Source organism: Halichoerus grypus, chromosome 6, assembly GCF_964656455.1.
Source record: "Halichoerus grypus chromosome 6, mHalGry1.hap1.1, whole genome shotgun sequence".
NCBI lineage: Eukaryota > Metazoa > Chordata > Mammalia > Carnivora > Phocidae > Halichoerus > Halichoerus grypus.
The window spans coordinates 151,946,326-152,523,041 of NC_135717.1; the positions used below are offsets into that span (position 1 = coordinate 151,946,326).

General features: G+C 40.9%; 4 protein-coding genes, 4 long non-coding RNA genes, 1 other non-coding gene and 1 pseudogene across 12 annotated transcripts; 6 read left to right on the forward strand and 4 right to left on the reverse strand.

The window, feature by feature from the left end:
- Nucleotides 1-22,667: 22,667 nt before the first annotated feature.
- Nucleotides 22,668-22,772, reverse strand: LOC118526313 (small nucleolar RNA U13). Its single transcript, XR_004912548.1, has one exon. It is a non-coding gene; the product is annotated as a small nucleolar RNA U13 (small nucleolar RNA).
- A 68,095-nt stretch (nt 22,773-90,867) lies between these two features.
- Nucleotides 90,868-369,509, reverse strand: LOC118526302 (uncharacterized). Of its 3 annotated transcripts, XR_013449306.1 has the most exons (9): nt 369,201-369,509; nt 367,637-367,739; nt 350,273-350,456; nt 339,792-339,911; nt 265,603-265,756; nt 263,615-263,783; nt 203,913-204,248; nt 113,307-113,364; nt 90,868-90,929 (listed from the first exon to the last, which is right to left on the reverse strand). It is a non-coding gene; the product is annotated as an uncharacterized LOC118526302 (long non-coding RNA). The 3 variants fall into 3 exon arrangements; XR_013449308.1 differs by lacking the exons at nt 90,868-90,929; nt 113,307-113,364 and adding an exon at nt 157,678-157,807 and having other exon boundaries at nt 369,201-369,508; XR_013449307.1 differs by lacking the exons at nt 90,868-90,929; nt 113,307-113,364; nt 203,913-204,248 and adding an exon at nt 217,807-218,041 and having other exon boundaries at nt 369,201-369,505.
- Nucleotides 141,487-159,897, forward strand: LOC144382405 (uncharacterized). The gene is made up of 3 exons (XR_013449309.1): nt 141,487-141,601; nt 157,438-157,474; nt 159,079-159,897. It is a non-coding gene; the product is annotated as an uncharacterized LOC144382405 (long non-coding RNA).
- On the reverse strand, nt 257,289-257,685 carry LOC118526287 (large ribosomal subunit protein eL34 pseudogene; annotated as a pseudogene).
- A 128-nt stretch (nt 369,510-369,637) lies between the features above and the next one.
- NUDT4 (nudix hydrolase 4) lies at nt 369,638-386,550 on the forward strand. Of its 2 annotated transcripts, none has more exons than XM_036077434.2 (5): nt 369,638-370,155; nt 379,850-379,960; nt 381,192-381,236; nt 383,374-383,461; nt 383,757-386,550. In XM_036077434.2, the coding sequence occupies exons 1-5, from the start codon at nt 370,057-370,059 to the stop codon at nt 383,957-383,959; spliced, it is 546 nt and encodes a 181-aa protein (XP_035933327.1). In that variant the 5' UTR covers nt 369,638-370,056; the 3' UTR covers nt 383,960-386,550. The 2 variants fall into 2 exon arrangements, with proteins under 2 accessions (XP_035933327.1, XP_035933334.1); XM_036077441.2 differs by having other exon boundaries at nt 369,641-370,155; nt 383,377-383,461.
- A 6,038-nt stretch (nt 386,551-392,588) lies between these two features.
- On the reverse strand, nt 392,589-430,277 carry UBE2N (ubiquitin conjugating enzyme E2 N). Its single transcript, XM_036077454.2, has 4 exons — nt 430,071-430,277; nt 394,839-395,085; nt 394,512-394,652; nt 392,589-393,601 (listed from the first exon to the last, which is right to left on the reverse strand). Exons 1-4 carry the CDS (start codon nt 430,098-430,100, stop codon nt 393,561-393,563), a joined length of 459 nt encoding a protein of 152 aa, XP_035933347.1. The 5' UTR covers nt 430,101-430,277; the 3' UTR covers nt 392,589-393,560.
- Nucleotides 430,278-444,718: 14,441 nt separating this feature from the next.
- Nucleotides 444,719-469,233, forward strand: MRPL42 (mitochondrial ribosomal protein L42). The gene is made up of 6 exons (XM_078076410.1): nt 444,719-444,793; nt 446,385-446,548; nt 451,826-451,889; nt 453,748-453,832; nt 459,960-460,123; nt 469,068-469,233. The coding sequence occupies exons 2-6, from the start codon at nt 446,479-446,481 to the stop codon at nt 469,111-469,113; spliced, it is 429 nt and encodes a 142-aa protein (XP_077932536.1). The 5' UTR covers nt 444,719-444,793; nt 446,385-446,478; the 3' UTR covers nt 469,114-469,233.
- A 14,148-nt stretch (nt 469,234-483,381) lies between these two features.
- LOC144382158 (uncharacterized) lies at nt 483,382-485,679 on the forward strand. The gene is made up of 2 exons (XR_013448593.1): nt 483,382-483,836; nt 483,886-485,679. It is a non-coding gene; the product is annotated as an uncharacterized LOC144382158 (long non-coding RNA).
- Nucleotides 485,680-495,262: 9,583 nt separating this feature from the next.
- On the forward strand, nt 495,263-507,471 carry LOC144382406 (uncharacterized). Its single transcript, XR_013449310.1, has 4 exons — nt 495,263-496,842; nt 496,960-497,009; nt 497,331-497,547; nt 507,168-507,471. It is a non-coding gene; the product is annotated as an uncharacterized LOC144382406 (long non-coding RNA).
- Nucleotides 507,472-518,657: 11,186 nt separating this feature from the next.
- SOCS2 (suppressor of cytokine signaling 2) lies at nt 518,658-524,190 on the forward strand. Its single transcript, XM_036108619.2, has 3 exons — nt 518,658-519,328; nt 520,627-520,984; nt 522,700-524,190. Exons 2-3 carry the CDS (start codon nt 520,846-520,848, stop codon nt 523,155-523,157), a joined length of 597 nt encoding a protein of 198 aa, XP_035964512.1. The 5' UTR covers nt 518,658-519,328; nt 520,627-520,845; the 3' UTR covers nt 523,158-524,190.
- Nucleotides 524,191-576,716: the final 52,526 nt, after the last annotated feature.

A 576,716-nucleotide genomic window follows, 5' to 3' on the forward strand; every position in this document is an offset into this window, starting at 1 on the left:
CTGTTGGTGGGAATGCAAGCTGGTGCGGCCACTCTGGAAAACAGTATGGAGGTTCCTCAAAAAGTTGAAAATAGAGCTACCCTATAACCCAGCAATTGCACTACTGGGTATTTCCCCAAAGATACAAATGCAGTGATCCAAAGGGGCACCTGCACCCCAATGTTTATAGCAGCGATGTCCACAATAGCCAAACTATGGAAAGAGCCCAGATGTCCATCGACAGATGAACAGATACAGAAGGTGTGGTATATATATGCAATGGAATACTACTCAGCCATCAAAAAAAAAAATGAAATCTTGCCATTTGCAATGACATGGATGAAACTAGAGGGTATTATGCTAAGCGAAATAATCAATCAGAGAAAGACAATTATCCCACGATCTCACTCATATGCAGAATTTAAGAAACAAAACAGAGGATCATAAGGGAAGGGGGAAAAATAAAACAAGACAAAATCAGAAAGGGAGACAAACCATAAGAGACTCTTAATCATAGGAAATAAACTGGGGGTATAGCTCAGTGGAAGAGCATTTGACTGCATAGGAAATAAACTGAGGGTTGCTAGAGGGGAGGAGGGTTGGGTGGGGGGATGGGGTAACTAGGTGATGGGCATCAAGAAGGGCACGTGATATAATGAGCACTGCGTATTATATAAGACTGAATAATCACTAAACTCTACCTCTGAAACTAACAATATGTTAATTAATTGAATTTAAATCTTAAAAATCCCAGTAAATAAATAAATAAATAAACAAACAAAACAAATAAATACCAGAAAAAAAAAAGTAATACTGCCCTTAATATATATGTGATAAGCCATACCAAAGCCTATTGCATTTAAACCACAAATTAGTGGAATACAAAATGGACCATGGAATCATGCAGAGATGGCACAACAAAACTTCCCATCTATGATAACAGGGTGGACCTCGTGAGAGCTGAGATGGCTCATCCCATCCAAAGTGCATGGTTGGGATTTCTGACCTGGTAGACTTCTCATTCTGCACAGGTTTTCCCAAACCACACATGGTGACAACGAGGCAAGCAATGGGGATCTAGGATAACTCATCTTTTTTTATCTTGTGAATATTCTTTACATTGCCTATTTGGGAAAAAAAAAAAAAAAGTAGTAAATCAAAGTGAAGTTGGTGTGAAGCCAAATCTAAGTCATCATTCTTATCAGCCTTCAAACTGAGAAAGCAACCTGTGGCCCCCCTAGCTGAACAGCCAATGAAATGCAGTAAAGTGCATGAATTCCATACGAGATGGTGTGGATGCACTGGTGAAATGGAATGAATATCTGAAGGTGTGTTCTCCCATGCTTCCAAAGTGTAGTGTGAGGTCAGATGAAGTTATTTCACGAGTTTGGTAGACAGATGTCATCCAAGCGTTGGTCAGGACTAGCATTTCCTTGGGTTTTTTCAGTCCAGTGTTTTTCTAAATGTGTCCCTCCAAATCCTAAGTCCTCAGAGGTCACCTCAGCAGATGGGGAGAAGCAAGCAATTGAGACCCTACATTATTCACCTTTGCATCAGCTAATGTACCTTCACTTTTGTCTGTTTTACATAATGGAATTCAGAGTAAGATTTGTTTCCAAAAAAAAAAAAAAGGAGAGTATCAATCAGGGGCCCAGAAGGAAAAATGTAATTAAAGAAATTTTTAAGGAGGGGACTGTTGCAATAGGTATGGTCAGAGGTTGAGAAAACCAGTAAGAAATGGGAAAGCACACCTAAGTTAGCAACAGCAGGAGTTACCATAGGACTAGTACTTAAAGGGGCAAGAGGCGGAAGCAGTTACCAGAACCCAAGGAGAACTATGCAAGAGAGACAGGATGGGACCTTCAGTAGAAGAATATTTAGAAGACACTTAGACATGAAAGGGAGGGTACCAACGCACTATAAGTCCTGGACTCTTTCTCCCTTCCTGCAGGGGCTCTCCACTGCTCCAGCCCAACGAGAAGCCCAAGAGCAAGGGAGCCTGTGAATGTAGTGAGCGGATCAAGTTCAGCCTCTGGAAGCTGAGCAGTTAAGATTTCATGCTAAATAGGAGTTGAGCTACCTTCCCTCTGGAAGAAATGTTGGAAAATAACTGGATTCTCTATGTTCATATATACTAGATCTAAACTGTTAAAAGCAAAGAGTCTGGCTCGTTCTAGACATGTCATCTATGCTGTCTACAACTCTATCTAAACATTGTATGTGACTTTACTGAGGATCAGAAGTTGGAAACTTATCCATGCCTACAAAGCTCTGATTCATTCCATATAACACATTGAAGGTAATAATAAAAACAATGGTCAACATTTTAAAACTCTTTTCTATTAAAAAGTCCTGTAAATGGATGGTGGCAATGGCTATACGATAATGTGAATGTACTTTATGGCACTGAAGAGTCCACTTAAAAATAATTAAAACGCTAAATTTTATGTTAGGTACATTTTACTACAATTTAAAAAGATGAGACCATGGAAGCAAGGGGCTGGAATTGGTGCTGGCAGGCCAGGTCTGAGGACCCAGTGGGGGTCCTGCCTGACCACCCACGAGGGTCCTTGGCTACATGCAGGATAGAAATCAAATGTGAGGTGCCTGGCTGGCTCAGTCGGTAGAGTAGGCAACTCTTGATCTCAGGTCATGAATTCAAGCCCCACACTGGGCCTAGAGCCTACTTAAAAATACATAAATAAACAAAAGTTAAGGATAGAAATCAAACATGAACCAGCAGGAAGTGAGAGCAGAGTTCATCGAGGATGTTGAGAGAGAGTGGACACAGAGGGAACCTCTGGGAGACTTGGAAAAGAAAAGGAGAATGAGTCTCGTCTTTGCTTGAGGTCTGGGGTTTTTACTGAGGACGATGGTCTGGTGTACGTGTCCTCAAAGGCATCCAGGAACTGGTCGGACAAGTCCTTGCTCCGGTGTCCTCCATAAGTCACTGATGCTCTGGAGCCGGGGGTCTTGGCATCAAGGTGTCTGGAGTCGGTGGTCTTAGAAAACATACATGATGACCTCACCTGGTCAGTCCCTAGATATTATCTATTGTGCTGGAAGACTCCAAAGAAATCATTAACTCCTTGACCTTTACAGGGAGGACAAACATTAAGGCCTGTCTGTAAGGCAAGGGTACAGGTCCTAGCAAGAACAGAAGCAGGAAAAGGAGCAAAGAAAAAAAAAACGAGCTTTTTTCACGGAGTCCCTTCAGTTTCCTTGTCTCAGAATGATTCAAGGAAGGAGTCATTAGCCAGGGAGTGCAGCCAGCCTCCAGAAGCTGGAAAAGGCAGGGAAACATTCTCTTCTTGAGTCTCCAGAGGGAACCAGCCCCTGAAGACACCTTGACTTAAGTCTAGTGAAACCGATTGCAGACGTCTCACCTCTAGAACTGTAAGATAATAAATCTGCATTGTTAAAAAAACACAAAAACCTCTTCTTAATGAAAAATATATGCATTGAATTTGGAATTTATTGATTGTGACACAGTGTGTAGCCAATATCTGTAAATGAGTTTTGAAAGATGGAAGGAAGGAAGGAAGGAAGGAAGGAATTTCAGACCACTTGTTGTTGGTGGTAAATTTACTGGATAAAGCCTCCAAAACATGTAGCTTCTTTTTTTCCCTGACTGTGGTGATTTAAAAATATACCTGAAAAAAAAAAAATTACATCCGCAAATTCGCTGACACTCCTCCCACCAAAAAGTAGGCTCTAATTCTTCCCGTGAAGGTGGGCGGGTCTTAGTGACTTGATCCAAATGAATGGTTACTGCATGACTTCAAAGGCTAGGTTAAAGTGTTTAACAAATACAAGTGGAATGTTTGCTTGTTTGTTTGTTTTATGTGATTGTTAGCTCAATAAGTCTTCCAAGAAGTTGTCTTGTTTGGAAAATCATGTGATGAACTTGAACTTGAAGATTCTAGTCATGTAATAGAACTACTCAACTTTGGAAGGCCATTGCCAGAAGGTACACAGAAGAGTGACTGGTATTATTATTACCTACCTCCCATACCTTCTCAATGGGTCACCAGATATTCTTATGGTTTCTATTACGTATTATTTTTTTGCTGGTGATCTCCAAATCTGGAGCTCTCTCTTCTAAATATGAAGCTCAGGGGCACCTGGGTGGCTCAGTCGGTTGAGCAACAGACTCTTGGTATCTGCTCAGGTCATGATCTCAGGGTCATGAGACTGAGCCTCACATAGGGGCTCTGTTAGAGAATCTCTCCTTGAGATTCTCTCTCTCTTTCCCTCTGCTCCTCCTCCTGATCATACTCTCTCATAAATAAATAAATAAATAAGATATTTAACAGCCTACTGGACAAATCCACTTTGATCTATGGAATCCTCAAGCTCAATCTGAAATGTCTAAACTCTAAAGTTGAGTCATCATCTGCCTCTTCTGCTCACCCTTCACTCAATTCCCCGTGACCCCCAGGGTTCCTGTCTCAGTGCTGACACGAGCATGCCCAAGCAAGAAACTGTCCTCTTCACCTGTTCCTTTCTTACTTTTGTCCATATTCAATTAATCACCCACTCCCATAAATTCTATCTCACATCATCCCATTTTTCAAGTCATTCCATTCTAATCTGAGATGCCAACTCATCTCTACTTTTGGTCTTGCATTCCTCCAATTCATTCTCTACCCTGCAGCTGCAGTGATCTTTCTAAAGCACAAATCTGATCATCATTACTCCCTTGCTTAAAATTTCTCATGAGTTCCCCCATCATCTTGAGGATAAAAATTCAAATCCCTTGCTGTGGCTTACAAGGCCATCACATGCTCCTGCTCCCACGACCCCTCTGTTCTTATCTCTTGACATTGTTTCCTTTGTGCTGTTACAGTTCAGGCATACTGAATTATTGCACTTTCTGGGTTCATCAGTCTTTCTCTTATCTGAGCCATTACATATACTATTCCATATGCCTGAAATGTTCCCTACATTCATCCTCCCTTTGTCCAGTTCCTATTCGTGCCCAACTCTTACCCCCCAACACACACACACAACTAAGCTACACAACTTATGTGCACTTTAGTTTTGTACTCAATCCTATTATGGGGGAGAAGAGACCTTGGCAGACTCAGAACACTCTAGGCTACAGGACAAGTTTATCCCTAAAGTACATCATTCAACTACCTCCTCTTGTTCTGAATACAGAACCTCCCCCCACCAATTTTTCAATTATAATTGGCTTCCCAGGCAGTTTTGTCTGTAAAGAGTAAATGTGCTGGTCTTGTTGATGCAAGCATAACAATCCACATGAATATTTTATTGCCCATTGTAAATTAATAAAATGACATTTCAGTCTCAGTGAGCTTGGATAATATGAGTTTGCCAAGAGAAAACTTTGCTTTCAATGCGCTGACAAAAGTTCAAGTTTTGAGCCTGCAAAGCAAAGATTCAGAGCTTGTAATACAGTGAATTTACCAATGTAAATGAACTTCCTGAGGTCTCTTGACAGCCAGTTGGCCTCCCTGGGCTACATAATCAGAATGATGAGTTGCAGAGAATTTAGACCTACCATACTTCCATCTCCCCCTTATGATTTGATAGAAACTCAGTGCTAGAAGATTCCAGAAGCCATCCATTTCAGCACTACATTGCTTAAGCTCATAGACAGCTTTAGAATAGTCTGAAAATCTAAAGTAGAATATTGTAGTCAGGATTCAAATAAATGGACCTTTATAATATACTAATCTGAAAATGTCTTGCCACAGAAATGGTGGAATGAGAGAGGAATGAAAGATGATAAAGTATTTTATTTATTATTATTAATAGTTAAATTACTGTGTAAAAAATATTTCGGGAGAAAGAGGAGCTCTCACACACACTTTATCTATCTGTACTTAAAAAACAAAAACAAAAACAGGGTGCCTGGGTGGCTCAGTTGATTAAGCGCCTGACTCTTGGTTTCAGCTCAGGTCATGATCTGGGGTGGTGGGATTGAGCCCTGTGTGGGGCTCCGTGCTCAGCCAGGAATCTGCTGGAGATTCTCTCCCCTTCCCTCTCCCTCCCACCGCTTGTGCTGGTGCTTGCTCTCTCTCAAATAAATAAATAAAATCTTAAACAAAAAACATAAACAAAACAAAATAAAAAACTCAGGGCGCCTGGGTGGCTCAGTCAGTTAAGAGTCTCCCTTCAGCTCAGGTCATGATCTCAGGGTCCTGGGATTGAGCCCCACATCGGGCTCCCTGCTCAGTGGGGAGCCTGCTTTTCCCTCTCCCTCTGCCTGCTGCTCCCCCTGCTTGTGCTCTCTCTCTCTGTCAAATAAATAAATAAAAATCTTAAAAAAAAAAACAACTATTTTCTTTATTAAGAGAGAAAAAAATCTACCTGATAACTCAGAGCAATCACCTCATTCATGTTATCACTTCTAAGTAATATTGAAATATTTAATATCAACATCTGCAAGATTACATAAAAAATGCATGGTACACTTTAAAAAAAAATGCTTTAAGGACAATGCCTGTTACAGGTTATTTGACTAAAATACGAGATCCCAAAAGATATTTCATTAGACAGATTTTAGTCAATTTATGAAATGGACAAGCAAACAAATTAACCTGGTGAGAAAATTAAAGAAGAACTTTGGGAAAATACAGTCTCCTTTCTCTCCTTTTTACCATGTAGGCGAGGAAAAACTTTTCTTCTACCTTCTCAGCTTAAGTATCTGGGGGATCTGCAAACTAAAGTAACAAAAGACAGGTTAACAGGAGAAAAGGCAAACAATTTTTATTGATGTTAATATTTACATGTGCATAAAGACTTCACGAAGAAGAAGAAAGAAGAGGATGAGGAGGAGAAGGAAAAGGAGGAAGAGGAGGAGGAAAGAAGAGAAAGAACAGAAAAACCAAAGTGGTTTTTAAAAACCACCAAAGTGGTTGGATTTGCCAGCTTATATATCATTTTAACAAATGGTGGTGTGTTGAGAAGTGACTAGACAAAGGGAAACGGGTTTAGGTATCTTGGGCAGATAAGTTGTGGGAAAGTGACCAGTGTTGGGACCAGGTTGGGCCACTTTGGCATGCAGATTATTTTGAGCTGAAGGCAATCAAGACCCTGCAGGCTCAAGAGAAACTTTAACCCCTCCATTAATCACATAGAAGAATCTAAATTGGAGGTCTTTCCCAGAATAAGGGTCATTAGCAGAGATAAATTTTATCTGAGTGACCCATCTGTGGTCCAGGGCAAACATCTGTTTACCAAACATTTACTCTTTCTCATCTTCCTGTGAATGGCGGTCCCTCCCTTTGAAGTCCCAGACACCTTCCCCCTCCTTCTTAGTTCAGAATGACAAACATACCTCATTTTGCCTGTCTTTGGAATTTCCATGTCTGTGTGGATTTCCCGTATATAATGCTATTAAGTTTGATTTTCTTCTGTTAGTCTGTCTCATACTAATTTGATTCTTAGTCCAGCTAGAAGGCCCTTGAAGAAGAGAGGAAATCTGGCTCCCCGACGCGAGCAAATAGAAGTCTTACCCCTGGCTAGGTGGGTGGGATGCTAACTACTTCTGATTTGGCCCATTTGGCCCATTCTAATCAACTTTGCTCAAATAAACTCTTACAATTTTTAATATGTCTCAGTTTATCTTTTAACAAGAAGTAAGGATATAGCTCTCCTCACCTGGTGCAGGGAAGGAAGTCTATGCCCTGCTTTTAGGCAGAAAGAGGGAGGGCAGAGAACTCGGTTATAAAGATGATTTAAGAAGACAATTTCAGTTATATGAACAAACTTTATTTAACACTTCATGAAGTGGACAGTCTTCTTTCAGAGAACTGCAAAATGGGGCAGAAGGCAGGGGTGCCTGGCTGGCTCAGTCCGAAGAGCATGTATCTCTTGATCTTGGGATTGTGAGTTCAAGCCCCAGGTTGGGTATACAGGTTACTTAAATAAATAAAACTTTTTAAAAATGGGGCAGAAGGCAAGAAGCTTTTATAGAATAAAGAATCAAGAACAAGGAGGAGACAAATAGAACATATCTGATGGGCGGGAGCCACATCATCAATTTCAGTGAGAAGCCCCATAGTTGCCTTGGCGTTTGGGGATTGGTTGACTAGGTATACGGTGTTTCTGGTCAGGCTCTGACCAGAAAGGTTATCTAAGCTTTGATTTGCTTATGTGGCAGCCCCCTTCCCTGCCCTCCACAGGAGCAGCTCCGTCTTGGGCCCAGAAATTTATTTCATTGGCTCTTGATTCTATCTGCTGTTTCTCAATTGCCTTTAGCTCAAAATGATCAGTATGCCCAAGTGGCATAGTCTGATCCCCTTCAACCTAAAACATCTTTGCCAATGTGTGGAGCATGGTGGGGCCTTAAAAACAATAATTAGTTTGCCCAATTCATTTGAAATCCAGATGGGAATGCTGTTCTGATGGGTAGCAGAATGTCACCCCAAAAGATACCTCTTTGGCATAAGGATTATTGAGAGCTGACTATTTTGAGAAGTGGCTGATGCAGAAGCTGTGAAACAGGATAGAAGTTACCCTGTTGTAAGGAAATCTCTATTTGTAAGAGTGTCCCCTCTCAGTACCAGGAAGAGGGAGTACTCTTCTCCTGGGTACCTCCCATAACTGGCCTTCCCCCCCACCAACCCCCCAGTGACCAACCAACACACAATCCTTTTTTTTTTTCTTTCATCTTTAGCTGTAGATGGTTTTTAAACTGGTGGCTTAGGCTTCCTTGGGAAGTTGCTCATTTCTCTGGGGGTATCCCCTTTGTGTATATAAGGTGTATATGTTAAAACACTTCTGCTTGTTTTTCTCTTCATCTGACTTATGACAGGGTGTCTCAGCCAATAACTCAGAAGGGTAAAGGGAAAGTTATTTTTCCTCCCCACCGTTCACTCAAGAAACTACTACATATAACACAGCTGTGTTCCAGGATTTCTTGTCCTTTAGTGCCTGTGGCTCTTGGTCATTTCGCTTCGAAGAATGAAGAGGTAGACCAGACGAAGAGTGCTGAGCAGCAAGGCAAAGTTTATTGGGCGATAGCACAAAGGTCCCAAAGAGAGAGGGGACCCATGAGGGTTGCCTTGGAATTTCTAAGTCTAGAGGATTTTATGAGATTGTTGGCGAGCTGTTTTAATCTGATTAGCCCTCCATGCCTATCACCCAATCAGGTTTTTGTCCATGTGCTCATCTACCTATCAGGTAGCTGTTTACGTGGGAAAGGGTGGAGGGCTCCTTTCAGGGTGGGGTATGATAACAGGATGGGGTCTTTTTCCTTTTAAGGGTAATTTCCTCTGGGGGGCTAGCCTCTGCCTGTCTTTCTTCTGACTATCCTCTATTAATTGTATTATAAAATCCTAGTATAAAATTTGTCTAAAAAACAAAATTCAGTTGAGTAAGTTGAATTTTAAAGATCTAATTGGCTTTATCCAATGATTCATGAATCAGGCAGCAGCCCATCTAGCGAAGATAAGGGAGCACTCCACAAGTTGTACAAAATGCAAGTTTTTTAGGAGCCAAAGGGAGGGTGGGACAAGGAAATTTAGAGCAGATTACTTCAGGAAAGTTTACCTTCCCCTAGAGGACGGCAGGAGATCTCATCATACAGATTACCTCACTAGCTAACCCGGAGATTCCAGACTGACTGGATTAAAATTCCACCTCTGGGAGAGGCTAGAACTGCCATTAGGCTGGGTATTTAGTCTTGGCGCGGCCCAGCAAATGTGACACAATTTTGGGCCCGTTGTTTCTTTTTAACAAATTTAAAGCTCATAATAAATAATTTCATCTTGTGGTGGGAAATTAGTGACAAAAACCATCTTTAAATCCTTTTATATACTGAAGAAAAATTCTAAGATAGTATGTAACCAATTTAGTGGAGTAATTTTAAATTGCAAAGTTTAAGGTGTTGTTATGTAAATCAAGACTTCTGTCCCTCAATGTTGACAATCTGGGTGAGTTTAAAGTACTGTGTGGTAGAATAGAATAAAGAGATCTGTTGTATCTTCTGCTCTGACTTGGAAAGTTGAAGATACTTGGAAAGACCAATTCATTTTTTAAGCCTGCATACTATTTGCTGAACCTCATTAGGAAGTTGGCTTGAATCATTGTGCCAACAGTTTAAAGAGAACTGTATCTATTTTTGTTTTCATTTTATTGTATTTAATGGGGGGGGGCATATTTTTTTCTGTTGCTTGGGAAATTATTAACTGCTAACATTTGGCAGAAGTGGGTTCACTCATAAATCCTCTAAAGAAATGTTTCCCAGATCTTTGTATTGCCAACTGCTTACTCAGGTAACAGTTTAGGAAGTTTCTTTTTCACGCAAAAAAGCACTGTTCGTTGAGACCTAGGTTTGACTAGAAAACAACATTTAGTTGTGGTGGTAAAATGTTTTGTTATACTATAGAATAAAGATAAAATACAGGACTACTTTGGTGGGTAAGAATCCATTTTGATTTGAGAAAAGCTCTGCTTAAGTAGAATTTTTCAATAGTGAGAAAAGCCATTCTATTAAATGTTGCAAACATGATGTATTGTTTTTAAAGTAAGTGACATAATGATATAAAGTTGCAATGGTTACTTGTTCTACATTACTTTGTATATCCTAACTTCTCATTGCAAGGACAAAGTAACTCAACAGAAAGCTCACAGATAACATGTATTGAGCACTTACTAGCACTGTTGGGACTTTCTTACATTATTTCATTTATTCCTCATAATAATCCTATGAGACAGAAAGAGATTAAATAACTTTTCCAAACCAAAAAGCGATTGAGCCAAGATTGGAAGGCAGGCAGGCAATCTGACTCCAGAGCCTGAACTATTAATGATTTCAAATGCTTGAATACCTGTCAACTGGTATAAAACACCTATAAAGTAGGCAATATTATTCTAGAAGTTCAAATGTTTTATTTATTTACCTATTGCTAAATTAATTAAGCAAGGAGGTCATTGATGAGGTGGCTTTAATGCCACCCAAGGAAACCCAAACCTAAGCCAGGAATGCTTCAAGATTAACAAATCAAAACCTCAGGACAACCAATCACAAACAGTCAACTAGACTTTTGTAAATAAGGCAAATGCTTAGACCATAGCCAATCAAATTATTCCCACGCTTTGCTCCTGCACCTTATCTACAAGTCTTTCCCCTAGCTTCTGTTTGTGGAGTGCTGCTAACCACTTCTCCTTTGACATTGCCAGATTCAAATGGATTTTTGCTCAAATAAACTTCAGAAGTTTAATATGCCTCAGTTTATATATATTTTTTTTTTTTAAAGAATGTAGCTTACTACATTCTTTTTTTTTTTTTAAAGATTTTATTTATTTGAGAGAGAGAGAATGAGAGAGACAGCACATGAGAGGGGGGAGGGTCACAGGGAGAAGCAGACTCCCCGCCAAGCAGGGAGCCCGATGTGGGACTCGATCCAGGGACTCCAGGATCATGACCTGAGCCGAAGGCAGTCACTTAACCAACTGAGCCACCCAGGCGCCCTGCCTCAGTTTATATTTTAACACTAGATATATTTTTAAAGATTTTATTTATTTGAGAGAGGGACAGAGAGAGCATGAGGGGAGGGGAGGAAGAAAGAGAGGGAGTGGGACAAGCAGACTCCCCGCTGAGCATGGAGCCTGATGAGGGCTTGAGGCAGGGCTTGATCCCAGGACCCTGAGACCATGACCTGAGCCGAAGTCAGACACTTAACCAACTGAGCCACCCAGGCACCCCTAATACTATATATATATTTTAAAAACATTCTTATAATCTTTCATCACTTATAACTGTATGGTCTTCATGATCTCCATTTTTAATGCCTAATATTCCATCAACATTAGAATATTAAAAATCAACCCACAAGGGTTTTTTTAAATTTCTAGTTTTATTTTTTTAACATACGTATTTTGAAATATATGTATTTTTTAGTTTTTGGTTTTTCATTAAAGATGGTTGGGAAGTCAGAGCTCAATAAACCAATTGTACATAGAATTTTCAGAAAGTTAAAAACCATGATGCTCAGAGTACATATATAGAGTCAAAGAGATGTTTACCTCATTAATGAGAGAGCCAGAAAGGTGATAAACCATAGAGCATAGGACAGACAAAATATTTCTAGTCACTGAGGGAAAAAATGCTGGAATAAAATTACTAAATTACATAAAAATTGATTAATACCCCACAGGGCAATAAATCTAATCTTTGAGTTGTAATCTCTTCTATCAGACACAAATCATTTGCATTTCTAGGGGACAAGGTTATTTACATTGCTATCACTTACAGATTATTCATATCAATCACTGTCTGGTTTTCTACAATTTACCATCTACTCTTACAGTCATTTTTTTCTTTCTTTTTTCCTTTTTTTTCCTTATAGTCGTTTTTACCATTTGTCACTCTAATATTACATATTTTACATATATATCTTGTTTATTGTCTACTCCCTCCTTGAGAATATAAAGGCAGAGTATTTTCCCCCTTTTGTACATTATAGGATCCCCAATACCTGAAATAGTGCCTGGCACGTAATAGGTACTCAAAAACCTGTGTTGAATTAATAAATGAGTAAAATCAAAGAAGGATATGGTTCACTTTGGCTTTAAGAACACAAACTGTTTTAAAAGGAAAAATTGAAAAAATGTAAAATAAATAGGCCCATATTAAATTAAAAAGTAAACCAAATTGTGGTTACCTGAAGGATACCCAAGCCCTCAATAGTGGTGCTTAAATAGAAGAAATTTCCTGCCCAACCTTCTACAGAGAGATTACTAGAAATGACATATGATGAGGTAGAGAAACAAGCAGCATCTGTAGAAAATCTGTTAGCCCATTTTCAAGATGAAAGTGGAGAAGAAATGTGTTGTTCTCTGAAGAAGGCAGGGGGCAGGGGGGGTGGAGACACCAGATCCAGATTGTGAAATTCACCAAGATAAATCCTACCTCAGGCAGCCACTCGTTGAAGATGACCAGAATATGCCACCCCAAAATATGCCACTGTGGCATAATGATTATTTTGAATCGAAGGCAATTAAGAAACTACAGTTATAGGAAAAAACTCTCTGCCCTCCCCCATCTAGCTAAAAGCAGGATGAACTTTGCCATTCATAAAGATGTCTCCTTTTCCTGTACCAGGAAGAGAAAAACAACGCTTAATCCCTGGGACTCTGAATCACTGGAGACAGCTCGACGCTTACCAGACCAGAGACTGGTACCTAAGGAATCTGCGTGACAAACTTTGCAAAATGCCGTTATCTTCCATCTTTCTAGAAGCTCAAATCCCTTTTCCTTTGTCTTGTCCCTTCTCCACAAATGTATTGCTCTTTGTTAAAATGATATATAAGCCTTTGGGTCTGATCTCCTCTTTGGGGCCTTCACTTCATTTCTGTGAGGACTCTCATACACATATAAAATAAACCTTCTCTCGTTTATCTGTCTTTGGTCATTTCAATTTGCAGGGCTCCAGGCACTGAGCTTAAGGGAGTAGAGGAAAAACAATTTTCCTCCCCTACATTTTCCAGCCACTAATCCCCCTTGCTGGGATCTACTGTGAAGATCAGGTCATATTTTTGACATAGTATTTTTAAGGCTATCACCTAAATCATCTTAAATCACTTGACCCATAATATATTAACTCAAGTCAGTCCAAAACATTTGATAATTATATGAAAAGAAGGAATTTGATGAGATAAATCCAAGTTGACAATCATGTATAAACATTTTGCTGTCTCAATTATAGACTTCACTTCATACCCTAATAAGAAAATGTGTCTCTTAAATGATTCCTTGCATCCTCAAAAAACCCATACACACAGAGTATTTCATTCAGTCTGTAGCATAGAAACTTGTAAAATCAAATTTCTAGTCTATAGGCATCGCTAAAATAAGATAGTAACTCCCATAACTTTTTTTTAAATTTTATTTTATTATGTTATGTTAATCACCACACCTTACATCATTAGTTTTTGATGTAGTGTTCCATGATTCATTGTTTGCGTATAACACCCAGTGCTCCATTCAGTACGTGCCTCCTTAATACCCATCACCAGGCTAACCCATCCCCCCACTCCCCTCCCCTCTAGAACCCTCAGTTTGTTTCTCAGAGTCCATAGTCTCTCATGGTTCATCTCCCCCTCCGATATCCCCCCCTTCATTTTTCCCTTCCTACTATCTTTTTTTTTTTTTAACATCTAATGTATTATTTGTTTCAGAGGTACAGGTCTGTGATTCAACAGTCTTACACAATTCACAGCGCTCGCCATAGCACATACCCTCCCCAGTGTCTATCACCCAGTCACCCCATCCCTCCCACCCCACCCCCCACTCCAGCAATCCTCAGTTTGTTTCCTGAGATTAAGAATTCCTCACATCAGTGAGATCATATGATACATGTCTTTCTCTGATTGACTTATTTCACTTAGCATAATACCCTCTAGTTCCATCCACGTCATTGCAAATAGCAAGATTTCGGGGGGGTTTGATGGCTGCATAATATTCCATTGTATATATACACCACATCTTCTTTAACCATTCATCTGTCGATGGACATCTTGGCTCTTGCTATAGTTTGGCTATTGTGGACATTGCTGCTATAAACATTGGGGTGCACATACCCCTTCGGATCAGTACATTTGTATCTTTGGGGTAAATACCCAGTAGTGCAATTGCGAGGTCATAGGGTAGCTCTATTTTCAACTTTTTGAGGAACCCCCATACTGTTTTCCAGAGTGGCTGCACCAGCTTGCATTCCCACCAACAGTGTAGGAGGGTTCCCCTTTCTGGGCATCCTCGCCACCATCTGTCGTTTCCTGACGTGTTAATTTTAGCCATTCTGACTGGTGTGAGGTGGTGTCTCATTGAGGTTTTGATTTGTATTTCCCTGATGCCAAGGGATGAGCACTTTTTTGTGTGTCTGTTGGCCATTTGGATGTCTTCTTTAGAAAAATGTCTCTTCATGTCTTCTGCCCATTTCTTCCAAAAAACAGAAATGGAAGGAAAACTTCCAAACTCATTTTATGAGGCCAGCATTACCTTGATCCCAAAATCAGACAGAGACCCCATAAATTTTTAAAGCTTAATATTTTTATGATATGATTTTATTTCTATTTGTTACAATACACTCATGAGCTTTATAGCAGGGATTGGAGAACTTTCTCTGTAAAGGGCAAGATAATAAATATTTTAGGACTTGCAGGTCATATCGTCTCTGGGTCAACTACTCAATTCTGCTGTTGTATTGTGAAACAGCCATAGACAATACCTAAAGAAATGGGCATAACTGTGTTCTAATAAAACTTTATTTGTGGACACTGCAATTAGAATTTCTCATAGTTTTCATGCGTGATAAATATTCTTCTTTTTTTTTTTAAACTAGTTAATGTTGAAACAATTCTTAGTTTCTAGCTGCACAAAAACAGGCAGCAGGCAAGATTTGACCCACAGGCTATAGTTTGCCAACAACACATTGTATATAAAATGTATATGTAACATTTTAAGAAAAAGTAAAGGAGGGGCACCTGGCTGGCTCAGTTGGAGGAGCATGCAACTCTTAATCTCAGGGTCATGAATTTGAACCCCACTTTGGGTGTAGAGATTACTTAAATAAATAAAAACTTAAAAAAAAGTAATAACTTTATTGAATGTTTTTTTCTATATCTATTGAGATGATCATATTGCCTTTAATCTCTTGATGTAGCAAATCACACTGATTATCCTTCTTTTCTTTTTTTGAGGGGGGAGGAGTGGGGGAGAGAGGCAGAGAATCTTAAGCAGGCTCCATGCCCATCGTGGGGCCTGACGGGGGGCTTGACCTCACAACTCTGAGATCATAACCTGAGCTGACATCAACAGTCGGACACTTAACTGACTGAGCCACCCAGGTACCCCATACACGAGTTGATTTTCTAATGTTGAACCAACCCTGAATCCTTATAATCAACTTGGCAAAGTTATATGGTCTTTGTCTATGTCTTACAGTATTCAGTTTGCTAATATTTTGTTTTAGGATTTTGGCATCTGTGTTTTTAAGTGCAAGGGCTTATAAATTGCATTTCCTACACTGAACTTGTCTATTTTTCATATCACCGTTATACCCAACTTCAGAAAATGAGTCAAGGACTGTTTCTCCTCATTTTCTATCCCTTGAAAGTGTATTAGAACTCATCAATAAAATTGTCTGGGCTTGGTGGGTTTCCTTTCATGCATGGGAAGATGTTAAAATACCAATTCAATTTTTTATTATTTCAATCACTTTCCCTAAATTTGTTCATTTGTGCATTCTTTCCTTTTGATTTCTGTTCATCATTATTATTTCATTATTATATTCAATATAATATTGAATTATATATTGAATTAATATTGAATATAATAGTTGCATTATTTCCCCTTTTTCCTCACTATCTTTGGTTTTATTCTTTTTTTAAGATTTATTTATTTATTTGAGAGAGAGAGACACACATACAGAGACAGAGATGGACAGGAGGGGCAGAGAGAATCCCAAGCAGACTCCATGCAGAGCGTGACATGGAGCTTGATCTCATGACCCTGAGATCATGACCTGAGCCTGAAACCAAGAGTGGGGCACTCAATTGACTGAGCCACCCAGGTGCCCCTCATTTTATTCTTTTGATCTCTCTTCCAATCTCATAGATTTGAGATTAGTGTAGCTCATTAACTTTTTGGTATACTTTTCTTTCTAATATAAGAACAGGGGCACCTGGGTGGCTCAGATGGTTAAGCATCTGCCTTTGGCTGAGGTCATGATCCCAGGGTCCTGGGATGGAGCCCCACATCGGGCTCTCTGCTGAGCAGGGAGCCTGCTTCTCCCTCTCCCTCTGCCACTCCCCCTGCTTGTACTCTCTCTCTCTCTTTCTCTGTCAAATAAAAAATAAAAAATCTTTAAAAAAAAAAAAACCCAAAGAATTATGCATTTTCCTCTAAGAATTCCTTTCCAGAATGTTTGATGTGTATTTTTATTACCATCCAAGTTTAAGTATTTTTAAATTTCCATTACAATTTCTTCTCTGAGACATGTTGCTTTAATAAGTATGTTTATAACATTTCCAATCATGTAATATTTTAAAAAATCTTTTAACATGTATTTCTAACTCAATCACATTGTATTTAGAGAATATGGTCTGTGTATACCAGCTATTTTTTTTTTTTTAAGATTTTATTTATTTATTTGACAGAGAGAGACACAGAGAGAGCAGGAACACAAGCAGGGGGAGTGGGAGAGGGAGAAGCAGGCCTCCCGCAGAGCAGGGAGCCCGATGCGGGACTCGATCCCAGGACCCTGGGATCATGACCCGAGCCAAAGGCAGACACCCAACGACTGAGCCACCAGGCGCCCACCAGCTATTTTTTTTTTAATTTTTTATTTATTCATTTTTTTTCAGAAGGAGAGAAAGAGAGTATGTGTGTGAGCGGGGGGAGGGGCTAAGGAAGAGGGAGAGAATCTCAAGCAGACCCCATGCGGAACATGGAGCCTGACTCTGGGCCAGATCCCACAACCCCGAGATCATGACCCAAGCTGAAACCAACAGTTGGACGCTCAACTGACTGAGCCACCTAGGTGGCCCTGGATATACCAGTTCTTTAAAAAGTTACTCAAACTTGTTTTTTGGCCTAGTAAGTTTTTACATAAATGTTTTATGGGCATCTGACAGGAATATATGTAATTCAGTTGTGGGGTATGGGGGTCTACATGTGTTTATTAGATCAAGCTTGTTAGTTGTATTTTTCAGATCTTCTATAGTTCTATTGTTATCTTTTATGATTGACCTATTAATTATTGATACAGATATATCAAAGTCTCCATTATGGTAGTGGATTTGTTGAGTCTCCTTGCAGACCTGGCAACTTTCATTTTAAGTATTCTAAAGCTGTGCTAGGAGGCCCATAGAACCTTGAATTGTTAAATCTTTTTTTTTTTTTTAAAGACTTTATTTATTTATTTGAGAGAGAGAGAGAGCACAAGCAGGGGGAGTGTCAGGCTGAGAGAGAAGCAGACTCCCCACTGAGCAGGGAGCCCAATGCGGGGCTCAATCCCAGGACCCTGAGATCATGACCTGAGCCGAAGGCAGATGCTTAACCAACTGAGCCACGCAGGTGCCCCTGAATTATTAAATCTCAATGAAATTAATCTTCTGTCAATGTGTCTATCCTTATCACAGTAGTGCTTTTTGCTTTAAAATCTATTTTGTCTGATATGAATATAGTCATGCTACCTTTGTATTGGTTAGTATTTGCTTAGTATATTTTTTACATCCTTTGACTTATAGTCTTTCTTTTTTTAACAGCTTAGACAGTGGTGTGATGGCAGATGCTTAACAATGAGCTCTCTGGGGAGGGGGAGTGGAGTCTGATTTGTAGCATTTACTGATTTCTGCTGTGTCAATACTCCTGCCTGGATTTCAAGATAAAATGCAGGACACCCAGTTAAATCTGAACTTCAGATAAACAAGAATCATTTTTGATATAAATATGTCCCAAATATTGCATGGAACATGCTTATATTTAAAAAGTATTTGCTGGGGGCACCTGGGTGGCTCAGTTGTTGGGCATCTGCCTTCGGCTCAGGTCATGGTCCCGGGGTCCTGGGATGGAGCCCCGCATCGGGCTCCCTGCTCAGCGGGAAGCCTGCTTCTCCCTCTCCCTCCCCCCCACTTGTGTTCCTTCTCTCGCTGTGTTTCTCTCTGTCAAATAAATAAATAAAATCTTTAAAAAAAAAAAAAAGTATTTGCTGTTTATCTGAAATTCAAATTTAACTGGTTGTCCTGTATTTTTACTTGCTAAATCTGGCAACTCTACTCCCACCAACACGTCATTGAATGCAATTTGGGAAGAGATGTTCATAATCAACTTGTTTTAAAATAACTTCTATTAAAATATAATTCACACATTACACAATTCACCCATTTAAACAGACAGTTCATCAGTTTTAATATATTCAGATTTGTGCATCTGCCACCACAACCCTCAATTTTCAAACATTTTCATTGCCCCAAAATGAAACCTTGTACTTATTAACATTCACTAACCTCCAACCATCTCCCTGTCCCTGTCCTAGGCAACTGCTAATTTATTTTCCATCTTTATAGATTTGCCTCTTCTGGACATGTCACATAAATGGAATCATACAATATGCTGTGTGTGTGTGTGTGTGTGTGTGTGCTTTCTTTCACTTAGCACATGTTTTCAAGGTCCATATGGGTTGTAGCATATATCAATACTTCATTTCTTTGTATTCCTGAATAAGATTTCACTGTATAGATATACAACATTTATTTATCCATTTATCAGTTGATGAACATTGATTGTTCCCACTTTGGGGCAATTACGAATAATGCTGCTGGAACAATCAGCCCTCGTGAGCGGTAAGAGCCAGTACAAGGCAGCTCTGGTACCCCCCCCCCCCAGTTTGAGGTGTGTTTCTTAGAGATGGCATAGGGTGCTACATCATAATTGTCTACTTACCTATCTCTGTCTCTCTCTAGCTCATCAGCTACACAAAAAGAAGGATTTTGTTCACTACGGTACTTACATTTCTAATGCGATTGCCTAATACTTGATGTTTAATTAATATTGTATGCGTGAATGAAGTACAGTATGGCCACCTATGTAAATGCGGAAAAGCTAGCAGGTTATTTAACTTTTCTAAGACTTGGGCTTTTTCCTGGTAAGACGTGAAGGACATTAGCACCTCCTCTAGTAGAATTTTGTGAGCATTTAGCAAGTGCCAGTGGCACATTTTCAATACTCAATAACAGATAGTTACCGTTACTTGTGTTAGACATTGATAACCCACCTGATACGGCGATCTCCCAATTCATCGGCCACAGTAAGCCCATTCATAAAGTGTGACCTACTCTGGGGACTACTTTGGATTTGTCATCATCCAAAGCTACTTCATTGCAGACAAACTAAACTTCCAAACCCAAATCCCACTCTCTGATAACCTTACTCAAGGAAATTGCATAACCAACATTGAGATTGTTCTTTTCAAAAAAAAAAAAGCCAATTTAGGAAGAAAATACTATCTAGTTGTCATATGGCATTTCTGTTCTGATTAACAAGGTAGAATGTTTTCAGTTGATTGGAAATAACGCATTTCTTTTGTGACTTTTCATGTCTTTTGCTCATTTACTACTAGTATGCTGATCTCTGTCCTTTGGATTTGTAGGAGCACTTTATATATTAGGAATATTAATCCTTTGTCCAGAATATATTTTATAATTGATTTTTCCAACTTTGCCTTCATCTTTTAGCTTTTCATGGTACTTTTAAACATACAGAATTTTTCTTATTTCTAGGAAGTCAAAAATATCCATCGTTCCTATTGAAGTTATATGACTTAGAATGTGAAATTCCCACATATTTTTACTCTCTGCCCACCCTGTGAAAACCACTGGTAATTATTTAGTATATCCCCAAAACACATGTATTTATATTCAATGTATATCACCAACTGTCTACTCTTTTCCATTCTTAATGCTGCCAACTGGTCTAGGCCACCATTATCTCTTGCGTCTCTTCCTCTCATTCCTCTCTAAATCATTGTTCATATCACAGTCAGAATGGTCATATTTAAACATAAATGACTCTTTTCTAAACATACACTAGCCTACAGGTCATTAACATACAGTGCATCCATACTATTCAGCTCCCCGCTCTATTCTCACTTAACAATTTATGTTGAACTTCTCTGTCTTCAAAAGTTGCATGGGACATACTTAAGTTTTTTAAAAAAGATTTCCTTGTTTATCTGAAATTCGAATTTAACTGGGCATCCTGTATTTTTATTTACTAAATCTTGTGGCCCTATTCCTGTCATACACAGGTCCAAGGTGGCTGTTGCAACTGTACTTTTCTTTCAGCCATGGGAAGGAGGAGTATATCTCCAATTCTATTAAGGGCAGAACCTGGAAATGTCCCATATTTCTACTTTTATCACATGGCCTCATGGAGCTTCTAGGGAGGTTAGGAAATGGAGTATTTGGCTGGGCAGGTAGTTGGCCAGCTAAAACCCTATTTCCATGGAAGAACAGAAAAATGGTCATTATGCAACAACCAGGGGTCTGACACAGATATCAATCCATCCATCACCAGATACAGTCACTAGAGGTACCCAATCCACTTCCCCATTCCAACCCACGGATGGGCATGTGACCCAAAAGGGGCCACTCAGCCGCACTGTCTCTGAAACTGAAATCTTGAGCAAAGTGATACAGAGATTTCAAATAATTCAAGTCCATTCGTCCTGACTGAAGTGACCTGAGGAATTTAAACATTATGGCTTTATGTTACTCAGATCTCTACTAGAGTGTTTCTGGTTCCTGAGCTTGCCCTAAGTCTGCCTTCCCAGATCCAGACTGTCCTTGTATGCTGTAAGATTTCTTTTTTTCCGTCTTAAGTTATTCAGGATTGTTTTTTTTGTGACTTGCAATCATAGAACTCCAACTGATCAAAGGTTAAGTCAGGATGGATTCCAAGGTGAGGAGATATAAAACCAGTTCCCCACACCTGAGGATTTCTGCCTAAGCACATTTCACATCAGCATGGCAGTTTTCAGACTTAAAAGTAACAAGGCAACTATAATATCAAAGATAGTAGCTTAAACAGAGAGAGAAGTGAAAATGAAATCTGATTAAGCTAATATTAGCACTTACTCTGGGCCTCCTTGCAGACATTACTGATTTCTCTAATACTTGCAGCAACCCTGTGCTTTGTTAAGTTTTATATGTATTATCTCATTAAACCCTTGCAGCAACAATAATAGGCATTGTTATTATTCCCATTTCGGCAGATGGGGAAAATGGGGCTTAGGAAGTTAAGTGGCTTGCCTAAGGTCACATAACTGATAACAGCTGTAGCCAGTATTCAAACCTAAGTTTAACTCCTACACTGGAACTTTTTACCATTCTGCTACACCACAGACCTTAAGAAAATAAAAATAAAAATATTTGATATCTAAATAGCTTTTTAATTTAATTTTTAATTTTTTAACTTTTTACCATAGAAAAAAAAAGTTTTAAGACTTATCTATTTGTTTTAGAGAGAGAGAGCACAAGCAGCGGGAAGGGTGGAGGGAAGAGGAAGAGAGAGAGAGAGAAGCAGACTTCCCACTGAGTGGGGAGCCCAACTTGAGGCTCCGTCCCAGGACCCTCAAGATCATGACCTGAGCTGAAATCAAGAGTCAGACACTTAATTAACTGAGCCACCCAGGCGCCCCATAGAAAGTTGTACATATACAAAAATAGAATAGTATAATGAAGCATTCATGTACACATCACCTAGCTTCAACAATTATTCCCATTCTACTATTCTTTTTTCATTGATCCTCTCCTCAAATTCACACCTTACTTTCTTTTATCCTACAGTATTTAAAAATGAATCCCAGACATCATATCTCTTCACTTATAAATACCTTAGAATGTTTCTCTAGGGCATGAGAACTTACAAGAAAAAAAGCATAATAGCATTAACGTGCCCTCCCAAATTCATAAAAATTCCTTAATATATTTAATATCTAATGCAAGTTCAACTTTCCCTAATTGTCCCAGAAATATCTTTTTACAGTTGTTCTAATAAAAATTCCAACACGGTGCACAGATTCCACATTTAGACATTCTCTTAGGTTTCTTTTAACTTATGACAATTCCCCTTCTCTTTTTTCTTTTAAGTCATGTGTTTGTTGAAGAGAAAAGGGATTTTGTTCTGTGGGATTTTTTTTTCCTTTTCACATCAGATGGGTAAGGTGCCAATTATGTTGTGACAAGGTTTGAGGGAGGCACATTTCACACGGTGGCTGAACCCCAATCATCACACTTGTGAACAACAAAAGGTTCTGTCCTGTGGCATTTCTAATATTCTGTTGGTTGATGGCATTCTCCTGGTGTCATTAACAAGTTCTTCCATCTCCCATCTTTCCCATAATCTGCTAGTTAGTTCAAGAGGCTTGATTACATTCAGGTTCAAAATTATTTTTTTTTGTTTTGGAAAGAATACTCCATAGGTGGTGTAATAATTACTTTTTAAATAAATGGTGTAACTGCTCTATTAAATGTGCTGAGTCAGTAATTATAATCAGTAAACAGCTTTTCTCCCACCTCTGCCTTTGTTTTATTTTTAAATTTTTATTTATTTATTTATTTTTTAGGAGAGAGAGGGCACAAGCTGGGGGGGGAGGGGCAAAGGGAGAGGAAGAGAGAGAATCTTAAGCAGGCTCCATGCTCAGCACAGAGCCTGACTCAGGGCTCAATCTCACGGGGCTGGATCTCACAACCCTGAGCTGAAATCAAGAGTCGGACACTTAACTGAGTCCAGGCACCCTTATTTTATTTAATTTTTAATTTTTTAAGTAATCTCTACATCCAACATGGGACTCGAACTTACAACCCCAAAATCAAGAGTCGCGGGCTCAACTGATTGAGTCAGCTCAGTGCCCCCTCCCACCTCTGCCTTTTTTTTTTTTTTTTTTTGGTCAGAGAGAATGAGAGAGCGAGAACACAAGCAGGGGAAGTGGCAGGCAGAGGGAGAAGCCGGCTCCCTGCTACGCACGGAGTCAGATGTGGGGCTCAATCCCAGGACCCTGAGATTAGGGCCCCAGCCAAAAGCAGACGCGTAACCAAGTGAGCCACCCAGGGGTCCCTCATCTCTGCCTTTTTAAACAAGATCTCCCTTCTCTGCCCCCCAGTGACATTTCAGGCAGGTCCCTTACCTTTAGGGTTACTTTCAGATGTGAGAAGAGTCTCATTCTCAGCTATGGAAAATTTCAGTCCAACCTAAATTCACTTTAATTTTTCATCAAATTCAAATCTCCCTGTTTCTCTCATTATGGCATGGCCTGTCCTTTTATCTCATTTGGTAGACAGTCTCCACCTTGTCCCCTTGGTTCATGGGAAACATTGTGCATTCTTGCCCAGCTGAATGCTAGAACCCTCTGTCCGCATCCAGCCACTAGGACAGTAGCCTCCAGTCTACTATCTCTCTATACTCCTCAAACTCCAGGGGACCCTTGTCAGGTTCTTCCCAAAACACACTTGTCTTCCACTCCTGTAGGAGCACAGGGCAGGTGTACCGTCCTTCCAGCCCGGCAAGCACCTGGCCAGGGAGTGAGAATCCCGCATTCCTTTCCGGCTAGCGCTCCCAATTCTCCAAGGGGCACTCTCACTGCCTCCTTCTCTTGGCTCTGGTAGGAGGAGCAATGTCCCAGGCGCACAGGGAAGAAATGCTACTGTGCTCTCTCCTCTTGTGAAGTCCCCCTAAAGATACGTCTGCCCAACTGAATCTTTGGCCTTCTCTGCTAATGGCTGTGGGAGACACGGTTGCTGGACTGGAATGTCCATTTCACAGTAAGGCCTGTGTACATGTTTTGAGAACCCGTCTTTAGAACGTGGGGCTACTTCTCACTCATCATCTACGCCTCTGAGGCTGTATCTTCAATTCTTATCAACAGGAAAATCTCTATCTACATCCATACAATCTATTAAGATTTACCCTCAACTTCACTTTATAAAGTAGTTTTGCTAAACATATAGAATTTCCTACTTTATTTTAAACTAAATGATTTAGGGGCGCTGGGTGTCTCAGTCAGTTAAGCATCCAACTCTTGATTTTGGCTCAGGTCATGATCTCAGGGTTGTGAGATCAAGCCCCACCTCTGGCTCCCGACTGGGCATGGAGCCTGCTTAAGATTCTTCCTCTCCTTCTTCCTCTGCCCCTTCTCACCCCTGCCCCACCCATCTAAAAAAAAAATACTATAAAATGAATGATTTAGATAAACTCTAATTTAAATAATACTCTCCAGGATATTTTTTTTCTTGTGTCAACGGGATGTTGGTGAACATCAAGCACAAGTGCCAACAAATGTTATGTTTGTCTTCTGTCCTTACTCAAGAAGACCCGGGTGCTGTACTAAATACCAAAAATAACAAAGTAAGGAAGGGGCAACAGCAGAGGACGAGGAAGCAGATCTATAGTGATACATCAGCCAGTCTTGTTTGTCATGCACAGAACTATGTACTTGTTGGATTCCCATTTTTGTTAGATAGAACCTACACCCATTTTAACTGATGTGTTAGGTTTATGTGGATTTTTTTTAAATTAGTGGGTTTAATTACAATTGCTGGGTGGAGAACTGCTTATTCCAGCCTTAACTAGAATTAGAATTAGGAAATAAATAGGCTTACTGACTCACCAAAGAGTCAGCTGGGCACATTTTTATTCTGCTCTCAAAGTAGGAGCAAACCATAAAGTAACCAAGACTGCATGGTGGTGAATCAGTGTCTGTGGATGAGTGTGTGTGTGTGTGTGTGTGTGTGTGTGTGTATGTGGAGAGGCAACTCTGTTACATCAAATTGCCTGCAATAAGGAGTTTAAATATGAATGAGAGGTTTCTGGAGGGGTACTGTAATGGGCCAATTTAATCACATTGAATCACGTTAATCATGGGGATAGCTGGTTAAATATGCCTGAATCCAAGTATTAGATATTCAAAATGCGTGCACCTAGCAGAGCTCCAGGCTCATGTTAGGATCTTAATAAATGTTTGTGGAAGGAGGAAGGAAGGCAGGAAAAAGGGAGAAAGGGGCGGAGGGCGGGAAAGACAGAGGGCGGGAAGTGAAAGTGGTTTTTATTACCTCATTTTAACAACTGAGTAAGCATCAGTTGGTTAATGGTCTTCCCATAGTGTGCTGAGCATGGAATTTAGGACTGATTGTGCAAAGGAAAAAAAAGTAAGAGTTTAATAAAAAATCATGTTATGGTAACAATTGAAAGCCTGACAGCACATGTTTGGAGAAAGGAATATGAAATATTTGGGTTTCATGTTTTTGTTTTTAACTCTGGCATCACAAATTAACTTCGTAACATACTTATCATTCCAGAATGTCAAGCCATTGATCTGTTCTCTTAAAAACACCCTTTTCCAAGTCACTTGAATTAAATTACAAATATATTTAAACACAAAGACACTACTAATGAATAGAAAGCAAATGTTCCATTAAGGAAAGTAACGTAGAATGCATTTTTACAGCAAACCTGATGAACAGAATTTCAGGACAAAACAATGTATTAGTCATTTTTCCCAGTTCTGGGTCATGTGCCAATTTCATAATCATTCTTTCTGTCTTCATCCAAGTCTTGGATCCCGACTGCCTTCGGGGCAATAGCCACAGTCCTGTGGCACCCTCCCTAAAGGCCGCACCCCTCAGACTTTTCTCTCCTCTCTCCCTCCCTCTCTGCTTTGGCTACCTGGTGCTGTCTACCTCCCATTTCACCCTCTTGGAGAACTCTTCAAGGACCTGAGGAGAGACCTTGTGAAATCGCCTCATGGCCAAAGTAACCCTCCCCAGGGTGTTCCTTTGGTACTTTCTACAACCCTCCAGGACTGCACTTTTCCCAGTGGTCATCACAGTTTTTATCCCTAGAACATAGACTCCAAGTAAATACAGTCCGTATTCATTTCTGAATCCTATCTGCTGTGGGCCAACACCAGTCCCACACTGGTCTGTGTTAGATATTACATTTTGGAACGGAAGAAAATAGATGTGGTCTTTGGATTTGGGCGGTATGCCATCTCCTGAGGAAGAGAGTGTTACATAAATCAACAGGAAAAATAGGACGGCGCAATGTATGCTACGAAGCAAGAATCCAGGGTGCCAGGGGCCAGAACAGCAGGAGAGGCAGACTCTGACTGGGGGTTTAGCAAAGCTTCTCTGAAGAACCAGCGTTTAACTTGAGGCCCAACGTGGCTAGGAGTGATTCAGGTGATTCAGGCTTGAGCAAGGCGCAACCGTGTGTGGGAAGTGCGGGGCCACTTGGGTTGGAATGGCCGGGCCAAGGACACAGGGATGAAAGAGAGTCCAGGGTCAAGAAGTCATGGAGCCTTAGGGGCAACATTAGGGATTTTGTATTTTATCCTAAGTGTAAACCATGGAAGGTTTGCGCAGGAGAGGAATGTGATTTGTGTACTTAAGTGCCTTGTGTTTACTGGTTAGTATTGAATATTTACAAATAAACAAATGAATTAAATACACACAATGAATCAATGATACAGTTCAATGCCATTTCAGAGTTTTACCAACTCTAGGAAATTAGATGAATCTGGTACAGCTTGTTCTTAGGAAAAATAAAGTGGGAACATGTTGACTTTCAGCCACTCACCATTCATTTCTCTCTACCAACCCTTCATTTTATTTTAGGCAACACATCTCCCCATTGTGTGTATTCTTGGTGGCCAGCTCTCCCTTGGCCAAGAGGCAGGTTCCAACGGAATCCCTCCCCTGGGACTTAGAGACTTTAGCAGAGTAACCGATGGGGGGAAATGTTTGAAGAAATTTGTTTTGGCCACGGCAAGTTCAAAAGCATGTATTTCGGATTCTGCTGTGCCCCCCCAGCTTCCTTGGTTCCTGTCCTGGTTTCAAGCCTGAGTCTCCAGTCTCTCATTTTTCTTCCCAGTAAAAGTCCCACCAGTCATTGGTGGTTTTTGTCACTTGAAATAGAAGAATCATAATGGAAGTAAAATCGATTTTTAGTGTTAGGTGGAGATTGTATTTTGGTCTCAAGAGTTTTAAACTTTTCTTTGGATATGTGACTTGGTCATTTCCAAGCTAATAGAAACGTTAACCTTTTCTTTATTTCTCACAACTGATGTTAGTAGTTGGAATGTATCTTCTGGGCTGAAAGATTTGAAATCTTTGAAAATAGTCAAGTCCTCTTTTCTCCCTCAAAGTTTCCTCAAAGACAAAACTAGTTCCCTAATGCAGTTTTGCCTTTGCAGTATTGATTCTGCAAGTTTTGGTTGGAAACCATTCTCTTTGCCTTAAAGACTGTTTTCCAAAGTGTGTTCCACAAAACACTAGTGTCAATTATTACATAAATCTGAATAGCGGTGAAGACTCTACCCTTCTCTTGGAGGACACTGTAGCATCTTAAAGCATCAAATAAATAAATAAATAAATAAATAAATAAATAAATAAATAAATAAAAATTCCTGCAGTAAAGAGATCTGGGTATTTTCCCAATGTTTCCCAAACGTGTCTGGTCATGCAACTCTTCTTCCTGCAAAATCTACTAAAGAACTAGCATTTTGTGGAACCCACTTTGAGAAGTGCTGCTTTTCAAAATCAAAGCAAAAGTGGGGTTTTTCCATTTTCTCTGAGCCATCTGTTCATATTCCCTTGGCAGTAGGTTTATTCCTTTTCTTGTTTTTCCTGCTTTAAATATTCCTTGAACATTCTTTTTGTTATTGTCCTTTTTAGAATTTTTAAAGGCCTCCATCCCTCCTAGCACACACTATTCTTTGGATTTTTTCTAGAGATGTCCCTGAGATGCCTCTTAATGTGAAGGCCCATCAAAGTGCTCTGAGAGTAGCCACAGGATTTTTGTTTCACTTTTTTTCTGAGTGTGATTTTTCTGAGTGTCCCTAAAATTAGGAGTGATATGGTAGAGGGAAAGCTCAACATGTGGCCCCTGCATTCAGCCTGTATCTTATGCACATGCACATGAGGACACATGAACATACACAAATACATATCATAGAAAAAGTAGAGTCCATTTGCAAGGTTTCCTTAAAGACATGCAGACAATACAAACTGAGATGAAAAATGTGGATGGAGCTGTGGGGACAGATCATTGCTCTGCCAACTTGCCCTGACTGAGCCAGTAAGAGCATGAAGGGAAAGTCAGGGGCCCCAGAAAAAGGCCAGGTTGGACAGGAGGACGGGAAGGAGCCAAAGATTAGCAATGATGGCTGTGACCTTGGTCTAAGAGATGACAGCTAAGCAACCGGTGTCTTTCACTCTTCATTCACTTACCAATTCATTCAACTAACATTATTCAGTACTCATTCTGTAAAGGCATTCGGCATGGTTCCTGCCTTCACTTACTGTTGTAAATGGCAAGATTTTATTTCTTTATGGCCGAGTAGTATTCCACTGTGTGTTGTGTGTTGTGTGTTGTGTGTTGTGTGTGTGTGTGTGTATGTGTGTATCTCCCAGTTGCTTTATCCATTCATCCATCAATGGACACTTAGGTTGTTTCCATATTTGGGCTATTGTAAATAATGCTGCAATGAACATAAGGGTATAGATATCTTTTTGAATTAGTGTTTTCATTTTCTTTGGGTAAATACCCAATAGTGAAATTGTTGTATCGTAGGGTAGCTCTATTTTTAATTTTTTGAGGAACCTCCATACTGTTTTCCATAGTGGCTGCACCAATTTACATTCCCACTAACACTGCATTTCTCCACATCCAGGCTAACACTTGTTATTTCTTGTGTTATTGGTGTTAGCCTTTGGTGTTAGAATGGTGTTAGCCGTTCTGACAGGTGTGAGGTGATATCTCATTGTGGTTTTGATTTGCATTTCCCTGATGATGAGTGATACTGAGCATCTTTTCATGTGCCCATTGGCCATTTGTATGTCTTCTTTGGAAAAATGTCTATTCACACCCTCTGCCCATTTCTTAAACAGATTGTTTTTTTGTTATTGAGTTGTTTCAGTTCTTTACATATTTTGGATATTAACCCATTATTGGATATATAATTTGCAAATATCTTGCCATTTGCAACAACATGATACCCTAAATGAACTAAGTCAGAGAAAGACAAATACCACATGACTTCCATTATATGTGGAATCTAGAAACAAAACTCACAGATACAGAGAACAGATTGGTGGCTGCTACAGGGGAGGAGGATGGGCTAAATGGGTGAAAGGGATCAAGAGGTACAAACTTACTGTTATAAAATAAATAAGTCATGGGGATATTATACACTGCATGGTGACTATAGTCAATAATAGCGGACTACATACTTAAAAGTTGCTAAGAAAGTAGATCTTGAAAGTTCTACAGAAAAATATTTTTCTCTAACTCTGTGTGAGGATGGGTGGTAAATAGACTTAGTATGGTGATTATTTTATAATGTATACAAGTATCGAGTCATTATGTTGTACACCTGCAACTAATATAATGTTTTTTGTCAATTATACTTTAATAAAAAAACTTACTGTCATATTGGGTTACTGGACATCTAAATAAAAATGTACAATAGACGGGTCCCTGGGTGGCTCAGTCAGTTAAGTGACTGCCTTCAGCTCAGGTCATGATCTCCAGATCCTGGGATCGAGCCCCACATCAGGCTCCTTGCTCAGTGGGGAGTCTGCTTCTCCCTCTGCCTCTACCGCTCATGCTCTCTCTCTCTCATTCTCTCTCTCTCAAATAAATAAAATCTTTTTTAAAAATGTGCAATAGAATCTGCAAGTGTTATGTTAGAAGTAAGAACAAAGTGCTTTTCTGCATTAACTTACATATTTAGATACATTCTATAACTTAAGCTTGTGTTGCTCTAGAAATACATTATTCGTTTCATGAATGTGCTGTCAATTATCTCTACTGGCTCATGTTCATTCATGTTCACTGTTTTATAGCATTTTTATAGCATTGCATTGCAAAATATAATACAAAATTCAAATTACCACAAATATTTGTTGTTAAGTCAAATATCCATCCTATTGATGAATGTTTAGGTAATTTTAATTTTTTTGCAGTGCTGTAGTGCTGTTCTCATGTACACCTGATGGGTGTGAAATGCTCCTAATTGTGGTTTTAACTTGCGTTTCCCTGATTGCCAATGAGGTTGGGCACCTTTCATTTGTTTATTGGACATTTGGGATCCTATAAATTCTTTTATACTTTCTTTCCATAAAATATAGTATAGGACTATGCCTTCAGCACACCTTCAATGAGTACTGCAGATTCTACTTGCCAGGGCAAAGTACTTTGGTTATCTCATATCTTCTAAGTTAGCCTCACTGAAGCCCAGTTTTGCAAGTGGGTGGGTTCTGAAAATAGTTGTTTTTCTGTAGGCCCAATGTCTGTGATGCATTTGGTGGGTCCATTGAATTATAACACTCCCCTAAATCTCACTATGGGTGGGGGGGGGTCTAGTTTGCCTTCATTTCCCTGAGGAGAGCCCAGCTCTGCTCTGCTGGAGCATTGCCAAATCTCATCACTCCTCCTCTTGGGGGTCTAGAGACTCTTCACTGACTCCTGAGTTGCTGGCTAAGGTTCTACTCCAAAAAGATGAAGGATTTGCAAGTATGATATGAGTTCCCTGCTAACTTGAAGTGTCACCTATGCATGGAGTCCTTGGTTGACATGCTCCACCTGTCAACTGGACCCCCTTAGGTATCAGCATGGGATGCAATTACATTTTTTATTCCTCCCCTTTGAGCATTAACTTGGACCACCGGCTAGCATCTGTGGGGGTCAGAGCCACAACCAAATCCTGTTCCTGAGCCTGGTTCCAGCCTCCACTTCCTCCCCACCAGCCAGATATGCGGTCCTGCATGCCCTGAGGCTGACCGGCTGGAGTACAGCAATCTGTCCTTTTTCCTCTGTTATTAATGTCCCAATTAAATGGAATTATTATTGATTTGTTCTTTTAAGCAAACAGAACTTATTTTGCTTCTGTGAAATCTCCTTCGAGGCCAGAAAATAGCAGTGGGTAAGTCACAAAGAGAGAAAGTGTTACTTGAATCCCTCCTCTCTAGTCTCCTCTCTTGACTTATTTTTTTCCTGTCTGGGACTCAAACATTTCAATACAAGTTAGATTCTTATTTAAAGTCATTTTGAGGATGCTAGGGGTGGCTCAGTTGGTTAAGTGTCCGACTCTTGGTTTCGGCTCAGGTCACGATCTTGGGGTTGTGGGATGGAGCTCCATGCTCAGTGGGGAGTCTGCCTGAGACTCTCTCTCCCCTTCTGTCCCTCCCCCCCACTCCCACGCACTCTCTCTCTCTCAAATACATACATAAATAAAATCTTTTTAAAAATAAAATAAAATCATTTGGGGGATGCTAGGCAAGAATCGCTATTAAAATTTCAGCAAAAAAATAATCAAGTCTGATATTTCAATAGATTTTCATATTTTAGGTCAGCATAGTTCTTCTAATTTGGATATGTGGAAATACTGTGGCATTTAGTTTACAAAATAGGCCATTCACTAAGACAGTCATGTAGACAGCAAGTCCTGTGGAACCTAACAGCTTGAGGAAGCCAGTGACTTTCTGCCAAGCTCACTGCAGGCACCCAAACATGGCCCAGTTCTGCACTGGAGGAGAAATAGTAATTCTCTGACCCTGTACCTCCTTCTTCTGTTATTATGCCCAAAACTGTACCCCCAGCTGCTGCCCTGTACTCCTTTTCCCCCACCCCTGAATTTCCAGGGCGTGACCACACTGTTTGATCTAAAAGTACATCAGGCATATCCCATTCTGAGAAAGGACAAATACTGTTCCTTTAGGAAATGTTATTTTCTGTTGTCACTTGGAACAAATCATTTACAAACTCAGAGTGTTTTTCATAATATATCTTAGAGAGAGAAAAAAATCAAGTTGCATTTTAGGAAGCATTTCAGAGAGAATTTTATCACCACAAATCACTAGTCATATTTTATTGCTTTGACAGAACAAATGAATAAGAAGTATTCATTCCTATAAATGCACAAGAATGTACTGCAGGAATGTTGACATTTGACTTGATTGCTCAACCCTAAAATGGGAGGATTAGGTACATCTATGAATTCTAGAAGTTTGGACAGTGTGCTCAAAGGCATTAAAGGTAAATGGGTTTTTGTTGTTGTTGTTCTGTTTTGTTTTGTTTTTAAAGTTTATCTATCTATTTTTAGTAATCTCTACCTCCAACATGGGACTCTAACTCAGGACCCTGAGGTTAAGAGTTGCATGCTCTTCCAACTGAGCCAGCCAAGCACCCCAAGGTGAATGGTTTTTAAAAATCAAGTTTTGGAAAACTGAAAAGACTTTCCTGAGTTATTTTACTATTCACTGGGTTACCCTTTATTGCTATGTAGCCTTTGAGTGGCTATAGTCCTGAGTACTATTCCAATTCACTGTTCCCACAGAAAGGCGATGTTTCTTAAGGAGGGAGAGTGGGATACCCAACTCACTTTGCCGAGCCTTCTGTCTGTATCCTCAGCTGGAGGGGGGAAATCAATTTTATATATTGATCAAAATCTGGTAACACACCATGAAACTTCATGGAACTCCACTGTGCCACACACCCAGGTGCAGAACTATTGTCTTGGGTCTGGCTTTCCCTGGGGCGTCTGGCTGGCTCAGTCCGTAGAGCATGCAATTCTCAATCTCAGGGTTTTGAGTTCAAGACCCATGCTGGGGGTGGAGCCTCCTTAAAATTTTTTTTAAAAACCCAAACAACAACAACAACAACAAAAACACAGCTTTCCCTGGCTAAGAGCACTGAGTTGTCTCTGTGGGCGAGGGTCTTGGCTGATTTGTGCAGGGCAGTGTTTGCAAAGTGTCATGGAAAAGAGGTGAATGTTACACATACATGTACCTGGATGCGGCAATAACTATAATAAATTACATTAAAAAATAAAAACAATAAAAATAAAATCATATGATTCCTTTTTCAATCCTCTTTAATCCTGATCATATCAAAGAATATTCCAGGTTGGTACTACTGAAGTTTTATCACCTCTTTTCTTTGGAGTGACGCAGACAGAAGGAACAAGGAGGTCTTAGATTCAGTGTTCAATGGGCAATCTCCTCTTGTTAGGATTGAACATAATTGTTTTGCTTTCCTTGTGGTTGTGTTTACAGTTGCCTTCTATTTCTTTTTGCTTGTTTGTTTTAAGATTTTATTTATTTATTTGTCAGAGAGAGAGAGGCACACAAGCAGGGGGAGAGCGGCAGGCAGAGGGAGAAGCAGGCTTCCCGCCGAGCAAGGAGCTCGATGTGAGATTCGATCCCTGACCTGACGGCAGATGCTTAACCGAATGAGCCACTATTTCTGACAAATGACACTGGAAGTGTAGCACTGAGCTGAGGCACATGGTGGTGTGCTTCCCCTGTGGGGGGTGGGGGAGCCAGGAGGTGGTGGTGGGAGCTCATGATGTGAGCCAGTCTGTTTATCACCTAATCTCGGAAGTGACATCCCACTGCTCGGCCATATTCTGTTTGTTAGAAGCAAATCACTGAGTCCAGGCAACACTCAGGAGAGAGGATTATACAAGGGCATGAATGCCAGGAGGCAGGGAGTATTGGGCCATCTCAGAGGTGCCTACCACAGGGACATATTACAGTTGCCTCTTTTTCGTCTTTTCCCTAATGGATTAAATGCTCCAGGGGGGCAGAAAGAGTCTGTTGTTCATTGTGGTGTTCCTAGTACTGGGTACGGTGCCTGAAACTTAACACTACTCAATGTTCCTTTTAAGGAAACAGGAAAGAAAAGAAGGTAATAAGGAGGAAAGCGGGGGAGGAAGGAGGAATCCAAGCGAGAGGATCAGAGGATTGGGGTGTTCCGCTAGTCCCTAGAGAGCAGGAGGGAAGGAGAACTCAACTGAAAAGAACTCCGGGAAAGGACTTTGCACTTCCATGTCTTCCCTAGTCCTGAGCATAAATAAGCCTCTGGGGAAAATGGAGCATAGCTTCTGTGGATGCAGAAGACCTGAGCTATAAAACAGCCTGAGAGTTACCCGTGGAAGGACAGCCCTAACTGTGGTCCTAATAGCAACCATCCAGGCTCTGCTGAAGGAGCTGTGATCATCGAAGGATAGACAGGAAGAACTCTGAGGTGCTTTTTTCCGCTTGCAGAGAGCAGTGAGAAGTTACACCAAGTGTGTGTAGGTTGCTTTGTCATTTAACCTTCAAAAATAAAGATCCGGGACGCCTGGGTGGCTCAGTCGGTTAAGCATCTGCCTTCGGCTGGGGGCGTGATCCCAGGGTCATGGGACCGAGTCCCGCATAGGGCTCCTTGCTTGGCAAGGAGCCTGCTTCTCCCTCTGCCTGCCGCTCTCCCCCTGCTTGTGTGCCTCTCTCTCTCTGACAAATAAATAAATAAAATCTTTAAAAAAAAAGAAAAGAAAGGAAAGATACTACTTAGTTATAGATCTTTTGTAAGCATAGTGTATGGTACAGCTGTCACGTAAACTGTTCAGCCATTACAATGCCCTTGCATTTATGGGTCGTTCCCATTTGTCCACTGTTACACACACAATGCTGGAATGAATGCTTTTGTAAACCTGTCTTTTTACAGTTGTGAATATCTCTTTAGGTTAAATTCCTAGAGGGAATTGTAGGGTAAAGTCTATGCACACTGTGTGTGTGTGTGTGTGTGTGTGTGTGTGTGTGTACGTGTACTAACACGCCGACCTCAGAAATGATGTACAAACTTTCATTCCCGATGTATGAGAGTACCTGCTACCACACACTTGTGAGACCAGGTTTTATTTATCTTTATAAAGTTACCAATCTGATAGGTGAAAAATAACAGGTTATTAGTGTTCTGATGACATGTTGTAGTTGTTAACGCTGCACACCAAATATTTCTGACTTTCCACCCCCTGATCCCACAGTAGGATTGAATTTAATGGGCTTTGAGGCTAGGTGATCTGTTCTGGCCACTGAGTTGTGAATACACATGACACTTATCACTCTGGGCTGAGTATTTCATTGCCAGTGCAAGACCTTACAGAGCTGTCTTTCACTCGGGCTATTGGTTGCCAGCAATAACATTCCAGAAACTGACCTGGTTCAAGTAATTGATTAACATGGATATGCCATTTTAATCAATTCTATGGAACAAAGCCTCTAGCTAAACCATGAAAAATATAAGCAAAAAAGAAACCTTGGTTGTGTTAAGCAACTGTGATTTGGGGTTGAGCGTTACTGTAGCATTACCTAGACCATCATGACTGATGCATTAAACATCTTTGATCTTACTGAAATGAAACACATTTTCCTGGGACAGCTGGGTGTCAGTTAAGCACCGGCCTTCAGTCGGTTAAGCATCTGCCTTCAGCTTGGGTCACGATCCCAGGGTCCTGGGATCAAGTCCCACGTCGGGCTCCCTGCTCAGCAGGGAGTCTGCTTCTCCCTCTCCCTCTGCTGCTCCCCCTGCTTGTGTGCTCTCTCTCAAATAAATAAATAAAATAAAAACACATTTTCCTATATTTATTGACCACCTGTGCTTCCTTTTTTGTGACTTTTCTGTTCATGTCAGCACATGTTAACTTCTTAAGTTTACAGTACTCAACCATGCATTTGTCAAGGCTGAGACTGATCCCCACCAAGAACGAAGGGAGAGTGATGAGGTCTATGAATTACAACATGAAGTACAGGGCCACCACACAGCCTTTTTAAAGTTTTTAAGTTACATGTTTTCCTTTCAATGATAATGTCAAAAAATTAATACAAACATATTCTGGATCATTTGAATGGCCACTTTATAACTGAGGGATGCTATTCACTTTTAAGACCCGGGTGGTTTTGTATGGTTTCGGGTACCCCTACTTTACACACAGACTAATAAATAAAGAACAAATGTGAACTCAAAACATAAATAATGTGTTTGCACCAAGTAAGGGCCAAGTGATGTCCCAGCACATGGTCGACTTAAGATCAGGAGTGTCAGAGCAGAGTAAATGGAGTAAACCGTGGGAGCACTGAGTCATTGCCCAGCCCAACATCCACACGAGCAGGATCAACTCAACAGAATTGGCACAGCACTCAGCACCATTTTTATGTTGTCATGTGTCTAAGTTACGATCCTCCACTTGCAAACAACAGAAACAGATTCTGGCTAACTCAAACAATAACGAACTGATAGGAATAATACAAGAAAATGCAGAATTGGAAAAAGAAAACCGGTCTCAGAAAGAACCAAACCAGGACAGCTCCCAGGATCTCCGTACCAGGAATTCCTGGAATAGGACATTTTGGAGGCTGCCAGCAAGATGATTCAGCCCCAGCCATCTTCCAACTGTGTGTCTGTATGTTCTGGACTTAAATTCCTGGGTTCATTTGGGTCACGTGCCATCATTTGCTGGGGTGGGGGAAGGGAAGTCGTATGGGACTTCAAAATGCTCAAGTCATCCATATGCCTGATGAAAATAAAAGGTTATATATTCTCAAAGTAAGTGTGAGATCTTAAGGGCCATTCCTAGAGGGCTTGAGGGATCTAATCCTCCCTGGGCAGGAAGAGTACATGAGACCTCTTCCTTAATTTTTTTTTTTTTTAGGTAGGCTCGGATCCCCACTCAGTGTGGAGCCCAACATGGGGCTTGAACTCATGACCCTGAGATCAAGACCAGAGTGGCTGAAATCAAAGAGTCTGTCACTCAACCAACTGAGCCACCCAGGTACCCCAAGGCCCCTTCCTTACAAAGACTCTTCCTTGTAAAGGAAAGGAAACCGATGAAAAACCAGAGAGGCATTCAGGAAGAACATAAATTACAAAAGAACCTGTAGACTTCAGGAGAATGTGAAAAAAGGAAGTGCTCCTTGGTGAAATGGATGACAGAGGGGAGTGGAGAGGCCTGTTTCTGGCTAGATGGGGCCTCCAGAGGTCCTGTGTTGTTGGCGTCACATTCAAAGACACAGCCACCTCCAGAAAAATAAAATCAAACGAAATTGAATTCTTTGCTTAGTCTTTTGATAAAATATTGAAGTTGGGGTATATTTTTAAAACTCTTTGAAATACACTTCAGACACCTTTCTTATCACTAAATTCTCTTATGTGCTCTGCAGCGGCTTCCCCCAAATTAATGTTCTCCACGGTCTCTCTCTGTTTCAGAAAGCTCTACTGGACACTTTTCCTTCATTTGTGCCTCAGTTCACTATTATGGATATCAGCTGAGCCTCTTTGGATTTTTTAGTTTTCTTTTTACTTTACCCTATTTCCTCTATTCTCTACAACAAAGAAGCACCTAGGCAGTGACCTAGAAACCAATGGGGGCGGGGGTGGGGGGGTGGTGGCTAGAAAATTTAATCATCTCCCTATAACACTAACTGTATGTCACTGACATTTTTCATTTTCATTTAACTCACAATATTTGGTAATTTCCCTCATGACTTCCTTTTCTGGCGATGGGTTATTTAGAAGTGTGTTGTTTAACCTGAAACTAATATAACACTGTATGTTAATTATACTGCAGTTAAAATTTAAAAAAAAAATAGAGAAACACACATTTTTTTTTAATTTAAAAAAATTTAAAAGGAAGTATGTTGTTGAATTTCCAAATATTTAAGGATTTTCCAGATATCTTTCTGTTATTAATGTCTGGTTTATTTGTTATTGCTGAAAAGCATATTTTTCTTTTTTAATTCTCTTTTGGGACTGTTTTACAAGGTCAATTAGGTCAATTCGGTGGATCTCTAAATAAGTGCAGTCTACCGTCAAATACTATATCCTATAACAATATACTTCCGATTCATGCCTCCCATCTTTTGTGCTACCATGCGGCTGCATTTTCCTTTATATGTGCCGTATACAATCCTATGGTGATGCGATTTTTGCTTTATTAAGTCACTTACCATTTTAGAGAAAATAGAGCTTAAAAATTTTTCATATTTACCTTCATTTATGTCATTTCTAGCACTATTTCTCTGTGCAGATCCAAGTTTCTGTCTGGTATAACATCCCTTCTGTCTGAAGAAATTTAAGATTTCCAGGAGTACCGGACTGCTCGTAATTCGTTCTTTCAGTGTGTGTTTGTTGGAAAAAGTCTTTATTTATCTTTCATTTTTGAAAGCTATTTTTGACAGTTTGTTCTTCTGGCTTGCAACGCTTCTGACGAGAAGACTGCTGTAATTCTTCGATCCTCTGCAGATGTCTTTTTTCCTCTGGCTGCCTTAGGGAGATACTTCTCTTTACCCTTGGTTTTCAGTGGCTTAGTAGGACGTGTCTAGGTGCTGGTTTTGTTTTGTTGTGGACCAGCTGTGTGTTACAGCAATGCATTTCGGACATTAGCGTGCATGTGCACCTCCCAGGGACCCTGTTAAAATACAGCCTTGGGCGCCTGGGTGGCTCAGTTGGTTGACCGACTGCCTTCGGCTCAGGTCATGGTCCCGGAGTCCTGGGATCGAGTCCCGCATCGGGCTCCCGGCTCAGCGGGGAGCCTGCTTCTCCCTCTGACCCTCTCCCCTGTCACGCTGTTTCTCTCTCTCTCTCTCTCTCAAATAAAAAAAAAAACCTTAAAAAAAAATAAAATACAGCCTTGATTGCAGAGGTCTGTACCTCGGCTTGAGTGTCTGCATTTCTAACAAGCTACCAGGTGAAGGCAGTGTAAGCAAGGCGTTGGCTCACTGGGCGGGTGAGAGAGGAGAGGAACTCACGTGGCAGCGATTTCTGACTTTTGGCCTCTTACTGGTCAAATTCATCCAGTGGGGCGTGACTACTCCCCCATATTCTGAGAGGTTATGACTGCCCCTCCAGGCAGCCACTGAGGAAGCCTTGCCTGTCTGGCCCTGGGTGTGAAAGATGCCCCCACAGCTACGGGGGCCGCAGGGCCTGGGAGGCTGAAGCAGCCATGGGTATTAGCAAAGGAGGAAAGGGCAGCCATCCTAGGAATGAAGTGCAGCAAAGCCAGGCAAACAGCAAGGTCCGAGTACTTAGCACTCTCCGAAAAAAGCATCTCTTTTCAAAATCTACATGTGGAGTGTGAGCTTCATGAAAGCGGGGATCTCTGTGTGTGAGAACCTAGAACGGTGGTCAGCACCTAGTAGACAGTAATAAACGTTGCCCAGTGAATATACCTAATGGGCGTTGAAGAATGCCAGCTTCTTGAAATAAATTGGGGGCAGGAGAGACAAAAAGAGGGGTGGAGAAAAAGAGACTGTCTCTTTATTTAACCTCATCTTCCTTCCCCTGTTGAAGGGTCGCTGCTCCAGATAAACGGAGGCAGCCACCAAATTCAAACAGAAACAGAAGAATCAATGTTTTGGCTTTTATGCTGGCTGAAAATTTCAGGGATTTTCATGGATAATTTTGACAAATGCAATTTTTTGCCTTAGGCACTGGCATTAGAAATGTCCACTCTATTGTGAGATAGGGTTTCTCATACTTATGAAAAGATTGGCCTGTAGAGGGTGCTAGTTCACTTCCAAAACCCAAAATAAGTGCCTAAACTTTCACTGGGTCCTGGGAAGAGTTTACAGAGCAAGCAAGGAAGCAGCTTCTTGAAGAGCTAATGAAACATTTAAATTTGCCACATTTTGCTTCACAACCAAAGTTTAAGAAAAAAATGAAAGCACCCTGTGAAAAGACCAGAAGCCTTCAAAGACCTCCCCCTGGGAAAAGAAACCACATAGTTTTTTTGTTTTTTTTCCCAAAAGCAAAGAAGAGAAGCCAGGCCGGGAGAAGCATCTAGAAGAAAATATTGTAGGTATTGTGAAGGAGAAGAAACCTGAGGCTGGGAGAAGTTGCAAGTCCAGGAGGTGAGGTTGGCAGGTCTCTGCCAAATTCCACCCTGTACTTCATGCCCAGACATGGGGGCTTCCGGGCCTGATGTGAGGGGTCCATAGACTCTGTAAATGGGGCGGGGGGGGATGGGTGTTCTTCTGACAGCTGTTGAACTAAGCCCATCATTCTTGACACTGACCCTGGTTTCAGAACTCAGCAAGGATTAGGGGGAGGAAGAACCACTTGGGAGTTTTGAAATAATGTAGTTGGTCACAGGAGACTTAGTAGGGAGCACAAGCAAGCCTGGTAGGAGGGAGAAGCCTCTTCAAGGTTTGGATCTACAAAGAAATCTTCAGAGAGGGAAATGGAACGGAACCCGCCAGTGAGTTCTCGTGAAAACTTTTGAGCCCTCTCGATGAGCAAAGGGAAGTTGAGGCAGCTTTGATGGTCCAGAGCTGAACTCAAGGTAGAGATTCTAACCTTCATATTCCAGTGATCAGATGCAAATTTTCAAGGAAGAGTTGGACTCAAAAATCCGTAAGAGTTGTGACACATGTTATTATATATGGTTCTTTCGATTGGCACCCGTCCTTGCTTTTGTCAGTTCAAGGTGAACTAGTGGCTTCACTGTTACGTTCAATGGCTAAACTTTAAACCAAATAAATAAAGGACAAGGGATGAATTTGCAAAAACAATCAGCCACCTCCCGCAATTTAATTGTAAAATCAGTCAAGTCAGTGTTTTGGCACAATGTAGGGCAAACATCTATTTTACCCGTGAACAATCTCATTGATTGAATGATTCATTTAGAAGACATAACTACAGGCTAAGATTTAAATCTTAAAGAAAAAGGTTTATCTGGCAAACACATTTTTTCAAGATTCTGAAATCAGCTTCTTTTCCTCTGCTCACCTTTCTTTTGTGGTTATTTTTAATCATCAGCCATGTATTCAAGGTAGAAAATCTATTTGAATGCTTAAAAGCCAATGTAAGCCTTACATAAGCCTAATACCAGCAAGGAAGGATGGAGAGGTACCAATTATGGAGGTCCTACCGGGAGCCACTTTAGACTTTATCTTATTTTGACCTCAGAACAACTAAATGAGAGAAGTACTGTTTGCTCCATGTCATGATCAGGGTTAACAATTCCAGGCTACGGACCGAGCAGGTAGTTTAAGTAAGTGAAGAAGCAGGTGGGTTAAGAAGATGTGTTGCCCTTTGGGGGGATGCAAACAATGTTTCCAGCTCCTATTTTTCAAGAGAAGCTGGAAGATTCGTGAGAGTCTCCTGGTTTTTAGAAAATGGTGGTAAGTAATTAAAAGAAATATTTCCAATGCTATGTGGACCAAATAAAGGAAATCTGGGGCTGAATCTGGCCCAGGGACTGCCATTTGGTTACGTCTGGTAGTGGGGAAAAAATAAGGCTTGGGAAGATGACATCACTATGCCGCACAGCTGCGGCAGGTGATAGCCAAGCACTTCCCAGAGCCCAGGATTTTCTGACAACACCATTCTTAGCTAGGGACACATGCTGCTGATGGGTTACATCTATGAAGTCCTTTTAAAGTATGCAAATGTAGCAAAATGCTTGTTTTTTAATCACAGTACATTGATCCAACTTAGTACAAGGTAAACAAAGGCAAGTAAACATTGGTTTCTGAAGGGAGTCAGCCTCAGGGCTGGACCTCCTCTGAGGTATCCTTCCCCTGCCTGTAAAAATGGGCAAATAAAAAACAAATTCGGATTTGGGAAGGAGAGGTTTTATTCAAAAGGATTACTGCAAAGGGGAAGACAGGAACTATCGCAATAGGGAGAAAACTCTGGCCATAAGGTCTCCAAGTGTCTCAAGAGTTAGTCAAAAAGTGTTTCTCTCTTACTAGGAGAAGGGTAAACAAGCTGGGTGTGAGGAAAGGGTGGGAGAGCAGGTCAGAGAATGTCTCACCCTGAGGCCAGCCTAGTTTAAGGAGGGGCCCTTAAGGAGGGGCTGCTTGCTGGCTCTTGCTAAGGGTGGACCAAAATTCTGGGACCTGGGATTAGGAGGAAAGCTTAACCAATGTTTGGTTGAAAAACACTTTGTCCCGATTGATCAGTGGGGGACAAGCTCAACTAATCATTTCTGAGGCAAAGAGCAAGAATGGGGAGGGGGGGTCCTATGTCTGGCCTTGTGATAGGAAAACAAGGGGGAGCGTCATGAGTCTCATGTAAGTCATGTGGAGAGGGGTGTTTCTTGCAGTAAGCCATTCTCCTGACACAAAAGGGTGAGGGTCTTTTTTTTTTTTTTTTAATTTTATTTATTTATTTGACAGAGAGAGGCACAGCCAGAGAGGGAACACAAGCAGGGGGAGGGGGAGAGGAGAAGCAGGCTTCCCCCTGAGCAGGGAACCGGATTCAGGCCTCAATCCCACCTGAGATCATGACCTGAGCCAAAGACAGATGTTTAATGACTGAGCCACCCAGGCGCCCTGGTGAGGGTCTTTCTTAACCTTCAGGTAAAACTCAACATGGTCCGAACATAGCACAAGATATACAAAGGCTGAGGGTAGGATTGTCAGGCCTAAGCTAGTTAAGTCCAAGGTCAGCATTCCCCACAGAAAAGAGGGAAGGAAGGAAGCTAGGAAGGTTCTGGTTTCTTGTGCAGAGGGGCAAACTGTTGTTGTTTTCTCGGGACTTCTGGCCCCTAGGGAAACTGTGGGGCGTGACATCAGCTCCGCCAATGTCCTGTGAGCAGGTGCAGGACTGGCAGGTCATAGATCATTGGTCTCTGGTCCCCCAAATCCCTGGAAATGATCGCGAGCCATTTCAGAATCAAGTCACCAAGAGAAAATGTGGGACAAAAAGACTTGTTGGGCTTCATTCACAGCCATCTCCATGGCCATCTTGAGCCATCAAGGACTCCCCAAAATTCCAGGAATTGGTGATAGGGGCCTGTGCAGAATAATACTTTTCTTTTCATTACCATTTGTACCATCCCTCTGTCCCAGGTTGAGGTGACCTGGGAGATAACGTTTGCTGTGTTATGTCTATAGAAATGCTCAACATTCTTTGTATGCAAGCTGGCCACCGGGAATGGCTCTTAAATGAACTTTTATTTCATCAGATCCTCCTCCTATTTAACTTGATTTCATCCCTACCATTCAACTCAGGATTTATTGTCCTTGTCTTACATCCTAAAGAATGGAGAACTGTCTTTGAAGTGGACATGAGCAGTGTCACCCCAAATAGACTACTCATATATCATTGGAATTTTAAAACAACAAACAACAAAAATGCTCTCCACGGTTCTGAGCATCCTAGGAGGTCTTCCTATTGTTTAAGGGAGTATAAATTGCTGTCATTCTAGTAAATAAACTAACATCTGCTGTCTGGCTGGCAATAAAGGCTACTCTCTTAAAATCTGTGTTTGCCCTCAACTTGAGTCACTTAATGTCCAGGACAGCACTGTCTCATAGTAATATAATGCAAAACACATGTCATTTGAAATGTAGTATGTCGTAGTAGTAGCCACATTAAAAAAAAAAAGGTAGAAACAGATGAAATTAAATTATCAATTTAATAATACATCTCATTTAGCTAAGTATATCAAAAATATTACCATTTCATCAGGTAATCAATATAAAAAATTACTAATGAGATATTTTACATTCTTTTTTTCTTCATACTAAGTCTGTAGTGTGTATTTTACATTTGTGGCACATCTCGATTCAGTTTTGAGGGGAATCAGGATAATATGCCACCCCAAAATACGTCACTTTGGCATAAGGATTATTTTGAACTAAAGGCAGTTGGGAATCAACAGATGCAGGAAGAGTTCTCTGCTCTTCTTTATCTGCCTAAAAGCCAAGGCACACATTTCCTTTTGTAAGGATGGCCCCTTCCCTGTGCCAGGAAGGGAAGAGCCTCTGTTATCACTGGAGATGCGGAGATGAATTTGCCAACAACAGACCTTATTAGATAACCCTTATCTCCCACTAGGTCCCCCGTATATTTGCTAGCCATTTCTCCATGACTTATCATCCCTTCAAGTCCTAACCCCCTTTCCTTTGTTAAACTGGTATATGAGCCCCCAAGTCTAACCCCTTCTTTGAGTTTCACTTCCTTTTTATGAACTCCTATGCACATAAATCATAATACAAATTCCGTTGCCTTTTATCCTTCTAACCTGTCTTTTGTTCATTTATTTTGCAGGTCCCCAGTTACTGAACCTAAGAGGGTGAAGATTTTATATTTCAAGCACCCAATAGTATTGGCGCCCACAGTATTGGACAGAGCAGGTCAAGGAGAATGATATGTAGTATTGTTCTAATCTATACCTCATTTCCAATCTATACTTTTTTCTTATATAAAAACTATTCTTGTCAGGACTTCCTATGGTTGCAGAAATTCAATATAAACAGCATTGCATTTTAGGAACTGTAACAATTAATAGTTTAATTGAGGCTATAATATCTCACTTTTACATCCTTAAAGATTCTAGAGAATGAGAAAAAAGTCAGTCCTTTCTTAAGACTCCTTCATATTTTGATCCTGAAAAACCTGTTTTTAATAGCTTACCAAAATGAAAAAAAAAAAAAGGTTAGTCTTAATTTAAAAATTATATGTAGTTTTGATTTAAAGACAAATAAACAAGACTAATTCAAAGTAAGGATCAGATTCATACCTTGCTGGGATTTTCTATTATGTAATCAACAGTGGTTTCTAGCAGTGCTTTCTTCTGGATCCAGGGTAGGCAAACTCTTCAGAGCCCAAATAAAATAACCACGTGTTCCGAAGTTAAGTTAAAGTATCCATCATTATGTTATAAATAGTAGGATATCCCATTCAATGGCTTTAATTATTTCAGATCTTTGAAACAACAAATGCATTTGATTAAACTATAATTTGCTTTATTAAAATTGAATTGAGGGCATATGTTCTGGCACTTCGGTTCTTTTTCCCAAGATGAAAGATGTTTCCTTTTCTGTTTGTATATTTTTTGGGGGTCTCATTTAAAATTTATACAAGGATTCAAGATCTAAAATCTAAGATTAGGATTAGGTGTAAAATCACTACATCCTTGTCATTTTATTCTTCCCACCACAATGCGTGTCAGACACAAAAATGAACTGCCAGACCTTTCGTCCTGCTTTTCTTCCTTGCTGTGCTTTGCTACAGCACTTGTCTCCTCCTCTGAATGAAGACTCATGCTGCGGCAGTGAAATGAAAATAATATTCCTTTTTCTTTAACTAATCTTTACCCCAGGGGACATTTTTTCATTGTACATTTCCTGGTGAAGGAGGAGATGAAAATTTACCATGAACAGGCCTGGTTGGATTTATGGTGCTATCAATTAAATATTTTGTGGTTTTTTTTAAAAAAATATTTTGTTTTTTTATTTAGAGAGAACGTGGAGGAGGAGGCAGAGGGAGAGAAACCCAGCAGACTCCATGCTGAGCGTGGAACCTGATGCGAGGCTCGATCTCACGACCCCGAGATCAGACCCCAGCTGAAACCAAGAGTCCGACACTCAACAGACAGTGCCCCCCAGGCGCCCCTATCAATTAAATATTTGTAAATGAATGACCATATGAAGAAGGAGTTGAATGGATAGAGCCATAACCCAGGATATAACCAACGCCCAGGAAACTGGCAGCAGAATCAATACCCGGGTCGGGGACGGCTCCGAGAGTCACCCACCGCCCTTGCCCAACCTTCCAGGAGCACTCCATGATGACTCTCCTCTAGAGGATTGTACAAAGGTAAAGCTGCAAAAGGTTACGCGTGTTTTTGGCAGTTAGCACAATTCCTCAAAGGGCCTACAGGCCTGATAAGATCTTGCGCAACTCTGCACACTCAGACTTCCCCACATCACAAACACAAAATCCTTGGCAAGCTGCTCCTCGGGTTCGCTGTTAACCTGACCTACTTGCCTAAAAAACTGGAACTGTCAAGAAAATGATCATTTCCTTCGAGTGACTCTACTGAAAGTCAAGTTAACCGCATTGTGATGCTGCCAGCCTTTTTTCTATCCTGGCTCCATCTCGGGAGTTTTAACCTAGAGACCACAGACTCCTACTCAAACCATGACTTTGAAATCATGGCTGTGAACTTCTGTAAGTAATGTGCCTATTATTTTCTTTTTTCCACCTTTTCTGCAAAGAGCTTCTAGTGGATTCATGAAAGCACCCCTGCTCAAAGCAGATACTCATAAACTGGGAACAGAGGCAAAGCACTGTTATAATCAGTCAACGGAGAAGAGCCCATGGATGCCAGGCTGCCAAGGGCCTGGCTCAGCTGCTTTGCGTCCAGAGAACAGACAAACCTGGCCTGGCAATTTACATCAGCAGTGGGATGGCTTTTGGAGGGGAGACCTCAGTCCACTCCATACAGAACTGTCAACCACCCCGGGCCTGATGAATCAGAAATTTTAGCTATAAAGATCTTGCAGGAGCAGTTTATCAAATGGCTGTGCCTGGGTCTCCCTGCCACAACTACACAGAGATGGCGATTGAAGTTATGAGCATCACCTTTTGATACAAACAGCAAAGGAGGAACTTGGCCACAAGGTAACTGCTCTGTCACAGGGTGGAGTTCGCTGCATGTGAGGGATGGGTGAGGCCACTCATCTGTGGTTCAAAGTTTATCTAGCTTATTGAACCAAAAAACCACGGAGCAAAAAAAGCAACAACTGTATTCATTTTTTTATTCCAAATATTTACTGAATTCACAAACAGGAGCAATTTATCTCCCTGAGAATTTTTATGTAATTGTCTTGGCCCGTGTCCTTTTGATTAAAGAGGCAGAGAATGAGAACATACTTTTTCAGCAAAATTAAGTTCAGTTGCACTTTTACTCCTATAATTTAATTAATATGAAAAGCTACATGCTTTATTCTACATTATCTAAAAGAGAGAGTATTAAAGGGTGAATTATAATAGTATACCATTTATTCCAGGAATATAAGGATGGTTCTAAGACAGAAATTTTAGCAATGTAATTCATGTTGATGGCCCGAAGGACAGAAATCACATGCTTTTCTCTTATATATGCAGGAAATAATATTTAAATCAATTGTGAACTTTTGAAAAAGGTTGTTTAGAAAAGTAGGAATAGAGCAAAAGTTTCATAACCTATGATAAGGCTATCCAGGAAAACTCAGCAGCAAATGTAATATTTACTGAAGAAATTAGAAGCATTTCCTTTAAGGTTGAGAATAAAACTAGGTTGCCTTTTCTCACCCTTACTTTCCATCTGATATTGGAAGTCTTGGCCAACAAAATAAATCAAGAGAAAGAAAAAAGTATAAAGATGGAAAGGGCAGACAGTCAAGAGGTTCAGTTGTCCTTCTCTACAGATAATATAAATATTCACAGAAAACCCAAAAGGGATTCAACAGAAAGACTATTGAGAATTGTTGATAGAGCTCAGCAAAGGGTCTCACTACCTTCCCGACTGTACTAACTAACCTAGGGATTAACCTAACAAATAGGCATATAATCTTGGAGAAATCTTTAAAATTCTATGAAAGTATGTTTTTAACACTTCAATGTACATGCAAATCACCTGGAGATCTTCTCTAAAAAGCAGATTTTGATTCTCTAGTTTGGGGAAGGGCCTAAGAGTTGGCATTTCAGAACCTCCCAGGTGAGGCTCATGCAGCTGGACCACAGACAACACTTCAAGTAGCATAGCACTAAAACAGTTAAAGAATAAATGGAAATATAAGGCATGCTCATGTGGAGAAAACTACCATTGTAAAGATTCTAATTCTCTCCAAAACAGTCTATGATTTTAATATAATTCCCACCAAAATCCCAATAAAATTTGGGATTCAATATTTGCTCAATTTACATGAAAAAAAATTACATTTTTTTCCAGAAAAAAAGAACAGAGTGGGGGGAAGGGAAATTCTCCTATTATATATTAAGATATAAAACCAAGGTAATTAAGACACAATTTAGTAACAGCACAAGAACAAGTAATAAAACAATGGAACAGAATAGAGACCAGAAACAGACCCCAAGATCTTGATCTATGAAAGAGGTGACATCAAAACTTAGTGAGATAAACAAAAACAAAAACAAAACAAAGCAAAAAAAAAAAACAACTTAGTAGGGAGAAAATAAATTGCCTGGTAAATGGTGTGGGAAAAAAAAACTGGCTCACCATATGGAGAGGACAAAAATTAGAATGCTACCTCGTTGTACACACACACACACACACACACACACACACACACACACACACAGCAAAAGACCTGCATGGTCTATGTTTCTGGTTGAAATTGATCTAGGGCTTCTGATCCAGAGCCAAAAGCAGAGGCAAGACAAATCCTTTTAGGCAAGTTGGCTCCCCACATGAGCACATGAGATTTGCCACTTACCTCCTTCATTTACTTTCTTTTGGCCTCGTAACTCATGGAAATTCCTCTAAGGCACTCACAGTGAGTCAGTCGTCGTATATGGTCCCAGTACACCATATTCAGAGTTTTCAAGATTTTTTTTTTGTCTTCATAAATATTTTATTGTGAAGTTGGAAAAAACCATATTAGGAGCTGCTAACCAGATGCTAGTTTAACTACACTCAAGTTTTTGATTATTGAGTCCAACACATTAGTACTTTTCCCCAACTTTGTATTGTCCACAAATTTGACTTTCATCTCTTCTTGGTTTTCATTCAAGTTCATAATAAAAATATTTGAATAGACCAGGGTCATGGAGAAAGGTCTCAGACAAATAGTTAAGAGATTTTCCTCAAAGCTGATATGGATCCATTGATTAATGAACAATGTTTGGGGTAAAGCAACTTCCTGATTCCCTCCCCTTGTATCTCTACTCTCTCTATACCTGAGGCCACTTGACTTCCATCTGTGGGCTTGGCCTCCCCATATGTATAGAAACAATCCTAGGAATTTGAAGATCTCCAGGCCAAAACTCTAGAAGTCAGCACTGGGTCAGGTTTTATCCTAGTACTGGCCCTCACCCAAGGTGTAACACACAACTAGGTTTCTGCCATGTGGCTTATTCTTAAATTACGGCCTTGACAAGATGCTTTTAAATTCCTATTATCCTATGATTGGAGACTTTCTATTTTATTTATTTGTTTGTTTAGTTTTTTTTTTTATTTGAGAGAGAGCGTGCATGAACAGGGGGGAGGGATAGAGGGAGAGGGAGAAGCAGACTCCCCGCTGAGCAGGGGGACTCCATCCCAGGACCCTGGGATCATGACCTGAGCCAAACGCAGACACTTAACCGACTGAGCCACCCAGACGCCCCTAGTTTAGTTTAGTTTAAGTAGGCACCACACACACCCTGTGTGGAGCCCAACACAGGGCTTGAACTCATGACCCTGAGATCAAGAGTAGGATGCTTAACCAACTATGTCACCCAGGTGCCCTGAGACCTTCTATTTATAAAAAAAAAAAAAAGTCAAATTTGGGATCTTTTCATCTATTTCCCCCAAAGTCCCCATAAAAAGATCCCTCCCAACCCCCCAGTCCCAAACTCCAATACAAAAATGGGAACCCTGTAACCTGTTAATTTTTCAGTGGTACCAGCTCTTGCGTGCTTAGGTTTCCAACTATCATTTGCACTTGATTCCCATACACTGTCCATCGTTTAGTGCGCCTCACCGTGTGTGAGACTCTTGTCAACCTCTGCCGTGCTGCCTGCTTGCCATCACCTATTTGCTACCTGTCACTGTACCTTTATTTGTTTTTAAAGTTTATTTAGTTTTTTAGTAATCTCTGTACCCAACGGGGGGCTCAAACTCATGACCCCAAGATCAAGAGTCACATGCTCTTCCAACTGAGCCAGCCAGGCGCCCGTCATAGTAGCTTTAAACCGCCACAACCTGCTGACCAGTCTTATCTTCCTCCAGCATCTGGTCTTTCCCTCAATATTTGCCCATCTTGTTGATCAAAATATTATAAGCAATTTTACCTACTGTTTGCTGAAATCAAATATTTGATGTCCATGACTTTCTCTGATATGTAATCTACTAATTCTACCCAAAATAAATAAATAAATAAATAAATAAATAAATAAATAGAGTTTGGCACACTTGGTCTTAGGGAATCCAAAGTAGATCCTACTGTTTACCATTCCTTTCTCTGAATGCTTCATATAAATGTTCCATACTCTGGGATGACTTCTATATGAATATGGAGATTTGAATATCGGTCTTCGGCAAGATTCTGGACAACCAAACCACCAGTTTATAGTCATCAATGTATAAACAACAGGAAAACATACTATCTCATATAACAAGAAATCCTGGGGTAGCTTGGCTGCAAGCTGATTGATGCAGTGGCTCAGTAATATTATCAAAGACCCAGATTCTTTCCAGATCTCTCTTCTGCCATCATCACTATATGGACTTGTCCTTGGCTGGGTCCCCCCCTAGATGCAAGGGAGCTTCCACAGCTGAAGTATCATGCCCAGCCAGAAATAAGGACTACCACTTTTCCTCTAAGTCTCCTTTTAGGAGCAAGGAAACCGTTCCCAGAAACTCCCTCTAGCTGACATCTCATTACATTTTATTGCATAGAACTGGGTCACCGGTCCCTTACAAACCAATCACTGGCAAACTCAGACTGATCAGAATTGAATCCTGACACACAGAGAAAAGACACGCAACCCCTTCAAATTGGTTCTTTCCGAGACAGGAGAAAGCAGGCAAAGGCCCTTGACTAGGGAACCATACTGTCTGCTCCTACACAGAAGGAATTGCTCCCTAATTCCAAAGACAGGGATAGAAAAGAGAATGGATTTGTATCTATTCAAAATAGTGTAACACAGGATCATGTCCAAAACAAAGGGGCAGATTAAGTTATCTCTAAAATTTCCTGCCAACAGTTTAGTGCTGGGATTCTGTTCTCATTGCTTCCATGGGGAAACTGCTTGCAGTTTGGAACTGTGCACATCAGCAAGGTTTGTGCTGCCGACAAAAGTACATAGTTGCTGATCTGTCAGCATTTCCCCTAACAGCACATTTGTGGAGAACTGAGTCACAGGGATTCTAGAGACTAGTAATCCATTGTCTGAACACTTTTCTGAATGCCTTACATCTTAGATACCAGCAGCTTCCCTGTAAAGAAATAAACTATAACAAAACAATGGACATATAACGAGGAGTTGGGCAAAGCACATTTGGCTAACTTGTTTTTACTGGCAATGTATCTTTTTATTTATTTGGAGCTGAAAGCAGGAGATTGTGTTAAATAAGGCAACAAATTAAATGTGGATGTCAGTGCTGCAATAGGAGAAGACTCTTGCAGAATAGTTGACCTGACTCATTCAGTCATGTGCAGAGTCATTACTGTGCTACATGATGAGCTATTCCCATGAAATGCAATCCGTATGACTTCCACCCAAGCAATCTGAGTCCTTCCAGCGCTAACCAGAGGAAGGGAGGGCGAAAATGGGGGGTGGGGGTGGGGGGGAGAAAGTTATTTTTGTGGCACTCAAGGTATGATTACTTGTAGATCCATGTATCAGCCAAGGTTCTGTCCTCTTTGGCAGTAAGAATAGAGAAGAGTAGCTGAATGCAAGTGATACTGGGGGGGGGGGGGGTGGCTAGTTATCAGGACTTTGAGAAGCAAGAAAGAAGAGTTGAAGATAATGTTGAGCTTTCTCATTGGGAGATTTAGCAATATTGTTGAGCGATTGCTGCATGGTGGGTTCTATGCTAAGTGTCGAATATGATGATTATGTCTCTTCTCCCAATGGTTCTATTCAGTTTAAGTACTATTGTTATTTCCATTTTACAACTGAAGAGCCTGAGGCTTCAGGTAAGTGGCAAAGGTGAGATTAAAATCAAGATCCTAACTCATCACTACCCTCTGCCTTTTTGGGCAAAAAGGAGAAAAACAAAGAGTTTCCATTTAGGCATATTGAGTTTTAAGTGTTGGCAGTACATACAATTGAAGATGTCCGGCAGGAAATGTGAAACTAAGTTTAGAAAAGGGTTTAGGATGGAGGCTACATCTGGCAGTCATTTGCAGAGAGGTACAAGTTAAAGTCATGAGCTTGCCCTTGGAGACCCTGAAGCTTACTCAGTTTTGCTGTGCAGGTATCTCTATGCACCTCAAACATCAGGCATTAACAACAACAACAAAAACATCAAACCCAAACCAAAAACTGATTGAACCCATGGGCTCGGCTTATTCATTTGACTGACTCCCTGACTGCCTGTGTGACTTTGGGTGAGTCACTTGACCACTCTGAGCCTCTGTAAAATGAAGTCTTTTCCAGGATAAATGGGGACCTGGATGTGAGAGAGAAAAATAAGATGAATGCCAAGAGTTACTGTAGAGACAATTAATTGGATGCCAGAACGTGACCGTGAAGGAGAGATAGAGGGAGATAACTTTTCTAGTCTAGAGCTTAGGACAATCAGCACCATTACCCAAGGCAGGAAGGGAGTGGTGCCATAGATTTTTGGAGAGATGATAATAACCTTTGAAAAATTTGAGAGGTTGTCCACATGGTAGTTCTTTGGGCCTTGATGAGCAAATTGTTGGACTAGAAATATTTATTATATATACACTGAACACAGATTTGAAGTAAGAGGGCGGAGCCAGGTGACACTGAATAACCTTTCAGATCTCCTCTGTCTCTCTGCCTCTGGGGCAATAGTCTCCATAGCAACGTGACTCACTGCCCCTGTTTGATTACCTCATGGTGGATCAGCTGGTTTCCCTGCTCTTTGACAAAGGACAAAGCACCGTCAATATTTTCTGAATGAGTGGCAATGTGGTTCAGGTACTTCAGGTATTCTCCTCCCATACCCTAGATTATCACAGCTTCCCTTTGTCTATATACCCCTTTTGAACAAGCCCTGTCTTTAACTTTTCCAATCTTGATCTGCTTTCCCTTGATTTTTCACCCCCCAGGTGCTTGCTCCTTCTGTGGGTATCTCTTCACTATTTTATGCACCTTTTTTCTCCATTGCCTCCAGTTTCATTCGTGCCTTTTCTTAGGTCCCATGAAAGTCCTCCTGCTTTCTTAATTACCAATCAAGGTTATCTTACTCTTCAATCTTTCATATCCTTATCCTTACTTTGTATCCTTATCATCACCTTTAATAGCTAATTGGTCCCAAGCCTTGAAGTGTGTGTTCTACATGCATTAGCTCATTTAATCGCTGTAATAATTCTGTATGCTAGGTTTTCTGTCCGGTTGTACAAGAAAAGGAACTGAGGTTTGAAATGATTACATTACTTGCCCAAGTCCCACCATGAATGGGGCAGCAGGAATAGACCCAGATTGCTTCATGCCAAAGCCCAATTCTGCCCACCACATGTCTCTGCCTTCACTAGCCAACTCGTATTTTTTCTTTCCTATCTTTGCCAGTTTCATTCCACTTTTCTGAAGTGTTTTCAGTATTGTCATTAAGATAATGAATACAGGGGCGTCTGGGTGTCTCAGTCAGTTAAGTGTCTGCCTTCAGCTCAGGTCATGATCTCAGGGTCCTGGGATCGAGTCCCGCATCAGGCTCCCTATTCAGTGGGGAGTCTGCTTCTCCCTCTCCCTTTGCCTCTCCCCCACCCCCACCCCCACACCACTCCTGTTCTCTGTCTTGTTCACACTCTCTCTCTCAAATAAATAAAGTCTTTTTTTTAAAAAAAGATAATGAATACAACTATTTAAGCAACTAATACTTATATATAGTTCCATAAAAATCCCTCTTAGTTTCTCTTTCTCCTTATTACTCCCAAACCAACCAGACCTACACATCATATTATCCGAAACATGTATGCAGAAGGCCTTCACATGCTTTTACATCATTTCCTTTCCTGCTCACCTCATCCTGATGAGGTTAACAAGGAAGAAGACTTTACCTAGTAGGGGAGGGAAGCATTACAAAAGATGAGACCCAATTTTGTTAAAAAACAACAACAACAGCTTTATGAGAAACAAGATGTGCACACATAGAGCAATTAAATAAAAGTAAACGAAGTGAATGATTCCGTGTCCCAAAGACACATAGAAGCGGTACACACTACAGGAATCCACGGGAGAAGAAGACCTTCAGGCTGAGTAGAGGTGGAGGGCAGGAACCAGCATGAAGACAGAAACTGGCATCTTCATCACTGACAACTATTTATCCAGCACCTCCATGTGTGGGACATTAAATTACAGTTCACAGGATAAAGAGATGTATAAGGTATTGTCTGTCTCCCAGAGATTTGGTTTTTGAAGCAAGCCTAAGGGATCGTGAAATAAACAGCAAGACACAGAGGCACGTAATACACAGAACAAGAACTGCAATAATTCTGAGAATGGAGGGAACTGACCTCCATGAGAATGATAAGCCAGGGACTGAGGGTAAGCTGGTTTGCATGGAGCAAAGGGTTCACTCAGCAGAAGGAGAGCCTTCTATAAGCCAGACACAGAACACAGGGGATGCTAAGAGTTCAGAGCCAACAGGAGGACCCCGGAACTCTAAGGTGACATGTGGGGGCATGAGAGGAGGGAAGCGGTACCTCTCCCAGTCTGAGGCATCAGAGAAGGCTTCCTGCCAGAGGAAAATGGCAGTGACAGGGGCCAGAAGGGGCAAGCGGGCTGGGAAAGAGCAAAGCACAGGTTAGAAGATGTACTCAGTGTATAGAAAGAACAGAAACTACAGATCACTCAGGGTTGCTGTGAGAGCGTGGAGTACAAGGCCAGGAGTGATGAGATGACATGGAAGACACGGGCAGAGGCTGAACTGGAAGGGCCCATTGGTGAGTTTGCTATGATCACTGTTCTTGCAGTTCAGAGAATAACTGGACACTGGATATTCCAAGAAAACACCCCAATTCAAAGCAGAGCTGCAGAAAATTCATCAGCATTGAAGAGCAAAGGATGCTGTTAATGGATGATTCAGTATTTTAAAGGGCTGTAAAAAAAAAAAAAAAAAAGGTGAGTTGCTCTGAAGTCTAATTTCAAAACCCAGAGTGTCTCTCCGTCTATATCTCCCACTTATCACTAATTCTGTCTGAATAGATCTAGAGAACTCTGTACTTCCTCTCCTCCCACTTTTTCTTCTTTATCACCAACCTTTTGTTCCCCTTTGTCCTCCCCCCCCCCCGCCCCCCACGTATCATGGACCACTGGGTCATAATATGGAGAATGCAGAGCTGAATATGCTTATTACCCACCGAGTGCCTGCTGTGTTCCAGGCCTTGTTTGGGTCGCTTTAAAGCATTATCTCATTTAATCCTCCTAACAGTAAACAGTGAGGGTGGTTGTCCAGATGAAGAACACGGGGCACAGGCAGGATAAATAACTGGTCCAAAATCACACAGCTAGTAATGGACAAAGGTACGACTCAGAAATGTTTTTCAAGTATGAATTTGAACACACCCTTCTGATTCAAGTACTTGGTTTGAAATGATTTCCCAATGCTGTTGGGATTAAAAACAAAAATCTTTGACACGATTTACAAAGACTTGCATGGTGATTCCTCTCTCATCTTGCAACCAAACCCAGACAGCCGGCATCCAGGGTCTAAGGTCCCGACCACCGTGGTACAGTATCTCTGGGTGTCGAAACAGTCCATTTAAGTTCCTTTATTTATTTATTTTATATAAATATATATAACATATATATTTATATACATTTTTTAAGATCTTATTTATTTATTTGTCAGAGAGAGAGAGAGCACAAGCAAGGGGAGCAGAAGGCAGAGGGAGAAGCAGGCTCTCTGCCGAGCAAGGAGCCTGATGCGGGGCTCAATCCCAGGACTCTGGGATCAGGACCCAAGCCGAAGGCAGAAGCTTAATCGACTGAGCCACCCCGGTGGCATCCTGAGACTGTCATTTTCAAAGTGCTGCCTGCTTGAAAAAGCTTAGACTTCCATGCAAATAGTAGAAAAGAGAATTCGCAAATGCATTAACTAGGACCCCACTTGTGCTATTGCCCAATATAATTTCTTAAACTTTCTCTCTTTATGATGTTTATCATTACTTCTTGTAAATGATAACTGGTGTGAAGGTCACAAGTTATTTAGTGCCTTTAAATCTCACCCAAAGGTACTTTCCAGCTGAAAAATTCCATGATTCCAAGTGTGTATCAGTTTCACATCAGGCGGGATCAGAGGCTTGGTCAATATTGTTTTTTCCACAGTGAAACAGTGTAAGGCAGGAGATCTTACTTAAGCTAACAAATGTGTATCCTTCAAATGGAAGAATAAATAAAAGTATAATTTGTGAATCTGCGAAGGGTTCTTTCCTGCTAGAAAATGTTAACCTTTTCTATTCTTTAGCGAGAACTTGATCCATATGCATAGTTTTAAATCAAAATGTTTGGGAATTTTGGTGTCTACAAATTTCTTTCCTATCTCCAAACTCCGTCTTCCTTCTCCAAATGTTCTTGAGGCTATATTTGCATGTATTCATCGTTATGGAGATCTCAGGCTTCTTTTCTGCTCTTCTCTGACTTCACCAGTATTTCTGTATTTCCTAAGTCATTATCTTCTACAAAGAAACCTCCACCGGATATGTCAATAATTGGAAGAGGTTGACACCTATAGAAAATTTGCTGTTTACTTGATATAAGGACCTACCCAAAAATAAGACCTGACATCTTTTTATCTACTTATTTGCAAAAAAAAAAAAATCAAATTGTAATCCAGTTGTGATAACTGCAACATATTGTATCTCAATTGCCATAATCAAATTGTTTCTAAATATTAACAAGAAAAACTGTAGTACAAGCAACTTTTGGAACACCCAAGTAATCCAAAGGGGAATGACTTTTCAAAAAATATAGGGCACAACACGGCACATTTCAGTCTTCAGGCTGAACAAGGAAACATTCACAAATTACCTCTTCCAATTTCACTGTTAACACAGATTGATGTAAAACTACCTGCTGTGGGTGAAACAGTCAGCCTCTGCAAATGGTCTCATTCTGAAACTACAGGTGTCACGGAAATTGTGTTTTCCTTCTACAGCTCATTGAAATGGAGATGGGATGGAATGGAGTAAAGGGATCTGCTTCCTAATGAGGCAAAATGTGATGCGTTTGAATTGGGGCATGGACTGAAATGAAGGGAAAATCCAATCAGTGCCTCATTTTTACATCCTTAGAAAGTCCTTGAGCAGCTGGGCAGAGCAGAACTATACCCATGCTCAAAATGGCCCAAATAGGATACAAAATTCATGAGGAAATTATTTTCAATTTTCATGGGACTGCTCAGTGTAGAAGGCAAAAATGACTAACCTCAGAAGCACATTTTCATCTTTTTCATCAACTTAGTTTCTTTGATACACACATAAGAAACCACTCCAATCATCATAGAGTCCATTTGCAATCTTCACGATCCATAGGATTTAGCTGACAGAAGCAAAAATATCAAAGCAAACACACACACAACAAATGAAAACAACTACAACAAAACCTTTATAATATCGCAATGAGTGAAAAACATATATTCTAAAGAATTGTGAAATCGGATACGATATAGGTAGACTATATTCCCATTTCTACCATTGGTGTTTATAAATTAACCTACCCTTGGGATAGAAGAAAGTGAAATTTTGCATAATGGATAATGTGAAACACAAACTAATGAAACCAGCCAAATGTTCTGAGTTCTTAATTTACTCAGAATGCCTCTTAATTTTGTCTATTTAATCCTCTTATATTTCAGAATGAGAGCATTCTTAGGTTAGTGGTTCCCAGACTTAAACTTTTTAGGACAGTAAAACTTCCAAAGCAATTGAGAGAGCTAACTAATGTGGAGTTGCCAAACTGTTCATTTTGCCAACAACAACAATGACAGAAAGCTACCAACATTTCAGAAAGGAAAGGATTTTTCAACACCAAAAATGTAGGAAGTTCATAGTTTCAGAACAAAAGACAGCTCTTCCCAAGAAACACTATTTGTTAATCAGAGATAATTTTAAAAGGATACATTTATAATTTTATATAAATACAGCAACATTTTAAAAAAATACAGCAACATTTACAACATTAAATTGTATTTTTTTAACATTAAATTGTATTTTATGATACAATGTATGTTATATTTCCTTGGTACAAGTTTTCTTTTAATTTGGTAGTGCTGTATGTATTTGATACATTTGTATGTGATTGAACTCATGAAGATGGGCTATAATATGCAGCTTGTTTGCTGTTTCATTTTTATCACTGTCACTATCAAAAAATTCTCTTTCACTTTGAAATGAGCAAAAATGAAAACATCCGTCTGAATACTGTTGTGATTAATTTGAAATAGTCTAGGCAAATGCTAAGGAACAAGATGCTAAGGAACAAGAGCCCCCATGTTCCCAAGCCCTTTCTTCCACTTTGCCCACAGTGGGCAGGGAGAAAGGCTAGGGGCCCATAGGAAGTAAACTGAGGGTGCTCCCCACTCATTGCTCATTTTAGGACAGAACCATTATGGCCCTCCCTGCCTTATGGAGGAAAGATGGACATTTCTACAATAGGGGTTCTAAGGACAAGTAAAAACTTTGTCCCTGACCAGTATTGGGAAGTGCTGCTGTGGGCCACTTAGTCTTTGAATCTCTAAATGCCACCTGGTCCAAAACAGCCCAAGGGTCAGTGTGGTTGTAGGTTGAATTCGCATCCATCAGAAAGCTCCCTTGCATTTGTAAGTTATGTATAGCAGAAAAAGCTCTGGCTTTAGGGTTCAAGTCTCTATTCAACATTTACCTGATTTCTTGATGTTTTCTGATGTTTTTCTCATACTGGGATTGGGGTTATGGAGTTTCAGTAGGAAAAGCACACAGGTAAAGGGCTTTTCTCATTATATCCTATCAAAGGTACATACTATCAACATAACTTTATCACTGTTGATATTGACCTTGATCACCAGGCTGAACTTGCGTTTGTTAGATTTCTCCATTGTAAAGTTATTCTAATTCCTCTCTATCCAAATTGTGCTCTTTGGAAGGAAGTCACCCTATGTAGCCCATACTTAGGTAGAGAGATACGCACCCAGATGGAGCAGTACCAAATATAAATTATTTGGAATTCTGCATGAAAGATTTATCTTTTCTCTTCCATTTATAAATGTATTCATTCATTTATTTATCTCAGTATGTTGTCACTATTTTAACTGTTCTAATATGTATATATTGATATTCTGAATTTGCATTTCCCTTAATGGCTAATGATATTGATCATATTTTCAAGCGCTTATTTGCAATCCAAAAATCCTCTCTGGTGAGAAGTCTCTGCACATTTTTTGCCAGTTTTAAAGTTAGAATTTTTTTGAAGTTAAATTTGAGAGTTCTTTATATATTCTAGATACTGATCCTCTGTCAGAAATGTGATTTGCAAATATTTCTCCCAGTCTTTTGCTTGTCTTTTCATCAACAGTGATGAAATTTTTATTTTGATGAAGTCCCATTTTTCGGTTTTTTCTTTTATGGATTACACTTTTGGTGTCATATCTAAGAACTCTTCACCAAGACCTATGTCCTGAAGACTTTCTCCTATGTCATCTTCTGAAAGTCTTATAGTTTTACATTTAAATCTAGGAGCCATTTTGAGTTAATTTTTTATAAGATGTGAGATTTAGGTGAAAGTTTATTTTTTACTATAAAAATCCACTGAGCCAAGAATATTTTTAAGGAAGTGATATCAATGGATATGGACTCTAAGCTACACAACGAAGAAAATGAAGATGAAAGGAGGCTTACAGATCATTCTTTTTAAAAGCTAGATTCTTCTTCTCTTTTTCTAAAGAATTATTTATTTCAGTGAGAAAGAGAGAGAAAGCATGCAGTGGGGACGGGCAGAGGAAGAGGGAGAGAAAAACTCAAGCAGACTCGGTGCTGAGCATGGAGCCCAACAAGAGGCTTGATCTCAAGACCCTGAGATCAGACCTGTGAAACCAAGAGTCGGACGCTGAACCAACCACACCACCCAGGCACCCCTTAAAAGGTAGATTCTAACCATAAGATAAACCAAGTGTAGCTACAGAGCAAGTCAGCTGATTACTAGGAAGAAGGTGGTGACTGGAGATTTCAGAAAGGAAGCAGTTACTAGTGATGTGAAGCAGTTACTGGTGATGTGAACATAGCTGAGCTGGAGTGGAGGGGTGTAGCAGGGTTAAGGAACTGGGAGGTCAGGGTGTAGAAGGGGTCACCTGTGAAAGCCACAGTCGCAGAGTGATGGCAGGGATAGTGTGGAGAGGAAATGCATAGGTCCAGGGCTCAAGTATTCCTTGAATGAGCAGGAGTAAGAACAAGTCAAGGAAATGATTGGTGCAAGGTGGAGGAAAGGGGTGGGAGGGAGCAGTTTTAGAAGGGAGGGGGGGAAATGAGGAGCCAGGAGGATGCTTTTTCTACTTCTCAGTTGTAAGGTTCAAGGGGCATGGGGAAATAAGAAAGGAAGGAAGAAAGAAAAAGGAAGGAAGGAAGGAAGGAAAGAAGGAAGGAAGAGGAAAAGAAAGAAAGAAAGAAAGAAAGAAAGAAAGAAAGAAAGAAAGAAAGAAAGAAAGAAAAAGAAAAAAGGAAGGAAGGAAGGAAGGGGAAAGAAGAAAGAAAGAAGAAAGAAAGAAAGAAAGAAAGAAAGAGAAAGAAAAGAAAGAAAGAAAGAAAGAAAGAAAAAGAAAGAAAAGAAAGAAAGAAAGAAAGAAAGAAAGAAAGAAAGAAAGAAAGAAAAGAAAGAAAGAAAGAAAGAAAGAAAAATTTTTTTCCTACCCTTCAGGAAGCTGTGGGGAAGAAATGTCCTCAGGAGATTTCTGTTAAGGCAAACAGGTGAAGGGAATATTTGGAGAAACTATTGAATTAGCTGATCACCAAGTGAGGGGTAGGGGGGCAGCTTCCGGGTCCCACAAGTGCCGGCGGTAGGGAGCAGGCTTTGGGTCCGATTGAAGAGCCGAGCCCAGGTGACAGACAGACCTGAATGTCATGAAATTCTGGAGGACAAGTTCTGGAAGTCAAGGAGGAAGCTCTGGGGGTCCTCAGAGAAGAGGGTGAGCAAATGTTCGGGTCACTAAGTGAGACAACTCCGTGAAAGCACTTTGTTTATAAAATTGTATCTTAAAAAGCTGGAAATTACTAACTACAGTTAGGTGGTGAAAGACACTGTACAAAGCAGGTTAATATGTTCGATTCTCGTTGTCTAGAAATCACTTATTTATGATTACATTTGCACGCACGACAGTATTTTAGAATATTCATTGGCCTGCACATGATGATCCTATACTTAGTCACGAAGATAAATATATGAATCCACACACATATACAAACACAATTAAGCCCCAACCAGTAGATTTAGCAGCTATAAAATGAACCACCAGACATTGCACAGACTTTGTTTTAAGGCCCTGGCTGGTTCAATCCATCTTCTCAATGGTTCTTGCCTCTTCCTCCTTTGTTCAGTTCCATTTTTCATTATGTTTTGACAGGTGAGGTTGTTCAGGCAAAGGGATCCAACAAAAATACAGGAATGCCACCTTTGCCTCCTTACCCAGGACAGAGCAACCCTCCCTTTCCTCCTTGCAACAAAGCAGGCTAAACACACACTCTGTCAGCACCCCTCAACCGAGCGGGATGACGAATGACGGGGGCACAATTGTTTTGCTTGCAGGGAGGGAATTTGTGTGCGGTCAGTAGGTCACCTGCCCTCTCTGCTCAGGATCAGCTCTCCACCCAAACCCCTGTGCGTGTCGGTCTTAAAATGCTTGGGCTTCAGCCAGCACAAACATGTCACAGCAAGAGGGACGGTGACTGTATTTGCACGTGCAATTGGTTTAAGCATAGGCTTTGTTTGATCCTTATATATATAAAACAACTTTATTATTACATTATAACCAAAGGAATTTAGCCTTTAACCTGTAGTTTCCCTCCACTCGGTAATATAAAACCTTTCCTTCTGATAAGAGGTGAGGTCTCATGGGATTTTCTTCCTTCCCTTCATTCCTGGGGTGAGGGAGTGAACAACTCCTGTTTTATGCCAATTAAAATAATAGAAAGGGGTCTTTGGTGACATGGAGGAAAGAAAGAGAATCTCCTGGCATAGAAATGCAGAGAAATACACAACAGAAGTGACTAATACCTGTAAGAGAAAGACGTTTATCTTGTAGCTGCTTCACGCTGAGGCCATCAGGTGAGCCCATTTCCCTTTTGAGCCTCCAGTGGGCAGAAGAGCAGAGACTTGAGCCCTCCCTGCACGGCCCAGCTCCACTGAGGGCTCGAGGGCTTGGGAGCTAGGAGTCCAGAGACCACTGAGAGGGAGAAGGCCAGCTGGAGAACAAAGGGAGGGAGAAGAGAGAGAAAGTTGCCCCCCCACCCCCACCACTCACCGAGGAGGAGGATTATTCTGGACTGATTTCCACCAATGGGAAAAGCCTGAAAATGGCTTTGCACCATCCTCTGGACCCTATGTACATGTCTGCTTAATTATCAAATAGCAGGGTTTTTTTTCTCCTCAAGCAATGATCTCTGTATTAGTTTTCTATGCCGTGTATCAGATTACCACAAACTTAAAACAACACACATTATCTCACAGTTCCTGTGGGTTAGGGTCCCACAACGTTGCTGTCAAGGTGTTGGCCAGAGCTGGGGTCTCATCAGAGGCTTAAATGGAGAAAGATCTGTCTCTGAACTCCCTTGAGCTGTTGAATTGACTTCCTTGCCACGGTAAGAACCGTGGCAACTTGCTCCTTCAAAGTCAGCAACAGAGAGAAAGAGAGACTCTAGTGTGAGTCTAATGGCAAGATGGCGTCTTATATAACCTAACATAATCTTGGGAGTGACACTCCATCATCTTTGCCATATTCCCTTGATTAGGTCCAAGTCACAGGTCCTGCCTACATTCAAGGGGAAGGAGTTTTATGAGGGTGTGAACCCCAGGAGGATCATGGGGGCCACCTTAAAGCTTGTCTGCCTCAGTCCCCCAGCCTTAGAAATTTAAGGGTATGGCTAGGGAGTAATGGAAGCAGCATTTGTAGGGAAACCATGGAATGAGGGAAGATATTTTATGTTTACACATATACTCACCTATCCTCACCCAAAAATCAAATGAACTTAGGACATTTTTTTGGTGGTTGATGGCATGAGACTTTGCAACCATACAGCCATGGATTCAAATCCCTGACCTACGGTTGAGTAGTTGGCTAACCCTCCTAAGCCTCAGTCCCCATCTTTAAAAATGGGAATAATGGTACCAACCTTTGGGTTACTCTGAGAATTAAATTAGGTAAAGTAGATAAAACACTTGGCCCAAGAGAGGTGCTCAGAGAATGTTCACTCCCATATCCAGGTTAAGTGGCTTGGGGACCTTAAACAAGGTAGAGTTTGCACAACATGCTCTAAATACGGAGAACTTAATCCCCCAAGGCGGGGGGCGGCGGGGGAGGGGGGTGTCCTTCTGAGGCCTGAGAGGGTTTGGCACCAGTTTGCGTCCATGCTTCACACAAAGCTGTGGCTGTCCTCTAACCTCCTGGGGCGGGAGGTGGGGGGGAGCTGTGCCAGGTGTCTCTAGCCCTTCTCCATCTTCATCAATGGACCCAGTAAGCTTTTACAAAGCTGGATACAAGGTCCCTGCAGATGTCTAAACTTCACAACTGGAATGCCTCGGGAGGGGCTGGCCTCACTCCAGATGCCTCCATCTACACTGTACCTGGGCAGAAACTGTGGTCATAGTTGATTGTTCTATCACAAGCTTCCTATCTGCTAGTCCTGCTTAGTCCTCGCAACCTGGCTGACCAGATGGATTCACTTAATTACTCACTCACTGAGCACTGACTCAACACTTACCATGTGCCAGGCACAGGGCTAGTTTTGGAGAGGGCAGAGCAATGAATACTGAACTCTTGGCCCACTGGCCAATGCAGAGGCAGATGCAAGCCAAAAAACTAAAGCTAACTCTTAAGACTTTGGACAGGGATGTACCTGACCCCTCACACTGCTCCCTTGGTCTATGAATATGGGATGTTCAGACTGGCCCGTCCCTTCCCCTATACTGTAGATCCACCAAGACTTGGACTTCTGGAATACTGTCTCATACCCCTTTTGTGTTTCCAACTTTCACTACAGTTGTATGTTTCACCTGATCAGCAATTTTCATGCTAGCTAGAGTACTTTCTTTTTTTTAAATAGGCTTCACACCCAACATGGAGCCTAAAACATACCCTGAGGTCAAGACCTGAGTTGGGATCAAGAGTGGGATGCTTAATCTACTGAGCCATCCAGGTGTCCCGCTGGCGTACTTTCTAAAACAGTTTCACAAAGCATGTTTTCCACGGAATGTGTGTGGTAGATCATTCACATCACCAGTCTTGAGTACTGCCCAGCTTAAAGTTCCCCTTTATATTTATCCCACATTTCTGATGACTTTCTGGCTAAGAGCCATCACTTTCTCAGAGCTCAGAACTTTTCTTTGCATCATGGGCACCAGCTGATATTCTTTTTATTTTTTTATTTATTTTTAAAAAAGATTTTATTTACTTATTTATGAAAGAAAGAGAGCACGAGCAGGGGGGAGGGGCAGAGGGAGAAGCAGGCTCCCTGCTCAGCGGGGAGACTCGATCCCAGGACCCTGGGATCATGACCTGAGCCAAAGGCAGATGCTTAACTGACTGAGCCACCCAGGCACCCCTGATATCCTTTTTAAAACTTTGTTTTCACAAAGAAATGAAGTGTTCACGACTTCACAAGAGTGATTCTACATACGTCATTGCGTAGAGAAAACAGAGCATGTTGAGGTGCACACCAGCCTCCTACGCACCGGGCTTCTCACAGCCCAAGAGGTGCACAGCCAGGCCTCGTCAGTCATTTACTCCTTACTCATGCTCATGCCCATACTGACAGACTCACACTCACTAACACTAATACTAATAAAGTTAAAATATATCAAGAGATAACAATGTGTCAAGCATTTATATGTATCATGTTATTTACCTTCACAACCAGCTCTTGAGATTGAGACTAGTACCAGCACTTAAAACATTAGGATACAGGGGCGCCTGGGTGGCTCAGTTGTTAGGCGTCTGCCTTCAGCTCAGGTCATGATCCCAGGGTCCTGGGATCGAGCCCCACATCAGGCTCCCTGCCCCGTGGGAAGCCTGCTTCTCCCTCTCCCACTCCCCCTGCTTGTGTTCCCTCTCTCACTATCTGTGTCAAATGAATGAATAAAATCTTAAAAAAAAAATAAACAAAAAACACAAACAAACATTAGGATACTGATGTTTACAGTTTTTAGGTCATCTGTTCAAGGTCACACAGCTAGTTAGTGTAGTATGAGATTCAATCCCCAGTAGTCTAATGCAGTGCTGTCGCCCAGGAGCAAAGAGAGATGTGCGGGCCTGAGAACAAAGTTAACCTACTTAGTACTTTGACCAAGGTCAGCCCTGGCTTCAAGCCCAAGGAGACAAAGCAAGATCAACAGCCACAAAGTCCAATGGTTAGCCAGTCACCTGTATTTTAGGAGTATTTGTCACAGCCCAGCTCTGCATATGAGCAAATAAAGGACAGCGGCGGATGTCTGTGCAGGAAGCTAATGCAGGATAATCAAGAACAAACGAGAGGCAAAGGATGTAGGGTGACCTACCTAGGAAGGACTAGGGAACAGAGACAGTCTTTCAGATAACTCTGGACTGAGGAATAAATGCCTTCCTTTGAGCAAAGCTTGTAATTCTGGGTGTCTAGGGTCCCCAACAATGACAGGGACTGATGGGTGTGAAGGGCACTAATCAAAGACCGAGTGGACTTGTGTTTACACTGGGAAGGATGCTGGCCCAGCAGAGGCCTTTGAAGCCACTCTTGCTCACGCAGATCATGATGCACTATGCAGTAAGGTCTTCAAAGAAAAGGGGGGACATTGAAATATACACATCTAGCCAGTTATTTCACTAAGGCACTTCAAAGAAACATTTCCTTTGATCATTCTGACTTCTTATTAATAATAAATGTGAATATATTACTCATAGAAATTACTCAGAGACCTCGGGCTAATGGAGGCTTCAGTTTGACCCACCCCCGGGGGCAACGGGGGAGGATAAAGTAGGAAATGACACACCAGCTGTAAACCTTCTGCAGGAAGTGACACATGTGGCCAAAGCAGGTCACACAGCCCACCTCACTTCAAAAGGGAACAAGGAAATATAACCTTGCCTGTGCTGGTAGGAAGGATGGGACACCAGCAAGACCTGGTGATCACCACTGATGACTAACACAAAGGCCAAGTGGAAAGCAGGTATTTTTAGGAGGTCAAACGAAGAAGTATGTTCAAGAGAGTAAGGCACTCAACGAGTTTTGTTTCATTTCCATAAGAGTTTCTCAGATGGAATATCCCCATAACAGCCTTCAACATGAACATCACAATTATTTAGGGAAACAGGGTGTCCTGATCTGACAAAATCACCAAGGAAAAGTAACACCCCCCCAAATGGGGAATTTATATAATTGGAACAAGAGCAATTTCTCCTGTGTAAGAGGAGCAGGAAACGATCTATCTGCCATTCCTGATCGCTGGTGGGAATGCTAAGAAAAATCACTGTAGGACTCTGCAAAGGTAAACTGCCAAAGTTTGGATGACCATTAACCTTCTCTCCTTGAACTTGCCTATTGTCTTGCTCTTCTCTAAGCAATTTCAAAGTAAACTTCAAAGCATTTTATTGTATATCATCATATCTGGAGCTTCAAACAACCTGACAATGACCATTTTGTTTCATTCGCTTATTACTTCATTCAAACAAACATTTGTTTTGAGGGCCTACTGCATGCAGTATACATCCCTGGACCCTAGGGATACAGAGACGAGGCATAGTGCTTACCCTCAGGGCACTCACTAATAAATCCAATGTGGGAGAAAGACCAGGAATTAGGAAATTATAGAATATTGTGTAAGTGCAGCTATAGAAACATGCACCACATGTAATGGGAGAGCAGCTAGTATTGGGATTTACTGAGCCCATCACCCGCCTTGGAAGGGAGCAGTGAACCTGTGGGATCCATCCAATACACAGGGCCACCTCTTAAGAGTTATGCAAGGTGTTCATTGCAAAACTCGAGGCTGCACTATCCCCTTGTAGGCTTCTTAGATTTGTACGGATGCCAGTAAGCTGTCTTGAGCCAGAGGTGCCTCTATTTCCCTTCAAAGTCATCATTTGGCCTAGCTACACAACTGCCAGCACCTAACCAACATTTAGTACTCTGTAGTATTTTCATTATGTGCTTCCTCTTGTTTTTTTAAGTATTTTACTTTATTTTTTTTTAAGTAGGCTCCACCCTCAGCATGGAGCCCAACACGGTGCTGGAACTCATGACCGTGAGATCAAAACCTGAGCCAAGATCAAGAGTCGGACACTTAACCGACTAAGCCACCCAGGTGCCCGCTCTTGTTTTTATTAATATTGATGTAATGGTAGTCCCTAACTCATTGATCATTTTTTCCCCAATAATCATTGATTGTACAGCTAGTCTAGGATTCTTCTAGCCACATTGGAAGTCCTAGATGAATATAAGTCACTATCCTTGATCTCTAAAATCTTTTAAACTAACCGAAGAAAGACAAAAGCACATGTCAGTTAAAGGTTAATAATCTCTAATCTGTGTAACACTGAGTCTAAAAACAACCTGAGCTGTGAGAACCAAGAGATCAACCTTAGATGAGATTTCATTTTGAGCTGGAAGGATGTGGAATATTTGGATAGACTCGGAGAAAGAGACCGATGAGAATCATGTAATTCTATCAGTCTTCGTCCATTCCTTCCAGGGAAAACCCCTCTAAGCTGAGTCATTGCTGTGGAGGTTAGCAGCTTCCCCTGTGTTATAGCAAAGAGGGCGGCACAGCTGAGAAAGTTAGGGAACTCCGCTCATCTCCCACACCACCCCCCTCCCCACGCACCTGCTGTAGCTTCTTTCAATGCATCTACGTAACTCGTGTCATTCCCCCAGGCTCTTCTTAGAGCAAGTCCTTCTACTATTACCTTGTAGTGGCTAAGAACATGGGATACTCCACTGATTCTCAAAGCCTGGTACCCAACAGCAACAGGAGCATCATCTGGGAACTTGTTAGAAGTACACATCCCTGGGCCCCACTCCAGATCTGGTGTATCAGAAACTCTGACAGAGCCCCACAATCTGTGGTTCAACAAGCTCTCCAGGAGATTCTGACACACACTAATGTTTGAGAAGCACTGGGCTCAACAGGCATCCTGGCTTCAAATTCTAGTACTATTGGTACTTGCCAGCCCCATGGCTTAGGTAGGTAGTTCATTTTATTTTAAAAGGGTAAAAATTTAAAAGGGTAAAATAGTAGTATCCAGCCCCTTGGGGTCATTGTGAAGAATACATGAGTTAAGGCACGTAAAGCCATTACTGTAAGCTTTGGCAGTTAGGAAGTCCTCGATAAAATAGTACATGATCACCTGGCAAGGCTTCCCTTTCCTTTTAAGTGACGGGTTACTTTTAAATGATTTTCACACGGTAACATGGTTGGAAAATCTTACTTAGAGCTGTGTTTCTCCACTCCTTCTCATCCCCTCCACCACCCTCACCATTCTCTATGTATACATTTTCATAGCATAAACTTACCATTTTAACCATTTTAAGCATATAATTCAGTGACATTAAGTACACTTACATTTTTAAGTACATTTACATTTTTGTGCTAGCATCCCATCCTCCAATTCCAGAACCTTTTTCATCCTCCCAAACTGAAACCCCAGCCCAATCAAACATGACTTCCCCACTCCCTCTCCTCGCCCCCTGCCCCTGGCAACCACTGTGCTACTTTCTGTCTCTATGAATGTGACTATTCTAAGTATCTCAGATGAGTGGAATCATGCAATCTTTGTCCTTTTGTGACTGGCTTATTTCCCTCAGCACAATGTCCTCAAGTTTCATCCATGTTGTTGCATGAGTAGGGATTTCCTTCCTTTTTAAGGCTGCATAGTATTCCATTCTATGTAAATGCTGTATTTTGCTCATCCGTCCATCTGTCAGTGTGCACTTCCACTGTTCCCATGTTTGGCTATTGTGAACAGTGTTGCTGTGAACATGGGTGTACATATATCTCTTCAAGTTCCAGCTTTGAGTTCTTGTAGGTGTATACATAGAAGTGCAGTTGCCGGTGGTCTACTAATCTGGACAACCCCCCATCTAATAAGGAGGAGCCTTACTCTCCCCCTGTCTCTTCTGTTGAGCTGGTGTAGCCGTGGTCACTAAGAACAGTACACCAGCCACTTTCTGGATCCAGGATTGCCTCGTTGTCTTCAAAAGTTGAAATGGGTGAGTTGAGGAGCTCGTCTTGTTCTAAAGCAGAACTCCTTATATCCTCGACTCCATTTCATCATAGTGAAGGGCTTTTCTGCCCTATCTACACAGCACTTAAAGAGAAAACTTTATTTTCTCCCATCCCACTGGTGACCAAGGATCAGAGAATAAAGAGGGGATTATAGGGTCCACGGTCTGCAATGATAATTTATTTTTCCTCCAGTTGTTTCCATCCCAGCACACCGTGTCATTAACTTTGACTGTGGTCATCATTTTGCCTTCAGGTTTAATTTATTTTGACTAGGAATATTGTCCTGGGAAACACTACAATTTCCTGAAGAGACTGCAAATCAGCAGTCTTGCCTAAAATCATACATGGCCATTATCTTTCCTCTGCTTGAAAGATGTACAAAGGCAGTATGTTTTTGTGAGGCGGGAGGTTTTCTTTATTTAGTGTCTGCCTTTTGGCTGAGCTATAAGGTAAGGCAATTAGATACCCAACACTTATAACAGATATGTTTAACTTCCCTGATACGTCCTGCAGAGGTTAAGCGAACACAAAGATAATAGACTTTAACTGGCAGTTAGGCGGTTGAGACTTCAAACCTTTTAGACTGTGTAAATGATGATGGCGAGACAATAAACAATGTGCTCATTTACTGCTCGAAACCACCTTGAGCCAGAATATTCCATGTAGCATCACTCCCACCTGTGAGGTCCACAAGAAATGGGTACTAAACAGCTTTTTATGCAAGGCTTTTAGGTTTTTTTGTCAAGAAGAAGCTGAATCAGTGTGACCCCCTCTAGGAGGCGGTGTTGTGTAGTGGAGGGGTGGTCTGATTCAGCTTGGTTTTCCAGCAGCCTCTCTTACCTGCTACGTGACCTTGAGCAAATGACTTAAATGCTTCACATCTCAGGTTCTTCACCTGAAAAGTATAGACACTACTAGCATCTACAGGGTGTTCTTGTCATTCCAGGGTAAGCGGCATCTAGAAAAGGTCACTTAAAATGAATGCACCAACATGTCATTGAAAAAAACAGGTGTTTGGGAGCATTTTCCTGGAAAATGAACTACAAATTATACAAATTATAAAACTGTCTTACATTTACTGAAATTTAAAGTTTTAACTGTACTGTTATTCTCAGGGGAAAAAAAAAACCAGCAAATAAATCACTTAGGAGGTTTTTGCTAAATTTTTCCAACAAAACTGTATGGTAGCACTATCCAATATCCTTCATTTCCTATTTGACCTCAAAGGAACATTATCCGGAAATGCACTCTGCAAAACTCCTCTGAGTGTAATGGGTTTGCAGCGGCCTCCCCTGCTCCCTTCGGAAGCACTTGTCATTATCCCAGTCACTGTTTTCTTCAGCTGTCAGCAGTTTACATCATCTGAATCTGCATTTGCCAACCACTTTGCAACTCCTTCTAGTAACTTCTGCATCACTTTCCTCAACTTCATGAAATCCTAAATGTTTGGCAAATTGTGCTTTGGCCTTTTACAATGCATCTGCTTTACGGTTTCATTGTACAGTTTCATGGTAAATATCTAACAAGCCATGAGGTTATGAGCCACAAAGGGGACTGACCCACGGCCAGATAGATGCTAGAGTCAAACAGGAAGGGGTATTTGAATGGAGACTGATTTTAATAAGGGGCAGCTCATTATGACAATTTCTGTCTTCCTGACATCTTTCAACTACAGAGATTTGGATGATGAATACTAAGGAGAGACCGTCGGTTTCTCATTAAATTGCTAAACGCACGCCATGTGCTCAGCACAGTGCCTGGTGAATAGCATGTGTTTTAGTTGTTAAGAAATTTTCTCAGGCTTGGGATGCTTGGGTCGCTCAGTTGGTTGAGCGTCTGCCTTCGGCTCAGGTCATGATCCCAGAGTCCTGGGATCGAGTCCCGCATCGGGCTCCCTGCTCAGAGGGGAGCCCGCTTCTCCCTCTGCCTGCCACTCCCCCTGCTTGTGCTCACTCACGCTCTCTTTCTCTCTCTCTCTCTCTGACAAATAATAAAATTAAAAAAAAAAAAAGAAATTTTCTCAGTATTTACTTAAGAGGATCTCCATGTTCACAAAGGTGTTAAAGGTATTTAAACACACATTAAAAATATAGGCTAAGAAGGTTATTTTCCCTAAATCAATTTCCCCTTTCCATCAATAAGCACCACACTTAGAGAATAAAAGAATCCTTCACTTTCCAACCTACCTCCATTCCTTACTCCCCTTTCTCCTTATTTGTTTTATCTTCTCTTAGTAACACTTATTCCCATCTGACACGCCATATATTTACCTATCTGTGTTTTGTCTGTCTCCTGCCACTAGAATCTAAAACTCCAGAGGCCAAGGACTTGGTGTGTTCATTGGGGCATCCCCAGCACCAAGAACAGAGCCTGGCACATGGTAGGTGTTAGTTAAGTATTTGTTGACTGGATGATGAATGGAAGATTCCTCTCATCCTCCTCAATCCAGGGCCCCAGTGGCCAGGAACCATCACAACAATCTCCTGGTAAGAGATCCCAGTGCACAGTGGCCTGAAAGAGCCCCTGATGTGAATAAGAAGGGACACTGCAAATCCTATGAAGCAAAGACAGTATGGAGATGCCGAGAAGCACACAGTAGACTGAAAGACTGTGGAGAGTCAGGTAAATGCAGGCGCTCTCTGCCACTAGACAAAGACCCATCCTAATTCAATTCAGAGGGAGTAGAAGAGTATTCTCCTCAAGGGCAAACAGGGAACTTGGAATTCTCCATCCTAAAAGGAAAAGATTTGGTTTTGAGTCATGGTGTCATGGAAAGAACTATCCTTTGAGGGTCAGGAAACCTGAGTGCTGGTCTCATTTCTGACGCTAATTGGGTCTGTAACTCAGGAAAGTCACCTCAAACTTCCAGGGCTTTACAACTTCATTGATTAATGTTGAAATAATAATAGTTTTCTATACTGGGTTAAATAAGATATTAAAATTAGGAAAGGATGGGAGGCTGTGGGTGTTGCAGGCGGAGGGGCACATGGGAATTCTCAGCACTTTCCCCTCAGTTTTGCTGTGAATCTAAAACATCTCTAAAAAATGATAGACATATTAAAAATTTATATTAAAAATTAGGCCTACATATTTCTTTTTACTTTTAAAAACATGGCTACCAGAAACCTTAAAATTATATATTTAATTACAGATCTGGCTCGCAGGATATTTCTATTTGACGGCGCTGCTCTACAGTCTGAGAGAAGAAAATGTTTCTCTGATCAAACACTGCTTATTGCAATTCCCTGCCCCATGTCATAAAGCTCATGATCAAAGTGACCATATTGGGGCACCTGGGTGGCTCAGTCGTTAAGCGTCTGCCTTCTGCTCAGGTCATGATCCCAGGGTCCTGGGATCGAGCCCCGCATCGGGCTCCCTGCTCTGCGGGAAGCCTGCTTCTCCCTCTCCCACTCCCCCTGCTTGTGTTCCCTCTCTCACTGTGTCTCTCTCTGTCAAATAAATAAAATCTTTAAAAAAAATTTTTTTTAAGTGACCATATTGAGACTTTGTGTAGTGTACAGTATATAAAAACCCATTTAATTGGCATTTCCTAAATATATTTGATCATGGAATCCATTTTCCACTGAATGCCTATTAAGACCTCTCAGTTCTGAGGAAGACATTTTGGAAAACAGTGCTCTACACTTGCTGCAAATTCTTTTTGGATCCTAATAATTTGTGAAATTATGGATCTATGTATGTGGGAGGAAGCAACGGGCAAGTTTCCAAGATGCTTGTTCAGACAGGGAGAGTTTTTGGGAGAAATCATGTTCTTCACCGACTGTTCCTGGGAGGGATGGCAGCTGATCACATACCGAAAGGGAAGAGAAAGGTGCTGGAGCAGAGAACTGGGTTGAGGGATTGAGGAGGAGGAGAGCTCAAGTTTGGAGGGTCTTCTCAGAGAAGCCTTGTGTTAATTATACTCTAAAACCTCAGCTCTCTACTGCATGCTCAACCTGAGGCCCTCAAGAAATCAGCACCACAGGAAACATCAAATCCCAGGTAGAGCATGCATGAGGGAGCCCTCAGAGGAGACTAGAAACATGATGTTCCAAGAGGAAACACTAGGAGTGGCTGGAGAGCTACAGAAGTTCCACAGTTGAGAGGACACATCCCGTGTCAGGGAGTCAAACCCAGACCAAGAAGGCTGGGCTGCCCCACACTTCCCACCCTCTCACCTCCAGGTCTCCAGGGAGCGGCTGAGGAGAAACCCTTAAGGGCTTATCTAGCCAGATAAAGCAGCAAAGCCACAGCCTGTAGCCTCTGACGGAGATGCTGCGGGGTGGGGGTGGGGGTGTGTGTGATAAGGAACCTATTTCTGGTGCCTGACATTTCTGCCTGTGCTTCCACGCGGTGTCCCAAGCTGGGCGCTCTATTGCCTAGGATTGTTGGGGTGCCATGACGAGTAGAAGTTTTTCCTGGATGAATCTCAGAAATTCTATTGCTTACCAACTTCTCCCTTGTCCTCTGTAACTGCCAAAACATTGCTTTATAAAATGTGCTGCTTTTTCTAAGCTCTGAGCATTTATTCTGAATTAACAGTTTTTACAGCTTTATTTAAATATAACTTATGTATACTAAATTTCACCAATTTTAACTGTGAATGAATTTTAGTAAATGTATAGTCAGGCAGCCACCACCATGATTACATTTGGGAAGACTTCCATAACCCCCAAATTTTCTTCATGCCCCTTTGCATTCCTCTCCCTACCCCCTGCCCCAGGAAACCACTGGTGTGCTTGTTGCCACTATCGTTTTGCCTTTTCTAGAATTTCATGTAGATGGGATCATATGGAACAGTATATGATACTTCATTTTCGGCTTCTCTCACTTAGAAGGATGCTTTTGAGATTCATCTGTGTTATTCTATCAGTACTTCGTTCCCTCCAGTTGTCACTATTCCATTGTATATGACCATTTTCTTTCTCTCTCTCTTTTTTTTCTTTTTAAATAGTTATTTGGATTATTTCCAGTTTGGGACTCTTATGAAATAATAATACCATGAGCCTTCGTGTATAAGCTTTCCATGGACATATGTTTTTATTTCTCTGAGGCAAATATCTAAGAGTGGAACTGCAGGGTCATATGATAAGTGATTTTTAACATTTTAAGAAATTTAATTTTGCGAAATGGTTTTATCATTTTGCATTCCCATCAGCTGTGTATGAGATTTCCAGTTGCTCCATACCCTCACCAACACTTGTTATTGTTAGTCTTTTTAATCTTTGCTATTCTGGTATGGGCATAGTGGTCTCTCATTGTGGTTTTAAGCAGCATTGCTCTAATTACCAATGATGTTGAGAATCTCTTTCTTACCACCCGTATATTTTCCTTTGTGCAGTGTCTATTCAAATGTATTTTTTTCCTTTTTATTATTGGATTGTTTTATTATTATTGAGTTATAAGATAACTTTATGTTATCTGGATACAAGTCCTTACTCAAATATATGCCTTACAGATATTTTCTCTTAATGGCTTTCTTTTTCATTTCCTTATGTGTTCTAGCAAGCTAATGTTTTTAGTCTTTTTGAAGTCCAATTTACTCATTTTTATTTATGGTTCAAGCTCTTTGTGTTCTACATAAGAAACTTTACCTAATCCAAGGTCACAAAGATTTTCTCCTGCGTTTTCTTCTAGAAAGTTTCTGGTGTTAGCTCTTAGATTTAGGTCTACAATCTGTTTTAACTTAAATTTTGCATATGTTGTGAGGAATAAGTCAAGGTACTTTTCTTAATCTAGAAATCCAGTTATTCCAGCATAATTTATTGAAGACTATCTCCATTTCTTACCTTGGCAACTTTATCAAAACTCAGTTGACCATATACGTGTGGGTCTATATTTCTAGACTCTCAATTCTGTTGCATTAATCCATGGCTATCCTTACACCACCACGGTGCTAGCCTGATTATTGTAGCTTTTACAGTAAGTCCTCAAATCAGACAGACTAAGTCCTCCAACTTCATTTTTCTTAAACAATTGGTTTGGCCATTCTAGATTCTTTTTTTTTTTTTTTTTTTTTCCGGTAATCTCTACACTTACCACAGGGCTAGAACTCATGACCCCAAGATCAATAGTTGCACGCTCCACCAACAGAGCCAGTCAGGTGCCCTATTGTGCTGCATTTTTAATAATGTTTAATGTCTGGGACATATAGCATGGATAAGGCCATACAATTTTATAGACAAAGGAGCCACAGACATAAAAAATGTGGGTGATCTGTCCGACTTGACATGATGAGGTTGGTTCCTGTCTCTTTGTGGTCACATCTCATTTTCCTACTGGAATGTCAGTTCCAAAAGAGCAAGGGACTGTATGTTTTCTTCACCTCCAAATACCCAGTAAAATAGTGCTCATGGTAGGTTTCAACAAATATTTGTTGAACAAAATCGGGTCCAAGAGAAGTCGAGTGACTTGTTTCTGGTACCAAAGACAATAGCAGAACTGCATGTAGAACTTCAGTTTCCAAAGTGTCGATTTAATATTTTTCCCTCATACAATATGCATGTGGGAGACAGAGAAAGAAGGGGAAAGAAGAAAAAAAGCGAATGAGAGAGGAGGTAGATAAGAGCACTATTGGAAGGATTTTTTAAAAAGGCTTCTGTTTTGATACCATCTCAGTCTGTAGCCTGCAGCTCCCAGCCATGAAACATTTACAAATTTATTCTTTGTTTGAGACACTTTTTAACATGCAGAGGAATACCCAGATGATTCATAGATCTAACACCAGCCTAAGCAGGACACAACATTTCCTTCCTGAGCATGGAGCTAAGAAAGCAGAAAACAGATACACAAAGCCAGAATGGATCCCTGGGGTCAGCAGCAGACAGACCCCGGCTGGGCCAGCCTGGACCGACAGTCCTCTTTGGCAAGATCTTCAGGGAGCCCTATTTGGCAGGGTCCAAACTCCCCCCACCCAACCAATTTAATTCAGAAAGGACTTCCATATTTTTTTAAAAAACGCTTTAAACTATAGTTTTTATTTTTAAACCTGGAAAACAAAGTGTAAAAAAGAGTAAGAACAACACAGTGTTACTCTGAAAAGGAAAGGAAGTGGAGAACAGGATAAGGAATGGACATCTATAGGAATGCGGAGGTGGCCCCGACTCCACAACCTCTAATTCATGTGGCATGTAATCTTCTTAAACAATGATTACAGATACTAAATGTACATTTGAAGGGGCTGGAATTGTCATTAATTACTCTGCAATATCCCATTGACCAAATTCTCCCCTCAAGTAAATACATGTGGCTTGCACTGAAATTAGTGGGTGTCACTTGCAGGTAACTGAAAGAATTTGGTTCTGTGACCTCACAAGACACTGTGAAGACTGGGATTTATGAACAACGATGAAGATTTCTGCCAGAAGCAGTCAGCAATAGGGAAGAAATTAAATGTCTTTATTTAAACCCAGTAAAAAAAAAAAAAAACAACTGTGTCTAGACTTTGTTCAGGGCCAGAGGCTAGGTACTGCTGGGGGAGTCCAAGCTAAGCCACGGACGCCCTGCCTTGACCTCGGGCAGATCTGCAGGCGAGAGGCCTGATCAACATCTCTTGGATCTGGTTCATTTCCTCAATTCTCAGCTTAAATGTCACTTTCTCCAGATGAGATTAGGTCTTGCTGGGAAGATGCATCATGTTTGTAATTACTCGTTTAATGCCTGTTTCCTCCTCCAGCTCCAAGAAGACAGCGATCACATTTATCTTATCGTGCAGGCTGTGGTTATCTTGGTAAGAACAAAGGTTCTGGATCCAGTAGCCTGTGTTCAAATCTCAGTTCTGTCACTCACTCTGTGTGACTTTGGGCAGAAGATGACTATTTTAGGTCTATAAAATATCAGCACTAGAAATAAAAATACTCTGAAGCGTATGCGCGATGATCTAGACTCTAGACAGAACTATTACTTTCTTCAGAGCGTGCTTTTAAAGCTCCTTATTAGAGATTTGAAAGTTGAGAGACAACTCAAATCTTTCTTTCTCTTTCCTCTTGAGAAATGCCAAGTTCAGGAGCGCCTGGGTGGCTCAGTCGTTAAACATCTGCCTTCAGCTCAGGTGATGACCCCAGGGTCCTTGGATAGAGCCCCACGTAGGGCTCCCTGCTCAGCAGGAAGCCTGCTTCTCCCTCTCCCTATGCCTGCCGCTCCCCCTGCTTGGGCTCTCTCTCTCTGTGTCAAATAAATTTTAAAAATCTTAAAAAAAAGAGAGAGAGAGAGAGAAATGCCAAGTTCAAATGTTATTCCTCATACCACCACATCACTTTCCACCTGTCCTCCAGGCAGTCAGCTTTAAATGTAGCACATTCCTGTCTCAGGGCCTTTGCACTTTTGTTCCCTCCGCCTAGAATACTCTTTCTCCAGAGAGTTATATGGCTCACTCCTCCACCCCATCCAGGCCTCTGCTAAGTTATCACCTCCTTATAGGAGCTTCTCCAATTACCCTAGCTAAAATAGCCTCTCTCTATCCCATCACTCTGTCTACCTTTACTTATTTATTTTTTTAAGATTTTACTTATTTATTTGACAGAGAGACAGCGAGAGAGGGAACACAAGCAGGGAGTGGGAGAGGGAGAAGCAGGCTTCCCGCCGAGCAGGGAGCCCGATGTGGGGCTCGATCCCAGGACCCTGGGATCATGACCTGAGCCGAAGGCAGACGCTTAACGACTGAGCCACCCTGGCGCCCAAACTCTGTCTACCTTTTTTCATAATACTCATCCCTACCTGACATCTGTACATTAGCTTATTTTTACCTATTTCCCCCACTAGAATGTAAGTACTCTGAGGGCAGAGGTGCTGCTTTGGTCAGCGCTGCATCTCCAGCACGTGGAACACTGTCTGGCACGTAGGAAGTGCTCAATGAATCGTCAGCACAGAATAAACAAATCTCAGTCTTCTTTTCTCATTGTGAAGCACTTGAGAGTGTTGTTTTCAGGTAGGACACACTCCCATGGGGGGTATACGGATCATGGCAAATCTTAAAATTAATTTTCTGACAAGTAAAACAAATGGTGCCATTTTGCTTTATATGGGAGCGGGGCATGGAATTCAGAAGCATTTGACAAGTTGTGAGTGATGAAATCAGCCTTTTAAAGATCCCAAAGCTCTTCTAAGGGAAAATATATCTGCATCTTACAAGAACACAGAGCAAATCAAAGTTAAAATTTTTAAATTTTATTTTGTAAAAAGAACCTTGATTTTTTTCTAGACTTCTACTCTGTAGGTAATATGCTTTTCATTCTTTGCATCTCAACTTAGATCAAACTTCCCTCTTTAAAACTTCTCCATGACTTCCTCAAATTGGGCTTATGTGCCCCCCATATGTCCCCATGGAACCCCAAACTTACCCTACCAAGGCTCTTAACACCATGTATTGTAATTGCCTGTTTATTCCTTTATATCCCTCATCCCATCCCTCACCACCCCCACCCCCCATTGTCGCCTCTTCACCTCCAACCCCCAGGTGACAAGCTTTAGGAGAGACAAGCACAATGTACTGACTTTGATAAATAATAAAAATGCTGGTGTGATTTTTCAGGCACAACTTTGTTCTGGGTGCCTGTAGTTTGGAGGTCATGATGGCCAGGTCTAGGAGATCAGCATCGTTTTCTTGCCTTCCTCTGTATTACACATTGGCCCACAGATAAAATTAGAAAATGGGGTGCTGTATCAGTGAGCACACATGCCAAAACAAAATTTATAATGTAGACAAGGGGGAAGGGAACATTCTGGAAGCCCTCAATAGCTCACAGTTCATACTCAGGGAGAAAGAATTTTTTAAACAACTGAAGAAGCCATGAAGTCACAGCTCATAAGCACTGCAATCATTGGTAACTGCCACTCCTGTGAACGTGGCCAAGTCCGTCACTGAAGGCTAAAGTTCTTGATGAGGGAGCTTCAGGTTGGATACCATTTCCAGCTGTATAATTCTCTCCCCTTCAAGAAAACGGGTCAAAGGCAGTAAGCAAGAAGAGCATTATCACAGGAGTAACCCTGAGTCCTCGTCAACTTATACAGAAACAGGAATCATTTATGTACTTGGTGCCTCCCAGTTTATCATGTCCATCATGGCAAGAGAAAGTCAGGTCTAGAGCTGTAGCTCCCCCAATATCTTGATAGGGGACAGCTCACGCAGGGCAAGTTTCTGGGGCCCATATATTCTATTCAATTCCACTTTCCAATAAGAAAAAAACAAAAACAAAAACCTCCGTAATGACAAAGACTACCAAAGCAAAAATTCAAAAAAAAAAAAAAAAAAATGAGTTAAATCAAGGAGAGCAGCAATTGAAAAGCCCGAGCGACTCAAGGCAGATGTGTGGTGCACTGATGACAAAGACCCTTCGTGAATACAATGGGAAGTCCAACCATCTGCCTGGATATGTGCACATAAAAGGAGAGTTTCCAACGCTGACAAGTATTGCATATGAGTAAGCTATCTGAGTGGAATAGTCCACGAATGCAACACAAAATATGAATACCTAAGTTTAGAAATCTTTCATAAACTCACTTATTCACTAATAAGTGAGCTGTAGTATATAATAGTGAACACCCAGGAACTCTAGAATAGGAAGGTCTCCCATTGTCTGATTAATTCATTCAATGCCCATCAGATGGATCCCTTCAGACCTTACACAGACCATGGGGTGTACCTTGAGAAACACTGCAACAGGACAATTACCCAATCTACTATAAATGTTAGCTCCTAATACAACTAACTGCTTTTGAGAAGGATAAAAAATATGAACAGGCCCAGGGAGCTTATAAGCTAGTAGGCATTCAATAAATATTTAGAGAAATCACATATTAGAGATCAAAGGAATGTAAATTACTAGTATTTTTGGAAAGAATGAAAATGTTTTCATTATATGCAGTATTTCATGTGCAGTACTGAGAATAAATACAATCCTTTCAACACTCTGGTCTCAAGATTTATTTTACTGTATCTAAAACCCAGCGACCTGTATCAGTAAGTCATTAACACGTGCAAGATAAACTGCAATGGGAATAGCATCTTGGAGATCAGGTATGAGTCTGCAGTAATAAAACAGGCCCGAAGTCTGGGTTTCCAGTCAATTCGGCAACATGTGTGGATAAGCATGAACCATCAATCTATAATATGCTCAAGGCTCGGGAATACATGCATCAGTTAATACGTGGAAGTAGCTGTAAAACACTGAAATTTGATCCAGACCTTTATGTCTTGTACACCTGCTATGAAAATATCTACAGTAAGAGAAAATCAGATCCAGTGAATAATTCACAACACAAATTTTCTCGTGTGGGTGGGAGGTAATCGGTGTTTGCCTTTGTCTCGTTTTATTTGCGGAAATCCACAGCTATAACACAGACTCCTTTCTAAAATGGCAAACCAAAGATTCTAAGCTAGCAACAGGCAACTGCAGAGCTGATATAAATTTGCTGGTTGCCTATAGTACTACCAAAACGTACGGCGGGCTATAGGAAACTCTTTTCTTTGTCGTTGCCTTTCTTTTTCTTTTCTCAGGGCAGGCTGTAAACAGATGGTAAATCATGCAACACCATGGAACCTGAGAAATAATGCAAGGATACTTTTAGCATCATCCATCAGAATATGCAAGTTTTGCTTTTCTACCCAAAACTGTTGGACCTGTATCCCTGACCTTGGTGCCTATGACCTCATTTATTTTTTTTTTTTTTTTTCAGAGAACCTTGAAGATCAGAGGACCGCGGAATGAGAGCAGGAGCCAGAAGAATGGGTGTATTAATCATGTTTTTAGACTTTCTGTATCTTGTGATGTTTTGACACTTGGGGGGACCTTAAGGACCCAGGGGAGAATGCTAGCTAATTCCTAAAGATAATATCTGACTTCTGATCACAACTTTCCTGTGCAAACCCATCAATCCTGAGTCCACATCCCCTAAGCATCTCCTTTATCTAACTCTCACACACCAAGCCAATATTCCTCTTCCCTAAATCATCTTATGGCCAGGTACCAGGCAACTAGAGACCTCCCTTATAATCCAAATGCCAAGGGAATTATTCAAGCTAGCCAATCTTAGCTGTTGACTCTGCCTTACTTTACCTTTTCTGCAGAAACCCCAACAAAGTCATTGGCCTAGGCTTTCCTCTTGCTCCTTTCTGCCTCCTGACCAAACCTGGTGCTTCTCTTGTGGCCCTGCATGACATGGCATGCCCCCTCTGAGGAACTGTAAGTAATAAATTCTTCTTTCAATGGTATTGGCTTCTCCATGTTGTCACTCAGTCACCTCCACAAACTGGAATCCCATGGGTACAAATGAGACCATGGCCTTTCATAGTCATTTTTTGGGACATGCTTGCCTGGCCTCAAGTCTGGCTTAGAAATGATCTACTTTCTTTCTTTCTTTTTTTTTTTTAAGATTTCATTTATTTATTTATTTGAGAAAGAGCATGAGTGGGCAAAGGGCAGAGGGAGAAGCAGGCTCCCCGCTGAGCAGGGAGCCCGATGCAGGGCTCAATCCCAGGACTCTGGGATCATGACCTGAGCCAGAGGCAGATGCTTAACCGACTGAGCCACCCAGGTGCCCCTAGAAATGATCTACTTTCAACAAGACATCACGAGTGACTATAACACAAAGCCCAGGATGGGAGCCAGGCACTCTCTTCATCTCTGCCTATATCCATGATGATGCATGGGGAAGCACACTCTCTTATTGACTTTCTATCATGGCACCAAAGTCCAGAAAGCTTGTGTGACCTACTGAAAAAAGTAGGAATGCAGGTCTGTAGAGAAAGGGAAAAAGTAGAGCCCTGCTCTCCTGATTCCTCCTTTGGAGCAACCAGAATAACACCACCAATGATGATGATAGCTGTGAACATGTATTCACTGAGTGCCTGGCTCTGTGCCCAATGTTTTACATGCACCATCTCATTGAACCCTCACAACAAGGCTATGAGGTAAGTGTTATCATTATCTCATTTTAGAGATGAGAACTTAGAGATGAAGATCACTGGTCCAAGGGCACATATCTGGTAACTGGTGACCTGGGACCAGACAAACCAACTCTAAACCATAGCCCAGGCTCTAAACCCCTACTCTGTACTATATCTGTCAAGGCTGAACGAGGTTCCATCTCCCCCATGACACCGAATTCAAGAGCACAATTCTTTTTGTGAATGAAACATCAGTCTGAAAACCTCAACCGCTGGTTGGCATCTCCAACTGACTGGTGGATGGTGCCATATTGCCTTCCAAACCAAACATACTTTTGATAGATATTCACAAGCAGGGCCAGCTCCGGCAACATTGTGAAATAGGCAACCCTCTTGATTTGTGGTGATGGCTTTTCCTAGAATTCAGTGCTCTCACAATCATTGCAGATGAACCAGATGACTCCACTCCCAACATTGTCTTCTGTGGTCCATGCCTTAGGCTCCAAATTATTTCCTTGTATCTCTAAACCCATCAGAATTCCCATTCCCTTTTTTTGAAATCCATCAAAGGTTCTAGATTCAAATGGACCTGGGTTCTAATTCTAGCTGTATAGCTTTTAGCTGTGTGACCTCGATCTCCACTTTCCTCATCTATAAAACTGCCATGGTAGCATGGACTTCCTCCGCTTTTTTTATAAAGATAAAAATGATACATCATATGTGCTGTGCCAAGATCAATTTTTATCATGTCATTGATGCTCTATAATGATAGTTCAGTCATGAGGAATAGTTCCCCAATTTTCATATGTATTATTTCAATATAAAGTAATAACATTGGTTTCTAGAGCCACAAAAGCATCAGCCTCTTCACAGGGTAGACAAATTTCACAAAGATGGCTTAATAAGCCAGCCATAAAAGTAAGCACTGACCTAGCATATCTGCTAGGAATTCAAAAGAAATACAGGGAGTTCTGATAAAACCAGACAATGGAATAAATGAAAATTAAGCAATGGATCTAAGAAGAGAATGCAGTCTATTTTGCAATTTTGCCAAATGTCTGCAGCTCTCATGTCATAAAACTCTAGAAAGAATGTTTTTAAATACATTCAGGAGAACTGATACAGGGAAAAAGCAGGAAAGCAATCATCATAAGACAGAAGCCTTCATCTCTGCTCTGCCACTTGTTGGCCATGTGATCTTGGATATGTCACTTGATCTCTACGGATGTTAATTTCCTTCTCTGTAAAATGAGAGTGTTGGACCAGATAGTCCTGGAGATTTCTTTCAGTTGTACCATTCTATGAGGTGATGAGTCTGACTTTACCATTGTCCCTCCCCTTGTTCTCTAGAGATACTGTTACCACATTAATTGCTATTGCCCCCAAATAACATCACATAGCAGAGTCCAGTCACGCAGAGGAATTCCAGGCACTGTGACTGTGAATTCTAATCCCTCTTGGGTCACACCATCATTGAATGACCTTGGGCAAGGCATGTAACTTCAGCTAACTGCCTCAGATTCCTCACCAGACAAAAACCTCAAGGGATTTACGGGATAAATTTCCCACTCCTTGCACTCCACAAGCTGCCCTCCAAATGCCTTTACAATACTCACCTTGGGACCACCCCTGACAAATCATGAAATTGGGCTGTTTCCCTGAATAATTTTCAATCGTGGTATGTCCCCACTTCCATCACAGAAGCCTATTTGTCCCTATTCAAACCGTAACCATCTTTCAAGGGAGGTTAAATTTAGATAAAAACTTAAAAGACTGAAAAATTGGTCAAATTTGTGATAAACTCAAGGCTAGGAAGGAGAGCTAATTTACATTATACAAAATAACCACCATGATTTCAATAGGCTGAAATAGAGAGAGGAAACCAAAGAGATTTAATGCCAACTTTCAGCAAATATTTTTGAGCAGATGTGTCTTAGAATAGGATTGTGCTATAATCCCTGCCCTAAATGTAATGGACAAGAAGTTCAATATTTCTTTAATAATAATAAAATAATGATCGCCATTTATTGTGCAAATACTATATTTTAGGGATTATGCCAAGGGCATTACACACCATGTCCATTAGAATGTTTTCAGCCATAAGTTAGAGTACCCAATTAAAAGAGCTTAAGCAGTAGGAGTTTTCTATCTTATAGCCATTGTTAGTGAAGTGGCTGGTTCCAGGTTTAGTTGATTAAGCAGCATAACAACATCATGGAAGATCCATCCTCCAACTCTGCCATTCTTGGCAGAGTGGGCAACATCTCTCCTTGTGGTTGCACAATGGCTACAATGATTCCAGGGGCCACTCAACATATAGAAAAATGCACCTCCTATGACTTTCTATTGTTTAGGAAAACCCTACCCAGAAGGTCCCTACAATTTCCCTCACATCTTATTGTCTAGGATGAAATCACTTACCCATACCTAAATCAAAGGCAAGGGGAATGAGGCTGCCAATACCATCTTAGAAAAATCATGATTCACCCCTGGCTCACCTTCCTCGAACACATGGAATAGTGTGACCACCTTCCCAAACAAACCTTTCCACAGGCAAAGAGAAGGATTGGGCTGGGAAATGGCAATTATACAGATAATCAACAGTGTTTGCTATGCATACATTATCATTTTAATAAATCAGCTTCTAATGAGTTATTATGTTTATTTTATAGATGATAAACTAAGGCTCAGAGAAGTCAAGTAAGTAAATTGCCCACAGTCACATAGCTAGAAGTTGGGAAATCCTGTGTTCTTAATCACCATATTGATGGTTCTGAAATGTCAATGTATGGAAAACATCAAGAGAGTTAGTGAAAATGAGGATTTCTGGACTCCACACCCAGAGATTCTGATCCAGTTGTCTAGGGTAGGAGCCCTCATTCTTCATTTTTAACAGTCTCAGTTAATTTGATACAGGGGATCTATGAACCACATTTTGAGAGAGAGAGAGGGAGAGAGAGAGAGGGAGAGAGAGAGAGAACGTGATTAGCTATCACTTAGGCAGAGGTCTGATTTTTTTAAAAAGCCCTGATTTTCTGGAAGCCCCAGACTCACCATCAAACAAAAGCTATTGTCTACACAGGCCAGGCTCTATCTGATGTCTTTGTCTGGCTCACTAATTTAAGATGGATGTAAATAAAACAGGAGGGGAACAAGGTTCAAGAGGAACTTCTAAAAGTTCAGTCTTTTAAGTAGCCACTGAGGAAAATGGGAAGGTTTAGAGTGGAGGATAGTCAACTCTTTGGCTTAGAGGAGAGAGGAAGCCGTCATAAACCCTCAAATATAGGCTAGGCTGTCACATGTAAAGGATGCTCAGAGGTAGAATCAATGATCAGAAATCACGAAGAGGCTCATTTTGCTTTATTATAAGAAAGAACAGTCTAATAATTAACACTGTGCAACAATGCAAAGGACTCTGCCTCATTCAAGCAGAAGTTGGCTGACCCATGTCTGACACAGATACTGCAGAAGGGATTCCTCAATTGAAAGAAAGGCTAAGTAGATGGCTCCTAAGACAGACTGTTGTCCTCTGATCTCATTCTCTGCAACTGACTTGTGTTAGATTTTTACTATAGTCATTTCTGTTGAACACATTGGAGTGCAATTTAACTTCTATTTTAATTTTGTTGATATTTGTTTTATTAATATAATTAATATAGAATTATTGTATTAACACAACATATTAATAGTAATATATTGGTTCATAAATATATTAATAAAACTTCTATTTTAAATTTCTATTTCAATTTCTAAATGTGTAATTTATTTAAAATTTTAAATTGTTTAAAATGAAAAAAATTAAATTTATAAATGTCCTGTTTTCCCAAGTGGATGAGACATGTTTGGTCCTTCTTTGTGTCTTTATGGCATCTAACTCATAACCATGCTTATCATAGGTACTTAATACAGAGTTGGCAAATGAAAAAGGATGGCCTAGAATGGCAGGTGAGCACATCCAGATATAACACTGCACAAGATGAGTAGTGAGTAACTTTTAATATTTCTGCCCTTCTTACTCTTTGGGCACTGAGCATTGAGGTTATATTTGCAATATGTATCCTCCTCTCTAACCATCATTGATTGGGCCAGAAGTTAACACATGCTGATAATTTCTTAAAACGTGGGTGTACTTTTAAAATGCAAACTCAGAAGCATGTTCTACTGAAAAAGAATGAAGCCAGTGAGAGACAAAGAGTGAGTTCCCTGGCTTCTCAACTCCTGGATCCCAAGTTCTTCCTGAGGGTCAAGTTTCAATGTGGCCTTGGTCTCTGTGAGAAACTTCTGTGTCTTCATAAAATTCCTTCCTTCTTTTCCTTTTTTCCTTCCCTCCCTCTCTCTTTTACCACCTTTTTTCTTTCTAATTCTACAGAAGTTTAATTGGTTTTTTGTTCATTTCAGCCAGAATCTTGAATCCAAATAAATTTGTCTCCAGCCTTGCTGTTGAGGTGACTGATGACAATACCCCATGTTCTGACAACTCCAGGAAAGCTGAGAATTTAGAGAGCTCAGATAAAGAGAGAACACCTGCATGCTGCCAAATAGTTTGGAGAGTTTGAGATCAGCACTACTTCAGGCTGATTTCCTTACCACTCCAACCTTGAATCTGCAGGGACACCAAAGCTCCTAGGAAGACCTCACTGCCAGACCACAAACATCCTTAGAGTACAAACCCCTCCCCCCGACCTCTCCCCCCCACCCAACAACAGGAATGATGAGATAGGAAACAACCTCTAGTACAATGAGGCAAGACCACTCAAATGAAAGATGGGAATATTTGGGGGTATCGGTAACGCCCTTGTGGCACAAAGAGTTTCTCCAGGCAACATTTTCGGGTCTGCCTAAGGCAATGTATCTGTAAGGTAAAAACAGCTTTTCAAAATCACCTTTATCAGTGAGTACTCACGTGAACTTCATACTTCGGTTTTGTGGCAAAATTGTTTCCCAATATGCATGTGTTTTCCTCACTTTGTACCCCATGGCTATTAGGCAGAACGTGTTGATGTCACGTTGACATAGTCACTGAAAAACAGTGCCTGAACGAATCCAGATGACACTTCCAAAACCCCCAGTTTCAGCGTGAATGGAAAAGCAGCACTGGCTGTACATGAGGGGCCGTGGGAGATGGGCAGGAGCAGAGTAGGCAGGGAGATCGTTGAGAATTTTTATGTTTTTCTCTCCTGCAGCGATGATCTCTCTTATGTTGGCCAAAGTTAGCCAGTCATGAACACATGGGTGCTAAGAAAGACCTGCTGCTTTCTGGCTTTCCTAATCCTTGGTCTTACTTAAAGCCCAAGACACTTGGAGACCTTCTCCCATGGGTCCTTTGCATCCTCCTTACCACTTTTTGATTTTTTTTCCCAGGTGTAGTCCCACCTGTGTTCAGTCTTCTCGGGTTCCCTTAGGAAAGGAATCACAGCTCAATGATTTTCACATTGTAGACTGAAATCTCCCTGTTGCCCAGGGCTTAAGAAACAAAATTTTCAGTGTGTCTTGGCAGTGATTGTCCCTACTCCTATAAAATGACTCCTCATTACTGCCTTGTGGATGCTGAACTGGTTGCACGTCTGAGTAGGTGCTTTTACCATGAACACTTCTCATCAAATTTGGCCTAAGAAGTTGAGCTGGCTTCCCTTGATCTACTTTCTTAGTTAAGTGAATTCAGATTTTATCGCTGACGTGGTCTTTATAAAATATTTTTTTAAACCCTAGAATCCTGTCAAGGTATATGCACTGTGGTGGTATCATGTTTGAAAATTTTCTATTTCCATTCTTCTTTTTATCAGCTGGCATTCTTTTGTTTTCTTTTCCCCCATTACCATCATTATTCTTTTAGATGCTCAAATTGACCCAAATTGGTCCAAAGGGAGCCAGTATAATCTAGTTTCTGTATCATTTTGATATTGTCCCATTGGTCTTTGAGCATTTATTTTCTAGCACAAGTTAATCTAGGCCACCTTGTACTTTTTTTTCTGTCTCAGACCCTAGAATCAACTATTTCTCCAAGGAGCCCTGTTCTTTTCAATAAAGAATGATATTTAGAAACCAAGATCTATCTCCTAGGTGTGCTCATTGCTAGTGGGATGTAATGTATCCAGACCTTTCAGTACACAGAACTAAGGAATATATTTGTTCAAGAAATCATGAGTTCTTACTGATACCTCCAATTCAAATCCAATATCATACAAATCTTCCTCTGTTTCTCCTATTTTATATTTTTATCTTCCCCCACATTGAGAACCTCAGTTTCTAAAAAGTTTAAGATATTTTCTCATTTGCTATATGCTTCAATACACTCAAAATAATCTCAATATTATTTACCAATACCACCACAAATAAATCTAAGTAAAATGAAATATTTTTTAAAGTTCTTTCTGTTCAAAGAATATTTTCTACAAAAGTATATTAACAATGTGCCTGAATTAATTCCTTTTTTTTTTCTGTTATACTTGAGATATCATTTGATATGCAGTTAAGTTCATTTGTTTCTGTTTATATTCAGTTTTAATGCTTGCCCTATTTATTCTTTGGAATTAGCTTTATTTTTTAAATGTGTAGTTTTTACATGGTTCAAAAGTCAAAACTGTATAAAAATATAAACTCAGAGAAATCTTATTCACATTCCTATCCTTTCTACCCCAGTTGCCTCCAACCCTCTTAGGTGGCTACTTTTATTAATTTATAGATTATCCTTAATATTTTTATTTTTGCAAATCTCTCTCTCTCTTTTATTATTACTTTTTATTTTGATATTTAAGAAGGTTTCTATTTTTACTGTGGTAGTTACCTTTATACTACTACTTTGTATTTTTTAATGGTCATAATTCCCCTTTTCCTTACATGGGCTTCTAAAATTGGTTTAGATCTTTAACTAGTATCTTTCGACCCCCACTTATTACCTACATGCCAATCGGTGGTTTTATGTTACTTCCCTTTCTCCCTTTCTCTTCTCCAATATTTTCAGTTGTGCTATTTCTAATTTAGAAAAATGTGCAATATTTACAGGCTATTCTTCCAACTTTGTTCCCATCTTTGTTCCAATCTTAGACCTCGAGTTAAATATAGTCAGTGCTCATCAGCAGCAGTTTTGTTGCTATTTCCTCAATTATCTCCTAGTGGGATGCAGTTCATCATCTAGCAGACTGCTTGGGATGAGATTATGATTACATATATTCTGATTTCTTGCATGTTTCAAACTCTTTGCCTATAATCTTGATATTTAACGGACAGTGGGGCTAGATAACACAGGCTTGTTTTTAAAAGTGGGAATGGAAACATTTCAAGCAATCAACAACCAAAGATTAATTAAGTAAATAAGTTATGCTCCGTTAAATAATGGAACCCCGGTCCACCCAGCCAGCTTACATGCTACCACTGCTGTGGAAAAGTAGGAAACGATAAATAAACCTGGAATGGCCAGATTTGTTTTTAAAGTACAAGGGTGCTGTAAGTGTGGGTATGATGTATGCTTAGCAAAAAGCAGGTCAGAGATACATTTAAAAATTAGCAGTGATTTTCTCTGATTGGTAGAATTACTGGTGATTTTTAGATCCTTCTTTGTGCTTTTTTTTAATTGTTCCAGTTGTACCACTTGTGGGATTGGAGAGAATACATTTTTTTTTTTTAAAGCAAGGCAAAGTTCTAAAGTTTTTAAGGTTTATTTTTAATGTGTTGGTTTTAATCGATACCACAAGCCACGGGATACCAAAGAAAGGGCAGCATGATCTAATTAGCAAGCTCAGGACAGTCTAGACGGGTCTCAGGGCTCTGCCTGTGCTAGGTACTTAATCAATGTTGACTGGTGATTAAGAAAACTAAAATCAGTTGGTTCTGAGCAGAGCCATTTGGGGCAGTAGTCTTAATGTGTCTGAGTCAAGCCCCTGCCTCCCAGGATTGTGAGGAGGATGAAATGAAGTGGGATATATGTAACACTCTCAGTCTGCTGTCTGGCATATCGTTCTCCTATCACTTCATCTAGAAGGGAAATATAGATTATTAGTACCTTGTTCTCAATAACTAATGGGGATGTATTCAGATTTACTTACTCTGAAGAATATCAAAACAAAATGGACAGATAGCCAGTATATATATATATTTTTAAAAAAAAAAAAAGCTCAAGGCAGCCAATGAGAGTGTTACAGAGAAACTCAGAGAGGAAGAGAAAGCTCAGAGAGCATACACAGAGCAAAAAGCAAGCTAGAAACTCTTTAGAAATCATTAGAAATTGCAGTAGTTAGGGCTTTTAAGTAAGAGTGGAGGAAACCTGTGTCCCTAAATCATAACCGTGTTGTTATAATAAAAGAAGTAAATGGAGTATACACCTGCTTTGTTAAGTAATCATTACAGGATAGTGAACTCATCACAGGTCTTCCAACCGCTTCCCCCAGTGGAGCTGACCAAGAACAGCACCCCAGAGCAACTGAGTCAGAATCCGAATGTGAAATGCCAGGCCTAAAAGCTTCTTTAAAACATCTCTTTAAGTGATTATGATGATTATTAGCTGGGTTTAGGAGCCACTGGCCTATATACATGGGACCACCATCCATTCCATCTACCAGGACAGTCCCAGAGTAAATATTATAGGAGTCCCCTCCTGGTACAAAAATCTCTCAAGAGGTAAACGTTATGTGCTCTCCTACCTGGACCTCAGCCTCTTGAAGGCACTCTTGGTGAAGGCGGATTCACCCCTATAGGGATGGCCTTGTCCTGTAAGACATTGGAAGCACGTAAGAAGATAAGATTTAGAGAAAAAAAACATCCCTTGAACTTAAATTCACATTACTATGCTGACCAACAGCAGATTCTCCCTGAGAGTGGAAATTGATGAGTGAAGAAGACCAAGGCATATACTTTAGTGGGAAAGGAGAATGGAAAACCTGAGCATATCAAAGACAATTCCTTCTGCTGCTTCATCATTTGGTCCGAGTCAATCAAGAAAGTCAGAAATAAATAAGGATTTGACTTTATTGGATGGTTATTTAAGAGCTTTTACTCATTTCTTCTTTACCTATTTTGGTCCCCAGTTTCTAGAAGAGTCAAAATAAGAAAAATCATCTGACCGTGATGTAACATTGCATTTCAACTGCTGAAAAACCAATCAATACTCCCCGTTGGGTTAATGTGTCATCCAATTTTGAGGGTTGTTATCTTGTTCTGGTTTAATCCTGATCTGTTCTTTGTAAATAAGGACATGCAAAGATAAAGGTAGAAACTTGAGTGTTCCTAAAAGCATTCACATTATAAAAATCTAAGAGAAAATATTTCAGGTCACAATCCTCAGTACACTGAGTACACTCCGTGCTCTCCAGCATCCCCCATTATCTCTGCCATCACATCCCTGGGATAGCCACCTCCCTTCAGCCCCAGACAGCTCACCTTGCCCATACACTGTGGATATTTTCATCCTTCCTGTCTTGGCTTCTCCTATTTCTAATAGGGGCCTTTTCCATAGGAAGGATTTTTAGTTACTTGACTCCTCAATTAATATTCAAGTTACCCAAGTTACACATTTAAAAACCTGGGTTTCATTGCTTTTAGTTCAAACTACAACTCTATTTATAAAACTAGTAAAATAAGAAAATCATTTTCAAGTGTTTTTCTAAGTTTCCAGAAACTCCAGTTGACAGATTAAACTGCTCAAATAACCAGTTTCATCTACACATTTAATAAATTAAATCTTAATTTTAAACTGCATTTATAAAAGTAATGTACTCAAATTTATTTTTACGTGCTTCCAATGTCTTACAGGACAAATTTACAACCATAACAAGCAAAAACTTCCCTAGCTACATTGTGGTGGGCACAGCATAATGTACAGAGACTTTGACTCACTACATCTTACATCTGAAACTAATGTTACCTCTGAAACTATACTCAAATTAAAAAATTAAAAATAAAGAAAAAAATTCCTAGCATTTAAGCTCTCTTATTGCAACTATAATCAAATAAATGTTAAAAAAAAATCATAGAGTCCTCTAAAGCATTCCAGTTCTGTTGTTTATAAACTGAATCAACATCTTATACCTTTCAACTTAGAATCTTAAGATTACAATGTTACCCATTTTATATTGAAATCACAAAGGCAATCTTTTAGGGTCAGAATTTGTCACATTCTCTTGAAATAGCAAACATACTGGTCCTTTTTAGAGAAGCTTAATTTGGGTAGATGGAATTCAGCAACCCCCTAGCCTAGGCTGGATTCAACTAATCTCTTTACTGCCTGATTGAACTCTGCATTCCTTTCATATTCTTTGTGTCCAGCTCTGTTCCCAAAAGCCCCCAACTGTCTCAAAACCATCAGCCTTTCTTTATTTAGTCCAAAATTTGACCAAATCATAGATTCTCCTTAAGGTTGATGTGCTAAGCCTAAAAATCCCTTTGAAATGCACATATACTAACTTGGATGGAAATCATACCACTGTTTTCATCCTTCCCACCACCACCACCACCACACACACGATGGCTCAGATTACTCAAGAAGAGGCACAATGAGGTAAGAGGCTATTATGCAATGCATTTCAATGTCTCCTAAAAACATTTTTTGTTGATATTTGTTTAGAATGCCCTGTGGAAAGAACACAGGCCTTTTTGTAAGCAGTTTTTGAAAGGCTTGTCTCCAAGGCGGTTACAAACTCAAGACATTGCTAGGAGAAAGTCTGTTGTAGACCGTTAGAGCTGGAAGGGGTCTGATGGGTCACTGGGTCCAACCCCATGCTGTACAAAAAAGAAAACTGAGCTCTGAAGAGAGGGGACAAAGGAGGGAGAAATGCCTTTACTGAATATCTTCTATGTTCCGGGCACTGTGCAAGTTAACCTTCAATTAAGATGCATAGAGTGGCCCTTAACAATCCTTTCCCACTCACTTTCCCCCTCGGACAGAAGCAGCGCTGCCATGCTCCTCAAGTTCACCCATCTCCCGGCCCTGCATCCTTAACACATAGCTTGGCCTTCCCTTCCATTCAGTCAGTGGAAGTAATCTTCCATTTGCAATTTTGAATTTCTAACCCAGCCTCACATGTACCCAAATAACTTGTGATCAGAAGCCCAATTTTGATGGACTGAGAGGTAAAAAAGAGATGAATAACTAGGGACTCTCCCCAGAAGTTTGGAGAAGGGAAGGAGTAAGACTGGACAGAGCTGCGGTATGGGGACAGGGTCAAGGGGAGACTGGAGAATGGAGAGAGGAGAGCATATTCACAGGGAGATAGGAAGAGGGTGAGCATGTAGGGTGTGCAGGAAATGATGGACAGAGCAGGAGCCCAGAGAAGGGGGATGGGGGCATAGGTTGAATTATTAATTGGAGGAAGGAAGGATACTTCGTTCTCCAAAGCAGGAGGAAAGAAGAGGGGATGGCCATACATACTGTTAAGGATGTTAATGCGAAAACAGTTCAGACAATTGCCCAAGGGTATGGGTTAAGTGGGGATGAAGGCTAAGCCAGGCCAGAGATACAGACTGGGTGGGCATGGAAGAATCTAAGCTCTGGACATCTCCATGAGCTAACTAATGCGAGTGAGGGCATGAATGAGCTAGAAGGACACTGGAGTTTGAGATTTGGGGTTGGGGCAGTCCCGAGTGATGACACAGCAGGGCAGGACTACTGAAAGGCCAGCATGCCAAAGTAGAGGCCAAGTAAATAACACTGGGCTTCAAGCCAAGGGTAGAATGGTAGCCAGGCAACAGCTTTGGAGAGCAAGGGAGACACTGATTCCCAACTCCCAGCCTGAGGGGCAGAAGAGAGGGCAGGAGAGAGTGAGCCCCCTGCCTTTGAGCAGGATAAAAGGGAAGCAGGGAGCTCAGAAGAGACTGTCTCAGTTGATGGCAGAAAACAGAAAAACATTTAGTAGAAATGTTAAGGATATAGGGATTCTGCTTATCACGGAACAGAGTTTCAGAGGGCATGGTAGAAAGGTGAAGGGAGAGAGGAAGGTGGAGAGAAAGAAAGCATTCTGGCATGATCTAAATAACAGGATAAAAACTAAGGAGATCTGTGTCCAAGGCAGCAGCTAAGCATGACAGGAACAGGAAGCAGAGAGACCTTGGGCCTCAGCTTAATAGCCACGTGATCTGAGGTGAGGTACTTGCTCTCTCTGTGCCTCAGTTTCATCATTGTAAGTGAGGATAATGCTGGCACATGCCTCATAAGTTCGTTGCTATGAGAAATATATTAATACACGTACTTAGAAAACTGATCAGCATATAGTTATAGAAAAAGCATTAGCTTTAGAAGGAAAGATTCCTACTCCACACTTTCCCTCAAGTGACAGACCTCTGGGTATACCAAACCCTGAATAACACATCTCTGCTTCCCACCACTTACATGAAGCAAAAACCCAGCATGCAAAAAAAAAAAGTCTGTCAGAATCGCTGATAAGATTCAAATTCTTGCAAACCTATCTATGATAATTAATCATTATCTGTCTTTTTTTAAGATTTATTTATTTATTTGAGAGAGAGAGAGAGAGGAAGGAGGGCAGAGGGAAAGAATCCCAAGCAGACTCCCAGCTGAGCATGGAGCCCAATGCAGGGCTCGATCCCACAACCATGAAATCATGACCTGAGCTGAAATCAGAGGCCTAACCAACTGAGCCACCCAGGCGCCCCTTATCTGTCCCTTGAAAGGAAGAAAAGATGAAAAAATTGCTTAAGGACACTAAGAATCTAGAGTTATAAATGTCTAAGATGGAGAGTCAATAGTCATCTAGTATATAACTCAACAACAACAAAAAAATTTTTTTTTTAAAGATTTTATTTATTTTTTTGAGAGAGAGAGACATAGCGAGAGCAGGAACACAAGCAGGGGGAGTGGGAGAGGGAGAAGCAGGCTTCCCGCTGAGCAGGGAGCCCGATGCGGGACTCGATCCCAGGATCCCGGGATCATGACCTGAGCCGAAGGCAGACGCTTAACGACTGAGCCACCCAGGCGCCCCCTCAACAACAACAAAATTAAGTAACCCCTGTTAAAAAATGGGCAAAGGACTTGGTTAGACATGTTTCCAAAGATGATATACAAACGGCCATAAGCAAATGAAAAGATGCTCCACATCAGTAATCATCAGAGAAATGCAAATCACAATCACAAGGGGTTACAGCCTCCTGCCCATTAAGATGGCTCCTAACATAACAAAAACAGGAAGTGGTGGTAGTGAGGGTAGTGAGGGTGCAGGGAACTCGCATGCGCTGCCGGTGGGAACGTAACCTGGCGCAGCCACCGGGAGGAAAGGTAGGGTGGTTCCTCAAAAAATTAAGAATAGACCTACCATATGATCCAGCAATCCTACTTTTTTTTTTTTTTAAGATTTTATTTATTTCACAGAGACACAGCGAAAGCGGGAACACAAGCAGGGGGAGTGGGAGAGGGAGAAGCAGGCTTCCCGCTGAGCAGGGAGCCTGGATACGGGGCTTGATCCCAGCACCCTGGGATCATGACCTGAGCCGAAGGCAGACGCTTAACCGACTGAGCCACCCTGGCACCCCAGGGAGTTGCTGGTTAATGGGTATAGTTTCAGTTTTGCCGGATGAAAAATCTGTTTCACAATGATGTAAATATACTTAACACTAGGAACTGCACACTTAAAAATGGTTATGATGGTACGTTTTATGTTGTTTTTTTACCACAATAAAAAAAAAATGGGGAAAAAAAAGTCATCAAGTATCTCCCCTCTCCCCACCGCGCTTTACTAAATGAATAAAATGAAGCCCAGAGAAGGGACCCGAATCATCCACAGTCACAAAGCTCACGGAGGCAGAATAAGGACCAGAACCCAGGACTCTGACACCAGCTGTGAGGTCCCTGCTGTTCCACTGTGCCCTCCGTGCGAGGTGCTGAGGTAGTGGAAAGATGACATACTTGATTTATCAGTAGTGACAGTGACATTCCACTGAACCTGAAAAGGATAAAGATTCTACTCGGTGCATATAAATGCTCATGTGCCTGTGCCCTTTCTCCAAATCTCATCACAATTATTCAAACCAGCAGGCCTGAGACGCCACGCTGGAAATCTTAAGATATTCACAGCTTCTCTCACCAGTCTGCGGCAGACCCAAAAGCCGATGAGAGCAGCTTTTCGGTTCCTGGGTTGTCCCCCTGTAATTTAGAAGTCCAGACAGTTACTCTGGAAAACAGGAAGAAAAGCTCAGGGGCCCACTTAAAAACAAGCTCAGTGTGGGGTCTCCAATGTCGTGGAGGGAAGCTACTAGTTAGAACGTGCTACTTTGAAATGGGGTCACTCACTCCTGTCTGGACTCAGAGAGGAAGTCTTTTGCCCATTTAGGAGTTTTCCTTTAGCTCTTTATCCCAAATTCCATAAAGGAGACAACAGGAAAAGCTGGTTCCAGCTCCAGAAGCAGAGATGAAAACCAGAGCTTTCTCTCTCTCTCTCTCTTTTTTTTTAAGGGTGATGTCAATAGGTTGCCTTCTATTTAATATCAGAAATTTCTATTGTTTCCATGGAAACAATGAGTATGGCTGAGAATCTCCATAGGGCGTGGCTTGGTGATTCCCGAAATCTCTGAAGGTTTAAAAGCGATCGGAGCTGGAGGCAAAGACTTCCCTCCCCTTTGCTCCTCTGGTCTCCTTGACACACAAACATCTCATACATACAACACCCCTCTGAGCTCTGAAGGTGTTAGGAAAATCCTTCTTGCATCAGTATATCCCGTGATGAAGAACTAAATAAAACATTTTGGCAAGGACATCTCTAAAGATCTTTCCACTGCAGAAATATTTTCGTTTTGTTTTGTTTTTTTTTGTTTTCAGCAACCTACCAGAGGCTGAACCAGGATGCCTATAAAAAGCCTTCTGTGTTCCCCTAAGCCCTCTTAATGAATTGTCGGGGAGGATGGAATAAGATGGGGGTCCGAGAGCCAGAGCCCATGCCAGATGCCGGGGCTGCCAGCCTGGCTCGGCGCACTGGTGGTGGCGCTGAACGGCCCGCTCCCCCGCTCCTTGAATTGCTGTGGTCTCTGCCCGTGCTCCTTAAGGCAGTTGGCTGCGCTCCTGGCTTGTCTCGCCTGTGTCTGCTAGTTATCGAACAAAGGGTGGAATTACTCCCATGCCCAGCTTCCCAGATGCTCACAAGCACGGAGCCAAGGATCAGCTGAGAGAGAAGGGAGAACTGAGCTGAGAAGCACCAATGACAAGACTCAGTCACGGCTGAGCAGTGATGGTTCCTGCCACAGGACACACCTGTTGTGTAACAGCCAATGAGCCATTCAGGAAGCATCATGTGCCTCCCATTTAGAGCTGACCCTGGGCAGCAAGGACTTTCTTGAGATGGCACCAAGCCTGAAAGCGGGGAGAAGAGCCCCAGGGCCCTGGGTCCTCTGCAGCACCTCCCCCTGTTGCTCAGACAGAAGTCAGGAGGCAGGCAGGCTTTGCTGCCTCTAGGTGTCCCCCCTCCTCCCCTCCTTTCCTCCACTACATGTATTTTCCCCCAAATCCAAGGACAGTCTTCACAGACTGAAATTCCAGAGGAACTGGCCTCCTGGTCAGACCTTCCTCCCGAAGTGAAGGCTGGTGTAGTGCTTTCTCTAAGCTGAATGATGTCCCACTCTTGGTTCATGGCTAGCTTTTGCAAACCAAAAGGACCCGCAGAGTCTGTGTGCACACAGCCCCTGGAAACAGAAACACAAATCTCTTACAACCACCCAGATGCCCAGGGGCCGTTAGATTATGGAGATGACTCTAGCCTCTAGCCGTTCTGCCTTCAGGAGCTAATTCCAGAAAATTTAAAAGACAATTCCTAACCACCATGTCCCAGGAAACCAGGATACACTATCCAAAGAAGGCTATCAAAATATGGACCCCAGAGAGCAACCAGATCTCAGGCTTAAGGAGCATAGGGGCATTAGAGGAAGGAAAGGACCAAGATTATTCCAAGTTAGCACAGAAAAAGCCAAAACTATTGACTGGGGGAATGGGAGAGGCAGAAAATGGATAGATGTTTTGACGGATACAGGGAGGAAATATGTGTTTAAGGGCTAGAGAGAGAACATACACAACACTGAGTGAGGGTATTGAATTTTTTTCCTGACTGCTCCTTTGGAAGGCAGGGAAAGGAATTGCATCCATAAATACATCATCCTCTACAAAGATGAGGTTGAAAGAAACAAACCTGGTCACTGCATCAAGACATTTCTTTTTCATAAAGCTGTATAATGGCTCGTGTAAGTAAGGAGAAGCTGCGTAGCATTACAATCAGTACTGACTTGGGTATCTTCTCCTCTGTGCAGTATTTCTGAACCAAATCTGGGAGTCAGGGACATGGGGAGGGGAGGCAACTGCCACTTACAGAGCATCCACTCTTCTCTAGGTACTGGGCTGGGGGCTCTATATTCAGGACCTTTGAACTCCAGTCCCTTATAAGTAGCCATCTCCCCAACATCCCCACGTGGATGGCTAAAAGCATCTCAAACTCATCCCAAACTGAGTTTCGGATCTTCCCCCAAACTCCTATTCCACCCACAGTCTTTCCCAATCCAGCTGACCGCAGCTCCATTCCTCCAGATGCCAAGCCCAAAGCCTTGGAGTCATACTTAACGCTTCTATTGTTCTCTTACTCCACTCCCAACCTGTTAAGAAATTCTCTTGGCTCTACCTTCAAAATGTAATCCGGAATATCTCTCCTTTACCCCACCTCTACTGCCACCAGCCTGGTGCAGGCCCCTTCATGTCTCGCTCAGATTCGTGCAATAGTCTCCTTGCTTCTACCCCCGCCCCTTTACAATCTATTTTCATTATAAAAGGCAGACTTTTTTTTTTTAATATGTGAATCAAGTCATGTCGCCCCACTGCTCAAAATCAGCCAAAAGCTTCCTAATCTACTTGGAGTAGAGTAGAGCCAAGGTGAGGGCAAGTATACTGCTCCTACAATGGGCCTAGAATAAGGGTGTGAAGTATAATATCACAAGGAATGAGGAAATGGGACCAAGAATTCAATCTACCACCCAGGATTATATTAGGTAGAACATTACAATATTGCCATCTTTTAAGTACAAAATGGTCGAATACTGACCATCCCATATGGCTCAATATAATTCCAGCAGCAGAACTAGGACTTAAACAAGGTTTTTTGTCCAAAGCTACTAGAACTCCCTGGAAAGCCCCACAAACAGGTAACACACCACAACATGCAGATTTGTTAAGCACATAGGAAATGAAAACCATGGGGCGCCTGGATGGCTCAGTTGGTTAAGCGTCTGCCTTTGGCTCGGGTCATGATCTCAGGGTTCTGGGATTGAGCCCCGCATCAGGCTATCTGCTCAGCAGGGAGCTTGCTTCTCCCTATCCCTCTGTGCTTTCTCTCTCTCTCAAATAAACAAATAAATCTTTAAAAAAAAAAAAAAGGAAAACCATTTGTGATTGGCTCTGAAATAGCAGTGTGGTTCCCCTTAAGTAGAGTCATGCTCCATTGGAATCAAGCCACTCAATAGAGTTTAAGAATTATGTGAAAATAAACCTTCAAATCTGAGTCCCATTAATATTTTTCCCTGGAGAGTCAGAGGTGTGGTGCTCCCACAGGATGACTACTTTAAGTAGTGTTAATTACATTTGAGACCTTGTTATAATTGTCCCTGTGGAGTAGACGTCTCCTGCAGAATCACACCAACAGTACATCTTAATAAAAATTTCCTAGTTTGTTATCCTCTCTTCCCCTTTTCACCCACTACACATATCTACCCATGAACCTGCTTTCTTGGCGTCTGCCTTTGTTCACCCACATCTCCTCGGAATATGTGTCACCTAACTGACTAATCATCTTTCCCACCCCACGCCCATCCTAATGCAGGCTGGCTTAGTCGTCCTGCTCTGCTTCCCCATAACACTCTGTACATACATACCTGTAACACAGGACTCAACGCGCTGTTACAAAAACATGTAAGCATACATCTCTTTCCACCTTGGATTGTGAGCTCGTTGAGTGAAGGGACTGTTTTATTTATATTTGCATCTCTAATACCCAGCACCATGCTTGGCAAATAGTAGGGGCTAAGAAATATTTAACAAAGGAAAGGGAGAGTATTAGAGTAGGCTAAACTCAAGTCCAGTAACAAAACCCAGTTTATGCAAAGACTCATGCAGTCTGCAGCAGATGTGCGTGGGTGGGTAGCCCTCCTCCAGAAGGTAACTCAGAGATCCAGCCTTCTTCCAACTTGCGACATCTCCATCTCCAGCATGTGGTCTCTAAGGGCCTTGCAAACAGGAAACGGGGCATGGGAAAGGCACGGGAGATACTATCGTGGCCCAAAGTGACACCGATGACTTCTGCCCCCATTCCATTGGCCAAAACTAGTGACATGGCACCACTTAGTCACAAGGAGGGGCTGGTCAGGCAAGAACTCACACAATGGGAAGAGAGCACAGCCTTTTTGGTATTCAGCTAGCTGTCTCTGCCACAGGGAGAAGGAAAGAAGGGAGGGAGGGAGAAAGGAAGGAAGAAATTACTCAGTGCCTAAATACATAAGCACTACCTTTCAAGCCCTGTTGAGGATTCTGTTCAAATTTCCTGCCAATTGGATCCTTAAAACCAGATGTAGAAGGCAGTTGAACAATAAGCTCAGACAGAACACACTAAAAATGAAAAATCAAACTAAGAATAAACCCATGGCTGTTTCATGCTTAAGCATAGTTAACAGGACAGCAAGTTTCAGGAGTAGAGGACAAGGGTGTGTGTATGTCTGTGTGAGTTCTGTGTCTCAACTTGGGAGAGGGAAGGAGAACAGAATGTTGGGAGGCTTATGGGGTCCATGGAGAAGCATTACCAAGGGATTGTACCTACTCTGAAAAAGACTTAGTCTTCAGTGTGGAAAGTAAACCAAGGAATTCGGAGGACATGAACAGGTAATGAATGAGAGAATCATACTCATCAGGATTTGGGAATGGGTGATGAGGAGGAGGCTGCTACCAATGGGTAAAGCAACTATTTTCCAGGAGGCTGTAGGTAAGAGAAGGTCTGGTGTCAAGCAGGGGTAAGAACATCTGTGGTGGAGACCGATAGCTGTTCACCACAATCCATTTCCTCTTCTTCCTGACATGCAGCCTCCCTTGCAGCTTGGTATGACCATGGCAATGGAATACAGAAATGACCCGTCAGACCTGGCCTATAAAATCCTCCCATGTGCACTCCTCCATGCCTTTTTGTCTTCTTCCGGCTGGATGCAAATGGCAATGACGTTTTGGTGAAGCTACCGATGTTGTCATCATCCTGGAATACCTTCACTGATACAGTCTAGAGGTGGAATCTTTGTCTGCTGGCGTGGCTACGCAAGGATGGCCAGCAGACATGTTCCTTGCTATGTAGGAAAGCCTATGCCATCTGCAGTAGGAGAGAATGAGACCAACACACAAGGAGTAGAGATAGACAGAAGGGGGAGAGAAAGTCCCAGCTGGTTTGAGTTTCTTTCCAGTTTTTGAAAGAGTGACTCCTAAAGCTTTCCTTTGAGCTGCTCTGGTAACTTTCCCAACTACAGGAATCAATTAACTTCCTTTTCCTTTCTCTCTTTATGTCTGCATTCACAGAGAAAAATCAAGAGAAGCCTACTCCCAACTCTGCGCCCTCCACCACCCATACGAGACAATGGTGAAGGCCCCATAGTTGAATGTGGGGTACACCGTAGTGTTCTGTCATCACTCTTAAATTGAGTTTCCTCCACAGGTCTATTGGCCTGCTTCAGAACAAAACAGTGAGAATGTTCCAGTGTGCTCTCAGGAGAAGCCGCCCCTCCGCTCCCCCTGGGTCAGACTAAGGTGGAATGAACTGTCAGTAAAGGTCATGAGTGCACAGTTCATCCATTAGTACTTTTTATTGGGATACTTTTACTACATCTTCTGTGCACATAAAATCTCTACTGAGAAACATTTCAAGGCTGAAAGATTGGCCTTATTTGCCGCTCACGTCACACCAATTCAACCAAATACCAACTCTGGTACATGATGACATATACCATCTCATTTAATGTTTGAAACTGCCCTGTAAGGAAGGTGTCATTATTTTGTACTGTGGTAAAATATACATAATGTAAAATTTACTGTGTTAATGCTTTTTAAGTGTACAGTTCAGTGACATTAGTATCTTCATATTGTTGTGCGACCATCACCACCACTCATCACCATCATCCCAAACTGAAGCTCTGTACCCAATAAACATAACACCCGGAACACCTGAGTGGCTCAGTCAGTTAAATGTCTGACTCTTGATTTTGGCTCAGGTCATGATCTCAAGGTCGTGAGATCGAGCCCCACAATAGGCTCCATGCTGAGTGAGCAGTCTGCTTGAGATTCTCTCTCTGTCTCCTTCTGCCCCTCCCCCAAACCCCTGCTCATGCGCACTTGCATGCTCTCTCAAAAAAAAAAAAACAAAAAACCCAAAACCCCCAAACCCCAAAACTAAACAAAAACAAACAAATAAAAAAAAAAACAATTAACTCCCCATTTCCATCTTCCCCCACTCCTGGGTGCTGGCAACCACCATCCTACTTTCTGTCTCTATGAATTTGCCTATTCTAGGTACCTCACGGAATAGAATCACACAGCATTTGTGTTGCTTCCCCCTTTGACTATCATAAGTAATGCTGCTATAAACGCTGGTGTACACGTAGGTGCTTGAGTCCCCGCTTTCAATTCCTTGGAGTATATCCTGAGAAATGGAATTGCTGGATCACATGGTAATTTTATTTTAAAATTTTTTAAGAAATCACTGTCTTCCATAGCAGCTATACCATTTTACACTCCTACAGCAATGTACAAGGGTTCCAATTTCTTCCCCATCCTCGGAAGATATTATTTTTTATCTCCATATTACAGTCAAGGAAACAGACCTGGCGAAGTGGTAACTTTCTCACAATTACACATCTACTAAGTAGTAGATCCCACATGAGAAGCTGAGATTCTTCAAGTCCATTATGCTTCCCCGGCCGCACAGCTGCCTCAGACACAGAACAGCAAATAGAGAAGTCCACTGAAACCTAAAGCAAGCAGACCCATCTCTGGAAAAGGATTTGTTTCTAGGAGTTACCACCTCAGCTGTTCTTTTAATAACGACACCTCCATGTACTGCAGCTGAGACTTCCTGGAATAGAAGTGTGTGTGCTTCATTGATAAAAACCAATCCTATTAACTTAGCAAATTTCCATTCCTTCACTCAGCTGCTGTACACTCATTCATTCAATGAGTATTTGTTGGGTCCATATTCGGTGCCAAGTATGTTTTTAAGGGGTGTGAACAGCTGTGTCAAGTTTCTTGCTCTCATGGAACTCAAATTCTAGAGAAGGAGACAGGCAGTGTGCAGAAAAAAGATATAATCTGGACCATTTCAGGGTTGTAAGTGTACTAAAGGCCATCAGCAGGGTGACGGGATAGAGTAACCACGGACAGGGGAGGTGACTTTGGATAGTATGGGGCCTCTCTGGAAAAGATGACATGTAAGCTGAAACCTAAATTTGAGAAGGTACCAGCCATGTGAAATCTGGTGTAAAACATGTGGGCATGTGGAGTAGCAAATGCAAAGGCCCTGAGGTTAAAAAAAAAAAAAAAAATGGCATGTTCTAAGAAAATCAGAATGTTAGTCTGGTGGACCATGGAGACAGAGCTTGGAGAGTAGAGGAAAATGTAGTTAGATACCAGGTCTCCTGGTATAGGAGACCAGCACCAGATCAGATGGGTCTTATAATAATGAGAGCTCATGTTTATTGAGCACTAACTATATTTCAGATACTATTCAAGCAATTTATGTGTATTAGTCATTTATGATCACAACAATCTCATAACTAAATACTATTATTAGCCTCACTTTGCAGATGAGGAAACTGGCCCAGAGAGGTTATGCAACTTTCCCAAGAAGATCCAGCTTGGGAAAGAAGCCAGAGATAGAGCTTAGATTTAAAACCAGGCAACCTTGTTCTAGTGTCTGAGGTCATAACCACTCTGCTATATGGCCATCCTGTGATCAGTGTTTGGATGTTATTCTAAGAACAAGATATAATTGAAGGGCTATAAGCAGAGGGGTGTCAGGACCAGTTTTATATTTTGAGGTGATCATACTGGTGACTGCATGGAGCAAAATGGGAGGCAAAGAGACAAGTTGGAGGGTGTTATGAAGGTCTAGGTAAGAGATAATGATGGCGTGATGGTGTGGATGAAGGAGGCAGTGATGAGGAGGGACAAAAATAGACATCTTTGGAAGACCTTTTCAAAGTAGAGCTGTAGGGGCTTGGTAATGATTTGGATGTAGAGGTGAAGGGAGGGGAGAAATTCAGGCTCACTTCCAGGTTTCTGACTTGAGCAACCTGCATGGAGATGTTTACTGAGTTGGGGAAGAAGAGGGTGTAGAGAGGATATGTATTTGGTATTTGAATGTCTAGCATTCATTTCTCTAACAATGCCCCCATTTCTTGTTAGGAAACACCTCTGTCTTATGGGTGAGAGTCAAGCCAAGAGGTAGTGTAATTAGATATTCCATCCCTAGAATCTGAATCTTGAGCAGAAGAACAAAATTCAGTTCCTCCACGGGCAGCCTCCTACCAAAGTTTTCCTCTGGAATGCAGTTGTTGTGCTTCCTACTTCTCAAGTACAGGACTCCAGCCTTCCATCAATTCTTTGGGTCCCAAAGCCTTCCAGTACATTCTCTCTGCCTAAGTTAGCCAGTGCCAGTTCTTGTTGCTTGTAACCAAAGCAAGTACAGGGTGGAGATAGGGTGGGGGCAGAGTGCTCTGAACTACACTTTGGACAGGTCAAATTTGAGAGGTTTGTGAGATACGTCAAGGAGGCTGTTGCATATATGCACCTGGAGTTGAGGATTGAGGTCTGGGATGGGGAAAAACAAATTTGGGCATTATCAACATGTAGATGGCACAATGTCCCATGTCTTTTACTAAAAGCATCCTGGTTTTCTTTTGGGGAATTATTTCTCCTTCTTGGCTAGTAATCTTGATGTGGCTATTAATCAAAGAGGATGACCTCTTCTGGTTAAGTAGCAAGCAGGGATCTCAGGCCTGGACAGTCAGCATATGCCATCCACATGACCACAGTGATTGTTAAGAGATGCTCAAATGAAATAGGGCAATTCAGTAAGAATTAGCTAAAGAAATTTCGATGGAACAATCAGGAGCAAAGAGTTCTCTTTCTGGCATGATTGCTAAGCTGGTACAATGCAAACTTAGAGCTACCAGGACTTTTTTTTTTTTTTTACACCACCTTGGGGCCATAGCCTGATAAGAATGAGGTCAAGACAGCAGGAAACAGAGTCAAGTGACAAGGGAGAGAGGCAACATGCTGACGCAGCACTGATGCCCCTTTACTCTGTCACTCCTGAAAATAACTTCACAATCATGTGAATTGATAAATTCTCATTTTGTTTCAGATAGTTCTGTTGAGTTTCTGTTACTCACAGGCACATGATTTCTAACAACAAATGGCATTTAAAGCCCTGTACCTGGATGAGATTACACAGGAGGAGAGCACAGATAGCAAGGAGGGCTGACCTTCAAGACATTGTAATATTAAAGATCAAATAGAAGAAGGGGAGCCAACATTTTGGTTAGATTATCTCTTGTCCTTGTTGACAAAAGGGACCAGAAAGGTAATGTAATTCATCATATTGCACAAAGAAAATCAGTTGGTAGAAATTGATTATTTTTTTAACTGGGTGATAGGTACATAGGGGGCCTTATAGTTGAAAATTCCCAAATTAAAAAATTCATTTATGATTTGGTATTGCTACATCATTCCTGCATCCAAAGGACAGCATCTCTTTGCTGGAGAGCTCTGTTGCAGCTGAGTCATGCCATCGAAGATAGCTATGGTTACCTGCCTTTTCTTGGCACCCAACTTTCTGAGATATGGAAATTCAGGGGGTTTGGCCGGGAAAAGACAGGCACGTGTGGTCTTTTTGTAAATATGCATGAGTTCTCTGTGGTTTTACTGGTTGAGGACAGGGAGGATCTTGGACTCGGGCTCTGTTGGCCCCTGAATTCACTTTGGCTGAGACAGATTGGTGTCTGCCAACCCAGCTCCCCTGTTCCTAACAGTAGCCAGACCGGCATCTTTGTCTCCAAAGGGGACTGTCCCAGTTCCTATGTCAACAGCAGGCTCTGCACCCAACTGATAATTTAAGCAAACTGAACAGGGTTCCAAGTGGTGGGATGATGCATTCCACCCAAGAGGGAGCTGAGACAACCACATGGAGGTTCTGGAGTGGGACGCCAGTCTCAAGGAAGGGAGCAGAGAAATCATAGACATTCATGAATGGCAGGGACTGAAGAACTAGCCAACTAAGAGTCTGCAGTGAGGGAGAAAAGTCTGCCCTTTTAATGAGACAGGGAAGATACAGGGAAGCTCATCCTTTCGTAACACAGGAGAGAGAATGTGAATTTCAAGTCATCTTACTTGATGTGGAGAGACTCCATCCAGTTGTCCCATGACTTAAATACCTATCATTGACTCTGCAAATACAAGACCCACTGATAAACAGCCCAGTGAAGCACCTAAGTGCTCAGGCTCTGAAGCCTGACTGCTTGTGTTCATATCCTGGGTTCACCATTTGCTTCCTTAATGATTCGGTATCTCAGTTTCCTCACCTATAAAGTGAGGATGACAATTTGAACCTGGAAAACATTATGGTAAGTGAAAAAGCCCAGACACAAAAGGACCGGTAATGTGTGCTTCCACTGAATATGAGGTAGCTAGAATAAGCAAATCCACAGAGACAGAAAGTAGAATGGGGCTTAGCAGGGGCTAGAAGGGACAGAGAATAGGGAGTTAGTGCTTAATGGGTAGAGAGGTTTTGTTTGGGATGATGAAAAAGTTCTGGAGATGGTTAGTGGTGACGGTTGCACAACACTGTGAATGTTCTTAATGTCACTGAATTGTACACTTAAAAATAGTTAAAATGAAGAAAGTGGTAACTATGGGAGGTGGTGGATATGTTAGCTCGATTGTAGTGATTATTTCACAATGTATACGTATACCCAAATATCAAGTTGTAACCTTAAATATATACAATCTTTGTCAATTATGCCTCCAGAAAGCTGAAAAATGGTTAAAATGGTAATTTTTATGATATGTATATTTTACTACAATTTTTTAAAAAATAACACTGCTGCTGCAAACATAACATTGAGCGAAGAAGTCACACAAGAGAAACAGTGCTCTACCGTGTCAATACATAAAATTCAAAAACAGGCAAACATCCTCATCAGTGGAACGTGGTCATCACTGAGGGTGGTGGAGCCTGGAAAGGGACTTCTGGGTGGGGGCTGGTCATGTTTTCTCTCTTTTTCTGGGGATTGGTGACCTGAGTGGTTGCCTTTGTGAGAATGATTGAGCTGTCCCTCATGTCTGTGCTTTTCTGCATGTATGCTAGACTTCAATAAAAAGGAACCCTCCCTCAAAATGAGGGTGACAATAATGTTACCTCAGAGGGCTATTTTGGTATTCAATAGGTGAAAGCCGATAATGCACCCAGAATAGTGCCTGGCATGTTGGGGATCCCTCCATTTTTAGCGGCCGTATATAAAACCAAAAATGCTTCTACCTCTAGAAAGCTTTCTTGATGTCCCCCTGCATTTGAGATGCCAACTATTCCCTCCTTGTCCACACCTCCTAGGCTTCAAGATACTTTGCATTTGCTCCTCCAGATCCCCACCACACCCCTGCTCTCTGCTTCTGGGTCCTGACCCCCAGCGACGTGTTCCCCCTTGCCCTCTGGCTTCCCTCAAGGCGTGTTGGGCTAGAGGGGCAGGAAATTGGAGGAAAGAGAGTGATGTCAATGTATTTGTTCCCTTGGTGCCCTCCCTCCCGAGGGCCATGTCCCTCGACCAAAGGGCTCAATCTCACGACCCTGAGATCATGACCAGAGCTGAAATCAAGAGTCGGATGCTTAACTGACTGAGCCACCAGGCACCCCAAAGACAGCAATCTTTTAAAAATGAGGTATTGTTACATTATTGTTTATATTATTTTTGATTGTCATTTTAATTTTACACATAATAATGTTGATGATAAAACAGGGCCGTAATAAACTTTACCAGCTATAATGGGTTGAACTGGGGTCCCCAAACAATATGTCCACTTAGAACCTCAGAATGTGACCTTATTTGGAAAATGGGCTTTTGCAGGTATGATAAAGATAAGGGTCCCTAGATGAGATCATTCTGGATTTGGGTGGGCCTTACATCTAATGACAAGTGTCCTTATAAGGGACAGAAAAGAAGACAGAGACCCAGAAGGAAAGCTGCATGAAAAAGAAGGCAGAGATTGGGGTTATGAAGCCCCAGACAAGGAATGCCAAGGGTTACCAGGAGGCAGCATAAGCTAGAAGACAGGCATGGAGCAGACTCTCCCTTACACTCTCCAGGGGGAGCCTGGCCCTGCCAACACCTTGACTTTGGACTTGTGGCCATCAGAACTGTGAGAGAATACATGTCTGTTGCTTGAAGCCATCAACCTTGTGGTAATTCATTATGGCAACCCTAGGAAACAACAGACCAGCTGAATAACTTGCCAAAAGTTTAAGTCACACCAATTATAAGTCTGGCTCCCTTGGCTCTTGTTGACTTACATCCCTCATTTAGAGAATGTTGGTGGGTCACCATTGCAATGTCTATGGCTAATTAAATGCATAAGGTCCCACAGCAACTACCTTTCACAGGACTAGAGACTAGACCATTGCTTGAATTTTTTTTTAATCTTAGAAAGTCAAATAGGTCCAGAGGTAAAACTGAAAAAACTGGACTTTTATTTCAACTGAAAGGCAGAGTAGCAGAGAATCAGGAACAAGGGATGGGGTCAAATAGTCCCAGATAGGAACCCTTTAACTAAGTGGATAAACGAGGACAAATTACTGAAACTCTCTAGGCTTCTCTTGTTCATTTATAAAGTAAGAATTACTGAACTCCCTGAAATATTATCAGCTAATTGAATGTAGGAGACATAGCCTTGACAAAGTCTTAGCATTTCAGGAAAGGGAGGTCAGAAGAGGATATTTATAGGGTTTGGGGGTCTGGGTTCAAGTGACTTCAAGTGAGTCTTTTCAAGGAAGGAATTGCCCAGAATTGGGCTAAATTCCTGACATTATAGGTTAGGATTGGTGAATACAGCGGGGTGAGGGTCTTAAAGCAAGTCTTGAAGGGTAAATGTGCTTTGAAGAGAACAAGAAATTTGCTCAGGGTGAACAGACTGTTATCTCAGATAAGTTATCTGTAGGAATTTCCTGAAGCAAACAGAGAACTTATTTATTGGTTTATACTCTTATCTTTCCCAGGCAAAGTTATCATGGAACAAATAACTAAGTCATATTGACACAGGGGGTCTCAGTCCTAAGTCCAAACAGCTCTGTCATGTTGATGGCCATTGTCACAGTGCTCAAGGCAATGATATCCACTCTGGCGGGCTGCGGTAAGGAGCAAATGAGATCATGGGGCTACCGTGCCCGCCACGTCACAAGAACTAAATAAGCAATAACCTATTACTGTTATTATTATTTATTATTATTACCCACTTTTATTTACTTGGAAAGAGAAGACAAATGTAGCTGGAAAGGTTTAACAGCCCTCAAGTCGTTTATTGCCTTTTATAAGAAGCAAAAAAAAATGGCTTTTAGTTTTCTTATAATTCAGGAACTACCACAAAGCTGCTGAATTTGTTGACAGAATTTGCATTTATGGAAATAAGGGGACAAAAAGGAATAAAAAGTGAGGGTGCCTTTTCTGTGTCATAATTCTAGCTGGCTTTATATCTGCATCCCCCCAAGGACTCTAGAGTAATCAGCTCTTCACAAGAGCTTACTCTTGCACATGCAGAGGGGTGTCCTAGATGGTGCAGTACATGGGAGTGCAATGCTTTATGAGACTCGGGGGTCTCTGCTCACTCACTATGCATAATGTCAGTTGATGATTAAAATTTACTCACAAGGAGAAACTACACCTCTTCTGCCTCTGAACATACAAAGCCCAGAGGAATCCCTGAGTGTTGGTACTGGCTATAGAATCTAGAGACCGCATCTGAGTCTCATCCTCAGGAACAGAAGATAACATGGCCAGATGCCTGTCTGACCCCAAAGACAGTGCTCACTAGTGCTCCCTCTGCTCCCTCCACTGAACCCTGGAGTAGTGTTCTAAAGACAGGTGGGGACCACTCTGGTTCAGACTGATAACAGAAATGCTGATGTGAATGAGCAAAAATGCAATGCATAGACTGTGTTTTTAAAAAATAAAATGGCAGGGGGCGCCTGGGTGGCTCAGTCGTTAAGCGTCTGCCTTCGGCTCAGGTCATGATCCCAGGGTCCTGGGATCGAGCCCCACATCGGGCTCCCTGCTCTGCGGGAAGCCTGCTTCTCCCTCTCCCACTCCCCCTGCTTGTGTTCCTGCTCTTGCTATGTCTCTCTCTGTCAAATAAATAAATAAAATCTTTTAAAAAAATAAATAAATAAAAATAAAATAAAATAAAATAAAAAATAAAATGGCAGGGGCACGTGGGTGGCACAGTCAGTTGAGCGGCTGACTCTTGGTTTTGGCTCAGGTGGTGGCCTCAGGGTCATGAGATACAGCCCTGCAATGAGCCCCTCATCGGGCTCCCTGCTGAGCATGAATTCTGCTTGAGATTCTTCCCCATCCTTCTGCCTTCCCCTCTGCTCCTCCCCTGCTCATGCACGTGCGCTCTCTGTCTCCCTCCTGCTCTAAAAGAAACATAATGATAATAATAAAAATGAAATGGCATATAATTTCCAAACCTGCTGTGGATTTAGGAACCAAGTAGTAGATGTACTTAGCTACTGACTAGATAAAATGATATATAATTAACATTTTTTATATTCTTAATCAGTCTGAACATTTGCCCTATACTGCTTTTGCATTATTAATTTACTCAATTTGTTAAAAGGGTTTCCTAAGCTGTGACTTCATTTCAGTTTTGAATTCCAAATATTGGTATATTCTGGCTTAATAATTGAGTGCCTACAGGTCGGGTTCCAGGGCCTTACTACTTAGATCTGCATCCCAGCCTACCATTTTCTGGCTGTGTATAAAAATATAAAGCACTAAATAAGTATAAGGTAATATCATTAACTAAATTCTATTTAGTCTAATTTTTATGCTAAATCGTATTGTTTTCTGGGCCCCTGGGTGGCTCAGTTGGTTAAGCGATCGACTCTTGATTTTGGCTCAGGTCATGATCAATCTCAGGGTCATGATCTCAGGGTTTTGAATCCAGCCTTGCATTGGGCTTTGTGCTCAGCTGGGAGTCTGCTTGGCCCTCTCCTTCTGCTCCCCCTCCCCTCTCTCTCAAATAAATAAGTAAATAAATAAATCTTATTGTTTTCCTGCAGTCTTTTACAAGTGTCTGTGCTCCTGCAGGTAGAATTCTGTGAGTTGGAACCAGACTATAAAGACGTACTTGTTGGCATTCAGACCATCTACTATAGACAATATCTTCCCTTAGTTAAGGTAACAGCTATAAATTTTCAATTTGCCCCTGAGTCATGATTCAAGCATGACTCTATGAGTCAAGAAGTTAAAAATTATCTATTTCCCCTTCTTTGTGCAAATATCTCTGATGTAACCTAAGAAAAAACTTGCCTCTGTCTGGGGGTTTCTTGATATTTTAAGGGGGCTGTTTTAAGTGAAGAGGATGAAGGGAGATTATCTTCATAAAGAAAGAGCATGTGCATATAGCCCCTGAATACACACACACACATACACACACACACACACAACACAACACAAACTCTATGCTCCAACCAGAAAAGCACTTTCCTGCTAGCAGGTCCTTATTCACGCAGTCCCCTCCACCTGCAGTTCCTCTTCCTCCCACTTCTGCCTGTCTAGTCATACCTAGAATTCAGGGCTTTGTTAAAATCTCAGATTTTCAATGAGATGTATTGAGTGTTCTTTGCTCTATCAATAATCTTTCAGATAGATCCTCCCCTTCCAAAGATGATAAAACTGACAGATTAAATGATTTGTTCAGGTCACCTTTGTGGAATTTGCAGAAAAGTTTAACACGCATCCTTTTCCCCCTGTGCCCCAGGCATATCTTCTCAAATCACTGTAGTCTGAACCAATTGACATCCCCCTCACCAGTCCAGTTCCCTGTCAACGCATACATATCACACGTTGCCATGCATTACAGAGTTCCTTGTGAATAGAGGCCTCCTTCCCCAGAGAATAGCTCCCATAGAATCGTGACCATTCTATCCTCCAAATCCCTCATAGCTTTTAGCGTCGTGTATGCATCCAGCTACAGTAAAGTTTTTTATTTGTTGAATCAGAACGGAATATCCCAAGGATATTTCCTACTACCTTCCCATGAATGAACTCAGTTTTGTATGATTCCACTTTGATTCTCCCCTAAGGAAGATCTTCTGGAAGTATCAAAACCACCATAGGGTAGATGCAAGAGATGGTGAAGATCCAAGGCCTACCGCTGCCTTCTGCTGGCTCTGCGATCATCAAATGCAAAGCTCTCCTTGGAAAGAACAAGGAATAATGGGCAATCCCTTCCAGACAGCTTTTGGGAATGAACTGTCCTTGACGTACCCCGAGTTAACTGTGGTCTGAAGGCCCAAGGCCATTTGCAGCAGGATTTTAATAACTATCATTACTTCTGCCATTACCACCACCCAATAAAAACCATCACTGACTTGATGGAATTATCTTCTGTTGAGCAGTGCCACCGAACTCCAGCGTGTGACAGAGCATATGGTCTTTGACAACAGCATTATTTATCAAAGGAGGATAAAAATCACAGTGGCGCCCTGCTTTTCACAGGAGGTAATGTCTTGGGGACAAGACAGCTTCAACTCAGCTTGGGTTTTCAAAGACACGGCCCCCGTTTTCCCACAAAGCACTTCATAAAAGTGAAAATGGAACACATGCTGAATGGGATTTTCAGAATAATGAAAACCCTACAATTAGGAAGCAGTAGTTAAAATTATATTACCCCATAAGAGCAAAGCTTAGTAACAAGTTAATGCAATTACTAATTCAGCTTTTCTAGAGATAGAAGCAAACAGGGCAATTAAATCCTTAGTCTTTATTTTTTCAGGGGCTTAATGAAAGGGAAATAAATGAGCTGGATCCCCTTCTTCTTACCTCTGTCTCTGCTGTGCCATCAGGGGATAGGTTTCCCACCTCCTCTCTCCAATACTGTCTGAAAAATAAAACAGGCCACCGCTGTGAAATGGATTATGCCCCACAACTTTGTACCTGGACTAGAAGCCCTCAGTTTTGACAAAGATTGCCAAGAATTTTGCATCACTAGCGGCTTCCTATTCCCTCATTAGCCTGCTTATTCTACTTAACAAAAGATTCTCTGTATGTTGATTTGCATGTGAATGTCCACACACCCTGCATGCTTTGATTCTGTCCTATCCCCGTACATAGTAGTAATCTAACTCGCCGTCTTTACCTTTTGTAACCCTTCTCCCACACAAACCCGATTCACTCCAGACAAACGATGGACCCACAATCTCCCAAACACAGTTGTCACTTTCTGATGACCTTTATGCATACCATTCTTTATTGCAGAGCCATTTCGGAGAAGGTACCAGATGAAGGTGATTTCTCCTAGCTGCATGCTACATTGGAGGAGCACACTGTCTGATAGAGTGACTGGCAGCTCACTGCCACAAAGAGGACAGATGAGACAGGGGCTCAATTCTTTGATGCTAAGAAAAAAGCCCCAAAACTCACCTATCTATATGTAATTATAGCCTTTAGTATCCAGTAGTACCAAGCCAAAACAGTCCCTGTTTGGACATGCATCATTGTAAATGAACAGCCAAATTTAGTAAATGGTTGGCCAATTCTGAACACAGAATAGTGACTTCTGGGTGATCATTTTTTTTTTTTTTAAGATTTTTATTTATTTATTGAGAGAGAGAGAATGACAGAGAGAGAGCATGAGAGGGTGGAGGGTCAGAGGGAGAGGCAGACTCCCTGCTGAGCAGGGAGCCCGATGCGGGACTCGATCCCGGGACTCCATGATCATGACCTGAGCCGAAGGCAGTCGCCCAACCAACTGAGCCACCCAGGCGCCCCTGGGTGATCATTTTGATCAAGCTGACTCACACATTTCTGGTTCAAGAGAGGTGTTCAATGAGAAGCCTGAAAACTGTGTGTAAACGGGACCCAGATTTATAAACAATTAATTTAGATAAATTAACCTGTATTTTACTGAATGTAAGGTACCCCTGATAATAAGACACACCATCATTTAATATGTCCTGGAGAAAAATAACACAATTAGAGCATGCCACCACGTTTTCTTATTAGAAAGAAGATGCATGCCACCACGTTTTCTTATTAGAAAGCTTCATCTTTTGTTATGTTAAATTTATTTGCTACAAATAGGTATTTATTAAACAACACAGGACCAGGATATGAACATCTTTGCCAAGTTTCCATATGTACCACAACCATCATCATGTCTGTCATTGACGAACAGTGATTTTGATACCATCAATTGTCTGATGCACCCTGATTTCAAAGTTGTTGAATTGTAAGAAAATGGGCTCTTCGGCATTGATGAAATAGGGTACCTGTATTCTTCAGATGAGGATCTCATGCAATCAACAGCTTCTCCTCACTTGACATCAGCTCCAGCCCCAAGTGACATATGGATCTTGTCTGTGCTCTTGGAGTCTTCCTCTTCCACTGTCTCCCCCTCCTTATGCTCCGTGATGGTCCTCCCAAGGCTATGCCTCACACTGGCCTACTCCTTGGCCAGTTATTAAACTTTAAGCTTTTTTTTTTTTTCAGTTTTCCAAAACTCCTTAAGGCTTACAATTGTCACCTTATTCCTGCCATTATTGCTCTTTATTTTTTTCTTAAGCCTTTTTTTTTTTTTTACATCAAGAAAAATTTCCTTTGATTAAAAACCTGTAACTGGGGGCGCCTGGGTGGTTCAGTTGGTTGAGCGTTTGCCTTTGGCTCGGGTCATGATCTCCAGGTCCTGGGATCGAGCCCCGGATCAGGCTCCCAGCTCATTGGGGAGCCTGCTTCTCCCTCTCCCTCTGCCTCTCCCCCTACTTGTGCTCTCTCTCTCTCTCTCAAATGAATTAAAAAAAAAAAAAAAACCTAAAAAAACATGTAACTGTCCCTGTTCTCTCCCAAGAGGCTTTTAAGAGGTATGCAAAGATTTGGGGCAGAAAAGAACAATGATCCAGGTGCTAGTTCAAAGACTGTCCCTCCCCCACTTCCAGGAACCGCCTAAACACACCCTCTCTATTAGCCTACCTTTTTTTTTTTTAATTTCAATTTCTTTTTTTCTCTTACAGCTACACAGCAAGATCAAAGGAACACCTTGTCCCTGGGCCTTCGGCACAGAAAAGCCTTTAACTCCTTAACTGGTCATCATCCCAGTTATTCAACTGTCTCATGACCCCGAGGCCAGAGTGAGCAAGATGGCTCCAGGCACCTCACATCCTCCCACACACATACCCATCCCCCTAGGTTAACTGTTACTTTTTTCATTTACTTTGTTCCACCTTCAAAGAGGCTCTTAATATTCATGTTAACCTGATTTCACCTGTGTAGAAACATTAGGGGACATGTGGGCATTCTGTGATATGTCCTGCTTCTAAACGTCCCCAAGGGTGGTCCTGACCCACTAAAAGTAAGTTTGCTTCAGAGCCAACTTAAAATATTCATTTACCTGGCTCCCTAACCGGAGGTAATCTTACCCTTCAATGACTAGTGACAGTGCTACTCTTCCTATTCAATGTTTATATACAGTGTTGTGCAGAAAAATGTTTCACAACTGGCTGGGGGTGGAGGGAGAAAATTTTGACTTTGTCGGTTTGGGTGGTATAAATACTGCCACCATGGCTGATTTCAAGCCACCAACATGATGTCACTAAACACAGTAAATAGACATAACTTCACGAGTAGAGCTAACAGTAAAATGTAGGAAAATGATTAGGAAGTGATGAGGGTTTTTTTTTTGGTTTTTTGGTTTTTTAAGATTTTATTTATTTATTTGAGAGAGAGAGAATGAGAGACAGAGAGCATGAGGGGGAGGAGTGTCAGAGGGAGAAGCAGACTCCCTGCTGAGCAGGGAGCCCGATGCGGGACTCGATCCCGGAACTCCAGGATCATGACCTGAGCCGAAGGCAGTCGAGTAACCAACTGAACCACCCATGCACCCAGAAGTGATGAGTTTTGACAATTAACTGTCTTTGTTTTTAATATAGTTTCTTTTGTTATAAATTATACCCAAACCGACAAAGTCAAAATTTTCTCCCTCCACCCCCAGTATATCTGTCTAAACCCAAGACTATTAACATCTACCAAAGCGTGTCTGTCATAGTTAGAAAGTATTGGTAAAGTCTGTGAAAATTCTCTACGTATATCACCAAAACCACGATTATCTCATGCCAGAGGAGTTACAATTGAATGAATTTTAGCTTTATATGCTACAGTGACATCATAGACATAGCTGCATACCATGGAGTATGCATCTTTCCAGACCTTTATATTTCCCACCCCTTCCCATACCCCTGGCAGACATCATTAATGGATCACTACACTCTTCCTCCACTGAGTGCTACTGTTCTTCCCAACAGGGCTCTGTAGGAAACACTCCAAATCCTGGCCCTGTGCTCTAAATGGAAAATTAGGCCTCTTGCAGGAAGGGTAAGGGCTACATGGGCCTAGTGCGTTATTTCAGGTTCGTTTTGATGGTGTTACTTTCATAGAGTTCACCTTTTGAAAATCTTGTTGCCGATTGTTCCCCACTGTAAACCCCAAGGTGTAAAGTCAAGAGCTTTACATTGGCTTTGGCTTTTCTCCCCTCCAGCATTGCACCGGGGAGGTGTCATATGTCTTGCTTTAAACAGACCAAATTGTTCACCGTCACTGTGGTCAGCAAATGTACATTGTAGAAGTCCATTATTTAAGCTTTCCTGGCTTTTTGCCACTACCACTAGAGAGCTCCACATAAAGGGAAAGGGGGTAAAACTAAGGGGAAGCCATTTTCCTTTTCAGTGTCTTCACATGCTTTCTCTCTGCTTAACCTTACCATCCAGATCGGGAACTCCTGTCCTAACCTGCGCCGCCACCTTGGACGCCCCCAACAGCCAGCCGCTTCCCACAGAAACAGAAACATCTCTTTTTACTTCCCTGTGCCTGTCCCTCTCCTCCGATCCCAATCACCTGACATTCATCTCACTTCTCCGTGTCTTTCTGCTCCCATTAGATTGTGAGTCCTTGAGAGCAAGGCCAGGCTTTGTGTCCCCATGCCGTTGTGGTACCTAGCACACAGTCAGTCCTGTATAATAAGCCTTTGTGTGTCACATTAGAGACCCGATGTGCTGAAAGTCACAGGCCTCTCATTCAGGGTGAGAGAAATGAAAACCATACCATGTCATTAAGTTGTAGCAAATTTTCCCCAAGTACTTCGGCATGTGCTTGGGCCCTGCTCTCTAACTCTTCTTACCATGAAACAAATCCCATATGGGCACTGGTCTTCAGCTCTTCCGCTCGGTAGAATTCAGCTTCTTGACTCTGCATCTTTAAAGGTCTGATACAGAAAGAATCTGCACGTCATTCAACCTGATGCTGTAGTAGTTTTCATTGACGGTCTCACGGAAAAGCCGGGGGGACAAGCTTCTAACCAAAATTACTTCTGCCTCGGGGCACCTGGGTGGCTCAGTCACTGGGCGTCTGCCTTCGGCTCAGGTCATGATCCCAGAATTCTGGGATCAAGCCCCACATCGGGCTCCCTGCGCAACGGGAAGCCTGCTTCTCCCTCTCCCACTCCCCCTGCTTCTGCTCCCTCTCTCGCTGTGTCTCTCTCTGTCAAATAAATAAAATCTTTAAAAAAAACAAAATTACTTCTGCCTCCCTCCCTCTCCCCGTCGAAAATTCTTAGAGGTGTTTTTTTCCCCCTGTTGACTTTAATTATGTTCTCCCAATAGCCTTTTGAAATTGGGCAAGCTCCTGGGAGCATTTTGAAAGGCCCTGTGAGCTTCCTGGTCAGCATTTTCAATCTCTAATTATAACTTTGCATGATGGCTTCACTTAATACTTGTCAGGTGGGGCTGGGAGTAATTGATGGTTTGAAACTCAATCTTCAGTAGCCACCACCAAGGTATTGAGGCTTAATTCCTCTTATGTTCTTAGAGAAGCTGCTGAAAGCAAAGAGTAAATTTATGCTATCCTCCATCCTAGGGAAACACAGGGATTTTATAGTGTAGTGAAATATTTATAGGAACTTTAGAGCTTGTGAGGCTCAGGGACTGAATTCACCTTACTCCTTCATTGGCACACTTGCTTCCAGGGAAATCTATCATGGGGTGGTCTGGATATGTGACTTTGGAAATCCTGCTTTTAATGAACAAATGAGGAAAGGTGTGTGGTTTTCTCTGGAAAGCACATTTTTCTCGCCCACTGCCTTCACAAAAAGATAAAAATGTGTGTATTTCTATACAGAATAGAAATAAAGGGACTATTTTGAAACAGAGACAGAAGCATTTTGACTGGAGAAAGGACCATCAGTGACATTAGAGGATTTCTTTAATACAAAGAATAAGCTTAATTTTTTGTTTAGAAGGAAACTTTATGTCTCAATCTTTAGTTGTGAGTTTCTGTTTTACCAAATTCTATTCTTATTGCGGGCTTCACTATCTTCTCTTCACTTTCCCTTAATCCTTCCATGTTGCTTTGTTGGTATTTATTGTCCTGACAAGCCATCTTATTCCTTTCCATGCTGCCTCTTTCACCAAATGTAAACCAAGGTAACTTCCTTAGCCCATTCCAGATGCTTCACCCATCCATCCACTCATTCATAAAACATAGGTCAGCCATTGGCTAGATGTGGCAGGTACAAACATGGAGCAGTCCCCACTCTCAAGGAACTCTGTCTAGTGAGACTGTTTGGAACCAGCTGGCAACATTACAAACTATATGAAATGTTTAAGCTGTGTTCAGATTCTCAGTGACTATCATCATGCCTCCATGCTTGAGGGTTCTGATTAGCGGACTCATACGTAACACTAACCTAGTGGACAAGATGTAACTATGATTCCTTGACCTGAATATAGAAGCCCTCAGCGTGCCAACAGTGCTGGGAAAGATCACTGAGGGAAGACTGATAGAAGTCTGGAACCTCAGCAAAGAACAGGCAATCAATTCATAGAGAGTTCCACTTTCCTCTAGTTAACAGGTGTAGGTAAGATACCATGTTCCCAGGGATTAGGCTTTTCCCACAGCAGAGCTGTAGCAACCTATTATAAGCTTACCTGGAATGACTCACATTCCCTCTCTTAACATTCTCCCTGGCCAAACTAGCCAGGTCTGGGATAAACCTCAGGGCCCACAGTGGAATTCTGATATCTAGCTGCAGTATTGGTAGCCCAGCCCAATCAGAAACCACTGTTTTTATGAAGTAAATGATCCTTAATGCCAAAAAGCACACTAAGATGTCAATTGAAGCAGAGGCCTACCTCCAAAGTAAAGAGCTTCAAAGAGCATTCCAGATTTCACCTCACCCTTAAGCCCATACTTGAAGTCAGCATCTATGTACTGCTAATGATTGTTAAATTAAAAGGCAGTCATTTAATGGAGCATTTTCAGTATCCAGAGTTAAGTTGCCTTCTGCCATATGGCTTTGGGCATGAAGTGATTAAACTATAATGTCCAGAGCTTCTGCTGCTGGGCTGTTTAATGGTGCTATGCATCATGAGCCCTGAGATGACAGGAAATCTGTTTTCAGTTTCATTCCCAGTGGAAAGTGAGTCTTTTGGCCTACAGGGGCTTAAACCTTCTTCCAGTTGCTATGACTTGCACGCTCATGCTGACCCTGCATATAGCCAATAGCTGAGACAGGCCTGACTCTCAGAATAGAGACAGGAACCTTCACTACACAGCCATTGCCAGGGTTTTCAAAAACAGAGAGAAGTACAATCTGGGGCAAGAAGCAAGAGCAGAAGACCCAGCACAAATTGAGATAAGGACAATTAGGGGCACATTAAATGGGCTGCAGCCTAGAGCAGTGCGAAGGCTAATCCCTTAGCTAATGGGAATGGCTTACCAGACCTTGATCACATCTCATGTGCCAGGCACTCTGCTGAGTATTTTAGCATATATCACTTCATTTGTTTTTTTTTATAGCCCCCGTGGAAAACCATGTCAATGGTTTCTTTTTTTTTTTTTTTAAGATCTTATTTATTTATTAGACACAGAGAGAGAGAGCACACACACACACAAGCAGGGGGTGCGGCGGGCAGAAGCAGAGGAAGAAGAGCGGGGAGCCTGATGTGGGACTTGATCCCAGGATCCTAGGATCATGACCTGAGCTGAAAACAGTCGCTTAACCAACTGAGCCACCCAGGCACCCAGCATATATCACTTCATAATCTTCCCAACAGCCCCTATCAAGGACATACTATTATCATCCCCATTTTACTAATGGCAAAACTGCCTTAGAAGAATTAAGTAAGTTGACCAAGGTCACAGCTAATTAGCGGTGGAGCTAAACTTCAAACTCAAGCCTGCTTGACTCCAGAGCCCAACTTTTTTAACCATAATGGTGGTTGAACATTTCTGCCAATTTCTTTTTTTTTTTTTAATAAAGATTTTATTTATTTATTTGTCAGAGAGAGAGGCAGAGTGAGCACAAGCAGGGGGAGCTGCAGGCTCCCCGTTGAGCAAGGAGCCCGATGCGGGGCTCCATCCCGGGACCCTGGGACCATGACCGGAGCCAAAGACAGACGCTTAACTGACTGAGCCACCCAGATATCCCTGCCGGTTTCTTAGTTAAGGGTAACTAGGGGTGAACACCACTATGGGTATTTTTTAGTTCCTTGTTTCTAAATATGATTAGTAAACTATGTATAATCCTTACTTCAATGGGCAGACAGTCATTTTCAACATATCCTTTTCTTGGTTTCATAAAACCCAAAGTTAAGGAACCATTTTAAGTGCTACATACAGACAGCCGATCCAGCAAACTGTACCTGACTATTATCAACAAGATTCTGGAACTCAGAGAGGGCAAAAATAGATAACTATCACCTGTTCAGAGTTCTGCCTCAATATGGCTTATACTTTGTCAATGTGATAGTCATACTTTTAGGAATATAACATAATTCTAATCCCAAAGGATCTTACACTCCTACTGGGGAGTCTGGAGGCAGTTCAGTAATACTCAAGAACATAAACAACGTAAGCCCTCAATGGCCCAGATAGTACTAAAGACATGCAGAGAATCAGAAGACCTCAGGAGAAAGCCCTTGTTACTTTGCTATGTGAAAGACCAACTCCTAGACTCATCCTACCAGACTAAAATCAGAAAAGGAACTCTTGTTCTTATACTTTACTTGGCATGAATAAGTCACTTAAAATCATAATCAATCTGAAACTTTGTATTCCCATGGTTGAAAGTCTTGTATAGCTTTAATAAGGCTTTAGGCACTGTACCAATCAATCTGTTTGGAAATTTCTAGCATAATTCTGAGAGCTAGAAAGTTCTTTTTTTTTTTTTTTTTGACAGACAGAGACACAGCAAGAGAGGGAACACAAGCAGGGGGAGTGGGAGAAGGAGAAGCAGGCTTCCCGCAGAGCAGAGAGCCCAATGTGGGGCTCGATCCCAGGACCCCGGGATCATGACCTGAGCCGAAGGCAGACGCTTAACGACTGAGCCACCCGGGTGCCCCGAGAGCTAGAAAATTCTTACAAAAGACAGAAGCACTACCTCACCCTCAGTAAATAGGTTCTCTTAGCTGATGGGCCTTGCTTCATTAACTTTTAACTGGTGCTTTTAATATTGTTTGTACTTTTAAACTTTTAAAGCCTTTATCAGATGTTCTTTGAAACCAAATGCATACCACTAAAATACACGTTTCCAATGTGATCAGATTTCGTTTAAACTTATTCACAAAGACCTTGAGAGGACAAAGAATGTATTTAATTATAGGAACTAGCATGGCGCCAGTAATGAATGGTTCGGTTCTGCCAATAATACCCAAACTAAAGCAATAATTTTTTAAAGCCTTGTTTTGCTTTAGCAATTTAAAATAAAGTATTTTCACATGTATTACCTTATTTAGTCCCTATGACAACCATAGGGCCAAGCAGAGTGAGTTTTATTATCTCCATTTTAAAATAAATATGGTTCAGAGACTTCAAATAATGGAGCCAAGCTTACACAACCAATACATGGCAGAGTCAGCACCAGAATTCTGGCCTGTGGGCTCCCAGCCGATTGCCATTTCAATTCAGGTCTTTATATCAAACAATATAACTTCCCTTCCTATGTGATCTCTGCAAGGACGGGTTGCAAGTCTTATTTGTCTTTGGATCCCTGGTACCTACTTGGGACAAGAGTTTATGGTGGACCAGAAATAAAGACAATTTGTGCTCGTGTCTGTGCTTTTCACAATCACTATTACCAGTTAGTTGGGCTGAGCTAAGACTAATAAGGCCAGAGTTTTAGGTTCTAAATATGCATGGGACAATTAGCTTTCTTGTATCCCATGGCCAAACAACAGTTCCTAAACACAACCAGTCATCTGACTAACCTATTCCAAGAGGGATCTGGCAAGTTAGTGGATAGCTTGGTCCAACTTATTTCCCTAAATCCATCCATCCATACTTGAGAGCGGGGACTGTCACACCTGCATCTAACTTCTCAGAACATCCTCACCAACAGTCTTCCCCAGGAGGATTCCTAGACAAGGCCTTATAGAGCAGTGGCCATGATCTGTTCACAGTGACACCTCCCCTCAACCTGGCATAACTGATTAGAGATGGGCTGGGGCTTGACCCAAAAGCAGTCAATGGGCAGCCAAAAACCTTTGAGGTGTTCTGGTAAGAAGGCTGCCCCATCAGAAATGATGGGTATTTACAGGGCTGATCAAATGTCCCTTATCAGGAATTCAAAGTGAAGATATAAGGAAAGAGTAACTTAGGAGCAAGAAGAGAGAGACTCAGAGGTGGAGACACATTGATGGTGGAGCACAGGAGTGGGGAACACGAGAGACCTCCTACCAGGGCTCTGGCCAGGGTTATAGAGCCAGTGGCTGTCTTTGAAGCCAGGGCTGAGTTTTCTTCCCTTCCAGGCCAGTAGCTCCTTAACCATTTGGGATCTTGATCCTTTTGATAATCTGTTGAAAGATATGGGTCCTTGTCTCAGAAAAATTTCTCTACAAAAATTTAGACCAATGATTGCATTTAATTTCAGGGGATTTCTTGATCCCCTAAAGTCTAACCTCAGACCCACTGAAAATCTATGGACCACAGGGCAAAGACTCGCTTAAACTGTCCATCTAAAATGGCTATGGTATCACATGATCTCTAAAGTTCAGCATGTGGTATAGGGCTTGGAATAGAGTGAGTATTATATACATCTTGGTTGAATGAGTGAATAAATAAATGACTGAGTGAATAAGTAAATAAATAAAAGAAGTATAGTTTGGAGTTCATGCCCTGTTCCTAGCACATTGGGAACATCCTTTTCCTATCTTACAAAATATTTTATTAACATAGCTGGGAAGCATGGCTAGAAGGAATACCTGTTATTTTTGTATATACCCAGATGATATTTAATATACCCATTAACATAGTTGGTGGGCACATATCACCTTCCACATCCAGACCTAGAAGGGCATTGTGCCTACCAGTATACCAATGAGAACTTGGAATGTCATAGCACACAAGGGTAGTCCTACTTCTCCAGTAGATAAAGATATGAAAATTTACTAGGCTTTCTGCTTGAATGTATATACGTATATGTATATATATGATTTAGAATTTAAGCTACTTTTTCTTAATATACAACTTTAAAAATACTACTGATTAACACTTTTATTTCTTTTCTGACTTTTGGGAGAAAAAACTAGTTATTTTGAATAATCTAGGATTCAATTTTAGGTTGAACATTAGCTGGCTTCTCATTCAGACAGACAGAGACAGAGAGAGAACAGCCTACTTTCCTTTGGTGATTCTGCCGGGTTTACTGGGGCTATTACCCATCTGAAGATTGACCAGAGTGTAAATTCTTTGAGGGCAAGACTATGCCACGTAGCTTTGTATCTGCTCCTCTTGCCCACTGCCGATCTAAATGTACTACAAATAGAGGGATTTTAATGAAATGTATATAGTGGTCCATAAAGTGGGGAGGACAGATCTGCTTTTTGATTTGGGGATGAAAACAAAGAGAAATACAGTAAACTGCAATGGTCTCAAATTTTTAAAAAGTATTGGCAGCCATCATTTCAAACTGATTACATTTACAAGTAAAAAATCTATCCTGTGGTTAATTATTTTTAAATTGCTTCCTCCTTTATCGTACAACTCTTATGTAAAAAGCTGCACTTCACTTTAAGTTATCCCTAATTAAAATTGCAGGATGTGGCATACATCTCATGTTTTCATATAAAGAGCTTTCCCCCCCCCCTTTGGATCAAATACCCCCGTGGTGTAAGAAGAATGACAGTTCCATTCATTTGCAATGCAGAACTTATGGGGATACATTTGTCTCAACGCTTCCTCGTGGACACTGGTGGCACAAAATATTGTACTGTGCTTCCATCCAAGGAGCACAAACATTCTTTCATTAATATATTTAAAGCCCATTAACAGGAAATCTATACTTGGTTTGTGGCATAGCTACTAACCTCAAAGACCTAATTTTTGCTAGCTCTTGAGTCACTTAGCTTACTAGGCATAACATTTATTCTTTTAATGTGATCTTCAAAATATGACTACTGTATTCAACATGTGTGTGGTGTGAGGAGGAGTGAAGAAGCCAATATTTCCTGAATATTCTTTATGTAACAGGGACTTTGCAAAGATGATGTCATCCTAAGGAATTCTTTTTACTCATTTTACAGACCAGGAAGTTGAGCTACAGAGAGGTTAAGGTGCTTGCCTAAGGTCACATAGCCAGAAAACAACAGAGTCTGGATTCCAATCAGTACATTCAGCCCTCAAAGTTTAGGTCCTAGCCTCTTGCTGCCTCCCCCACAGGGACCCATGACAGGGAATGGTTGTCTGAATCACCTCTGTTACTACAAATCATGAATTGAAGATCAGTTCTGTTTGATAAGGTTAAAAGACAAAGACTCCAACTCCCTGCTCTCACAGTTTGGAGCAATCACTTGAGTGGAGTATGACCCACACATTGGTCTCAGCTCCCAGCCTTTCCTACTGGAGGCAGGACCGGGAAGTATGGTAACTCTCTTCGGTCTAAGAAAAAACCAACAGGACAGAACAAGGAGCTGCTCTGACCCAGCAGTGGAAGGCCAAGTTAAAGAATAGAAAGGCGTAACCTAAACCCAGAACTTGGCTCTCAGGTTTAAATGCCTCACCATGTAACTGCAGCAGCAGTGAGAGCTAGCTCCCGAGTTGAGGCTCAGATTCCATTTCTGCCTCCAGGAAGACTTTGCAGGCTGACCTTGGGCCTGACCCTTGACTTCAGTGTTCTCATCTTTGGAGTGAGGGGGTAGCAATGTCTGCCTAGCATCCACCTTCTCAGTTGGTTTTTAAAGTAGAACTGGCACAGCCTTGGAGCAGACACTGGCATCGAGGGTAGCTTTCCCCATACACACAGCAGACCTGTACCGAAGACCAGGCCATCCGGCTCCATCCTTTGGGCAACTGGTACATCCAGACCCCAAATCTTTACAAACAATCCCACATTCTCCCATCAGTGTCCTTTGGTAGTTATAGATATTGTAGCACCACTGCTGTCCAGGATCAGAACTTAAGAAGTTGAAAGCCTCCAGGAAGTTGTGGTGTCTTGTCTCCACATCAAGTAAACAGCCCATGGCATTGCTTTCTGACAGGTGATGACACTCATGGGGCACCAGGGAAGGAGCTGTGTTTACATGACACTTAATATCCTGAAAGGCATTGGATATATGGGGGTGCCCCTATCCCAGTAACCCAACCCCCTGGCCTTGGACCAGTGGTGAATTCAAGACAATCTCCACCATTTGCTTGGCTGTCACCACCTCCCCAACCTGCAGGAGATGGCTGATAGCTCCAGAGAATGACCCCAACCTTTCAAATAGAAGAAACATAGTGTGTTACATGTTACCCAGCCAGTAGAAGAGAAAGGGGACCTTTAAGAAAATGTGTCTAATGTTCGAAGGAAAAGTAGGGCAGCCTTTGAAATTATTTTCATAGTCTTGAAATGAGAGAAATAAATTACCACAGCTAATAGTTATAGACAGCAGGACAGGCAGCCAGACTAAGCTCTGTATTTCCGTGATTCTAATACCTGTTGGGGAGCACCTCATGGGCCCATACTCCATGAGGCACTTAATATACATTGTCTGGACTAATCCTTATGACAATCTATCATCCTCTGTCATGAACCAGCAATACAACCTTGAGCCAACATTGACATCTCTGGGCCTGGTCCTCTTCTAATGCCAGGGTAGGAATTATCAACACGTATGCCCAAATCCCCAAGGCTTGAGCCAAGAAATGGAATAGAGAGGAAGACAGTGAGCCATGCTGAGGGCGTAGATAACTCTGATACAGAGGGGGAAGGGAAGAAGCAGTGTAAATAAATGGGAGCATCTAGGGAGAAACAGAAAAGCAAATTCAGTAAGCACTTTCAAAGTATGAGCCTCAAAAAAAGAGCCTTTCTTCCTTGGAATATTACTGTTTTGTGCCAGCTAAAGAAGCCCAACTACCTCCCGTCTGCTTCAGAAAATAGACAGGATAACAGGAAACAGTTTCAGATTCCACAGTGATTATAGCTACTTAAGTTTGACTTACCAAATACTGTCTCAAACAGATGGTATGTAACATTTGATTAAGGGCTTATCCTGCAAGCCCAACAGGGAACATTTCTTCCCCTCTTAATATAGAAAAGATGCGGAGAAGAAAGGAAATAAACTGACATCTTTGCTCATATTCCATGTATGTCAGTTTTGCTCAATGTCTGTGCCTTTCCTGAAATGAATCTGTGCTTATTATGCAAGTCAAGACCAACCTACATAATAGTGACACCACAGAATCTTTGTGAAGAAGGATACAGAAGACCATCTCATCAAGGTCGGAAATGGAGACTGGAAAAGGTTAGCTGACATTCCCAAGGTCATATTGTGGCAAATTTGGGACCAGGTCTTCTAACTCAGGGTCTGGCATTCACACCAGTCTTTATATGTACATAATGTTCAATGTGGGGAAAACATACAAATTTGTCAGCACCATTATTACTAAATTAGCACCAATCTCTGATGAGTAATTATCAGAACTTGAAGCTGATGGGTAATGCCATTCAAGTCCAGTTAATGAGCCAAAAGCTTGGTTCTTCAAAACACTTAACATTAATCAGCATTTGGCTCTGGTTTGTGACAAGTGTTTTCAAAACATCACAGACAATTACAATATTCTTAGCTTTGCCTAGTGTAAATACAAAATGAAAGAAAGTCAGAATTTCATAAATGACAGTCTCCAGAATGGAAATAATGAGTCCCACAGAGAAGGTACAATGTGTTCATCTTTCTAGAGGCCAAATGTAATTTGGGAACTAACGAGGTCACTGAGAGATTACAAAGTGTGAGCCTTCTGCTTGGTGAGGATGAAAAGGCAAACAGGATCAGCCACATAATACAGTTAGAAAGGAATTACCCCAGGATTCACGCCCATCTCCCACTCCCAGGCACCCCACCTACCCCCATGGTCACCAGCAGTGCCACAGAGGAGAAGGTTCCCCAGCATCTAGTGGGGGAGGAAGCAGCATGCTGAGAGGAATTGGAAACTCAACACATGGTGGCCTGATGCTGGGAAAGTAGCAGAGGAGACGAAGCCGGGGGGGGGAAGAGGTAAGAGGGGGCGCCTGGGTGGCTCAGTCAGTGAAGTGTCTGCCTTCGGCTCAGGTCATGATCTCAGGGTCCTGGGATGGAGTCCCACATCCGGCTCTCTGCTCAGCAGGGAAACTGCTTCTCTCTCTCACTCTCCTCTGGGCTCTCCCTCCCTCCCTCCCTCTCTCTCTTTCTCGCTCTCGCTCTTGCTCTCCCTCTCAAATAAATAAATAAATAAAATCTTAAAAAAAAAAAAAAAAAAAGGTAGGAGGATAATGCCTTAGCTCCAAGCTCCAGGGTTCCAAGAAGAGTTCTTATGCAATTTTGTTCTCTGGGTTTCCTGGGGCAGTTCATCTATGACCTGCCCATCTATCTATCTACTCTCTATCTGCCGTTACAAGCTAAAACCCAGTTGTGGTTAATGTTAGGTTTTCTGAAAGACAGGATTGCTTCATTCACTGGGCTTAGACAGCATTACGCACCAGCTAGTTTTATATTAATAAAAAGTGCGTTAATCAATTAACCAGTCATTGTTGATCAGCCCATTAATAGTTAACATTTATTGAGAAGTCACTGTGCCAGAAACAACGTTAAATGCTTTCCCAGCATTTTCTCATTTACTAGCCACTGTGACCCTGTTACATGATAATAACAATCATAGTCACTCTCAGGAATTTATTCAACACATATATTAAGCACCTGCGGATATGATGTTCTAGGCATTGGGGATATAGCAGTGAATGAAACAGGCAAAGTCCCTCCTCTCTCTTAGGTAACTTATATCAGTTAGCTATTGCTGCATAACAAATCTCCCTTAAACTTACTGGCTAAAACAATTAGCATTTACTTTTGCTCATAAATGTATGGGTTCCCTGATCTTGGCTGACTCACTCACATATCTGTAGCCATCTGGCAGATTGGCTGATCTAGAAGAACCTGCACTGGGAAGACTCCTCTCTTTTCCATGAGGTTACCATCCTCCAGCAGCTCTCCTGAGTGTATTCTTTATGGCAAATGCAGGGGTCCTGAGACAGAGAGAAAGAGGGAGAGAGAATGTGTGTGTGAAAATGTGCCAAGCCTTTTGACACCTAAACTAAGAATTAGCACAGTATCTTCTGCCACATTCTATTGGCCAAAGAATGTCATAAGTCCAGCCCAGATTCAAGGGTGGGGAAATGGAGTCCACTTCATGATGGGAAGAGTCACTATGGAAAACAGGTGGATACAGGGAGGTCATTAATACCCTCCATCTGTGACATATGTAATGATGGCTGAAATGATGCTAAGGAATTCATGAAAATAGTTCATTTAGGTCTCACAAGTACCCTGTGAGGCAAGTTCTACTATCAATCTTTGTTTTTTAGATAAGGAAATTGAGGCCTAGAGAGGTTGAAAAATTTGCCTAACATCTACAGATATTCCATGATGCAGTCAAGATTCAAACCCAAGAAAGACTGTAGTGCCTGAGCACCAAACTACTGTGTGCTTCTCTCCACCCTGGGCACCTCAGGAGAGAGAGAGAGTATAACACCCGGTCAGTACCTGCAAGGCCCTTCCTGGCCTACTGGGGATACATAACATAAATCCATGAAGAACCAGTAACCATACATGCCTCTAAGCTGTACTTCCTTGATAACTGCCGACAGAGACTGAGGATAAACGTGGCCAAGACAAGAGATAGAAGCTTCCATGAAGAGGGGGACACTAATTGAGCTCTGAAGGTCATGGACAGTGAACAGCAAATGGCATTCCCCTAACTTCTATGTAAAGAAGTTTCTGCATCTTCCTTGCTTAGAGAATAAACTTCAATTTCACTAGAATGGCATTCAGTATTTCTATTTAATATATGGATTTATAAAGCTTAGCATTTTATTCAGCTGCAAGCAAATAGAAAATCTGACTACCAGTGATTTTTACTCAAATAGGGATTTTTTTCCCCCATGCACAAGGCATGTGAGGGAAGGCAGTCCAGGGCTTCTCTGGAGCCAGGGGATGTCATCAAGGAACCAAGATCTTTCTTTCTCCTCTGCCATCCTCAAAATGTATCTTCATTCTTGTGGGTTGGAAGGTGGGGTCTCATGGTGCCAGGATGGCTGCCATACTCACAAGTAATTGTGTGTATGCCTAAGTAGGAAGAAAAGAGGAGAGGAAGCCCAAGGTGAGCATGCCAGCACACCCTGTCCACTGTCCATGGACGTCCACCAGCTTACACGCTCTTTACTCTCTTCAGCCAGAAGTTGTTCATGCAGAGCTGCAAGGGAAACTGGACAGGCTGGTGTTTCAGTTTTCTAATTCCACAATAAGGGAAAACGAGGCAGAATGGAGCTGGAACTGGCTTTTTTATGCCCCAGTGAACTGAAGTTGTTATCCCAAGAGCACTTCAGTCAATTGCTCTCCTGGCTCTCTGTTCTCCGCATGCGCTTCTCCCTTCATGGACTGTGGAAATTCTTCGGCGACTTCCCTGATCCCCAATGGCAGACATGACTTCTGTTAAGCTCCCTTAGTCCTTTCTCTCTGCTGCTTCTGTTGTGGCATTTAGCCCTTTCTGCCTTGGGTTGTTCCTCTAGTAGAATGCAAACTCTTCCTGTCAGGGACCATGTCTTGATTCTTGTTCCACCTCCTGTAGCTCCTGGCACGTGCAGACATCGTGATGGGAAGGGATGTGGCACCATGACTCAGTGCACATGGACGATGAGGGAAAGAAGGGTGGCCCCAGTAATTTGAGGATTTTCAAATGATGACTGGCATAATGGTGGTGACATCAGTGGTAACAGGACCCTGCTGAGCTCTGTTTCAGACTTGTTGAGTATGAGTTGATCACTGAATCCACAAATAGAAATTTGAAACAGGATTCTGATTTTAGGAGAAAGGTCAGGATTTGAATAATAGGTTTGAAACTCGTTGTCAAAAAGGAAGATTTAAAGCAGAAAGGGCTGAGAATTCCATCCACAGAGAAGACCATGGGGAAAGAGGAAAGAGTGAGCTCCAAAGATCAAGCAAATGTCAAAAGCAGAGCTGGACAATGACGCAGGTCTGACATCACCAAGATTTTGCCAGGCAGGGAGCACTGGCCCTGTGCTTGTCCAAATGGTCAGTGTGTCCTCATGAAGAACAATGGAGGCCAGACGTGAGCAAGTATTCTCAGTCCAAACTCTAAATTTCAAGATAACTAAGGATGGAGGCAACAGACATGTGCTTCTGTGAAGCAATAAATAAACAAATGTCTGATTTCCTTACATGGCGAATGACAGAACCCCAACTGAAATTGGCTTGAAACTGGCTTATGTAAAAGAGAACTTATCAGCTCATGAAAGAGCAGGGATGGCTTTTGCTTCAGGCATGGCTGGATTCAGGGCCCAAGTAATGTCTTTAGGACCCATCTCTCGTCTCTCTTCATTTCTGATTCTCTCTTAATGTTGGACTCCTTTTCCTTTAATGCAGGTGACTTTCCACAGGCATCGAGGAAAGCTGACAGAAAGCAACTCTAGTCTACAACACCTTTTTTTTTTTAAAAGTAGGCTCCATACCCAGCTCAGAGCCCAACGTGGGGCTTGAACTCACAACCCTGAGATCCTGATACCGAGACCTGAGCTGAAATCAAGAGTTAGATACTTAACCGACTGAGCTACCCAGGCGCCCCTAGCCTACAACATCTTTGCAGCTTGTGATTTCAGGACTGAGAGAGAGCTCTGCTCCCTCCCTAAGCTCCTAAATATAAAACCTCAAGGAGGAATCTGCAGGGTCCTTCTAGGTTTCCTGCCTATCCCCAAGCCAAGGGAATGAAGCATGCTGATTGACTGGGCTGAGGTCACATACTCACCTCTCTGGAAGTTGCGGGGCTGGGGGCTCTCCATTAAAAAGTACTTCTGTTGGCAGAAGAGAAGAAGTACTAGACAGACAAAAACAACAGAAGTCTTCTAAGGCCTGTTGCAAATAGGCTTTGACCATTTGGGCTTTGCTTCCTTGTTATGACTCAGACACACAGGGCCTGTTGATAATTCAACAGTGAAGACTTGCTTGACGCACTGCCCTGGCGTCCACTTGCCCGTTTAGCTAGTAACAGCCTCTTTACCTTGCTCCAGGCTTTCAGACATATCCCAGGAAGAGGAACTAAATGGAGCCTTAGGCCAGTCAGTCTCAGGGCTTGCTATTTTCAGTAACTGAATTCAGCCCCAGTTGCCTTATAATTACATCCATTTGGGATTCTATTTGGCTCCTCCCCATGCCTTCCTGAGCTACATCTTGGATTCCTACTCTACATACTATTTCCTCTGGGCCTGGGATATTACTTTATTTTCTCCTGGTATAATCCCCTTACTAAGTTCGCATGACTAGTCTCCACTCTTTCATTCAATAGCTACCTTTACGAGAGCTGTCTGCAGCTGGATACTGAACTCTGCTCACTTGTCAAGCCTTCTCCCTATTGCCCACTGGTTGGACCACCCCTGTGCTATCTCTGGAGGCTGGTTCAGACCCTGAGTCCCACCCCAATTATGATAGCTACTAACATCCCTAAAAAAAATTTCCTCAGTCCCTAAATATACGGAGTCATTGGGCCACATGGAACAGCATTCTTGGAAGCACCCAAAGTGTTTACTGCATTATAAACATTTGATCTTCCCTGTGGAACCATGCAGAAGTGGGAAGAAGGCCCAACTCCCCTATTTCATTATCACACTCTGTCACCAGGGCCTTTAAAGAGTTTGTTCTACTGGGTAACAAGGTATTGAATCCCTCCTAAATCAGACCCTGACCTTTAGGCCTGAGCCTTTTTGCCATAGAGTTCAGACCCTGTTGTGGGATAGCTACCACCTAGTTCCTTCCATCTCTCTTACATCTCTTTCAAGGGTCTTATTTTTTTAAAAAAAGAATTTATTTATTTATTTGAGAGAGAGAGAGCACATGAGAGGGGGGATGGTCAGAGGGAGAAGCAGACTCCCTGCTGAGCAGGGAGCCTGATGCGCGACTCGATCCCGGGACTTCAGGATCATGACCTGAGCCGAAGGCAGTCGCTTAACCAACTGAGTCACTCAGGCGCCCTCTTTCAAGGGTTTTATACATAAAAATCTCTTCCCCTTCCTTCAGGAAAAGAGCAAAGAACTCATGCATATTGGTGCATAGAAATAGACTCAATCAGATCTGCTCCATTAATTTTCTAAACATGCCTGGACATGAACTCCAGCAGAAGAATAGGCCTGGGTTTAGGTTGAAATCTCTGCAAAGAGAAGAGGCATGTTAGTAGAAAACTCTTTCCCAATCTGGGTGTACACTATCAAAACATTCTTGGTATGTGTATTGGCTACCCGTCACACATCACTTAACAACCTCTCAGCCCTATCTTCCACTGCAGGCCCTGCTGAGGCACCAAGTTCCATATGGTCTTTGTCCAAGGGTGTAATCTGATAGTGTCTTCCCTGGCCCCCCCTCACCCCCTGGGTGTTTTTTGCACCCCCTCTGCGGTATTCTCTTATGCAAGGTGCGTTATACCTAGGGGAACCTGCTTAACACTAACACATTATAACCTAGAAGAGGGTAGTTAATGCCATGGGACCACCCTTGACCAATAGACAACAGAAGCTAATGAATATGTACTTCCCTCTTTTGTCTTCCAGGCAGGCATTTTTTTTTTTAAGATTTATTTATTTATTTGAGAGAGAGAGAGACAGAGCACAAGCAGGAGGGGCAGAGGGAGAGGGAGAGAGAATCCCAAGCAGACTGCATGCTGAGTGCTGAGCACCAAGCCCGATGACGGGCTCGAACTCACTACCCTGAGATCATGACCTGAGCTGAAACCAAGAGTCTGACGCTTAGCCAACTGCATAACCCAGGTGCCCCCAGGCAGGCATTTTTGAGACACAATTCATAAGGCTTCTGAGAAGATTCCAGTGATATAGAACAGAAGTTGTCTGCCACAGTGGCCAAACCAATAACTCATCCTTGTATTGATTTTTCCTCCTTCCCTGTCACACATCCCTTGTTCCCTACTCCTCTCTGGGATTACTTTTCAAATAAAATATCTGAGGTTCAGCATTCAGGGAAACCCAACTTAAGAGGTAAGTATATTATGGCTTCTTGGTAACTGTCTAAAAGAAAAAATAAACCTTTGGTACCAAATATCTAGCTTCAAATTCTGTCTAACTGTAAGACCACAGACAAATTACTTAGCCACTCTGAGGCCCAATTTCCTCATCTTTAAAATGGGGATAACACGATAGACCCCATTGTATTTGTCTAAGTATTAAACTGGATAGTCTGTGTGAGGAGCCAAGCAAGGCTGCCACAGGGTCACATTCAATCAGTATTCATTCTCTTCTCTTTATTCTCACCCTTTGCTCCTCGGGGCCTTTTTTTCTTTTTTTTTTTTAATCACAGAGTTGAAGGGTAGAAATGAAAATAGACATAAGAAAGGGATAGCTGTGTGTACAAAAGAAAATATTTCAAATGTATATACTTAACAGTACACGGATAGATACATATGTGGAATTCCATTAAGCTGAACACTTAAAATTTGTGTACTTTATATAAGTTATATTGTAATTAAAAAAAATTTTTAGGGGCGCCTGGGTGGCTCAGTCGGTTAAGTGTCTGCCTTCGGCTCAGGTCCTGATCCCAGAATCCTGGGATCAAGCCCCACATCAGGCTCCTTGCTCAGCGGGGAGCCTGCTTCTCCCTCTCCCTCTGCCTGCCACCCCACCTGTTATGCTCTCTCTCTCTCTCTCTGTCAAATAAATAAAAAATCTTAAAAAAATATTTTTTAAAGCACTGGAATATTTAGGGATGTATTAAATACTCTCTAAAAGTAAGGGATACATCATTGTTCTGGAACATACATTTATAAATAGAGACACAGGGATGCCTGGGTGGCTCAGTGGGTTAAGCGTCTGCCTTCGGCTCAGGTCATGATCCCACAGTCCTGGGATGGAGTCCCGCATCGGGCTCCTTGCTCCGTGGGGAGTCTGCTTCTCCCTCTGCCCCTCCCCCCTGCTCTTGCTCGCTCGCTCTCTCTCTGACAAATAAATAAATAAAATCTTAAAAAAATAAAATAAAATAAAACAGAGACACAGTGAGATGGACAACTAGATTCTTCTGTCACAACAGGAGCTATTTCCTTTAGCAAGTTTTAAGTGAAAATGACCTTATTGATATATAGATATTCAAATCAAATATATGTGTTATATATAAATTAAAAATACATATTGTATTTAATATATAATAAATATATATAACATATAGTCAATAAGAACATTTTTTATTTAAAATCTGTTAAACAATTCCTTCTCTGATGGAAGTATAGGTATTTAATATGTTAACATACATTAATGATATTAATAATAATATGGAAAATCAATAATAAATAATATAGAAAAATTATATATACAAACAAAGTGGTTACTATATGAACTACCTTGTTTTTAATAAAGAACTTTGCATCTGAACTAATGAAAAGACAAGTAAATCACTGGGATTAAATCAAGAAGACAATATAGCCCCTCATGCCATTATTTAATTATACTGTGTCTCAGCCAGGAGTAGACACCCAAGGGAGCTCTAAGCATCTAAAGGGCGAAAATTGCATTCTTGGAACACAATTCAAATACCAGTGAAATTATGCACAAGCGTGGAGACAAGTCTCTAGATGCTGGAGAAACAGAGTCCTGGTCCAACAGGCAGAGCAGGGAGGGCAACAAGCATGGTAGGAGCTGAGGGCCTAGAGTAGGTCCCCCCAGGGCTAGGTCAGCCAGTTCACCAAACCGTACAGTCAGGAACCCCACAAGGGCCTCCCAGATCCCACAATGTGCCAACAGCCCTTGGGCTACTGACCACACAGGGGGACCAACATGCCGGCAGTGTTAGCCCAAGCGGTGGCGAGAGAACCACAGACGTGGGTGGGCAGCTCAGAGGTGCCAGGCCCTGCCCTCCCCGCTTCCTGCCCCACACGCTGGAGGAGCCTAAGGCCAGGAAAGGCTGCAGGGAGGAGAGAAGCTGTGAATCAGAATAAAAGTCAAACTATCTGGACCTAGCTTTTAAAAACTGCAAATTTCTACAACTCGCCCTAGATGCTCTTGAGGGATAGAAAAAGGGATTAGACATAGAATCACTGAAAGTACTGATTGGGAAAAATAGAATCCATTACATGGTTGTGCCCTAATATCAATTACCCGCTTACTAGGAGATCTGCGATGACAGAGCAAGGGTAAATGGGAGATTAGACACATACTTACATACATACATACCATACAACAGATAAGATTCAAATAGTTTTTGAGTAGAATACAAATAGCTACCTTTACTGGGGGGTTTCTCCTATGCTCTGCATTGAACCAGCAATGTCCATTAATCCATTTCATCCTCACAACAAATAGCATATTATTCCCATTTTTCAGATAAGGAAACTGAGACTTTAAGAGGTTTAAGTGACTACCCTGTGATCACAACAGTGCGTAAGTGGCTAGTAAGTAGCTGTCTCTTTTAACCTCTTATTGCATATCCTAAACTGGAGTCATTAAATCAACCTAGTCCTGCTTCCTACCATCTCATTTTCTAAATGTTTAAACTTAGTACCAGAAAATGAAAAGACTCAGGCAAAGTTGTTATTATTTAGTAGCAGAGAGAAGATTCTAAGTTTTACCACAGAGCTTATAATAAGGCTATTAAAAGAAAGGGAAAAATGACAAATATGCCGATTAAAGTGTTACACATACTTTTGTTTTGCACAGCAATTGTCATCATCTTAAGAGATCACAGTACAAGGAAGGTGCTCCTCTGGCTAAGCTCTTGCTGTGAGCAGGGAATGGAGGGACCTTATAAAATTCTAACCTACTTGTGAAGTTCAAAGGCATCATTAACCTTTCCGCCGTCAGCGCTGTAGTACTGAGTGCATTCCCAGCACCTAGCGCGGTGCCTGGCACATAGTACGTACTCAATAAATGTTTGCTGAATGGATATTCAATATAACTATAATTAGCATAGCCTGGACAAAAGAAATAACTTCTTTTCCTTTTAACACTGTGAAGATAATACTAAAACAGATTCATTTTCTGTTTTCCCAACTCACATGAGTCCAACTTTTATTTGCATCTGGAGTAGACAGGTACAAATGGGCTCATCTGTCATCTGTCATTTCTTCTGAGTCAGGTCATCATGATGCTGTGGTCTGTCACCAGACACCAAGGATTGATCTTCCAGGTCAATCTCTCTCCATTTGTGTATTACTTGTTCCTTTGTGTAAACTATATAATGTAACTATATATATATGTAAAAACATATACAGTAACATAGTATGTTATAACATATATAGTAACTATATATATACACATATATATATGTGTGTGTGTGTGTATATATATATATATATATATATATATATAGTAACGTAACTCACATTCCAGGGGTTAATTTCCAGACTTTCTTTACCCCCAGTGATGGACCAGGGACAAAACTCTGCTCACCCCTTTCTTGCTTATGGACGTTGCTAAGAGGCCTATGGGGGAGCTTAGAAAGTGAATGGGAGTTTTTATCCCCTCCCTCCTGTTAAATTCTAACTCACCTCCCCTCTCCCGCATGGCTAGTCTAGCTGTGGGCCCCAGGCAGTCTCTGCCAGCCAGGCCAGGCCTGATCTTGTTCTCTGAATGTTTGAAGCGGGGACGCCTAAAAGGAAATAGAGAGATGAAGCACTCCAAAGTTGCTTCATCTTCATGGGGAAGATGAAGCACTCCAAAGTTGCTTCATCTTCATGGGGAAAAAAGTTTTTTCAGGGAAAGGTAAATGCAGCCAATCTGAGAAATCTTAGTTGATTATTTACTATCTATTATTTAACCTTCGAAAGATTCCACTGGGAAAGGGAGGGCAAGTATTTATACAGTTCACAGCCCAGAGAACTTCTTTTTCTCTGCATGATCACCTAGACTAAGCCAGGTAGCTTAAGGTTACATTCAAAGAGGCCAACCTGTGACCCCGTCTGTTTTCTAAAATACCTCACAGTGGACATTTAAATGAGCCGACTCACTCACAAGGCTGAGGGCGTGCAGTTTTTACATCATTCCTGACTTACTGGTGGAGTTCGGCATATTAGCTTCCCCTGCGCACACGACGATCTGTGGCTAATCTGTACAGCGCATGAGGGAAGCTGTCAATAGAGGGCTGAGGAAGACTTAATATAAAAGAAAATGTTCTCAAAGTGGAACTACCAAAACGGAATTGTGGCTTTTACTGTTTGGGAGGATGGTTCTCCAGTTTTAGAGCATCATTTCATGGGACTTGACTTTTTAGGCCCAGGCTTTGTGCAGATAAAAACTGCTCCATGTTAGAAATACTATTATTATTATTTATCTAAAGCAGTTACTCAAAATACCAAAAAGCTGTTTGAAAAAAGTCAGACAATAACACAGTGTAAAAACTCATGCTAAGGGGCACCTGGGTGGCTCAGTTGGTTAAGCGACTGCCTTCGGCTCAGGTCATGGTCCTGGAGTCCTGGGATCGAGTCCCACATCGGGCTCCTGGCTCAGCGGGGAGCCTGCTTCTCCCTCTGACCCTCTCCCCTCTCATGCTGTTTCTCTCTCTCTCTCTCTCTCAAATAAATAAATAAAAAAAAATCTTAAAAAAAAAAAAACTCATGCTAAGGACTGTTATTTCAAAGGGTAGAGGGAACACAATCCATCCCTCTTAGGGTCCTTAAAAAATACAGTAAGTAAAAGTGGAGTGGTTCATGTTACATTAAAGGCAAAGGCTAAGACTTAACTAAATACCCAAAATAATAGTGCTTTTTATTTTGACTGTGTTAGTTAGAAATAGCAATTGGATGCAAATAACAGGTAGTAGGAGTGGCTAAAGCAAATCAGTGGTTTATTCTCACCTATAAAGAAAATCTGAAGGTATGTGATCATTAGAGACCCAAGTTCTGTTTTTCTCATTGCCATCCTTAACCTCATGATCCATCATGGCTGCTGAAATCCCAGCCATCCCAGCCATGTCCCAGGAAAGAAGAGAAAGGGGAGAAAAGACAAAAGGAGCGTCCACCCATAGAGTTGCCAGATTTGACCAATAAAATTTCTATACATTGTGTGAATATACTTACATTAAAAATTATTCTTTGTTTATCTGGAATTCAAATTTAACCTGGGCATCCTGCATTTTATCTGGCAACTCTGCCCATCTAACAATATCTCCTTAGATCTCACTGGCCATCGCCACTGCAAGGGAGGCTGGGAAATGTAGTCTCTTAACCAGGCACATTGCCACATTGGAGTCATTTTATTTAGGAAGAAATAGAAAGTCAATATCGTGTCAGGAGCTAACAGTCTTTGCCGGAGTGAAGGTGAGTCTGAGGAAAGGACAGGGTCTCATCCATGCCCCACACCCTCTATGAAACATTTCTTGACTGCATCACCTTGTGGTCACTCTGGCCTCTGAAAACATCTGGCCCTTTTTGTCTCAGTTTTGGATACAAAGTATGATTTTTATCTTTTAATTTTTAATTTTTTTAGTAATCTCTACACCCAATGTGAGGCTTGAACTCACGACCCTGAGATCAAGCCTCACACGCTCTTCTGACTGAGCCAGCCAGGTACCCCACAAAGTATGATTTTTAATAAACATATAAGAATTGATATATTCAGGGGCACCTGGGTAGCTCAGTCGTTAAGCGTCTGCCTTTGGCTCAGGTCATGATCCCAGGGTCCTGGGATCGAGCCCCGCATCGGGCTCCCTGTTCGGCGGGGGGCCTGCTTCTCCCTATCCCTCTCCCCCTGCTTGTGTTCCCTCTCTCACTGTGTCTCTATCTGTCAAATAAATAAATAAAATAAAATAAAATAAAGAATTGATATATTCAGGGGGCTGTTGTCTTCTTCAGAGAAGTCTGACACTAATCATACTCCCACCCTTCAAAATAGTTCAGCGATTTAGATCCTGATGAAGCCGAAGTGTTCCCTTATAAGGGATACAGGAAGCTGCAAGTGGCAGACAGGATCAGGGATGCCTTTGAAATTTGTTGTCTCTCAGTGGAAATGTTCAAAAAATTCCATTCTACATCAAACTTACACCATTCCTTCCCAGAACTTCCTCCCACCATTGTAAGAACACAAAATTATCTTATAGAATGTCAACAGCTCTAGCCAGTGGGGACCGGTCTAACAAAGCAGCTGGTTTAGGAAACTGGCTTTGGAAAGCTCAATGGCCTCTCATAACTCAATCAGCTGTGGACTGATCAGTCTCATTAAAACATGGTTTACACTGTGGTGCATTCTAAAACAAAGATAGGGAACAAGAAAAGAAAACAAACCTGATTTAAAATTCTCTCCGTGTTTCCCTCAAAAAATTCTAATTTGGGGGTTCCTTTTGCCCAATGGTGATCTCTTATAGCTCGTCCCCACTATAAACCACGCTTCCAAGCTTTTCCCTGGCTCTGACCTGGACAAATTTAGGATGTTTTATAAAGGTCAGTCTCTACTGCTAAATGACCCTTAAGCACATCCAACCTATCTGCAGGTCCCTTTCCAGGGTTAACTGTGTGGTCTGTGAGCTTTCGAAAGTAAGAATAAAATAATTTTTCTCAGATTGAATCTTAATAACCATTTCCATGGTTCAATGCCTTTCCTGGATGGTTGCTGGGCACACATCTCCACGTAGGTGCTGATAACAGTAAATGCGTTCCACGGACATATTCCGCCTGCGGTAAGCACGTTCCACTCTGGGTTTTGTCATATGCTCCTTCGTTATTTATACTGCTTTCAGTCAGCTACTTGATACTTCATAAAATCTGCCTCCAAGCTGTCCTGCAGGGGAAAACGACCTATCCGAGGGGAACGCTGTTCCAACTTTATAACCTCTGAAGATTGCCCAATAGTCCTCTGGAAAGGTTGCAGGACTGGAGCGAGCGAAAAGTCCAGGCCACTTCCTGGCATTTAACGGCACCGAGTGCCTTAGTGTAAATAGAATTATCCCTTGCTTTCAGGGGTCCTTTCCAGCCAATCTCTCCCACGGGACAGCAAGTGTAGATGGCATGAGCAATGTGGAAATTCAGCCTCTGCTCAAGGTCAGAACAAGCAGGGTTCGTCAGTGATGATTTTACCGATCTCTTGGTTATTTCAGAAAGCAAGAAGAGAACGGAATAGTGGCAAGAATGGGTCTATGGGATGGAAATAATGAGCCATTTATAACCCAAAATGAGGCTGCCAGGAAAAGCAAACCAAAAAAAAAGTACATTTTATCAGAGGCCCATGCTGCCCAAGGCTAGTGGGGTACAAGGTACTGAGTGTTCAGCTCCGTGGGCCAAGAGCTACAGTAAGTCATCCCCCGCTGTGCTGCTTCTCTCCTGTCAGCCGGATCAAGCAGCCTTAACCACCTGGTGGAGAAGAGCTTTAGTGTTTTCTAAGCGTGTGCTGGGTGGATGCTTCACATTTTTGATAAAGATGTGGAGTCATGTTGCAACACTTAGCGAAGGCCTCTGCTAAGAGTTGCGCAATTCCGGGAGGCCCTGCGTCCTGCGCATCAGCCGGGCGCTGCGAACGCACGGCTTATGTAATGCACGATCGGCCCTTCCAGGTCTCTCCTCCCAGCCTCTGGAAGAATTGTCAGGCTCTGAACTTGGTCCTGGTTTCCGGCAGTTCTTTGTCAGCACCTGCCAGCGAGGTAGGGAAAACTGCCGCCTCTGGCACGGGCACCAGAAAGGCTGGCTCTGGTCCCCAGAGGGCCCCGGCCTGCCACACTGCACCCTATAAGGAGGGAGGGTGAGGGCTTTTCATCTGAGGGAGTCTGGGCCAGAAGGTGGAACTGGGGCTGCTCTGGGAGGTGATGACACGGAAACGGAGTTCTCCCAAGTCAGGCGTCCTAGTTACCTCAGGAGCACTGCTGAATGATTTGCTCACAGCTCCTTTGTCTGCTGATTGGAAGTCGGCCGCTGTGCTCTCCTCCTCCGCTCACCTGGAGCAGTTGTAAAGTAGGTCGGCTGCTTGTCTGATGCCCTCTCACCTCCAATCACCGTACTCATGCCTGCCTCCCTGCTTGGCCTCTGTTTCCATGCAGGATTCCATTCCCTCCACAAAGCTGGTGAGCACCTGCAATGTGCCGGGTGCTGTGCCAAGCGCTGGACACCACGCAAGGCTTTCACAACACTTGTTGGCCCCTTGGGACACACCGGGCTCATCCTCCATGGGTCTTTTCTCCCGTGTGCCTCTTAGCCCTGCCACGTCCCTGAATCAGCCTTCCCTCCCTTCACCTCCCATGACTCCTCTTTCTCCCTTTTGGGAGTAGAACTATTTCTTTATCGTTGTTATCATGGTAACCTAACAAATGATTCTCATAAAAGTGTTGCTTTTGGTCATCACTGATGCCTCTCAAGAGTTTTTTCACATTAAAAAGTGATAGTTTGGGGCACCTGGGTGGCTCAGTCGTTAAGCGTCTGCCTTCGGCTCAGGTCATGATCCTAGGGTCCTGGGATCCAGCCCCGCATTGGGCTCCCCGCTCCACGGGAAACCTGCTTCTCCCTCTCCCACTCCCCCTGCTTGTGTTCCTTCTCTCGCTGTGTCTCTCTCTGTCAAATAAATAAATAAAATCTTTAAAAAAAAGTGATAGTTTGAAGAAATTATGCCTTCCATGAACGAACAATAGGCTAATGAGGGAATGTGAAACTAGAGTGCACAGGGGGAGGAATATTGTCTGAGCAGATTCTTTCCAATGTTACCAGGTGAAAGGTTGCCTCTTTCATGCCTTCCCTTATTACTGGTGAGCTGTGGGTACAGTGTTCATGGGAACAAATTCTGGAGCTGGACTGCCTGGGTTCAAATCCCAGCTCTGCATGTTCAAATCTTAGGAAAGTTATTTGATCTTGTTCCTTAATTTCCTCATGAAAAGACGCATGGTTTGGAAATTAACATAACTTAGTATGTATGAAATTTTTATAATACTGGCATGCATAATAAACACACTATAAATATTAACTTTGATTTTTTTCTTGAGGCCATTTCTACCCTTTTTACCTTTTTTTTTAAGGATTTATTTATTTATTTGAGAGGGTGGGGGGAGGAGGAGGGGACAGAGGGTGAGGGAGAGAGAGAATCCTGAGCAGACTCCCCGCTGAGGGTGGAGCCTGACGCGGGGCTTGAGCCCATGACCCTGAGATCATGACCTGAGCTGAAACCAAGAGTCGGATGCTTAACTGGCTGAGCCACCCAGGCGTCCCTCCTTTCTATTTATAGTCAGATTCTCATACGAGTTGGTGCACTTTAAAGAAAGGACTGCTTATTCCGGGCTGCAGTTTCCTCATCTGCAAAACAGGAAGTAGTGACTGAATGAGGATGTGGGGGCAGAGGACCAGTCAGGTGACCAGGTTCTACTCTATGTGCTCCATTGGCTTCCTGACCTTGGACAACTCACTTAACCTCACTGCATCCCAGAGACTGGACTTGTCTGCATTTTCCAAACTCCCGTCTTTCAAATAACACCAGCGGAATTATTACCATGTGCCTGAACCACCTCTTTATACATACTTACTTGATATTTTCCTTTAGATAATCTTTAAATCAACTCACTTTCATATGTCACTGTGCAGTAAGCAGTAATATCCATATACGCAAGGGCTTGATATGCTATAGATTTTTCTAATGCATGTTAAAGTAATTACTTAACAAAACTTTAAAATGTTTGTATAACATCCAAGCCATCTTGCATGCTACCAATGATGTACACATACCATTTTAGGAAAATCTGGATTAAATTTTCACTATGGATCCAGCCAGCTCTAAAAACCTGTTACTGTTATATAATTTTCATGTGGTTATTTAACTTGGGATGTGTTTCTTTATATCATTTACCTCCTTGAGGGCGCAGAGGAGCACTATGGTTTATACCTCTTTAGGCACCTAGCACCTAGAAGAATGCTTAGTAAATATTTAATTTTAAATCATAAATGCATATGGAAGCATGCATACATATATACAATTATATCTGTCTCCTACTAACCACCAAGCCAATACCAAAAATGCTCATTTCTTTTTTTCCCGCATCGGTATCATTATGTTCCTTGGGTGGTTGTTCACTAACTAAAGTAAAGCGTGTGGAGTTCCAGGCCGTGTGATGCTCAGGAAATGTTAGCTTCCCTGACTGACTTCTCTCTTCCCATGTCCTTTGTTAGTGAGTAGCATTTGTCTGTGTGAAAAGTATAAGGAGTATAGCCCTGGCTATTGTTGGGCCAGAATAATTGTGGTCTTCACCTCAACCCTAAAAGAGTCCATTCCCAGAACTAGAAACATCTGATCTAAGGAAGAAATTTCACTTTTAAATGCTAGTATTGAAGATGTCTCAAGAAATTGCCTGGAGATTTACTGAAATTTCCTCAGAAAAACAAATTTTTTTTTAAGATTTTTATTTATTTATTTGACAGAGAGAGAGCACAAGCAGGGGGAGCAGCAAGCAGAGGGAGAGGGAGAAGCAGGCTCTCCACTGAGCAAGGAGCCCGATGCGGGGCTCAATCCCAGGACCCTGAGATCATGACCTGAGCTGAAGGCAGACACTTAATCGACTGAGCCACCCAGGCGCCCCTCCTCAGAAAAATTTAATGCACATATCATGGCACAGTTCTGGGTTTGTAGCTAGAGCAATTTCTCCACCCACCAACATTTATTAAGCATCTTTTTGAGCTCCTTCTGTGTCAATGATCTTGGGAGATACAAGTCTAAATAAGACTATGAGATTGTGAAGAGACAAGTAGGCTCTGAGTGCCTTGTAGGCAAGGAAGAGGTCTCTTTCATCCTTGCATCCCCCCCCGCCCCCCCCCCCCGCCTCCGGGGCCTTAGCAAAGCATGCACACGTGCTAGCTACCCATTCAGTATTCGCTCCATCAATGAACAAACAAATGAATGAAGACAGCAGTCTAGCACTTAAGGAGCCTGCAGTCTGTTTTGAGAAGAGAGAAGACAAAGACAGATGAAGTGTTAATTAACAATAAACCTAACATTACAAGAGATAACACAGGCTATTAAAGGTTAAGTGAAGAACTACTGTCACACACCTCCCCCAAAGTACCAAGTGTTGATTCAGCAGCAGGTCTCACGGAAAAATGTGTTGGCCATTCTTGTGTACTTAACCACTTTTCCGCCCAGGAGCCAAACTTCAGAGGGAAGTTGCTAGGTTGCTGTCACGTGACTGGTTTCTAAAGGCCACCGAGTTTATCAGCTCCTGGGAGTGAGCCGGGTATTAATTACTGTAAAGAAACCAGTGGGTGTTTATTTTCCCAAGCATTCTTCATTCATCCACAGGCAAAGAAACAACAATGATGACTCTTTGAGAGGTATGGAACTGGCATATAGGAGAAGTTAGGAGGCTTTAATTAATGTTTTGCAGGCTGTAAGTGAGGGTGACTCTTCAGCATGAGGCCCTTGCCCGACTTCCTGGAGAGGCTCTGGGCTTCCTACACAGCTCTCTCTAAGATTCCAACTGTCAGCATAAACACAGCAGCCCAAACAGTGTTCCTTATTATTCATTACTTACTGAAACACTCTTCCCAAATATACACTTAACTGAAAGATGCCTTCTTCTGTAGGTATTTTAAGCCATTTTTAGTCTGTGAATCAGACCACAGATTTTAATCTATTTCATTGGGCACTGATCCCACCAGCAGCAAAACCTTAATTAATTAGTAAAAAAAAAACAAAAAAAAAAAACCAAAAAAGCAAGGCATTTCCATTCAAATTATTTTTTGAAAAATGATTTGTGTACATGGCCAATAAAAATTTCACAGTGCAAAACAAGTTTGGAGGTAGAAAGTAAATTTTCACCCACCTCTGAAGCCCAGTCTTTTCCATAGAGGCATCCACTATTACATTTCTTGGCTATCCTTCCAGAAATATTCTATGTACATACAAGTCTATATGCCTATATGCACATCCCCTTTTCTTGCATATCCTTCTCTGTTTCTTAGTGAAACTAAACAAGATGTTGCAGAGTTTATTATAAATCCATACAGTTAGATTTACCTCTTTCATTTCAACAGCTGAACTATATTTCATTGTATGGATGTCCCAAAATTTACACAGACCCCTACCTATAGACAAATAACTTGTTCCCAATTTTTTTGTTCCCACAAACATATTTTTGCACAGATGTATGGACAGAACTATGAATCAATGCCTTAAGGTAGAATTGCAGAGTCCAAGGATATGTAAATTTCAATTCTGTTAGACATTGTCAAATAGTGACACTTAACTTTTGATGGGAATTGCCAAAAGTAAGATATTTGTTCATGCCAGAAACAAGAGTCAAGCCAGTATTTTATTTTAAACTTTAATGTTTCAGTCAAGCAATACATTTGTTTATGAAACTCATTTACCAATGTCTTACCCACCTAAGCACGCACACACCCGCACTCATGCATACACACACACAGACATTATTGTGAATCTATTCAAAATATACTGTGACAACAACTTACTAAATGAGGAACTTACCGGAAGTTCCTTACCACCAAATTGCATGAGTGTTGCAATGGGGTTAGCTCACTAATACCACACATTCTCCACTTAGCTTTTGCTATGTTTACTATCCTTTATGGCCCTGGTCATTTAGTAACACTAAATGCCTATTTTTCTTTTGTTAACGAACCATCTGTTTATGACCTTGCTTCTTCCCTTCCTTCTCTGAAACACAGGCACATCATGTCTTCTCACCATGGTTTCCTCACAAAAGTAATCAGTCTTAAGATGTCAGGTCAGGCCGATTATAGATGCATCCATGAAAAGAACTCTGTCACCATGGAACTTTGATTTCTTTAATTCTCTATCACCTGTGGGGTGAGCCGGTGAACAACAGTCCCGTATTCTGTTCAGCTGACACTTGCGTCGCTGGCTTCTTATATAAAAGAAGACCCAGAACATTCTCCAGTTTCTTTAGTGTTTACCCAACTTACACTCTGTGCTACAATCCCCAGCTGGGGCTCCTTTCCTATTTGCTCTTGTAACATGAGAAACCGTGTGGAGGTTTTGTGTTTGTTTTGTAACAAGCTGTGACCATTGTCTTTTCTCTGTCCCTGACCGCGAACACAGAACCTTCCCGGCGACTACTGAAAATCTACATCTGACTAGGTCAAAACCGAATGAAGTCATTTTGTTTCTATTGGTAACAACCCGTTCCGTACATGTTCTGCTTACATTTAGAATGGGTTGTAAATTTAAGAAAAATGGTTTAAAAGCCTTACTTCAAATCTTTTTGGGCTCCGTGGATCCATTAAGTGATTTCTGTAATATGAGTAACCAAGCAGCTTCATTTTTACATTTAAGCTCAGACTCAGTCTCAAGGAGCCAGAGATTGAGGATGGAAAAAAAAAAAAAAAAGTAGATTTAAACTCTGCAAGGAAGCAATTTCAATATCCTCATGCTGTGGGCCTTTTAAGCGCCTTAGTCCAGATAGCCCTGCTCTCTCAGAAAGCAATGACAAAAACTGATCTTCTGTATGAAAATAAAAGTAAAAGTAAAAGTAAAAATACCAAATAAAAGTAAAAATTAAAAAAACTGAGCAATGTTGACACTTTGTTAGTAAAACTTCCAATCCACCCTAGCTGGTCACCTGTCCACATGGGAGTTCGGAATCTGGTGCTGCTACCCTTCATCCCACCATACGGTGTCACCAGAAAGCAGGACCCCAGGGACTTGGGAAAAGCAATAAGGACAAGGGGGGCCACCACGCTATTCCAGCCCAGGCTACAGAAACCTTGAAGGAAAGCCCCAAATACAACAGCTGACCAAATGCTTCTACACAATGGACTGGTTTCAAAATCAGTAAAGGCAACTGTCCCACTTTACCCTACACCAAAGACACACCTTTGGCAATGGACCTCTTTATTGCGTTCTATCTCTTTTTATTCAACAAGCATGTATTAGGCATGTTTTATGTGTCAGGCTTTCTGCTAGGTGCTGTACAAAGACTAAAAAGTCGACTCTGCCCCATAGTGGGCAGTCATTAAATATTATGGAATGAATGGATGAATAAATGCAGGAATGAAGGAATAAAGTTTCAATAAATCAGGTTACAGGAGGAAAAAACAGATAAACAAGTGGTATGTACAGAATATAGTGGTGTGAGTAACCAGTTCTACCCAGGGTAGTAGAGAAAGGCCTCAGGCTTGAGATGGCAATTGAATGGATAATGGCCAGAAGAATGGGGGGAAGAAGAGGTCTTTAAAGTGGGTAAGTGAACAAGCATAGCATGAGCAAAGGCGTAAAGCAGAGACTAACAAACTACAGCCCACGGATCAAATCTAGCGCACCTGTTCTTGTAAATAAAGCTTTATTTGAACATAGCCATACCTGGTCACTTACATTTTGTCTTGGGTTGTTCACATTACAACAGCAGCACCAAGTCATTGCAACAGAGACCACAAGACCCAGAAAACCTAAAATATTTATTATATATCAGGGGCCTGTGGGAAAGTTGAGCTCAACTGCTGGAACGCAGCATAAAAGGGGCTCAGTGAGAGATGAGACAGAAGGGACCAAACCCTGAAGTTTCTTCTATGCCATATTAAGAAGTTTGGTCTTGGTCTTTAAGAAATGGGTAACAAGAGCAGTTTTCCATTTAGAATGTTTCTTAAGTATCAGGATAGATAAGAGAGATGCAAGATTGCAGCTGAAGACCAGCTCTCTAAACCTTACATCTCTGACAAATTCCTTGATTCAACAAACATCAGAGAGTTTAATGTTTGCCATGCATCTTGCTATAGGCTTGGGAAACAGAACCTGGCTGACAGAGATACTCAGTCAATGTTTATTGATGAAAGGAATTAAGGAAGGAATAAAGACAATATTTTAATAGCATCATTATTTCAAGTTGTCCTGAATAGGCTGCTTCTGCTATGAAACCACTAGCTAAGATTCCTGATGGTCTCCAGTTTCTATACCAGTAGACATTGAGATCCAGGCATGAGGAGGTTAATAGGGAAACACAAGCCAGAGAGAAATTCCTTCCTTCATCTCTGGTGCCAACATCATCAAATACCAGTCACTGGCCAAACCTGTGTTTATTCTGTGCCCTGTGGCCTAATGAGAAGGGATGAGACAAGAAGCAGCTCAGCTAATAACTGTCATAAAAATAGTATCTCTTGGTTCTATGTGGCATCTTTCGCTGGAAGTTCTTGAGTCATTTTTTTTCTCTTGTGTAACGATTATTTCCATTTTATTTCCACTAAAGGAAAAGCCAAAGCATAGGGAGAGCTTGTGACTTGCCTAAGGTCACTGAGCAAACCAGAATAGCAGTTTTTAAATGCTGGGAAGAGTTTCAGGATATGTGAAATCCAGTTTCCTTCCCCATCTAGAATGGGCCAGGTGCATGACTCAGTAAGAAACACAGGATTATCCATGCTCAGTGTCTCTTAAAAAGGAGTCCTGCTAGAGGAGACTCAGGGAACAAGGGGCTATGTCAGGTGCATGTTTTCTCTAGTCACTCATTGTCCCTGCTCATTGAATTTCAAACCTATTACAAAAGTCCATTACAGGTGAAGAAGAGACTCTTCAAAGGTCCAGCCTATGGAAGTGGAGGGAACTGGCTTGGGGTTGTCTGTCCTTTTTGACTATCCCCCAGCTGCCACTGCCCATGAAGTCCCAAGACTCCTTGTCCTCTTATTCACCAGAAGCCTATGCCGAGGGTAGCCACAGGTTCCTCTGCAATAACCCTGTAGTCACCTTCTGTCCCAACATAAATACTAATAAATACCCCTTTCGCTCTAAAAAGTGCCCTGGTTTGGACCATAAATTAATTGTGTGGTCATTCTAGCTCTGACAAATCAGGAGACTTCTACCCCCAACCAAAAGCCTTCAGACACTTCCTCTAATCAGGATTAGTTTATCTCAGACACTTTTGTTTTTTAGACCCAGGATTTTGTAAAAACTTCAATTCCAGTGTAATTAACATGGTGTTATATTAGTTTCAGGTATATAACATAGTGATTCACCAATTCTATACATGACTCAGTGCTCATCATGATAAGTGTCCTCTTAATCCCCTTCACCTATTTCACCCATCCCCCCACCGACCTCCCCTGTAACTATCAGTTTGTTCTCTGTAGTTAACAGTCTGTTTTTTGGTTTGTCTCTTTCTTTGTGTGTTTGTTTCTTAAATTCCACATATGAGTGAAATCGTATGGTATTTGTCTTTCTCTGACTTACTTCACTTAGCAGTTTATAACCTCTAGATCCATCCATGTTGTTGCAAATGGCAAGATATCATTCCTTTTTATAGCTGAGTCATATTCCACTGTTTATATACACCACATCTTTATCCATTCATCTATCAATGGACATTTGGGTTGCTTCTATATTTTGGCTATTGTAAATAATGCTGTAATAAACACAGGGGTGCATAGATCCCTTCAAATTAGTGTTTTTGTATTTTTTGGCAGTAGAATTTCTAGATCTTAGGATACTTCTATTTTCAATGTTTTCAGGAACCGCCATACTATTTTCCACAATGGTTGCACTGGTTTGTATTCCCACCAACAGTGCACAAGGGTTGTGCTCGCTTCGGCATCACATATGCTAAAAACAGTGGACAAGGGTTCCTGTTTCTCCATATCCTGACCAGCACTTTCTTGTGTTTTTTATTTTAGCCATTCTGACAGGTGTGAGGTGATATCTCATTGTGGTTTTGATTTGCATTTCCCTGATGATTAGTGATGTTGAGCATCTTTTTATGAGTCTGTTGCCATCTGTATGTCTTCTTTGGAGAAATGTCTGTTCATGTCTTCTGCCATTTTTTAACTCAATTATTTGGGGTTTTTTGGCATTGGGTTGTATCTGTTCTTTATATAGTTTGGATACTAAGCCTTTATCTGATATATCATTTACAAATATCTTCTCCCATTCCGTAGGTTGTCCTTTAGTTTTGTTGATGGTTTCCTTTGTTGTGAAGAAGTTTTATTTTGATGTAGTCCCAGTAGTTTATTTTTTTTTTTTTAAGATTTTATTTATTTATTTGACAGAGAGAGAGACAGCAAGAGAGGGAACACAAGCAGGGGGAGTTCGAGAGGGAGAAGCAGGCTTCCCGCGGAGCAGGGAGCCCAACGCGGGGCTTGATCCCAGGACCCTGGGATCATGACCTGAGCCAAAGGCAGACGCTTAACGACTGAGCCACCCAGGAGCCCCCCAGTAGTTTATTTTTGCTTTTGTTTCCCTTGCCTCAGGAGACATATCTAGAAAAATGCTGCTATGGCTGATGTCCAAGACATTACTGCCTGGACTCTCTTCTAAGACTGTTATGGTTTCAGATCTCACATTTAGGTCTTTAATCAACTTTGAGTTTATTTTTGTGTGTGGTGTAAGAAAATGGTCCAGTTTCACTTTTTTGCATGTAGCTGTCCAGTTTTCCCAACACCATTTGTTGAAAAGACTTTTACCCATTGGGTATTCTTTCCTGTTTTGTCAAAGATTAACTGACCATATAATTGTTGGCTTTTTCTGGGCTCTCTATTCTGTTCTATTGATCTGTGTGCCTATTTTTGTGCCAGTACCATACTGTTTGGATTACTACAGCTATGTAGTATATCTTTTTAAGTTTTTATTTAAATTCCAGTTAGTTAACAGTATAAAATTAGTTTCAGTTGTACAATTTCATGATTCAGCACTTACATACAACATCCAGTGCTCATCAGAAGTGCACTCCTTAATCCCCATCACCTATTTCACCCACCCCCACACCCCATCCCCTCTGGTAATCATTAGTTTGTTATTTGTGGTTAAGAGTCTGTTTCTTGGTTTGCCTCTCTCTCTTCTTTTCCCTATGCTCATTTGTTTTGTTTCTTAAATTCCACAAATGAATGAAATTATATGGTATTTGTCTTTTTCTGACTGACTTATATCGCTTAGCATAATACTCTCGAGGTCCATCTATGTCATTGCAAATGGCAAGATTTCATTCCTTTTTTATGGCTGAGTAATATTCCATTGTATATGTATACAACATCTTCCTTATCCACTCATCAGTCAATGGATATTTGAGCTGTTTCCACAATTTGGCTACTGTAGATAATACTGCTATAAGCATCAGGGTGCATGTATCCCTTCGAATTAGGATATCTTAAAATCTGGGATTGTGATATCTCCAATTTTGTTCTTTTTCAAGATTGCGCTGGCTATTTGGGGGTCTTTTGTGGTTCCATACAAATTTTAGGATTGTTTGTTCTAGTTCTCTGAAAAATGTTGTTGGTATTTCGATAGGGATTGCATTAAATCTTGATTTGGAGTATAGACATTTTAACAATATTTGTTCTCCCAATCCATGAGCATGGAATATCTTTCCATTTGTTTGTGTCATGTTCAATTTCTTTCATCAATGTTTTATAGTTTTCATGGCATAGGTCTTTCACTTCCTTGGTTAAGTTCATTCCTAGATATTTTATTAATTTTGGTGCAATTGTAAATGGGATTATTTTCTTAATTTCTCTTTCTGCTACTTCATTATTATTGTATAGAAATGCAACAGATTTCTGTATATTGATGTTGTAACCTGTGACTTTACTGAATTCATTTATTAGTTCTAGTAGCTTTTTGGTGGAGTCTTCAGGGTTCTCTACACATAGTATCGTGTCATCTGCAAATAGTGAATGTTTTACTTTTCCTTATCAATTTGGATGCCTTTTATTTCTTTTTCTTGTCTGATTGCTATGGCTAGGACTTCCAGTACTATTTTGAATAAAAATGGTATGAGAGGACATCCTTGTCTTGTTCCTGATCTTAGGGGAAAAGCTTTCAGTTTTTCACCATTAAGTATGATGTTAACTATGGGTTTTTCACATATGGCCTTTATTATGTTGACGTATGTGCCCTCTAAACCTACTTTGTTGAGGGCTTTTATCATGAATGGATGTTGTACTTTGTCAAATACTTTTTTAGCATCTATTGAAATGATCATATGGTTTTTATCCTTTCTTTTATTAATATGATGTATCACATTGATTGATTTGTGAATATTAACCACATTTGCATCCTGCGAATAAATTCCACTTGAGTGTGGTGAACGATTTTTTTACATTGTGAGATTCAGTTTGTTAATACTTTGTTGAGGATTTTTGCATCTATGTTCATCAGAGATATTGGGATATTGGCCTGTAGTTCTTTTTTTTTTTTTTTTTTTTTTTGTAGTGTCTTTATCTATTTTTGGTGTCAGGATAATGCTGGCCTCATGAAATGAATTTGGAAGCTTTCCTTCGTCTTTAATTTTTTGGAATAGTTTGAGAAGGATAAGTACTAACTCCTCTTTAAATGTTTGGTAGAATTCACCTGTGAAACCTTCTGGTCCTGGGCTTTTGTTTGTTGGGAATTTTTTGATTACTGATTCAATTTCATTGCTGGTAATCAGTCTGTTCCAACTTTCTATTTCTTTCTGATTCAGTTTTGGGAGGTTATGTTTCTAGGAATTTATCCATTTCTTCATAGGTTGTCCAACTTGTTGGCATGTAATTTCTCATAATCTTCTCTTACAATCCTTTGTATTTCTGAGTTTAAACCCAGGATTTTGAACTCATGATGGGCCCAAACTGCCAATTAGTTCAGGGATCTCCTCTTATGGATGACCTAACCTCTACACAAATGTTTCTGGTAATAGAGTTTGCTGAGGAGCCCACATAACAATTAATTACTAATTATTATAAATCGCTTCCTTACTTTGTACCTTTCCGTATTTTTCATGTGTTGCTTTTTGCACTATTCTCAAGAAGCTGACAATCAACCCTCCTTTCTGTTCCATAGAGGGCAAGTCCTCTATTCTCCAGCCCAAACACCTCCCAATATCAGGAATAAATTATAGCAGAGCTTTTAGAAATGTGGTTTCAGAGTCAGACATACCTGGATTCAGTTCTGGGCCCTGGAACTCCCTAGCTATATGACCTCTGGCAAACACTTAACTAATTTAATTGTCCTTGTTTATATTTTCAACAAATATGAACTACATGAGCTAGGCACTGCTAGTTACCTAGCCAATAGCCATGCCTCTTTCCTTCCTTCCTGAGGTGCTCATTTACACAATCTTGGATTACCAGATGCTCTCACCACCAGATGTGAGCATGCAAAGCAGTTCTGGACAATGAGGTGCCCCTAGAGGCACCAGCTGAAGTTTCTGAGAGAGCTTGTTGGAGCTTGCATTCACCCTTTTAGTTTTTGCCACTTAGCCTTTGCCTTTCTTCCTTCTTTCTGCCTAAAAATTGCTTGTGATGCACAAAGGAGAATCATCATGTTACAAACATGAGGAAGAAAGCCCCCAGAGAAGGAGCCTGGGTTCTTGATGGCATCATGGGGTCCCTATACTTACCCTGAAGTACTTGCTGCTAGACTTCCTATTCCACGAGAAAAACAAATCCCTCATTTGGTTAAGCCATTGAAGTTGGATTTCTGTTACTTGCAGTTAATCCAGTCCTAAATAATTCATATTTCAGAGGGTTAAGAGGGTTGCTGTGAACATAAAATGAGTTTATTACATTGCCTGGCACATAGCAAATACACATGAATGGTTTGTGATGATCACTATCATGATTGTTATCATTATTAGTTATTGTCATGGGCCTTAGAGACAGGAGCAAGAGCAGGTAGCAATGGCAATCTTGCTGACCTCCAGTAGCACTAGTACAAAAATACCTGTGATCTCTCAAGCACACACAAAAAAAGTCACTTGCAGATGTGTGGACAAGAAGTCTCTATTAGCAGCCAATGAAGCCAGTTCTTCAAAGCACTTGTCAGATCCCAGAAGCACAGAAAAATGAAATTCCACTTGAGAGCAAGCTCTTTCTGTCTTGGAGGGCTTGCCTGGCTCCTTCCTGGATAGGGAATCCATCCATAGGGTGTAATGTATCTCTTGGAATTGTGGGCTTCTCTGAATGACAAGCAAAGCACAACACTTCAAGGATGTCATTACTTCACGGGAACATAGTTTCTGCTAAGAAATCAAAGCCATGCCTAAAATCAGCTGACCACAGGGGCACAAGTTCAGATGCAGCTCTGGGAAATGTAACTAACTTTCCATCACCTAACCGAACTGCCTGCCAAGATCAGACACAGATGGGACTTACTTGGAATCCTCTTAAGTCATAGATCCATCCCACCCCCACCCAACTCCACTCTGAGTCTACAGATATAGAGTGTGGGGCAGTGAAAAAGAAAACAAAACAATCGCCAGTGAGCCTTGGAGTCGAGCAGACCTAGGGTTCAAATCTCAGTGGGTCACCTACAAGCCAGGTAACTTTGGGCAATTCTCCCTCTCTGAAAGTTCATTTCACAGGCTTACAGGGAATTGAAGGAAAAGATGTGTGTGACAATGCCTGGCACAGAGCTGTCATTAATTTCTTTGCCTTCCCTAACAGCAGGATGGCCCTGGCCAACTTGCTTTACCCATCCCCCAAGTTCAAGCAGTGGATCCAGCTCAGGTCACTGCCACCAAATACAGTGTACTCCTTTCTGCCCTGTGCATCATCATCCATGTTTTCAGGCCACACTTGGGGAGCCAAAGCCTTCCCCAAAGCTGAGGTCATAAAGCAGAAAAAGACAAAGCTCTGCTTTCAGAGAGCAAGCTGGCCATGAGCAAAGCCATCTCTTTGTGGCCAATCTACCTGCTGGGTATGGAAGGCCCCACAAAGCCCAGCAGGAAAGAGCTCGCCCATTTGGCTTTCCCACCACCAGTCATATATGACTCCTGGACAGAGCTAAGGAGTGGGGAGCTACTTCACCTAGTCTCTTAATCCTCTGGACACAGCACGCTCGTGCCCCAGCCTCAGGATAGAATATGACAGTCACAAGATTCACACTTCAAGCCATGAAGCATACTCTTCTTGCTACATCACCTGGCAGGTGTCCTTGGCAGCTGACTCCCAGCACCAGTGGTGTACACAGCATTTTGCTCACCTCCGTGTCATGGGAACCGCCACTAATATTTTCCTGGATTTTCGTTTAACAATTGTCTTATCCGGAGACACCTTTCAAACAGGATTTGCAGATATTGAGACTCGCTAGAAACTTGCACATTCATTTCTCTGTAATTCCATAAGCTAGCAATATAAAGCCATGCAGAAACTGGAAATTCAGGGTTCATATATCGTGGCTTAACACAAAATGTGTTTTGTCAAGAGGATAAGAACAGATTAACTATTAATAGCAAACAGTAAGCATTAACTGTATGCCAGGATCTGTGCTGAGCCCTTTACTTTCTATTATTATTATCCCCATTGAAAAATTGGGAAATACTGAGGCTTTTTGGTATGTTCTAGATATTAATCTCTTGTAAATTTTAGATATTATAAATCTTTTCTCATTCTGTCACCTTTTTGCTAACTTTGTTTATTGTGTCTATCCTTTAACAGATATTTTTAAATTTTTAAAAACTTTTAGTTTTAATTTTTTAAGTAATCTCTACACCCCATTTGGGGCTTAAACTCACCACCCCAAGAACAAGAGTCACATGCTCTACCAACTGAGCCAGGCAGGTGCCCCCAGATATTCTTAATTCTTAAAATGTGGTCAAATCAAAATTAAAATAAAATGTAATCAAATCTATTAAATTTCCTACTTATGGTTTGCATTTTGATCATCTCTAACACCTCTAGTACCTTCTATTCGCTTTATAATTTTACTTTGACACTGGATTTCCCCTTTGTATATGCTTGAGATAGTGCACCAATCTATTTTTTCTTCATATAATGAACTATTTCCCCATTACCAGTCAGTGTTTTAGGTGATCCGTCTTTTCCCTGTTGATTTATGGTGCCACGTTTATTCTATAACAGGTTCCCATGTGGAACTGGGTCTGTTTCCGATTTCCTGTTCTTTTCCATAGATTCGTCTGGCTGCTTCTGCACCAGTCCCACACTGGTTTTATCCAGGAGGACGAGTCCCTTCTTTTTGCTCTTCCTTTTCAAAATGGACTTAGGCATCATGAACTTTTATTCCTCTGTAAAAGCTTAGAATAAGTATGTGGAAGTCCTCAAAAAAAAAAAAAACACCTGGCCATAATTCTGACATTGAATTTATAGGTTACTCTTAAGGGAAACTGACATACTGACGCATCAAAGACATGGCATATCTTTCCATTTATTCCACTCTTCTTTTAAAATGTGTAACTGAATTTTTAATTTTCTCAGACAGTCTTTGTTGGGTTATTTCCTACAGACTTTATAGTTTAAGAATTGTGTTTTCTTTTCTTTTCTTTTTTTGGTGTGTTTTATTTTCTATTATATTTTCTAGATGGCCTTGCTAATGTGGATAAAGACCAGTAATTTTTTAAAACTGATCAGGTATTCACCATCCTTGCTCGTCTTTTATTTTCATTTGTTGATTAAATGTGTTTGTCCAATCTCTAGATCTCCTTTTCCTTTTTCCTTTTCCTCCTGTTTTGGCCGGAAATTCCAATGTGTAAAACAATTAACAGCTAATTGTTGTTAAACAGTAGCAGTGAAAACAGAAAATGTCTAAATTTTCCTTTAAAATCACATGTGTGCTTCTTTATAGGTTTCAACATCGTCCATGCCTGTTACACCCCAACGTGGTAAGAAGAACAAGTGTTGGCCCATTTTACAGCTAAGACTCAGTATTGTTGGGTTTTGGGGGATCACATAACTAGAAAGGAACAGAATTCATATTCAGGTCTCTGAAGCTTCAAGTTTTCTACTACAGTAGATTAACTTACATCTAGTCAAAATATCTAAAACTACAATGATTTAACGCAGTCACATACAAAGTGAATTTTTTTAAAGATTTATTTATTTGGGGTGGGGGAGGAGCAGAGGGAGAGGGAGAGAAATCTTCAAGAAGACTCCCTGCTGAACATGGAGCCTGCGCCGCCCCGCAGAGCTCAATCCCACGACCCTGAGATCATGACCTGAGCGGAAACAAAGAGTTGGATGTTTAACTGACTGAGCCATCCAGGCACCCCACACAAAGTGAATTTTTATATTTAAATCTTTTACCATCCAGAAAAAAATGATCTGATATAATCCTACCATTTTTAAAGAAAGCTGTACCAGCTGATTATTAAAGGTTCTAAACTTCTTCAAGGTTTAAGAGCCATATGTCCCTATCAATTGGGGCTGTAATTCTATTAAGAATTTGAGTCTAGGGACGCCTGGGTGGCTCAGCTCATTAAGTGTCTGCCTTTTGCTCAGGTCATGATCCCAGGGTCCTGGGATCGAGTCCCACATCAGGTTCCCTGCTCAGCGGGGATCCTGCTTCTCCCTCTGCCTGTCGCTCCCCATGCTGTGCTCTCTCTCTCTGACAAATAAATAAATAAATAAAATCTTTAAAAAAAAAAAAAAAAAAAGAATTTGAGTCTATACAATGGCAAACCAGTCAGTTAAATTAATCAATCTTGTCTATTATTTAACTATAGGTTTACATTGGGCCTCATTCCAGAAAGGATTTTTAGAGTGTCTTATAATCTGTATCATTTATAAGCTGAAATGAAATTTCTAATAAAGGATTGGGAATATACAGACTAAAAGGCAAAGCTGCTAAATTTGAGAAAAGAGTTGTTCATCATTAACTAGAAACGTGTCTACTAACTCTACCAACTCTAATAATTTATTATTTCATAAAAATGGAGATCATATGTACCCTTTATACTCATTTTATCCCATCATCAGTATAAAAGAAGAATTTGGGTCCTTACAATGGCAAAGCAGTCAGTTAATTTGGTCAGCTTAGGTAAATAAGTCAGTTCTGTGGGACAGAGTGGAATGGGAGAGAAGTATCCATCAAGCTGATTTTACTAATATTGCAATGCAGCTACAACTTTCACTTGGTTGGACTCATTTAAACACTGAAAAGCTGTCATAAAAATAAGAAGGCTACTTCCATTTTCGGAAGGAAAAACTAAGTAAATCAGTCTCTTAGTTGTACAAAAATGACAGACCTGTGAACAGGACTCATAAATTAAGCCCGAGTCTGCTCTGCTAGCTCTCTGTAATCAAGCCCCGTGAATTCTCCTGTGGAGATCAATGCCTCTTAAATGCATGGAATGACATCTCAGCAGACACACGAGCACATGATTCCCACAGCCCCTTTATAAAACTAACCATCAGGAAGTAACAAGGGACTGCATTTGTTCCTGACAATCAGGGTATTTTTCTTCCCATTCCTTGCATTTCTACTTAGGGAATGTGTGAGAGAATGTCATTTCTCAATGCTGCTGGTATGGAATGTGCACGTTATGCTGCCTTTTGAAGGGACGCCAGGCTGAAAGAGCAAGAAGACACACATAAGGATGAAAAGGGGCTCCAAGAAGCAGAATCAAAGTATTTAAGAAGAGGAAACCAGAAAACTGTAGTTGTCTTTCTTAAACACTGCTTTGCTAACTGAGTAGTGAAATACAAAATGTAGCCAAAGCAGAAAGCTTCCATAACTGGGAGCAAAAGGAGGGGAAAGGAGTTGCTCCAAATCCATCATATTTATTAGAACCACTGATTCTCCTTGAAACAGCACCTACTTTATAGTGAAATTTACTGTGAGCTAGCTAACAAAAATTCTGTTTTTATGGGAAATAAGTATTGTCAGAAAGAATAATAGATTCTATTTTTCAACCCTCAAGATTATAAAATTATAGAATTTAACAAACGAAGGGAAAGTGTTGGCTCCAGAATAGGATCATCATCAAGGCAGTGATTTCTGTTTAGTCTCTTCTCATCAGCAAGAGGGAAAATAAAATAACCTCAACTGAAACTAATAGAGTTTTCCGTGGCAGAATATACCACTACAGCTAATAATGCAGGGGCAGGCTGTGTTAAATCAATTCTCTGTTTAAAAAATGCCTACGCTTGTCAAACACATGAACTGTATGAGTGTACATCTGGCCAACTCATATTCCCACACCTGCTCATTCAGGCATTAGACCCCTAAGTACTTGTAAAGCAAGTGAATGTATCTGTACAGCAACGGGTAAAAATAAACCGAACTATTCTTGTAACATTATCAAAACGATCTGACCAAATAGAAGATTGTGTTTCATGGGATCAAGTGGTTAAATTAGATGTTTCCTCACGTTTTATGACTGGTTTGTCTTATTCACTGTGTATAAAATAGATGACCTCCATTCCAGGAGCATGAGTGGCAACCAAATTTAATGCCATTTGCTCAGAGGCTCAAACACTGGTTTCATCGCCTCTGAGGCATAGCTTCTGAGTGTGCTACTGTCGTACAGAGACCCAATACTTGGGGCACAACGGAGGAGGAACATTTAATTCAATCAACGCTATAGTAGCTCTGTGAGATAACCATTTACACGTCAGTGTTAGTCGACTCTTGGAAAATAAAGTTCAGGTAGAAGTTGGGTAAGTCATTATTCTGAAATAAGCTTAAATAAGCTTATATAATCTCTCTCTCTCCTTCTCTCTCTCTCTATATATATAATCTCTACAATAAAAAGTTCCCAAACACAGCCAATGACAAGAGAAGAATAACCAACATTCTCCAGCTCCCTCATTATGCTTTTGCCATACTGGCAATGGGCTCCTGAAAAATCCAGGTGTAGTTGATTGAATCGTTGTTCACAATTTTTCACATCCTTCCTGTATTAAATTATTCACACACATTCAGCGTTATGTGGCTCTGAAATACTATCCACTGTGGGATAAAATATTTACCCCATCCCATTTATTTTGGGCATGGCCATACAGCTTGCTTTAGCCAATGAAATGTTCCTGAACATGACAGGAGGTCTTAAATTTGCTTGTGTGTGCTCTTGCCATGGACTATGAAAAGAGCATGTTCCAGGAAACTACTGGTCAAAAGAGGGAGAGCAACATGTGAGGGAGACCTGAATCCTGGAGTCCAGCCAAGCCCAGGGAACCCATGTGAAAGAAAGAAATGCTTATTATTTCAAGCCAGAGTTGGGGATGATTGGTTATGCCAGATTGTTGCAGCAAAATGTCATCTCGGTGACTGAGCACATACTGTTCCCTCTACCAGGAATACTCTTCCATGCCCACTCTTTGTCCAGTTAAGTCCTACTCATGCTTCATATCTTGGTGTAAATGTCTTATATATAGGACAGATATTGCAGACCAGAATAACTCCTCCTCTACATCCTGTATTTCTCCTTTTGTAAGATTCATTACATTTATAATTATTTGGTCCATGTCATCCAACTAGAACATAAGCTTCTTTGAAGGATGAGACCATAGTGTCTTGCTCATTGGTAGATTCCTAGCACACAGCACACAATGGCTAGCAGAGTGGATTCAATAAATAATTTGTTAAGTATTTTTTTTAAGGCATGTGGTTCTGCTACTTATGGTTGAGTAAGAAACTTCACTTTTTCGGTTTTAGTTTAAGCAACTATAAAAGGGACACAGTAATACCTATCTCTTAAGGCAGTTATGATGAAATAAATTAACCAATCAATTTAACATTCCAAGTATCTGACACATAGGTAGATAGAAGGTACTTGGTAACTTACAGTTTTTAATAAGAAAGATAAAGACATCTCCTCTGTGTCTTAAAAAGTGATATGTTTTAAAGTGATGTTTTGGGGGCGCCTGGGTGGCTCAGTCAGTTAAGTGTGTGCCTTCTGCTCAGGTCATGATCCCAGGGTCTTGGTATTAAACCCCACGTCAGGCTCCCTGCTCAGCGGGGAGTCTGCTTCTCCCTCTCTCTGCCCCTGTTACCCCTGCTTGTGCTCTCTCTCTCTCGTTCTCTTTCAAATAAATAAGTAAACTCTCTTTAAAAAAATAAAATAAAGTGCTGTTTTTGCAGAAAAGGAAAAAATTACATCGTGTCACTATCAATAATTGCTTAATTTAGGTATTTTTAAATACTATGCTTATTTACCATGATGTGAGTCCATTTTAAAAACAATTTAAGGTAGAATTTGGGAAGAAGAAACAGGTTTGCAATTGATACTTCATTTATTTTAAACATGGTCATTAAGTGATTCAATACTTTTAAAAAAGAATGAAATTGGGGCGCCTGGGTGGCTCAGTCGTTAAGCGTCTGCCTTCGGCTCAGGTCATGATCCCAGGGTCCTGGGATCGAGCCCCGCATCGGGCTCCCTGCTCAGCAGGGAGTCTGCTTCTCCCTCTCCCTCTCCCCCTGCTTGTGTTCCCTCTCTCGCTGTCTCTCTCTCTGTCAAATAAATAAATAAAAATCTTAAAAAAAAAAAATAATGAAATTTATCCTTCCTATTTTTGAAAAATTTTCATCTTTAATTCATTATTCAAAGTTGGCATTTATGTTTTTCAAAATGTTTTTCTTCATTCCCATAATTATATTTTGCATCAATGGGATTTTATTTAATTTAAATCAGGTTTTTCTTTTGCCAGTAGCAACATACGTCCATCATAGAAAATTAGAAAATGCAGATAAGAATAAAGAAGGAAAAATTATTTCTGTAATCCCACCATCCCAGAGACAGCCAGTGTATTTCATTCCAAATATTTTTATTCAAATACACTTTTTAAAATATAATGATGGGATTTTTTGTACATTACTCATTTGGGGTTACCTTCTCACTTATTTATCATGAGTATCTTTCTATGCCAAAAATATTGAACTACAACATCTTTTTATTAATGGCCTTCCATCGTACAAAAATACCATCATTTACTTGAGCAATACCCTATTGTTGGAAATTTTCTTTTAAAAAAATTTCTCTTTTAAAAGAAAAAGGAAGAAAGAACTATTTTAACTATTACCAGCAATGCTTCTGTGAATGAGTGAAGAGATACAATGTCATTCAAAACCGATAGAAAATGGCAGCCCCTTACTGGTATCTTGTAGTTCAGAGTACAGTAGATCATTATCCTGACCGTGGTCTGTCTCTTTCCTTACATTTCTTACCAAGAGTCTGGGGCCATCAATGGAAGATGGTAAAGGTGAGTAGGTAGGCAAGAAGGGGATAACATATGAGGAAGGACTTCCATTTCTGGTCTCAATAATGAATGTGCAAACCAGAACCTATAAATTAACACATGACCAAAAACACTGTAACAGAACGAGGGCCCACATTTGGAAAGGGGAATATTTCCCTACCTGCAGCTACAGCGCTCGTATTTGTTTTGACAAACATTTTTTTTCCCCAACCTGGTGGTTGGTTTGACAAGTACTGTCAGTCTCATTTTACAGATACAGGAGCTGAGGCACAGAAAGGCTACTGAAGTGTCCAAGATCCCACAAGTTAGTGGCATAGCCAGGGTCTGAGCCCACGTGTCCTGGCCCACAGACAAGTGCTCTTTCAATGCTCTCATAGTTCTCTGGGACTGTGAATACTGGGAAATACTAAGAATAGAGAAGAGGACACAGTGTGGCAGGGAGCTTAGCAGAAATATAATGCTTCTGAGAGATGGCACAGAGACATCTGTTAGCTACTTAACATGGGTCTAACATCCTCAGTGAGAGGATAAGAAATATCTCTGTTCACCTCTTTAGGGCAATATGAGCATGATTGCTTAATTAGAAATTTGTCCCTTAAAGAGCTTCAATATTCTCAAAAGAAAAGGACTGCTGAAAAGTGAAAGTATTTTGCTTCCCCTCACTGTGTAAATGACGGAAAGGAGATTAGGCTCAGGTTAAGGAATTATTGGAAAACACATAAATTACCTAATAATGTTAGGACTATACTCCTGAATTCTTTGAATGGAGGGATCATGAGTCTCCACTGCACTTAACACACAATACAATGAAAATCATATGCAACACAATCAGAATTGCTAATTAATGGGCTAATCAGAAATGTTAGGGGGGAAAAAAGGATATGTTTATGTTGTAAACGTTATAGTTTAACTTAAATAAATGTAAATGTATTCACCGATCTGGTGGAAGGTCTTGGCCCTTTCCCTCACTATGAGTTCACTGGAAAGGTTCCAAGCTACATTTTTTTACCTAAACCACACCCATAAGATCTTATTTTTCATTTCCAATTTTTCCTTTCTTGTAGTGGATGAGAACTTAAAAACAGTCGTGAGCAAAATACTATAGACTTTTTTCCCCATTTGTCTTTGCTGAGTCTTTTCAAAGTATCAGTCCACTTAAATTACATTTCATTTTAATAATTCTCTCTCTCTCCATCCCTCTCTTCAGATTCATGTTTCATTCGTTAATGTAATATTGAAGCAAATTGTATAATTTGAATAACAAGTAAAACTGTCATAAATACATTCGGGAACAAACAATTCTGAGTCTCAGAACACATGAAACTCAGCTCTTGGGGAAAAGATGGGCCGGTGAGGGCAGACTTGGGTTTTGGCCTACCAGTCACATCTTCACCAAGAAAATCAAAAGCACTGGTTCCTCCTACTAGTCACTTAAGTGGAACTTGGCTACAAGAGCACCCATGATAGTTTTCACTAGTTAACTGTTAATATTAAGCAGTGTCTTCGTGAACAATGCCTGTTATCAGTCCCAGGAAAAAGTTTAAATTATATCTGTCACACATATACTCAAAGTTTTAAAATCCCATCCTCCCTACCCCAACAAATTCCAAGTCTGTCAATTTGCCTACTCAAGCAGTAAGTTTGGGTTCACATTATCTCTCTTGTAAGTCCCTAAAAGACCCAATATCTCACCAGCATGGCCTCTTGAAATGGGAAGGAAGGACTGGATAAATAAATTGAATCCTAACTTTTCTTCTGAGCACGTACAAACATTGGAAGGTGTCTTATTTTTCTTATTTTCTGTTCCCATGATTAGAAGGTACATTCTGTGAGAGATGGGACCTCATCTGTTTCATCCACCTTTGGATTCTTGGCACACCTGGCATAGCACCTGGCACAGAGAAGCTACCCATTAATGTTGTTAAATGAGTGATTGATTTCATCTGGCTGCCCGGAGTATACACAACATAAACATCTTCTACACTGATTTGATCTCAATTACTAACTTTTTTTCCTTTTTAAAATAAATTTCTCCTGGGGTGCCTGGGTGACTCAGTGAGTTAAGCGTTTGACTCTTGATTTTAGCTCAAGTCATCATCTCAGGGTCCTGAGACTGAGCCCTCCATAGGGCTCTGCGCTGGACCTGGAGCCCGCTTAAGAATCTCTCTCTCCCTCTGTCCCCCCCTCCTCCCTCTCTAAAAATAAAATAAAATAAAATAAAATAAAATAAAATAAAATAAAATAAATTTCTCCACTGTTAAAACTTTTCCAATTACTTGGCAAAAATGCAGCCCGCAGAAGGCTAGATTCTAATCTTACATATATCAGGTCAGAAAATTACTGTTGCTCCAGGAAATAAAAAGGGCATTGCACAACAACTAGAGCTGCATAAAGGTTACACTCATGGGGTATACCAAGGGGTTTCATATAGTCATTCAGACCCAGCCCTAATAAACAATCTTATATATCCACAATGACAGCAATCAGTCACTCACAAGGTAACATTGTCCCCAAGTCCAGCACACTTCATGTCACCTCTCATCCCACCTGCAATTCCAAGGCTATCATCAGAACTTCCATTATGGGCCATGACAGAACTGCCAAAAAATGAAGAAATAAAGAAAAAATGGATTTCCTATCTGGGCTTTAAAACTTAGTTTTGTTTTGTTTAAGTGAATGTTGTGTAGGAACACTTAGATTTGTAACTGAAAAGAGGAAGGCATAATGAAGGACATTTTTGTTAAAATAGATTAATGAAAAAAAATTATAGTTGGAAAAAACAACTCACTTGAAGAGATAAAATGAAGCAATAGACAAGTTTCCTCAGATGAAAGAAAAATGAAAGGAAGGAAGAAAAAGAGAAAGAAAGAAATTATTTTTGTCAATTAAAAAGGTAGTCAAGATTTCACACTGGCCCCCACAGGGTGAATATGGACCCCATAGGGTGAACATGGATCCCACAGGGTGAACATGGACCCCACAGAGTGAACATGGACCCCATAGGGTGAACATGATTGTAATCTCCCTTCAAGCATCACCTTTCACACAGCCTCCCAAGCTACAATAGAGTTTGTCTCAAATCTTCCCTCATCTGCATATTTAGCCATTAAAACCATTGAAAGCTATCTTTAAAATGTTCTGCAAGTTCAGCCCTTCTCCATCCCACTGATACTGGTTCAGGCTTTGGTCCCTATAGCAATGGGCTGTTACAACAGCTGCGAACGGTATGCCCCAGAGTGGTCCCTGTGCCAATCCATCTCCATGCTGCCACCAGACTTCCCTCTCACCCAAGTTCCCTGGCATCCACTTAGGCTTCCAGATGGTTCAACTCATCTCTGAAGTCTCATCTCTTGTCCTCTTACAACCACATTCTCATGCTTCAGGCACAATCAGGAAATAGTGGGCTGTATGTATGAGTCTGAAGCTCAGTGAAGCAATTTGGAACACCAAGATTTACAAATATAGTACTTATTTATTCTTAGTTGTCCTATAGCAAATACTGTGGTGCACCATCCAGTTTCTCCCCCTCTCCCTGCCCCTTCAAGACCATGATGCCCATTCCTCCAGCTGCTGGGAGCACTGGATCACAACTGAATCCCTGTCCAAAGGAGCTGCCTCACCCAAGCCTATGTCCCCTCCCAGCTAGCAACCCACATTCAATAACTAATTGAAGCAGGACACAAAAGCCCAGACCCCTTGCCTTGATGGGGAAATAACTCTGAAGGGTTGTCCCAGCTCCAGAGTTTCCCATGGAATAGGCTGAGTCTTCTGTTCAACTTCTTTCTCTGCCCAAACCTGCTTCCCTCACTTCCAGGGAGCATGTCCCAGTGAACCTCCTCCATGGAAATCTCAGGTTCAGAGTCCGTTTCCAGGAAACACAATGAAAAGAGAGTTTATCTCTTTAAATTTAAAACATATATATTATTATTTCATAATTAGTGACTTTCATTTTAATTAATGTTCATACTTGACTATTAACCATTTTTAAGGTTCTGTTTTTATTCAGAATGTTTAAGTGAAAAGAAAGGACATCTATACCTTTAAAAAAAAAAACTATTAAGGGGCGCCTGAGCGGCTCAGTCAGTTAAGCGTCTGCCCCACTCGGATCATGATCCCAGGGTCCTTGGATCATGTCCCATGTAGGGATCCCTGCTCAGCAGAGAGCCTGCTTCTCCTTCTCCTGCTCCCCATGCTTGTGCACGTGCACTCTCTCTCTCTCTCTCTCTTTCTCTCTGTCAAATAAATAAATAAAATCTTAAAAAAATAAAATAAATTATTAATTCTAACAACAACAAAACTATTAATCTCTATCCATTTCCACTATCAGGTATTGCTTAAAATGTTGGAGCCAGAACTCTCAATTTTGGCTTTCTTCATTTCCCAGCTTTGTAACATTAGTAGGTTATATATCCCCTCTGTATCTCAGTTTCTTCATCTGTAAATTGGGGATAATAATAACAATATGTTATTCAATGGGTTGTTGTGGAGATTAAATGAGGTATCATACATAAAGTATTAAGAATGGTGCCTAGCCAAAAACGAGTGCTTAAATTCATTGGGGTAACATTAACTGCTATAACAAATAGAGCTAAAATGCTTTTAGCTCAATGGTTCAACCACAATAGATATTTCTCCCTCATTTACGTGACATTCCAAGGTGTTCTTGATCAATTGGGGCAACTTTTCTCTACATGGCTTTACAAGGACCTGCATTAATGGATTCCCACTTATCTCCAATACATGGCTTCTCCAATCCTATTAGCCAGAAAAAGGAAAGAACGGAGAGGAGTGTGTATGGGAGATTTCTATGGGTCAGACTTGGAATTAGAACTCATTATTTCTGCTCACATTCTATTGGCTAGAACATATCACATGGCCACACCTAACTACAAAGGAGCCTGGGAAATGCAGTCTAGGAAATGGATTTTAGTGACTGTGCAAAAAACCTGGCTAAAATAATCATTATTATTGCTCTCATTATTACCAACTTTCTAGCTTGGGCTCCCATCTTCTTGCACCTGGCAAGTCACAATAGCTTCCTCACCAGTCTTCCTGACTCCAAACTTCCTCCCACCCAAACCCTTTCTCCACACCAAACCCCGTGTTATTACCTAAAATCCAAATCTAATCATCTCACTCACCATCCCCCAACTGCCAATTTAATATCCTTCTGTGACTCCTCACTGCCTCAGGACACAGTCAAAGTCCTTGCAGTTCCTCAAGGATTCAGTCAACGCACATCCCTTTGGTCTCACCTCCAGGCCCTGCTCATTTTACAGCTGGCATCTGTGACTGAACACTATGGATACTCCAGGGAATAAGGTAGACAGGACTCTGCCCTATAGACTTTATATTTTATTTTATTTATTCTTTACTTATTTATTTGACAGAGAGAGAGAGCACAAGCAGGGGGAGTGGGAGAGGGCGATGCAGGCTCCCCACTGAGCAGGGAGCCCAATGCAGGACTCGATCCCAGGACCCTGGGATTATGACTTGAGCTGAAGGCAGACACTTAACCGACTGAGCCACCCAAGCGCCCCTAGACTTTACATTTTTAGTGAAGTAACCAAAACCAGTAAACAAATAAATATACAATATTAAGTGAAGAAAATAAAGGGTAAGGAAATTGACAGTGGTGAACTAAATAAATAGATAAATAAATAACATCTTGAATTTTACTGGCAAGTGAAAGCCATCCACAGAGAAATACACTGTGGACTTGATCTTCACTATACTTACATATACCCCTGCGACTGCATATTACAAAAGAGTTCTTATCGTTGACCTATACTTGTGTTCCTTTGAACTTCTTTTATGACCGCTATTCAGGGAAACAATATAGAGCAATAAAGATTGCCTAATGTGCTATTTGTGTGGGATGTTGACAGAATAATATAATTTATTATTGTCCACTGGGGAGTTAGAGTACAAAGGGCTCATTTTTTTTCCCTACCATCTTCTTTGCAAAAAAATTCAACATAAAATATTTAATAAAATCAGGTTTTACTCAAGTATGTAGAAGTGTTATTTTTTTTAAATTGCCTGGACAATGTTATTGTCTCCTTAGTAATTTTTTTTTTAAAGATTTTATTTATTTATCTGACAGAGAGAGACATAGCGAGAGCAGGAACACAAGCAGGGGGAGCGGGATAGGGAGAAGCATGCTTCCCGCGGAGCAGGGAGCCCAATGTGGGACTTGATTCCAGGACCCCAGGATCATGACCTGATCCGAAGGCAGACACTTAACGACTGAGCCACCCAGGCGCCCTTTTAAATGTTATATTTGTGATGTTCCTGTCACTTTACTGTATTTAGATTTTCAAATTCAGGAGATGTGAAGTTAAAGATTTTCTTGTAGACGCTATTCACTTATTCAGGGTAAGTGGCTCATATCTGACTTAGATCTTTAATTGTCAAACATGAGCATGTTCCATGATGTGACATCCACATAAAGCCATGAATTTCCACTCAGAATCCTCTACTAAAAAACTGGAACTTTTAATTCGTGATAGCAAAAGAAAGTTGCAAACAATCTAATTGTCAAATTGTTGGAAGATCTTTAAAAATTGGACTACTGTACTGTCATCAAAACTCAAGTTTTTGTAAAATACTTAAGAGCATGGAAAAATAGGTGGGATATAAAACCAAGTGAAGAGGGAGAATGTAAAAGAGTGTAAAGAACATAATTGCATGAGTCTGGTTTAGAAAACTCAAAGTTACCTAAAAGAAGTCAGCAGACTGGCAGGGGAGCTTTACAAAACTGTCAGAGACCCTAGCCTTCTACATTGCTACTCTCCTTTCTTTAGCTGGTGACTTCCAAACCATTGGCTCAAGGTGGTTGCTTGAACACCATCCATTATACCTACATCCCAGCCATCAAAAGAGGAAACAGGCAAAAAAGGGAATGCCTCGCATAGTAGACAGAATAACGGTCTGCTAAAGATGCCCATGTCCCAACCCCTGAAACTCATAAATATGTTATCTTACCTGGAAAAAGGGACTTCAAAGATATAACTAAGTTAAAGATCTTGAGATGGGGAATTTATCCTAGATTATCCAGGTGGGCCCAGTGTAATCACAAGGGCCCTTATGAGGGCAGCAAAGGGTGAGAGTCAGAGGAGATGTGACAGTGGAAGCAGAGGTCAGAGTGATGTGAGAAAGAGGCCCTGAGCCAAGAAAGGCATGTAACCTTTAGAAGCTGGAAAAGGCAAAGAAACAGTCCTTCCTAGAGCCTCCAGAAGGGACACAGCCCTGTCAACCCATTTTAGACTTCTGACCTCCAGAACTGTAAGATAAGAAACTTGTGTTGCTTTAAGATCCTAATTTCATGGCAATTTGTTACAGCAGCAATAGGAAACTAATGCATACTCCCTTAACTTGCCAAGGAAGAAGGTAAACATAGATAATAGGGCATAATTAACATATTCTGCCACAATGTTTTCCTTTAAAAAAAATGGAAATATATATTCCAAAGGAAATAAGTTAATTATGTTTTGCTAGAAGTCTTTGGTTACAAAAATGGAGTCCCAATCCCAATTCTAAGTTACATAATTTAAGCAAGGGGAAGAAAGGTTATTTACAATATATTTGAATCTCACCTCATTAACGAAGAAGTAAAGGATAAATTGTATATCCATAGGGCTTGTAACCAAGGACTCATCCAACATCAGCCCACGCCCTTCTCTCTCTCTCTCTCTCTCTCCTCTGCTTTTCTCTGTTTTAGTTCATTCCCTTCTACTGAAGATGGACCTTACTCATATGATGAGAATCAAAGCAGTGGGCATCCCTGAGTCGCTCAGTCCAACTTAAAGACCTTCACCTGATCGTTCATTCATTTGCCATGTGTTTATTGAGCCAGGCCTGTGAAGACAGGCAAGTCCCTGGCCTCATTCTGGTAGCTGATACAGATAATAAACAAATATATAAACAAAATACATAAACAAGATCCTTAGAGATCAGGATCTTGTTTGTCATTGTTCATTATGTATGATGATGGAAATGTGCAGAGATGAAATACCGAGTAACAGGAGAGACCACTTCATACTGGGTGGTCAGGGAAGGCTTCTCCAAGAAGCTGACATCTAAGACCCCAAAGAGAAATAAAGATGTGAGCATGATCCAGGGGACAGCGAAGACCCCAAGATAACTTCTTGAAGCAACAGAAGGGAGGCCAACATACTTGGTGCCAAGTGAGCAGATGGGGATAGTAAAAGATGAGGCTAAGAGCTACATCCAACAGAGCTTCATGGATATATCTTGGTTTTTCTAGAAGAGTCCCCATTACATCTGTTTCCCCACCATAAATATTAAAAGCCATCCCAGGTTGGATGATACATTTTTCAGTCACCTTGCATATGCAGCTATAGGACACAGGATTTTCTCCTAAGAGAAATGGAAAGGTATTGAAAAGTTTTAAGCAGGGCCATACAAGTCTGATTTGTATTTAATATCACTGGAGGGGCGCCTGGGTGGCTCAGATGGTTGGGCGTCTGCCTTCGGCTCAGGTCATGATCCCGGGGTCCTGGGATCGAGCCCCACATCGGGCTCCTGGCTCAGCGGGGAGCCTGGAGCCTGCTTCTCCCTCTCCCTCTGCCTCTCTCCCTGCTCATGCTCTCTCTCTCTGTATCTCTGTGTCTCAGGTGAATAAATAAAATCTTTAAAAAAAAAATACATTTAATATCACTGGAAACCAGAGAATGAGTTAATAAATGCAGTAAATTAAGTATGTCTACATTTGGAGTACTGATTTTCTAAAAACAGAAATCAATATTGAGATAAAATTAAAATAGGTACAATTTGTGACTTAGCATAAGGCATAGATATACCCTCATCATCCTCATGAACACATAGACCTTAATACCACCACTCTGTTTGTTACTCTTCCTCCTCTTAAACCCAGAAGCACTTTCTGAGGCAGCACATAGCTCCAGCTGTCTGGGTCTCATAGCAACTTGGCAGCATAATGCTTCTAGGCTGAAATCCCAACTTCCATGGATTCATGCAGTTTCGGCCACAAATATTTACCTTACCTGGCTCCTGGGGCTAATTAAAAGGGTAGGGCTCCATTCCACTTGGCTCTCCCCTAAATTGCTTTCAGAGTCAGAAGCAGCTGCCGGACAAGAATGACAGCCCCATAATTCATCTCTACATTCACACCAGTGACTCCTTCACAAATGTCCTTTTCAAATTAGGAAAAGGGTCCATAGCCACACCCTGCTCTTGCCACTCTCCTACTGGATTTGAAATTGCATCTCCTTATAATGATTTCTCCTAGAAGCTGAAGTTATACTTAGCAGCACATCTATCTTCCAACTGCCTCTGGAAGAGAGAATCTCAGGATCAAATACTGAGAACTTATTATACCAGTTAGAACACAGCGTTTCGTTGCAAATGTTTATTATTGTAAAAATGATACATGTTTACTATAAAAGATTTGAGAAGGTGAGAGGCGCCTGGGTGGCTCAGTCACTTAAGTGTCTGACTCTTCATCTCAGCTCAAGTCTTGATCTCAGGGTCATGAGTTCAAGCCCAGCACTGAGCTCCATGTTGGGCATGAAGCCTACTTAAAAAAAAAGAGAGAGAGAGAGAGAGATTCAAGAAGATGAGAATTGAAAAGTGAATTTTTCCCTCTCTGCTCCCTCAGCCCCTGTCATGGACCCCAGTGAATGTCTTTCTCCTTGGTAACGTCTATTACCAGTTTGGGCCATTTTCTATGCATATATGTGCAAATAGAGAAATATTTATTGGCATTTAAATAGGTCACCCTAAAGGCTTGAAGTGATTTCATGATAACAAGCAAGTCCAGATTTGATAAACCATGAAATGGAATCACATCGCAGTTCCCTGGCAGGAATTGAAGACTCAGCTCTCCTAGCAAAGCAGAATAGCTGAGTTAATCCAACAATTCAGAACAGGGTCAAGATACCAAATTCAAATCACCAGACCCAGGAAGAAACCAGACAGGAAGTTAGGTCACAACTCTGAAAATAGACTCAAAGCTTGAGTGGGGAATGAAAATTGATGGAGAAGCTGGAAATAGAGTCTGAGACAGGGGCTCAGAGTGCAGGGTCTGGTCTGGAGGGGAGGAGAAGCACCATGGGGTCTACTGTGGTCACTGGGGTGATGGAAGGTAGTAGAGTTGGAGAAGCCAGGAAGGCAAGATGGGGTTTTCCTTAGAGGGAAAGTGGAGATATTGCTGGGAAAACAGAACACATCCACAGAGTAAGAGGAGCTGAGGAAGGCATCAGGCTGAAGGCTAGAAGGCATCTATCTGGGGAGTTATGAGGCTGAGAAAGATGAGAGAGAGAGAGAAGTAGAGAGAGAGAAAGAGAGATGGAATCTCCCTCTTAGGGGAATTCAAATAATTTCTAACAATATTATATGTTGCCTTTCAGGTGTTTCTCTTTTGTATTTTTTATGGTAGTAAAGTATACATAACACAATTTTAACCATTTTTTAGTGTACAGTTCAGAGACATTAAGTACGTTCACATTGTTGTGCAACCATTACCACCATCCATCTCCAGAATGATTTTCATCTTGCAAAAGCTGAATCTCTGTCCCCATTAAACTCCACTCCCCGAGCCCCTGGTAACCACTATTCTACTTTCTGTCTCTATGAATCCGATGACTCTAGGTACCTTATGGGTCAAATCATACAATATTTGGCCTTTTATGACTGGCTTACTTCCTTAGCATAATGTCTTCAAGTTGCAGCCATCTTTTTTTTTTTTTAAGATTTATTTGTTTTTAGTAAATAAAGAGAAGAAGCAGAGGGAGAGGGAGAGAGAACCTCCAGCAGACTCCTCACTGAGTGTGGAGCCCAACACGCGGCTCCATCTCACAACCCTGAGATCATGACCTGAGCCGAAATCATGAGGCAGATGCTCAACCAACTGAGCCACCCAGGTGCTCCAAGGTTTATCCACGTTATAGAGTGTGTCAGAATTTCCTTCCTTTTTAAAGCTGAATAATGGAGAATGCAAGCGGGTGCAGCTACTCTGGAAAACAGTATGGAGGTTCCTCAAAACGTTGAAAATAGACCTACCCTACAACCCAGCAATTGCATTATTGGGTATTTACCCCAAAGACACGAATGTAGTGATCTGAAGGGGCATCTACACCCCAGTGTTCATAACAGCAATGTCCACAATAGCCAAACTATGGAAAAAGCCCAGATGTCCACCGCCAGATGAATAGATAAAGAAGATGTGGTGTATATATATATATGGAATATTATGCAGCCATCAAAAAATGAAATATTGACATTTGCAACGACATGGATGGAACTAGAGGGCATTACGCTAACCGAAATAAGTCAGTCAGAGAAAGACAATTACCATATGATCTCGCTGATATGTGGTATTTGAGAAACAAAGCAGAGGATCATAGGGGAAGAGAAGAAGAGAGGAAGAGAGGAAAAAGACGAAACCAGAGAGGGAGACAAACCATAAGAGACTCTTAATCTCAGGAAGAAACTGAGAGTTGCTGGAGGGGAGGGGGGTAGGGGGATGGCGTGGCTGGGTGATGGACATTGGGGAGGGTATGTGTTGTGGTGAGTGCTGTGTATTGTGTAAGACTGATAAATCACAGACCTGTATCCCTGAAACAAATAATACATTATATGTTAATAATTTTAAAATTTTTTTAAAAAATAAAGCTGAATAATATTCTATTATATGTATCTATCACTTTCTTTATCTACTCATCCATTTATTCATGGACACTTGGGTTACCTCCACCATTTGGATACTATGAATAATGCTGCTATGAATATTGGTATACTTTCAAGTATTTTTCTAAATAAAACATTTCAAGCCATGAAAGACGAACAGGGGTTTTTTGTTTGTTTGTTTGTTCTTTTTTGTGTGTTTTTCTTTAAGGAGAGAAGGGAATTCCTGGGGGAGGGAAAGCATGGATAAAAGTGTGGAATGGAGAAACACAGCTTGATCAATGAAGGGTAGGAGACTGATTGAGGCAGCAGCATGGAAGGGGGATAGAGTGAAAGGTGAGGTAAGAAACATGAGTATGTCAGGTCATTGAAGTCTGGAAGTACAGAAAATAATAGAATATATTCACTACCCAGTTGTTTCATATCTCAATATTTTGCCATATTTTCTCTTTTTTTGAAAAAAAAAAAAAAAACAATATTCTGGATACAACTGATGCTCCCTGCACCAACCCTCATCCCATTCTTTCACTTCCCTTCACAATGGCACCCATTTTCCTGAATTCCAAGTTTCATTTTTTCCTTGTTTTATGATTTTACTACATATGTACATCATGTGTTTTCATGCTTTTAAACTTTATTATTATATGAATGGCATCATACTTTGTATACATCCTTTTCTAACTTTTTCCTCATTAACATTACATCATAGAGGTTTATCTAGATTATTTCATCCCATTGTATGAATATTCCACACTGTATTTTCGCAGCATTATAGCATTACAACGCTATAATGAACATTCTTGTACATTTTCCTTGTTTACATATGTGAGACTTTAGGCTATTGACCTAGATGTGGAATTGCTGGTTCTAGATTAACGTGCATCTTCAACTTTATTTGTAAAGTCAAATTGCTTTCCAACAAAGTGGTTGTATCAATTTATACTTCCACAAGCAGTGAACAGTCATTTCCATTTTGCCCCATTCTTGCCAACAATATAGATTGTCAGATGTCTACATTTTTTTAAAGTTGGTAAGATAAATCACAGGATAAGAGCCAGATTTTTGAGCAACACTCTTGGTGTCCAAATTCTGGCTTTATCACTTACTAGTTGTATGAGCTTGGGCCTACTTTCCCTTTCTGGAAGAGAAAAGAGCTAGTAGTACCAACCTCATGCATTTATTGCAAGGTTTAAGTGTGTTAACACATGGAAAGCATCTGGAACAATGTATGGTTAGTGCTCAATAAATGTCATCCCTGTTTCAGAATTTTGAGTTGGCCATTCAAGAATTGTTTTCTGTAAACTTCTTATTCCTTTCTTTACCCTTTTCATATTGATTTGTAGGTATTCTTTAAATTTCCTGAATAATAATCATTGTATTTATATGTTCCAAATATCTTCTTTTGGCCAGTAGTTTGTCATCTCAGTTTTTATGACATACTTTGTCAAGAAGATTTTTTGGTTTTATTTTTTTCAATAATCCAAGTTTTATTAGAGAAAAACTTCTAGTCCCCACTTCTTGTCCATGCAATACTCCAATTTTGGCCAAAAATGGGGGTGAGGGTTGGGGAGGATATCAGTTAGTCCAAGATCCAAGATCCTAGCAATAAAATTGTCAAACCAATTGTCATGAAGTTTTTAATCAGAATCTAGTCAAATGTATCATCCCATTTTTTTTGTTGTTTAATTTTTTTCCTCATTTTGGTCATAAAAATATTCTCAAATATTTTCTTTTCTGAAAGTTTTTAAAGTTTGCTCTTCACATTTAGAATTTTAGGATTTGATCCACCTGGAATTTAATTTTGTGATTAGTGTTAAGAAAGGATTTTTTTTTTTACTCTGACCACGTTTCCACATGTGAAAACAAATGTTTTGGTATCATTAATCAAATTTTCAGTGCCACTTCTTGTCTTTCTATATATGTTTAGGTCTGGTTTTAGCCTCTCTGTTTTACTCCATTACTCTATTATTATTATTATTAATTTTGCCTGCAACAAATACAATAACACATAATAGTACAATAATAATATTGTAATTCCTTACAATAGCTTTAATATTAATCTCGCCATTGCCATCTTTGTTGAGCTAATTCCTTTCCCTGTATGGTTCCAAGTTCAAGTTGGCCAAGAAGAATTTGTGTGAGACCTTGGGATGTGGAAGTGAAGGGAGGCTGTTACTTTGTGAAGGTCTTCACAATTAGATGGACTGACTGACATACAGACATGGAAGTAACAGAAGGATTCCAGCTGGCCCTTGCTCTCTTCTGCTTTGCATTCAGCTTTTCTTCCCAGCTGCTGGTCGTATAGCTCCAATTGCTGGTCCTGCAGCTCAAGGTCCCCTACCAGACACTTGGCTAAGATCCATAGATGAGGTGGCTGCACAGAAGCAATAGTTTTGCAGAGACCTCTCCAGGCGCTCCCCTCTGCAGTACAACCTCGGTAGCTGGGTGTGCTTGGCTTCTTAGATTTCCCTGTAATCTCTGACTTGTCTACCCACACCAGTGCTCCTAGAGGACTGGATGAAGATTCTTCTTTGATCCTCCAGCTTTTCCTTCCAGACCTTCATTTTGCCAACTCCTCCCATAGTTGTAAGGTCCACTTCCTAGAATGAGCCACTTATGTCATTACACTCATTGCAGCTTTGCTCTCTTGACTGAACCCTGACTGACACACTGAATATGGTAGAGTGAGCCTTCCCATTTTACTCTTCTTCAAACTTCTTTCTCCTTTGCTCTTTCATATGACTTTTTGAATCATCTTGTCAACTATACCAAAAAAAAAAAAAAATCACCTGGGATTGTTTTGAATTTATTAATTTGGGGAGAACTAGCATTTTTTGTAATATTTAGTTTTTAAAAAATTATTTATTGATGTTGTATGGCAATGCAAATTATTTTTTTTATTTTTATTGTTATGTTAATCACCATACATTACATCATTAGTTTTTGATGTAGTGTTCCATGATTCATTGTTTGTGCATAACACCCAGAATGCAAATTATTTTTATACTAATCCTGTATCTAGTCACTAGCTGGTATCTTATATTTGTTCTAATTGTTTGTATTTTCTCTTAGCTTCTATAAATGCAATACTATTCCTATGAGTAGTGATACTTTGTTGTTGTTGTTGTTGTTGTTTTTGTCGTTTTTTTTTTTTTTCTTTTCCAATCCTCATGGCTTTTCTTTTCCTCTCTTATTGCCCTGACTGGGACCTTCAAATAGTGACTGGATGGAAATCACTATTGGCATCTTTTCCTATCTTGATATTAAAGGGAATAATTCTAAAGTTTCACCACTAAATATAATGTTTGCTACAAGTTTCTGATAGGTATATTTGTTCAGTTAAGATAATTCCCCCTACAGGGGTACCTGGGTGGCTCAAATGGTTAAGCATTCATCTCTCGGTTTCAGCTCAGGTCATGATCTCAGGCTCATGAGATTGAGCCCCATGTTGGGCTCCATGCTCAGCACAGAGTCTGCTTGGGATTCTCTCCCTTTCCCTCTCCCTCCCCCTCTGCCCCTCCTCCTACTCACATGCACTCTCTCTCTGAAATAAATAAATAAAATCTTTTTTAAAAAGATAATTCCCCCTACAATTCATAGAAAAAAAAAAAATCCCCAAATAACCCAATTAAAAAATGGTCAAAGACTTCAACAGACATTTCTCCAAAGAAGAAATACAAATGGCTAGCAGGTATATGAAAAGGTGCTCAACATCACCAATCATGAGGGAAATGCAAATAAAAACCATAATGAGATATCATCTCACACCTGTTAGGATGGCTATTATCAAAAAAGCAAAGGTAACAAGTGTTGGCAAGGATGTAGAGAAATTGGAATCCACTGTTAGTGGAAATGTGAAGTGGTGTAACCACTATAGAAAACACTATGGAAGTTCCTTAAAAAATTAAAAATGGAACTACCATATGATCCAGTCATCTCACTCCTGGATATATATATATATAGAAGAAATGAAATCAGGATCTTTAAGACATATCTGTACTTCCATGCTCATTATAGCATTATTCACAACAGCCAACATATGGAACAATCCAAATGTCCATTGACAGAGGATGGATAAATAAAATGTGGTCTATACATACAGTGGAATATTATTCAGCCTTAAAGAAGAAGTAAGTCCTAATCTTTGCAACAACATAAATGGACCTGGAAGATATTATGCTAGGTGAAGAAGTCAGTCACAGCAGGACAAATACTCCCATGATTTCACTTATATAAAAGTGTGGTTAGAATGGTGGTTGCCAGGGGAAATGGGAAATTAGGAGATGTTCAATGAGCATAACATTACAGTTAGACAAAATGTTTAAGTTCTAGAGATCTGCTATGCAACATAGTATTTATAGTTAACAATATGGTTTGTGCACTTAAAAGTTTGCTAAATGGGAAGATCTCATGTTGTTTTCTTTACCCTCCACACTCCCTCCAAAAAGCAAAGGGACTCAAAGAAACTTGGAGGTGATGGATATATATATTACCATGATTGTGGGGGTTATCAGAAATGAATGTTTATTTCCAAACTAATCAAATTATACACATTAAATATGTGCAGCTTTTTAGTATATTGATTATGTATACCTCAATAAAGCTGCCTAAATAAATAACTTTTTAAAAAATGTCAGGCTTAGGTAACAGTGAAAGGGTAGGTTCTTGTCTTCACCAAGGAGAATTTGGGAAGAGATTTCCATTCGCAAGTTGTTCCCTAAAATGGACAACTTAACATTTGCTAGATCAAATAGTGTCCAATATTCAGAATAATTCAAGTTTTGTGAAATAAATGTGTACAAAATAAAATTCCTTCTTATTTGTATTTCCTGTTTTTTTAAATTGAAAGAGTATTACATTTTAACAAATTATTTTTCTGCCTCTATTAAGGTAAGTATGTGCTTTTTCTCTTGCTCTTTCTCTTTTCAATTTGTTAATGTGGCAAATTATATTGATAGATTTTTTTTCTAAGACTAAAACATCCTTGCTTTCCTGGGATAAACCCAGTAGTGTATTATTATTTTTGTTAAGTCAGTGACTTTGCTGAATTTTATCAGAATTTATACCTTTGTATTTGTAAGTAAGTTAGGCTTACAATTTTCCCTACTATCCTTTTCTTATTTTGGATTCAAGTTTGTGCCAGTCTAATAAAGTGAGTTTGGGGGTTTTCTTTCTTTTCATACTCTATTTCTCTAGAATAGTTCATAGAAGATTGGAACTATACGTTCTTGTAAATTTGGTAAGATTTGCCTGTAAGAAACTAACTATATCTTAATTCATAATGTGGGTAGATTTAACCACTGATTTAATGTCTTTCAAGGTCATAGGATTTAGGTCATTTATTTCCTCTTGAGTCAGTTTTAATTGTTCACACTTTCCTAGAAAATTGACCGTTTTGCATATTTCAAATTAGTTGACATAAAGCTGTACATGATTGTCCCTTGTTACCTGTTTTAATTTCCAATATATTTGTGGTTATGTTGCTTTTCAATTCCAATTTCAATATTGTTTTGGATATCTTTTGAATGTAATGCTATGGTGAGACTGGCCATAAGGAAGCCCAGTTTTAAATGGGCTATAATGGCCAATTCTTACAATAGCCCAGAGTCTGAAGTAGGAATAGAAATAGAAAGACCACTAGAACTATTTCCCTACAACTTCTGTCTACTGCCCCTAATTCCTCCCTGTGAAATCACATAACTTCAAATGCATGCTTGTACATATTCCTTAGAAATTCGTACTCTTGCATAAATGCAAAATGGTGGTGGTCTATTTTCTCTAAGTGCTCAGTCCATTCAAAGAACAGAAGACAATAACATATCTCTCCTGAAATGTATCTCCTGCAGCTTAAGTATCCTCCGTTTTTCTAACAGTTACTCAAATACCCTGGATCACAAGCTCTTTGCCAGCCCTCTCCTTCTAGTGATCCAACCCAGTGTACCAGCATCCTAAACTGAATCCTTTACTGCAGGTGTGGTTTGACCTACACAAGTAGGATGAGTCCAATAGGATGGGACCCCTCCATTAGTGCTTCCTAAAATACACTGATCTGCTCACTCCATCACATTACTGACTCATGTTAATTTTGCAGTCAACCAAACATTTGGGGTTTTTTCACACATGCTGTGGAGGAATCTTTATTCCCAAGTAATACAGGAGCAAAACTTCATTATGTAATTTCTTAGTCTACCAACTTACAAAGAGAATTTAAAGCATATCTGAGCCATAAGCAAGTATCCTTGTGAACAAGGATGGGGGAGCTAGTAGACAGTCCTGTCCTCAGCAATGTGGAGGAAGAGATCTTCCTTTGTAAAGAAGGCATGACAGCTGGGTCATACCACAGTACAATTGCCATGAACAGGGAATGAAAAATAATTGCCATTTATTGAGAACCTACTGGGGGCCAAATCTATGTTAGGTGCTCTACATATGTTATCTAAACTTTAGTCCTCCTAACAACACCGAATCAAGGTGTAAAGATGTAAATAAATAAATGCCAGATAAAAATAGCCGCATTTTATTTATGAGGAAACCAAGACTCAGTGCCTGACTTGCACAAAAGCTGAAAAGCAATGGAGCCTTATTTGACTCTAAAATCTGTGTAATTTCTTCCACACAGCCAGCCAGGAGTGAGTAAATGTGGGTGGAGGCATCAAGCGGCAAGCAGCAAGGGCACTTGTGTAATGCTTTATAGTTTAATGAATGACTTTCACCTACATTAACTCTTTTAATTCGATCCTCATAACATCCTCATGTGGTAGGCAGAGGAGGTGATACAATCTCTATTTTACAAGTGAAGATATTAGCACTCCGAGAATCAAGTGACCTACCCAAGGTCACCCAGCTAGCCAGTGAGGTTGCAGGGCAGACCTTAACCCCAGGCTCCCCGTCAGCAAGCGCCGTGTGACCACCCCTCCTGGCCGCTGTTTAGGGCAATGAGGACATCAGAGGGCTGGAGCAGGTGCTTATGACCAATATGGATGTGGGAAAGGGGTTCAAAACCCAAACCTTCCCAAGAAAATGTAATGCTCTGTTATTATTTTTTAATCATCTGAGGCTTCAGGAGGCACAGGAGAAGGAAAGCCCTGGCTAATGGCCCAAGAAGCAGAGCAGTTTAGGACAAACAACATTGCTGTTTCTTCCACACAAGGCGAGGCCACCTTTTACCACTGACACGACTGGTGCACTAGATCATTGTGGGGAAGGGGGCTGTAAACCTACCGACCAGTGGACCTATCGACCTTCATTTGATTTCTTCAGCAAAGCTAGAATCTTAAAAACAAAAACAAAACTTAAAATGAAATCAAGTGTGTTCATTTCACAATCCATTGTAGACATGTAAATTTAACATCAGTCCAGTATGCACAGAACATCTAGTGTAACCAGTTACTAAAACTCCACTTAAGTCAAGCACCATCTTATTCAAGCCCTCAAAATAGAGGCTTTGTCTGCTAATTGCAATTCACCTGCTGGTAACCGGTTCCCATGTGGTCCCAACTGAGACCAAATCCCCCCAGCTGGGAGGTTCTCTTTTTTCCTATGCCACCGATTCACATCTGTTGTCCTCTCTCAAACCTGGCTGAGAAACTGTTCTCCTGGAGGACCCTAAATTACCCAGGGAATTCGGCATGCCCTCAACACACAAGCCAGCATCTTTACCTGTTAACAGATGGTGGACATATGAAAGTTCCTTAGAGTTTTGTTTCTTCAACCAAGACATTACAAAATCCGGGAGCAGACCCTGAGCTTTTCTAGTGCTTTCCAAGCCTCACTGTGGTTCAAGTTCACCCAAGCACCTTAAAAGAACATACAGATGGGGGTACCTGGGTGGCTCAGTCGGTTAAACATCTGACTCTTGATTTCAGCTCAGGGCATGATCTCATGGTCATGAGATCAAGACCAATGTTGGGCTCTGCACTGGGCAGGAAGCCTACTTAAGATTTTCTCTCCTTCTGAGCCACCCCTCACCCCCCACCAACTCATGAAATCTCTCTCTCTAAAAAAAAAAAGAACATATAGATGCCTGGCCTGCTCTCAGAAAGGATTCTGCTACAGAGAAATGTGTTAAACCACATAATGTTTCTTCCACACCGCCAGCCAGGAGTGTGGCCATATCAGCATGTCAGCAAGATGCAAACTATGGAAAAAAGAGATGAAGGGAGAGCTTGTAGATTCAAAGAGACTTAAGAGACCTGACAGCCAATGTGACATTTGAACTTAGTTGATTCTCATTTCAAACAAACACAAGGTAAAAACAACAAACAAAAACAAAAGAGAATTTGTAAATTTGGAAGGCAACTGAAATTTTGAACATCATTTGAGTATTTAATGATATCACAGACTTTTTGCTATTTTCTGTTTAGATGTAATAATGGTATTGTGGTTATTTTTTAAAATCACACACAAAAAAACTCTGGTAGAGAAAGGTACTGAAATATTTTGATAATATTTGAGAATAATATGATGATAAAATGATATGATGTCTAGAATTTGCTTCAAAAAGGAGTAAATAGAAACCTAGATGAAGCAAGACTGGCCATTAGTTGATAATTATTGCAGCTGGGTATTAGGTTCATGGGAGTAAGTGGGGTTCATTATGCTTTTTTGGTCTACTTCAGTATATTTTTGAAAATTTCCATAATAAAATTTTAATTTCCCTAGGTTTGTGAACTGTTGTATTTCTCTGCTCCACCCCCCCACCTTAACACACTCATACGCATATTCATATATAGAGACCACCTATTTCAATGTGAATTCAATGTTTATTCCTTGGAGGAGAAGAAAGGGGACATGGGAGTAGAGCACTTTTGTACTGTGTACAAATGCAACACATTTCAGAGTTTCTCATATGATTTGTACTAGTTCTAGACTGAGGCACGTAGAAGAGCTGTTACTAACATCAAATCAGTCTATTTACCTCCGAAAGACTAGTCCCTCTCCTTTTAAATTAAAAGTTTGTTTCTTTCTTTATAAACTGCCATGCCTGCAGTTTATGAGATTTGTGTGTTTGTGTGTATGTGGGGCCACCATGTACATCTGTGCAGGTTGTGCATAGCACAAGGGTTTCAAATCCAAGGGGGCATCCTTCATGTTGTCAACACTGTAGATTTGCATTTTTACTATGACAGCTGTCTTGCAAGTGGTAATAAAATGTCTTGTTCTAACAAAATCAGTATTTGATAACTTTCCAACCAATGGAAGCGGGGGCTCCTCTTCTAATTATGGAGTTACCATATGGGGTAGCAGTGGACTCGCTCTGCCTGACTGCCTGAATTTGAATTCCTTTCCCCAAACCGCTCACTGACTTTATAATCTTCCTAAGTTACTGAATAGTCCTGAGCCTAAGTTTCTTCATCTGTAAAATGGGACGGTAAAATTGAGAGCATTGTTCAAAGTTTTAAATGCATATGAAACAGTGTCTGCCAAATTGTAAGCCCACAATCAGTGTCAGAGATTAGCTATTAGCCTATCTACTCATACAGATCTAATTTTATGGGGGGGGGGTGTCTGTGTGTGTTGTGTTGTGTCTTTCATTAGAATGGACTTCAAGAAGACTATGTCCATTATTTTACTAACTCAGACTATTTTAAAAAGAGGACATTTTTTCCTAGCCACCAAGTTTTGAAAGATGCAGTAAAGCTCAAGGTCCATGTAAGCAGCCAGGGTTTATAAGCCTTTCTGCACACAGGAGCTGTGTGCATATGCTGATGGAGAGCTCTCCGAAGAAATATTCTGGGGTTTTTCCATCCTGCTAACTACTTGGCCTGTAAGCCTGTAATGCGAAAAGATCCAGTGGGAGTTGCCAGCCACAAAAGGGGTATTACCCCACAGGGAGAATAGAGTCAAAATGCTTCAAGAGGTTAAAAGTCTATTTTTAAAAGGAAAGAACACAGAGTATGCCTTTAACTTGTGTTAAAAATAAACTCAGCTGCCTCCTTTACACTCCCACCCCCTCCCCCTGTCCTCCCATACCCTGTACTGCCCATAGGGAAGAAAGAGTACCAGTGTTTCATTTTGTTTCTCCTCATGAGTTTTTCTTTTCTTTTTTCTTTTTCTTTCATCTTTAGCCAAACATGAGCTACTTGGTTTTCAGTTCACAAAACAATTTGCATTCTCTCTTAAAATTTCCTCAGGGATCCGCAGGAAGCAGGTTGGATTTATCATTTAGAATTAACCCTTGTCAGGGGCTAAGGAAGAAATCCACGAGGAGATAAACAAAATGGATCCCTCCAGCTCTCCCCCAGGCCTGGGAAGTGTCTGCAGGGGAGACCATTCAGACCTCATTCAGAGGGCCTTTCAGGGAATGCTATTTAACGTTGGGGTTTAAGCACGGGCTTTTCCTGGGGCCTGGTTACCCTTAGAAACGCTGCTTTGCTGAGTTGCTTTCAATAAATTCCATTAAACAACTACAAAAATCCTAAAGATCAGATGTGCCAGTTTTTGTTCATGAAAGAGCTAATCTAGTATAGCAGAAAAGCTGCTGTCTGGAGTGAATAATCTTGATTTCTTAATGTATGTAGAGGGTAGAGGGATTTCAAGACCCCAGTGGGAGGCATAGATGTTGAAGAATAGAGAGACACAGGTCTGTCTGTACACAGGACTGATATTTCATTGGGTGGGGGGATGAGAGATGAAGGGGTCACTGGGAACTTGTTTACTTAAAAAGATTTTTTTTTAAAAAAAGAGACAGCGCTTAGTCAACATAAGATAAAGGAAAAAGCAACAGAATTCATTTTAAGAAATAAAGGTCTAGTCTCGTCAGCCTCTCCCTTGAAACATGACCTCAGTGAAGCCATTCACTTCCCTACAGTTTCCTTTTTACAAAATGAGATCCTCGCCTTCTTAGATCTATTCTTTAATAGGAATAGTGTTAAATTATATACAGTTGACAAAAAGAAAATATTGTACCAGAGCATTTAACAAGTTTAAAATCTCAGTACAAATATGTACTGATTTAAACATCATTCAAATTTAATGAAGTGATTTTGATGCATGTCTGGCAAGGTAGAAGGGAAACTCTATCAGTAAAGGTTGAGGTTGAGCCAATTGTCTTCCATTTTTCATGAAAAGGAAACACTCTAGTGCATACCTGGGGGCACTAGCACCTAACCAAATATGCCTTGAAAACAGAGTACAGGTTGAAAGCCAGATTCCTAGCAGGAATGATCAGCCTCTGGGACACTATGAAGTCCTTCATGGGGTCTTCTACTCAATATGCTCAACAGACATTATTACCCAATGAAGACCTTGTTCTCACCATGTGTATATGCAACTATTTTTCCAAATGTATATGGATTGGTTGTGATTAATAAGATATAATTGATAAATTATAAATTCATTAATTTTATTTCTGTATTAGGTATTAATAAAATAAAAACTCATTTTAAAACTTTAGCAAAATCAAGTAGATTTTCAGCGTATGTGTTTTTCTTTTTTTTTCAGCCCTGACCATCGTGGATTTATTGGTATTAATCTATATTGATTAATTTGTATTAAATTGTATTTATTTCTATTAATCTACTTACTCAAATGATTTCCTTTCTTTCATCTCTACTGTATACTGTGTCTATATTTTACAAAAGCAAAAGCCAAAATATAATTAAGTGTAATGGATAGGAATGTGTATAACAAGCCAGTATTAAAACATCAGGACTGCCTCACATCTGATACTTTTCATTTCAGCAAACACAACTTCCTCGTCACTCACTATCATTTCTGATGACTCAATTATTGTTGAAATGTGTATCTGATTTTTTTGGTCATTTGTATATTTTTGTATTGAGACATAATGGACATATAACATTGTATTCGTTTTAGGTGTACAACATAATGTTTTGGTATTTGTATATACTATGAAATGATCACCACAGTAAGTTTAGTTAACATCCATCACCTCACATAGTTACAAAATTTTTCTTTTCTTTTTAAAGATTTTATTTATTTATTTTAGACAGAGAACACACGTAAGCAGGGGGAGGGGCAGAGGGAGCTGGAGAGAATCTCAAGCGGACTCCCGGTTGAGCGTAGAGCCCAATGAGGTGCTCAATCTCACAACCCTGAGCTCATGACCTGAGCCAAAAACCAAGAGTTGGACACTTAACCGCCTGCGCCACCAGGCGCCCCACAAATTTTATTTCTTGTGATGAGAACTTTTAAGATCTACTTTCTTATCAACTTTCAAATATACAGTCCAGTATTATTAACTATCATCACCATGCCACACATGGAAGTTTGTACCTTTGACCCCCTTCATCCATTTCACTCACTTCCCACCCCCTGCCCCTGGCAACCACTCAAAATATATTTCTTGATCAACCAGTACTAAAATTACAACTTCTGGGGCTCCTGGGTGGCTCAGTCATTGGGCGTCTTCCTTCGGCTTGGGTCCTGATCCCAGGACCCTGGGGTCAAACCCCGCGTCAGACTCTGCTCAGGGGGAAGCCTGCTTCTCCCTCTCCCACCCCCCCTCCTGTGTTCCCTCTCTTGCTGTGTCTCTCTGTTGAATAAATAAATAAAATCTTAAAAAAATAAAATAAAATAAAATTACAACTTCTCTCAGCTAGGAACCCTGGAACTTAATATTTAACTTTTTGCCTTAAAAAGGCCTCTGCTACATTAGTTCATTAAGAAAGTAATGGGACAATGATGCTTGTCAGTAACTCAATGTACTGCACTAAAAGTGAAGAATCAAGTCTACGATAAAAACATTTGAGTCCGTATTTATTTGTCTGTGTTGTTCCAGGAAGGACTGTGGGTGGCTTACAAAGATACATACAATTCAGCAAGATACAATACACTAAATATAAATGAGGGGGGGAGGCAAAGAAAATAGAATAGAAAGCGCATGGCCGTGGCGAGGTTAGGACATAAAAGACATGCCTTGAAAATTCTACATGCTTCCAAGCACTGAGCAGTTTGACTCAGCACTTTGTACACAGCCAAAGGAAAAAGGGAACCATTATCAGGTACATAATTCATATTACTTACTAAATAAATATAGACTGGCATCTCACAAGAAGACCAACTCTTTCAGCTGGCAAGATGAGAGAAAATTTAGGAAGGGCAGCATCCCCAAAGCATACTGTTGCGAATGGATCAAAAACTGAGTTTTAGCCAATATCCTCATGCCAAAATTTGAGGCAGTAATTAATCCAGTATAACCTTTCCAACATTTGGTGGAAATTATCTTTGTCTTCTTATGTGGGGAAACAGGCAGAGAAGAGTGATTTGCTTCCACTTCATACACCAAGTCGATTACACAGATAAAAATAGAAATAATGTGTCCTAGCAAGGAAGTAATTCTCAGGCCCATCGTACGTCCAGATGTGTTTCCAAATTATGATCTTTAAGTGTCCTGGAGAACTCTCCAATGGTGACCTTTTACCCCATTTTATTTTCTCTTACATCGTCCTGTTGCAATTTTCCCCATTCTGACTCTTAGCCTTGGTCACCTGGAGCACTCAGTGAGGTAGAAAACTGGATGGCCTCTGGGAAGGGAGAGTCAGAAGAAGACATCACAGGACTAGATAAAATGGCAAGGTTGGGATTCCTGGGGATAAACTATGAAGACAGCCTAGAATCCATCCCTGAAGAGCGGCTGTGCCTGCAACTCATGACTGGACACTTCACAGCTGACTGAGAAGTCCAGAAACGAGTCTGAAAACATTCCCTCTCCCTGCACACCAGCAAATCTTCAATCCATTTAAAACTCATGAAGCAGACATGCAGGGAGTACCTTCCAGGCTCCAGGCACTGAGCTAGTGCTAAGGTAAGAGAGGGAAAAGGTATAGATGTGCCACGCTCTTCAGTTTAGCTGTCTATTATCTAGGAATTTCAATATGGTGGCTAAACACACAGGCTCTGGATCTAATTCCTGAGTCCTACCTCCATTTTTGCTATGTCACTTAGGACAACATGGACTCCTGGGGCTTCAGTATTATCATCTGTAAGATGGAGATTAGCGATTACATTCTAGAGGAAAAGCTTACAACAGCACTGGGCATGGCTTCCACCCGCAGACCACTGCCTTCTCCTGAGATACTTGTCTCTGTCATGGTGGCCAAAATTGACTATGCATATGTTATGCCAGGCACTGTCCAAAGTATTTGACACATTTTAACTCATTTAATCTTTTTTATAGCCCTATACAGAGGATACTACTATTATCTGCATTTTGTACATCTAAGGCAGAGGGATTCAGTGCCTTGCCTAAGATTCTCAGAGAGGCAATATATAGCAGTCGTTATGGGTGCACACTCTGGGGACAAACTATCTGGGCCCTCCCTAGAAGTTGTGTGACCCTGAGCTAATTACTTTAACTTCTCTGGGTCTGTCTCCTGCCAATTTGCTCTCGATCCATTCCCCATCTTCCCCATGACTTCTGAGAACTACGTTTCAGCCACTGAGTGTCTCGTTAGCTCAGCCAATGGGAAGCACTGGCAGAGAGAAATGTCAGGGTGTTTCATTCCCTCTCTGTTTGGGGCAGCCACTCTAGCATGGCTGCATCTCTTCCTGGGTTCCAATTCCTTTCTTTCCCCCTGGGTTCAATTCCTGTTGGGCAGCCCCAGAACCTCAGCTCTGGTGACATCACCTCCCTCTTGCACCCCACCCCATCCCTGTAACTTGCAGCAGCAGCTTCCTACTATTGCTCCTTTCCAGGCTGTCTTGCCAACCTACTATCTGCCTTTTGTGCTCTTGCAATACCCTTGTGGTAGAGCCCTGTATCGAATTTCCTCTGGTGAACTACTAGAGTAGCATCGGTTTTCCTGATGGACTATGACAGAAACATTTTGTGCTTCCACGTCTTCATCTGCTACATGATAACTGTACCTACGTCACAGGCTTGTTGTGAAATTAAATGAATGAATATGTTTCAAGTGCTCCAAACAGAACCAGGCACACAGCAAGTGGCAGCTATTCTGGAACACATAGCCAAGGCCCCAAATTCCCTTGCTAGGATCTTAGGGAGGAGATCCTGAAAGCTTAAGGATGAGATGAGTAGAAGTAAACCAGGTAAAGCAGAAGGGAAAAGTGTTTCAGGCAAGGGGAACAGACAGCTCAGTGGCCAAGAGGTAAGAGACAGCAGGTGTCCTTCTAAAAACCACAAAAGGAAAGAGGTTCAGAAAGACCAGAACACGTGGACAGCACAAGGTGAGGGGTGAGTCTGGGAAGAAGAATGAGACTGGAAGGGAGAACAGAGCCAGACCATGCCTTTTAAGTAATGTTAAGGGTGTTAAATTAGTTTTTAAAAGGAGGCCATTAGACTGAAGTGGCTCTAAATGCTAGGGTGACTGACATAAGCAAACCTAAATCTAAGCCTGTAAATGCCTCAAAGTTAAGAAATTGAAACTTAAGGACAACCAATCACAAACAGCCAACTAGGGTTAAAGACTCAGCCAATCAAATAAGTTCCTTTCTTTGCTTCTGCACCTGCTCTGTGTAAGTCTTTCTCCTGGCTCCTGTTGGTAGAGTGCTCCTAACCACTTCCAGTTTGGGATTCTATTCCAATTTGAATGGATTTTTGCTCAAATAAACTTTAAAAACTTTTACTATGCCCCAGTTTATCTTTTAACAGGCTTTGACCCGAGGACAATAGGAAACCATTGGAGCATGTTAGTTAGCAGAGTGACACAACAGAATTTATGATTTAGAGAGATTTCTTTGGTTGTAACGTGGGAAGTATATGGGGCGGGAAGGAGAAAAGAGAGAAAGGTAGGAAGAGCTATTAGGAGGCCATTGCGTGTGTCCATTTAGGAAGCAATAGCTTGGACAGTGGTGGTGACAGTGAAGTTATTCAGGAGGTAAGAGTGATGGGACAGGCATGGGATTGGAAGTGGCAACCAAGGGAGAAGGAGGCATCAAAAAGGCTGACCGGGTTTCTGACCTGGGGAAATGCAAACAGCAAGCAGCACAGCAGAGTTATGGTTTACACAACCTGCAGCCAAACCCCAGCTCTACCCACAGCTAGCTGTTGAACCTGGGGCCTGGTACCAAATCACTCTGTGTTCAGATGTGTGGAATGGGAGAATATCTGTACCTTCTGTACTGGAGTCTCGCAAAGGTGAAATGAGGTAAAGCATGTCAGATGCTTGGAACAGAGCCTGGAATATCACGAGCACACTGAATCTTCGTCACTAGTAGAGACGCAGCTCTCAGGAGAAGACATAATCTCGGGGGTGGAAGCATCATGAATTTAGATCAATCATGCTGACTATGAGACATCTATGAAACCAGAGAAAGAGTTCTTTTTTTTTTTTCTTAAAGATTTTATTTATTTATTTGACAGAGAAAGACACAGCAAGAGAGGGAACACAAGCAGGGGGAGTGGGAGAGGGAGAAGCAGGCTTCCCTCAGACCAGGGAGCCCAATGCGGGGCTCGATCCCAGGACCCTGGGATCATGACTTGAGCTGAAGGCAGACACTTAACGACTGAGCCATCCAGGCGCCCCCAGAGAAAGAGTTCTGATCTAGAGATAAAGTGAGAACGGATAGGTTTATAGGGCACACCCAGGGGAATGGCAACATTTAGGTGACAATTTCAGAAAGACAGGCTGTGATATTGCGATTTATAACAAGAAATATATATTTGGTCATTGTCCCATTCCTGACATAGACCTCCTAAAACCCTTCAAATTTCCTGTGATGAGAGCAATCTAGGTGTCTTTTGTGATGTTAATGGGTGACATTTGGAAAGCACTAAGGTTGGGGGCTGGTTGCCAGTGGAGCCAACAGTATGATTTGAGGGTTAGAACTTTCAGTCCCACCTCACCCCCAACCCCGACCTTTGGGGAGGGGGCGGGGCTGGAGGATGAATCAATCGCCAATAGCCAATGATTGAGTCAATCATGCCTGTGTAATGAAGCCTCCGTAAATACCCGAAAGGACAGGGTTTGAAGACCTTCAGGTGGGTGTATGCATGGAGGTGCTGAAGGAGGACGTCAACTACCTCCATTTTGACGTCAGTCTGTGCTTTGTAATTGATTAAGTTCTTTCCAGCTTATCTCTTAACTCAGGCAAAAGACCCTTGGACAAAGCACCCTGTGATGGGAACAGAAACTGCCCCCTCAGGCAGTAAGGACTAACCTGAGCCAGCAAGACCCCAAGTAATTGACCCCAAGACAATGATCGACCTGACCTTTATTGCCCACCTGCGTGTACTCACTGACCTTTGTCCCACATTTTCCTTACAGAAACTTAGAAGTATTTTCAGCACTTTGGAGACACTAGTCCACTGTGTCTGGTCTCACTGAAATAAATCCCTTTCTTGTTTCACCCCCGCTCATCTCCCTGCCTTTGGATTTTGACAGTGGCAAGTGGCCGAACCTAGTCTGCTGGGGACCCCCTGAGCCAGGTGCTCTTGCACCTGTGTGCCCCAACTACAGTGCTGGGAGACAGGGCTCCTGGAGAGGGGAAGGTATGGAAGCTCTGCAGCACTTCCCACATATCTTGCCCTTGCATCTCTTCCATCTGGCTGTTCCTGAGTTATAAACTCTTACAATAAACTAATAAACGAGTAAGTAAAATGTTTCTCTGAGTTCTGTAAGCCACTCTAGCTAATTAATGAACCCAAGAAGGGAGTTGTTGGAACCTCCAATCTATAGCCAGCCGGTCAGAAGCACAGGTGACAACCTGGGCTTGTGCCTGGCACCGCAAGTTGGGAACCAGATGGCAGTTGGACTGAACCCTTTCCTATAGGATCTCACCCTATCTCCGGGCACATACTGTCAGAATTGAGTTGAATTGTAGGACACCTAGCTGGGGTCAGAGAACCGCTGAGATAGCTGGGGTCAGAGAACCGCTGAGATGGCGGGGGGCGGGGGGGGAAACCCACACACTGGAATCAGAGTCAAGAGTCACTGAGGCCCAGGAGGGAGGTGGAAAAAAGCAGTCCGAAAAGTAGCATCCAGCAGTGGCTGCAGGCCAGTTGTGAGGGGAAAACAAAGGCACCATAAAAACAGCAGGAGCTGGGACTGAGAATTATTGGTGTGACCTGGGGTCTTCACTTATCGTCTCCAACCAGGGGTCATGAGACATGGTAGCAAGAAGCTTGTCTCTGCTGAGCTGTAACAGAGCAAACAGTCGACATGCATCTCTGATCTTCTGTGCTGACCCCAGTGGCTGGAAATGACACAGCCCAATTTTTCTGGCCACTCCGCTGAAGCCCTGATCTTTTCGTTCATGTGACAAACCACACAGCTGATATTCCTACTGAGTACGAATAGCTGCTATGATTGAGAACAAGCTTGAACGTGGTTATCTGCCTTCTCCGGCCGACACAGAAAGCCCTCTGTAGGTTCCTCATCTCCTTTCCAAGATCCAAATAACCCTTTGAGTAATTGTAGCCTTAGATTTTTGTTTTGTTTTGTTAAAGACTCTGATTCCAGAAGGTTTTTCATATGCTTTGTTTATTAAAATCCCAAGACCTGGCCCAAGGCCTCACTCCCAGGATCCTGATGACAGTGCCAGCATTCCGTTAGCCCCGAAGAGGTCTTTGCCAGAGGACACCAGGGGGATTACTCTGATTTAATGCAGAAAGTTTGTGAAACCGCTTTATATTCTTTCTAGCACAAGCAAGGGGAGTTGTTATTTTTATAATCATCATCGGAGCTTTCCACTATATTGTTTGGGGAAACAGTGATAAAAAACAGAGTACTTCTCTTTGGAATTCTACTACCCTCAAACTTTCATTAACACTCAGTGGATTTGAGAAAAGTTCAGCATGAAGCTTTCTGCAGCACTTTGGCACAATAGTAGCTGTGCCTTTGGGATAACACAATAATTTCTTACTTTAGAGAAAAAGAACTTCTCTGGCAAAATGAACCTTTTTGCCAAAGATGGACTGGTTCCATTTCTCATTCCTCCATTCTCAAGGTTAGTTGGGTTGCTGAACTCCCACAAACTGAAAAGAAAGTATTAAACAGCATCCAAACCAGCTTGGAAGGGATGTGGAGAGAAACCAGAACTATGGCTGACCAGTCTGAAAGCTGGCAAATGTTACCAAGTTAACAACTTCCCATTTATCAATAGGTAACCGATAAAAAGGGAATATTCATGAGTTTTTTTTAAAGCTCCATGAAAAAGAAGATATATTAGCATACTTGACTTTATTATACAGCAATAACATAAATGGCAATCCACTCTCATAGAATATTTGTGTTGAAATTAGGAAGTGGTAGCACATTCACGTGCAAGAGCTAATGGAAGCTCTAAATATAGATTATATTCCATCTGGCTGACAAGGGCCTGCCTCAACACATTAACCAGAGGACCAAACCAGAGAAGGGAAACAGCTCTTAAAAATGCAAAAGAGAAAAGAGATTCATTTGGAATTTTATCTGGTAAAGTATCAAGTCATAGAATCAAGTCATCTGTTTCATGGACTATTTTTATAACTCAGATGTTAATTTTGATGCTGTCTTTAGAGGCATAAAAAGAGATTTTTCTCCCTTTAAACTTGAAAGAGTTTTGTTGAAGTAGGTACCTCACAGCTCATAAATGGCATTTGGTTGTTGAAAATAATTTTGACGATTTGGCTTTGACATTCCCTACATTTGCACAATAAACAGGGCTGCTGTTTCTATTCTTCCAAAGCCATTTTAAACGCTAGCCCATGGGGACCACATCCCCTTAGCATTTTGCAAGTTAGGCTTTGCACTAACTGAACAACAAGCTTATGTTTACAAAACAAAATTATTTTTCCAGTTTCGGCTCTGCTTATTAACCAAGTAAAGTAGGTATTTCTAAGGCCAACATTTTCTCTTTGTTTATGGCTAGAGATCTTGACCCACATGAAAAAACAAAATCCACTGATGAGCACAGAAAGACACCCCCACACAGAAATCTCTCTTCATAACAATCCTGTGGCACACAAGCCATCATGACAACTAATGTACTCGTAGAAAGTCAACAATGGCTGTTTGCTGTTGATCCAGTTCCTCTATTTACAAGATTTTTGTGACATAAATAGATCAGAGAGTCTTGCAAAATGTGTATTTATGGTTGAACCTTTATGCGTTTCAGAATTTGTTTGGAGTACTGAAGCATGCTATCCTGACTGTGTTGTTTTCTTTTTGTGCAAACTCTGCTGAAAAACAAGAACAGTGAACAGCATAAAGAAAATTTAATCCAGGCCCTGGGTTAATAGGGAAGATCACCTCTGGGCCTGGGGCCAGTGGGGCTTTAGTTCTCCTTGCTGGGATCTCCAGAGAAACTAACTCCCAAACATTAATCAGATCTGTAGACGCCCTGCTTAAAAGCTTCCAGTGGCAGGGCGCCCGGGTAGCTCAGTAGGTTAAGCTTCAGACTCTTGGTTTCAGCTCAGGTCCTGGTCTCATGGGTTGTGGGATCAAGCCCTGCAACAGGCTCCGCACTCGGCGGGGAGTATGCTTGAAAATTCTTTCCCCCTACCCCTCCCCACCACTAGCTCACACTCCCTCTCTCTCTCTCTCTCTCAAATAAATAAATAAATCTTAAAAAAAAAAATAGTTTCCAATGGCTCTCATTGCCTTATAGATGGCCGCCTTCTCCCTCTGTCTTCAAATGGTCTTTCCTCTGTGCCCATCCTTCTTCTAATCTCTTTTCCTTAAAAGGACACCAGTCACATTGGATTAGGGCTCACTCGTGTCACTCCATTTTACCTTAATTACTTCTTTAAATACCCTATCTCCCCCAAACAGTCACATTCTGAGGTATTAGGGTTTAGGACTTCAAAATATAAATTTTGGGGGGTAGGGGAGGTGACACAATTCAGCCATTAGCAGGGTTGGTAAAGTCTAAGCAGGGGTTAGATTGTGTAGGGTTTTGTTGGCTGGGGTCAGAAGTTTTATTTAAGAGTATCTGAAGACAGTTCCATCTGCAGAGAACAATTAGAAGAAAGGGTGCAGGGAGATGACTATCCACTGTGTTCCCTCTTGTATTGTTCACAGCTTTTGCCAGTGCATATATAACCTTTAGAAAGAAGTTTTACAAAAGATAAAGCAGAGTTGAGTAATTACTTGCCTTAAGGATGTCAGTGAAACTCTGGCCATTTCCCCATCCGCCCCACACACACACACCACCATTCCTACTTCTGCCCCTTTATTCTTGTTGATAAGGCTGGGAGGACAGCCTCCCCACTCCAATCTCTTCCACAAGTTCTCCTGTCAGTTCAGAATCTCTAGAACATTCCTGTGGTAGGTGGATCATTTTGAATTATGACTGTTTCCTTAACATATCTGTCTTAACCTAACCTTCATGACGGCAGAGACTTGGTCTTACTCATGTTAATAATCACACAACATTCAGCCCATGAAAAGGGGGATCCTGTTGACTGAGTAAATGCACAGAGTACAGCTCTTTCCTAAAGACTGCAGCTGACCCATCCAACTCTTTAGTCCTTTCCTGCACTCCTCTGAGTTCTTATTATCTGCTCCTCCATTTCCAGCACTCCATATCTGACAGCAGATCAAGAAGGGCAAAAGAGAGCACTCAGCTCACTTCCTCAGGGGCCAAGGTTGAGAGGCATTCTACTAACCTGTCTTAATCCAAAAAGATAAAAATAAAATAAAGTGGCAGAACCTTGTTAAGGCTTTTTTAAAAATTGAGATACAATTCACATACCATAAACTTCACTATTTTAAGGTACACAGTGGAGGAGTTTTTAGTATAATCATATTGTATGGCCATCTTCACTATATAATTCCAGAGTATTTTCATCACCCTAAAAAGAAGCTCACTACCATTAACAGTCACTCCCCATTTCTCCTCTCCCATTAGGCTCTGGCAACCACTAATCTACTTTTCGTCTCCATGGATTTACCTGTTCTAGACATTTCATACAAACAGAATCATACAGTATGCAGCCCTTTGTCTCTGACTTCTTTTACTTAACATTATGTTTTCAAGGTTCATACGTGTCATGGCATGTGTCCACACATCATTCCTTTTTATGGTGGAGTAATATTCCATTGTATGGATACAATATTTATCTTTTCCTCAGTTGATGGACATTTGGGTTGTTTCCACGTTTTAGCTATTATGAATACTGTCACTATGAACATTCATGTACAAGTTTTTGTATGAATGTATGTTTTCAATGATCTTAGGATTATATACCTAGGAGTGGAATATTCTGGGTCATAAGCACACGTAATAGCTTTCTGTTTAACTTACTGAGGAATTGCCAAAGTGTTTCTACAGCAGCTGTACCATTTTACATTCCCACCAGCAATATATGAGGGCAAGGCACTTTCTCTTAGAGATTAGATAATCCCCAAGGAAGGACATTGTCCTTTACAGACTGCTCAAGGTCAAAAGAGAGAGAAAAGAGATGTTTTATTAGGGAGGGAGATGTTTTATTAGGGGAAGGAATGGCTCACAAAGTCCTGCTGACTCATTTTCAGTCAATTTTACCATGGCCTTGCCTAATTCACATTGTGACTATGTGTTCAGTCTTAACATGAAAAGCCTGGGCGTCTATGGCATCTCTTTCCAAGCAGTATAGCACCTTGGAGACATCATTTAATATGTGCAGTTTTGTTTCCTAGTCAGCAGGGACAAATAGGTCTTCCTTTGCCCACTTAGCTTTATTTCTGGAAATAAGCTTTTCAAAAAGCAGGAAGATCAGCCTTGCTTTAAACCATCAAGCTGCCTGAATGGATTTCATCCATTATTTCAGAATTTTTATTTAAACTTTAGGTTAAGGCAAATTTGATGTATAAAGCCTATTGGAAGTTAAAAAGACATCAGGGGTTCCGTGTGTGTATGCGTGTGTGTGCCTGTGTGTGTGGGCGCCACAGAATGAGGGGCACATGTTGTCCATCAGTAATTATCAACTAACAGGAGGCCACCACCTACCCTGTGAATGGCAGCCAGAACCTACACCACACTGACAGCTACGAAGCTTCTGAGCCTCATTGAAAGAAAGCAACAACGATCGTTCATAAAAAGGATTCTCAATCTAAGGTTATATGTAGGAAACTCATGAATGGTGTAACAACAAATGGAAGTAATATATTTACAAGTGAAAGTGAACCTACATTGACTTCACTAAAATTGGTTTTTTTCTCTCGTCATAGATTTCTCCATCACACTACTCAACTTCCCTGAAAGAATCAGCATAAAGACAAAAACACAACAAAATCCCCTTTCTGCTCCTAAAACTCCTGTCCTGACTCCAAGTCCATGCCCTATATAAACACACAAGCTTTTGCCCCATGCCCTAGTGGACAGACTCCCAAGACTTTGAACCTGAAGAGAGCCCATTTCCAAGAACAGGCCTTTCCATCCACCCAACTTTCTCAGACCACGCAGCTCCTCTCCAAAGACAGGCAGCCAGAGCGGCTCTGCTGATCTCGGCAGGTGCAACAGCACAGAGAGAGGGGGACAGAGATTAAGAGGAGAAGGAGAGCTCCCTGGAGCCAGGATGCCGAGGCAGCAGATGAGGCCAGCTGTCAATCAGCTGTCTCTCAACAGCCTGAGCAGCGATCCTTCCTGAGGCCATGGGGCAGTGTTCTGAGTGGTGTTCTAGGACAGCTCCCTTCCCCTGGGCCAGCAGAGGCAGAGGCATCCTGTGATAAACTCTGAAATGCAGAGGAGAAAGAAAAACCCCAGGAGGAGAGTAGCCTGGTTTTGGACCCTCCCCATCACATCTCTAAGCCTCCATTTCTCCCGCTCTAAAGCAGACGTGGGTCAATGTGACATCTGAGAGAATACATGTAGGAGTGTTGCTACTAAATGAATGAAAAACTCACTAACTCAAAGTTAGTGGCTCTAAAACTTGAGGGTCTACCAGCACCACCTGGAGCGCCTGCTGAAACACCGATCACTGGCCTCACTCCCAGAGGTTCCATTCTTTAGATCCCGGGTAAGGTCTGAGAATTTGCATTTCTAACTTCCCAGGCAGGGGATGCTGATGCAGCTGGTCAGGGACCACACTGTGAGAGCCACTGTGAAAGCTCAGGATAAATGTCAGCGAGAGTTACAATGGGAGATCACGAGGTATGTCCAGACTGAACAGCAAAAAGGAAACGATGTTATTGTCCAGAATAAGCAAGAAAATAATAAAACATACAAGTATAAAACATATAATGCTTGAGTTGACAGTACTAAAATGTTGCAGTTTCATCTTTAAAGTCAAAAAGACTAGGAATTAATCAGACAGACATTTTTGACCAACCTTTATCTTCCAACTTAACAGAAAAAGACCAAGCCCACCACTCTGGAGCTGGAGCCTCACTGTCATGCCAAAGGGAGAGGAATCTGAAGAAAATTTCTCTCCAGTCTCTCTGTCTGAGGGCAGCATCCTTGAAGTCAACCACCCTCTACCCTTCCAGATGTCAGAGGGAGAAGCTTCTCAAGGCCGAGGGTGCCCTGGGACCCATCTCCTCCTCTTCCACGTCCTTGACCTTCTTGCATAGGGAGCTAAGAAGCTGGGTTGAGTACAAAGTGACTTTCCCCGCAAAGCTTACACACACCCTGCTAACGAGTTCATGAAAACCTCCAGGAACTGCTTAATGAATGCGATACATGTACGTGTGGTACAGCACATCCTGTGTGGGAAGTGATACTTCTCTGCTGGCGGTAACCCTTCTTTTGACTTCAGAGCTCACTGAACAGCTAACATCAGGTGACATTTATATGTGGAACATGTGACATATTATTCCCTTTTGCTTAGTGACCTGTATAGGAACCAAATGGAAGCTGGACTAGAAGTCAGTATCAAATTGTTCAAACAAATTCCACTTAAAGAATGGTGATTTGGGGAAGTGAAAGAATTCTCCCTAGATTTGTTTACTGTGAAGTAGAAGGGAAGAGCATTTTTAACTGGTTTGAAATGACATCTGATGAAATGACATGGAAGGTGATGAAACATCAACCTCTGACCAAAAGTTCTGATTCAGTTCAGTGCCTCCTCCTCTCTCTTGCCATCTTCCCATTTTACCCACTAAAGAGCTTCTCATATGAGGCTAAGAAAACCAACCAATATAAAGTCCAGTTTGAAAGTGAGTGCTAAAAACTTATCCATAATTAAGCTAAGTAATGGCCTCCTGAAAATTAATTGGGACAGACTCTGAAATCCATAAAGTTATAAAGTTAAAAAATTTATAAAGTTACAAAATCTCCAGTATCCCATTTTTCTATGTCCTTCCATCCAATTTCCTCTCAGACATCTGCATCTCTCTCTCTCCCTTCCTCTCTTTCTCTGTGAACCTCTCCCCTTCTCTATCTCTTACCCATATTTCTTATTTAATAAACCTGTTTGCAAGAAAGGAAAGAATCTTGGGTTAGTCATTCACACTTTAGTGTGAATTAAAGTCAGTGAGTCAACTCTCACAGGAATGAGGATTTCAAGCCATAGCTCTAATTGTGGAATGGCTGTTTTTGAACTCCTTTAAGGATATTTCATGGAACAGCTAAATTCAAGGAAGAGGAGAGGAACTGCTCAAGTCTGCCTATGCATAAAGGCAGCCTTGATTCCAGTTTTGAGAAATGAGAGCCTTCAGCTGCCACTCCAAATTGAAAGTGAATTCCAATTAATGCACAGACATTGAGTGAAACTTATAATCTGTCCTTTGGGGATTTGTTGGTTTCAAAACCCTCCTCTTCTCTGGGCCTCAGAAACATCTATTCTGATGGCCTGTGTCAGCCTGGTAGGGTCTATTCTCACTCGACACCTGGTCTCTCCACTCTAGAAGCCCTGTCCCCCAGCAAGTTTTATTTTAAAAGACCCAACATGAGCTGCTTGGGCCAAATGCGGCTGTGAATCCTTCAACAAATGTTCTGCTCTAGTGAGCACGACCCTCTGAGCAGAAAGTTGATAGCGCTCTGACATATGGCTGGTCCCCTGGAGTCTCTCACTCCTCCCTCAGCCGGAAGAACTTCAAAACTCTGAGCCAGTGGAAAATTCAGTCTGTTCCAAGCAACAGAGACAAGTGTGCTCCCAAAATGAATACTGGCATTTGGAAATACCCTAGGGTATTATAAATATAATCTTTCTGAGGTGTGAGTGTGTGTCAGAGAGAAAGAGATGCAGAGTGTGCGCGTGTGTATGTGTCTGCCTGCACACACGCATGGGCGTGTGATGACAGTAAGGGGCACGGGGACAGGCTCAAAGCCAAGTGTCAGTGTCAAGAATACGAGGTCAGGCATGGAAAAGAATGTCCACTCTGTGCCCAATACTAAATTCAGAATTTTCTATTGCTTCTTTCCTGAAGAAGTGGGGGAAAGGGAATTAGAGAAGGGGAAAAAAGGAGAAAAATGAGAGAAAGAGAGAGAAGCAAAGACAAGATGGAGAAAGAGATGAGTGGGGACGAGGACAGAAAGGAATAGGAAGTGTTCTTACTTGACGGAGAACAAAAAGCCTGGACTGAGAGAGACAGTCAGGATGAAGAACTGCTGATCAGTCACAGGGCCTACCATCAGTTACAAGCGATTCATTTCTCCCTTTATTATGTTTTGCCAACTGTCAACTTTCATATCCAAATAGCCCACCCCTCCCATAATGCTATGCCAAGCCTAATCCACCATCCACAGGACATGCTGTTATCTGCCAAAGAGATGGGCTTGTTCTGGTGGGTCTTACCCTGTTCTGTGTCTCTGGACATGCTGCCCAGCCTCTGGGGCTGAGGAATAGAATGAAGTGAGGTGAACTGACCCTGTGACCTTCACTGCTCTTTAACCAACTGAGCTGACCAGCCAGAAGAGGCAACATGGCCCCAATGCAGGGGCCCTTAACCCTTTATGCACCATGGTTCCTGTTGGCAGGCAGGTAAAGCCCACAGACACCTTCTCATAATAATGTTTTAAATACATAGAACTATAAAAGAAAACAACTACATTGTTATGGTTATCAAATATTTAAACAGTATGTCATAGTAATATTTGTACTCCTTCATCAATGCTTTAAGTACTAAGATCTGATGACGGGTCAAATAACTACTGTCCTCTCAAAGAGCAATGGAAGACATTTTGAGACTATCAGGTAATATGAAAAGATCTGTGATTTCTATGGTGACAAAGTCACAATGCTAACACCACTGCAGTCTGCTGCCTGCATTCTTACTAGAAGGAAAAGCTAGATTTCAAGGAAGGGTTAGATAAAATGGAGATATCTTTCTTTTCCCCATTCAAATGCATGAATCAAAAGGAAGGAAATAAAGGAGTCGCTGATGCTAACAATAACAGGAACCATAATAACAAAGCACCATCTGCTACAAGAACAACAGCGAACATGGCTGCCATCTATGGAGCCCCTTCTCTGTACCAGGCTCTGGGCTAAGTGCTTTCTGCATATCATTTCCCTTCATTCTCACTCTGTGGAAGGCGTCATTTGCCCACTTTATAGATGAGGAAACTGAGGCTTAGGGATTTTAGGGGACTTGTCCAGGATCGCAGGGGATGAGCAGTTGAGCCAAGAATGGAAGTCAGATTGTGTCTGTCTGTCAACAGAGCCCACATTCACCAAGTCTCTTGGAGAAAGAGGAGTGCAGGGGCAGGGGGAGAGAGACAGAGGTGAATGCCCAGAAGCACTGTTTCCTTTTTCTCATCCACACCCATGTTCAACTCGTGTGAAATGAGGAGATGGGGTCAGAGAGGATAGGAGCCTATAGATCACCGACACCAACAAAAATCTTCTCAGAAACACTAAAAAGGAGGAGCTATGCAGGAAGACTAGCTCTTTCAGATAGTCATATACCAAAATGCCTCTATAATTAATATAGCATGGTAATGGCACATGAATAGACAGACAGATCACTTGAACCTGGGTGGACCTTACTCGCCATGCAGCCACAAATGTGATCCATAAGCAGGTACTACCCTTGACTGAATCACACATACTGGTTTCTCAATAAGACTCTGCCAGGTTTGAGGGAGGAAGGACAACTAGTTTTTCAAAATGGTGTTCAAACAGGATCTGTTTCTGTTTAGGTCATCAGATAAGACTTGCACATCAATCAGTAAGTCACAAGACCAAACTAAGCTTAATTTAATGCAACCCAGGACTGCAGTGGCTTTCTTCATGGTCACATCACATAGGTGACTCAAATTGGATTTATTTTCAAATAAAATCTCTCTGCCTTTGTCACATATATTACTGCTAAGCCATGTCACATCCTAAAAGTGTGCCATTGGTGTTTTGGAAACAAATACAGTATCTTTCGTTTATCCCCATTACATTGAATTCCATGGTCATGTCACATCATGCAAACCCTTGACTATTTTTGCACTTTTTTGTTGTTATTAATGAGCATATCCTGGTAAACATTGCTTCTTCTCCTTCACTAAGATTTCAACATCTCTTCTAGAACCTGATGTGAGATAATCAAGAAACTATACCACTTGCAGAATTTACCTTCCTCTTTCTTAAAAAATCAGATGGGCATTTGCCTATCTTATCTTTCATCTTCTCTCCCATAAACACAACTTGTCATAGTTCCCTAGATTTTCCTTTCAGGATTGAAACTCTCATCACCCACTGCTGGGAGTGATGGTTGTTGATGGTTCGTAAATGAGTTCCTTTCAGGCATTGCTCTAGCCCAAAGGAGCTGCCTGCCCCTTTTAGAAGAAACTGCCTCCAATGGCTGATCAATGGATGGGTACAAAAGCCTGGTCCTGTCTCAGTTCAGACCTCTCAGAAGGGACGTCCCAGCTCCAGAGCTCCCGTAGAGGATCAGATACAGCCTTTGTTGCAAACATACAACAGGTCAACCTCTCCCACCGCGCCATTGGATTTCCCTCGCTCTGCTACATCCTTCCTGTGAGCCTTCCCCCCTAACTCTTCTGCATGCAAATCTCAGTGTCTATTTCCAGGAAACACCATCTGCAGTGCCCATCCCAGAACCAGTCACTGGGGTGTTCTAGACAAATCAAGACTCATCAGTGAAGCTGGAGGTGGGGTCAGTCCCACCAACATCCCATGGCCGCCTCGCTGTCGGGGAGGGTTCGAATGGCAAGAGATACCAGCACTGTCGCTACACAATACAACATGCTGAGTGATATAAAAGACATACAGACAATATCACAGCCCAACAACTGCTGTACTGTAGGTGCTAAGAAAAAAGAAAGTAGCCCCCGACACCCACAAATAATCACAGCTGGACTGTAATAGTATGACAAGCTGGTCGGACACTCATAGTCAGGCCATTTTGTTCTCCTGTTGCACATGAACAGTCTCACAGAACACCAACCTCAGATAAACTTACTCTGAACCATGATGAAGTGCAACAAAACGAGGTCACTGCATAATTTTGTCTATGCAAAGACAAAAACAAGGTCACTGTGCCACCCATAAAACCCAATCATAGAACTGCCCTCACTCTCAGATGGTTTCCAATTTAGAGCAGATTCTTGATTTCTTAGACACTCCCCAAATCAGCCAACCAAAGCCCAAATCTTATAATAAGTTCTCTGTAACACTCTGTTACGGAGATGACCCATGGAGTACGTTTTCCCTCCATCAATGAGTAATAAACCCACCTTAGTTTATTGCTGGCATGTTCCTGGTGGTCTTGGCTGAAGGGTGCGGACAGTACTCAATAAGCATGTGTGGGTGAATAACTGAGTGTATAGACGACAGTTCCCTCCTCTCTCAGGGGAGCCTTCATAGAGGAGGTGACCTTGGAGCTGGTTCTTGAAGGATGATTGGGCTTTTCCAGGCGAGCAGAACCAGAAAATCCTTCCCAGGCAAAGAAGTGGTATGCGCAAAGTTTGGCAGCACAAAAATGAGGATGATGAGTCCACGTGGGTGAGGTATGGGGTGAACTGGGAGGATGCTGGTACCAAATGTGCAGGTCCTTGTACATCCACTTAATCCTGTCATCAAAGAGGACAGAGAAGTTGGAAGTAAAGAGCTCTAAATTTGAAATCTGGCTGAAAGGAGAATTACCTGAGTAGCCATAACCAATTTTTTTTTCCTGGGCTTCCCCCCGGCATTTTTTTTAAAATATGGAGTGGGGTGGGGAAAGAGGGAAAGGCACTTGCTTTTGTTAAATCAAAATTGCATATTTTGAGTTCTTCCAGTTTTCCTAATCTTAAATTTAAGGCACATGGCTGGCAACCTCAAGCCCTCTATTCCCTAATTATCATGAATTCTGAGAAGACCTAAAAGTTGGGGCCAACAGTGTAAGTCCTGGTATGAATCCAAAAGCCCAAGAACCAGGAGCACAGATGTCTGAGGGCAGGATAAGATGGATGCCTCACCTCAAGCAAAGAGCAAATTTGCCCTTCCTCTGCCTTTTTGCTCTCTGTGGGTGCTCAATGGATTGGATGATGCCCACTTGCATAGGGTAAGGTGATCTTTATTCAGTCTTCTGATTCAGATGCTAATCTCTTCCAGAGACATCCTCACAGATACACCCAGAAATAACGTTTTGCCAGCTCTCTGGATACCCCTTAGCCCAGTCAAGTTGGCATATAAAATTAATCATCACAACTTGCTGATTGGTTGTGAGAGTACAGTACTATATAAGTGTTTGTTAATTACAGGTCTTTTGAAAATGACATATATCTGATAAATTGAAGTAGATCGAAATGCCTCCAGTCTTTTTTTTTTTTTTTAAGATTTTATTTATTTGCGAGAGAGAGAATGAGAGACAGAGAGCATAAGAGGGAGGAGGGTCAGAGGGAGAAGCAGACTCGATCTCGGTCTCGATGTGGGACTCGATCCCGGGACTCCAGGATCATGACCTGATGTGGGACTCCATCCCGGGACTCCAGGATCATGACCTGAGCCGAAGGCAGTCGCTTAACCAACTGAGCCACCCAGGCGCCCGAAATGCCTCCAGTCTTATAAGCCCTCTCTAGTGCCACCCTAGACCACAATTACAGAGAATTTTGTGTATATTTGGGAAATCCATGTTTCCATATTTTTACTACATGTGTATTGATAAACCATATAAGGTAGGCATTATTTTGTACTTTTATTTTTTATTTTTTATTTTTTTTAAAGATTTTATTTATTTATTTGAGAGAGAGAGAATGAGAGAGAGCGAGTACATGAGAGGGGGGAGGGTCAGAGGGAGAAGCAGACTCCCTGCCGAGCAGGGAGCCCGATGTGGGACTCGATCCAGGGACTCCAGGATCATGACCTGAGCCGAAGGCAGCCGCCCAACCAACTGAGCCACCCAGACGCCCTATTTTGTACTTTTAGACATAAGTAGTATCACAATGGGTATCATTTTATGATGTGCTTTTTCCACTCAATATTATGTCCTGAGATCCAGAATTTTTGTTAATATATGCAAAACTCTTAGAACTGTGCCAGTAAACATGTATTAACTATTATTATTCTCATAATTTTTTTAAGATTTATTTATTTATTTGAGAGAGTGAGCAGAGAGAGAGAGCACATGACTCGGGGGGAGGGGCAGAGGAAGAGGGAGAAGCAGACTCTCCGCTGACACGGAGTCAGATGCAGGACCCTGGGATCATCACCCTAGCTGAAGGCAGACACTTAACCGGCTAAGCCACCCAGGCACCCCTATTTTCATAGTTATTAATATGTGGATTTAGATCATTCCTTGTAATCACTTTATAGTAATTGAACACTAATTATATTACCTTTTATTTAGGTTATTTCCAATTTTTTTGCGACTATAAACAAAGAATACCCCATAGAATATGCTTAAACAAGACATGGTCATACATTCACGAGTTTGTACTTACTGAAAAGTGGGTTGTAAGGAGACTGTACTTTAAATTTTGCTAGCTATTGTCAAATTGCTCCCTAAAATGTCTGTAACCATTAGTTCTCATAACCAATGTATGAGAATTCCTACTTTTCTAGATATCTGCCAAACACTGTGTCAGATTTTTCAATCTATTCACTAATATTTTTTAGTTCCTGCTCACTAATAAGTGAGATAGGACTTTTTTTCCTACATTTATTGGCCATTTAGGGACATAACCTTTTCTGGGGTCACAGAACTCCTTGAGAATCTCCCTCAGAAAAATGCACATGAGCACTCGCACCACACTTTGTGTACATATGAAGCCCCTCAACACCATCCACAGACTCCTCAGAGCAGAGACTCTCAAACCGTTAGTGGATATAAGAACCACCTGGGAAGTTTGTTAAAGTGCAGAATCCCATGACCCATCTTCAGGGATCCTGAGTCGGGATGTCTGGGTAGAGTCCAAAAGGTTGTTGCAGGTGGTAATTTTAAGAAAGACAGCTTTAAGGGTTCCTGGATTCCCCGTGAGAAGTCCTCTCTCTGCTTTCCAAAATGTCCCCTTTTCCCATAGCTATGGAACAAAGGGTAAAGTCACTACATTTAATATACAAAAGCTGTAACCTGCCTTCAAACTGACACTGTTGCTACTTTTAAATCCGGAGTTACTACTGTGGGGACACCCTGTGCCTCTCATCAACTTGGCTAGGAGGGTGGGTGAAAGGATGAAGAAATGGGGTTACATGTGATGCAAAGAAAGACCCCAGGAAAGGATAAAATTTAGGAAATTCTAACTTATACAGAAAAGGGTACATAAAAAGCATCTCCCTACTAAATATGAACAGCTTGTGTTTGGAATGGCTTGTGTTACTAATTTTAATACATGAGCAAGCTCATTTTTTGTCTATTAGATACTTTTTTTAAATTTATTTTTGTTGTTGTTAGATACTTTAAAGATTCTCTTGTGAAAAGAAGGAAATAAATTGTTTCCTCCCAGATCTAAATTCACATATGCGACTATTGTAAGATGAAGAAAATTGATCGCCTCAACTGCAAATAAGATATTTTCTGTTTAAAAACCTAGTACCAAGGAAGCCATGAACCAAAGAACTTGCAGAACATTTTGAGAGCAGTTAAGCATCCTTTTGGTATGACGATGATGTTACACTGATACATTTCTCCCCTTTCTTTTTCAGGCGGGCAAGTTTCAAGAGAGAGTTAATCCTTGTTTTTAACCAAGTCACACGCAAATGCATTCCTCTCTGAGCTGTTCAAAGGCCAGCATCCTCTTGTACCTTCCGTCTAATTCGGTTCTGCAAATGATGCCAGGAACAAGAATTAGGATCCCGTTCTAGGACTTTAGAATGACTCATTGGTTAACTTTGGTCCAGCAACAATAGCAAAATGACTCAGTTGCTCTGTCTATGAAAGTGGGGCAGTGATGTTGGCTGCTTACCTCACACAAAGGGATGAAGGAGGGCCAGGCTTGGAGCGGGGGGCATTATGTGGGTGGGGAAGAGGAGGGTGCCCAAGAACCGGAAGACCATGGAGGGGGCAACCTGACACAGAACTGAAAGAAATCTGTGAGTAGGGTGTTCTATAAACAGTGGGGAAAACCAAACGAAGTCAACTCCCATCCCTTGTCCTTCCAGAGACTAGCTTTCTACTTTCACAGGTAATTCATTGGGTTCAGAGTGAAAATGATGGTCCAGGCTTTCAGAAACTTTCTAATGCCCATTATCTTGTTCATTTGGCCATATATTATTTCTCATACTATTAGATTTTCCAATCTAGACTGTATGTTCATTAAACATGGGAATTATGATTGATATACAGGTATACGTATATATGTATATACAAGGTAAAATACCTGGAACTCTCAATATAAATACCGTGTGTGTTCAGCGAATGAATTCTCACACGTGGAGTAAAACAAAACACACACCCACACACACCCACACACACAGCAGCATTTTTCCCCAGGATTCAAGCCAGGCAAAAGAACAAGGGGGGGGGGGGAGGAGGCACGTGCTGGGAAGACACTTCTACTTACATATTCATTCCTGCCTGTATTATTTATGATATAGATACAATTGCAGTAATGGAGACCAAGTAACCATGACTTAAACAGAATACAAGTTTATTTTTCTCTCATATAATGTGGCTGCTCCATAGCGTCCAAACTCGAGTTCCTTCCACCTTTCTTAGGGTGTTATTCTCATCTGCATGATCCAGGTAGCTCACCACAACATCCACATCCTGACTGAGTAGGAAAAGAAAGGAAAGCACAACTTCCCTTGCAAGAACACATCTCTTCACAGCCCTTTGGCTAGAACTTAGTCACATGACCACACACCTAGCTGCAAGGGAGCTTGGGAAATGTAGTCCATATTCTGAGTAGCCAACGGTCCAACTAAAAATCACTGCCCTCTAACAAAAAAGAAGGTAGAAATGAATATTGTGGCAATTAGCCATCTCTGTCACACTGTGCAGCATCAAAAAAACAAAAGTAAAAAGATGTGGATTTCCCAGAATTGCTAGGAAAAAAGCCCCCTTGGACTCAGAAGTAGCTGGCACTAGCTGGTATCATGAGAGTACTGATCTACCTGCAGTCATTCCAGACGTTCATTCAGGGAAAAGACCATTCTCAACTTTGCGTATTTGCCTTTTAAAAGCCTGCACTTTCTTGTACTAATCTCTGATACTCTCAAACTTCTTTTCCTATGTCAAATTTGGGTGTTCATACTACAGATAAAATTTTATGTTTTTTGACCTCTAGGGCAGTAAAAGCCCACTTTGATTACTGTGTGTATACAAGACTAGAAAATTAATGCATTTAGTGTGAAATCAGGGATCTGCCTGCATTCAACTTGAAAAATAAGAATAAAAAGCCAGTGAGCATGCCCGGAGTGGGCATGATCAAACAACCTTCTATTCATAAAAATTAGAGTAACCATATAATAGTTAAAATCTAGGGAGCTCCCCTCCACTTGCTAGATGGGATGCTGCGTGATTCACGAATTGCTTAATAAAGCCAAATAGATTTTCAAATAAAAAAATAGTTAAAATCTATTGAGGACTTACTTTCTGCCAAATGCTTTATCTGCATTATCTTATTTAGAATGCTAAAATTAAAAAAGTGTTGAGGAGGGTGTTACTATTACTATCTTCATTTTCAGCTGAGGAAACTGGGCTTAAGAGAGTTAAGTAACTTGCCCATACTACCCAGCTACCAAGTGGCAGAGCCTGGACTTGAACTCAAGAATCTAACACTAGTATTGGTATCTTTAACCACTGGGCATACTGCCATGCTGGTGGAATACAGGACTGTGAGCAATGTCCCATGCAACCTTCCTGCCAACAATCACATGCATAGCTACTGACCCTGTCAATCACTCTGTCTGCAAGTATTGGGTTGGGAGACCTAAGCAAGAGAACAAAAGTTCAAACCTTCAGTATTTAAGAAGTTGTCTCAGAAAATTAAAGCCTCCATAAAGCCTTCGTACAATGAAAAAATTCAGAAAAACTTTAAATATATTAAAAATAGTTCTACATTTGATAATTTTCTTCTGTGATTATTAGTGCTCACAAAATCTAAGCTATTCCAAATGTCAGATCTACAAACTACTCTTTTGTAGCATTTGCTGCTATTGTAACTTATCACGTAATAATTTAAGTTTACCTTGGTGGAGAGTGGACTCCAGGAAGATATGTCCCTGGCTTTATTCCCAAATTCAGAACAGAATGGTATCCAATAATTATTTATTGAGTGAACCAGTGTTTTCCTTCAATATATCCTTTTAGCATTATTTGCAACCTATTAGAAATAGTTAATATAAATATTATAATTATATTATCAGATGTTGTTGTGCTTCAAAATTTGATACTAAGAACTTGCACTATAAAAAGTTTTGCTTAATCCATGTTAACTTATCACAGGAATTTAATATCCCCCTGACTTGTGTGTATCTGTGTTCCCTGTGGAATTTCATTTCTATTAATAAGTTTGTTTACTGGACTACTTTTTGCCCCCAACATTTTGTGTGGTTGGTTTTAAATTTGACACCAGTGGATATGAATGAGTCAAGTCATTAAGATCTCAAACTGCTTCAGAACATGGTAATTAATCTCCAAGAAGAATGACCCCAGGACCCATCTGTCCTTAATAAATCCATTCTTGAAAAGAAATTCCTTCTCCTAGTTACATTGATTTCCCCCAGAAATTCCAGGTGAAAATTCCTGAATTATTTTTACCCTGGAATTCTTATTCTTCATCACCTAGGCAGAAAAGATTCCTACTAAATTTACACAGATCCTGAAAACTGAAAGGACTTTACTTCCTTAGGGTTTTTTAGTGGTTGCCCTCTCAAATGCATGTTTCTTTTATTGCTTCCTTTTTTGAACAAGCCCTCTCTCCACATCTATCTTCTACTCCAGATTTTCAGCTGCAAGATTATAAAGAACCAAGGATTTCCCAGGTGAGAATTGGCCATCAGCTTAAATATATCATGTGAGCCCTTAGTCTCTGAAAGGATAAAAGCACCAGTGTCTGTGAGGTTAAATCGAGGACTTCTCACTAAACACTCACTGGAAGAAAACATGCAGACTGGCTAGCTGGTTTTCTTCCACAAACTTTTTTCCCCCAACTTTTTATTTTGAAAGTTGTCAAACCTTTAGAAATGTTGAAAGAAAAAAAAAATGTTGAAAGAACAGTTTAATGAATAGCTATGAACCTAAACAGTTGTTAGCATTTTCCATGTTCCAAATGCTCCAGAGAAAATTTTCTTTCTCTTTATACATCTATATACTTATGGATATAGATGTACACATTTACATATTTTTTACTGAACCATTTGAAAGTAAGTTGCAGAAATTATAATACCTCACCCTTAAATATTTACATCGTATTGCCTAAAAAAAACAAGAATATTCTCCTACATTGCCACAATACCATTGTCATACCCAAAAAAATTTATCATAAATTCGATAATATTATATAATACGCAGTACACAATCACATTTCCCTAGTTGTCCCATAATATGCTTTATAGTTGGACTTTTTTCTTCTTCCCTTTTTTTTTTTTTTTGATGGGGAGGGCTCCCCATATTCATTCAAGGTTCACACATTGCATTTGGTTATCATGTATATTTAGTCTCTTTTAATCTAAGTTTATATACTTCCAGCCCTGACTTTTTTGTTTTGCTTTGTTTTTAAAGTTTTTTGAAGAGTCCAGGGTAGTTGTCTTGTGGAACATACCATATTCTGAGTTAATCTGATTGTTTCCTTGTGATTCAATTCCGCGTAAGCGATTTTGGCAAGCATAATACATTGTGATGCTGTTCCCATGAACTTTGAACAAACTCCAGAACAAGGATTTTTATCAAGGCCTGAGTGATCAGATTCAAAAGAGTAAGGGGAAAAAAATGAGATTTAATATATACTGCTTTTAACAGAAGGGTGAGATGTCCAAAGCAAAATGAAAGATGGGGTATCCAAGATTCGTGTCCAAGATTATTACTAACTTATGTGTGTTTGAAAGGGGCCCTTGTCATGTCAAATCTAACAACCTTTGTGAAATCATCAGAACTGAGATTTGGGTAGGGTCAGCGTCTGCCCTTGCAAAGTGGATAATGCCTAATTTTGTGCAATTTCAGGAAGGCAGAAGGCCACTCTGTCCCACTCAGCTACACTACCTCTATTGTATTAGCAATGATTCCCATCTACTCTTATTAACCATCAAAGCTCTTTAATGAATAGCTACTATATGTCAGGCCTTATGCTTAGTGTTTTATTGATCTCTACTTTACAACAACCCCATGAGGTAAACATTATTATTCCCATGTTATAGATGGGAAACTGAGGCTTAGTGATACAACTTCATCAAGGGTCCAAGCAGCATATTCGAGATTTGAATCAAAATCCACCTCACTAACTAAAGTTCCATAATCCCATGTTCTATCTGGTGCTCCTCTATTCCCCAATCTCACCTCATTCACCAAATAGCTTTGTCTTCTTTCTCTAGACCATACACTGCACTGAGCATCCAACAACAGCATTTTATGCCAATAGGTCCTTCTAGAAATTAAACCATTATTGTTTGTGCCATGTCTACTTTGTGCTAGGCTTCTTGCTGAATGCTCTTCACACATTTCCTCTCCCCAGGAACCATGTAAAGAAGGTGTATATTAATAATGTCCCGTGGTCACTCAACTAGTAAATGGCAGAGTAGAGACCTAAACCAGATCTGACAAGAGGCCTGAGCTCCCAACCAAGATACTTTTCTGCCTGGCTGGAGGAATAACATGGCAACCCTGAACAATACAATGGCACGGAGACTTACAAGTAGTAATAAAGGCCAAAACACTGATTCATTAAGCTCTGAACTCCTCTGCCCCCATACTACCAGGAGCACAACTCCAAAAGAGACTCCCAGAACATTCCCCTAAATGGGCCATGGGCTCATCGGCTCCTGGGAGCAAATCACTACACAAGACTCCTCCCCCCACAGAAAAAAAATATTAGTCCTCCTATATTCAGCAAGAACCAGGAGCCAAGATACCACTAATGGGAAAACACACACACACACACACACACACACACTATCTCTATTTGAATTTCCTCCTACACTCAAACACTTTGAGATGATTGGGTCTAATAAAAAAAGATGTTTCCCTGCAGCTATAGAGAGCAAATGTCCCAAACTAAAACTCAGAACACAGTCTGACTACAATTGCTATGCCTATAGCAAGAATATCCCAAGAAACAAACGAACAAACAAACAAAAAACAGCTTAGCCAAATGCATCCAACCTGTTCTTCAGCACTTTTATAGGACAGGAAGTCTAGCAGGTGAGGCTGGGATTACTTCTTAGGGTGCCTACCTTATGCATATCCTGGTCTTTGACAACTGTGCCTCATCCATGACCCACCTCCCTACCACAGCTGATGGGACCTAGATGGATGTTGAGGAAAGGAGAGTGAGGCAGGAAAGGAAGGAAAACAAATACAGTGGTGCATTACAGAGCTGGCTTCTGCTTGGGATCAAGCATGACCGATTGCTCCATCTCCAAGGACCATCTTCCAACAGGCCACATGAGTGAATGCATCTTAGGACTGGCTCCAGAGAGAGGAAAAGGGAAGAATTTATCCACTGGCTCCCATTCCCCCTTGGCCAAAGGTTTTCTCCATGAGGTGTTAACTCCTCCTCACTTCCCACTTGCTTTACACAGGCACTGAGCAGGTCAGCATCAGTAGGGAATCCCCAGGGTGGAAGATGACGGACACCTGGGAAACAGGCGTTTGTCAGGTTGCCACCTACAAAAAAGTCAGTGGGAGCCCACGCAGATCCAGCAACAGAGACAGAACAAATAAGCAGAGGCTCGTGGGTCAGGTGAGTCTGAGAGCACCTGACGTGGCTCCTAAGAGGTGTCTTACATAACATCTCTGTCCTCTCAGCACAATTCCAGGCTTGCTTACTGGACATTTCCATGTGAATGTCTAATATGAAGCTTAACATGGTCAAAAGAGAACTTTTCTTCCCTCCCCACTCCAACATGCTCCTCCTACATCTTCTGTTTTTTGGCCAATAGCATCTTAATCCAACCGGTTGCCAAGCTAAAAACCAGAGTTACCATTGGATCTTCTCATTTCCTCACCACACTGCCAGTACGTCCTGTTGGCTCTAGCTACAAAACATATCTGGTCCCATTCCCAATCCACTCACTTCTCTGTGTCCACACTACACCCAGCCTAACCCATCCATCACTAGCTCCCAGGTGGGCTCTTTTGGACTAACCAGCCCTCCTGCCCGTTACCCCTTCACAATACAATCTCCATACAGCTACAGCCAGAGTGAGCCTTTTTTTTTTTTACATTTCATTATTAAAAAAAAAAAAAAACCTCAAGCATATACAAAAGTAGAAATAATAGTAAAGCAAACCCCAATTCAACAAGTATCCAATCACGGCCAATCTTGTTTCATCTAACCTCTAATTTTAAGGAAAATCTCAGATATCATATCATCTGATATATAATGATATGGTTTTACCTAAGTTTGCATCTCTTCAAAATAGGAACTTTAAAATAAATAACTATATCAAGGGAAAGATCAAAAAAATTGCAAACAATTGTTTTAAAAACCCTACCTATATAACATTACAGGGTACTCTTTGTAAAGGTAAAGCAGGTCACGTCACTTCCTTGCTGAAAACCTTTCAGTGGCTTCCCAACATGCTTTGTATAAACAAAGCCAAACTCTTTATTAATGCCCAGAAGGTTTGACCTTACATGACCCCTGCCTATGTCTCTGGTCCCAACCCAGCCAGGCTCTCTCTGTCCACTGCACACCAACCACACTGGCCTTCTTTGTGTTCTGCAAATGCTCCATGCCCATTCCTCCCTGAGAGCCCTTAGTTGATCTCTCTGCCTAGAAGGTTCATCCCTGTCATCTTCCTACGCTTGGCTCCTTCTTGTCATTGAGGTCTCAGCTTACATAGAACACCTCTTGTCACCAGTCTCAAGTAGCCATGCAGTCATTACCACATTACCCTCTTCTAATTCTCTCCATAGTCCTTTGCCCATAACATTTCCGGTGTGCCCTGGACAGGTTTACACTTATTGTCAAGTGTGACTATTAATAGTACCTTGTTGGCTCTCAAATGTGGGCAACAGATTTTATGGTCACCTTATTTATAAGAATCTTATTTTTGTTTGACTTAGGCTTGCTTATTGTCTATCTCCTCCTACAAGGATATACACTCTTTAGCATATATTCTCTGTGCCTCTGAGCTCTCATCTGACTATTTCTCCACTGTATTCACAGTGCTTGGCACTTGGGAGGTCTGAGGAAGGAAAGAGGGAAGGAAGAGAGGGAGGATGTGGGAGGTGGGAGAGAAATCTCAGGCTTTGACTGTCTAATTCCTGGTTCAAATCATTCTTTGTATTCTCTGTCCTTGGCTTCCATAATCTTCTAAGATTGTTCCTATTTTGCTTAATATAGATAGAATGGATTTCTGTGACTTACAACCAAGTAATTCCTGAGAGCTGCTAATTTCTTTTAAGAAATTGCTCATTTTCACCTTATAATATACTTTCTCCAGGTCAGTTGTTCTGTTTAATTTTAGAAAAACTATTATAGGAGCCATAGGTATAGATTGAATGATTATATCCCCCCAAAGTCCATATGTTGAAATCCTAACCTCCAGTGCAATGGCATTAGGAGGTAGAGCCTTTGGGAGGTGAGTAGGTCATGAGGGTGGAGCCTTCATGCATAGGATTAGTGCCTGTATAAAAGGGACCCAGAGGGCGCCTGGGTGGCTCAGTTGGTTAAGCGACTGCCTTCGGCTCAGGTCATGATCCTGGAGTCCCAGGATCGAGTCCCACATCAGGCTCCCTGCTCAGCAGGGAGTCTGCTTCTCCCTCTGACCCTCTCATGCTCTCTCTCAAATAAATAAATAAAATCTTTAAAAAAAAAAAAAAGGGACCCAGAGAGCTCTCTTGTCCCTCCTGCTATGTGAGGACACAAGAAGACAGCTGTCTATGAACTAGGAAGAGGATTCTCACCAGAAACCTAATCTGCCAGCACTGTGATCTTGGACTTCCCGGCCCCCAGAACTGTGAGAAATAAATGTCTGTTGTTATAAGCCACCCAGTCTGTGGTATTCTGTTATGGCAGACAGAACTGACTAAGGTGGCCTTCCTCCTAAAACAAGGAAAATCCACAAAAAGTGTTTTCCTTAACCATAAGCCATTGAGAAGTTTGGAATTGCAAACAAGCAGTCTAAACAAAACGAATCATTTCTACTCTACAAACTACCATAAATATTAGTGACATTGGCAATAAAACTTCAGATCCTAGTTATGCACGGGCCCATTTTTATAAAAACATTTCAGTAAAAAAGATAGTACGTCGTCAAAACAGCAATAAATCCTTGAAATAAGACCCAGATTTTTTTTTTCCACTCAAGCATGTAAAAAGCCTGTGTACGCCATGGCCTTCAGGTCACCCCCTTTCAGGAAATTCATGCTTTAAATAATCACTGTAAAATTAAAGCCATTCTGTAAGGAAAAGAATGGTAGGAGTCTTCATTCAGACAGAACAATATAAAAATCAAGCCTTGGTCTTGTTTTTTGTTTTGTTTTGTTTTGTTTTTTAATAGAAATGGTGGGGACTAGGGGTTGCCCTGAACTTCAGATGATAGCTAATGATAGAAATGTTGATTTACAGCAGACAATATTAAGAAAAATTTAATAAGCTCACCCCCCCCAAGTAATAGTAGCTGTCCTTGAATAAAGAATGAGGTTACCAACTACTGGAAGGGACGACAAAGTTCTACTGAAGGAATGTGCCTTGGACCACCTCCCCTTCAACCTCAGATCTACTTTATTTCCCTGACAAAAAAGGAAAAGTGAGTTTCAGCAACCAAAAGCCTCTCAGAGGGCCTCACTATTGACACATACGCACCTTCCTTTAGTGAGGCTACTCTCAGGACAGGTAAGTGCCTTTTCTGTATGAAAGGCACTACATGGGGCACCTGGGTGGCTCAGTTGGTTAAGCGACTGCCTTCGGCTCAGGTCATGATCCTGGAGTCCCAGGATCGAGTCCCGCATCGGGCTCCCTGCTCAGCAGGGAGTCTGCTTCTCCCTCTGACCCTCTTCCCTCTCATGCTCTCTGTCTCTCATTCTCTCTCAAATAAATAAATAAAATCTTAAAAAAAAAAAAAAAGAAAAGAAAGGCACTACATGTTCACTCATGTCATGAAAATTTATTGCCCTGATCTGTGACCTGGGTGTACAGTGATGAGTAAAAGAAGCAAAACCCCTGCCTCATGGAGCTCGCAGTCTTGTGGTACCCTCAGAACTAACATTGCTCAAATACCAGCCTATTTCATTTTCCTATTGAGGCAGCATGGCATACACCCTGTTGTCCATCAAAGAGCCTGGGTTCAAATCCTGACTTTACAACTTAGGAGCTCTGTGATCTCAGGCAAGTTACTTACCCTGTGCCTCAGTTTCCTCTTCTGTAACCTCATAGCTTTGTTGGGAGGATTAAGTTACTACAGCAATTAACAGTGTAAAGCAATTAGATTAGTATCTGACACAGAGTAAGCTATAGATGAGAGTTTGCCACTTCTATTATTATCACTGCAAAGGGTGGGATTGATTTGGAAAACTTAATCAATGAATGTTATGCATCCAAACATGCCAGACCAGTTTCCTGGTAGCCAGGCCCTTTTTTCTCCAGACAGGAATTAGGAAGTTTCTTATCTGGAAAAAAATGAATGGCTCCAGAGAAAAGACCTCCATAGAATGGCATTTGGAAGTTTCCCAGCATTTGAGCCAACTCTCTGCCAATCACCCTAAAACAACTACCATCAGGCAGTAAGCCCCACCCAGGTCAGAAGCATTCCCCACTCTACTTTAATAATAGGGAGACCTTTAAAAATAGAGAGATGCCAAGAAAAACAAACAGATAATGGCATCTCAGAGTAAACAAAGAAAAGATAGGAAACTGAAAAGAACTCTAATCTTCTGAAAGATTGAGGAAGATAATTGCATCCATAAAACAGCATCAAATATTATTTTAAAAAAACAGAGAACAAGAGTTCTTGTAAAATTAAAAATAGAATTGCTAAAATTGAAAATTCAATAGAACAGTTGGAAAATAAAGTAAAATATATGTATTTTTTAAAGATTTTATTTATTTACTTGACAGAGAGCAAGAGAGCACAAGCAGGGGAAGAGATTCATGAGTACATGAACATTAGACTTGAAATGACACAGACTGGGTTTTCCAGGCTCTGGCATGAAGTTTCCAGTGAGGCAAGAGTCATGTGTGTCAGAACACCTGTTGGCTTGCAATCTTGTTGTCACCTTCACCCAAAATGGTTACATCAGGTTTTTTTGAATGGTTTTTGTCAATGTTGGTCTGAGAACATGCTGTGCGAAATAATAATGATTACTATTAAATTCATGATGATAATTAAATACCCACACACAAAAATGTAAAACAAAAGATAAAGATGGTTAGTACAAAAGAAAAGATAAAATATATAAAAGATCAATCCAGGTCAAATATCTGATAGGAGTTCCAGGAAGAAAAAGCAGAGAGTGTAAATTAATTAAAAAAAGAACTCAAGAAATTTTCTGAGAGCTCGAAGAACATGAATTTTCAGGCTGAGAGGAATTAGCACAAAAGAAAAAAGCTAGACCAAATAACAGTGTCATAAAGTTCCAGAACACTCTCTCGTAAAGAGAAGAAATGTAGTCCTTCCCTCAAACCATATACCAAAATTGATGCCACGTAGATTATAAATATGTAAGTCAAAACTTGAAATCTTTTAGAAAAGAATATAGTATATCTTTATGTCCTTACCATAGAGAAGTACTTCTTAAACAAGTCACTAAGTATATAACTTATAAAGAAAAAAAAGGGATACATTTGACTACATTAAATTTAAACTTCTATTTCTTCAGAAGAGACTATATCAAAGACTGCCTAGGTGTTCACTTACCCTTTTGTCTCCTCCTACACATAGTCAGACTGCATTTCTTAGCCTCACCTGCAACAAGATGTAGCCATGTGACTGCATCCTGGCCAGTAAAATGCATTCATTTAGAACAAGACACCCTCCATCACTTTAACTATATCTGGCTTACAGTATTTTCAGCATTTCTGAGGGTTCAAGATATATATTTATGAAGCACTGGCTTTGGACTCAGCATGAAGACAGGTACAGCAGAGAGACAGTGCTGCTTTGTGGTTAAGGAAACCACTCTAGAGCCTCTCAGCTCTGCCACCTACTAGCTGTGTGACCTTGGGCAAGTTACTTCACTTTTCTGTGGCTCATTTCCTTCATTCATAAAATGTGCAGCATAACAAGGACAGGGCCTACCATATGTAGGCATTGTAAAGTTTCAATAATACATAGTAAGTGTTCAAATATCTTTTATTACTTTTTTTTTAATTTTTTTGAGAGAGAGAGCTCAGGTGTGTGATCATGAGCAGGGGAGGGGCAGAGGGGGAGAGAGAGAGGATCTTAAGCAAACTCCACACTTAGTGTGATGCCTGCTGGGTGGCTCAGTCGGTTAAGCAGCTGCTTTCAGCTCAGGTCATGATCCCGAAGTGTTGGGATTGAGCCCCACATTGGGCTCCTTGCTCAGTGGAGAATCTGCTTTGCCCTCTGCCTCTGCTCCTCCCCACCCCACTCATGCTCTCATTCTCTCTCTCAGTCAAATTAAAAAAAAATTAAAAATAAATAAATAGGATTTATCCCTCCCAAATGGGAGGGAAATAATTATCAAAGCACTAAGACAACTTTTTCTCTGCCTAGTGAGGTGCCTGACACATAATGGGTGGTCAATAAACATTTTTGAATGAACAAATAAATGAATATGAGAGTAAGTAATAGTGAGAAATCAACTTAAGCAGGATAGGCATGAGCCTCTCAGCACTATTCAGCAATATTTTCAGTGTTGCTCAATCCCAGCTCACATGAGAATCACTTGGGAGCTTTCTGAAACCATCAATGACTGAACCCCATCAACAAGATCAATTGAATCAGAAACTCTGGGATAGGAAACAAGCATCGGTTTTTTTTTTTTTTTAATAAGGGTGATTCTATTTTGGACCAAGTTGAGAATGACTGCTTTAACTAATTGAGTTGACTCCTTTCCTATTCCCCATGGTAATTGTTCTAAAATTCCCTATTTCTTAAGGTCCCTGATCCTCTGATTCTTGGCTGATGGTTATTCTTCATTTTCTCTCTTATACCTCATCTTTTACTCTATTCTTCCTTGCTCTTCCTATTTCAGGAGAATATGTGTATCCTCGGACTCATTCACTGCCTTCATTTTGTAGTTATCATATCGTGATATGGAGTAGACCATGCATCTGTCCACTCTCCAACTAGACAGTGACTACTGTCTAGTTGGACAGGGTTCATTCATCTTTGTACCGTCACTGTGAAGAAAGGTGGTCGCATACTCCTCAGGGGTCAGGGGAAAAAAGCCAATGCCCAGCATGGGGGTAGGTACTTCATAAATGTCACTGAATGGGGAGGTGGGGCCTTTACCTGGGCCTTGAAGGATCAGTAGGAATCAAAAAAGAAAAGGGGAAATTTTATATGGCATAGAAAATAAAAACTAAGATATGAAATTCAGAACAGCAGCATTTAGCTCTTCCTAGAACTTTCTAGAAACTATTGTCATTGAACTTTAACCACACATACAAATAACTACTACTTCACACCAAAATTCCTCTGGTTGCAAATAAAATATAGCTTTTGAAAGTACTCTGTCAAGTATAAAAGACAACATAAATGAAAGGATGCTGTTAAAAGAAAAAAGAACACACGAAAAAGAGAAATCAGTAAAAAGCACCATTTTGTTTCAACAAGGAGATACAAGTGCAACTCCTTCTCTTGTTCCTCAGTGTCCAAATCTGTAAAATGGAGACAATAAAGAATACTTCCCTTTATGGGACTGATGAGGTGTTTAAATGGGTTAATAAATACGAAGAAGATAGAACAGGGTCTGGTATATAGTAAGCGCAATAAATTGTTAACTTTTGGATGATATTATAGATAAAATCCCATTATGATATGCTAAAGATCGTTATAGCTATTCACTCCTGCTAAATAGCACTGTAATTAAACTGTCAAGGAGGCTTGGAAACTCAAAGACAGCTACCAAGTCACCCTTCCAGCCCCTGTTGCCAGGGAAACTACCTCGGTTCCTTTAACTTTTCCTCATAGGTGTTATTTTCTCAATCCTTACTCATTGTCCCTTTCCTCCACAGTCCTGAAACTCAGAGGGATAAGAGAGGCTGCCTTGTATGGACCTGTTATCCCATATGTCTCACCTTCTCTCCCTGGTCCTTTTGGCAACCCTGGTTAATATCACCAGAGGTTTGTCTAATTTTGTTCGTTTTCTTAAAGAAGTAAGTTGCCATGGTTGATCACTTTTATCTTTGTCTTCTATTTTATCAATGGCCATTCCCTTTTTTTAAAATTATTGAGGTGTAAAAGTTTACCCTTTTTAGTGTACAGTCCTAGGAGGTTTAACAAATATGTACAACCATGTAACCACCACCCTGAAGATATTCAGTATTTCAATTATCTCAAAAAGTTCCCTTATGTCCCTTTGTGGTCTTCATTTTCTGCCCCTATAGTTTTGCCTTTTCCAGAAAGTCATATAAATGAAATCAGATGGTATGATTTTGAGCTTTTTGAATCTCGATTCTTTTACTCAGCATGATGCATTTGAGATTCATCCATATTGTTGCATGTATCAGAAGTTAGTTCCTTTTTATTGTTCAGTGCTTCCATTGTTTGGATGGACTATAGTTTGCTTACCCATTCACCAGTTGGAGAACCTCAGGGTTGTTTCCAGTTTTTGGTGCTTATGAATAAAGCTGCTATGTACTTTTGCATGTAGGTTTTTGTATGAACTAAGTTCAATATGCTTGGGTAAACACCTAAAAGTAGGATTACTGGGTCATATGATAAGTGCATTTCAACTTTATAAGAAACTGCCAAACTGTTTTCTGAGGCGGCTATACGTTTTGCATTCCCACCAACAATGATGAGAATTCCAGTTGCTCTGTACCCTCATCAGCACATGGTTATTGTTGTATTTTATTTTATTTTATTTTATTTTTAACTATCTTTTGTGTGTGTGGCATCATTGTGGTTTTAATTCGCATTTCTCCAATTATGTTGAGCATCTTTTCATGTGCTTATTGGGCATTTGTACATTTTTAAGGTTTCTTTTCAAGTCATTTGTACATTTCTTTTAATTGTGGGTTTTTTCCTTATTTTTGAGTTTTGAGAGTTCTTTAAATATCCTAGATGCAAGTCCTAAAGTACATATGGATTTCCTGCTTACATTTTTATCCTCTCAAGGGACTACATCTGATATTTCTGAGATGAGAATTGAGTAGCCTGTAGCCACTAGTCACAGGGGAGGCAGATGTTCATATGAGAAAACAGGGAAGGCCTTGATTGTATCGTAGCCAGAGATTTTCACTCTGTTCATTCTATTCCTTACAAGTTAGAACAATACTGACGGTCTATGGTAAGAGGGAAAAAAGACAAAATAACACAAACGTTTTCTAAAAGTGGGCCAAAACCAGTAAGGGAAGAGTTAGTTTGGTAGCTATTTCACTTTGAGATTGAACCAGAAGGTACCATTTTCATTCTGCCCTTTCTCTTAGAGCAAGGACTCCCCCCCACCCTACTTCCCTTCTCTCCAGCTCCAATAGGACCCATCTGACTGGCTGATCACCTGAGCCAGAATCAAAGAGGAAAAAGAAGTTGATCCAGAGAGAAGGAGACCATGGAAGAAGGAGAAGGAGTTCCTTGGCGCCCATCACAGAGATTCAGTGTGTACTGAGCAATGACTTTCCTCATTGCAACATCATTTAGACTCCTAGTGTACGTTTGATTGATAGCAAGATTTTTAGGTAGGAAAGGCTTAGAGGTGGTAATCTCTTTGGGATTTCTGGGGGATCAGGAGGACCATGAAGCTATGTTTTCAAAGCTCTTCACAAAAGATTATCAATATCAGTTCTCCATATCAAAGAGAACAAAAGTGAAGCTTTCTTCTAACACACTGTAACATCACACCTTCTAGCCATTAAGGAAGAGTTAGAAAGACAATGAGCCCAACTCCATGTTTGTGTTTCTACTAATTCATCTTACACAGAGGAAAGATAGATGATAGGTAGGTAGATAGATAGATAGATAGATAGATAGATAGATAGATAGATAGGAAATCACAGGCTTTTAACTCCTAATCAAATAATCCTAGAATTTCTGATTCCACGTTACTTATTTGACCTGAGATATGTTATGGTTTTGAAGCTCTCATAGCCTCTAAGAAATGGAGAAAACAAAAAACAAAAAAAACTTCAAATTGCCTGACCTTTCTATGGTAAACATAAGTAGTCAATCTATTTTCATTTCCTTTCTTTTATGTCAAAATAGACAATTAAACCCTAAACACAGAAGTGTAAATCCTGTTGGCACAAATGATACCAAATGTGCCCCAGTAAGTCACCAAATGTCTTGACCTCTACAGCACTTCTGTTGATCTCTATACTGTGGCTTGAGTATTTCCTTAATTATCTGTATTTACGTAGGTCTGTTCCACATCATGGCACCCTGTGTAAGATGAGTGGTTCTGAAAACACATCACCATGGATCATCGGTTATATTGAGAAGTAGATTAACCCAGGGGCGTGCCATCAAATGCTCTGCCAAAGGCACAGTTGACAAAGTTCTCATCAGTCAGTAGTGATATAAATACCATCCTCTGCTGTGGATCATTTGCAATGTGTCTCTCAGAGCTAAATCAGCACTCTAATTGCAACATCAGTTATGGGTCCTGCTCAGTGATGAGAGGGGCAAAGATATGAGGATGTTCTCAGCTGAAGCTATTTATATATGCCACGTAGTCCTTAATTATCTAGTAGGGAGGGGATGGGAAGAGGCAGAAAGTTAACTTGACTAAAAACTGAATCTACCCACCCCCCCCCTTTACACCATTCTGACAAGAGAAAATTTAGGTACTCCCTAAGGAAAAAAAGGTAAGAAATTCAAATCCTATGAGGATTCAAGCAGTCTACCCAGTTGTCAACTGGGATTTCACGGCTAATATTCCTTTTAATGCATGAATTCAACATTCCAAGGGATTATAGGAAAGAAAATTCAAGTTTTATAAGCCCCAAATCAAATGAGCAGTCTTGGTAGAATATTCCTTTTATCCTTAAAGGTGAAAGAAAATTGTAGAGTAGAAAATTTATTTGGTTATTTTAGAACTTCGGTCAATAAAAAATCCAGACTTTGATATGAAAACTTCCTGGCACATGACATAACAATCATTAATTACATATTCATAAATTGCTATATTAAATACCAGAGATTCAAAAATACAGTAGAGGAAAAAAATACAGCACAGGAAGAATATCAAATATAAGGTATATTTGGGAAGATACAGCTATAATAATGACTACATTTATTTAGCGTTTCTGTGTGTCAGAGACTAAGAACCTTGCCTATATTATCTTTTTTTTATTTTATTATGTTATGTTAATCACCATACATCATTAGTTTTTGATGTAGTGTTCCATGATTCATTGTTTGCGTATAACACCCAGTGCTCCATTCAATATGTGCCCTCTTTAATACCCATCACCAGGCTAGCCCATCCCCCCACCCCCCTCCCCTCTAGAACCCTCAGTTTGTTTCTCAGAGTCCATAGTCTCTCATGGTTCGTCTCCCCCTCCGATTTCCCCCCCTTCATTTTACCTTTCCTACTATCTTCTTCTTTTTTTTAACATATAATGTATTATTTGTTTCAGAGGTACAGGTCTGTGATTCATCAGTCTTACACAATTCACAGCACTCACCATAGCACATACCCTCCCCAATGTCTATCACCCAGCCACCCCATCCCTCCCACCCCCCACCACTCCAGCAACCCTCAGTTTGTTTCCTGAGATTAAGAATTCCTATCAGTGAGATCATATGATACATGTCTTTCTCTGATTGACTTATTTCGTTCAGCATAATACCCTCCAGTTCCATCCACGTCATTGCAAATTTGCCTATATTATCTTAATAAATTCTTCCTACAACTCAATAACAGACATATTATTATCCACATGTTACTGACAAGGAAACTATGGGTCAGAAGGTTAATCGGGGAAGTATCAAATGGAAGTGGAAGTATCAAAATTCAAATTCTCATCTCACTCCAGGCTTTACCCTAAAACACAACTCTTTATTCTACATATTTGGATCAGCCTGATAGCATATCCTACACATCCTGCTTCCTTATAATGTTAACTGACCTATTTATGACTTTTCAAGGCAAGTACTCTCCCTTGTGGCTCTTCTTCATGCATCTTTAAGCTGTGAATCCAGTGTGAACAGTTTAACTTTCTACTTATACCTCAACTCAAATCCAACAATGAGATCATCATTGGTCCAGCTTCTCTCTGCTGGGGCAAAGATTTTGCACCAGGCCCCCTCATAACATAGTGATTGCCCATGGTCAGGTACCTGGTCTTGTTCCAATTAGCTGGTGGCTGGAGGGCAGGAACAGCAGAAGAGAGGAGCCCTACCCTGTTACCAGAGGCTGTGGGTAGGCCCGTTCCCCTCGGCAGAGGCTGCAAAAACTTAGACTGACCCATAATACAAATATGGTGAAGGGATTCAGAACATATCATTGTGAAGAGTTTTCTTTTCTGAACTCTCCCCCTCTGCATAAAAGCAGAGCGTCCCAAAAGAATTAAACTCTTCTAAGTGCCCTCCTATCACTGGAGATCAGTGCCAGGATAAGAAATCACCTAAATAGACATTGTTGCTAAGCTGTCATATCTATCTATTCTTCTAAGGACCCATTTATCTTCCCTAAAAGTCATTTCTTTTCCCATAAGTGCCTTTATGATGATGGTATATAAGCCCCCAATTCTAACCATCTCCTTGAGTCACATTTTTCTGTGAATTCCCATGTACGTAGATAAATTAAAAAATCTTTTTTTCCTCTTACTAATCTGTCTTTTGTCAGTTTAATTCATAGACCCCAAACCCAGAACCAAGGAGGGTATAGGAAAAGTTTTTCCACCACAATGCAATAGTTTGAAACCATCAAAAAATATTGTAAAAGAATATTAATGACATGGAAAACATCCACTGTCTTCTAAGTTAAAAAATAAGGTTACCAAACTCAAATGTAGAGGCAGATTTCATTTTTGTAAATATATGTTTGTATACATGCATTGAAAGTCTAAAAGAAAAGGGCGCCTGGGTGGCTCAGTCGTCAAGCGTCTGCCTTCGGCTCAGAACATCGTGCTCCCTGCCCGGCGGGAAGCCTGCTTCTCCCTCTCCCACTCCCCCTGCCTGTGTTCCCTCTCTCACTGTGTCTCTCTCTCTGTCAAATAAATAAAATCTTAAAAAAAAAAAAAAGGCTAAAAGAATGTTCACTAAATTGTTAACACAACATCTTGAGGAAAAAGAGCAATTTTAACTCTACTTTTTATTTTATTTCATACTATTTGAACCTGTAATGATAAATTTATATTACTTTTAATATTGAAAAATATGCAAATATTTTCTTTTCGAAAAAATAATTATGCATACCCTTTGCATAAGCCATATTACTTTTAAGATTCATCCATAAAAATCAAGATGAACTTAAAAATTAACCTATGAAAAAAATATTCATTGCTGTATTAGCAAAATAAAATGTCAAAGAAAAAGTCCAACAATACAACATTGAATAAATTAAGTGATATCTATAAAACTGATATTTTTCAATCATAAACATTACTTTATGAGAAAAGACAGGGCATGGAAATATGTGTACAATATACTAATAGGGAAAAAACAAGTCATAAAACAATAAATTATAGCATGACTTATTTGATAATTAAAATGTACATGAAATACATTTATGTATTTCTTCCAGAAAATAATCTGGAAGAATTTAACAAAAAGTGGGTGGGATTACAGATGGTTTCCATTTCTATATATTATTTTAAAGATGTATTTATTGATTCTAGAAAGAAAGAGAGCACAAGCAGGAGGGGCGAGGGAGAGGGAGAGGGAAAGAAATTCTCAAGTAGACTCCCACTGAGTGCAGAGCCCATCATGGGGATAGACCTCATGACTCCGAGATCATGACCTGAGCCATAACCAAGAATTAGACACTTAACCAACTGCGCCACCCAGACACCCCTGGTTTCCATTTCTATATTTTTATGGGTTTTTTTTTTTATTATCCTACAGTGAACCTACATTGCATATGTAACTTTTAGAAAGAGAAGTTGGGTTTTGGAGTTTTATTTGGGAGTTCTATTTTGTTTAATGTAAATATTGACGGCTTTGACTGAAATTTAGGGACTTTTCATTCCTTGCAATTTCACTGCAGGCTGCTTAGAGCACATGGAGAAAAGCATCAGTTTTTAAGGTTTTATAGTCATGACACAAAACAGACTAGATTAGTAAGTGTACATCTTAACACAGAAAGCAAAGGCAACTTCCTGATCACCATAGAAAGTTTTCTTCTTTTTTAAGATTTTATTTATTTATCTGACAGAGAGAGAGAGAGAAAGATAGCAAGAGAGAGAGCGCACAAGCAGGGGGAGTGGCAGGCAGAGGGAGAGGGAGAAGCAGGCTCCCAGGTCAGGAAGGACCCTGGGATCATGACCCGAGCTGAAGGCAGAAGCTTAATCAACTAAGCCACCCAAGCGCCCCCATATAAAGTTTTCTTAATGGGTGTTATTTATTCATCATTCATCGGCAGGTTGTCCGCAGAGATTGGTTCTATTCTGATGCTGCCTCTACTGAGTCCTGTGCTCCTCAGAACCATTATAACAAAATTTCTCTGAGAATTCTTATTTGCAAACTTGCCAGCATACTGGAAAGTAATGAAAATGCAGATGAACATTCTAATGCAGTCCCTTATTTCACAGTAGCTGTAATCTAAAGAATCATCTTTATGAAAATCATTGTCTTCCTCAAAATATTAAAAACAGACTTACCATGTAATCCAACAATTCCACTTCATAAAGAGTAAAGCAGGAACTTGGACAGACATTTGTACATCCATGTCCATAGCAGCATTTTTCACAATAGCCAAAAGGTAGAAGAAACTCAAGTGTCCACCCACAGCTGAATGTATATGCATGTATATGGGATGAAAAATGTATTTCATACTGTGGGTCATGGACAAAAATGTCTGAAAGCATCTGTGTTAAATCCTATGTCCAGATACAGGAATTTGAAAAAAAAGAATTATAAATTAATTAATTTTTACTAATGTATCTCTAATAGTAATTAGCAAAACCAGCAGAACATTGTGGCATGCAAGCCCTTAAAGTTCCTACTTTACTACTTCCCTTTTCAGAAGCATATTTCTTTCTGAATTCACTTCAACACATCCACAATTTCCACAGGATTTCCACCTCTCTAATCCTTTTGTGATGATTACATTTAGACCTACACTGAACTAAAGTATACTTGAAATCTAAGGAGTAAAGGATATGTTTAGTCAATAAATAGTAGATGTCTTGAATATTTTATTCTACTTAAGTAAACAAAGATTTTCATTATCCTTCTAGCACTTAAATTTTCATGCTTGGTTGTTGCTATGCCTATGAAAATCTTATCTTTTCAATTTCTTGACCCTTGACAAAGGTCAAGAAGAGACCCTGTGGGGACACTGTTGGAGGTCAGCCCAGGCTGAAGTGGACGGCCAACTGACATCAAGTGGAATGATGAACAATCATGTTAACAGATCTGATTTTCCAAGAGAAGCCAGAAATTTCTATTTTTATGTGAAATCTCCTGTTTTTAAATGTTGACAACCAATTCAAAATAATTTTAAGCACTCTAAAGGACAAATAAAATGTGTCTGTAAGCAGTCCAGTTTATGACCACTTGTTCCAGAAGTCCACTAGAGAAGACTTGACAATTACTCTTCAGAGCCTCCCTAACTTCACCCCTTTCTCACCTCCACCCCTCCCTTGCCCTGGAATTAATGGCTCTTTGATCTGATTTATTAGAGCAATTTTTATGTCTCTTTATCATGCTCATTACATTCTGTGCAAGTTTTGTTTTTGTTGCTTTTGTTTTTACATATCCATCTGCCTTGCTAAAGATCACTGTAATTTAATGTTGAACCCTGAGCTTGGTGCTCAGTTAGAATTTGAGGAAATCAGTTTGAGCCCCAGCTCTGACAGGATATTTGAATCCCTTGACCTCTTTAGGTTCAGTTTTCACATCCAAAATGTGAATTAATAATAATCATGGATAAAATGGGGCTGCATTACTATCTATTGCAATGGAGATAAAGTGAGATATCAGCAGTCCAACCTTCCTTGAAGTCCTTAGGAAGAATCCTTGAGTGTAGAGACACAGTTTTTTTTTTTTTTTTATTATTATTATTATGTTATGTTAATCACCATACATTACATCGTTAGTTTTTGATGTAGTGTTCCATGATTCATTGTTTGCGTATAACACCCAGTGCTCCATTCAATACATGCCCTCTTTAATACCCATCACCAGGCTAGCCCATTCCCCCACCCCCCCCTCTAGAACCCTCAGTTTGTTTCTCAGAGTCCGTATCTCTCATGGTTCGTCTCCCCCTCTGATTTCACCCCCTTCATTCTTCCCCTCCTGCTATCTTCTTCTTCTTCTTTTTTTTTTTTTAAAAGATATAATGTATTATTTGTTTCAGAGGTACAGGTCTGTGATTCAACAGTCTTACAGAGTCCATTGACAGATGAATGGATAAAGAGGAATTCTTAATCTTAGAGACAGAGTTTTTAAAAATAATTATGATAATAAGTGGAATATTGAGTGCTTACATGTGCCAGGCACTTCCTAGATGCTTTATGTGGTCCCCAAATCTTCACAACAACTCCATAAGTGGCTTATCATTATTTACATTGTAGTGGTAAAGAAAATAAAGTTTAGGGTGGTTGAATATCACTTCTACTAAGTGGTAGAACTGGAACTGAGATTTTCCACTTCAAAGCCACTATCTTGAGCATGCCCCTAACTTGCAACAGTGTAAAGTCTGAGAATGGGGTCTTTCCTGTAAGCTCTTTGGTTCCTAAGGCAATAAGATGGACTTACACTCTCATGTCTTCTATATTCTTTCTGTAGAGATGGATGTTTGCATTTGTTTATGAAAAAAAAAATCCTTAAGTAGTGGCTAGACTGGATGGATGGCTGACCGGGAGGACAGGGAAAGGGGCTGGCCAGAAATTGATTTTAAACAGATTTCTCTAAGGAGACAGAATTTGAAAAATATTTTCACCAAAGGCAAGGAGAGAGCTGAGCAGATGTGGAACAGGAGCTCACTCGTGCCTCCTGGGCTCCCATTCCCACCTTCCCCAGCTATGGACAGCATGACTTCAGATGCTGTGTCACTAGCCAGGCAGGAACTGGGGCCAAGGTGACAACTGTCCTGGGAAAAATGGAGACTGCTCAAACTTCTGGCAAGTCTTTATCTTGGTGATGGTAAGTCTTGCCATTCATTGTGGAAAGGTAAATACAGGAACCTAATAGACAGTCATCAGCTAATGAGGGTTTACTTTAACTAACACAGTTCTTACTCTGTTCTTATTTAAAGATTAATCCCTGGTGAGTAGTTGGTGTTCTCTTGCACATTTTTTTAAAAGATCTATTTATTTATTTTAGAGATACAGAGAGAGAGAGAGAGTGTGTGAGTACGGGGAGGGGCAAAGGGAAGGGAAGCAGACTCCCTGCTGAGCGCGGGGGTGGGGGGGACCTCCATCTCAGGACCTTGAGATCATGACCTGAGCCAAAACCAAGAGTTGGAGGGGCGCCTGGGTGGCTCAGTCGTTAAGCGTCTGCCTTCAGCTTAGGTCATGATCCCAGGGTCCTGGGATCAAGCCCCGTATCAGGCTTCCTGCTCAGCGGGAAGCCTGCTTCTCCCTCTCCCACTCCCCCGCTTGTATTCCCTCTCTCACTGTCTCTCTCGCTGTCAAATAAATAAATAAAATCTTAAAAAAAAAAAAAACAAGAGTTGGACACTTAACCAACTGAGCCACCCAGGTGCCCCTGTCTTGCACATTTTAAAGGGCCTTACCAGCATTATTCCCAAAGGAGAGTGGGGAGCACCGTTCTACACATAGTTTTCATCTCATTGCCATTATTAGTCCTTACCATTTATTTCTAAATAACTGTATACAAGAAAAGGAAGTAAAAGGGGCGGAGCAAGATGGCGGAGGAGTAGGAGACCTGGATTTCGTCTGGTCTCAGGAATTCAGCTGGATAGGGATCAAACCATTCTGAACACCTACAAACTCAACAGGAGATTGAAGAAAAGAATAGCAACAACTCTCTGAACAGAAAAGCGACCACTTTCTGGAAGGTAGGACGTGCGGAGAAGTGAATCTGAGGCGATATTCGGGAGGATAGATGGCTGGGGAGGGGCCTCCGTCGGCCGCTTCTGGCAAGTGATAGAGCCGCGGAGCACAAAATTGGAACTTTTAGAAGTCTGCTCTGCTGAGGGACGTCGCTCCAGTGGCTAAGCGGGGGTGGAACCCTCGCGGGACAGTGTGGTCTGAGGACCCTCCGGGTCACAGAAAGACCGGGGGTGCCTGAGTGCAGCAGAGCTCCCAGGTATCGGACCGGGGAAGCCGGCTGCAGAGACGGAGCCGAGGCGCGGGCTCTCAGCTCGGGGTTGCCATAAACCGTGATCCGCGGCACAGTCGGGCCACTGCTCCTCCAGCAGGGACCCAACAAGCGGCAGATCCGGGGAGACTCACCTTCTTCCCCCGGGAGGAGCGGCGCAGGAGTGCACTGCAGGGATCTGCTGGGTTTGGAGACTCCACCCGGGGTCGGGTGCCAGAGATAGAAACGCGCGGTCACAGGCCGGGTGAGCACGGAGTGCGGCCGGAGACCGGGAAGACAGGAGTGACTGACGGCTTTTCTCTGGGGCGCACTGAGGAGTGGGGCCCCGAGTTCTCGGCTCCTCCGGGGCGGAGATTGGGAGGCCGCCATTTTCACTCTCCGCATCCAAAGCTGTACGGAAAGCTTGCAGGGAACAAAAGCTCCGGAGGGCAAACCCGAGCAGATTACTTAGCCCTGACTGGGCAAGGGCGGGGCAATTCCACCTCCGGCAAAGACATTTGGGAACCATGGCAACAGGCCCCTCCCCCAGAAGATCAGCGAGAACAGCCAGCCAAGACCAAGTTTACCGATCAATGAGAACGGCAGAACTCCAGCACTAGGGGAATAATGCACATAGAATTCATGGCTTTTTTACCATGATTCTTTAGTCTTTCAAAGTTAATTTTTTTTAACTGTCTTTTTTTTTTGAATTTTTCTTTTTCCCTTTTTCAACCAACACCTTACCAATCCCTTTTTTAAAAAACATTTTTATTTTTCATTTTTAGAGTCATATTCTATCCCTTCATAGTAGTTACCCATATTTTTGGCATATATATATAAGTTGTTCTCTCTTTAAAATTTTGAGATAGTTTCTTCTAACAGATCAAAATATACCCTAAATCTCTAGTGTACGGTTTTTTTTCTACTCCCCTGCCTGATCACATTCTCTCCTTTTCCTTTTTTTTTTTTAAATCCTCTTCTTTCTTTTTTCAAACAACATCTTATCAATTCCTTATATAAAATTTTTTATAATTTCCATCTTTACAGTCATATTCCATCCCTTCATCACATCAACCCCTATTTTTGTATATATATATATAAGTTTTTCTTTCTTTAAAATTTTGGGAGGCACTTTCTTCTAACAGACCAAAATACACCCAAAATCTAGTGTGTAGCACTGATCTATATACCAGCCTGATCATATTTGATCATATTCTGGTTTTTTTTTGTTTTGTTCTGTTTTTGTTTGTTTTTATCTTTATCTTTTTCTCTTTTTCTTTTTCTTTTTCTTTTTTCTCTCTTTCCCTTTCTTTTCCCACTGCTTCAGGTCTTTTCTGATTTGTTTAGAGTATATTTTCTGGGGACGTTGTTACCCTGTTAGCATTTTGTTCTCTCATTAATCTATTCTCCTCTGGGCAAAATGACAAGACAGAAAAAATCACCTCAACAAAAAGAACAAGAGGTAGTACCGACTGCCAGGGACCTACTCAATACAGACATTAGTACAATGTCGGATCTAGAGTTCAGAATCATCACTTTAAAGATACTAGCTGGGCTTGCAAAAAATATGGAAGTTATTAGAGAAACGCTTTCTGGAGAAGTAAAAGAACTAAAATCTAACCAAGTCGAAATCAAAAAGGCTATTAATGAGGTGCAATCAAATATGGGGGCGCTAACTGCTAGGATAAATGAGGCAGAAGAGAGAATCAGTGATATAGAAGACCAAATGATGGAAAATAAAGAAGCTGAGAAAAAGAGAGATAAACAACTATTGGATCACGAGGGCAGAATTCGAGAGATAAGCGATACCATAAGACGAAACAACATTAGAATAATTGGGATCCCAGAAGAAGAAGAAAGAGAGAGAGGGGCAGAAGGTATACTGGAGCAAATTATAGCAGAGAACTTCCCTAATTTGGGGAAGGAAACAGGCATCAAAATCCAGGAAGCACAGAGAACCCCTCTCAAAATCAATAAAAATAGGTCAACACCCCGACATCTAAAAGTAAAACTTACGAGTCTCAGAGATAAAGAGAAAATCCTGAAAGCAGCTCGGGAGAAGAGATATGTAACCTACAACGGTAGAAACATTAGATTGGCAGCAGACCTATCCACAGAGACCTGGCAGGCCAGAAAGGACTGGCAGGATATATTCAGAGCACTAAATGAGAAAAATATGCAGCCAAGAATACTATATCCAGCTAGGCTGTCATTGAAAATGGAAGGAGAGATAAAAAGCTTCCAGGACAAACAAAAACTAAAGGAATTTGCAAACACGAAACCAGCCCTACAAGAAATCTTGAAAGGGGTCCTCTAAGCAAAGAGAGACCCTAAAAGCAACATAGACCAGAAAGGAACACAGACAATATACAGTAACAGTCACCTTACAGGCAATACAATGGCACTAAATTCATATCTTTCAATAGTACCCTGAATGTAAAAGGGCTAAATGCCCCAATCAAAAGACACAGGCTATCAGATTGGATTAAAAAACAAGACCCATCGTGGGGCGCCTGGGTGGCTCAGTCAGTTAGGTGTCTGCCTTCGGCTCAGGTCATGATCCCAGGGCCCTGGGATCGAGCCCTGCATTGGGCTCCCTGCTCAGCAGGGATCCTGCTTCTCCCTCTCTCTCTGCCTGCCGCTCTGCCTACTTGTGTTCTCTCTCTCTGTCAAATCAATAAATAAAATCTTTAAAAAAAAAAAAAAACAAGACCCATCGATATGCTGTCTGCAAGAGACTCATTTTAGACCCAAAGACACCCCCAGATTGAAAGTAAGGGGGTGGAAAACCATTTACCATGCCATGGATACCAAAAGAAAGCTGAGGTGGCAATCCTTATATCAGACAAATTAGATTTTAAACCAAAGACTGTAATAAGAGATGAGGAAGGACACTATATCCTACTTAAAGGGTCTATCCAACAAGAAGATCTAACAATTGTAAATATCTATGCCGCTAACATGAGAGCAGCCAATTATATAAGGCAATTAATAACAAAAGCAAAGAAACACATTGACAACAATACAGTAATAGTAGGGGACTTTAACATCCCCTCACTGAAATGGACAGATCGTCTAAGCAAAAGATCAGCAAGGACATAAAGGCTTTAAATGACACAGTGGACCAAATGGACTTCACAGACATATTCAGAACATTCCATCCCAAAGCAACGGAATACACATTCTTCTCTAGTGCCCATGGAACATTCTCCAGAATAGATCACATCCTAGGTCATAAGTCAGGTCTCAACCGGTACCAAAAGATTGGGATCATTCCCTGCCTATTTTCAGACCACAATGCTTTGAAACTAGAACTCAATCACAAGAGGAAAGTCAGAAAGAACTCAAATACATGGAGGCTAAAGAGCATCCTACTAAAGAATGAATGGGTCAACCAGGAAATTAAAGAAGAATTTAAAAAATTCATGGAAACCAATGAACATGAAAACACAACTGTTCAAAATCTTTGGGATGCAGCAAAGGCAGTCCTAAGAGGAAAGTATATAGCAATACAAGCCTTTCTCAAGAAACAAGAAAGGTCTCAAGTACACAACCTAACCCTACACCTAAGGGAGCTGGAGAAAGAACAACAAATAAAGCCTAAACCCAGCAGGAGAAGACAAATAATAAAGATCAGAGCAGAAATCAATGAAATAGAAACTAAAAGAACAGTAGAACAGATCAATGAAACTAGGAGCTGGTTCTTTGAAAGAATTAACAAGACTGATAAACCCCTGGCCAGACTTATCAAAAAGAAAAGAGAAATGACCCAAATAAATAAAATCATGAATGAAAGAGGAGAGATCACAACCAACACCAAAGAAATACAAACAATTACAAGAACATATTATGAGCAACTCTATGCCAGCAAATTCGATAACCTGGAAGAAATGGATGCATTCCTAGAGATGTATCAACTACCAAAACTGAACCAGGAAGAAATAGAAAACCTGAACAGACCTATAACCACTAAGGAAATTGAAGCAGTCATCAAAAATCTCCCAAAAAACAAAAGCCCAGGGCCAGATGGCTTCCCAGGGGAATTCTACCAAACATTTAAAGAAGAATTAATACCTATTCTTCTGAAACTGTTCCAAAAAATAGAAATGGAAGGAAAACTTCCAAACTCATTTTATGAGGCCAGCATTACCTTGATCCCAAAACCAGACAAAGACCCCATCAAAAAGGAGAATTACAGACCAATATCCCTGATGAACATGGATGCAAAAATTCTCACCAAAATACTAAGCCAATAGGATCCAACAGTACATTAAAAGGATTATTCACCACGACCAAGTGGGATTTATCCCTGGGCTGCAAGGTTGGTTCAACATCCGCAAATCAATCAACGTGATACAATACATTAACAAAAGAAAGAACAAGAACCATATGATCCTCTCAATAGATGCAGAAAAAGCATTTGACAAAGTACAGCATCCTTTCTTGGTCAAAACTCTTCAAGAGTATAGGCATAGAGGGTACATACCTCAATATCATAAAAGCCATCTATGAAAAACCTACAGCGAATATCATTCTCAATGGGGAAAAACTGAGAGCTTTCCCCCTAAGGTCAGGAACGCGGCAGGGATGTCCACTATCACCACTGCTATTCAACATAGTATTAGAAGTCCTAGCCACAGCAATCAGACAACAAAAAGAAATCAAAGGCATCCAAATCGGCAAAGAAGAAGTCAAACTCTCACTCTTTGCAGATGATATGATACTTTTTGTGGAAAACCCAAAGGACTCCACCCCAAAACTGCTAGAACTCATATAGGAATTCAGTAAAGTGGCAGGATATAAAATCAATGCACAGAAGTCAGTGGCATTCCTATACACCAGCAACAAGACAGAAGAAAGAGAAATTAAGGAGTCAATCCCATTTACAATTGCACCCAAAACCATAAGATACCTAGGAGTAAATCTAACCAAAGAGGCAAAGGATCTGTACTCAGAAAAGTATAAAATACTCATGAAAGAAATTGAGGAAGACACAAAGAAATGGAAAAATGTTCCATGCTCATGGATTGGAAGAACAAATATTGTGAAGATGTCAATGCTACCTAGAGCAATCTACACATTCAATGCAATCCCCATCAAAATACCATCCACTTTTTTCACAGAAATGGAACAAATAATCCTAAAATTTGTATGGAACCAGAAAAGACCCCGAATAGCCAGAGGAATGCTGAAAAAGAAAAGCAAAGCTGGAGGCATCACAATTCCGGACTTCCAGCTCTATTACAAAGCTGTCATCATCAAGACAGTATGGTACTGGCACAAAAACAGACACATAGATCAATGGAACAGAATCGAGAGCCCAGAAATGGACCCTCAACTCTATGGTCAACTAATCTTTGACAAAGCAGGAAAGAATGTCCAATGGAAAAAAGACAGTCTCTTCAACAAATGGTGTTGGGAAAACTGGATAGCCACATGCAGAAGAATGAAACTGGACCATTTCCTTACACCACACACAAAAATAGACTCAAAATGGTTGAAAGATCTCAATGTGAGACAGGAGTCCATCAAAATCCTAGAGGAGAACACAGGCAGCAACCTCTTCGACCTCAGCCGCAGCAACTTCTTCCTAGAAACATCGCCAAAGGCAAGGGAAGCAAGGGCAAAAATGAACTATTGGGACTTCATCAAGATAAAAAGCTTTTGCACAGCAAAAGAAACAGTCAACAAAACCAAAAGACAACCGACAGAATGGGAGAAGATATTTGCAAATGACATATCAGATAAAGGGCTAGTATCCAAAATCTATAAAGAACTTATCAAACTCAACACCCAAAGAACAAATAATCCAGTCAAGAAATGGGCAGAAGACATGAACAGACATTTTTCCAAAGAAGACATCCAAATGGCCAACAGACACATGAAAAAGTGCTCAACATCGCTTGGCATCAGGGAAATCCAAATCAAAACCTCAATGAGATACCACCTCACACCAGTCAGAATGGCTAAAATCAACAAGTCAGGAAACGACAGATGTTGGCGGGGATGCGGAGAAAGGGGAACCCTCCTACACTGTTGGTGGGAATGCAAGCTGGTGCAGCCACTCTGGAACACAGTATGGAGGTTCCTCAAAAAGTTGAAAATAGAGCTACCATACGATCCAGCAATTGCACTACTGGGCATTTACCCCAAAGATACAAAAGTAGGGATCAGAAAGGGTACGTGCACCCCGATGTTTATAGCAGCAATGTCCACAATAGCCAAACTGTGGAAAGAGCCAAGATGTCCATCGACAGATGAATGGATAAAGAAGATGTGGTATATATACACAATGGAATATTATGCAGCCATCAAAAGGAATGAGATCTTGCCATTTGCATCGACGTGCTTGGAACTGGAGGGTATTATGCTGAGCGAAATAAATCAAACAGAGAAAGACATGTATCATATGACCTCACTGATATGAGGAATTCTTAATCTCAGGAAACAAAGTGAGGGTTGCTGGAGTGGGAGGTGGGGTGGGAGGGATGGGGTGACTGGGTGATAGACACTGGGGAGGGTATGTGCTCTGGTAAGCGCTGTGAATTGTGCAAGACTATTGAATCTCAGATCTGTACCTATGAAACAAATAATGCAATATATGTTAAGAAAAAATAAAAAGAAGAAAATAGCAGGAGGGGAAGAATGAAGGGGGGGAAATCTGAGGGGTAGACGAACCACGAGAGACGATGGACTCTGAAAAACAAACTGAGGGTTATAGAGGGGAGGGGGGTGGGAGGATGGGTTAGCCTGGTGATGGGTATTAAAGAGGGCATGTTCTGCGTGGAGCACTGGGTGTTATGCACAAACAATGAATCATGGAACACTATATCTAAAACTAATGATGTAATGTATGGGGATTAACATAACAATAAAAAAATTTAAAAAAAAAAAGAAAAGGAAGTAAAACATTCCCAGAGACCTTTACAAATTCAGATAAATTTTTCTGGGGCCTTTGGTTATTTAGTTTGTGAAGAGCTGTTTTCACAATCCAGAGCAGTGATATATGAATACAATGGCATACCCACAGTAACCTGGGAAGGCTTTGGGCAGATGACCTAGCTGAGGAGGAGCCAGCACTTGTATCCAAGTTTCTATTTGCTAAAGATAGAAATAGTTGAAGAGGGAGGGTCCTGCAGGGACATTTTAAGCAATGCTAAGGAGATAAAAATGACAAGAGCCAGATTAAACCAGATTAAACCAGATGAGAATAGCAGGTGGGGCTTCAAGGGGTGCCAGGGCCAAGAAAAAAGAATGTCCTCAATCACAGGGCATGCGGTCAAAGGGACACCCTGGGGTGGCCTGTTGGTCAGCCTTCAGTGTCCCATGGAAAAAGCATGGGTTGCTCCAAGGCACTGAGCAGATCTGCCTCCCCTAGGGATACTTGCCCAGTAGTCCATTGAGTGACCCACATTTTTTTTTTTAATTTTCCCAGAAGGAGTGAACATAGCAGTGCACTAACAACTTGAAAACCAGCCTAGATGACTGGCATCATGGGAGTCGACCAGCCTGTTTTGTGGAGGACATCCAACTCTGAACTGAGATTTCCTTGCTTCCCACTGGGTCAATCCAATGTGATGCCCATGCCCTGCACCTCCCATGGGTAAAAAATAAAGAATTAAAATAATTTGAAAAATCTGTCTCTGAGCATAAGTGTGTCAAGAATTAGGAGAGTGCCTGGTGTTTTGGCTCACTTTATCCTCAAGACATCCTATGAGGGACATAACATTCCTTTTGCCTATAGATAAGAAAACCAAGGTACAAAGGGGTTACGTAATCTGCCCCAACATGTCAATATTTTTTTAAAAATCCTATATAGCTCTAGAATCCAGATGCTTAAATGCTAAGCTGTACTCTCTCTCAATGTGATGATATACAGAAAGCGCTTTGACAGTGCCCGCCATATAGAAATTCAATAAATATTGGCACTATTATTATTCTCCTTTTATATACAGACATTTATATTCCAGCTAAAAAGTATCAGCGAAGATTATCAGTTGACTAAAAAATTATTTAAAATAACAGTTTATTAGGGAATCCTGGGTGGCTCAGTCAGTTAAGCATCCGACTCTTGATTTCAGCTCAGGTCATGATCTCAGGGTGGTGGGGTTGAGCCCCACGTTGGGCAACCTGCTCAGTGGGAGTCTGCCTGAGATTCTCTCTCTCTCCCTCTCCCTCTGCCCCTCCCCTGTGCATGCTCACTCTCTCTCTCAAATAAATAAATCTTTAAAAAAAAAAAAAAACAGTTTATTAAAGTATATTCCCCGGGAACTTTTACTAGGGTTAGGTAATATCTGTGGTAGCCAGTCACCAAAATGGACCCCGATGGTCCCTGCCTCCTAATATTCACATCCTTGCCTTAGTCTCCTTCCACACTGTATCAGGATTGACCTGTATGATCAATAGAATAAGGAGGAAGTGAAGAATGTCACTCCTGAGGCTAGGTTATAAAAGACATTGTAGCTTTTGACTTTCTCTCTCTTAGATCCCTCAATCTGGGATAGGTACAGACCATGTCATGAGTAGCCCTATGAAGACACCCCCATGGCAGAGAACTGAGGCCTTCTGCCAGTAGCTATTTTGAAAGTGGATTCTCCCCAGTCAAGCCTTCAGATGACAGCAACCCTGGCCAACATCATGACGGCAACTTCATGAGAGAACTTGAGCCAGAACCACAAGCTAAGCCTCTCCAGGTTTTTGCTGTTAGAAACTACGTGAGATAATAACTATGTGAGATAAGGGGTAATTGTTATACAGCAATACATAACTAATACGTTACCTCCTCTAGAAACCTTTTATTGACCACCGGTGTTTTGTACCCTCTCTACCTAGTCTGACTCACATGTTTTCATCTCAGCCTTCCCTTCTGGACAATGAGCTCAAGGACAGGAACTAATACTGTCCCTGGTCTTTGGATTCCCAGGTTTTAGCATAATGCTGTAATTGATATGGACTTCAATAAGTACATATTATTGGACTGAACTATCTCCACTTAACTATATGTCTTTTTTTTTTAATATCTGTAGTTCAGATTTTTCATGAATTCAGGTACTTCTTGCCATTTAAACTAGTATTTGGCTATTAAAGTTAATACTAAATTTGTACTATCCAGGATCTTAAACATGTCTTTTTTTATTTATGCAGTAGAATTGTATCAACTTTTAACAGAAAAGGTTAAAGCAGTGTTTATGGTAGCAACATTCCTGTGCTTTCAAAGCCATTGTGCCATTAGCCCAGAATATTTCTTTTTTCTAAGTAATATCAAGTAACTGGAAATAAAAACAGCTCATCAATGGAAAAGGTAAAATAATTTCCTAGAAAATATTGCCTGAGTTGGAGATTAAATTGAGAGTTAGGACTAAACTGGAGGTTGAATTTTTAAATTCATATTTAATTCACAGAATATAACTTTATTGTTATTAAAGATATCAGTTCAATCTATGGTTTATTATGTACTCTGATCCTGTGAAGAGCAAATTCATCATTTTTTCTTAAAATGTAATATAAAATTTTAGTGATCATAACATTTCTTATTTTGCATTTGTAAAATAAGAAATGCCTTAAAGACATATGAACTTCTTAAGTAAATGGAAAGCAGTCCACGTCAATGCATCCTCCATCATGGTCATTACCAAGAATTCACCACTTCTAGGAGGTTCTATCCTCAGGGAACTAACAAAGGCCTACCTCATCATTTCAAAGTTGTCCTCTATCCTTGTCGCAAAATATGCTAAAATCCAACAAAGATGTCTCCAGATGAAGAGAAGTTTCTCAGCTCTGAGTGATCTGAGGTTCATCTCTGTGCATTGACAACAATACACATTCAAAGGTGTGTTTGGGAGGAAGGGGGAAGAAGGTGGGGATCTTGGCACAGAATAGTAATGCAACAATGATGAAGTTTTAGAATCCCACACAAATAACATCCTCAAGTTTATATCCTGTTGCAGTCTGGCTTGGAGGAAATATTTAAAATAAAATAGATGAATACTCAACATCAGTGCAGTAAGTTCAAGAATGAAGAGTGAGAATAGAAACTATCTATCTCATGTATACAGCTTGGAAACTGAGGACTGAGGACTGGAACTATGTAACCCTCCTCCTCCCCCAAACACAGACACAGACACACACACACACACACACAGACACACACACACACCTTACTTTTTTTTTTTTTTTAAGAGAGGTGGAGAGGCAGAGAGGCAGAGGGAGAGGGAGAGAGAGAATCTTAAGGAGGCTCCAAGGCTCCACACCCAGCGCAGAGCTTGACGCGGGGCTTAATCTCACAACACTGAGATCATGACCTGAGTTGAAATCAAGAGTTGGATGCTTAACCAACTAAGCCACCCAGGTGCCCCACACACCCCTTACTTTCTACAATACATTAACAGAATTTTAATTCTGTTACTCCATTGTCTTCATTATCATGCCTTTACTAATCCAGGAGATTTTTGTCCAGGCAGATAACTTAATTGTTCATTACAGGAACTTCCCAAAAAGACCCTTCACTTCTTCATAAGAAGCATCAAGAGATAGTTAACACCCTAAAGATCCTCAAATCCCTCAACTCAAAATCCTTGTCATGTTGTTTATAATCCAGAATTGTTGTATCATTATCCTTACCCAACCAAGCCCCCTCATTGGAAGACAACTTTAAACCAAACTTTCAATTTGTAATAAAATCTAACCTTGCTTTTTCCCCTAGGAGACATTACCCAAACTCTGTCTAGGTGGTCATCTTTCTTACTGCAATAAACACGGCTTTGTCATGTCAACAGATTGTGTCCATGATATTTGGAGAGCCAGCACTTGACAAGAGCTTAGTATGGGTCTAGCAGTAAACTAAAAGGGTTGGACACTAACGTATGGCCTTTAACCTATTTTCCCTCTAGGAATCAGTAGCCCCCAGGGTTTAAATAGTTCCGTATCTGGACTTTTACATTTCTGCCTATCCCAGCATTTGCCACAGTATGTTCTGAGAGATGTTAAGAGATACTACTTTCCTTTAAAAGAAAAATGTTTCCGTGGCCAAACAATTTGAGAACTGCTGAGTTAAGGATAAAATCCATTATTTCTTTACTGCAGGACTTCTCAGGGCCTTTAGTATACTACTCAGTATCAAAAACATCCAAGAGGGGCGCCTGGGTGGCTCAGATGGTTAAGCGTCTGCCTTCAGCCCAGGTCATGATCCCAGGGTCCTGGGATCGAGCCCCACATCGGGCTCCTGGCTCAGCGGGGAGCCTGCTTCTCCCTCTCCCTCTGCCTCTCTCCCTGCTCATGTTCTCTCTCTCTCTCTCTGTCTCTTTGTCTCAAATGAATAAATAGAATCTTTAAAAAAAAAAAAAATCTGAGAGGGAATTATTAATATACAGCCAAAACATATTTGAATGCTTTATCCTAAAGCAGCTCACTAAATTCTCACTGGATACCATAGGGATGATGGACAATTTTATCTAACCTTTCACCCTGTCTTTTATCCACAGACCATGACAAGACAATATGGACAAAAAGTAAAATAAATGAGTACAGCTGTCTTAGAGCTCAGCATCAGCTCCAGAATGATTTCAGGGCTGCCTTGAGCTGTGTAATGAAGATGATGAAGGAAATGGATCAGCCTGAGTCCCACCAGCCTGAGGTCTCTGTATCCTGAGCCATACTTAGGTGGTTCCAGCCCTCCCCGTGAAACGGAATGCTAGCTGTCCAACATCCTGCTGGGAGTTCCTCAAGGCTTGCCCACACTTACGAGTGCCAGACATCAACTGGCTAAATCTTCCAAGTTGCTGATCCTTGCTCAAAGGAAGCCTCCCCTGGCATAGACTCCTTAAAGGGAGGAGGCATCTGGCATACACTGCTTCACTAACAGCTAAAATCCTCATGCTGGTATCTTTATTTTGCTGTGCCTTCGACTGAGATCTCCACTGAAAGGACATTCTTTCAGTCAGCACCTCCAGCTCTGACTTCCCTGTTTTGGGTTGAGGAGGGGAAATTGATTGACACTTACTGTGCATTTTCTATGTGCCTGTCATGACATTTGGCCCTTTACATTCTTCATCTCATGTAAGTGACACAACCACAAAAAATTATGAGTGCCTGTTTATATCACATTTATAGCACAAAGCTGCCGTGACTGTTTTACTTATTTTCAGTAACAGTGCTCACAGCAACCCCAGGTGATAGAAAATTATTGCCCCCACTTTCTAGGTGAAGGAACTGAGGGATTCAAAGGTGAAGCAGTTTGTCTAAGGTGGTCAGTGGCAGGGCCAGAGTTGAACACAGTTCGTATATCTGACACTACCATTATCCTCCATATCTGCCCTACTAGATGAGAAAACCCAAACTCAAAGAAGTTAAGTGTCTCACTCAAAAGCACACAGGAAGTGGCAGAACTGGGACCAGAATCCCTGTCCTCCTACAAGTCCTTGTTTTCCCTCTAAACCAACAGTTCCTAAAGCATGGTCCCCAGACCAGCGCATCAGTGTCAGTTGAGAATTTGTAGAAATGTAAGCTCTTGGGCCCCACCCCAGACCCACTGAATCTGAAACTCTGCTGTGGGGCCCAACAATCTCTGTTGTAGGAAGGCCTCCGGATGATTGTGATGCAGACTAAGGTTTGGGAAGCCCTGCTTTGCACCATGCTACCTTCTATAGAGCATTGAAGCTTGAGATCACTTTCAAGGGCTGGAAGGACTATGCTGTCCAGTGGTTAGAGGCTCTGAGAAGTTAAGAGAACCAGCAGGCACCACCAACTGCCTTGCTAGGAGAGAACTTGGATTAGAGCCAGCATATTTCATTTGCTTGTCAATAGCCAGGCCAGTGGTTGCTCTTTTTCCCCTTAACTATTCATGGAGAAGGAAAAGAATAGTCTGTGGTCCAGTCTGTGGTCAAGAGGAAGACAGGTCCTCTCCTTGGCCATCCTTGACCCTGCCATTCATTTCTCAGATACAGAGATTCTCTCAATGCATTTCAGTTCAATGTTTTGCCACTTTTGCCTGCCTGCTCTGTCTCTTCCTACTTGTAACCCTTCTAGTCCTTAAGCCCCTTCCTCTTTGGGAAGAAATACTTCTGTGGCAATATGGTCAGCTGATGTGCTGCCCTCCTGATAGGTACATGGTGCAATGAAAAAATTCTTATAATTCTTGAGGCCCTCCCTTCTGATGGTGAAAGGGAAGGTTGGGAGCCCCCCACTACCCAGCCGGGCCCAGGGCGGGTGCTGGTGGGAGTCAGGCAGCGAGACGGGTGGTTGTCTAGGGGAGGGAAATAGTAGGAGAAAAAAGAAGAAAAAGGGCAAAGAAAAATTCTTATAATTCTGAAATCAAACTTTTTTTTTCCCTTTTTTGCTCCCAGGGTCAATTCAGTAGCTACACATTCATGCTTTCATCACCCATTGCATCTCTGAAATATTTAAGATCCCAGCTTTCCCCTGAATCAAACTGTTGTCAAGAGGTTCAGTGTATGTACAGGAGACAGAGTAATGAAGTGATGTTTACAGAGGAAAAAAGGAAGTTAAGGAATCTTTGATGGTTCGAGGTGGGAGCTTGAAAGGCCTTTGACGCAAGACAAAGAATTTGTGGCCAATAGCTGTACCACAGGGGAAAGGGAGAGAGCCACAGATATGAGAGGAAGAATCTAAGCTGGCTCTGAGGTGCTTATTTGCAGTCAGGGATCAAATGCATACTACTTTTAAAAAGCATTGTCCTTCCTTCACACAAATTAATGTGAGATCATTGAGTTTCTTTAGGCCACACATCCAGTGGCCTACATGGAATGCTCTATTTTCATTTCCAGGCTAAGGATGGAGCCTCCTGTGGGAGAACATGCTATATAGTGACTAGAGTTGCAAGGAGGAGAATGTGCAAGAGCTAACCATTTCTGTTCTTGCCTCTTGATTGTTTCCAGGGATCTCTCGGTCTGTTGGTTTGTTTTGTGCTTGATTTGGAATCTTGGTTTTTATTGGCCCACACTGAAACCAGTTAGTACCAGAAAGGGCACCACATTAAGAATCAGCAAGCCTGACCTGATTAATCAAAAAAAGAGTATGTGCAGTGTTGAGCATGGACATTAGACTCAGGGAGAACACTCCCCGGCTGTGAGTCTCTAGATCCCGGTGGGTTGTACTGAGGGTTAAATGAGAAAATGAATGTAACTGTGGCCTGACTGTTAGCTATGATTGTTCAATTCACACTCACTGGGAGTTTAGTGGGGGCCTGGCCCTGTGCTGGCAGGCCCCACAAGGTCCAGAGGTGCTCTCTGTGGGGGTAGGCCTGGTTTGCACCATCACCAGCCCTATCCCTCAACTTGTCCCAGTGAATTTGGATAATCTCTATAAGCCCCTAAACCTCTGTATCTTCTCATCTAAAGAAATACATGTTTTCTGGGGGGTCATGGGGAACAAGTGAAGGAGATCCCCTGAAAGTTTCAAACTGCTATGCCAGGCTAACAAAAGATAGCACCAAACTGTATTATGTGAGTAGAATACTTACTTTTTAACTTCTGATATTAATACTGGTTGAACTTTTACTGCTATGGTATAATAGAAAGAACCTTTGAATCGGTAATTAGGCCTGAATTTAGGTCCTGGTTCTGCAATTCTGTCACTTATTAGCTGTGCACCTTTGAGCTAGTCATTTAACTTCCCTGGGCCTCAGTTTCCTTATCTAAGAATTAGGCTAACCTTCTCTACCCCACATGTTGTTGAGGAGAGACAGAACGGCTTCTCCCTCTCCTTCTGGAAGATCTGCACCCTTCTTATCACCTAGAAACTACAATCTGGTTTCCTCTCATCACCCTAAGATTGCTGCCCACAAGTGTCCATTTTGGTGTGGGCATATTGTAGGAATAATAATTATAATAAAATTCATCATTTATTGGACACTTAACGCATGCTAAGGACTTTACATGTATCATAGCAAATAGTCCTTACAACTCTGCAAAGTAGAAATTACCCTTCTCAGTTTGGAGACGGGCTCACAGAAGTAATCGTGTGGAAGCCATATAACTAATAACCTGAGATTCTTACCCACACCTAAGTCAACACACTTAATTACTGTTATTATCACTGTTCTCTTCTTTTGCACACTCCTTGGATGAAGAGTGAAGATCCCAAATCCTGACTCCTAAATCTTCATATTAAACCACATGGAAAATGTCTACCACACAATTTAAATTATAATCTGCTTTCCCACCCTCAGGCTTCCAAAATAACGGCTGTTATAAAAAACTTGATGTAATGTAATCTCAACCTTAAGAGTTATAAAAAGTCTCCATCATAAATGACAGATAATGTTTCTAGAATGAAATCTATTTTGGTTAGTTCTAAGGTTTTTGAAAATATTTGACGTATAATATGCAACACACACACACACAGAGTCCTTAAAGCTTTTTTTTTTTTTTCCACAAAAGCCACAGAGAAAAATTTTCCCAGGACCCAAGCTCAGGATATTCTTGATACCAGATGCCTCCACAAGCTGGGCTGCTGTCAGTGGGACAGAGAAGCTGCCAAGAAGCCAGGCCATTTCCATTCCACATTTGGTCTGAGGCCAGAGTGTTGTCTTTCAGCTTTTAGAAAGACCTCCCAGGGTGGGGTGGACCCAGCAATGACCATATGTGACCATCATGGCCCGCAGGGTAGAGAAAAAAGGTAAAAGCCTTTTAAATGGCTAAGATCTCATCTGCAAAAGCTGGAAAACTCTTTTTCCAATGCAAAAACAGAACCAGTCTAAACTAATCTTTACTTGAGGAGGTAGGGAGTCCTAGATCAATGGTCCAAGCCATGTTAATCAATTTCTGAGGAGGACCCTGTCCTAATGCTGTGGGCCTCATACAGCAAGTTCCGTCCTACAAGATTGGTCACAGTATGTTTATTTTGCATTATTCCCAAGTGAATCCCAAGGAATGTTATGATTAGCTTGGTAAAACTCCATGCCATGGAGGCACATGCACGTGCATGCCACACTGACACAGTATTGATCTAGAACACTGAAAAAGGAATATGTTGAAACAATATGAAAGGAGAGGCTATTTAATGTCTTTTGCTTTACTATATTTTACATCTATAGGCTTTTGTAAAAGGATATCCTTGGCCTCTATTATGGCATGGGGGTGGAGGCAGTAGAAAGGGAAATGCCTAAAGTCATTGAAAGTCCCTAGTCCACTCATTCAACAACTATTTAGGGTGGGCCCACCACATACCAGGTAAGGTGCCATGTGCTACAGATACAAGTGCCCAAGAGCAGGCATCACTCATACCCTCTTGAAACTTGGTATCCAGTGGAGGAGTCAGTCAACAATCAAATAACTGCATACATATATGAAAAACTGAAGCTGTGACAAGTGCTAAGAAGGAGTGGTCACAGTCTTTTAAGAAGTTAAGAAAATCTGACTTAGAGAGGTCAGTGAAGGTTTCCCTGAGAAAGCACTGCTTCCATTGAGATCTAAAGGATGAGTAGACATTAGCAGACAAAGCAATAGGAGTGAGAGGCAAAGTCTTGGCCAAGGGAATAGCAGACGCAAAGAGTTTGTGTTGAAAGGAAGCCATCTTGGTGGGAAAACAGAAGAGATCTGACCTAAGTGTCACCAGAAGGCTCACCCGTCCCTAAACACCTCTGCCCTCTGATGTCTAAATCCCACCATTATTAAGGCATGCTTTGGGTTAAGAGTGTTTTCCCTTTGAAGTGCTCTTTTATGCTCAGAAGAATAAACGATTAAGGCAAGTGAATGCTTTTATCTGATCGATTTTCTTCCTAACAGCACAGGTCATGGCCACAAGTCCTTGAGATTTGTTCAGGGGTTTGGATAGGTGGTGTTAAAATACAAACACACACACACACACACACATTTTATGACACTTTGCTGGATGGTGCTAGCAATCAGGAATTTAATGAGGGAAATTTCTATGAAACTAAAGAAAAGCAAAGATTGTTAGAAACCCAGTTTCTGAGTCCAGAGGGGCAGCCAGCCAAGATTTTTAGGCTTGAGCTTGAAGCATCTTTAGAAAGTGGAGTGAGGCTGGCAGTGCCCATCTGATTAGTTTTCCTGGTTTGGAGCTTGAATGTCTCTGGTCATGCCATCAGGTGCTCCAGTGAACTTTCTGAATGGTGCACATAGCAGAAGGCATGAAGGTTGCCCAGACATAATCTGTGGTCTTTTTTTTTTTTTTTTTTTAGTTTATATCAAGTCATCCAGCTTCAGCTTACAGGACTTCAGGAAAAGGGCAGGTTTTTTTTCTTTATTTTAGTTTTTATTTTAATTCCAGAAAAGGGCAGTCTTAATTCCAAACCAGAAGAAAGAAAAAATTAGAAACTTTAATTTGGAGAGTTGTAACCAGATAATAGAGCAAACTAAAAGAATTCAGGACTTAGCAAGGATTGGCAAAATGTGCAAGACAGAGCCCACAAGGGTGCACTATAGTTTTCCACTGAAACAAAAAAAACAAATTCTTTCTATAGTCACTCCCATTTCTCCATTTCAACGATAATCAAAGGAAGACTAATTTGTTTGTGAAGTAAGTCTGATCATTATTCTTGGCCTGATCATTTATATAAGTGCAACAAGAGCTTGCATAGGCCCATATTTGAGTATGCTGTGCTGGAACTTTTCATTAGAAATTCTAGATTGGACTTTTAAAAGCCTCTCAAGGCTAGGAGCCAAGCCAAGAATTCACTACCATATTTTGCCTGCACTACCTACTGATTTGGGTGAATTCCTCTCTTTTCAGTATCCCCCAAATATCCTAAGATTCCTAGGTCTGCCAAGAAGTGACCTTCCTTACTCACCTGTAAGGTGGGGAATGCTGTAAGCCAGATACAGGTCAGCTTTTCTAAGGGGGTGGGGAGGCTTATAAGCACCAGCTCCTTAAAATCAACCTTAGTTCCTTAAAACTGTCAGGTCATATCTGATTTGATGCACATCATTCTCAAATATGATATTCCAGTCAATACCTTGTTAATATAACCGATGTTTCTAATTGTGTCTTATTACAAGAAAAGATTCTTATAGAACTTATGAAAATAACTATATTGCCATGAAAATAAGAATGCTAAGAGTTTCCACATTCTGGAGGGATCAAGTAGAGAGAAAGATAAATGTTTCAATACTGTTTACAAAACTGTAATACTGCAAATTTCTAAGAATTTCACACTATTTTTGGAATATCTATATTAGTAACATATATCCATACACATATAACCTAAGAAGATTTATCATCACTTCTTATTTAACAATGCTTCCCATGGGTGCCTGAGTGGCTCAGTTGGTTAAGTGACTGCCTTTGGCTCAGGTCATGATCCTGGAGTCCCCGGATCGAGTCCCGCATCGGGCTCCCTGCTCAGCGGGGAGTCTGCTTCTCCCTCTGACCCTCCCCCCTCTCATGCTCTCTCGCTCTCATTCTCTCTCTCAAATAAATAAATAAAATCTTCGGAAAAAAAAAAAACAATGCTTCCCACATAATTTAACATATCACATATTTCTAATTAGCTTAATATCTCTCTTTTACAAAGTGAGACAGAAATCCTTTGAGATTTTCCAGGAGTGCTCCGGACAATCTCAAAGTTAGTCTGAAGTAAAAAAGATTCCATTTAGAATTTGATTTTGGAAAATTGTCAAAAATGTCGAGAAGGGCAAGTGCTGTGATGAGCACTGGGTGTTATACGTAACTAATGAATCACTGAACACTACATCAAGAACTAATTATGTACTATACAGTGGCTAACTGAACATAATTAAAAAAAAAGTCAAAAAGTTTGAACACTTCACTACATAGGCTCACAAGTCACTGTGAAACAATATTTAGTTATCCATTTAACCAAAGTGACAATTAAAAGATCTCACAAATACAGAAAATTACATAGTTGTAAAAAAAAAAACAAATCATAGCTTTTTTAATATTAAGAATACTTGGTTTTCTTAAGTAATCAAAGACCTGATAAAGACAACATGAAGCATGGGAAATTATTTTAGGACACAAAATGCTGATTGCCCAGGCAGATTATTTAAAACATAAGGAAAGATACTTTTTTACAGTGTTTTATTAAGAGCAGACCAATAATCTAAGAAAACTTTGTTTTTTTTGTTTTGTTTTGGGTCTTTTTTTGTTTTTTTTAAAGATTTTATTTATTTGTCAGAGAGAGAGAGAGAGAGAATGAGCAGGGTGGGGCAGCAGGCAGGGGGAGAAGCAGGCTCCCCACTGAGCAGGGAGCCTGATGCGGAACTCGATCCCAGGACCCTGGGATCATGACCTCAGCCAAAGGCAGACGCTTAACCAACTGAGACACCTAGGCATCCCTAGGAAAACTTTAACAGAGAGAGAACCAAGTTCTAATTTTGTGTCAGTATACTAGTTAGTAATATAAAGGCTAATTTTTTTTTTTAACCCATGTAAATAAATCCATCCAATCTTGGCAAGCTTGACCACCCACGAAAAGAATTCCTTTTCCAAGATTCCTTTTCCAAAAACCTTCTTAAAAAAAAATTTTTTTTTATTCATTCAGTTTTTGTCCTACTCTTTCTTATTTCTAAGTCTGGAAAATTAGTCATTCTACTTTAGAAGAAAATTTCTCTTTTTCCTTTAACAAAAACACATACTTCATATTTTCACTTATCAAAAACACATCTTACTTTCCTTGCACAGAGTTGCTTTTTTCTTTACTTTTATTATTTCTAGTAGATTCATTTACACAATATGGATTAGAATTTTTAACCATTAGTAACCCTAGTTTTCAGTGAAAACCAGGAATCAGGCAGTTGTGAACTATCACATACTATCATTCTGTAGCAAATTTATGAATACATCATTTCATAATTGTCTAGAGGCATATCTTAGAGTATAATTTTTCATGTTTATTAACAGACTCAAATATATTTAGCTTCTCTATCGTGTATAAAAACAAGATTCCAAAAGTAGATAAACTTATGTTTGGCAATTAACGTTTCAATGTTTTATCTTTCTTGAAATGATCTAGATATTCAATGAATATCCATCATTTAACTGAGTATAGCGCTAAGGTTTAAAGTTATCAAGGGCGCCTGGGTGGCTCAGTTGTTAAGTGTCTGCCTTCGGCTCAGGTCATGATCCCAGGGTCCTGGGATCGAGCCCCTCATCCAGCTCCCTGCTCCGCGGGAAGCCTGCTTCTTCCTCTCCCATTCCCCCTGTTTGTGTTCCTTCTCTCGTTGTGTCTCTCTCTGTCAAATAAATAAATAAAATCCTAAAAAAAAAAAAATTGCAACTTTTTTTTTTTTTAATTCCAGCATAGGGGCGCCTGAGTAGCTCAGTTGGTTGAGTGTCAGACTCTTGATTTTGGCTCAGGTCATGATTTCAGGGTTGTGAGATCAAGCCCCACTTCAGGCTCTGAGCTCAGCCGAGAGTCTGCTTGAGATTATCTCTCTCCCTCCCCCTCTGCTCCTCCCCCACCACTCCCCTCATGCTCATGCTTTCTCTCTCTTTCACAAATAAATTTAAAAATCTTTTTTAAAAATTCCAGTATAGTTAACATAGTGTTATATTAGTTTCAGGTGTACAATATAGTGATTCAACACTTCCATACCATACCAGGTGCTCATCAGCAAGTTCACTCCTTAATCCCCATCACCTGTTTCACCCATCCCCTCACCCATCTCCCCTCTGGTAACCATCAGTTTGTTCTCTACAGTGAAGAGTCTGTTTCTTGGTTTGTCTCTCTCAATCTCTTTTTTTCCTTCACTCATTTGTTTTGTTTCTTAAATTCCACATGAGTGAAATCATATAGTATTTGTTTCTCTCTTATTTCACTTAGCATTATACTCTCTAGTTCCAACCATGTCATTGCAAATGGCAAGATTTCATTCCTTTTATGGCTGAGTAATATTCTATTGTATATATATACACACCACATCTTCTTTATCCATTCATCTATCAATGGACACTTGGACTGCTTTCATAATGTGGTTATTGTAAATAATGCTGCTGTAAACATAAGGATGCATGTATCCCTTTGAATTAGTGTTTTTATATTTTTTGGGTAAATACTCGCAAGTGCAATTTCTGGATCGTAGGATAGTTCTATTTTTAATTTTTTAAGGAACCCATACTGTTTTCCACAGTGGCTACAACAGTTTGCATTCCCACCAACAGTGCAAGAGGGTTCCTTTTTTTCCACATCCTCACTTGTTTCTTGTGTTTTTTATTTTAGCCACTCTGACAGGTGTGAGGTGATATCTCATTATGGTTTTGATTTGCATTTCCATGCTGATGAGTAATGTAGAGCATCTTTTCACGTGTCTGCTGGCCATCTGGATGTCTTGCTTGGAGAAATGTCTGTTTATGTCTTCTGCTTATTTTTTAATTGGATTATTTGTTTTGGGGGTGTTGAGTTGTATCAGTTCTTTATATATTTTATTTTTTTTTAAAGATTTTATTTATTTGACAGAGAGAGACACAGTGAGAGAGGGAACACAAGCAGGGGGAGTGGGAGAGGGAGAAGCAGGTTTCCCGCCAAGCAGGGAGCCTGATGCCGGGCTCGATCCCAGGCTGGGATCATGACCTGAGCCGAAGGCAGACACGTAACAACTGAGCCACCCAGGTGCCCCTCTTTATATATTTTAGATACCAACCCTTTATCAGATATGTCATTTGCAAATATCTTCTCCCATCCCATAGGTTGCCTTTTAGTTTTGTTGATTGCTTCCTTTGCTGTGCAGAAACTTTTTATTTTGATGTAGTCTCAATAATTTATTTTTGCTTTTATTTCCCCTGCCTCAGGAGACAGATCTAGAAAAATGTTGCTATGGTCAATGTTAGAGAAATTACCGCCTGTGCTCTCTGCCAGGATTGTTACGGTTTCAGGTCTCACATTTAGGTCTTTAATCCATTTTCAGTCTATTTTTGTGTATGGTGTAAGAAAATAGTCCAGTTTCATTTTTTGCATGTAGCTGTCCAGTTTTCCCAACACCATTTATTGAAGAGATTGTCTTTTTCTCATTGGATATTCTTTCCTGCTTTATCAAAGATTAGCTGACCATATAATTGGGTTTATTTCTGGGTTTTCTATTCTGTTCTATTGATCTGATTTATGTGTCTATTTTTGTGCCAGTACCATAATGTTTTGATTACTACAGCTTTGTAATATAACTTGAAGTGTGGGATTGTGATACCTCCAGTTTTGTTCTTTTTCAAAATTGCTTTGGCTATTTGGGGTCTTTTGTGGTTCCATACAAATTTTAGGATTGTTTGTTCTAGTGCTGTGAAAAATGTCATTGGTATTTTGATAGGGATTGCATTAAATCTGTAGATAGCTTTGGGTAGTACTACACACATTTTAACAATATTTGTTCTCCCAATCCATAAGCATGGCATGTCTTTCCATTTCTTTGTGTCATCTTCAATTTCTTTCATCAATGTTTTATAGTTTTCAGAATACAAGTCTTTCTCCTCTTTGGTTAGGTTTATTCCCAGGTATCTTATTATTTTGGGTGCAATTATAAATGGGATTTTTTTCTTAATTTCTCTTTCTGCTGCTTCATTTTTAGTGTATAGAAATGCAACAGATTTCTGCACATTGATTTTGTATCCTGCAACTTTACTTAATTCATGTATCATTTATTTCTGTTCTAATCTTTATTATTTCCTTCCTTCTGCTGCTTTGGGATTTTGTTTGTTGTTCTTTTTCTAGCTCCTTTAGGTGTAAGGTTAGGTTGTTTGAGATTTTTCTTCCTTCTTGAGGTAGGCCTGTATTGCTATAAGCCTCCCTCTTAGAACAGCTTTTGCTGTATCCCAAAGGTTCTGGACCACTGTGTTTCCATTTTCATTTGTTTCCACATACTTTTTGATTTCTTTTTTTGATTTCTTGATTTACCCATTCATTGTTTAGTAGCACCATTATTTAACCTCCACACATGTATGGTCTTTCCAGATTTTTTCTTGTGGTTGGTTTCTAGTTTCATAGCATTGTGGTCAGAAATGCAATCTTTCTGAATTTGTTGAGGCTTGTTTTGTGGCTTAATATGTGATCTATCCTGGAGAATGTTTCTGTGTACACTTGAAACGAATGTGTAGGGGTGCCTGGGTCGCTCAGTCAGTTAAGCATCTGACTCTATTTTGGCTCAGGTCATGATCTAAGAGTCCTGGGATTGTGCACTGGGTGGGTTCTGTGCTCAGCGGGGAGTCTGCTTAAGGATTCTCTCACTTCCTCTGCCCTTCCCCCTCCCCCTCTCTCTTTCTCTCTCTCCCTCAAATAAATAAATAAATAAAATATTTTTTAAAAAAGAAAGAAAGAAAAGAATGTGTAGTCTGCTGTTTTAGGATGCAATGTTCTGAATATATCTGTTAAATCTATGATTCAGTGTGTCATTCAAAGACAGTTTTCTTGTCGATTTTCTGTTTGGATGATTTGTCCATCAATGTAAGTGGGGTGTTAAATTCTCCTACTATTATTGTATTACTATCAATTAGTTTCTTTGTGTTTGTTATTAACTGTTTTATGACCTGGGTACTCCCATGTTGGATGCATAAATACTTAAAATTGTTATGTCTTCTTGTTGGATTGCCCCCTTTATTATTATACAGTGTTCTTTGTCTCTTTTTAGAGTCTTTGTTTTAAAGTCGATTTTTTCCATTGTAAGTATTGATAATCTGGCTTTCTTTTGACATCCACTTGCATGATAAATGTTTCGCCATCCCCTCACTTTCAATCTGCAGGTGTCTTTAGGTCTGAAATGAGTATCTTATAGGCAGCATACAGATGGTGCCTACCCACTAGTATTTTTTTGGTGGAGTCTTTCAGGTTTTCTATATATAGTATCATACATATACTATCCACTCTGTCACCCTATATCTTTTGATTGGAGTGTTTAGTCCACTTACATTCAAATTAATTATTGATAGATATGAATTTATTGCCATTTTGTTATTTGTTTTGTGGTTGTTTTTGTAGCTTTTCTCTGGTCCTTTCTTCTCTTGCTCTCTTTCATGGTTTTCTGGTTTTCTTTAGTTTTATACTTGGATTTCTTTCTCTTTATTCTTTGCATATCTATTAGTGGTTTTTGGTTTGTGGTTACCATTAGGTTTCTATATAACATCTTCAATTTTCGCAAATATTTTTAAGTAGACACAAAGCATAATTATTGTTGAAAAGTCCATTTATAAACTTGTATCCCATTTACCTCTATTTAATTCACTTGTTCTTATAACTATGCTTGAATTGTTCATGAAAATTTCATGAGATATTAAACAAAAGCTAACCATCATCTTAAGCTACTTTTCTTGTTGGCAAATCAGGTACGTTACAAAAAAATCATGAAAGCAAAGAACCTAAAAGTTAAATATTTGGTTTTTCCCTCCTTTTTTTTTTAATTGCCATGCTTTACATGCATCAAGCAATTTATTTTTTAATTTTATTTTTTTATGTTATGTTAGTCACCATACATTACATCATTAGTTTTTGATGCAGTGTTCCATGATTCATTGTTTGCGTGTAACACCCAGTGCTCCATGCAATACATGCCCTCCTTAATACCCAACACCAGGCTAACCCATCCCCCCCCCCCAAAGCCCTCAGTTTCTCAGAGTCCATAATCTCTCATGGTTCGTCTCCCCCTCTGATTCTGTGCCCCCTGCATTTTTCCCTTCTTACTATCTTTTTTTTTTTTTACCATACAATGTATTATTTGTTTCAGAGGTACAGTCTGTCATTCATCAGTCTTACAAAATTCACAGCACTCACCATAGCACATACCCTCCCCAATGTCCATCACCCAGCCACCCCATCCCTCCCACCCCCCACCACTCCAGCAGCCCTCAGTTTATTTCCTGAGATTAAGAGTCTGTTATGGTTTGCCTCCCTCTCTGGTTTCACCTTGTTTCATTTTTTTTCCTCCCTTCCCCTATGATCCTCTGTCTTGTTTCTCAAATTCCTCATATCAGTGAGATCATATGATACTTGTCTTTCTCTTACTGACTTACTTCGCTTAGCATAATACCCTCTAGTTCTATCCATGTCATTGCAAATGGCAAGATTTCAGTTTTTTTGATGGCTGCATAATATTCCATTGTATATATATACCACATCTTCTTTATCCATTCATCTGTCGATGGACATCTTGGCTCTTTCCATAGCTTGGCTATTGTGGACATTGCTGTTATAAACATTGGGGTGCACGTACTCCTTCAGATCACTACATTTGTATCTTTGGGGTAAATACCCAGTAGTGCAATTGCTGGGTCATAGGGTAGCTCTATTTCAACTTTTTGAGGAACCTCCATACTGTTTTCCAGAGTGGCTGCACCAGCTTGCATTCCCACCAACAATGTAGGAGGGTTCCCCTTTCTGGGCATCCTCGCCAACATCTGTCATTTCCTGACGTGTTAATTTTAGCTATTCTGACTGGTGTGAGGTGGTATCTCATTGAGGTTTTGATTTGGATTTCCCTGATGCCAAGCGATGTTGAGTACTTTTTCATGTGTCTTTGGCCATTTGGATGTCTTTGGAAAATTGTCTGTTCATGTCTTCTGCCCATTTCTTGACTGGATTATTTGTTCTTTGGGTGTTGAGTTTGATAAGTTCTTTATAGATTTTGAATACTAGCCCTTTATCTGATATGTCAATTTGTAAATATCTTCTCCCATTCTCTCGGTTGTCTTTTGGTTTTGTTGTCTGTTTCCATTGCTGCACAAAAGCTTTTTATCTTGATGAAGTCCCAATAGTTCATTTTTGCCCTTGCTTCCCTTGCCTTTGGCGATGTGTCTAGGAACAAGCTGCTATGGCTGAGGTCGCGGAGGTTACTGCCTGTGTTCCCCTCTAGGATTTTGATGGACTCCTGTCTCACATTTAGGTCTTTCAACCATTTTGAGTCTATTTTTGTGTGTGGTATAAGGAAATGGTCCAGTTTCATTCTTCTACATGTGGCTGTCCAATTTTCCAAACACCATTTGTTGACGAGACTGTCTTTTTTTCCATTGGACGTTCTTTCCCGCTTTGTCGAAGATTAGTTGACCATAGAGTTGAGGTCCATTTCTGGGCTCTTGATTCTGTTCCATTGATCTATGTGTCTGTTGTTTTTCTTTTCCCCAAGCCTTCTGATTTTTTTTATTACTCAAAAAAGCTTCATTTTTTTATTTAGCTTTCTGACTCTGTGCTTGGTCCTTCAACACTTTCACAACGATTTTCTGCTCCTCGATAAGGAAAGCATGCTTGATCCTGTCACGAACACACTGAGCACACATGGAACCACCATAGGCCCTGCTGATGTGTTTTTTCGTTTTGGACAACATCATAAGGACTTCAGGTCTCACAGCACGAACTCCTCGAAGTCAGCCTGGGCACACACCACATGCAGATTTTGGTGCTTTCCCAACCTTCTTGGTATAAAGGTAAACGATTCTATTACCAGGGGTTCAGGACAGCCTAGTTTTGTTAGACGCTGTATTATAGGACAGCCTACAATGGTAGGTCAAACACTGGACCATTCTGAATGCCTATAGACTCCGTCCCCAGAAGAGTTATGTGTCTGTTTTTGTGCCAGTACCATACTGTCTTGATGAGTACAGCTTTGTAATAGAGCTTGAAATCCAGAATTGTGATGCCACCAGCTTTGCTTTTCTTTTAAAACATTCCTCTGGCTATTCGGGGTATTTTCTGGTTCCATTCAAATTTTAGGATTACTTGTTCCATTTCTTTGAAAAAAGTTGATGGTATTTTGATAGGGATTGCATTAAATGTGTGGATTGCTCTAGGTAGCATAGACATTTTCACAATATTTGTTCTTCCAATCCATGAGCATGGAACGTTTTTCCATTTCTTTGTGTCTTCCTCAATTTCTTTCATGAGTATTCTATAGTTTATCAAGTACAGATTCTTTGCCTCTTTGGTTAGATTTATTCCTAGGTATGTTATGGTTTCGGGTGCACTTGTAAATGGGATTGATTCCTTAATTTCTCTTTCTTCTGTCTTGTTGTTGGTGTATAGAAATGCCACTGATTTCTGTGCATTGATTTTATATCCTGCCACTTTACTGAATTCCTGTATGAGTTTTAGCAGTTTTGGGGTGGAGTCTTTTGGGATTTCCACATAAAGTATCATCTCATCTGCAAAGAGTGAGAGTTTGACTACTTCTTTGCTGATTCAGATGCCTTTTATTTCTTTTTGTTGTCTGATTGCTGAGGCTAGGACTTCTAGTACTATGTTGAAAGCAGTGGTGATAGTGGACATCCCTGCCGCGTTCCTGACCTTAGGGGAAAAGATCTCAGTTCTTCCCCATTGAGAATGATATTCACTGTAGGTTTTTCATAGATGGCTTTTATGATATTGAGGTATGTACCCTCTATCCCTACACTCTGAAGAATTTTGACCAAGAAAGGATGCTATACTTTGTCAAATCCTTTTTCTGCATCTATTGAGAGGATCATATGGTTCTTGTTCTTTCTTTTATTAATGTATTGTATCACACTGATTGATTTGCAGATGTTGAACCAACCTTGCAGCCCAGGAATAAATCCCACTTGGTCATGGTGAATAATCCTTTTAATGTACTATTGGATCCTATTGGCTAGTATTTTGGTGAGAATTTTTGCATCCATGTTCATCAGGGATATTGGTCTATAATTGTCCTTTTTGATGGGGTCTTTGTCTGGTTTTGAGATCAAGGTAATTTTGGCCTCATAAAATGAGTTTGGAAGTTTTCCTTCTATTTCTATTTTTTGGAACAGTTTCAGAAGAATAGGTATTAATTCTTCTTTAAATGTTTGGTAGAATTCCCCTGGGAAGCCATCTGGCCCTGGGCTCTTGTTTGTTGGGTATTTTTGATGACTGCTTCAATTTCCTTACTGGTTACAGGTCTGTTCAGGTTTTCTATTTCTTCCTGGTTCAGTTTTGGTAGTTTATACATCTCTAGAAATGCATCCATTTCTTCCAGATTGTCTAATTTGCTGGCTTATAGTTGCTCATAATATGTTCTTATACTTGTTTGTATTTCTTTGGTGTTGGTTGTGATCTCTCCTCTTTCATTCATGATTTTATTTATTTGGGTCATTTCTCTTTTCTTTTTGATAAGTCTGGCCAGGGGTTTATCATCTTATTAATCCTTTCAAAGAACCAGCTCCTAGTTTCGTTGATCTGTTCTACTGTTCTTTGGGTTTCTATTTCATTGATTTCTGCTCTGATCTTTATTATTTCTCTTCTCCTGCTGGCTCTAGGCTTTATTTGCTGTTCTTTCTCCAGCTCCTTTAGGTGTAGGGTTAGGTTGTGTATTTGAGACCTTTCTTGTTTCTTGAGAAAAGCTTGTATTGCTATATACTTTCCTCTTAGGACTGCCTTTGCTGCATCACAAAGATTTTGAACAGTTGTGTTTTCATGTTCATTGGTTTCCATGAATTTTTTAAATTCTTCTTTAATTTCCTGGTTGACCCATTCATTCTTTAGTAGGATGCTCTTTAGCCTCCATGTATTTGAGTTCTTTCTGACTTTCCTCTTGTGATTGAGTTCTAGTTTCAAAGCATTGTGGTCTGAAAATATGCAGGGAATGATCCCAATCTTTTGGTACTGGTTGAGACCTGATTTGTGACCTAGGATGTGATCGATTCTGGAGAATGTTCCATGGGCACTAGAGAAGAATCTGTATTCTGTTGCTTTGGGATGGAATGTTCTGAATATATCTGTGAAGTCCATTTGGTCCAGTGTGTCATTTAAAGCCTTTATGTCCTTGCTGATCTTTTCTTAGATGATCTGTCCATTTCAGTGAGAGGGATGTTAAAGTCCCCTACTATTACTGTATTGTTGTCAATGTGTTTCTTTGATTTTGTTATTAATTGGCTTATATAATTGGCTCCTCCCATGTTAGGGGCATAGTTATTTACAATTGTTAGATCTTCTTGTTGGATAGACCCTTTAAGTAGGATATAGTGTCCTTCCTCATCTCTTATTACAGTCTTTGGTTTAAAATCTAATTTGTCTGATGTAAGGATTGCCACCCCAGCTTTCTTTTGATGTCCATTAGCATGGTAAATGGTTTTCCACCCCCTCACTTTCAATCTGGAGGTGTCTTTGGGTCTAAAATGAGTCTCTTGCAGACAGCATATCGATGGGTCTTGTTTTTTTATCCAATCTGATACCCTGTGTCTTTTGATTGGGGCGTTTAACCCATTTACATTCAGGGGAAGTCTTGAAAGATACGAATTTGGTGCCATTGTATTGCCTGTAAGGTAACTGTTACTGTGTATTGTCTCTATTCCTTTCTGGTCTATGTTACTTTTAGGCTCTCTCTTTGCTTAGAGGACCCCTTTCAATATTTCTTGTAGGGCTGGGCTGGTTTGGTGTTTGCAAATTCTTTTAGTTTTTGTTTGTCCTGGAAGCTTTTTATCTCTCCTTCTATTTTCAATGACAGCCTAGCTGGATATAGTATTCTTGGCTGCATATTTTTCTCGTTTAGTTCTCTGAATATATCCTGCCAGTCCTTTCTGGCCTGCCAGGTCTCTGTGGATAGGTCTGCTGCCAATCTAATGTTTCTACCATTGTAGGTTACAGACCTCTTGTCCCGAGCTGCTTTCAGAATTTTCTCTTTGTCTCTGAGACTTGTAAGTTTTACTATTAGATGTCGGGGTGTTGACCTATTTTTATTGATTTTGAGGGGGGTTGTCTGTGCCTCCTGGATTTTGATGCCTGTTTCCTCCCCCAAATTAGGGAAGTTCTCCACTATAATTTGCTCCAGTATACCTTCTGCCCCTCTCTCTCTTTCTTCTTCTTCTGGGATCCCAATTATTCTAATGTTGTTTCATCTTATGGTATCACTTATCTCTCAAATTCTGCCCTCGTGATCCAGTAGTTATCTCTCTTTTTCTCAGCTTCTTTATTTTCCATCATTTTGTCTTCTATATCACTAATTCTCTCTTCTGACTCATTTATCCAGGCAGTTAGAGCCTCCATTTTTGATTGCACCTCATTAATAGCCTTTTTGATTTCGACTTGGTTAGATTTTAGTTCTTTTATTTCTCCAGAAAGGGATTCTCTAGTATCTTCTATGCTTTTTCAAGCCCAGCTAGTATCTTCATAATCATCATTCTGAACTCTAGTTCCAACATCTTACTAATGTCCATATTGATTAGGTCCCTGGCTGTCGGTATTGCCTCTTGTTCTTTTTCTTGAGGTGAGTTTTTCCATCTTTTCATTTTGTCCAGAGGAGAATAGATGAATGAGAGAACAAAATGCTAACAGGGTAACAATGACCCCAGAAAAATATACACTTCCAGAAAGTGGTCACTTTTCTGTTCATAGAATTGCTGCTATTCTTTTCTTCGATCTCCTGTTGAGTTTGTAGGTGTTCTGAATGGTTTGATAACTATCTAGCTGAATTCCTGGGACCGGATGAAATTTAGGGGCGCCTGGGTGTCTCAGTCGTTAAGCGTCTGCCTTCAGCTCAGTTCATGATCCCGGGGTCCTGGGATCGAGCCCTGTGTCGGGCTCCCTGCTCTGCAGGAGGCCTGCTTCTCCCTCTCCCACCCACCCTGCTTGTGTTCCTGCTCTCGCTGTCTCTCTCTCTGTCAAATAAAGAAATAAAATCTTTTATATGAAAACAATGGATCGTGGATCACCACATCAAAAACTAATGATGTATTGTATGGTGACTAAAATAACATAATAAAAAATCATAATAATAAATAAAGAAAAGAAAAGAAATTTAGGTCTCCTACTCCTCCACCATCTTACTCCTCCTCTCTCAAGCAATTTTTTTATTTTTTTTTAATTTTTTAAGATTTTATTTATTTATTGGACAAAAAGAGACAGCAAGAGAGGGAACACAAGCAGGGGGAAGTGGGAGAGGGAGAAGCAGGCTTCCCACTGAGTGGGGAGCCTGATGCGGGACTCGAACCCAGGACCCTGGGATCATGACCCGATCCAAAGGCAGACACTTAACAACTGAGCCACCCAGGCGCCCCTATTTTTATTTTACATTTTGTTCTTAGGCTGAATTCACACTTTTATAATTTTAAACATATAGCAGAGATAATAAAAGCTTGTTTGACTAGTAAATCTAGGTAGGAAAAATTGTATATCCACATTATAATTAATCCTGAGAACTCTGAGGACATACCTATTTTATTTTACCAATAGTTTTTTAAGTAGCTTTATTTACCAAAGAATATCCCAGATCATGCAAACTTAAATACACACACATCAATTAATTTCTTTATTTCTGAGAGTTTTAGGACAATTTAATTTATGTAAGTGCCCACTTATCTCTAAATCAATTAGAGTAGAACTCATTCGAGGGATTTTTATAAATTAATTTGATAATTCCACCTGGAGATACAAAAATATCACTTGTGTATAACATACAGACATATATACACACATACATAAACATATAGACAAATACAGATTTTTTTTGGCTTTCATTCTAAAATTTTTAGTCATAAGTTAATAAAACATAGTAATACAAACTCACTGGTTTATCTCTACTTTATGTTTTTATCTCCATTGTGTTCCTAGCAAATGGGACAAATTAATGTTACCTGCATGCCAATATTTGTGGAGAAGACTTTTAAATTTTTCTTTTGCCGTGATATGTGATCTGATGGAGTCTATGTACTAAAGTTTAGGCCAGTGACTGAGGAGACACCTAGAAGCTGTCTGGACATCTCCAGTGCACATTTGAGTGGACAAAACATCTAGCTCTGGTTCAAACAGCTTTTTTTCTCTTTTCAGCCTTAGGTGGTTGCTTCTGGAGTTCCCTGAGTTCCTTGAGAGCCCCTGAGGGAGGGTAGGGGGCCTAAAATTCAAGTGGCTGTAGGGAACTGAAAGAATAAAGTGAAAGGGAAAAGTCTGGCAGGGTTGGAGAGTAATAGAGGAGGTGGGGGTTTGAAGGGGAACATATAAAAGGATTCAAGAGAACTGGAAGGAATAGTGAAGGTGCTAAGAGGAGGAAGGAAGAGAGACACAATGGAAAGGGAGAGGCCTTAGAGGAGCCAGTTTGGGGAGATCTCAAGTTTTCCAAAGAGGCCAATGGAGTTCTAAATTATCCTCAGCAAAATCATGCCAACAGGAATAGAAGTAGACAAGTTGGCAGAGCCTATAATTAGTAGAGGTACAAGAAGGGGGCTTCAGTCAACTGAGAAGTTCCCATGGGAGAAGCAGAGTCCAACAAAGAGAACAGAGAGGCCTCACAGAGAGCCAAGAAGAAAGACTTCCAGCCCAGAGAGTTAGGGAATAATTCCCTCTCAGGAAAGAGAGACAGAAAGAAGAGACTTCCAGCTCAGCTGGTACCTTTCAAAGAAGCCAGGGACTCTAACTCATCTTCTTACAAACAGAGAAATGTAGGACTCTATCCCAGCATCTGTTTGTCTGGGACTCTAAGTCAGCTTCTGGAGTATACTTAGAATCTTAAGAATCAAAATCTGTCCTTACCAGCTTCAACAATGTCTGTCTGAAGCACTGGTTCCAGAGTCAGACTCTCCAATGGATCCTCAATCTATTGGGCAGGAGGGAAGACATTCAAAGGGGCATTCTTAGTCCTAGGTGAGAAGTCCAGGGGCCCAATGATGAATCTTATTCCATATGAGTTATGGCACCATAACTGTTAAAGAAAAAAATATTCAATGAGACTTGTTAAAAAAAAGGTAAGGCAGACTTTATTCAGGACCATCATGATAGGTTCAGGGAATATTGCAATGGGATTTTGCAGTGGGGGAGAGAGACTGCGCTCAACTCCAAATAGAGGGGGCCAAGTGGGAATTTAAAGCCAAGGAGTAGGGGCGCCTGGGTGGCTCAGTTGGTTAAGCGACTGCCTTCGGCTCAGGTCATGATCCTGGAGTCTCCGGATCGAGTCCCGCATCGGGCTCCCTGCTCAGCAGGGAGTCTGCTTCTCCCTCTGACCCTCCCCCCTCTCATGTGCTCTCTCTCGCTCTCTCAAATAAATAAATAAAATCTTAAAAAAAAAAAAAAAAAAAAATAAAGCCAAGGAGTAGAGTGGCGGGGGGTGGGGCAGGGGTGTAGTGGATGAAAAATTACTAAGGAGAAACATTAGGCATAAAAGGGGTTCTGGTTAAACCCACCTAATGGGATTCTTGCTGACAACAGGCCAGGATGATCAGACATCACCCGGGGGATGACGAACCTGATCAGATATCAAAGGTGATCAGAAATCAAGGGTGAGTGGCTCTAGTTAAACTGACTTATCAAGGTTTTTGCTAAAACTAGATTTTACAAGGACATGCAGAGATGGGCCTAGGGGAAGGTCCAGGAGCCTTATTAAAGTTTGCACAAGCAAAGTATCTTTGTTAGTTGGTTTACTTTAAAGAGGAAAAGAATAATAAAAATGGGAGATGGCAACCCAGAGATAAAACTTTATGTTTTTCTAAATTTAACTCAAGGCTATATCTGTTAGAATTCATTAAAAGTCTGGCCCCCTGAAAATCATGTAACCTTTTGCCTTCAGAGAGGTTAATAAGGCTAAAGGACAGTCTCAGCCTTTGAGAGAAGTCCATCAAAGGAAACAATCCAATGGAAAGAAGGAAGCGTCACATTGTGAGAATGTCAATAACTGATCACAATTTACCTAACCCTAGTCCCCCACTCTAACTCAGTTTTAGCAACTCAAGTATCCTTAAAGTTGCATAACTGATGGAATATATTGATTTCAGGATTCTTTTCCTAGACTCTCATAACAGACATTTCAACCTCATGGCACATGATCAGGCAGGTAAATTATACTGACTTTTTAGTCAGTGAAGCCTGGGTTCAAATCCTGACTCTTCAACTTAGCTATGTGACCACAGGCAGGTTTTCTAACACCCTAAACATTGTTTTCTCAACTGTAAGCCTGAAGTCATTATTTTACCTAACCCACAAAGCCATTTTGAAAGTGGGATAAAATAATGCATCAAGGTGCTTAGCAAATTGCCTGTCATAGAGTCCAAACTTAGTGGAAGACATGTGAAAAGAAGGAATAGGTGAGGGGAACTGGCAAAGTCTAGAAAGAGTGTATAGTTCCTAAGAGATAGAAGTGCCATGGGTTCCACGGGATGGGTCAGCTAGGCAAAATGGCACACTCGCCAAGTCTCAAAAGAAATTAAGAAGCCTGAGAGAAGCCAGGTCTGGAATCTATACACAAAGTGGAAAGCGCTCTATCCCTTTCATGTTTTCTCTCCAGACATACAAACAAGATCACCAAGAGACGGGAAAGAAAAATGATGAGGGGCCCACAAGCATTGCAGCATGGGTTCTGCCTGAAGAGGCCTATGATGCTGAAATAGAATTTAAGACTGAGACTTTGGACGAGGGCAGGGCAGCTGCTTGGGGAACTTCTGGGCTGACTGATGCTTAGAAAACTGGTAAGAGCTTAAGTAAGTGGGAGTAAATTAGAGAGCAGGACAAACAAAGCAAAGGATACTTACCTTCCTGCCAATTGTGAGCTACAGCCCATGAGACTGGCCTTGTTACAGATGGGATCATTTCTTGCCAGAAAGTTCCCTGGCCTTGTTGAACTTGGCCTCGGGTACTCAACATTCTCAGGCCTGGCATGGTTTTCTCCAGTAAGATTTTCTCTTTCTGGGGAAATTAAAAAAAAAAAAGCAATACAGTAAAAAAAGGGAAACTATACAGTGTGAATGCCAAAGAATGTCTGAGAATATGAATCATGGGGGAGAGAATTCTTGAATTTATCTTTTCCCAATGTTATTTTTATTAAGGAGAAAGATTTCCTTCTTTTTCTTTCTTGTTTTGTTATTTAAATTCAATTAGCCAACATATAGTACATCATTAGTTTCAGATGTAGAGTTCAATAATTCATCAGTTGCGTATAACACCCAGTGCTCATCACATCACATGCCCTCCTTAATGCCCGTCACCCAATGATCCCATCCCCCGACCCTCCCCCCCAGCAACCCTGTTTGTTTCCTATAGTTAGGAGTCTCTTATGGTTTGTCTCCCTCTCTGATTACTTCCCATTCAGTTTTCCCTCCCTTCCCCTATGATCCTCTGTGCTATTTCTTCTATTCCTCATGAGTGAAACCATATGATAACTATCTTTCTCTGATTGACCTATTTCACTCAGCATAATACCCTCCAATTCCATCGATGTCATTGTAAATTGTAAGTATTCATCCTTCCTGGTGGCTGAGTAATATTCCATTGTATATATATACCACATCTTCTTTATCCATTCATCTGTTGACGGACATCTCGGCTCTTTCCCTAGTTTGGCTATTGTGGACATTGCTGCTATAAACATTGGGGTGCATGTGTTCCTTCGGATCATTACATTTGTATCTTTGGGATAAATACCTAGTGGTGCAATTGCTGGGTCATAGGGTAGCTCTATTTTTAACTTCTTGAGGAACCTCTGTACTGTTTTGCAGAGTGGCTGTACCATCTTGCATTCCCACCAATAGTGTAAGAGGGTTCCCCTTTCTCTGCATCCTCGTCAACATCTGTTGTTTCCTGACTTGTTAATTTTAGCCATTCTGACTGGTGTGAGGTGGTATTTCATTGAGGTTTTGATTTGTATTTCCCTGATGCCAAGGGATGTTGAGCATTTATTTTTTCATGTGTCTGTTGGCCTTTTGCATATCTTCTTTGGAGAAATGTCTGTTCATGTCTTCTGCCCATTTCTTGACTAGATTATTTGTCTCCAAGGGGTGTTGAATTTGATAAGTTCTTTATAGATCTTGGATACTAGCCCTTTGTCTGATATATCATTTGCAAATACCTTCTCCCATTCCATAGGTTGCCTTTTAGTTTTGTTGTTTCCTTTGCTGTGCAAAAGCTTTTTATCTTGATGAAGTCCCAATAGTTCATTTTTGCTTTTGTTTCCCTTGCCTTTGGAGACGTGTCTAGCAAGAAGTTGCTGCAGCGAAGGTCAAAGAGGTTGGTGCCTGTGTTCTCCTCTAGGATTTTGATGGATTCCTGTCTCATATTTAAGTCTTTTATCCATTTTGAGTTGTTTGTATCTGGTGTAAGAAAATGGTCCAGTTTCATTCTTCTACATGTGGCTGTCCAATTTTCCCAACACAAGTTGTTGAAGAGACTGTCCTTTTTCCATTGGATATTCTTTCCTGCTTTGTCGAAAACTAGTTGACCACAGAGTTGAGGGTCCATTTCTGGGTTCTCGATTCTGTTCCATTGATCTATGTGTCTGTTTTTGTGCCAGTACCATACTGTCTTGATGATTACAGCTTTGTGACAGAGCTTGAAGTCCAGAATTGTGATGCCACCAGCTCTGCTTTTCTTTTTCAACATTCCTTTGGCTATTTGGGGTCTTTTCTGGTTCCATACAAATTTTAGGATTATTTGTTCCAGCTCTGTGAAGAAAGTTGACAGTATTTTGATAGGGATTGCACTGAATGTATAGATTGCTCTGGGTAGCATAGACATTTTAACAATATTTGTGCTTCCAATCCATGAGCATGGAATGTTTTTCCACTTCTTTATGTCTTCCTCAATTTCTTTCATGAGTGTTCTGTACTTTTTAGAGTACAGATCCTTTACCTCTTTGGTTAGGTTTACTCCTGGGTATCTTATGTTTTTTGGTGCAATTGTAAATGGGACTGATTCCTTAATTTCTCTTTCTTCTGTTTCATTGTTAGTGTATAGAAATGCAACTGATTTCTGTGCATTGACTTTATATCCTGCCATGTTGCTGAATTCCTGTATGAGTTCTAGCAATTTTGGGGTGGAGTCTTTTTGGTTTTCCACATAAAATATCATGTCATCTGCAAAGAGTGAGAGTTTGACTTCTTCTTTCTTGAGCCCCTGTATCTGCATTTCCTTTAACATTTTCTTATGAAGCTCTTGCTTGTGTTTCATTTTTTAATATGTAGACATTTTGAACACCTGTTCCTTCTCTGCGTGCCCTTCTCTCTCAGCTGGCCAGGGGAAGAATTTCAACAGGCCCAGCCAACAGAGATAATAACAGCAGGATGTTATGCCCTATACATTTTGGAGGCTAAGGCATGAGAACTGGAGGATTGTAAATACAATGCAGAGAATGGCCCATGGTGTCCTGGATCTTGCAGCTTATGTAGTTATAGCAATGCATCCACTGAGTGGCCTGGTTTCCTGCCTCCTTGAGGTGATTAGGAAGGAATGAACAGAGAGCATCTGTAACATGCTCTGTACATCTCCACAGAGGGTAGTGCTGGCCTCAAGCATCCAAAAGGCCCACTGAGGAAACATGGCCAAATCTCCCACTCAGCTTTATAGTAAACAGACCTATAAAATGGAGGTGGCTGTAAGTTTGCCAAGAAGGTAAATCATGCACACAAGATTTCAGGACTACTTAATGCACAGCAGATTTTGGGACCCCTTCATCTATAGAATAAAATAAATGGACTAATAATAGTGTAGAGAAACATTTTATGTTTCAGTGGAAAACGAGATTCTAGTGCTATTCACTGTATTTGAGTTATTTCATAAAGCTTTGTAAGCTGTAGGTAACTGATAGATACGTAATTTCTATCTTGTCTGGTAGTGATTTAACTGACTACCCCACGACCACCCCAACTGTCCTTAAAACTGGAAAAAAAACAGTTTTGTCTCCATTTGCAATTCATCTCAACATTCCTTTACTTTTATAAATATGTGTTTTGACTTTTCCTTTGAAACAGCTGTTATATGTTGAATGATGTCCCCCCTCAAAAAAATAATGTTGAAGTCCTAACCCCCAGTACATGTGAATGTGACCTTATTTGAAAATAGGGTCTTTGCAAATGATCGAGTTAAGATGAGGTCATAGGGTGGGCCTCAATCCAATATAACTGTGTCCTTATAAAAAGGGGAAATTTGGATAAAGAGACAGACAGACACAGAATGAATGCCATGTGAAGAGGAAGGCAGATATGGGGATAATACATCTAACAAACTAAGGAATGACACAATTTCCAGCAAACCACCAAAAGCTGGGAGAAAGGTATGGAACAGATTCTCCTTCACAGCCCTCAGAAGGAACCAACTCTAACAACCTTGATCTCAGACTTCCAGCCTCCAGAACTGTGAGAGAATAATTCTGTTGTCTAAGCCACCCAGTTTGTGGTGCTTGACTATGGCAACTCTAGCAACCGAATATGTTGGTTCTATCTGCCTAATTCCCTTGTATCATATGAGTAAAATAAATTCTTTAAAACATGTTCATTTTATAATCTGTATGAGAGTCAGGAGTTTACCTTTTTCTGAAAATGATCTTTTAATAAGATACATGGATCTCTTGTTATCTCTCTCCATTCCTGAAGACTTCTCAGCCAGGACTATCCCTGAAGACTCTTTTTTTTCATTGAGTTGTTAGGTTGTATAAAGGCATCACAATATATCTTTTAAAAATGACCCATAATTGGAAACTAAACTAATTCAAATGCACTGCCTTCCCCCCATTCAGATGAATGGGTACAAAGAGAATGAAGCCCTGCCAACTGCCAGGCTCTGTGCTGGGCACTTGGCATTCTGCAGGATATTTTTTGAATGCTTACCCCAGTCACGCTACCTTCTCCAATGTTGGACTGGTAGTGTTCACCTTTCCCCCACAGGGAAAGGGACCCTATCCCAATTTTCCCCAGGAATAAAGCCTGATTGGTCTGAGATTCTTATGGTAGTTCCAGTCCCCTTGCCAGTGACTGATGAGACATGCTGGGAGGTAGGGGCAGAGGAAGATATTCTAAAAAGGAAAGGTTTTGTGCTTTTGAAAATGCTGTATGGGGAAAAGCACACTTTTTTTTTTTTTTTTGAGTCTACATGTGATGCTTGGAACTATGGCAGCCACCTTGTGCTCATGAGAGCGGCTAACCTAAGGACAAAATATGTCACACCAAACATGGAAGGGTAGAAAGGACAATTCCTGGGTTCTTGATAACATCCAAGGTAACCTACCCAGAGTAACACATAAGACAAAACCTGTATCCAAATCAAAATCTAGACCTACCTTCTCTCCCACACCACTTACCTCCTCTGTGTTTATTGTTAGTCAGTGAATGAAGGTTAATTTCTCCTACTTCTTATTGTTATTTGTTTTTATCTTTTAAAATGTCTTAGGAGGCCTTAGAGCCTAGTGGTTAAGAGCAAACTGTGGTATCAGGTGGACCTAGGTTTATTTTTTTTTTTTTAAGATTTTATTTATTTATTTGAGAGAGAGAATGAGAGAGAGAGAGCACGTGAGAGGGGGGAGGGTCAGAGGGAGAAGCAGACTCCCTGTTGAGCAGGGAGCCCGATGCGGGACTCGATCCCGGGACTCCAGGATCATGACCTGAGCCAAAGGCAGTTGCTTAACCAACTGAGCCACCCAGGCGCCCTGGACCTAGGTTTAAATCCTGCCTCTCTGTGACCTCAAGCAAGTCATTTAACCCTTTTATGCCTCATTTCCTCAAATATAGAATGGGGATAACAATTCCCATGCTATAAGCTTGTGATGAGGACTAAGTGAAATTACATATGTAAAGGACTTATCACAGGTCCTGGCACATGATACATGCACACAAAAAATTGATGATGTTTAAGATTACTACTATTACTGTGTCATGCAATATTATCCTACCTCTTCAACGGGCAGCCAGCATTTTGAATGTAAAGAAAGCATCTTGTTCCCCATACATAGTGTGGTTTCATCAGTTGACTTCAGACTCATTAGAGCCTCCCCTCTTCATACTAAAGCTGGGAGCTCCCTTTCTTCCCGCCCAGATAGCCACCATCAAAGGAGCCCAAATCCCCAGGAGCACCTGTCATTCCTTGGGAGAGCCCAGCCTGGTTTTGTATCTACTCACATTGCCCCCACCACCACTGCCCCCCCCCCCAGGGCCCTAAGAGCTTTAATGCTCATGTGGCTGCCTGGCAGGAGCAGAAAGATAAAACCCTACTTGTTCCCTCTCTCCACAATAAGACCTTTGGCAATTTAGAGGGACACAGAGATAAAAGACTGGATTTTTTTTCTTTCTTTTCATTTTTTTTTCCCAAAAACAAATGGTGGTTTGTCTTCATCAGCCGCTCCTTCAGAGCCACACCAGTATCAAAGAGCCTGAAATCAGCAGAAAGCCAAGACAGGGGAGTTCTATCCCACCCAGTAGGGAATTTGCTTGCTTACAGGAAAAACAGAAAAGGCTGGGAGAGGGGAGCTATACGCAAAGAGCCTCTCACTGGGGTGACCTAAGCTCACATCCCCCACCCAATTCCCAAAAGTTTGTTTTCTTAACATTTACTCTATGCCACTTGAAGCTTGGCACACAGACAAGACAAGGACAGTGAGGGAGACAGAGAAAGGAAAAGCTCAGCTTGTCTCATGGATAAATCTTGAGTTGACTTGACATCTCATAGTCCAGAGAGCTTACTGTGCTGACAGCATTCAGTTGGGACTCTCAAGTCTGGTGTCAAGTTCTGCTCAAAGTCCATGTGACCACATGCAAATGGAAGAGGAATGAGAATAGTCTACCTGCATAACAACAGGGCCTATTGTTTCTGGAGTATATCCTATGGATTGGGTCCTATACTAAGTACCCAATACGTAACAACCATGGGGTAGCTGGGACTACTTTCCCCATTTACAGATGTGGATACCGCAGCTTACAGAGACCAAGTCAGTTGTCCAAGGCCACATCCTAAGAGGCAGAGGCAGGACTTAAACTCAGATCTGCACCAAAGTGTGTGTTCTTAACCAGATATTGTAAAGCTGCTTTCCACAGTGTGAGTGCATTCTGAAAAATGCCAAGCAATATACAATTTTAGGGCACCTGTTATCCATTGAGTTGTACCTTCGAAAAATGTTATGCTGAAGTCCTAACCCCTAGTACCTGGAAAGTACTATTTGGAAATAGGGTCTTTTCAGATGTAATTAAGTGAAAATGAGGACATACCGGATTAGGGTAGGCCTAATACTAGGCTAGATACTAGGGCTGGTATCCTTATAAAGAAGGGAAATTTGGATACACATACTCACAGAGGGAGGAGAGCCATGTGAAGACGGAGGGAGAAACTGGAGTGATGTTGCCACAAGCCCAGGAACATCAAAGATTGCTGGAAACCACCAGAAGCAAGGAAAAGGCAAGGAAGGAACCTCCTCCAGAGACTTTGAGAGAACATGGCATGGCCAACAACTTGATTTTGGACATCTGGCCTCCAGAACTGTGAGAACAGATTTCTGTTGTTTTAAATTTGTGACCCTTTGTTACGGCAGCCTTAGGAAATTAATATAGCATCCGTCTTTGTGAGTTTGCAGAGTTTAAAGAGGTGGGGAAAAGGAGTTGCAGGGAGGGGAGAGGAAGGCAAGACAACTTTCAGAAAAATAATATAAAGACTATCTCTTGCATAGTGGCCTGGGGAATGAAGCAAGGATGCTAGCCACAAAAGACAGCTGGACAGAAGTTGGTGATAAAGGTAGGGAAATGAGGGGTTTAAGTGAAGTGAAGGGATGGAAAGGAGAGAGAGAGGATAATGGCAAGGAGTTTGATGGGTCAGCTCCATGAAAGGGAGAAGAGTCCAAGAAGGTTCTGACATTCCCTGCCAGGGAGGGAAAGGATTGAGAAAGAGCAGAACACTGCCATAGTCTGCCCCATGACCATGACCTTGCCCCATGCCACTGCCCCAGCCTTCTCACACCTCAACAGGACTCTTACATCAGACTCCTCTTCAGTTACTGCACTCAGGGAACATGTAGTCAGCACTCACTAAGTGACTGGCGCTGAAGATGGTGGGGGCGTGAGAACCAGAGAGCAGCACAAAGAACAAGGAACTAGAAGCCTCATCATTTCTTCAACCTGGATTGCTCTTCACCCCCTACCCAGTTGGTCTAGAAAGTATGTACTTAAAACTCCCTCCCATCCCAACTTGGATGAGGCATCAGCCCACCTCACTGGGCCCAAAACAACTTCCACATCTCTTTATCATAATGTTTGGACATTATATTGTGTTTCTTTATATATATATACACACACACACACACAGATATGGATAGATAGGGAAGTAGAGAGATACACACACATAGATATCTACCTATAGGTATAAATATAAATATAGATAGATAGATAGATAGATAGATAGATAGATAGATAGATAGGTAGATGATAGATAGATAGATAATTATAGATATAATGGCTCCTCCATTAGAGTGTGAGCTTCTGGAAAGCAGTGTTCTATTCAACTCTATCTAGCCAGTGCTTTTGCAGAGCCTGGTGCACCATAGTTGGGTCAGTAAACAGTTGATCAATGAATGTCTGAGGTATTTTAGAACTCAAACAACAAAAAGTATTAAGTAATAGAAAAATAGGCAAAGGACATAAACACATGATTTACAAAATAAAAGAAATAGATGAGACCCTTTCCCTTAAGATCAGGAACATGTCAAGGATGCCCACTCTCGCCACTATTGTTCAACATAGTATTAGAAGTCCTAGCAATAGCAATCAGACAACAAAAAGAAATAAAAGGTATTCAAATTGGCAAAGAAGAAGTCAAACTCTCTCTTTTCACAGATGACATGATATTTTATGTGGAAAACCCAAAAGACTCCACCCCCAAATTACTAGAACTCATACAGCAATTCAGTAATGTGGCAGGATACAAAATCAATGCACAGAAATCAGTTGCTTTCTTATACACTAACAATGCAACTGTAGAAAGAGAAATTAGAGAAATGATTCCATTTACAATAGCACCAAAAACCGTAAGATACTTCGGAATAAACCTAACCAAAGAGGTAAAGGATCTATACTCTAGGAAATACAAAACACTCATGAAAGAAATTGAAGAAGACACAAAAAGATGGAAAAACATTCCATGCTCATAGATCGGAAGAATAAACATTTTTAAAATGTCTATGCTACCCAGAGCAATCTATACCTTCAATGCCATCCCGATCAAAATTCCAATGACATTTTTCAAAGTGCTGGAACAAACAATCCTAAAATTTGTATGGAATCAGAAAAGACCCCGAATCGCTACAAAAATGTTGAAAAAGAAAAACAAAGTTGGGGGCATCACGTTGCCTGATTTCAAGCTATATGACAAAGCAGTGATCACCAAGACAGCATGGTACTGGCACAAAAACAGACATATAGACCAACAGAACAGAATAGAAAGCCCAGATATGGACCCTCAACTCTATGGTCAAATAATCTTTGACAAAGCAGGAAAAAATATGCAATCGAAAAAAGACAGTCTCTTCAATAAATGATGCTGGGAAAATTGGACAGCCACACGCAGAAGAATGAAACTCGACCATTCTCTAACACCATACCTAAGATAAACTCAAAATGGATGAAAGACCTCAATGTGAGACAAGAATCCATCAAAGTCCTAGAGGAGAACATAGGCAATAACCTCTTCGACATCGGCCACAGCAACTTCTTTCAAGATACACCTCCAAAAGCTAGTGAAACAAAAGCAAAAATGAACTTTTGGGACTTCATCAAGATAAAAAGCTTCTGCACAGCAAAGGAAACAGTCAACAAAACAAAGAGGCAACCCACAGAATGGGAGAAGATATTTGTAAATGACACTACAGATAAAGGGCTGGTATCCAAGATCTATAAAGAACTTCTCAAACTCAACACCCAAAAAACAAATAATCAAGTAAAAAAATAGGCAGAAGACATGAACAGACACTTCTCTGAAGAAGACATACAAATGGCTAACAGACACATGAAAAAACGTTCATCAACATTAGCCATCAGGAAAATTCAAATCAAAACCACATTGAGATACCACCTTACACCAGTTAGAATGGCAAAAATTGACAGGGCAAGAAACAACAAATGTTGGAGAGGTTGTGGAGAAAGGGGAACCCTCTTACACTGTTGGTGGGAATGCAAGTTGGTACAGCCATTTTGGAAAACAGTGTGGAGGTGCCTCAAAAAATTAAATATAGCGCTACCCTATGGCCCAGCAATTGCACTCCTGGGTATTTACCCCAAAGACACAGATGTAGTGAAAAGAAGGGCCATATGCACCCCAATGTTCATAGCAGAAATGTCCGCAATAGCCAAACTGTGGAAAGAGCCAAGATGCCCTTCAACAGATGAATGGATAAGGAAGATGGGGTCGATATATACAATGGCATATTACTCAGCCATCAGAAAGGATGAATACCCAACTTTTACATCAACATGGATGGGACTGGAGGAGATTATGCTAAGTGAAATAAGTCAAGCAGAGAAAGTCAATTATCATATGGTTTCACTTATTTGTGGAACATGGGACTAGCATGGAGGACATTAGGAGAAGGAAGGGAAAAATGAAGGGGGGTAATCGGAGGGGGAGATGAACCATGAGAGACTATGGACTCTGAGAAACAAACTGAAGGTTTCAGAGGGGAGGGGGGTGGGGGGATGGGTTATCCCAGTGATGGGTAGTAAGGAGGGCATGTACTGCATGGAGCACTGGGTGTTATACGAAAACAATGAATCGTGGATCACCACATCAAAAACTAATAATGTATTGTATGGTGACTAACATAACATAATAAAATAAAAAGAATATAAAGTTTATATAGTGGTTAAAAAAACAAAAGAAAACAAAAGAAATAAAAATGGTTCTCAATCACATGAAAAGATGCTTAAGTAGAGTCATAATAAGAGGAATGCAAGTTAAAGTTACACTGAGAAAGCATGTTTCACCTCTTAGACCAGCATTAGTGTGACAAGACACTGTGTTGGGAGGTTGCGGGACACAGGCAGGCTCCTCCCTGCTCACAGGAATGACGTAACCCGTAAGGAGGTCAATTAGGTAACGTCTATCAAAATTACAATTATGTTTACCCTTTGTCCAGCAACCCCACTTCCAGTGGGTAACTGCAGCGTATCTCACAGATAGAACTGCAAACATAAAACTGGAGTACGTACAAGCATTTTTGTAACAAGAGATCTGAAGTCATTCAAGGGCCCTTCTCTAGAGAACTGGGAAAATAAACTGTGGTGCTTGAATAAGAATGAGAAAAAATGAAGACTATATTCGTATTTGCTTCATTTGCACTAAGAAAGCCTGGTCGGAGCCGTAAGAAACTAATGCACGTGGCTCCTTAGGTGGGAACAGCAGATAACATAGATCGCTGGAGACAGGCAAGACTTCTTAAGGCATGACTTTCACATCATGTTGATTCTTGCACTGAGTAAATGTATTGCATGGTCAAATTATAATAATTTTAAACAGGTAAGTATACAATATTAATAAATAACATGTAATTTAGTAGGTAATATGTAGAAGATAGAGTTAGAAGAATACTACACTGCTTTTGTACACTCCATGGAGAATAAAAATGACTCAAAACTCAGAATAGATTAAAATTTCAAAATAGCATTAAAATTTACCTATTGCCAATTTCCCATAAAACTAAAGAGGAGATCTGTTTTCCTTAAGAACAAAAACTGGGGTAAATAAATAATGCCAGTCAAAAGCCCTTAAGCCATCTGAAGGAAAAGTCCATTGGTCATTGCAGGGGATTTCACACGCTCAGGACACAAGTTACCTAACCACTCAGTTCTCTCATTTTCCCCGCTGACAATCTCATTGGAATTCTATTTATTTCCTAATTTCAGCCTCTTCTAGCCATTTTCAGTCTCTTCCCCAAACCCAATATCCTCACATGTCTTGAACTTTTCTAGACTTTTCCATATCATCCATCAAAGCCTTCCAAAATCTCTAGCTCAAGACACCTTTCACATTTTTATTTAAAATCTAGATTGGCTATCATAAGGCTGTAATGCCCTGCCTAACCCAGGATACTATAACTCATTAAACCCCATAACAATCTCACAAGATAAAGACCATCATAATCCATTTTATTAGCATTTTACAGATGAGAAAAGGGAGCCTAGAGAGGTGGGGTGCTTTGTTCAAGGTTATGCTGTGTGGGGAGGTGGCGCCAGGATGGAAACCCTAGCAGTTTGACTTCAGAGCCCACTCTCACCACTACTGCAACCCTAGGTGCCCCCCAAAATACTTTATGGCCTGTAGACCTTTTCTTCTGCTTCACATCCCTCCATTCATGCATTCGCTTGTCTATCAGACATCCATGGCCATCTACGGCATATAAGGCACTCTGCTAGGTGAAGGGGATACAGAGATTAAGGAGACAGTGGTCCTTAACTTTGAGAAGCTTATAGTACAGACAGAATACACAGATAAGCACACAACTCCATATACAGGAAGTTCTGCAATGTGACCCTAGGAGAGGCCCCCCTGACCTACTTCTGCATCTCTTGTTTTTCCTCCCCTGAACAGGAAGTCTTCATTTGGGGTCCTGTATCTATCACAACTGGAAAATCAACTCCATCGGGATTCTTCCAGGTAAAGTAAAGGGATCCAAACAGACTCACATGCTAACAACTATCAGATTTGGTCTTGGGGTCTGCTTTCCTGTAGCCTACAGTTTTATGGATGTCATTTCATGTTGAAACAAGAACAAGGTAATTTGTGCTTTTGCTTCTGGCCACAAGAATCAGATTGAAAACAAAAGAAAAAGGAGACCTAATTTGAAAATACTTCTTACAAAAGAACTCAGAGGGCTGAGCAGTAAAGAAGAGCCCTGAGATACTACCTGTTGCCCTTAAACTTCCTCTTCCTTATCACAGTCCAAAGGACTCATGTTCCCAACATCATCGTGCTGACTAAGTGAGAATGGACAGCTTACTTACTAAACATGCAATTTTCCCTGTGATCTGCTCAGTCTCCACGGGGTAAGAGTGACTGCCCAAGTTCTATCCCCCAAATGAAGCACCAAAACTAGTCACACAAACCTGGGTTCAAAGCCAGACTCCGCCATTTACTGAGAAATCATCAGCATCAACTTCCTCATCCGGAGAACGGGATTAATAATGAAGGTTTGGTAAGATAATACATACAGAGGCTCTCGCCTCAGGCATGACACAAATTCAAAGCCTTCTTGGGACACTCTCTTAACCAGAGTCACTGCCAACTTCCACATGGAAACCCACTGAGCTCAGCTCCTGAGCATTAGCCCTGGTTCCCTCTGCCCAAGAAACCCATACTTATTTCTGCAGCTTTAGCCTGGGTCTAAAGCTGCAGAGGACAAGGAGGACAGGTTCTGGGGCCTGAAAAGAGAAAGGCTCAAAAGAGTCAGGGATTATCCAAGCTGCAGTCATACAGGCTGGGGTTTGGGCTGTACTCCAGACTGGGGATGCAGAGGGAGTACAGGGAGACCTGGGTGAAGGGAAATGCTGCAGTGTCCCTAGAGATCACCCAAGGCAAACACTAGCAAAGCAGTAGCATCCAAAAAAATTATTTGGGAAAGAAATCACTATTCCCCAAAAAGTACCCAGGAAGTCACCTTGAGTAAAAAAAAAATCTGAACTTTATTGAACTGACCTACACTTCTGTATGGTTTGATATTGTTTTTAGTTTTAAATACATAGAGGCAAGGTGACGGTAGGGAATAGAAGATAGGCACCATATTCTTTCCCATGCTAATCTGACCTGGCCCATTAAATACCAAAAAGACTTCATCTTATGCATCTATGTCAGTACCCCAAACGCCTACAGAGGTCAAACATATTAGAGAAATGAGCACCTGTACCAGGTAAGGAAACTGGAACATAAATGCCCTAGCCAAGTGTTGCCAGAAAGAAGTAGAGTCAGTGTTGCCAGGTGGATTTCTTTTTAATATATATAGATATATTTTAAGGAACTGGCTCACACAATTATGGGGGTTGGCAGTCCAATATTTGTAGGGCAGAACGGAAATTCAAGTAATAGTTGATATTGCCATCTTGAGTCTGAATTCAGCAGGGCACAAATTACCTGTTGATGATTACGATGTAAACATACTGCTAATGTTACTCAATCACCTTTAGACATACACAATAAGGACAAGAGATTTAGTTTTCCTGGGGGTGGGAGTGGATTTACCATCCTCCTGTATATTTCCATTACTGCTCATTCATGAGGTCATGTAAGTAAATATTTATGTCTTTCTTCACCAATAGACTAGGATGTTTCTCAAAGGGTTGCTCACATACCAGAGACATCAAAATATTCTGGAATTCCTGTTAAATATTCAGATTCCTGGCCATTCCTTATCTACTACATCAGGAAATCTGTACTTTTAACAAGCACTCTCTTTTTTTTCTTGAGTGTATGCTAGCATTTAAAAACCTACTGGACAGGGATGCCTGGGTGGCTCAGTGGGTTAAGTGTCTGCCTTCGGCTCAGGTCATGATCCCAGGATCCTGGGATCGAGTCCCGCATCAGGTTCCTTGCTCATTGGGGAGCCTGCTTCTCCCTCTGCCTGCCGCTCCCCATGCTTGTGTGCTCACTCTCTCTCTCTCTCTCTGACAAATAAATAAAACCTTAAAAAAATAAATTAAAAATAAAACACACTGGATAGAAATTATTTTCTCATTTTGTCCTTCAGTGACCAACAAAGTCCCCAACACCTAGTGGGAGCTTAACGAATGTTGTTGCACAAATTAATAAATACTGTCATTAGTTTACCCTTGGGTTCTCTTGTGGTATCTGTAAAAATCATAATGTTAAACTTATAATCTTGATCTCTTTGTTTTAGGTTATGACCAACTACTGTATAATCATCTATGTATGTGTCAATTAGCCCCACTAGACTGGAACATTTCTTTGCATTTTTGCCATTCTTGTATTCACAGAGCCTAACCCAGTTACCAGTATAAGTTAGGTGCTCAGTAAATATTTTTTGAATGAGTAGATAGATGGATGAATGGACAGGTAAATAAAGGTACCTTAACATAAACCACCTACAGTCTTATTAGGTTGTGAATATGTTTTACTTGCTGACCTCTGAGTTTCTCATCCTATCTTTCAGTAATTCATAATTGCTACAGGTATTAGGAGTGCACCAAAAACTTCCACTTGCTATGGATTCAAACACAGTTAAGAGTCTATAACATGTAATTTCTGTAGCATTAACTAGATCTCTTTTATCACTTTCAGAAAAAATATATATCATGAGACCCATAATTCGGAGTCATGCTATTTTGGAGATGACCTTGAATCCTCTTCAAAGTATAAACAAAACTATTCATAAGCTTGAGTGCTTAAACTATTACTATTACTGTTTTGTAATAAATTTTTCATGAAACTTCAAAACCAATCCAGTCCCAATACCGTTTCAAGACATTCAGGTTAAGAATAACTGCTATAAATCACTTTACCTAAATCAGGTGGTAAAGATTTCTGTCTCCAGAATGACTAGAATTAGAAAGACCGACAATAACAAGTGTTGATGAAGATGTGGAGCAACCCCAAGTCTCATAAGTTGCTGGTGGGAAACCAGCATTTACCCAAGAGAGATGAAAACACTTGTCAACAAAAAGACTTGCACAAGAATGTTTATAGCAGATCTATCCATAATAGACCCAAACTGGAAGTGACAGACTCAAATGTCCATCAGCAAGAGAAAGGAAAAAATGTGGTATCTGCACATAATGGGATAATACTTAGCAATAAAAAGGAACAAACTGATAACCTGTCCTGTCAAAATCATCATCTTGAATGAAACAAGAGGGTATTCTATAGAACATTTAGAAAAGGCAGAACTAATCTGTAGTGATAGAAATCAGAAGCATGATTGCCTCTGCAAAGAGCAGGTATTGACTGGAAAGGGACACAAAGGAACTCTCCAGGTGAGAGAGAAAATTCTATATCTTGATTTGGCAATGGTTACATTTGTCAAAACCCACTGAATTGTTCATTTCAGATCTGTACATTTTTCTGTATGTACAATATATCTCATTTAAAGAATTTGTGCTTCTACATCAGCCAGAAATATCAAAGCATGATTGATCTTTTATACATTATGGTTTCATTGTTGGGACCATTTTTCAGAAATCTAAGACTTTTTTTTTTTTTTTTAAAGATTTTATTTATTTATTTGAGAGAGAGAGAATGAGAGACAGAGAGCATGAGAGGGAGGAGGGTCAGAGGGAGAAGCAGACTCCCTGCTGAGCAGGGAGCCCGATGCGGGACTCGATCCCGGGACTCCAGGATCATGACCTGAGCCGAAGGCAGTCGCTTAACCAACTGAGCCACCCAGGCGCCCCGAAATCTAAGACTTTTAAACAGTCTATGATTCCAGTAGCGGTGTCACCCACATCTTAACACAACATTCACGTGTCATTCTACAAAGGTGTTACAGAATAGTAAAACACCGCTCCAATATATAATTTATACAAGTGCCTGTCACCACTGTGGCTCTTTATATTCATTAGTTTATTTAAATCTCACTTTTTAAAAATGTACAGTGTGAATATTTAACAGATGAGAATCAAGGTCCAGATAGATCAAGTTTCTTGCCTGGGTTCACACAGCTAATGAGTGATGTCACCAGGACTCAAACCCAGATCCTAAGCCCACACTCTTTCCTCTGCAATAAACAATACACACACATACACAGACACCTGAATCACAATTCATAGTTCTTTCCATTCTTTTATCCTTTTATCATGAATCTGTGATAACAGTTCTTCCTGTGAAATTTTAAAATAAATAAATGAAGCCTTTATAAAGCACTCTAGAGCCCATGGAAAGTTTTAAATCATTGCCTGATTCGTCCCGCCTGGCTCTCATTCTCAAATCTGTGTTTTCTTTGGAATCTAGAGACTGAAATAATCTACTGAGAGTAAATGAAAGAAGCCACAGAGCATTTGTTGGCCAAAGGACAAAGGGGGGGGGGAGGGTCCCCTTCACTTTAAGTGTTAAAACAAAACTGTCCATTATCCTACACACTGAATTATTGTCAGCATCTTTAGAAGGGAAGCAGACACGTTGATTGCATTTCAAATATAAAACTGATAGCAATTAGTGAAGGGAAGAGAGAGATGAGCTTTATTGTCTACAACCACTGTCCGCTCTTTCAAGCCATGGTCCTTAGGATATGGTTTCTTATTGAATTTTTCACTCTCATTAGTGGTTTTTAACAGTGAATTTCTAGATACCCAAGTCCAAACCAGGCCAAGATTATTTAATTCTGAACTGTTAGGTATCCCTAAGAAACCACCCAAAAATGCCAGAAAAAGTTCACATGACCCACATGTATATAGTGAGATTAATATCTCACAGAAATGCCTCATTAATGTCAAAATAATTCACTTAAACATTTTCCTGGCAAAACATAAAACTTCTATGACAGAGAATAATATTGCAGAGGTACCAAGACTAAAACAAGCTGAATAGTCTCCAATCAGATGACCAACTGATTAACTGATGAAGAAAAAAGAAAATATTATTACTATTGGAAAAGCCGGGTTCTGGTCCAATATACTTCCAATGCTACTGAACATCATTTTGCGTCATCCACAGAAAGACTTCACATATTTGGTCAACAAAATGAGAAACTGGTTTCCAAACTGGTTTTAAGTCCTAATCCTATTTTCCATGAAAAATAGTTTGTACTTTAAAGAGCTCAGGATGATAATGCCCTTGGAAAAAATTCAATTTTGTGGCTGGCTTGTTATTATAGATACAAACCATCTTAGGTGTCAGCTACAAGCTCAAGCATCTTATTCCTCTCTTTGGCTTATGGAGCAAAGAAATATTAATAAAAGCATCTCCCCTGATCTTATAACCTAAGTTTCAACTAGCAATGAATATGATTCCCAGCACTATAAATAGTCTTATAAATCTTGCCTTTCCTAACAGACTGAACTTTTCCATTTTCTTGAATATTAGCAATAAAAGTACCATGTATAAATGTCCTTAAGATTTGGGCAAGGCTGGGGCACCTGGGTGGCTCAGTCGGTTAAGCGTCTGCCTTCGGCTCAGGTCATGATCCCAGAGTCCTGGGATCGAGTCCCACATCGGGCTCTCTGCTCAGCAGGGAGTCTGCTTCTCCCTCTCACTCTTCCTCTCTCTCAAATAAATAAAATCTTTAAAAAAAAAAAAAAAAAGATTTGGGCAAGGCTGTCACAAAATTCAAAATATGTAGTCCCTATGGACAGTTGGCTTTTCATATGGTTAAAGGTAGTGAAGCAATTCCAGGAGTGCACAGGGAATAAAGAGGAAAGGCTCAGAATAACAGGGGTAAGGCAGAATCAAGAAAATATCCTGGGTTTTTAAATGCATGATTTTTGTTATACAGGCAGTTTCAAATAGAGTAATTCAAGCTGAGGTGTTTGTTTATTTTGGTTCTCCTTAGGGAAACATGCACAGCAGCAAAGGATCATGGAAAAGGCCGGGGACAGAGGGGGGGGCAGGGGGCTTGGATAAAAAAGGCTTCAATCCCAGTTCCATTCTTCTAGCACAAAGACGTAGGCAATAAAAACAAATTGATAATAATAATAGCTACCAGTTATTGAAGCTTAAAGGGAGCCAGACCCTGGTCAAAGTGTTTTATGTCTATTAACTCACTTAATTCTATGAGGTAGTGAAGTGTTCAGAAGGATGGGTTCTGAGCTAGATTGATTTTTAAAACTTGATTTTTAAAACTCTCCCATTTACTAGCTATATGATCCTAGACAAGTTGCTCTTCTGCAGAATCATCATACAATGGCATCTACCTCCTAGACTGCTTACGAGAATTAATGAGCTAATACTTAGGTTAAGCATATAAAACAGTGTTTGTTTGGCACGAAGCAGACACTCAATCAATGTTTGCTATTGTTACTTCCATTTTACATTTAGGAAACTGAGACACAGAAAGTCTATTTGCTAAAGATATGATGATTAATATCTAACTAATGAACCTGTAATAGTTGGCCTTTGTAAATAATTGATACATGATAGCTATTTTTCATCCTATAATAAACAAAGAGGTCACTGTGAAAACAACTCTCTGGTATTCAAAATTGTGCTTTGCCTAAACTGAACACAAAGAGTTCCAAGTGTAGATTCCTAATACAAAACATTCAGGTAGCTATCAATTATTATCTTACTCTTCCTCTTGCATTCCTGATCATAAATCCAAAGCACATCAATAAATTATACAGACTGAATGGATATCTACATTCTGCATTAACTATTATACTGAGGCACTGATCTGTAAAATGGGCAACCCAAACTGACCCCCCCCCCACAGACACACACACAGCAGAGCACTTTCAGGGTGAATTCTCCACTCTTCAGACCCTGGCCTACTGGCTAGACAGTCTCAGGAACTTGACACTGAAAAGAGAACACAGCCATCTCTTTGGGACAGATCCCCCTTAACCAAGCTTATCACCGAAACCCATGTACAAAACCAGAATGCCAAATGACTACAAGGACATATAACACACCAAGCAGATCTGAGATTAGATCAGTTTATGGCTGTATTCACTCCCTGTGAACAATCTGCATGGAAAGTGGATTATAATTAAAAGGCTCCTTGATGAATATAGAACCAGAAAGAAGGCAGATTGTGCCATCTCCAGTGTAATCAGAACTGAAGAGTTCATATTAGGGCTTGATCAGTCCAGCCCTTTGTTCTGCAGATAGCCTCTCCCAGACATAATTTAATTTGTTTACCCTTCCTCTGAGGCTAGTTAATCCCCTTTCTGAAGGACTCCTTTCTTCATCTCTGAGAATAACTTCAAGCCTGTTATAGTCAAAGCCTTGGGGCCTAGAAGCTATCCCATCCTTTCAGGTGATCTGCCTGAATAATCTGATTCCTTTTATGTTTGTGTCACAATTTCGCTCTCTTAGAAGGCAATTTCCTTCCCAAAGTTCAAAGCACATAGGTAGGGACATCCCTATTTCTATCAAATACCAACAGTAAGATAATTACCTTGCCTAACACAAAATAAATCCTCCCAAAATGCAATGCCTCCTTTTCATAGGTCAGCAACAGTTTTACCTCCTTGGGTGGCAGGTAGAGGTGTTCATGGGGACCCTGGCAGATCTAAGGGTCAGTTCTTTCATTTACTCATTTAACTTCTATTTACTGGGTGTCTTATTATGGGCCAAGCACTGAGCAAAGCACTGTGAGTCAACAGGATGTAAAAAGGACACAGACTCTGCCTGCCCAGATCTCTGAGCACTGTGAAACAGACACTAATCATTTACTGCAATCCCACCAGAGAAGGGAAAAGTACAAACTGAGAAAGTACCCTGGAGGGAAAAAAGAAATACAGTCCTTTGAGAAAACTAGTGAGCTGACCCAACCAGGAGGGTTAAAAACCCTTCCCTGAAGAAAACAAGATTTGAGTGGAGGTTGAAAGGAGAGTAGTAGGCACTAACCGGGAGAGCAGAGAGCTGCCAGGAGGGTTTGGGGGGACCGAAAAGCAGCTTCAGATGAAGGAAACTGCACTGCAGAAGCCTTGAGGCTTTGTGAGTAGCAAGCAGCATGGGGCGTAAGAGGAATCTAAAGAAGGTCAAAGATATCCAGAGGTCAATGAGCCACTGGGCAAAGCAATCACAAGACAGGTGGTACAGATAGGAAGGACAGGTGGTCCTACTCAGGCCATGCAGGACGTTGCCAGCCAAAATACAGATTTTGATCTTTATCCTGGGGTGAAGAATTTTAGAGTCAGTTGATGATTCTTGATCAGATTTGCCCCTCTTAAGATCACTCTCCCCCCAGAGTGGAGAGTCAGTTGGAGGGGCTATGAAGGTGGCTGGGGCATCAACCGGAGAGACAATCACAGTAGTCCAGGCAAGAGATGCTGGTTCCTCAGTGATTAGCAGAGATGAAGAGAAATGGCAGGACTGAGATACTGCAAAAATAAATGTCCATTAACAGGCAAGGGGTAAGAAAAACTTGTCCCACTGTGTGGACATTACTACTCAGTGATGAAAAGGAATAGACTATAGTCAGAAACTTAGAGGTACAGCAAAAGGGAACTGACAAGAAAGGCACACAAGGGAATTTCTAGGGATGAAATCTAAATTGTGTTGGTAACTACATGGGCATACAAACTGGTCAAAATTCATCAAAATATATGTTTAAATAGCTAAATTTTATTGTATGTAAAGTATATCTCAAAAAGGTTGATTTTTTTTAGAAATCAGTCCATCTTAATTATTAAGAACATGGATTTTGGAATCATACAGACATGAGTTTGAACCCTAGCTCGACCACTGGTAACTGTGTCACTCTAGGAAAGCCAATAAAATGGGGAGGGAGGATCTGGCTATTTTAAGTTTAGCCAGTTTAGCAAATCACCCCATTTAGCACATTGCCAAATACAAAAGCAAGAGAGCCTATCATTCAAATTACATTCTTTGACACAGTAAGAGCAGTAGGTAAAGCAGCAAACATTTCTTGAGTGTGTATGGGGTTGGAACAAATCACCCCAAGATGTGCCACTTTGGCATGGGGATTATTTTGAACTGAAAACAATCAAGGTCCAAAAGACGCAAGAAGAAGCTGTGACCTTTCCCCTAACTGCCTAAAAGAATTTAGATAGAGGACCTGCTTCAGAAAGAGAGTTATTATCATAGATAACTATAGTATAATATGAACTAGGCATGGTAGACAAGGAAGAACCTAGCAAGGCCTATTTGATCAAAGTCCTCTCTATGTCCCATTGCTTCTGTATGGCCCAGCAATGTCGGTTTGCCAAATATTTACTCTTTTTTAATCTTCCCATGAATTACTGTCCTTCCCTTTAAAGTCCCAGACCCCGACCCTCTTCTCCTTAGTTCAGGATGACATATATACCTCATTTTGCCTGTCTTTAGAGTCTCATGTTTATGTGGATGCCCCATATGTATGTAATTAAATTTGATTTTCTCCTATTAATCTGTCTCATGTCAATTTGATTCTTAGACCAGCCAGAAGAATCTTGAAAGGTAAGGAAAAGTTTTCCTCCTCAATAAATGCTTCCTATTCTTAGGCATGTGGTTGGCCCTACAGATGTTGTCTCATTTGATCCTAATAAATACTCTAAGAGGTGGCCATTGTTCTTCTAGCTTTGAAATGTAGAAATCTCCCAGGAAACAGTAACTTGGCCAAAGTCATTCAGAGAGTGAACATAGAGCCCAAGGTCCTTGCAGTGGTGAGAGAGTGCCACCTTGGACCCACCTTCGGTGACCTAGGAGGAAACCTGAGGGTCCTCACAGGATATTTGTGAGGCAGCACTTAAACACAGGTGGTCTAATAGATTATTTTAAATGCACACAATTGGGGGTGCATGGGTTGAACGTCCAACTTTTGATTGCAGCTCAGGTCATGATCTCAGGGTTGTGAGATTGAGCCCCTTGTCAGGCTCTGCGCTCAGTGGGGAGTTTGCTTGAGATTCTCTCCTTCTCCCTCTGGCCTTCCCCCTGCTCCCTTTCTCCCTCTCTCTCTCTAAAATAAATAAATAGGGGCGCCTGGGTGGCTCAGCATCTGCCTTCGGCTCAGGTCATGATCCCAGGGTCCTGGGATCGAGCCCCACATTGGGCTCCCTGCTTGGTGGGAAGCTTACTTCTCCCTCCTCCACTCCCCCTGCTTGTGTTTCCTCTCTCGCTGTCTCTCTCTCTCTGTCAAATAAATAAATAAAATCTTTAAAAAAATAAAAAATAAAAATAAATAAATAAATCTTTTTAAAAAAATCAACTTTAAATGCACACAATTGGGACACTTATTATTTTGCTTTTATTGTATCCATCGTTAAGGGCACTATCTTAGTCTATTCAGGCTGCTGTAACAAAATATCACAGACTGGGTAACTTATAAACAACAGAAATTTACTTCTCCCCATACTGGAGGCTAGAAATCTGAGATCAGGATGTCTGCATGGTCAGGTGAGGGCAGGTCTTCCAGGTAGCAGACTTCCATATATCCTGACAAGGTGGTAGGGGACAAGAGAGCTCTCTTCAGCATTAATCTCATTCATGACAACTCTGCTCTCACAACCTAACCACTTCCCAAAGACCCCACCTCCTAATGCCATCACACTGGGCTTTAGAATCGTGATAGTGGTTTTTTGTTTATGGTGATGAATTAAATTTCCTTTCTAAAATGAGTTTAAGTTTTTAAGTAAATCAAATTAAAACTATGAGGGAATTGACAGTATGGGCACTACTTAGGTATCTCAAAATTGTGAAGAGGATTTGGAAATGACTGAAGTTGAGAAAGGCTGGGTCAGCCCAAGTGGACAAGTGCTAGGGCCCCAAGATGCCAGGAAGGTGGGCCAGGGAGGCAGAGAGGATGTTGGCCAGGGCTGTAGCAACCTTAGACAGACTGAGAAGAGAGTTTATACTCATGTCAATGCTTCCGCCCATTTGAGTGATGTCATGACATCTAGGGACAAAACCCGGGCCTTGGAGAAGGAATAAAAATGAGGAAGGAAGACTGGCAAGAGGGAGAAAAATCAGGGGAAGATAGGAAGAGAGCTGGAGCAAATGATAAGGACAGGGTACCTGTCAATGCCAGACCAGATACCAGTGCTATTATTTTTCCACTCCAGCTAGGACAGCTTTTTAGGGAAAGCCTAAACAACTCAAAGCTTTTCTTAGAATCTCTTTTCCTCTATGAACTAGGGAAAATCCAGCTGTAAAGTTATCATTTTCAGAAAAAAAAGAATTAAAATAATGAATCTTCTTGTACTTTCGACTTCATTCTGTCACTGTCACAGGTGGCTTCTGGAGATGAGGCAAGAGACAATAGAGTAATTATTCCTAGAAAAAAACAACGATGCTCTGCAAATTTAAATCCATTGCCTCTTACATCAGGCACTGTATTTCTTAAGCAAAGTCTTTGCAGAGCAGCTGGATGGTACACATGATATATTCTTCTTAAACCCAGGACTAGTTTATGTGGTTGTTTTCCTAGTCTCATATCCAAACTAATCCTTAGGGGATTTTAAAAATGCTTATGGAATTTATTCTATGCCATGTTTTCTTTCCTGTTTCTCTCAGCAGTCCTAGCATATTCTAACTTAAGATTTGGTTAAATTAACTTCTAAGCAAAGCCCCTAAATTCTACTCTGATACTTATACCACCAGCATCCCCCAAACACATACTGTCTGTGTCCAGGTTCTCAGTAGAGATGTCCTAGAAAGTTCCTATATTCACCTTTGGAATGAAAGATCCTAAATTGCTATAGAAATTCCTATATTCCTATATTCACCTATGGAAGGATCAAGAGGAAGGGAAGTTCAAAAGCCTTTTTAGATCTGCAAATTAGTCCGAAGGATGGAAAGGCAGGAGAGTACAGATAGAGCACTGAGAGGTGGCCAGATGTCATGGTCAGACAAGGACAGGACCTGGGAGAAAGAAGCAGACAACCCACACCCTATGTGTGAAATCTTTGGGGGAAGAAAAGAGAGTATCATCACATGAGGTAGTTCTGGAGAATGCTTGATTCAAAATGGACACTGAATGAAGGTTTGCCGATTGAATCAGTAAATGTATGAATGATTGACTGAGCTAGAGGGGCCATGGCAGTCTCAAGAGAGAGAAAATAGGAGTTGATCACCCAGAACCTTATCCTTATGCTTCTCCAGCCTCAGTCAAAGACGTGTTGAAGGACAGAGGATATATCAGCTATCTTCGCCCCATCGTCTACACCCATGTATTAGATCAATATGAGACATGGCATCTCTCCTCCTACACTGTACAATAATGACCATATAATCCCCAAGGGCCTTCTGAGATTAAAGAATCTGAAACTCCCTAAGAGGAAGAGAGGTGAGAATGTGATATATGATAACTTCCATAAGAACTGCCATAAGTGAAAATGCCCTAAGAGTTGGTCTGGTTATAATCATAGCATCCATTGTTTAATAGAACATTTATTGAGAGGTTATTCCCCACCTTATGGTTGATGCAGGACAGGTGTTTGGTCCTGAACTGTGGTGTGGCAGACAGAAAAAACTGGGGGAAGAGACAGGAAACATGAATCTGAGCCTTGGCTCAGACACTCAGTGACTTTGAGAAAGGGCATTCCAAGTGAAAAATAACTTGTGAGCCGTCCCAGAGAGATAAGAAACAGCATATGACTTCAAGAAATTTCAAGAAGCATGGTGTTCAACAAAAGCATCAGGCAGGCATGGCAAGGTTTTAGGTTAATATGCAGTTAAGTGCTCAGTAAATATTTGTTGAATGCATGAATGAATGAATGAATGAATGAGAAGTAGGCAGAAACAGATCACAGAAGACCTCATATTCATTCTATTCTAAAAACTTAGGTTTACCTTGTAGGTAGTGGAGAATCACCAGTGGGAGAGAACTTTACTCAGACTTAGGTTGTAACTAGGTGCTATGCTGTATGGAAAATTAATGTAGGGGGAGCAAGAAATGAGACAGAAAGCCTAGCTAGTAGGCAATGTCCTAGAAAGGGAGAACAAATGACTTGGAGAAATCAGAGCTAAAAGGGAGCATTTGGCAAATGGTTAGATGAAGAGAGTAAGTAGAAGAAAACTTGAATCATGGGCTTTTAAAGGGTGATGAGGTGCTTGATAGTAGCACTGATTTTTATAGAAAGTGCATGAAGAACAAGTGTAGAAGACAAACTGGTACGTTTGACTTCAGATATGTCGAGAGGAACACCCAGGTGGAAATAAACCATTTGAATTAATGAACATTAACATAATAAATACAAATTAAATAAACATTTATTGAGACTTTCTCATGAGCCAAGAGGTGTTCTAAGCTCCTTACATATGTGAACTCATTTAATCCTCACAACAGCCCCAGGAAGTAAGGAAGGAACACAAGATACAGAGAGTTTAAGTAACTTCCTAAAGTTCTCAAGCTGGTTAAGTGGCAGAGTCAGACTCAAACTCAGAATGTCTGGCTCCAAATCCCACTTTCTCAGCCTTTGTGCAAATGGACATGTATTTGCCCTTTAATGAGGGTCCAGAGCCCTCACTCTATCTCTTCTTATAGAAACAGAATTCAAAAAAATAATCAAATTACAGTAGTCCCCCCACTGCCCTTATCCGCAAGAAATATATTCAAGACCCCCAGTGTATGCCTGAAACCATGGGTAGTATCCTATGCATAGAATGTTTTTTTCTATACATCTATACCTATCATGAAGTCTATTTTATAAATTAGGCACTGTAAGAGATTAACAACAATAACTAATAATAAAATAAGACAATTAGAACAATACTATAATAAAGTTATATGAATGTGATCTCTCTCCTGCAATGTATCTTTTTTTTTAAGATTTTATTTATTTATTTGACAGAGAGACACAGCGAGAGAGGGATCACAAGCAGGGGGAGTGGGAGAGGGAGAAGCAGGCTTCCCGCAGAGCAGGGAGCCCGATGCGGGGCTCGATCCCAGAACCCTGGGATCATGACCCGAGCAGAAGGCACACGCTTAACGGCTGAGCCACGCAGGCGCCCTCTCCTGCAACATATCTTATTGTACTATACTCACCCTTCTTGAGATTATATGAGATGATAAAATGCCTACATGATGAGATGAAGTGAGGGGAATAACATAAGCATTGTGACATAGTGTTAAGCTACTATTGACTTTCTAACAACACATGAGAAGGAGAATCATCTGCTTCCTGGGCCACAGTTGACCATGGGTAACTGAAACCACAGAAAGGAAATCTGTGGTTAAGGAGGGACTACTGTAAAGTGATGATTTTTTTTTAAGCACACAAAATGTAAGAATTCCAGCCATCAGATTGAATAGTATTATTGCTAGTGATTTAGCACAGTCAAATCTCAATCTACATTTTAATATACATCTGGTCTCCAAAGCAAACAAGATATGTTATTTTTATATTCATTTTTCAAGTGATACTTCTTTATATAATTTATTTAGAGAAAATTAAGTAGCATCTGTCATGTGTTAAGTAAAGATAAAATCGGCCTTGGGGCGCCTGGGTGGCTCAGTCAGTAAGCGTCTGCCTTCGGCTCAGGTCATGATCCCAGGGTTCTGGGATCGAGCCCCACATCAGGCTCTCTGCTGGGCAGGAAGCCTGCTTCTCCCTCTCCCACTCCCCCTGCTTGTGTTCCCTCTCTCACTCTCTGTCAAATAAATAAATAAAATCTTTAAAAAAAAAAAAAGATAAAATTGGTCTTTATATGTATTATAAATATTACACAACATATTAAAATATATTTCAATAAAATCTTTAATAATATACCTCTAAAATTGATTTTTAGCTTAAAATTACTCTTTCTAATTACTTTGTAAAATAATACAATGATTTTTTTTAATTTCTGAGAGGGTTCATGAAATTATATATTACTATGAAATGGATTTGAGTCTAAAAAGGTCAGAATGAAAATTTTTTTTAATAAAAAATAAATAAATAATTACAAAGTCAGGAACTACTGCTTGGCACCAAGGTATACTTTCTGCCACTTCAGGACGTTTCAGAACCAAGAGACCTCCATGAACAACTACAATAAGAAAAAAAAATCTGAGATCTTTTCCATTCCAAGGTTTGTGGTGGAGGGTTCAGCTTTGACTTGAATCCCTTACCGCACCACTAAGCACCACAGGGACACAGCTCATGACTTCATAGATGTGCTCAGCTGATGAGCTTCTCTATTAGAAGCTTCATGCTATTTTCATTTGGCTTTAATCCTTGATAGAGCAAGACAAAGCTCTCTTTGAAAAGCCAGGTTTAATAGAATGCTCATGTGACACATTCTCAGAAATGGAAGAAAACACTTTTACTTCCTTTCCTAGTTACCTAAGACTCTAGAACTTACTGTAACTTTAGCAGCAGCCAAAAGAAAGGTCTTTTTTCTTGACCTTTGATCCTTCCTTTTGTTTCCACGAATTTTCTCCCTCTTTCTGGCTATGGTATAAGGTTTTTTTCTCCCTGAGATTCAGCCCTCAAAGGAAAGCTGAATTTAGACAGGGTAATGGAGCAATCTAAAGAGCTCATTCGTGACTACTGAGCATTTGAAATATGGCTATGGTGACTGACAAATTAAACTTCCAATTGCATTTGATTTCAATTTATTTAACTTTAAAACTTACACTGAATTTAGCTATTGATGAATTTCTGAGTATGTTTGGAACAACTTGGGTAGCTGTATCTATTTTTTGTGAATTATTTGAAATCTAAATGCACAACAAGTATTTCCAATGAAAATTCAGTCTCCAAAATGAGCTGTTGCTGTAGGTGTTAAATATACTCCAGATTTTGAAGATTTAGTACAAAAAAAGTAAAATGTCTCATTAATAATTTTTTTCATTAATTATCTTTTATGTTGATTACATATTGAAATGATAATATTTTGGTTATAATGGGCTCAATAATTTATATTATTAAAAATAATTTCACATGTTTCTTGTACTTTTTAATGTGGCTACTAGAACATTTTTTAAAAGATTTATTTATTTATTTTAGAGAGAGAGCATGAGCAGGAGGGACAGAGGGAGAGGGAGAGAGAATCTCAAGCAGACTCCCCACTGAGTGTGGAGCCCAACGTGGGGCTCAATCCCAGGACCCTGAGATCATGACCTGAGCTGAAACCAAGAGTCAGACATGTAACCAACTGTGCTACCCAGGCACCCCTACTGGAACATTTTAAATTATATGTGTGGTTCACATTATTTCTATCCACTGGTGCTAGTCTACAGCATGGGCTTTGGTGTCAGAGAGAATCAGCTCCCCCCATTTGCTGACTGTATGACCTTAAGCAAGCTACTTAACCTCTTTAGGCCCGTGTTCACTCATCTGTAAACTGGGGGCCATTGTACTATTTTCTGAATAGGCCTGTAGTGAATTTAACATGAGGCAGTGAATAAAAAACTTACCACAGAGCCTGGCTCATAGTAAAATATTCTGTAAATGTTCACTTTTATTATTGTTGTTGTTGTCATTTTTTGCCAACTATCACCCAAATGTTTAGCCAAAGAGTGCCTCAAAATAATAACTGGTAGTCACCTATGGTTGACTAGTATCTCATGACCAGATAAAGTAACCTCATTTTCCAAAATAAAAATAGGAACTTAAGGTCAGATATAGGAGTTTTTCTCCCATTTTTAGTTTATTCACATGAAAAATCACATCATTTTAGTTTATGGAATGCTTTTACTTAAAACAATAAAACCTCTTGAAACCCAGACTTCCCTAGAAAATCCAGGGCATGAGGTTTTATCCCAAAAAATATTGGTGCACAGTATCTCAAAAAACCCAAAATTAGCAGTCCTCCATTTAGATTCAATTTTGTTTTTTGTTTTTTGTTTTTTGTTTTTTTTTAAAGATTTTATTTATTTATTTGAGAGAGAGAGAATGAGAGAGAACACATGAGAGGGGGGAGGGTCAGAGGGAGAAGCAGACTCCCTGCCGAGCAGGGAGCCCGATGCGGGACTCGATCCAGGGACTCCAGGATCATGACCTGAGCCGAAGGCAGTCGCTTAACCAACTGAGCCACCCAGGCGCCCTAGATTCAATTTTGAAGGCTAATGTTTTATTTATATCCATTTCTTTCTTCAGCCAGGATTAAAAAAACCAAATAAATAATCTGGATATACATTAGGAACTTCTGCTTCCATAAAGATGGAGATGTGCTTGTCCATTTTCTTCCTGCTAAGTAAAACTAAAAACTCTGGATCTTATATATAAAACAAACTCTGAAAGATTTCAGAGTAAGACTTTGAAAGGTAGAAAGAAGAAAGACCACTAGGGACCTTGCTAAGATGCAGAGTCAAACAACTGAAAACTAAAGACAAAGAAAAAATCTTAAAAGCAGAAATAAAGAAATGACACTTTACCTATAGGGGAAATAATGATTCTAGTAACAGCAGATTACTCATCAGAAATCATGGCAGTCAAGGAAGTAGCCCAACATCTTTCTGTCAACCCAGAATTCTGTATCCTTTTGAAAATATCCTTCAAGGAGTGCCTGGGTGGCTCAGTCGTTAAGTGTCTGTCTTTGGCTCAGGTCATGATCTCAGGGTCTTGGAATTGAGCCCTGCATTAGGCTCCCTGCTCAGTGGGAAGCCTGCTTTTCCCTCTCCCATTCCCCCTGCTTGTGTTCCCTCTCTCGCTGTGTCTCTCTCTGTCAAATAAATAAAATATTTAAGAAAAAGAGAGAGAGAACATTATTGCATAAAGAACCCTTTAAAAAAAAAGAAGAAAATATCCTTCAAGAATGCAGGAAAAATTTATCCATTCTCAAATGAAGGAGAACTAAGAAAATTTGTCACCATCAGACATACCCTAAAAGAACAGCTAAAGGAAGTTCTCTAAATGGAAAGGAAATGATAAAAGAAGTAATCTGGAAGGAAGGAAGGAAGGAAGGAAGGAAGGAAGGAAGGAAAGAAGGAAGGAAGGAAAATAAGTAAAAATATGAATAAATACAATCCTTCCCTTGAGTTTTCTAAATTGTTTGACAATTGAAACAAAAATGATAACAGTCTGATGTGATTCTAAATGTATGTAGATAGATTTAAAAAATAAATAAATGTATGTAGATAGACTGTTTAAGGCACTTGTAAACAGGTAGGGTAAAAGAAGAGAAAGGGAGGTACACTTTACTTAAACTGGTGTCAATACCAGTAGACTGTATTAAATTATGTATATATAATGTAATAGGGTAACCACTAAAAAAGCTATACAGAAAGACTCACTCAAAGTAATAAAGCAAAATTTTAAAAAATGTCCAATAACGCATAGGAGGGTGGGAAAAAGAAAACAGAGAAACAAGTAAACAAACAACCAGAGAGGAAACAAAACAAATGGAAAACAAAAACCAAAATGGCAGACATAAGCTGCAACACATCAATAATTACATAAATGTAAATGTTCTAATACATCAATTAAAAAGGACAGATTGGCAGAATGGATAAAAATGCATGACCCAACTATATGCTATCTATAAGAAACTAATTTCAGGGGCGCCTGGGTGGCTCAGTCGTTGAGCGTCTGCCTTCGGCTCAGGTCATGATCCCAGGGTCCTGGGATCGAGCCCCGCATCGGGCTCCCTGCTCAGCGGGAAGCCTGCTTCTCCCTCTCCCACTCCCCCTGCTTGTGTTCCTGCTCTCGCCATCTCTCTCTCTGTCAAATAAATAAATAAAATCTTTAAAAAAAAAAAAAGAAAGAAACTAATTTCTAATTTCATTTTTTAAAGGTTTTATTTTTTTATTTGAGAGAAAGAGTGAGAGAGAAATCACGAGCAGGGGGTAAGGGTAGAGGGAGAAGCAGACTTCCCGCTGAGCAGGGAGCCCAATGTGGGACTTGATCCCAGGCCCCTGGGATCATGACCTGAGCCAAAGGCAGGCACTTAACCGACTGAGCCACCCAGGTGCCCAAGAAACTAATTTCAAATACAATGATGTAGATAGGGTGAAAGTAAAAAGATAGAAAAAACATGCAAACATTAATCAAAAGAAAACAGGAGTGGCTATATTAATATCATGTAAAGTAAACTTCAGAGCAAAGAAAATTATCAGAGATAAAGACATTATCACATAATTATAAAAAGGGTCAATCCACCAAGAAGACATAATTATCCTAAATGTGTATGCAACAGAGTTACCAAATAAATGAAGCAAAACCTGATAGAACTGAAAGAATAGGCAAATCCAGAATTATAGTTGTAGACTTCAACACCCTGTTCTCTGAACAACTAATGAAACAACTAGGCACAAAATCATCAAGGATACAGAAGAATGCAATAACACTATTACCTAGCAGAATCCAATTGACATTTATAGAATAATCCACCCAACAGTAGCAGAATACACGCATGGAACATATACTAAAAGAGACCATATCCTGAGTCCTATCCTGAGTACCTTAACAAATGTAAAAGAATTGAAATTACACAGAGTGTGTTCTTGAACCACAGGCAATGAAATTAGAAACCAACAACAGAAAGATAACAGGAAAATCTCCAAACACTTGGGAACCAAACAACACACTTCCAAAGACCCCATGGGTCATAAGGAAGTTTCAAGGGAAATGTTTTTAAAATACATTCAACTGAATGAAAATGAAAATGTGGGAGACAGCTAATGCAGTGCCAAGGGGAAATCTGTAGCACTTATGCTAACATTAATAAAGAAGAAAAGTCTCAAATCAACCACCTAAGCTCCCACCTCAAGACATTTTTTTAAAGCAAAATAAACCCAAAGAAAGCAGAAAAAGGAAATAAAGAAAAGAACAGGAATCAATAAAATTGAAAACAAAAATAGAAAAAAAGCTCCCTGGAACAAAAAGTCGGCCCCTTTAAAAGATCAACTGACAAAACTCTAGCAATGCTGACGAAGAATAAAATGAGAAAAAAACCAAACTGCCAATATCAGGAATGAAATGGGATATTGCTACAGACACTGGACATCAAAGTAATAACAGAATGTTACAAACAATTTTACACATACAAATTTGAGGACCTAGATGAGATGGACCAATCCTACACAAAGCACACACTACTGCAACTCATCCAATATGAAATCAATCATTTGATTAGCCCTGAAACTATTAAAGAAATTATATTTATAACTTTAAAACTGCTGAAAAGAAATCTCCAGGCTCGGATGGCTTTCCTGGAGAATTCTATCAAACATTTAAAGAAAAATTAATACCAATTATACACAATCTCCTAAAAAAAAATAGCAGATGAGGGAATAAATGGGTTCTTCATTCATTTAACTTGCCCTCTGTGCTCCACCACAGCTACCTCTTTTTAGTTCTGGAACATACAAGGCCCCTTCTCCACTTAGAAGAACAATCCATGCTGCTGCCTTTGCTCAAGATGCTTCCCCATCGGGCGCCTGGGTGGCTCAGTTGATTAAGCGACTGCCTTCGGCTCAGGTCATGATCCTGGAGTCCCTGGATCGAGTCCCGCATCGGGCTCCCTGCTCGGCAGGGAGTCTGCTTCTCCCTCTGACCCTCCCCCCTCTCATGTGCTCTCTCTCATTCTCTCTCTCTCAAATAAAAAAATAAAATCTTAAAAAAAAAAAAAAAAGATGCTTCCCCATCATGCTCTCTTTCACGCTCCCAGATTCATGCCCACTCACCCCTGACATCTCAGCTTATACAGCTCATGTGTTATTTCCTCAGGGAAGCCCAAAGGGGGAGGGGGGGAGGGGGGGAGGGCCCTGCCTTATGTACACACAGTCCCTGCTATGTTTCCTCTCTGTGGCACTTACTGCAATTTGTGTTCACTATTTGCAATGAAGTATCTAAGGTCTCCAAGGCTTCTCCAACTAGTCTAGGCTATAAACTATAAACTATATGAGGACAGGATACCAGACTGTTTCATTCACTCTCTATCTCTGGCTTGGAGCCCCGTGCCTGGGACCCAGACATCTAGGTCAATGTTTATTGAGTGAATATACACTCAGGGTCCTACAGAGAAACAGAACCAATAGGATGTGTGTGCATACACACACACACACACACACACACACACACACACATCTATCTATCTATCTATCTAGAGAGAGAGATTGATAAGGAATTGGCACAGGTGATTATGAAGACTGGATAAATTCCAAGATCTGCAGAGTGAATTGGCAAGCTGGAGACCCAGGAAAACCAATGGTATAGTTCCAGTGCAAGTCAAAAGACCAGCAGACCCAAGACCCAGGAAGAGCTGATGTTTCAGTTCAAGTCTGAAGGCAGGAAAAAGTCAATGTCCCAGTCCAAAGGCAAGTCAGGCAGGAAGAATTCTTTCTTATTCAAAGGGTCAGCCTTTTTGTTCTATTCAGGCCTTTAGCTGATTGGATGAAGCCCACTGACATTAAGAAGGGCAAACTGACTGGTCTACCAATTTAAATGGTACTCTCACAAAAATACCCAGTATAATGTTTGACCAAATATCTGGACACCCTGTGGCCCATTCAAGTTGACATACAATTAGCTATCACATTGCATTAATAATAACTGAATATTGAAAAAAAAAGATTCGTTTGTGCAATTAATCTATCAAGCGTCACAGACTATAGTCAAACTTTACTTTTTTCTTTTGGCTGAAAAGTATACAGCACCTAATTCATCAGTGAACTCATAGTCATTAGCTAGGTTTTGGTCTTGAATGATAGATAACTATCATTAAGTGAGTATTTTTCTTTGTGTCTGTTATCTCTAATCCTTCCAACAACTCTGTCAGGCTCAGAGAAGTTGTATAACATGTCCAAGACCACACAGCCAGATATTGGCAAAGATATGACAGGGGCACCTGAGTGGTTCAGTCAGTTAAGCGTCTGCCTTCGGCTCAGGTCATGATCCCAGGGTCCTGGGATCGAACCAGAGCAGGGAGTCTGCTTCTCCCTCTCCCTCTGCTGCTATCCCCACTTGTGCTCTCTCTCAAATAAAAAAATAAATTAAATTAAATTAAATTAAATTAAATTAAATTAAATTAAATTAAAAAGATATGACAGAAATCCAAATTTGTCTTCATAGCTCAAGATCTTACCTACTTATAATTGCTTCCCTTTAAGAAAACACAGCCAATAGAATTTCCCCAAATTGAACAACAATGTGTAGCTCAGCAATATTTTGAGCAAGTTATTTAACCTCCTCAAGATCCAGTTTCCTCATGTGTTAGAAAAGAGTAAAAGTAGCCTCCTTAAGGAGTTGCTGGAGGATTAATGGAACTAAGGGCTGTAGAATTTAGCATAGTACCTGGACATAGTAGATGCTCAATAAATGTTAACTTCTAACAGCTGTTGCGCGAATTCCATTGGCTCATACTGGCATCTGCTCTTGCAGGCTTCCAAACTCCTGTAAAATCCTCCCAGAGTATTTCTGCTCACATGTGTTCACAATTCACTTCTCCAGCCACAACTGCCTCATGGCACCCACAGTGCTCTTCCTCTCCATCATTGCTGGCCCTCAACACATTGCATATGCATACACACATACACATTTTCCACCCCTCATAAAACAGCCCCTTATATTCCAGGAGTCCCCCAGGACCTGACCAGGGGTCATTATCTGACCTTTTTCCTTTCTTCCTCCTCTGAGCAGACCCTTTCAACCCCAGCAACTCTTGGAGGGTGAGGAGCAGGGAGAAAGGAGCAGGGCTTGCTTCTCATAAAAGACTGTCTTTTCTCCACTGTATATTCTTGTCCTAGATTAACTGACCATGTAAGTGTGGGTTTATTTCTGGGCTCTCTATTCTATTCCATTGATCTATGTGCTTATTTTTGTGCCAAAATTGTGTGTATTTTAAATTTGAAAAAAAAAAAAATTGTGGAAACCTAGCCTCTTATCTTTTGGGCAAAAATTCCAAACTGGCTTCTCCTGGGTTGATCTTGATAAATGTTCTGCTTTCCATACATGGCAGGGCAGGTGCTGGGGATTGTTTTTCCAGCCATGGTGACAGATTTGCAGTGGTTATCCACATCCTATCACCTGTTCCAAGGGCAGGTCAAGAGAACATTTTTTACTATGACTGGCCAGGTTAGAGTACAGGTTGAGACCAGGAAACAACGGAAAACAGACCAAACAATAAGGAGGTTGAACCTTTGGCCTTTCTCAACAGGGCCCCTGGCCTCAGACTTTCACCTCTGCCATATGGTCACACTGTGTGTGGTTGGCAGTCAATTCAAACACAATGACCAAAACTTCAGGGTTAACCAAATGAGCGTCCTCACTGCTATTTTGTTCCAATGGATTTCAAAACATTTTCAATTCTTATATACTCTGTATACACAGAAAAATTTCCATACACATAAAGTCTCTGAAAAGCAATACATATCAATTCCTGGAATGAAAATATGAATTTATCTCTTAACAATAATCCATATGAAAAATAAAACAATGGCCATATTTAAGGGAAAGTATTGCTGGCAGGTTGGGCTCCCTAGGAAACAGAATCAGAGATGGAGAATAACATGCAAGAGGTTTATTGGGGAATGATCCAGGCATCAACACCCGTGTGGAAACAAAAGCTGCCAATTGAGGCAAAGGGAGAAATTGAGCTGCAGGGCAGTCACAGCAAAGACCTCAACTGACCTCCCTGGGAGCTCCGGAGCTGGGATGGCCCTGTAAAGATGTCCCAAAATAAGGCAAGGAGGCTGAAACTTTCGACCCCCACAGCAGCCAGTCATGGGATTTTAGCTGTTCCTAGGAAAAGGTTATGATCTTGAACTATGTGGGTTTTCTTCAGCAGAGCTGGGGGGAGTAGGAGGACAGAGATGTGAGCTGTCAGCCAGTCACACTCCAGTTGCAGTTCTGAAGTGGGGCAGCTGGGCAGCATACCCCAGTGCCTACTGCACAGGAGAACTACATATTCTTTCATTCTCTCCAGGGAAATGTCTATGTACACCCAGCAGACAGTAAAGACTACTTCCTGAACAAAGAGTGAGCTATTAAAAAAAGAAAGAAAAAAAATCATGAACCATGGAACTTTTTACCAGAGGTAAGATTTCATGTCACTGCCAAGATAATGCAGCATCTTATAATCAGCACACAACTGATCCCAGCTTCCCCTCTGCCCCAAATTAAAAACAGCCCAGGACTGAATCTCATGCAAGTCACCCACACTCTCTGTCCCTATCCAGCACTCAACAGTACCTTCGCAAATGCCAATGACTGCAAAGTGAAATGTATTTCATACGAGAGAACCTACTACACTTACTCCATGTGACTCCAGCATATTAATTTTTATATGATTGCCAATGGATGGAATGAACAGAGGAAGAAAAATTTTATATGGAAATCTTTTTTTTGTTTTTTGAGAAAGACAGAGAGTGCATGCGTGAGTGTGGGGGGGTGGGGGCGGGGCAGAGGGAGAGAGAGAATTCCAAGCTGGATCCATGCCCAGTGTGGAGCCCAACGTGGGATCTGATCTCACGACCCTGAGATCATGACTTGAGCCAAAATCAAGAGTTGGACGCTTAACTGGCTGAGCCACCCATGCGCCCCTATATGGAAATCTTTATGATAGACAAATGGTCTATTATTGGGTATGTCCTTTCAGCAGAGCTCAAAGGTCAAATTGTTGTTTTATCATGCAGTCTTCACACTTTGTGCATGCTAGAGACTCCCCAGAAGGATTACCCAAGGGAAGAAAGAAATTGTTAGGACCTGGAAGAACGTCTGCATCTCATACTGAATGTTAAGAAACCATGTGTCTCTTCATTTAAAATGAGGAGAGTCAGTCTTCTATTCAGTTATGGTGTGATCATTTTAAATGACATTTTAAAATATATATAGTATAAATTTGAAGGGTGAGGAGCAGGGAGAAAGGAGTAGAGCTTGCTTCTCATAAGCTTCCAAAAGTGGACAGATAAAATGTTGACCTGTCAAATGTCAACCCCAGGATAATGACTTCAGAGAAAGTTGTGGGAAAAGCAAGTTCTATATGTACATCTGTCTATCTGATGTGACATCAATGATCACACTCTAGAGAAGGTGGCTGGATGGCAGAACCTATTTGAGGTGTTTTCTCAAATTCCTTGACCTCATTTATCCACCCAGCCCCAGGTTAATTAACCTGACCACACTTCTAAGTCTACATCTCCAGCAAAATTAAAAAGGAGAAAGAAAAGAAGGAGGAGGAGGAGAAGAAAGAAAGAAAGAAAGAAAGAAAGAAAGAAAGAAAGAAAGAAAGAAAAAGAAAGATAGATAGATCAAAATGCAGGTGAAACTCAAAGGTAGATGCAATAAACCCACTTAGCAAATAATCAAGTCATCATCAGGGTCCTGCATTTCTTTTTTCCATAGGTGTAAGTATAATACTCTTGCCTCCTGGTCTGTGGGCTGACCAGGTTCTTCGGGCCCTTCCAACCAATTTCTTCCAGAGGCTCTATCTGATACCTTGCACACAGACCAAGGTGTCTGCCTTCCTGAGGTAAACACATTCCTGAAAAGTTATATGTGAACACAATGTTTGTAGAACAAATAATACTTTTCCACTGACTTTTATTCTGATCCGAAAACACTGATCCATAGTGTTTTTTGTCATCACTTCTAATCTCTCTCTTGTGACAAGTGAGTCACTCGTAAAGTGAAGAATTCTTTTTAAAGTGAGCAATTGCCCCCACCTAAAATGGCTTTCCCCTTGCGGTCCCAAAGGAGTTCAAACCTGAACTCACCTCCTTGCCTGCAGCTGCCAGCCCTGACAATGCAAACCTCACTCTCTACTTTGCTTAGTGCCCCACCTTGGCTGTATTGGTCTGCTAGGACTGCCATAAAAATGCAGACTGGATGGCTTAAACAATAGAAATTTATTATCTCACAATTCTGGAGGCTAGACATCCAAGATCAAAGTGCAGGCAGGACTAGTTTCTTTGGAGGCCTCTCTCTGTCACTTACAGATGGCCATCTTCCCCTGTGTCTTCACATGGTCTTCCCTCTCTGCTTCTCTGTATCCAGATTTCTTCTTCTCACAAGGACACCAGTCATAATGGATTAGGACCTACCCATATGACCTCATTTTACCTTAATTACCTCTTTAAATACAGTCACATCCTGAGGTACTGAGGTCAGGACTTGAACATAGGAATTCTGGTGGAACACAATTTAGCCCATAGCTTTGGCTAAATAAAAAATATATTTGAATATCCTTCTGCATAAGAAGAGAGAGGGAAAAGATCATTTATAAATATCTTCCAAAGTTAAGAATTACTCGGTAAAAAGTTAGCTTCTTTTGGGCATCTCATCTCTTCCCTTCTCTGGATAACCATAATGCAGTGGTTCCCAAACGGGATGGTGCAGCAGAATCACCTGGACTGTTGAGTAAACACAGATCACCTGCCCCCACCCCCAGAGTTTCTGGTCTACAAGGCCTGGAGTGACCCTGAGAATTTGCATTTCTAAGAAGAGGTGCTGTGGACTACACATGGAGGTGGGCGGGGCTGAGGAGAAGGAGAAGCAGACTCTCCGCTGAGCAGGGAGCCCGACATGGGCTCGATCCCAGGACCCTGAGATCATGACCTGAGCCAAAGGCAGACGCTTAACCAACTGAGCCACCCAGGCGCCCCGAAGACATTCTCTTGAGCACCCCCCAACACACTCATAGTCTAGTAAGCGGAAGCACGACTGTTGTCCTTATTTTAGAGAGGAGGCAAGTCTGACTCGGGGTACAGGCTTGCTCAATGTTGCACAGTTAATTAATGGCAGAGCCATCTGTTGGTCTTGTTCTCTCCATTAGCCCGCAACCATCAGGATCAGAGAGGAAACAGAATGAAGGCTAACTGGGTTTTTCCCAGTATATAAAAATATCACTACTAAGAATGATAATGGCTATTCTCTGCTAAGTGTTCATTATTTCCAGATGCTGCTGCGTTTCACTTCTATTATGTAATTTAATTCACTCAACCATAAGAAGTAGGTACTATTATTAATGCCCACTTTACAGATAAGGAAATTGAGGCTCACGATGTTTGAGAAACATATCCAAGGTCACATAATAAAAAATCAGTGAAGCCTGGACGCAAACCCAGATGAGTCTGATCGTGGAGCCTATGTTTTTGGACACTACTCTTGTAGAAGGGGAATCAACAGCCTTTTCTAAACTCTCATTACCTTTTGGTTCCTGGTAATCTGTGTCAAGAGCTGGGCTTTGTGATGAGAATGGAGATGAGCAGAGAGAGTGAGCAGCTAACCCAATGTCAAAGCTGGTGGTAGGGGAAGGCAGCTAGACCGCCCTGGTAAATGAAGGACAGGAGCCGGGGGACACAAGGGTCTGGAAACTTCCTTGTCGAACACAAAGCTAACCAGGTGGGTAAGTTTTGCTCCAATTTTAATGAATCAAGTTTCCCTTACTTCTGAATGCTTGCTTAGTATTACTCCCCCCTTTTCCTTGCATACAGTGTCTAGTCTGCCTTTTTCCATAAGCTGTTTTCCTTTACCCGCTGCTCCTATTTCCTTTAAAGTTTCTAAAGGGGTACGGGTTTTGAGAGCTCCAAGGGCTACATGTACATTTCACCTATAGTGGGTTTTCTTCATTTCTCTCCTTCCCTCCCCACAAGAGACACCAAAGAACTCATCATTAGGCTAATAGGTAACCCCAGGCTTTGTGGCTGGCCTCCCAGGTAAATACTTTATTTGGTTCCCATGTCATATCCCTTTTCAGATTCTGGAAGTCTGTGACTCATGTGCACATGGCATTCCCATATCGGCTCTCTTGGTTGCCCACCTCCTAATGAAAGCTTCATTTGGCATAGATAAAGAGTTAATTGAATAAGAGGGAACCTTTTCTGGTGTCTCTTCTGAGCCAGGAGGTGTGCTAATGATTTATATATGCTTCTTGACCATGCTTTCCCAGCACATCGATGAGGTTGGTATCATTCCCCTTTACAGAAGAGCAAGGACGGGGGTTACAGAAGACCCAGGCAGCACAGTCTGTCCATAGCAGCACCAAGATGCAGACCTGGGGCTTCCTCACTCTGGTGCCCATCTCTTTCCTCTATTTATCCTAAAGAGAACTTGTTTCACCAGACACCACAAAGGCAACTCTGACCCCCACCACTACTCCTCTTGGGCGTTTCAGTATATTCTGCAGTCCCTCTCCTGGGCTGAAAGGAAAGCCCAAATCCTCAGTGACTTTACAATACCAGAGGATCATTCAACTCCTTCCAGTTCAACAAGTATTTATTGACTATCTACTCAGTGCCTCACTTTGCACTGGAATCAACAGCTCTAGGGCCCATGGTCTATAGGGAAGATAGGTGTTATGGACTGAATGTTTGTGTCCCCCCCCCCCCAAATTCATATGTTGAAGGCCTAACCAAAGCAAAGATATCTGAAGAGGAGGCCTTTGAGAATATAGGTGTAGATGAAGTCATGCGGGTGGGCCTTCATGATGTGATTAGTGCCCTTAATAGAAGCGGAGCTCTCTCCTTCTTGAGCACACAGGGGAGGTCAGGTGAACACACAGTGAGAAGGCAGCCATCTGCAAGCCAGAGGGGAGCCCCTGTCAAGAACTGAATCTGCTGGCACCCTGATATTAAACTTCCCAACCTCCAGAACCATGATAAATAAATAAATGTTAGTTGCTTAAGCCACCCAGTCTACGGTATTTTGTTATAGCAACCCTTGACTAAGACAAGGGGAGAGTGGAAATGTCAGGCTTGCAGGTGATTCAGTTCCCAGGCTGGGTCCTTGGGGCAGATATGGGAGCGGCAGATGAAGGGAGAGCTCTCTGATGGACCATTTGGAAGTGTGCTACCTCTGGTAAAGTCCACTCAATCAAAGTAGGGAATTGTGTCACTTTCACCTGGGAAGTCACGCTCCTCCCAGCCCTTTGCCATTAAAGAGTAAGTTTACAGGAGGAAAATAGTTGCTGACCACCCAGGAGAGCTCTCCCAGAGGGGTTTCTGAAATCTCTGTGATGTGTTTATTTAATAACTAACATCATGTTTTCTATGTTAATTACATATTAGAAAGTGAAAGACTTCATCAAAATAAGGAATCGTCTGTTAAGTGTGATGTGTAAGATATCAGAGCCAGACTCCTACATTGAAATCCTGCCTCCACGACATACCAGCTGTGTGTCCTTGGGCAGCCTGCCCAACCTTTCTGTGCCAAAGTGTCCTTAACCCTAAAATAGGGCTCACAAAAGTATCTACCTCATGAAGCTATCATGAGGATTAAATGAGTTAATACACAAAGCTTTTAAAACAATGCTTGATACATAGGTGAATCTCAATATATATCATATGTAATATATAAATATATATGCATACAAAGAAATTATGTGCAGAGAATCTTCATAGTTACAGAAACAATATGAGCCAATGTTGTCCTTATTGTACCTATAGTCCCTCAGCCCTATTTTCCATGTAATGTGACACAGTCCCCATGTTTGACAATTTGAGTAAGGCGATGTTGGATTAACGGTTAGGCCACCTGAAGGGTGTTATTAACTCCTTGTGAAATGAAATCATTGAAATCAAGGACCTTAGAGGTAGAATAGCAAGTATGGGAAATGAGGACATGTTCCTCTTGTTTCTTTTTGCCTGTTCCCTATTGGGAGTTTGGCACAAAGAAATGTAATTCAGTTTCTTGCCAAGTTCATGCTTCTTTTCAGTACAACAGTCAATGTGGTGGGCCTTGACCATTAGGGATGCATCAAGCCAGACTCCCGCCCCAAGGAGCTTCTGACTTGGCAGTTGGCAACCCAGTATACAACAACTGTAAGGTGTCTCGATTGGTCCTAGGTGGCATGGGAACAGATGCATTTCCACAAGGAAAGATCAAAGTGGAGGATCAGGTGAAATCATATTCATACCTTCAGGGCTCTTCATGTATTCTTTTCTGATAGAGCACATACTCAGTGTCAAGCATGTGTCTAAGTACTTTACCCATATTAACTCATTTTAGCTTATAAGAAGTCTATGAGAAGATGCTAGTGTGCATCATAAAGTACAATGTAAAATGTAAACTGCAGAAAAAATAATGTAAACTGCAAAATGTGTTGAAAATATTGAGACTTAACAAGCTGCAGTTAAGAGACAGAGGAACTGAATTCAGACACAATACTCTCATCCAAGCTCAGAATTATGAAAAAAAAGTCATAATCTCACAAAAATGCCTCAAGTTTCATTCTACTTCTGAAGTGGATCATGGAAGCCATGAAATCCAGGACCATTAAAAATAATAATAATTGGATTAATAGATAGAATTTCTTGAACATCTATTGTGTTCCAAATTTGCATATTTTTAATATTTATGCATAGCCTAGCACTTAGGAACACACTCGACTCACACTGCTTTGATATCTCAGGTCTGTATTTACTAGCTTTGGAACATTGGGAAAATTTCTTAACTTCTCCATGTCTTGGTTTTCTCATCTGTAAAATGGGGATGATAATTGTACTCACCTCATAGGGTTGTTGTAGTATTCATTAAGTTAATATATGTAAAACACTCAGGGTGCCTGGGTGGCTCAGTCGTTAAGCATCTGCCTTTGGCTCAGGTCATGATCCCAGGGTCCTGGGATCAAGCCCCACATTGGGCTCCCTGCTCAGCAGGAAGCCTGCTTCTCCCTCTCCCACTCCCCCTGCTTGTGTTCCCTCTCTCGCTGTCTCTCTCTCTGTCAAATAAATAAATAAAATCTTAAAAAAAAAAAAAAATATATATATATGTAAAACACTCAATAGTGCCTAACAGAGCAAGAGAAGTGCTTGTTGTTATTAAAATCTCACAACAGCCTTGTTGTTACTACATAGTTTCATACATGAGGAAATAGAGCTTGGCTGGTTAAGGGTTAAGTCAGCTTGCCCCAGGTGACCCACCCAGAACTTGGCATGGTAGGGATTCAAACCTAGGTGTGTCAGCTTCTAGACCCTGGCTCTGAATGAGCCCACAGTGACCTTTACCTCACTGTAGCAGAGGAAAGTCAAACACAAGCTGACGAAGGCTATGGTCTCATGGTGCACTGTAAGCCCAAAACAAGGCCATTGCCCTGGGCATGCTCAGTTGCAACTCTCTGACCATGACCTTTGCCCACTTAAAGAGCCAATCACAAGGCAGCCTGGGGTAAAGGGGTGAGACAAAGGGCTTTTGATTGGGATAGCAATGGAAGGGGGATAAGACAACTCACCTGAAGGTAGATTGGGCGGGGGGGGGGGGGGGGGGGGTTGTTTATCACAAAGGAATCAATGCTAAAAGGCTACTACAGTCAAGAACCAGAGCTCCCCAACTTTTATAATCAAACAGCCTTCATCACTGCTGGGATCAGAGTTTACTGCAGGCTGTTCAGATGCCCTGGCAACAAACTTCCACAGGCCATAAACATCCCCTGCAGGCTGAAGGAAAGATAGAACAGGATACCAAGGACACAGTCTCCTTAGGAGGTGAACAAGCACAGGAAGATGGATTTAGCACCTGACATTTCCTTGCCTCCCTCTGACAGTTGTGTTCCATGTCTTAGGAAAGTTAGTGATGCCTTATGAACTCTAAGTACCATCTTCCAAACAAACTTGGATTCTAGCCAATCACCAAAATGCAAGAGACTCTCACATGAGACCAATTAAAATATATACACCAGTGGAAGAGCTCCATTAATGTACACTTTTGGTTTCACGATGACTTTTTTTTTTTAAGATTCATTTATTTATTTTGGAGAGACAGAGTGTATGGGCACATGCATTGGGGGAGGGGCAGAGAGAGTGAGAGAGAGAGAGAGAGAGAGAGAATCCTCAAGCAGACTCTCCACTGAGTGCAGAGCCCGCCGCAGGGCTCGAGCCCACAACCCATGAGACCACGACCCCAGCAGAAATACAGACTCAGACACTCAACCAACTGAGCCACCCAGACGCCCCTCATGATGACTTTAAAACAGAACAAAAGTTATTAGATATATCTTTATGTCATCATTAAATATATCTGGTATCTTTGTTGAAAAAAGCATTTTGCAATTTTGTATGCATTTAAAAGTGTGTTATTGTAACTTTAACAAATAAATGAATTTTGGGTTAAAAAAACAACACTCTAGGAAAGTAGTGGGTAGGGAGTAGGAGAGAGGTCCAGCAAACAGAAATAAAGCATTCGCTATGAATCATGCTTTCATTAATCTCAAGGGGAAACAGGATACATCATGGCCTTGGCCCACTCAGAGGGACCTGGATTCAAATCCTAGCTCTGTCCATGTATGTGACCTTGGGCGGGTTCTATGAGCCACCAGACCTTATCTACAAAATGAAGATAACAATATTCAGTTTTGAGAACTTTGTGAGGGGTAGATGAGATAGTGTATGACAAGTGCCCAATCTTAAGGATGGCCCAGTCTTGACTCAAAAATGTTACTTTTCTTCCTCCTATACCCTACCTCTTAAATATGCTTCCCCAAGGCAGAGTTAGTTGCCCATCCTTTTGTTGTACCCACAGTTGATTTGTTCCTCTTAATTTTTATCCCTGGAATTTAGAGCAGCAATCAGGTGCTTGGTAAACATCCGTTCATCCAGACTTGGTTATGGTATAACTTATATGCCATATGAAGTCCTAGGGACAGGAACCATGTCAGCCAGCATCAGGTGTGGCTGTGTTACTAAGTGTTGCCCCTTCCATTTATAAGGTACACATCAATCTTCAGCAGCCAGGCAAGTGACAAAAATCAGCTGAATTAAGATAACAAGAGTGGTAAAGTCTATGACAAACTGGACAGGATCTCCCTGCCGGCACTCTGATTCAAATAAACAAAATACACTTTTCTGGCCAAACAAAACCATCTGCCCATAGGATCTACCCCTCTGGCCATAAATTGGCCGCCACAAACAGAGATTCACATTGACAAGTATTTTCTTATACATTATTTCATTTGATATGTCAGCAACCCTCTAAAGTAAGCATTGTTGAGTTCATCTTACAGGTATCTGACAGAGAGAGAAACTAAGGCTTAAATAGAGTGATTTGTCCAAATCAAACATAGCTAGTGAGTGGCTGCCCAGGTATTTGCATCTGTTTTCTAACATCAAACTGCACCCCCTGCTTCTCCTTAACACCACATGCTGCTGTTTTTTACCCCATAGTTTTTCTGAAACAAAAACCAAATCCCATCAAAAGGTTAAACCTGTGTCAGATTTACACTCCAATGACCACCATGAGTCACAGTCCATCTAGAACTGAGACGGGTGTCCTCAGAAACGGTGCCTTCTTTATGGGGCGCCTGGGTGGCTCAGTCGTTAAGCGTCTGCCTTCGGCTCAGGTCGTGATCCCAGGGTCCTGGGATCGAGCCCCACATCGGGCTCCCTGCTCAGCGGGAAGCCTGCTTCTCCCTCTCCCAGTCCCCTGCTTGTGTTCCCTCTCTCGCTGTGTCTCTCTCTGTCAAATAAATAAGTAAAATCTTAAAAAAAAAAAAAAAAAAGAAATGGTGCCTTCTTTGCAACTAGAGGTTCATATTTTACCCAGGCTGTTCGCACTGGGAGTATGGTAGGAGGTGCCAGGCAGAGAGGTGCCCGAAGAATGGTGAACAGGTTGATAGGAAGAACCCTGCACCCGAATAGTAATGAGGAACCAGGCTCCTTGAGTCAATGTGAAGAATCTTTAAAGGAACTTGAGTTTGTAAAGAGAGCAAGAAAAACAAGGTAGAATCTTATCAACTAGAGTAAACAAGTATCTGATTTCTCTAGGCTAGTGTTGTCCAAGAGAAATAAAATGTGGCCCACATATATAACTTTACATTTTCTAAGTAGTCACGTTAAAAAAGTAAAAGGAAATAAGAGAAAATAATTTGAATAATACATTTTGTTTAACTCAATATATCCAAAATATTATTTTAACATGTAATCAATATAAAATCATTAGATAGGTTATATTCATTTTTTTCATAGTGTTTTGAAATCTGGTATGTATTTTACATTTGCAGCTCATCTCAGTTGCATTGGCCATATTTCAAGTGCTCAATGGCCATGTGGCTAGTGATTGCCATATTGGACAGCATATATCTAGGCCAAAGAAACTCCTAAAAGTCTCTATTTCTGGTGTAGTGGAAGTGAATAATGTAGTTGAAAGCCAGATCTGACAGCATTCTTCAAGGCCACAGAGAGCCTTCATTTCTAATCTTGCTAGTTCAATTTCAAGGCAGGTCTCTCAGAGCCACCTTCAAACTTTGCCACCATTTGGGGGACAGCTGTGTCAGTTTCCAGCCAGTTGCTCTGCAAAGCCCATCAGAGGCCATTGTGTTTGGCAACCTGTTTTTGCCTTGCAACAGTGCAATCCTCAGCATGTCCCCTTTCAAATACCTATTATTCTAGTTCTTTCTTCAGTGGTGCCATGACTGGCAGTGATTAGGGTGACATTTTTTATGTGCCTGAGTTCACAGAGCAATCACATAGTGTGAGTGGCATGGTGATTCAGAGGCTGTATGTAAAGACTAGAATTGCTACATTTGCATGTCTCTGAATAATGAGATTCCTATCTCCATTATATGGCAATGAGGTAGAAATTGATAGCATTATTAACTATTTACCCAGTAAGCACAATTTTCTATTCTCTCTCTCTCTCCAGCTGGTTTCAAAGATGCTAAAAGCTAGAAGAGACACCCACAGGCCATAAAGTTGCCCACATTTGAGTCTCTCAGCAACTCTACCAAATAGAAATTTTGCATAGCTAGAGATTTCCACACCTTATCAATAAATCTGGCTGCCTCCCAGAAGGGAGTCCACACACAATCCAATCCAATCTCATGGTTTCATATGGGAAGACACTGCAGCATAGACAGGCGAGATCTGTCCAAGGCCACACAGAGAAAAAGAAGGCTAGAAGACAGAGGACTCCAACAATAGCCACTCCTCCTCTGAATCTCATCCTCCGGCGCCTGGTGGTAGCTTTGGAATAACAGAGTCCCATCTTCCAGTCTAATTACATATTGTACATTCTGATCACATACCTCTTTTTCTGCTGAAGAGATGGAGAAACCAGCTGAAATTATAATTTGATTCCCCAAACACAAAGACCTTTTCAGTTGACTAGAAATGAGCCCTAACTAGCCACTGAATCAACAAACATCAATTTTTGCAGCAATGAAATAAATATATGGGGAGATAGTTATGGTTATGGTGGTTATAAAACAGGGAAAGGGAAAGCTGTGATTAAGTGTTTATATGGCTCTGCCATAAAAATGAGACATTTTTCCATCAGCCATGTGGCAGTGACATTTTTGATATCAAGGGCAAGATCAAGGTAATAATATCCAAAGGGACCCTTTAAGAAAATAGATGATCAGTGTAGCAACCCACAGATGCATAGCAGAGAGTACTTCATTAGCAATGTTGTGGTATGTAAGGGAGAAAAACTCTCTTCAGTTAAATCCTAACACAACAGTGCTTTAGCGGTGGAATAAACGACCCCAGACAGCGTGAAGGTTAACTGCCTCTGCATAAAAGAGGAGATGGAGTAAGATTTGTCACGTGTACGGTAGCATCAGCTTAATGTTTGTCACAGTGAAACGAATGCATGAACAGCTGTAACACTGAATTCCATTAATAAACGTGATGGTGAAATGGGCTGGGTTGAAGCATTCTTATTTATTATATGCTAAAATGGACTATTTGTGATGGACCTTAAAAGTGCTGAGTGTCTTAAAATAGCTAGAAGGGTCCATTACCTCCTTACCCCATCAATAATCAAAGGCGTTGTCCTAGGAGTCAAAGCTGAAGGAGCTTCGAGGTAGCATAAAGCACGAGAAAACTGGGACATACTCAGCAGTGTGTAAAAGAGGTTGTGAAGTCCTTTGGGTCTCCACTTAAACCTCACTGGGTTCAGGGAGGCCTTTCTCTGAACCCATGGTCTCAAGAACTCCCCTGTTATAAGTTACCATACTTCTATATGCTGTTTCATATGATATGTTCATTACAAGTATGTACTTAGAGCCTGTCTTCTCCATGAAGAGTATCAGGGCAGGTGCCTAATTGTCTAACACAGCTGATTCACTGATTCAAAAGGTACCTACAGAACACCTACCAAGAGCTAGGCACCATGCTAAGTGCACAGGTTACAGCAGAGAACAAAACTACGCTGCCCTCCTGCAGCTTACACCGAACTAGGGAGAAAGAGACCACAAACAACTAAACAAACAAGCTGATTTTTGATAATAATATGTGCTCTACACAAAGCAAAGGGTAATGAGATAGAGAGCAGATGCATGGGAGGCTAGTCTCTGAGGACAGGAGATTAAGGAAATCTGAATATTGGGAAGTTCTGGGGGAGGACACTCCCGGCAGCCAGAAGGCAGGTGGAAAAGCCTTAAGATAGGAATAAGTCTCTATGGTTGGAACTGAGTGAGGGGCAGAGGGAGTCAAGGATGTAGACTGGGCGGGATCACATACTTGGATCATAGCAAATACTCAATAAACATTCGTTGAATGAAACAACAACAACAACAACAAACATTTGTTGAATGAATGAATAGCTACATGTCAGCTATAAGGGCTGGTGGCGTATAATTCCTGCTGCCTTGGGCAAAAGTGCACATGACCAGCATAGAAAAGTGGAAACTAGAAACTTGAAACTTCAAGAAAAACACAGCGGGTAAATAAGATGAGGGCTATGGACTCACAGAAAATAAAAATGAGATATTCAAGGCAATTTATAACAAACTCCAAAGTGCTGCAAAGGAATGTAGGGACAGGCAAGTTAATTGCAGGTTGACAACATATGGGGCAGGTTCCTGAAGGCAGGAAGTGAGCCGGGCCTTGAATCATACATACACATTAGGTGGAATGAACATAGGGAAGGGAGGGCATTGCAGGAAAATCAGTCTTATCATGTTATCCCGAAGGAGCGACCACATTTAGTTCTGGGACATGATGTCAGTCCATACTATGCTTGTCACACAGGCAAGGGGGACAATTACACAGATGGAATGGAGACGCTGGCATCACAACTTCTTCCCTGTAGGCTCAGGTTGCTCCCTTGGAATTCACAGGCTCCAGCCTGAGTGGAAAATTACCTACCTTCAACATAGAGTGAAGCTGATGAGGGCTGTAGATCTCTAAGGTATGTTTTAATTCTCTCATTTTCCAGAAGCTCACTAGCCTGCTAGTCTTGTTGTGGTGGTTTAGTTCCGTTTTAGCACTTTGTTAATTAAACCCTTTTGGAAGCTGTCCAGGCTAATCTAACATCATAAAGTCTGTAACAGATGAGTCACAGAGCCACCACCCAACCAGTAGGCCTAAGCCAGAAACCAGGTACCCTCCTTTCCTCCACCCAGCTTGAGTCTAATCCATGAGGTCCCATAAATCTAACTCTCAAATCCATCTTTCTGCCCCTTCCTCACCACCACTACCTTATTCAGCCCCTTGTCATCTCTTGCCTGAATCCCACCCTACTTCTAGCTCATTCTAAACATTCCTCTCCACTCCCCATAACCTGAGTGACTGCTTACATATTCACCACTATATACATACACAGCCTTCATAATTTGCCTACTTTCCCATTCCCATCTCCCTCCACACCTCCAAAACATCCCAACTTCAAGAAAACAAGCTATTTACAATTTTTCCAAAACCCCATACTGTTGGAAGACTCTATGCTTTTGTGCTTGCAGTTCTCTCGCCTGGAATACCCTTACTCAATCCTGTATGGATGCCTCTGATTCATCCTTTAAGACTCAACTCAAATATCACCTATTCTGTGAAGCTTTTCCTGATCACCATTGTATATTATTCAGGATTCTCCAGAGAAACAGAAGCATTGGGATATGAATATAGAGAGAAAGTGATTAATTTTAAGGAATTGGTTCATGCGATCATGGAAGCTGGCAAACCCAAACTATGTAGGATTGGCTGGCCAGCTGCAGATCTAGGGAAGGGCAGGTGCTATAGTTCAAGTCCAAAGGCTATCAGGCTGAAGATTCAGGAAGAGCCAGTGCTGCAATTTGGGATGAAGGCCATCTGCTATAAAATTTCCTTTTGCTTGGGAAAGGTCAGTCTCTTGCTCTATTCAGGCCTTCACTTGATTGGATGAGGCCCATCCACACTGTGGAGGGCAATCTACTTTACTCAAAGTCCACTGATTTAAATACTAATCTCATCTAAAATAATCCCCTCACAGAAACACCCAGAACAGTGTTTGACCACGTATCTGGGCACCATGGCAGAGACAAACTGACACATAAAATTAAACATCACAATCACGAGCAAGATTAGGGTCTTCCTTCTGTGATCCTGCAGTATCTCAAATAAAACTCTATGTTAGCATTTACTATTTTGCTTCAGTTATAAGTAGACACATCAATCTCACCTCTCATGGGTAGGGATCATGTACTAGTCATATCTATATCCCATTCTTTAAAGATTTTATTTTATTTTTTATTTATTTGAGAGAAAGAGTGAGAAAGAGAGCACAAGAGGGGGTAGGGTCAGAGGGAGGAGCAGACTCCCTGCTGAGCAGGGAGCCCGATGCGGGACTCGATCCCCAGACTCCGGGATCATGACCTGAGCCGAAGGCAGTCGCTTAACCAACTGAGCCACCCAGGCGCCCTCTATATCCCATCAGTAAATACTTGTCAAATTAATTGACTAAGTGAATTCATCAACTGCTTTTATATTGTTAGGACAACACTATACAAGTCTAGTCCTTACAGCAATCACCAGATCAGGGAATTACTGTTAGCTTCCCATGGAAGGAAATAAAAATAGAGTACAAACAAGTCATTAACCTGACTTCCCACTGAGAGACCACAAATTCCAACGTTCACTTGAAACTTTTGCTCCTTGATTAACAAGGCACAAAGGATGCCCTGGCTTCCTTCTGCTTTCCTGAGCAGTGGACAGACCATCCCAGCTCCCACAGCCACTGACCAACAGGAAGTTCCCTAGAGCAGTCTGAACTTGTATGCCACTCCAGGACTCACCTGCTCATAAATGTCCCAGGCTCTTGGCTAGGAGCTTTTGTGACATAATAACAGTCAAGAGACCATAATTCCAAGCATATGTCATAAAGCTATTAGAACAAATTCTTACCATTATTTTGAAACCCAGGATTCAAGGTATGAAAGGCAAGAAATCTTCAACAGCCATAACAAAGTAATTTCATTCTAGAACAAAGAGGTCCTAGTATTTGGTGAGATGGACTTCGCAATAAGGATTTTGTTAACAGCTACACTTTTGTGAGAATGTATTATGCTATAGGCATTCCTCCAGATCAGTTTATATGCATAATCTTATTTCATTCTTACAATAGCCTTCTGAGGTAGGTACTATTTTGGCTACACTTTACAGATGAGGGAGGGCACTGAAACACAGAGATTAGGTAATGAGGTTAGGAAGCAGCTCAGTGGAACTGAAAACCCAGTCTGGCTCTAGAGCCCACAGTCACAATACAGATTCCTTGGAGCACCTTAGAATCATAGGAGCAGATCAGGAGTAAATAAGGAGTTCTCAGAAGATGCTCCTTTTTGTATCCTATCTCTCTCGAGAGGTCTTTAGGACATGCATCCCCCACATCCCACCTGTCACCCCCACCCCACCTACTCTTGCAGCCTCACCCCTGTACTCTCCTTATCTACATGCTACACTTTAGCCAAAGTGAATATATTTTGGTCCCATCAGCATATCTTGCCTGCAAGCCATATACATGCTATTTCAAAACTCCACCAGCACCCCATCCCTCACCCCCTGCCACCCATCTTCACCTGAATCTTGTTTATTTTCAGGTCTCAGCTTTGCCCTCTCTGGAGAAAGCTCTCCTGACCCCTCTGCCTGAGCCGGGTGCCCTTCTCCCTGTAGGCTCCTACAATCCACTCTGAAGTTCTCACAGACCTTATCACACCATATGGTAATTGCTTGTTTAATGGCCTGTCTCCTAACTGTGGCCTCCATGTGATCATGATTAACTGCTGGTCAACTAGCACACGTCTGACATACGGTAGACACTTGATAAATAGTTGGTGGAAGGAGGAATATAAAAATGAGTGGATGAAATAAATGTTTATTATTTGAGTCTAGACAGGACAGTTTAAGACATTCCCAAAAGAATCTCTTAAGATTTCATCAAAAATTGATGCCCTCGTGACATCTTCTCCCCTAGCAATTGAAGAAGCCCCTAAATTTCTCTAGCTAAGAAAAGAGGCTCAAGAACCAAGCACTAGGGGCGCCTGGGTGGCTCAGTCCGTTAAGCATCTGCCTTCGGCTCAGGTCACAATTCCAGGGTCCTGCGATCGAGTCCTGCATCAGGCTCCCTGCTCAGCAGGGGAGTCTGCTTCTCTCTCTCCCTCTGCCCCTCCCCCCTGTCTGTGCTCTTTTTCTCTCTCAAATAAATAAATAAAATCTTAAAAAAAAAAAAAAAAGAACCAAGCACTAATGACTTCTGAAGCTTTCCTTCTCCCATTTCAATCTCTGAACCCAAATATCTATTATCAGATAGGACCTGGAATACTTTTGAAGATAGCTAAAGCCTCTAAGCAAGACTCTTGATACTAATCTAAGGTGAACTTAATCCTGAAGCACTTTTTAAAACAATGTCTGGGTGTGGTCCAGCTTTGGGGTTATAAACGTGCTGTCTGTTGTTCATTATATTTTCACAAGTAATGTTCCATCATTGCTAAACTATGCAAATAAGCTTTTCATGATTCCCAAAGAGCAATCCTTTAGTTATAGCACAGGATGTCATGTATGATAACAAATATTGAAGGACATTGGTTTCATTTTTAATATAGACCCTTCTGTCCTGGGACAGAAGGCTGTAAGTCAGAGATACGTGCTTTGTGTAATGTTGCATTGTTCCTCTTTCTGAAAGAGGAGAGGTAGGAACTACACTACATGACATCTGAGATTTCCAATTCTTAACTTTCTAGGAGCCTGTGAAGTCATAAGGAAAGTGTGTACATGCACCATTACTAAACAAATGTTATGAGCTAAATTGTGCCCCCCACAAATCCATATGTTGAAGTCCTAATCACCAGTACCTCAAAATGCGCCTGTTTTTGGAGACAGGGCCTTTAAAGAGGTGCTTACATTAAAATAAGGATGGTAAGGTTTGCCCTCATCCAATATGACTGGCGTTCTTATACGAAGAGGAAATCTGGACACAGACGTGCACGTGAACAGAGGAAACACCAAGGAAAGACACAGGGAGAAGGCAGCCATCTGCAAGCTAAGGAGAGAGGTAAAGAAGCCAACTCTGCCCATACCTTGATCTTGGACTTCCAGCCTCCAGAAATATGAAGAAAGCAACACCTGTTGTTTAAGCCACCCAGTCTGTGGAATTTTGTTATGGCATCCCTAGAAACTAATACAACAAATGATAAACAAATTTTAGAGCGATATTAGAATCCCAGTGCAGGATGTATTTTATCTGCCATTTGACTAAGGATGTTTTGATTCTGCATTTGTAATACAAATATTTTCATTAAGTAGTACTAATATTCATTAATTTTAGTTAAGAAATAATTTGGGGGGGGCGCCTGGGTGGCTCAGTCGTTAAGCATCTGCCTTCGGCTCAGATCGTGGTCCCAGAGTCCTGGGATCGAGCCCCGCATCAGGCTCCCTGCTTGGCGGGAAGCCTGCTTCTCCCCCTCCCACTCCCCCTGTTTGTGTTCCCTCTCTCGCTGTCTCTCTCTCTATCTCTCTCTCTGCCAAATAAATAAATAAAATCTTAAAAAAATAATAATAATAATTTGGGGGGTGAATGCCATTAGGCCAATTTTCTATGTCCATTCTCTATGGAGATCAGCTAAACCCCTTCCAGGTTTTTGGGGTTTTTTTTTTAATTTTGTTCAGCTAAAGTCATTTTCATTGATTCAATTTTTATCAATAGTAGATAAAAATGTATTGAATCAAATCTTATCAACAAACATCTATCAATCAATGCTTTGTCCAAATAAAATGTTATCAATTATAGCCTTTTATAAAGCTTTTGCTGGGGCGCCTGCGTGACTCAGTCAGTTAAGCACCTGCCTTCAGCTCAGGTCATGACCCCAGAATCCTGGGATGGAGCCCCGCATCAGGGTCCCTCCTCAGGGGGGAGCCTGCTTCTCCCTCTTCCACTGCCACTCCACCCTGCTTGTGCTTGCTCTCTCTCTCTCTGTCAAATATATAGATAAAATCTTTAAAATTTTTCCAGGTCAAATGTTGTTGACAAAATTTGATTCTTTTGTTAAGTTTAAAAAAAACAACAGCCTTATGATGAGCACTGAGTAATATATAGGATTGCTGAATCACCATACTGCATACCCAAAACTAATACAACACTGTTAACTATACTGGAATTAAAATAAAAAAATAGGGCACCTGGATGGCGCAGTTGGTTAAGCACCGACTCTTGGTTTCAGCTCAGGTCATGATCTCAGGGTCATGGGATTGAGCCCTGCTTCAGGCTCTCAGCTCAGCAGGGAGTCTGCTTGGGACTCTCTCCACCCCTCCCTGTCCCCCCCCCCCCCCCCCGCCACACACACACATGCACTCGCTCTCTCTCTAAAATAAATAAATCTTTCTTTCCTTTCCTTCCTTTCTTCCTTCTTTATTTCAGGAACAGAGGGTGAGGGACAAGTAGACTCCATGCTAAGCACTCAGGGCTCAATCTCACAACCCCAAGATCATGACATGAGCCAAAATCAAGAGTCCTACATTTAATGTACTGAGCCACTCAGGCACCCCTAAAAAAATTTTTTTTTTTTAATAAAAAAGTAGTTTTTCAGTAAAAAATAAAATAATAAAATACCTCCATGTTTTAAATAAAAATTAGCCTTGGGGCACCTGGGTGGCTCAGTCGTTACGGCTCAGGTCATGATCCCAGGGTCCTGGGATCGAGCCCGCATTGGGCTTCCTGCTCAGCGGGGAGTCTGCTTCTCCCTCTCCCACCCCCCCTGCTTGTGTTCCCTCTCGCTGTCTCTCTCTCTCTCTCTGTCAAATAAATAAATCTTTAAAAAAAATAAAAATAAAAATAAAATAAATAAAAATTAAGCCTTATTGAGTACATAAAGTTTATGAAGTATACAATTCACTGGTTTTTTGTGTATTTTGTATATTTACAGGGTTATGCACTTATCAACACTATCAGAACACTTTTATCATCTCAAAAAGACACTCCCATTCCCCTTTCCATGCCCCTAGCCTCTGGCAACCAGTATCTACTTTCTGTCTCTATGGATTTGCCTATTCTGGACATTTTGTATAAATGGAATCATGCAATACATGACCTTTTGTATCTGGTTTCTTTCACTTAACATCTTCAAGGTTCATCCATGTTAAAGTATATATCATTACTCCATTCCTTTTTGTGGCCAAATAATATCCCATTATATGGATAGACCATATTTTGTTTATTCATCACTTAATGGACATTTGGGTAATTTCTACTTTTTGGCTATTATGAATAATGAACCTTTATATACAAGTTTTTGTATGCACATGTTTTTTATTCTCTTGTGTATATACCTAGAAGTGAAATTCTTAATCATATGGGAACTCTAGGCTTAACTTTTTGAGGAACTGCCAGACTGTATTCCAAATTGGTTGCATCATTTTACATTCATTCCCATTAGCAATCTATGAGGGTTTTAACCTTCTCTCAATTTTTATTATCATTTACAATGTGCAGTTTTGGCTTTTTCAGCTGTTTTGTGTTTATAGATACTACCACTAATATTCATTACAAAATACAAAAATATGGTAGCTTGCATTTATTCCTTAGCAAAGTCAAGGAAATCTAGGTATTCCAGGATATTTCTGTTGTCCAGAATTGGTTTATTGCGGGGGTGAGAAAACTATAACCCATGGGCCAAGTCCAGCCTGCTGCCTGTTTTTGTGTGACCCACATGCTAAGAACATCTTTTACATTTATAAATGGTTTCAAAAAATCAAAAAAAAAAGAATAATATTTTGAGGTACATAAAAATTATATAAAATCCAGATAGCATTGACTATAAATAAAGTTTTATTGGAACATAGCCACACTTTGTATTTACATATCATCCACGATTCCTGGAAAGCTAGATAGTAGAGTTGAATTATTGGGATAGAGACTGGCCCATGAAGCCTAAAATATTTACTCTCTGGCCCTTTACAGAAAAAAGTCTATCATATTGACAATCCAATTCATCTTTATTTTTCAGATCACATGGTGTTATGGGCAGCAACTCTCCAGATAGTTGTCAAAGAGAGAGCATATGGCAACTATCCCAAATGTGGGCCTTAGTCTGTTGCCAGTTGGTGAGCCATCATGATCCATAATGAGATAAGCACAGAGACTGAGAGTAAGCTTAGACAATTATAGAAAATCGACAGAGTAGTTTTATATCTGTCGAATATAATACTTTAAAAATGGGCTGTGTGGGGGCGCCTGGGTGGCTCAGTCGGTTAAGTGGCTGCCTTCAGCTCAGGTCATGATCCCAGGGTCCTGGGATCGAGTCCCTCATTGGGCTCCTTGCTCTTGCTTGTGCTCTCACTCTCTCGCGCACACATGCTCTCTCTCTCTAGCAAATAAATAAATAAAATCTTAAAAGAAAAAAAAAAGAGTTACCAGGATAGTCATCTGAGTTAATATATGTAAATTATTTAGAAGGATACCTAGCACATATAAGAACTACATAAATGTTAGCTATTAGTATTATTACTGTATATATATGTAAAGTATCTATGCATAAAGTGGCCACAAAACTTTCTTCTATTAGCTGCCCAAAATGGTATGCAGCATACTTCATCTTTTTAAAGTAAATGTATTTTATATTCCTGCCAAACATAAGATACCTAGCTTTTTAAAACAGTCTTACTAGGTTAGAATCACCAGGTACTTCCAGCAGATTGTAAGATAATTATTCATGTGTTATTTTTCATGAATTTGTAAAGTATTTCTCATAAACTCACTTAATATAATCCAAAAGGTTAATTTCACGTATATAAAGTGCAGCTCATGAATTGGTGCAAATACCGTGTAGACGTTTTAGTTTTGTCATCCCGCACACTACAACTACTCAACCCCAATCCTAAACAAACTTTACAAAACACAAAATTTTTTCAGAATTAATCTTAAGCCTGTGGCAGCCTCTTCTTATGCGGGTTTCCAGGCACTGTGGTAACAGAGGCTACCCATAGGAATGACTCTCTTTAGAATTATATTTCCGTACAATATTCGGGGTTACTGGAAGAATGATAGTCAACCAACTCCACAGAAAGTCTTGCTCTCCACAAACATTCTTTTTTTTTAATTTTATTTTATTACGTTATGTTAGTCACCATACAATACATCATTAGTTTTTGATGTAGTGATCCACGATTCATTGTTTTCGTCAACATTCTTACCATTCCATACTTCCTGCCTCTGGCTCTGTTCTGCCTTCAGCCTGCAAAAAAATCTCCCAGCCTCCGCCTACTAAGAGCATAGACATCCTCCAAGGCCAGATACGAATACCACTTCTGTAGCAACTTCCCAGATCCTTTGCAGTCAGAACTAATAAAAACTGCAAAACTCAATGTTATCATTCTTGTTCAATGCCTGTCTTGTCCACTAAGCTGACTCCAGAGCATCTACCAAAGTGCCTTATAAATACTGAGCGGGAAAAGGATACCAAATAATATCCTCTAGGAAATTATTGATCAGACATCAACAAGCTGTTATTTAGTTGTCTGTCTTCCCCCGCTATCTAAATTCCATAAGGACAGGAATATTAACTGTCTTGCCTATTAGCCAGGGACTGGCAATAGTAGATGCTAAATAAATATTGGTAGACTAAATGGATGAATGAACACATGAATGAATGAAAGAAAGAAAGAAAGAAAGGATGAATGAATGAATGAATAGGGGACCAAGACAGGGATAATCTTCATGAAGTAGAACCGTCTGATATCTTAGTTGAGCTGATCTCATTTCTCTCCACATAAAGGGATGGGGGGAACTTTCAAAATTACTTTACTCCAGACTTCCAATAATCAAGTTCTTCTTTCCCAAGATCAAAATTAGAGTTGTATATCATGATGTCACACACAGCATACACAGCATACTGATATTGAACTAGGAGGGCAATTTAACGAACAGATCTATTTTTTCTTCGCTTCCTTAGGCAATTTAAAATCATCTTCTTTTTCTGGAAGCAAATCTTCCAGTTATCTAGGTTATTTCTCTTGTAATTTCCTCATGCTCTTAGGGTCATCCATTTTGTAACATTTAAGGATTTCGTATACCTTGGTGACAATAGTCTCTCCTGGATCAGGGTATCAGCAAGCCACAATACCCTGAGTAATCCTAGAGGCTCAGGCTCAGAGCATAAACCCCAGCCATGGACTGGGGTTATCCAAAGGTCAGGGAGCAACTAAACCAATGTTACTAGCCAATTGTTTTTACAGCCATTATGGACATGGGTGTTAACTTCCCAGGGACCTGAGAAAAGAAATGCCAAGGAGGTAACTTGAATGTCACTCTGCCTACATTTTCACTGACCTTGTTTACTTACAGACTGTTCATAATGACTGAGATTCTAGAATCATAGATATTACTGCTAGAAAGGACCATAGAGATAGTTTTAATCCATGGGTGGCAAACCCAAAGGGCTAGAGTGGCCAGACAGATTATTTAATTAAAAGAAGACATCATGTTGGGGGCTAAGGAGAACAGCAAAGAAGAGGCTCATCTGAAGAGCAGAGCAAGATGCTCAGCTCAAGCTCGTTGCTGCCAACTGATATCTAAGGCCCAGTGTGCCTAATCTTGTTATTTTTTTCCCCAAAAAGATGAGTATTCCGATATTCATGAGTTATCTCTCAATTTTTTAAATTGTGGTAAAATATGCATAATATAAAACTTACTGTCTTAAGCATTGTTAAGTGTTCAGTGGTGTTAAGTACATTCACGCCGTGCAACCAGTGTCCAAAAGTTTTTTCATCTCATAAAACTGAAACTCTGTACTCATGAAACAATTCACCATTCCCCATTGCCCCCAGCCTCTGGCATCCATCATTCTACTCTCTGTCTCTGTGAATTTGACAACTCTAGGTATCTCATATGTGTGGAATCATACAGTATTTTCATTCTGCAACTGGTTTATTTCACTTAACATAATATCCTCTAGGTTCATCCATGTTGTAGCATGGGTCGGAATTTCCTTCCTCTTTAAGGCTGAATAATATTCCATGTATGTATATACCACAATTCTTTATCCATTCATCTATTCATACCTTTTTCCATAGCAATTTTTAAATGACTGACACTAATTCAAATTCTGTAAAACAAACAAACAAAAAGCAAAAAACAAAAACATTATACAGCAAAATACATACTTTCAAGAAGTATATGACCCAGAGAACACCCTCATCTTACAGATGAGGAAACTAAAACCTGTATGTCAACATGCCCACAGTTGCACTTGGCTATCTGGTGCCTGAGACAGAACTAGAATAAGGTACAGAACTGGAGGATACAGTCCTAATACAGACCATTGAAATGTTTCTCGAACACTCATCAGAGCCAAAACCTCGGATCTGTTAGAGGTTCCAACTTGCTAAAAATTCATGGCTAGATTTGGTGACTTGTGAAAGAAAGGGGAAAAGGCAATAACTCAAAACATTCTCACAAAGGAAGGGGGGGAAAAAAAGAAAAGACAAATATAGGAGGTGATAGATGTGCTAATTAACTAAATAAGAGAAATCCTTTCATAAATGTATACATATGTCAAATCATCACAATGAACACTTTAACCATCTTATATTTAATTTGTCAATTATACCTCAAGAAGCTGGGGGGAGGGAAAAGGCAATAACTCAAGGCAGAGGCAGGCTGAAAGTAACTTTCTCTACCCAATGCCTCCTTCTTCTTTCTCCAGAGGTAGAAATAAGGGGGCTGGAGATCTATTCATTATCAGTTAACAATGGACAAAGAGAAGCCTGTCTGCTGCATTAGTCATTGCTTAGAGGTCCCCAACTTCTAGTTACACTCCTGCTCTCTACCCCCAAAGTGACTTCTCTTTGATACTATTTCTGAAATGGAATGTGACCCTCTGGCTGGACAGGGTTGAGGGCATGTGGAGAGCATGAATGGGAATATTAGAACTGTAATTCTGCTTGCGTCTGATGTGTGGGTTCTCAAGAATAAATATGGCAATGAGAACTTGGAAAGGGTTGTTATCTGGGGAGGAAAAATGAGGCACATTCTTAGGAGAAGAAATGGCAAAGATGTGAAGATGCCCAACTTAGAAAAGGGATGGCCTTTCTCTTTCTGGGACAGACACACAATCTGACTTGCTGATTACTCAAGGAACAGAGTACTTTTGCCCCTAACTTGCTGTGTGCCCTGAGACAAAGTCCTTGCCTCCCTCCATCCCAGCCTGTCTTTTCATAATATTAGAGAAAAGTTACACAGATGTGGGGTTTTTTGTCTTGCTGATTTGGCACTTAGACATACTAAATTGACGTTAATCACATAGCCATGCCTCCTATCTGGCCTGGTGTCCCCTGTTCTATTAAGCCTCTCTACCAACTTCAGCTGCCTTGGGTGGTTCAGGAATCGAGGGTTTGAGTAGAGTCAGAACAGAGGCAGTGGTAATTGTAATAAACTGAGAGACCTCAGTCAAACTCCTTTGTTCCTGGATTCCACCTTGAAACTGCTGGTCACCTGGAGCAAACCTCCAGCCAGCAACTCCAAACTTTGACAGCATTTGATGCTGTTATGAGAATTACTACTTGCCACTTCTCTCCCGGCTGGAGTGGGGGTAGTGCAAAGGAAAGTTTCAAAGGGTAGCCAGTATTTGAAAAAGCACTTGGGGGATCCTCAGATGAAACTGCTCACTACACCCAGTGGCCTATTGCCAACAGTATTATCCACACTCTGGGGTCGAGCACTGATGATTTCCTGACACAATCATGATTCAAGCCAGGCTGAATGATGCCTTTTTTTTTTTTTTAAGACTTATTTATTTATTTATTTGACAGAGAGGGACACAGCAAGGGAGAGAACACAAGCAGGGGGAGTGGGAGAGGGAGAAGCAGGCTTCCCACGGAGCAGGGAGCCCAATGCGGGGCTCGATCCCAGGACCCCGGGATCATGACCTGAGCGGAAGGCAGACGCTAAATGACTGAGCCACCCAGGCGCCCCGCCAGTCTAAATGATGCCTTTTTAATACCACGGCTGGAGCTGGCCTTGATCAGTCTCCTGTTCCCTTAATCATCCATTGTCTTCCATGGAATAAGCTCAGGAGAGTATGTTTGGCCAAGTGTTTGCTGTAGCCAGTGTGAAGCACCATTTGTTAGAAAGGCACACCCATGTTTGCAAATGGTTTCATTTACATTGCCTAATATGTCATCAGGATTCAGCCAGAAATGAGACTTCATTATAATCTCCTACATCAGGGCAAAGGCTGCGTCTCACTCATCTTTGCATTCCCAGCATCTCGTACAGGGCCTGGCCCCTAGTTAACTCCTGCTCATCCTGTAGTTCACTCACTCATTATAGAGCCGATTAAGCTCACAGTGCGAACAAGGCACTGTCCCAGGAACTGGGGGGCAGCAAAAAGAAAGCACGAGACAAGTGAGGCCCTGCCCTCAGGGTACTTCCAGCCTAGAGGAGCATCACCTCCTGCAGGAAGCCTCCCTTTCCCCACTGTCTCTCCCTGATGCTCACTGAAGACCCAGTGCCCATTCAAAAGACCACACTCACTACAGGGTACTATAGTTACTTGTATGGATTTCTCGAGTACAGGACTAGGAATTACTCATCTTTGTACCCCTGCTGCCTAAAGCAGAGCTTGGTACTCAGCAAGTGCCCCACAGATGCTTGTTAATCACCAAACCCACACTTCCCCTCTGACTTCCACTAAGATGAGGAGTAGCAGTGTGCAATGTGGAATGTTGTTCTCTCGGCTTGCTTATTCTTTGTGCTACCCAGCTGCTTGGTAATTGCCTGTTTACTGACCTGGCTACCTTACCAGACTATAAGTTCCCCAAGAGCAAGCAGCATACCTTAAGCAAGGATCATATTTTCTCCCAACACGCAGGAATAAAAGCACTTCATAAATGTTTGTTAGATTGTGGAACACATACATTGAATTAGGAATAACATGAGAGATGCTTAGAAAAATAACACCCAATTATACATATAATGATAGCATCCTGAAGAGTGATTAGGATTATCCTAGCATCTGTAATTTGTTGTTGGAGTGATGGTGGTGGTCCTAATTTACAGCAAAACCTTACTAGAGACATATAGAAATCTGTCAACAGTTGAACCATTATGGTTCCCCTTATCAGCTCATGTGGTGAAACACTTCAACCCATCTTCATTTAACCAATTCATCAGATTAATGTAGGTTGTAGTTTCCTCTCTAAAATACATTGACTTTTCACCATATCCCCACTTTAGGGGTGCAGTTGGAAGGGCCTCCATTTGTCTGAATGCTTCTCCTCCCTCCAGCTCAGCTATATGTTTTCCAAGACTCAGTGGACTTTGTTCTTGCTCCCTTTTATATCCATTGTATCTGCTATTATAATTTTGTAATTTAATTCAATATTGCCGGGCTCCTGGGTGGCTCAGTCGGTTAAGCGTCTGCCTTCGGCTCAGGTCATGAACCCAGGGTCCTGGGATCGAGTCCTGCATCGGGCTCCCTGCTCAGTGGGGCACTCTGCTTCTCCCTCTCTCTCTGCCCCTCCCCTCTGTTCATTCTCCCTCTCGCTCTCCCCCTCTCACTCTCTCTCTCAAGATAAATAAAATCTTTTTAAAATATAATAATTCAATATTGCTGATGAAATAGGAATGTAGAACAAGAGTTATTTTCATAAAAATTAGGTTGAGTGTATTGGGAAAAGTTGATAAAATCTATCATTAAAAATATTGTCAGATTAGGTGTGAGTTGGTAAACTCTAAAAGCTTAGGGAGAGAAAAATCTACTAAGATCCTACCCTCAGGATTAGGAAATGTGGACAATACTTTATGGAAACAATTTGTGAAAAAAAAAAAAAGATGAAGTAAAACTTGAATCAGCTGACCCATACTGAGAAAAATCAGTAGTTTTGAGGCCTATGAAACTAGACAAATGAATGTACATTATATGTCATGAATTATATTAAAAAATTTAAGGTTTATAGACATATTCTTTATGATCATAAACTTTGACAGAGATTTTTCAGTTTACTGATTCCTGGGCCATGGACTTGGCAGAGATTTTCTTCTGTATGTTGGATTATTCAAAGGCTACATCTGAAAATACTAACTGACCAAGAGGGCCCCTGCAGTCCCAACCTCCTGGCCTCCTACCCTAATGATTAGAGTAATATAGGATGGTTCTAGCCACATTTCAAGCTTATCATTTTCTGTAACACCCCGAATAAGGCAGCAAATCTAACCAACTGTAAGGTATTTAGATGTCTGCCACCCTATCTTTGTAAAAAGGTTTTGTACTCTGACATTATAATGAAAACAAGAAATTAGCTTCTTAAACAGAAGCTCTCTCTGGATCTTTTCAGAAAAGGAAAATGGTGGGTAGGGGGGCACCTGGGTGGCTCAGTCGGCAGATTGTCAGACTCTTGGTTTAAGCTCAGGTCATGATCTCAGGGTCATGAGATAGAGCCCCACATCGTGCTCCGTGCTCAGCAGGGAATCTGCTTGAGATTCTCTCTCTCTCTCCCTCTTCCTCTTCCTCTGCCCCTCCCCCTGCTCTCTCTCTCAAATAAATAAATTTTTAAAAAAAGAAAAAGGAAGGGAAAATGGGGAACTGACTTTTGTTGAGCGCCTTCTGAGAACAGTTGGCTTTTCATATCTAATCTCATGTAATTGTCACAAATACCCTGTGAGTTCGAGCTCACCAGCCTCATTTTACAGATGAGGACACTGAGGCCCTGCAAGGTGAAGTAAAGTCACACAGCCAGTACTAGAGAAGTGGTATGTAACCCACTGTGAATCAGTATACTTCCCAAGCCACCAAATTACCTCTGATGATTTGCCCCAGATTTGACATTTTTTTTTTTCCAGAAATAAAGCAGTATTGCGGCTATGTAATGTATTTCTTTCCAAGAAGCTCCAGCCACTTCAAGGGGATTTTTTTCAGTTTCATTGTTGGTATGTGTCCAAGCTGAGCAGCAACCCTGCCCTCTTCCAAAGCTGGCTGAGGCTGCCTAGGGTCTATAAAAAGCCCCTGTGTTAACATTATGCTATGTTCCAGCTACTCTAGAAATTCTCCAGGCTACCCTCCACTCCTCCACTTTTTTCTTTCCCATTCTCTCTCTGTTGTGGGTTTGAATTCTGTTCCCCCAAAAGGTACTGAACTCCTATGAATGTGACCTGATTTAGAAACAGGATCCTTGCAGATAATCAAGTCAAAATGAGGTCATTAGGGTGGGCCCTAAGCCAGTTTCACTGGTGTCCTTATAAAAATGGCAAATTTGGACACAGAGGGAAGACAATATGAAGACCCCAGGAGGATGCCATCTACAAGCCCAAGGAACACCTGAGGATACCAGAAGCTAAAAGAGAGTCATGGAACTGATTCTCTGTCACATCCTTCAAATGGAACTATCCCTGCTGACACATTGATTTCAGACTTCTGGACTCTAGAACTGTAAGGTAATACATGTCTGTTGTTCAAGCCTCCCAGTTTGTGGTGCCTTGGTACAGCAGCCCTAGGCCTCACCTCACACCTCTCTGTTTCTCTCTCTCTCTCTCTTTCTGTCTCTCTCATTCAGTTTCCATGGATTATAGCCTTGCCTGGATCTCCGGCCATCTTGGTCAAGTTTTGGTTTCCTCAGGGATAGGGACTCTCAGTCTCCCCTCCCCACCCCCCACCTTGGAGAACATCCCCTCAGGGACACCTGTTCCTTCCCACCAACAACCCAAGCTCCCAGCACACCAAGGTATAACTCAGGACCCCAGTTGGGAAGGGGGGTGCCAGGGGAAGTGAGATTGGGCAGTATTAGGATTGTCATCTGTTTTTTGTTTTGATTTGTTTTTGTTAACTAAACAGAATTATAATGCATGGCAGACACTGCTGTATAGAATGCCCCTTACTCATACAGGTTGACTATTATCATGGCTGTTCCTTGCTGACCAAATACCTTCTATTTTGTGTCCTATATTTTTATAACATGATCAGGCTCCAACAAGCCTTTCCCTGAAATTGCCAGGAGAATCACAAAATTAATCAAAAACTGCAATGCAATCATCAAGTTTCTATCACAAAATACTTTGGTGTCAACTTGACCGAATCTCTCAGACATTCTAACTGAAGTCAGGAGTGAGGCAGAAATCATTGTCTCCACATCACATCATATTGGGTTTTAGTATTTAATCATTTATCACTTGAAAGATGCCTGAAGAGGGGTGGTTTTAATGCATCTTTCTAAACACACCAGAAATTCACATCCTTAGTTGTTTTAAATGTAACCATACACAATTCTAGTTTACTCAGTTATCAAATATTAATCAAGTACCTACAAAGTGATAGGAACTATTTGAGGCACAGTGGCAAACAAAATAAAGCCCCTGCCCTTCTAGAGTTTATTATAGTCTAATATCAGAGGTAAACGATAAACAAAAATATATATAATTGAATCTCAAGTCATAAATAATATGGAGAAAAATAAAGCTATAATTATTTGTTCAATACTGTCCTCCTTTTAGGTTATAACCTCTACGATGACAATGGCCATGTCTGTCTCAGTGCTAGGTCATAGTAGGCGTTTGAGAATAGTTGAATGGATGGATGGGGTGTGGGGAGGAGTTAGGGATGGTGGTGCAAGAGTCCCAAAGGAAGTGAAACTTGAACTAAATCTTGAAGAGACTGTCAGGTCCAGAAAAGGGAATCCAGGCACAGAGACCAGTATGGACAGAACATGAAGACAGCAAAGTCAGAGGACACCAAGACAATCTTTTGGTAGGACAAAAAACAAAAGGATGGCCTCTGAGGCTGGAAAGTAAGGCAGGAGCCAAATGTTGATCTGTCTCATCTGCATATATCAGCTCTTTCATGGCAGAAATCTGATGAGCTTATCAGACAAGTTCTAAAGGTCAGCAGTGCTGAATGATTAGAGACATTGAAGTAGTTAAATGAGTTGTTGCCTAGAAACCTCGTTTGGCACAAAAGCATCTTTTTTCCATGCAGTGCTTTGTTTCCACCCTGGGGGGGTGTCAGATTCCGTGTCCTCTTTTGACTGAGAGCCCACAGACTGTCCTCCAGACAGGCATAGGTGAGGCCACTCAAATGGCCCGTTTGTCCAACTGCAAGTGTGCTAATCCCAGACTCAAATCTGCTCTGCACTTCGCGCCTCACTGCCACAAACCTGCTCCGCTGGTTTATGCAGGCTTCTTCCAGAAAGGAGAAACGTTTAGACGCTGGTGGGGGGAGGGGAGGGCTCTGCTGGCATTTAATGAGCTGCCTGCAGAGAAATGCAGCCTACTGTAGGGCGCTTCGTACCTCCAATTCACAAAAGGAAAGAGCGTCTTAATGAATTTTATTTACTTGGGAACCCCCAAATTTAATTGTGCCCCAGTATTTATAATCATGTTAGTCTTTTTTCTATGAACAAACACATACACATATAAATTCATCTCTTCAGCACCTGTCACAGTCTGAAACATCTATGTGGTAATAATGTTTGGGAAATAAGTAAAATCATTTTATTTTTACACATTTAGAACAAGACTTATATGCAGTATGGAATTTTGATTTTAAAAATTTTGCTCAGTATGGTGGGTGTATTTTTCTGTCCCACTTTTAAAGCATTTTTTTATGAATGCACAAACACTATTGTGTGGATAATGCTGACCTGAACATCCAGTACATAACCCTGTATTTGTATCTCTGAAGATTTCCTTAGGCTAGATTCCTAACTGTGAAATTAATAAGTCAAAGAGAATAAACTTTTTAAGGTTGCTGGTGTCATCCAATGTTGATGAACTTTCCAGAATGAAGTGATCTTCACATGGAAACCCAATCAGACCTCTGAGAGTGCTGTGGCAGTCTGCATACAGTAGCTGCTTCCCACCTGCTGAAAGAATGGCCCTCTTTGATGGTCTTTGGATCCATAAATCCTCTCATACCCCAGACAGCCTCCCTTCCCTGGCATCCCTGGACCATCCCTGTGCTGGCCCCCACTGGATCAAGCTCCAGCTCAGCTGCTCTGGTCCTCCACAAAGGCTCGAGGGAGAAATCTAATCTTCAGTATTGTGTTCCATTTAATTTTCACTTAAGGATTGTCTTGACTGTTTTCCTACTTTGTTTAACCGTATCTATTCTAAACAAATTCTGTGTCACAAAGCCATTTCTTTCGTTCTTTCTTTTTCTTGAATTGTGTCTAGTATCAGTTGGGGATTGAAATGGGTGGCTTTATCCCCCTTTGGTACAACATAACTTGTACTTAAAAATATTATCTGAATTGTATTCTGGGTCTTCAGTGACGCCATGATATGTGTCATTCCAATCGCATTCATCAAACGTGCATATTACTGTGCTATGACCTGGAAAGGACTTTTTTTTTTTTAATAACTGAACATTTGCCTTACAGACTTCAGATCCACCACTATGATGTCTTGCCCCAAGTGTTCTTCCCCTTGGAGTCCTTCTTTACTATCCTATTTACATCTCCACCCCCCCACCACTCCCTCCTCTACTTAATTCTTATTATAGCAGTTGTCACCGCCTCACCAACTATATATCTTACTCGTCTCAACTGTCTGTCTCATCCACTAGAAGCACAACCATGACAAAGCGGTTCATTAATTAATTAATTAGTTCAGTATTTACTGACCACTTCCAGGTGTCTAGAATTGTGATAAGCATGGGGTGGGGGACACAAAAATGTGGAAGACTGCTTTCCAGGAGCTTACAACTGAATAAGAAACACCAAACAGCTAAGCAGAGATATGAAGCAGGATCTAATCTTAAAATACTAAAATAAATGAGGTTGGACAAAGTAGGTGTGCTCTGGAAAAAGTGGCAAGAACAGACTATGTGAAGTGAGGGTAAAAGCCAGTAAGGAGATGAGGTTCCAAGGCAGGTTGGAGCTTGATGAGGAATTTACCGTAGAAACATTTGGCTTGTCCTGTAAGCGGTGCAGGTGTTTGAGCGAGGCAGTGGCATGATGAGATAGTGTACAATAAGTAAGGACCGGTGATGAGATAGTGTACAATGAGTAAGGACCGGTGATGAGATAGTGTACAATGAGTAGGGACCGGTGATGAGACAGTGTACAATGAGTAAGGACCGGTGATGAGACAGTGTACAATGAGTAAGGACCGGTGATGAGACAGTGTACAATGAGTAAGGACCGGTGATGAGACAGTGTACAATGAGTAAGGACCGGTGATGAGACAGTGTACAATGAGTAAGGACCGGTGATGAGACAGTGTACAATGAGTAAGGACCGGTGATGAGACAGTGTACAATGAGTAAGGACCGGTGATGAGACAGTGTACAATGAGTAAGGACCGGTGATGAGACAGTGTACAATGAGTAAGGACCGGTGATGAGATAGTGTACAATGAGTAAGGACCGGTGATGAGATAGTGTACAATAAGTAAGGACCGGCGGGCAAAGAGTGACAATGAAAACGATGGTGAGAGGCCAGATGAGGGGACACTGGTTGGAGAGGTCAGAGGGGCCAAGGCCAAATACGCACGTTTGATGAATGAGATTGGAATGACACAAGGGGAGGGACCAGAGGAAGGTGGTAAATCAGGAAGGACGAGAGGGTGGAGGGTGGCCATGCAGAGGCACAGCTGAAGTACCCTCACCTCCACTCAGGCAGTTCTCAGAATGTCGAGATCACCAGCCATTCAAGAGGACATCGTTCGTGGGCTGCAGGAGACTGAGGCTGGCCGCCTGAAAGGGGAGAGGAGGGGTGGAAGATAGCATAAAGCACAGGATAAAGACAGCTGGGATATTCTATGCAAACTTAAACTGATTAACAGAGCCCAGATAAAGAGGAATAAAAACGAGAAGAGGGGAAAAAATAAGAATTGCTATTTTAGATAAATCCCATATGGGTTATGCTCTTAATTTACTTAAAGCAGATGGCTGGACCTGGGACTGCCTAATTTATTACTGTCCTGCCATTCAGAGCCAGAGCCTTCCTTAGGTTTCTAAGCAACTCTGATGGGAAATGTCAGATTGCATGAAATTTTCTGATTAGACCATGTGACCTAAGCACATCCTACAGATAATGATTCGAATACTCAAAATCGCTTATCCTAGACCACAGCTGCCAGGTCTGTTCCCTCCCTGCTCACAGCAGATGGGTGGGTGGGCCTTCCCCTATTTGCAGGCAGTATGGTGGGAGTTCTAGGAATAAAAAAGACCAAAATAGAGGGTGGGAGAGGACTTGGAAGAAGTCTGAAATACCATATTCTTTCTTGTTGTCCTATTACTTTCCAAAATTTTCTATAAGGGAAGGAAAGTCACAAAGCATTTAAAAAGAAGCATTCAAACTTCTCTGGCAATTAAGCAGCCTCTGAGTCAGCAAACTCATCTACTAAACTGAGTAACATCTGAGATAACATGAGAGGATTGAAAAAGTTTGGACAGAATCAGGAGCTAGGCCAGTTTACAACCTGAAGAGGAGAGCACAATGATTTTAAAAAGCTATAATTAACATTTTTTGAGGAAGAGTCACCATGTGCCAGGTTCTGTAGGAATTACTACTGAGGATCTAGGTTAGGTCATACAACCAGGAAGTACACTGGATCTGTCAGAGTGCAAGACAGGGGTTGGTCAGAAAAGTGAAGGGCAGAAAGCTGCAAATGCCAGAATTGGAGAATGCAAGGAGCTTCCCTGTGGCATTCCTTTGGAGCAGAGCACAGTTCAGGCTAACAGAAGAAGGGACTGCTTAGGGCAGAAGAGAGCATTTGCCAAATGCAATGGGGTATCCTGTATTGGATCTTGCAACAGAAAAAGGACATTAGGGAAATATGAAAAAAGTCTGGGGTTTAATTAATAGTAATGTACCAATGTTGGCTTCTTGAGAGTGATAAAGTTACCACAGTAATATGAGATGCAGGTAAGGAATGGAGAGGAACTCTCTGTACCATCTTGTAACTTTTCTGTAAATCTGAAATTATTCTAAAATAAAAAGGTTATTTAAATATCTTTAGGAAAAAAAGAGTAAATTCCCATACACTTTAAGGACCACGCAACTTTCCCTTGTTGGAAAGGTTTTTTGGGCATAACAGGACACTGTCGCTCGTGAATACGAGGATATGGAGAAATAGCATGTCCCCTCTACTGATTGATCAAGGACACCCAGACAGCCATCAATTAACGTGGGATCCAGAGTCAGAAAAAGCTTTTAAAAATCTCAAGAGGGCCTTGCTCAGTGCCCCAGCTTTAAGTCTTCCTACCATGAGGGATGTGACAGAAAGGGAATGGCCTTGGGTGACCTAACCTAGGCCCAGGGACCAGCTCAACAGCCAGTGGGATATTTAAGCAAAGAGCTGGATCTGGTGGCTTATGGCTGGCGGGTATGCCTTAGGGGCAGCTTTGACTATGAAACTAACTCTGGGACAGGAAGAAACTAACTCTAGGACAGGAAAAACGTGAAGAATACCCCGTTCTCCCGTTCACAAATCCCCTGAGACATACAGCAAGTAGGAAGTTATCCTGGGGAAGATTGGCAAATGGACTTCACACATGTCTAAAATGCATGAGTACAGGTACCTCCTGCTTTGGGTAGATACCTTCATGCACTGGGTTGAGGCCTTCCCCCGTAAAACTGAAAAAGCCTCAGAAGTGATAAAGGCACTGGTAAGTCCCTTGGTTTGAACTCCCCCAGTCCCTTTGAGTGATATCAGAGGGAGCATCCAAGGTTCTGGAATCATTTCATCCCTCTTGCAAGGAGTTTCCCAATTCCCAGCCCCAAAATACCCAACCTCTCCCATTTTACCCTGGGGACCAAGGCTTGTTTGAGCCAGCCTGGGAGGGACTGAATACAGTGATTTTAGCCACTCCAACAGCAAAGTGCCTGAATTTGAAGCCTGAATCCCCCACTCCAGAGTCAAACCCTGGTCCCCAATGGGGCCTAACAACAAGGAACCAAAATCCCTCTGTGAACCCAGAGAGGACCTCAAACTAGTCTTGAAGGGACAAGACACAGATCCTTATATCCCATCAAAATCATAATCCTTATTGCATTCCTTTCACCTGCCCTCTCCTCACAGTATGTGGGAAGTTCACCAAAACATCCTCTACCTCTCGCCAGACCCCTGGCTATACTCGATCTTGCATTGTGCTTTGGGCCTTGCCTCCTAAATGCCCTAACCTGCTTTATATCATCCAGAATAAAGGTCATCAAATTCCAAATGGTGGTTCAGATGGAGCTTCATATGAAGGTCAAACCAGGTATCTACAAGGGACCCCTTGATAGATCAGGACGAGAGGAACCCTGACTGCCGCTCCATCCAACCCTCTTGACCAACAGGAAGTTGCTATGATCAGTCATAGCCCTTTTTCCCTAATGGCAATTAAGGATACGTCTTCAGAGGGGGGAATGATGGATAGTTAGGAGGCAGGCAAGCAGGGACAAGGGGTCCCGCCCAAAGATGAAACCACCCTTAAAAGGATTTCACACCACCCTGGAAGAAGCCCTCCACCCTTTCCCATATGATAGGTGACAAAAACCTGATTGGATGACAGGTGCAGGGAGGGTTAATCAGATTAAAACAGCCTGTCAACAAGCCCGTAAAAACCTCTAGACTTAGAAACTCCCGTGGCCACCCTCTTGGGTCCCCTCCCTCCTCAGGAGCTTTGTACTATCACTGTTATCACTCAATAAACCTTGCTTTGCTGCCCACCAAAAAAAAAAAAAAAAAAGAGCATTTGTGACATGCTTACAAACATTCTTCAGAATAGTAACTTTTTTTTTTTTTAAAGATTTTATTTATTTATTCATGAGAGATAGAGAGAGAGAGAGAGAGAGAAGCAGAGGGAGAAGCAGGCTCCCAAGGAGCAGGGAGCCCGATGCGGGACTCAATCCCAGGACCCTGGGATCATGACCTGAGCCGAAGGCAGATGCTTAACCATCTGAGCCACCCAGGCGCCCAGTAACATTTTTTTATTTACTTTTTTTTTTTAAAAGATTTTCTTTCTAAGCAATCTCTACACCCAACGTGGGGCTCGAATTTACAATCCCAAGATCAAGAGTCGCACCTTCCCCTGACTGAGCCAGCTAGGCGTCCCAGAACAGTACCATTTAAATGGAAATGGCAAGGGCAGCATTTTTGTGGCTGGTCATATTTCTTGGCAGACAAAATTATTCATAATGACAATCACAATGACTAATATTATGGAGCACTTATAATATCCAGCCTTCATCCAACAGATGTTACACAAATGCCCACATGTCATCTTCAAGACAACGCTATTATTATCCTAACTTATAGATTAGAAAAGCTCTTAGAATAGAGCCTAGAATCTGGTAGTCAAAAATTAGGGGTTTTTTTTTTTTTTTTTTTAATTTCTATTTTTATTATAGAAGCTAAGAAACTGGGCCAGCCTGACAGCAACAGAGTAACAATTTCAAACCAAACCCTAAAAGACTTCCAATTCCAGCCTTGCCGTTTACTAATTCTATGGCTTGGGCAAGTTTGAAAAACAAAAGAAAGCTAATATCAGGGAGTGGATTTAAAAGTTTGTTGAGAGGGGCGACTAGGTGACTCAGTAGGTTAAGCCTCTGACTCTTGATTTCAGCTCAGGTCATGATCTCAGGGTTGTGAGACTGAATCCCGAGTCGGGCTTTGTGCTGGGCATGGAGCCTGCTTAAGATTCCCCTCTCCCTCTGCTCCACCCCCAGGTCTAATTAAAAAAAAGTTTATTGAGAAATATCAAGTGTTGGTGAGGATGTGGACAAAAGGGAACCCTTGGGCACTGTAGGTGGGAATATAAATTGGTACAGCCACTATGGAAAACAATATGGAGGTTCCTCGAAAAATTAAAAATGGAACTACCATATGATCTAGTAATTCCACTCTTGGGTGTTTATCCAAAGAGAATAAAAACAATAATTTGAAAAGATTTATATACCCCTATGTTTACTGCAGTATTATCAACAATAGTCAAGATAAGGAAGCAACCATTGATAGATGAACGGATAAAGAAGAACTAATATATATACACAATGGAATATTAAACAGCAATAAAAAAGAATGAAACCTTGCCATTTGCAGCAACATGAACACACCCAGAGGGTATTGTGCTAAGTGAAATAAGTCAGAGAAAGACAAATACCATAAGATTTTGTTTATTTGTGGAATCTGAAAAACAAAACAAATGAGCAAACAGAAACACACTCATAAATACAGAGAATAAACTAGTGGTCACCAGAGGGGAGGTGGGTAAGGGGATAGGCAAAATAGGTGAAGGGGATTGAGAGGAACAAACTTCCAGTTATGAAATAAATAAGTCATGGGAATGAAAAGTAGAGCATAGGGAATACTGTCAATAAGATTGTAATAACTTTATATGGTGACAGATGGTAACCACACTTATTGTGACAAGCATTTATAATGTATATAATTGTTGAATCACTATGTCATATACCTGAAACTAATATAATATTATATGTCAACTATACTTCCAAATTTTTTTTTTAAGATTTTATTTATTTGACAGAGAGAGACACAGCAAGAGAGGGAACACAAGTAGGGGGAGAGGGAAAGGGAGAAGGAGGCTTCCCGCTGAGCAGGGAGCCCAAAGCAGGGCTCAATCCCAGGACCATGGGATCATGACCTGAGCCGAAGGCAGACACGTAACGACTGAGCCACCCAGGCGCCATCCAAATTTTTTTAATGTAAAAATTTTTTTAAATGAAAGTTTGTTGAAAATTGTATCACTCAACTAAAGTTTAAAAGCATACAATTAATTGTTTATTATATATTTCAAAAATTTTTTTTAATGATTTTTTATTTGAGAGAGAGAGCACAAGTGGGGGGAGGAACAGAAGGAGAGGGAAAAGGAGATTCCTCACTGAGCAGGGAGCCTGACATGGGGCTCCATCCCAGGATTCTGGGATCATGACCTGAGTCGAAGCTAGCAGAGTGTTGTATTGGGGTCAACAAAAAAATTCCACATATACCTTTCTTAAGACTCCTTGGATACACCTCCAAATACAAGAACCAAATAAGAGCAAATGGAGACAGTAAGGGAAACTGTTAGACCCTATTAAGCATAGGAGCCACTAGGAAATGAATGTTTCCAAATCTCTTCAGGTATCAAATGACTGCAGCTCATTGGATCAGCAGATTCCCAGGAGAAGCATTCCCTTCAGAGGGGAAGGTGGAAGAGGCAAATTATGAAGACAGCCTTGTGATGACTGATGCCCAGGGTGAAAATGTCAGCAGACAGAGGGGGAAGGCTGGTACTCAGCAGCCTTTGCTCATGCACATTCAATTCAACCCCACTGTCCTTTATTCAACATTTTCTTAGTGTCAGGGATGACGCTAAACTCTGGGAAAGATACAAAGGTGAAAAAAATAAAACAGTGCCTAACTTCAGCAAGTTTACAGCTAGTGGTGTATTTCACCAGAAGGAAATACAGCACATACGAGGCACAGTGGAATACCTTGAGTCTGAGTCTTCACTCCACTCCTCACTCTGCACCTGGCCCAAGTTGCAGACTCTCTTCTTGGACCTCCCTAAGAATAATGTAATTCATATTTGCCTGGGAAGATCGTTGTGAATCCTGAAAATGAGGGAAAGTATAGAAAGTAAATAGGAGTCCCATCATAAATCCATATCGCTTTCCTTTTTTTTACCCCAACAAAAAGAGAAATAAATCTCTTACACCCCCAGCCAACTAACTCTTCATTTTAAACTAGACCTTGGTCTCAACTGACTAGAAAGGGAGGTCACAGCAGAAATGTTAAGAGAAGAATTTCTGGCTTCAGAGATTGCAGGAGCCCAGGTTCAAACAGTATAAAGACTACTGAGCTGGGGTAGGGGTGGGGGGGAAGTTCAAGAATGGACTTTAGAACCTTAACACATTATTTTTTTTAAGATTTTATTTATTTGACAAAGAGAGATCACAAGTAGGCAGACAGACAGGCAGAGGGAGACGGAGAAGCAGGCTCCCTGCTGAGCAGGGAGCCTGAGCGGGGCTCAATCCCAGGACCCTGGGATCATGACCTGACCTGAAGGCAGATGCTTAACCAACTGAGCCACCCAGGCGCCCCACCTTACCACATTATTGTGTTACCCACCTGCCCCCAACCTATCCCCAAAGATAGGGGCGCAGAGATCCAAAACATACATTGCTGACACAAAGCTGCTTAGAACCTAAAAAAGTTGAAACCTTTTCTAATCTATCTGCCCAGATACAGAGTCACTTCTAATTTGCACAAGAAATATGCTAGCAGCAGCCTCGACCTTCCCCACCCCCCATACCTGCCTAAAATGTGATGCCCTTGCACTTCTGGGCCCAAAACAGGATGAGAAAACAACAAAACCCTATGCCTGGAGTCATATAATTTATTCATTTACTCAACAAATATTTATTCAGCCCCTACTGTGTGCTCTGGAACATTTTCTTCTCCCTGTGTCCCCTGGGCTGCCTCTAATCTCTCTATTCTACCCTTTCTGGTCCCAAAAACCTCTAGTTTATAATCTGTTTACTGTTTTTTAGCCAGTATCTCACCTCCTGACGTGCAGGTTAGCCATCCTTTTCTTCCAGAATAGAATATTGTTCTATCCTCTCCAGCCCCCAGGCTTTACCTCTTTCTTCATGGCTTAATTCAAAGCCCTTAATCCCTTCATTATTCAGCTCCTCTTGCTTCTCTGCCCAGCTATCTATCACCAATACTTGCTCTCAACTCATCACACCATAGTCCCTGAATAGAGCAAATGGGGCTGAAAGAGTGGAACTCATTTGCCTGTGGTGATCCAAATTGTGAGCAATCCAATTCAACAAATTCTGTAAAAATAGTAACACTAATAGCTAGCACTTGAGACTGATATTAGGGACAGGTTACACTCATTAGTAATGACTAAGTCCAAGGGCTGACCGTGGGACTGAGTACATGAGGTGGGATGGGGCAAGGTCATTGGAGGAGGGGAATCTAAAGAAAGCCAAGACCAGATAATAAAAACAAAACCTATGAGGATAAAACAATCACCAAGAAGTATGGCAGATATAGTGCAGGAGAGAGGGATCTGGAGCTAAAGTCTTAAGAAACAAGTGTGTATGTTAAAAGAAGGAGGCAATAGAAGACTATAGGTCTGATGACTTGAGAGTGAGAGTTCCTTAGGAGCACTGAGGGGTGGAGGGAATGTTCTGGAAGCAGTAATAAGGATGACCCCCTGTCTTAGTCCATTCAGGCTGCTATAACAAAACTATGATTTACTAGGTGGCTTATAAACAACATTTATTTCTCCCTGAAAGTCCCAGATCAAGGCACTGGCAGATTCCATGTGTGGTAAGAACTAGCCTCTTGGTTCATAGATGGCTGTCTTTTCCTGTGTCCTTACGAAGCAGAAAGGGCAAGGGAGCTCTCTGTGGTCTCTTTTATAAGGGTACTAATCCTATTCATAAGGGCTTTACTCTCATGACCTAATCACCTCCCAAATGCCCCAATTCCTAATAACATCACATTGGGGTTTTTTTTTCAACATATGAATTTGGGGGGAGCCACAAACATTCGGTATGCAGTACCCACCCTGCTTGTGGGCTCGTGATATGAGGAGCTTGAGAGAGAAAATGGCCACCATCAGCAAAGGAACCAGTGTCTTTGGGAGAGCCGGGTCACCCCTATAGCAAGAAGTTGAAGCCAACATTCAAGAAGTGAGGTAGAGAGGGGATGCTGTGAAGTCACTGTGGAAGGGTTCCAGAAGTTGGGGAATGGTGAGATGTAGGGCCAGGATAGCATATGAGGCCATGCGGAGATCAGAGTCCAAGAATAGGAGATGACCTGATCGACCAGGGCTGACAGAAATGGGAGACATGATGGGATTAGCACAGGCCCCCAGGGCTGATAGCAGTGGCACCGTTGTGGGTTTTGGGGGCCGGGAAGTGAGGGTTTGCCAGGAACACTCAGAGTTCTCGCCCATTGCAAATTCATAATCTGTTAGGGAAGACCCATACATACTGACAGAAAAATGCACCCCAGATTACCTATGGAATTCAGCCTATGGAGGATGCCTATCGGAGGGGCACCCAACTCAGACAGGGAAGGTCAAGGAAAACTTAAGAGACAGAGAGAGAGAGAATGGAAAGACAATTCCATAAAACTACTGGCACCGCAGAAAATAACTGAGACGCATTGCCTATGGCAATGAGTGTACTACACTTGATCTTAGCCAAAAGACCAAGAAGTGGTGCAATGAGACTTTGTATAAATGGACCATAAGTTTAAAGAGTAGTGCAATATTTTATATTCGTACTATCTGAATAGTCTTTGATCTTGCCAGAGTGAAATTTATTGCTTTTGGCTAGAGAACTTTGCAAGGTTATACAGCAAAGAGTGGGTATAATATTATCTTTAATATAAGTTGTAAAACTCTAAATAGATGGAAGTTAGATTTTTTTCTGAGGGTAAAAAGTAGGAAACATTTCCAAAATTAAAAGTCTAATACATTCATTCCTATCTCTCTATTACTGGAGATGTGTGAAATTACCTCCAGTATTTGAGGTGATGGGTACAGGGAAAAAAATAAATTGACGGAACCTTCCCTGACTCCCATATTTAAATTAGCCACACTCCTTTTATGTCAACATTTGTTGAGTGCTCAAATGTATCTTATGTAATCCTCATAACAAACTGAAAGATATTAATTTCCATTTTACTGACAAAAAATCTAATGCTTAGAAAGATAAAATAACTTGCCAGCATCCCACAGGGAACAGTTAAAGCAAATTCACAATTCTGTTAAAACGACTGCCTCTTCCCTTACATCGTGATACAGTCACATTTTCAAGAATTCTTAATTGCAAAAAGAAAAAAAAAAAAGCTATTTGTGTTGTCCACACTAGTCACTAATTACACTTACCTCTTTCAGTAGTTTCAAGGAAGAATTCTGATTACACCAGAGAAGCTTTTTACATAAAGTTGAATAAAATATAATGGGGAAGAATCTCCCCCTCAGGAATTCTGCTGATTACAGGCTAGTTTAGCAAAGCGAAGTCTGGTTGTGTTTAGGAGAAAAAATATATTGAGGACAGGCTGACAAGTTTGGTCAGCCAGAAAACCCTAATGGGGACACTCATTATCACACCATAACTAGAGAGCTGGTGTTGAAAATTGGCTTAGTCTGCATAGCATCCTCATAAATAAATAAATAAATAAATAAGGCATCAGTCAACCCACAGAGATGGACTACTATTCAAATGTAGAGTATTTACTCATCTTAAATCTATAAGAACATGTTTTATAAACACAAAAAAGTTCAATCAGGGGTGATAAGAAAAACATATTATCAATCTCCATAAAAATTTATGGAATTCAGATAAAAAATCTACAGAGCCCTAATGCAGATCAGATGAACCCCAGGATTTTATGAGACACAGTTTAAATACCTAAATCAATTAAAAATTATTTACTAGTATTCTTTTGCATGGCTGTCCTATCTTTTAAAACAATCCCCTGTATGTGGGGCATTTGGTTAGTTCTATTTTTCTCTATTGAAAATAATACTGTAATTAATACCCTCGTACAGGGGCACCTGGGTGGCTCAATCGATTAAGCATCTGCCTTAGGCTCAGGTCGTGATCCTGGGGTCCTGAGATCTAGCCCCCCCACTGGGCTCCCTGCTCAGCAGGGGGTCTGTTCCTCCCTCTCCCTCTGCTACTCACCCCCACTCCTGCTCCCGCTCACTTTCTCTCTCTCTCAAATAAATAAAATCTTAAAAAAATACCCTTGTATTTTGGCACTTAGAATAAATTCCTAGAAATACCATGGACAGTCATATTTTCTAAATATGGACTGCCCATGGACAGTCATATTTTCTAAAATATACCCTATATTTTGGCATTTAGAATAAATTCCTAGAAATGCTGGGTCAAACCATAGACATATTTTTGAACCTTTTGGTAGATAATGCCAAAATGCCCTCCACATATTTAAATACTGGGTTGAGATTTCTAACTCAATGAAAGGAAGGAAAGGAAGAGAGATTAGCTTCAGAATCCTGGATTTTAGCCCTAGGCTCACCATTTGTTAGCTATGTGATCTTGGGCAGGTTACTTAATCCTTCAGTTTCTCTGTTTTCTTACCTATAAATTGGGTATAATCAGTACTTACCTCATAAAGTTGCTGTTAAGAATTAAATGAATAAATGTTTGTAAAGCTCTTAAAACAGAGCCTAGCTTATAGAAGCCTTACATAAATGTTCACTAATTCCTGGTTCTTAGACTTTGGGACTTCAAAAACCAATTTAAAAAAAAAGAATTTAAGGAAATCAATATGAGTTTGACCTTTTTTTCCCAAAATAAAAACATTTTTTTAAAAACCCGGTATAGGGGCACCTGGGTGGCTCTGTCGTTAAGCATCTGCCTTCGGCTCAGGTCATGATCCCAGGGTCCTGGGATCGAGCCCCGCGTCGGGCTCCCTGCTCAGCGGGGAGCCTGCTTCTCCCTCTCCCACTCCCCCTCCTTGTGCTCCCTCTCTCACTTTGTCTCTCTGTCAAATGAATAGATAAAATCTTTAAAAAAAAAAAAAAAAACAACCCGGTATATAAGCAACATTTCATAGAAAAAATATTTTAATAACATAAAAATTTAAGAACACAATGTCAAAATGTTACTTTTACCATTATATTTAGCTTTAGGAGAGATTTTTTACATTATACTTATTTTTCTCATTTTTCTATGGAGCAGTGAACATGCTATTTTTTCACTGTGTTTGAGAACCATGGACAGTCATATTTTCTAAAACTCTTGCATTTCTGTTTTTCACTTATTAATACTCAAAGGTTTTTAATTTTTAGAAAATATCATAGAATTTGGACAGTAGTTTTTGTGAACTATGTGAACAAAAGATAATAGGATCATAAGGTCAGCTTACTGGTTTTGCAAGATGCAAATAACAGAGGAAAAAGAAACATTCTCTTATATGGCTCTGAAAGAAAATAAAAGTGAAGCTTTTGGCCAAGAAACTTGACATCCTACTTTTATTCTGATAAAGGAGTCCCTATAAAGCTGTTGAAGTGGAAATGAAATTCCTGAGTCCCTAAGGGCCAAATCATTTGTGGACAGCCAGAATTTGAATTAACTCCCAGAAAGATCTGTAAAGGAACACAGAAATGCTTAGGGAAACCATGTGAACTGCACTAATGGCAAAGAATTGATCAATCTGCAATGGTCTCCATCTTAAAAATAATTTGTTTGGGATGAATAATGAATGCTATTGCATTATTTGTTGACCAGTTTCCTAAGTTATTCGTTAGTTGTCAGGCACATATTTAACAAATATCTAATTACAATAACTAGCATTTGGTGAGAATTCACTAGGTGCCTTGCACTGTGCATTGCATTACCTCATTTCATAATGACAGCCATTCTTTAAGGGAGTATTGCTCTAAATTCCTATTTAAAGGTGACAAACAGACCTACAGAAGCTAAATCAAAGGTTGCTCTAAGCTTCCACACAGGTGGAACCAGAACACAAACCCAGTCCAGCTGATTCCAGAGGTCTTGCTCTTTTTTTTTTTTTTTAATATTCCATTTATTTGTTTGAGAGAAAGACAGAGAGAACACAAGCAGGGGGAGTGGCAGAGGGAGAGAGACAAGCAGACTCCCCACTGAGTGTGGAGCCCAAAGATGAGGATGACCTGGGGCCCGACGTGGGGCCCAATCCCAGGATCCTGAGATCATGACCTGAGCCAAAGTCAGACGCTTAACTGACTGAGCCACCCAGGTGCCCCCAGAGGTCTTACTCTTAACCAGGGCTTAACCACTACCATTCCAGACCTATTTTATCATTCTTAAATGTTAAGAAGAAAATATAATGTTTCCACTTAACAAGAACAGAAAACATTAGCAAGTATACTGGAAGAGACCTAAACTAAAAGGAATCTTCCATCCCAGGCTAGGCTCCCTACTTACTCTATTGCCCTTAGTAGATTCCAGCTTTGGCTTTCTCATCTCTTTTTTCTTTGAAATGAGTGATGTCTAAAGTTCTGTCAACCAAGGAATTCTTAGGGGTAAAAGATTCAATTGATTTCTTTTTTCCCTAAGTTGAAAGTTGGCCTTGAGTTAACAATTTAGGCGGGGCATAGGGTGGGAAAGGAAGACCACACTAAGAATCTTAAATATTATTTTAGAAGATAATTTAGTATTTATTTATTTATTTTTAAAGATTTATTTATTTATTTGAGAGAGAGAGAAAGAGAGTGAACGCATGCACAAGCAGGGAGAGGGGCAGGGGGAGAGGGAGAGAGAGAATCCCACAGAGACTCCCCGCTGAGTGTGGAGCCTGATGCAGGGCTCAATCCCAGGACCCTGAGATCATGACCTGAGCCAAAATCAAGAGCTGAACGCTTAACTAACTGAGCCACCCAGGTGTCCCAGATTATTTAGTATTTGGTATTATTTAGAAGATCATTTCTTCTATTAGTTATATATCTAGTAAGGCCATAACAATTACAGGCACACATGAAGAAGAAATTTGTCTATGAATTATGGTACTGACTATCAAGGACTGTGAAGGCTCTGAGATTATATCTTACTCGCAAATTAACAGTAAGCCTGCAAGTTTTATGCATGCTGGTAAAAGGCATGAGATACAAAGGATTTTATTACTCACATCAACGCCAGTAGCCAGAGTATCAGCACTTTCTTGCACTGGTTCCCAGAGTCTCAATCCCCACAAAGTGACGTGAAAGGAGCCAGATAACATCTGCACATGCACTGGTTTGCATTTCAGGAAAGTGACGCTGAATCTTTTATAATAGGCAGCAAATAAACCTGTTCCTTTGCTCCAGGAGATAGTACCTCTATTTTCCAAGACCATTCACTACCCAAACATCCTTGAAAGGATAGTCTAGAATGAATACAGTCAGTGCCTCTGCTCACAAGACAGGCAGAAATGTGAGAGACCCATGAAAATTGTCTCACAACACTGACCATTCTGCTTATTAGAAGAACACGTTTGAAGACTGTATCTTGCTTAGATCCATAGATTTTTATAAATGTTATAGTGGCAACAAATTATTCCAGGATCTTGGACTATTCCTTTTTAAAAAAGTCAGTTGTGTCACTATGCTTGTTGTATTTTCTACAGATCCTAATGAGTCAGCACAGAGTTTAATAATAAAATTTTCACACAATGTAAAATGCAGTGTGGAAACTGACCTAGAGCATCCCAAAGTTAAAATGTTCTAAATATACAATACAAGCATTTACACTAAGACTGTTGAATACAATATTCTAGAGCCAAATGATCTCAATAAACAGCTATGAGGCTTTTTAAAAAGGTCTGAATCTTAAAGTCTAGATTGGATGATACTGAGTCCCCATTTCCTCAATATCTCTTGTGAGAAATAAATTGAAAGGAGGAGATTTCTGTCTTAGGACCAGTTTTCTTATAAGAATCCAAAATTTTGAGATACTATTCTTTCCCTCTAATCCATCAATACTGTCCTCACTCATAAAACTGCACTAGTTCCTTCTTCCCAATGGCTCATAGGATTCTGAGTCTCACAGAACCACCTTTTGATAATTAAAAGCTAATATAATGAGATTCAGAGATCTGTGTTCAAAAAATATCTTTTAAGCATTTTTTTTTTTTGTCTGCTGTGATGCTAGGTAGCAGGCCCCAAGTTACAAAAATTAAACTTAAAAGCAAATCACTCCGTTCCCCATATCCACGAGTTGATAGTTGAACTCCACAAAAACCATTTTCATTACCTTTCCCCTAGTCCCTTGAATATTACTCTATGTCTTACAGTTCCCCATTTACTCCCACAAGCCAGTTCTACACACCATTCATAAAATGAAACAGTAGCAAAGATTTGCTACTTCAAAATAGGACATACTGCCTTTTCCCCAAATTTATTTCACCCAGGTATAAACACCCAAACACTGACAAAAAAGGTGTGGAAAATGTGGTGTGATTGAGAACTGCATCTCATATATTGTTTTTTTAAATAATATTTGTGTGGCAGAATACTATATAATCTGTGTTTCTGTGGCTTTGGAAACACAGCGCTAGGAAATGTGAAATACAATTTTGTCTCCTAATTTCAATAAGGCTTGCTCTGGCAAATGGCTAGAAATAAACTCAAAATGTGATTGAAAGCCAATTTTCGCTGTTTTAAAAAATGTTAACAGTCAATCAAATCAGAGGTTGGTTTCAAAAGAAATGTCGTTTTCCTTCTTTGAATGGCATACACACACACACACACACACACACACACACACACACACACACACACACACACACACACACACACTACATACCCTTAGAGAATACTTAACAAGAGCTAAGCTCTAAAATTAAAGAATCTGTAGAAAATGCAGTGATGCACCTGAAAATTGTTTTCATTCTCTCCTTTGTGTGAAATTCAATTACATAGAAAGCAAACAAATGGAGCAAACAATGAAAATGGCACATGGGATTTTTTTTTTTCAATTACTATAAACTGCACTCTCTAAAAGAGAAAGACTATTTATGCAGCAATTGCATCTAATGACAGGCATTGTTCTCCTGTCAGGCTATTTCTGGTTTTTGGAGCCTCTTAACACTAAATCCAGTGTTAACTCCTTTTTAACAAGAAACTATCTCTCCCCATAAATGCAAACTTAATAATATTGCTCTTATCTTGATCCTTCTGTGGGAAAAAAAAAAAAAAAACCCACACACACAAAAAAAAACTTTAAAGCTTTGACAATACTATGAAAGACAAAATATGGTATTTACATCTTTCTAGAAATATTTCAGTGAGCCTACTGTGACCATTCTAGGCCAGCAAGAATGAAAAGTAGGGAATTTCATTGCTTTAACTCAGTTCTAATGTATTGCTTTAGAATTTAAAACAAAACAACAACAACAAAAAAAAACCCAAGCTACTCTAATATATAAATGCAGCCCTTATAAAAATACCAAAACATACATTTACCAGATTAATCTTCTAGAAAATTAAAGTACTAAAATTCTTCTTTGAATTCCCTTAAACAGCAATCTCTTCTTATATTTTGTAGATGACTCAAGAACAATTAAAATTTTGCTTTAAAGACAACAAAAACCTAATTTAACACATTTCTTGATCATGTCTAGGAGAATGATACCAAGAGAGATTGTCTTAATTTAAAAATATTTTTATTAATATCAGTATTAATAAATATATATTTCTCTATATATCACTACATTGTGTGACAGAATATATATTTTTATTAATATTAATATATATTTAATTCTCTCTCTAAATCATCATGTGAAAGGATTTCAATCTCAAGTTGAACTGGAGAATATGAAATGAGGAATCTCATGCACATGCCCTCAGAAGAACAGAACTTAAGAACTGAAACACTGATTTCCCATAAATGCCTGATTTACAGAAGATGAGGCTTATCTCCTCACCAATGAACATCCAACAGGAATCTCTCCCATCCTCCAGCCAATAAACTTACTGCTTGGACTCTGGCTGAACATCCCCCTCTTTGTATTCCTTGTTCCTAAGTCTGCCCTAAACCCTCAACAGACTTGCCTGTAGCTTGCTACAGCATCCATTTCCCAAATTGCAATTCCTCCACTATTCCCAAATCAGCTCATTTTCTGGTAATTTGAGCTTGTCTCAGTTTACCTCTTTATTTAGGTTGACATGTGTCACATATATGTCACTTTCCAAACCTACATCATCTGGGCTTGAACTGATAAGGCACATAAGATGTAAATGATTTACTACAGATGCCCTGCTCCTCCCACGTAGACTTAATTGCTTTAATGGGGAGCAATCCCTTGAGCCAAAAGAAATTTAAATATCAGTGACAAGCTGGTGGTGACATTTCAAGCTCTTCTACCACATTCAAAACAGACTCCACCACCCACCTTCTCTCATGCCTCAAAACAGTAAGACCTACTGGTGAAAGCTTTGGAGTTCTACCTATATACATACCTGAGGTGCTGGGACAACCAGGTGACAGACCTCACCACCTGCCCTTCCTCTTTCTGGAGACAGTGTAGTATGGTGGAAAGAGCATTGGGCTTTGGAGTCGAACAAACCTGGAATCTAATCCAGTTGCTAATATGGTGTCTTGGGCTAGCTGCTTTATAGCTCTCTGAGTTTCAGGTGTCCTCATCTGTATAATGGGGAGAATAAAACCAGTCTTTAGGGTGGTGTATGTAGAGCTGCAGACATGACAGTGACAGGCAGGCATGAGGGAACCCTCCTGGTGGGGGAAGTGGGACAGGTTCCAATGTTTGAAGGAGTTACAGTATCTGTGAGCTCTCTGAAAACTTTGTCTTAGACCAGTCCTGAACATCACTATCAAGGATGGGAATTGTGTTGTTCATGCATTCATTTATTCATAGCATACATGGTCACGGAGCTTCTTATCTAGGCTAGCAAGGAAGACAGACTCATGCATAACTAAGTGTAAGACACAGGTGCTATCACACAGGTAAGCTGAAGGAAGGGTTGCAAATGACAGTTGGCAAGGTCCCCCAAAAAAGGACCTTTCAGGTCAAGTCACATATGGTCAGAGAGGATTTAGTAGAAGGACATTACAGGGGAGTTTCAGGGCCACCTATGAGTGGTTCATACCTTTCTCTCTAGGACTATGTAGTGGGGAGCAATTGCACCCCCCTCTGGAGACCTGCAGGGTGGTCTCTCCATCGTCACTGTGGCAGGGACTCATAAGGGGAGAGGTTTAGGAAGTGGATGCATTCAGGCCACAAGGGGTTCCAGGCTTCCTTCTAAACCAGCTAGACCTTCACAAAGTGAATGGCCTTCAACACCACCAACTCTAGAGAGTGGTTTAGTTAGAAAGGAGAACCTGTGAGGGAGTAGAGAAGGTTTCCGCTAATATATCCTTCCAGATGGGATGAGGGAATCAGATTCATTGTATATTTGACAGTACGAATAACCAGTCTGAAAGTTTCAAATATAAATTAGAGTAGATTGATGAATAATAAAGTGATGGCTGCTTCTGTTCAATTCTATACATTCCTGATTGCGTTGATGATGATGATGATGATGATAAAAATAATAACAGCAGCTACCATATCCTCGGTATTTCTTTTTTTTTTTTTTAAGATTTTATTTATTTATTTGAGAGAGCGAGCTAGAGAGAGCACAAGCAGCGGGAGGGGCAAAGGGAGAGAGAAGCAGACTCCCCACTGAGCAGGGAGCCTGAGGCAGGGCTCCATCCCAGGACCCTAGGATCATGACCTGAGCCTAAGGCAGAGCTTAAACTGACTGAGCCATGCAGGCGCCCCTATCCTGGGTATTTCCTATGTATCAGGCAAAAATTTGAGACAGACAATTATTATCCCCACTTTTATGAGCAAACTGAAAAACTGAGAGATTAAGTAACCAGCTGAAGGCTACACAGATAGTAAGTGGTGGAGCTGGGTTTCAGACCCAAAACTGCTTACAAGTCCAGAATCTGCATTCTACCCCATTGCCCTACATGCTTACTCAATCTCTAAATGGCTCTGTGGACATTCCCAAAACAAGAACTTATCAAAGTGCTATTTATTTATTAATCTCCATTATCATAAAAATTCTTACTAACATTATTACAACAATGATAAATTTCTCTGTCTTAAGAGTTTTAGGTCCTCGGATCTAGTCCCATGTAAGGCTCTCTGCTCAGCGGGAAGCCTGCTTCTCCCTCTCCCTCTGCCTGCCACTCCACCTGCTTGTGCTCGCTCTCTGTCAAATAAATAAATAAAATCTTTAAAAAAAAAAAAGGAGTTTTAGGTCCCAAGGAGACCTTTGGGGTAAATTCAACCAACTCCTTCAATTCTACAAATAAAGAACTGAGCTACCCCAAGTTCAACTGAGCTACAACTAAAACACCAATGGTTCCCTTAAAAATGTTAGAAAAAATGAACCTCTTTGTATATACCTATTGATGATGATGATAATCAGAGTTTGAAATAAAATTGTGATATACTAACAAGATGGTATCAAACAACTTTGGGACTTGACACAAAAGGTTGGAATGTTTTCAAACCTCACTTACTAACTGTTGCTTGATAACTTCACAAAAAGCAAGTGGCTTCCTAAACACTGGCTATTTGGCTCTCCCTTAATCATTCCTAAAATAGGGGCGTCTGGGTGGCTCAGTCAGTTAAGCATCTGCCTTCAGTTCAGGCCATAATCCCAGGGTCCTGGGATCGAGCCCCGCATCCGGCTCCCCGCTCAGCGGGGAGCCTGCTTCTCCCTCTCCGGCTCCCCCTGCGTGTGCTCTCTCTCTCTCTCTGTCAAATAAATAAATAATTTTTTAAAGATTTTATTTATTTGACAGAGAGAGAGGGCTCAAGCAGGGCGAGCGGCATTCAGAGTGAGAGGTAGAAGCAGGCACCCCGCTGAGCAGGGAGCCCGACATGGGACCCGATCCCAGGACCCCGGGATCATGACCTGAGCCGAACGCAGAGGCTTAACTGACTGAGTCACCCAGGTGCCCCTAAATAAATAAAATCTTAAAAAAAAAATCATTCCTGGGACGCCTGGGTGGCTCAGTCGTTAGGCGTCTGCCTTCAGCTCAGGTCATGATCCCAGGGTCCGGGGATCGAGTCCCGCATCGGGCTCCTTGCTCAGTGAGGAGCCTGCTTCTCCCTCTGCTGCTCCCCCTGCTTGTGCTCTCTCTCTCTGACAAATAAATAAATAAAAATCATTAAAAAAAAAAAAAAATAAATAAATAAATAAAAATCATTCCTAAATAAGGTATGTCCTGGCTTAAATGTATCCATAGTGGGTTAATTTTTATTTAAAAACCTGGTCATGCAAAACTGAATTTAATTTTTTTCTCAAGCAGAAGTAAAACCTTTCTAAAAGTAACTGAAAACGAAAACACTGCCTGAAAAGCAAAAACTAGGCAAAATCAAGTATAGAATAAGGCTAATGTCAATCACTATGAAGTTAGGCCATTGACTAAAAGTAACAGAGACAGAAAATTTGGCTTGTGGGTTTTTTCGTTGATTTATTTTTATCCTCCCATCTTCAGTAGGATTATTTTTCCCATAGCCAGCTATTGATCATTTGGAAAATTAATTTTTTATAAAAAGACCATTTATTTCCACTATAAAATGACAAAATGAAAATGAAATCTTCCTCAAAAGTCTTCAGCCTCATTAATAATAAAAGAAATACAGATTAAAATGAAACACCAGGTTTATGCTATGGAACTGACTAAGATCAAAGATTTTCCCCCAATTCTCAATGTTGGTGAGGGTATTGGAAAACAAGTTTACATGATGTTTTGACAATACTAAGAAATAAACTAAGGCAGTCTTTTTGGAGATCATTTGACAATATCCCTTTAAATATGCATTTTTTTTTAAAGGCATATTTATCTGAAACAGCAACTCCACTTCTAGGAAGGTAACCTCACATTGCCTCATATGCAAAGATTTGCCTATAATGACATTGATAACAGGGATAGCAAGGAAGGAAGGAAGGAAGAGGGGAAGGGAGGAAATTAAAGAAATCAAAATGTCCACCTATAAGAACTGGCCAAATAAATAAATATGGTACACTGCATTCATAAAAAGCAGTATTATTTTTCCATTAAAGTGATGTTGTGGATAAATACTATTGAGATGGAAATCATTCACATATGTTACTAAATTTAAAAAAAAAAATACAAAACTCTTTGTACTTGTATGTTTCCATTTATATGAAGTTCAAGAACAGGCAAAACCAATCTGTAGCAATAGACATCAGAACAGAGGTTGGCTGGGAGGGTAGAGAACAGCTGAAGAGAGTAGATACTGATTTGAAAAGAGGTAAGGGAATTTTCTAGAGTGATGGAAATGTTCTAATCTTGGAATATGTCTTGAGGGGGAGGAGAGGGACAGAGTAGGTATACATTTGCCAATTCATCTAAATGTACATTTAACATCTATACACTCCATTCAATGTAAATTATACATCAATTTAAATATGGAACAAAACCCTTAAATGTATAATATAATTCATCATTAACAAAAATAATGTTTGTATATGTACCTGCAGAAAAGGATTTGGAGATAACTTTATTTTTTTACTTTCTTTTTTTAAAACTTGTCAATGAGGGGCGCCTGGGTGGCTCAGTCGTTAAGTGTCTGCCTTCGGCTCAGGTCATGATCCCAGGGTCCTGGGATCGAGCCCCGCATCGGGCTCTCTGCTCCGCGGGGAGCCTGCTTCTCCCTCTCCCGCTCCCCCTGCTTGTGATCCCTCTCTCGCTGTGTCTCTCTCTGTCAAATAAATAAAATCTTTAAAAAAATAAAAAAATAAATAAAACTCGTCAATGAGGGGCACCTGGGTGGCTCAGTCGTTAAGCGCCTGCCTTCGGCTCAGGTCATGATCCCAGGGTCCTGGGATCGAGCCCCACATCGGGCTCCCTGCTCTGCAGGAAGTCTGCTTCTCCCTCTCCCACTCCCTCTGCTTCTGTTCCCTCTCTTGCTGTGTCTCTCTCTGTCAAATAAATAAATAAATAATTAAAAAAAAAAAAAAACTTGTCAATGAGCACTATAATAATTAAAATAAATACAAATATACAAGCATGTCCAAATGTGTCTCAATGAACCTCTCCTGCCCTTAATCTGGATATTGCTTCCCCCTCTCAAAAAGTAGTATACGAATTACCCAAAGCATAATGGAGCCATGCCAGGGTTCAGAGTTCTCTACGTTTCCATGGAGGGATACCACTGGAGTCCCAACCTTTGTGGAGGTCCTTCATAATATGTGTTCACTGATCATTTGCCTCATTTTCTCAGACAACTTCAAATGCCAAAGTTATACCAAGACCTTAGTCATTTTGAGGCATACTTTAAGTATTTTTTTATTTGTAGAACCCAAATTCCTCTCAGGTCCAGAGAAGAAAGCTTCAAATTACAGAAGGCAATGCAAATGCTGTGTGGCCTGAGAAATAGCTGTTCCTTTGCACATGTCCTGCCAAGCTTCTAAGAATGATTTTGCCATTATTTCCAACCCCATAAGCAGCCAAGCCTGAGCCCCACCCCCTCCAGTAGGCCTATTACAGATAAGTCAGTCCGTGTTCATGGGACAGGAAAGCCTTCTGTGCCAGGTGTGCTCACGGCCAAGGCTGGGTGTTTGACACCTCTTGCTGGTAGCAGCTCATGTTCACATGCAGCCCCCAAATCTCCGCGTGGGCTGCTGGGTCATTAACCATGCAGGCACAATTACCTACTAACAATAACAGTGCAAACAACCATAGGGCAGTTAGCTGATGGGTGGAAAAGAGAGGATATAGTCACAAAAAGATGAAACATAATTACATTCCCCTTCCTTAAAACCCCTGCAGGATGGATACAAACTGAGAATTGAAGTAGGTGGGAACAAATGAGAACAGAAACTTTTCCTTGGGATACAGCCAAAAAAGCTTGTAAACAAATGCTAAGAATAGCTCAACAACCCAACAACCTGGCTTGGTTCTAGACCAGGGGTGAAGCCAAATAATACCCAGAGCATCCACATCTCTAGCCCACTGAACAGCTTGCCAAAAATGCCCCACAGGACCAATCAGACTTACCTGGTCTCAAACTGAACATCCTTTCATTGCTCCCACCTTGCTACTCCTTTTGCAAAGCCCCCATCTCAGTGAATCACACTCCAATCTACCCCTTTACCAGAGCAAGAACTTAGAAGACATTTAAGCCTCCTCTTTCATTTTCCACATACAATCAGTTATCAGGCCCTGTAGATTCTACCTTCTAAGTATTTTTCTGACTGGTCTTTCCCTCCAGTTCATGCCAACTGTCACAAAACGTAGTCTCCACTTTACTGCCTGAATAACCTTCCTAAAGTGCAAATCTGATCATGTCATTGACTTATTCTAGTCTTTCCTGACTCTCCATTGCCTACCCAGAGGTTTCTTGAGACAATCTGAGGTGCCTTCACTACTAGATATTTAAATATGTGAAATCATGGGGTTTAATACAGCAAAGGAGGAGGCAGTATGGACCTGGAAAAGACCTGTACCACTTAAAGGCATTCAAACCTGGAACTATTTTAAAACATCTGTGCCAGCTAGTAAAACCCTTTTTGAGGTCACTTTGACACTCCTGGTCCACACAGTAGAGTCTAAACTCCCTAGCCTGAACCTAAGTCTGTGATACAGCTAATGACTGCTTCTTTGGCCTCATCTTCAACTATTCTCAGCAAGTAGCTTTCGTTTTCCTGAAGATTCTTTTTCACACAGGAGTGCCTTTGAACTTGACCGTCCCATAACCTGGGCCCCTCTTCTTTCTCTACCTTGCCTGATACTCTCATTTCAATACCTCTGGTACTGCCAGCCTTCCTGGAGCCCTGGGGAGAGCTGTACTCTGGACATACATCTCTTATAGTTCTTTCTCAGCTTGCAAATATTTATTTTTCTCCCCTACTAGTTGGTACTTAGGGGACTTGTCTTATAATTGCACAAATCATATGTCACAAAAGAAACAGTAAAGGCAAGAGACAACTTTCTTCCCCAACATTGTAAATAAGATTGAGAAAAATATCATTTGCATCACAGACTACATTTTTTGAAAAATTTTTGGGTGTCCTTAGAGAGCTAATGGAGATTTTAGGGGGCCTCCAAATATGCTATGCTATGCTATGTCCTTATGCAGTCTCTGCTCACTAAACCTTTATTGCATATGACACTGCAACAATCTTATGCCAGAAAAGCTCCTTTAGGTCTTGATCAATTCCACAAAATGTTAATGGGGGTAATATTAATCATTACCATGAATTTTCAGTGTTCAAAAGAAAGAAAGACACTGTTACATGCTCCAGCGCCTTTTAAAAAGTCACTCTAAGAAATAAAAGGGAACTCAACTCCACTCCCACAACTGGGTCACAAGATCCATTAGCTGAAGTAGTTGAGTGCTCAGTTACATGAAATAGTTTTATTTCTCAGAACTTGTCCAAAGGGATCTCCCCTGCCTGCAGAGGTAAGGAAAAAAAGAATCTTTCCTATACCTTTAAGTTTGACCTGCCCCATTTTTCCCTCTGTCCCTTGATTTAAGCCACTGGGGAGGTATGGAAATAAAATGGGAAGTTCGAAAGGGAAGAGATTGTGAAGGATGAAGGGGAGGGCTGTAGTGGGGGCTTACAACGTATCTATGTCCGTTGTGACCAAGGTTAAATGAAGTCAACCACAAAGCTCCAATAACCTCATTACTTCCTACTTTGCATACTAACAGGCTGACCTCTAGGTTTGACTTAAAACTGAGTGGTCTGGAGTGAACTCATTCATTATATACCAGTTCCTCCCAGAATATTACATATATTTTTATCATTATTGTTGGGGTTATAAGTGCTTTTATTCTTATTAACCAATGTGAAAGCAATTTACTTAGTATTGGGCTGAAAAAAAAAACCAAATAGACTCCATCCTAATACAAAAATGAACATGCTCATGATAGAAAATTGAAAAAATACAGCTAAGTGTAAAGAAAAAAAAAAAACCTATACTCAAAGATCTTTATATAACTGGGACTCTATTATATTTACTTTTAACACCTAAAAAACTAACTTTGTAACAAGTTCTTGCCTTGTTTTTAGAAAATAGTTAAGCATTGTTTTTTATAGCTACACAGTACTCTTGGAAGTGGATACATCGTAATTTATATAACCATTTTTCTATTACTAGGCGTTTAGCTTCTATAAAACATATTTTGGGTTAATAATATGGATTTAAACCTTTTAATAGCTCTCAATACCATCAGTGAGTAAATGAAAACTTTCCAAACAAGGTGTAGGCAGCAGCAGGGGAACAGTTTAGGAAGCATTTTAGTCACTGGTTTCCTTTAGCCAAGAAAAACAGGTACAGTATCACTGAATTATAAACAAAAGCAGGAACTACTCTGAAATTTCCTCAAGAATAATGTATTTCATAAAATTCTGTTGAATTGAAGGTGTGACCAGTTCTAGAAAGGCTTTGGAGGAAAGAGGGGAGTGTTGAAAAAGGAGCACAAATACATGAGACGTAGTATAAAAACATGAAGTTGGGAAAAAGAAACCAGAAGTTCTTAACAGGACAGCAGATTTTTCCACCCATTAGGGCCTTTGGTGGGGACTAGACACTGATAAGCTTGTCATAAGTCCTTAAATCTTGAAGAAACTTTTTTTTTTCTAAGATTTATTTATTTATTTGAGAGAGAGAGACAGAGTGGGCACACGTGAAGGGAGGGGTAGAGGGAGAGAATCTCGAGCAGACTCCCCACTGAGCGTGGAGTCCAACATGGGCTCCATCTCACAACCTGGACATCATGACCTGAGCCAAAACCAAGAGTCAGACATTTAACTGACTGAGCCACCTGGGCACCCCTTGGAGGAACACTTTCTTAAACAAAAACTTTAACAGCCATTTGTTAACAGTGATCCCCTACCTACCCTATGTGTCTTTTCACCAAATCATTCATCTTTTCCCATGCCCTTTCGACTTTACCAGAAACAGAGCAGGTAGCCAGAGGTTCTTTCACAGATTCGACATGGCTAGAATCACCACTGTGGAATGCTTTTCAAGTGACGTAGAAATTAGAGTCTTCCTAAAACCCAATGTCCTTGGACCTCTGTGTCAATCTGGGGAAAATAAAATGCTATGTACCATTATACTTTCATTTGATTTTCACTTATATCAATTTTTTCTTACAAAGCTATCTTAAAATTTTGAAACTACTCTAGATGCTTTGCCCAAAGTGTTTCCAATTATTTCTTGTAACAGTTTGTCTTCACAAAACTCTGAGAGATGGGTAGGGCAGGTATTATTAACTCTATTTTGAAGATAGAGGTATTATTAACTCTATTTTGAAGAAAACAGATAAAGAAAGTAAAGACGCTGTCACCAGAACCCAGATGTTTTGTCTTTGGGCCCAGGGTGCCTTCTCCTACAGACTATATGGTCACAGTGGCTTTGGCAGATGGCATTGTTGGAGAGTCTATGGAGACATGACTTGTGCTTCTGTGATCAGATATCTCAAAGAAATTCTGTCCTTGTATTTCCTGAGTATTTCCCTGAAGTATATATAGATGTATTCTGTCTTAAAGCACCACCAAGTTTCTTCAAATGTGGATTTAAAAAATTTCTTATCTAATTAACCTACATAGAAGAAGGAACCAAATTGTAGCGTTCATTTCTCCAAATAGTTAAAAGGGATAAAGATGAATCTTTACAAACAGTAACATATCTGAAAAACTATGTTGAGATTTAAAAGGCAAATAAAACTAGGAAATGCAAGTGTGTCTCTTAAAAGCAGAAAAATCTATACTACATGTGCTTTAAATTAAATAAGTGAATATTTATCTTAATATCACCAAGCTCTGTTTAAAAAGGTAGAACAGTTCTTTCTTTTTTTTTCCCTTCCCTTCCTTTCCCTGCCTTTCCTTCCTTTCCTTCTTTTTCTTTCTTGTTTCTCTCTCTCTTTCTCTCACACTCTTTCTTTTTTTTTTTTTAATGACTAGATATATAAAGGCTCAGTCTGGAAAATTCACCAATAGAAAATGCATCTATATGTACATGTATGGCTACTTGCCTTTTTAAATAATGTTACTTTTCTATAAAGCTGGAATATAAAAGTCTTGGAGAACATACAACTGAAATAGAACACATCTATATATATTATTTTCTTTTTAAAAATGAAAGGAAAAGTAATGTTGAAAGCTACTTTCATTAGGGATGAGGGGGTATGTGTATGTGCATGAATGTATACACATGAGTATTTTTGTTGTTGGAAAGCAGTTTCCAAGAGCCCTCAACTAGCCTGAATGTGGTTACAATTTAGCACTTGACCACATTGAGTTTAACTCTTTATTCTAGACTGGACTTGTATTGTTTCATGTTTCCTGAAAAGACTGTGATATCTTGAGGTTAAGAACTCTGTCTTCTATTTCTTTTGTATCCTCCACAGTGCCTGCCACAATGTTTATATTGAGTTTAAAGATGGGGCGCCTGGCTGGCTGAGATGGGGGAGCATGCCACTCAGTCTTGGGGTTATGAGTTTGAGCCCCATGTTGGGTGTGGAGATTGCTTAAAAATAAAATCTTTTAAAAAAGAAAGAAAGGAGGGGCGCCTGGGTGGCTCAGTCGTTAAGCGTCTGCCTTCAGCTCAGGTCATGATCCCAGGGTCCTGGGATCAAGCCCCGCATTGGGCTCCCTGCTCAGCGGGAAGCCTGCTTCTCCCTCTCCCACTCCCCCTGCTTGTGTTCCCTCTCTCGCTGTCTCTCTCTCTGTCAAATAAATAAAGTCTTTAAAAAAAAAAAAAGAAAGAAAGGAAGGAAGGAAGAAAGAAAGAAAGAGAAAGAAACTTCACCCAATGTTCCATGACAACCAATCCTACTAACCATCCAATCTTTGAAATAAATTGTTCTCATTCTCTAAATGTGAAACTAAATGTTAATATTATTATTTTGTGGAACATCTTGACCCTATAATAATCTGCATTTGTATTATACTGTTGCAATTATTATTATTATTATTATTATTATTATTATGAAAAACAATGTTTTTATGCTTGTTCTCTGGATATTTTAAGGCTTCAGACATAATTTTATAAATGTGGTGAATAGGAGTAAGTAATAGAAAGCACAAAAGTCCAGCATCTCTGAATCTCTAGTAGATTTTTATTTTTTTAAATATTTTTTTAATTTTATTTATTTGTCAGAGAGAGAGAGAACACAAGCAGGGGGAGCAGCAGAGGGAGAGGTAGAAGCAGGCTCCCCGTTGAGCAAGGAGCCCAATGTGGGACTCGATCCCAGGACCCTGGGACAATAATCTGAGCCGGAGGCAGACACTTAACTGACTGAACCACTCAGGCTTCCCTTTTTTTTTTTTTTAATTTTTTTTTAAAGATTTTATTTATTTATTTGAGAGAGAGAGAGAATGAGAGAGAGAGAGAGCATGAGAGGGGGAGGGTCAGAGGTAGAAGCAGACTCCTTGCTGAACAGGGAGTTTGATGCGGGACTCGATCCCAGGACTCCAGGATCATGACCTGAGCTGAAGGCAGTGGCTTAACTGAATGAGCCACCCAGGCGCCCCTCTAGTAGATTTTTTTTTAAGATTTATTTATTTGAGAGAGAGAGCATGTGTGCGTGGTGGGGAGGGGAGCCAAGAGACTCTCAAGCCAACTCCCTGCTGAGCATGCGTGGAACCTGGCATGGGGCTCTATCTCACAACCCTGAGAACATGACCTGAGCCAAAATCAAGAGTCAGATGCTTAACCAACTGAGCCACCCAGGCACCCCTCTAGTAGATTGTTTATAAGGGTGTGGAAAGACCCCTTAGAAAGGAGAATTGGAGACATCATAGAGCTCTCTGGGAGCTTAGACACATTAACTCATACCAGAATACAGCATTGTTACTGGGAAACTTCTTGCCTCAGCCAAGTCTAAAATTAATTCCTTTTCAAGCAACAGGTATTTACTAAAACTGCTTTTGTTGTATTCTTTCTGTTCCTCTTTCCTGGTTCCAGACAGTTTCTGCCCCTACACCTGGATTTTGATTTATAAACTATGACCAGCTCATGACTATAATATCTTATTCTTGAACCCTGCACCTGGGTTGTTGACAGCGTTACCTCATTCCAACTTTGCCTCTTTCTTTTTTTTTTTTTTTTTTTAAGATTTTATTTGACAGAGAGAGACACAGCAAGAGAGGGAACACAAGCAGGGGGAGTGGGAGGGGGAGAAGCAGACTCCCTGCTGAGCAGGGAGCCCGACGCGGGGCTCGATCCCAGGACCCTGGGACCATGACCTGAGCCGAAGGCGGACGCTTAACGACTGAGCCACCCAGGCGCCCCTGCCTCTAACTTTCTAACAACAGATCCAGACTCCTCTTGTCCTTGTCTGGGTGAGTCCATTTCATGTAGCAGTTCTTAATCCTTTTGAGGAGCTCCTTGAAAATGTATGAAAGCTATGAACTTACCCACTCCAAAAAAAGAAAAAAAAAATGTACATATATACACAAACACACAAAGATTTGCATTCAATTTCAAGAGGTTCACGATCCTATAGAGGCCACTTTTAAGGGGCTTCTGCTGATAGTAACCTATAGTGTAAAAAAACAAAACCAAAAATAACCCACAAAACAATGCAATCTATATAATCTAGGATAAATCTTTATACCCACCAATGAATAACTTCCTTTCAACTTTTAGATAGAAGGGAGAAAGATAAACTCAGCTATCCAGAACCAAATTAATAAACTGATATGGTTCTTTCTAATCCTGATTAGCTAAGTTTCTAAACAGTCACAAAAGTTCAAAGACCTCCCCTGTTTCAGTCATTACAAACAGATGTAATTCATTCTTGGTGGAGTTTGAGAAAAGCTAGTGCTTGTCTTTATCACTTCCAAGATTTTTCTTCTAAAAAATCACGAAAGTAATATATGTACATTGAAGAAATGCTGGAAAGTGAGGAAAAGCATACATAAGAGTTTTAAATCACCTCCAATCCTAGCACTAAAGATACCCAATTGTCAATATTTTAATGGACAAATTTCCAGTCTTTTTTAATTCATATTTTTTAGATTGCCAGAATACCTTTCCTTCAAGTTCTCCTTCAAGTTCAAATTCTCCTTTTATATAAGAACCTGTTGTACATTCAAAGACTTAGTTCAATCTTTAGGGGCATAAGAAACTTCTAGATTACCTAAGACATGCCCCAGGTCTATACATTTCTGGGCTCTGACTACAAATTCACCTGCCACCTTCTTCATCTATACACAGCATGGACTGTAGCTGAAGGCAAGGTATCTATCAGATTGCTATTGTGATTGTGTCTTCTGGTTATTAGCTCTGCCATCAATGCTTGTAATTGTGATGATAAGTACAGTTTTGAAATTCTGCTGCCTGAGTTGAACACTTGGCTCTACCTTCTAATTTTGTGAACTGGACAAGTTATATAACTCATCTTGCCTCAGTATTCTCATTGTAAAATGGGCATGTTGGTGGAGAATAAACGAGTTAATATCTATAAAGTATGAGGACACAGGGTGTCACCTTGGAAGCACTGAGGAGATGCTATCATTATTATTCTTTATACATTGTTGTTATCCTTTCCCATGTTTCCTGGTTTGTCAGTTCTGTTCTCTCCCTGTTGGTCCAGCCACCTAGTCCACCGTACCCTAGCAAATTCTCCCTATTCTTAAATGATTTTGCCTCGGAGTTTTTCAAGTACATTCCTTTATTCAGTTGATACTTTTTGAGAATGACTATGTGCAGGCCCTACAACTGGCCTTAGATATAGCAGAGGCCTCTGCCCTCAACTGTTTGGAATCTCCTGGGAGCAACAGATAAAAAAATAAAATGAAAAGAGTATTTATAATACCGAGTGACGAGTGTGACCATGGATGAAGTACAGGGGACAGAAACAGGGACTGCAACCAGACTTTGCAGCAGAAGGGAAATTATGCCTCCTAAAGGAAGGGTCTCTAAATGGAGTCCTGAAGCAGGAGTTAGGCAAAGAGGGGTGAGAGCCAGAGAGAAAGGTTATGTTTGAAAAATAAGGGATTTGACTATGAGCTCTAAGATCCCTTCCAGTTCAAAAACTATAGGACTCTGCTGTCTACCTGATATGGAAATCCACCTGACCCTTCCCACTATGTCCATCACTGGCCTAAGTCCCTGCCAAATGTGATTTTAGTTGGAGGGAGAAAAAAGGATAGTTTTGGAAAAAGCATAAGCTCCCATTAATGCTCAGTAAAGCAGCCACACTTTTTTCACTGATATGTACAATTGATGTTCCTCAATATTATGTCAAATGCTATAAAAACTGTGCTTCTAAAAAGTCTCCTCTCCCAACCAAATCACCAGCTCTAACTCCCACCTAAAGAGAAATTCTACAGTTCTTTGTGTAGCTACTTGCTATAGACTGAATGTTTGTGTTGCTTTAAAATTCATCTGTTGAAATCCAAACCCCAATGTGATGGTATTAGAAAGTGGGCCTTTAAGAGATGATTAAGTCACAAGGGCAGAGCCCGCATGAATGGGATTAGTGCCCTTACAAGAAACTACGGGGTGCTCCCTCTCCCTTTCCACCTTGTGAGGACACAAGGAACCAGGAAGCATCTATGAATGAGGAAGTGAGTTCTCAGCACATGCTGAATCTGCCAGCATCTTGATCTTGGACTTTCCAATCTCCAAAACTGTGAGAAATAAATGTCAGGTTCTGAGGACTGAGTTGATCATATTCCTCAGTTAGGGTAAATACATATAATTTTATATATATAGCCCCAAACCAAAACAAACAAAAATCAAGGACAGATTTAAAAATCAGCATAAATAGCCAGAGAGAGAGAGAGAGAGAGGAGACAGAGGGAAACGGAGAGAGATTGATTGTATTTGCATTTTCTATACAGGAATATGATACATGATATAGTAACTATGCCAGAAGAAGAAATCAGCAACATACATCTACGGATTGCCTCATAGCCTATAATTGAGCTAAAGTATCACTGGATCACCTGGCTTTCGGCCCTCCTAGGGCTTGTAGTCTAGTTCTAAGAATGAAATTCTGTTTCACCACACAAGGATGAATGCTGATAAATCAATCACTATTAAATTTTCACATAGAAATAACCATTAAGGGATGCCTGGGTGGCTCAGTCAGTTAAGCGTCTGCCTTCAGCTCAGGTCATGATCCCAGGGTCCTGGGATCGAGTCCCGCATCGGGCTCCCTGCTCAGCAGGGAGTCTGCTTCTCCTTCTGCCTGCCGCTCCCCCTGCTTGTGCCTGCCCTCTCTCTCTCTCTGACAAATAAAAAAATAAAATCTTTAAAAAAAAAAAAAAAAAGAACCATTAAATTTTTTTCAATTCATGAAATAATATTGGTCACAACTTTTTGCACAGGTGAGTAATTTTTATGTCCTATTTCTCTATTTTATATTTTATAAAAACATTGCATAACTTGCAAACTGCACTTTTGGTTATTCTAACCATTCTAGAATCTAATACTTATATCATGAGTGTGTACAGCTTCTTTCTAACAGAGATTCATTTCCATGCCCCATGAAATATAAAACATTTCTCTTCTCCTCCTTTCGGTTTCCTTCCTCTCCTCCATTTTCCTAATGGCTTACAACCTCAACAACAATCAGCTCATGGCCTCTCTAGTTTCCTCCACACTCCCAACCCATCTTCCCTGCTCCAACAACCCAGATTATTTTGAAGGAAGTCTCAGACATCATATCACTTCAGCTCTGAATATTTTAGTATATATCTCTAAGAGGTAAGGAGTTCTCTTTTCAAACATCATCATAGCCCCTCAAAATAACAACAGTTGCTTAATATCATAAACCAGCGTTCACATCCCCTAATTGCCCTATGTCTTTTTTCTTGTTTATTTTTCATTTGTTTTAATCTATATCAAAACAAGGTCCATACATTACAATTGAGTAACATGTCTCTTATGGGCAAACATTCTTTTTTTTTGCTTTTCTCCTCAAATGAAAATAGCAGAATTGTTATGTAGCAAAAAGAAGCAATTCTGAATGAAGCAGGAGTTTAAAATGCTGTCCTGAAGAAGGTGGTGAAAATGTCTAGTCACTGCCTTTGCTGAGGAGATAAGCACTTGGCATACCTTTCCCTGAATGATAAAGAAGGAAAGTGGGAGCTGTGCTTCCCGGTAAACATTTTTATTACCCACCTAGAACTGCACGTAAACATGATGCATGTGAAACAAAGTGCTCTGCAGTTAATAGGAATTGAGGAAATAGAAAATGAGTTGAAAATCTGAAAATCAATCTTTACTTCGATGAAAGAGAAGCTTATAAACAGGCAAACCAGTCTCTTTTAAAGTCTTGCTAATGCTGCTTGCATTAATCCTTTTTAGGATTTTTAATCCTAAAGCTTTAGTTTATTGCTTATTCCATTCTAATCTGTGCCTTTTGTAAAAGAAACAAAATCACTTTAGATGACATGAAATTGTAATCAAGACTTCCACTTCCATTTTGTACTAGAAGAGCTTCTCTTACCATCCTACCTTAAACAAAGCTCCTTTTTCATTTTAAAATGGAAAGAAATCCCAGTGTCAGAACATAACACATACAAAATAATTACCATGTAATAAAAGAGGCAAGACAAGCTTACAGTGATACAGTGCAGGAGTTAAGAATATTGGCTGTAAAGAGAGAAAGGCCATCCCTGTTTCTTTGCCTGTAAAATGGGGACGATAAATAGTAGCTGTCTCATAATGCTGCTGTTGGGATTATTCAAATATGATCATGACAAACACCCAGCAGTGAGTAACATTCAGTAATGACTAGCTATTATTATCATTGGAAAGACATAGGAAGGGATGATTTGTCATGATCAGTTTTACCTTGAGAGATAGAACTTACTTTATGGTAACGTTGTGAGTCAATTACAAGAGAAGGCCGCAAGCTCCCTGCACGGCACCCCTATTGCACTGCCTCCCATAAAAAGACCCCAGGAAAAGAAGTACCCTGGAGAGAGAATGTTAGTTCTCCTCTCTGATGGCTCCAAGTATTTGAAAATAGTACAGGAAATGGCTCCGTGTGTAATAAGTTCCAGGTAAGACAACATTGTGCTTAGTGCACTAAACAGATTAACCTGAAATTGGACTCTGATCCCCAAGGAAACCGGCCGGTGTAGCCCAGTCCTTACTGGCCCTGCAGAGGAAAAACAACCTCATGTCTATCTCAACTGTGATCTGGCTGGATATGATCTAAGCTTTGAACGGTGCCTAAGCGCATTTCAAATGCATAATACCTGTTAGACAATACTAAGCAGGGAGCTTTGGGCTGGGGTGTGCACCCTACTACTGAGGAACTGACACAGGAAAATGAAGATCCAGCATTGTAATTCAGCCTTTCTCTATTCTATCATTTTTAGTCAGACAAAAATTTCCTTTTCTCTTAGGTATTTCTCAAATAATTGCAAAAACTAACTCAATAAATAAATAAACTAACAAAAAAGTAGGGGGTGGTTATTTATAGAATAGCATTCTTCCGTTCAAATCATTTGTTGCAAAATTCCTTTTAAAACCCTTCCCTCACAACTCACAGCCCTTTCCACGCACCTGGCCCTCTGCGTTATTCCTCTACTCCCTGAGGAAACATAGGAGAAGGATAGATCTCCAAAGAAAATGTCCTTATTAATAATATCCTATGTTTAAATGCTTTATAGTCTTAAAGCACCCTCAGATTCACTGTGGTCTTGTGCAAGATGGTATAAATGACATTATATCTATTTGACAGGTGAGAAAAGTTACATTTAGTGATTGGTGCAGGTGAGACCTGAACTCAAGATCTTTTCAACCAAATGCAACCGTCTGGAACCTGAAGCAAGCGGCCCCATGCTCATGCTCACCAGTTTTCTGTGCCAGTTTTTCCTCCCTTCAGTGAGTCTGTTCCAGCCATCTTCCTCTTTCCTCCTCAGTTAATTCTGATTCATGCCTCACCTCATGTAATTACTAAATGGGAAAGATTTGAGTAGATCAACATCCAATCAACTAATATTCACTGAACACAAAATAGAAGCTAGACCTTTAAAGCAGAGGGAAACTTAATGTTCTTTATCATTTAAAAAGACCATGGTGAGATTAATCATTTTATCAATTTGAACCAATTATCTTAAAATAATACTTGCATATTAGCCAAAATGGAGCCCCTAGCTACATGTGTTCGGTCCCTGTTTATAAATCGGGAAATAAACTTCAGGCAGCTTCTGTAAGAACGCTAAGGCTTGGAAAATGTCCCTGCACGGACCTGATAAGCTTTCCAATTGTGCCATGGTAAAAATCTCATTTCTTAAATCACTTATTCAACATTAACTCATTGTACAAACTTGCATCTGCCTGGCCCTGGAGATAAGAAGATGATGAAGTTAGATGCAGCGGTCATGAACCTGGAGGTCAGAATCTAGAACAGGAAGACCAGTGCCCTACTCTGGACTCTCCAAGGGACCCCAGGCTGGGAATAGTCAGGCCTCACAGCCCTCTGGGCCAGAGGTGGAACCCAGCTACCCCCACCCCCTCTGCAGCCACACGGGCCTTTACTCATTTCTCCTTGCTCCTTCTCCCACTGGACTCTACATATGTCCCAGTTCCCTCGGCCTTGAAAGTTCACCAGGCTCTTGGTGGCCTTAGCTCCCCCTCCTCTGGCCCTTGACCAAAACCTTGACCTCCTGCCTCAGGAAGCCTTTCCTGACTTGCAGGTCTGGTCATATCTCCCTGGGAAACCCTCCACCACCTTCAACCTTATCACATTTGTAGTTTTACATGTACTTGTGTGATTGTTTGATATCTGACTATATCTGCTCTCAGGTGCCTAAGATCCTGGAAGGGCAGGGGCTGGTTTTAGATGCCAGTGTCTGGCACACAGTAGGCCCTCTAGGAATGAAAACCGAAGAGTCACACGTGCCTGGAACTAAGTAGCCTGGGCTCTGTGGAGGGGGCAGGATAGATTGGGTTGGCTTCCTGAACACCGGGGGCCTCCTGGCTCCAACCTTAAAACGTGGGTGACATTCTGAAATGGAAAGGTTGTTCGTCCCAAGTCCCCAGAAGGCTTGAAACTCCCAGACAGCAGAAATCCTACTCTATTTAGCGTGTGGCTCCAGTACCTAGCTGTGCCTGTTACTTAGCATGAAATGCAAGCGCAAAACACTTCGTAAATACTAGCCATTGCCAGTATTAATGAATACATTCCGGAGCGTGGGACAAAGTGGAAGATGTTACCCATAGCTTCAAAGAAATATTCAAGCTCGAACGGACTCTTGAGAGAATACAAACGACCCCCTAACCAAAGACTTAAAAAGGAAATGTGCCTTCTCTCTTTCCTCTGGAAAACAAACAAAACCCCTAAAACCCTCCAAACGAACCCTCTTAACCAACGTCTTCCCCTTTCTGGGCCTTCACCCTCTCGTCCCCCCGCACCTCACGGGCGAATTCGGCACGTCAGTCACTGCGGAGACTGCCATCGCTGCGATGCCTCCAGGCATTTCCTGACCGGGGTGCAACTTTTTGTGAGGATGTACGTAGTTGGACCTCCTCGCCTGGAGATGATATTTAAGGTCTCCATGGGGCAGGTAGCAGTGTTTATAAACAGGGAGGGAGGGGTCTTTGCCTCTTCCTACTCACGGGTTCTTTGGCGGGCTACCGCCAGCCCGCGCTCGGACGCAGCCCCAGCCCCTCAGGCCCCGAGGCACCCACGCTGCCGCGCGGCCGAGACCCCGCCCCCCGCCGCCCCTCCCCCGCCGCAACGGTTCCCGGCACGCAGGCGCTGGGGCGCGCGCAGGGCGGGGCGCGCGGAGGCGGGGCTGCGCGGGCCCACTTAAATATAGGGGCGGTGGGGGCGGCGCGAAGCCGCTGCGGCGCTGCTGCCTAGACGCCGCGAGTTCTCATAACTGTCTTCTTGTGGCGCGAGCCTCGAGCCTCGCTCTTCCCCCGGCGGCGACGGCGACGGAGACTGCGTTGCCGGCAGCAGCAGCAGCAGGAGGGAGCGGAGGCGAGCGGGCGGCGGGCTCCATGGAGAGCGGCGGACGCCCGGGCAGAGGCGGTGTTTCCTCTCCGGCACCCGGGCTGCAGTGACCGGCGCTTGCGCCCTGCCCCACGTCGAAGCGGCCACCGGCCCCGGGACTGACCGGCCTCGCTGCCACTCCCCGCGCCGCCGCCTCGCCTCCCGGCGCCTCTGTGCCCCGACTCGCCCGCGACCCAACTCCCAGGCGGGGTGGCGGCGGCCGGGTCCCCGCGGCGGCGGCCGGAGCAGCAGCGGCAGCAAGAGCCCGCCTCTATGATGAAGTTCAAGCCCAACCAGACGCGGACCTATGACCGCGAGGGCTTCAAGAAGCGGGCGGCGTGCCTGTGCTTCCGGAGCGAGCAGGAGGACGAGGTGAGGGCCTCCAGCGCGCTCTGTGCCCTCCGCGGCGGGGGCGCCGGAGCAGGCCGGGGGGGCGGGGGGCCGGGGCCGGCCAGGGTGGGGGTCCTTGCCCTTCCCCTTCCTCGCCCGACCCTTCTTCTGGCTCCGGGGCTGGGAGGGATTAGTTAGCCCCCTCCTTCTTTCCCTCCCTCCCTCCCTCCCTCCCTCCCTCCCTCCTTCCTTCCCTCCCTCCTTCCTTCCCTCCCTCCCTCCCTCCCTCCCTCCCTCCCTCCCTCCTTCCTTCCCTCCCTCCTTCCTTCCTTCCCTCCCTCCTTCCTTCCTTCCTCCTTCCTTCCTTTCTTCCTTTCTCTGGGTTGATAGAGGAGACAAAGGGGCTGGCCCAGCCCTATGTTCTGCTGGGCGGTCGTGAGGACCTGAGGCCGAGACGCCTCCCGGCCCGCGGGGAAGGTCCCGGGCCGTATAGGTCGCTTCTGGCGGGAGTCACCATCTTAACACGCGAATTGAGTGTAAAGCCAGATAAACCTCGAGTGCTAACAGAGGCGGCAGAAATGGCGTGAGTGTTGCAGCCCAAGCTCTAATGCCTCTGCCTCTGTTATATTTTCCTTCCACGTTACAGCAGTTTGCGTTTTCGCTTTAAACCTAGGGATGTTTGTGGAATAGCCAAACAGACGCCGTGCTTTAAAATAAAACCCCATTCGGTCTGGTTTTTTAAAATCCCACTTTTAAGTGGACCCTTTAACTCGCAAGCACTTGGCATAATTATACTTGATATGTATTTTTTTTAAATGGCCGCCTCTTTTAAAGTTTTCTGACAGCAGAAAGATGGCTAGTGAAAAATGTGGAATAACGCCAGAGGGAGAAGATGGTTAGAGGTCGGCAAAGTTGCCATTTTCAGACCGTAATCTCTAGCTCTCAGCATATTTATCAAGGCTTCTTTACTTTGCTGTGTTTGGTTTGACATCTGGAGAGGAGCAGCCTTTCTTGTTCTAAGAGTAAGCAGTGAATCTTCTGTAATTTACCCTCCTGCGTTGGGTTGATATGAGGCCCTTGAGGTTTTCCTGGAGAGCAGTTTTTCCTTATTTGTTACATTTATTTAATTTAAAACTGGTTCACTGTTTTAAATTTGCTTAAGGCAATAATAGTTGATTGGTAGCCATGAAAATCTTTTATAAAGCATTGCCACTCCTAAAATCATTAGACAGGGAAAAAATTAACAGAGTTCTGCTTCCATAACCAACTGTGTACAATAAAATACCAGGCTAAAGCTGGAGACGGGAAATGTAATGGCTTCCTTATTGCTAAGCCGTGTAGTTAGGGTGAGTATGATATAGTGTACACTCGGTAGCATAGTTCTTACTATGCTAACAGAAATCAGAGGGCTTCAAAATGGTGCTCTTCAAACTCTGGGTTTGCCTTTATTTTTTGAAAAGAAACCAAGCCTTTTAGTGTTGATCAGTCCTCAGTTGGGGGCCTTTAAGTGTTAAAACCTAAATTTTCTTGAGTTTTCCGAAGAAACAGGTCTGCGTCTATGACTGGGCTCACTTTGGAGAGCTAGGAAGTGGAAGGGGAAAGATGTTGTAACATTCACAGAGTAAACAGTCAACCAGCCTTAAGTATATTCTATTTTTAAAAAGATTAGAAAATCGTTGAGGGAAGGGCCATGTTAGGAAAAAACAAGCTTTCAATACAAAAGAATAGCCCAAAGTGATCAAGCTAGGTCAGGGATCTTGTCTGATTGGCTCACTGTTGTGTAATCACATTCTTAGTTGAGTGCTTTCCTGAAAACCTGAGTTTGTTACATTTCATCCTCTCAGTGCTGGTTTATAGGTGAGGAGACAGTTGCAGATAATAAGTACTTTCCCCAAATGACATAATTAGGAAGCGGTAGATTGAGAATTCAGGATCCAGTCCCTGCTCCTGATGCTGGGCTCTTGGCACAGGGCTCCTTAGCAATTGGGTGCACGCTATTTGCTGAATGAGAGATTTTGTGAGGCTGAGCTTGGAAGCCTTTCTGGAAGTGATGACTTTGAAGTCTTGCCATAACCTGAACTTGGAATTCAGGCTTTGTTAAAAAAAAAAAAAAAAAAAAACATTCCCAGGAGAAAATACAGGAAATGGGAAGAAATTGAAATGATCTGTATTGTGTGAATGGTAAAGCGAAGCCTGAAGAGAGCTTCAGAAATCACCGTAGTAGATCAATGAATTAACGTTTGTGCTTGGGAGTTGTTCCTACTGTAATAAATGCTAAATTCCTAGCCTCTAGTTGAGTCAAGAGACTACTGCCATTAGATAAAATGAAGTAAGGAGCAAGCTCTGGAGTATTAGAGAAATCTGTTACGTAAAACTGGGTAAATCTGTTACAGTGCAGACTGAGAAACCAAGTCAGAATATGTTCTAAGGGAAGGCTCTAGAATTCTCTAAGTAAAATGCACAGCCAACCTTAATGTGTGGTTAATCTCTTTAGGATCTTCATTTCTGTAGTTGTGTATATTTGGGGCTCTTTCTATTATATGATAGTTACAAAGTGAACCCTATTAGCTTTCCTGGACATCTTGCTGTTTTGCTATGAATTTATTCCCACTCTGTTTAAATTATACTGGTAGCCTTCCAAGGATAGGATACAAAACAGCCTGAATCCACCTCTTTAGCTAATGGGTGAGAATTTTCACCCCTACTGGGTTAACAATACCTAGGTCCTGGTTGGGAGATTTAAATGTATGCCTTATTTTAGGATGAAATGTTTATAGAGTGTCAATTGAAATAAAATAGTAATTGCTGATGGACCACAAAAAGTTACGCAGTGTTCCAGTACGGTTCTCCTCGTACTGAAGGAGTTAGTAGCCCATAGTTGAGAACAGGTTATTTTAGGAAAGAAGGTTGTCCTAACAGCACACTCTATTTTTTGGGGGGTGTTTTTATATTTGCCTGTTTTATCATCCCTGTGAGATAAATAATAAGAATTAGCATTTGTACAGGAAGAAATTAGGCAGCAGACATAATTTGTCCCAAGGTCAAAGAAGCTGGCAAATAATTTTGACCCCAGGTGCTTTATTTCTAAATCTCCTGTTCATTTGATCCTCTCTAGCTAGTTTTTTCTGTAGGGAACCACCCTTAGTTTTGGCAGTTGGGCTTCCTCACAAGCCCACAAATAAGCATCCCATAGAGTAGCTGGGATATTGTGCTTGTACAGAGAAGGAGGATAATACATTCACAGAACGTAACCAAAAATAGATTCTTTTGAACATGTTGCATATATGATAGTTTGAACAGGGTTGTAGAGATGAAAAGTGTCAACTCCTAAGAAACATACTCTGTAGCGGGAAGATAGACAAATGACTGATATAAAGGGAAATAAAATAAGGGAAAAGTACCATCACGTGCTCCAGGGTTAAGATCCACTGGAGCTGGATTTCAGTCAGTGAGAGAGGAAGGACCAAGTATCACAAACAGCAAAACTTGGGGCTGTGGGTTAGTTGAGCTGCAGCTTAGGATAGCATAGGACAGATAATGGTTGAAAAAGAGCACCTTAACTATTAGGCTAAGGAGTTGCTAGGCAAGAAAGGAACACTTAGTTTTGAACAAGGAACATTTACATTTTAAATGTATTCAAGCTTGAGGATGATCTGGCAGCAAAATAGGATAGAGTGCTAAAAAGAGAAATAGAAATGACTTGATTCTGGGTGGAATCCAGGCACAGTTGTGAGTGAGAAACACTAACAAAACAGTCTTAAAGACTGCCCCCCTACTCTTCCATTTGGATTTACTGCCCTACTTAACTTTTAAGCTCCTTGAGCCAGGGACTGCATTCTACAGTCTGCTAAATGCCAAAAGTGTATTAACTAAATGTCTGAATTTTACAAAATCATGCACTAAAAGTGGGGAGGGAAAGCAGAGTCCTAAAAAGACTTGGTAGGGAAAGCAGAACTCTAAAACCAGAGCCCTAATAAAAACAATCTTAATAAGAAATATTAGTACAGGTAAATCTCTCCTAACATTTGTACGCTTGGGATCAATAGGCAGTCTGCCTTTTCAGATGTATACTCTGGGGCTTATACTTCCGTAGAAGTCCTTTTAGATTTAAGTCCTTGAAGATACTTGCTTCAAATGGAGACCACTTTTATGAAAGTTAACTATCCAAAGGCAGCCTTTTCTAAACATAGGGAAATGTCTTCTATGCCTGCAGCTCTCCCAGACCTAAAGTGATTCTTTGGCCACTCAGCCACTTCCTTCAAGGGAAGGCATTTTTGTACAGTTTGCATCTGTTTCAGGCTCTTGGTATATATCACTAAGGCTTTCTGTAATGTGTGAAAGAAAGCTTACCCATAGCTTCAAAACACTGACATGCTAGAAGAAAATGTCATCAGCCCAACTTAGCATTCATCTATCTACCAATCCCATACAGATGGTCCCTGACTTCAATGGTTCAACTTGTGGTTTTTCGACTTTATGATGGTGCAAAAGTAATACACATTCAGTAGAACCCGTACCTCAGATTTTGAATTTTGATCTTTTTCCAAGCTAGCAATAAGCTAATAGGGGTTAAGCACATTTTCCCAAAATGAGCTGTTATTTCTGATGCTCCTATAGCACTGTGCCTCTGTAGTCCAAAAAGTAGTACTAATTTGTTTAGTAATAACAGTAGGTAGCTGGTTAATGGATACAATAATCATTGTTATAACTTAAGATCTTTTTAAAATGTGTGCACACTGGGTGTTCCTAATATGCTGCTTGCTGGCCTAATTTTGGCTAAATGCCTATAACACAGTTACTATGGTAGAGGTAGTTTAACCATTCATGCATCCTAGTTCATGATAATGTGGGAAGAAAGAACAAAAACCCCAGTACAGCTTCTAATAGCTATAATTCACAAAATAAAACTCTTCATTCTTCAATTTAGGAATCACTTGAGAGGTTCTCTAGATAGCTCCCCCCCCGCCCCCAGAAGTAGTCATTTGTAGTGACTAGTTGTTCCCAGAAGCAGGCTGTGACCAAGAACAGTTATAAGGGTAAAAGCTGAAACACAAAGGACATTTGGGGGCCACTTGGTGTATAGGACTAAGAATTTCAAGTACCTCCATCTTCTGAAGGCATCACTGCATCACGTAAACCTTGAACAGCATTTTTTTTTTTCCGTTTACAAGCTCTTACACACCCCCAGTGAGGACGACTTACTTAGGTGATATAGAGTATAGAATCTATACTATAGATTACTCCGATTCATAGACAAACCTTTGTCCAGGAAGACTCAGGGCTGGTTCCAAGTAGACCATTATCACTATACTGTTGCTACTTAAAGTGAGAAGTACTTATATTCCAAATGCTTAAAACATTAAGTGTCTAAGAAAAAGACAAGTGTGAGAAATGGCTTCTTAACAGTGATAAGTGAATGGTGTTGTATTCTGATAATTATTCAATACATGGAAGGAAGGGTTGGGGTTTGATAGTGTAGTAGCAGGAATGCTTATATGAAGGTGGGCAGGTTGAATCAAGGAAATGTCTTCACTTTTCACTACTCTAACAGCACTGGCTTTGAGGTTGAGTTTGATTCAAGTCTCATTCTGCAGCCTGGTGGGTTGGCTAACCTCCTTTTTATAAATCTTCCTTTGGTCTCAGCTCTGGCTTACCTGGAAGGTTGAATGTCTCCTTTCATCTCTGTCACCTTGTCACTAATGTGGCAGACTGTCATCTTGTTGGATACACAAAATGTAATATGCCTAGAAAGGTATTTGAAAAGGAATTTAAAATGTATGAACAACCAGGTATGGATTTGTCAGCTATTGGTATATCCTCTTACTGAGATTTTATAACTTCTGTTACTTCAGTAATAATATTTTTAGAGCATTAGGAAGCATGCTAAAGCTGTATTACAGATCTAGTAGATTGGGGATGTTGTAGAAATGTTAGATGGCTTTTTTTTTTTTGAGGATATTGGATAATTTGTGATGGGGTTCTATATGCTTAGATTCTTCTAGCATGTAGGAGGGATTTTAATTCATCTTTGTCTCTACTTAATGCTATTCAGATTCATTTCTTCTACCCTGGTAGATAATCACCACCACCACTCTCCCCTACATAACACAACAAACATACAAATGTGGCCTTGACTTCATTTGAACTCTGAATGAAGTACTCTAGATGAGTAGGCAAATATTTAATGAAACATACTGGTTTCCAAATCTGTTTCCTCACTGAAGACTCATTATCAAATCTTTTAAGCTAGTAGTTTAGATGCTGGTCATTTCTATACTGCAGATACTAATTACTTGTTTATTAAATGTATCATATTTTGGAAAGATACATTTGAAGTTGATGGTTTGATCAATAAAACTTAATCATTTTGGAATGTCAAGGGACTCTTGCGTGTTAAGTTTTCAGATTCTACCTAAATCATTTGTCCAAAACTATACACTTGTTTTCATATGTTTCTAAAAAATAATTTATGAAGCATACAAGGATTCCATGTCACTGACTTTTGGAAGATAAATTTACTCATATGTGAATGATGTCCTTAGATTGCAGATTAAAGATTTGGATTTAATTGGAAGCATAAGTGTTAGTTCAGAAAAGCAGACAGACTCTACTAATGGGTTTTCAACATTATTAACCTTATGTAATTTCTTTCTTAAAGACTATCTTGGGACGAATGGGAATTATCATTGACCTAGATACATGACACTGAGTTTCATTTTTTTCAGGACTCAAACATTAAGAATATCAATGGCTTTGAAACTCCCTGTTTACTAAATAAGGATGTACTTTTCCAGTAGCTAGCCCCTGCAGTGTCCTGTCCCATTAGGAAGGTAATCAAGGAAGTTGCTTAAGGAGCATAGAATTGGGTAGTAAGAATTTCAGCCAGGCAATAAAAACTAGATTATCTGTAACCCACACCTAGTAATCAGGAAAAGAGGCCTCCAGCTCTGCAGTCAGAAACAGAAGTTGCGGTTTACTTTTCCCTTGATGCAAGATGTATGCTTTTATACCTTAAGCATTTTTGTTTTAACTTAAAAACATATATTTGCCAGTCTCGATATAGCCCAAAGCCTTGGAATACCATAGATCCTCCGAAAGCCTCCTTTTTGAATAAAATAAAAAGTGAAATCTGATTTGCAGTTTCACTTTTTTTAAAGAATTTGAACCTTGAAGACTCTTGAAGGCTCTTTCTGAATTTTTAAATTTCCTTTTTCCAGTCTTTTATAGTAGTCTCATCCGTATTTAATTTGATAGAGGTTTTTAATAACCCACCTTTAATTAATTTTTGCAGTCTTTTTGATAATTCCTTTCTGCCCTCATTTCATCATTAACTCTCAGTAATTATAAAACAAATACAAGTGGCAAAATTTGGGGGGAAAGCCTAATTCTTGGTAAGCTGATTCAGCTCCACTAGTGGGAAAGCCGAATAGCTAGTAAGGGCCAACAGCGAGTGCCTAGGCCAGGACTTAAGGTATTTAATTCTCAATAACACTCAACACCCCTAACAAGGATGGGCGCTTGCTTTTACAGAGGACGACACTGGTGCACTGAAAGGTAGATGAGCAGCCTTCATTGTGTGCATCCAGTAGTGAAACACACCTTGGTTGTGATCTGTACAGTTGCAAAACATCTTCAGGTTCAAACCAGTGTTTTCTAATTCTTACTAGATTTGCTGATTCTGGCTCTTTAGTTTCTAATTTTGATATGTAAGCCCTGTTTGCTAATATTTAATAAAGCTTAAATGTAAACCTGTCTTACATTTCATTTTACCAAAATTGCTATATTTTGACTTGGTGATACCTTCAATGTCAGCCATTAAAATATTTTTTAAAGGATTTTATTTATTTATTTGACAGAGCATAAGCAGGGGGAGAAGCAGGCTCCCCGCTGACCTGGGGCTCTATCCCAGGACGCCGGGATCATGGCCTGAGCCGAAGACAGGCGCTTGACTGACTGAGCCACCCAGGCGCCCCAGCCATTAAATATTTTAACTAATGTTGTATCAGCTATTAATTTACAGTGCTTCCTCTGGATTTGCACTGTTCTGCCGGTTATTCATTTGAAGGAATAAAGCCGGTAGAAGCAATAGAGTCCTATCCAGATCAAGAATGAGAGAAATAATGCTCAGACTCCTTGAACATTGATGGATCACCACTTTGCAATGATGATGTGTCCTTGGCCACAGTTTGCTGCTTAGTTTTCAAATTGAGGGGATATGTGCCTGGATAGGTGTTCCTTATCTTCCAGCTCAATATTTTAGAGGTTTTGGGGGAAGGTGGGAGTTGCTGAACTATCTTACTGTCGGCCTGGAACTTTCCAGTTGGGGAAGGTTGAGTTCTGGTGGCCTCCTCCGTGGGAGGCGAATCCTGTGCTGGCTGTGAACTCTCAAGGCCAGCGGCTGCTCTGCCAGGAGGGAGGGGGCTGGGCAGCTCGAACTACGGGCACGCCGGGCAGAAAAGCAGTGCACATGTCCGGGATTAAACTTCCGCTCTGAATTGATTGATCTGGTGAGAATGGCTTACGTTGGTAAAGGCAGTATACTAACGTAATTTTGTAAACGCTTTTGTTCACGTTGGTTAAGGCACCTGTTACTTCACAAACATCGTATTTATCATAGCCTTTGTTGTTTTAACTTGGGTGAATTTTAACCTACTCTAGCCCACAAATTTTCATTTATAAGATATATAATTCTTGCTTCAGGCACTTAAAATAATGAACCTCTGGGATACTCTGATGATGTAGTTCTTTTTGTGTGTGTGTGTGTTTGCATATTTCAAGGTTAATGCTAATCTTGATCGAGGTCTGCAGACTTCTGTAAAGAGCCAGATAATATTTTAGGCTTTGTGGGCCACACCGTCTCTGTCGCAGCTACCCAACTCTGCTGTCGTAGCATGAAAGCAGCCATAAGCAACATGTAAAAAATGAATGAGTGTGGCTAGGTTCTCATAAAATTTTATTTATGAACACTGGAATTTGAATTTCATATAATTAAAAATATAAAAACCATTTTTAGCTCACAGACGGTACAAAAACAAGTAGTGCACTCACTGTAGCTTGCCAACCCTCTTCTAGATCATAAGTTATAGCTGCCTGTTAATCAAAAGAAGTGACTTTTGTTCACTTATAATTGGTTTGGAATATGAAGGTACTTCTTTCCACCCAATCATAAGTGTAAAAATAATGGGAACTCTCTCTGCCGTGCATGGGCTTTACGTGAATTCCCCTATTCCTTTCTCAGAGTCTCGTTTATCTTTTAAGTATTCATACATTTTATAGGTGAGGGAACAGGGTGATGTGCCTGGGGTCACATACCCTTAAATTTGGGAGAATACTAAGATTCTCTAACTGAAAAAACAGACATTACGACCACAAACCTAAGTGCATACAGCTCTGAGACTAGTAAACCAAGTCTCAGCTTCTGTCTTTTGTGAGTCTCCAAGAATTGGAGTTTCACGAATTGAATCTGGTAGTTGAAGTGACTTCATTAGGTTCAGAATGGTGTAGTGATGTGAGCACGATATTGTTGAATTCTGAATTCCGAAAGACGGTGTGTACAGAAGCTGCCGGCTGCTGGTTTGTGGTAGGATGTGCACCCCTCCTAATCGGAATGACCCTGAAAGGCGGGTTAACCTGGAAGGGCTTACATTCCCGGGCCGGCGGTGGCGGGTTGAGGGTGTTGTCCGGGGCGCGGCACTCCGCAGGCAGCGGCCGTGCACGGTGGTGCTCCTTCTTGCAGGTGCTGCTTGTGAGCAGCAGCCGGTACCCGGACCAGTGGATTGTCCCTGGAGGAGGCATGGAGCCGGAGGAGGAACCCGGCGGCGCAGCCGTGAGGGAGGTTTATGAAGAGGTGAGATGAACCGTTGTAGCTTGTTTGCTCTCCTCTCAAACACACTGTGCCTGTGCACTTGGGAGGTTTTACAGTGGCGGGGGCGGGGGGGGGTTGGCGCTCAGGCTACGTGCACTCAGAAGACGGACAGGCAGGTCACGTGGGTGCTCGCTCTCTTGTCTGGTTCAACATTTTTAAGCAGGCAACTATAGCTAGCATTTTGCTAAGCAGATATTTTTTCTACCTGGTAAAATAGAGCTAAAAGCAATGTAGACATCCCCCAGAATTGTATAACAGACAATAAGCCTGATCAGTGATGAGTACATAATATGGTGGCCTCGTGCCAGAGCAGTTAGTGATACACCTGGAATGCCCTGCAGGAATGCACAGAGACATCACTCATGCCCTATAATTCTTTCTCAGATGAATAAACAAATTGCCTTTATTTGTTTTGTCTTAAAGTTGAGGAAAACGGCACACACACCCATGCACGAAAGCATAATGGCCTGCTTATCTTCTAACAGTTGCTTATAGATAGAACTTGCTTTTACCCAGAGGCAGAATAACATAGATTTAAGTGCTATAAATTGAGCAGCAAGTTAGGATATAAATGGGAAGCAAATGCTAATGTTCTCACTGGGTCTTGGTGTGTAGTTACAAAGGTTTCATAGAGATGGGTCTTGAAGGATGAGCAGCTTCCTGATGGAGGAACACAAGTCGTAGATAGAGGAGACAGCGGGTACCAATGTGTTAGTTGTGGTGTGGATTTGAAGTTCCAGTCAGTCTGTTATAGTACTGGGTAAAAGTAATGAGGATTCTGCAGTCAAAGGGTAACATAGAGAAAAAAATTGTACCTCCTGAGCCATGTGGGGAAAAGGGCAGAAAGACAGTCCTTTAAGAAGGGTAAACCCTTTATCAGTTCATATGGAAAAGTTCTGTTTTCATTCATGAAGTTTGTCCCAAATTGGTAGAAAGTCTAATTTTTGGTCAATCCCTGTCAGTTCTAATAAAATAAATGACAATCTGATCAGTCGAACTTGCATATGGAATAAATTAAGCCGTGTTTTATAGCAAACCACAGGTTGTGAATCTTGGCATAGCCAAAAAAAAAAAAAAACTTTACAGAAGCAGGCTTGGTATAGGAGGGCCTATTGTGCTTAGATCCAAGGGTTGAAATAGCCAGAAAATAACTTCAATGTAAATTTTCTTAGCAAAGGTAACAACAGTTTTACATTTCATCCTTTTTTAATAGGCTGGAGTCAAAGGAAAATTAGGCAGACTCCTGGGCATATTTGAGGTGAGTAACAAAAGTAATCCTTTCGAATAATAGAATTAACGATTCTTTCCTGACCAGCCAAATAATCTGGCAGCAACCTGAGCTAGACATTTCCTCTTAAAACTATCAGTAAGCAAGTAAGTTTATAAGGATTAGGAGGGAGGGAAGTAAAAGTTACTTTCATATGCCATCAGTTTTATACATTATTACAGTAGTAATTATTTTTATATGACAATACAGTAGAGCTGATACAGAAAGACCTATCTCTTGGTTTACTGATACTGTTTAGTTAATAGACTTTTTAGGAGGTACAGTGTCCTCAGTATCACCTAAGGGTTTAGGACTCTTGTGGATACTGTCTGGAAATGGACCCTTTGCCTTTAGCACATAATGTTAGATGATACACAATAATGACTTTATTATCCGTACAGGACGGTATGAAGGTTTAAAAAAAAAAAAAAAAAAAAAAACCCTGATACAAAGAATAGATGCTAAAAGCATAGAATTCTCTTACATAATCTGTTATTACTGAAGGCAAAATGGAATTTGTGGAGAGGGAATTTGGAATTGGCAGGTGTTCTGTGGAAGGTAAGGATCATGAGACACAAGCTCTTCTCATCTTTTCATCCAAGAGTCAGACAAAGATACTTAGATACATGGTATACCTGACACATTGTGGCTTTTTTTCCCCTTCAAGATACTACTAAAGGGTTAGTTTAGTCCTTCTCGTAGAACCATAAACATTTTATTTTTAAGGCTTTTTAAGGGGGTGCCTGGGTGACTCAGTCAGTTAAGCGGCCCACTCTTGATTACGGCTCAGGTCATGATCTCAGGGACGTTAGGTGCTCGGCAGGGAGGTCTGCTTGGGATTTTTCTCCTGCCCCTGCCCCCGCTCACGCAGCCCTCCCTCTGTCTGCCCCCGCAATGTTTTTTTTAAAAAGAAAGAAAAAAAGGCTTTCTACAGAATTCAGAAATTGTGCAACACTTGGTAGAATTGATGACTCCTAGAATACTGTGTTAACAGTGAAGTTCTCAAGTTAATATTCAAACTTTCCAGAATTCAGCACTTGCTTTACCCAATTGAAGAGCACCATCTCCTGGTTAAACTGAAAAATATATTGAGGGTTTTCTGTAATTCAGAGTAGCCATGGTACAAATAGCACATTGTCGATACGCTGACAAGATTTTTGAAGAAAACGTCTCACATTATAAATAAAGCTTCTATAACACAGGTAGGTAATAGTATTAACTGCATTACAAATGCTATTTAAATTTATTCATAGACTCTGAACAGAAAATAGTAACCAATGTATCTTTCCCCTTAGAAAATACAAGGGAAAGTTAGTATTATCCTGCCTATTCACCCTGGTGATTTCAGTGAATTTGTGAACATAGCATAATAAATGTATTGATTTTGCAGGCATAGAAATAAGACAATAAGTTCTTAACAATAATGAACAGTAATGTTTTATGTGAGAGATGCCTCTCATTTTTTTTTTTTGTTCCCGTTCCTTCCCAAAGACATAATACACTATTTGAGTGTATTACTCAGGTAGTTTGTGGTGGAAAAAATTCTGGCAACGTAGAGCAAGCAGCTCTTGATCTCAGGGTTTTGAGTTGAAGCCCCAGGTCAGGCATAGAATTTATTAAAAATAAATAAAAAATTTTTAAATCAGTTATCTGAAGTCCTAAACTATAGTAAGTAAGGCTGACTTTTAATTGAGAGGATGACCCCTTCATTTTAAAACCAACTTGTGTTTAATTTTGAATCTAGAAACAAGACAAGGTGGCAGTTTTTATATGGGTAAAAACTGAGTTTGAGCACAAAGGACTAAAAGATAGTATTCCAAAAATAGACTAACCCATTCTCAACCTTGGCTGTGCATAGTTGACCTGAAAGCTTTTAAACTATCAATACTCAATGTCTCTTAAACACATGCATTGAAATCAAAGTGCCACGTTTACTATGGGGAGCTAATTTCATCATTTTACATTTACATTTTGTATTACATAAAATTCACTTCTGTGCTGGGTTATACAACTGGATTATACTTGCCTATGTGCTAACCAGTAGTATGCCACAACTGAATTTTTTCCCCTCAAAAATGTGTAATGGCTAGCTCCTGGAGAGTAAAATGCTTTTCTTTTTATATTCAAGCAGAATCAAGACCGAAAGCATAGAACATATGTTTATGTTCTTACTGTCACTGAAATACTAGAAGATTGGGAAGATTCTGTTAATATAGGTAAGTTCCCTTTCCCTTTGCCATCTGGATTCTCTTAATTCAAGTACTTTGTACTTGTATACCATTTTCATCTTAAATTACTTTTGGTTACCTTTTTTAAAGAGGATCAGTATGTATGTCCACATTTGAATTATCTTAAAATTCTTCCCCCAACATATTATTGTCTAAGCCATTCCAGAAAAAACAATAAAGTTATTATTTGTGGGGGAGGGGGTGAAGGCCATTGTTAAAGCATATGACCTACTTTTTAAAATTGACTTTATTGTAATATAGTGACCAGTGTCCTATTTTCTAGGAAGGAAGAGAGAGTGGTTCAAAGTAGAAGATGCCATCAAAGTTCTCCAGTGTCATAAGCCTGTACATGCAGAGTATCTGGAAAAACTAAAGCTGGGTTGTTCTCCAACCAATGGAAATTCCACGGTCCCTTCCCTTCCAGATAACAACACCTTGTTTGTGACTGCCGCACAGACCTCTGGGTTGCCATCCAGTGTAAGATAGAGAGAACTGGGAGGACCTCCCATGTGCAGTCTTGTGGGGAGAGGTCTTTTATTTTCCTTGGCAAACATCTGAATGACTCCTGCAAACTGTCTGAATTTGCGATGCAGGATTTTCAAACAATTTGCGTGTTTTTCAGATGTTTTCAAATCTTCTTAAAAAAAAAATTGTAAAATATTTTAATAAGCCAAAGCCATGTGGAATTTTTTTTAGATGCCTTAACTCTGCCCCCAACCCACCTCATCCCCATTTTAGTTCATTTTTTTCCACAGCATTTTGTTTTTTGTCCATTTGACATCAGTCTGTGGTTTTTGTCAGATCAGCTTACTTATGGGTATATCTTCTAAATTATTTTCTCATCACAGCATTAACATAGTCAACAAATTCTGTTGTAGAAATTTACAAAAATAATTCTTGATATTAAATCTGTTCGATCTGAACTATAGGATCATAGTTTTAATTCCTAAATTCCAGATTTGGACTATTTCTGTATGGTCCAATAACTATTTTGACAAAGGACTTTTTGCTATTTTCAGGAATTTGTCAACTCATTTGTCTTAAATTTTCACAACTGGTATGTCACTAGCTACCTGATAAGGCCAGTTACCCCCCTATAACTCACTAGTCCTTTAACACACAGTTTAACTATATACAGTTGGTGATTTTTAGAGGTATTGTAAGAAAGATGCATGTAGTAAATACATCATCATGAAAAACTGTATTCATGGGATTTGAGTTAGCATGCTAAATCGCCAATTCCCTTTATCCATAATCTCTTTACACAGAATACTTGAGAACCATAATACCCTTAAGGTAAATTCCTTTTAAAAGATATATTTCCAGTTTTTTAATTTACTGACCCTTCTTTAGTTAAACTTACTGGTTACCAGTAGTGACCACGGGATTAGAGTCTAACCTCAAATGATAGTCAGTGGTGACTGCAGTGGCCTTCTTGCTGTTCAGCTGTTCCAGACTTAGATTATTAGGATACCTGAGAATGTCTCATCATCTTTTATACGTTGCCAATAAGTACTATTTATCTTATAACTAACTGTTGGGGCACTGGAACATACCTGAACTAAGAATTATTTTGTCTTGTCTTTATACTCACTTGGAATCAAGAATCCCATTGACACACAGGTACCTTGTCTGAAACCCCTGTACTTTCCCAAACAACTGACAAAAACCTTTGAATAAGACATGGGGCGGGGGGGAGAGTGAAAGATCATTCTGTATGTAGGCATTAGCCTTGTAAATATTGTAACTGGTGAGTATAGAGTAGAAAGTAAGTATAGTTGTACATTCTACAAATTGTTAACCTTTAAAAATATAATTGCTGCTAAGTAGAGTGCTGTTACACTTAAGGAAAATCGGTGCCGCTGTTTTGAAAAAGATCTTGTGCCATAAATGCAGCTGAACTAAATATAAATATTAGTTCACAAATTAATGCTGTCAGTGGAAGGAGTAAAGTAGAAAAACTTAACCAGTGACATTTCATTCTAAATTATGTAGTATGATCAAACATGATCATCCAGAATTTTTATATTATTCTTTGTACAGAGGTTATGCATCCTGCGTGTTTTTTAAAAAGGAAACATTTTAAATCCACAGATTGACACTTTCAATCTTCAGTGGACTTAAGATTTTGTTGTTTCTCAGTAATCTCTTAAGTTTCTTTATATACCTTAACACAGCAGAGAAACTGGATTTTGTATATAAAAATGTCCACCTGAAATGATGTCACAAGTACTGGGGGAGGGGGATATCTTGTATATGATATTCTTAGAGGTAATAATGCATGAACTTATTTTATAAACTCTTGGACTATGTATTTGACATGTAAAATATGTACAGTATTGTCAGCCATCTCTTAAAAGTGAGCCTATAAATATTGTTGTATAATTATTTTTGGTCAAGAACATTTGGACTAAGTAGTGCCACTTGGGTCAGGATTTTCTTCAGTGCCATTTAGCAAACCAACTGTCTTTAGTCTATGCAACTAGCAAAAATTTGTATGATGCAACAGAATACAGTTGTCACACTTTGAACTTCACACAAGGGATTCTTCACTATTCTTCTGGAACCCAGTTTAGCAAAATTAGAGGAAAGGCCATAAGGAGATTTCTGTTAAGGAGAAAAAGCCTTCATTTTCAGGCTCAACAGTTGAATCTACTATAGATAATAGTGTCTACTATCTCAACCCTCCAAAGTTTACAGAGTGTTGGGACTCATTTCTGCTTTCTGTGGGGTAGATGGATAAAATTGGGCAGCTAAATTTTTCAGTCCCATGTGCCTCCTAAATATATAGGTTATAAGTTGACTTGTAGACACAAAGTAGCAAACTATCCTGAATATTTGTTGTTGGGGGGGGGTTTGTGTGTGTGTATGTGTGTGTATTTTTTAATAAACAAGGTGAAATTTTCTGTCACATGCCATTCAATTTTCTGTCAAACAGTTGTATAAAGCAGCAAAACTGAAAGAGGGGGGATGATTGTTGTATACACTCTAAATTGTTTTGCATGGTCTCATTTGAGATAATTGGTGTAAGAATCTTGACTTTTTATATTTGGAAACCAAATAAAAATGGAAATAAATTTTTTTTTTTTTTTTTTTTTACCATAACTGAACATCATCCAAGTGGAAAACTTGTCTGGCATTCCACAGTAAAAATTTACTCCTCTCCCATAGATGGTCATATACATAATCTCATATATTTATATGAGTGTATATTTATATATATTTATATATATTCATACTTTCCACTTATGATCCTTACTAGTGGAATTAACTAGTTGTCCACCAGTAAAGTGTTGCCATTACTCTCCCAAATGGATATTTTCTATTAAATACCAACCAGTCTCATGGTGTCCCACTATGGCTATATCTTTATAGCTTTCTGCTCCTCAAATGGGTTTTATTTTTAATGATTTTCAAGAGCTCTTCTAGACTATTCTGTAATTACGTACTTAGCTGATAATTACTATCATTTTATTACAGCTGTATTTAAAAGGCTAGTTACCTTGCCCACCAAAATATTTCCCCAAAATAGTGCTTACCAAAGACCAACTTAAGAATCCTCACAAAAATTCCATTCAATCTCATTTGGCTTAAATTGGAGGAAAACAAAAAGCATGGCATTTCCCAATGCTGTCTTCACATTGGAATACAAGAATTCTCTGCAGGGTCCTATTAAGCTGAACTTTGTAGACGAAGTGACAGGACTAAACACTACTTTTTAGTGAACTGGGTTGTAACGAATGCTGTCATGTAGTTGATTCTGTCTCAAATGAAGTTTCCAGCTAACCCTTTGTTTCATAAATTTCTAATGTATACCAGAAGCTGCACAATAATCTGCTTTATGCCCAGCATTGTTGCTCATAGCACAGAATAAGTTTCTGCCCACAAGACTGTTACAGTCTAAGGGCACCTGCATGGCTCAGTCGGTTAAGCATGACTTCAGCTCAGGTTGTGATCTCAGGGCCCTGGGATTCCAAGGTGTTACAACTTAAATTTTTTTTTACAGACTTACATGTACCATCTTCAAAAGCAACATTTTAAATTGTGCCCCTCCCCCCAAATATTTAGCAACATTTTATATGGAGCTGTAGAACAAAAATCAGGTTGAAAAGTCATCTCATCTCTGGTGCTACTTTCCTCCCTGTTTTTATATCTTCCTGACTAGTGCCATTGGCTGAATTCTAGCAGTAAGGTGAGAAGGCCCTAAAGGCCTCTCTTAGCATTGCATTATAGCAAAGACCCAAATTTATCCAAAGGCTCAACTGTCTTTTTGCCAGAAACCAGTCTTAAATTCCTCTACTTTGCCGTGATTGCAACTAATTATCCCCAAAGTTATTCTTGCCAGTTATGTGGAATATTGACTACCCTCTGGACATCACATTTCCTGGTTCTTAAACACCAACGCCAGTATTGTAACTCCCATTTTTCTCAATTTTTAATCAAATGCATTCCTTAAATGAAATTAAAAGAATACTTTGACCATTAATGTGTATCCAGAACCTTGAAAACATATCTTTTGATCAAAGTATGACACTAGGAATCCCAAACCCTCTCCAGGAATGTGGACAAAGATTTATATACCAAAATTAGGCAACTAAAGGGAGACAGGGAAATAATATGCACACACCTAAAGGGGTAATGGTCAACAAATATATCCATGTAAAGATTACACAGACACAAATAACATTCAAGTCAGGTAAGGATCTGTGCACGTGTATCAGTATAGCCTTTTGGACAACGACTAAGTACTACTTAGCAAAATTTTACAGCTGCACCTCTGGGAATCTAGTCAACTGAAACACTTAGACAAGTTGTACAATCAAAATATGGTTAAAGATGGGTATTGCAGGCTTTGTAAAACTGGCATCAATTTAAATGTTGCAACTGGGATTAAATTATGATCAATAGATATGATATGGATACCAAATGTGATGCCACCAAGTGTAAACTTTGAATAACACGTTTTAAAAAGAACTATAGAGTATTACCTACTAAAGGTCACTTTTTAAAAAGGAACCTGGATTTATTTTCTTTAAAAGCCTGTATAATTTTAAAATTAATATTCCAAGAAATTTTCAGTGTGAAAATGTTTAATAATCTCACATGAAAAAACTGGGCTTGATAAATCCTCAATCTGTGCATACTATCAAAATATGTATATTAACAGCAAAGGGGGAAAAGGAAACCTACACCATCTTTGTTATTGGAATAACAGTAATGTATCACTTTTTAAAGGAGTGGGAAGGAGAGACACATTTGGTTCTAATACAAGAGCAGGGAATAATCAATCACAGCCAAGGGGGTTGGTAACAGCCTACAGGACAAACCTTAGACCCCACCTCTTTGTACAGCTCACAAACTTAGAACATTTTATTTTTTTTTTTTTACATTTTCAGTGGTTGAAAATATTTTGTGACCTGTGAAAATTAAACTTTTATCATAGCCCTGCATGTCCAACCATTTAAAATTGTCTATGGATGCTTTCTCACCAACAATGGCAGAGGCGAGTAACGTGGACAGACCCATGGACCACAGAGCCCCAAATATTTAGTGTTTTAGAAGGAAAAAAAAAAGATTGTAAGACTTTGGCTCTATTCATTCCCTTGGTTACTCAGTCCTAATGCTTCCTCCCAAAACAAAGAAACAGCACCAAGTTCAAATCTAGTGCAACCAACCTACCTTACCTGAACTGCTTTTGACGAGTCTTTAGTCTACTCATGAATTTCAGCCAGAATACTTTGTAAACTTGCTAGATTATAATGAGATTTAATTGGGATTTACTAATCTAGATCATGGAACTATTTCAAAAGAGAGTCATATGGTGGGTGAGAATGGATCAGAGTATGTAAAAAAGGAAACCTGCTAGGTACTCTACAAATGAGGTGAGATTATCAATCTTTCTAACTTCTAAGACCTGTTTTGTCCCCTAGATACAAATGATTAGCAGAGGAAAAATGTAAAAAGCTCCTTAATGAGCACCACAAAATGTATTTTAAATGATGAGATTTCAGTTGTTACTCTGCTAGGAGACAATAAGCAAGGTCGATTTAAGGCAATTATTCTGCTTCTACAACCAAATCAGAAACTGAAACAATTTTATCTAGTCAGTAGAAGCTTGGCTGTGTAGCACTCTACATCCACATAACTGAAATGCCACACCAACAGGCACAGACGAAATGAGACCAACTGAAGTACGGCAAAGATGTTAACTGGGGAGAGGAAGGAGGACGGGCACTCTTCATGTGAAGTTCTACACCTAAAAGGAAAAACCCGTACCCCAATTCCTAGTTTTGCTGCCAATGAGAACTTACCCAATTTGTAAAAAAGCTGTACCAAAGCTAACCCTTGGAACAAATCCTCCCAATTTCCAACATCAAGGAGAAATGGAAATTAACACAGGAGCATATAGTTAACGAAACAAGTATCACCAGGCTGGGTGGAAGATTACAGATTTTTATTCTTTATATTTCTTTCAAGTTATTCCATTCAACATGTTTTGCTTTTGTGATCATTAAATCATTTAAAAAATAAACCCGATATAATTCCTTAAACCTAAGCAGCATGCTAAATAGCTAAATGAAATGTTACCCCAGCCCAAAAATAATTATTCCAATGAGATACTACATTTTTCTTAAATCGACTGATGAATTAGCTGCCCTATAATCATGGCATTTAATTATTTGTTTTTTGGCCAGCTTTTCCAGATAAGGCTAACTTTTTAAAACCTTTGCTACTGCAACTAACAAAAAGTGATATGGCTAGAATAGCGCCCCCCCAAAAAAAGATTCCTGAACCATCAAATAGAAAAATAAAGACAATTTCTATCATTCCTAGGACACCAACAGTTCCATTTCGCTAATGTGTTTATGGTGTCTTGCAGGACACTAGATTTCCTCCAGTACTCTCCTTGAACAGTGCTAAACCACAGCACCTGTGGCTTGTTTAAATATCAGTTTGTATTTAAGCTTATTTTAAAATGCTTTTTAAATTTTGTATTAAAGTATGTTCTTGGTCTAGAGCAGGGTTTAAGTTCTACACACTGCGGACCTAAGATCTTACGAGGCAGGACCAAGAATAACTAGTGTGGAAACAAAGTGTACTACAACAAAACAGAAAACCAAATAAACATAAAGCTCCTGTCAATGCCTCAGGATTTCAGGGAAGCTCCTAATGGGCAGAACAGATTCTCAAGAAGCCACTTACATATTCAGATTCTTTTCCTCTCCCCCAGGGCTTTGCACATGGTGTTCCTCCAGCTTAGAGGTGTTCATCTGGCTGGAATCCAGAAGAGCGGCCCTTCCCAAGTACTTCCTTCCCTTCTCCAGGACAGAGTTGCAACTGCAGTTTGTCTGTGCCCCTCCCCCATTGGAAGGGCCACAGGAAAAGCCGCATGCCAATCTCATTCACTTAATCATCCCCAAGTGGTAGTGTTGGGCACATAGAATACTTTTGTCAAATTCACTGTTCCCTTAAGCTTAGGAGTTACAAAATCAAAGGCTTATAAGGGAAGAGGACTACACAAAGGAGAAAGTGGGCCTGGAAGGGGACTTGAGGCAAGCAGAGTCCCTGAACGAGGAGAGATGCGCTCTTAATCTGGAGGCTGCTTCCTCCCAGAAGGTGAAGGTTGCTATGCACAAACGCTGGGCATGGTCACAGTTGCCAGATCTTCACATCATTAAGTTACCAGAATTTGGGATTTTTTGTCACGTGAATCTCCTGATTTTAAAAATGTTGGCACTGAATTCAGAATGTTTTAACCAATCACATTGTGTGGGCCAAGGAAAAGGCCCAAAAGCCAGAGGTAGCTGCCAGTTTTGGGAATCTATCCTGGCCTCTCCCAGAGCTCCTTTAATCCTAAACACGTTCAACCAACAAACTGGCTCATTTCATCCCACTGGTTGAGAAAGAGTCTTATCAAAACAATGGGGGCTCTTAACAAAATTACAAAGGAAAAAACAGGATGCCATAAAATCAGGAATTCATGTATTTGAAACAAAAACAGTGAATTATTCCACTAATTTAGGACTTCTACAACTCAAATAAGTAGACATAAGAGTCCTATTCTAGACATATTTTGTGGTACAATGAATTTAAATCTGGAATTTTAGGACTTACAAATCACTATGTGATACTAGCTATCATCACAAGTAGTGCCACCTGCACTAAATAAAGCTCATCTCTACGGAACTGCTTGTGTTCATTTTGGCCCCAGAATGCGATTCAGTTTCCTTGATTGCAAAACACCCTCTACAGCACAGGAACTGTTATAAATGTCAACTGCTCTTAAGAGCTTTAACTTTACAACGTTAAGGTTACGAACAATTTTATTCTGAATTAAACTAACATTTGTTTCCAAGCAATGCATTTATTTGGAAGGATACCAGTTACCACTCATCAAAAACTTTTGTATGTTGAAAATGTAATTTTAATAGATAATTCTTCATCTTACATAGGAGCACAATAAAATACACCACATTCTGAAGAAACTCCAGAAGTTAAGAGAATCAAGAGTGGGGGAAATTCAGACGGGCTACAATATCCATTACCTTAAATTGCGAGAGACAAAGGTTCCCACCTGCGGGTTAACATTTACATACTTAGGACTGGCTACACTGATGACTTACAAAGAACAAGGATAGGGAATTCGATACGGAGAAGGGTGGGAAAGAACAGTTTTTTGAGGGGAGGAACTCTGTCAATGCAGAAAAAAATTACTGAATATCAAACAATAGGAGCTCCCATAGCAAATACTGAAGGATGAAAGAATCATTAACTGAGGATCTGATACTCTCAAAGGAAGAAACCTTTCCGATGACACTTACGCAAGCTGGCTGCTTGAGATCTGCTCATCGGGTCTATAAGGAAGACTCCTAAGTGCCTCAGCAACCCCAAATGATTATCAGATTGGTGTTTCCTAGTAGCACATACCAGTGGTTACACGTGAAGTTTCCAGACAAGAACTAAGAAGAAGGTCATATCCCAAGTGCCAGACACAAACAAATGTGGCACAGCGTGTGAGTCCTACATAAAGTCAGTCGCAGCGGCTGCTCTGCTGCGACTGTCCTGTGCAGTAAGTGTCAAACATCATGGCAAGACACCTATGATCATCTAATCAGACAACACAAACACATTTATTCAAATTTCTAGAGGTAAAAAAAATATCAAATACCGACGCTTTATGCATGCTCAGGGCCAGCTTATAAATACTCCATTCAGTGACATCTTAACACAAGTTTGCATCAGTGAAAAGAAACTGGCAAAATCCACCTCTTGCTGGATCAACTTGTCAGATGGTGAAGACCAAAAGAGAATGTTCCATCAGTTTTAATTTTTAAATACGATTGTCACATTGGGAAAATGAAATAAGCACAGTAAAATAAACTGTACAAAGGCAAAGTAGAATAACAAAAAATATTTTACTAAAACATAAGATTTACAGAAGTTTCCAGACAAGCCATACAAAATGGTCACAAGCTTTTTCTTGAAGGAAGGATTCTACACTTGACAGCAAAGTCACAATGTTATTAGTGAGGGCTGTGATGTTTGTTTAATGTTCCCATTTTGGTTCAAACAATCAAGCTTGTCCATCTACAGCGTCTAAATAAAGTTAGACTTGGCTAGAGAGCATATTCTAAAGAACTGGTTAGCTGCTTTTAACCAATGCAATTAGATCACCATAAAAAGGGGGAAAGGAGCCCATAAAATTAAAATAAAACTACCTCTCCCCCTCAAAAAAAGTAATAAAGAAAAACACCCACACCCCTGCAGCTAACCTGACAGCTACCTTCATTCACAGTGCTTTATACTCAAACCATGAGGGGGAAATGAATAAAAGCAGAGAAGGGCCACTGCTTTTAAACGTTTCACAACAATCCAGATGGTACTTCTAGCCTCTGCTCATGCTTTACAACAATGAATCAGGACAAGACATAGATTTGCTAATGTGCATTTAATCACCAAAGGACTGAAGATGTCTGGGCTTTTATTCTGTAATGTTTCTAAGACTGTGTCCATTAAATGCAAACAAAAAAGGAAGAAGTCTTGGCAGAACAGGAGAAGTGATGCACACTTGATGATCAGATCGATTTTATATATTATTCATGGCATATAGCCTAGTCCATGCTCTAGCTGTAGACAAAAACAAACGTGCAATTATTATTTTACTTAGTTCAATATGTTACTTTCCAAACTCTGTAAACATAAAGCAGTATTCTGTTAAATTCATGCCATTTTCTGTCATCTGGATCAGACAGACTGTGTGTATATCTAATTACCAAAACACTACAACGGAATCCAGAAGTTCTACAAAATTCAGCAGGATGAAAAGAGTTGTCTCCTTTTGTCTCCATTTCTAGACATGCTCTCCACTAATTTTGTTAAAATCTGTAACAAGAAGAATCCTACTCATTTCAAACTCCCTAGCTATAAACTGACATAGTTTTATTGATCAGATGAATTACAAAAGCAGCTCAAAAGAGTTCAGAAGTTTTCTAGTGTATTCATGTACTGCTAGATGAATGGTACACACCAAATATTTGATAAACCAGGTAGTGCAGGTTATACAAGTTAAGAGCTCCCAATTATAGGCTGTCTTTACATCTGGGGGTCATGAAGCAGGCCCTAACTTGGAACTTAAACATCTGTTGTTAAGAGGTGTTTACATATTAGAAACAGGATCTGACTTATTCCTCTTAATATATTTTTTCTTTTTGTTAAGACTCGAAAAGATGTTTTTAAAAAGGTAGTATAGGGCGCCTGAGTGGCTCAGATGGTTAAGCGTCTGCCTTCGGCTAGTGTCATGATCCCAGGGTCCTGGGACTGAGACCCACATTGGGCTCCTGGCTCAGCGGGGAGCCTGCTTCTCCCTCTCCCTCTGCCTCTCCCCCTGCTCATGCTCTCTCTCTCTCTGTATCTCAAAGAAATAAATGAAATCTTTAAAAATAAAATAAATAAATAAATAAATATTAAAAATTAAAAAGGTAGTACATATTTGTTTTAAAAAGTGGAAGTGGTGTGAAGGAGAATGGGTATTAAATACCTGTTTCTATGGCTTGGGCTTCGTTGGTCTTCCACTGCTCCGCTACATCATTTGCTAATGGATCATCTGGATTGGGAGCACTTAACAAAGCCTGGATCGATAGCAGAACTGTGCGGATCTGCAGTGCTGGGGACCACTTATCTATGAAGGCAACAGGCCCAGAATGATCAGCATGAAACAACAGCCCCAGAACTCCTGCATTGCATTCCCACAGACCTTTGTGGTCTTTATATAAGGCAAGATTACAATGTTCAGATTCTCAATACAGAATGCTTAAGAGAAAAAGGAGAAATCTTAATAGCATATATTAATAAAGGTAACACTTACCTTTCAAAATATCTAAACATATTCTTCCCAACTTGTCTACATTAGGATGATAAATTTTGGTCATGAAACGTACTTTAGGGGCTGCCATCGGGTATTCTTCTGGTAGGAATAGTTCAAGCTTAAAAGTCCCTCCCTCAAAGGGGGAATCCTGGGGGCCAGCAATGACCACATGAAAATAACGGGCGTTGCTCTCATCTGGTTCTGCTTTAATGCCAGGAACTGGTTCTGCCAGCAAACGCTGGGTTTCCTACAACAGAAAAACATGATACATTTATGAAACAAATGTCACTTTGCTAAACACCAAGTTAAAAGACTATTTACATAATCCCAATCACCTCAATGCAACTGCAAGTGAATACTGATGACATACACTGCAACTACAAATGTCTGAAAATATGTTGATAATAAAAATTAGGCTAATGAAACTGATTTTATACTAAGGAGAGAAGTGAGGAGAGGGGAGTGGAGGAGAGAGGAGGGGAGAGAGAAGAGAAAAAAGAAAATAACACTGGGATTATCACATAGGTAAATAAAGGCAACTTACTCTGTTTAAACTCTACCAAAACCTTTAAAAAGTAAAATTAGGGGTGCCTGGCTGACTCAGTCAGCAGAGCATGCGACTCTTGGTCTTAGTGTTGTGAGTTCCAGCTGCACGTTGGGTGTGGAGATTACTTAAAAATAAAATCTTCTAATTAATTAATTTTTTAAAAAGTAGAATTAGTTCTAAAAGTCACTGAAAATCTGAATGTAGGAGGGAGGGCCAAGTGCCTAGGCACCTGAACAGAGCTAGCTAGAACTATATACAACCTTGACACCAAACACTTTAATGCTGCTCGCCAACAATCATTAGGTCTCTTTTCCATCTTTCTCCCTCTCTCCTAAATAACTATAACACTCTTCCCTCTCTCTTCAAACCTCCAGTACCTCTATCCTCACCCTCACTTTTGGCTGATGACTCTGCTTTCTATTTCACGAGAAAACAGACATGCTTCCCACTGTAGCATTTGTACACCCACCTTCAACTGTGTACCCATGTGCTTTGCCTGTCCTCCTGTCACTGTGAAGGAAATGGCCATCACTCTCGGCTAAGACTGACCTCTCCTCTAAAGCACTAGATCTCATCTCCTTCTCACCTATCCACGGACATTGCCCTAGCATCTCCTTCGAAACTCTCCTGAATCATCAGTTCCCCCTCTTCACTGGATCTTTCCCCAAACTGTACAAATTTGCTGTAATTTCTCCCAGTAAGAGGAGAAAATAACCTTGACCTCACTCTCCCCCCACCCCCACCAGCTAATGCCCCACTGCTTTGCTGCTCTTTCAAAGTAATCTATACTTGATTGTCTCCAATTTTCCTCCTCCCTCCTATCTTGAACACAACTCTCCAATCAGGGTCTATCCAATAACCTGTCTGTTGAGGTCACCAGTGATTCCCACACAGTTAAATCAAATGGCCAATGCTTAATCTTCATCTTATTTGACCTAACTGTAACATCTTACCCAGCTGGTCCGCCCTCCTTGCCAAACACCACCCAGCTTCCTGTAGCCAAGCTCTCCTGATTCTCTTCTACTTGTCTGGCTGCAACCTCCTTGCTGGTTCCCTCCCTGACTCCCCAACACTGAAGTGCGCCAAGGCTCTGTACTAGGGCTTCTTTATCTACACTCTTCCATAGTGATCCCATATTGTCCAATGAATCTAAATACTAAATACGCCCTGTATATGATGTCTCCCCAAATTCATATCCAGCACAGATCTCTCCCCTAGATCACGCCTCTTTTATCCATAACCACCTGTTCAACAGCTCCTCTTGAGTATCTTAATAAGCATCCCAAACTTTGCATGACTTTCCCCACCTTCAACCTGCTCTTCCCTCAAAGCCTTCTTCACCATCAAGCCATCCTTCCAATTGATCAAATCTTTTCCTTCATACCCCACCATATCTAACCTGATTGGCATATTTTGTTCACTTGAATTTCAAAATCTACTGGACTGCTTCTTACCACCCTGCGGCTACACTTCTAATCCAAGCCACCATCAGCTCTCGGCTGGCATACTGCAATAGCCTAACTTCGTTCTTCTTGCTGCTGACTTTGTTCCCCACTCCCTCCTGGGTCTGTTTCATGGATCTTTCAAAGTCCTTATAATGGCCCCCCAAGAAGAGGCTTTATATGATCCCCTCACTCTGGCTATTCTTAACTCATCTTCGGCTATGTTTCCCCCAATACTCCCACTCTGGCACTTTGCTCCAGCCAGATTAGCAGCTTGGTAATTTTCCAACCTGCCAGGCATACTCCGCCCTCAAAAGCTTTGCCCTCGCTTTTTTTCCCCTGAAATTTCTATCTGGTTTGCTCCCTCAGAGCTCCTAAGATCTTCATTCAAATGTGTTTTCTTAGTAAGGCCTCCATAATTGAAACTGAAAAAGCCCATTTCCACCCTGTCCCACACCCTTCCTATCCCTGTTCCCCTAATTTTATCTCCACAGCACTACTAACATATTACACATCTCACTTATTTTGCTCAGAATGGAAGTGCCATAAAAGGAGATTTGTGCCTGTTTTATTTACTGCCATATCCTCAGCGTTTGGAACAGTGCCTGGCACCACAGATGTTCAATAAATACTTGCTGAATTATGAATCTATTTGATGTTACAAAGAACAAGGAATAAACTATCAGAATTGCATCTTTAACATTAAAGCAGTGTTATTCAGAGCAGGATGTGCACATCACAAGAGGAAAACAAAAGGATCCATTCAGGCATGGGAAGAAATAATCTAACTTCTATTTATAAACTTACTGTCAGCCAAAAATAGTTAACACTCAATAAAAGAAACTGACAATACCATGTGTAATTTTATATATTAGTAACATATTTTCAACATTTTGAATAGGCATGTGCAGTCGAAGTTTTAGAACACTGCTATACCTAAAGTTTTAGATATGAAGAACAATGAGAATATTGTATTTACACTGCCTTCACTTAAGAAAAATCCTACACCGGGGCACCTGGGTGGCTCAGATGGTTAAGCATCTGCCTTCGGCTCAGGTCATGATCCCAGGGTCCTGGGATCGAGCCCCACATCGGGCTCCTGGCTCAGCAGGGAGCCTGCTTCTCCTTCTCCCTCTGCCTCTCTCCCTGCTCATGCTCGCTCTCTCTCTGTATCTCTGTGTCTCAAATGAATAAATAAAATCTTTAAAAAGAAAAAAAAAAGAAAAATCCTACACCTTACACCATTTCATTCTACAGCCTACAGGGCACATACTAAAAGAGATTTCCCTGTCATATACTGAAATAATCATAAGATGCAGATAAAAAATTAAACCCGTTTCCAAACTGTGTTAAACCCATAGCCATTTAAAGTAATGCCTTTAGTACTTTAATTAGAGACTAGTTTTTTTGCTTTGTTTTAATCGTGGCAATACAAGGGCAAATGAGAAACTGAAATGCTATAAACTACTTTCAGCAAAATGTTCTTTAGGTTCAAAGTAAAACATTCTTAGAGCATTAAAAATCCTCAAGAAGAGGGGCACCTGGGTGGCTCAGATGATTAAGTGTCTGTCTTCAGCTTGGGTCATGATCCCAGGGTTCTGGGATCGAGCCCCCGCATTGGGCTCCCTGTCTGATTCTCCCTCTCTGCCCCTCCCCGCCCCCAGTGTGTGTGTGCTCTCTTGCTCTCAAGCTCTCTCTTCCTCTCTCAAGTAAATAAAATCTCAAAAAAAAAAAAAAAAATCTCAAGAGGCAATAATGAAGCCCCCCCCACTGTGGGAAGTCCTCCAACATGGAATTAGAACAAAAGAGGCCAGGCTTCATTTTTAGCATCAATCAATCAATCAATCAAGATATTAAGGATCAACAGTAAGAGTAAAGGAATGAGAAAAAACCTAGATGGTAAAATTCCTTGAATTGTGACCTCTCCTCACCTCCATCCTCCTTTTGTTTTGCCCCAGGTCTTCCTATTTTTAGAAATCCATAAGGAGGGAGATTGGGAGGCTGGGGGTCTAAGAGCCCCAAAATCCCACTCCCTGGTTACACAAAGTAGTAGCAGCTCTATTCAAGGCTATAAAAAGCTGCCAGAAGGGCCTCCAAGATCATATCCCAAAATAGCCTCAAAATTACTCTTAGAACACATTGTCAGAGATTCAGCATTCCTTCCTCATCTTCAGTTCCTCCTCAAAATAAGTGTCTTTCTAAAGAATGTACATATTAAACATATCACATGGCCTGATCAATTTTAAGATTTAATCAGAACACATTCTAGCATAAGCTTTTAAGTGTGGAAAACCTTTTGAAACAGTTTTTATATGCTCTCAAGTTCTCATGGATTTTGATATAATGAACAGATGCATAATTATTTGACTACATGGCACTGATTTCCCAAACAAACCCATAACATAAATTATGGGAGGAAAAAAGAATAAAATCCAAACCAAATGGAACAAGTCTCACCCAAAGACCTTGGGAGTCAATTTTTTTCCCAAAAAAGGCAAAAATGGGTAGGATATAAAATCCTTCCTGCTACTACTCACACATGGTTAACTATGAAACACCTAGTTTTATATTATTCTTTGGTAGAAAGACAGTGAAGTACACTGTGATTTCTTCAAGTCTAGAAGTAACGGGTTCAAACTCCTACTGCACTGCTTACTTAACTATTACTTTTGAGCAAATAATTTACACTGTTCTGAGTCTCAGCAGACTTATCTATATCATAATTAAGACCGCCTCTCATGCAGAGTTGCTATGAAGATCAAGAGATAATACTGCAGAAAGACTTAACAAATGAGATCACTTAGGAAGGCCATAGCCATATACAACCAACTCAAAAAGAATTAAGAACAAAGCACAATAACAAATCTTAAAGATTTATTAAATAACAGTATTTGTTTTTACAGAAAACAGAATAACCATTAGTTTCATTATGATCCTACTTGTTTAAAAGCAATCCTCCGACCCAGTCCCAGGTAGAACTGAGTTTAGGCCATACAGAACAAAAAGCACTGTAGACTATTTAGGGAATTAGTTACTAAAAAGCAAAAAGGAAGTACATAAAAATAGAGTATGATTTTAAGTGGCAATAAGATTAAGTCTCAAGAAAACTATCTCATCTTACAGAGTGAGGGTAATAGTTCATGTTATAAATACCTTAAAGTGGAAGTAAATAACATCAAATTGATCTGGTCATCAATACATCTACTGGGACTTGAAAAGCAAATTCCAGGATTATACCACAGTAAACTGCAGCACTTGAGTTTGTCAACTAAATTCCATTAACTAGGTCTTGTCCCACTTTAAAGTTCAATAACAACTTGTGCTCACTATGAAGCAATGTAAGGTCTTATTATACATTTTTTAAGGCAATGAATGAATTATGTACAGTAAAATTTTAGATAATAAACAGTATTCTTAGAAAAAGAGTAGCAAGGGCGCCTGGTGGCTCAGTCGGTTAAGCGTCTTGATTTTGGTTCAGGTCATGATCTCAGGGTCCTGAGATCTAGCCTCAGGTCGGACTCCATGCTCAGCAGGGAGTCTGCTTGAGATTCTCTCTCCCTCTGCCCCTCCCCCCCCCCAAAGAAAAAAAGGGAGGGAGGAAGAAAAAGAGTGGCAATTTGCATATGAGAAAAGTTGATACATAATAACTTTCTATATACACCTCCAACATATGTCTACAGCACTTAGGTTTTTCCCTATTTAGAATATTCTCTGGTGACACCTGGGTGGCGCAGTCAGCTAAGCGCCTGACTTTTGGTTTCAGCTCAGATCGTGATCTCAGGGTCATGATATCCCTGCTCCATCAGCACTCAGCACAGTCTGCTTAAGACTCTCTTTCCCTCTCCCTCTGCCCATCACCACACCCTCTCTCACTCTCTAAAATTAAAAAAAGAATATTCTCCGAAACACAAAAATGCAATGTATTACTAATAATGTCAATTGTCGATCTTTTAGATCATCTCACCCAAGAGCCATCTGACTATACTTGATAACACTATCAATTTTTTTGTCACAATTAGTCTTACCAAACTGAGAGATGCCTCAATGATGTCTACTCTGTCTACTCCAACCTTTGTTAACTACATCTGTAAGCAATTTTAAAATATTAACAAACAGGGGCTCCTTTTTGGGATTACTGATAAAGCAAAAGCCTATTTTTCAATTGTAAGCTACTTTAAGGGCATCTACAACTTCACCATCTACAATAAGTGGGCACTAAAAAAAAATGTTAACCAATATTTTTGAGTGTCATGCTCCCAACATTTTATCCATGAGCCATGTCGTTTTTACTGCACAATTTTGGTCAACACAATGAATTTTAGGAACGCATAGATCTCATTATAGTAGAAGGGACTATAGTTATTCTGGCTGGGATTAGAAACAGAGCCAAAATTGTGCTCAATTTCCCCACTACACCACTTCCTTACAAATCATAAGGCCAGCTAGAGGTGCGTACAGCATGATAAAAATGGCTGATGAATATTTTCTCTACAGCAGTGCTGCCCAACAGAAATACGAGCTGCAAATATTAAATTTTCTGCTAGCCACATTAAAAACTAAAAACAATTAAAATTAGTATTTAACAATATATTCAAATAGCATCATTTCAACATGTAATCAATATAAAAATTATTAATATTTATAATCGTTTCTCATACAAAGTCTTCAAAATCCAGTAATTTATACTTACAACACGTATCAATTCAAACTAGCCACGCTGCAACTGCTCAATAGCCACATGGGGCTAGGAGCTACCATACAGGACAGTGAAACACAATACTGTTACAATCTTACTTACAGGTTGTGAAAATAATTTATTCATATAGTGAGTAAAATCTGGTAGAGAAACTTAAAAGTATCACTTTTTTCCCCTCAAAAAATTCTATTCAAATAGTAATGTCAGAATATCTGAATCACTGGGGCGCCTGGGTTGCTCAGTCGTTAAGCGTCTGCCTTCGCCTCGGGTCGTGGTCCCAGAGTCCTGGGATCGAGCCCCGCATCAGACTCCCTGCTCGGCGGGAAGCCTGCTTCTCCCTCTCCCACTCCCCCTGCTTGTGTTCCCTCTCTAGCTAGCTGTCTCTCTCTGTCAAATAAATAAGTAAAATCTTTGAAAAAAAAAAAAAAGAATATCTGAATCACTAATAATAGGAATGTGGGTGTTATTGTTTGTTACAGTCACAAGATTGTGTTAGAAAATAATGATTTGTAGCCATTTCAAAAAAGCATAGCATGGACAAAAATTAACTGAAACAAGGCAACTGCATTAAGAAATAAGAGTCAATCCCCTCAGGAATAAATTTAATTTTTACAGTCCACACTACCCCCTAGTGGACGAAAGACATCACTTACTTATTTCAACCCCTTTTCTTCCCAAACGGCTCATAAATTATTTTACCCTAATTCACCAAGTTTTTTAAAAATGTTTACCCTAGGGGCGCCTGGGTGGCTCAGTTGGTTAAGCAACTGCCTTCAGCTCAGGTCATGGTCCTGGAGTCCCTGGATCGAGTCCCGCATCGGGCTCCCTGCTCGACAGGGAGTCTGCTTCGCCCTCTGACACTACCCCCTCTCATGTGCTCTCTCTCAAATAAATAAAAATCTTTAAAAATAAAATAAAAATGTTTATCCTAAAGTCAGATGAGAATAATGATTCTCAAGGCACACCCTCCACCTTCCTCTTTTTCTCCCTCTACTCCCACACACATAAACCTCACAATTTCCTTCTCTGAAAAGAAGGAAAAATGGAAGGAGCCCTTTCAAAGGCTCTAGGTACCAAGGACTAAATCTTAAGATTTTAGACCAAGTATCCCTTTAATGAAAAGCTTTATTTCCAGTTGGACTGATAAGTAGCAAGAAAGTAAAGCTGACCCATGAACAACACAGGAGTTAGGGGCACCAACCCCTGGCACAGTTGAAAATCCACATATAACTTTTAACCCCCCAAAAACTTAACTACTTACTAATAGCCTACTGTTGACCAGAAGCCTTACCTGTAAGTCAATTAATACATATTTTATGTATGTACTATATACTGTATTCTTACAATAAAGTAAGCTAGAGAAAAGAACATGTTAAGAAAATGAGGGGCACCTGGGTGGCTCAGTCAGTTAAGCATCTGCCTTTGGCTCAGGTCATGATCTCCGGGTCTTAGATGGAGCCTCAAGTCTGGCTCCCCACTCACCAGGAAGTCTGCTTCTCCCTCTCCCTCTGCCCCCGCTTGTGCGTGCTCTCCCTCTCTCTAATAAATAAAAATCTTAAAAAAAAAAAATCATAAGGAAGAGAAAATACATTTAATATCCATACTGCATTTATCAAAACAAAAAAAATCCATGTACAAGTGGACTCATGTATAAGCGGACAAGCGAGCACAGTTCAAACCCGTGTTCTTTAAGGGTCAATTGTACTCTGTATTCCACTTGAAGTAATACCCAAGAGATGGAATGGAATGACCTGGGCTACAAATCTCTAGTTTTTTTCTCAAGCCAAGACCAAATCAGTACTTCTGTTAAGTTCAGTGAAAAGGAAAAGAGACTTGGAAGCCAGGGAAGGACTTTTGAAAAGCTAAATCCAATCAACTTGTTTCTCAGGTCTGAATTAGTCTGGAAGCATCTCCCCTGTAGTTCCAGTTTCCTGGACATTAACACCACTCCTCTTACTACAGCTAGGACAGTAACTATTTGAAGATAAGAACTCCAGCGCAAATGGTGGTGATGATGTGCTAAATAAATACATGCTTGTTCAATGAATAAATGCATGCGTGCTTAGGCACCAGACAGAGCTGATAAGAAGAATTACTATACTTACTGTGTTAGTAGTGGGTAACTTCCACCCCAGGAATGGCATTTAAAATTATTCCGATCACTGACAACAGACAAAAATCTGAAAATCCTACTAACAAAGTGTGCCAACAGGGAAAACCATTAAGCTGAATTCCTTGCCTACCACCCCCAAATTCTTTTGTGTCACTAAACACATCAGGTTATACTGCAGTCTCTGTTTCTTATCCTGCCCCCACCAGTCTGTAAATTAAATAAGGGCAGGGACTCTATGCGATTATTAAAAGCACTGTGCCCAGATACACAGAGAATCGATAAAAAATCAAGTAACAACAACTGTGCCAAATAGTGACTTAAGTGCTCTACATGTATTATTAACTCAATCTTCATACCCATTTTACAAATGAGGGAAATGAGAAACTAAGACTAACCACTTACATTATAACCAAAGCTAGCAAGTGGCAGAGCCAAGATTGAAATCCAGGTAACTGGCCTCTACTCAGCTGGCTTCAGAGCCTGATTTCTTAATCTCAACGACCTATAGAAAGACAATTAACAATATGAATAGTAAATCTCAAATGTCTGGCAGGATAGTAAATAGCACAGAAGTTAAGGAAAGGCTTATTTTCAGTCCTTCATAATCATGAAAAAGTGCTTCATCAAAGGGGTAAATTACTTTAAGCCATAATGTCACTTTTTTTCTTTTTTTCCTTTGGGACTGGCAACTGAAGAAATATACAGTCTTAGTAACATAAATGAAGTAGAAAACACTCTGCTTTATTTGATGGAAAAATTGGTATATGTCATTTTGACCTGGAATTATCCATTATATGGTAAGCCACTTTGCCTATCTCTGTTATTACATGAAACCACTATGCTCTGAAATGTTGTGACTCTGAAATATGAATTTACTAACAAATGTTTATTTATTTTGTACATGACACTGTGGTATCAACTAATTCAAAGGAAGAATAAAAAAAAGTCCCTTTGTCCCCCAAGAATTTATTTCACTGAGTATAAAGTACATATAAAAGTCAGTTTTTTGGGGCACCTGGGTGGCTCAGATGGTTAAGCGTCTGCCTTAGGCTCAGGTCATCATCTCCAGGTCCTGGAATCGAGCCCCATGTCAGGCACCCAGCTCAGTGGGGAGTCTGCTTCTCCCCCCGCTCCTGCCTCTCCCCCTGCTTGTGTTCTCTCTGTATCTCTCTCAAATGAATCAAAAAAAAAAAAAGAATTATCTTCAAGATAGTTTTAAAAAAAAGTCACTTTTTGAAAGATGCATTTTCAAATGGGGTATGTCAAGGTCTTAGAGAAGGTACATGTGATTAGGGATACTAATCTACAGGAACAACAGGACTAGACTGGGAGCACATTATGTTCTTGCTTATTTCTAAAGACATTTCAAAAGTTTTCTGGAAAGATAACTTTACATCTCCATCTTTTTTCTACTTTTTAAAAGATTTCTAAATATTGGCATCACAGCTGAAGACAATGCCAATTACTCCTTCATAAAACACTCACGAAATTCTTGATGGTAAAAATGTCCTCTGAGGGGCGCCTGGGTGGCTCAGTCATTAAGCGTCTGCCTTCGGTTCAGGTCATGATCCCAGGGTCCTGGGATGGAGCCCCGTGTTGGGCTCCCTGCTCAGCGGGAAGCCTGCTTCTCCCTCTCCCAGTCCCCCTGCTTGTGTTCCCTCTCTTGCTGTGTCTCTGTCAAATAAATAAATAAAATCTTAAAAAAAAAAATGTCCTTTGAATGCCCAGCACTATACTAGTAGACTCATGGAAGTTAACATCTCCATTTTTTTTCTTGGTTTCTGATTTGATGGATTATATAAACACTTCATTGCCTGGACTTTCTTTAGCACCAGCTCAAAAATTTAATATATGCCTTTACTGATCTGAGTAATGTAACTGTCCTTCGGTCTTAATGAATTCTGTGTCTTAGGAATGATGTCTTGGAACTCTGAATGAAGAGACTATCTAGCTTAGTACACTTCATTGAGATTGCCGCTATTTATAATAAGGTCCTTAAGGCACCGTTTATAATAAGGTCCTTAAGGCACCGTTAGCAAACCCATCAAAAAGCATTTTTAAAAAACTTGCATACTTTAGATTCTGGGAAGAAGTATATCATACTTCTATATAGTAGGTGGGGGAGGGAAGGTCTTCTGTATTCATCCTGAATGAAAAGGCAATTTTTTAATTTCCTGTTTCTGTACAGTGAAAACAAAATTATGAGTGATGCCTTAGCAAAAAACCAGTGAACTTGTACTTTAAAAAAAAATTCGGCATTTAAGTTAGAAATGATCTAGATTGTGGGTTTCTTTCTTAAAATTTCAAATGGTTGAAGTTGATAATTCATTTTAAGAACTTTATGTGTAATTCCAGCCATTTATCTACACATTTGTCTATAATTAAACAATAGTAAAATTCCCCCATTCATTCACACCTTCCCTCCCCTTCCTTAGTATAATATTGGAATTAGGAGCTTAAGAATGTGAAAGTTTGAAGTAACTCGTTTGAAAATAGAAAAAAGTTATCCATAGTCACAGAGGATTATGTCTGGCAGCATAAGAAAAATGAGGTTCATAGTGGATGTTCGTCATTCCTTTAGACCACCTGACAGGCAGAACAGCCTTGTTGGGGAATAATACCCCCCAACCTTTATGGATCCCCACCTCCCTCAGTAGAAGCTTTAGTCTCAGAAAATTTCCGCTCTACTAAGCATGTGAGACCTAGGCTCACACAAAACCTGTGCATCAAAGCTAAAATACAACAGAAGGATCCATTCTGGAGATAATAGCAGTAGTTACCTCTAGACAGCAACGGAAGAGGTTCTAGAGTAGCAGTCTGTACTTGGTATCAGCAATCAAACTGCAGAGTACGAGGCACACAATAGTGGCAGTGAAGACTCCACCATGATGTGACTGTGAGCCTTGTTTGAATGCCTCTTTCTTTGGCACCCCTGCAGATTATGTGAGATACCTAATAACTCAGTAAATACTATTTCTACTTAAACTAGCCAAAGTTGACCTCCATCGCTTGCTAAAAATACAAAGCCTAAATAGATAGAAAAGAAAGTGAAGAAAAGTTAAGAGTTAATGGACCAGGGGTTGGGTAGATGAAGAGGTTAAGAAGCTAAGTATCTCTTTGGGATTAAATGAGGTCAAAGGAGAGCACCAAAGTCAGCTAACCTCTCTATCAAAGAACTTCTATCTAGTTTAACAGCCTTTGTTAAAGAAGGAGCTAATTTCACATTAAAAGAGTTAACTTCCAACTAGACAGCCTGGTATACCTCCTAGGGAAAAACCTGGAGCTAAGATGTCTCTATTTAATCCCAATCCTAACTGTACCAATTTGTTATACAATCATACAAACTCACTTAACCTCCCCAACCATCTAAAATTTAGTCCCTCCAACATTTCAAAGGTTCTCTAGCACTAAAATTGACTGAATATTTTAACATTGGAATGGATGAAATCTTACGGTTATATGCTCCCTTCTACTAAAAGGTCCCCTTTTATAATACTCTTATTGTTTTAAAGATTTATATTTGAGAGGTAGCAGGGGGGAAGGGAAGAGGGAGAGAGAGTCCCAAGCAGACTCCACGCTAAGCACAGAGCTCAACGCAGGGCTCAATCTCAAGATGCTGCAATCACGACCTGAGCTGAAACCAAGAGCAGGGTGCTTAACCAGCTGCACCACCTAGGTACCCCATAATACTCTTTAACACTGTAATTACTGTTCACTATTTCGCCCTCCCTGCTGAGGGAAGAGATATTATGGACTGTATCCCTAGCATCTATGCCAATGCTCAATATCTAAAGAAGAAATTTGTTGCTAATGGTACCTGCTTTTTTTCCCCAATTCTTTCCCACCTGCTCATTAAAGAAAAATACAATATAGACTTAAATAGCTATACTCCTAATAACCAAAATCTGGTTAACATTTTAGTATGTTTGTATTTATTCTGATAAAGACAAAAGCCCTTTTAAAACAGTTTAATATTTTTACATTTTTTCATTTACTGTGTCAGTGCATCCCACTTTCCTGGTTGCTTTACAGGTAAAGTAATCAATATTCCTTGCACAACTATGTGGCATAAACAGACACTTTTACTGGCCTGCAAGCTAGTGGCTACACTGGTACAACTACCATGTATTACTTATTCAATCCTTGATCACTAGTTACTTCAGGTTTCAAATGTGGTAATCACAACAAAATTTAAGTGCTAAATGCCTGAGGTCTCCACTAATAGGAAAGGCCTATGCTTATATTAACAGACAAGACAGAAGCAGAGCAGCTGAAATTTTCAGTGAGGCAAACAAAAATAAGTTACAGTTGGGCGCCTGGGTGGCTCAGTTGGTTAAGCGACTGCCTTCGGCTCAGGTCATGATCCTGGAGTCCCTGGATCGAGTCCCGCATCGGGCTCCCTGCTCGGCAGGGAGCCTGCTTCTCCCTCTGACCCTCCCCCCTCTCATGTGCTCTGTCTCTCTCATTCTCTCTCTGTCAAATAAATAAATAAAATCTTAAAAAAAAAAAAAAAAAAAAAGAATCGCTCAATGACTTTTAAAAAAAAAAAAAAAAAAAAAAAAAAAAAAAAAAAAAAAAAAATAAGTTACAGTTGGTCCAGATTTGCATTCTCAATCCAATTGTGCCACTGACAAAATTTTGTCCAAAATCCAAACCACAAGAAAAAATACTGCATACTAACTCTGAGATAAATCAGGAAGCAATTAGATTTTAGGGATTCTGGCTCCCCCAAAATAAGCACCCTTTAAGAAGGCTGCCATACTGCACCACTCCAAGAGAAGCCCATTCAACATCACAGTCTGTATGAATGGCACTCCCTGAAGTTGTACAGTGCAAGATCCCAAATACTACGGATTAAAGAATAAAACTTCAGTTTAGCAGCAATACAAATCAACTTTATTATTGTCTAACTCATGGAAAATTGATTATATGGTAATTCTAATAAAATCAAAATGATAATTCCAGTAAAATCAGATTATTTACCTCAAACATCCCATTTTCCTACCCACCGCTGATAAACGGGCATCCACTGTGCTTTAAAAGAAAATCTATGCCCTATTTCAGATGGTTATGTTTAAGGTTATCCATTTTGTGGAACTAATACATAAATGATGAACACAAGTATACCCACACTGAGAAGGAATTCATTCTTTCCAGATTTACAGTGAAGCAGCATCTTTGCAAAATCAGAAAACAGTAATAACATTATAAGGCTCACTGTATTATGGTAAGCTCTCTTCTCTGCACTCTAACCCTCCCAACCACCTTAAAGCTAGATTAGTGTATTAAACAGATAAAGAAGTAGAGGTCAAGTGTGCTGCACAAGCTAGTACTTGGCACAGCTACAAGTCAAGCCCAGAAAACCTACCCCCACATTCTGTGCTCCTGCCACACATAACCCACACAGCTCCACATACCCAAAATCTTTTTGCTCTTCAGAATTAGGAAGTAGATCTAAGACATTTAACACACTAAACGTTATTTTGCCCACAAAGCAGCATTTCTACCGTTTTGAAAAGTCGACTGTCACTTAAGAGGTAAGCAGCTGAGTAAATGCTACTGACTAAAAAAGCAAGAGTATTATTGGGCGGTACGGGTGCACCTTCTGCACAAAGCTATCCCTTACATACTTTCCTCCCTACTGACTCCCCAGCTACACTAGTCCCTATAAGTCAAGGCCCAGGTGTAGTGTTTGCAGCCCCAACACTGAGCACCACAGAGTGTCTCACATTCCATAAGGGCTGAATGAACAGACCTAACTACTACTGAAAGAAAAATACAGAGGGTAAAGGGGGATTCAAGAACTTCCAAAAATGGTAAGCGCAAGGTTTTAAGGTTCCAGAAAGTGGCCATAAATGGCAGGAATATGAAAAAAAAAAAAAAAAAAAGGATTTTTTTTTTTTTTTTTAAGTGTTAAACCCAATCTTCATGAACTATTTCATACTTCTGCTCAAAAGCTTTGCCCTTGCCATTCTCCTTACAAGTTGTGCACTTAAAGGACCAAACACTAAGCACCAGAGTATCAGGCTTAAGTTTCTTTTGCCCCTTTAGTAGCTTTGATAATCTAATCATTTTTCTCAAGTTTAATAATGATCATTTGCTAATAAGAACTGGTTGACATATTAAAGATTCAATCTTCTACCTCAAGGTTTTTGGAAGAATTTGAAATTAATCTCATTTTCTTGAGTACTTTCGAGATTTTAATATTTCACACATTATCAGTCTGGTTTGAAAGTTAAATAATCCTTTTTTAAGATTTTATTTATTTGAGAGAGAGAGTAAACAAGAGAGAGCACAGGCTGGGGGAGAGGCAGAGGGAGAGGGAGACGCAGGCTCCCCACTGAGCAGGGAGCCTGATGCGGGGTTTGATCCCAGGACCCCAGGATCATGACCTGGGCCGAAGGCAGACGCTTAACCGACTGAGCCATTCAGGCGTCCCAAAAGTTAAATAATCTTAAGAGATCCAGCTGGAGTATATAACTCAGTAGATATTCTATTTTTCTGTGATTTTAGATGATTATTTTGTGCTGTGCCACTGAGCCAGAGAAAGAAATGACCCAGACAACTCAGATTTTAATATAACTGAAATAAGCACAAATTTACATACTGAGGCAGACATATTATATGATAGAGCATCTGTGTACAATAGTACTGGGTCAAATTCACCCATTTCATGTGGGACAGCCAGAGTCTCTGCAACAACATAATATGAATGCTGGACATAGGGCTTGTTAGCAGTGTGAACTAATATGATATGTTGTAAAACTGCACCTAAGCAAAAATAACAAAATTTCAAACAAAGATTACAAAAGCTTACAAAATTATAAAATAACAGATGTAAATGGTCCAACTGAGTGGTTTCCTTGAGGAAAGTAATTAGATGGCTGAGAGGTGGGCGACACTTCAAGCTAGTATCCTTTTGCTGAATTCTGTAACATGTCCAAGTACTACTTACCAAAAAAAGCAAGAAAAAATGTTTTTAAATAAAATCACCCTAGGAAATTGGATAAGCATTGTTAAGTAACCCTATTTTGAAAGTGACAATGTTTTATTATCAAGACAACCCTTAAAACTCAGAATAGACAAAAATTTTTAAAAATGCTATTTACGGTTATGGAAAAAACTGGCTCTCATATACATGGCTGGTGGGATTACAAGCTAACCCAACCTTTAAAATTTCATGTCTTGGAATTTATCCCAAGGAAAAACTGTGAATGTGTTCAAAAGTACAGCTCCAGAAATAATGGTCACACCAAAGCCTATGAGAATGTGTAACACCACAGAAAAATATCCTTCTATGTAAGTGAAAACACACACTTCAAAACAGTATAATCTTTTGATTAAGTGTTGTGCTGGGATGGAATGTTCTAAATCTTAAGATGGTGGTTTCATAGCTGTTGTCAAAACTTAAATGGTACACTTAAAATGGATGCATTACTTGTATGTAAATTATACCTTAATAGAGTTTATTTAAAAGGGGGAAAAAAGCGTAGTGTATGTCTTGGGCTTGCTGAGGGCAGGGAGTGGGTCTTAATTTGGGTAGACAGGGCCCCTATTCACCTGAGTATTTATTGGGATTGAGAGGCAGGAGCTACACTGACCAGGGACTCCGCACTAAACTCTGCAGATGAGAGGTGCTGCAGTGGAGCAATGCAGGAGGGAAGAACCTAGAGGAAAAACACCAAGAGCCAATGGGATGGCTTATGACCATTGGCTGCTAAACTCCTAACTCTCCAATAAACACCCTTTAAGAAGGCTGCCATACTGCACCGCTCCAAGAGAAGCCCATTCAACATCACATCCGTAACTTGCAAAATGCTTGTAACTACGTAGTGGATTCTTTTATAGAAACTGCTTAAAGGGCTGAACTGTGTGTTTGGGTTAAATGCATATACCATCCCAGAACCAGAGACAAAAGAAAACCTCAAAATATTGCTAAATGGCCAAATCCTCAGCAGGATATGGGATTTTCAGAAGCTAATGAATTAGAAAGCTAGATAAATTTAGTTAGAACTGGAATACATCCAAGGTGTAGTGATGACAAAAGAATTAATCCTTAAAACTGACCTGAATGTTCACATTGTTGTTTCATTTAAGCCTCAGAACCACCTCCAGAAATGTACACAAGTGGCAGAACATGGATTAGAAGTGCACTGCAGTCCAGGGCTCTTTTACACTTAACACCTGGTACTTGGAATCCTTAGCCTCCAGCAGCGCTTCCCATCTATACATTCATGTTAGGTGAATGACAGAGTTGTAACTGTAAGGTGAATCTGAGCTAAAAACAGAAAATGTTTCTTAATTTGTTCTAATAGTATATGAAGGAGTGTCCTCAGAACTGAGGCAGTCACCAAGGATAGGGGCAAGGGTAAACTCCTGATGTACCATTTGCCTGTATCCTCTGGCACTTTCTCTAAGCCTACTTTCTTCTCTAACATCCTAGCTTGAATGCACACAGTTCTGGTCTAAGATTTGAGGGTTGGTCCAAAAAAGAGGGGGAAAAAATTCAACTGATTTGGAACAAAGACATTTATCTATGGTATATGTTGCTTACTTTAAAAAAATCCTGACAAATGGCCTGTATGGGGGGGGGGGGGTTGTGGCAGCGGTCCCCTTACCCTAAGCTTAGTCAAAACAAAAACATTTTTTTTTTAAAGATTTTATTTATTTATTTGACAGAGAGAGACACAATGAGAGAGGGAACACAAGCAGGGGGACTGGGAGAGGGAGAAACAGGCCTCCCGCCGAGCAGGGAGCCCAATGACAGGCTTGATCCCAGGTCCCTGGGATCATGACCTGAGCCGAAGGCAGACGCTTAATGACTGAGCCACCCAGGTGCCCCAAAACAAAAACATTTTTTAAAAATCTCAAAATCCCTAATTCTGCAGGACTGAAGTCAAGCCAAATACTACCACATCTTTTCCCTATCTATCGTGGGCTGGGCCAGAAGGTCAGGCAGCTTTCTATCTCTAAAACCTCTACACTGGGAAATTTTATCTGTGTCAGATGTAAAGTAATGGTCTCTCACTTATCCTTCTATACTTTGTGATTCTGGAGGCAAGACTCTGCAAACCGCACTTCTGCTTTGCCAGGGACTCGGCACTAAACCCTGCAGATGAGAGGTGCTGAAGGGGGACTATGAGGGGGAAGGTGCTTCTCCCGGGTTTCTTGTCTGTCTGAGGTGCCTGTGAGCATCATCCAACATCCCTGCAGCACATTCATTCAATCTGCAGTTTACCCCACACTGAGAGCACCAGCTTAATGGTCATGTGTCCCTGTAGAGGGCGGGACTCTCTTCGGAGTTCTGCATCCCAGATGGGGCTCTGCATCCCAAGTTCCTCAATTTTAATAATTTCAATCTTTTTTCTGTTTTCTTCCCAGACTTGGAAGTGGTAGCTGCTTCCTATTCTACCTCCACAATACTTTAAAGCTCTCTTTTCACCCTTTCAGTCACCCAAGTAACAACTTTATATATGTGACAGCTCCCACATGTTCACAGAATCGCCACAGCAAGGATAAGCCTAGCTGCCTGCACACCTCCTAGTACTACCCCGAGTATACACCTCCAAGTGGCTCCTTGCCCTCCACTCTGCAAAGGATAAAAAGATAGCTGGAAGTAAAAGGGCAGTTATGCCAGTTAAGGAAATGCCAACCCCAGAGGTTGCCCATGCAAGCACCTCAGGTCCCTAGATGTCTGGGAACCCTTCCACTTGAAAAGGTAGAAAACACAATACCCGTATCTGGCAACTAAAATCAAATTCAGGATTCAAAGGGTGGTTTACTCAAAAACACTAATTCGAAAAGATATATGCATCCCTATGTTTACTGTAGCATTAAATAAAATAGCCAAGATATGAAAGCAACCCAAGTATCCATCAATAGATGAATGGAAAAAGAAGATATGGTGTGTGTCTGTGTTTGTGTATATAGTGGAATATTACTTAGCTACAAAGGATGTGATCTTGCCATTTAGACAACATGGATGGACCTAGAGGGCATAATGTTAAGTGAAGTCAGACAGACAAAGATAAATACCATGTAATTTCACTCATGTGGAATTTAGGAAGCAAAACAAAAAGAAACAGACCCATAAATACAGAGAATAAACTGATGGTTGCCAGAGGGGATGAGCAAAATGGGTGAAGAGGAATGGGAGATACAGGCTTCCAGTTATGGAATGAGTAAGTCACAGAAATAAAAGGTACAGCATAGGGAATATAGTCAACAGTACTGTAATAAATAGCACTGTATGGTTACAGATGCTAGCTACACTTGTGAGCATAGCATAAGGTAGAAACTTGTCCGAATCACTGAGCTGTAACACCTGAAACCAATGTTACACTGTGTCAAATATACTTCAATTTTTTTAAAAAGTGGTTTTACTGGTATCAATATGTAAGTTTTACAGACATCAGGACCAACACTATACCAACTAAGATCCACCCTTCCTCACTTTTCAAAGCAGGAGACTACAGCTAGATGCTCTTCAGAGAAATATCTGATAATATGCTCAAAGACAGACAGACCCAAGTGTGAATGACCCAAACAGAATTTCATAATGTGGCAAGATTTTTGAGACTCCCAATCACCATACAACCAACTTCTCCCAAACCACACTTCTCCAGTACCCCTGACAAAAAGATACAGGGTCCAGCAATTTTGCACACAGCTTAGCATTGTAATACTTTGAGGCAACACTTTCACATACATGGGAGTCAAATGAATCTAAAGAAAAAGGTAACCTACAGAAAACAAGATTAAGGAAGGGGACAATACCTGGGATCTCCCTGCGAGAGGATACAAATATCCCTTCTCAATCTTTCTCACTCCCATCACAAAGCTTTTTCAGTAAAGGTAAGACTCTTAATAGTGAGGGATATGGGTAACATTTCTGTACTTTGCAATTAATCACATTTTCTCAAGATATGTGTCTGTTTCCTAACAGAAGCTATATGACAGACTTTATGATATAAAAGTGGCTGATATATACCAACCAGAAAGAATTAAATTTTTTTCAGTCTGCCATAAACAGAGGGAACTGTCTATAATCAGTATAAAGAACAAAGCAGATACTCAACATACAAATACTTGTAATGTTTAAGAAATTAACACACATAATTCATAACCATAATTGGCCTAATGATTCAACTCAAGAAATAAAGAAGCACTTTGGAGTAAAGAAGTGTATGTGTGCACTCGAAGAATATTAAAACTGCTGTAACTTGATTACTCCTAAGAGGGAACATATGCTAATTTTACTTTCTTTTTTCATTGACAGTAGACCTAAATAGCTGCATTTTTTAATACACACCTGTGGGGCACAGGGAACGGAAAGCCTGCTCACCAACTAGTACTGGGTTCTTGGTTGTCAGGGTCCTGCTGCATCCTATCACAGGAAAATCTGCTACAGTAATCCCCACAATGAAGGGAGCCAGCATTGGAATTCTCCACCTTTGTTTATGGCCCTGTTATGGTTAATCCACTATTATCAATTAAGCAGTAGAAAACAGAAAGGCTAATACGTATGTGTGTGAACCATCTATAGGCTTTTTAAAAAGTATAGGCTTTAAAAAGATCTATAGGCTTTTTAAAAAGTATATATGGTGCTCAAAACTCTGACCCAGGCAGTGCCAAATATTTTATTTTTCCAATGGTTATGATAAGCATATTAAAATATTTCTTCATCAGCTTTAAAAATTAAGGAAATCCTGCCATTTGCAACAAGGAAATTATGCTAAGTCAGTCAAACACAGAAAGACAAATATGCATGATCTCACGTATGTGTGGAATCTTTAAAAACAAACAAACAGTAGAACAGTGATTACCACAGAGGCTGGAAGGTAGAGGAAAAGGGAAGATATTGATCAGAGAGTAAAATCTTTCAGTTACAAGATGAATAAGTTCTATATACCTAATGTATCATATGTGACAGTTAATAATACCGCATCGCATACTTAAAACTTGCTGAGTAGATCTCAAGTGTCCTTACAGCAACAAAAAAGATAACAATGGAAAGTAACAGATATAAGTTTTTGGTAATCATTTCAAAAGGTATACACATATCAAAACATCATGTTGTACACCTTAAATATACAGTTTGTATTTGTCTAAAAAAAATTTAAACATATTTTTCACTATAATTAATGACTAACAATAGAACCAACATCTGTTTCCAAAAGTGCCTTAAAAGGATCCCAGAAAATAAAGCAAATTACTTAGGGGCACTTGGGTGGCTCAGTTGGTTAAGCGTCCGCCTTTGGCTCAGGTCATGATCCCAGGGTCCTGGGATCAAGCCCCACATCAGGCTCCCTGCTCAGCTGGGAGTCTGCTTCTCCCTCTCCTCCGGGCCCCTCCCCACCTCGAGAGCTCCCCGTGCTCTCTCTCTCAAATAAAAAAAATTTTTTAAAAAGCAAACTACTTATATTTTATCCCTGATTTTCTTTTCATGAAACCTGTAGAAGTAACAGAAAATAGTATTTCTAATTCTAAACCACCACCTACTTGTTATTAAGAACATAAGATGACTACTGTCAAGGTTTTCCCAAGAGAGTAGAGGAAACAAACCCAAAACACAGAATGCTGGACAGTCACATGTGATGAAGGATGCTTCCCGGCAAACACGGCATAATTCAGAAGTTGGAAAATACATCATGTTGGCTGGTAAGCAGTATCACTATTAGAAGTTATATAAGAAAGGGGAGGGGCGTCTGGGTGGCTCAGTCGTTAAGCGTCTGCCTTCAGCTCAGGTCATGATCCCCGGGTCCTGGGATCGAGCCCCACATCGGGCTCCCTGCTCGGCGGGAAGCCTGCTTCTCCCTCTCCCACTCCGCCTGCTTGTGTTCCCTCTCTCGCTGTGTCTCTCTGTCAAATAAATAAATAAAATCTTTAAAAAAAGAAAAAAAAAAGAAAGGGGAGACAGGAAGGAGATGCCAATGAAGTAATCAAGACAAAAAGGCCAGCTTATATGCCAAGTTAAAAAGTTTGAACTTTACCCTATATACAGTGGAGAGCCACATGATCACATCAATGTTTTTAGAATAATGTGATGGAAGGGGAGGGAGGGAGATGGGTGGGCAGTAAGTGAAGACAGAGAGATGAGTTCTGAGATTATTGCAAAAACAATCAAGGGAGGATGAATAAGGGCCCACATAAAAAGACAACTGGAAGAAGACAGGAATGGGTTAGGAGAAGCCAGAAACATTTCTGAGGCTGAATCCATCGGGGGCTTACTAGCAAACTGAACGTGGAAACGAAGCAAGGGGAGGGAAGAGGAGGAATAAATCTCAGGCAACTAGGTTAATGTTGACATAATAAAGAAGAAACACTAAGTGTTTCATGAGGAGAGACAGCAAAATGAATACATTCTGTTAAAAAAAAAAAAAAAAGGTTGATTTAAAAATGTCTGCAGGAGACAGAGACTACGGACTCTGAGAAACAGAGAGTTCCAGAGGGGACGGTGGGGGGGGGGATGGGTTAGCCTGGTGATGGGTATTAAAGAGAGCACGTACTGAATGGAGCACTGGGTGTTATACGCAAACAATGAATCATGGAACACTACATCAAAAACTGATGATGTAATGTATGGTGATTAACAATAAAATAAAATTTTTTTTAAAAAGTCTGCAAGACATCTAAGCGGAGATAAAAAGTAGGCATTTGGAGACCTGAAATTCAGCACTAGATTTTAGAATCACTGATCAATGTGGACTGAAGCCAGGTAAAAGTAAATAAAGGTGTTTAGAAGAATATATAATGAGAAAAGGTTCAAGGTCTGAACCCCAGGAGAACATAAACATTTAAAGGCTTTAAAACTATCAAAGCTGATAGGATACAGGCCTGCATACTAGTTATACTGGAAAAGTATACATTTATTTCAGAATAATGCTAACTACTCGGCATTTATGTTTTGTTTTTTTTTAATTGCCTAAGAGCCAGTTTAAAAGCCAAAAGGGACAATCAGTTCCAGGATTATGCGAACATGGCTTTTTCTAACTGTTTCAAATTCTGCCCAAAGGGATCATATAATCATCAAGTTTTAAAACAGGAATTAGAAATAACTGAGGCCTGGGGGAAATGACTTGGCCAAGGTCACAAAGTTTCTTAAACCTTGAGATAAGAATAAAAGTCAGTGCTGATCCTTAACCATTATTCACCAGCATTAGCTTAATTTTCTGTGTCCAGCAATCAAGTCCAATCTTCAAAGATAAAGATTTATGACCACTAAAAAAAAAAAAAAAAAAAAGATTTACTACCACTGACAATTTTTTTTAAAAATAATGGTGCACAAGGCTGAAGAATATTTCTTAAATGTTCTAAAGGAATGTAGTTTTCAAATATGACTAGTTTTGGGGAACCAATACAGACTATTTACCTTATAAAACTACTGCTTTGCTTCATTCAACATTGTCATTTCTTAAAAGTTATTTACTCAGAAAACTTCAGCTAAAAACTTTAAAAGGGAATGAAGTACTGATACATGCTATAATGTGAACCTTGAAAACATGCTAAGTGAAAGAAGCCAGACACAAAAAGTCATGTATTATATGATTCCATTTATATGAAAAGTCCAAAACAGACAAAACCAGAGAGACAGAAAGATAAGCAGTTCTCAAGGGTTGAGGAACTAGGGGGGTGGACAGTGACTGCTAATGAGTATAGGGTTTCTTTTCGGGGTGACAAAAATGTTGTGGAATTAGTGGTGATGGTTGCAAAACTTTCTGAATTATTAAAACCCACTGAACTGTACATTTTAAATGGATGAGTCTTATGATATGTGAGTTATATTTCAAAAAAATAAATGAAGCATTTAGGTTTTCCTTCCATATTCAGTAAGATGTTAGCCATTTCATCTATAAACTGAAGACTGAAATAGCAAAAGAAAATGAAGGGGGAAAATATCCATATTAATTATTTTGGTATATAACATACTTAGTATATTAATTGAATTTCCAAAATGACACATTCATAAAACACTTCTGAAGAAAAAAACTTTTTCAAATTAAGACTGCATTTAAAGTGTCTGTGTACCAAGCAAAGAAGTGCTGACTCATGTTACAGCTTCAGCACTGCTCAAATATCTTCCTGGAGTTTGATATGTCTAACCTGGAATGACATTCTACTCCCCCCGCCACACCTCACTTTTCTACTTACCCTTCAAAATTTAGCTCAAATGTCACCCCACTAAAAATATCCCTCCCTAAACCTATCTTGATGGTTTCCCCACCCTGGACTGTCATGTCTTTGGTGTTCCCATTGACACCTTTGCTTTCTATGTATGAGAAGGTACTGGCTATGTGATTTTACTTGTATCTTGTGTCCCCCACATTCTAATCATCTTTGCATTGAAGCCAAGCATACCCAAGGCCTTCGTTTCTGCAAGGTGCACATAAAAATCATGTGGAGATCTTAAAACATAACAAAAAACATGCTGGGCTGCTATATGTTAAATTTACAAATGCCACAGATAATTCTGATGCACAACCATAAATTAAGTACTCAGATTATAAACAAGTGTTCACAGAAAATGTCTTCTAGTTCCTACCACCCAAAACTGCGGTCCCAGTTAAACTGGGAGAAGATTCTGGTAGGAAATAGGCAAGGTTTGGCCAAGAATTCACTGATCTCTAATCACATCAGTGGCAGGAACCTGAATGGAGCCTGCAGCACTTTCAGTTTAACCCTTTCCTGACGGGCACCAATAAAGACAGGGTGGACAGAGTGCTTTATTTGAAAAAATGTTACTTAATGGGAATAGCTCTTTTACAGCTAAGGGTAAGAAATTTCAAGCTTTATAGCTATAAATCACTGTGCCTCCAACTGTGAAAAATATCTTTTCTAAAAAGCCAAAGCAAGAATTATAGCATGTGCAGGCGTGTAGGGGACTTATACTGGAACAGCGCTTGTCCTTCTCTCCAAATGGGAGTGAGGAAATTAACTCAGGTACAAACACCCTCCCTGGGTTGAAAACACAAAATTCCATTTAATATATAAAGGAGTGTAAGATAATTCTAATCTATTTTTAGGCTTACTGAATGAAAAAATTCTTGTTTAAAATTAACATTAGAGGGGCGCCTGAGTGGCTCAGTTGTTAAGCGTCTGCCTTCAGCTCAGGTCATGATCCCACAAGCCCTGCATCCGGCTCCCTGCTCAGCGGGAAGCCCGCTTCTCCCTCTCCCACTCCCCCTGCTTGTGTTTCCTCTCCCACTGTCTCTCTCTTCCAAATAAATAAAATCTTAAAAGAAAAAAAAGGAAAAAAATTAACATTAGAGAGGTTATGCTCTGATGCAGTGATACCTCAAATGTATTTTGCTGGTAAGAAACAGCAGGAAAGAGAGGAATAGCTGCTCTTCAGTTCCTTGTCACCCGAACCACAGACTTCCCCAAATCAAAGAATCCAGGAGGGCAAGAGAAGAATACACCACCCCAGACCAAAGTCATTCCATCTTAAGTGAAACTATTCTAAACAGGGACTCACTTGTGCAAAAGCCTCTAATTAAACTACAATAAGGAGAGTTCTGATGAAAAACAAGAAAGCTAAACACTTAGATTCTGCAATGAAATGTTTTTCCACTTCATTTGTCCAAATGATCATACAAACACTGCCAGTTATTATCTAGGGGCAGATAAGCTCTGGTGCATTTCATCTACAGCACCTGCTGTCCATAGATTTAGATTGCCTAAGTTCATATCACAGCTCCACCAACCACTTAACCTCTCTGTGCAGGTTTCCACATCTGTAACGCAGGGCTAAAATTAATATTCATATCATAGGTTTGCTGTCAGAATTAAATAAATTAATGCATGTAACATGCTTAGAACAGTGCCTAGCACATAGTAAGTGTTCAATAAAAGATGTCTTACATAATAAAAACTATATGACCAATCTCACTTCAGGAACAGTTGTCACACCACACTCTGGTGAATGATTCACACACTGTCTGAATTTAACAATTCAAAATTCTTTGCCCAACAGTTTTTGATTCCAACTCTCTAAACTTAGTAATTAGACAGTAATACTTTTTTTTTTTTTAAAGATTTTATTTATTTATTTGACAGAGAGCACAAGTAGGCAGAGTGACAGGCAGATGGAGAGGGAGAAACAGGCTCTCCGCTGAGCAGGGAGCCGGATGTGGGGCTCGATCCCAAGACCCCAGGATCATGACCTGAGCCAAAAGCAGCCGCTTAACGGACTGAGCCACCCAGGCGCCCCATAGACAGTAATACTTCTTGATAGGATCCTAATAATTACATAAGACACTATCCATCACACATACTAGATTCCTGGAATATGGTATACTTTTGTGTACTCTTTCTCTTCCTCTTTTTCTCCTTCCAGCTTTCCTATCTGCTATTCCATCTACCCAAAACTCATTCTCCCTCCTTCAACTTTTTTTTTTTTTTAAGATTTTATTTATTTATTTGACAGAGAGAGAGAGAGCACAAGCAGGGGGAGAAGGAGAAGCAGGCTCCCCGTGGAGCAGGGAGCCCAATGCGGCACTCGATCCCAGGACCCTGGAATTGTGACCCGAGCAGAAAGGAGCGGCTTAACAGACTAGCCACTCAGGCGCCCCTCCCTCCTTCAACTTTAAAAACATTCCCACAACCTTACTATCCTTCATCCTCAGACTATGGTAAATCCCATGTGTATCTTTTCTCATAACACACCTCACTTTAATTTCTTGTTTCATGACTGAGTTTTCCCTTAGATAGTGATGCACTTCTTGTTCACCAGGCTTAGTGCTAAATACATATTATGCATCCAGTAAATGTCCATTTATTTGAACTGAAAATGTCTTAAGAATGGACCAAAAAAAGGGATAATAAAAAAGCAGAGAAATCGCAATTTCATAGAAGAATGAAATTTGGCCTTGGGCTCTTACTAGCTTAGTAAAGTCACTTTTGTCCCTGCCCTATAGTAAGAGAAGGGGATGGTAATCCCAACTGTCCTTAAGGGTCATAAATACACAGAGACTTTATGGGAATAACATTTTCCTTAGTATAAATTTTTTTTTTTTTTTTTTTTTTAAGATTTCATCCATTTATTCATGAGAGACAGAGAGAGAGAGAGACAGAGGCAGAGGGAGAAGCAGGCTCCCCGCGGAGCAGGGAGCCCGATGCGGGACTCGATCCCAGGACCCCGGGATCACGACCCGAGCCGAAGGCAGACGCTTAACCGACTGAGCCACCCAGGCGTCCCAGTATAAATTATTTTTAAAAATCTTAAAAAGTTGTAAATAAAGGCACCCATAGTCTCAAGACACAAAGATAACATCTGTAATGCTTCTTTCTAGTATTTTCCTGACTACAATGCCTTTAATCACTAGACTGTAAAGACTTTGAAAATAAAAACAGATTTGCTCAAAACAGACCAAATTACTGATCAAGACATACTGAAAACTAAAGAAGTTTGAAAATCTGAACAGATTAGCCAAAAAGCAAAATACATCAACATCAGATTCTGAAAACAATGTCTAAAAGCACTTAAGGGCCCTTGGCTGGCTCAGTCAGCAGGGCATGTGACTCTTGACCTCAAGGTCATGAGTTCGAGCCCCACGTTGGGCACAGAGATTACTTATTTATCAATAAATAAAATAAAATAACTTTAAATTATAGCTGAATCCTAATCATTTAGAAACATCTGAGTTGCAGGCCATATCAGAATAATAAAAATTTTTATTTCTAAGTATCCTTAAGGGATTTTCGAATAGCTACAACCAGGATTTTAAAAACATAAAATACCATGAATAGTGTGGTATAGCTCTTGAAAGAATGACTAATAAAGAAGTCTTTCTGTTGATTCTCTGAGGGCTTTTTACCAGTTATCCAGTTCTTCCAATCACACAATAATGGTTTCTGCCACCAGAGATGTTAGCGCCACAGTTCTCAGACTATGGTAATCCTACATCCTATCTAATCCACAAATTAAAGATAACTATTTAACATTTCAAAAACAAACAAAAAAATACTTAAGCACTTTTAGAAGTTGCTAAGATTTCAAGGGAAGTTAACTGATTCCCTATTACTCCATCTCCTAATTTATATATCCATGCTGATGTCTTTCATATACATTTGCAAAGAAAATTTCAACTGTATAATAAAATAACAATCTAACACATGTTTCATACAAAAAAGGAATATTTCTTGATATAAAATTACTACATATGCCTTTCAGATCTATTTTGTTTTTAGAAAGTAAAATTATATAATAATTAGGCACCTACATCAAAACTGATGACTACAATTGTAATGCCCAAAGCCCCTAGTGAATGCTATCCTCATTCCCTTGTTTCTGGTATTTATTTCTCTAGTGCATAAACATCTATTACTCACAGTAACAGATTTAAATGTATGTTCACAATCCATACTACCTCAATCTGTAGTACAACTTATTTGCTTCTTAAAATCATTTTCACACAAGTAAACCATCCTACAGGGTATAGGGAAAAAAGCGAAGTTACCAACTTGCAGCAGAATCCTAGTCATCCAAATTCTTTGGCCTACAGACTCATCAGAGAAGGAAAAAGATGGGCATCCTCTAATGTATAAAACTCTATAGCTATAAGTGGTCACAGTGTGGAAAAAATTTAGAACTTCTGCAAAGCGAATGCATATTATCTCTGATGCCATAGTTACATAGAATGGTAGATAGTCAGAAGTGTTTGATATTTTGACAAAACTCAATTTCTAATGTGAGAGTTGATCAACCTGGACTAAAGAAAGTGCTTGACACAGAGAAGCTTAAAAAAAAACATTCAACTGCTTTTTTTAATTTACTTTCAATTATGCCCACATTTCATAATCAAAACATTATGCAGTAAATTAAACAGTATCCTTATAACCTGAAAAAAAAATTTTTTTTTAAAGACTTTGACAGAGACAGAGAAAGACAGCGAGAGAGGGAACACAAGCAGGGGGAGTGGGAGTGGGAGAAGCAGGCCTCCTGCCGAGCAGGGAGCCCGATGTGGGACTCGATCCCAGGACCCGGGGATCATGACCCGAGCCGAAGGCAGACGCTTAACGACTCAGCCACCCAGGCGCCCTATAACCTGAAAATGTAATCACTACCAAAAGTAGTCCAGGGATTCTTAACTTGGAATCCATGGAGACAAAGAGGATTCACAAATAAGCCTGTCAAGAACCTGAATCCCCAGAAGTCATATACAAAAAATATGGTTTATTATTCTAGAATGGTCAAAAAAAAAGTGTTTTTTTTTTAAGATTTATTTGAAGAGAGAGAGAGACCACGAAGGGAGGGAGGGGGAGAGGGAAGGACAGAATCTCAAGCAGATGCCCCACTGAGCATGGAGCTGGAAGCAGGGCTTGATCTCAGAACTCTGAGATCATGACCTGAGGTGAGATCAAAAGTCAGACGCCTAACCAACTGAGCCACCCAGGCGACCCAAAAAAATTCTTAACAGCAAATTCTTAAACTGGGACAACAACCAAGAGACAAGAACCATACTGTTCCTGGTCAAGTTTTTACTATAAGAGTTTATCAGTTTCCTAAGGATGTTTTAACTACATATAACAAGTCCATCCTCATCATGTTAGATTTTCATGCCTTTTTTTAAATGGGAAAAAACTGGGGCGCCTGGGTGGCTCAGATGGTTGGGCGTCTGCCTTTGGCTCAGGTCATGATTCCAGGGTCCTGGGATCGAGCCCCGCATCGGGCTTTCTGCTCGGCGGGGAGCCTGCTTCTCCCTCTCCCTCTGTCTCCCCCCTGCTCATGCTCTCTCTCTCTCCGTATCTGTGTGTCTCAAATGAATAAATGAAATCTTAAAATAAATAAATAAATAAATAAATAAATAAATAAATAAAAATGGGAAAAAATTATCGGTCAGACTTTCAAGGCTCAAAAATAGGGCCAGTTATCTGAATCACTTTTCTCACTAAAAACTACCTTATGTACTAGAACAGATATCAAATGAATGGCTTTTAGTGATAGGAAAAAAGTGGTATCTGTATTTTTAAAAATTACAATTATTAAAGTAAAAAGTATATAGAACTCAAGTTCAATGCTGAGTCAGACCATATGGAGTTTTTACCAAACAGATGAATAAATTCTAGGAAAGACTGGTGAAAATCTATTCTGAGCAGGTTGGTTTGCCAGGTTTTAATCAAATAAGTCAACTCCTTGAGTAGTTAACTATTGTTCTCAAAGCTGTATTTTACTGTCTTCACGATTAACTTTGAGAAGACGAACATCATTCTGTTAAAGTAACATGTAAACTGTAAATCTTTTTTTTTTTTTTAAAGATTTTATTTATGTAGGGGCGCCTGGGTGGCTCAGTTGGTTAAGCGACTGCTTTCGGCTCAGGTCATGATCCTGGAGTCCCTGGATCGAGTCCCGCATCGGGCTCCCTGCTCAGCAGAGAGTCTGCTTCTCCCTCTTACCCTCCCCCCTCTCATGTGCTCTCTCTCTCTCTCATTCTCTCTCTCTCAAATAAATAAATAAAATCTTTAAAAAAAAAAAAAAGATTTTATTTATGTATTTGACAGAGAGAGACATAGCGAGAGAGGGAACACAAGCAGGGGGAGTGGGAGTGGGAGAGGGAGAGGGAGAAGCAGGCTTCCTGACGAGCAGGGATCCTGATGTGGGGCTCGATCCCAGGACTCTGGGATCATGACCCAAGCCGAAGGCAGACGCTTAACGACTGAGCCACCCAGGCGCCCCTAAACTGTAAATCTTAAATAAATTATTGACCAAGGCCACAACTACAGATCTCATTTATCTGCTCCCAAAGTAACTCTAATTCTTTATGAGGAACCAATTAGGAAGGACTTCTTATTTTAGTTTCTTTTAACCTACGTGATTTTAAGCTTTAATTGCTCAGTCACTTTTAGAGACTAAAAGAGTTCTGGCCGAGAAGACAGAAAAAAGCAAATTCTAAAATTCTAGCAAAACAAAGAACTGCCAAGATTCAGTGTAACTCACACTTGTGCAAAATACCACTAACTATAAAACCATTCATCACAGCATTTTGTATAGCAAATTTTGGAGACAATCTAAATCAGCAATAAACAATTGGTTAAATTAAGGTCTAACTACATGGTTCCACAAAAAACCCCTTTAAAAATGAGTCGCCTCAAAGATATATTGGTGGGGGCAGGGCGCCTGGGTGGCTCAGTTGGTTAAGCGACTGCCTTCCGCTCAGGTCATGATCCTGGTGTCCCAGGATCGAATCCCACATGGGGCTCCCTGCTCAGCAGGGAGTCAGCTTCTCCCTCTGATCCTCCTCGCTCTCATGCTGTCTCTCATTCTCTCGCTCTCAAATAAATAAAATCTTTAAAAAAAAATTAAAAAAAAAGATAGATTGGTGGGGGGCGAGGAGATTAAAGTATTTGCATCAGGAGGAGGGAAATAGGCCTAAATATACATACTAAATCTCTCTGGTCTTTCTGGAAGAATACACAATAAAAATAATGGTTGTCTGGGCAGGCAAGTGGAATGCTGATGAGAGAGTCTTTAACTTTCTCCATGTACCTGTTAGAACCTTTCAAATGCTGCACTCCATGTATTTCCTATTAGACAAAATAAAAAATTGATTTTTTAATGAATTAGAGATTAACTTTCAGCTCAGAGATTAACTTTTAGCTCAGACATTGATTTAGATAGAAATCTACTAAGCAATAACGTCAAATTATGATATAGAATAACTCTCCTAAAACTTTCTTCCAAAGATTGAAGCACATTCATTCATTCATTCAATATTTCAGTGCCTACTACACTACATCCTCTAGGGATTAGAGCAATGCCCAAGTCATCTAAGAATCCCTGCCTTCGTGGAGCTTTAGTAGGCGCAGAGATAAAGAATAAATAATATAACTTCAAATAGTGGTAAGTGCTATAGAGAGGAGAGGAGGAAATATGGGGATAATGAGGAACTCTAAGGGAGGGGGAGAGGAAAACTGTGTTTTGGGATAATTAAGGTAGACCTCTCTGAGGATGACATGTGAGCCAAGAACTGAACGATACGCCAAAACAGGTAATGTAGTAAACAGAAGGAAAGCCCTGTGACTGGAACAAACTTAGCCTCTTATTGTTCAGACTGAGCAAAGCAACATTGTGGTTACAGTAGAGGGACCCAAGGACAGACATGCAGGAGATGACCTCAGAGGTAGGCAGATGCAAGGAAGGCCTTGTAACTACGGGGGAAAAAGTCAAGATTTTATTCTAAGTGTGATGGAGAACCTTTGTAGAGTTGAGAAGGGGAGTGATATGATCTATATTTTTAGAAAGTAACACTAGCTGCTGCTTAGGAGACTAATACAGTAGGCTAGGCAACAAATGATGGAATTGAACAGTGGTTTCAGAGAGATGGGTAAATGTAGCTGATTAAGAATATATTTTGAAAGTTGATGCCCTAGGGAATTTGCTAGTGGACTGTATATGGGAATCTGAGTAGGACAAGAAATGAGTGAATAGTAATTCAAAAAAATCATCTTATATCTGTATAGTTAATTAAAGTTATCAAAGTATATTTACATACATTGTCATTTCATAATAACAAGAGGCAGGGGAAGGTCACACTGGGTCAAGATCCAAGTTCTGTCCCTTGCCAGTTTTAAGACCCTAAGAAAGTCATCTGAACGGGTTTCTAGACTATAAAGGTAATCTACTTCACAAGATCAAGATCTACAAGTATTAAATGCTATAAGACTTTTGTAAATGCAGGAGCACCTGGCTGGCTCAGTTGGTGGAGCATGCGACTCTTGATGTCAGGGTTGTGGATTCAAGCCCCACGTTGGGTGTAGAGATTACTTAAAAATAAAATCTTAAAAAAAAAAAAAAAAGAATTTTGCAAATGTAAATAATGACCAGTTGGAGGTAAACAGCATCCTATTAACAGCTGTCCAATGAAAGATGGTGTGTTCCTACAATTCAGGACAGTACAGCTACCTACCCTGCACCACCACCACCAGCATATTCCACATAGAATCCTGTATTGCAGATGACAAAAAAGAGGCAAACTTTTTAAAAATTCTGATTAAAAAACAAACGTTTTCGGGTACCCATGTTGCTTAGTAGGCTGAGCTTCCAACTCTTGGTTTCGGCTCAGGTCATGATCTTACGGGTCTTGGGATCGAGCCCAGTCTGGGACTCCGTGCTCAGCGGGGAAACTGCTTGAGAGTCTCTCCCTCTGCCCTCCCCCCACTCATTCTGCACACATTCTCTCAAATAAACAAATCTTAAAAAAAATTTTTTCACTGATTATGGGAAAATATACACAATACAATGGTAAGCACTAGAAAACACATTATAGTCTTGTAATCTTTCCTAGGGATTAGAGAAAACAGTTCTTTTAAGCTAAGCTATAAATGACCATTAAAGTAAAACCACCTAACTTTTCCAAGATAAAACCCAAATGAAGTCACCTTTTATTAAAGAGGTGCTATCAACAAGATACTGTAAAATTAAGACCATATTTATGAATTATCACTGAATTGGTTAAAATAGTAAAATGAAAATACCTAGTGTAAACTAAATTGTGTGCCAAAAAAACTGAATTATGAGGACTTCAATTCACTGCCATAAATCATTTCTGTAACTTTATTAAAGAAGGTTTCACAGAATTTATTTTTCCATCCAAGGCTTTCATATTACCGCAGAGTATGTCCAGAATCAAGCAAAACTTGAAAAAATGTTAAATCTTTAGTTCATTATGTATTTTGGAGAATTATTACAAATATCAATTTGTAGTATGTAGTCAATAAATAACCTGAATACAGGAAACAAAAATTTGAAGACATCTGGTGTACAGCTAGATCCCCCCCATCTCTCATTTTCAACTGGGGCTTCAACAAACATGATTGGGGTCATGTGAGGAAAACCACATTGTAAGGACCATCCAACGCATACAGCAATTTAACTGCCTTGGACAGAGTCTGAGACAAATCCATAATACAAATTTTGCACTATAAAAGTTCACATTAGACTGCACCACACAATGACAATCTATGCTACTTCTCTAATTTCTAAGAATTTCTACCTTATAAAAAGTCTTATTTCGGGGCGCCTGGGTGGCTCAATCGTTAAGCGTCTGCCTTTGGCTCGGGTCATGATCCCAGGGTGCTGGGATCGAGCCCCGAATCGGGCTCCCTGCTCAGCGGGAAGCCTGCTTCTCCCTCCCCTACTCCCCCTGCTTGTGTTCCCTCTCTTGCTGTCTCTCTCAAATAAATAAAATCTTAAAAAAAAAAAAAAAAAAGTCTTATTTCTCCAAATCAAGCAACTCTAGGTCAGAGACATCCCCCCATCTCAGATATATTTAAGTTGCACGAAGCACTGCACAATACATCACCCATTAAAAGATCTTGAATTTAGTATGCATCTCCCCTCAAAGTTCAGAACAAGCTAGATTAAATACACGTTCACCAGGTTATATAAAGGAAATGATGCTGCAATTTAGTCATTTTAACTCGCATATTAAGGAACACAGAAGTTCAACTAAAATTTTCATTAAAAATGACAAGAAATTTCAACGTTTTGCTTTTATGTATTGCAAGAAATACCGTACATCTGAGGACCTGATATTATGTAAAGGATTTACAAAACCAATATGTCCATTTTTCATAGTTCCATATGTATTGGAACAGCTTAAACATTAAAGTGCATAAAATCGAGAGGCAAAGGATTTCACCAAGTCCCCCATACCTGCTCTGCCCCTCCCCCCCATGTTGTGTTAAACTATTTCCTCTGAGCAGAAACCGCTCTCAAAGAGTTTGCCAACCAGAGTAAAATCACTTCACAGAGAGAACGAGCGAAAACATATTTAAAAGAGAGGAGATAACGAAAGCGAGGGCAGAGGGGCGCGCAGCCTCATGTCCCTCGACCCCCGCAGCCTGCGGCGAACATGTGCCTACGGCGGCAGGACGCGCGGCCCTCCCGGAGCCGCCTCCCGGGGCACAGGGCCCCGCCCGGCATCACGCTCCTGGTTCATTCATTCTGGACCCGGGGCTTCCGCACCCCCGCGCTCCCGCCCGGTCCGAAAGAAGGCTCCAGGGCCGAGGGGCTGTGTCGGGCCACAACTCCCGCCCGGAGTCCGGGCCCCGCCGCGATTCGCGCGCGCCCGCGGCCTCCTCCCGGGTGGTCTGGGAGGCCGCGGAGGCCCGCGCCGGCCCGCGCCCAAGACTAGAACCCCGCAACCCCGCGGCCCCACCCTCCGCCAGGGTGCAGGCCAGGCCTTCCCCGCCCGCAGGGCGGCCACAGGGAAGCCCCCGGGCCCCGCCGCCTGGCTGCCCCATCGCGGCCGGAAGTCTCTCCAGAGCCCCCTCCCCAGCGCCTGACTTCCCTCGCCGCCACAGCCAGACCCTCTCCGCGCTGGCCTGGGGCCTCCCAGCGCGGGCCACGGGCCCGAGGAAGGGAGGAGCCGCGCCGCGCGGTCTGCCAAGCCGCCAAGAGCAAAGCGCAGAGCCGGGGGTTGGCCTGGGCGGTTACCTTGATAATCCTGCGGGGCAGCCCGGCCATCTTGTCAGATCCCGAGTTCGGCCTCTGGTCTCGACTCCGGCTCCGCTCGCCTCACGCACGAGTGGAAGTCCAGGGCTCCACTTCCGGGGGACGTTGCCGCGCCCGCCGCCGCCGCCGCTGCCGGCGCCGCCGCCGCCGAGGCCCCTCGGGAAATGTAGTCCCTGCTCGTGCGCGGGCGGGCTTCCCTAGGACCTGGCCCCCTCCCCCGCGTTCCCCGCCCCAGCCCCGGCCTGGGGGTGGCGGAAGTGACGAGCCCCGGCGGGGCAGGGACTTGGGGGAGGAGGCGCGAGGCGGCGCGGAGCTCTGGCGCTCGTGGCCGAGCCCGCCGCGCGACGGTGGGATTACGCGGGCGACGCCCCGCAGGCCTCTTACCGCGGCCACGCCTGCGCCAGTGGGCGACGTAACAGAGGCCCAGCCGCGGGCACAGCCCATTCATTCATCCGTTCGTTTGTTCGTTCATTCAACGTTTTGCGTTGCGCGCGGCGGCAGCGGGGAACGACTCGGGTTAAATTGAGCCGCGGGCTCCTTCCTCAAAGGGAGGTGGAAGACTGCAACTCAGTAGCCATACTCCCGAATGCGGGTCTCGGAAGTTATCCAGGGAAACCCTAGTCATAGAGTTTTGATATTTAAATTTTGGTTTTTAAATTTCACGTAAATCGGGCCCCTTAAGCTCAGGGAAGGCTGAAAGAAAGGGTCTGGAGAGAGTTGGGGTGCAGGGAATTGGCTTCTGAACGCAGAGTTGCTAGCTGGAGGAATGACCGAGGACAGGATTAGAGAGCCCAGAGCAATCCCTGAGAGAGGGATTACCCGTGGAGCGCAGGGCCCTAAAGGAAGATTAGAGTGGCGATGCCTGAAAATGGGACTGTTGGAGAAGCATTTTGTGACATTTGATGACTGCTTGCTTGCTCTGGGATAGGCTTTTCACAGGTATTATTTTACTTCACAGCAATCTTAAGAAGGTGTCTCTACAATGAGGCTCAGAAATGTCAACTAATTTTTTCCAAGGTTATGCAGGAGAAAATGGAGCTGTTTTGACCCCGAGCAGGTCTCCCAAAACATGGACCCCTGATTGCTTAACCACAGTGTTTCCTAGCACAGCACAAAGGTAGATGGTGAGTAAGGATGTGCCAGGTGCTGTGCTGGGGGGTGAGAATACAAAGACAACACTGACTGCCTTCCAGTCCAATAGAGAAGAGAGACAAGTAATTAATTACAACCCAGTGTGTTAATGGCTATAGTAGAGGTTCCTCCAAGGCGCTATTTGAGCCCAGAGAGGCATTAATTGAGAAGTCAGAGAAGGCTTTCCCAAAGGAGAAGAGTTGCCCTCAAGGGTGAATAAGAGTCTAAGAGACCCAGTAGGGAAGAGCATGTCAGGCATAGGAAATAGCCTATAAAATGGCATGGGACTACAAGAAAACAAGAAAAAGTATATGTGTGTGTATATATACACACACACACACACACACACACACACACACATTGCATTAAAGAAATGGAGACTATGAATGCAAGAAACCTAGTAAAAATAAGAGAATATTATGTGCTGGGCACAATGCTAAATGATTACATGGATCATCTTATCTAACTATAAAGCTCATGAGGTAGGTTCTGTTATTACCAGTGCTTTTGAGATGAGAAACCAAGCCTCAGAGGTAATAATGAGAACCTCACATAACCAGAAGTCTGAAATAAGTGGTTCTGTGATTAGAAGAATCTGGGAAAATAAATGACATTGGACAAGGGTACTTTCAGAATATTTTAGAGAGGGCTCAGGATAATTCACCCTGATAGGAAGAAAAGCAGAGTGAATATTAAGTTAGAAGTGTGCTGTTCCACTTATCTATTGTTGCCTAACAAACCAGCTCGTACTTCCTGTTTAAAGCGACAACAACGATCATTTACTTAGCTCTTGAATCTGCAGTTTGGGCAGGGCTTGGCAGGGAAGGCACATCTCTGTTCCATGCTGTGCTGTGTCAGCCTGGGCAGCCTGACTGGGCCCAGATCCATTTCCAAGATGGCTCACATAGCTGGCAGGTTGGTGCTGGCTATTAGCTTCTCTCCTAGTGGGCCTCTCCCTGGGCTTTCTCACTACCTGGTAGCTGGGTTCGAAGAGTGAGTGTTCTAGCTAGCAAAAACAGAAGCTGAATTGTCTTTTTTTGACCTAGTCCTGGAAGTCACATAGCATCACTCCCACTATAATTTATTGGTTGACTAATCACAAAAACCCACCCAGTTTCAAAGGTATGGGGCATGGACTCCACCTCTTGAAAGGGGAGTGGAGAGATTCTAGAAACTAACATAGTATGTGTATGTTGGAAGATACGGTTGTGGCCAATTTTGGAAAACATAAACTGTCACAGGTATGAGAGTTGTCACTGTGCTTACAGCCAGCCGGCTTAGTGTCACCTGCCTGTACTGGTTAAAATAAGCATGCCTGGCTGGAGCCCTTCTCTCGGAGATTCTAATTCTCTAAGTCAGCGCTGGGGCCTGGGAACCTGCATTTAAATATGAGTCATTTTGATGGATCCTAAAATTTGAGAATAAAGATTTTGAATAAACAACAAAAATGTATAAACAGAAAATATTGCCACGTGCCTTCTTTTGGCTGTTCTCTATTAGGATGGATAATGAGTATCATGCAAATTAAGAGTGAGGGCACTGGAGCCCTGGTCTAGGTTTGAGAACTTATATTTGCTATCCCTTCATTTTCTTCACCTATGAAATGTATATACTTCATGTGATTGTTGTGAAGCTTAAATAAAGACTACATAGCCCTTAGCAAGGACTATTATTTTCATAATCTTGATAGAACCAGGTATAGTTTTCCTTAGGAAACCAGACTTTTAAAACATGACGGTGTAACTTTGTTTGGCAGAGACTATTTGATGGCATGAAATACTCTTAAGAGTATTAACAGTAAAATATATTTTTGCATGTCTCTTCTAGTTGTTTTTCCCATTATTTTCCCCCTTGAGAACAACTCACACTATACTCATCTGGAAAATAAAATCTGAACTTCTGATTCATATAAGTCCTGTAGAACAGGATATAGTCTTAGAAGGACAGGTTACCACAGGATCAAGATGAGGTCTACTCTCAAGTTACAAATCTAGTTAAGAATCCTAACTCTAAAATATGGATAAAACAAGGATATCCACTAAACTAACTGAGTTGATTCAGGGAGGGGTGTTGGGTATTGGAGGGAGGGGTGGGGTATTGGAGAACAGAGGTAAAAGAAAGACATTTCACTTACATTCTTGTACCTTTTAGATTTTGGACTGTGTGAATGTGTTACCTATTTAAAACATTAAATAATCTAATTCACTAATTTCAACAATCTTAAGAGATACTCAAAGTTCTTTCAATGCTGATCAGGATGATAGTATACACTCAAAACTCAGCAAAAAGATGCCGGTCCATGATATTGAATAAATTATAGTGACCAGATAGCTCTACTAAGTTGAATAGTGCTAGGCAGAATTCTTAGCTAATTAATCTTTGGCTTTTGACTTAGCATTATGCATCTCTTCATTTTGGTTACCAGTGTACCCCTGAGGCCTAGCTCAGGGCCTGCTATATGATAGTTCTCAAACCATGAGAGACTATGGACTCCGGGAAACAAACTGAGGGTTTCAGAGGGGAGGGGGGTGCGAGGATGGGTTAGCCCGGTGATGGGTATTAAGGAGGACACATATTGCATGGAGCACGGGGTATTATACGCAAACATTGAATCTACATTACATCAAAAACTAATGATGTACTGTATGGTGACTAACATAATAAAAAAATTATTAAAAAATAAATATCAGATCATTTTGGTAAAAAAAATAAAAAATAAACTTCCTATGTGTGTTTTTATTTACATAGTTTTAATCATCCTGTATATATCATTTTGTATTCTATTTTTTCCTTGGTATCTAATCAGTTGCATTTCCATGTTCTTAACTGACCTCTGTAACTAGTATTAAAAACTGTTGCATTACATTCTACCCCCCCAAAAAAAAATTTGTCAAGGGAATGAACCAATAATTGCAGGGGAAAAATAAACACCTGTTTGAGAATAGGTTACATAGATTCATGATCAATAAGTGAATGCTTACAGAAAGCACAGGATGTTTATGTTCATCCCTAAACTTTTCAACTTCCTGAAGGGCAACAGTTTTTTTCAGAAACTGCCTTGTGCTTTGCAGAGACAAAATAGAATAGATGAGTTTGGAAAATGGTGTATCAGTCACCTCTACTAGAGGCTCTGTTTCAATTCAGGAGGGGTAGTCATCAGGCAGAAGTATTTGTCTGCAAGTACACTTATTGTTTCTTTTTTTTTTTTTAAGATTTTATTTATTTATTTGACATTGAGAGAGACAGCGAGAGAGGGAACACAAGCAGGGGGAGTGGGGGAAGGAGAAGCAGACTCCCCATTGAGCAGGGAGCCTGATGCGGGGCTCGATCCCAGGACCCTGGGATCATGACCTGGAAGGCAGACGCTTAAGGACTGAGCCACCCAGGTGCCCCACACTTATTGTTTCTTGCAGCATAAGAAAACCGTTTCATGAGCGATCAAGACAGGAGTATCTGTGAGAAGAGAGTTCATGAGCACTGACTCAGGGGGGAGGAGGGTGAGGGAGAAAGAAAAGGTTGCACACTGAGATAAAAGAAGAAAGAAAAAAAAATGCCTGCTGCCTCATATTCAAGAGGTCAATGTCAGTAGCTGAGCACTTATAAACTGTTAGCCAACACAGTGCCAGCCTATAAGAAGGAGCTGAGCAGAATCATCCAGGGTCATAAGAACACTATCTCAAGGTGGAAGGCTTCAGGAAAGATGAGAGCCAGGAGAATCAGAGTAATAAAGTTTACCATTGTTTAATGCTTTAGCTTTACAAAGCATTTTTGAATGTCCTCTCATCCACGGAGGACCTTTAAGTGCATCCACCACTGGAGGCATTCTGTAGAGCCCACCATTGACTCCACCATGTCTCTATCAAGGTAGATGGAGGGGGTATGCCTTTCTCTGGGCCATTGCCCAGTGGTAACAGGATTCCAGGGGATGGTGACTCAAGACATTTGGCCAGAAGCCCGGCTGGAACAGGAACTCTGAAAGCAAGGTTCTTTTCCCTGCAAATGTGTGCTACCCTTCCAGGTTCCCAAAGAACTGTTTGCCTGCCATGACCTTGGGCTTCAGTCGCTGCGTAACTGGGCCCGTGATTGCATACTCAGCCTACCAGCTAAACTGTCCCTGCCTTTCTCTCTACCTGGTATACCTTCACCTTTCTTCTTCTCCAGCCAGCACCTGTCTCTCTCAGTCTTATTGGCTTCTCATATGCTTCTCGGTTGTGTTGCTTGCTGTCTGCAGAAACTGTCCACCTGGTTCCAGCATGATTAGAAATGTTTTGAAAACTGTTTTGCTTTTGATAACAATGACTTGGGATCCAATAAACTCTGGAGCAGAGGTTTCCAAACTTTGGAGGGTTAAACACCTCAGAGGCTGGTTAAACATGCAGGTGCCGGGGCCCCACCCAAGGTCTTCTCAGTGCAAGTCACAGGCCCCATGCATCTGTGTTTTTAACACACTCCCCAGGCACTACTGAAGGGCCCAAAGCTTGAGAGTCACTATCCCATATTATCTGATCTGCTCGAGAAAACAAAACAGTTGCAACAGCAACCCTGACTTATACTGTTCTTGTTCTTGTTTTGCTAGATCCTTTTTGACCCCAAACTCATTACTTTTCTCCTGCTTGTTCTAATTTTCTTGGTCCAGGTATTAGATATTTCAGATTGTTTGTGTTTAAGCTGGCCCAAGTGTTCAGTATTCCAGATTGGTAGGTTTTAAGGAGGCCAAGAAATAAAACCCACTTTCCCCTCCTGAAACTACAACCAAATTGAAAAAGATGGAGATCAGAACATTGCTTTCATTACTAATAAAGCTGATTGGAGAACACAGCTCTAAGTCTGCAGTAATTTGGGTTACTCGCATTCCCCCCAACCTGCTCCCCAGTCATAGGCACAGCCAGACAAGTGCGGGCCCCATAACCCCAGCGAGAGCAGAACTGGGAATGCTGGAGAGCAGAAGACAGGCCGCTGAAGAAGAAAGAGAAAGAGGAGGAGGGATTGGAGGGGGAGGAAAAGGAGAAAGAGGAAATGGAGGGGGAGGAAGAGGAGGAAAAGAAGAAGAAAGAAGAAGAAGGACATAAAGAAAGGAAGAAGAAAGGGAGAGGGAGAAAGGAAAAGAGAGGGGAAAGGGAGGGAGGGAAAGAAAAGAGAGAAGGAGACAAGGCTGAGCAGACCCAGCTCATCATTTTAAATTCACCAGAGAATTTATTCCTCTTAGCTTCAATTTACAAAACCTCTTGCCATCTTCTTAACCCAATGCTTACTTTCCGTCTCAACTCCCCAGAGGCAACCTCAGCCCTCAGTTCGGACAATTTCATCGAAGCTTTGAATATCCTGTGATCCATCATACCTATCTCTCTAACACCCTAATTTTCACATCTGGGTGCCTCTTTGCTCACAGTTCCCCACCCCATCTGCCCACTAGTCTCACCCTCCTCTCCAAAACATCTTCACAGTATGTTCTAACAAATGCTCACTCTGATCATCTGTTTACAAATCTCCCTCACCACGCTGTGCACCCTTCTAAGGCAGGGAGCACCATATTCTTCTTTCTGTGTGTTCAGCAGTAACCTAATGTCCGACACATATTCCTCCTTCCTGCCTTTCTGCCTTCCTTCATTCTCTGCCTATTACGTACTAGACCCTCCCTAGCAACTGGTATGTTTTTTTAATTTAAATTCAATTAGCCAACATATAGTACATCATTAGTTTTTGACATAATGTCCAATGATTCATTAGTTGCATATAACACCCAGTGCTCATCACATCATGTGCCCTCCTTAATGCCAACCAGTATTTTAAAATGAACTGGGTAGGATCTCCAATCTTGAACTTACTTTCTAATATGGGAAACAGATATTAAAACAAATTAATATATTTTATGTGATAAGTTCTGTAATTAGGATATAGAAGATACAGTGAAGAGTATACATAAGATACAGGGAAAGCTTCATTCATTCAATTATTATTTTTTTTTTTTTTAAGATTTTATTTATTTATTTGAGAGAGAGAGAATGAGAGAGAGAGAACACATGAGAGGGGATAGGGTCAGAGGACGAAGCAGACTCCCTGCCGAGCAGGGAGCCCGATGCGGGACTCGATCCAGGGACTCCAGGATCATGACCTGAGCCGAAGGCAGTCGCTTAACCAACTGAGCCACCCAGGCGCCCCCATTCAATTATTTAATAAACGTTTGGTGAGTGCCTATTAAGTACCAGGCACCATACTAGTTTCTACAGGTAAATGATGAGCCAGATCAGACATGAAATTGCTCTCATGGAGAATGGATGTGGACATACATGAATGAAATTAATACAAGATAAGCGTGAAATGTTTTTTAATCAGAGTTCCCGGTTGCAGGCATAGAAACTGACGCAGACTAACAGAAAAGGAACTCATTGGGAGGACGTTGGGTGCTTCATATAATCACAGGGAAGGCTGCAGACCAGACTCAGAAACACAGAGGGTGCTGGCATTCTGGAACTGGGCAAGAAAGGGAGCCAGAGGACTCACCTGGCCAGTTTTCTGTTGGACACTTCTCCCCTGACCTCCTCCACGTATGGTGTTCCTGAGTCCAGAGCCTCTTGGATTCTGATTGCCATTTCTGGCTAGGGTGGGCTGATGGGCATGGGAGTCTGGCTTCTAAACTTTCAACCACTCCATCAGTTTTCAGTTCCCTCCTCACTCCCTCTTCCTAAATACTTGGTGCCACCAATTATTTGAACCTTGGTACAACCTGCAGGCTTAACGTTGCTAAGTCAGGTGTCATTCCTGCATTGGCTGGCTTCCATCCTTCTTCTCATTTGTGTTTGGGGATGATTTTTGAGAAAGAGGGCAAAAACATCTTTATGACGAAATGAGTATTTTTGTGTCTTTGAGGCAACTTTCCTACAAAAGATTATTCACAGATTAGTTTTTAATAAATATTCAATTTATTGAAGTAACAATATAGTTTTTCCTTAAGCTTTCAAGTTCAACTACAAATCTTATTATTCTATTTGTAAGACTAGCAAAAAAGTTTTTACAAATTAGGATCACAGGGGTACCTGGGTGGCTCAGTCGGTTAAGCGTTTGATTCTTGATCTCAGGGTCGTGAATTCAAGCCCCATGTTGGGCTCCATGCTGGGTTTGGAGCCTACTTTAAAAAAAAAGATTAGGATCACAAAGCTCATCTAACAGGCCACAAACCAAATCTGATAGTACAAATTATCTTATATCTCCTAAATACTTCATTATAAACATGGCATACACATGTTTGTAAATGTGTTATATTTTCAAATCTAACCGGAAACTAGTACGACCAGGTGGGTTTGATTTACTTAATCATTTCTACACTTAATTCTAAATCTTTGAGGAACTAAAGTCACATCCAGGGGAACAAGTAAGGAACTTCCAAGTACTCTGAGATTACCGATACAAGCAATTTGGGAGTGCCTTCTAGATTGGTTGTGAGGGTAAAGTCTGGAAGGACAGACTTCCAGGATCATCTTCTGAATGACCTGGAGGGAGAAGCAGAGCCCTCTTTTATGGTTGTGGTGCCAATAGGAATTCCAAGTCCATGCCCACTAAATAGGGTCGTCTCACTGCCCCTGTCACTTGAACTCAGGTTACACATTTACTTAATTCTTAGTGTGATTGGAGCCCCTAATCTCTTACCTAGGTTGTTTCACTATTTGATTTACCAACATATTCAATAAAGCTACTTACTGCCTGAAACTATTCAGAATTCTTTTCACATTCTATCAATATGGGAGAGTCACATTGCTTATACCTGAGTGACATCCAGTTGGATTCTCCACCAATCTCTGGCTTTATAGTTACAACACTACAGGTATGCTAATAACACTTATTCTGATATGGTGCCACTTATCTCCCTTTTGCTCCTCCAGATCCACTCTTTACTTTGTCCACCCTGCTCTCTGCCCAGGAAGTTGATCCGAATGTACTACCCTGTGTGGAGGGGGTTCCTTGCCCTCTGGTTTGAGGAAAGATGGGGAGGTCAGGGTAATTATTAACCTGGGTTAGTCTTGGCAAGGCCACCTTAGGCTGGCTACGCCCTTCAACAAAAGGTTACTTCTCTCAAGGTAGCCAACTATAGGATTCTCTCCTTCTGGGGTCCAGTAACTGCTCCCTCTCTTTGTTCCTTCTGGTCTGGAAGGAACAGCCAGTGCTACTAAGCCTGGGTTATACTCCTCCTCTTCCTTGGAATTCCACTCACACTTCTGTAAAGAATCCCTCTGTAAGGGCGCCTGGGTGGCTCAGTTGGTTGGGCGACTGCCTTCGGCTCAGGTCATGATCCTGGAGTCCCGGGATCGAGTCCCGCATCGGGCTCCCTGCTCAGCAGGGAGTCTGCTTCTCCCTCTGACCCTCCCCCCTCTCATGTGCTCTCTCTCTCTCTCTCTCTCTCAAATAAATAAATAAAATCTTAAAAAAAAAAAAAAGAATCCCTCTGTAAATAAACTCTTCTGGAATTACACCAGTTTGAGTATGTCATCTGTTTTCTGCTGTGACTCTAAGTGATATACCAACTTAAAGCTAGAAATTATTATTGTCCATTTTAGACTATATTTTTCATTTTTAATTACATTCATTAGATTATTTCTTTTTTTTTGCAAACAAACATTAATTTTTATTTTTTTTAAATTTTTTTATTGTTATGTTAATCCCCATACATTACATCATTAGTTTTAGATATAGTGTTCCATGATTCATTGTTTGTGCATAACACCCAGTGCTCCATGCAGAACGTGCCCTCCTCAATACCCATCACCAGGCTAACCCATCCTCCCACCTCCCTCCCCTCCAGAACCCTCAGTTTGTTTTTCAGAGTCCATCGTCTCTCATGGTTCTTCTCCCCCTCCGATTCCCCCCCTTCATTCTTCCCCTCCTGCTACATTCTTCTTCTTCTTTTTTTCTTTCTTAACATATATTGCATTATTTGTTTCAGAGGTACAGATCTGAGATTCAACAGTCTTGCACAATTCACAGCGCTTACCAGAGCACATACCCTCCCCAGTGTCCATCACCCAGTCACCCCATCCCTCCCACCCCACCCCCCACTCCAGCAACCCTCAGTTTGTTTCCTGAGATTAAGAATTCCTCATATCAATGAGGTCATATGATACATGTCTTTCTCTGACTTATTTTGCTCAGCATAATACCCTCCAGTTCCATCCACGTCGTTGCAAATGGCAAGATCTCATTCCTTTTGATGGCTGCATAATATTCCATTGTATATATATACCACATCTTCTTTTCATTAGATTATTTCTGACAGTCAAAAGAGAAGGATTATATTTTAATGCCTAAGAAATAAGTAATCTCCTTGGGCAAGATATTCATAAAAGTTCATTATACAAATATTTACTAAGCACCTACAAGGTATAATTATTGCTAGCATTGATTGAGTGCTTATTACATTTGCTAAGCATTTTACTTACCTTCTTTTATTTAATCCACTCAACAATTCTATAAAGTAGGGAAGATCATTCTTGTACCCCTTTTATAAAAAATAAACTAAGACTCAAAAATATTAAGAAAATAAATTTTCCCAAATAACAGAGTTAGGAAATAAGAGAATCAAGATTCACATTTTGGCAGAGAGGGGCACCTGGGTGGCTCAGTCGGTTAAGCCTCTGCCTTCAGCTCAGATCATGATCCCAGGGTCCTGGGATCAAGTCCTGCGTCAAGCTCCTTCCTCAGCGGGGAGCCTGCTTCTCCCTCTGCCACTCCCCCTGCTTGTGTTCGCTCTCTTGCTGTCTCTCTCTCTCTGACAAATAAATAAATAAAATCTTTCAAAAAAACCTGGCACTATTTAGGCTATTCACAGGAAAGATGTTCATGATATATTTTTTAAGTTGTTCATATATTATACATATATATATAGTTTTAAAAAAGAAAATCTATATGTGCAAGTATATGTGTATTTATTTATATATGCATATTTATAGGAATAAAAGAAAACCTAAATATGTGTTTGTGTGAAAGAGAGGGAGATTGAAGGAGAACCAGGCCATCTGGTTCATATCTCAGCTCCACCATTTACTGGCATAGGATTTTAAAACAGTACACACAATGTGTCCAATAAATGTTAGCTATTATAATATGGACATAAGAAGAGATGAAAAGTGACAGATTATACACCCAAGCGTTAGCAGTGATTATCTATTGGGTTTTGTTTTTCAACATCTGTATTAGTATTTTTTTTAGTATACATTTTCTATTTGGAAATGAGCATTGCACAGGTTAAGCTCAGGGGTGCTGAGTAGTTCCCAGACTCAAGTCACAGTTCTACCATTCGTACCTTGCATGACTTTGAACAAGTTATTTCCCTTCTCTGTGTTTCTGGAACTTCATTTGTATAACAACAGTCACAATAATTATACCCACCTCCTAGGACTCTCAGAAGGAATAGAAAAAACATTTAAAGTGTTTGAAGAATAATGTCTGACACATAGTAAGTACTCAAAACTGTAGCCAATTTCATGTAATAAAAAATAAATAAAAGTTTTTAGAAACATTATCCCTAATGGCTTGGTAGTTATTGCCCTGGAGTCTTTGATCTCTGATTTATATAAAAAGTGACTTTATTTTGTGAAGTTAGGGAAGATAAAAGGCAACCCCCTTTTCAGTGGAAGCCATTTGAAGCCAACTCCAAAGTTTTACAATTTTGTCTGTTTCATTATTTTACTAGCATGAATTTAAACTGCTTTTATGTAAACCAATGTAAGTTATCACTGGTGTTTCCAGTTTGTATTTTGGGGAATTATAGTTTTAAACTTGCGGGCATCGAACTACTTTACAACATGCCTCTCTTAGCTACTCTCACACCACAGTCTCTTGGTTTTCATACTGCCTGTCTCCTTGCCACCTCCAAGAGGTCCTTGCTGGGTCTTTGCCCTCCTCCACGTGACCTCTAAATGTTGGAATTCCCTGGGCCCACATTCTAGGGCCTTTTTCTTTTTCTTTTTTTTCTACATTCTCTCCCTACATGCACTCAACATTCTCCTGTCTTCAAATCTACATCTACCTTAAACTCTTCTTCAGACACATCTATCTAACCACGTGTCTCATTTTATATTTCTATTATATCTCTATTTATGTCTCGGAGATATCTCAAACTCAACAACGCTCAAATGGAATTACTCATTTCCACCCTCGTCAGACCCCCCAACCTGCTCCTCTTTCAGTCTCCCCTATCTCCTGAACCACACCACCTTCAAGCTAGTCATCAAAGCATCTCCTGAGGTGTCTTTCCTCTCCCTCAACTCCCACATCTAATCAATCCATCAGCAGGTTCAGTCGTCATTTCTACTTCCAACATATATCTGGACACTGCCCTTCTCTTCATCTCATGGTTGCCATCATCTATCATGTCACCATTCCTCACAAGTAGAGCCAGAGTAATCTTTTAAAAACATAAATCATGGGGCACCTGGGTGGCTCAGTTGGTTAAGCGTCTGCCTTTGGCTCAGGTCATGATCTTGGGGTCCTGGGATGGAGCCCATGTCGGGCTCCCTACTCAGCAGGGAGTCTGCTTCTCCCTCTCCCCCTGCCCCTCCCCCTGGCTCGTGCTCTCTCTCTCAAATAAATAAATAAAATCTTTTTAAAAAATTAAAAAATAAAAATAAATAAAAACATAAATCATATCATGTCTCTCTTTTGGTGTTAGAACCCTTCAGTGACTCCCTTACTGCATTGAACATAATATCTGTACATATGGCCTCTGTCCTGATTCCGTGTGCTCTCTACCAACGCCTGCAAAGCCCAACATGACCTGGCTCTTATTCACCTCATCTCCTGCCACTCTCCTCCACACCATATTCCAGCAGAGGGTAAGCTACTTCTACCCCATTTAGACTTTTAAGTAGTTCCCTTAGAGTAGAGCTGTCTACTCTTTTTCCCATGCACATGGTTGGTTTCTTTTCTGGTCTCAGCTTTGTCATTTTTTCCTGGCCCCACGAAGTGAGTTTCCCTGTTGGTCAGTGGTCCCCACACAGCTAACAGCCATCAAGATGGGTCCTCTGGAGTCATCCTTGATCCATCCGTCTTCTGCATTGCATAGCGAATGCTTAACAAGTCCAGTTGATTGTTCATTCAAGTCTGTTTCTCCTCTCTGTCTCTTCCTACAACATAGTTCAGAAAGACATTACAAGACAGCTTTGAAGGATGGGCGAGATTAGAAAGGACAGACATGGGTCCTCAGTGTGGGCTTCTACAGGAGCAAAGATTGGTAGCAGAACAAACTTGGTATTACGTAAAAATAAGGAAAGACACCCAAACAGCCCACATTTATTTTTCTTTATTGTGAACTTATATTATGTTCACTTATTTTCAATATTAACTACTCAGGACTATGGCCTTAAGTTTTTGTTTTTGTTTTTTAAGTAGGCTTAAAACGTGGAGCCCAAAACAAGGCTTGAACTCACAACCCTGAGATCAAGACCTGAGGTGAGATCAAGAGTCAGACACTTAACCAACTGAGCCATCCAGGCACTCATATCATATGGCCCTTGACTTTTGAGGAGTTTATTGTCCCCCTTGAATACACGATAAAAGTTATGAATTCTTTTCAGAAAAATGTAGATATATACAAAATTTTGCAAATCATTTGGGAAAGGAATTCCCAGGCTAAACTCTGCTTCAGCAGTCAATCATCTACTGCTTTGGATATCTGCAGTGTTATTGTTTCATTCATTCAACAAATATTGGAGGCTTACAATGGGGCCAAATGCAGTTCTACATGTTGGGTTTATATAGAGTATAAAACATGATAGATACTTGTTCCTGCCTTCATGGAGCTTGAATTCTAGCATAAGAGACAGACATTAAACAAGGAAACAAATGATAACAGAATGTTATATAATGGTAAATGTTATGAAGAATAATAAAGGAGAGCAATGGGATAAGGGCAGATGAAGCTCTTTTCTTGATATGGTCTTCTCCGAGATGATATTTGAGTAAGACCTGTATAAAATAAGGCAGTGGTCATGAGAAGAGGTGAGAGAGAAGCATTGCTGGCAATGAGAACAGGAAGTACAAAGGCCCGGGGGCCTCCTCGCCTCACAAAAATATAAGGCAAGGTCCAGGATTCTGCACATTTTCTTCCTTCCATAATGAATAGCGAGCACAATTCTCAGAACAGTTTTGGGCTTTCAGGTGGAAGGGCCTCCCCACTTCCCTATGTCAAACGTCAAATCCAACCCCATCGGCCTTCAGTGCTTCTCTGAAATTACTTCTTCCCCCCAGGAAACCTTAGCTTACTCAACAAGAATCGATCTCGAACTCCTCTAATTATTTGTACAAAGTTTTTAAAAAGATAGTGCTTGCTACTTTCTAAGGATGTGTGCATGGGTCAGTGATTTTGTTTTTTGGGGAGAGGGGGGTTCATGAGCTCAAGTTGAGGCAAACATCTTCAGCTAAACACGGGAACAAGTTCAATAGATCCGGCTCTCAGCCCACCCGGAGCTCTTCCCGCGGAGACTACATTTCCCAGAGTGCCCCGCGGACCAGGGAGGTGCGTGAAGCGGTGTCTTCTAGGACCCGGATTGAGGTAAAATGGCGGGCTCGCGGTGAGCGGCTGTCAGGTAACTGCTACCCTCTCTTCCTCCGGTTAAGGAGTTTCTAAAAGCTAGGCAGGTCCAGAAGCCTTATGGGGAGATGTCGATGTGTTCTACCTATCGTTCGCGGCAGGGTAAAGCCCCTGGTGTCACCATTCTCAATCCGTCCTGCAGAAGGGTTGGCGTATGGCCGTGCCCTTCCTGTGGGCTCCCCTCGTGCCTCGGCGGATCGCTCGGGGACCCCTGCAGTCCAAGTCTTTCGGTTTTGTTCTTGGGTGCTAGTCCCGATGCTCCTCGTAGCATATTCCTCAAACCGCGAATCCTTCGAAGGTCTCGGGAGTTTTTCCTTCGGGGTTGAATTCTGGGCCAAGGAATTTACTGTCTGAATTTCTCTCCCTGGAGTGAGTAATCTGACTTTCCAGTTGCCCTGATTGAGGGGATCTAATGTCCCCCCAGATATTTTGTTTCTTGGTTCGTAGTCAGAAGACATGGGTTTGCGTTCCACCCATGCCACCTATAAAGCAGCGGTATAGCGGGCAGGTAAATCGTTTGACCTCTCTGAACCTCAGGTTCTCAGTGTATAAAATGGAGACGCCTACTTCACAGACTTGTGAAAGAGCATATAATGTATAGGGAAACGGGGTTATAAACTGTAAAAAGCACACTGTATGAACTCAGGAAAGTAGTGCAAATGTACTGACGGTGCAGGGAATCACCCTGCGTAATTTAGTCTAGCAAGTAAGACTGTGAGGCCTATGTCCCAATTCCATTTTATCACTATTGGGGGAAGGGAACGAATAGTCATTGAGGCTAATTAAAAACAAGGGATGTAGCAATGGTTATAAGTCATTTACTGACAAAAGCCATGGAGGTTGTGGTTGTTTTCCCCATTTTACTGTGGAAGAAACAGAGGGTCGTTTAGTTAATGACTTGCCCAAAGTTTCCCAGTTTATAAGTGACTGGCTCTAAAGTTCTTGAAAGCAAATCATTTAAATTTTGTACTTTAGTTTTTTCATGAATGAAATAAAGATACCTGTCATGATTAATAGAGTAAAATGAAATGGTAGTGAAAGCACCTTGGAAAGTTAAAAACCTTGTACATATGTAAGAGGGTGAAATTTTACTTGGGACTTTAGAGTGTTTATATGTGTTCCTCTAAATCAGTATTTAATAGGTAAAGGATAGGCCTTGTTTAATTTTTAATTTAATTAGAAACAATCCTACTTCAAGTGATGTAGTAAGATCATGTGTATGGCACCTGAGAGGCTGCACACAGACTCATTAGCATTATGAAGGAGGATGCTTTGTGTAGCATGTGTGAGTGACTGTTTTCTAAGGGGAATTACACATTTGCTGAGTGCTCACTAAATGGAAAGAACTATACTAGGTGCTGAGAAGTGTGCATTTAAGAAAAATAGTAATGGACATAGTTCCAGGGCGTTGGGTCTTATATTTTGGTGTTGTTCTTTGTCATTTTTGCATGGAAATGGAAAGTTGTTTAGAAGGTTTTCTTGTGACTGTAGTTCTAGCTAGCGATTCCCCTTGTTCTTGTAGCGTTCAATATATTGTATCACTTTAATTTATCATAGGCATTAATTTTTCTTTATCTTTTATGCAGGGATGAAAATAGGTATACCTGCAAGAAGATTTTAAAATCAGTTTCTCTTCAAATCATCTTCTTTCTCACCACCTAATAAGCATCTTGATTCACCATGGCGTTAGCAGCAGTAAAATGGGCGATATCAAACAGAGCTATCTGGAAACATTTATTTCCAATTCAAAGTGAGATTTTTTTCATGTTTAAAAAGAGATTTAAAATTTTTCGAATATTATAGAAATCCATGTTCGCTGTAGAAGATTTAAAGTCTTTAGTTATTAGGCAAAAAAAGAAGTGTTTAGTTATTGTATATGCCTCTTAATAGGAGTGTTTGCAATAATGGAAAAGGGGAGAAAGTCTAAATGGCTATCAAAAGGGGTGGATAAATTTTGGCACATCTTTATGAATATCAACAGCTGTTACCAACATGAAAAGATCTCTAAATAGAAGGGGGGAAAAGTATGTCACGGAACAGTATTTATTGTATGATCCCATTTGTGCATTTAAAAGATGATCTACCGTATACCTGTATAGGTATATGCATAAATACAGAGTAAAAGGTGTGGACCAAAAAGGTTATCTGTATAGACCACTAGTGGGGTTTAGCTGAGGGCAAGTGAGGGATTGACAAAGAGGAACTTTCTCTGGTTTGAATCACTTATGTTCACTATGTTTTCACATATCACTTTTTTAGTAGTTCTTAAAATTAGCAAGTAAAAGGCAAATTTACAATTTCATCTTATAAAAATCATTGCTAATATTTAGGATTTCAGTATATGTTTTCTGTGTACTTAGCCATTTAAAAATATGTATGTTTAATATAAAAATGCATTTTATATGTCATAGTATGTAAAATATTTATAATTTATATGGGCACCTGGCTGGGTCAGTTAGAGCATGCAACTCTCAGTCTCAGGGTCATGAGTTCAAGCCCCATGTTGGGCATGACACCTAGTTTTAAAGAAAAGGAATTTGTAATTTAATATATAATTTGTACCTTTCTTTTTTTTTTTTTTTTGTACCTTTCTTTTTTAAAGAAATGTGCATGGTCTAATATTTTCTTCAGAGCCTCTTGATACATGTTTGATAGTCAAAACATTGGCCCATATAAATAAATAGACTATTATTAAAATCTTATTTCGCAACCAGTCTTGCTTTCACTCTCCCTTTCCTCTGTGAACTCTCTTCTTCCATTTCTAAAGCAGATAATGGTTAGAGTGTAATAATCAGTTTGCTTTTTCTTCTTTACCTATGCAAGCCAACTTTTTTACACATCTCTGGCTGACCTTAATCTCTTCCTTCATGTTTTCTATTTATTGCCATTTGTAATTGAATGTTTGTTTATTGAGTTAGGGGAAAAGTGTTGAAAACTAAGGTAAAAAGTAGATTTAATCAAGTAAATTAGGAGGAGATTGTTAAGAGACTTTAGATATAAACTAAAATCAGGGGGTCCCTGGGTGGCTTAGTTGGTTAAGTGTCCAACTTTTTTTTTTTTTTTAGATGTTACTGATTTATTTGAGAGAGAAAGGGAGAGACAGAGCACAAGTGGAGGGGGAGGGGCAGAAGGAGAGGGAGAAGCAGACTCCCCACTGAGTAGGGAGCCCAATAGTGGGCTCGATGCTGCGATCATGACCTGAGCTGAAGGCAGACACTTAACTGACTGAGCCACCCAGGCGCCCCTCGTCCAACTCTTGATTTTGGCTCAGGTCATGATCTCGGGGTTGTGAGAGCAAGTCCCGCATTGGGCTCTGTGCTGAGTGTGGAGCCTACTTTAGATTCTCTTTCTCCCTCTCCCCCTCCTTTCTCTCTCTCTCTCATCCCTCCCTTAAAAAGAAGAAAAATCAATGAGAACAAAACAAAACAGTAGTCGGTTCTTGATCACTTAGGAGCATTTTTGTTGTTGAGAATTGGGAGAGAGACTTCTGCTTGCTTAACCCTTTGCCCTGACTAGAACCCAGCCTCAAGGCTGATGGTAAATCAGACCTAATCATTTTTTCCTAGTCCATTTCCTGAAACAGCAGTTAGCCCTCACTGAGGTTAATCTGAAAACCAGTTAATCTGCCCCTGGATAAGTGAAAATTATCTATGTATACTTTACCTACTAGATTATAAATTTGTAGTGTCTAATTTATTTTGGTTTCTTTAGTACCTCTCATACCTGGTAGGTGATAAATATTTGTGAGCTGATTTGAATGGACTGGAGTTGTCAAAATATCTAGTTAACTAAGAATTAATTTAAGTTACCCCAGAAAATTATTTCATTATTACTCAGTCATCCTAATATTCAGTGACTGCCTAACTTCTTGCATCCTGAAGCCCCTTATTCTCCACAAGTCCTATAATTACTATTATTGAAGGTAAAGTATTATTACTATTATTGATATCTTATATGAAAAGGAAGAACATTAAGATTAGAGGCAAAGCAAAACCATGATTAAGGGAGAAAGTTCAGTGAGCAGAAATAAAAAGGCCTCCCATTTGCCAAAAGGAACATTTAAAACCTTCCAAAATATACAATCAACAATGGGAATGTAGAATATTTTAAGGGTTTTTAAGCATACTAAGTCATTTGATCTTTACAACTTTGAATTTTACAACTTTGAATAATACTACAATGGTAGGTGTTCTATGAAGATGAAGGAACTTGAGTTCTCTGACCCCTCAGAAACTTACCCACGGTTGTATATCAGATAGATGAGAGCTGTGATCGAGACTTGGGTCTTCCCATCTTATTTAGTCTAAAACACTTTCTACTGTATCTTCTTTCCTGTAGTAACTTAAAATATTGAGCATTTGAAGGTTAAGTGGGACTGTCAGTTTTTATAGATCTTATCAAAAAGCAGTTAAACATATGTATACATAACAAGAATAGCCTGTAAATTATGGAGAGCTGATTCATTGAAATTCTTTTTGGTAAATTGAGTTGATTGATGTTAACTTTGGCATTAATTCTTTTTTTTTAAAGGTTTATTTATTTGAGAGCGAGAGAACATGCGCTCGTGTGCGGGGGTGTGGGGAGGGGCAGAGGGAGAGGGAGAGAGAGAGAGAGAATCCCAAGCAGACCACTGAGCACAGAGTCTGATGCGGGGCTCAATCTCAGGACCCTGGAGATCATGACCTGAGCTGAAATCAAGAGTCAGACGCTTAACCGTCTGAGTCACCTAGGCGCCCCAATTCTAATTATATATTTAAAACCTCTGATATTTACCATATTTAGAGTTTTTCTCTTGATAAAGTGTCAGATGAATATCTCTAATTATGTACTAACTGTGAAGAAGTTAGCATTTTAGACACAGTTCAGCAGTCACTTCTCTGTTAGTAGCCACTGGAGGGGACAGAGTCATGATTGAGGTGTGGTTCCTGGCCTTAAGGAACTTATCTACACTTGTAGGTGAAGCAGACATCTATGGAAATAAGAAATACCTGAATATGACATAAAATGTCATGTATGTCATGAAGGTACAAACAAATGTCTGTGTTTAAGTACAGGGTAGAAATTTAACAGTTTCTTGTTGAACTGAAATACTGTTGTCTTGAGTTTTCCCTCCTGCCTATTTTAAAAACATTTAATTCTGTCTGTCCTGCCTCTGCCACCTAGCCCAGCCCTGTTTCTTTCAGTGAATATGTATATCACCTAGCTGGTTTATATTCAGAGACTACAAACTTCTTTTAGTATTAATTCATACATAATTAAGAAGATTCCCAACAGTGTGAAGAAAATAAAATAAGTGTAAATGATGTTTATGTCATCCTCTGACTTGTCATGCTGAATGTTCCTCTATATTAGCACAGATAATCGAAAACCAAATCTTTTGAGAGATGAGGTTAAATTTCTAATTCTTTGTATTTTATAGTCTTACATCAATAGAATTTTGGGATTGACATTTTGCTGAGCAATCTTTTATGATAGAAGTGAGTTTTGTTAAGGCACTTTTTATGCTTTGGAGTAAGAATTTATGTTTAGACCTCTATATGCAGCCCTTGGGGAAAGGAGGAATATACAAAGATGGAAAATGATCTTATTTACACATCTTTGATACATATAAATAACTGATGCAGAAAAAAAAAAAAAAGACCACAAAGAAGATACAGCAATGTCAAGTGAAGCATAGGTTTTGGGACATGTACAATAGACCACTCCTTTCTCTGTGATGGGAATTGTGGGGCAGGGAGGAGAAAAAGGATTTCATGGAACAGTAGCATTAAACTTTGAAGGATGAATGGTATTTGAACAAAATGGGGATTGCATTTCATACTGAGGAGCAGGAGGCTCAGTTGAGAGAAGTTGATCCTTGGCTTTAGCCAGCATATAAAATATTTCTCCCTTATCTGTGGAGGATACATTCCAAGACTCCCAGTGGATGCCTGACACTGTGGATAGTACTGAACCCTATATATACTATGCTTTTTCCTATACATACATACCTGTGATAAATTTACCAATTAGGTACAGTAGAGATTAACAACCATAATTAATAACAAAATAGGACAATTCTAATAAGGTACTGTAATAAAAATTACGTGAATGTGGTCTTTCTCTATTGTCCTGTACTCACCCTTCTTCTTATGATAATGTGAGATAAAATGTCTATGTGATGAGATGAAGCAAGGTGAACGACATAGCATTGTGATATAGCATTAGGCTACTCCTGACCTGACACTGTGTCAGGAGGAGGATCATCTGCTTCTGGACTGTGGTTGACCTTGGGTAACTGAAACTGCAAAAAACAAAAACATGGGTGGGGGAGGACTACCCTATTCAGAACTGTTTTTAACTATACTGAGCTACATTTACATTTTTTCTTTGTATTTAAAGGAACACTGTTTCTCTGAACATAGGAGAAACAAAGTAATTATGGCTCTTGAATTTGCAGATATTCTAAAAAAGGAAAATATGCTTTGAAATCTGAGCATTTTGATTAAGAAAAGTTAAATTTGAACAGTTTATTTTGTATTTCATCACTTAACATACTCCCTTTGTACCATGCACTTGGTCTCACAAAGTTTTTATTTATTTATTTATTTTTACAAGTTTTTAGAATACCTAAATCCTTCCTGTATTCCTCTGATCCTTAGCACTTGTAACTCCCTACAAGGAACATTGTACTCACCCCTGCCAACTCCTGCTTATCCCTCCATCCTTCAGAGCACCTTAGACATCATCTTCACTGGAAAGGCATTCTTAAAACTGCACAGTCCTATTTTGTAACCTGTCTGTGTGCCCTCTCCCAATGCCTACCCATCCTAACAAGGCTTGTCATTTATATTGGAATTGTCTCTCACCAGACTTGTACCTTTTTTGAGAGCAGGGACTAGATCTTGTTGAATCCCCGATCTCTAGTACACCCCTGTTTCATAGTAAACAGTAAATATTGGTTGAATGAATGAAACTAGCTTTACATTTATGTGAGAACATATGCTCAAATGAACTAAATCCATTTTACTGCTTGGGGTTTTTGCAGACGGAGCTTTATATTGTGTTTGTCATAAATCTACATATTCTTCTCTACCAGATGACTATAATTGGTATGTATTTAAATTCAGTTGAAAAAATAAGTCTGTTAGTTGTATCTGAAATGTTTTAATTTTATTTCTCATTTTGGTATTTTCTGCTTTCTTTTCTGATTATTCTTTAATTTTGTATTTAAAAATTATTTCAGCGGCCTTATTTACACAGTATCTGGGCTCATAAATGTTTTAAATAAAAATCATTATCATTGTGTTTCAGTGAATCTTTAATTTGTTGTAAGACAGACATGCTGTTAGAAATGCTATCTTTTATCCTAAAGCATTCTTTAGCTTTTTGGAAAAGTTAGTTTTTTTTGTTTTTTCTCTTGGGGTTCATATCTATTAGCTTAAGCATTTATTTATCTTATCTTTTGGTTGATGTTGAATAACCCTAAATTACAAATAATTTAATTCAGTCACAATTTATTTGGTACTTACTCAATTCTAGTCACTATGCTAAGAACAAGGAATAATATATGATTAAGATGTTTTCTTCTCTGTAGTAGTCTGATGTACAGAAACTCAACATATTTTCTTAAGCTATGATGTTTTTATTGCAAATTTTGGTAAAAAAATATTTTTTTCCTTCTTGACACTAGTTTTAATTTGAATTTTAAGTGTATACTTAGTAGGTACTAAGATAGTGATGAAATTAGACTAGGTAATAGGTAACACTTTTTAAACCTGAAAAGATTGACTCTTATAAGTGTTGTGTATTATATAAAACTCCATTCTTCATCAAAAATCACTTGATAGATTAAGTGTTCATTATAGCTGTGTTATGCTATTTGATCTTAAAATCGTGGTGAAACAACCTAATACTGTTATCTTACGTTAGCTAAAATACACTGTAGTGTTTAATTGCCGATCTAGTTCAAATCTGGTTAGTATTGAAACCTTAGAAACTTAAATTTATAGGTACCTAGAGAACACATAAGGTTAATGAAAGCTGAAAGTTGTGCTCCTTAGAATGTATGTGGATTTGAGTATAATAGTTGATAGGATCTTTGAAAAATAGTCTTGGTCAGTTGGTACCTGGGTGAGATCCAGCCAGAATATTGCTGGAAAAAATATTTAGAGGGGTATTGCCCAAAATATGTTCTTCTGAGGGATATCAGTGGAGGGAAGGGATAGTATTCAGTAATTCCCAAATTTATTTGACTGCAGAACTCTTTTTACGGGAGACTTCTTACAGCTGTACTGTTCCGCGAAAGGCACTTGGAGAAGGCACTTGATCTAGAAAAAGGGCTCAGCTGCAATCTTTATGATTGGAAATTCAGGTGATCCTTTGCCTGAAAGATTATGTACTTTGCTGATATTTAATTTTAATAATTTAACAAAGTAATATACTTCTTACAGCTTTTTGAAGGTAGTTTTTATTTTTTAAGATTTTATTTATTAGAGAGAGAGAGCACGAGCAGGGTCAGGGGCAGAGGGAAAGGGAGAAGCAGACTCCCAGCTGAGCAGGGAGCCTGACATGGAGCTCCGTCCCAGGACCCCGAGATCATGACCTGAACTGAAGGCAGACGCTTAACTGACTTAAGCCACCTAGGCACCCTGAGGGTAGTTTTTAGATAAGGAAAAAAAGTTCTAATAATAGTGATGAGTAAACATGAAGATCCCTCCCAAAGATTTGGATAGTCTAAAAACAAATAGGTAAAAGAGTGGGTTATGCATTAATGGTTTGTTGTGGTAGTTAAGCTGACATATTTTGTGGGATGGTCTGAGTTGTCCCCTCTGATACAGGTACCAGGTCTGCCAGTCTAGTGCCATAGCATCTATTCTTCAGGGATTTATGGTTAATTAATTTTATCTCTAAGAAAATCATTCTGTCTTGAATACAGTATAACTCTGTTTCTAAAACATTCTTTTTTAGCAAAGTAGAGCTTGCTTTGACATCGGATGGCAGGACAATAGTATGCTACCACCCTTCTGTGGACATTCCATATGAACATACAAAAGTATGTATGAGAAAATCTCTTGTAATTTATAATTTGCTGTTAGAAATATTCACATTTCCTTACAGTATCCAAAGAGAATGGAATTGTTTGATTTCCTTTATTTGGTTTATATCTTTTTTTGGTTTTTATTTTACTATTTCAGTTTTTCTCATATCTTTTTCATCTTCTTTCTTTAAAGACTTTTTCAGTATACAGAGTGAACCATTTAAACACAATTATGGCGTCAGTTTTCTGGTCTAAAATCTGGTAGGTGATTTTTGGCTAGTACAGATTTATAAAACACATTGTCCCATACTACCTTATATTGTAATCTAATAAATCATGAAAAACTTGTATTTTGGTATGCTGTTTTATACCTTTTATATTATATTGGTTCTGATAATCCGTTTCATGTTTGGTGAATTTTTTTTTCCAGTTTTTTCTAATGGGTCAACATGGGCATATATTTTAAGGACTAGTTTAATTTTTTCCATATTTTTTCAAAAGCCAAGTACTAGATAGAGGAAGTTTTGCTTTTGTCTTCAGTACGATTTATTTTAGCTTGACCCAAGTCTTTTTCTTATTTTATATTTGAAATGCTTCCTTCTATGTCTTTAAGCCTTAGTTTACTATATTTAGTAATGTTTGATTTGCTCTTTGAGGAGAAAAGAATTAGATAATTCAAATCGTCACATGATGCATCTAGTGGTACCTGTTTTTTAAAAATCATCATTAGGGTCAGAATAATGGTTGATTTGAGAAAATAGCTTAATTTTATTTTGCTAGTTTTTATTCCCTTTTTAACCTCACCATTTTGTCTGCCTGCTTTGTATTCTAGCCACATATCATAGGCAATAATCCAGTACCTCTTTCATTTCATTTCTTGGGGCAGTGTGTAGAAAATAGGCATAAATCACTGACTTTTGGCTTGTAAACACTCCAGCTCTCGCTGTATTGTGCCCTGACCTCTCACTTCATCTTTTTCCCCTACCTCAGCCTCCACTCCCACTGCTGTATTTTAGAGATGTTCTAATCACAAATACCTGCTCCTCCTTCCTGCCAGTCTAGATTTCAAGAATTCCACTAGCTTCCTACCAGTTCCCCCAGTCTCCCAGCTCCAAGAATTCTTCATCTCCTCATTGAGACCTACATCCATTGATCAAAGCACTTTTTCTTAGCCCTCATGCATCTCACACATTCTCACTTCTCTCCTTGCCTGGCATAGATTCCATGGTCCATCATTATAATCACTGCCTTGCATACATGTCCAACTCCCTGGTTCCTTTTTTTCTGTTGCACTCCCATTGTAGCTGTTGTCTCCTCTCCCACATCATCAGTATTCCTTCCTCCCTCTTTCTCTCCCTCCCTCTTTCTGTCTTTCTCTCTCTCTTGTCTAGAAGATCACTCTTATCACTTTACATGTAATCATTCCACTGCTCACCACACTGGCCTCCCTGCTGTTCTTCAGGTACATTAGGCAGGCTCCTACCTCTGGGCTTAATGTAGTACCGGTACTGCTGGGCTCCTTCCTGTTGTCTTTTCTCAATGGCTTGTATCATTTCTGGCACAATAGATACTTTCTTGTATTTCTGTCTATCTCCCATCACTAAAATGTAACCTCCATGAGGACAGGGCTCTGTGTTGTTCTCTGGTATATCCTTAGCATCTGGAATAACACCTATACTTGGTAAGTGAACACTAAATATGTGTTGATTAAATGAATAAATTTGTTCCTCTCTCTTCATGCTTATGGGTTTTCTGTTTTAGGGCTAAGAGACATTCACATGGGGAAGCATGGAATTTTTTTGTTTCTCAAGTAATAAATTGTAGATTGGGCTGCACAATAAGAAACATTCTTGAAAACACGTTACTGTTAGAATTTAGAATACACTATGTTCTTTTTGAATCTAGATTTACAAATCTCATGCAGATAGTACATGATAATAAATAAATACCCTCCAACATGACTTGAAGTTTAGTCTTGATTTTTTTTCTTTTCTCAAGGAGGTAGGGCTGCTGCAACTCCAGGGTGACCTTTGATTCTCTAGGCCCTGAAAAGCAACTGCATACAAAGATCCTGGTCATATGTAGAAATACCTACTGAGACTGGCTTTAAGAAAATTAGGATGGTTTGCATGTTTGGTTTTCTGGTAATTTGAATTTAAAACATGTTGATTGTTTTCCACAGATCCAGATCTGTGAAGAAAGATCCTTCCTTCTTCTTTTGCCGAGTATATATTTTATTAAAAGTACTAATATTCTAAAAATGTTTTTCTAGAATTTAGGATTTCTAGTTTACGAAAATAAAGATATTACACCAGGGGCAAAAATAATGACTTGGAAATACTAAAATGTAAGCACTAGGCAATTCTTTTAGTGGCTGATTTGGTGGAAAATTTCAAAAGTCAAATTTTGAAAATTCTTAAGAGAAACAAGGAAAATTCAGGATGACAGTTCTGAATGTTTTTTAAAGTTGACAGTTTTATTTTAGTTTTTCCTTTTTTGAAATAGTCATGTGTCCTTTCTTTGAAGTTTGATCAAGGAGATCAAATGCTACCTAAAAATCAATTCTGAATCAGCCAGAGGCTCTTGGTATATAGACTTTGAAGAATCCATTAATTCCGATGTCTTTTATCTATGTGCCTGGAAAAGAAGTGTGTTTAATCATACAAAGCAGAGAGAATTTGTGATATATTAGAATTGAGCCTGCTTGGGAATAGGAAGAGAGACAATGGAACATTCATGAATACTTGGAAACAACTTAACTTTTGATAATACTAAAAACATTTGATCTTTAGCAACAAGTATAGTCACCTAAAAGAGAGAAAACTATTATAAGTTCTAATCCTGTGTTTGCTAGGCCTCTGAGGGTCTCATAGTAACTTGCAAAGACACTTACTAATATTTCACTTTACATACAAGTAATGATCTTTTAAAATTACTTTAAATGTCTAAGGAGGACTTTTTCTTTAAAGTAAATTCTCTCCTGTTTGAGGCCTTAAAGAAATCTTAGTAGCTACCTACCAGTATTGAACTCTTAAGAGTACAAGGGACAGCTAAGCATACCATATATTATTATTTCATTTAATCCTCACCAAGCCCTTTTGGGTAGGTATTATTTCTCTGACTTTACAGAAAGGGAAATTAAGAGCTTAAATAACTTGTCCAAGGTCACAGAGCTATTAAGTGGTAGAATTAGAAACCAAAGCTCAAGTTCTTAACTTCTTTATTATACTACCTGCTCATTCCCTCCCACACTAAGTGGTTCCTTATTTCTACTTATCTCAAATTGTTACTTACAAGTCTAACTTTGCAGGCCTTTCATAATCTGATTTCTCAAGATCCATTTTTATTTTTTTAAAGATTTTATTTATTTGAGAGAGAGAGAGAGAGAGAGAGAGCGCATGAGCGGGGGGAGGGGCAGAGGGAGAGAGAGAAGCAGACTCTCTGCTGAGCAGGAGATCCCAGGACCCTGGGATCATGCATGACCTGAGCCGAAGGCAGGTGCTTAACCGACTGAGCCACCCAGGTGCCCTCAAGATCCATTTTAAAGTTTATCTCTTTATCGTGTGTTCTTTCCTACTTTTAATATTTGTTATTCCTTGTAGAATGCATTCTGCCCTCTGTAACAAGGCTCTGACTTGGCTCCTATTCTACCTCTCACTAATATCTTTTTGTTACTTTGCATTTCTGTAGTATTGAGTCAGTTGTGCCACCTTCATGTGCTTAGATACTGCTTTTTAAAGAAGTCTTATTTTTTATGTACATATGCCTAACAAATATAATTATATGCTATAGCATTTAATACAATGGGAGAATGTAGTAGTTGTCATTAATAGTGTATGAATGTAAAGACATTTATGTTTGAATTATTTTCTTTCTGGTTAAAAATTCAGATTTTCATTGTATTGTAATACGTATATATGGTATTTGTAAAGCAAGACAATGTTACCACCTTGTGTTACATACATCATCATGTAATATTTAAAATATACATGACTTGACTTTCCAAAACAGTGATTCTTAAAGGCTTTAATGAGCTAGTGTTACTGATGGGAATATGTTATATCACTCAAATGTGTTGGGGAGGAGATGAGATTTTTAGTAGTTGATGTCTTTAGGTGAAAAAGTACTCAAGTTATCATAAAGCATCATTTGATGACATTTCAGTCACCTAAAATGAACACACTGAAATTTTTTTGTTTCCTTTGGATGTAAGAAATACCATTTTCATTGTATCTCACTTTAATGATAAGCAAGGTTAGAGATTGTAAACTTTTCCCCCCCCTAAGATTTTATTTATTTATTCTTGAGAGACACAGAGTGAGAGAGAGAGAGAGAGAGAGAGAGAGAGAGGGGCAGAGGCAGAAGGAGAAGCAGGCTTCCCATGGAGCAGGGAGCCCAATGCAGGACTCAATCCCAGGACCCCGGGATCACGACCTGAGCCGAAGGCATACAGTTAAGCAACTGAGCCAGCCAGGCACCCGAGACTGTAAACTTTCAAGTTAAAGGGGAGCCTTTGGTGGCTCAGTCGTTAAGCGTCTGCCTTTGGCTCAGGTCATGATCCCAGGGTCCTGGGATCGAGCCCCACGTCTGGCTCCCTGCTCCACGGGGAAGCCTGCTTCTCCCTCTCCCACTCCCCTGCTTGTGTTCCCTCTCTCACTGTGTCTCCCTCTGTCAAATAAATAAATAAAATCTTAAAAAAAAAAAAAACTTTCAAGTTAAAAAATAATGGGCACAATTTATAGTTTTGGGAAATAAAAAAGTAATAAGTGCTTTATTATTGGGGGAACAATAACATTAAATAAGAACTTCATTATTGGAAAAGAAACCCAAAACTTGATATGAGAGGAAAAATATTTGACTTTTTTTTTTTAAGAGGGGGAGGAGAGAGAGGTATGGGAGGGGCAGAGGAAGAGGGAGAGAGAATCTTTTTTTTAAATTTATTTTTATTTAAATTTAATTACCATATAATGTATTACTGGTTTCAGAGGTAGAGGTCAGTGATTCATCAGTCTTATATAATACCCAGTGCTCATTACATCACGTGCCCTCCTTAATGTCCATCACCCACTTACCCCATCCCGCAACCCCTCTCCCCTCAGCAACCCTTAGTTTGTTTCCTATGATTAAGAGTCTCTTATGGTTTGTCTCCCTCTCTGGTTTTGTCTTATTTTATTTTTTCCTCTTTTCCCCTATGATCCTCTGTTTTGTTTCTTTTTTTTTTTTAAAAGATTTTATTTATTTATTTGACAGAGACAGAGAGAGCGAGAGCAGGAACACAAGCAGTGGGAGTGGGAGAGGGAGAAGCAGGCCTCCCCCCGAGCAGGGAGCCCGATGTGGGACTCGATCCCAGGACCCTGGGATCATGACCTGAGCCAAAGGCAGACGCTTAACGACTGAGCCACCCAGGCGCCCTCTCTGTTTTGTTTCTTAAATTCCACATATCAGTGAGATCATATGATAATTATTTTTCTCTGATTGACATACTTCACTTAATACCCTCTAGTTCCATCCATGTCATTGCAAATGGCAAAATTTCATTTTTTTGATGGCTGAGTAATATTCCATTGTATATAAATACCACATCATCTTTATCCATTCATCTGTTGATGGACATCTGGGCTTTTTCCATAGTTTGGCTATTATGGACATTGCTGCTATAAACATTGGGGTGCAGGTGCCCCTTCGGATCACTGCATTTGTATCTTTGGGATAAATACCCAGTAGTGCAATTGCTGGGTCGTAGGGTAGCTCTATTTTCAACTTTTTGAGGAACCTCCATACTGTTTTCCAGAGCGGCTTCACCAGCTTGCATTCCCACCAACAGTGTAAGAGGTAGGGAGAGAGAATCTTAAGCAGGCTCCATGCCCAGTGCAGAGCCTGACGAGAGGCTCGATCTCACAATCCTGAGATCATGACCTGAGCCAAGATCAAGAGTTGGATGCTTAACCAACCGAGGCGCCCCTATTTCTGATTCTTTAATGAATAATGCAACTAAGTAAAAATTCTGTTCTGAAAACTTACTTACCTACCTTGAGGTACTATAATGAATTCCGGAGTGTGTTAATTGTTGTATTGTAAACTCAGTCAAATGCTGGCTAACATTCCTATATTTTGATGCTGTTGATTTCTGATTATTTTGTAGCCTATACCTCGGCCAGATCCTGTGCATAATAATGAAGAAACGCATGACCAAGTGCTGAAAACCAGATTAGAAGAAAAAAATGAGCAATTTGAGCAAGGACCCATGATAGAACAACTTAGCAAAATGTTCTTTACTACTAAGCACCGTTGGTATCCTCGTGGACAGTAAGTTCTTTTCTTTAACTCCCACTTGACAACTAAAAGAATGTGTAACTTTTCTTGCATTAACAAACTTCCAAGGTTGTAGTCTGCATGGGGAAATTAACACCCAGTATGATCACCTATTAAATGGTATTTTTATTTTATTTTATTTTATTTTATTTTTTTTTTTTTAAAGATTTTATTTATTTATTTGACAGAGAGAGACATAGCGAGAGCAGGAACACAAGCAGGGGGAGTGGGAGAGGGAGAAGCAGGCTTCCCACAGAGCAGGGAGCCCGATGTGGGACTCGATCCCAGGACCCTGGGATCATGACCTGAGCCGAAGGCAGACGCTCAACGACTGAGCCACCCAGGCACCCTATTTTTTTTTAATATATATATATTTTTTAAATGTTTTATTTATTTATTCATGAGAGTCAGAGAGAGAGAGAGAGAGAGGCAGAGGCAGAGGGAGAAGCAGGCTCTCCGCCTAGCAGGGAGCCCGATGTGGGACTCGATCCCAGGACCCTGGGATCATGACCTGAGCCAAAGGCAGACACTTAACCATCTGAGCCACCCAGGCGCCCTTAAATGGTATTTTTAGATGTACAAATAGTGTAGCTAAAATGAAATAGTACTTCTTTTTTCTTTTATTTTAGTCGGGGAATTTAACCAAAGCTTTCAGTGAATTTTGCGAGAATTCTTGAAAATTTTTCTATTCTGTGATATAGTCATTTACTGTTTTTATTCATCCTCCTACCAAATAATTGACCTTGTTCTCAGCCCACCTATCCATTTATTTAACAGTTTTCAAGTTATTGTTTAAAAAAATAGGGTATAGCAAATGATTGGGCAATGTATATAGTTCTCAGTTCCTTTAGAAACTAGTTGCCCCTGTTTGCTAGTACTCACATTTTATTACATGGATTCTTACCTCCTATCTGACTCTGGCTTTAAATATTTTTCTTCTTTTGATTCTTCTTTCTTTTATATCTATCTTATTCCCTACCAAAACTGAGAGGTGACTATTTTTAATGGTTTATGTTTGAGCAAACTTTGTTCTTACTCACTTAGTCAACCAATAACTAAGCACTAGGCTGGCACATTTCATGGCAGGACATGCTTATGGAATTAATGAATATACATTCATCCACCTGCTCTACTAAGTGCTGGGAGATAAAAAATACAGTCCTTGTTTACAAGTTGTTTATAGTCAAAGAGAGAGGATAATATAGTAAATAAACAAAGGCAAGTGATTGAGCCTTGAAGAATGGTTAGGAGCTAGCCATGGGCAGAGAGAACAGGATGTCATAGAGTATGCTGGGGAAATTGCAAGTAGTTCAGCTTGGATGGGACCCAGAATATGAGGAAGGAGTGTAGGTCTTATGAAGGATTTTGTATTGTGCTGAGGTTAGGTTTTATTTTCATTGCCAAATTTTAAGAAAAATTAATGCATTAGAAAATCATAAAGTGGGTTCTGTACTTGGGATACATGGAAGGTGTATATGGAAAGGTGATATATGGAAAGTTTGGAGTCAGGGAGACCTGTTTGGAAACTATTATAATAGTCTAGGTGAAATTTATTGAAGATCTTAATGAAAGGGCCAGAAATGGGAATAGAAAGGGGGAAAATAAAAGAAAGGACTTTGATAAAAGGAGGAAATAAAAGGAGGAAGGAGGAAAAAAAGAATTTTAATTAACAGCAGTACGTCACTGACTAGGTGTGTGTGGGAAGAGACAGGCAGCCTCTCAAGTTTCTGACAGAGGTGTTTGGGTGGATGGTGGTGCCATTCATACATGTGGGGAAACAGGTTTGACAGGAAGATGAACCCATTGTTGGTCATGTTGAGTCTGATGGGTCAATGGATCAAGCTGGTGGGGAGCATTTCTGAAAGCAAATGGATGTATGGATCTGGAGCTTGGTTTACTTATTTATTCAGAAGGTACTTCCTCCCTTATCCTTAGGTAAAATAGATTCCCTTATCCTTAGGTAAAGTAGAGATTCCTTAGGTAAAATAGAGATTCCTCAAGTCTCATACTCCATGTCTTGCTGAAATTCATTCTAAGAGCTTTAACTACATTCATTATATAGATGACATGCAACTTGCTCCATTATACATTTTTTAATTTCCTTGCCCTTATTCCCAGTATCATGTCCTTAGAAATTTCAAAATAGATATCTGTCCAGAGTTTTAAATTCATATAACAAAAACATAGCTCTTCTATTTCTGTCTTAAAAAAGTTCCTCCCTTGGGCGCCTGGGTGGCTCAGTCGGTTAAGCGACTGCCTTCGGCTCAGGTCATGATCCCAGGGTCTTGGGATCGAGTCCCACATCGGGCCCCCCGCTCTGCGGGGAGCCTGCTTCTCCCTCTCCCACTCCCCCTGCTTGTGTTCCCTCTCTCGCTGTGTCTCTCTCTGTCGAATAAATAAAATAAAAATCTAAAAAAAAAAAAAAAAAAGTTCCTCCCTTAATAATCTTTCTATAATAAAAGTGATATTTCTGTATCAATTTCCCAGGATAAAAATCTGCAATTTTTTGGCCACCATGGTGTCTTTCAATTTCTGCTTCTGTTTTCTCTCCTCTTCTTTGATTTTTCTTTCTTATTTAGTACCCACTTTGTTTATACATACTCTCTGGGTTTTTCATAATTTAGGGTATGTGGAAACAAATCAGCAAACCATTTCTTAGCCCCAAATCTGTGTCATTACTGTATTCTGAGATTTCTTTCCATGATTCATAACATCACTCATGTTTATATTTTATTTTGTCTCATTATCCAGATATTTTAGTTCAAGCCCTATCTTGAAATTCTTCTGTGATGACTTTCAGTACCTGTTTTCTTCCTGTGTGTTCCATATCGCTGCAATCTTCTGCCGTCTTTTGTGTATAACCAAATCACTGTAGTTATAAAAGTCCTGTAAAGGGGACTTGAAGGGAACAAAATTGAAGGCAAGAAGACCATTAGCGAGTCTTAAAATCATGCGTGTTATCCTCAGACTTTTATGTCTAGTATCCCACCTATGTTTAATCTTACTTATTTAATCTTATTACTGCTTACTAGCTTTTGACTGCTAATTAATTTAATCTTCTGGTATGTCTTGTCCCATCAGGATTACTAGGCACCTGCAATTTTAAGCAGACTTTAATTAGATGCAGTTGATTATCCCGGTATCTCTCCTAATAAGGAGTTTAGCAGAAAAACTCCAGATACTAGCTTATGTATATAAAGAAAATTTTTACCAATAGGCATTGTCCTTGTGATGCATCATCTTTCAGAATTTTAAATAAGCTAAGGTGTGATCACTAATCACTCAACAAGTATTTGTTTGCTATCTAAATATTTATTTTGGATTAATGTAAGCCATTATCAAGTGTTGATTTCTAGATGTCATTGAGCTCTTCTTAAACATCAAGCAGTGTATAGAAGGATGTTTTATTAAATATTTCACAATTTTTAAATTAGGGCAATCAGGGCGCCTGGGTGGCTCAGTTGGTTAAGCGACTGCCTTCGGCTCAGGTCATGATCCTGGAGTCCCTGGATCGAGTCCCGCATCAGGCTCCCTGCTCAGCAGGGAGTCTGCTTCTCCCTCTGACCCTCCCCCCTCTCATGTACTCGCTCTCTCTCATTCTCTCTGTCTCAAATAAATAAATAAAATCTTTAAAAAAAAAAAAAAATAAAAAAAATAAAAATAAATTAGGGCAATCAAAAGACTGGGACCCATTATGAATTTAATAATTGCGGGTATATAATATCTTTTTAAATAAGCTTTTATTAACCGATACAAAACACTCGTTTAAAGTATTTTTAAATAATGCAGTGAAGTGTAAAGTAGAAATTTTCTTTATACTTACTCATTCCTTATGCCCCATAGTTAAACACTGTTAAACTCTTCCTATATGAATAGACCTATCTCATATTATACTCAATCTTGTGCTTTTTAAACTCCATTAAAGCAAAATTCTTTTCTGAGTGTACAACTTTGTTTTAAAGGGGCCTGGGCTTACTCAGATCATCTTCCCTCTGCTAGTTACTAGCTATTTATTTAATCTTGTTATTTTTTAAAGAAAATAGAAATAAGAATGCCTAATTTGCCTGGTGGTTTTTAAAATGTAATTGATTAATTAATTCCAGTGTTATATTAGTTTCAGGTGTACAATATAGTGATTCACCAATTCTATACATTACTCAGTGCTCATCATGATAAGTGTACTCTTAATCCCCTTTACCTATTTCATCTGTCCCCCCACCTACCTCCCCTCTGGTAACTGCCCATTTGTTCTCTGTAGTTAAGTGTTTTTTGGTTTGTCTCTTTTTATCTTTGTTTACACATATGAGTGAAATCATATGGTATTTGTCTTTCTCTGACTGATTATTTCACTTAGCAGTGTACATCCTCTAGATCCATCCATGTTGTTACAAATGGCAACATTTCATTCTTTTTTATGGTTGAGTAATATTCCATATATATATGTTTATATATATGTTTCATCTTTATTTACTTCTTTATTCATCTATAGATGGACACTTGGATTGTTTCATGTCTTGGCTATTGTAAATAATGTTGCAATAAACGTAGGGGTGTGCATATCTTTTCAAATTAGTGTTTTCATATTCTTCGGGTAAATTCTGCATGGTGGTTTTGAGATAAAATATAATCATGTAAGGGGCGCCTGGGTGGCTCAGTCGGTTAAGCGTCTGCCTTCAGCCCAGGTCATGATCCCAGGGTCCTGGGATCAAGTCCCGCGTCAGGCTTCCTGCTCTGTGGGGAGCCTGCTTCTCCCTCTCTCTCTGCTGTTCCCCCTGCTTGTGCTTGCTTTCTCTGTCAAATAAATAAATTAAAATCTTTTTTTTTTTAAAGATTTTATTTATTTATTTGACAGAGAGAGACACAGCGAGAGAGGGAACACAAGCAGGGGGAGTGGGAGAGGGAGAAGCAGGCTTCCCGCGGAGCGGGGATCCCAGTGCGGGGCTCGATCCCAGGACCCTGGGATCATGACCTGAGCCAAAGGCAGACGCTTAACAACTGAGCCACCCAGGCGCCCCTGAAGTCTTCTTTTTATTGCTGCTAATATTTCATATCCTGAAACATAATTTGTCTAGTATTAATATAGCCCATCTAGGCTTCTTTTGACTAGTGTTTACATGATCTATCTGTTTCTGTTACTTTTAACTTATCTGTGTCTTTATATTTCAGGTGGGTTTCTTAGAAGTAGAATATAGTTGGATTTTGCTTTTTTGTCCAGTTTTACTTTTCATTTCAGTATTAAGCCATCTTAAATGCTGTTTCCTTTGATTTTCAGTACTTTCATTTTTCTGTCATTTTCCCTTAGCTCACTTTCTTCATGAAATTTAATTTGATTATAGTCATTTTGAATAGCTGTTACCCCTGTTAGCCCAACTATATAGGTGGCTAGATATCTGTTAATGTTATATTTATATTTGTGGGTAATTTTTTGTTTACATCTCCTGCTCTAGATTATTCTCTCTTCATCAGGAATGCATCTTTTGTTTTGTACTTTTCCACGTGATCTCTAATACAATATTCTTAATACAGTGTGTGAGTGCTTGCTCAGTTGCTGTCTGATGAAATATTATCTTACCTAATTATCTTCACAGCTCCTTGAAGGTGTTCAGTTTTTTTTTTTTAAGATTTTATTTATTATTTATTTGATAGACAGCGAGAGAGGGAACACAAGCAGGGGGAGTGGGAGAGGGAGAAGCAGGCTTCCTGCAGAGCAGGGAGCCCGATGCGGGGCTCAATCCCAGGACCCTGGGATCATGACCTGAGCCGAAGGCAGACGCATAACCGACTGAGCCACCCAAGTGCCCCTCAGTTTTTCTTTGAAATGGTACTTTATTTATGCTAGTTTTGGGGGTGGTCCACTGGTAAATTTCTCAGTGATTCTTAGAAGTTTTATTCCCAGAGTTTAGCTATCAAATTATGTCGGTTTATTCAATTCCCATTTTATTTAGGAGAGTCTCAGGTAGAGTAGGATGTTCCTTATTATCAAATTCTTAATCAAGGTCAGCAAAGTGAGTTTCATGATCCCAAGGTGTTGCCTCACTTCATTCAGTCCTGAACCTACATGCATTTAATTATTGACTTCGCCCAGAGTGGGTGGGCTGGAAGGGTAGGTAGCACGACTGTACAAAACTGATGCTATGAAATAGCCCAGTGGCCAATAAACATTGGTGATTAGATAATCTCAAGTCTGGAAGTCTAAAGTTAATATTGTTACTACTAAATTTGTGAATTGCCTTTTGCCTTTTCCTAACCCTGGTGATTTTATTTACTTTGGGATGGCAGTTCAGAGATTCTTAGATTTGGGCTTTATACTGAGAGTGGGTGCTAGGGCTGTTTTGAATTTTTAATATGGGAGGTGGGTGATGAGGAAATCCAGGACATTGGGTTTGGGGTTAAATTGAACTTTTAGTTCCTTACCCTCTGCCTTTGCCCTAATGACTATTTTTACATTCATTTGTGCAGAGGTTGATTTCAAAAGATAACATATGTAACCATGCAGCTCCTGCTACTTCCTGTTTTGATATTACGGGTATGAAAACAAATTAAACTAGCTTAGCCATTACATTATATTTACCAGAAGTCATGGAACTTGGAACATACTCTTTGAAAGGTGCCCTTTATGCAAATCCATTTTTTTCATATTCCCAACAGCAGTTTGTGTTAGATAGCCCCTTTGTAAATAGTTGCTGAGGACGTGATTATGAGTTGTTTTGCCCTCCCCAGCAGCCCCTGAGGTATCTCCTGTTGGCCTGTAGGGTCGCCAGTACTCAGAAAACAAGTATGTCAGTGCCCTTAGTTGCTAGCATTTATGTACAAGCTGTTTTTCCTTTCTTCAGTCTTCCTCAGTTGGCATGAAAAAAATCAAAAGTGATGGTGCATTCTTTCCATTATAATTCTTTCCAGAACACGTCATTTTAGCAATATTACAGTCCCTAATGGTTGTGTGTGGGTTTTCTGTTATTTTTCTCCTTAATTCAACCTTAATAACCATTGAAACCCTTTTTACATATCCATAGTTCATATGCTATCTTGGTTTCTTCTACGATTCCTTTTCATCTTTTTTACCTCTAAGTTTTGGAGTGCTCAAGGATCAGTCTTCGGTTGTCTGCTCCTTCCTGTCCCGTTTTCTAAGACAGTGATTTCATCCGGTCTCATGGCTTTAAATACCTTCTGCATGCTAATGGCTCCCAATTCTATCTCTGGTCAAGACCTGTCCCCTGACCTCCAGAACTATATATCCTTCCAGCTGCCTACTTGACATGTCTAATAGGCATCCTAACTTAATATTGTCTCTAACTGAGCTTCTGATGGTCTCCCACAAACCAGCTTCTCCTATAGCCTTCCCTATCTCAGTTAATGCTAGCTCCATTCTTCTGGTGGCTTGGGCCAGAAACCTTGGTGCCATTCTTGACTCTTCTCTTTGTCTTACACCCAACATCTGATCTGTCAGCAAATCCTATTAGCTCTGTCTCCCAAAATATATCCACATTTGACCAGTTATCACCATTGCTTTTGCCACCATCCTGGTCCATGCCACCATCTTTTGCCTGATTTATTGAAGTTACTTCCTAACTGGTCTCTCTCCTTCTGCTTTACTTCTCTATAGTCTGTTCTTAGCACGTTGCCAGAGTAACATTGTTAAAACTTCCCTTAGTTCTTACAATTGTTCTGTTGAAAACCTTCTAATAGTTTCCCATCTTACTCAGAAAAAAGCTAAAGGCCTTAACTGTTACCTATAAGAACCTGTGTGATCTGATCCTCCATTACCTCTCCACTCTCATTTCCTATTGTTCTCTTCCTTGTTTACTCTGTTCCAGCCACACGGCCTCTTGGCCATTCCTTGAACATGCCTTTCCTTCAGAGCCCTTTTACTTGCTGTTCACACTACATAGAATTCTCTTCCTGCTAGTATCAGCAAACCTAGCTTTCTCACTTCCTTTGGATTTTTACTCCCTGAAACCTTCCCTGGCCAACTTACTTGTTTTCCTGTTTCCTGCACTGGAATGTAAGCTTCATGAGGGTGGAGATTTTGTCTTGTTTTGTGTACTACAGAATTCTTAGCACCTAGCAGTAGTCGCTGGCATGTAGTAGATGCTCACACATCTAAAAATTAATAAATGAATGGGTAAATGATCCTGATTGTCATAATACCTCTTAAAAAAGAAGATAGTAAGCTAACATAGCTCTACTACATACAAAGTTATGTTGAAGGAAAGAAGGTTGGAAGGATTGAAAGAAGGCCTGATGGAAAGTAAGAAGGATTTGGAAAATAATTTTAAATTTCTTAAAATGTAGAGCGATCCTATAAATGTATGAATAGCAGTACTCTTTTATTTAAATAACTATTTATTATTTTTCCATGGAGGCACAAAAATTAGTTACTCCCAGCAGTAGGAAACAGATCTGAACATCAGGCTGCAGTGTGAACCAGGAGATAAAAGTTCTGCTCTGGGTTAAGAACTGTGGACTTAGATGTCACTGAGTCATTGTGTTATTTAAGAAGGGTAACAGTGTGTCTTGGTTTTCCAGGAATAGTCTTGGTTTAACTCTCTTGTTAATTATTAATAGGGTGGGTTTTTAATTCTCTCAAGGGTCTGAGTCTGATAAGTTTTAAGGGCACCCTATAATTAAGGTGCTTGCCCCTGGCTAGTGATTGTAGCAGATACTGAAATTTGTGCATCATAAGAAAGTGTGACTTCCCCAGGGCGCCTGAGTGGCACAGTCTGTTAAGTGTCTGCCTTCGGCTCGGGTCATGATCTCAGGGTGCTGGGATCGAGCCCTATGTCTGATATTTATCTTGGATATATCTAGCATTATATTAGGTTTCATTGATTTCATTGAGTACTAATGAACAACAAACTAATCATAGAAATTTGATATTTCTTTCAGGAACAGTTAATATTTAATAAAATAATATCTCAAATATTTTCTTCTTTTCAAGGTATCATAGACGTCGTAGGAAACTGGATCCTCCAAAAGACAGATGATACTGAGGTTTTCAGGAATTAAAAAGATGTTATCTTGTGTCTCATTTGCCATTTGAGAAAATGCAATTGAGTATATTTACTAATATGTTATATAGCAAAATAATAAAATGTCTTCATGTATTAGCATGTATATTTCTTTATATATATTAGGGAATTGTGGATTTGACATTCTTACTTACAGAAACCTACTTCATCTTACTTTGCTTTTGAGATATTAAGATCTACCATTTATTTTTATGTGTGTAGTGTGATCATTTTTACATTATCAGCCAAATATTGTTAGTATTAATAGAAATATGCATGGCTCTCCTTCTCAAGGAGATTTTTAAATTGCCTTTGAAAAGAAACTCATGAGGTCCACCCAGAAAATAAATGTTACAGTTCTTTCTTGTGGCTTCTAGGAAATAATTAAATTACGGTTGACCCTTGAACAACTCCAATTTGAATCGTGTGGGTCCATTTATACATAGATTTTTTTTTTAATAAATATAGTCCAGTACTGTAAATGTATTTTCTCTTTCTTATGATTTTCTTAGTAACATTTTCTTCTCCCTAGCTTTATTGTAAGAATACAATATAAAATACATATAACATGTAAAATATATGTTAACTGACTATGTTATTAGTAAGGCTACCAGTCAACAGTAGGTCATTAGTAATTAAGTTTTTGGGGAGTCAAAGTTATAGATGGATTTTTGACTGCATAGCAGGTTGGTATCTCTAACTCCCTTGTTGTTCAAGGGTCAACTGTAGTTACATTTTAATTAGTTCTGTCTGCTGGGTCCTTTATATACATCATTATTAAATTCTCACAATAATCCTTTAAAGATAGAGCATCATCCCCATTTTATGGGTAGGGCCAAGTGACTTGAACCCTATCTACTTAGCAAGTGGGAGAGCCAAAATCCAAATGGTCAGGCCCCAAAGCTTTTTTACAGTGCATTACAGTGACAAAGGGGTATTCTCTTTCACCCAAGAATGTACTTTCCTAGAAAGAAAGTACATTTTGCTTACAAATTATATAATTTGCTTTGAGATTTTTTTTTTTACTGGCTCTTTAAAAAATTATGCTAGCTTCAGAACACATGCAGCTCTGGTTAAAATGTTAATATCACTAAACTAGTGTTATGAGAACATTAATAGATTATTCTGCTGTTGATTGTCACTACCACTTTATATGTGATCTTTGATGGCATTACTGCCCCTGTGATTTCTATTTAGGAGGTGAGGAATCTCTTAAGAAGGTGGAGAAATGTTTTATTCAAACTTGTAAAATATTTGTGGTATTTTAAAATTTGATGTGAAAGATGATTTCAGTGAAGGGAAATTGAAATGAAATTCATTGAAATGAAACTTCATTTAAAGGCTGTTGTTGAATCTAGTTCTTTTAATAAAGGAACTCTAGCTGAAGGTTTAAGTATTTAGTAGAATCTATGGAATAATAAATAGGGAAGAGTAAGGGAAATAATTAATAATGGCCACCCTCTGTTATCAAAACGAAATGTCTTTTAGTGGCTTACTTCTTCATTAATATATTGGGGGGGAAAGATTAAAGAAAAACAAGTTGATAGAACTTAGTAATCAGAAAGTTTTACCAGACATGTTTAATGACATTGAAAAATGGTTAAATTTTTTTCAGGCTGATTTATATCCAAATTTTTATAAAGATTGAGATATGCCACATTTTAAAAGTAGGGAGAATAAAGAATTGAATTAAATAAAAAATTTTTTTCTAAGTACAAAGATGAACTAAATGGAGATTGTTCAACTGTAAGATTCTTAAACCACACATCCGCATGTCAAAGCTTTGGAGAATTAACTTCAATCTTACTGTATTAGAAATACAGATCAATACTGTAGTTGCTGGAATTTTGGTTTTCATGGATTGCTGTTATTTAGTTTTGCTAAGTAAGTACATATTCTATCACCACCATCACCTCCTTTCTGCTCCTTCCATTCCCTACTACCCCAGTGGTACTTATCTGCCATCACTAACATTTTATTAAATGTCCACTTTTTTGTCTCCTTTTTCCCTGAAACTTAAAAACTACATAAGGTGGGACGGTCCTTTAAATGGAATTAATTTAGCTTCATGAAAAATGCACTACCCAGTTTTTTTTTTTTTAACTACCCAGTTCTCATGTGTCCATTGGTGAGGTGGATCAACACGTTAGGCTGATAAAAAGCACTATCAGTGAAACCACCAGAGGGCACTCTCACATAGTGTTCAATTCAAACGTTGCTCACCCAAAGGTAGTAACTTAAAGTGCTTAATTACCAAAGAATATTTGGATGTTCTTTAGGTAAGAATGACTAGTAGAATAAATGGCAGTAGTGAACTCATTATTTATTCTGTTGATCTAGTTGTGAAGCATTTACCAAACCCGTAAAACATACGAAGAGGCATTATACTTTTTGCTAGCCCAATAGCAAAAAAATGGTCCCTTCTAAGGATGATTGTGTCTACTTCACTAGGATCTACTGAGCTACTTAATTTTTATAATGATTTTTTTTAACCATGAACATAATGCATTATTATTTTTTAATTAAAAAATAGATAAATAGAAAATAAAAATTACCCATAATTGTCCCTTGTAAAGATAACACTAAAATTTTTGCTTTCCTTCCATTTTACTTCACTGCATAACTATATTTCAGAAAATAAAAGTAGTATTAATTATGCATGCTATTTTATAATTTGCTTTTTTTCATTTAATATAATTGATTTTTTTGCCATATCATTAAATACTCTCATGTAACAAATGCATAGTATTGTATAATCTGATTGTTATAATTAACTCCCTACTTTTAGACATAATCATTTTTTCTGTTTGTCCCCTATTATAAATAATGCTGTTATTAACATCCTGCTGGATACTTTTCCTTTTTTCTAAGAGACTTTATTTTTAGGGGCACCTGAATGGTGCAGTTGGTTAAATGTCTGACTTGCTTTCAGCTCAGGTCATAATCTCAGGGTCTGTGCTCAGTGCAGACTCTCTCCCTCTCCTTCTGCCCCTCCCCTCCTCAAACAAATAAATCTTAAAAAAAAAAGTAAAAGACTTTGTTTTTTGGAACAGTTTTAGGTTCACAGCAAAATTAAACGGAAGGTACAGATATTTCCCATATCCCCACACATGCATAGCTTCCCCCTTATCAATATCACCCACCAGGATAATACATTTGTTACAGTTGATGTACCTATATTGACACATCATCACCCAGAGTTCATAGTTCACATTAGGGTTCACTCTTGGTGGTGTGCATTCTTTGGGTTTTGACAAATACAGAATGGCATATATCTACCATTACAGTATCTATAGCATAGTTTCATTGCCTTAAAAACCCCTAAAAATGGTGTCTGCCTATTCATTTTCTTTTCCTTCCTAATTCCTGGTAACCTCTGATCTTTCTTGTCTTCATAGTTTTGCCTTTTCCATAATGTTATATGTTAGAATCATACAGAATGTAGCATTTTTAGATTGGCTTCTTTCACTTACTAGTATGTCTTTTCATATCTTGATAGCTAATTTCTTTTTAGTGCTGAAAAGTATTCCATTGTCTGGATATACCACACTTTATCCATTCACCTATTGAAGGGTATATATTCATATATTGAAGGGTATATTGGTTGCTCCCAAATTTGGGAATTATAAATAAAGCTGCTATAAACATCTGTGCACAGGTATGTGGACATAAGTTTTCAGCTCCTTTGAGTAAATGCCAAGGAGCATGATTACTGGATTGTAAGGTAAGAATATGTTTAGTTTTGTAAGAAACTGCCCAGGTTGCTTCCAAAATGGCTGGAGCATTCTGCATTCCCTCCAGCAGTGAATAAGAGTTTCCATTGCTCCATATCTCCACCAGCATTTGGTGATGTCTGTTTTGAGATGTTAGCCATTCTAATAGGTGTGTAGTGGTATCTTAATTGTTTTAATTTGCATTTCTTTGATATATTGCCTGTAGAGCATCTTTTCATATGCTTATTTGCCATCTGTATATCTTCTTTGGTGAAGTGTCTGTTGTTAAGGTCTTTGGTCCATTTTTTAATTGGATTAGTTTTCTTATTGTTGAGTTTTAAGAGTCTTTTTGTATATTTTATATATCAGTCTTTTATTAGATGGTGTCTTACATATATTTTCTCCCACTCTGTGGCTTGCCTTTTCATTCTCTTCACAGTGTCTTTTCACAGAGAAGAAATTTTTAATTTTCCTTAAGTCTAGTTTATCAGTTTTTTCTTTCATGGATCATGCCTTTGATATTGTACCTAAAAAGTTATCACCAAACCCAAGATCATCTAAATTCTTCCTATGTTCTGAAAGTTTTATATTTTATAGTTTTGCATTTTACATTTAGGTCTGTGATCTTTGTGTGTGTGTGGGGGGGGTCCATTTTGAGTTAATTTTTAGGAAGGATATAAGGTCTGTGCCTAGATTCTTTTTTTTTACATGTGGTTGTGTGGTTGTTCCAGCTCCATTTGTTGAAAAGACTATCTTTGCTTCATTGTATTGCATTTACTCCTTCGTCAAAAATATGTTGACTATTTTTGTGTGGCTCTATTTTTTAGGCTCTCCTGTTCTATTCTTTTGAAATATTTTGTCTATTAGTTCACTAGTACCACAATCTCTTGAAAATTGTAGCTTTATAGTAAGACTTGAAATAAGATAGTGTCAGTCTTCTTCTTCTTTAGTACTGGAGGATTATATTAATTGATTTTTGAAAGTTGAACAAGCCTTATATACCTGGCATAAATCCCATTTGATCATGGTGCATAATTCTCTTTTATACTTTTTTTGAATTTGATTTGCTAATACTTTGTTGAGGATTTTTGCATCTATATTCATTTTATTTAGATATTGGCTTGTAGTTTTCTCTTCTGGTAATGTCTTTGGTTTTGGTATTAGGGTAATGTTGGCCTCATGGAATGAGTTAGGAAGTATTCCCTCAGCTCTATGTTCTGTAAAAGATTGTAGAGAATTGGTATTATTGCTCCCTTAAATGTTTGGTAGAATTCACATCTGGGCTTAGTGCTTTATGTTCTGTGGAAGGTTATTACTGATACAATTTCCTTATTTATTTATTTATTTATTGACTTCATTTGTCAGAGAGAGAGAGCGCGCAAGCACAAGCAGGGGGAGCGGCAGGCAGAGGGAGAAGGATCCTGATGCAGGCTAGCAAAGAGCCCTATGTGGGACCCTGGGATCATGACCTGAGCCAAAGGCAGATGCTTAACCGACTGAACCACCCAGTCGTCCCAATGCAATTTCTTTAATAGATACAGGCTTATTTAAGTAGTCTGTATCTTGTGTGAATTTTGCCAGATGGTGTCTTTCATAGATTGGTCCACTTCATCTAAATTATCTGTGGGTATAGAGTTATCCATGGGAATTGTAGTATCAGCAATTTGTGTCTCTTTTTTTCTTAGCCTGGCTAGTGGCTTATTATTTTTTATTGATCTTTACAAAGAACCAGCTTTCAGTTTTATCAATTTTTTCTGTTGATTTCCTGTTTTCATTTTCATTGATTTCTACTCTAATTCTTATTATTTCTTTTTTTCTGCTTACTTTGGATTTAATTTGCTCTTCTTTTTCTAGTTCCCTAAGGTGGAAACTTAGATGGTTAATTTTAGGTGTTTCTCTTTATCTAACCCATATAGTCAATGCTAAAATTTCCCTTTAAGCATGGCTTGCACTGCATCCCACAAATTTTGATAAGTTTTATTTTGTTTTCATTTAGTGCAAAATACTGTTTAATTTCTCTTGATATTTCTTCTTTGACTCATGTGTTATTTAGCAGTGTGTTATTTAATCTTCAAGTATTTGGGATTTTCCAGCTGTCTTTCTGTAAATGATTTCTAGTTTAATCCCATTGTGGTCTGAGAGCAGACATTGTGTGATTTCTATTTTAAGTTTGGTAAGTTGTGTTATATGGCCAGGAATGTGGTCTATATTAGTGAATGTTCCATGTGAACTTGAGAAGGATATGTATTCTACTGTTGTTGGTTGAGGTAATCTCTAGATGTCCGTTATATCTAGTTGACTGATGGTGTTGTTGAGTTTAGCTATGTCCTTACTGATTTCCTGCCTGCTGGATCTGTCCATTTCTGATAGAGCGGATTAAAGTTTGCAATTACAGTACTGCATTCATCTATTTCTCCTTGCAGTTTTATCAGTTTTTGCCTCACATATTTTGACATTCTGTTGTTAGGTGCATACACATTAACGGTTGTTATGTCTTCTAGAAAAATTACCCTTTTATCATTATGTAATGCCCTTCTTTTCCCTGATAGGGTTCCTTGCTCTGAAGCTTGCTCTGTCTGAAATTAATATAGCTACTCCTGCTTTCTTTTGAGTAGTATTAGTATAGTATATCTTTCTGTCTCTCCCTTTATTTATTTATTTTTAAAAAGATTTTATTTATTTATTTTGACAGACAGCGAGTGAGGGAACACAAGCAGGGGGAGTGGGAGAGGGAGAAGCAGGCTTCCCCCTGATCAGAGAGTCTGATGTGGGGCTCTATCCCAGGACCCTGGGATCATGACCTGAGCTGAAGGCAGATGCTTAACGACTGAGCCACCCAGGTGCCCCTCTCTCTCCCTTTATTTTTAATCTATGTGTGTTTTTCCATTTTAAGTGGGTTTCTTACAGACAACATAGAATTATAGAATTAAGTCTTGTTTTTTATCTACTCTGACAATCTCTGTCTTCTAATTGATGCATTGGGACCATTGACATTCAAAGTGATTATTGATATAGTTGGGTTATTATCCACTATATTTGCTACTGTTTTCTGTTTGTTGCCCTTGTTCTTTGTTTCTGTTTTTGTGTTTTACTCTTTTTCTGCCGTTTGTGGTTTTGATTAATTTATATGATTCTGTTTTCTCTCCTTTCTTAGCACATCTGTTATTCTTTTCTTTTTTTTTTTTTTTTTCCTTAAGGCCTTCCCTACATGCCAGGCCCTGTTGTAATACACTTCTTTTTTTAAAATCTTTTTTAGTGGTTGCATATATACATTTGCAGCTAAGCCAAGTCCACTTTCAAGTAACACTATATTGCATCATGGGCAGTACAAGTACTTTATAATAACAAAATAATCCTAATTCCTCCCTCCTGTCTCTTGTATCATTGCTGTCATTCATTTCTCATACATAAGCATATATACATATAATCAGATACACTGCTGCTATTTTTAAAAAATAATTTTTTATATTTAAGTAATCTCTACACCCAACATGGGGCTCGAACTCACAATGCCAAGATCAAGAATTGCATGCTCCACCGACTGAGCAGCCCAGTGCCCCTGTTGCTATTTTTTAAACAAACTGTTAATGTTAGATCAGTGAAGAATAAGAAAAGTTAAAGTTTGTGTTTTACCTTCACTTGTTCCTTCTTCATTGCTCTTTCTCTGTGTAGATCTGAGTTTCTGACCTGTATCATTTTCTTTTCCTCTAAAGAACTACTTTTAATATTTTTTTGCAAGACAGGTCTAGTGACAACAAATTCTTTAAATTTTTGTTTGAGAAAGTTTTTATTTCTCCCTCACTTTTGAAGGATAATATTGCAGGGTAGAGAATTCTAGATTGGTAGGGTTTTTTTGCTCTCAATGCTTTAAATATTTCTTTCCGTTCTCTTCTTGCCCCCATGGTATCTGAAGGAAGTTAGATATAGTTCTTAACTCCAGAGCACTTAGTCAAAGTTTTTAATTAAGCATTTGTGTGTGTATGATTATTTGATAAATATCCATCTTATCTACTGGACTGTAAACTCTCTAACTTGCAAGGTCCCTGACTGGCTATGTATACCACTGTGTCCCCAGTGCTTAATATGGGCTGGTACATTCATTGTACCACAGACATATGATTTTATAAAAGAACTGCTATAATGCAGAGGATTATAACCCTCTCATTTCATTAATGGGATTAGGGGTTGCGGGGTATCTATGAAACTCCTGAAGTTGTGTAGAATTTTTGAGAATATGTATCTTGTGTGTTTTCCTGGGAATAGAATCTGGTTTTTCAGTTCATTAAAGGCTATTTCAAAATACATCATACCTTAGTTCTTACTTGCGTGCAGCTAAGTACATAATAATATTAGTACTGGTATTGATATACAAGATAGAAAGTGTGGTTTCCACATATTCTAAGAAAGCAACCTTAGTTAGATTCCAAACATTTTTTTAAGAACAGAAGAAAACAAGACATCATATGCCTTCGTTTTGGAAGGCTCTAGCAATGTGAACAAACCCTGACTTAAGGAATATTTTTCCAGTTTCAGATGTGTATTTTTCAATTTCCAGAGATGAGTTAACTTGAATATCAGCACATAAACACAAGAGGTTAGCAAATTATTTTATTTGCTGGAGGCATAAATAAATGTCTCCATGGCTTACAGTCAAAGGGAATGATTTCTTAGATTTTTTTTCTCAGAAGTTCAAAATGACTTGCTAATATTCTTAGCAAAATAATTTGTAAATATTGTCCCAATTACAATTCGGCCACTACCCCCAACTATTTTCTAATGTGCTGTGTAACCTTTTGAAAGAAAAGATATTTTAACACATAGGAAGAAATGCTCAGGAAGAATATGTAATGTGCTTTCTAGTTTTGTACAAAGGCATCTGCTTTGATTTAGTAACATCACCTCATATTTATATAGCATCTTCCTGTAGGAACCTAAAATGCTTCACAGTTGTGATTGCCTAAATTCTTACAATGTTGCTTGTAAATTAGTACATTTTTAGATGGAGAAACTGAGGCAGAGTTCCACAATTACATCTGGATATTGCAAGTAGAATCTTGAGTCAGTCTTTAATTCAGCAAGATTATATTTTCTAATGTTCTCTCCAGGCATTTAATTATTTCAGCAAATTTTATTAAGCACCTAGAGTACAAGCCACAGTGTATTCAAAGATGAGACCTCATTCCTGATTGACAAAATATCTTGCCCAGACCTTTTCTCCTTTCCCTTCTTGTCAGAATTCACTTCTTCCTTCTCCATAATCCAAAGCACATTGAATTACTAATGAATCACTTTCTTTAACTTGTCTTGAATTAGAGCATAGTTTGTGGTTAGTAACGTGGTCAGTATGACAATTTTAATTAATCCCATTGGCCCTTTTCATCATTGCCACCCAGCTATAACTACCATCAGTAGGATTGTGGAAGATAGAATAGTAGACCCGAAAGACACCTTCAAGATGATTTTTGGGTACATACTTTGATTTTACAGAGAGGGGAACAGAGATTCAGTAAATTTGCCCAAGATCACCTCATGGCAGAACCAACCAACGTCTTCTTTAAATCAGGTTATTTTATTCATTTTTTTTTTAAAGATTTTATTTATTTATTTGACAGAGAGAGACACAGCGAGAGAGGGAACACAAGCAGGGGGAGTGGGAGAGGGAGAAGCAGGCCTCCCGCGGAGCAGGGAGCCTGATGTGGGGCTCGATCCCAGGACCCCGGGATCACGACCTGAGCCAAAGGCAGACGCCTAACGACTGAGCCACCCAGGCGCCCCAGGTTATTTTTATATGTATATTTATACATATACATACTGATGAAATTTGCCTGCAACAACAGATGTGCTTATTGGCATACTAGTAGAGGTTCAACAACTGGCTCTGCCTGGTAATGTTTGCCAATTTCCATGGTGTAAATAATCTCATCATAGCTGATTTAATCTACTAACAGTTTAACAACTGGCTCACAAAATTTCTGAAAATTTAATAATTGGATCTCAGATTGCTATGAACCAGCTCTAACATGCCACTGGATGTGCTCCTGATTAAGACATTAGATCATTTTCTTACTCATCCTATTTATCCATTTAAAGACACTCTACCTTATTTTCTGATTAATATTTCCAGGGAGAAATAAATGATCTTTACATGTTAGCTTTAACCTTCACTTTCAGGGATTTTTTGGTTTGTGTGTGTGTGTTTTAAAGGATTTAACAACTTCTTAATAAGTGTTTTTTTTTTTAAAGATTTTATTTATTTATTTGACAGAGAGATAGTGAGAGCAGGAACACAAGCAGGAGGAGTGGGAGAGGGAGAAGCAGGCCTCCCGCGGAGCAGGGAGCCCGATGTGGGGCTCGATCCCAGGACCCTGGGATCATGACCTGAGCTGAAGGCAGACGCTCAACGACTGAGCCACCCAGGCGCCCCGCAACATGTTTTTCAATGGCAGATCAAATTGAAGGGCACAACAAAAGGTAGAAGCTTGAAAGAATAGGGTTTCTATAGACTTACATGTTCCATAATTTAACAATTCCCAGTGAAGGTGATTATCTTGATGTTGCACATCTGCAAAAAAGTTATCAAACCATTATGAATTTGATAGGATGCTTTGAATTTTATTTTCCACTAAAAGAATGTCCAGATACAGCCAATTCATGGATCTGGAATCCATTTATTTCATTAAAAAATGATTTAAATTTAATTATAAACTGGCAACTAGTGAAGAATTGAAAATGAATTTTGAAAATACAGCATCACTCGCTTCATTTTGGGCAAAGTTAAAAATGAATAGTCCGAGCATGTGGAAATTATTTTAAAATCTCTTTTTTCCGGGCGCCTGGGTGGCTCAGTCGTTAAGCGTCTGCCTTCAGCTCAGGTCATGATCCCAGGGTCCTGGGATCGAATCCCACATCGGGCTCCCTGCTCGGCAGGAAGCCTGCTTCTCGCTCTCCCACTCCCCCTGCTTGTGTTCCTGCTCTCGCTATCTGTCTCTCTGTCAAATAAATAAAGTCTTAAAAATAAATAAATAAATAAAAATCTCTTTTTTCCATTTTCATCATCATCATCCCTTTGTAAATATAGTTATTTCTTATGAATAATATTAAAGCAACACATAGAAGCAGTTTAGATATACATCATTCCCTGAAAGTAGTATTGTCAGTCCAACCTGGATTAGATATTTTATTATTATTTTTTTAAGATTTTATTTATTTATTTGACAGAGAGAGACACAGCAAGGGAGGGAACACAAGCAGGGGGAGTGGGAGAGGGAGAAGCAGGCTCCTGCTGAGCAGGGAGCCCAATGCGGGGCTCGATCCCAGGACCCTGGGATCATGACCTGAGCTGAAGGCAGATGCTTAACAACTGAGCCATGCAGGCGCCCTGGATTAGATATTTTAATAAGAAACTAGCTAATCTGTCATGTTAAAAACTTAAAAATATTAATACACAAGATATTTATTCAAAGTGTGTACGTAAGGGTCTAGTCTAGAGAATTACAATACACTCATAATTTTCTTCAGTTCTAGAAATTCTAGAAATTCTCTAATCTTAAATGCGCATTTTCAGTGAGCAAGTTTTATTTTATCACTTTTTCCCTTTTATGTTTGTTCAAATTCTAGTTGCTGAAATTTGATGTTCATCGAATCAGATAGTAAAAAATATAAGCCTGTACTTTTAACTTTTTTCATTTCTACTAATTTAGGGTTTGTTTGTTTGTTTTTTGTAATTTATAAGAGTATCAGACCACACCAGATTGTAGAACTATCCCCTTCAACAGAAGATTTGACAACTCCTGTTTTACAGTGTACTTTCCAGACCATTACTCAGCTTTGGCTTGGCTTGAACTCTTCTAGTAACTAGGAGTTCATTACCTTTCCAGGAAGCCAACTCATTATTGGACTGTTCTGATTATTAGAAAATGTTTTCTTAGATTGAATAGAAATCAATCTTCCTCTGATTCGTAGTCTTCAGACTTGATCCTACTTCTGGAACTGTACAAAATAAATTTACTCCCTTCTGCATATGACAGCTCTTTGGATATTTGCAAACACTTGTCATATCCCCCGTTATTTTTCTGTAAGCCTCACTTGTTCTGATTGGATATGACATGGTTTCCAGAACCTCCTTGTCCTGGTTGCCCTCTTCTGGACATACTCTTTTAATAATGTCTTTCTTAAAATGTATTAACCAGAACTGAATTGCACATAAATTTCTTGTTCTGGACAATAAATACACTTCTGCTAATGGTGCCAATAATGCAGTAAGTTTTTTAGCAGTCCTGTCACTCTGTTGATTCACATTGAGTCATAATTTCTTAATAGGGAATCAGAATATCAAAACAGTCTCCATATTCAGTTGATTCTTTATGTAAATACACCCATCCACCTTTTTTGATTCATTTTAGGGAGAAAAGAAAAAAATTAATTTTCATTGCTAACCTTACTGATTTTTAATTTTACCACTTAAATATTAGCAACACAGCTCGTAATGTAACCAAAGGAGAGTTTAAGCAGGGGTGCTGTATTTACCCACATCATGGTGGGTAAAGGATGGAGGGGAGCTGATGGACTGGAATAGGAAGGAGATGAAATGTTGGGTGAACTGTTCAGCGACTGATGTAGTCATTCAGATGACAAATGACAATGGCCTGGGTTAAAGAGGAAGCAAAGAAGATGGAGAGAAGAGGACAGAGCCCAGAGATATGTGAGAAAATTAATAGGACTTGGTAACTAATTTATATGGGAATATTAGTAATGAACGTAATGAATGAGGAAGGGGGAAATGACAGCTCCTGACATTCAGAAGCTGGCCTGGCATTTACAGGTAGGCCACGTTATTTCCTGTTGGGCATAAGATTATTCTGAGGCCATAGTAACATGAGACAAAACAGGTTCATTCCATAATTTTGTCTAAGCACAAACAAAAGCGGTCACTGTGCCATCCACCAAATTCCACACACCCCCTTCTTTCGGCTGAAATGAGCAACAGCTACTTCTTACCAATTATAGCATTATCCTTGCTCTGGATGGTCCATCCCGTACGTAAGATGTGTTGAGATCTCAATCATAAAATTCCCCCTCTTTCTGACAGCATCCAATCTAGAATAGGCCTCTGCTTCCTTAGACCCTCTCTCAAATCTCTCACGCAAATAGCAAATCCTATATGGGTTCTTTATAATGCTCTTGTACTGAGTTCCATGGTTCCCTATGCTGTGCATTCTTCCTGAAGTGAGTTATAAACTCACCTCCAACTAGAGATGTGTTCCTGGTTGTCTCTGACTGAAAGACATTAAGAATAATCCCAGAGTTTCTTGCGTGGACAATCAGGTGTTAGTAGTACTAGTAATAGAAATAAAGAATACTAGATGAGAGGAGGTAATGTCTTCAATTTTTAACAGGTTTTCTTTGAGAGAGTAGTGGTTTAAACTTCGTGGAGCTATCCAGGAGGCTTTTGGTTGGCTATATGGCTCTGGGGTTAAGAGAGATGTCTGTGCTGAGTGTATCTATCTCTCATCTCTACCCATACATAAGTATACTCAGAAATATATATTTGAGAGCCATTATTTATATAATAATTGAAGCTGTGGGGTTAGCTAAGATCACCAGGGAGGGAATAGAATGAGAAGAGAAAAGGGCTGAGGACAGGACCCCAAGGAACACCTGTATTTATGAGGTGAGCGGAAAGTGAGATACCCAGAAAAGACTCTTAGAAGAAGCTGCCATTGAGAAAAGAAGAGAAGAGAATCAGAAGTAGAAAAAGACCAGAAGTTAGAGAAGGAAAAAGTTTCAAGAAGGAGAATATTAGTAGTTTTATATGCCCCTAAGAAGTCAAGTGACATAAGGAGACCTTCAAGCCATTTGACATGTCCCATCATTTTTTGAGTACCTCTACTTTCTTGCATAGTAAGATGTTTTAGGCTCCTCTTATTCTTCCCTGCCCTAGCCCTAGCATCAGCCATTTGTCTAAGGACTCCTGTTTCCTTTGAATGGAAAATGATATTTAGAAACCATGATCTGGGGGTACTATTCCTTTAAAGAAGCTTGCCTGTGAAGGCCTATGGCTATATGGTGATCACATGAGGGAATGGAAGGTCAGAGAGAAGGAGAAACTTGGCTTAAGTGAAGATAAGCAAAGCAGAGGTCTAATTATCAGACCTGAAGCTTAAGGTCAGAAGCAAGATAAGGATGCTGTGACCTTGAGTCCCAGAGTGGCACATAGAACTCCAAAGTTTAAGATTCCTTTTAGGAATCTGGGTGAAGCTCTGTCTTTAAATATGCGTTACGTGAGGCCATCTGCAAAGGCTGGACACCAAAGCAAAGACTGAAGCCACTTGTGAAATATTTGGGTTATCTCCTGTGTCAAGCATTTTATCCTGGCATGTGGGCTTTAGTGTTGGAACTGTTAAGTCTCTACTTACTAAAATGATAATTATGTTTATTGACTTTAATATTCTTTATCATTAAGAATTGGGTGTCTGGGGCGCCTGGGTGGCTCAGTTGGTTAAGCGACTGCTTTCAGCTCAGGTCATGATCCTGGAGTCCCGGGATCGAGTCCCGCATCGGGCTCCCTGCTCAGCAGGGAGTCTGCTTCTCCCTCTGATCCTCCCCCCTCTCGTGCTCTCTGTCTCTCATTCTCTCACTCTCTCAAATAAATAAATAAAATCTTTAAAAAAAAAAAAAAAAAAAAGAATTGGGTGTCTGCTGTAAATATCTCTGATTTTGTTGACCAAGTATTCCAACCCTCTTTCTTCTAGAAAATGTCCATTTCCCTCCTACAAACATCTGTAGGGAGTCCAAACTCCTGACTAAAGTTTATTGGACTAAAGATGAGTAACCACATCAAGTAGGGCTGATCAAAATACTGTGTTTTGGTCTTCAGTGAGCAGATGACCTAAACCAGGCTAATGAGAGTCCTTCCTTGGGACTTGAAAAACTGATGCTGGGAAAGAGGCTTACTCCCTCTCTAAGACAGAGAGATGAAGCATCGATGTGTTTGTGGCATAGTTTTTAGGAAGAAGCCAGTACAAGAGAAACAGAGATGAGAGATGAAAGAAGACTCCAGGTAGCATTTGAATCTCTGATCCCTTGTCTGAGGCCCAGGTGTGCTCTTGCCATCTCAGAACCCATGAGCCTTCCAACACAGATTCCTTTTTGCCTAAGCTAGTTTTGACTTGGGTTTCAGTCACTTTTCACCAAAGGAGAGAGACCTCACTCATACAATGACTTCAAATAAGTCTTATTTGAATTTATATTGTCAAAGCTTATTTCATTTATATTGTCAAAGGTTAACTTCATTCCCCCCTTTTTAAATTGAAGCATATTAACATACAGTGTTATATTGGTTTCACGTGTACAATAAAGTGATTCAACAGTTCTATCCATTTCTTAGTGCTCATCAAGGTAAGTGCACTTTTGATCCCCTTTATCTATTTCACTCCTCTCCCCACCCACCTCCCCTCTGGCATCCACCGGTTCTTTGTATTTAAGAGTCTGTTTTTTGGTTTATCTCTTTTTTAAATTTGTTTTGTTCCTTAAATTCCACATACGAGTGAAATCATATTGTACGTGGTATTTGTCTTTGTCTGTCTGACTAATTTCACTTAGTATTATACCCTTTATATCCTTCCATGTTGTTACAAATGGCAAGAGCTCATTCTTTTTTATGGCTTTTTAATTTTTTATGGCTAATATTCCATTATATATATATATATAACTCACAGCTTTATCCTTTCATCTATCAATGGATACTTGGGTTGCTTCCATATGTTGGCTATTATAAATAATGCTGCAATAAACATAGGGGTGCATGTATCTTTTCAAATTAGTGTTTTTGTTTTCTTCAAGTAAATACCCAGTAGTAGAACTACTGGATCATAGGATAGTTCTATTTTTAACTTTTTGAGGAACCTTCATACTGTTTTCTACAGTGGCTGCACCAGTTTGCATTCCCATCAAAGTGCATGAGGGTTCCTTTTTCTCCATATCCTTGTCAACATTTTTATTTCTTGTGTTTTTTATTTTAGTCATTCTGACAGGTATGAAGTGATATCTCATTGTGGTTTTGATTTGCATTTCCCTGGTGATGAGTGATGTTGAGCATCTTTTCATGCATCTGTTAGTCATCTGTATGTCTTTGGGAAAACGTTCAGGTCCTCTGCCCATTTTTTAATTGGATCATTTGTTTTTTTGGTGTTGTATAAGTTCTTTGTATATTTTCAATATGAACCCATTATTGGATAGGTCATTTGCAAATATCTTCTCTCATTCAGTAGGTTGCTTTTTTGTTTTGTTGATGGTTTCCTTTGCTGTGCAAAAGCCTTTTATTCTGTGGTATAGTCCCAATGATTTATTTTTGCTTTTGTTTCCCTTGTCTCAGGAGACAAACCTAGAAAAATGTTTCTATGACTGATGTCAAAGAAATTATTGCCTATGTTTTCTTCTGGGAGTTTTATGGTTTCAGGTCTCACATTTAGGTCTTTAATCCTTTATCCTTTAAATCCTTTAAGATGAAGTTAACTTCATTTTGATAAGCATCTCAAACATCGAACCCAAATGGTAGGAAATAAAGTGACCACAAATGGCTATTATGTTTTTCCTAATAAAAACAGCAGTTGTTCAAACTGATTTTTTTCCTACTTACGCCTAATATTAGAACATCTATCACAGTTAATCTCCCAAGGATCTTTTTCTTATTAACAACCTCAATTTAAATTGTATTTCCCTTCCTTGCATATTTCCCCATCACATTATTGCACTGAATGTATATTATCTTGTTGCTTTATTAAATTGTCCATTTCTAAGGGAACAAGAAATAAATGATTTGTAAGAGAAAGTATGTATACTTTCTTATATTTCTCCCCTTTAGTTACAAATAACCTACCAAGTGCTTACTCAAGCTTACACTTTCTCTAACAGAGAGTTATTTTGACAGGTTTTATTGTCTACTCTTTCAGCTTTTCTAGTCCTTAAGGCTAAGTAGAACCCTTAATCCTTGTGTTACCGAGACATTTGCTGAGTTCAAGGACAGCTATCCAAGTTGGTTAATGGATTTGTTCTTTAAAAAGAATCTGATTTTGGTTCAATGCTTATAATCATTAATGTATTTAATGCAGTGTTAAGTCATTGCATTCCGTAGTTCTTATTTGCCTGCCTCAATGGAATTAGCCTCTAGTTTTCTTCTAGGGATTTATCTTTTCCCCACTCTGAGTCTGTGAGGTCTCAATGCATTCTCCATATCAAGAATGGAGCCATGACGAAGGCCCAAGATAACATGCACATGTGTTCCTGAGGTAGGTGCATGACCCAAACTGGTGCATTCTGAGGACATTTCAAGATTTCTATGAATGCCACCAGCAGGTATGTTTTTCCGCTCCTCGGGATATGAACTTCAGGGTTTATGAGGTTGGCATTTCTGCATCCATCTCATGAACATGAAGGGATTGTCTGAGAATGGAGTCAACCTAAAAGACATGGAGCCAAAAGATGGAGAAAGAGAAACCCAGGCCTAATTACTTGAATCAAAAATTAACTTTTTGCTCAAGCCCATTTGAATGAATATTTCTGTTACTTATAAACAAATGACTCTTAACCGATGTAATAAGGATCATGTAAAATTCACTTGAATAAGAGGAAAAATTAGATAAGTACGTATATATCTGAATTTTTTTCGAGCAATATCCGAGAAACAAATGAAAACTCAGAGTCTATTGGCCATGTCAGCTTGTCCTACACACTTGCCAAAATTAATCATCTAGAAAACAGAGTAAAGCATAAGAAACTAGGCTCTGAGTATTCTAAAAAAAAAATCCAACCAATTGCTTGGGGTACAGCCCAGTCCTGTAACAATACATTATAATGAGAAAAGTTCTGAGTAGTGATCATGAGGTACCAGAAAGCCACGGTTATCAGAAAGAGTCATAGGCTCCGCGGATGGAACTAGAGGGTATTATGCTCAGCAAAATAAGTCAGTCAGAGAAAAGACAAATACCATACAATTTCACTCATGTGTGGAATTTAAGAAGCAAAACATTAACGTAACATATTTTAGCAAAACATTAACATATTTTTATTAAAAATAAAGTAAGATGAAAACAGGGAGGCAAACCATAAGAGACTCTTAACTCTAGGAAACAAACTGAGGGTTGCTGGAGGGGAGGTGGGTGGGGGGATGGGGTAATTGGGTGATGGGCATTAAGGAGGGCACTTGAAGGAATGAGCACTGGGTGTTGTATGCAACTGATGAATCACTAAATGCTACCTATGAAAGCAGTAATACACTATATGTTAATTGAGTTTAAATAAAAAATTTTTAAAAAGCCATAGGCTCATAGAATTTTAGATCTGGAGGAGTTAAAATCACCTACTACTTAGTAATAAAGGGGAATGGACTCATGCCTTTTCACAATGTAAGTTGAAATACATGGTTTAAGTTAATCCTTAAATAACTGAAAATTTAAATAAATGAAAACAATGGTTTTCCAGTCTCTTCTACTGACTAAAGCTCTACAGTACAGGCTAATTTTTTTTTAAAGATTTTATTTATTTATTTGAGAGAGAGAGAGAGCCCGAGCAGGGGGAGGGGGAGGAGAAGGGGGAAGAGAAGGGGCAGACTCCACGCTGAGCACAGAGCCCAACCATGACTATGACGACGACGATGGAGGTCCTCATTGTGGGGCTCCATCCCAGGATGTAGGACGTCCAGGATGCAGGATGCCGAGATCATAATCTGAGCTGAAGTCAGATGCTTCACTGACTGAGCCATCCAGTACAGGGGAATTTTTTCATGGCTGAGCCTCCTCAGGTCTGGAAGGACATAGAAGTTTAACAAAGAATCTCTACCTCTTTTTCTCCATCCTATAATTCATATGGTGGGATGAATCTTCTATTTTTCCCAAAGCAATCTTTGAGGAATGTCATACAGTTTGATTCATATTATTTGGGAGGAAAGATGTGGAGTAGAAAATAGAAGAAATTTAGAGTTAGCAGATTTTCATTTGCATCCTAGCCCTGTCCATAACTGTGTGAGCTACTAGATTAAGCCCCATGAGGTCATGGCCCAGATCTCTCTCAAATTCACTGATGGACACACAGTGCCATACTGTGCCACAATGTCTGGCACGTATAATAAGTGCCAGACATTGTGGCACTTATGGCACACGTATAATAATCAGCAGATTTTTGTTAAATTAATATCTAGATTTTGCATGAGTCCCTTAACCTTTCTATGTTAGTTAGTCTAACTGGTACAACCACCACCAAAACTTCAGTGCCTGGACACAATAAAGGTTTATTTCTCACTCCTGTTGCAGTCTAACTTGCGTCAGTGAATGGAAAAAAAACATCTCTGCTCCACAGAGTCATTCAGGGAACCCAGGCTCCTGCCAAGCGGTGGTTTCCTCATCCCCTGGGGCCTCAGATCCTCTACTGGATCCTGTACATCTAATGATCTAATGGCAGGCAAAAGAGAAGAGTGAATGTGTGGAAGAGAGGATTGTATACCAGGTTTTAGTCAGCCCAGAAAGGGGTGGGGGGCTTTTGCCACATTCCATTGGCCAAAACTCAGTTCTCTGCCAGCCCACTCCACCAACTGCCAGAGCGCTGAGAACTGTGAGCTTGTGGCATGTCCTGCAAGAGGAGAAATGTGAGCACTGGTGAGAACTAGCTTTCTCTGCCCCACACTCTGAGCCCTGATGTTTCTTCTGAAAAGAAAAATTAATAATTGCTATTTACCAGCACTTTATGAGGATTTAATGGGGCAATAAATGTGGAAATGCTTGGTGAAGTGCTAATCAAGTGTTATGAATATTCCCGGGTAATTTTGTTCCCTTTACCTCTGCATTTCATCTGTAAAATGTGTAGGTTGATATGCTTTCTGAGAATCCTTTCCAGCTCTGAAATTATTAGATTCTGTGGTTCTTTTAAGCCTTTATCAAGCAGGTGCCCCTCTGACTTTGTACTGGTGCCTTAGGATTCCACACATGATGCTACAACCCAGTCCTCCTGCCCCCAAACCCTCTTCCACTGCTTAGTATTGCCCATGTTCTTGTGGAGACAACCTGATTCTCATCTCATTTTAATTCTGTTCATTCTAACTGGAGATAAAACATAATTTTTGATTCTAGCCTGCTAGATTTCTTAATCTCAGAAGAAAAACTGTAGATGTGGGGAAGAGAACCTAAGAAAGCATTTGACAGATTTGAAATATTTAAAACAAACATGATTACTTTAATCCTGTCTTGAAAGATGCTATATAATAGAAATCTGGTTCGACCTATTTCCTTTGTCTGTGGTTTCCTTAGTGCTCTTAGCACAGTTTCCCAGCTTTTTTTTCTCCAGCTGAATTCCCTTTGCGGTCCATTGACAACTGCTTTGCACAATTCCTGGGGGATGTCAACAAGGGGCGGTCTGAATTCTCCTATTTAAAGGCTGATGAGAGGCTAATATGCATTGATGTTCAGTATTCTGGCCCCTTCTTATCCTTCTCCAGACCACAGCGAGGGGGCTCTTGTCACATTACAAATCTCATGTCATTGCTGTGCTTAAAACACTTTATTGTATGTATTGTACTTTAAAAAAAAAACACCCAACTTTGATATATATTATACAAATATATATTATATGTGTTATTATATTATATATAGATATATATTATATAATAACACAATGCACAGATGTTCAGTACTGTTTGAGGAGTTTTGGTAATTGAATGTGCCTGTGAAATCACCACCCCAAACAAGATATAAAACATTTCTTTTTCATTTCTTTTTACCTCAGAAAGTTCCCTTGCTCCCTTTTCCCAGTCATTGGCCCCAGCCTGGCCTCCACACCCAGAGGCAACCACTTTCTGATTTTTATCACTGTGGATTAGTTTTGCTTGGTTTTGGATTTGATACAAATATAATCACAGAGTGTGAACTTTTTTATGTCTGATTATTTTTACTTAATGTAAGGTTTTTTTTAAAGATTTTATTTATTTGAGAGAGAGAGCACAAGCAGGGGAAAGAGGGAGAAGCAGGCTCCCCACTGAGCAGGGAGCCCGACTCAGGGACTCGATTCGAGGACCCCGGGATCATGACCTGAGCTGAAGGCAGATGCTTAACTGATTGAGCCACCCAGGCGCCCCCTCAATGTAAGTTTTTTGAGAGTGTTCCATGTTGTTGTGTTCATTCCTTTACATTAAGTATGAATATTGCCACAATTTCTTTATCCATTCTTTTGTTGATGTTGATTTGGATTGTTTCCAGTTTTAGACTATTTTAAGGCTGCTATAAATATCCAGGTCTTTTGAGGACATTAAGTTTTCATTTCTCTTTGGTAAATAAGAGTGGAATTGTCAAGAAATATGGGCTTCAACAATCTAAAGACCCATTTATAATGAAGACCAAACCCCCTGCATGGCCCTGATCACATCTCTGGAGTCTGCCTGCTCCCCCTTCTTCTCACTCTCTGAACTTCAGTCCCTCTGCTCTTCCCTCTGCCAGAAACACACTTCCTTTCCCCAACTGCCTACCTTCCCCATTAAGGTTATTCCTTATCATAGGCATTCATGGTCTGTGTTCTTGATGCCCTGGCACTTACCAAGATTGCAGTTTTATATTTATGGGCATGATCATTTGTTTAATGTGCTTCTCATTCAGGAGCAAGCTCCATGAGAGCAGGTTATCTGCCCATTTTACTCGCACAGTGCCCCCCAGCCTGGTTTCTAGCATGTACTAAACATTCAGTACCTCATTGACGGGTGAATAAATGATGGTCATTCTTCACCCACCACAGATTCTGTTCTCCACTTTGGTAAAACACCTTTTGGTCAACCAGAGAGGAAAGTCTGCCCTTGTCAGGAGTTTTTCTGCAGCCTGGACTCAGTCAGAGGGGGGAAAAGTCCCAGGCAGTCAGTTACTTTTAGGCTGCCTGGCTTCCAGGAAAGAGAAAAGCTTGAATTTCAATCTTCATAGCTCTTGTCCTAAGCAGACCATTATAAAAATAAAATTCCTGCTCAAACAGGCTTCTGATACAAATAAGACAACAAGGCAATGCAGTTAGCAAATATTCCACCTTGAACTAGACCAAAGGGGACTTGCTCCTGGTTCTGTTTATTTACCCTAGTGTTTCTCCTTGAGCACCATGTACTGGGGGCATTCTCAAGGTGGCACTGGTTTTCTTGGAAAGCAGAAATTTTTCTTGAGAGGGAATAAAGTTATTCCAGAAAATACTAGAGGACAAAGTGCTATGCAATGAAATTTACTTCTACATTGAAAAGCACCTCTGTGAGGTATTTTTACCATTTGACTTGCCAGAGCAGAGATGCTGATGAGCTAGGAAGGCTCATTTACCCACTGTGCTGTTATTGTGAACAAGGCTATTCAGAGATGTGTTTAGCTACACATTGTCCCTCCCCAAAAGCCCCAATATGAACAGTAATGAAGATGATTACTATAATCTTACATACCTTTGCATGATTCTGTATTTCTCATGGATGATTTCCTCCCCAGGTTGACCTCTTGTCTGTCTGGAGTGATAATAATGAACAGACAAGTATATGGATACTCGCTCTTCTTTAAGTGTTTTTTCCTTATGAAAAGAATGCAGAAATGTGATCCTTAAAAAATGAATGTGGTACAGGGCGCCTGGGTGGCTCAGTCGGTTAAGCGACTGCCTTCGGCTCAGGTCATGATCCTGGAGTCCCGGGATCGAGTCCCGCATCGGGCTCCCTGCTTGGCAGGGAGTCTGCTTCTCCCTCTGACCCTCCCCCCTCTCATGTGCTCTCTCTCATTCTCTCTCTCCCAAATGAATAAATAAAATCTTTAAAAAAAAAAAAAAAATGAATGTGGTACAGAAAGGACTAGAGGTGTTCAAGGAAACAACCTGATTACTTTTATTGCCACCTGGAAATAAAATTATTTTAGGAATCAGCAAGCCTGTGTAGAAGGAATAGAATATGCTTTCCTGTCTTTAAATAGTGGTGGGCGATTTTTCAGTTGAAGAGGATTTGGGGAAGTCAAAGGTGATGAGATGCTTTGGAAAGTCTGCCAGAGTATTTATCAAGAAACTTAAGTGTTCATACACTCTGATCTAGTAATTCCACTTGTAGATATATGTCCTGTAGAATTAATCATAGATATGGACAAGCATCTATTACAAGGAAGATCACTGATGCATTACTTACAATAGGGAGAAATTAGAGATGATCTAAATGTTTAACAAAAAGAGAATGGCTAAATAAACTCTGGGCCCTGCTTATTATAAAATGTTATGATATTAAATCATGTTTGCAAAGAGATTTAAAAACATAGGAAAATTCTCCTAGTGAAATTCTCCTAGAATAGGGCCTGAAATATTGTAGGCACTCAATAAATATTTGTTCAATCAATACATGAATGAACTGCCAGAGAAATGAAGGTTAACATTTTTTAAAACTATAGGTAGGGTTAACACTTTTGCAACGGCATTTTAGAGGGAGAAAAGAAGATAAAAACAGTTCTCTCCCTTAAAAAAAAAAAAAGAACAGAAAAGAAAACACACAAAAAACTTGATCTTGAATGTAGGCCAATGGAAAAAACTTTCTTCCAAGACATTGTAGGTGGAAATGGAGTCCATTTGCAATACTGGCGGTGCTTTCCTCTAAAATGAGATTCTGTTAACTTAATAGTTCTTGAGCACCTTCTCTGTGTGCTAAAAATTTTGCTGAGATGTTAGTTTGAGGAACTTTTCTAATTCAAAAGAGTTTCATCCTTTTACCGTTTTGTTAGGTGAAGAGGTGGAAATATTTTTACCTCATTAAACAGCCTCGATTCCAAAGACCCAGACAGAGCACCTGCCGCATAAGCCTGTTTCCTACGCTCGCCCTCTAAGGTTAAGACTGGCAGGGTGCATTCTTGAAAGTGTTTGCCTTGTACATTTTAGCTCATCTTCAAAAACTGGCTCATTGCCATTCTGCACTCCAGCTTGTGATACTTAAATAGGAGATTCAAATGAAGCAGATATAAAAGTGTGTGTGTGTGTGTGTGTATGTAGTGCGATGATGGGGAGAGGCCCCAGAAAGAAAACCAACAAAGATATGTGAGTTGGAAGCCATACTCTGAGCCAAGGGCTGCACTTGTTAAGTGGAAATTAGGGGTCCACCTACAACAGGAATGTTTCAAAACTAAGATCAGGACAAAACCATCATCCAAGGTCACCCCTAGGGGTATGTGAGCTCTGAAGCGAATCACACTGTGCTTCACTGTGTGGGAAGACTCAGCTCTGGGAAGTGGAAGAAAGCATTATAATTTTAGAAACCCTCTTTAAGAAAAGAATACAGTTTTGGGGTGCCTGGGTGGCTCAGTTGGTTAAGCGTCTGCCTTCGGCTCAGGTCATCATCTCAGGGTCCTGGGATCGAGCCCCACATCGGGCTCCCTGCTCAGCAGGGAGTTTGCTTCTCCCTCTGCACCCCCACCCCCATGCTTGTGCTCGCTCTCTCTCTGAAATAAATCTTTAAAAAAAAAAAAGAAGAAGAAAAGAATACAATTTTAGGATACAAATACTGTAACAAAGAGACCCAGCAGTGCTTAAGAAACATTTAGATATATCCACCAAACCCTATTATGTGTATCCCCAAGCCAACTTTTCCTTTAGCTAGATCCCATAATGTCCAAGGCCCCTCTCCGAAGCTCTCTGACAGGAGGGAGATTGTGAAGAAAGGAAAATCAGGGAGCAAAGACAGAGGTCTTAACTGATTGTGGTTAAAATACCTTAATTCTGCAAGTTTAACAAAAACATGTGCCCCTTGTGAATACATTATTAGGGCTCCTTCTAGGGCCTTTACAAATTAGGGGCCTTGAAACTCAAGCTTCATTAACTTTGAGATAAATCCTCCTCTGACCGTGCCCCACCCCTAGCATTTTTCTGCAGATTAAATCAGACTAAAGTTAAAGGCAGCCAAAGGGATGAGTAGAAGGCAGAAATTATAGAAAGGTCACAGTGGGGACTCATCACATACATCCTTTTTTTTTTTTTTTTAAGATTTTATTTATTTATTTGACACAGAGAGAGAGTGAGCAAGCACAAGCAGGAGGAACGGGAGAGGGAGAGGCAGACTCCCCGCTGAGCACGGAGCCCGATGGGGGACTCGATCCCAGGACCCTGGGATCATGACCCAAGCCACAGGCAGACGCTTAACCGACTGAGCCACCCAGGCACCCCGACACATACATTCTTATTCCTCTTGCAAATATTGAGCTCTCAGGCTGGGAGATGACGCAGGACACGTTAGGTCTTCTGGAAGATACCTAAAGGAGTCTTGGGGCTATCAGGCCTCCAGATGTAAGCATTAGCACAAATTGGAAAGCAAGGCTGTTTCAACCCAGTGGAGAAGAGAAAGTGACTTAGGAGGGCAGGGGGGTAACTTGGAGGTAAGAGAGCTGAGAGATAGTGCCTCATCCAGATGCCTTGAATGCTCTGGACTGGGCACTCATTGCTAGCTTGGCAGTTCCCTCAAGGCTGGCAAATGGGGGAACTTGTACCAAGTTTCTCAGCAGAGAGGGCTGTGCATATGAAAAGACAAAACAAAACAAAATAAACCAAGATTGACTATGGGGTTAACTGTAAGTGCTGCGGCCAGCCGCGGGGTTGGGGGTCAGTGGTTGATGGAGGGTTGATGAAGGACACCCTTGCAGCTCCAGGAATCCTGAGGCAGCAACAGCCGAAACAGTGAGCGCAGAGTATTGGTGCTGGATGGGAGGAAGGATGTGGGGGATGGGGGCAGGGAGGACCCAGGAATGAGAAATAAAATCAGACCATTTAGGCATTTGGGTAAATTAAAAATACAAGCTTATTAAACAATGCATACTTTGGAAGCACACACCAAAGGATGCAAATTCAGTACATCAGAAGGACTGCCTATGGGAGAGGGTTAGAAGTAAGAAAGAGGGTTAAAAGGGAACACATTACTCACTCACTCAATCTATAATAAACAAGAGAAGGACCATGAAAACAAACCAACAAAACACTCCAACAGCAAGGAAAGAAAGTCCTTTTTTTTTTGCAAAAATGGGGAGATTCCCAATAATAACACTTGGTGGGATCTGCATAGAGCAGTTTCAGACTCTCAGTGGTTCCAAGATTGTGGGGCTTTAGGAAACAAGGGCTCCCTCTCATGTAGGAGAACAGAAGAGATATTTTTAAAAACTGCTTCGTAGTTTTGGGGGAAAAATGATACATACTTTTGTTTTTAAAAAATGCAAATAATACAGATTATTAAATGAATTGAATCCATGTGAAGTACTTAAAAAGAATGCCTGACACATAATAAGCCCTCAATAAATGTTACAAAAATAACCTGAAATTTCTCCACCCAGAGATTAGCACAATTAAGATTTTGGTAAATATCTTTTCTAGGAAATATATCAATTTACTTATTTGCACATAAATGAAATCAAACTCTATGTGATGTTCTGAAACCTGGGTTTTTACACAACATCATACTATGGCGATCATTTCACGTCAGGAACATAGACTATCTTCACCCTTTCTAAAGTCTAGGGTGTACATTGTATAAATGTTCTATAATTTACTTAACCTGCTCACAATCGGTGGACATTGAAGCTGCTTCCAGTTTTTTATTTTTATTACTTTTTAAAAAAGATTTTATTTATTCATTTGTCAGAGAGAGAGAGAGAGAGAGAGCACACAAGCAGGGGGAGCCACAGGCAGAGGGAGAAGCAGGCTCCTTGCTGAGCAAAGAGCCCGATGCGGGGCTTGATCCCAGGACCCTGGAATCATGACCTGAGCTGAAGGCAGACGCTTAACCGACTGAGCCACCCAGGCGTCCCTGCTTCCAGTTTTTTTATCATTATATGTAACATTGCTGGCCCATCTGCATATACCTACCACTCTGTATTTGTTTGAAGATTCTCTTAGAGTGGAATTGTGGTGTCAAAGGGTATGCACATTTGACATTTCAATACCGCCAAACTGCCCTACAGAAAAGTTTTGGTGTCTGTGCCTCCAGCAATGGGGTACGGGTACTTTGTTATCTCTCAACAAAAGGTGCAGTTCTTTCCAGTCTCTGGATACCCGCTGGGTGAAAAATAGCTTATTGTCAATTATATTTGCTTTTTTGTTATTAATGTAATGGTTAATTTTATGTGTCAACTTGGCTACGCTATGGTGCCCAGTTTTGTTTTGTTTTGTTTTGTTTTTTGTCAAACACCAGTCTAGATGCTGCTGTGAATACATATTTTAGAGATCAACATTTAAATCAGTAGATTTTGAGTTAAGCTGACTACCCTTCACGATATGGGTGGGCCTCATCCAATCAGTTGACGGCCTTCAGAGAAAAGACTCTGGTCAACTTTTTCCTGGGTCTCCAGCCTGCTCTCCTGCCCTGCATGTTTTGGACTTGCCTATCCCCACATGAGCCAATTCCTTAAAATAAAGTTCCAATTTCTAAATATACACATATCCTATTGGTTTTGTTTTTCTGGAGAACCCTGACAGCTACAACTAGTGAAGTTACCCCATTCAGCTGTTCATTAGCCACCTGTATTTCTTTTCTCTTCTCTTCCTTCTTTCCTTTTCATTCTCTCTCCCCTCCCTCCTTCTCTTTCTTTCTTTCTTCTTTCTTCTCTCTCTCTCTTTCTCCCTTTCTCTCTTAAAATTATCTCCTTGCCCTGTGCCTGGGTCTTTCTTAGCCCCTCTGCTCATGCCTGACATGAACTATGACCTAGGGCCCCAAAGTGATGGGTTCTGCAGTATATACCCTGATTTTCTGACTAGGGAATTATACTTCAAGTGATTTAATGTAAATAAATAGATTGAATAAAGCCAAGTAATTGAGAATGCTGCTTAGTTAAGGGAACTTACTTGAAAACCAGTTCCTCCTTCATCTATCAGTTAACAGCTGAATTTCCTGTTGTTTCTCTTTCTCCCCTCGTAGAGGCTGATGTCATCACAGCCACATAGCAGAACAATTTCCCACAGCAATGGAAGTTCTGTGATGGCATTGGGATTACAAAAGCTGGTAAGGAAATTTGCAATCAGTACTTACTATCAGAAATTACAAAGAAAATTAATTTTAAACTTTCTAGGAAAGGAGATGTTCAGTGAAACTAGAAATTTTTCTTAATTCATTATGCAGAGAAAGCCTGTCTCCAATCAATCAGAGAGAGAATGCTCTACAACTTCAAGGTACCCAATAAATAGGACTGGTGTAAGAGACAGATAGTCCTACTTCCATGGGTTAAGTATCTGTGCCAAAATGGCGACTATCTTCATATTGGATAGGCTGGTGCCTGGACTATTTTTCAAGACCAGACCTGCCCTGAGAAAGCTTTAAAATTTCTTACTTTCTCTGTCTTAGGTCAAATCTCCTAAGCGGGGTTCCCCCACCACTATTGCCCTGTTAGAGTGGAAGCAGGATATATTAGTTTCCTATGGCTTCTATAACAAATTACCACAAGCTGGGTGGGGGGAGGGGGGTTCAAACAACAGAAATTTATTGTCTCACAGTTCTGGAGGCCAGAAGTCCCAAATCAAGGTGTCAGGAGGATTGGCTTGAAGTCACATCTGAACTGTGCTAACTGGGAGGGGCAGCTGCTGCAAAGAAGAGCAATACTCATCAGAAGGAGGGGAACAGAGGCAGCTGAGCAGGCTCAAACACCGGACAAACACTGTGGGGAGGAAGGTGCTGAGTTCCACTTGGACGTGCTGAGTTGTGACGCAGCTGGTGAGACGCCCAAGCGTGATGTCCCCTGTCCATCAAATTTGGCAGCAGGTGTATCGTTTTTAACTTTAGCAAGAACACTTTCTGTGGAGTGTGGGGCACAAGGACTATCAAAGGGAGTTGAGGAGTGATTGGGAATTGAGGAAAGTTGAAGCAGGGCCGGTCAGAAGCCAGAGAATTAGGGTCTGTTCGGGAACATTCTCAGCTCTGAGGACAGTGTTGCTCAGGCAGCTTTTCAGGACCGGAGGCAATGCCCTAAAGCGGTACTTCTCAAAGGCTGGTACCCAGACCAGCAGCATCCAGCATCTGGGAACTTACTGGAGAAGCGAAATTTGCGGACCCGCCCAAGACCTAATGAATCACAAACTCTAGGGTGGAGCCCTCAAGTCTGTGTTTAAGAAGCCCTCCAGGTGATCCTGATGCAGGCTAAGGCCTGAGAACTACGTCTCAGGAGCCTGGGAGAACAAGCCTGACAGAGCCACTGGGGCCCTCTGTCTCAGGGAGGCATCTGTGTGTGGTGTTAGCATGTTTACTCCAGCTGGGCTTGCTTGGAAGCAGAGAGTCTGGTTTGGGGTGGGGGTGAGTCAGGGTGTTGGGCCCAAGGGCATGAATTTTTGTAAAGCAAGCCAATGAGAAAAGGGACCGGTTCCCTTCCGGGGCAGGAACCCTGCTGCTTAAGGATGAACTACACCTGTTCTGATCTTTCAAGCAGATCAGCAGTCTGACATCTTTCCACTCCTCTGAGCAATACCAGAGGAAGGAGCTCTCTTGAAGGATGGGGCTGGGGATCGGCTGAAGCTGTCACCAAGTGGCATTTCTCACAATATTTGCAGAGCCCCTGGGAGATGTTAACCAGAAACTCGGTTTGCTCTTTGACTTCAGTCTTTATGGTTGAAAACCCTTCCAAAGTGGATCTGTCTTTTTACCACTTTAGAGACTAGAACAAAATCTAAAGTAGCCAAGTTGTGAAAGATTTATTATCTTTACACTGCAGAGTGGGTTTAAAATGAGCTCTCCGATATTATTGCTCTTACCCTCTTGCATTCTGATTTGTTTCCTTGAAAGGGAGAGATTGGGTTGCATGGAGTTGCTGCTGACTGCTGGGATTTGCGTGTGACCCCCACCCCACGTTATCGATGGCACACTCTGTTACGTGTGTCTGCATCTGATTTCCCCTTAATGGCTGTACATGCAAGTCATCTGTCCAGTGGGCAGATAACAGGAAGTATGGCACAGTGTAAACACAATGAAGGCAGGGCTGGTTAGTTCATGGTTTTATCTCTAAAACCTAGAACTACAACAGCACCCAGTAAACATTGTTGAATGAATGAATGAAAGAACGTGGTTATTATAATTGGATTTGGGATCATCTTAGAATCTATGGGTCTAAGGGTCGCCATTCTGAGCATTAATCCTCACTATCTGGGACCATAAACTTACTAATCTTACTAATCCTGGTAACTTATGGAAAAAGCTTTCAGAAAAATTTTGCAGAAATCCTTGAAATTACCTTTTTATGTAGTTTTCTCTTTTTTCACGAAAGAAGAGGACAATATCAAAATGGAGGATGTTGGTGATAGGATTGGATTACTCCAATTCTTCTCTTCCCCCTCCCCCTTGGAATGTATCCCGTCTATAGTGCCCCCTACCGGAGGGATCAGACTATATTTCCCCATCCACTGATGTTGGACTTGGCATATGACTTATTTTGGCCAGTGGAATATACTAGTAGACATGAGATGAGCAGAGACTTTAAACGTGCTCCTGTAGTTGGCTTGGCCTCTTGTCCTGTCCTCCACCATGAGAACTGTCCTGGGCATCTTCCGGTCCAAGGAAAATGAGAGAAATGTGGAGTGGACCTGATCCCAATCTGCAGCCCAGCACAGAGCTGTCCCAGCAGTCCCACACACCTGGGAGGAAGAAAAAGAAATGCTTCTGATATGCCACAGAGATTTTGGAGTCATTTGTTATACAGCATTCACACAGCAGAAGCCCAACTAATAACATGTCCTTCAGGTGGATCCTAGCAAACAGATATTTTACTGCATTTTTTAAAACTTTTGGGGTGCTGAGGATGACAAAGAAGAGGCTAGAGAGGAGTTAAGATGCTGAACATTGGTGTTCAGTCCTAATGCTCAAATCAAGCCAGCAAGGACTAAACAAAGTACTAAACAGTGCTAAGCTGGAGAGCATTAAAGAGGTGTTATTCTAGTTATCTCTGGTTTTTTAGAGGTCGTAAGTACCAGATAGTAGCTCCCTGAAGAAGCAGCAGGAGGAAGAGGCCTCATTTTTAGGAATGCTCATCCCATGTTTTGGTGCAGGTGAACATTAAAGCTACTGGCTCATCAACTGCAGCAGCCCGGAGGATTGTCACAATATCTAACAGCCCATACAGAAAGGGCTCCGACTGCTCAAGGAGAGGCCCCGCTCCTGAGCCATCTTCGGAGCAGATGAGCTATGATCGGCAATTTGGCAGGGGAGGGCCCCTCTTTTCCAAGAGTTCCAGTGAAGTCCCAAACCCATCCTTTGAGCCAGGGTTGTTGAGTTGGACTACCCCAGAATGTGTGATCCAAGAATGAAAAGGGGAGGTTTCCGGTGACAGGTGGAAGAACGCTCCAGAGGGGTCCATATCCTAACGCTGAGAAACTATGAATAGGCTACATGGCACGGGGGAATTAAGGTTGCCAGTCAGCTCCTTCAACTAGGGAGATGATCCAGGTAAACCCGGTACAAGCAACAGGGTTGTAAGTGGGAGAAGGAGGCAGAAGACGAGCAACCAGAGAGATGGTAGTGAGAGAAGGACTTGGCCGGACGCTGCTGGCTTTGAAGATGGAGGAACTGACTTCAGTTCCGTGAGACCTGTTTTGGACACCTGTGACCTCCAGAACCGTAAGATAATAAATTTGTGTCGTTTTAAGGCACCGAGTTAGTGGTCATGTGTTATGGCAACAACAGAAAACGAATACGTTCCCAATAGGGAACTAGAGTGCTCTTCCCAAAATGAGGGGAAATGCCGGGCAGGCGAACAGACAGACCAGAGCAGATGTGTACTGTAGCCTGGGTCTCTAGTATGTCTTGTTCTGTGGCTCTCTGGATATTTCCCCAGGGGGGACAGAATAGCATATACTTTCCAAAGTGTTGTCAATAGGAGCTTGCACCTGTTCCACAAAGCCAAAGCTCATCGCACCTGTGAGTAAGAGCAGACAAGCCTGAGTGTGTTACCTCCAAAGGCATTCTACACAGACTTGAAACCTGGCTCCTTCACTTACTGGCTGGGCAACCCTAGGCAGGTTACTTAACCTCTCTGTGCCTCAGTAAAAAGAGGATGATACCTATCTAGCTGATGGAGTTTTTATGAGGATTGATGTTAATACATGTACCTAAGCATCATGGCTGGCATATGATTAAGATTCGAATAGTACTGGTTGCTATTAGGGCTAACACTACTAGGCAGTCTGTGTAGTGATTTGTAAGCCTTGCGTCTAGAGCCACAATATGGGGGGTCAAAGTTGGCTCTGTCACTTAGAACTTCTCTGCTTAGGCAAGTTATCAGGCCCAGTTTTTTCTTGTGTAAAATGATGATATTAAAGTTACCTCCCTCATAGAGTTGTGATGAGGCATTAATCAATTAACAGGCCTAAAGTCCTAGAACAATGCCAGACAGGTCCGATAAATATTCTCTGTCATCATCACTGTTCGCAGTTGTCCAGGGTCACCATCGCTCTGAATGATGAATAACGAAACAACCACCATCATCGAGTCAGTGGCTCCTCATGGGACCAGGAAGACCTTTTTGGTTGGGAAGAACCGTGGTCTCCATACTGGGGGAATCACCAGAGCAACACCACCCCTCCTCCTCCAGGAGGTCAAATCATGGGGGAGATGCACATATGATATATAAAAAGAAAAGAAAGTGAAAAACTTAGTTGTCAGAAACACACAGTCAGGAGAGACTCGTAAATGGGACAAAGGACACACGCCTGCCTCTCTTTTTTCTCTACTCTGTGATTACGCAGCATTGGACTTGCCTATTGCCTTGGATTCAGTGCTTTTACACTTTGTAACATAGTCAGAACATTAGGTTAAGGAACCTTGTCATTTTACTATTCAAAGCTGTCCACTCAATAATACCAAGAATTCCCACTCTGGTAGATAATGACAAGAAGTTAAGACAGCCCGCTAGTAAACAAGCAGATCATTTCATGGCAGCAGCTGATTTAATCAAAACACTCTGGTTCTCCCTCATCTGAACCCACACAAGGACTGAACCAATCCGATTGGAAAAAAATATTTGTTTTATCTTTGCTACATTTATTTACTCTTAGGGACTATTTAACTTGATCGGGCAGAGAAGCCGGAAAGAACGGAACCACTCGAGGCACTGAGCAGCCCTGTGTCTCTCCGGCACCGGGTGGAACGGCTGGGGGTCCTTCCACACCGGCCTGTTCTCCAGCCGCGTCTAGAAGTCCTTTGCCCTTGTCTTCATGGGGGACAATTGTGCCGTTCGTGTGCCCAGTTTGGGGGGTGGGTGGGTGCAGAATGGGAATTAGAGAAAACAAGCCAGTAATTTCACAGTTCTGCCCCGCCATGTAAGTGATTTCAAAATACGAAATATTTTGTCCTTCCACAACATTTTCTGACAATTGTGTGTGTGTAAGGCATGGTGAAGGTATCACAGGAAGGCGAAGATAAATTAGATCCGGATTAAATGCCAAGGAACGCCCAAAGTTCACATGATAGACACACGAATACCTGTGAGGGGCCGAAAGCTACAGGTGTGTTCTAGGTTGGAGCCAGGGTCTCACAAAGATGCTTGCTGCCTGTGATACAATAACAAGTTGTATACCTGGCACAGCGCTCCTAAAACCCTTAGGAATGGGGTGGTGAACACATCTACGTGCCGGAAGGCTGGCCTACCTGTAACCCTCGAGGCTCCTGCTCTTGGGAGCCTTTCACATCTCACCCTATGTACCTCTTCGTCTGGCTGTTCATTTGTATCCTCTATAATAAGCTTGAATAGTAAGTGGAGCACTTTCCGAAGTTCTGTGAATTGTTCTAGTAAATAATTGAACCCAGGTGGGGGGCATCGTGGGGACCCCCGAATTTTGTAGTCAGTTAAGCAGAAGCGCTGGTCACCTGGGGGCCCCACTTGCCGCTGGCATCTGAAGTGGGGGCAGTCTTGTGGGACTGAGCCCTTTAACTTGTAGGATCTCATGCTAACGAACTCCAGGTGTAGATAGTATTAGGATTGAATTGAATTGTGGACACCCAGTAGGTGCTGGAGAATTGGTTGGTGTTAGGAAAAACCATGTATTCAGTGTCAGGAGTGGAGTCAGAAAACACCAGTCAGTCTCACAAAACTGCTCCAGCTTGAGGTAAGGGAGATGAGCTTTTACGCCCTGTATCAGCTAGCCGTTGGCTATAGGCTGCCCCCCGGGTGGAATGACCTCCCAAATATTTCTGGGCAAGGTGGCTCCCAAGGGTCAAGGGCAACTGTGCAGGGCAGGGCAGAGCGGTAAGCCTGCAGCCGCTAATCCTTGTAGCAGTCATGGGCGGACCAGACCCGCTGGGGAAAAGGGGGTCTGGACAGGACACAGCAGCACTGATTACAAAGCTGCATTCCCGGGAAGATAGGAAACTGTGGGTGGAAGCTCCCATGAGATGCGAACTGATCCACTGACATCAGTAGCAGGTGAGGAGATTCCTTGAAACAATCATCCAAGAAGCTCCTGCCTGAAGATTCCAGTAAGACGTAGGTGATTGTATTAGCCAGCGTTGTCCAGAGAAACAGTACCAGTAAAAGATATATATATATATATATATACATGCTGATATGGTTACGGAGGCCGAGAAGTCTCACCCTCTGCTGTCTATAAGCGGGAGAACCAGGAAAACCAGTGGTATAATTCAATCCAAGCCCAAAGGCCCAAGGAAGGGGGTTGGGATACTTGACGGTTCTTAGTCCCAGGCTGAGTTGAGAATGAGGAGTGTGATGCCTGAGGGCGGGAGAAGATGAACATCCCAGCTGAGGCAGAGAACAAATTCTCCCTTCCTTTGCTTTTTTGTTCTATTCGGACCCTCAACAGATTAGACAATGCCCACCCACATGGGGGAGGAGGAGGGTGATCTTCTTCACTCAGTCTAGCCATATTAATCTCTTCAGGAAACACCCTCACAGACACACCAAGAAAGAATGTTTTATCCGGTATCTGGGTGTTTCTCTGCCCGGTCACGTCGACTGTGTAAGATCAATGATCACAGCGATGCAATGGAAATGTGGTTAGGGCAGAATCGACGTGATGGGTATTTAAATGTAACACCTAGGAGTATCTGAGGGAGAACATCCGGAGGGCTCCTGGAATGAAAAATAAAGCCAAAAATGAAGTTTAAAATGAAGTCCTGGTTTAGGGGGTGAGACTACCATCCTTTATAGAAAACTAAGACAAAAACAACATAACCATTTATTGAGCACTTACTATTTGTCAGGTGCTGTGACTTTTTGGCTCAAGCTTTGCAATTTATGAAGAAATAAATTGTATTATTTATAAATTGTATTATCACCTTCACATGGACCATCTTATTTACCTCCCGCAACATTCTTATGAGGGAGCATTATCTCTACTTTTAGAAAAAAGGACACTGAGATTCAGAGAGTTAAGTAACTTGTTTATGGTCACTCAGCAAATGAGTGGGGTTTGGATTCCAGGAGTTATTTATTCAGAGAAGGACAAATAGGAGATCCAATTCTCACCATCACCCTGTCCTGTTCCATCAGGAGTGAGTGGAAACGTGCCACTTTCTTTCATCAAGACCAAATTACAACTTCCAGAAGCACAAGACACAAAAGACACTCCCGTGCAGAGTGAACAGCCCCATCCAGGGCACCCTTCTTAGTCACAGTGGTGTGTCCTCACCTCAGTAGCTGTCCATGAAAGTCACATAACATGCACACCAGAGAGAGCCCCTAGAAGAAGGGGTGAGACGGGGTGTGGAATCATTTTAGGGGGAAGTGGGAGAGTTAGTTACCGGGTCACCAGTCAGCGCAGGGTGAGATAAATCAGTCAGGGGGATTCTAAGGTTGTGTCCAGAGTATGGCTCCTGGAAATAAGAATGAATAATACATAGAAATCTTTCTGGAGCTGTTCCGAGAAGCCGGAGCTCCTTCTTCAGGCCTTCGGGCAGCTTTGCTGGAGAGTGTTTTTACCACCGTGTCCCTGCACGTAAGCCTGGCATAGGTACACGATGTTTGTGAGTTTGCCTGCCTGCCCTCTCTTCTCTGCCAGATAGGAGCTGCCAGCTCAAGTACAACCTCCTCACCTCAGATCAATTCTGCAAACATTTATGGAACATCTTTTCTCTGCTGGGCACCAGGCTAGGAACTAGAGAGCACACAGTAAATAGCTGTTGTTGTTTATTAACACTCTTCTTAGAATGTTGACCTCAAGCAAGTTACCTGGCTCTCTATATTTTAGTTTCCTAATCTGTGAAGTACGATAATAATAGGATTTACCTTTAATAATAGGCTCTACCTATAACTGTGAAGTCTAAATTGAGTTAATATATCAGGGACACCTAGCTGGCTTAGTCGGTGGAGCGTGCAACTCTTGATCTCAGGGTTGTGGGTTTGAGCCCCATGTTGGGTGTAGAGATGAGTTAAAAATAAAATCTTTTAAAAATTTTTTTAAAAATGAGTTAATAGATTAGAACATTTAGGTACTTTATATATAACAGGCATTCTTCTAATAAACATTAGCTCATATTATTATTACTACTATTACTGATATTACTACTACAACTACCATAGTGAATAAGACAGATAAGATATGGTCTTTGGGTTATGGAATTTAAGGCTAGCGGGGAAAACAAGCAATTGCAATGAAGTAGTGGGTGTTCAGGTACCCAGAAGTAGAGATGCTGTGGGAACATTCAGGAGGGGCCCCCAGGCTTTAGTGGTTATTGAAGGTTTCCCAAGGGAAACAATGGCTTAGTTGAGACCTGAAGAATGAAGAGGCCAGTAAAATTACAAATAAGAAAAGGCCCTAGCAATGGGAGCATGTAAGAGTGATATTTTTGTTTTTTATTTTTATTTTTTAAAATTGAGATATAATTGACATATAACATTGTGTAAGTTTAGGGTATACCACATGTCGATTTGATACATTTATATATTGCAACATGATTATCACTCTTGTCCCGTAATATTATTTCTTTTTTGTGGTTATAGCATCTAGTAAGAGTGCTATTTTTAAATCTCTTTTTATGCTAAAGGTAAATCAGTATCTTTTCTTATCTGTAATTTCACTGACCCTGAACTATTCTCCTTCTTGAATCACTTGAATTAAGGTGGGGGTGGCAGGGGTGTGTGTGTCTAGACCTTTAAGTTGTTCCTCTCCAAGTTAGTTATTTTTCAGTTTTATCTTTTCAAGAGTCAGGTTTATTGGGGAATAATTTACATAAAATAAAATTTACCCCTTTAGAGTGTATCATTCAATGAGTTTTGTCAATTGTATATAGTCATGTAATTGCTGCCTTATTCAAGATGTAAAATCTTTCTACCAGCTCCAAAAGTCCCCTCATGTCCCTTGCAGTCAGTCTCCTCACCCACTCCCATTTCCTGGCAACATCTAATCTGTTTTCCAGAAAATCATGTAAATGGAATCCTATAATATATAGCATTTTGTGCCTGGCTTCTCATACTTAACGTACTGCTCTTTTTTTTTTTTTTTTTTTAAAGATTTTATTTATTTATTTGAGAGAGAATGAGAGAGAGAGAGAGAGCACATGAGAGGGGGGAGGGTCAGAGGGAGAAGCAGACTCCCCGCTGAGCGGGGAGCCCGATGCAGGACTTGATCCTGGGACTCCAGGATCATGACCTGAGCCGAAGGCAGTCGCTTAACCAACTGAGCCACCCAGGCGCCCAATGTACTGCTCTTGAGACTAGTTCATATTGTCGCATGTGTCAGTAGTTTGCTCTTTTTAATTTTTTTTTTTAATTGCTGAGTATTATTCTATGTTCTGGATGTAGTACAATTTTTTAACCTATTTACCTGTTGCTGAACATTTGGGTTGTTTCCAGTCTTTAGCTATTATGACTAAGATTGTTATAAACATTCATGTACAGGCCTTTGTGTAGACATACGAAATCATTTCTCTTGCATAAATACCTGGGGGTGGTATTGCTGTTAAACATAATCAGTGTATGTTTGATTTTATAAGAAACCACTAAGCTATTTTAAAGTGGTTTTACCGTTTCCCATTCTCACCAGCAGTCTGAGAGTTTCAGTTGCTTCATATGCCTGCCAATGTTTGGTAATGTCAATCTTTTAAATTTTAGATGTTCTAGTGGGTGTGTAATGGTATTTTGTCATGTTTTAATTTAGATTTCCCTAAATTCAAATTAGCATCTTTTAATGAACTAATTTGTCATTTATATATATTCTGTGATGAAAGTGTCTGTTTAAATATTTTGACCACTTTTTAGTTGGATTTTTATATTTTTCTTACTGAGTTGTAAAGGTTCTTTATGAGTATTCTTGTATCTAGAATATCTATTATCAGATATAGAAATTTCTAATAATTTTCCAAGTCTGTGGTTTTTAAAACTTTTTTTTCTTTTTTTAAAGATCTTATTTATTTATTTATTTGAGAGAGAGAGCACATGCACACAAGCAGGGGGAGGCAGAAGGAGAAGCAGACTCCCCACTGAGCCGGGAGCTGGATGTAGGACTTCATCCTAAGACCCTGGGATCATGACCTGAGCCAAAAGCAGATGCTTAACCGACTGAGCCACCCAGGTGCCCTAAAATTTTTCTTAACATTATCTTTTTTGTAACAGCTTTATTGAGATATATTCACATTATCTTTTGAAGAGCAGAAATTTTTCATTTTGATGAGTCCAATGTATCAATTTTTTCTTACCATTTGTGATGTTTGTGTCCTAAGAAAACTTTGCCTGACCCAAGGTAACAAGATTTTCTCCTATGTTTCTCAGAAGTTTTATTGTTTTGTCTCTTACATTTAGGTCTATGATCCATTTAAAATTAATGTTTGTGTATGGTATGAAGTAAGGGTAAAGGTTCATTTTCTTGGTGTATGGATGTCTAATTGTTTCAGTACCAGTTGTTGAAAAACTATCCTTTCTTCATTGAATTACCTAGGCAGTTTTGTTCAAAATCCGTTCACTATATTTTGGTCGATCTATTTCTGGACTCTCTAGTCTGTTCCCCTGATCTGTACGTCCATCTTTAGATCAGTACTACTCTGTCTTGATTACTATAGCTTTAGAATAAATCTTCAAGGGGCTCCTGGGTGGCTCTGTCAGTTAAGCATCTGCCTTCGGCTCAGGTCACGATCCCAGAATCCTGGGATTAAGCCCCACATTGGGCTCCCTGCTCAGCAGAGAGCCTGCTTCTGACCATCCCTCTACTGTTCCCCCTGCATGTGTACTCTCTCTCTCTTTCTCAAATAAATAAATAAAATCTTTAAAAAAGAAGAATAAATCTTCAAATCAGATAGAGTGAATCTTCTACCTTTGTTATTCTTTTTCAAAAATGATTTCTAGGTCCTTTGCATTTCCCAATACATTTTAGAATCAGTTTGTTGATTTCTACAACACAACAAAAACACAAAAAAATTGTGTTGTATCTATAGATCCATTTAGGGAGAATGACATCTTCACAATATTGACCTTTCCCATCCATGAGCATGGTTTCTCTTTTCATTTGTTTAATTTTCCTTAATTTTTCTCAGCATTAAAATTTTTCTTTTTCATGTATGGGTCTTGCATGTATTTGATTACTCTCTAACTATTCCATGCTTTTAAACCTATCGTAGATGATGTTTCTAACATTTCCAATAATTTGTTGCTAGTAAATAGAAAAACAACTTATTTTTTGTACTGACCTTATGTCCTGAAACCTAGCTAAACTCACATATTTATTGTAGTAACTATTTGTATTTCTGATTCCTTAGAATTTCCTACAGAGGTGATTATGCTGTTTGCAATTGAAGACATTTTACTTCTTCTTTTACAATCTATATACTTTTATTTATTTTCTTGTCTTAATGCACAGGCTGGGATCTCCATCACAGTGGTGAAAAGAAGTTGTCAAAATGGACATTCTTGCTTTGTTCCCAATCTTAGGGGGAAAGCGTTCAATCTTTCATCATTAAGAATGGTGTTAGCTGGGGGTTTTTTTGTAGATAAGGTTTGTCAGATTGAGGAAGTTTCCTTCTATTCCTAGTTTGCTGAAATTTTTTTATGATGGATGGATGTTGAATTTTACAAATTTTTTTTTTACATATATTAATTCTATGATTTTACTGTTTTAGTCTGTTGAGATTGCGAATTATTGACTGATTTTGAATATTGAACCAACCTTGCCTTCCTGGAATATATCCAAATGGGTCATTCATATATTATCTTCTTTATATATTCTGGATTCAATTTGCTAATGTTTTGTGAGTGTTCTTTTGAGAGATATTGGTTTATAATTTTCTTTTCTGTCTTATCTATCTTTGGTATCTAGAAAGATGCTGGCATCTTTCCTTCCTCCTGGAAGGAACTGTGAAATGTTCCCACTTCTATTTTTTGGGAAAAGTTTATGAAGAATAGGTGTTATCTCTTCAGTGTTTGGTAAAATTTACCTGTGAAGCTTCTGAATCTGGAATCTATTTCTTAAATGGAGATAGGGCTATCCAGATTATCCATTTCTTTTGAGAAGGATTTAGTGTTTTATTCTTTTGTAGCAGCTGTCTTTGTGTGAGACACTGTCATATTATAACTGTCTTCTGATTTCCCAGTTGCTATCAGTGAGATTTATTCATACCATCTTTATTTACTATACCATCGTTATTATGCCATCTTTATTTTTGTCCATTCAATGGCTGTTATATTACAATATAACTGATCTGTTGGCAATGAGCATGGAGCAGGGGAAACTAGATGCTAGTGGCAAAACAGAAGGCATGGTAGACTTTGGGCTACAAATATTGTGTCACGAAAGACAAGGATTTGCCTGATGATGTTGTGAGACAAATCTGCCTCTTTTAAGTATTGGTTTTAAAAATGGGAGGGGAAAAAAGGGAGAACTTGAAATAAAAGTCTTTTCAGCAACACTGGAAAAGCCAAAGGGAAATATGATAGGACTTACCAGCATGATGTTCACAGAGTTTTTCTAAATAGATTTTTTTTTAATTTTATAAGAAATAAAACTTCACTTTTGTGTTTATTTTAGAATTGTTGGCATATACTGAAATGTAACAATTTCTTGATTGGGAGTGTTTTAAAACAAAACAAAGGAAACTCACTTTCCCCCTCAACTCTTTACCACTTGCTTTGGTTCAAATATTGTAAATAACCTTTGAAAATATTACAGCCACATTTGTTGGAATAACACTTCCAGTGATTTGAATGACCTATTTAAAAAGTAACTTACCCTCCAAGCTACTTTCCCACTTAAAATGTTTTCTTTGTTCATATTAAACCCTATACTGTTTTCCTAAGGACGATTTGTTTACAAGTACAGAACAACCTACCTAATCTACTTTGGCTTTATTTATTCCCATGCAAACTGGCATTTTTTTTTTTTTTACCACTGTCAAAGTGTTATAAGAATAAAATCAGGTATAGGCTATAATATATTGGTGAAGAGAGATTTAAGCCATCATATACAGGCGAACTGAAGATATTGTATTGCTTTCCATTATGTCGGGGCATGACTGCTGTAGTGTAAATGCGCTAGGTTAGCAGAAAAGGCCTGTATGTGTGATCCGCTGGTCTTTCCATGTGGAGCGTATACGGAGGTTGTCCTGTGGCTCGTGGAGGTGCTGATTGTTTGTGTTATTCAGAGCTGCCTCTTGTAGCTCTGCCACATGCCTCAGGTTAAAGTTAGTTTCATCCATGACTGCCAATCTCCAGATTGGTTCACTGGGTGCTGGTGCTTCTCAGAATTCCATGACTAAGCCAGGAGCGGTGTTTGTTATTTACTAACAGGTATTTCTTCTGACTGCTCTGCTTACCACATCATCATTCCAGGCCTTGACCTTTGTGAACATCTCTGGAAAATCAAACATACCTAAGCCGCCCAGGCTTAGGTCTAATAACACCATCAATTGCTCTTTGGGAGGTCCTGGAACAGGGCTTGGAGGGTGATTTGAATAAGAAGGAAACCTAACTGTTCATTGAATCCAAATTTTTCATGAGAAAACAAGAATCCAGAGAAGTTAAGGGGCTTGATCAAGATCCCCCCCTCCTGTGAAGCCTTTTGGGACTTCCCAAGGTGGTTTGGAGAGGTGCTTCCCAGCTGTTTGCAAAACCAGTCTGTGCATTTCTCCATGACTTTTAACCTTTTGTTAGAATGAATTGTCAGTGGCATCTCTCTCCCTAAACTGAGACCCCCTTAAGAGTGGGCTGAATTATATTTGTCTACAAGGCCTGGAACATTTAAGTCCTCATGAATGTTTCTTAAGCGGGTGAGTCCCTCACATGCTGTCTACTAAGTACCATAGTTGTGAGGTCAGGCTCCAAGAGATTAAGGAGAAGTTCTAAACCAGCCAAGTTCCTCTTGGTAGCAGACCAGAGTCTGAAAGCTAAACCACAAATTAGGGTGAGAAGCACATCTAGCTGGGGAAGATGAGAATTCAAGGCACCCAGGCCAGAAAGATGGGAGTAAAAGCGTTTCAGTTTCCTTACTTGTAGAAGCACTCCATTCATTCATTCATTCAATAACTTTTTACTGGGTATCTACTAGGGGCCAGGAGCTTCTTTAGGCACTGGGAACACAGTAATGATTATATAGACAAAGTCCCTGCCTATGTTCCAAGAGGAGAGAGACATGAAACAAATGACAAATAAAAACCATTATCATGTCAGGTAGTAGTAAGTGCTGAAATGAAAAATAAAGCGGGAGAAAGAAATGGTCACTGATAAGAAAGGGGAAGCCTCTCTGAGCAAGGACCCAAACAAAGTGAGAGAGTGATTCCATGAGAATACCGTGGAAAGAATATTTCAGAGAGAACAAGTACAAAGGCCCTGAGTTAGGCTTGGTGTGTTTGAGAAACAAGGAGGCCAGAGGATTAGAACATCATGTGGGAGAAGAAAAGAGACAAAGAAAATTATTCTGCACTAGTGCAATAATGTCCTTTCTAACACCAAAGTCTTAACGATTGATGATCCTCCGACTATATAGACCAATTGCAATAAAGAGAGTCCCGTACGATGCTGAAGGCAGACTTTTATTTCCAGAGCAGTACTTCAATGGAGGCTATCACCCTTAGCACAGGGTTCTCACCTGAGGTCAAGAGGACCCTCAGGAGTCGTAGTCGGCCTTCAGATTCTCAATTGATCCCCCGAATCTGTGCTTCCAGGACATTTTTCCGCAGAGAAAGTCTTAGATGGAGCCTGTATACAAATGCCTGGGCTATGTAGGAATATAGAAGAATGAAATAGGTCAGGTCTAAGAACTTGGCCACCCTTGGCTCATTATACACAGAGGAGTATGTTTCACTTTCACAGAGAAATAAGGTCTCTCCGATTTGTCTTGAAATATCCAGTCTTTTGGATCTTTCATTTCCCTGCTTCTGGTAGAGACTTGGGTCCAGAGAAATACTTCTTCACCATAAGAGAAACAACAGTGCAAGGGTGATGACCAATGGCAAATGATATTCAGTGTTGGGGAGACCATAAGGGATGGCGAGGACTGTGGTGAATGTGCCTTACATACGGGCAGCCATTACCCTTCTTCAGCTGATCCCTGCCTTGAGGGAATGGGATCCGGTGTTGACAGAGTTCAGGGTTGGTTAAGAGAAAGCAGAAATCTGGATCATTTTGGGGGTGAAACCTCCAGAATTAAAAAAAAAATTTTTTTTAAGATTTTATTTATGTATTTGGCAGAGAGAGACACAGCAAGAGAGGGAACACAAGCAGAGGGAGTGGGAGAGGGAGAAGCGGGCTTCCCGCCGAGCAGGGAGCCCAATGCTGGGCCCGATCCCAGGACGCTGAGATCGTGCCCTGAGCCGAAGGCAGACGCTTAACGACTGAGCCACCCAGGTGCCCCAAATCTCCAGAATTTTAATTTGATTCATATTTTTTTAAATGTTTTATTATTATTATTATCTTATGTTAATCACCATACATTACATCATTAGTTTTTGTTGTAGTGTTCCATGATTCATTGTTTGCGTATAACACCCAGTGCTCCATGCAATACGTGCCCTCCTTAATACTCATCACCGTCGCTCCAGTGATTCATATTTTTTTTTTAAATCTTGGGGGGCACCTGGGTGGCTCAGTCATTAAGCGTCTGCCTTCGGCACAGGTCATGATCTCAGGGTCCTGGGATTGAGCCCCGCATCGGGCTGCCTGCTCAGCGGGAAGTCTGCTTCTCCCTCTCCCACTCACCCTGCTTGTGTTCCTTGTTCTCGCTATCTCTCTCTCTGTCAAATAAATAAATAAAATCTTTAAAAAAAAAAAAAAAAAGAATCTTGGCACACCAGCCATAACAGCCTGAAGGATCAAATATGGCCCGTAGGCAGGTGGTTTGTGAACTCTGGTCCATAGATTTTACCAGAATTTCTGAAAGATCTGTGACTTTATATTAACAACTACTGTTCTAGAATATGATTCCCCTCAACTTCTGTGCATACAAAGACCAGGGGCATGGCCATCTCCCAAGTTCCTGGGTCCTAGAAGTCTAGGGGAAAGCCATCTGCCTGACCCAGAGCACTGAAGCCAGCCAGGACACCAGGGAGTGTCCTCCATTATGGAGATGGAGCAAGCAGGACATTGTAAAAGGGAATTGGTATTGAGAAGCACCAGAGGAGAAGTAAGAGATGCTCATCATACAGAAGACAGCTCTGTTCTTCATCGTCTCAATTCTCTATTCCATTCCCTCCCATGGATTCCTCCCTATCCAACTCACCACACCCCACAAGAGCATTTTTGATTACAAGTTACAGAAACCCAAACCAAACGAGGTAGGGAAAAATTAACTCGTTGGCTCCGGTATCTGAGAAGTCCAAGGGTAGTGCAGCCTCAGGCATATTGGAGTCAAGTACTTGGGAACCTCTTCCTCTCACTCAAACCTGAGCCCTGCTTTCCTCTCTGTTGCTTTTCTTCTTTGATGGACTCCTACGTGGTAGGAAAGTTGGCTTACATGGTCATTATTGCTCATCATCTCGGATGGGGAGGGATCAGTCCTCTTGCAGCACTTACATCAAATCCTAAAAAAAATAATCTGCTTGGGCTGTGACTTTGGAAAAACCCCCTGTCCAGGGGAATAAGATACTTCTATTGATTAACCTGGGTCGCATGTTCTCCAGAGGAGTGGGTTCCAGAATCACGGGGATTCCTGAGGGCGGAGTATGTGTGATGGTGGTTGTGGTGGTGATGGTGACCTGGCAAAGTTTAAAAGGAAGAGACGGTGGCCAATTAAAAGTGGACCTTCTGCTCCCAGGCACTTCCAACATAAGAGCCAAAGACCATCCTGTATCTCCCCCACCCCTAAAACAAAAACTAAAGAACTCTCTGCAGCTAGGCAAAAGCTCAGTGTGGAGCACTTGTCAATTCTGGTGCTAGAACATCTGTCTTGCAAATCAAGAACATCCAGTTTGACTTTGGCACACAGAGATTTTCAGGCCTTGGCAATTCCTCAGTGCGGGCAACAGAAGAAACTCTCCCGCTTTGTGAAAATCACTCTCCCTTCCCTCAAGTAGAGTGACAGTTCCCCACTGCAGCCAGGCACCTGCCCCACTGAACAAAACAGAGATGAGATAGATATTTAGAGAGCTATAGAGATAGAGATACAAGATATAAATTCCAGTATTATCTCTGTAAAAGGCTAACTAATTTGCCAAAGTTCAGTTATGTAGCAAATGGTAGCAGAGTGAGGACCCTGCCGGGCAGTTTAACTTTAAAGCCATGCTGCTTAAGCACCACCCACCCATCCGTTCACTCCTTCAGCAGTCCCGTGGAATGGCTGCTACATGCCGGCGACTATTCGAGGTGCTGAGCCATAGCTGGGAACAATGCAAATCCAAATACATGTCCTCGAAGCTTACATTCTAATGAAGGAGAAAGACAGGAAATAAAATATAAACTAGGTTAGATAGTGATCAGCATTAAGGAGAAAACTGGAGCAGGGAAGAGAGAGAAATGTGTGTGGGGGTGGGTCGATTCTGAATAGGGTGTTCGGGCACGGTCTCACTAAGAAGGTGGCACTGAATAAAGGTCTGAGGAAGTGAGGGAGCAAACCATGCAGATATCTAAAGGAAGAGCATGGTGGGTCAAGGAGACAGCATAGAAGTTTCTGAGGAAGGAACAAGGACAGTCGGTCTTGGAAACAGCAAGGAGTCCAATGTGTCTTAGGCAGCGATCAAGGAACAGAGCAGGAGGGATCAGGGAGGTAAATAGAACCAGATCTTGTAGGATGTTGTGAGTGGCTACTTGGATTTTGTCATTCACTCTGGTGTGATGCAGCCATTTGGATTGGAGCAGAGGAGGGACATGCCATTGCTTGGTTTAAAAAGGCTCATTTTTTTTTTTTAATTAACATGTATTGTTTCAGGGCTACAGGTCTGTGATTCATCAGTCTTACACAATACACAGCACTCACCATAGCACATACCCTCCCCAATGTCCATCACCAGCTACCCCATCCCTCCCACCCCCCTCCACTCCAGCAACCCTGTTTGTTTCCTATGATTAAGAGTCTCTTATGGTTTGTCTCCCTCTCTGGTTTTGTCTTATTTCATTTTTTCCTCCCTTCCCCTATGATCCTCTGCCTTGTTTCTCAAATTCCTAATATCAGTGAGATATGATAATTGTCTTTCTTTAATTGACTTATTTTGCTTAGCATAATACCCTCTAGTTCCATCCATATCGTTGCAAATGGTAAGATTTCATTTTTTTAAAAATTCATTTGACAGAGAGATCACAAGTAGGCAAAGAGGCAGGGAGAGGGAGAAGCAGGCTCCCCGCTGAGTAGGGAGCCTGATGTGGGGCTTGTTCCCAGGACTCTGAGATCATGACCTGACCCGAAGGCAGACGCTTAACCGACTGAGCCACTCAGGCGCCCCAAGATTTCATCTTTCTGATGGCTGCATAATATTCCATTGTATATATATATACCACAAGTTCTTTATCCATTCATCTGTTGACGGACATCTGGGCTCTTTCCATCATTTGGCAATTGTGGACATTGCTGCTATAAACATTGGGGTGCACGTGCCCCTTCAGATCACTACCTTTGTATCTTTGGGGTAAATACCCAGTAGTGCAATTGCTGGGTCATAGGATAGATCTATTTTCAACTTTTTGAGGAACCTCCATACTGTTTTCCAGAGTGGCTGCACCAGCTTGCATTCCCACCAACAGTGTTAAGAGGGTTCCCCTTTCTCCACATCCTCGCCAACATCTGTCATTTTAAACAGGATCCTTCTCACTGCTCTGTCAGGAAGAGTCTATCAGAGGGACAAGGGTGGCAGCAAGAGGCTGCAGCAGTCAGCCAGGCTGAGACTGGTAAGCCAGGCTTGGGCTGGTATATGCTGGAAATGTGGCAAGGGCTTCAATTCTGAGTTCTTTGTGAAATCAGAGTCAAAGGATTGGCCAACACGTGGGATGTGGGGTGTGTGAAAAAGAGCAGTCAAGGATGACTTTAAGGCTTTTAAGCAGAGCAACTGAAGACTAGAAATGACATTTTTCAGAGATGGGGGAAAATGGAGGAATTGCTTTTGTTTTTGTCTTAAAGGGGGTTGTTTTAAGAAATTATCGGGTCTCAGTTTGGGACATGTTAAACTGGGGATGTCTATTAGACATCTGAAAGGCAATGCTGAGTGGCAGGTCTGGGAGTTCAGGAGAGAGATCCATCTGGACTGGGGTCATAAGCTCTACAAACTACACTCTACTCCCTTCGAGTCACTGAAGACACTGATCCACATGCAGTTTTGGAAAATGATAACTGTACCCAAAATACTGGAAAAAGGGGCACCTGGGTGGCTCTGTGGGTTGTGTCTGCCTTCAGCTCAGGTCATGATCCTGGGGTCCTGGGATCGAGCCCCACATCTGGCTCCCTCCTCAGCGGGGAGCCTGCTTCTCTCTCTCCAACACCCCCCACTAAATAAATAAATAAAATCTTTTAAAAAATATACTGGAAAAGCATTAGGGAAGTCAAATTTAAAAATTCACCCATATCCTGCCACCTTAAAAACAGCTGCTTTCATTTCTCCACATTTCCTTCTGTTTTTGCCCACAGGAATACATAATTTTATGTTGTAATCATAGCATAGATACAATTTCATATTCTACCTTTTTTCACTTAACATGATCCCATAAATATTTTCCTAAGAGGCTCCCATATGTGTTTCTTGGTGATTAAAAAGGTCAACAAAATGCTGGGTATCGCTGGGAAACATTTCAGAAACAAAAGTCAGAATATTACTTTGCTACAAAGTTTGGTGCCCCTACAGCTGACATTGTGCTCATTGTAATTTTTGTGGACAACGACTGTCTGTGGAGGTGACTTTGAGCGCAGACTTGAATGATGAGAGCTGGCCACATACCCAGTCTGGGGAAGGGCAACCCAGGAAGAGGGAACAGTGTGTGCGAGAAAGAGGGAATGGCACACGTTAGGAGGCAACAGGAAAGCACATTATAAGGAGGGTTGCTGGCAGATTCATTTCAACTGACAAATAGAAATTTATCTTTGTAAAATGTTTAAAATCTTTTTATTTAAACTACTCAGAACAGTGGGTACACCCTTCATCTGGGATTCTCTAGAAAGGAACAGAAGCCATATGGAATAATTTAGAACATAGTGAACCCTAGTATGACTACTAGTTCTTAAAGGTTCTGGGCCTCAGACTATACACAAACTCTGCATGGAATTTGATTTGTTCATTCATCCCAGTCCCTGAGCCAGGACTGGAGTCCGGTCCCTTAATTTTATAGAAAAGGCCGAGAGTCCAAAGACAAGTTAAATGACTTGGGCAAAATTATTCAGCTACTTTATAGGGAGTTTTAACCAGGGTTGAATTAGCTTTGCCCTCCACATGGAAGACTCTAAAAAACAAAACATGATTCCATGCACACGACTCTATCGTTGACAAAGCCCTTTGTTAGCTGGGAAATGTCCCCTCACTTCTTGGCTCACCTGCCTATCATTTGCAGAGTTATTTACTCAAAAGCTGGAAAATTGTTGAGAAAACCATTCCTCCCTGACTCCTGGCACGGAAGGCAGGAAGCTGGTTTGTTTCCTCCTAGGGCCAGCAGGGGGGGCACCAGGCAAGGTTTGCGAGCCGCGCCTCCCCCACGCCTCCTCCCCCTTCCGCGCCCAACTTCCCCTTAGCCGCTGCTTCAACGGCAAGTGGCCATTGACCTTTCAAGCTTTTGACAAGTGATGCAATAGAATAGTATTTCAAAGAAAAATAGTTATCGAAATTTTGGATCCGGTTTTCCCATGAGTGTTAATGGTTTTCAAAAAAAGTAGGTCACATTTAAAGTAGGTCACATTTTGGAGACGGGCATGCAGGCAAGGAGCTGAGTTCCAACTAAGGCCAGGTGGCCTCCAACCGGGTGGGAGGAGGTGAGGGTCTCCGCGCAGGGAAGTGACGGGATCTTTCCGAATTCCCAGTCCCTGGGCGCCAGCCCTGCGGGAAATCGCCGAGACAAAAGCTCTCGGGACTGCAGGCACCGAGGCCGACCGCCCAGCACCACCGAGGCGCGCAGGTAAGGGCGCCCCCCTCAGCAGTCAGTGCAGGTGAGCCGGGCTGCCAGCCGGAAGGAGACGGTGGAGCGGAGTGGGGGAGCAGGAGGAGGAGAGGAGGAGCCCGGTGGGGCCCGTGCGGGAGACAGCGAGCTGGAGCGCCTGGGGGAGGAGACTGAGAGCCGCTAGCGCTGCTTAAGGAGGCGCCGCTCTGCACCCGTGGGCTGCCTTCTAGGACCTGGGCGAGGGCACCGCCTCCGGCCCGCTCCCCTCGGCCCTCATCTCCGGCTCTCGGTCGGGAGCGCGGGCGCCTGGAAGGGGGCCTCTCCCACTCCGTTACTGTGCTGTAAAGCGAGAGGGGCCGTTATCGCCCCCCCCCCGTCCCTCCCACACCCCGCTCACAAAATGTGCAGCCGGGAGGGTCGCGTCGAGACGGCGCGGAGAGGGTGGGAGAGACAGAGCCCCGCGGCTGGCCGTGGAAGTCTCAGTCCTCAGACCCCAGCGCACGGCGGGCACGGCGGGGGGCAGGCTCCAGCCGTCGCAGCGGGGACGGCGGTGGCAGGGGCGCTTCTCCTGCGCGCCTCCGAGCACTCGGAGCGGCCGGGTCGGAGGCGGACAGATTCCCAGGCAGGCCCTCCGCCCAGCCCCGCACCGAGCGCTCTCAGCCCGCCTCCCCTGAAGCCTGCGCATTCGCGCCGGAGCCTCTTTAAAGCAGAAGCGGGGGCCGCGGTCACGTGAGGTGGATTCCTGGAAAGTTCCTGGAAAGCGGCCTCCGCAGCAGCCGGGCGGGGCGCAAGGGGAGCGCGGACAGGGGAGGGAGGCGGGGGCGAGAGAGGCGCGCGGGGCTGGGAAGTCGCGCGCACACCCGGCTCCGGGGACAGACGTTTAACTCTTGCCATGTCTCGCCGCCGCCACCGCGGCTCGCGGGCCTTGGGCTTCCCTTGAAGCATGAGCCTCCTCGCCCGCCGCTACCGGCGCTGCGCGGGCCGCGGACAGTGCGCCCCGGGGACCCGCGCGCACAGCCTTAGGATCCCGTGCGCCCGCAGCCGGGGCGCCGGAGGAGCTCGGCCGGGCGCTGGCGGCAGGTACTGGTCCGGGGAGCCCGAAGGCTCTTCTCCAAGGGGGGTCGCCGGGGAGGGTACCGGGGCGCGGCCGCGAGCGCGGGGCGGCCTTGGCTTCCTCAGTTCAGAACCGCCGGAGACAGAGTCGAAGCCGCGGCTCTGTCCCGCGGCCGGGCGCTGCAGCCTGCTTTCTTCCGCCCCTTCTAGGCGTCGGGAAGTCTCCGCGGAGTTTTCTCCCCCGCCCCAAACTGCCATCCAAATTAATAATCCCCCTAATAACCTGATCTGCCGCTCCTCCCCACCCGCCTGCCTCCCGCCCTAGCTCCTTCCTCCTCCCTCTCTTCTTCCCACCTCCTTGGTCGCAGCCGGAGGAAAAGCCAGCAGCTGGCCAGGGTGGGGGATTTCGGAGCCCGGGGGTTCTAGGCGATGGTCCCCGGCTCTTTTGTTTGCCCTCTGCGCAAGAATTCTGGCTGCCGCAGAGCGCATCCCCAGGCATCTCGTTCCCAAATTAAAAGTCAACAGGGGAAACTCGGGCAGACACCCCTCCTCTCCCGGGCCCCTCCCGGTTCCCCCGCCCCATGTCCACTGGGGAGGCTGCCTGGTGTGGAGGCGGCGGCCAAGGCCGAGGTAAGGGCTCCGCGATCGTTGTCTTACACGTCCAGCGGCGCTAGCTGCCGCCTGTTTTGCCCCGGCCGGGGTTTCAGGTCCGAGCCCCCGCGAGGGCTGCGCGCTTGGGCCGATTCCTCGACAGCGCCCGCGGCGGCTGCCACTGCGCACGGCGGCGCCCCCCACCTCTGCCCCACGCGGGCGCTGGGAAACGGGCGGAGGGGAGGGTGCGGCAGCTTCCGCACCTTGGCGCCCCGGGCTGGCGACTCAGGGTGCTTCGTCCCGGAGCCCCCGGGCTGTGCAGAGTGTGAGGTATAGGAGTGCCAATTTGGGGATCTCTCCTGTTCTTTCCTTTACAATTTTTATGCTTGTCCTTGACTAGGGCCTATTTGCCACCCTACCCGCAGGTGACTTTGCTCTGCTAGTCTGCGATTTCAGCCAGTAGCCCTGGGCGGGAAGACACCCTGTTCCCCACCCTCATCCTGTCCCTCCCCACCCCCTCCCCCTCGGCAACTCCTGCGTCTTGGAGCCCTGCTCTCTCTTTATCCTTTCTCTACAGCTGGGCCGGGGCAGTCACTGGATGCTTGGGATTAAATGGTGCAGGAGTATAGACGCGGAGGAGTCCCCGGGATTTTCCACGTCTCTGTCTCCCCACCCACACCCCAGCCTCAGGGGTCCAGCTTGGACTGACCCAAACCCATACTTTCTTTTTGCAGGCAAACTGTGGGTGACCGCGCCTGCAGGGGACTTTGCCATTCGTCCACTGGAACCTGGGGAGGAAGAACCAGAAGCACCCCATCCCCTCCCCCTCCACCATTTCGGATACCCCGCAGGGACTCGTTTTTGGGTTCCCACTGACTTCCAAGAAGGACGCGTGCCCGGCTCTGACCCCATCGCGGGTGGCCACCTGTCTTTGCCGCGGTGACCTCTCTCCCATGACCCTGCGGTGCCTCGAGCCCTCCGGGAATGGCGCGGAAGGGACGCAGAGCCAGTGGGGGACCGCGGGATCCGCGGAGGAGCCGTCCCCGGAGGCGGCGCGTTTGGCGAAGGCCCTACGGGAGCTCAGTCAAACAGGTAGGGAGCCGATCCGCCGCGACGCGGGCGACAGGGGTAGCTTCCCCAAAGACGCGGTTGCAGGCTTTGCTGGCGGGGAGCGCGGCTAGGAAACGGGGCCGCGGTGGGGATCAAAGAATGGGATGGAACTAGGGCCCCTCGGTTCCCGTTCCGCCTCGGGGCGGGGAACCGCGGAGAGGATGCCCGCGCGGCCGTGGGTCCTTGGGAATGCGAAAGAAAAGTGGTTCTCGAGGGACTCTGAGGCCTAGGGGAGGGCAGAGCGCGAGAAGGGCTTCTTGAAAATAGCCTCGTAGGGCGCTGGAACCTTTGTTTGCCGCGGCCGCTCGGGAGTTGGTACACGGGCTTGAACCCTGGCGGGAGAAAGTGCCAGGCGCCTCCCTTTCCGCGGGGAACCGGCGCGGCGAGTGGGCGCTGCGCTGCCCGCGGCTCCAGCTGCATCTGGCTCCCGAGCGGAGCAGCCGCGGCAGCCCGGGATCTTGGCGGCCAAATTCCAAGGACCGACAGATTAGGGCGCAGGCGGCTGCCGCAGAGCCGGGCGGAAAGCGGCCGGCGGAGCCCCCGCAGAGCGCGGCCTTAAGGGGCTGCGCGCCCAGGGTGTTGCTGGTTTTGAGGGCAATCCTGCGCTTTGCGTGGCCCGCTGTCGTCTCTCGGCGTCTGAAAAAAGAACAGATTGGAAAAAAAAAAATAATAATCTGGCAAACTACGCAAGCTTTCAAAATCTGGAATCCTAAAAGCTTACGTTTGGGGCTAAGTTGAAGTTTTGGTGGCACTAGGGAGAGGGAAAAGTCACTCGCAGTTCCGGTCTTTGAGTGCCAACAACCGGCTCTCCCTCAGCGGGGCGGGCCGGCAGATTGCAGGTATCGGAGCTGTTTTTTTGGGTGGGGGGGGGAAGAGAGCACATTGTCAGACTTCTTATGCAGAAGGTCTCAAAGTCTTTGCTGAAAACGGGATGGACCCTGGGATGACGCAAGCCGATCAAATCGAGAATGCTGGGGAGACCGACGGTTGTGATCGGATTTGGATTAGGGCAAAATCCGAAAGAGTTGCAGGTTGTCAACTGAAGTACTAATTATCAGTTGGGGTTTCCCTCATTTCTCAATGACTGATAAGGTAGTTGTAATCAAAGCAACAAACAGAAGCTGTTAGACTGGGTCTGCACTTGGAGAAGACGTCAATAGCAGTGCTTTCCAAGGGCTTTGAACAGATACAGCCCTGAACAGATTTGGGGGGGGGGGTGTGGACACCAACCTTCCCAAAAGTTCTTTCGGTTTTTACCCTGTTGGAATTACTGGAGTTGGCCTCTCCACTTTTGTAAGGGCATGACTTTTATTTCTAACTTCTGATTTATCTCTACGTTGCTTTGATTTCACTTGAATAGTGTTAGAAGCATCATGCTTTGTCAGCCAGTGTGTCATATTGCAAATACTCTTTTGTTTCATTAGGAGAAAAATCTTCGGATAATTTAAAGAACAGCTACAGAAAGCTACTTTTTAAAGCCAAAAGCTGACTCTCAGTTTGGGTTCATAAAGTATAATGGGCCCACAGTTTCATTAAATTTCTACCGAAAGTATTTGTGGTAGTCTCTGGTAAACATTCACTCACACGTTTCTACTTAAAGCTAGAAAAACTGTTGCCTGGTATTTGCCCTATTTTTAAAATTCCTTATAATAACTATTTTACCCTCTTTTCTTTTCCTTTTTGACCAAAAACCCCAGGTTGGTACTGGGGAAGTATGACTGTTAATGAAGCCAAAGAGAAATTAAAAGAGGCACCAGAAGGAACTTTCTTGATTAGAGACAGCTCGCATTCAGACTACCTACTAACAATATCTGTTAAGACATCAGCTGGACCAACTAATCTGCGAATCGAATACCAAGATGGGAAGTTCAGATTGGACTCTATCATATGTGTCAAGTCCAAGCTTAAACAATTTGACAGTGTGGTCCATCTGATCGACTACTATGTTCAGATGTGCAAGGATAAGCGGACGGGCCCAGAAGCCCCCCGGAACGGCACCGTTCACCTCTACCTGACCAGACCGCTCTACACATCAGCACCACCTCTACAGCATCTCTGTAGACTCACCATTAACAAATGTACCGGGACCATCTGGGGGCTGCCTTTACCAACAAGACTAAAAGATTACTTGGAAGAATATAAATTCCAGGTATAAGTGCTTCTCTTTTTCTAACCATGCCTCACGTAGAGTCTCTCCGAATGCAGCTATGTCAAAGAGAACCAAAACTTGAGTGACTGCTCTGGATAACTACTCGGGATTCTAAAAACAGCTGAAGTCAATCTAATTTAAACCTGTGCCGAGGTAGCTAGGTATTTAAAGTTCCCCCAGATATTTTCACCTGAGAGTGATGCTTACCTTCCTGAGGCTGACCAAGACCTGTTAATCCTCTCAAGTTAAAAACAAAATGTCCCAAGGAAAGGCTGAAAGGAACGTTTTATCAGAATGCCTTTGCCTTTCTGAGGTTCCTCCTTCTGAGGTCAAAGGTGCACGCCCCGGTAGTAGGGAGAGAACTGGGTGCAGGAGTACAGAGGAGTGGAAGGAACCCAGCTGACACCAGGCTTAGCTTCAATTTTAGATGCCTGGTGGTCAGAGTCCCCTGTAGGCCATTTTCTCTTTTTGCATTCTTGATGTACCTAGGAGTTTTGTTAAACAGATAAGCTTGTGAGTATTTATCCTTCATTTATGCAATTAACCAAATCAACCAAAAAGGTGACCATGAAATCCTGTATTTGACTTTTTACTACACCTATGAACTCTCTCATGTGAATGAGTACTGTAGTAATCCGTTTTAAGGGAGCCTTATCTCAGAACTATTTCAAACTGGTGCACACAGAAAAGACTTTGTCTTTTCCTTTAAGGCTAAAGACAAGAATGTCATACTCTACGGGTGCAGCTCAACCCCTGTTAATAAAACCATGTAGATACAGACATTTGATCCTTTCAAGTAGTTGTGTCCCACCCTGTTGCCATTGACTTTTTGGAAATGGCTGTAGAAATTAACAAGTTGTCCTTGAATTGTCTAACCACAGACATCAGCAGTTGTCTCCCTTCTACCATGTAGAATACTTTGACTTAATTCTCTTCCAGATATAGGGGGATACCTGCCTGTTTTTTCAAAGTGTTTATTTACTGCTGTTACTCTTTGATTAGAATGTATTAAATAAAAAAAAAAACTGGACTTTTACAAGTTGCACTTATTACTTTGGAATTGTAGAGAACGGACATGTTCATGGTAATAGTTGCCATAAAAACTCACGCCACGTGAAATCAGCCAAATATTCGGCAAGCGGTAGAACATGACTTACCCTTCTCTAAAGTTATGGGCTGCGTTAGCCCTTTGCGTTTTGGAAAGCATGGTTTCGAAAGGACAAGTGTTGTCCAGTGGCCTGGTCTTTTACACATTGAATAGGCATCACACTAAAGCCCTGGGTGCTTCCAAAAACATGGTTTAGAAACTTAGAAAGATTGTGACACATCCTGGTCTTTTATGGGTTGAGTAGGCATAATTCAAAATAAAAATTAAAAGTTTTATGGCTATTTATTTTTCGTCACACAGTCTCATGACTGTTGCGGATGAACCTCTTTAAATTTTACAGTCCAGACAGTATTCGTTTTGCCGCCTTAAAAAATACCTTGCGTAGTTACGTACTCTGGTGTGTCATTGGGAAAGCGAACGTTGGAGATCATGTGTGTGCCCCAAAGTGAATTAGAAAATTCAGTTATAAATTATAGTAAAATCTGCTTATCTCCATGTCATGAAAATATTCACATTTTCATGAAGCTCTTGAAAAATGGTTTTGTGCCTGGAAGGAAAACCTAACCATGCATGTCCAAACAGCAGAGCCAAACACAAAAGATTGCTAGGTGTGCCTTAGGAAGAAATTTATTTGTAGCCTAAAATTTAAAGAAGAGTGATACTTTTGGGGGTCTGGTCTATGATGGGGACCTTTTCATTAGGGTCTTCAGATTCTGTGCTTAATTGCCCCCGTTCCCCACTGACAACAGTTGTTTAGTGTGGGGTGTCTGATTTTTCTGGCAAAACCTCCACAGGATCGGGGCCAGGGGCTTTGGAATTTCTTTAGGGTCTGCATTTCTGTTCCCATTGATTCAGACTCTGATACTTGTCACTGCTGAGGGTTGGACAGACAGGTGGGGTATGAGTACTCACGGGACTGTGGCAAGGTCTGCGTTAGCATTTAGCAGGTGGCTAGTTAGGAGAAAACCAGAGGATAGCAAAGATCTCTGGGATGTGCTCTAGAACCATCGCCTTATGTTTCAGTCTTCCCTGTTCCAAGTAAGTTGATAAGCATCAGGAAACAGTCTTTTTCAGGGCGCGGGTGTGGGGGTTGTTTTGCTGTGTTGTTTACAAACATCGTTTCCTTACTGAGTTTATTGCGTGTCAAGTTCTCGCTCAGCACTTTACATGCATTATCTCATTTAATCTTCACCCCGACCGAATGAGCAAAGTTCAGTGATCCCAGGAGGTACACCTGAGGAGGCATTCCAGGAACGTCCTAGCCCTTTTTATTCCTGGAGAGGAATTACGAAGAGCAAATTGCTGCTATTTCTACATTGATCCAGACGAACAAGTTAGAACAGGCTGTAAAAGGAAGCCTCTCAGCCTTTTTACTGCTGCCTCAACGGGAAAAGTATGGGTACCTTCATTAATGTACTCTGTGGGATTTGCGTCACCTTGGCCCGGTGGGTTTTTTTTCTGGTGTGGATGTAAGTCAGGAGAGGGTTAACTGTCTTACTTGGTTGTTGGTAAATGCTGCCGGTTGTTGCTAGCCCCATTTTACAGATCGTCGAACCACCAAGTTAGGATGTGCACTTGACTAAATTATCCTCAACAGAGCCAGGAAAAATCGCCAGTATTCTTTCCCTACAGAGGGCACTTTGGGACATCAGTGAGGGTATGTCTGTCTTATGGTTGTTACTGTTAAAAGAATAGAGTACACAGAACTTACCTATATCTCCACGGACTTAAAATATTTTGATGTGAGTTTCCACTTTGAGCGGATTTGTGGCAGTGGAGTTTTTTATTCCATCGTAGTGGGCTCTAGGGACTGCTTTTTAGGTACTTGGGGTTTTTTTAGAGCTTTGGACAGTGAAGAAAAGGCAGTTTAGCTTATGAGCTGAGAGTTCTTTTTTGGCATGTCAGTAAGAAAGTCTTGACTTCATAGTAATTATGTAATCCAAATAGGTAACAGAATGGGACAGTTGTTTGGAGTGTTTATTTTCTTGGGAAGGATTTTTTCTGCTTTTAGAAAATTGTACCCTGGTAGGAGGGTAGGAGACAGAGACGTCATCAAATAATCCGAGGGATGGAATGTCCTGAGACCAGGCCGTGCCCTTCTCGGCTGTCGGTTTAGGCACAGGGTAGTGGGGGTTGAGTGACTGTGGTTCCATTTAAACAGCTGAGCTGAGGCCTGTCTTGTCTCTGTGGTCAGGGGCTCGGTTCTAATGCTTCTACGGGTTGTCATTCATTCTAGGCCTTTCATTTACTAAGAGGCCTGTCACCTCTCCCAGTTTTTTATTTCCTAGAATTTTAAAGCTTGAAATCACTTTTCAGATCATGTATTTTAGCTCTTGACACTTTCCTGAAGAAGGTTTTTCAGACCCAGGAGATTTGTGTGTACATGCTGACACGCACACCCGGTTCAGCAACTCCATGGCAGGGTTGGTGTTTGAGCCCAGGTAGTCTAACCTCGGGTTTCATATTTGCAAAAGCTGCACCCTTCTACCCTGTGTGTGAATGGTCCGTGTTCCTCTTTGCTATCCTGCAAGCCCTACAGTGTTGTTGTTTTTTTTTAAGACTTTATTTATTTGAGAGAGAGAGACAGAGACAGAGAGCATGAGCAGGGGGGAGGAGGCAGAGGGAGAAGCAGTCTCCCCGCTGAGCAGGGGGCCCGATGCAGGACTCTATCCCAGGATCCCCAGATCATGACCTGAGCTGAAGGCAGCCGCTTAACCAACTGCACCACCCAGGCGCCCCCCTACAGTGCTTTCAACGTCACATTTTTCTGCCTCTGAAAATTTAGAGCGGGCGTTTGGAATGCTATGTGGGATAATACCAGTTCTTGGCTCCTTCCACCCCAACCCTGGGGAGAGCTTCTGCTGGGGTTCATGATGTCCTGATCCACATTAGAGTGTGGCATTAATTTTAACTCCTCTACGTTTCTAATCTATTTGCTGCTTTAAAATCTGAAACCTGCCATCCATGTGTGTTTTGTGATCTCCTTTCTACCTCTGCCAGAGGGGACTCACAGCCAGCCATGGGTGCCCGGGTGACCCCCCACCCTCCCGTCCTCACCAGTGGAGCCCCTTCTGTGTTTTGCCCGTTCCTGGGCATAATGGCACAGTGAATTCCTGCCTGCCTTTCTCCCCGTTGTGTCATAAATGTGCCTTTTAGCTCATCTGACACAGCCCTGCCCAGCCTTATTTACTGCAGTGAAAGAGAGTAATTATCTTCTCCTTGAGTTGGGTAACCCAGTGATTTAAAATATCTAAAGATTAAATCTGTCCCCAATCTCTCTTTGATTGCTTTCAGGTTGTGAAACAAGGAGGTGGCCCCAAATGCCACACTTTGCTTATGGGCATGTTTTTGTGTGTGTGTGTGTGTGTGTGTGTGTGTGTGTGTGTGTGTTTAATGTAAAGTACCGGACGCTCCTTCTTCACTGTTAAATTGCGCTCCATTTGAATGGAAGGGAAATGCCCTCCACCCCTCCTTTCTCACCTCTGTAAGCATGAATCTGTGATCATTTTGTTTCTGTCCTCCCGCGTAGGCCTCTTTTGTCCTCAGAGTCTCACCACATATTTTTGATTTTTCTGCTTTTTCCTCTCTGTGGCTTGAGTTCGGGTTCCTTCACTTCACTACTAAAGTAAAGTGACAGCTGTCGCTACCGTAGGCGGCGAAGAGCCCCGGGATCCCAAATGCCTAGACAGTAAGGAAGCTGAAACCATGGAGCAGAGCTAGATAGTCCTTCCTACGCCTTCAGGAGCTTTGGATCAGACTGGATGGACACGTGTGGTCACCGGGAATGGGGTTCACATCAACAAACATGTACCGAGCCGTAAAAAGAAAAGCGCTTGTATAGACAACTCTTAACTCTGAACTACATCCTTCACGTGGAGGAGCTCTGCCTTGCTGGAGAGATGGGGAGCACATTGTGTGAAGTATTACTCATGGGGTGCTGCCTCCGTTAGAAACTCAGGGAAGGGGAAGGCAAGCCAGAGTCCTAGTGAGAGGGAAGGAGATGGTGCCAGCCACCTTCCTCTTCTGTCAAAGCATGAATAACCACCCAGCGAGCCCCTTTCCTGTGGCAGAGAGGGTGAGACTCCATCGCAGAACTTCCGAAAACTTTAATAAGTCTCCCCGCTTTCCAGCCACGTTAAGATAAAAATTTGTTTTGTCAAACGGTTTTCCCTTGTTAGTTTGGTATGCTTTTTCCTGTTTAGATTTGGGTCCAGAAAGCTGCTGTGATCTTTAACATTCAGAAAAAATACTTTCCACGTTGTTCCTACCCAGAGAAAGTCCCATTTTAACATCCCCTCTGCCATCTTGATGAATTTGACCTTTCTGAGGTTTCCACCATAGCTGCTTTCTCCCTCTTTCTGTTTCCAGGTTGTGGCCATCAAGTCGGTATTTGGTCAGAAAGTGTGTTTGTATTTTGCACATCTGATTAGGGCATCTGCTTTCACTTATCTGCAGTAATACGGGGCAGAGAGAATGGGGATAATAGAAGCCCATAAACACGTTCTAGTAATAGTTTCGACTTCCTCCCCATTCAGTCTCCTTTGCTCGAACCACTGACAGAAAAATCAGCTGCTTCTCTGATCTCATTTTATTCTCCTCATCCGTCAGGCAGCGAGGCTCTTAATAAACAGCAGAGTGGCTAAAAAGATGGCCGAGTGAGGAAAGTACGGGGGATGGAGGATCAGTGGCCCGCCCAGGGCTCCTGAGAGCCGGACGGTAGATGCAGTGGCCTGTTCATTCATCCAGCGCTTCGCTGTCGGCTCTGTTCGTTACCCATGACCCATGGCGGTCCCCAAGGCAGATGATCCTCATCCTGACGTAGGGTCAGAAGTCCCCGGTAGCCAAACACGACCTCGCAATGCCTGCCTCGTTCGCTTTGCCTCCTCTGCTCACATAGGCATTTTATCATCTCCCATCTCATCACAAGGAGGGTGAGTACGGTAAGATAGAGAGAGAGGGACCACATTCACATAAACTTTTCTTAACGGTATACTGTTGTCATTGTTCTATGTTACCCTGTTGTTCATCTCTTACTGTGCCTAACTTATAGTTAAACTTTATTGTAGGTATGTATGTATAGGAAAAAACATAGTACACGTGGGGTTTGGTAGTACCCGTGTTTCAGGCGTCCACTGGGGGTCTTGGAATGCATCCCCCGTGGAGAAGGGGGTCCACTGTACTTAGGGATTTTGTGAGCTCAATCATTATGAGTAAATCATTGGCAGATTGAAATCAGCCACAGTGGGAATAGTTACGCCACAGAAATTGGCAGACACAACAAATTCGCCTTTTTTTTCCTCCCTGGATGACTGGTTTAACACCACCACTGACCTAGGTATTATATGTCCTCTGTAACTGAGACCTCACTAGAGTAAGATCAGTTTATTTGTATCCTTCTTTGTAACAAGTCCAGTGTTCAGAGCAGAATAGGAATGAACAAATTGAGGAATGCATTAAAAAAATATATATATGTGGGGCGCCTGGGTGGCTCAGTCGTTAAGCGTCTGCCTTCAGCTCAGGGCATGATCCCGGGGTCCTGGGATCGAGCCCCGTATCGGGCTCCCTGTTCAGCGGGGAGCCTGCTTCTCCCTCTCCCTCTACCTTCTACTCTTCTTGTGTTCTCTCTGTCAAATTAAAAAAAAAAAAAAAGAAAAATCTGAAAAAAAAATACGTGTGCCAATCCTATATTGAGCTACACTGCTTCGTGGTCGATCGGCCAGTCTCTTGATTCAGTATCTTTTCTTAGTGACACAGTAGTGTCTGCAGATATCCTTGCAGAGTTGGGATAGGAGAGAGTAGGGAAGAACAGGACATTCTCAAAGTCCTATGACTCATATATAAAATACCTCTTTAGCTCTAACAGATCAGTGTCTCTTTTTTGCTTCTGGCTTCATTCATTCGTTGATTCATTTCATTATTTAATTTCCTTCCTCCTTTCTTCCCTCCTGCCCTTCTCAACCTGCTTTCTTCCCTCTCCCCTTTATTCTGCCAACATTTATTGCATGCCCACTGTATTATTCATGAGGAATACAAAAGAGTAAAAATCTGTTCTTGCATGACTGAGCTTTGATAGCCCAGGGGAAGAGATGGAGAGGAGAGGAAAGAACACTTAGTAAACAATCTCGTGGGAACAATCTCGTGGGTTCTATGGCTTGCATTATCCTTCCGTTTAATCCTTGCAACAAACTGGTAAGGTAGGTATTTCCCCATTTATTTAAAATGAAACTGAGGTTTGGAGAAAGAAAATAGCTTGACTAGAAACTGGTGAAATCATGGTTTGAACCCAGGTTTTGTTGGGCTCTGAAGCCCAAGGTCTGTGTCTCAGGATCCCACGTTGCATAGGAGCTTAAATTCTCTGAATGGTTTATTGTAAAATGCCGCGCTAAAGGCAGTAATAGTTACCTGTGGGCAAGGTGCCATCACCCTGCCTTGAGGGGTTAGAGAAGACCTCAAAGGAAGGTGCCTTATGTCTGCTCATGGAAGGGTGGTCTCAAGAAGTCTTTAGACTTCCTCAGTGAGGAAGGTGTTTCTCTGAGAGGTTGGAGAGGAGGGTAGGGGTGAGCTGGGGTAGATCTTGTAGATCTTAATAGCTTGGAATTTATCCGGAGGGCTGTGGATAAAAACTTCTTAAAGGGGGGAGTAACTAAACTAGGTTTGTGGTTTATATCATCCGTCTGGAGCCCCTCTGGAAAATGTCCTGGACAAAGCAAGAGTGGAGTTAAGGAGACTGGGTAGGTGTGAGCTGCTAAGCATGGGGAAAGGAGGAGACAAGATTGGGAGAAGATGGGGAGGGGTGCAGAGGTTGACCCCCTTCCCTGTCTGCAGGCTTACATTTGCCCTGGAGTCTGGGGCTTTGGGTCCTGTACATGGATGCCTCCCTTGGAAGGTTGGCTTCCACACTGGGCATGCTGGGGGACTTGGCCGATTCCATTCTCAGCAAAGGAGGACGTGGTGGTGAGGAGCAGAATCTTGGACTATGACTGTAATTGGGGTGTAGGGGTGTGGGAGCACCTGGCTCAGGGGGTCCCAAACACACCAGGTTCAGCCACTCACCGCTGACAAAATCCAAAGGCACGGAGAGGAGGGGGTGGTGAAATGAGGAAGGGATTTACTTCAGTGAGGCCCACAGCGGGAGGATGTCAGACTAACATCTCAAAGACAGCCTCCCAAGTGCCGAGAACACTCGCAGGTTTCTAAGGAGATGTGGGAGAAAGGTCGGTAGGTATAGGCCTGTGAGCAGTAAAAGGCTGGTCATTGTCTTGGGGTCAATCACGTGGAGTCTTGCTGGCGTCAGGGCAGTCCTGATTGCCTGAGGGGGTAGTCTTGGTTCTCATCACGGGGTGATTTGCCTGCAGGGTCTTTTGCCTGAGTTCAGAGATAAGCTGGAAAGAATTTAATCAATTAGAAAGTATGGGCTGAGGTCAAAATGCAGGTAGCTGACATTGTCTTTCAGGACTGGGAAAACTTGGGGTCCATTTCTGGTCGTTTGACATGGGGCCAGGCACTGAATCTCTTAGGGCCTCTGTTATCTCATCTGTGAAAGGAGAAGCTTGGCACCTTCCTGCTTTTTTGACCCCTTCCAGTGACGTACCCCACGTGCGCAGATGTGGGCCCACTGGGATGGGAGGGGCCCCAGGAGAGGCAGGCTGCACATTTTTCTGGAGTCTCAGTTTCAACATAAATTATAGTGTAGATTTTACCTCTATGCCCCAATATATTATCATTTATTTTGAAAAAAATAACTTCCTTCTAACTGTGGACTTTTGCACAGCTGGAGTCCATTGCTTCCGTTGTCATCCTGGTTAGTTAGAAGAATTGTGTGTTTTCACCTGGCTGGGGCTCTTCAAAGGCGACCGCGAATCGAAGAGTCTGAGTTTGGGGCTTTAGATCTTGGTTGTGATGGAGAAACAGAAATCCCTGATGTGTGTCATCTATTCTCACACCAATTCTTTGGATACATTCTCTTTTTCGAGGGACCTGGAGGGCTGTCTTTGCTTCCTGACCAAGGTCAGAGATGGGCTCCTAGAAAATCGTGGGCACCGGCCGTGTTTTCACGAGTCATTTTTCCCACCTACATAGATTATTCTCGTTTCTGATTGATCCTCAGTGGACAAGAAAACCACAGAGCTTTATTGTTTTCCTTTTCTTTGTCAAGCAGTTCATTCAAAAAAAAAAAAAAGAAGAAGAAAAGAAAAAAAAAAACCTGCAAAAGACTATTGGAATCTTGGATTCTTTGGTAAAATGAAAAGAATCTTGGAGCATGATTGATCCTGCCCCAATCTATCCACCTTGCATATTTGGACTTTCCTGGATCTGTTTTAAAGCAGGGCACACCTTTGAGCTTATGGGGCTGTGCAGCTGTGGCTGGCTGAACTCCGTGGGGGAGTTCAGCCATGATTGAGCGCTCCCACGAGATCCAGCTTGAAGCTGCACTTAGTAGGCCACGGGATTGGTTACGCTCAGGGCATGCCCGTGAGGTGGCCCTTCAGTAACAAGCCAACTCTTGGGCTTCCAGGGAACTGGGAAAAGCTAGAACGTTTAGTAATGCCAGGCGCGGCTCCTGACACTTTACAAATAGGACCTCATTTAGCGCGCCCAACAAACCTGTGAAGTAGATTCTGCTTTTATCTCCATTTTAGAGATAAGGAGATTGACCCACAGAGGGATTTAGTGATTTAAGAGGGAGAGCTGAGATTTGAACTCAAGCCAGTATGACTCCTAAATCCAAGCTTTTATTCACTCTTGTATCCTTTTTCTCGAGCTTACAAATGCCCTTAAGCTCCGAGGGCCCCAGCTAGCATGTACCGCGATGACGTATGTGAGGCCACGTACTTTCTAGTCACATGTAGTTACTAGCAAGAAGGCTAGAACCCTGTCTGCCCGATGGGTAACTAGGGCATTATTGGGTCTTTAATTATGGAAGTGAAATGAGATGTGCCCAAGCCCTGAGTACCCGCTGGGGAAGATCCATCTGATTTACACCTCTTCTCCCTTCTATTCTCCTTTAGGTCTCTATCCGGGGCAGCCATAACACACTGTCTTGTCCCTGTCATCTTTTTCTTTTCTCTGGAGGTAAACGAGATGAATAAGGTGTCGGTCATAATAAACTAGGTTATGCTACAAAACAAACTGCCCACACTCTTGGTGGCGGAAAAACAGCAACGGCTTCTATCTGGGGGGGAAAGGAGGAGACAAGATTGGAAGAAGATGGGGAGGGGTGCAGAGGTTGACCCCCTTCCCTGTCTGCAGGCTCACATTTGCCCTGGAGTCTGGGGCTTTGGGTCCTGCACATGGATGCCTCCCTTGGAAGGTTGGCTTCCACACCGGGCATGCTGGGGGACTTGGCCAGATTTCTCTGCCCATACGTATCTGCCAGATGTCACAAGTTGGGGTGGGGCTTCTCCTAAGTCATTTTAGAACCCAGGCTGCCAAAGCAGTCACCTCCTAAAACGTGACTGAGGTGCCTAGCCAGTGGGAAAGGAGAAATCCAAGGATCTCTCGTTGGCATTTAGCTGCCCTGTCACTTCTCTCCACTCATTGGCCAGGACTCTGCAAAATGGTGCCACCGAGACATGAGGGGGCCAGGCAGTCAGGCCCTGCCCTGGGCCGAGGAAGGGGGAGAAAAACAGAAATACTGGTGAGCAGCAGTAATAATCACCACTTACACCATGCCACATAAAGCTAGCTTCCTTCTCTTTTTTCTATTTTGGCTAATTCGACCTCGGGTAACCTTTATAGGACACACATAGCCTCTTGAATTCCAGTCTTCCTTCCCCTTTGTCTTCCAAAACTTTTTTCAAGTACTGCAAAATAGCTTCTCTCTTTCCTTTGTGTGAGCCAAAAGGAAACAGTCTTAAGTCTTGAAGTGAAATTATACATATTCAAGAGCTAGGGCTATTTACCTCAAAAGCTTCTGAAATAACCAGAAGTTCCTTCTGATCTTCATAAATATCTCTCCGGGCTTCCTCTCTCTGCTAAAATTATACCTGTCTTTTCTCCAATGCCAATATTCAGGATAAATGATGTTCCCATTCACTTCTGCTTACTGTTCTGTTTAACTGGCTATATGGTAATAGCATGGAACAGTATTACTTGCTCCCAATTTTCCATGGAACATGGAGGCAGTCAGGCGTACGACAACTCAAATGGACTTGGTGAGATAAACTGAACACCTTCTTACTAATTTTAATTTCGCTTCCGAGGGAAACTGTATTCTAAATTTCGAACAGTGGGTTTGCAAACTTTGTTTTAGAATGCAACCTATTTCTGGTTTGGGTCTTTTTCTGTAGCATATTTATGTATAGGAAGAACACTAGAATAAATGCTGGGTTTTCATGGACGATTATGCTCTACTGCATTCATGAGTTCATATCTTTGAAAAAATTAGAATCTGTACATGTACTTAATTTAAAACGTTATGAGCACTATTTTTTGTTCATTCTCCATTTTTTTCCTACATTAACCCAGATCCGAAACTGTAACATCTTTGACTTCTCCCTCTTTATGTTTATCTCATTTATCTAGTCCTTCATTCACTCAGTCCTTCATCAGATATTTACTGAGCATCTGCTTGTGACAGGCACGAGGCAATCCAGCAGAAAGTTCAAAAACACAATCTCTGCCTCAAAGGGACTCTGGGTGGTGGTAAGACACGTGCCATCAACTAGAGTACAGTAAGAGAATCCCTATAGTGAGGTATGTACAATGGGCAGTGGAAGCAGAGAAGAAACGCCTGGGTCTGCTTGAAGACATCAGGGAAGGCAGCAGAAATGAGACAGCTTTCGACCTGGCATTCACAGCTTGAGTTGGCCTGAGCCGGAAGCAGGGCGAGGAAATTCCAGGAGTTGGGGGATAAGCCCAAGTTGGTGAGCAGAGAACAGAGCACCGAGGGTTTGGTTTGCCTTTCAGAAATGTTCACATTGTCTCCAGGAAGTGAGGAAGCTATGGAAGATTTTGACCTGGAGAATGATAGCATCAGATTTGATGGCAATATGGATGCTGGTCTGGAGGGGCGTGACCCCAGATCAGGGCTTCTTAATCCAGCCGCTGGGCTTGCAAGAGATCCCTGGATAGAATGCTTGGGATCTGAGAATTTGGATAGGAAAAAAAAAATTACATTGTTTCTGTCATTAATGTCTAACTGAAATCAAGCTTTTCCTTCAAATATAAATCTAGGCAACAGATCACAGTAGAATTAGCAGAAGACATGAGTTTGTCACCAATAGAAATCAGGTATTTTCATATTACATATCATAAAAATATCATATCACAGTTGTTGCAGATGTCTCAAAATAACCTTTACATTTTTCACTAAACTGAAATTTTTTTTTTTTTTTAAAGATTTTATTTTATTCATTTGAGAGAGAGACAGACAGACAGAGACAGAGAGAGCACAAGCAGGGGGAGAGGGAGAGGGAGAAGCAGACTCCCTGCTGAGCTGGGAGCTGGACATGGGGCTCGATCCAGGACCTGGGAATCATGACCCGAGCTGAAGGCAGACGCTTAACGACTGAGCCACCCAGGCACCCCTAAACTGAAATTTCTGTAGTCATTTAGACCCACAGGACATCTTATCGTTTAATGAAGTGATAAAGAACATATATTATTATGTCACAACTTTAAAAAAATGATATGTGCATTTTAATAGAATTCATCTTTGGTGATCTGCATATTTAATTTTATGATTTAAAAGCAGTATTTCCGAGAAGGGGTCCATAGTCTTTGCTGGGCTGCCCACTGGGTCAAAAAGGTCAGAACTCAAGTACTTGAGGAAGAGATTGTGAGCAGGTGGTCCAGCCTGAAGCAGTGTGGTAGGGAGGAGGGTGAGGAGGAAGAATTTATGGGAGATTCTAGAGATAGTGGGGAACTTGTTGATAGATCTGGGACATAAGGCAGAATGAGAGATATGCATGTACCCTACTCCCCCATTAGGTTTCTGGCTAGAGCAGAATTTTTCCTGTTGCTTTTCACATCTGTCCCTTCCTTCCCATTGCTAATGTTCAGCTCTTAAACCTTTATTAATGTCATTTATGTAGTAAGGTTTTAAAAAAATAAAGCAGTATGGAAAGGCATAATGAAAAATACCGATCCCTTGGTCCGCCTCCTCTCCACCTGCTGATCTTACACTGTTTTGAACTCTTGCAGTGTTCTCTCCCCTAGCTAGATGGCAAATTCTGTACAGGAAGGTGCCTTGTAATCCCCACTCTGTTTCTCATTTTAGGTGTTGAATAAATGACTGATAGATTCCAAAGGCATTTCCTCTTTTGAGGTCAGCGTGTACATCAATTATGCATACTCTAGTTACACACATTCTACCAACCGTGACATTGTAGGAAATTGGTGTTTTACCTAAATTCCCATGTTTTCTGTCATTTATCTTCATATAAAATAACACAGAATGTGCAAATAAAAATTCCATTACTTGGGCTTTCTGGTTGTTTCTGTGAAAGTGAGTTTAGTGTGATGGTGAGTTGAATAATCCTATGTAATCGCAAACCAGAAATTGAGAAGGTGGATTTGAAATTTCCACCCGTTCCTTTGTGGGGGACCGAGGGGGTAGGGGGGGAGCGTTGTTACTTGGCTTGGTAGCAGAGGTTAATTTCAGTTGTTGCCCATGAACTGCAGAGAGAGTTACAGCTGAGCACTTGGTTGGCTGGCTGAAATTCCTTGTCGTGCTTCTTGTGACATCCAGGAATGTATAGTTCTGTGGTCTGCTGTATTTTGATGGTTGCCAGATAAAACTGATGTCTGGCACTTTTTCTAGGAAAAATACACTTAGACGTTTCCAAGTTGATTTGTAGGAACTTAGTGTTATTAGAATTTTGTGGCAGAACTTTTTCTCAAGTGGCAGAAGAAATAAAGGAACTTTAGTTTTCAGGGCTGTTAACAGCACCTTCCATTAGGACCAAAGCTGAGAAGGTTGACAAAGTACTAGGTTGTTAATATGGATTTATGGCAAAAATAAGCAACTATCTGGACTTTTAGAGTTACTGATGCAATAAAATACAGTTTTAGCTACTGACACTAGATTAGCCCCCAAATTTTTAGAAAAAGGTACATTTCTCCCTTGTTTTCTATATAATATTTCTCAACCCAGTAACTAGAGAGACTACTTTGGGGTTAACCTTGAGATTTGTTTACTGTTACTGTTTTTTGGAGGGAGGGAGAGCAGGGTTTGGGAGAAACAGTACTTTCAGAAAAGTTAGCTTCCCAATTTGTACATGAAAATCACAGTCCTTTTCTTCATTTATATTATAAATATTTGAAGGGCAAGTTAGAGACTATTAGTGAAGAAGTGAGAGATATGACCTGAGAATACAAAGAGTTAACTTTTCTTTAAACTTACTGGCTTCTCCCTTAACACTGACTGGCTGGATAGCAAGTTTTTACTTGTTGGCCCTGCAGTTAAGCCTCAGAATACTCTGCGAGCAAAGTGACTGGTTTGTTGTTGTTGTTTTTAATGCATTATTGAAATGTCATTATAGTGGAGGAAAATTTTATATTTGGAAGAACGTATTTAAGCTACAGACCTTCAAACCCAAATTTTCCCAAGACATTGATTGAGCAGGTTAATGCAGCGCCAGAAGAGAGAACTTGCATGGTTAATAAACGGGGGTAAAAACCGAGACTTGCTACGAGAGACTAGACACGAGCCGATTTTGATTTCTGTATACAAGACCAGAAACGGAACAGCCCTGTAGATATTTCTAGGAACCAGTTAGAGGAGCAAGAAAAAGATGAGAGCGAGGAGAAGGAAGCCTGCGTGTGTCTGTCTGTCTGTCTGCGTGAGGAGGAAGCTCACTTGTAATGGTTTGCCTTCCGTCCGCTTGAGAGTTTCCGAAGGGCACTGCTCAGGTGGCTCCAATGTCTGCGACACGTGCGCGCAGGCTGTGGCCGGGGAAGTGATCCCGGCGCCACTGGGCCATACAGAAAAAGTGCTTTGTGTGTAGCCCTGCTTGCGCGCCGAGCTCCGTGGTGGCTCTGGCCCGGCAGCTCCCCCCGACGCGTCCCGCGCCGCCCGGGATCCTGCACCCCCCGCAATGCAGCGTCGGGAGAAAGGAGCGGGTTAGACACCGGCCGATGTCACCGCGTTTAGTATTGGAAATACACCAGCTGAGCGGGGAGTTGAGAGGAAACGGCTGTGTTTCACATTTTGCTGTGCATCTAATGGGTTAACGTCCGTTCACGTAGCCTGAGTTATCCTGATATACGCGAGAATGTGGCTTCCTTGGATTGTCTCCTACAGGAGCATCCGTTCTGATTTTGCTAATGTGGGTTTAACATAAGCTTATAGGGTTAGCTAGTTTGTAATTATTCTAAAAGTAGCAACGCGGTTATTATTACCACGATTAGAAATCAAATCGGTTCAGAAGCATAGGAAGTGAAAAATAAAATTGTCAACCTCCTCTGCAGAGGTCACTATTGTTAAAAGTTTCTTTTTTGTTCTTCCAGAATTTTAAAACACAAGCTAAGCACATATTTAAATCGTTTTTTTTTTTTTTTAAAGCACAAATAGTATACTATGCATTCTGCTCTGCAATTTAATATTTTTACTTTAATATCTGGGATCTCTCCATATCTATATAGCTTTAGATATCTTTATGTAACAAAAAGCTCAACCACATTCTTTTCAACATTTACAATATTCTATCCTATGAATGCACTGTCGCTGATTGAATTGATCCCTTTCCAAAAGGCAAAATTTAGGTTGTTTCCAGTTTTCTGCTATTACAATGATGCAGGAAAAAAACCTCTGTGTCAACATTGCTGTGTGCTTATGGGAATATATATGTTGAGTGCATTTCTAACAGTAGAATTTTAGGGTCAAAGCGTATGCACATTAACATCTTATGATATTTCCAAATCATATTCCAAAAGGGTTGCACCGATTAATATTTCAGGCTTGAATAAGTTACTGTCTTCTAAGTTGTAAACATAGTTGAGGGTTTTCCTTTAAATACTGTTAATTTTTAAACAGCATATTTAGTATTGAGACCAAATGAGTTTGTTCATTTGCTAATTAAATGACCTGGAAGTTAAATTTCCATTCCAGAAATGATGTCTCTGGTATGTTAAGTGCCCTATCCTGGGGCCTTTAGAACCAGCCAGAGGCCTGGCCCAGCACCCAGTTTGAGAACCTCAGACCCAGCCTGACCCCAGACATCCGGAGCTAGGGGGCAGGCACATGGCTTCGTGCTTCGACTGAGGCTCCAGGTAAAACAACAGCCTGTCTTTAGAAATCTTAGGGCAGAATCAGAAAAACTTTTTTTTTTTTAATGTGTAATAATATCATCTTCAATTAGTTCTGTTCAAAAGACATTGATTAAGCACAGCCATGGTACAAAGTTCCTCCTGAAAGAAGCCTGTCATCCCTACTCTCTATTTATCTCAATTTTCTCTCTTTTTGCTTTCTCTTTTTGTATTTGTTTCTTTTCCTATCAACCACTTGCCCTCTTGCAGCCACTCGTACTACCAGAGGGGTGGCCAGTCCTATGGACAACTAATTGCTTTCCTGGTTCTTGATAGGGAAATAATTTTGTGTGTGGTTCTGACCACAGTGATTTGACTCTGTATCTCGATTCTAACCCCCCATGGGATAGTTAATCTGCTTATGACTTCAAATGCTTCGAGCGGTCCACCGACGCAGAAACACTTCATTTCTTATTTTTAATTTAAGGTTTTTGTAGTTAAAACCTATTACAGATGAAAAGATACAAGTCACGTTTCAAAACCCTTGTGGTCCGAGTGGCTATTAAGTTGCTGTATAAGTCATCATAGTAGCACCCCAAAATACCTTTTCGATTATAGCCACCTCTTTGGGAATCACAGAACTTTCACACGTGTTTTATTTCACAAACGACCTGCTTATTTGGAAAATGACCCCTTTAAAACCTTGCTCCCTTGCCCTTGAAAGTCATCTTAAACAAAGACACAGTCACATCGGAATAGGATCTAGGTGTCAGCAAAAAGGAAAAACAAACAAACTGAACCAAATTAAAATAACTTTCCCATTTCAGGTCTGAGCCCCTGTGGCTCTGTAAGCAACTCCACTACCATACGGAGACTATGCCTTAAAATAAAGGAAATAAGCCAAGAGGCATAGAAAGCCTGCCTAATTAAAACTCCTAATTTCAAACTCTTAATTTCCCAGCAACACATTGGAAGCCAGCAGGAAGAGAGAGGAGGTGAAATGTGTCGTTCCAGTGTTGTCCCTAAATAGAATGTTCTTTACAACTGGCAGGAAGCACCTGGGAGATTATTTGCTTTGGAAATTTGGAAATAAATTGTTTTTGAAATAAGAAGGGGAAAATAAATTGGTTTCTAAGGTCAGATGCTTGTTAACATTTTCACATACATACATTTTTATAATATGAATTCTGAAGGTAATGAATTCAAGTTAATAATGTATTTAAATTTAAGGAGAGATGAAGATACTGTTAAGATAGGAAATTGAGATAGGAAATTTTAGCTAAACTCTGAATCTCTTCTCATTTTGACTAAAACTGACCTTCAGTATTACAGTACTTTCATTTTTACAGCTCTTTACATATTCTGAAAAAAAGCTTAGAAGTGAAACAAAGATGTTTCTTAACTATTATAATTTCTACTGTCCAACTCTTGTAACTTTTTAAGTCCTTTAAGACTTTAGAAGATATTCTTTACCGGATCTATCCTTTAATTAACAATTTCCTAATGGAGTGGTTATGATTTTTCCATTTTTCTTCTCCATGAGAAGAACTATTCTGGTTCCTTTTATTAGTCTTATTTTCTTAGATGTAATTCTATTTTTATTTTGCAGTTAATATGAAATTAATTCATTGTAGAGAATTCTGTTGCTCTGATGTCTGATAATATGAATTTATATTTGCTCCCATTGCTAGAAAGAATGTTATGTAAGAGAGTTAGTGGAGGAATATGAGCTCCCGAACACCGGGAGTTACGGGAAAAATTAGTACTTGTGGGCCATTAATCTTTATGTTTTAAATAAAAATTAAAAAAGAATCTCACCGTTATGTAACCAGTACTTTAAGCAACTTTTACTACATTCTGCTACTATGTCAAATTGAATAAGCCAACCAGAAACACAGAGTACCAATTCTTCTTGTCAGTAATACTTTAAAAGTAGAGATTTATTGAGAGTTCTTTTGTTACCTTGACTTCATTACTTTTGCAAAATATTTGATGGGCATTAAACTCAGATTTACTAGTGTACTTAAAATCTTGTCAAAATGAAACAAACACTTCTTGTCATAAGTATTACTGATTTAAAAGCATTTGTGAGGGGGGTGGCTATGCTTTTGGAATCTCACTCATGACTGAAAATAAAATATGCTCCACCATTTTTTTTCTTTTTATAATAAACCCATATTTTACTGATTCCAAGTCACTTCAGGAAAGCCTCACATATTTTTACTAATTTTTGTGATTTAGCTCTAAAAAGGAGTTGCATTTTAGATCATTCCCTTTTTTAGCCACCTGATTTATGTGTTTCTGCAGCCACGGGCGCAGACCCTGTCACTATAAATTCATCTGAAAGACCAGTTCTTTCGGCAATTCTTTGTTGTTTTGAGTTCAGAATTTCAAGTGGGTTTGTTGTCAACTTTAATGTACCTTTTGAGAATAAATTGAGTCTCCAGTTTCTTGCGTGTGTGTGTGCGTGTTTGTGTGCGTGTGTGTGCGTGTGCGTGTGTGTGCGCGCGTGTGTGTGTGTGTGCGTGTGTGGTGCGCGTGCGCCTCTGGAGCTGGAATGCCTTTCTTCAGCCAACTGAAAACGGAGCCCGATGCTTCTCCTCTCAGAGACTCCATCTCTTTTCAGTAGTTTTACATTTAGTTAGTTCACGACCAAAAGAAAAAAAGGGCCCTCATTTTTCTTTTTAATTTTAAACAACCCCAGTCTACAGTCTTGCTATCTAGCCTTCAGGAACTTGAAGCATAGGGCTGTTTGGGGCTTTATGTCTGGTCAATCTAATAGAGTCTATGTTCTGTTGGCATTGAATGTGTGGTTGTATCTTATTGTAGTCAATGGGTTTACACAAACAAAATAAATCATTTATTTTATATTCTTTTCTTCTCTTTTCTTCTGATTGGGTCTCCCAAGTACTTTCTAGTAACAAAGAGAGGGCATAGGCAATGAAGGTAATGTGCCTCAGTGCCACCTTCATCCCCGACCCCCACTTAGCCACAGTTTACTATTTCTCAAGAAGAACCTTCACACTTCACCCAACACAAAAACTGGTTATATGGTTGGACAGTATCATGCGAAGGAGGGGCCCTGGGACAAATAGCGAACATATTTGGATTTATTTCACAGTTAATAGGCTGTGTTTCTTGACTTTGAATTACACTCTTACTATGCTATGTGCCAAGTTTTATGCCAAGCACTTTGCATGTGTTATTTGATCTAAACACCATATGTGGCATATATTCACATTGTCCCTATTTTGCAGACGAGGAAACTGAGACTCAAAGAGTTTGAAGTAGAAGGCCATCCCTTCACTATGTGGTGGAGTTGGGATTTGAGGCAAGCGTATCCAGTTTTAATATCTGGGATCTGCAGCTATGCTAGGCAGCCTGAGTCACCCACTGGGCAGTCAGGGTTAGATCAGAGCCCTAAGGAAGGGCTACTGAGGGATCTAGACCCATGCATTTGATGACTTGATTGTTCAAAGAAAACCACAAGTTCTGTAGGCCTCCCTGCCCTGTCCCATACACCACCTACCAAAAATGGCTTTCCTTTTTCAGGGCCTTACTTGTCTCATCTGTCAAATAGGAATTATATTATGTGAGGTGGGCTGCATAGTTCTATTTTTATAAAAAATAACTATGGGGGCGCCTGGGTGGCTCAGTCAGTCAAGCGTCTGCCTTTGGCTCAGGTCATGATCCCAGGGTCCTGGGATCGAGCCCCACATCTGGCTCCTCACTCAGTAGGGAGGCTGCTTCTCCCTCTCCCTCTGCCTGCTGCTCCCCCTGCTTGTGCTGTCTCTCTCTGTCAAATAAATAAATAAAATCTTTAAAAAAGAGAACTATAGATTCACAGGAAGTTGTGAAGATTGTACAGAGAAGGACAGAGAGGACCTGCATACCCTTCACCTGGTTCCCCCCACTGATTACATCTTATGTAACTAGCACACAAAGACCACAAAATTGATGTTGTTATGAAGTGTCTATATGATTCTGTGCCATTTTATTACCTGTAGGTTGTAAGTACCACCAGGAACAGGATAGAGAACTTTTCGGTTACCACCAAGAGCTCCCATTTATGGGCACCACCCCCACACCCCCTTCCTAAATCCTGACAACTACAATTTGTTCTCTATCTCTGTAATTTTGTCATTTCAAATCTCTTTGAAGCACATAATTGTGTTTTCATTATGAAATATCTTGATTAGAAAAGCATGATACTTACATAACCACTACTCAAATTTAACACTATTCAGATTTGATAAATGTTATTGTATTTCTTTCACAACTTCAAAAAAAAAAATCAGATTGATTTTAAAGCTTCTTTGTCCCACTCTCCAATCCTATTGACCTCCTACCCTTCCCAGAAATAAACTCTACCTCAGTTATTGTCCATGTTTTTCTCTTTTTCTATATAACTAGGTGCCTATAACGGCATATAGCATAGTTTTGTGTGTTTTAAACATTTATATAAACAAATCAACAAATATTTATTGAGTGCCTACTATGTGCTAGGCACTGTTCTAGCCTCTGGGAATACGATGGTGAATAAGGTAAAACCCTGTCCTAAATATATAACTATGAATAAATGAAATAATTGTAGGTATCTGTAAATGTATGAATATGATGAAATAGGATATTGTGGTTCAGATCAGCAGGGGTTAGGGGAATGAAGGGGTTGGTAGGGCATTGAGGAAAGGCCTTGCTGAAGATACTGCATTTAAATTCAAAACCTAAATGATAGGAAACAGTAAGTCAAACAGAAGGAACAGCAAGCAAGTGCTGATGCCCTCACATAGGAGTGAGTTCCATATATACATGGAAGAGCAAGACTCGCACAGAGGCTGGGGTGATGTGAACACCCGGGAGCATGGAAGGAGGGGAGGTGGGGGGATTGGAGGGCAGGAGGTAGGGAGGGGCTGGAAGGGATTAGGAAAGGCCAAGGAGACCTTGATAAGGAATTTGGATTTTATTAAGGCTGCTGTGAGAAGCCACTGAAAGGTATAAGCAGGGATGTGCCCTAGTTGCCATGTGGAAGATGACTTAAGAAGGGACACAAATGGGAAGCAATTGGGCTGTTGCAGTTTTTCAGGGAAGAGATAAGTTGGAAGGATGGTGATGCCTTCTAATAAGTTGAAAAGGCTTGGTATCACCTTATCCTTCTGCGATTTGCCTTTGGGATTCAACATTGTGTTTCAAGATTTACTTACATTGATCCTTTTATATAAAGTTAATTCATTTTAACTGCTATGTATATCCCATTCTATGAATATACCAAATTTTCTCTGTTTATTCTCTTGTTAATAGACTTTAAAGGTATATCTGTTTCTCCTATACACAGTTCTGCCATCCACGTATGGGTTCTTATGGATAGGATATCAGACTTTCTCTGGGATACACAAATGGTGATAGAATTGCTGGGCTCTGTGGGTATGCCCATTGTCAACTTTGTACAAAATCGTTCTCCAAAGAGGTTATATCAATTTATAGTCACTACCTGTGTATGAGAATTTCCACTTCCCCACATCCTCAACATTTGGTATTGTGCTTTTAACAATTGCCAATCTGACGGATAGGAAATGGAGGACCAGTGTTGTCATAATGTGCGTTTCCTGATCACTAGCTACTATGTTTTTTGGCCCTTTGTTTCTTTTCTGGGAATTCCTTCTTCCTATTCTATGCCTACTTTCCCAGTGGGCTGTTTGGTGTTCTTCTTATTGATGTATAGGAGTTCTTTATATATTTTGGATAATAATCCCTTGTTCGATTTTATGCATTGAAAACACCTTTCTTGCGTTTTTTGTTTTGTTTTTGTTTTTAAAGATTTATTTATTTGAGAGAGAGAGTGTGAGAGCGGGGTGAGGAGCAGAGGGAGAGGGAAGGAGAGAGAAGCAGACTCCCCGCTAAGCATGGAGCCTGGCCCGGGGCTCGATCCCACAACCCTGAAATTATGACCTGAGCTGAAATTAAGAGTCAGCTGCCCAACCAACAGAACCACTCAGGCGCCCCTCTTGGGTTTTATGCATTAAAATATTTTCTTCCAATCATTAGCTCATCTGTTTAATTTTTAATTTTTTTAAATGATTTTATTTATTTGAGAGAGAGCGTGCACGGTGGGGGGAGGGGCAGAGGGAGAGGGAGAGAGAGATCTCAAGCACACTCTATGCTGAGTGCAGAGCCCAACATGGGGCTCAATCTTACAACCCTGAGATCATGATCTGAGCCAAAATTACCCAACTGAGCCACCCCAGGCACCCTTCTGTTTACTTTTTAAAATGATGGTTTACATTTAAAATTTTCCACAGTCAGATTTACCAATCTTGTTCTTTATGTTTTATGTTTTCCCACCCTGAGGCCATAAAAATATTAAAGTTTAGCTTTCTATTTTAATCACTGAGTTGACATGCAGATTAAGTTTGTAAATCAGGGGAAGTATGGATTTCTAAAAAAAATTTTTTCCGAATGGGAATTGAACTGATCTAGCACCGTCTATTGAATAGTCTCATTCTTTCCCCACTGATTTGTAATGTTATCTCTGTCAGATATCAGGTTTTCCCATAAGTCTGAGTCTCTTTGTGGGCTCTCTATTCTGTTTTGTTGTTCTATTTGTCTGTCTCTGCACCAATGCCATTCTTTGGAAATAACTGTAGCTTTATAATAAGCCTTGCTGTCTAGTGTGTTGAGCTGTTTTTCTTTGCTCTTCTAAGTTATCTTGGGCATCTTAGGTTCTTTATTCTGATATTAATTTGTGGATCAACTTGTCAAATGCCATAGGGGAAAAACATACGGATTTTAATGTAATTGCAGTGAATTTGCAGACTACTTTGGAGAGAATTGCTATCTTTGAGTCTTCCCATCCCATACATGAACATAGTGTATCCTTTCATTTATTTAAGTCTTTTATGTGCATCAATCAAGCTTTACTCCGTAATGACCTTGTATTTCCTTTGTTAGATATGTTCATAAGTTCCCCACGTTTTTGTTGCTATTGTTAATGGAACCTTGTTTTTGTTTCTTAATTATACCTTTGTTAGTTTTCTGTTGGGATATGGTGTTATTATTGATTTTTTCTGCTATTGATTTTTTAATATTCATTCATTTGTATCCAGCAACCTTTTTGATTCTAGTAGTTTGTCTGAAGATTCTTTTAGATTTTTTCTTTTTTTGTGGACAGTCATATTGTCTGTAAATAATTATCTTATTAGTTTTTCAATTAGCTAGCATTTTAGATAATTTCCTTAAGTCCCTTCCAAACTGTAGGTTCTGTGATTCCATTCAGTGCTTTTGTATTTATGTGTGGGTGAAAATAAAGCATGGGTACTCATTCTTGATGCGTTATATAATATCTTGATATACTGTACAGCAATCTTTCTTTATTCTTGCCTCCTATTCTCTTCTCTACTGAGTTTATTAGGAAATTTTCAGCAAAATTTTGATAACAAAAATAAAATATAACTTAAAAAATCTTTAAGAGATTAGTCATCATTCATCACTTGCTGGTAACCACTATAGACTAAGACAAATGCTACATATATCACAGATTGCAAGATGTGGGTCAAGAAGAAAAGAGAAAAAGAAAATTGTGTCAATTTTAGGTATTAGTAGAACACACACACACACTCATGGTGAATCTGTGTGTTCAGACGGGGTGTGTGTGTGTGTGTGTCTAAAGTCATGCGAGCTATACAACATCTTGGAATGAGAACATAGTTTCTACAGTCGGAAACATCAAATCCAGGAAATGGGTCGGAAACATCAAATCCAGGAAATGGCTCTAGTTTCCAATTAAGATTCAAAGGTCATATGGTAAGTCTTTAGGAGACTTTGGGAGGTATTATTTCTGGAGATGAGTCCCTAATCTTTGCTGGGTCCCTGGGACCAGGAGTAGTTCAAGTGTGGATGGCCCTCAACTCTTAGGATAATAATCAGGATAGTCCACAGGGTGGGTTGTAGCACAACTTCCCATCACTGCTCAGCTCCTAGGAAAAGAAGAGGCTCTTTTCCACCTCAGAGCCCTGGATTCTCTAATTCACTAAGTCACGGCCCTGGCATTACATGGGATGGTGGTGGTAAGATAAGGACCCCAGAAAGTCGGTGAACTCCTCCAACTGGCAACCAGGTTGTGACCTGGGTCTCCTGCCATGTTTGCAGTTTCCTGCGCAAAACAGGAAGGGCAACAGGTCCGGTCCTCTTGGAAAGCCTTCCGCAGGGGCTGGCCCATAGAAATTTGCTGGGCCTGCTTTTCTGGGTTGTCCAAACCTCCCTGGACTGAAGACCAGTCAGGATGTGGTCTGAACTGAGAGGCACTTACCAGTGTGCTTACGCTGCCACCGAATCTACTTGGTCAGAGACCAAGTCATAGCTGTTCCCCGAAACTATGAGAGTAAACACTGCGTCCTATTTTTAGTAGTTCACTGGTTGCAAAAATAGCTCAAAATCCAGACCTTTGAGTCTCGACAGCCTTCAGCTTCGCAGACCATCCCGTGGTCACAAGCACCTCAACAATGACAGTACGGCCGCCACTAACGTTCACGGGGAGCGGCTGCGCGCAGGGAGCGTGTGAGGTGCTCCACACGCGCTGGCTTGTTTCATCCTCGCACGGAGTAGTCATTGTTATTATCCCTGGTTTTCGGGTGAGAAAACCAAGATTCAGAAAAGTTAGGCCATCTGCCCTAAGTCACACAGCCCTTGAGTTGCAGGGCCTGGTGCTGAACCCGGGTCAGTCCAGCAGGACGCCATGATCTATGTTTCTGACCACGTCTTCTTCCTGCCTTCCCACATTCCAGAACAGCATCTGTGGTGGGATGTTTATTAGGTGGGATCCGGTCCAGGTTCTTCAAAGAACTTTAGTTGATAATTGGATTCAAGTGAAATAATCAAGAAATTGTATCCATCTCTATGGGAGATATTAAATACCATTTTTCTTACGGTTTTATTACTTTTTTTTTAAAAAAGCTATTGGATTTACAAAGTTACCTTATTCTCGTCATGTTCTCTTTTTACAGAGAAACCTAAGTATTTTTCCAGCACACTGTTATTTGGGGTAATTGCTTGACAGTTTAAAGGGCACCCAGAAGCTGTGGAGAGCGGAGTCTTAAAATGGCCAATGAAACCATCTGAGTCTGAGCAAGCTCCAAGGGCGGAACCCGAAATGTAGCTGCCTGTGCCTTGTCGACCAGTTTAATAGAAAAATCACATTCAGGATCTTGTGTTTACTGAGATGATTGGCGTGCATTCGCAGAGTAGCTGCACAGGGAAAGTTTCTGACTTACATCAACTGATCTTATGTAAGTGGCATATGGAAAACAATGTGTTGGTTTGGTTACCAAATGAAAGTTCAGGGAACACCCACGTGGAGACGGTCTACTTGTTTCTGACTTGACGGCTCTCAGAGGGCCAACACTGTGGTGCTGGCCGTTTCCTGGTCAGTCCTCACTGGGTGGACGCGTGTATAAAATCTCCACTAATTATGTGGCGAGGTCGGATAGCGGGTGGTGGCCTAACAGAACGCCTGCTCTGGGAGTTGTAAGAGCCAAGCCTCTTTTGCTTGCAAGTAACAGAAACCTACTTCCAACTAGCTTAAGCAAAAATAAGTGAATAATAATCATATTTGCATACACATGATGTATATACATTAGGTATGTATATATTACATATATGTATACATATATCCATCCATACATGAGATAACAGAAATAGGACAAGAATTTTGCTCTGAGGATACAAGGTTATCTCATGGACTCCAAGGATCGACTGTTGGGGGCTTTGGGAGAGACCAGAATGCCTTTGGTCCCAAGGCAGCTGTCCTCTCAGGCACCTCCTCTCTGGGACCCGCGGCTCCTTGTCCCTGCTTCTGCACCTTCTCTTTTCTCTTCTCCTTCTCCGGGGTCAGCTGCATCTGCTTCTCTGTGCACGACTGTCTCACAACTCACAATGTTCTCTGTCCTTGGCTGAAGTAACCAACAGGCCCTGACTCTGTACTTCAAGGCCCAATTCTGGGTCAGAGAACATAGAGGACCCAGCCCAGGTCGGGTCAGCAACCCCCCGTTGTCAGCTCTCGCCTGGCAGGTGAAACAGCTGGGCTCAAACGTGGCCTTAGAGGGGCTCCGCCTGTGTGAGAGGGGCCAGTTTCTAAATACGTTCTTTTCTTTCTATTCTTCTGAACACACAGATTCTCAAAAAGAAGTTGATTTTTTGTCATGGCGACTCCTCTAATAGTGGGGGGGAAAGTGTGAAGGGTAGATGCTATCCTTGCGCAAATAGGCTGTAGATGGGTGAAATATGGGAAATGCCTATTTTAGAGAATCGATAACCCCCATAATCTGCATTTTTATTCCTCAGACCAAGAAGAAATGATTCATTTTATCCTGATCCAGTATTTTTATGTTTAAAAGAGTTTTATTGATCACCTATCAAAATTAACTGTAATAATTGTAATAAGTCATTTTGTCAGACATATTATTTTATAGTTAGTTATGCCTATCAAATATACTTGAATTGAGTGTTTTAAGGAAAATTTATTCTTGGGTATTTTAGAAGGTTGTACTTACATTTGTAAAGTGATGAGTCACCTATCAACATATCTATCAGCTGGGTAAGTTCAGAATATTTGCATTTTTTTAATTGGTCACACATATGTAAAATATTTAGGAAATGACCAACCATCCCCCCTCCTACCACTCCTGCCTCCCACCCGAGTGGTCTTGGTGATGTTATATGTCAATACAACTTCTGAGTAGTTCATTTAAATTCTCTTACTTTTTATTTAAAATTATGTTTATAATGTATTTCAAACACACGAAAAACATGGAGAATAACATGATACCAATGCCCGCCCCACATTTAACAAGGGTGATTGTTGTGGCATTGTTTTTAATAGTCTACCAAATGAGATAGTTGTCAAGTGCTCATGTAGTGTATAAATAATATATCAGATTAAAAATTATCCAAAGCTATACTATATATTTCTTATATGTATATGTATGTGTGTGTGTGTATATATATATATATATATATATATATATACACATATACTTATTAAGACATAAATATGCAATGGGGAGGAACTCAACTACTTATGAAGGGTCAATACGTATTGGAAATTGGATGGGTGAAGTCAGGGGCTTCAACCATATCTGTGATGCTTTATTTTTAAAAACTGTCTAAAGCAAATATGGAAAATGCTAACAATTGTTGATTCTTGGAGGTTTTCAGGATAAGGCATACGGTGAGACAACTTGACTTTTTAAGTAGAAGCTGGCCCCTTAGAAATATTTTTCCTTCCCCTCAGGCCCATTTGTAATTAATGAAGAGGCATTACCTGAAATGGTCATGGGTAGATGTCCTTTGTAAGCATATCTACCGTATAACTGTCACTTGAGTCAGAGAGTGGAATAAAGGCTAGAAAGGGAGATGTGCTTCATATTGGGTACCTCTAGATTTTATTCTGATTGCTGGATGCTCTTCTGAGGGGTGACAGAGGTAGACTTCATACCCACCACCGTCAATCATAAGAGCTGGCATTCATTGCAAGCTTTACTGTGTGTCTGGCACTTGCCAAACATTTTACATGTGATATTAGTTAGGATACAGTTTTGTTCACCGTAACAGAGACCCAAAGTAACAGTGGCTTAAACAAGATATAATTTTTTTAAAAAGATTTTATTTATTTACTTGAGAGAGAGCGAGAGTGAGAGAGAGCACAGACGGAGAGGGAGAAGCAGACTCCCCCCTGGGTAGGGAGCCCGACTCAGTCAGGGCTCCATCCCAGGACCCTGAGATCATGACCTGAGCTGAACTCAGACACTTAACCGACTGAACCACCCAGGTGCCCCAAACAAGATACAATTTTATTTGTCACTCACGTAACAGTCTGGACATCAGCAGTCCATGGCTGATATGAGGGGTCCGTGAGGGTCAAGGATCCAAGCTCCTTCTATCTTGTTCTGCTATTCCTACAATATTGCTCTTATACTCCCAGTCTATGGTGGTTCTTGGCTCTCTCTCACTAGAGTTGCTCATTTTCCCCGGCCAGAATTGAACCACATGAGCATATCTGGCTGCAAGGGAAGCTGGGAAATGTGTCTTTATTCTGCACGGCCATGTAAGGCAGCTGTAAATATTGGGGTTTCTATTCCTATAGAATAAGAGGGGATGCATATGGTGGGGGGGGGGGGCCATAAGAAGTCTGTGCCACGGTGGGTAGTTTCTGTTTAACCTTACAACAACCTTCAGAGTCAAGCCCAAATCAGCCCATTTAACACTTAAGAAGAGAGATTGGATTGCTTTCTGAAGGTCACACTGCTAGTACGTCATGGAGCTGGGTGTGGCTGTATTTTTGTTTCTTTATACATTTGCATCTAGTTTTCCCAGAAGTTCTAATACTAGGAACTGAGTTGGGAATTCTCAGCTTCCTTGGGACTGCCACACCTCATCAATGTTTGCTTGATTTCATCACACCATTTAAAACAATCATCCAGGAAGTTGTGTGCCCTGTGCTTTAAAGTTGAAAGCAAGCACACATTTAATTTTTTCCAAGGTATTCTGTGACATTTATTGAGCAATGGGTAGTACATTTGGGTGTTGTCCAACCAGAACTGGGAACATGGGGCACCTGGGTGGCTCACTGGGTTAAGCGTCTGCCTTCAGCTCAGGTCATGATGCCAGGGTCCTGGGATAAAGTCCTGTATGGGGTCCCTGCTCAGCGGAAGTCTGCTTCTCCCTCACTCCTACCCCCACTTGTGCTCTCTCTATCAAATAATTAAATAAAATCTTAAAAAAAAAAAAAAGAACTGGGAACATATACCAGGGAATGTTATTCTTTAGCTTGATTCGAGTTATACCTGGCTTTGGGGTAGGCTAGAAAATGCACCTCTAATATCTTTTTATTTTATTTTTTAAAGATTAATTATTTATTTGAGAGAGAGAGAGAGAGACAGAGCATGGCGGGGAGGGGCAGAGGGAGAAGCAGACTCCCTGCCGAGCAGGGAGCCCGATGTGGGACTCAATCCTGGGACTCCAGGATCCTGACCTGAGCTGAAGGCAGTTGCTTAACCAACTGAGCCACCCAGGCGCCCTCTAATATCTTTTTAATAAGAAGGAAATACTTTAATAAAATATATGTTCTAACATCTTTTTTCTGAGCCCAATGTTAAGACGATGGACTATCTTCTAAACATTAAATAAAAAGTAGCAAATTTTCAGGGCGCCTGGGTGGCTCAGTCAGTTAAGTGGCTGACTCTTGGTTTTGGCGCAGGTCACAGTCTCAGGGTCGTGAGATTGAGCTCGCCTGGGGCTCCACGCTCAGCAGGGAGTCTGCTTGAAGATTCTCTCCCTCTGCCCCTCCCCCCACTTCTGCAGGGGCACGCTCTCTCTCAATAAATAAATCTTTAAAAAAAAAGTAGCAAATTTTCCAGAAGTGATTTTATTTTAAGGAGAAATAAATAACATTGGAACCAGATGTTGCTTCTCTACAACAGCATCCAACCACCAGCATCTTCCATGCAACAAAATTTGGCAGGTGACCCCTTTCTTTCACCCAGATCACAATTTCCAAGAGTTGGCATGTGCCAAAAACAAAATTCCAAAAGGGAAGCCTGGTTCCTGAAAGTTCACGTCTGACATTATTCAAGCTCACGCTGGATCAGAGGGAAAGAGCCTAGACAAGGCATGGGATCACACCTGTTGTAGATCTGTCCCTTGGAAACGTTAGAAGTTGAAGGTCTCTGCATGGTTCAGGACCAGGGTCAGGATTAGGGTAAGGCAAGTGTGACGTTCACTTCTGGCAGCAAAATTTATAGAGGTGTCAGAAAAAACTTAGTACAAGATCAATAATATTTTAATGCAAGTTTTGGAAATAGAAATGAGTGCAAAATCAATTCATGATGAACAAATATCAAAATTTTAAACAAAGACAGGCTGTCGTTTGTGTTGCCACATTGCATTGTTGTGTGATGGGAACAGCCATTTCCAATCAGTCCCACATTCCTGGCCCCTAGCTCCTCAAATCCCGCTAAGCAGGTTTACGAGGGTTGACAATGTGTGAGAACAGATTGGGCAATGAATGTGGGGCTTTATATAGGGTCATGTTTTTTTGCTTATAGAGCTTTTATTAGTTTTTCTCCCTTGGTTCAAAATATTTTGGAGGATATTTTGATGAGTGTATATAGGAGTGAACATTTTCCCTTTGTCTCAGGCTCTGGTATGGCTCCCCAGGGCATGCTCCAGGCCTTCTGGGAACCCTGCTCTCCCTGCTAAGTGAGCCATTGCTAGGGGAGCTCTAAACTCTCGTGAGACCTAATGGTTCCTTCTTTGATACCATTCGGCCAAGAATATGACTGCTGTCCCTTAGATCACAATGCCACAAATGCCCTTAGCCTTTTACATTTACACTGGATGGAGAGTCTCTGCTTAGTCTGTCTGTCTAAATAAATACCATCTAACCTACACTGGAAACCCCCTGATCCCCATCCCCCAGTCCTTCCCTTCATAAATTCGCTTCCTCTTTTTTCTCTCCCTTTTTCATCCCGATTCCCATTTATCATTTTGCATGGGTGTGTTTATTTCACATCTGTCTCCCCTGCTATGATGCAGGCTCCATGAGGGCAGGGAGCATATCTGTCTGGCTCATTACTCTGCCCCCAGGACCTAGCATAGTGTCTACATGTTGTAGGGTTCATACAGACTTTTTAATGGGTCAATGAATTTGTGAGTGGTTGATCTGCATTATCCAATTCTAAGTAAAGCTTCAGGTGCTTAATACATGTTATTGGTAATGATGCTACAGGATTTTTTTAAAAATCAAGAATGCCTTCAAATGTCAATGAAATGAATCTCATTTTCTCTTCTTTTTCAGAAAAAGATTTTGTTTATTTGAGAGAGAGAGCACACATGATCAGGGGGGAGAGGCAGAAGGAGAGAGAGAATTTCAACTGACTCCCCGCTTAGTGCAAAGCCCGACGTGGGGCTTGTTCCCAGGACCCTGGGATCATGACCTGAGCCGAAGGCAGATGCTTAAGCCACTGAGCCACCCAGGTGCCCCTTGTTTTCTCTTTTTGAGTTAGGTCTTGAATAAGCAGTGTTTCTCCTACCTGACCACTACTGTTACATGTCAAGCCATGTTTTGCAGTATCTGGAAGGGCAGTACTGCAAAGGCAGTTTGACTTAGTGGAAAGAACGTTGGATTGGGAAACCAGGAAGCCTGGCTGTGAAGTGTAACTCTAAAAGAGAGTGGGATGCTTTCAGTAGAATGGGCTGGGTTTCCCTCCAAACAGCCAAGCAGGCCGCATTCTCCTTCCCTTGTAGGTCTTTGGCCATGGGCATGTTCCTGAAGCTGAGTACCCTGTTTTCTTTAGGTCTGCCCTGCCCACTGGTTAGATCTGACCCTGAACCCCAATAGCAGAGGCCCCTTCACACCAGAGCCCACCCCCATCCACTCTATCACTGTGCAGCCAGCAAAGCCTCCATGTCCTGAGTGCCTCCTCTTTGGAGCTTCTGGCTAATATCAGAGCAATCTGGAAGCTATCTGAGGATAATAATATTACCTACTTCATATGCATGGAACTCCAATCTGGAAGCTCCTTGAGGAGGCCAGTGGTTCAAAATGTTTAGCTGACTCACGTCATGCGTTTGCAGTAGGTGCCAGACCAGGCAAGGAGTCTTCTAGGACTGTCCTCTCAGGTAGGAAGAGACAGGATCGTGAGAGAAGGAGCCCTGGCTTTGGGGTCAGACAGACTGGGTGGCTCTAGTCCCAGAATGACATTCACTAGCCAGGTAGTTTCAGTTTGAAACTGAGAATGTGGAAAGAGAATAACAGTACTACTCTATCACTCAGAACTCTGGGTTCCACATGACAAATACCTAACTCAAATGAACGTCAATGGATATAAATAACTTAAATGGCATAAATGGGAATTGACCAGCAGGGCTTATCTGGTGTATTTCCTATAAGCCCCAAAAGGGTGGGGTAGAGCTGGATTTCAGTGACAAAAGGAACCAGGCTCTGCAACATTGTTAGGGCCCTTCTTTCTGTCTCTGTTCTCTTCTTGTTCCTCTGTGGAAAGAATTTAGTTCCTAAGGAGTGAAGGTTCTTCCGGTGGCGGGGTGGGGGTGGGGGTGGGGAAGGTGGGGGGGACGTGACCTCCTATTTCATAGCTTCTCCACCAGAGGGAGATTGTTTCTCTTCCCTGTGATCTCATTTGAAAAATCCTGGGAAGGATCTAATTGGCCCATGTTGGGTCACATGCTGACCATTGGACCAATCAGCTTTGGCAAGGGTGGGTGGTTTACTGTGATTGACAACCTTCAGGAGAAGCACATGTTGGAGGGGCGCCTGGGTGGCTCAGTTGGTTAAGCGTTAGACTCTTGATCTCAGCTCAGGTCTTGATGCTGGGGTCATGAGTTCAAGCCCTGAGTTGGGCTCCATGCTGGGTGTGGAGCCTACTTAAAAAAAAAGAAAGAAAAGAAGCAACCACAGCAGCACATGTTGGAGAAGGGTAGTCCTCAAAGTAGGGAGGTTGCTTTTCCCAGGAAATGCGGACGCACCAGGCAGACTAAATCATAGATGTCTACCACACATATTTACCTTCGAGGGTTGTTGGTGAGGATTAGCGATAATGGATATAAAGCATGAGTTGGGAAATGCCGCTGTTGCTGCTGATGGGAAGATGTAGTATCTCGGCGTCCTTGGGTACTCAGGCTCCACATTTGGGGCCATTATATCTCACAGAAAGATGTACACTTTCTTTGGTATTCTTTTGACCTTGGGACAGTCATTGTAATAGACTTTTACAAAACCCCTTAGTCAGAGATGAAGACCTAACAAGGTTATTTTTGCTCAAGGACATACAGTTAGTGGTACAGCGAGGCTCAGACCCGACCCTCAAGGCTCCCAATCAGTACTCTACTTTTTGTACACCGTGTGGGCCGAAGCCAGCCTGCCTCTCTTACTGTGTGACACTGGGTAAGTTCCTTAACCTCTCTGAGCCTCAGAGATTCCCTTTGCAGAGTTGTTATGGGGATTAAATGAATTAATGTGGGTATATTGGCTATGAGGATGATTCCGTTCTCAGAAACTGTCAGCTGGGTCTCCTGCCCTGGAGCCGGTCACCTCCTCCAAGTGTGTCTGGGGACATGCCAGGCATTGTGCTGGGGCTGCAGGTTGGTTCCGCTGGACGCTGGGATTGGAGAGGGAGCGGCGGTTCAAATCACCCGGGGCTCTGAGGGACAATGAAGGCACCACCCCTCTCCATCCCAGAGGTAGCATATTGTTAAGCGGTTTTTAAGAGGAACATTTTCCCAACAGAACAGCGCTTCATGAACCACCGATGCTGCAAGGCTTTCACTGACCTCACAGAGGACGCGCAGGAAGAACCTAAACTCCCTGTGTCCTTTTCTCCTTTGAAAGAGAGGTGTGACAGTGCCTCTGATTCCACGAACAGCCCAGGCTTTGGAATCAGACAGGCCAGGGTTCGAATCCCGCCGCTGCTACTGGTGAGCTATGTGACTTATGCAAGGTGCTGGCCCTTCTTTCGTGTTTAAATTGAGAACAGGATCAATATCCACCTTGTAGAGCTGTTGAGAGGAGTCCCTGGAGGGCAGGCAAAATGCTTAATACAGTGTACTTGGTAGATGACAGCTGTCGTCAAAATTAAGTGTCATGTGATGTGTACGTGTTTGAGAACACACAAAATCATCGAGCAAATACAAAGCCTTATTTTTATAAAATAAATACATCTGCATGTATATTTTCTCATAATTATGCTACCTCTTAATTTTGCAGAAGGCTTAATTGGATAGAACTTTGGGTATGAGATTTTCACCTGATTTTTAAAACAAAAACAAGAAAATACACTCTCACAAATGGGAGAAGTGTCTTCTTCAGTTATGTGAAAGGCTGCCAGATTAATCTGACACAGAAACAAAGAGAAACCCTCCCAGAGCAGCGAATGATTCCCACACCTGGAGGATAAGGATTCCCACATTTATCTACCAGAATCATGCTGCGTACTTCTATCAACCACAAAATTGGAGGTGGGCTGGCTCTGGGCAAGGGATAGTTTCTCAAAAACAGAATTTGAGGCATTCTCTCAACTTGCATTTGTATCCTTCACGTCCCTGACCAGCCCCACTCTTCCTGCCAGGGTCCCACTGCACACGGAACGACTTGCTGAAGGCTCAGGTCCTATAATTTCAAGTAGTCCCTGTTTGCAAAATCCTCTTGAACATTTCAGAAAGTTCCTTTATGTGAAAATGACTCCCTGGCGTGGACAGTGCTTTCTAATGTAATGAATATAATGAATATAATGTAATGAAATGATATACTTGTATTGGTCAGGATAGGCGAGATTAAGTGGTAGCAAACCAACCTCCGAAATCTCAGCATGGCACAGAAAGATTGCTTTTTGCACTCCTGCTCTGGATCCATGACAGGTCTGATGCATCTCTATGGTAGCTTCTGTCCGAGTGGGAGCTCAGGGACGGAATCTGCTTGCATCACATGAGCCCACCATGGAGCTCCCAGGTCACTGGGACAGAAGGAGAAAGCTTGGGGAATGAATACTTCCTCTTACATGTTACGCATCACTTGCATTTGTGAGTCAGTGCAGAAGTAGGTCTCATGGACCCCCCTAATTTTAAGGAAACTGGGAAGCATAGTTCTCTCAAGTATCCAGGAAAGAGAGAGAAGGAAATATGAATGGACAGAAATCTCTGCTGCAGTTTTTCCCTTTTCAAATGCAGGGATCCTGGATCAGGGCTCCTTGTGAGAAAAATCTGAAAGAGGCTTGAAAGTCAGAGCAGAAGGAAACATGGAGAGCCAGTAGTGAAAGGGCAAAGTATTTTCTTAAGAATGCTGAGGACCTCCCTGTCCTTGGTTCAAGGTTCCTTAATGTAACAAGGGAATTTAGAGAACCAAAACAGCTTGAGAATGGAGACCAGTGGAAGCATCGTGCTGAAATGCACCACCTCCCAAAATTCAGCCACCTGTTCACCGCCTTTACATCGCCTTCCCTCATCCTGGTACCCCGCTGCCATGTACCACCTTCATAATCCTCTCGGTATGATGATTATTGACTTAAGTCCTTTCTTTCAATAACGTACTTTTACGTAGTGAAGAATCCAGTATCATTTACCATAGATAGAAGGTATCCAGAAGAACAAACCAACGTCAACAAAACAGAGGGTTCTGAACCTGAGGTTTGCTCTCTTGGTTACAAAGAGAAACTAACAGATATTGGAAGGGTGAAAGAGACAAGCCAGCTCTACACCTGAACTCCTTTGATGGAATCAGACAGATGGAAAGAGAATGATAAAGGGAGAGGTCAATAGCTCAGGGGGTGGACTCTGTGTCCCGATGCCTGGGTTCTAATTCTGGGGCCACATCACTTACCAGCTGTGTGGCCTTTGTGCCTCAGTTTCCTCATCTGTAGTTCTGAGGATAATAATATTACCTACTTCATATGCATGGAACTCCTATAACGGAGTCTGGCACATAGTAAGGGCTCTGTAAGAGCATTAGCAATTTTTAGTAGTATTTCTTACAATGTGATGTCTTGTTTAATGCCGTCTTCTTTGCCTCCTAAAATCACTTCCTATACCACGTTAAATTATCGTTCATCCCCTGGTGAGATGCTTCCTACTGTTGGAGAAACATACATCTAATGGAACCAGCACAGGCTCTGCAAAGTAACAACCCTGAGCTACAAGCCCTTTGGCTTCATTGGCGATACTATCGGCAGGTTACTCACCTCTTTAAATCTCAGTTTCCTAGGTGAGGGTAAAAATACCTGCCTCCTAGAAGATGCTGTCAGATCAAACAGGTAAAACAGAATCTATCCAAACTTTAGGACTAAAACAGATGCTCAATAAATATTGGTTTACCTTAAACCAGTAATTCCTAGCTGTCCCCGAGGGATTTGTGGAAATCTCCGGTGGAATCTTCAAATGTGTTGCCCACTGTATTAGAGTAATTTGAAAATATGCATACATATGTTGGAGCAGTGGTTCTCAGACTCAAGCATACCTAAGAATCACATGGAGTGACATATGGAGTGAGAGTAAGTGACTCATCTCAGATTGCGAGGACAGTCCCTCCTCCTGGCATGCTCCTCCCTCCTGGGCAAACCTGCAGGGTTACGCGCTCTGCCTGGAGAATCGTTCGAACACAGATTCCTGGGCTCCCACCTCCAGAGATCCTGCTGCAGCAGCTGAGGGGGAGGAGTGGGGGTTGGGGGTGGGGACGGGGGTGGAGTGGGGAGAGATGGAGCCTGAGGATTTGCAGGTCTAACAAAGCTCCCATGTGCTGCCATGAGTCTGAGGACCACACTTAGAGAAGCTCTCTTAATGCGCTTTATCCTACTAATGCCTATGTTTGGCGTTCCGTTTCTGAAAGTTGATAATTGCTCAAATTTTAGAGCTTCACAGATGTCCTCACAGTCCTCTGAGGTTGGTGTTTATTCCCTTTTAATAGGCAAGAAACCTAATGCTTAGCAATGGTTTAGTAATTTGCTTGACGTCATATAGCTAGGAAGTAACTCAAACCCAGATCTGACACAGAAACAGGTTTTCTCAATCCTGCCACTTTAAAGCACAGACTTCAGTGCTCAGCTCCCTTATTTTGGAATGAATTCTTTCTAGAAGAGTGCCCTAGTGCCCCAAGGAGGTGGGTTTCTGGCCAGTCATTACCATAGTTCTGCGTGGACACAGCAGAGACTCAGTGAGAACCTATCTGCTATGCATATTTTGCACACACACACACATATATAATTATGTATATAATTATATATTATATATAGCCTCTCTCTATATATATATATATCTTTTCTAACTAAGAAACAAATTATCAGGACGTGATTTTGCTTTGCAGAGTGCATTATTTCAACAAATGTCCCACCATCAGATTTAGAAACCAGAGCTACATTATTACTTACCTAAAAAATATTTGAAAAAATCTTTTCATTATGATGTATTATTAGCTGCCTTGAGAGTCATATTTGATGGAGTCTATGTTTCAGCACAGTTACTTGATTTCTGAAGTCCCCAAAATGCAGCATGGCTCAATGAACGTGGGAATGAACCAAATCTAATAATTTTGTGGAATCTTGTTACAATGATCAGCGCTGTTATGTGTAAATCTGGTAAAACTTGCTTTGGTGTTCAGTTTATACTGATTGCATTCCTTTTTTGGCTCCCACAAAGGAGACTAGGTCAGCTTGCTTCTCTGTGTTCTTACAAGTCCTCTGTCTGCTCAGAGACTTGCTGGTTTGATCTCTGCCCCGTTGCTTGGCTGTGCCCTTGACTCAGTGCCCAGTCAGGCCTGTCATTTCTGGCTTCACAGCACTCCAGGAAATGATGTTTTTTGATCTCAAGAGATGCTAGAAGGACCCTGGGAACAAAATCTACCTGATGGGTTGTCATGGAGTCAAACGAGAGGATGCATCTAAAATGCGGAACATGGTAGCTGGCGTGGGTGAGCGCTCAACCACGAACTGTCCATTTTACATTCAGAGGAGCTCCCTGTCTCTTTCCCTTCCCCCTCCCTCCCAACCCCGGGCTCTGTAGGCGTGCTGCCCCTTACCTGGGTTGCACTTTTCCAGGGTACCAGGTACCTCTCCTTTGTAGCACCAGTGACCGCACCATTCTACTTTTTTTCCGTGATGACTTGATGGCAGGCTGCCTTCCCACTAAAGCACAGACTCTGTGTGGTTTGGCTCTGGTGGGCCTCGCAGATCCGCCTTCAGTGTGAAAGTCTGTCAGTGTCCCCACTGCTAGAAATGTGGCCCTCAGCTGCCAGCCCCAGTGGCCCAGCCCCAGCAGAAGACCCCGGCCAAGAGCATGGCCCCTTCCGATGACTGATCTACATGGGGGTATGCAGGCTCGGCCTTCTCACTCATCTGGGGCCAGCTCTGGAAGGTCATCCCATCTTTAGAACCCCTTGTAGGGCTGGCCCAAGCTTCTCTTGAGACAGTTTCATATTTTGACTGCATCCTCTGCTCACTCCCGCTTCCTTCCCTTCCTTCCATGGATGTTAGTCCTAAGGGCACTCCCTAATGCAATTTATGCATTCTAATTGCTGTCTCAGAGTCAGCTTCCTGGGGAGCACAACGTGCCCTGCTGTCCCCTCCATAAAGGTAGGAATGATATTGTTGTTGCCAATTCTGTGTGTTCTCAGAGCCTATTGTAGTTTCTGGTGCCAGTAGGATCTCAGTAAACGTTTGCAGAATGAATGAGTGAATGAATGAATGGTAATAGCATCATTGCTAACTTCTGTTTTATGCTCCACCCCCTCTCCTTTCTGGAGACTTTTACACGGGAATTTCTTGAGTTTCTATCCAGGGATTTATTTGCTTCCTCCTCCTTCCTCCTCCTTCCGCTCTAGGGTCCCCCTTCCTCCTCCCCCCCTCCCCCCCTTCTAAAATCCCTGCCTAGTGATGCTCTTGGCTGTCACTGAGGAGGGGGGAGAAAGCCTTGGGAAAGCAGCTGAGAGACGGTGATGGGAAACGGCTAAATTAGTTTAGAGGCCAATTTAGTAACTCCAGCTTTTCTTTCTATCAGGAGCTGGTGCGGAGCCCTGTGAGAAAGGCTCATGCCAAGGAACAGAGGAAATCAGTATCTGAAGGCCCTGCTAATTGCATGGCTGTCAGAAGGTATTTTCTCATTTTGAATGAGAAGAAAGGGCCTTTTAAAACAACAAAGTTCTTGTAGAAGTAGAAAAACAAATGGGAACTCACATTTGAGTCCACGTGAAAAATGGCTTCTTTTTTGCCAATTTCTCATCCTCGTGGAAAGCCTAGGCAGCCTCCACCCGCTTTTCAGTTCAGTTTTGCTTTGGGCTTTTTCCACCCCTCCTAGAGAGAGCTCTGCGTTCCGGTGAGAAGTCTGAGTTTGGGACCTCGCTCGGCTGCTTTTGGTCACGGTGTCGTGGCTCTGGCCTTTGCCCCTTGTCTGGAAGGTGCTTGCTTGCCAGCTCACACAACTGGGGGCGGAGAAGCCCAAGTGAGACAATGGATATGAACAAGATTTGAAAACGCGACGACGCTAAGGAGCGATCGTCATTGTCGCTGTCATTGTCATTTGATCTTCAGTGAACCAGAGCTCGAAAGTCAAAGCTAGTACCCCCACCCCCCAAAAAAAGAAGGCACTTTGAAGCCAAATATAAAAGTTTTTAAGAAAAATTATTCCTCCCTTTGCATGATGTGCAGCAAAGGTCCCCATGGTTAGCCCACATGATTACCAATCGACTGTCCTTAGAGTGCACTGGGAGTGTCCAATTTCTGCGTAAACCAGCCACTTTTCATGTATTCGTGATTTCATGGCAGAATCAGGAAGCCACCTGTTCTCTAGACCAAGGTTTTGGGTTGATCAGGTACACGTTATTTTCACAGATCCATTAGTACTTTTCCTTGGTTCTCTCCCGTCCAAGGCAGCCCTGGTGTTCGGGCACATGTCTGCTTTTCCTCCAGATACGTGAGGCTCTGAGGATTTATGCCATTAGCAATCATCTCCTCCCCTCAAGCCTAGGCATGCAGGGATCCATGAGTCCCTTTGTGTAGAGCAATTTTCTGTAGAAAATTGGATTTTCTCCCTTCTATAGAGGCAGTCCAATGAGGTTCTTTGAGCAGAGGGTCCCAGGTCTGCCCCTTTACTGCTGATGGATTATAAAATCCTTATACTATCTGGGGTCTGCAGAGATCTCGAGTTGTTTTATAATCAGATGTGAGGTCTGGGGAGTAGAGTGTGGTCCCATTTTCAGCAGAGATTTAGGGATCATCTATAACCATTTTGGGGATAGGAATGGGCTTTTTAAGTCTTCGTTTCAGGTGCCGGCATTTTTCTGAAGGGTGAGCTTTATATTCCATGTGGAAAAAAGCAAAGTGTGAATAAACAAACATACACAACACAAAAATTACAAAAGCAAGTGGACAGCTACTGCACATGAAGTCCCTTTACCGTGAAGATGGCCTCATTATAGACTTCTTGAAGATAGCAACCTGGTCTTAGGTCTCTCGGATCCACATGATACTAGTGGATCCTTTGTAAATATGAGGTGTTGCCCTCCTGCTGATCCTTCAGTGGCTCCCAGTGCCTCCACGATTACATTCAGTCTTCTTGGTTTGCTCCTTCGGTTCCCTCACGATTAAACCTGGCCTCCCCTCTTGCCATTGCCCCGATTAAGCTGCACAGGGCACCACTCAGAACACGTCTCCGACTATCCCCTCATCTCTTCATGCCCTAAACCCTGTCTCCCACTGGTTAGGTGCCGCTTCTCTGAGCTGCCTTATCACCCTGCCATAGCCTTTGACATTTTAATTGTTAATCAGCGGTTTATGTGTCTGTGCCTACCTCAAGACTGTTGTTCACTGTTGTTCCTGTTCATTCCCAGAGCCTTGTACAGTGCTTGGGATCTAGGATGTGCATAATAATTATTGGTTGATTTAATCATTTAATCATTTAATGAATGGCTAGTTCAGATTCCATCTGTCCCTCTCCAGGGAAACACCAGCCTCTCTGGCTTGCTTCTTTAAGGGTCACTGGGCAGGGTTCCTGCAGAGTGGATGGGAAAGGCATGCATCAATAGTGGGATTCGCCCTTCTCAACAGGCTTATCATATACACAGTTGTGTCTCTATTGTTCCCCCTTTTAATTGGATTAAGGAATTATCCTCTGAGAGGTGGAAACACTACATTGCATTCTCATGAGGAATTAGGTAGAATTATAGAATGTTGAAGTAGAAGGGTCCTTAGAGGTTATAGGGTCCATCCTTCTCATTTCGCAGGTGACAAACCAGGCCCAGGGGTAGAAAGATTTGTTAAGCTTTCATGATCAATTAGTAGCTGAAGACATCTGTTGCTTTCGCCTACCTCAGTCCCTTTGGAGAACCAGTGCTTCCCACTCTCAGTCCTAGCATTTCGTGTGGGGCTGACTTTACTCCCAAATCCAGGATGAGCATGTGACTAGGGCTGGCCAATCAGAGCCTGAAGACATGTGTTCCCAGGAGGCCAATCAAAGCTGATGAGACTTGATTTCAGAACATTGGAAAAGAGAAGTTCATATGATCCATTGGGGCTGCTAAGAAGATAGGGCCATTGACAGCCATCTTGTCACCATGAGTGGAGAGCCAAGGAAAGCCGTGCCAAGAGATGGAGAGAGTGAGTCTGTCCTAATGACATCATTGGAGACCCTCATACGGCTGTGTCTGTTCCCTGTAGGAACTCATTAATTACTGTGCGTGTCTATTTTTTTAGTTTGTTTTTTGCTTAAGTTGAATTCTGTCACTTTCAACCAGTTAATCTAATTAATATAATGTTGGAACTAGAACCAGGCCTCTTTACTCCCAAATGCAGTGCTCTTTCCACTGAACCACACGGGGCATTCCTCTGATTCACCCGATGCCAACCATCACCCCATAATAGAAGGCAGAACTGGGAGAGAATGGAAAACAACAGGGCTATGTTTTGATGGGTAGGGGATGTGCTTCCAGTGAAGGACTCTGGGGACTAGTGGGAGGTCACTGCAGTAACAGGAGGGGTTAGAACAACTAGAGTGAACAACATGAGAGTACCTCAGAACCAAATTTTGCTTGCTTCCCAGTTTGACACTGGGGTGGGGGTGGGGGGCGGGTGGACTAGAAGCAGATTCAGCTGGGCTTTTCTTCTAGATTAATGAAAACGCCTTTCGGTCGGGACCTGGGGAAGTTGCTGGGGGTACAGACTGGAAAGTCAAGGACAAAAGTCAAGATATCACCATTTTACTCTGAACATGTCATGAGTCCCCAAAAGTGTGGGGAAATACTATGCTGCAGAACAGCGCCGGCCACAGCAGATGAACATTCTCTACACCCCACTCCACCGATGTGACTGTCAGGCTGGGTCTGTTGATGAGGATCCAGGCGAGCAGCGATTCCACTGTGATATGCTAATGAGAGTGCCTCACACCTTGAGGATAATTTGGTTTCTAGTCTCTGAGGTCAGATCTTCATCACAATGTCCAGGAAGCATGAACTAAAACTGGGGGTCTGTCCCTGGTGGGAACCCCCCTACTGCCCACACACCAGGATGGGAGTTTTAGAGGTCGGCTTCATCCTGCTAATGTAGCTCTCTTCTCTGCATTCATATAAAATTAAAAAACAAGCAAAAGTAAATTATGGTGTTAGAAAGCAGGATGGTGGCTATCTTTAGCAGGTAGGCCGGGAGGGGCTGGGAGAGGGCATGAGAGAGGTTCCTGGAGTCTTGTGTTCTTAAACTGTGTGCTGGTTACATGGAGATGTTCAGTTTGTGAAAATTTATTGAGCTGTATACTTACGGGTGGTGTACTTTTCTGTGTGTGGGGGGGTGTTGTATTTCAATGAAAACATTACACTGTGCTAAATGCTGGTCATTGTAGGCAGCTATTTGGCACTGTGGAAGTCTCAGAAATGACATGAGGCCACTGAAGTTATGTGGTGATACTATTCTCTTATAAGGTGGGGCATACATATGATCCAGAATATGTTCATATTAATTTTAAAGTATGTAACAAAAATGAAAATACAAATTTAAAAAAATATCGTAGGGTGCTCACCATCCTCCAGGGATCTAGGAGGGAAAAACCCAAGTGTTACCATACTTCAGCATTGTAAATGGATCTCAAAACCATTCACATGTCTCCACGTGGACGGCCACCACTCTTGTTCAAGGCACCAGCAACTCTAGGCTGGACTGTGGCAGTCACCTCCCATTGTTGCTGGTGTATAATCCACAGTCCACACAGGAGAAGACTTTAGCCATAAAAAACAACTCAAATAACTCCCCTATCTGAAGACCCTACAAGAATTCCTAATAGTCTTTTTTTTTTTTTTTTTTTTTTAAAGGATTTTACTTATTTACTTGAGAGAAAGAAAGAGAGAGAATGGGGACGGGGAGAGCAGAGGGAGAAGCAGACTCCCCACTGAGCAGGGAGGCTGATGTGGGACTCGATCCCAGGACCCTGGGATCATGACCTGAGCCGAAGGCAGATGCTTAACTGACTGAGCCATCCAGGCACCCCAAGAATTCCTACTAGTCTTAAAGTTCAAATCCCAGCACGCCCAGCACTGACTGGTCCCTTCTGCTTCCCTGGCCATCATCCCAACATTCTCCCCCACCTCACCAATTTCCAGCCTTCCTGATCTTTTTTCATTCTTCTAGCACTCCATGCTTGTCCTTACCCTAAAGCTTTTATATATGCACATCTGCCTGAAGAGGGGTCTCCCAGATCTTGGGATTGCTGGCTCCCCCTCAGTGTTTACATCTCAGCTCAAATGTCACCCGCTCAAGTAGCCTCTCTCGGCCATTATGCAATCACGTTACCTTACCTGATTTTCTTCACGGTACCTGTGGCTATCCTGTATGTGTAGTTGTTTACCAGAATGTACACCCCAGGAGGGCAAGGATTCATCTGCCTTCTTCATCATTTATACCAGTCAGTGTCCCAGCGAGCAATGGATGGCATATTCAAAAGGGTATAACCAAAAAGAATTTAACAAAGGGATCACATACAAAATGGGGGCAGGGCTGAGGGAACCAATGAGGCATGGTGAGGCTCTCAGGGAAAGTCATCCCCGCCCCTAGGTCTGAAGGGGCAAGACAAGGGGGCTCTCTTTTCCCTACTTTCTTTATCTGTAAAGTGGAAATCATAACTATATCTCCCCATGAGGTGGTTGTAAGACTTGGTTACACATGCGGACTAGATTGGTAAAGCAAGCAGAATAATGCCTGAGACATATTAAGTGCTATGTGAGTGTTTGCTATTATTATTACTGATCTTATTTTAAACTCATTTAATTTAGTTCCTACAACTCTCTGAGGTAGATCCGGGGTTGCAAATTGTCCGCCTATTGGCTGAACTTGGCTTCCAAATGTGTTTTGTTTGGCTTGCACATATTTTTTTAATTTGAGCCAACATTTAAAAATCTGGAGTTTTATATAAAAATCTGGATTCCTGTCTCTTCTTGAAAACTCCTCATCTGGCAGCAACCAGCAAGAGCTTCACACTGCCCACTTCCTCGGAGGAGGAATGCACTTCGTAGCGCCCCGCCGTAGAGCGCGATGAAACAGATACCCAACTAACAGTCGCTTCCAGTAAGGATTTATAACCTCAGTGAAGGCCGAGGTAGGGTAGTTCCAAGGTTAACACCATGGCACAAAAATGTTGTCAAGGACTGCTGCTCCACCCACGCTGAGGTTTCCCCGCCTTTCCTCTCTGATATCTTCAAGCATGTCAGCTATGATGTTCTTCCTCATTTCTACCAATGTTCCAAAGGCTCATATGTCACATGGAAACACACACACACGTCCAGAAGAGCATGCCCTTCCATTGGTTTCTTGTTCTTATAAAGGAAAATCTTGGGGCGCCTCGGTGGCTCAGTCGGTTAAGTGTCTGCCTTCGCTCAGGTCGTGATCCCAGGGTCCTGGGATTGAGTCCCACATAGGCTCCCTGCTCAGCGGAGAGCCTGCTTCTCTCTCTCCCTCTGCCCCTCCCCCTGCTTGTGCTCTCTCTCTCTCTCTGTCAAATAAATAAATAAAATCTTAAAAAAAAAAAAAAGGAAAATCTTAAAAAAAACAAACAACATTTCCCCTGCACCGCCCCCCCACCCCCCCCAGCTCACAAGTGGCCAGGACTGGATCATATTACCAATACCCTTGTGGCAAGGGAGCTGGGAAGCATGTCTCGCCCTTCCTGCTGCTCTAAGTGTGAAGGCAGGATCTGCCGACAGGAAAGAAGAGGCCAGGTTGGTGGGTAGGCTACCAAGAATGCCAGGGACAGCTCACCTAGTGATTGCTCAAGTGCATACACCCAGCTCCCACTACTTACTTAGCTACCAGTGGGCAACCGAATTTGTGATTCTGAAGAAAGGCTGTTTCCCCCATTTTACAGACAAACTGAAGCTCATAGAGAATACATAATCTACCCAACGTGATACAACTAATACATGCTTAGAAGACTGCTTGCCACATAATAGGCCTTCAACAAATGATAGCTACCAATTTTCTGTCTTGTGGGAGGTTTGAGGTATGATTAATTTAGGCAAGGTTGTTGTTGTTGTTGTTGTTGTTGTTTTAAATCACTTTGAGTTCTTTAGAAAGGAGCCCTACAGAGGTTGAAAGGGGCATGATGACTTTGCTGTTTAGAGTTTGAAATTCAATTAAGACATTTACTCCTGCCTGGATAGTCAGCAGCACCGAGCCATATTTCTTGTGTCTCCACACACATGTAAGACGCCATTTGAGATCCTACAAAGGGACGTAGGCATAACCTTCCAGGTAGTCATCACCCAAAAAACCCTGGAGGGCTTTGTTCTCTAAGAGAATACCAGAGCAGGGCATGAACAATTGCAGACATCAAAGATTGTTAGAATTTCTTTTTTTTTTTTTTAAGATTTTATTTATTTATTTGACAGGGAGAGACACAGCGAGAGAGGGAACACAAGCGGGGGGGGTGGGGGAGAGAGAGAAGCAGGCTTCCCGCTGAGGAGGGAGTCCAATGCAGGGCTCGATCCCAGGACCCTGGGATCATGACCTGAGCCGAAGGCAGACACTTAACAACTGAGCCACCCAGGTGCCCCGATTGTTAGAATTTTTTAACAGGGCTTTTCCACGGGGGAAAAGCTGTAGTAAGTAGTAGGTAGAAGCTGTAGTAAGTAGAAGCTTTGTAGGTAAAGTTGTTTCTGATTCCATGCTAAAGACGGAATCCTAAAGCAAGACCCAGCAAGAGGTTTCTCGGTGGAAGGAATCTTCTTGGGTTAGCAATGACAGTGACAGATGCTTCTTACTGTTCTTTTCCAATTGTATCTTATAAGTTACCTTTAGAACAAGCAGGTTGGAGCCCAGCCCTTCACTAATCCCCTGAGATCATCCTTTTAAAATTCTCAGCAGCAAGTGAAGGTCCCACTTTTCCCCACCTCTGAGGTTGCTTTCAGCTCCCTTCACTGTTGGCATTTGCTCTTACTGGTTATTTCCCATGCTGAATCACTCACCAGCTCTCTGACCATCTCCTGGGGGAGCCAAATAGTTTAAGACATCCTCAGTGACTCATGTATCCTTACTAGTTCTTTTATTTATTTTTTTGTGTGTGTGGATGTGTCGCACACACATGCAAAATAAGACTCCAACAAAGAGTTTCTATTTACTCAGCCATAGAATACCAAATCTCTACTTTCTCTGTGTGAGTCTTCACTTGTAGCTTTCTAGTTCATACAGTTGAAGTAAAAATGGGATTATTTCATCTTTAACCAAGCCCCAGGTTTAGCCAAGAGTAGTCAATTCAGGATTCAGCTTCACAAAGCTTAAGAATCCCTTGATGAGAAGGAAGGGCATATCATTATTCTCTTGCACATTGGATCGGTTATTTTGCTACGTTTAGCTCTGCTGGCACCAAAACCCTGTGCCTGAAATCATTTGGTAATGAGACTAACAGAGCCAGGGGTGCAATCCTATTTTAGTATTTTAAAAAACCCTGAAAATAGGGGATGCTCAGTAACTAAGAGAGGAAGGCCTGATAAAAGTGGTAAGAGACATGAGAGGGACCCAGGGTGGACACTACAGCAAATACTTAGCCTGGCTGTTAAACTGTTCTGCCAGACTTGGCTATTTATGGCTTGAGATCATTGCTTAAGTCTTCCTAGGGAGTATTTAAAGTAAAACGAGCCTCTTTTTGTTTATCTCACAGCTGCTATTTTGTCTTAATGTATTCCTTGCAGGCTCCTTAAGGTAATGTTGGGCTCTGCAGAATGCAGACACACCTTTGCAGACTAGGCTAAGTCCTAACTCCTTAACATGGTGCACCTCTCCGGCCTTATCTTGCGGACTTTCCTCCACCCCCACTGAAACCTTCCAGCACAGTCTGCAATCCAGGCATACCGAACTAATCACACAGTTACCAAGCAGGCCCAATGCTTTACCCGGCAGAGCTTCTGAGCATGCTATTCCCTTCCTAGAATGCCCTTCTCCACCTCCTCTACTTGGAGAACGCCTACTTATCCTTCAATATCCAACTCAAGCATTTTTTTTAAAACTTCTCTGGCTTTCCCACCTCTCCAAATTGCCCCAGAGCTTTTGATCCACCGCTCTACCCTTGTAGGCACCTCTGGTACAGCACTTAGTCTCTCCACCTTGATGTCAGTCTCCCTTGTATCTGGAGGCAATCCCTTATCTACACTTTGCCTCTATAGGTTTTGCTATTCTGGGCGTTTCATATCCATGGAATCATATAGTATCTGATTCTGCGGCCCTTTGTGTCTGGCTTCTTTCACTTAGAATATTTTCAAGATTTATCCACATTATAGGATATATAATCCTTCATTCTTTTTTATGACTGAATAATATTCCATTGCATGAATATACCACATTTTATTTATCTGTTCACCATTTGACGGACATTAGGGTTGTTTCCACTTTTTGGCTATTATGAATAATACTGCTGCAGACATTTGTGTATACCTTTTCGTGTGGACATATACATTTCATTTCTCTTGATTGTATGCCTAGCTGTAGAATTCCTGGGTCATATGGTAACTCTGTGTTTAATCTTTTTAGGAACTTCTAGACTTTTTTTCCAAAGGGGTTATACCAGTTTACATTCCCACCAGCAATGTATCAGGGTTCCAAATTCTCCACATCCCCACCCACACTTGTTATTATCTGCCTTTTTGATTATAGCTGTCTTGGCAGGTTTGAAGTGGTATCTCATTGTGGTTTTGATTTGCACTTCCTTGATGGTTAATAAAGTTGAATATCCTTTCATGTGTGTCTTGACCATTTATAAATCTTCTTTGGAGAAATGCCCATTCAGGTCCTTGTCCTATTTGTAACTGGCTTGTCTTTTTGTTGTTGAGTTGTCAAAGTTCTTTATATATCTCAAATTCAATTTCTTTATTAGATATATAAATTGCAAATATTTCCTTCCCTTTCTACTTTTCTGATAGTGTCCTTTGAAGCATGAAAGTTTTAAATTTTGATGAAGTCCAATTTATCTATTTTTTTTTTTATTGCTATGCTTCTGGTGTCATATCTAAGAAATCACTGCTTAATCCAAGATAATGAAGATTTCCACCTATAGTTTCTTCTAAGGGTTTTATAGTTTTAGCTCTTTTTAAAAAAGATTTATCTATTTATTTTAGAGAGAAAGAGAGAGTACAGAGGGCAGGGGGAGAGGGGCAGAGGAAGAGGTACAGAGAGAATCTCAAGCAGACTCCCCACTGGGCATGGAGCCTGACTTGGGGCTGGATCTTACAACCCTGAGATGATGACCTGGGCTGAAATCAAGAGTTAGACACTTAACTGACTGAGCCACCCAGGAGCCCCTAGTTCTTATATTTAAGGGGTTTTAGATCCATTTTCAGTTAATTTTTGTAAATCATGTGAGAGGTCCTCCTTCCTTCATGTGAATATCTAATTGTTCCAGTACCATCTGTTGAAAAAATTATTCTTCCTCCATCCAATTGTTTGGGCACCCTCGTTGAAATTCAGTTGACTATAAATGTAAGAATTTATTTCCGATTCTCAATTCTATTCTGTTGGTCTATATGTCTGTCCTTGTGCCAATAACCACACTACCTTGCTTACTATAATTTGTATTGTTTTGTAATTGAGAAGTGTGACTTTTCCAACTTCATCCTTCTATTTCAAGATTGTTTTGGTTATTCTGGGTCCCTTGAATTTCTATATGAATTTTAGGATCAGCTTGTCAATTTTTGCAAAGAGGTGAACTAGAATCTCAAAAGGGACTGCACTGAATCTGTGGATCAATTGGATTAGAATTGCCATATCCAACAATATTGTCTTTTGATCAATGTGAATGGGGTGTCTTTCCATTTATTTAGGTCTTTAATTTCTTTTAGCAGTATTTTATAAATTTTAGGGTATATACTTTATACTTCCTTTGTTAAATTTATTCCTGAGTATTTTATTCCTTTTGATGCTATTATAAATGGAATCATTTTCTTTTTTTTTTTAAGATTTTATTTATTTATTTTGAAAGAGAGAGTGAGGGGTGCCTGGGTGGCTCAGTCGTTAAGCGTCTGCCTTCGGCTCAGGTCATGATCCCAGGGTCCTGGGATCGAGCCCCACATCGGGCTCCCTGCTCAGCGGGAAGCCTGCTTCTCCCTCTCCCTCTCCCCCTGCTTGTGTTCCCTGTTCTTGCTGTGTCTCTCTGTCAAATAAATAAATAAAAATCTTTAAAAAAAAAAAAAAGAAAGAGAGAGTGAATGAGAGAGAGAGAGAGCATGAGCAGGGGGTGGGGCAGAGGGAGAGGGAGAAGCAGACTTCCTGTTGAGCAGGGAGCCTTTATATCCTTCTTATATTTATTGAGACTAATATATATCCTGGAGAATGTTCTATGGTACACTTGAGAAGAATTTATCCTATTATTGTTGAACGACGTAATCAATAGATGTTAGGTACAGTTGGTTTATAGTGCTGTTCAAGTCTTCCATTTCATTGTTGATCCTCTGCCTAGTTCTATCAATGATTGAAAGAAGGGTATTGAAGTCTCCAGCCATTAGTGTTGAGTTATGTATTTCCTCCTTCAATTCTGTCAGTTTTTGCTTTGTGTATTTTGTGGCTCTGTTGTTAAGTGCAAAGATATGTTTATAATTATTATAACTTCCTGGTGAATTGACTCTGTAATCATTATAATATCTGTCTTGATCTCTAAAAACATTGTTTTTGGTTTTGAAATCTACTTTGTCTGATATTAGTGTCTGATTTTAGCCATTCCAGCTTTCTCGTGGTTGTCATTTGCACAATGTATCTTTTTCTATCCTTTTACTTTCAGCCTATTTGTATCTCTGAATCTAATGTGTGTCTCTTGTAGACAGCATGTGTTTGGATCTTGTTTTTTTTTTATTCTGACAATTTCTTCCTTTTGATTGGATTGTTTGATCTATTCACATTTACTGTGATTATTGAAATAGTTGGATTTATGTCTGCCAGTTTCCTTTTTCTTTCCTGACTCATGTCTTCTTTGTTCCTTTAGTCTCCTTTGGTGCTTTCTTTTGAATTAAGTGATTATATTTTAGTATGACATTTTAATTCCTCTAATGATTTTTCTCACTACATTTTTTGACTTATTTTCTCAGTTGTTGCTCTAGGTCTTAACATATATACTTTAGCTTATCAGAATAGACTCAAGATTTATACAAACTTAATTACAGTGACAAATAGAAAATTTACTGCTACATAGCTCTATACCCTTTTCCCCTTTCTTGTGATGTTATTATGTTGCATATTTATATTTATTTACATATTTATATATATTTCATATATATGTCTCTCTATATATTTTATAAATGTGTATATATATCCTTTTGTCTCTCAACTTCTTTAAAAGACATAAAATTTTATAAAATAATGATGATAATATACTGTTGAATTTGTACCATATATTATTTATGTATACATATGTAATATATACATATACATATGTAGAATATGTTTATACTACAAGTATGTACTTACAGAGTTTATTATATTAACCTTCTTATTTATCCTTTCTTGTTCTCTTTGTCTCTTCATGGATGTGAATTACCATCTGGTGTCACTTCTTTACTCCAGTACAGCTTTGTTCCCATTTATCTCCTCTGTGCTGTTGCTGTCTAATATGTTTATACATATATATGTATACATATATGTGTGTGTGTATATATATATAATGTATATATAGTTTTATACAATCGCTTTTTTTTTTTAGATTTTTTTTTTTTTTAATTCATCTGAGACACAGAGATAGAGAGAGAGCAGAGAGCATGAGCGGGGGAGAGGCAGAGGGAGAAGGAGAAGCAGGCTCCCTGCTGAGCCAGGAGCCCCTGGGATCATGACCTGAGCCGAAGGCAGACGCTTAACTGACTGAGCCACCTAGGCGCCCCTATATAATTGCTTTTCAAATAAGTTTAGAGAAGAGGGTCGCCTGGCTGGCTCAGTCAGAAGAGCATATGACTCTTGATCTCAGGGTCCTGAGTTCAAGCCCCTTTGGGTGAGGAGCCTACTTATAACAAAACAAAACAAAACAAAACACACAACTTAAAAAACATAAAAGAAAAGAAGAAATATACATTTATCCTTTCTCTTATTATTACCTGCATAATTACCTTCCCTGCTTCTCTTTGTGTTTTGGAACCAAATTATTCTGTAGCGTCACTTGTTTTCAGCTTGAACAACTTTCTTTGGTGTTTCCTGTAAGGTGAGCCTGTATTTTTTGTGTTGAATCTTTGTTGTTGTTGCTGCTGTTGTTTTTACTTGATAATGTACCATGTCATTTCCTGTCAGCTCTTCCTCAGAAAGCATCACTTATTATGCCTACATGATATTCCATGGCTAACACGCATCTAACCATTCTCCTAAGGGGTTATTTTCAACTTATCATTGTAATGAATGATACTATCATTAACATCTTTATATACACATCCTTTAGGAAACAGTCTTTTTTAAAGTAGGCAATTCATCTGAGAATATATTTATATCCAAGCCATTCAGACAATACAAAGTCCCCTTCATAGGCCATCGACAGCTCCTTCTAGACATAATCCTTTTTATTGGCTTGGTGTATATACCTTTTCATGTATTTGTCTATGTATTTATAAACACACACTCAGACACACACACTCACACACAAACACATAGGGACAGAGACACAGAGACAGAGAGACAGAATATGGTTTTTGTTTGTTTGGGTGATGGTTTTAGTTTTACATCAGTGGGATCATCCTGTATGTCCTGTTGTTCATCTTGTTTTCTTCACCACTTAACATATATCTAGGGTACCTTTCCATTTAATAATTTGAATTCAGTCTTTTTTTTTAACTGCCACATAGAATTTCAGAGTCATGTAACCAACATTTGTTGAGTCCCTGCTGTGCAGTGGGCCCTGGGGAGGCAGAGACTATGTTCTCATGGAGCTTTACTGTCACCGTATGGATGTACCAAATTTAGTATTCCCGTTTTGATGAATGTGTAGATTTTTTCCTAAAGACAGATGCTTAGAAGAGGAATTACTTAGTCAAAATATATGAAAATTTAAAAGTCTCTTGACATGCACTGTAAAATTGTTTTCCAGGAAGTGGGACCAGTTTATATTCCCAAGAGGAGTATATGAGCATGCTAGCTTGCTTATTTAGTAGATGGAAAATTTCAGTTTTAATTTGCATTTTTATATTGCTACTGAGATAGAATATTTTTTCATGTTTATTAGCCAATTGTATATTCTTTGTGGAATAAGAATTTTTTTGCCCAACTCTTAAAAAGCCTTGTTTTCCTGTTTGCATAACTAGTTAATATACTGTGGATGTTCTTCTTTTGTACTTTTTGCAGCAAATATTCTTTCCTATATTTTTTGGCATCTGATTTTTCTAATGTCTCCTTGTTGGATGAAATGATTTTTCAAAGGTTTTATTTTAATGAAGTCATGCATCCATTTTTTTTTCTCTTTTGATATTTCTTTTACTGCATTTGTACTTACAAAGTCCTTCCCCAAATTAAGATAAGATAAATGATCAAACATTTATTTAGCTATTTGGTTTCATTTTTAACATTAAACTTTTTAATCCACCTGAAAAAAAAATACTGCAGGGAGTGAAGAAGGATTTAACTTTATTATTTTTCACCCAAACTGTCCTCATACAAGTTCCTGAATGGCTCTTTCTTTGCTCATTGTATCTGCTGTCACAGAACTCTGTCCCCATTCATCCACATGAGACCCATGTCTTGATTTACATTTTTCACTTTAATCATTGGTCCCACTCTCATTTCTTATGCATCATAGACACCCACCTTAGTATGTTTGATATAGATCCTCAAATAACATATGCATCCTTATAAGATATGTATTGTTTGTTGTGTGTGCTTAAAATGCACACTCAGTGTAAAATCCCACAGATCATCGTGTCTATTTTATTCATCTTTTCAAATAATTTGTTGTTGGTTTATTAGTCTTCTCTATTTTATTTCTATCCCTAACTTTATTACTTCTTTCCCTTTTTTCCCTTCCTTTCTTTTTTTTTTTTTTTTCTTGAGAGAGAGAATTGGGAGAGGGAGAGAGGAAGAGGGAGAGAGAGAGAATCTTTAGCGGGCTCCACGCCCAGAGTGGAGCCCGACTTGGGGCTCTAACTCAGGACCCTGAGATCGTGACCTGAGCCGAAATCAAGAGTTGGCTGCTTAATCGGCTGAGCCACCCAGGCACCCCTCTTTTCCTTTTATTTCACTGGGCTTATTCAACTTTTTTCTTTCCAATTTCACAGATTAAGAGTGTAGCTCATTTTCTTTCATTTCTTG

Excerpts from the sequence above, each read along its gene's own strand:
- NUDT4 (XM_036077434.2), top strand. The coding sequence starts at position 370,057 with ATGATGAAGTTCAAGCCCAACCAGACGCGGACCTATGACCGCGAGGGC. Across the intron at positions 381,237-383,373 it reads GACTCCTGGGCATATTTGAG|CAGAATCAAGACCGAAAGCA; the intron begins GTGAGTAACAAA and ends TTTATATTCAAG. Across the intron at positions 383,462-383,756 it reads GGAAGATTCTGTTAATATAG|GAAGGAAGAGAGAGTGGTTC; the intron begins GTAAGTTCCCTT and ends CCTATTTTCTAG.
- UBE2N (XM_036077454.2), bottom strand. The coding sequence starts at position 430,100 with ATGGCCGGGCTGCCCCGCAGGATTATCAAG. Across the intron at positions 395,086-430,070 it reads TGCCCCGCAGGATTATCAAG|GAAACCCAGCGTTTGCTGGC; the intron begins GTAACCGCCCAG and ends TTTCTGTTGTAG. Across the intron at positions 394,653-394,838 it reads ATGTTTAGATATTTTGAAAG|ATAAGTGGTCCCCAGCACTG; the intron begins GTAAGTGTTACC and ends TTGCCTTCATAG.
- MRPL42 (XM_078076410.1), top strand. The coding sequence starts at position 446,479 with ATGGCGTTAGCAGCAGTAAAATGGGCGATATCAAACAGAGCTATCTGG. Across the intron at positions 446,549-451,825 it reads ACATTTATTTCCAATTCAAA|ACGGAGCTTTATATTGTGTT; the intron begins GTGAGATTTTTT and ends GGGTTTTTGCAG. Across the intron at positions 451,890-453,747 it reads CTACCAGATGACTATAATTG|CAAAGTAGAGCTTGCTTTGA; the intron begins GTATGTATTTAA and ends ATTCTTTTTTAG.
- SOCS2 (XM_036108619.2), top strand. The coding sequence starts at position 520,846 with ATGACCCTGCGGTGCCTCGAGCCCTCCGGGAATGGCGCGGAAGGGACG. Across the intron at positions 520,985-522,699 it reads ACGGGAGCTCAGTCAAACAG|GTTGGTACTGGGGAAGTATG; the intron begins GTAGGGAGCCGA and ends CAAAAACCCCAG.